This window comes from Python bivittatus, unplaced genomic scaffold, assembly GCF_059951505.1.
Source record: "Python bivittatus isolate LINGU-HERP-01145 unplaced genomic scaffold, Pbiv_v1 ctg000980_np1212, whole genome shotgun sequence".
Taxonomy (NCBI): domain Eukaryota; kingdom Metazoa; phylum Chordata; class Lepidosauria; order Squamata; family Pythonidae; genus Python; species Python bivittatus.
Window position 1 is genome coordinate 40,110,297 of NW_028277125.1, and position 576,716 is coordinate 40,687,012.

General features: G+C 37.5%; 10 protein-coding genes across 44 annotated transcripts in view; 4 read left to right on the forward strand and 6 right to left on the reverse strand.

Moving 5' to 3' along the window:
• Window positions 1-2,010: 2,010 nt before the first annotated feature.
• Window positions 2,011-27,301, reverse strand: NME9 (NME/NM23 family member 9). Of its 2 annotated transcripts, XM_088132140.1 has the most exons (9): window positions 27,165-27,301; window positions 20,380-21,690; window positions 18,211-18,247; window positions 14,869-14,926; window positions 13,818-13,921; window positions 11,965-12,036; window positions 9,586-9,702; window positions 6,510-6,594; window positions 2,011-3,630 (listed from the first exon to the last, which is right to left on the reverse strand). In XM_088132140.1, the coding sequence occupies exons 2-9, from the start codon at window positions 20,433-20,435 to the stop codon at window positions 3,593-3,595; spliced, it is 567 nt and encodes a 188-aa protein (XP_087988266.1). In that variant the 5' UTR covers window positions 20,436-21,690; window positions 27,165-27,301; the 3' UTR covers window positions 2,011-3,592. The 2 variants fall into 2 exon arrangements, with proteins under 2 accessions (XP_087988266.1, XP_025022181.2); XM_025166413.2 differs by lacking the exon at window positions 20,380-21,690 and having other exon boundaries at window positions 27,165-27,295.
• On the reverse strand, window positions 22,508-27,304 carry SLC35G2 (solute carrier family 35 member G2). The gene is made up of 2 exons (XM_007420627.4): window positions 27,165-27,304; window positions 22,508-25,292 (listed from the first exon to the last, which is right to left on the reverse strand). Exon 2 carries the CDS (start codon window positions 25,272-25,274, stop codon window positions 24,042-24,044), a length of 1,233 nt encoding a protein of 410 aa, XP_007420689.1. The 5' UTR covers window positions 25,275-25,292; window positions 27,165-27,304; the 3' UTR covers window positions 22,508-24,041.
• Window positions 27,305-29,435: 2,131 nt separating this feature from the next.
• PCCB (propionyl-CoA carboxylase subunit beta) lies at window positions 29,436-57,740 on the forward strand. The gene is made up of 15 exons (XM_007420625.3): window positions 29,436-29,672; window positions 33,039-33,158; window positions 33,540-33,608; window positions 34,303-34,359; window positions 35,683-35,796; window positions 37,316-37,426; window positions 39,503-39,611; window positions 41,126-41,246; window positions 41,824-41,905; window positions 44,225-44,348; window positions 45,854-45,961; window positions 47,214-47,314; window positions 52,490-52,588; window positions 52,760-52,853; window positions 55,325-57,740. The coding sequence occupies exons 1-15, from the start codon at window positions 29,490-29,492 to the stop codon at window positions 55,444-55,446; spliced, it is 1,614 nt and encodes a 537-aa protein (XP_007420687.1). The 5' UTR covers window positions 29,436-29,489; the 3' UTR covers window positions 55,447-57,740.
• A 4,327-nt stretch (window positions 57,741-62,067) lies between these two features.
• STAG1 (STAG1 cohesin complex component) lies at window positions 62,068-267,464 on the reverse strand. 8 transcript variants are annotated; one of them, XM_088132684.1, is made up of 36 exons: window positions 267,238-267,464; window positions 248,828-248,997; window positions 239,985-240,972; window positions 220,079-220,203; window positions 198,995-199,097; window positions 152,183-152,347; window positions 148,315-148,411; window positions 141,564-141,640; window positions 135,194-135,398; window positions 133,043-133,194; window positions 126,595-126,668; window positions 125,857-125,980; window positions 123,464-123,562; window positions 120,046-120,125; window positions 115,903-116,010; window positions 112,530-112,644; window positions 110,469-110,586; window positions 104,490-104,593; window positions 100,791-100,883; window positions 100,610-100,699; window positions 100,269-100,472; window positions 98,825-98,895; window positions 98,429-98,516; window positions 95,562-95,642; window positions 93,134-93,226; window positions 88,833-89,007; window positions 85,780-85,919; window positions 84,816-84,917; window positions 83,467-83,627; window positions 80,599-80,727; window positions 77,944-78,149; window positions 72,864-73,035; window positions 66,879-66,989; window positions 63,488-63,602; window positions 63,031-63,111; window positions 62,068-62,950 (listed from the first exon to the last, which is right to left on the reverse strand). In XM_088132684.1, the coding sequence occupies exons 4-36, from the start codon at window positions 220,105-220,107 to the stop codon at window positions 62,927-62,929; spliced, it is 3,786 nt and encodes a 1,261-aa protein (XP_087988810.1). In that variant the 5' UTR covers window positions 220,108-220,203; window positions 239,985-240,972; window positions 248,828-248,997; window positions 267,238-267,464; the 3' UTR covers window positions 62,068-62,926. The 8 variants fall into 8 exon arrangements, with proteins under 8 accessions (XP_087988810.1, XP_087988811.1, XP_087988812.1 ...); XM_088132685.1 differs by lacking the exon at window positions 248,828-248,997; XM_088132686.1 differs by lacking the exon at window positions 239,985-240,972.
• An 8,749-nt stretch (window positions 267,465-276,213) lies between these two features.
• On the forward strand, window positions 276,214-302,991 carry MSL2 (MSL complex subunit 2). Its single transcript, XM_007435036.4, has 2 exons — window positions 276,214-277,164; window positions 297,531-302,991. The coding sequence occupies exons 1-2, from the start codon at window positions 277,020-277,022 to the stop codon at window positions 299,108-299,110; spliced, it is 1,725 nt and encodes a 574-aa protein (XP_007435098.1). The 5' UTR covers window positions 276,214-277,019; the 3' UTR covers window positions 299,111-302,991.
• Window positions 302,992-316,123: 13,132 nt separating this feature from the next.
• Window positions 316,124-352,112, reverse strand: PPP2R3A (protein phosphatase 2 regulatory subunit B''alpha). Of its 2 annotated transcripts, none has more exons than XM_007435037.3 (14): window positions 351,954-352,112; window positions 342,514-344,916; window positions 337,267-337,527; window positions 335,283-335,386; window positions 332,769-332,871; window positions 332,290-332,364; window positions 331,101-331,187; window positions 330,426-330,582; window positions 329,278-329,326; window positions 328,681-328,770; window positions 323,812-323,987; window positions 322,327-322,445; window positions 317,980-318,086; window positions 316,124-316,488 (listed from the first exon to the last, which is right to left on the reverse strand). In XM_007435037.3, the coding sequence occupies exons 2-14, from the start codon at window positions 344,461-344,463 to the stop codon at window positions 316,392-316,394; spliced, it is 3,375 nt and encodes a 1,124-aa protein (XP_007435099.1). In that variant the 5' UTR covers window positions 344,464-344,916; window positions 351,954-352,112; the 3' UTR covers window positions 316,124-316,391. The 2 variants fall into 2 exon arrangements, with proteins under 2 accessions (XP_007435099.1, XP_025026855.1); XM_025171087.2 differs by lacking the exon at window positions 351,954-352,112 and adding an exon at window positions 351,597-351,890.
• A 7,563-nt stretch (window positions 352,113-359,675) lies between these two features.
• ARMC8 (armadillo repeat containing 8) lies at window positions 359,676-438,392 on the forward strand. Of its 4 annotated transcripts, none has more exons than XM_088132371.1 (23): window positions 359,677-359,917; window positions 365,332-365,408; window positions 382,590-382,661; window positions 399,423-399,565; window positions 399,649-399,746; window positions 401,639-401,731; window positions 403,944-404,003; window positions 406,883-406,963; window positions 407,923-407,998; window positions 408,084-408,174; window positions 409,839-409,899; window positions 413,030-413,230; window positions 415,598-415,693; window positions 417,450-417,532; window positions 417,783-417,864; window positions 418,909-418,995; window positions 420,615-420,707; window positions 421,010-421,159; window positions 421,733-421,828; window positions 423,433-423,528; window positions 424,255-424,327; window positions 427,311-427,404; window positions 428,939-438,390. In XM_088132371.1, exons 1-23 carry the CDS (start codon window positions 359,873-359,875, stop codon window positions 428,970-428,972), a joined length of 2,082 nt encoding a protein of 693 aa, XP_087988497.1. In that variant the 5' UTR covers window positions 359,677-359,872; the 3' UTR covers window positions 428,973-438,390. The 4 variants fall into 4 exon arrangements, with proteins under 4 accessions (XP_087988499.1, XP_087988497.1, XP_087988498.1 ...); XM_088132374.1 differs by lacking the exon at window positions 359,677-359,917 and adding an exon at window positions 360,054-360,685 and having other exon boundaries at window positions 428,939-438,391; XM_088132373.1 differs by lacking the exon at window positions 421,733-421,828 and having other exon boundaries at window positions 359,676-359,917; window positions 428,939-438,392.
• AGXT (alanine--glyoxylate aminotransferase) lies at window positions 437,037-449,699 on the reverse strand. Its single transcript, XM_007441231.4, has 11 exons — window positions 449,195-449,699; window positions 447,987-448,179; window positions 445,879-445,943; window positions 445,598-445,698; window positions 443,850-443,920; window positions 442,562-442,646; window positions 441,172-441,267; window positions 440,429-440,498; window positions 438,383-438,478; window positions 437,655-437,783; window positions 437,037-437,144 (listed from the first exon to the last, which is right to left on the reverse strand). Exons 1-11 carry the CDS (start codon window positions 449,441-449,443, stop codon window positions 437,037-437,039), a joined length of 1,263 nt encoding a protein of 420 aa, XP_007441293.2. The 5' UTR covers window positions 449,444-449,699.
• A 3,795-nt stretch (window positions 449,700-453,494) lies between these two features.
• Window positions 453,495-482,780, reverse strand: LOC112542373 (allantoinase, mitochondrial-like). 4 transcript variants are annotated; one of them, XM_088132178.1, is made up of 12 exons: window positions 482,595-482,780; window positions 477,677-477,834; window positions 474,848-474,999; window positions 473,337-473,451; window positions 470,612-470,758; window positions 469,616-469,661; window positions 463,256-463,358; window positions 461,145-461,331; window positions 459,222-459,360; window positions 456,723-456,895; window positions 455,851-455,883; window positions 453,495-454,017 (listed from the first exon to the last, which is right to left on the reverse strand). In XM_088132178.1, exons 3-12 carry the CDS (start codon window positions 474,970-474,972, stop codon window positions 453,856-453,858), a joined length of 1,230 nt encoding a protein of 409 aa, XP_087988304.1. In that variant the 5' UTR covers window positions 474,973-474,999; window positions 477,677-477,834; window positions 482,595-482,780; the 3' UTR covers window positions 453,495-453,855. The 4 variants fall into 4 exon arrangements, with proteins under 4 accessions (XP_087988304.1, XP_087988303.1, XP_087988305.1 ...); XM_088132177.1 differs by lacking the exon at window positions 477,677-477,834 and adding an exon at window positions 482,193-482,256; XM_088132179.1 differs by lacking the exon at window positions 477,677-477,834.
• A 25,463-nt stretch (window positions 482,781-508,243) lies between these two features.
• Window positions 508,244-576,716, forward strand: part of KIF1A (kinesin family member 1A) — a 109,276-nt gene continuing 40,803 nt past the window's right edge. For 4 of the 20 annotated variants that reach the window (XM_088132011.1, XM_088132012.1, XM_088132013.1 and 1 more), the window contains exons 1-25: window positions 508,244-508,349; window positions 530,606-530,682; window positions 533,558-533,737; window positions 534,409-534,474; window positions 536,314-536,492; window positions 537,729-537,840; window positions 539,235-539,312; window positions 540,192-540,257; window positions 542,391-542,408; window positions 544,381-544,456; window positions 544,822-544,900; window positions 545,692-545,834; window positions 549,987-550,120; window positions 552,264-552,343; window positions 553,183-553,258; window positions 554,137-554,216; window positions 555,365-555,471; window positions 557,280-557,363; window positions 557,700-557,880; window positions 558,213-558,285; window positions 562,303-562,396; window positions 564,595-564,743; window positions 565,184-565,362; window positions 566,733-566,870; window positions 573,706-573,824. In XM_088132011.1, coding sequence (XP_087988137.1) covers window positions 508,244-508,349; window positions 530,606-530,682; window positions 533,558-533,737; window positions 534,409-534,474; window positions 536,314-536,492; window positions 537,729-537,840; window positions 539,235-539,312; window positions 540,192-540,257; window positions 542,391-542,408; window positions 544,381-544,456; window positions 544,822-544,900; window positions 545,692-545,834; window positions 549,987-550,120; window positions 552,264-552,343; window positions 553,183-553,258; window positions 554,137-554,216; window positions 555,365-555,471; window positions 557,280-557,363; window positions 557,700-557,880; window positions 558,213-558,285; window positions 562,303-562,396; window positions 564,595-564,743; window positions 565,184-565,362; window positions 566,733-566,870; window positions 573,706-573,824 — 2,674 coding nt within the window. Of the gene's footprint in view, window positions 508,350-530,605; window positions 530,683-533,557; window positions 533,738-534,408; window positions 534,475-536,313; window positions 536,493-537,728; window positions 537,841-539,234; window positions 539,313-540,191; window positions 540,258-542,390; window positions 542,409-544,380; window positions 544,457-544,821; window positions 544,901-545,691; window positions 545,835-546,799; window positions 546,827-549,908; window positions 550,121-552,263; window positions 552,344-553,182; window positions 553,259-554,136; window positions 554,217-555,364; window positions 555,472-557,279; window positions 557,364-557,699; window positions 557,881-558,212; window positions 558,286-562,302; window positions 562,397-564,594; window positions 564,744-565,183; window positions 565,363-566,732; window positions 566,871-568,095; window positions 568,345-573,705; window positions 573,825-576,716 lie in introns of all 20 variants that reach the window. The other 16 variants (XM_088132003.1, XM_088132004.1, XM_088132005.1 and 13 more) reach the window with 8 other exon arrangements.

Consider the following 576,716-nt stretch of genomic DNA (forward strand, 5'->3'; position numbering starts at 1 on the left):
CTGATGATACTTCACCCAACAGCTTCATGTATATGTTAAACAGGAATGGAGAAAGTACCAAACCCAAGTGTACCAGCCCCTTAGGAAGGAAGAGAACCAGCATAATGCAGTGCTGCCCACACCCAACCCCCGGAGCTGATCCAGAAGGATATTGTGGTCAATGGTATCAGATATCATCTACAACTTTTCACTTCATCCTTCTACTAAGCATTCCTTTTCATATTTCCTATTACTGCATCTACATTAATTTTCTAACATAATTATATTTAAGCATCTTCCATCTTTTCTAATATCCATTTTCAGTCATATGGTTTGGAGATTAATCTATCTTCTCAGCATTTTTTTTCATTCTCATACCTTCTCCTTTTGCCATCATTCTGTTTTCTTTCAGTTCTTTCCTTTTCTTATATTTTCCTTTTTTTATTAAGGTGCACTTCCACATTCAGCACCTCTCATTACCCTTTCACCTTTAGCAAATCTTTTATTGTGAACAATCAAATCAACCATGTTTTTAGATTCTTTCCTTTGCCACATATACATGTTAATAGACATATGCTTAAGCCACGTATTCCAAACACACTTTTTAAAAAATGTATGGTTACCAAACAATCACTGTTCTCATTCACTGTTGGGTCTCCATATGACCCAATCATTTTTTTCCTACTGTCTTGTCTCCTTCCCGCCCATTCATGTTACCAAATAGAATAGCACTTTCCCTCAGATCATATTCAATATTCCCTAAACTCATCCCTGGTTCTTCATTATCACCATTCACTGAAGTGTAACATGCAGTTATCACCAGCCTATAAATTCCTATTTTCATATGCACTCATAAATACTTACATGGCATCAATTCATACTTTCTAACATGTATTTTAGCACTTTCACTGAATTTCTTAAGATCAGACTTTCTTCATTCAGATGTGAATGACAAATAATTAAATAACATCCTCTGAACAATTAGTCTGGAGGCAATTTTTTACTGGTGCTCTTATGTTGTACTGACATTGTGACATAATAAATGGTCTGCCTCTGACATAGGATTGCTTGGTTAAAAAGTGTGATTAAAATGTGTAACTAGGTTAAAAATGTAATTAAAATGTATGCTTTTAAACTTCAAAAGTTTGATTGAAATGAACACCTTATATGCAAGTTTGAACATGAAGTATGCTGCATAGATCTGAATAACTTTTCTTGATTCAAAAACTTGGTACTTTTACTGTTTTTCAAACATGGAGCAGTTCCTTCTCTTTTGTACAGAAATAATGGATATAATAGTACAGATCAAATTGTTAAGAAAGGTGTTAAGGTTATAGCTAGACAGTATTTATTCTTTATGCACCTTGTTTGAAGAATACATCTTGGATCTGAAGTCTGTCGCATTAGATTAAGGACACAGGTTGCTTATGTTCATTTATTAGATATATATGTGTGTGTGTGTGTGTATCTGTTGTGTCTCTCATGTAGCATTTTAAGAATGTGTAAATCTCAGCATGGTAGTGACTAACAGACAGAGTTGATGCTTTGAAAGAAGGCTTGATTCAAGGATATAGGTTACTATGCCTTATCTTTCCCCCCTTCTGCTGTAAACACAGGGTCAGCCTATTAGAATCATGTTTGGAGCCTTGGCTCAACTCGTATATCAAAGCTATTATGTTTCCTTTTTAGGATCCTCTCAGGTTGTTGGTAATCTTGAGGTGAGTTTCCCACAAATCCAAGAGTTTCCCTCAAATCCAAGTGTTTAATCCAAGTGTTTTTCTACAGTAGTTAGAGAAAATAAAAGAAATTCAGGAATCATTACCAACTTTCTAATGAACATCTTTTTTTCTGTAGTGAGTTGTCCTATTCCTTTTCTGTTATGGCCTAGTTGTTCACTTGACTATGGGAGTGTCCTGTTGTTTAATAAAGATCCATAATAGGAAGATCCCCTTTCTATTATGTCATTATAGCACAACAATACATGAAAAATGTGGAAAAGAAAAACACATACATAAAATATTTGCACTTGTTTATTGTTTACAGGTAGAAGTATCAAAGAAAAAATAACTTTAAAACATCTATGAATTTATTTATTTATTTATTTTGGTGCCACCCAGTTCCAAGTGACTGTGGGCAACTGTCAGCCTTCCCAAGTAAACCAGACAGGAAACACAACTAGATGAGCTAATTCTACTTTATTGTAAGGCTACATTAACAGAATCTTGCAAGTCTAAAAGTACAAATCTCCCACCCTCCCTGTTTACTGCCTGAGTAGTTAGGATGGGTCCTTCCTAAGTTTCTTTCTCTGGCCATTAGTCTGTTGCAGACTCCTTTCTCTTTTATCTGATCATTCCCTAGATGGCATCTCTTCCCCCCATCTTCCAAGGTCACCCTCATATCTCATCACATCAACTCACAATATATCAAACAAGAAAAAACAATATAATAAGAAACCACATACAACAAAACTAAACTATATTTTAAAATATAGGTCCATAGAGCCCAACTTTAACCAGAGCACCTCACATCCAGTTTTCTGCAAAGCAGTGCCTCTGAGAGCCTGCAAGGACTCACAGATAACAACAGCCCCACCTCCTTGAATTCTGGCCAATGCAAAGCCAGAAACCTGTATGGATATAATTCTGTGAGGGGTATTCCCCTTCCCCTGGGCCCACACAAATTAGATACACCAAGATAAGATCATGAATGACAACAGCTTTGTTACATACTGACTGGCATTCAGCAGCAGCAGCTAGAGCCAGGGCCACTGAGGAGCCAATAACCATGCATTGAGGATAGAAACCAAAGCTGGACAGTAGACCCAATATCCAGTGTAACCTGCCCTGGAATTCCTGTCATACCTTCCTCTACCTGTCACTGTCAGGATGTTCTTGCCTGCCCTTTCAGCTTCCCCTCACCCCTTCCCACCTTTCATTCTCTCCTCCCAGGCCAGGCACACATACTCAACTATACCCCCACTTACTCCACATAAACACAAACCTGTCCCACCAACCACCAGGGAATTGACCCCCACAACTTCCTTTGACCACACCTGTCTCTCACCAAACACTTGTGAGAATAGATAATAATATATAAAGCTCCAGACGGGCATGGAACCGTTATGATACCAATAGAAGAGAATATATGTAGCTCAGGGTTGAACTGTGGAGTCCTTGCACATCCCCTCCAGTAGCCAACACCCAGATAAGCAGGGATTAACACCAGACAAACAATCAAGCAGAAAACAATACCTTAATCAAGGAACTACCAAGGAGAAAACCACCCCACACTAACATTGGCAGGGCAGGCTACTGTATATAAACAGGGAGCAAACCTCACACTCACTAGCACTAATGGTGTTACTTAGACAGGTAATGAAATGTCTGCAAGAAACAACCAAGCTCAGAGAGCACCAAGGACTCCACAACCATTATGATATTTGAACATTGTGAATTTATATTTTGATCAATATGATCTATGAGAGCAATACTAGAAAATTAGTTAGAAAATTAGTTCCACTGACAAAGCCAACATGATAAGAGATGACAATTCTGTTCTGAAAAGCAATTTGGATTCATTACTGGATATCTATTAGGTCTGCAAAACTGCAACATCAGTTCTGTTCTGTTGAAAATCTCTGATCCAGGTTGTCTGTAAGAGAGTTGCATAATACAGACAATAAGATAAGCTGACCTTACAAAAGTTATGGTAGATACAATTCAGTATTTATAAAATGAATAAATTTCTTGTAGAGGTTCATATCAGTACATAACCTACTAGAATTGTAGTCTAGTAGGCATACTTTCAGTAAAGAACAGTTGCTGAATTAAGACAGCAACTGAATTAAAATATTATAATAGTGTTTCTGATAGACTATCTGTACATCAGTATTCCAAAATCTACAAGTGCCTCTCTTCTCAATGATAAAAAATGCATTCAGTTCATTATTTCTGTCATGAGGCTGACATTAAAATGCATATCTCATTGCTACAGTACTTGGCCTCATTTTTTTTTGATAAAACTTTTATTATAATATATAAAGAGTACAATTAAAATACAAAACAGAGAGTATAGCAAGAAAGACGATAGAACTTAAAGGAAAAAAACAAAACTAAAACAGTGAAAGATAGAAAGATGAAACAGAAAGTAACTTCTGACTATCTCCAATACAGATATAGATACAAATTGGTACTTGGCCTCATTTTCGAACTTTTTGATTGGCTTCACATATCATGGTTTGCTTAACCACTAGCACAATGTATAAATCTAACTTTTTACTTATTTCCTATACTCTGTGTTTGTAGTTCTATAGAATTTCTGTTTCTGCATTCCATTGCTTGGCCTAATAAAGATTTTCTCCAATTATGGATTTTATTTTATTTTTTATTTTTATGGAGCCACATGGCGGTTGTTTTATATATTCTCAGTAGGCAAAAATCCCATACTGGCAGACAATCAGTAAGAAATGAACCCTATCAACAAAATACCATTAAGGAGACAATTGACTCATACAAATCACTTAATATTGTGTATATTCTGCTAGCAACTGTAGTAAATTGCTAATGCCCACAGGGTGAAAGATGGAACAGGAGGACCCAAACCTACTCTTCCAGAAGACTTCTGGGTCTTCACATCTGATCTTGCCCCTGCACTGGGGTAGTAGCTTGTTAGTTCCTGCTGCCACTATCTATCTTTCAGGGACACCTCACCAAACCTCAGTGTGTGAAAAAAGTAGGGCTCTGATATCTTGTGCTGCCTTTCTGGTGATTACAAGGTTAAAATACGAAAGTTGAAATCATTCCTACAGCACCACCTCCTGGCCATATAGCACAGAAGTGTGGTGAATTCAGCCTTCCTCCTCTTGGGAGATAAACCAATCTCACAGGAGATAAACAACATCAAAATTTATTTTAATAGGACAAAAGAGAATATGCATCCCTCTGTGAAGGAATCTAAAAATGGCCTTAGAAACGGGGAAGGAATGAGCAAACTATTAAGGAGGGAGTTTTTGAAAAGATTACTCAGTCCTGAGAAAGAGGAAAGGATGAGAAAGAAATTCAGAATAACCCTATCTTGGTTTTGTTTAATGTAAGATGGAATAGAGAGAAACTCTGTCAGACTTTTAAGATTCCACAACAATAAAGAACATTCCTAGAATCCCTGCTGTGCTTGTCTTGCCTACCTTGAAGAGCTGACACCCACCAACTCCTGATATTTAAACATTCAGTTTCTATAACTTGTACAGAGACATAAAGCACATAAGAACAGGGAAAACAAATAAAAAACCTAGTGCAAATTTCTGGCTAAACCTTTACCTATTTCAAATAAATAAAATTCCTGAAGAAAATAATTCTCTGCTTCAAGGTTCCTGGCTTTCTCCAGCTTCTAAGAGATTTCCAATATTAATCAGAGACTGCTAGGAACAATGGGTGCCCCACTGTTTATACAACTCTCTCCAGAGATTTGTACCGCTTGTTTTAAAGCTACCATGGGATGTGGACTAGGTGTCTGAATCTGGCTTGCAGGCTGCATCCACAATAGCAAAAACAAGCATTTTCACCTGACTCCACTAACAACACTCTCTAAGCAGTTTATCCTATACAGAACATACCTTAATGGCAATGTCTTCCACAAATTAAAGTTCCATTCAGATGATTCTTATGTCATGATTGTGAATATGGTTCCAGTTCGCTTTTCCTGGCAGCCTAACTCAACTTACTAATAGCCACTGCTGGCTTTTTAAATGGTTGTTTCATGGTTCTTGTGTTGTATGGTAGTAACACAAGAAAAAAAGAAAAGTTAATCTCAAGAGCAATATCAAAGATAGGATATTTCAATGTATTGTTGAAGGCTTTCACGGCCGGCATACGATGGCTGGTGTGGGTCTTCCGGGCTGTGTGGCCGTGTTCTGGAAGTTTTGTTTCCTAACGTTTCGCCAGCACCTGTGACCGGCATCTTCAGAGTGCAGGAGCACAGACAGGAGCAGTTCTCTCTGTGGCCAGCTGGCATTCAGAAAGAACTGCTCCTGTCTGTGCTCCTGCACTCTGAAGATGCCGGTCACAGGTGCTGGCGAAACGTTAGGAAACAAAACTTCCAGAACACGGCCACACAGCCCGGAAGACCCACATCAGCCATAGGATATTTCCTTACTTTTAAAGTTGTGAAACTGTTGTTTTAGTCAGGATAAACAATTGAATGAAAAATTGGCAGCAATGCTTTGTATTTCAGCATTCAAAGTTCTAAATACGTATCTGATAATGCAAAACTAATTTCTTTGCATATATGATCCCTGGGAGAAATAATACTGCTATGTAGAAAAATGGCTTTTTCCATACTTTCTAAATGTCTTAGACTTCAACACTCATGATTTCCAGCCAGCATGTAACGCACATCTGGAGAATACTAGGCTGGAGTAAGCTTAAGTAGCAAGAACATTGATGGAATCTGAAGAATCTGAGTTTGTCATCTCAGCTAGGGAGAATTTTAATGAGAGTGCTGGTTATGTCTCTGTATATGTTAGAATAACATACCTGCTTCTCCATTCTCACTGTCTTCTTCCAGCCCTTCTCCAACAGTAGTACTTTCTTCTGGTTTAGGTAGGACTTCATCATGGATCTAGCCTCATAATGTAAGATATTGCAAATTATAGACTGTATTAGAAAGCAAACATTTTTTTTAGCAATCTATTATAGCTATTTTTAGTAATAAGTGGTTGGTAACTTTTTCTCCTACAGAATGTGATTTATTATGTTTATTGTAAAATGCACCGGCTTTATTGACAAGCTTAAGTAATTACCTCACTAGGATCTTGGGATAGATTTTCATCCCTGTTATAGGGCCACAAAACTTTTAACCTGGAATAACAGCAGTGACTTGGAGATCTGATAGGGTCAGTAGCACAGCCCCTGCCTAGGGACACACTAAACTTATGCTCTGAAACAGAGTTCAGTTCAACATTCTGAACTAGCAGAATTCAAGAGTCCCTATCCCATGATCCCTAGGAATTGCAGTTCCAATACTGGCCAGTATTAAAAAACAGCATGTTTATCTCCAAGGCTTGACGTTTCAAACTGCTGACAATTACAGGATACCTACTAAGAAAAGCTAATGAAGATGTTTCTAGAACGGAAGAATACTCTTTAAAGGATCTCCATTCCTTTGTTATTTATTTATTTGGTTGATATGCTGTTCAAATCAATACCTGTTTCTGACCAGCTTATAGACCTCTCATTAAATATAAAGTTAAAAATACAACACCATAACAACAACATTCCAATAAAAATAATCCAAAAAGAAAAACTTAGAACCAGGAAATAATTTAGTCAACAAGCATTTCCCTACAGGATGTAATCACCTAATTCTCTAGCCCCCAATGGCTTCCTGAAATATAGGAGACAATCTGATCTCTAGAGGGATACTGTTCCATAGAAGAAGGGCAGTAATGGGGAAGTTGCCTTCATATTCCAGCAAGTGACTAAGGTCTCAGCAGAACTGCCCACCATAGCCTCAGGAAAAGTCTCATTGTAGAATTACTACATCCATACTTCCCCAGGGTAGGAGAATAATAATGCTGCACAATGTGTTTATTTGGAGGTAACAGTTGAGGTTTTCCAAGTATGCTGTCTTTCCCCAGAATTCCCAGTCAGAATGGCCAAGACATTTGGGATGTACTAGACTGATCCCTTCCAATATGTTGGCCACTGTATTTTTCTCCAGATTTGCTGGCATCATTTGATTAGAACCTACACAGATACTCCTGCTGCTGCTTGACATATTTCTGTACATATTCCATCAATGCTTATAGCCTTCTGACTTGCTAATGACCAGAGCACTGATTTAACTTCATCTCCTATTACTAGAGGTTCTTATAAATAAGTATTGTGGATATTGACATCTCTACTATGCAGAATTTCAGTTTACTCCTTCCTCTTTGTTTGATATTCTTTAAATCAGTTACTGTATGTTCATTAGCATCCTTTGGTATACCAGTTCAAAGTTGGAAATGCCTTTTGAGTTCAGAAATATTTTGGAAGACTTTCCTTGTTTTTCTGTGTGTGTTTCCATCTTCAGTGTCTTTACTGATGCTACTGTAATACTACTTCTTGTCTTTTCTAACAGCTGTCTGAGATCCTTCCTGAGATCTTTATCTTTCTTGGTTCTGGCTTCTCTCCCCTTCTCGGCAATTTCCACCATATGTTCTGATATCTAGTTTGCTTTTTTCTATTTCTTGGTCTTTGGTTTCTTTTCATATTTTTCCTTAACAGCATCTTTGATTTCATCCCACAGTTCCTCTAGTTTTCTAACAATGAGGTTCACAACTTCAAAACTAATGATCTCCTTGAAAATGGTGGGCACATGCTCAAGATCATATTATAGAAATTGGTTGGCTTTCTTCTTTTGCTTTAGTTTGACTCAGAACTTGCACATGAGCAGTTTGTGATCAATTCTACAGTCAGTCCCTGGTCAAGTCTTTACCGTTATAATTGAGTTCTTCTACCTCCTCGTACCAAAAATATAGTCAATTGATTTCTGTGTACTCCCTCTAGTGATATCAATGTATATAAGCATTGTTTGGTTGTTTGAAGACTCTATTAGCAATGAAGAAATCATTGGAATAGGCCATGCAGTCCAACTACATTTTCTTCCTTACTATTTCTAACTTTTACATTCCAACAACAAGCAGCACATCTTGCTTTCATGTTCTGTTGATTTCAGATTGAATTTGACCATAAAACTTGTGAACCTTCATTTCATCTGCATCGGTGGTTGAAGTATAAACTTGGATAATAATCATATTAAAGGTTTGTCTACGAAGTCAAATTGATATAATTCAGTCATTGATTGCATTGTAGCCAAGTAAATACCCTTCCTAACTATAACCTCCCTAACTATAAAAGCAATACTTTCTTCTTTGTTTTTCATGTCCTGAATGGTAAACAATATGATATTTTGACTGAAATCAAGTTTTTAATTCCCGTCCATTTCAATTCACTGATGCCTAAGATATCAATGTGTAGTCAATTCATTTCATATTTCACTATGTTGAGCCTTTTCATGTTCATGCTTCCTACATTTCTTTGTAGCCCTGGAATTTTTTTCCTGCATGGAAACATTAGCAACTAAACCTCCCAAAGTCTTTAAACTAGCTGCATTATAACACCACTAATACTCCAAGAGATCCTCAGCTCTTTCTCAGTAGCATGTTGAGTGCCATCCAACCTGAAGGACCCATCAGCCAGAATGATATAGCCTATCTGTTCCTTCCATGTTATTTCCTTGATAAAATACAGGAGTGGTTTACCATTGTCTTCTTCTATGCAGTATGAAATGATGCCTTTGTTTTTGTCACAGAAGTGATCATCCCCCTCCAGCATCTTCCTATATCACTGTTGCCCAGTATAGGTGTCTGCTTGCTTTATCTGGGCAGCCGGGATGGCCTTCACACGTGGGTATATATATTCTAGCATATACTCCTAGCATTCCTTGCTCATCCCTTCCAGGAACACCGTACCACCATGATATAGCAGCAGAGCAGGACTTGAGAGAGCTAAGGACTCTCCCAAATCTATAATTCAAATGGTAATTAATGGCAAGACTTGTTATTACCACCACTCTATCTGATCCATGATCCAAGACTCTCTTTTCTGCTTGTAGCTGCTCCAGAATGGTTTTCTGTAACAATGGTGCATTTGCTCCTCTTACAACAGCTACCAATTCTCCCCCCTGAATCGAAACAGAAAAGAGTTACTTTATTTTACAAACACAGTTCATGTCAACACCAATATACTGCTATTGTCAATAGAAGACTTTGGATTCAATTTTACTGTTGAAAACATGGTATTATAAATATTGAAAGAGTTGCATTCTCAACATGTGCAGACATCAAGTGAGGAAAAAAAAGTCTTACATTTAGCAAAAGATTGAGAAAATAAGGCATGAATAGAAAACTGAAGAATGTAAATACTTTTCCTACATTTAAAAAAAATACTGATATATAAATGTCTGCAAATTTAACTGGTGATAAATTAATCAACAATCTCATAATAAATTAAGCAAATGGATTTGAGCCAATTTCATGTAATGATTAAGGTGCTGGACTAGAAACAGTGAGATCATGAGTTCTAGACCTCCCTTGAGCATAGAAACCAGCTGGGTAACTTTGGGCCAGTCACTTTCTCTCATTCCAATCCATCTCACAAGGTTGCTGTTATGGGGGAAAAAGAGGTGGGAGTATTATGTATACCACCTGGAGTTGTACAAAAATAAAGGTGGGATATAAATCAAATCAAATCAAATCAATAAATAAATAAATAGGGATGCAATTCTACACAGAAAACTCTTGTCAACCCCCATGTAGCTGACAAAACCAAGAAAGCAAGAATGAAATGGATTTCAGGAAAGTGACTTTATTCTTAGCCTGGGGTAAAAACAGAAACTTGAAAAATGTAAGAGTAAATACCCAGTCACATACAATGAGTTAAGGTGGAGTTTCTTTGAATGCTTTCTTCCCTCATATCTAGACTGTGCTTTTCTCAGAAAACCCAAATGCTTCATCCCACAATTTTACAATCTATTGAGCATCACTCAATAAAAATTAAGTTATTCAATTTTCATATTTCCTGCCCTATAGGAAGCAATCAGTAATATTTGGCTGTGTTCCCTTAACCTTTCAGGACATACTTAGTTGAGCACTCTCTAGATAAGAATTTTACGTGCATATTGTAGGAGACGTAAATTATGCAAAGAAGGCATTATTTGCTTATGTTCATGGTGCTTAACATATAGACCAAGTTCATACACCACACTAAGTTATATGATTTGTTTGGTTTTAGCTTATTGTGCTGTGTGACGCAAGCCATTGTGTGATCTAGTCCACTGTGTTTTGTAACCATAGATGCAAATCAAATCAACTGTAGTTTATTCAACAAAGCATGGGATGGCAAGATAATGGGTGAACCTGGCTGTGGTATATGATACTATATTCTAAGAAGGAATTATAAGTTGTATATTTTTGAACAAAATTCCATTTGTAGCTCAAGAAACCAGGCAAAAAAACTCCCAACAACAATGGTAAAATCAAGCTTTCAGTATTAATAATACAGGGTTAATTTAGTTGTACGAGTCATATTGTATATGACTCAGAAACAGTTGCATAAGCACTGAGTATTGATGACCATAATATATTGCTTTTGTAGTACTTAGTTAAGTAACAGTAGTTAAGTTTGCATGTTGTGCAAACTCAGCCAATTGTCATTTAATCAAAAAAATAATATTGAAATAAATTATGAGTTACTGTGTTATGTGAACCTGGTCTAGATGTGCTAATCAAAGGCTCACTATCTATGTTTATGGTTTCTTTCCCTTGTTGACTTTACCTAAACTACTTGAACTAAATATTATATAACAAACGAAACCCTTTCAAATCTTTCTAGCATTCTAACATCTGTCTTGTTCAATATTACAATCAAAATAATATAAAATTATAACCCATAAAATTTAAAACTGTGAAAATTATGTTAGCCTACATTATATACACATATCTTATTTATTACATTTATGAACTTATTAACCACTTTAGTCAAGGCAACTCCTGGTGTTATAGAAAAACAATAGCAACAGCCAATGCAGTAACAATAAAATACATACTAATATTATAATATAATATAATATAATATAATATAATATAATATAATATAATATAATATAATATAGGTTAAAATTACAATTAATACAAAATTCCTGGCACTGGGAGCTCTGTGATGATGAAATACAAGTTGCTTGTTAGGATAATACAGATGCTATATTTTCCAGCTATAATATGCATCTCTATGTACAAGCTAATGGAGAATAATCAAATTAGCATGTTACACATAAATTTTTGGAACAAATGTACTGTCTTTTAAACAAATTTGGCAACATTTATTAGAAAAAGATAATACTGATATGAATATTGTTTGATGAAATTGCCTTTTCGTACTAACTTACACCATAAAACAGAAATGTTGGCTCACATTTTCCACGATACTGCTCTAGAGCATCAATTGAATCTACCTCAGCCTAAATGAAAAGTAAACAAGAAAACAGAGTAAAATAAATGTTCACAACTCTATGACACCCAAGATTTGCCATCTACTGCAAGCAAAGGCTAGTGAACACATATCCCTTAATAAGGAAAACCATGATTGTGTGGCATGCTACCAATGCATCAGTGTATCACTAAAGCACTTTTCAGTGCTCTTCTACTAAGTATACTGTTCTGCTGATTTGTTGACTGTGTTTGCACAACATATTGAACCACAAATAAGCCATATTTAAACTTAGTGTATTGTGCAAATGCAGTGTTTTTGATTAATATATGGCTTGTTGTGTCTTGTGAACCCAGAAAATTTGATTAATTAAGTTAATAATGTGTAAGCATGTCATTCAAACACACCTAATGGCTCAATTACCAGTGGGCTTCTGGATGCAATTCAAAGTACAGGTAGTCATCTATAAAGTCTTCATGGCACAATGCCTTAATGTTTGTAGTGGTACCTTTCTCTAATTGTTTCTGCCTGTCCTATACAATCTATAATACTATACTACCCTACCCTACCCTACCCTACCCTACCCTACCCTACACCATACCATACCATACCCTACACCATACCATACCATACCATACCATACCATACCATACCATACCATACCATACCATACCATACCATACTGCACAATACTGTACTGTACAGTACTATACAAAGGCTTGGCAAGGCTCTTGGTCACATCTATAAAGTAATGCTATCTTATTGGACCCAGGAGGCATGACTTTTCTGCTGATTTTTAAGAGGGCATCAAATACTTGGCTCTTCCCACAGGCATTGCATTAGGGATAATATGTGAACCTGCAAATTCTGATGTAGTAGAGGTTGCTTTGCCTCCCCAGTAATGATTGCTTTTTATTATTATTCTTTTTGCTTGTTTTTACCTGTTTTCTTACCCTCTGTAAGTGGACTAGAGTAACTGGTGGGTGGATGGCCTTGAAAATTGACTAATGAAATAAAAATGAAATAAAATTATGGCAAACCCATTGCATAAGCATAAGATTATAACTAGGCTGTGATTAATTATTGATGTTCTTGCACAAGATTTTGGTATTGTCAGTTGCGATTGCATGAAATCCCAGTTAAAATTATCATTTTTTTTAAATATACTGGATCTGCAAAAAACTAAATGAACACCAGTTGTGAAAAAAAGTGATACAAAAATCCTTATTCTTTGCTCCCATCTAGTGGTTGTCTGGATTTCCACAGTCTAGAACTGGTAGTCCTATTATTTGTTTATTTATTCAGTATTTGTACCATCATATAGGATTGCATAATAGAGTTATAGATCAACGGCCTTTAGCCTTGATGGCAGTGTGACTGCCTCGAAAGACCATCTGCTGGGAGACTAATGGGCTTCCTTGTGTACTTGGTTGGCCACTGTGAGAACAGCCTGCTAGACTAAATGGGCCAGGAGTCCAATCCAGCAGGGCACTGCTTATGTTTTTCTGTTCTGATCTCTAGCTCTTTAAAAGATGGCTACCCCATAAAGTAAAATATGTTGCATATTACATCTACATGTCTGTTAGAGATTGGAACAGAGCATCTGTGCAGGGGACAAAGAAGTCAAGATGATGGGTATGATTGCACAATTGATCCTCTGCCCCTTTTCACATGCATGTGACACATGTTAAAACAGGGCAGAATTCTGCTCACACGGTCACACTCACCATCTTAACTTTTTTTATCTTTCCTGTAAATGCCCATGGATTGGGCTTTACTGACTGTTTTAATAGATTTGAAGCTATCTCTTACCACAGCAAAATGCAGCAGGTCACCACCATGTTCATTTCTTATTTTCTTGAAGAGATTAACAACTGTTTTACATGGTCCACACCAGCCTTGATAAGCATCTACTACTACAAAGAGATTAACCTATGTCAGAAAAACTGAGGCATGTCAGAATAACTCCAGAAATTAATCACAAACCTAGAAATAAAAAATAGAACTAATAAATGCCTACAAATGACTATTTGTATTTTCTATTTGCTACAATTTTTACATAGGAGGTTGTTTTGATGGTTTGGAGGATACAACACAAAATACCTACAGATTCTGCATCAACCCAAAGAAACTTTTCTTACTGATGTTCCTGCCTTCAAATGGATGTTCTTGAGTTCAGGAATTGCCATCCAGACATAGCTACACATTATAGGCTTGTGCGCAGCAGCAGCTGTTTGCTGAAGGAGTTCTTCCATTTGGCAACATGTCCATTCAGAGACATTAGTGTATAGTATGACTTAGGAAAATGATTATTCATACTGCTATGATAATCTGAACACTAATATCAATTATTTATATGAGTCTTCTATAATAATGCTCTCAGTTGCTTTATGAAAATTCAAGTCCAAAACATCTGGAGGAACTTGGTTAGAGAAGACTTACATGAATGCGCTGCAGTAGCACTGAGAGGAAAAGATTGCATTGAAATGAAAAGATCATGGGTGGTTACTGGTATTATTCATCAATGCAGAATATAGGTGTTGAGATTCTTTAGCAAGTGTTCTTAGTGCAATGATAGAGAATTCCTTTGCTACTTACTACCTTGAGTTTTATTGCTATAGAAGCATTTTTATTTAGATTTGTAGAAGGAAAAGGTATGTCAAAAAGAGTTTTTTATAAGATAGGAGGAATGTTATACTATACTATAATACTATACTATATGATCAGAACAAAACAAATAAAAGGAGATACTGTGCCCTTTAATTTCTTCCCCTTCCTTATATAAATTGCCATGTATACTTACATTTCAGAACAGCAATAGAGAAAATGAACCCCATACAATAATTGCAATTAAAGAACTTACCAATCAATCCTTTGGACCCCATTAGTTCTTCCCAGTGTTCTTGATTACTGACAATCATCTATGTGAAAATTAAACAATATTACTAAGAAACCTGGCAATAAAGCAAAATAGCCTTTTAGAGCATAGCTTCCTGGAAAAAAAATTGATGGGTTAATACAAGAATCATTTGCATTTTTGTGTTACTAAAAACTACTTGTAGAAGAAAAAAAAATAGTTGGAAATTATAGGATACATAGCAAGAATATTTGTGAACAATTTTCTTGCTGAGCAGCCAGGCTGTTACAGGAAAGTTAATATATTGAAGCCTGCTATTAGGCTGCTGGTAGACTGATGAAAGATTAGCAATAGCCATATCTCTATAGCAAAAGTTTAAATATTATATCTGACTTTATAAAATGTTGTTTGCAAAACAAGTATTTCTATTATATTAAGACAGCAACATAACAATTAAAATACAAAATATGTATTTTAATCTGTAAAACAACAAAAGATTTCAGAACCACCACATGGAATGTTATGGCATCTATGACATAATAAAACATTTACTGCATTCAAAGTTTTATATTGCACAGTCAAATGCATGGCTCAGTCTATGGAAGCTTCTACTAAATGCTTGTTTTTCAATGAAGCAACACTAAATTGATGAAATTATTTCTAACTCTGAAGTATAAACATTACTTAAAAGTTGTTCAGCGAAGTAGAATAATAGAAAAAGTCCAAAATTAGAACATGCTAATGAAATTATATGATACCTAAATGTATATCATATATGAAATTATCACTAATAATTTAAAAGAAATTATACATTGATATCTGAAACACGACATGCAGGATAGAGGCATGCCAGAATTCTCATTGTCTTGGAGATTTAATCCTATATGGAAAGACTCTTACTTTTTTTCAACAGACCCAGTCACTGACAAGACTAAGCTAAGCATATCATTGGAAAGAGCAAAACAATTCAACTAGCCAGTTTTGCATAACCTGTCCTCCAAGAAAAAGAGGACAGGAAGAGTGACTGAAAAAGCAAGCACAGAATATACCTCCAGTTCCCAAAACCACTGCTTCCCACTGCAGCAGCTAAACCATCTCCCCCTGTTGCCTGCCTGACTGGGGAGATCAGGAAGCCTGCCTGTAGGAATTATGTGACAGTAGGCACATAAAAAGTAGAAAGTGAGTGGTGGCTCTGAGTTCCAAAAATGGAGACTTTTGAGCAAGTTAATTTTATTGTGTGCTGCCAAACACCACTAAAGAAATGTTAGTGTTAAGCACATTATGGAAACGTGTTGTCTACAAACTAACCCATAGAATAGACACAATAAACACAATCCAGAATTGAGTAATCAGGATTTAGAATTCCAAAACTATGTGAAGCATCAATGGCAAACACTACTGTTTATTGTATGACATGTGACTAGACCACCAAGATATAGCTCTGTGCCTCACAGGGCTATAGGGAAGAAACTTTTGTTCAACTCATTTTGTTCTGAATGAGCTCTGAACTTCAGATCTCAAAGCTTTAACAATCTTAATATTGCATTTTATATATGGCAGATCACTTTAAGATCAGTTTCTAAGTAGCTGGCTCAGAGTCACGTGGGAAAAATTCTAGCAAAACCAATAGGCCTTCTCAGATATAAATAGTTGGCAGAGTTGAAAAATAATCAATTTCTACTTCTGGCCACTTGATGGCAGGATTTATAGAGATTATATCCCTTATGGAATCATTTATATAAATAAAGAAATCACAAATATATTTCTATAAATCCATACTTAAATATTTCCAGAAGAGTAGCCCTGTTTTTCTGTTGAAGCAAAACCAATAAAGAGACATGTGCACCTTAAAAACTAGTACATTATATCATAACTTTTATTGACTATAGTCTATCAGAATAAGTGGACCGTAACCTATGGATGTTTATGGCATAATCAACTTATAATTTTCAAGGTGAGACACAAGATTCTGTGTGGTAATTTAAATATGGTTTTTATATCAATTTTTAAGCAGTTGCACAGCCCTGGGAAAAGTCACAGCTGCTTCAAGGAGCTGCTGACCGGTGCAACAAGAGTGCCTCCACTCATTCCAATGCATCTTTTGCTCAGTGCATCTGAGCACTGCTCAGCCCTAATGTATATCACTTCAGATAAAAATCCCACCAGCATGTTTCAAATACACTGTGGTATCTGTGGAAACATGCATTTAGAGTTAATAACAGGTATAAACTGTAATAGAAATTTCCAAATCACCCAGAAGTTATTCTCCCACTCAGAGGTTTCGTCAATAAATGTATATGGATGCCTGTTTATGGCGAAACACCTATAAAGCACAGTTAAAATGCTGCACAGACTAAACAGATCCAATCAGTTTTTGCATTATTTCACAACGTTCTCTAAAAGCCACTGCTTGGCTTTGTTCCTCTTTTTAGCCTTCTCTGACTGTTCACCTGACCTGGACTTGATAACAAGAGTTATTAGGAGGTGGCACAGCAAATATATCTGAGCTCTCTTTGGAGAGGATTTTGAAGACTGGGCTTGGAAAAAGCCGTAATATTTGTGGGGAGGAGGAATGGGGTATACTTGGCAAGGACCCATATTAAGGGCATCTTACTCAAAGGACTTGCAATATCTAGAACAAACCAGCATTTTGTTCAAAGTAGCTGTAATATCTTGGCTCACATTATTTTCATGAATAGCTGAGATGAATATCAGGGTGCATGTATATTTGGACTGATCCTGAATATTGACATATGGGCCGGGTTCACCATTTGTGCTAAACGTAACATGGCTTGGGTTTGGTTTAGCAAGTTGTGTGAACCCAGCCACATATGGTTTATTCAGTATACCATGGCCAAGCAAGCCATGGTTTAACATGCTATGCATACGTGACACAACTCTCTAAATAAGAGTCTGGAAATATCCAAACTCTTAGCTCAGCAGCAGAGCTAGTTTGAAGGGCAATTTCTTTTTCATGAGGATTAAACTGAGCAAGAGATTATGCTTACACTGAAATGCTAAGACTGGTTAAACTACAATGTCCTGTTTAGAATAATATCTATATTTGATTTGAAAATTAAGTAGTAGTTTGTCAGCAATTTCTCCATTGCCATATTTAACATTAGTTCTTTCATTTCTTTTCTGAATCATCAAATGAGGTTAAAAATGAATAGCTTGTCATTTGGGAGATTGGTCATTCAGAAATCTATAGCTTTCTATTTTACAGCTACTATTTTATATGTTGGTTTCGCTGGCAAAATAGAATGCAGTACTGGGCCAGTTTTTTCCTCTCTATACAAGCAGAAAATACAAAACAATTGTACTGGGAGACTAATCTCTCATACTAACCTGCAGGGCTAATTCCTTCTTTCTGCTGGCCATTATGCTGTGAAACAACCAAAGAACAGTCATGACATTATGTAGCACTACTGCCCAATCTAAAATATCATTAATTTTCACTACTAATATTTGTAATCACATATAGAAATACATACTTTATTACAGCCAAAGGCCAGAAACAGAAAATACTATTAAAACTGTAAAACAAAACATTGAATAACATTAAGGTGCTCCACAAGTAAACTGACTTCTAACTATGGGAGACCTTGCATCAGTTGGTGCCTTATTCTCACTGCTGCTGGATGATATTTTGCTACAATTCATCTTGTAGAGAGATTGAAATCTGAAGAAAGTAAAATCATACAAAAGATGTCTGTTCTTCCAGGTACTGACAAAGCAGGGATAAGTTGTAGGCATTATGAATGTCCATATACTGTAGATACCACAGTAAAATAACACTAATGTGTTTTGATAACAGAAACAGTCTGTTTCGATATCCCTGGTTATATGTGGACAAACATGGTTCTTGTATGGATTTTAAAATATTTTCCCTGTATTATACCTATCCAGAAAAAAGCTTTCTTTAACTTGGGAAATGTAAATAGAGAAAGATAGCTGGCTGCTTCCCAAGACCATTTGTCACTCAGATCCCGCTTCCCAGGGCTAAGCTGTTCACTTCCACCTGGCCCACATTATCACTGAATCTTTGCAAAGTCTATGTTTGGCATGGTCATATCCAAGAATTGTATGAAACCTTCTGACAGCCCATATTTCATTAGTTTTTGTTCTATGACATTATTACAACTTGATGAAAAATCATCAGCCATTATTAGAGGAAGTAAATCTGGGGAAAAAGAACTGGAGCTCTAGCTAGTAGTTTAACATCATCCTTCATGCCCTAACCTCAATTTTAGGTATTCTTGTTTCCAACCTGAAAAGGGTATACACTACCATCCACTAGCTAACTATATTCAGTGTGTTGTGCAAACTTAAACATTCAGTGAATCAAGCAAACCATGGATAAGTATCATATGAACACACATCAAGGATGAATTAGTGAGAAGCAAAGTGGTGCCTAGATAGACAGAAATGGATCCTCACCAGACAATGCCTGGAGATGTCCTCAAGAACTTTCATTTCTCTCTTCTCTGTTGTTTTAGGAAAGGTGGGGATATAAACTGATATCACATCTGTTTTATAGGATTAGGAGAATGAGTGGCACCACAAACCATAAGGAGAAATTAGGTTGAAGTGGAAAGTGGAAGAAATTCATATAATTGTAGGAAGAGCAGACTAAGCCTGAGTTGATTTGACACATTGACTAATAGACTGCCTAGCAACATTTTAATCTAGCATATAATCCAAGTATATTCCATGTAGTTAGATTATGGTTCAGTGTACAGTATCATACAAATCCAGAAAATTGGATTGAGCAAGTTGCGGCTAAGTTGATCATGGGTGAATGAAGAATTAACAGAGAACATAAAGTGGAGGTTCATAAAGAGCTTTCTTCACTAGCAATCTGTAATGTAACTCAGCCCTTATTGTACAGTACATCCTACTACTACCCGATATGCTGTTCTCTTACTGCTATCCTGCATGCTAACAAAAATGTTTTGTTCTGACTAATGTGCGTATGTCTGTCAAGAAGAGACTATTGTGCAGTTCTGACTGGGCAATAAGTAGCTCATGGAATATATTTCCTACCCTCCATCTTAAGATATAGGCATTTCCTGGGGAATCTACCAGTAATTGACCAAGGTTGAGCTGATCACATAAGTGCAGGAGAGGAAGCTCATTGAAGTTTACACACCATTACTTTATAAAGCATCAACTTTAGCAGAAAAAGCTGGCTATTTTCCAGAATGGGGCAGATTTGCATAGATTGCTTAAAATCTGGGTGAGAAATGAGACAGGGCTAATCCTGTGTGGTCAAGGGTGGTCAGGCTCTTCTGATGGCAATATAAACTGCCATTGGTGAAAAGCTCTAAAACATGACTGGAAATAGTGATTGTGTGGTTTTGAAGAATGAGTAGCTGTGAAGTACTCTGATTTTTTCAGAGCTATACAATGCTAACAGGAAAAAAAGGTGCAGAAGATTAAGAAGCAAAAGCACAAAGAGGAAAGGTGGATTTGAAATATCCGTTCTGAGAATGGCAAGAATTCAGCATAATGTACCTGCTCAAGAGTTTGGCGATGGCTCCCAGGCAGGCAGCAGCGTCTCTCGTCACCATAGCAACAGGGCAGGCAGAGGGATCCAGCCCTGGCCAGCGTGTCACTTCTTTCCCCTGCCCACTGCGGTTTCCCCTTTTTGTGCAGTCAGATAACGTGCTGTCTTCTGTTTTTGCAACTGGACTGAAGAACTGAAGAGCAGGAACCTTACAATTGAACTACATTTTGGGAATACAGTACAAGCTTGGCCCGACAAATAATGCTTTCACTTTCAATGCTTGTTTTCTAAAATGGCAGGGCTGGTGAAGATAATGAAATTGATCAGTGGTGCTCACATTTTCCAGTTTACATACATCAAGAAGGGTAAGATGACTGGTCCCTTCTGACATTGATTGCTTCTCTGTTTCAGAGCATTATTCTTCAAGGATTATCCTTTGAAATTTGCTAAATGTCTGAAGGTTTATTTGATTCTGGAAATTAATTAATGCCCAGGGCATTTAAAATATAGTAGAAAGGGGAGAGAAGAATCCTGTAATCTATCATTACTGGTCAGCTGATAATTAACCTTTTTAGCAAGGAGGAAGTATATTATATTTAATTTATTGGAACGTATGTAAACAGGATTATGGTATAAATAGGTCATGCAGGGGAGAAGAACTTAAACACTTTTAATATAATATACAGCTCTCACTGTTAATAGCCTGCATTTTGTCCACCTATGAAAATGAATAAGGAACACCTAATCCTTGAATTTCAGATCAAATTACTGGCAATAGAAATTGCCACAACCATTTGAATCTTGATTATATTGGTGTATCAAACAGCTATAGTGTCCAAATTCACCTCTACAGATTTTACTGGATCCTTCATAAGTATGTATGAATTGTGTTAGGTAGGCCAGAGACTCACCTAGACCAGATTTCTGATTTTACAGAGCTAAGAGATGCTTGCGGGAAGCTCACAATCAAGGCAGGAACACCACAATCCCTGTCATATTCCATTCCTAGCTGATAACTGATTCGGAGAGATACAAGTAGAATAATTTGCCCACATAGTTCCTAGTTTATTCTGGCTAATAGAAATAAATTAGAGACCTAGCTTCTTCTGATAAGGTAGTGTTGTTTCAACTTGTTTAAAGAAGGTAATGGTAATATCACTACTGAAATATCATTATCTTGATTCCTATGATCTTTGGAACTGCAGAACATTACCCAATCAAGAAGATGGTCTACTCCTTCTGAGATGGTGATAATCCATATCAGTCTGGTTTCAGGTCACAGTTCAAACTATTTTAGTTCCCTTCATGGATGTCCTAAACTGCAAGAAGGAATTTATTTACTTACTGACTATTCCAGTTTTTATCCTGCCTTCCTCCCCTAATGGAACTTCACGCAGTTTGCAATCTTAACTTAAAATATCAAACATAGAAACTAAATAAAAACAATTAACATTACAGTATAATTAATGCAAATAGAGAATAGAAAAAAATGAGCTTTTTTTTGGTAATCATAGAATAAGAGATAATTTTGCAATTGTACTTATATTTGCTGCAAAGGAAATCGGAAGCTTCTTCTATTTTATTTTACTTTTTTCCTGCCCTTTTGCTTTTTCTTTCTTCTCTCCTTTCTACTATTTCTACTCTCTATTAGTTTGTGTCAGTTTTTACATGCTTTGTAAAACTTTTAATAAAAAAATTATTAAAAAAAAAATAATTATGCAAATTCTTTAAAAGCCTGGCTGCAATACCTTCTGAACATATGATTTGATTCTCCAGGTTCTCTTGCTTTTGAAACAATCAACCATGTTGGCAGTTGAGGAGACAGGCATTGGACATTGTGATCTACTTATTCTTTGCTGAGAAGTTCCATTGTTCTTGTATCCAAACAATCTTAATTATCCTTAACATCCATTTGAAATCATTGAATGAGAATTTTTAGAGTTTTGGAGCAGCTTCTCATTAGGTGTATGTATATATATTTCTATTTGTTTCTCTTTTTCCATTTGAACCCTGTGAGACAGACTTTCCAGGATTCTTTTTTAAGGTTGGAAATGGATTTGTAATACATTTTAAACTCAGTCTAGATAAGGCTGTTATTTGTGATGGGCTATGCTAAGAAGAGAAGACATCCTTGTTAGTATTTATTATAAAACAAAGTAAACAGATAGGATACAAACTATTACAATATTGTATAAACTGATTAAGCTTCATTAGTTTTATACCATGGCTAAAAATTGTAATTTTTTTTAAAAAAATCATCCTTTATTTAAAGAAAAACAAAACCAGAGTCATATCATTTGATGGATACTCCATTTTGATACTTTTAGAATTGGCACTTGAGCAGAAAACTGTATTTACTTCAGGTACCACAGGTAACTTTGTCTCAGTATTAGTTTCCATATTTCTGGGTCATTGCATATTTTTGTGAGGGAATATGGGTCTGATATTTTTATATGTTGTAAACATACACAGATATACAACCAAAAACATTGAAATGGGGTAAAATGGAGACTTGAAATACTGGGAATTACAATGACCTGCAAGTACTAGGTAAAGTAAAAGTCTCCTTCCAGTTAAGCTCAACTGCTAATGATTTCCTGGCAATAGTATGGAAGTGGTTTACCATTGCCTTTTTCTAGGATAGTTTTTGACTTCTCAGGCTACAGCCCTGGTATTTGCTGGTAGTCTCCATCAAAAACTAACTAGGCCAAGCCCAACATAGCCCAGACAAGGTCAGCCATGTGGTATCACTTGTGAGGCATCAAATATTGATATATGCAATGCCCTGGAGAGGCAGAATAATCAAGTGTTTGAATTATTCATACCACATAATTATGTCAAAGATTTGACCATTGTAATTCTAAGCACATAAACAATTTTTTAAATAAAATATTACATGTTACAAAGAAGTTGTATACGTGGTTTTCATTAACAATATCAATCTTCTTCAGACTTCATGTTCATTTTTTCCCCCTGCAGTAATAATTTATCTGGTCTTGAATCAAACCCTGAAATGGTAACTTGAGTTTATCAGTTCAAATATCAAATTGCTCACTATCACTACATTTTATTTAAAGGAAGAACTGCAGGTACACAATTCAGATATTATCTTTAAGAATGAACCACATACCAAAGATCAAGGACAAATTCTATACAGTTGTTTCTGTAACCAATAAGGGAGTAAGACTTTATGTTATGTTAAGTTATGGTTTACTTCCATAAACTACCTTATCTTAAATCCTACAAAATCTATTTCACACCAAAACTACTGTGTTATTTTCAACACAGAACAAGATTATGTTTTCTAGGTTCCAAGGATAAAAAGATAAAGACTCCCTTGAACTGAGCTTAACTCTTGATGATTACATGGATACTGCCATACCATTTTCTTGGCAATAACTGTCTATATTAATCATTGGCACTTTTTGCATACTATCTAAGAATATAATTTTCATAATTTTCACATTTTTTACATATCTGGAAAAGACACTTTTGTACAACTCTACTGAACTGTATTAGGGCTGATTTGATGGCATATATCTGAACAAGAAAGAGTGGTAAGCATATTGTGGTAAGAGTGGTAAGTAACATGTATACATGTTAATAACACTACATACACACAGTCATATTAATAGCACACTGCACTACATAAAATACAATAATTTTGTATTCATTTAATGGAAGATTCTAGTATTTCCTGGTAATCCTGTTTTTTAAAGTTCTTCCAAGATAGTTTATAACACGCAAGGAAAAGTATGCTAATAATGATAACAGCTCCTCCAACCATATCATAAACACTGGGGAATATGTGGAGTACAAGGAGCTGAAGAATCATGGCTATCACAATCTCCAAATGTTGTACTGTGCTAACCAATGCTGGATGGAATTTGCTCAAAGCATAATAGACACCAAGAAAAGCCACTGTGGAACATATACAGATGCCAATGAGATAGCTCCAGCTTTCTCCATTCAATGGAATGATTGGCTCTTGAAGGAAAAACATAGTTGAGGCTCCCCATACTGTTCCAGTCCAACCAAAAGTAAATAATGCTGTCCACATGCTGACATTATCCTTAAGTGACCTATATACTATCATGGAGAGAGCCGTGGTTAAGCCTGCCATAACTGTCATTGTATACCCAAAGACTTCCTTCCAGATATTTAACAGAGAATTTTCTTCATCAACAATGTTGGGGATCATGACCAAACAAACACCAAAGATACTACTCACTACAGTAATTATATCAATATAAGCCATGCGCTCATCCACTAGTAAAAATGCTAAAATGGCACTGAAAACGGTGGTGGTAGCTCTCCACATAATAGTCCCATTGCTTGGGGGAACAATTGCAAAGGAAGTATAAGCACAGGTAATGGAAATAACATTACATACTCCATAGAAGAATAGTCGCAATCTATGGCCTTTTGGTCCAAAAGGATCTTCACGGTAATAACACACAACTAAAACAGAAAACACTTGTAAAACAGAACGAATAAAAATCAATTCAAGAGATGGCACTTTGGAACGATCAGCAGCAAGTCTGGTTATCAGAGCTACACAACCATGGGCCAAAGCAGATCCAAAAAGCACAGCCCAAGTTTTTCTGGACTGAAAAATGCTTCCATCTACAAAATCTTGGCCTTGTCCATTCTTGTTGACTTCTAACTTCTGTCCTGTCTGAAATGGAATATCAATTGTTCCAAAGAAGGACCTTCCTGTTCGTTGTCCATCACTCAATAATCTTCTTTTTGGATTATCTTCTATAAAACTCTCATTATCTTCATTAGATTCCTCATACTCCTCTTCTCCAGGCTGTGGATAATGAGAACTATATTTCACTGTCACAGTGTTGGGATGAATTTTTACTCGTTTTTTCACTGGATATTGTTTGGAAGAATCCATTTCATCAGCTAAGTAGGACTGATTGTAAAGAAAAACAAATATATGTATATATATATATATACTTGATAAACTTGTTGCACATCTAGATTATTTAGAGTCATCCTAACTCATTAATGTTCTATCGGCATCCTAGGTAAACTGAAGTATTTTCAGAAGAAATGAAAGGTGTTGTTCTAAAACCCAGTATAGAAAATCAGTTGTGAGGGGAGAGTCTACATCATCATAATAAATGCATTTGCTTTTTTTGGGGGGGGGGCCTTCAAGTCAGTGTTGACTCCTGGCAACTGCCTGGACGAGTCCCTGCAGTTTTCTTGGCAAGATTTCAGAAGTGGTTTGCCACTGCCTACTTCTTAGGGCTGAGAGTGACTGGCCCAAGGTCACCCAGCTGGCTGTGCCTAAGGCAGAACTAGAACTCATGATCTCCTGGTTTCTAGCCTACTACCTTAACTACTACATCAAACTGCTAATTTAGACACTTTAAAACATAGGCTTGGTATTTATCTTTCTTGCTACATCTACAAAGTTTCCTTTTATGCTTTCAAATATTTTATATTTGTAGTTCAGGAAATGATTGAACCTGATGGGGTTTTAAAATCTAATTAGAATATTATTAATTTTGCTTTGAATCTGAATGTAAATCAGTTTTGATGCCTACATGTAACAATTCAGATTGTGCCACCAAAGATATTTTGACATAGTTAGGATCTTTAGATATGTGTAACTGCATTGGGGGCAAGCACCAAACAACATTGTATAGTTACAATGGCTTCTTGGAAACGTGTAGATATTCTTTGCATTAAAACATGAGAGCTGCTGGATCACACCAAAGCCCTAATCAATGCTGGATCTTGTTTCCCATCAGATGCCCATGGAAAGCATAAAACGGACCTATTTCACTGTTTTTCCAGGATCTGATGTTCCAAATTTTAAGAGGCAGCATATATCACCATTGCTAGTAGCCATTGATAAGGGTGATACATCTTAAAATGCCCATTGTGCTCAAATATTTTAGGTTTTAAAAAAAATTAGATTATATTCTTGTCACTATGTTAATACAGCCATCTCTTTAGCATCTAAAAATGTTGAATATACAAGTCATTAGGTTCTATTCCCTCTCTACCTGTTTTCACATCAGGCGATAGCTTTAGCTGGAGTAGCTTTTCTAATATTCTGGTGCTGACCTGTGCTTCCAAACTATTATGCTATCCTTGATTGGTTTGAAATGTTAATATAAACCACTGATCGTGATTTACATGAATTACTTGTTTGTCAATGTATTCAAACCCAAGCATTACTGTTTATAAGTTCAAGCTTAACATTTATAAACTAACAATATTATCTTTACGATTTGGCAACATTGTACCAGCAGCTCAATTAATTGTATTTTGGTTTTGGTTTTATTGTTAAAAAATACAGATTAACTTCAGTCTTTCAGTTTGCTTGAACTCTCCCTCACCTCCCTAACTGTGAAATATTTATAGGAGATAATATGTTATTAGAAAGTTATGAAATGTTAAAGAAATAAGAATTATGAAGAAAAAAAATGCCAGCCTCTCTATCAACTGAAAATAAGGAAGAAAACACACTTTGAGCTAGTAAATATCAGAGAGATTTCAGTATCATTGATTCTTAAAATGATAGAAACAGGATGTTCCTTGAGAACATAATTCCAGGCTACAGTATTAGCTGATTACTGCAATTTGTTTAAATTACAGTAAATCATAGTTCCTTATGAAATCCATTCAGTTTGAAAGATGTCACTTTAAAATTGCATACACATTAATAGGAGAGAAAGATTTTGCATAAATAGACATTGACAGTCAAGAATTAAATTTGTTATGCAAGAAGAGAAAGCAGAATACAATCAAAACTGGAAAAATAATCTTTTACCTTTTGTTAGAGGACGTTGTATAACAAAATATCCAAAGACCAAATAACATTAAGGACAGGGAATCTGCTGTCCAATGTTCAGCTGTGTATCCATTTCTGTCTTCTAAATTCACAGAAAACAGGCCTGAGCATAGTTGTATTTGGATCCAGAGGAACTGGAAAGTCAGAAACAGAGCCAAATGTTGTCAATTCTGGGAATGCTCAGCAGCAGTAATATGGATCTTTTTGCTACCTCCTCATCTGCCTGCACAGAAGAAGAGAGGAGAATACAGCTAAAGAATCAAATGCAGGGAACAGATTAGGGGAAAGTGAGCATGCTCAGCAGAGCTCAAGGGCATTTGACAACACCTTCATTTTGGACTGCAGAGTGAAATCGGTATTGCTCTTACTAGTTATTCTGGCAGTGAAACACATGTTTAGCTGAGATGCTACCTATTGATCAATAGCGGGACTTTCCTGAGCTAAACATTACTGAGAAAGATTGAAAAAAGGGCTGCTTAAGACAATTACTGATTTGTCCCTCCTGGTCAATTGGTTAATACAGTGAATGGGATGACTCAATACTCTTTTCTCTTGCTATAGTCTCACCAAAAGCAACAGGATTGTACCAAAGTGCTGTGAGGCAATTAATCTTAGTCCTTGAGAAAAAGCTTAATCCTAAAGACTGACATGGCCTTCAAAAACTTCTATATGCAAAAACTGCCTGCCCTTGATTTTCATTTGCCTCATCCATATACAATTATTCATCAATTATTTGTTATTAACAGCATAATCCACATAAGCTATTCAAAAATACCATTGAATTCAGTGGGTTTACTCTCCCACATATATAGGATTTCAACCTCTCAGTACAATGCAAACCAGTGATTTGGACACTGTAAAATCAAACATTGTTTTTTAAATTATTTATTTAAACATTTCTATACTACTTTTCATTCAAATAAATATCAGAATGGTTTTCTATTAAACATTACAAATAATAAAAATAATGAACTAAAATAATACAACCATACAGTAAGACATTTTAATTAAATAAACAATGATAAACAGTAACATAATAACAAAATGTAAAAATAGTAATAAAAGTAAAAAAATCACAGCAACAATTAGCACATTATTAGGTGGCCTTGAAGAACAATAATTCAAGGTCTAGCATTGATAAGACAGCAAGGATGGTTCCAGACTTGTTGGGAAGGGGATTCCAATGTTGGGGTGGTAACACCCATGAAAAGGCCTGCCCCGGATGGCCACTGACTGCATGTTCTCTGAAGATGACCTTGACTTATGAGTTGGAAAATACAGCAAGAAGCTTTCCTTCAGAGACTTTGGTCCAAAGCCATGAGTGCAGGGTAGGGTGGGAGCACAGTGATGTAATGTGCTTCATAACATCACAACACAAACCCTGCAATTTAACTACCTGCATTCAGATGTCAGAACTCAAGTACACATGGGCAAGGTATGCACTGTGACATCATCACACGTGTTGACATTTTCCTGTCATTGTAGCTTGCTGCAGATGCCTACAGCTGTGATATTTTGACTTAATATGCTGTGCAAACCCAGCAGCTGTGGTCTGTTCAATAAGCCGTATCTTAGTATGAGTGAAAACACAGTCTGTTTCAGGTAAACATGAACAGCCTTATTATTTCTTCTTTCTTCTTTTAAGTTGTATTACTTGACTGCCAGTCCTGTCCTCTAGCCCACAACATCCAAACTCACTAGAATAACAAGACTAGATAGCAACTCTGGAGTAGTAACTGCAGCACCGTCATCTGCTATATTCTAGCAATACGGATGTATCAGTAACTTTTAGAGAGTTGATGTACCCCAAGTCAGTTTCTCCCAACACACATAACGTGGGTTCAAAATGAACCGGAACGTCCTTTCTGCAGACAAACGGTTCTTCCGAATTGACAGTTACGGTTGCACTGTCAATTGTTAATTGCCAATCACGGTCACAGAGACGGCGGCAACGCTCGCTACACAGCACAAACCCCGCGGTAGCCTAGCTTGCCTCAGTACAGTACAGAGGGAGGGAAACCCGACACGTCTGGAAGAGGACAGAATGGGAAGGGCCGGCCGAGAATAAGCCTCATTTGTTTGAAACCTAGGATCTTCTGAGAGGATAAACGGGAAGCCAAAGGTTAATCCGTCATCTTCCATGGCTAATCTCCAAAATCAGACGGAAGCAGCAGCCCAATGAGCGCGAAGCAAACAAATTGTCGGCGGCACCTTACGGGAGCAGGGCGGGATTAAGGAGGTTGGCCGTCGCCTGGAGGAGAGAGAGGGCTTGTCAGCGCATGCGTCTTCCCTGTCTATTCAGTCATGGCTGCTTTGCGGGCGACTACTTCCTTACTTCTCTCGAGAGTTCCGCTGAGAGGTTGCCGCTCGTTTAGCAACAGCAGCCCCCGGAGCCGAGCCGTTACGGTGCCCGAGCGTATCGAAGAGAAGCGTCGCGCTGCGTTGCTCGGAGGCGGTCAGGCCCGCATAGATGCACAGCACAAGCGGGTGAGCGAGCGCCTCCTTTCCTGTCGTTGCAGGCGAGGGAAGCCCTTGCGTGGCCGGTGGCAGCTGGCTGCTCCCTGGTGTGCCGTTTCAGTGATTTCGAGGAAACCTTTGGCCTTGGCCGGGGCTAAGAGGATACCACTCGGGGACCATTGAAAAGTCATGACCTATAGTTCCCTCCCCATCCCGCCGCCATTCCTCCTGCCATCCAACCGAGGTAGAAAAGAGTCCGACATCTTTGCCCGCCACAGCCGCGGATTTCACCACCGCGGTGTCAGGTCGTCACTCTTGTTTTCCCTATTTAATTAAAACCACGGATGCGAGGAAGCAAATCAGCTTGTCTGCCGCTTCGCTACAGTTGGCAATTTGTAGAGTTACTGTGCAAGGTCAGGAAGAGGTCCAAAGAGGCCACCTTAAAGTGACCTTTCTCACACTGTATTTACAAAACGACATTGAATTATTGCTGTCAGATTCCGACTTCCAAATCAAATAGTTGTTGTGAGGTTTGTAATCTGATTGAATAGAGCTTCATTTATCCTTCAGACTTCACCTTTCATTTCTCAGAATTAGTGCAACACAAACAGACAACAGATAAAACGAGTGTCATTAAGCATGACTGGAAAGCCTATGTCTTGCAAAACCTTCAGGACAGTCCTGCATTATATAATTATGCTCCCAGTTTACTTTGGAACTGGAGATACATAATGTTGGAAATACAGTAAAAATGAAATGTATTTTTAAATAAATACATAATCAAAGAATGGATATCTCTGCAACAAAATATTGTAATGGCTACTAACATCATTGCCTTTTAACAGTTTTTCATATAAGACACATAAGATTATTTAGCCATTTTAGCTAAAGAAAATCTTGTTGAAAAACATATGTATTTCCAACTGGCAGGTGCTGGCCACAGACACTGGACTAGCTATTGTGATCAGATGTGTCTGGCTGGTCATTCCTTGAGATAGAATGGATGAAAGTATAGATGCTAAACCATGATTTTCCCCTACATACATAAACAGCTATGTCTTTTGGGCCTTCCTGTTTCTTTAACTCCTGGGGCCCTGCTCTCTTTTTAACCTCAATCAGACATATCTGGTTAAGGCAAAGTGTTTTTACCACTCTTAGTACCCAAGGTTAGCTTATTTAACATGCCTGTATCTTCCACCCTCTCTCTTTTGTGAGGGATGCAAAAAGGACAGAAGGTCTGGGATTTTCCACACTGTCTTGTGTGACTCCTTTGTGTAAACTCACTGAAAATGAAGCTGGCTAAAAAAAAATGCCTTTCCAAATTGTAACTCTCCTCTGCTTTGATCACAATGATTCTGTAGTGTTCTGTCTGGGCTATCCTTACTTATGGCCCCAAATCAGTGGATTTCCTGCTTCTTTACCTTTCTCACCTGTGCTGAAAGAGCAAACCAATTGCTTTTCTTTCTGTGGGAGGTTCTTTGAGGAGATGTGGTGCTCATTGATAGATGTTTTGCATGAGGCCTTCTTACTTGCCCTTGTGATTGACATCTTTCTGTCTGGTGCATCCTCTGAAAAAACGAGGTAAAAGATAAAACAAGGTAAAAACAAGATAAAACAAGGTGAAAATAAACATAATTTTACTATTTTTCTTGTCACTTTCGCTAGAAAGGAAACTACCAGAATTTTTGTCAGCTTCACCTGGTTAAAAGAAGAAAACTTGGTTTCATTGTTCCATCAGTGAACACGTAATAAATAAATAAATCTGGCCTTTCACTCTCTGTCAGTCTTTGACTCTTTTTCTACCCAAACTCATAATTAGTCAGTGGGAATGAAAATAACAAAACTCAAGTGAGTAGCTGAATGGAGCAAAAGTGAGAGGGAGAAGTGAGTGGAAAACACTTGAAAGGCTCACTGTTTACCCCGTCCACCTATTAAATGAAGGAAAAAAATCAGATCACTAGTCAAGGTCCCTTCAGAAGGGCACAGACAGCCTATGAAAAAATGGCAGTGAAGGGCACTGACCAGTGATTGGAGGGGAAGAGTCATTCCTGCCATAGCACACAATAGTCAGTTGGAGTTGCTTGCCTACAGTGAAATAAAATACAGCTTATGAACTGGACAGCAGTGCTTGAGGTGGTACAAACTGGAAAACACTACTTTTGATATGTAGCAGGAAAAGTCAGATGGAAGTTACCTTTTTGGTGGGCTGGGGAAGATTAAAGAATGACACCATGCATTTCTGCCTTTGAGAAATAATGAGTGGGGCAACTTGGTTGTGCAAATTAGCACTCTGTCCACAGGGTTTCCAGTCTTGATCAAGCCAATATTGATTAAAAAAACGTTCTTTTGAAATTGTAAAATAAAAAAGGAAAACAAAAAAAGGAAGTGACTGTGAGATGCTGCAAAGGACCCTAAGATGCTGCCAGTGATCCCTACTCCTGGTACAACACCTCTATTGCCCTGGGTCTTTTCTTTTTTAATTGTTCAGAAACATTAAGTCAACTCTCCTTTGAATTACATTTAACTTTAAGAGACTACACGGACATATCTGTGTTGTTTCTTGGCAATAAACTGGGTTTGTATTGCCATTTGGTGCTTTTTTAACTTCTTAAATCAGGTCTACACCTCTGGGATTTCTTGATGGATTGTCATTCAGATCCAACTCTGTTTAGATTTTTCAAGATCAGTCAAGGTTGGCTAGGTGGTGCCATCTGCTGTGACATGGAGCATGCAAGAGGACTTTAGGGGGATGTGAAGGTATAGTTCCTGCATTCATTTCAACTTTGACTGCACCTTTTATTTACTTTTCTTCCAGCATATTTAAAGAAGCAGTATGAGTTGGCTGACTGGGATATCAATCAAAATGGAAGGCAGCCAGTGGTTTGCCAAGTGTCTAGTATGTGATGTATGGATGAGCACAAGATCAGATTAATATATTTTGCAAACATTGTCTCTCTCTGTTTCTTTGATTTAGCCTGCCACGATAAAAATGCATATGCATTATGTGATATACAATAGTAATGAAAAAATTAAGGGCTTATCCCTCTTTCTAAGGATGACTTTATCATGCTCTACCTCTGCTCAAAAGTGATCTGTCATTTGATACGAATTCTGTTGTAAAATGTTAGTCATATTGTAAAATTAATAAGATTTCTTTGGTGGCTGGCTTTTTCTACTTAACCAGTCTATTGTATCATGTGAAAAAAGGTCTAGCTGTCGTGTTCTTCAGAGAACGAATTTATGGGTATGAATAAGACCTTAAATTGGGGATTGTTATTGAGTGTATATTTCTTACTACTTTTAGCTTTATTTATTTATTTGTATAAATTTATATAAATATGCTATTATGTTAAGGACAAGGCTGTTTAATGTTTTGTTTGTTTGATTGTTTTTCAGGGAAAGTTGACAGCCAGAGAGCGTATTCTACTGTTATTGGACCCTGACAGTTTTGTAGAATATGACATGTTTGTGGAACACAGGTGTGCCGATTTTGGGATGGAGGCTGACAAAAACAAAGTATTGGACTTTTTTGTTTTTTGTTTTAATTAGATTCCTGGACTCTTTGTGAGTGGGAAACATTGACTGATATAGTGCCCTGATTCTCATCTCTTTGCTACTACAAATGGAGCTATCTCCACTCTATGCATTTGAAATAATTCTCTAGATATTTCACAGAATTAATGAAAGATGTTTAGATGTTTTCCCCAGCCCATAAACAATGTGTTTTATTCACTTCATAATCTGCTGGGTGCATGGTAATTATAGAACTGTTAAAGGATCAAGGTTAGATATAGATGCAGTACGTACTCTTTGTAGTTGCTTATTTTGGTTATAACCACTTGCATTATGTAAGTCATGTCAGTTTATTAATTATACCTTAATTGTTTTGTTTTGCAGTATCCTGGGGACAGTGTGGTAACTGGCCAGGGTAGAATTAATGGGAGACTGACTTACGTCTTCAGTCAGGTATTGGTGTTTGCCTTATGAATTATGAATATTTTGAAATATTGTTTTCATAATTTCTCCAGTTTGACTAATTTCTTTTCTTTCAGGCATCAAAAGTACTGCTTTTGCTCCCATATCTTATGCAGAATGCTATTAAGAAGGAATAATATAACATGTATAATATGATAATTTCATACATAGGTTGTGATCTAGCTCTGTGTAGATGGAATTAGCATGTCTCTTCTGTCTAACCTCTTGCTTGTGTTCAAGTAATTTGCAACTGGGCAAAATGGAAGAACTGGATATAGGAAGTGTGCACTGACATTGTTTTGTTCTGGAAGTAATTGAGTTGTGATGCAAGTTTGCTTGTTGTATGTAATGAAATGCAGAAACTCAGCTCTTTTGACTGTGTCTCAATCTTTTGATGGTGGCATGGGCAGGAATGCTCTTATAGGAATGGTTCATACTCATAGCCTTAAGGACAAGACCTGCTGCTATATTTTCCATTGTATTTTAATATTTCTTCAAAAATAAGAATAATGAAGAGTAATTAAGTTATTTTACTTAATATTGAAATTAATGCTAAGGGACATATAAAAAACAAAATACTAAATCTAGTGTGTGTGTGTGTGTGTGTGTATGTGTGTGTATTTACATGACAAGCTATTTTGATATTTGTATTTTAAAACATTTCTATTTGATCTTAAATTTTTAGGACTTTACTGTGTTTGGAGGAAGTTTATCTGGAGCACATGCTCAAAAGATCTGCAAGGTAAACTTATAGGCAGTGCAGGTAGCCTGTCAACTAAAAAATCTAAGTGAGTTGTCATATAGTTTAAATATATAGGCATTCTAATATATTTATATAAATATTTCTGGTAATCCTTCCCAGATTACAGTAATTCACCTGTTAAAATTGTGGGTACTCCACTTGTGGGATATTTGCTTAGCAGCTTTTTTATTTTGGGGGGGACGAGGGCACGGGTCAAAGACCATTTTGTTTCGTAAAAGGCTTGCAAATATAATTTTAATGTAGATATGGTTGTGATCCTGTGACCTTTTATGTTACTAGATTATGTAGTATTTATTAATAGCTTAGCAAAACATAACGTTAAAACGCAATGTGAAAATATTGATATTGAATTAATTGGGCTGATGTAACCCCTTCTTTGCGGTTCCTCCAAATTTAGCAGTTAGGTTTTACATGGGGCAATCAGCTACCAGACCCTCAAGAGTTACTTCTGTCCCACCTCTGGTAAAATAAATGCTGAAATTTGTTAAAAACAGTGGAAAAACACAATCTTTTGTAGTTTTGGGGGAAGGGGGGATGCTGTCTGCCTCATTGCTTAAGATAAGTAGGGTGGAAAACTGCTGAGCATGGATGTAGCTGGATCAAATTATGATGTCAAAATTATTCTTTCTTATAAACTCCCTTGAGAGTAAGATTGAAGAATGGTATAAAAGTATTGCTGTAATAATGAATCATACATGTTTCATTACTAATATTATTTAATACATATTAATTATGACTGTCTTGAATGCTTACATTATAGAACCTCAAATTCTTAACAAATATTCAGATATTTAGAAATCTGTGAATTAAATGTTAAAGCTAACTGAATATTTAAATAATTATGAATCTCTTTTGAATCAAGCTTGAATATATCCACATAGTTTTCTTGGCAACATAGATGCAGTAGCACAGTTTAGTAGTTTAGAAGTTGGACAAGTCCATGTTCAACCATGAAGTTCACTGAGTGACTTTGGGCAAGGCAAGTCACTATCTCTCAGCCCAGCCTATCTTACAGGATTGTTGTTGTGAGGATAACATGAGATAGGTTTCTGTGTGTATTGTCTTGCATTCCTAGAGGTGGGATATAAAAATAATAATAATACTGATGTTGTCAGGTGCTAATGGAAGATGGACAAACCAGTAGTTAGTTGGAAGGAGAGACTCAGTTTAGGCGTATTCTGATTATAAACTAAAGGTTATTTTACAGGAAGATTGGCTGTCTACTTAGGTAAGCCATGTGGATGACTTATCTACATTATCTGTGGTGATATTATACAAACTCATGTGTTTCTGTTTTCCCAGGTTATGGATCAGGCTGTTATGGTTGGTGCTCCTGTTATTGGACTGAATGATTCAGGAGGGGCCCGTATTCAAGAAGGCGTAGAATCTTTGGCTGGTTATGCTGACATTTTTTTAGTGAGCAACCTGTCAATTAAATATCCGTTGACCCAACAAATAGTGATATGAAGTTTTACCTTATAGTTTAATAACCACTTTAAATATTCAGAAAAAAGGAACTTAAAAGAGGCATGACTGATTCACTGTTTTCTGCTGCTTTCAGGTTTTATGCAAAGAGGAGGTACTGATGTCATGATCCAAGGACAAAATGTATAGCTCCTGTCCCTTTGTGATATGCTGTTAGGGAGAGGTAAGCAGCTTAATGTCCTCCAAATGTTTTGTACTGCTTCTCCCATAATAATTTAATAATAATAATTGCCCATAGCAATTGGCACTTACAGTGGTTCAAAACATCTGCAGGCATCAAGTTGCCTATCTTTATGTTATGGAGTTTTGAGGTAACATTGTTAGAAGTGACAAAAGATGTCTCCTGAAATAAGTTTTGAGAAAGAGAGAAAGTTATAAGGTATTCTTGGTGCTATTGTCCCCCTCTGTTGCTTTTGCTAATACTTTTAAAAATTCCCTCCCCCCCATCAGTATTTTATTTATATTTAGGAATATTTTAAAATTCATTTATTTGTCATTTTTAAAAGAAAAAAAAAACAGAAAAAATAATTGATGTAGAAATACAGTATCAAGTGGACAAAAAAGTTACTGAAGTTAACAGTTAGTGCTCAGTATATTGTTGATGGAAAATTAATCATAACAATTCAGAATATATTAAATTATTTTTACAATAAGAAAAAGGATCTTTTGAATCTCTGAGCTGAGTGCCAAAGTCTTCACTATTTTGTTATTTAAGAATACAAAAAAAGTAGAAAGAAGAAAAACTACTAAAAAAATATGGGTAAATATTTAGTTTCTAACTTCCTCTTTGTTGTACTCTGTCTGATATATTATAAACATTTAAAATTATCATTATTTCTGATTTTAGTTCTTTGGTCAATATTTGGTGAATATTGATACTTAATGCATTTTTACTGTTTCATTTTATTTCTATTCTTGTCTTTATAATTAAGTGCCCTGCAAGAAGGAAACAGCTGCAGCCATCATCATTCACATATAAGCCAGGTCAAAAAAAAATGAATGAATGAATGAAGTGACAGTGACAGTGACAGTGACAGTGACAGCATTCTTCTCCTTGCTGGGAAAACAGTCCTGAGGCAAAAGGGCAGAAAAACTATGCAGCTTTTCATTTGCTTCTGTCTATAGCAGCTGTTAGATGTGGCAGGTGTTCTGCACAGGGGTGTCAGGACACGCAGAAGCTTGTTGAGAGGCTGCTAGATGAACTGGCTCTTAGTTGTGGATTCTTAAGAAGAAGGATGAGAGTTTATGATCTTGCTTAGTGATTGAATCAAAAAGATTAGATCTGATTTATTTTTCTTTCTGTAGAGTTAGATAGTCTTCCTTTATGGTTGTTCTTTCTAGTTTATTGTAAAAATGTTAAAATCTAATAATGTATGATTTTCTGCAATATGGATTTAAGAAAGATGTTTGGCAAGTATAAAATGAAAGAGATAATTTTTTTCTTTTACAGCGAAATGTTTTATGTTCTGGAGTAGTACCACAGATTTCACTTATCATGGGTCCTTGTGCAGGAGGCGCTGTCTACTCTCCTGCTTTAACAGATTTCACGTTCATGGTAAAGGTAAGGATGTGGTATTAATTGCCATTAGTTGTGTTCCAAAACAATATTCCATGGAAGCAGTGAGTCTCAGCAAACATATTCAAACTTGATTCTTAATGAATATGATCAGGAGTCTGCTGTTCAGGTTGTGCTTAGGTAAAGAATCAGAATATGGGTGCTTCTAGGCAAATCATGCTGAATATGAATGAATAGAATTTTCAAAGGAAACAAGCTTGGCTTGTTACGTTTAAAGTCAAGGAAAATACATTGAAGTCCACAATTTCCAAATTGCATTACTGCTTGCTCTCCCATATTTTGGCCTCCACACAGAACCCAAGTTTAAAAGAAGCCTTCTGTTGAAGCCAGAAATCTTTTTTCTTTAAATTTGTATTGCTTTAATATGCAGAAGAGAAAAACCAAAACAAAAAAGACACAGAAAAATGATTTTAAAAAGTATAATAAATATAAGCAAAAAGGAAAAAAAATGATAGATACTGTATATAATAGAATAACTATATAAGAAAATATCTCAGTTTTCTTAACAGCAGATTAAATCTTGAATACATAGAATAATATCAGGAGTGCTTTCCATAATGTGGATAACAAGCTAATTCGTAAGTTGAGAGCACAAATTATTGCTCCAGGATTTTAGGTCAGATATAGCAGATTCTTTCTGGCAGTACGTCATGCATGATAAAGCTAGACTGCTTCATGGATTGATAAATTCCATATTTTTGCTATATAGTTCAATATCCCATTGACATCTTTAAATCCTATTTCTCTTTCCAACATCATTTTAATAAACATATTACAGTACTATGAAACCAAACTGGGAGACCCTTAGAAGAAGTCTACAACATGTGTATCACTGATCCCAGCAACGTACTGCATGTCCAACATATGGAAGTTGACAGCCAAGCTGTATTGAACACCCTCTGCTATGTCCCGTAAACGCACACAAAAAAACTTCTGTTGAATTAATCATATCTAAAGATTATAAGTTATAAGAGCTATGGAACTGAATTTTGTTTCCCTTCATTTTTAGGCAAGAAATACGTAGTAGCTGTGATGTGAGTGAACACAAGCTTAATGTAGTTAAATAAATGAAAAAGGATAATATTCTTGTAACAGGAATCCTGGCTCCAACTATTTTTTCCTTATTTAATTCTTGTTCCTTGTAGGGATGTTAGTGCAAAGGGCAGGAAGAGTTAAGTCCAGAAATTTCATAGAGTTGCTTGGGAAGAAACTGAGCACTCTCTTTCTCTTCCTCTGTGCTGCACATTAATGAAGTGGTTTCCCTTTTCACTGTAAGCAGTGAGAGATAATCTTTTGGTGATTGGGAGCCACACTTAATGATTTTTGACAGACTGAAGGCTGCAGTGGGCATAATGATTATGTCCAGTGCTCCATGTTCTATAAGTAGCTGGAGCCAGGATTCTTGTTACAGGAATATTATTCTTTCTTCTTGACTTAACTATATTAAGCTTATGCTCACTTATATCAAACTACTATGTATTTGTTGCCTAAAATGAAGGGAAACAAAATTCAACAGTACAGAGGGGGGCACAGATTACCCACCTGTATGGCATAGAAAGGGTACCAGTGTTCCCTGGGCCATTTCCTTGAGCAGCAGAGCAGAAAAAGAAGGGGCTGTAGGCTGGATGAGAGGTCCATCCTGGATGGGCCTAATTTAGTTCAAAGGCTGTCAGTTCTCCACTTGTGCTTTTAAAATCCCCAGCATAAACAAAATATGACACTTTGAACTGTAACTGTCAAGTATTCAGCTTCACATACTGTATTCTTACTGCAGTCTTTATTTTAGGGCTATTGATGCATTTGCTTGGAGTTATAAAGAGGCATTATTTAGAAATTATAGGAAGGATGTTCAGACAGGAAGCATTTAGAAGTAACATATCTCAACTAAAGTTTGTTTTATATTTTTTCATATGTTTCAAATATTTTGAGAAATATTTGTTAAATTATAGATAATGAAAATGAATTTATTATTTGAATAAACATTAAGTTTTCCATTCAGTTTTTTGTAGATACTTGGAATGTTAGATTTTGCATCTCATTCTTTTCCATTTGTTTTTCTAGGATACATCCTATCTATTTATAACTGGTCCTGATGTAGTCAAATCAGTTACCAATGAAGATGTAACTCAGGAACAACTTGGGGGTGCAAAGACACATACTGCAGTATCAGGTCAGAAATGGCTAATTTATTTAATTTCACCCTTTATAATTTTATAACATTATAGAATTAGTGAACATTGTTTAATAATTGTTATCCAGGCATATAAAATTAAATAAGACTGTTGCTAGAAGATGTGAGAATAACTCTAAGATTGAGCTATTGGAATTGCTCACTTTTACATGTATATGAGTTTGTGTGTATGTGTATGAAAGATTAAGGAAAAGTATATCAGAAGAATTCAGTTAGATCAACAGGCCCACCTAAATCACCAATACTGATTCCAAAAGCAAAACATCAGTAAGTAACAGGTTCATTGTTACTGATGCTATAAAGGCAGCATCTTACTCCCATTGTCTCGTCTTCTTGAACTTGGAGAGACAATGGATCAAAATGTGGTCATTCTCTTCAGCTATATTTAGCTATTCTGACTATATACTGACAGAGAGAGAGATCCTCTGTGAATTTAAATTTGTGAAATCTTAAGCAGGCTGCTCTTACTAAATGTGACAGTGTTTGAACACAATGATGAGCACAGAACAATAAATAAAGCAAACTGCTGATTATGCTTTGCTCCTTGCTGAATTAACCAGAAACTAAAAACCTACCTAAAAACCTATTCTAGAATTAGAATTAGAATACAGCTAGAAATACAATCCAGGCTTGTCTTGCTTTATACATCTGTGACTTGTTTTAGAGTGACCAGCTAGAATCCTTATTTCATATGACATGTTAAATGTTCAGTCTTATGGCATTTTAAGGGTACCAAAAATAGAAACAAACATCCAATTTATTTAGAATAAACTAAGATTAAACTAAGATTCTACAGAATGCTTGCTTATTCTTTTTGAATTGGGCCACTGTGTGAACTTTGCTTTCATTATGTATTCATGAGTTGCAGCCTTATATGGAAGGGAAGGCCACTTTTTCTCTCTACCTCAGCTACATTCATAATTCTTAAACTATTTATCTCATACCCTTGAATTACTCTCTTTTACTAGTTCAAAAATATTCCCAAATTTTCTGGGAGGGAGAGGATTCCTGTTATTCAGTAATGATAAATATTGTTAAAGCAAATGGAAACTATCACTTTCAGTTTTGTTCCTTATGAACAGAGAGTAATTAAAATTGAAGAATTCAAAGCATACAAAGAAGTTGTTTCTCTAGGTTGGAGAATCCATTTGCGATGTTTACTGTATTCCTGAAGGTATCCTTTTACTAGACAATAATAACATCCATTTGTAATGTAGTTAATGCTACAACATCCAACTAGTGCCCTCTAGATCCTGGCAAAGGTCATGTTGGTTGGAATTCTAGAAGGTACTTTCTAAAATTATTGGAGCAGTTGAAAGAACATTTAAAGTCATTTGCTTTCAAAATTTGTTAGGAGAAGTCATGTTTCATTTTCTAGACTTTAATTATTTTTGGTTGTTCATGTTGCTCTTTGATCAGTGCAAGCGTCTTTAAAATAATATAGTAATTAATCTTTTGCAATTTGAATTTGCTTTTCCTTTTCTTTCTTACAGGGGTTGCACATTGTGCTTTTGAAAATGACATAGATGCTTTGCTCAACCTTAGGGAGTTTTTTAATTTCCTACCACTTAGCAACAAGGAGCCAGCTCCTGTCAGAGAATGCCATGACCCTAGGTAAGTAAGTATAAAAATATTCAGAGACTCAGAGATTTGTTCCTTTATCCATTTTGAGAGTGACATTCTTAGGCAGCTCCATTATTCTTGAGTGGTGGGATGGGTGATTTACAGATATTGTAGGTACTGTTGCAGAGGGATGCTGGCCATAAAGCTAAAACGTAGAAAGCCCAAATTCTTATTTTTACAGCAATAGAACAATGGAATTTATCACATTGTTGCTCATATGATGTGCCTAACTACTTCCTTTTTTTCTTTAATTCTAAGCTTTTGTTCATAACTAGTTGACTTTTTAGTTGATTTTGTTGGTGAGCTATTAGTTGTTAGATAATGGCTGGAAATATAAACAGCCAGCTTCCCAATAATATTGGTAGGATAAAGACATACTAATTTAATACTCCACATTCAGTTATGTGGAGTATTAGGTGAATATTTACTTCATCCTCTCAATAGTCTGAATCAATATGATGAGATTTACTGAAATTGTCCTTGGTTATGCTTATGAATTACAGGAGTACTTTTTCTCATATTAATGATATACGGTAAATGTCTTGCTTTTCATTCCATTTCTTTAAAGCAACCGTTTGGTATCTGAATTGGATACAATTGTCCCAATGGAATCAACTAAAGCTTATGACATGGTGGATATTGTACATGCGGTAAGATTTGTGCATCATGATGTAACAGTACTGTGGAAAAGGGGTGGGTTTTTTTTGCCTTTTCAAATGATGTGGTAGTATGAATTATACTTGACAATTGCTATGTGATGTAAATATATGAAGTAAATTTTTGTCTTGCATATCTGTAGGTTGCTAAAATATTCCTAGTTAGAAATCCCTTGCTTGGTACACATAATTAATGTCACTGGAGAAATTAGAATAAGCACTTCTTAAGCTTTAATTTGCTGTTAACAGAATATTATCTAATCTCTGCAATTGCTCGGCCAGTCTCAGTTTTAAATGCATGATGTAGTTATAAATGAATAAATCTAAGTTTAGTGTCTAAATTAAGTGTCATTCATTTTACTGCATGTATAATGTATAACAAAGGCTATTGGTAATGCGCATGTGAAGGTTTAGTAATTTCCATGGCATTTAAACGATACATATTAAATGAACATACCCCTTTTGAGGTGTGGCATCCAGGTCTGCTTGTTGATCTTTCTTCAACTTTTTTTAAAAATTAAAACATTTGAATGTAAATGTGACTGAAGGGAGCATGCTTGAGGCAGGGAATTGAGTAAGGGATGGGAGAACTTTTCTTTCCTCTCTCAGAACACTTAGACTAAGAGTCATCCGTTAATGCTCCAGCATTACAGCATAAAATGGCTCCCAAGCTTGCCTGGTAGTAAGTGGATCATATTGACTTTCAATCAGTCTACTATACCTCATATGTTGCTTAAAATGAAATCATAACTTACAATCTTTGAAATTATTAGGGTTTTTCATGATGGAAAGGTAACCCCTTTGTTCAGTTCTGTTACTTCTGGGCTGCATAATCCTTAGTCTTATGAGAACTTTACTAGAAGTTGTTGCCATAGTTGAGCCACTTATTGAGCTTGTGTCACCTGAAATTGTGTCATTTTTCCTCAGGAGGTGAGGAGTTGGCTGGAATGCATCAGGATTAAGAGATTGAAACTTTTTTCCTTTGTGATGATGCTGAACAGAGCCTTTTAGATTCCAGTAATCCATGTTGCGGAAGCTCAGCCTCAAATCTTGTTGAGCCCAGCCATATTGTGCCTTATCCTTCAAATTTGATGTTCCTATAGAAATACACTGGGCTACTTCCCAATTTCAAACGGCATTAAAAGCTACAATAATTGAGGCAGTTCCGTTTGTGAGCTTATGCCTCTCCCAGGTCTCTGTCGCTGCAAAGCAAATTCCTGATACAGCATTACCTGCTGTAGTTGGAGACCCCATAAGTTTAACCAGATTATTAGTTGAGGTTCTATATACTACCTGAATCTTCCAAGATAATGATTCAATGTCCATTCTTTCTTGGAGTATTGCTGGCTGGAAAGTGAAGAGTTTAGTTATGTCCTTTTTGGAGTATATTAGCACTGTTGTTATTTTATTTCTCCAAGAAATATGGGCTATAGATGACATATTTCCACCTGAATATTCTACTTATGTGCTTAAAGCACTACCCAGTGTAAAAAATGGAAGCATAAAGATCTCCGTGAAATTTAACATCTCTGCAATTCCCCCATTTTTTCCTCCTATGCTTCCTATTCAAATTTGTTAAAGTTCATTTTTGTTCCTTGAATACCCTCTCAAAAATTCATGAAATTTGGTGTTGTAGACTCCTGAGTATAACATGGAATGGTTAAGAAAGCAAACAAAGGGATCCTAGAACAAATCAATCCAGCGTTTTCACTCAAGGTTGCAAGTGAAAACTCAAATTATTGCATTTTGGACACATTATGTGAAGACTTAGCTCTCTTGAGAAGTCTATAATGCTGGGGAACGTGGAAAGGAAAGTTAAAAAGGATCACCAGCAGTAAGGTGAATGGACTCAGTCATGGTGACAATGGGTGCACTGTCTAAAAGACCAAGTTGGGACAAATCCTTCTGGAAAAAAAATTATGTGGTTGCTAAGAGTTGACACTGTTTTGATTACACATACTCATCAACCATACCTCTCAAAGTAATACTTTGTTAGTATGGATGGGAAAGGTAATTTTAACCCACCTCTATGTTTTTCAATGTTCTAAAAGTTACAGGAATTTTACATTACTAGAAGTAGTGAAAAATAGAGATGATTAAATACATTATTGAATAATTATCAAAGTAGTAGCTGCCAGAAATTTAAAGATTGGCCTTTATAAATGTTTGCTTGTAGTAATATGTAGAGAAACACTGAGAACAGTATGTTGAAAAATATTTTTAAAATCTTTCTTATAATCTGTTTTCCTGATTCTGATATCTATAAGTGCACATTTCATTATTTTGCTGAATATTTGAATCTAATTTATGCAGGTTGTTGATGAGAGAGAATTTTTTGAAATCATGCCCTCCTATGCCAGAAATCTAATTGTTGGATTTGCCAGAATGAATGGAAGAACTGTTGGAATAGTTGGTAACCAACCTAAAGTAGCTTCAGGTATGATCATGGTAGCTCTGTATTCCTAAGAAATCAAGTTGGAAAATTCAGTTTCTGCAAGCTGGATGGGGGATTGCTCCCAAAATATCTTGGGAATTGTCCTCTGTCCCTATTCTTTCATTCAAAGAGGAAAGGAATCAGGATGGTTTTCTTTAGCCAGGTCTTTTTATATTAATTGATAATGTTAAGTTCTGTCAGATTTTTCACTAGTTGTGGGTTTTAGCTGTCTTGAGTGCCCTCTAAGATAAGTTATCCTCAAAATAAAATAATACCTAAGGATTTTTTTTTTTTGCCACAGATTGTGATTGGTTCAATATTTTTAATATTTATGGTTGTTTAGCACTGCATATACAGAAATTGCTTTATGTCTTCATTTAATGACCTTTTGTAAGTACTCTTGATGACATGCAAAGAACTATACTTGATATTTATATTACTATAATATTTAATTACAAGTAGTCCTCATTTAGCGACCACAATTGGGACCAGCAACTTGATTGTTAAGCGAAATGGTTGCTAAGTAAAACCACAACTGTGCTTATAATCTTACTTCAGCTTTCCTTTGCTTTACAGATCTGCATAAAGTTACTTTTTCATCACCATTGTAACTATGAATGGTTGCTAAAAGAGGCAGACACTAAACAAGGACTACCTGAATATTAATAGTTGAAGCAGGCAGACAGTGACACTTTCAGTACAAATATTTAGAACCCATTGAGTTTCCTAACAAATTCTTTTATTCATACACACTTGCTAACAGCTAACTGCTGCTTCTGCCAAGTATATTTTATTGGTTTAATCTGGTAGCAAATTATGTGTGTTCAAAGGCCAAACACTGATAAACCTAGCTATTTGGAAATGAATAATAGGACCAGCCTGCAATTATATTAGGGTCAAGATTTCAAGCATTTTGCTGGATATACATAGTAATGACTACAATCGGCAACATAATTATATGGTTCTTATGAGATTTGTATTGGTTTTCTCTCTGAAAACAAATTACTGGGATTTTCTGTAGTGAGCATTTTAGAAAGTAGGATAGAAACCAGTTATCATATCTATATTAATGGCTTTATGCTCTTCTGTCTCCAGGCTGAATAGTCATTAGATGTAAACAACTTATGAGGCAGGAAGCGTTGGTGTTCAGTATTGATAAATACTGAATCCATTGGAGTTCATTGAAGTTGGGCTGCTATAACACATTTGAATAAATGAATAAAATAAAAATACTGGATAAAAGATCAATACTATTTAGTTTTAGTACTGAAATAGAGAATATTTGTCTACATATTGTATCTAAAATTTAAAAGGCTGTGTGTACAAGAGTTTATTTATTTATACAAATATTTGTTAATAAAAATGCGTATGCTATCTACTCACCAGACTCATTGCTTAAACATTTTTGTAAAGAAGCAGACAAAGTTATGCTATGATTACTGTAATATGGCATTTTTAAAATACTTTGAAATGGTATTTTACAGTAGTCCCCTTTTCTTGAAAATTAGGCTGCTTGGACATAAATTCTTCTGTGAAAGGAGCCCGTTTCGTTCGCTTCTGTGATGCTTTCAATATTCCTCTGATCACATTTGTAGATGTGCCTGGATTTTTACCAGGTAAATTGTTCTGCATCCTCCTTGTTATTTAACTGATTTAATTGAAAGATTCTTGCATCTAAGAAATAGATTTACTTTTCCTTGTAATTGCAGAGATAAACATTTTACAATTTAAAATCTATGAAAAACACATTTAATCTTTGCTGAAGCAATGTGAAATCTTCTACATTCAAAATATGTCATCAATACAGGGATAAGAAAGGATTTGCCTCTTCATTCTTCTGAACTGCCATTTCTCACTGTTCCATAAGCAAGTAACTAATTTAGTATTTATTATATGTCACAGATTTTTTAATCTGTGTATTTCTATGGAGGCCTCATATACAGAATTCAGTTGTTCCCTTGTAACTTTATATACTAGTAAAGAATGAGCACCGTGTGTGTAACTTGCGTTTTATTATTGGCATGTATTTACTAAGACAGAACACTAGAGGCTGGACTGTATGGTTCCATCTTTTTTTATGGAGACAATGGAAATATATGTTTTTGTGATAGGTGAGGGTTAAGTGTCAAGGGCCTTCATTTAGTATATTTTGGCAGAGGAAAAGGCCCCAGAGCACATGGTGATGGGCCAATATGGGTGGGACAAAGTCATATACATGGCTAGGACCGAGTGTTGCCAGCTGTAGTGGCTGGAGATTCAGATACTGGAGAGGGAATAAACGAGAGAGACCAAAAAAAAATAATTAACAGCTTTTTAAATAATTCTGGATACTTACATGGGAGAGTCCCCTTCCTCACCAGTATACAGAGGGGAACTCTCCTAGGTAAGTATCCAGGATTATTTAATAAAGCTTTGTTATATGTTTTTATTTGGTGTCTCTCATTCATTCCTTCACCAGAATCCGTACCTATAACTGGTAACATCAAGAATTTCTGGTTGGATTTTTTACTATATTAACCCTATTTTAGAGTTATATTAGTTGTACGTGTTTCCTAACTCAAAAAAGGAGGACACTGAAATAATAGCAGTGGAGCTAGTGGGGGCTATAAAGCTGCAAAAAATGATTTAGGAGTAGGGCAGCAGGTTGCCCATCCAAGAATTTTAATCACAATACTAATATTTATTGAACAAACTTGTGTCATTGTTGAATCCCAGATTATTAAAAGAAGAGCTGCACAATAAACTTTCTTATTGGCTGTAGATCTGTTAATTTCTTGTTGTAGAAGTGTGTAGAAATGCTATCATACATTCCATTCATGCTATTGTTACTTTAATAATGGCTGTGACTTCAACTCCTGTTGTTTCTAGGGACTGCTCAGGAATATGGGGGAATTATACGTCATGGTGCAAAGTTGCTTTTTGCTTTTGCAGAAGCAACTGTGCCAAAAATCACTATTATCACAAGGAAGGTAGGTTATCTGTCTGTCTGTCTGTCTGTCTGTCTGTCTACCTACCTACCTACCTACCTACCTACCCAATTCATGACAACTCTGGGTGGTGCAGAAGTTAAAAACAGATCCAATAAAATGTGATGTAAAATTGTATTTTATAACTGCTATCTGTTGTATCTGTGAGAATATATTAATATTACAATGTATTTTACTCAGGACAGATTGCTTGCCCTCAATCATGGCTCTTTGGTCATCTGTGCATTTGCATATATAAGTATTGTTGATACCCAGTAAAGCACTGTTAGAGCATTCTAGAGGTGAACTCTTAGGCAGGATCTAGAATAGTCACCCCCTCATTACACATTCCCAAAGCTGAAGTTATGATGTGCTTCAGTTCCTTCAGCTGACACTATGGTCTCCAAGACAGTATGCTAGGCCAGTATGGGGAAGAAGATCTTATGAGTGTACAGATAATTTCCTGAAGAATGACAGTTAGAAATAAGAAATTTGTCCTCCTTCAGGATCTTTGTGTATCACACATATGGGTGATTGTATTATATTTGCTGAAGATAGGAAAGGTCTATTATTGCAGTTCAGAAGATTCAGTCTATTTGGAAGCTGCATTGGAATATCCCCTGCCAGCCATGTAACTGCACCTGAAGAAAGAGAAAATCTGAGATGAGGTTGCAGCCCTGCAAATATCTGGTAGGGTTATACTTGTTGGCAAGAGCTATGGAAGTAGCTATTGTTATAATGGAATTAACCTAGAGACCCCTGGGAAACAGAAGTTGAGAAAATGTGTAGGTCAGCATAATAGGATAAACTATCCACCAGGCCACCATATCGTGAAACAAGCAGCTGTTCTTCACACGCACACACACACACAAAAAACTTCTGGGGCTCTGTGGACATCTATAGAATATAATGACAGTTCTAATATTGTAGGAGGAAAGCCATGGTAGCATATGGTAGTCAAAATTCAGGAGTCTGAATTTTTCAGACTAACAAATTTTATTAAAAGACATAGACTTTTGCAACCTCATGAAAACTTATACCTTTTAATAAAATTTGTTATTCTGAATTTTTTACAGTTCTAATAGTGTAGATGGATTAAGAAAAAATATAAAAGGTAAGATGTCCTGATTGACATGAGACTTGGAAACAACTTTGAATAAAATAGTAATACCTGGACCTAAACAACTTTGTTCTTACAGAACATTATGAATGGGGAATTAGTCTGCAGTCGTGAAAGCTTACTAGCTTTCTAGGCAGAGGTAGCTATTAATAAAAGCTAATAAGTAGCACAGGTAGCTAATGGCTCAAAGGATTTCTTAATCAGTACCATAGGTTATTACATGCAGAAATGAGAAAATCTTTAGGGATGGAGGTTACTCAGACTGTTTAGAAATTGATGAGACAAAGTGTGTGTGTGTGTGTGGGGGGGGGGAATAGTAAAATTGTTCAATTCTATATTAAAACCCCAATTTGCAGCAAAATAAACCTTTAGTGAAAAAAAAGCAAGTGTTTGAAATGTAACAATAAAAAATATGTAGTAACATTAAAAGAGCTATATCAAGAAAAACCAGATGTTTAAAATAAACTTAGGAAAAAATAGACACTTTGGATAGCGAATACTTCCAGGTGGATGGCTAATGGGTTGTATCCAAATGGATTAGATAATTTATGTCATTGAGGAACTGAATCTCTCTGCCACGCTGTAATCCATGAGGTCATATAGGATGCAAATACCATTAATATCTAATTGGTCTCCAGTGGCTAGTTGAAGTTACACAAGACAGTATAGTTGTTTTGACCACCATGCATGATCAGAATGATGCTGGCATAATCCTGATGAACCTTGGCAGTGATCTTTGTCAGCAGAGGGAAGAAACTTCCCAACCACCAGGGGAGAAAAAAAAGAGTGAGTAGCCATCATGATAGGATACAAAGATTTATGGCTGTGGAATGTCACATCTGGAAAATTAGTGAGGTGTCAAATGTCTAGCTGGCACTCAGTGGGTATCATTGTATGAACAGTGAATGCAGGTTACTTCATGATTACTTGTGGGAAGTAGAGGTAGAATCTCTTATTCTTCTGTGTATTTAACTTTTTCTTATAGTGGATGGTTCAGAGCCCACTGGACACTTAACTTGGCTGGCAATAATTTCCTCGATATGTTTATGGGGAGTAGCTTCAATACAGTTGCTGTCTCAGATTATGTAAAACTGTTACATCGTCACTCAGAATTGCTCTGGCACTTTAAGAGCTTTTTCCCAAAGCAGAACTCTGTCAAAAACAAAACAAAACAAAGCTTTGGCAAGTTTCTTTATAGTATTTATTGCCAGTTATTTATTTTGGCAATGTGAACAGTAGTCCATCAAATGACCTTCCCTGAACAAAAACTTGGTCCAAGGAATTAAGCATTCCTTTTATGTGATGAAGGGACCTTGTCTTTACATCTAACACATTTACAGAGTGGTGGTCTGTATTGCCAAGCAGACCAATGCCAGTAAAGGAAAGATATTCACACACTTTACTATATTTAGTTATTTTGATTTATTTGGTTGCCCACTTGTCACATGACTCTGGGTGATGAACAATAATTTAAAAATTAACAATAAAACATCAACAAAACCAAAGCGTATCATGCCAGATGCAATATCCAAATCTATCCACAATCCCCTGAAGGGGCTCAGTAAATGTCCTGGCCCAATGCCAGGGAAAAAACCACCCAATTTTAAGACCTTATAAAAGGCCATTGGGAGCTTCTGTGGTGGAGAGAGATCAGAGATGAATAAACTGAGAAATGCCTGAAAGTTGTGGAAAACATTCATTTAAATTCAAATGCTGCAGTGGTAAAAATAAGAACAAATAAATAGCTGGCTCAGCTTGGGATATATGCCCCATGGAATCGAAGATTGACTAAATGAGACTACCAAAATGTTTAGCTGTAAAACTGATATATATCTATCCATATTGGTGATGTGCAGAGACGAGAGAGAAAAAAAAAACTATGCCTGTACACACACACACACACACACACAATTGTAATAAAAGTACTTAAAAATATTATCTACTATATGTAGGAGAGTGTTAGGAAAAAAATGTTCTCTGTGTCTTTTGTGTTTCAAAGGACTGCTGTGTCAGTGTAGTGCATTGGAATATAAAAATCCTGCTTCCCACTGTCACAATTCTACCACCTTAGAATGAGATTTCATACAGCAGGATTTTAGTTATAACTTTAAACCTACTAAATGTTTTGCTGTCAAATGACTTTGTGACTGATGTAGCCACTATTCTGAATACTTTTTCTGTATAGTGCTTCCTTGCTTCATACCTACAAATGCCAGATGTAATGTATGAGATACCTTGTACATGCAATTTCTCCTTTGTGAATAAAGAAATGGGAAGATGAAGGCACTTCAGAAAATTGGGGTGATTAATAATAGAAATTAACATAATATTTGAATAGATATTAGTGGAAATTGTCTTGTATTATTTATGTGTGTACATAAGAATACAGTGGGGCAAAAAAGTATTTAGTCAGCCACCAATTGTGCAAGTTCTCCCACTTAAAAAGATGAGAGAGGCCTGTAATTTTCATCATAGGTATACCTCAACTATGAGACAAAATGAGAAAAAAAATCCAGAAAATCACATTGTCTGATTTTTAAAGAATTTATTTGCAAATCATGGTGGAAAATAAGTATTTGGTCACCTACAAACAAGCAAGATGTCTGGCTCTCACAGACCTGTAACTACTTCTTTAAGAGGCTCCTCTGTCCTCCACTCGTTACCTGTAGTAATGGCACCTGTTTGACCTTGTTATCAGTATAAAAGACACCTGTCCACAACCTCAAACAGTCACACTCCAAGCTCTACTATGGCCAAGACCAAAGAGCTGTCGAAGGACACCAGAAACAAAATTGTAGACCTGCACCAGGCTGGGAAGACTAAATCTGCAATAGGCAAGCAGCTTGGTGTGAAGAAATCAACTGTGGGAGCAATAATTAGAAAATGGAAGACATACAAGACCACTGATAATCTCCCTTGATCTGGGGCTCCATGCAAGATCTCACCCCGTGGGGTCAAAATGAATACAAGAATGGTGAGCAAAAATCCCAGAACCACACGGGGGGACCTAGTGAATGACCTGCCGAGACCAAAGTAACAAAGGCTACCATCAGTAACACACTATGCTGCCAGGGACTCAAATCCTGCAGTGCCAGATGTGTCCCCCTGCTTAAGCCAGTACATGTCTGGGCCCGTCTGAAGTTTGCTAGAGAGCATTTGGATGATCCAGAAGAGGATTGGGAGAATGTCATATGGTCAGATGAAACCAAAGTAGAACGTTTTGGTCTAAACTTGTGTTTGCAGCAGAGAGAATGCTGAGTTGCATCCAAAGAATACCATACCTACTGTGAAGCATGGGGGTGGAAACATCATGCTTTGGGGCTGTTTTTCTGCAAAGGGACCAGGACGACTGATCCGTGTAAAGGAAAGAATGAATGGGGCCATGTATCGTGAGATTTTGAGTGAACACCTCCTTCCATCAGCAAGGGCATTGAAGATGAAACGTGGCTGGGTTTTTCAGCATGACAATGATCCCAAACACACTGCCCGGGCAACAAAGGAGTGGCTTCGTAATAAGCATTTCAAGGTCCTGGAGTGGCCTAGCCAGTCTCCAGATCTCAACCCCATGGAAAACCTTTGGAGGGAGTTGAAAGTCCATGTTGCCCAGCGACAGCCCCAAAACATCACTGCTCTAGAGGAGATCTGCATGGAGGAATGGGCCAAAATACCAGCAACAGTGTGAAAACCTTGTGAAGACTTACAGAAAACGTTTGACCTCTGTCATTGCCAACAAAGGATATATAACGAAGTATTGAGATGAACTTTTGATATTGACCAAATACTTATTTTCCACCATGATTTGCAAATAAATTCTTTAAAAATCAGACAATGTGATTTTCTGGATTTTTTCCCCCATTTTGTCTCTCATAGTTGAGGTATATCTATGATGAAAATTACAGGCTTCTCTCATCTTTTTAAGTGGGAGAACTTGCACAATTAGTGGCTGACTAAATACTTTTTTGCCCCACTGTATATATTTATATAATATTTGTACCTGACATAAAACACAAGGGTTGAATCATGGTAGCGTGTGACTGTTACTGTATTTCTTGTTCTAGGCTTATGGTGGGGCCTATGATGTCATGAGTTCAAAGCACCTGAGGGGAGATGCAAATTACGCTTGGCCAACAGCAGAGGTAGCGGTGATGGGCGCTAAGGTAGATATGCTTTCCTGCAGTCTTACAGCAGTTTCTATTGCATCAGTTGTCTTTCTTCCCTTCCCCACTTGGGGAACTTTCTCACTTTGCTTGCATGTGTGAATTAATTGTTCCCACTGAAGACTTCAAGTTGAATTTTTAGTAATTTCACATTATTTTGTGTTATCTTAGGGAGCTGTTCAGATCATTTTTAGAGGAAAGGGGGCATATGCAGAAGCAGAATACATAGAAAAGTTTGCAAATCCATTTCCAGCTGCAATCAGAGGTATGCATCTTTAAGAATTTTTACTGAAAATTTCAAATGCAAATTTGAAATTCTTGAAGTTGATTTTTGCTTTCACATTTTATTGATCATCTTTTTCTTTAGTGGATAAGATCTGATTTATATATTGGCTATTTTTCAGCTATCTTCTCTCAGCTTAATATTTATCGTTTGACAATCCTCTACTGAAGGCTTGTGATGGCTTCTCCTTGCTTTGTAAGAATCCCTTGAGCATTTTAGCTGGATGCAGAAATCCCAGAGAATTTAACTACCAGCAGTATTCCATTCTGGGATTGACCTAGATTAGAGTTATTCTATGTGTCACAGGATGTTGGATGTCTGCAATATCCACTCCCTTCTCCATATATATGATGCAACAGAGTTCGAAATCACTATATGTGATGGCTTAGGTTTATATGACCTTTCTCTTTCATAGTAGACTTGAGGAAATTGGGAAGAGGTATGGGCATGTAGCAGATGGGTTGAGATGGGTTAAAAATCCTGACAAGACTGCTTTTGGTGCCTGCTTAGACATAACAATTGTTTTTAAAAGTGAAATTAAAACTCAAGCAGTTACTTTGTACATAAAGGACCTGATCAAAATTACTGAACTAGGCAGTTAAAAATATATCATCCCACATGCCAACAGCATTTTTTCCTCAAGAAAGTAACCCTGGCCAATGTTTTCACAGTGCGTATTAATTTTGTTGGTTCCAAATATCACCACCAAGAAGAAACTGAGGAAACTAGGGTTGATATAAAAGTAACTACTACAAACTTAATAGTATGATTTTGATCTGGGTAAACTATTGGCCCCATTTATGAATTATATGAATTCATATGAAGAGGCAGTGTATAGAAAAGAACATTATTACCCGACCAACACAATCTTGCTTACAACTGGGGTGGTGAATCTTTCTGTGCATGAAAGCTTTCCTGCTTCAGATGTCTGTAGCAATGTGGGGACAGGGCTCTGGACTTTAATCCCTTTACCAGAGCCATTTTCTGATATATTTTGTGCTTTTGCCCAACTCCAGTTTTGTCTGCCTTTAAGAGACATGGCAGCCTTATTTCGGCAGAGAACAATTTGTGATCCAAAAATCCTCTGCTTCAGAGTGATACATATCTCAATTTTATTTTGCTGATTATCAAGTAACATTGTGCTTAAGCTGAATAATGCTGATATTGCAGTATGCTTTTGAGTTTTGACTCTGGAGACCACTGGGTACCTCCAACTGTTCACTGAATTCATGCTTTCTCTAGGCTCTGCCAATCTCTGGAAAGGCAGATCTCTTAGATAATTAATACTTTTTACTTTATTAGAGTTACAGACCAGAATTCAACAAGTTAACAGTATATGAAACAAATTACAGTTTAGTTCTGGCAATGCAGTCAGTGTGTGTCCTGGTTTTACAAATAGTATAGCAAAATTTGACTACATTCATAGAGCCTGAAACATACTAGTCTGATAGTAACTGCTGTATATAGACTAAAGCAGTGTTGCCTAGGTACTTGTTAAATAAGGAGTTGTAAGACAGAACCTTATTAAAAAAAATGTAATATTTTTTCATCATGGGCTATGGATTCAATAGATCCTTCTTCACAGGGGCATAATTGTAGTCCATAGGGGATTTTTTTACACCCACCCTCAAGGACTGTTGTAGCGAGAACATTAAAGCATGCTAAGAATAGCACTCTTCAGAATTTAGGAACAGTTAATGAATATTTATGCTGCTCCAATATTTGGCTACATAAATTAGCCAGCATATGGAGAGCAATAGACGTTCCTAAAATCCATATGACTAGAGGATATTCAGGAATTTGATTCAGAAAATGTATTTATAGATCATAAGAACCATAACGATTAGTCATTTATAAGGAATAATGGTTCTAGCTAGGAACATGCATCAGATTTAGTCTAATCCTAACTCCAACTCGTTTGCTTAAACTGATCTGTGCAGTAAAATGTATCTCAGTGATACAGTCCAAATTGAATTAGGATTCATGCAGTTCTTAGAGATTTGAAAAAGTTGACATTGCATCTATAAAGAAGAAAAAGCTATTTTCAGCATTGCTCCTTCAGATATGGAGAAAAAAAGATTGAATAGTTTAAAGGATCTCTCTTCCAATTACAGGAAGTAATTCTCCAATTACAGTACTGTTAGGGAGGAAATTATGAGTCCTATGCCTATATATGTAATTTAATTTTGACTAGAACTAAAATTTCAGACACATTAAAACCAACAAAATAGATTAAGTTTCTTATCAAATGGCTCCTCTATGGCATTGACTACCAAATAACTGAGGAATTCAACAACCTCTTTTTTGTCTCCCTCCTCCCAGTTATGATACTCTCTATATTTATTAGTCTATAATTGGGGAGGATTGATTCTTGCAGGATTAAGTTCAAAGGTCTGTAGGCATATACACTTAAAACAGCAGTTAAAATAAACTATTCTGAAATGTGTTAACAGGATTTGTAGATGACATCATTCAACCTTCGACTACCCGACTTCGCATCTGCCGTGATTTGGAAGTGCTGGCAAGCAAAAGACAATCCAACCCCTGGAAAAAGCATGCCAACATTCCACTCTGAATCTGCTTCAAATTAATCTAAAACTTAAGAAAATCAGTGCACCCCTGCCATATTTATTGATTCAAATCCTATGACACTTTAGGATTTTTCAGTGGACAAAAATCTGTAAGGAATGAAGTTCTGTAAGATTTTAGCCTATTAGAAAGGTTCATATTTAAGTTGACATGATTAAAGCTGAACACAAATTCATCCACAAATTTAAAATAACATACTGATACAGAAGCTATACTATGAAATAAAATACTTCAAATTCTTCAAGCAAAATATCCAAGGAAAGTTATTTTAAAGGTGACTGAAAAAAATAATCGTGCAAAGCAGGATATGAATTAGAAAGCACCGATCTAGCATTCATCACAGGCTTTTAAGGCATATGCTGCTGCTCAACATAAACCTCCAAATATGTCTATAAATCAGATTTCAATTTAAAAGTCAACAACCTGAACTTCCCCCAACTCCAGGCAAAGCAAAGGTAGGCTGAAGTTCCCCAGAACCATAAGCCTGAAGAACACCACCAGCAAGCCTGCCACAGAGTCAAGCAGTTCAGGCAGGGAAGCTTCTGCATAGCAGGGAGGCTGGTACACAAGTGGCAAACTCATCTGATCCTGATGGCCCAATTTCACAAACAAGGTGCCGCATCCAGTTATCTGTGGAGATGCCTCCCTGGAAGCCACCAAAGTCTCCCAGATGTTAAAATTATGATCAAGAATGGATAGAACAAAAAATCTCTTAAGGTAACAAAACTAGTTCACAAAGAATAGTACTGAGGAAGACGCTTTGCATACAAAAATAGTTACAACTGTTACGGGAATCTCTTCCAAGGCTCTTCTTTAAGTGTTAGAAAAATTACAATAAATTTCCATTATAAACATTTTAGAGGAGAGTTATATAAATGGGTATCCGTTATGACTATACAAAAGAGAGAGGTTTTGTGACACACAGTGTAAAAAAAGCAATTCTCTGAATTATTAAACCAAGGCTTGTGTGGATATTTTGATGTTCCTGGCCATTTCCACATGTGCATGGATGTGCAACAATTTTGCTTCTATGTGGTATAAAGCACCTTAGTATGCATATAACTATAGGCATTTTTAAGGCCCATTTTATCACTGTATTCATTGCTATTGTAGTTCAGAGACGGAATTTAGAGACCAATTAAAACACAAGCATGTAAGAAAGGAATGGGTAATTAATCTTATGCAAAAATGAATGAATAGGAAATATTATGGAACTGACATTGTTAAAGCAGTTTTGTTTTTTTTTTAATGTCAGCACTGAGCCATGTGGTGGAGTGGTTAAGCTGTTGGACTGATACTCGGAAGATCCAGGTTCTAGCCCACTCTCAAACACAGCAGCTCACTGGGTGATTAGGCCAGTCACACTTTCAGTTCATCCTTTCCCCTTTGTTAGGGGGAAACAAAGGAGGAGGAAGCAGTATGTATGCTATCTTGTATGACATCCTCACCAGGACAAGTGGAATATAAATCTCACAAATAAATAGCTGAGAACAGAACGCAATTATCCAAAAGCCAGCAATGTGTTTTATTAAAATGTCTGCATATTGTGCAGATTAAGGATGCATTCTGGAATTTGAAAAGTTACTAGTATTTACCACAGATGCTTTAATGAACACAGGATAATTAATTAAACCACCTGCCAGTATAGCTGTCTCATTCAAGATATATTAAACTAATCTTAGATAAAATTAGCAGCTGGTAATGCCAGCACAATATTAAAAGAACAGGATTACTCAGGCTAATGCAGTTAGAAAATGTTATTGCAACTAAATCAAAATTACAACTCCAGGACAAAAAATAGAGACTTTGCACCAAATATTAAAAATACTTGACTAAGACTTACTGAATCAACTGTGATTCATCAAAATATCAAAGACTATATTCTCATGATACACCTAGCCATTGTTTACTTAAAGCAGATTTCAAGGTTCACACATGCTAAAGTATGCTTGGTTAATTTGTGGTTCAGTATATCATGTGAACACTCTTATTAGTGTGTAGGACAAGACTGCTACAGAAATGATATAAGAGCTCACAAGGCCTCTCTGAAGTCTAGTACAAATTGTTCCACTTTTAATCAGCTGGAAGATATTCACATAATGAGGGGAGACAGCAGAAATGGTATGAAAGTCTGAATTTTTTGCTCATTTGGCTGTCCATATTGTATACTTCCTCATTCAATTCATATTCTGCCTTTCCGCCCTGAATCAGCACTTACGGTGTTAATCATAGAAAATGTAATATACCACCTTCTCAAAATAAATATGTTATGGTTTGTTTATTCACCCTTCCCTATACTGGCGACTTCCAGATATGTTGGACTAAAACACCAAGAATTCCCATCCAACTTCTACTTATTCTCATTGATTTGCACTTCTGCAAAATTTGTGATTTTTGTTCACTTTTTGGCATTATATCCATTAACATACTATTAGAATACAATTAAAACACACTATCATTTCCACATGATTTAAACAAATTTTTCTGCAGTTAGTGCAGAACCATTATCTCTGACATACCACTAAAATCAGATAAAATCTATTTTTACTTCATCCAAACTGATCTGAGAGATTGCCCATCATATTTCAATATATTTCTCATGGATTGAAAATAGTTCAGAGAAGATAGAAGATAATGTAGCAAAATTCTCAATCAGAAAATAACCACAAAGGCAGTCTTTGTTCAACAGAAAATAGCCGTTATCTACCTTCTGCTGAGAACATCATTTACAGTCTTTAAATTGTTTATTCTTGCTGAGCTTTGTAAAAGTTATATTGACTAAATAATTAGTCTTTTTATAGTCCAGTTTGAACATGTCATATCAAGGAGAGAACCTAGTTAACCACCATAAGGTTCTTCTCTCTCCTAGAGACCAAATTATAAATAAATTCTTGTAGTTTCTTATATTCTAAATCAATAGCTGGCACTGAGAATGAATATCTGATTCCTTTTCCAACCTAGTATCCTCCAGATATGGACAAAACTCCTAGAATTCCCAACCAGCATGATTTACTACCATTCAAGCAATTTTCCTATAAATTTATAGAATTTGCAATTTTAGCAAAAATCCTGTACAAGGCAGTAGAATGTCATAGCTGGAGGACTGGGCAGGAGCTAAAGAGCATCTACAGAATACTGGAGCCCTTTTGTAAAAACAGGTGAATCTTACACCATGAAAGCCAGAAGTTTGCTCCTCCAGTGAAAACAGAACCTCTCACGATCCTATACCAGCTCCTGGAATCTGTAAGAGTTTGGATACATTACAGATCACAGTTTCAACTTGATTTCACTTCCACATAGTCCTTGAAATGCGACTTACCTGAACATGTGAGGAATGGGTGGAGGGGAAAATCTTATTTTAAAAAAATAAGAAATTGCTTATCTGTAACTAGTTACTGAATAGCCATCCATGAATTCATATGTACTGTATGAGGTTTGTGTGTATGCAAACCAATGTTGTGGAACTTTTGGCAGGATGTCAATTTCCTGAAAAGCTAGATCGCATTGAATTCTTAGTTGCTGGATCATCACTGTGGCCCTGGGAAACAGAAACCTAGAGCTGGGAAGGTTGGTGGTTCATATGAATGTAAAGATAGCCAGGTTATAGATAAGCAATTTATTATTTTCATCATGGTTTCTGTGCGTCACAGATATGGGGGAGTAAATAGAGTGAGAAAGAGGAGAGGTATAATTAAGATAAAATGAGCAATAAGGCAGCATGCCTAAACCTTGCAGTTAGCCTGAACATCTAGTTGGTTTTAGTTCACAAAATGGCATATATCTTGCAGGTATCAGGATAGGGAATACCCCTGATGAATGCAGTTGACATAACTGTTGCTCTAGTGGAGTAGCTATGAATACTAGGTGATTCTTGGAACTATCCTGATAAGACAATGTAATAGTAGCAACAATCCAGGGAGTCTACAATGATGCCTATTATGATAAAGAGTAAGACAGAACAATTTCATGCAGTCAACACAGATGGCTAAACACTTTTTAACATCCAAACAATCAAAAGATGATTGTGTGGGAATGATAAGAGTTTTAAAAAGAAAACTATGTCCTAGCTAACATGGAAACCAAAACTAGGGTACACTAGTACACAACTAGGGTACAAAAGTAAGAATCTGGTTGTAACATGATCTTGTCTTTATGCCATGAGATAGGGTGAGGCACTTCTAGAAGCACATAATTCACTACCACATCATACAAATGTATGTGTTAAAAATATCACCTTCAAACATTAAAAAGCGGAGCAAAACATTGCCCGAGGATTTGAAAGATGTGGCATTAGCACTACAGAAAAGCTCCACTGAGCAACAAATTTTGTTCAGTCATACACACTATCGTTTATAAAAAAAAAATCCTTTCTGTTTAAATGACAATTCTAAAATCAGTTGACTAAGATGCAACTGATACTTTTTTTTAATGGCATAGAGGCCACATACTATTAAAGAAGTGGACTAGACTGTGCTACCATTAGATAGATACAATGTAGGCTGAACAATTAAGGCACGAGTACAGGATGGGGAGAGGAATTATACTGGGCAGCAGTATGCATGAAGAATATCTAGGTGTATTGGCAGATCACCAGCTGAACATAAGCCAACCATGTGATACTGCTGCAACTCTCCCCCACCCCCCTCAAAAAGGAAATGCAATCCTAGGCACTATCAACAAAAATATAATGAAGAGCATGAGAATCACTCCTCTGTACTCTTCATCAGAGTGCTCTTAGAAAACTCTATCCAGTTTGAGACATCTTAAAGTCCACCAACAAACAGAGGAGAACAATTGCTATAATCTAACCCTGAGGGCAGTCAAAAGTTAAAGACAGGATAAAAATCTAGTCAGTCAGTCAAAAACACTAACAAAGGGAATGAACCAAGTAACTTAAAAGATCTTAGAATGATGAACTGCTTAACTATCACCTAAAGGAGGTTTCTTACAATGTTGCTATGTGACCTGGTTTTTAATAAGGGCAGCCTTCCTGTCAAAACTGAGCTAAATAATGTTCTGGAGCAATACTATGCACAAATCCCACATCTGTGATACAGAGAGACCATAAGCATTTTTTGTTTTCACTGAGAAAGAAAAATATCTTCAATGTCATATTTTGCTAGAATGTTGGGCACGCAGGAAGATAAGCAATCATGATAAGTACAATGAATCCAACTTTTCAAGCTTCACTGTAAGATTTTTTTAAAATGGAAAGCAAACCAAGAGAAAGCACTAGTTTGAAATGCTTTTGTGGAAAGGACTCCACTGCACATATGATTTTGAGGAGTTTATTAAAGGAAAAGTGAAGCATCAGTTTTAAATTGTACAAAAGGAAAAAAAAACCTCGTTGTAAATGTACAATTTACAGAATTACTAGCAAAACCAATCAAGGAGACACATTTTAAAAAAACCCTACTGACTGCAAACTGAACTGGAAACCCATTGGAGGTAACTTGCTTGCAAACAGCTTTTGTTTCACAGAATTCTGTAATGATCAATGACATTTAAGTTTTTCATCTGAAGGGTGGTGGGGCACAAGATTTGTCTTTACTGGGTTCAAACCAACAATAGTATGACTCTGCCCATCAAATTGAAGGGCTATTGCATTAATTTTTTACCACTTTTTCGAAAGAACTTGCACTTTGTCCTGAAGCACCAGCCCAGTGACTTTAGCAACTTTAGAATTTCTAAACAGCTACCTTAAAGGAATGGCTGAATCATTGGATCAAATGTTTTTGATAATCACAATTTTGAGACAAGTACAAATATTAGAGGTAAAAGTCCCAACTGCTAAATGAAAGTAGCATTATTTGATTTTAGGTTTTTAAGTTTCAACAGATATGCATTAAATACACTTCAAATTCATTAACGGACCTTTTAAAAAGAGAGAATACTACAGTCATTTTGGAGTTGTTCTATAAAGCACCTCTATAGTGGATGTATCAAATATGAGTTAAGATCTGCTTCTGAGTGTTCTAACATTCAAATTCCAACCCTCCCGAAAAAAAAAAACAAGGAAAAAAGAGAAGATTATCAGTTTGGCCTCATTTTAACAGATGTTCTTATCCACTGGAGCTACACTCACATCAAGTAAAGAAAAAATCCTTTAACTACATTAGCAGCTACCAGGAAGAATTGTAATATTTAAGCAGAATGAAAGTCCAGATCATTGAAGACATGGAAAATTTCTTAGAACAATGATTTAGCTTATTACTTTTTGGATTGCTCTGCTTAAAGATCATTTAATAATTACTCTTAATAATGCACAGTTAACACTGAGAATGTAGCTGTATTCCATTGTAAGCTTAAGAACGTCACCATCTAAGCACAGTTTCTATGCAGCACATACAGTAAATCTAACTGGCAAAATTAATTTACAAAAATAGCACAAAAGGATATTTACGGCATGGAAAGTTAGACACTTCTCTATGGTACAGTTAAAATTGCTTTGAAAATGTAAGTGTGACTCCTGTCCCACCCGCACCCCCACCCTTTTTCCCTTTGTGATTTATGCTCCATAAGAAAGGTTGCTGCTTTTGTACCTCAGATCTGATGGGGAGTGAAATAGGTAGTAGAAACAGCAAATAGATTACTGTAGAACCACTGGTTTATTTTACTGAGAATATTTTATTTGCTGGTATAAGTTGCTAAAAATGCACAGAACAAGTACCAATAGAAAATGTGCTGTTTGTGTGTTCCCCTAGTGCTATATAAAATGAATGTTACACAGCATCTGTTGGAAAAGTGGCTTCATGGACATCTCTTATTCTTATGCCCTATTATAAATAAAAATAAATCTTCTCAGAAGTATAAAATCTGGGTTTTTTTTTCTTTTCAGAATCTGACTTTTTGGCAGGGATGCACACATCTGATTTCTAACCTCTTTTGTAAGAGTGCTCCGCTCTCAATGGTCAGAGTAGATCTAGATGTGTACCATACTGCTAGTCATATTCAGTGTGTTTAACAACACTTCTCCAGCCAGGATGGCTTGCTGATTAGCATCACTGCTGGTCAATGGCTGACAGGCATAAATTTAATAAAAATGGCTAGCTTCTAAAACATAAAAAGGCAAATGTTAAAACATTTTGAAGTTGTACAGCAGAAAAATAAAGTTAAAAAGTTTTGTTTTCATTCAATGTTTTCTGAAAACATATGTAGAACTGTATATTTTTAATTTAAAAGCTTCTCCCTATCCAAGAAAAAAAACCTGTATTAGGACTGTCAAGGACAGAGAAAATAAATGATTTGTAGGTCAGCCTTTCTGAGTTGACTGATTGGCCAATATTTCTTGTTTCATTCAGAAGCTCCTCTTCTCTGTCATTACAAAAAGGAAATGACCTTAATCATTTGGTTAAAAATCAAACCAAGTCACATCAAAATGTGGTTTTCATATTAGCTATCACAGTATATAGGCCTTGAGCTCTAAAGAACAGAGTTCCAAATTTGTATAATGTCTTCACCAGATTTTAGAACATTGGCATTCCAAATCCCTAGAAAATATAATGGAGAATAAAGTTAGGCTCTAGAAAATTATTCATTAAATTACAATCAATATTGTTCAAAAGCTTACTGAATCGTCTTCAATGATAGCTGCAGAATCAAAGAAATCAGGCCTCAATTCGGCTCGTTCTCGTCGGTTCCTTGAAGGAGGCTGCAAAAAAAATCTTTGTCATTTTAGTTGGGGCATATACATCTGTATTTGTACAAATCCTTTATACAAATTATTTTAAACTAAAAAAGATGAAAGCAGTTGCAAGAATCCAAAGCATGATTTATATTATAAGCTTTAGAGATTCCGGGGCTGAAATAAAAACATGAAGTTCTTGAAACCTATCTATATATTAGTTGGCAGGCCCATACTTAAAAATATTTGTTTCAATAATTATTTCTCACCCACTTCCCATTACAGCAGGATGATTAGGAACTGTTAAACCTTGACATCAATATTGCTTAAATAACCTTTAGTTGTTTAGTTTCATTGGTAGCCACATTTTTAACATGAAAATTGTAGTGATAAAATTACTGACCAGATCAATAACCATGGTATCTTCGAATTCTTCATTCATGTCCTCTAACTGACCTCGGGAAGACATCATTACATCTTCAAAGATGGGCTCAGCATCATCCTCCATGAGACCCCGCCTTGTTGGGAGGTAGAAGAAATACAAAAATATCAATAATAAAGTTGAATAATAAAGTCTGACATAACAGACTGTGCCCATTTCCAAAGGGAAATTCCTTTCTCTCCTTCCTTCTACGCTGGTTTTCAAGTCTGCTATAGAGGGTCTTTGACTTCCTGAAAAGATCTAGCATGGGAAGATGTGTAGAAGGGGAACAGAAAGCTCATCCATCAGCTGTGTTTATTCTGCTGGCAAACTATTGAACATAATACTCTTCATTACTTTTAAATATATGAGTAGATATTGATTGAAGGACAATATTGGAAAGCTTGTTACTGACAATCTTCCCATAAGCTAATTTTGGTGTAGCAGTTAAGGCTTTAGACTAGAAACTGGGAGATTGTGAGTTCTAGTCCTCCCTTATAAATGAAAACCAGTTGGATAACTTTGGGGCAGTCACACTCTCAGTCCAATCCACTTTACAGAGTTGTTATAGAGGTGGGAGCATTATTTGAGCACAAAATAATGTGCTTAGAAATTCCCATATGTATTCAGGATGTTTTATCATTAAAAGTAGAGCTATACAAAACATTCTACATATGTACTCTTCTGTGCATAGAACTGGTTTTGGATGGTCCATGCTTGATCATAACGCACATTTAATGACTACTTTAAATATTTTCAGCGATTGCAAACAGAATTTTCTTTCCATTAACACAAAAATGGAGGTAAACACAGTTAAAACAGATTTTGACAGCTCAATATGGACCTGATGCTTTAGCAGCTTCTAAAATAACTGATATGTTATTATTACTGAAGAATTCAATCTCAGAATCCAAACCTACTTTTTTTTCTGTTAAAAGCTAAAGGAATAGTTTAAAATATCTATAACCAATATACCTTGGAATCAAGAACTGGAAACTCCAGTTCTTTTCAACCAACAGATTTAAGTTTTAAAGAATACTAAGTTTATTTCTGTGATTTAAAACAAATTAATTCATCAAAAGGTTGTTTACTGTATCTATTGGAAACATCTAGAATGTTTCTTAAAGAATGGACTAATGATGATTTGTGTTGGTGTTGAAAGAAATTTGAGGGCATTTTAACTGATCAGTTATGGTCATGTTCTTCCTTACACCCTTTTTGCAGTAATGTTATACAATATGTGGACAGCACTTTTGAGAAAACTCTATTTAAAGACATGTATATTACATTAAATTATATTCCAACTACTTGAAATGTAACATGTTCAGAACAAAGATGGGGTTTTCATGCTCTAAAAATAGCAAAAAGAATAATCCTTAGGAGATGGAAAAATACTATAATTCCAGATATAAAGAATTGGATTTTAGAGATGTGTGATTTAGCATTTTTTTTTAGAAAAGAATATATTTGGTTAATCAGAAAATGTCACATTATCTTTCTGTTTGGGAAAAAAAATTTGAACAGGCTTAGTCAACACTGAAAGCTTAATTTTTCTTTTTAAAGATTTACAAAATCAGATGAACTTGGGATATAGTTGTAGTTAGTTTTTTGTTCTTTTTATGTATTTTCTTGTGTAAAATTCTTTCCTTTTGTTTTTGTGTATGGTAAATTGTTTATTTTTATTTTACATTATTTTACGTATGTCTGAAAATGGATCAATAAAACTATTTTTTAAAAAATATACAGTATATATTCCAGATGTTTTCTTCTAGACATGATCTGGAGTGTGGTTGTTCTGCACGTAAGTGTTTTGAGTGTTTTATTCCATTTTAGCTGCTGAGGTTAGAAATCTTGTCTCTTGTGACGGGTGATATTTTTTGAATTATCCTGTCAGTGTTAGTATAGCAGAAGGAATCAACCACATGACAACTATTAAAGCTTAGTAGGGGGTGATCTGAGGAGAGTTTTGGAACAAAGCAGTAGGCATTTAAAGAACATATGGCAGAGAGAAGGAGCCATTCTTCGCAAAATGATGATAGAAAAGGACTGACTGGAGAACCAGCTGCAGAAGAACCAGCTGCTGTGAGGGACCATTGGACTTTATGCTAGACTGGAGTAGTAATGACTAGTGATAAGAATCTGGTTGCCTGCCTGCTGGCCCGCCTGGGCAGCCTCTACAGCCTCAATCCCATTTTGTTTGTTCATTTATTTTAGTTTCAGTTTGACTCAGTGGTGTGAGCTGGATGATTTAATTAGACAGAAAGAGACAAGGATTCTCCCATCTCTCCCATCTTCTTGCTTTTCAAATCAGCTCCCTTTTTGACCCCCTTAAAAAAAATACAAAGCCCTCTCATCATATAAGGCCTACTTGCTTACTTGAGGAAATGAATACATTCAAGCAATTTCAGAAGTATATCCTGGTAGCACTGAAGTTGCTACATATACACGCACATACATTACGTAGAGCCTTTTTCTGCTTACTTTAAAGCTCCCTGCTCCTCTTACACTGCCCAGCTTAAAGCTAGGTAAGCACTTTATTAAAACTATATTTCCTCACATATACATGCAATAAAAACCCCAGTGAACAAGCCATGATTGAGACAGCTAGACTCATTAGATAGCTAGTCAATGCCAGCACTTGCTAGTCAAGGGAAGGAGACTTGATTATGCTGCTCCTCTTGAGGCAGCAGTGGTGCCACCAGCTGGCACTGTGGTGGATGAACTGACAGAGGACCCAATGCTGGAGAAGGAGCTCTTTCCTCCATGTAAGTGGATGAGGTAGTGCTATTCTCCTCCAGAATGGCCTCCTATCGTGGAGGAAGTAATTGATTAAAAGAGTTATACTTATCTGAAAGATCAAAAACAAAGAGCCAGCCCATCTTTCTTCACTTGCCTTTTAAGTATAATATCTATATTCTTAGGGGAAATGGTTACTCTGGCTTCATAAAATTCTGAACTGCAAATTTCAGACAAGAGTTAGAAGTGTTCAGATTTTTGCAGCCCCAAAGGCTTATTCTTAATCCCACTTTTTCCACATTTGAAACACTTGAAACTGCTTTGTTTTGTTTTGCTTTTTTGTCTGGGCTGTGACATGTAATAGTTTGTTTTGAACTCAGAACACATTTTCCATTATGTGCACACCCTTACTTAAAAGTTCTATTTTCAATGCAATTTAGAGACTTGCTCTGATACTTTAATCCTGTCCCACACAATGCAGATATTTCATAATTTTGGCTAGAGTGCTCCAGCATCAAAGTATTGAAGACAACCAAAAATATATGTGCTTACATACTGTACAAATTGGAATAACTTTTATCCACTAAAATAAATAATTAGACACTAAGTGTATTCTTGGCTCCTATTGAATACTTACACTGTATGTCTCACACCACTTCTTCCTTTCATGTAGTTCATTCCTGTCCTGTCCTTTCGACTTAAATCTTCTAATTTCTGCTGACCCAACCAAGATATTTGCATCTGAGGACTTAAAAGTGAATTCAGAAGATCATAAAATAAATATTTAACAATATTTTTAATGTTATCTTTCTAAGAAAAATGTACCGTATTCAATTGTTTCAGAATATGAGCAGGGACCTTATACTTAAATCCTTACTCTTGTAACTCACTGAATAATGTTGATATCTCTTAAACTAATCAATTCCTTAGATTGTTTTAATAATATGAGGGGAAGTGGGGAGGAAAACCACAAACATAGAGCTCTTGGGAGATAACAGGACTGGATATAGTAATGTAATGAGCTAAATAGAAATACTGAAATCTGCAATTTAGACTAAATAGAAATACTGAAATCAATGCAATTTAGAGACTTGCTTTGATACTTTAATCCTGTCCCACACAATGCAGATATTTCATAATTTTGGCTACAGTGCTCCAGCATCACGATATTTCAGACAACCCAAAATATATGTGCTTACATACTGTACAAACTGAAATAACTTTTACCCACTAATTGTTAAAATAATTAGACAGTAAGTGTATTCTTGGCTCCTGTTGAATACTTACACTGCATGTCTCTGAAATCTGCTAATTTTTATCATCACTAAATATTAAGCAATCCTGAATTTGTCATCTAAGAATTGGTTTCTTACCTTTAATTATAGTCCTTTGAATGGTCATCTGTGAATATATAGATATATAGAATATATAGTATTTGCACCTGTGCAATACCTTCCTTGGAAAACTACAGAGTTTAAGAGACTGTTTTGGCAGGACTTCTGCTGCCATGTAATATACATAAGGACATGGCTTACCCCTCAGTTCCTTTGACCTGGTGATTCCTGGAACCACAAATAAGAAAGCACCTGAACTGGGGGGGGGAACGAGGGAGGCAGTTCACAGATGACCATTTGAAGACAGGAATTATAGGTAAGTAACCAACTCTTCTTCATCACAATCCCTGTGTATCATCTATACGAATGAATAACAAGGTTATTACTTTGGAAGTGGTTTCAGGTTATGATGAAATCAAGAAGCAAGGGACCACTGCATTGTTTCTGGATTGTATATCCAACTGGTAACATTTAATAAACATAACTACTTTGACCCACGTTGCTGCTATACAGATTTCCTGCAGGTAATGTGACTAAGAACTGCAACCAAATGGATATACACCTCTTAATGGCAAGCCTTTGCATATTTTCAGGACAGGATACACATGCTAGCTGGCAACATAAGGAAATGTCATTAACTATCCACTTAGAGAGTCTTTGGAATAAAACTGGTCTTTGTGAGGCCCCTCACAGAATATAAATCGGTCCCTACAAACAAAAGACATTTGGGGTATGCAAGGCCTGATCCAAAATAATAAATGACTTAGGGAAGAGTGTCAGAAGTATAAACTCCTCATTCAAAAAAAAAGAAATCATGGGTGAGAAGGATGGTTAAGAAGAGTAACCTTGTCCCTTTAAATGGGGAAAACTAGATCTGATTGTTGCAAACTCTCTTGGTTTCCTGCTGGAAGTTATGGCCACTTGGAATGCAGTCTTCCAAGTCAATAGGTCTGACTCAAAACTGAGGGGCTTTTTAATTGGCACAGAAAGTACTAGAAATGAGCCCCATGAAAGCACTGGCTGTCTAACAGTTGGGTATTTGTAAAGCAAACCCTTAAGAAAATGCTTAACTGCAGGATGCGCAAAAACAGAAAACTTGTTAACTGGTGCACGAAAAAGTAGTTTACCACCATTCTCATAGTGTGAGTCCTAATAATCATGAGAGAAGATTCTCTTTATGCTTATGGAGATGAAGAATGAAAAATCATATTAATGCCACAGCAAATAAGAACTGTTTCCATGTATAATTATAAACTTTCTGCATGGATGGCCTTCTGGCCTCAATTAACATTTGTTCAATTTTATCTCAATGCCATTAGATTTTCCTGGCACAGAGGTTGAATGTGGTGAGGTCTGGATAACAAATTTTGCCTTTGGCTCTGATAAGAGATTGGGAATAACTGGGAGATGCTAGTAATGATGTTGGGACAGACCTACTATGGAAGTAAATCAGTGTTGGCATGGCCACTGTGCAAGAATGGGGATAATCTTCAATCAGTTTTGACCACTATATAAACAGGAGAAAAAATGGGGGCAGTTAAAATAGCTTGCCCTCCCACCTGTACAGAAATGCATTTGGTAGAGAATGTATGTCATAAACACCTCTACTGCAGTACTTCATGCAATGGTGACTGTGTTTAAAGTAAAAACATCAACCACAGGCTGGCACTATCAAGTGAATTAGTCCATGAGATGACCTCTTCAACTGCCATTCACAGGACACTGAGAAAGAGCAGCTGAGGACACCTGCAAGAGTATTTTCTTGGCATAAGAGATAGAACGGTACTAAGAAAATGTGGTACTGGATGTATTAGTTCCAAATCCTGATGGTGAATTTCAGGAGTATGTGATTTTGTCTCATGTTATTTTATACCAGACTACAGCTATATTGTTTGAGGTTAGTTGTACTGTCCTGATCATAAACCTGTTCTTAAATATACATTGGGTTTTTAAGGCTGTTAGCAACTTGAAGTAAATCAGAATATTGACAGGGTACCTAATTCATAGGCATTCATAATGGACTCCCAAATTGGAATGGGAGGCATCCGAGAGAAGGGCAACAAAAGGGGCTGGCAGTATAAAAGGGCCATACCAGAGCCCCTTATATTCTAAATGAATGAGGCTGTGTGGAATGTCTGGCTGAACTGGAGGGAACATTTTGGTGAATTTACTGGGGTAGTTAGGATCCAGGAATCCTTGGGCATATCGACATATTTGTTGGAATACTGGGACAGTCAGTTTCCAAAGCAATGTCACAGTCAAAGGTGATATTGGTTATGGGATTGATGACTACCTGGCTGGGTCTCTGACTGGCCCTCAACTGGAAAGGGTCATCTATGGATGTGAGTGGTCTGGCAGTGCTACTGTGATTTCTGGGTAGGATGCTACATTCTGGAATAAGCAGGATTGCAGAAGCATGATCACTAAATATTCGGCTTATAGAGATATAAATCTACCTACATAACAGTGGTTTTAAACTTTTGTACTCTATGCAGAGTACTATCAGTCTTTTCATTAAAGAAATCTTCAACCTTGAATGGGAGATCTTCAATCCATGTACTAGCTGATTTAATCCTGAGGATTGAAACTATATGACTCCAAAGGGTTATGGTTAATGCCATCTTCTCCACTCACTTTCATGTTTGTCTATACAGGTAGTCCTCGCTTAATGACAACTGGGATCAGAATTTCCATCGCAGGGAGGCAGTGAAGGACAGGAAGGCCTGGCGCAATATGGTTCATGGGGTCACGAAGAGTCGGACACGACTTAACCACTAAACAACAACAAGTGACCACATCGCCTAGCGACCACAATCCCAGCACTCCTGGTTGCTGGCATTAACCGAGAATTGCGGGCTGTTAAGCAGAGGGAGTACCAGGTAAGGAGCACGATGTGATGGACTGGAATGGAGGAAGGGGGGTGAAAGCAATGCTCTGGAGATAAGCGGAGAAAACTGGTGCATCCCTAAACATTCCAGAAGATAGGGAATAGCTGTGCCTGGGAACTAGTGGTCAGTCTGAGAAGATTTCTGTAAACAGGCGCTGGCTAATAAACCTTGCTGATTGAACCTGCATGGTCTCTAGGAGTTCTTTGGGCTAGGCCTGACATACGGGGATGCCACAGGGGGCTGGGGGAGGCCCTGGGAGGCCCGGCGCAGGCTGTGTGTGAGTTGGGGGGATGCTGCAGTGCAATGCAAAGCCACAGCTGCCCCAGCCCAGCTCAGCAGTGCTTACAACTGCAGGGGTGCTGCAACTCCCCCCACCCACCCATCTTCCCCAACTATACACTTTTGGCCACCCTGCACAGCGGCATTCGTTGGTGGCAGCACTGGGGATGGGGCTGAAGTAGAGTCCCAGGGCCTTCAGTAGTCTCAGCCAGCTACCACTGCCCCCAGGCCTCTACTTCAGCCCCAGCGCTGTCACACTGAGAAATGCTGCCTCAAGCCCTACACCATGGCCAACCACCCCAGCACCACTGGGCAAATCCCCAGTTGCTCCCACCATCCTGCACTCCACAGGCTCTGCCATGCCCAGCTGACCTTCACTGTTTTTCTCCTGCTGCTGACAAGGTGCACCCAGTCTGACCCTACTGTATGCGAGGCAGCTGCTGGCCACGCCAGGCCTTCTTCCTGAGGCTGCTCATGCTGTTCTCCAAGCTTCTCACGCCATTCCTTCTCCAAATCATGTGCCCCATTCCTTCTCCAAATCGTGTACCCCATTTTCACAACCCTTCAGAAACCTTCTGGTCTTCCCCAGATCTCGCGAGAACAGGTGTCCTATTTAGAGAAGGAATGGGGCATGTGATTTGGAGAATGAAATCTTCTGAAGCACCGTGAGAATGGGACTCCTGTTGTTCTCCAAATAGTGTGCCTGTTCTCACGAGACCTGGGGATGACCAGAAAGTTTCTGAAGGATTGGAAGAATGGGATGTGCGATTTGTGAATAAATGTTTAAGGAATGCTTGTGATGACATCAGAACATGTTAGTTGGGGATGTGAATATGTGTGCATTTCTGTACGCAGATGGTTTGGTCCATTAATCCTTAGTCAATTTGAGAAGTGCAGGCATCATAAGCATATAATTGGCAGGGAAACATCATCCTGAACCATGTCAAAAACAAGATTCTGCAGTGTGGTTCCTGATTCAATTACCTCTAATGTAAGGAATGTAGTCATGCATATTAGCTAGTTGAACTCCTATCTTCACATACTAGGGAAGCTGTAAAGTGATCTTTTGAAACAAGAAATAAGGTCAAGTTCATAATCCCTCTTGCTGAAGAGTCTCTAGGAACTGATACCTGAAGCCAGGCGAGATACCTGGGGGCAGGGAATGTAGAGATAGCTATGAGCAAGTATGAGGAAATCTGTCTTTGATTCACCTTCAGAGATACTGTAGATTCTAGAATACAGGTTATCTCTGAAAGAGGTATGCTATTATCCCAGACTGGACCTCCTCTGTTGGTTGGAAGAATAAGGTAGTGGTGAAGGAAGTATGGCAACTATGGTATCAACAGACAGCACTGGTTGGGTGGGTTAGTATAAAAGGTTAGGGCTTAGACTCTTAAAGTGATAGATTACATTTCTCTTTCTTTTTATGCCTGAGTCCATCAGGTGCAGAATGGTGTGGCAACTTTGTATTTTTAAGTCTATACAGCAGACAAGGCTTGGGCTGAAATGTCCATCGGGTTTGATGGGAGTTGAGCACCTGCTACAGCCAAATTTGCTTGTCAACCTGTGGGTTTTTTTTTTTTAATCCTTTTCAGGGATTCAGTGATGGAGCCAAAAATAAGACCCATGGAGAACACCTTAAAACTTATAGATAAAGAAAGTTAGGGGAGGTCTGTGGCTGTAATTGCCAGATGTTTACTGAAAATGAAAACATCTGGAGAATGAAGTATGAGAAGGCTGTTTTAGATCATTACATTTTAAAACAGTTCACATTTCTATTACAGGTAGCAAGTAATTCAGAAAATGAAAAGGTGGATCTAAATGCAGTGCAAGAGCTGTTTCTTTTCTTTTAGTGGCCTCAAAGGTGGCAATAGGTAGCTAGAAGTGGGTGCTTCCAAGTATGGGTGTCTCTGGAAAATGAAGTGATATCTAATTGCTTCAGAGGCTATCATAAACCTAAAGCATACACTCTAGTTTTATGTTTTAAAACATTTTGAACTTCACAGTATGACTACATTTGAATAACTACACTTTTCTAAACCTAAGATATTTTTATTGGAATTTTCAGCAGTATTTTAACATGAATTTCCTGTTATTGCAGAAATATTCATTGGTACATACTTGTTTAAAAAATCTTGTTCAGATCCAGGTTCTGACTCATGTTCCTGTATTTGCTCCCCAATTTGCCGAGTGTTTTCTCTCAACACCGTTGATGTGAGCTGAGGGGTCTGGAGAGCACCTGGAGTCTGGATGCTGTCATTTCTATTCAGCCAAGAGCCTTCAAGATTCTCATCTGATATATAACAATAAACTATTACAGTAAGCAATGGTTTTGTGCAATTATGTGGATAGTAACAGAATATGGATCTTGAACAGATAAATTCTTAACAGAAATGTCAAAATCTAATTTTCTATTATGCTTAAACATTAAGAAGAATGCATGTAGCAATTTTTCCAGATTTTTTCCAATATACATCAAGCTTAATTTATTATTGCTTAATTAATAAAACAAATAATTAATGAAATACAATCCCAACCAGAAAAATGCTTAATAGTCATGTATTTGAAGGGTTATTAGGTATAATACAATCAATGTTTACCACAGACATGGTCCATATGCATTTATCGTATTGCATTAATTTTGCCTGCTACACACTTACATATGAAGTTGCGGGACAAACACATTTTTACTAGAATAGTCAGGTGTTTAGTATTGCTCCTATATAAGCTACATGAAATCTTCTGCCTAAGAGTTTGATTTACCCAACAAAGCTATCTTACCAAGGCAGTTCTTTCTCTGAGGGGAGTAAGGCAGGGCTGCATTTTAATTCCATAATTATTTGAATTCTATATAAACTCCCTAGTTGTTCATCAAAATGACCTCAATTTCTTTCCACCAAAATAACTCATCAGCATATTCCAATGTTCTTGAACGCTGATAATGCAGTTCTCTTATCAAGTTTATTGGCTTAAACACGCTTCAGGATATCTTGCTATTTACTATAAGGATGAAGAACTAGTGATAAACTATGAAAAAAAAAGGTCTTTGCTAAACGTCCTAGAACTCATATATGACAGTTAAATGGCCACAAAATCAAGCAAGTCAAGATACAGTGGTACCCCGGGATACGAACGCCTCTACTAACGGACGTTTCGGGTTACGACCAGCTTCGGCAGGAAAAATTTACCTCGGGTTATGAACTCGCCTCTAGTTACGAACCGGATCTGCGGCCGTTTTCCCTGCTGCCATGCGGTCGCGGCTTCCTGTGGGCGAGGTCGCGGTAGCAAGGAGACGTTTGGTGAGGCTTGTGGTGTGTTTTGCGGTGTTTTGCGAAGGTTTTTGCTGTGCGTGTTAGCATGGCTCCAAAGAAAATGCAGAGCAGGCTTGGTGGGATTAAGGCTCTGAAGAGAAAATTGCCTCGGGTTGCGACCAAATTCGGGCGGAGGGCGGAACGGATTAACCGGATTTACATTGAACCCTATGGGGAAATTTGCCTCGGGTTGCGACCAAATTCGGAGGGCGGAACGGATTAACCGGATTTACATTGAACCCTATGGGAAACTTTACCTCGACTTGAGACCAACTCGAGTTGCAACCAGAGTCACGGAACGGATTAAGTTCGTATCCCGAGGTACCACTGTATTTAAATGCCTCAGAATCATTTTCCAGGCCTCAGTTGGGAGAACTGCTCATTCAAACTATGTAGCTCAGAATTCCCAGAACTCAGCTTCAGCTACTGGAATCTTTCACCAAGCCAGATATACTCTATTCATTACTGCAGTTTTAAAGCTATTTACCACTAATACATGTTCTCAACTTCTGTATGGCACTCAGTTTGGCCCCTATGATAATTATTGCAAGGTAGAGACCGTGGAATCTAAATGTTGCGAAGTATCTTTCAAGTACCACGCAGCATGCCCAACCTGTTCTCTGCTGTGAAGTGGAAAATATTTAAATTGAGACTAAAACCTGCCTTAATTTGTCTACCCACAGGATTGACTCCTCTGACACTGCTTGACTAGTTCTGAAACTATGGTCTGTAAATCCTTATACTGATAAAATAAGAATAAATGCATAAAAACTAAAATAAATGTTGATTCTGCTGACGAAATGCAAACAATTTGCAAAACAACAGATAATAATTCTGCTGACGAAATGCAAACAATTAGAAACAATGTATATAAATATTGCAGCATGTGTATCTATGCAATGTGAAAGAACAACTTCAAATGAAATTCAAGCCAACTATAATTTCTATAAAAACTTTCTTCTAAATGGCACTGCCCTTACTGTTAGCAGTGAATGCTACACATGGCATGGATGTAACTAAATATGCTAACCAGATGCTAACCTAGTCTAGATCTTCTCTGACCAAAAAAAAAAAAAAAAAAGAACAAGTGAAAACTTTAAGAGGATAGGTAGTGGGGCTCAATAACTAGGGACTCGTCTAATAACAACCACAGCATATGGAAGATTGCAACTTGGAATGTAAGAGGAACAAATGGTAAAATGTACGCATACATGAATGAATGAACAGGAAGAAAGAAAAGTAGAAATGTTGATTGTTAAACTAAGTGGGAGGGAAAGGATGTAATAGATTGCTGAAGGTGGTCTGATTCCAGAAATGAAGCTGATTAATAAATGCAGGGTAGATATAAGTTTAGCTATAAAATATATTTTAGCTCTATGTCATGTCATCAACTATGAACTGTCACCTAGGTTGCTGCGGGGGTGTATGAAAGTAAGAATATACTGTATAAGTTAGCAATAGCTGTACATTACACTCTAGTGAATGGTGTTAATGAAAGAATCAGAGAAAATTTGGGGGGGAAATTGTGCAATATTCTCAATAAATGCCATTCAGAGGATAGCTCCTAAAGCTAATGCACTGTATATAGTCATCTAAAGTGCAGTGGTCCATGAGTTCAATTCTGGTAGAGAGTTTCAACTCCACAGAATAAGATCAAGCTACACAGGTCTGACAAGTCCCAATAAGGATGAAGCTGATCATGTACCGCCTCCTGGTGGTCTATATAAGTAAAAATACCACACAAAATATACACTGTTAAAATAGAGAATCCCCTCTCCCCCACAAGAGGGTTGATGGAAGTCATGTGAAACCTCATACATGGGGGCATAATTTAATGTAACATCTGATATCTCCCTCTGAGAGCTCAAGGGAGGGTGGACTATATATACCATTCTGATAAATTCTATATATCCCTTCCTGCAACAGTATTGAATGGTAGGACCTGATAGCTACTATAGCTAATGTACTGTATATAGTCATCTAAAATGCAGCGGTCTATGAGTTCAATTCCTGGTAGAGGGTTTGAACCCCAGAGAATAAGATCTGGCTATGTATGTCTGACGAGTCCCAACAAGGATGAACCTAGCCATGTATTGTCTCCTGGTGATCTATTCAAGGGATTAAAAGATTCGATTAGGTGACATGAAAGAATGGGTGGGAATGAGATGAGAGAGTTAAAAAAAAAAGTGAAAATGAATGGTGCCTATTAAGCATTGGCTTAGAAAAAGATCTAGGTTTTTGTTTTAAAAACTTAGTTTAAACTAGAGGTTCCCAAACTTTCTTGGTTCATAGCACCCCTAGCTGTTCCCAAACTGTGCACTGCACTTCCCTGGGGTGCCTCAGCCCACTCACTAATGGTTCCATTTATTAAGTAGTAAAATATCCTGGGGCACCTGTGAATTCACTGCAGTGCCCTGCGGTACCCAGTCTGGGAACTGCTGGTTTAAACATAATTAATAAGTTATTTGTATATACATGTGGTAAAAGAATCAATCTAAAATCATTATTGATTTAATTGTTTATGATGAAAGAGAGAATAATTGAAATGTACAAGGATGATGGCAGGTTCTGAAAGTGGGACAGACTACTTTTTGGTAGTTCAAGGGTAGATCTTGGGAAAAAATGGACATAGAAGAAAAGGAATGAAGTGAAAGAAACAGAAGGAGAGGAGAATGATTTGCAGGAACAGCAATATAAATCCTTAATGAAAAAGAACTAGAAAATAATCTCCTAAGAAAATGAGTGGAGAGTTAATGTAAGGAAAGAGGAAGTGGAAGCTGCTTGGACAGAATGAAAAGAAGGATGTTACAGAGTGCTACAGAAGTATGTGGAGTTACGCTTAAGGGAAGTAGGGTCCTTGGTGGAATATTAGAGAATATTATGCATTTCTGTATGCAGATGATGCTGTCTTGTTACCTGAATGATTTGCACTGAATGTTAAAACACATTATACCTAGAGGGTGAATCATTGGAGTAAGTAGATTAATTTGTGTACCTTAGTAGAATTTTTATTAAGTATGGGAAAATGTATGCAGAAATTTTAAGATATGCAGTGCTGTGAAAATGATAGTAGGTAATATTACTCTACTGTAAAGAATAAACATTTGTTGAAAGAAGCAAAAATGGCTGGATAAAAAAGCATATATCTACCTACCTTGAAATAGTGAAACAAGCATTGGTATGATGGGAGGAAAATAACTGCAGTAGCAATGGGTTACTTAAGAAGTGTGTGAGGTCAAGAAGAGATAAGATCAAAAATATTCGGGTGATAAATGAATGTGGATTGAATAAAAAGTGAGTGAAAGAAGTATGCTGAGATAATTTGGTTACATGCGGTGAATGAATGAAGATCAAATTGGGAAATCCAAAAATTCCAGGCAAGTTTGGATAGAATTGATAAGATTCTCAAAGAGAAAGAAGTGAAAAGTTTTAAGAATAGAAAGCAATATAGGAGTCTACGTATGCATGTGGTAGAAACAAAGGTTTTCAAGGCTAGAAAAGAATGAAGAGTAAATGTTACTGGTGTAAATTAGTTTTACTTAGGTTTTTTTTTTCCTTTTCCAATCTTAATTTCATTGACTTCTTACTCCTTTTCTGTATTCTACATCACACCGCTTATGCTGAAAGGCCATATCCTAATGTATCTTCTTTTGCCTAATTTAAGTGCAAAGGACTCTTCAGGCTACAAACTTTATTGCTTTACCTATTTCTGTCTGAGGAATGGGTTAATGAAATTATATTTCACTCTGTTGTTAAAAGATTCTGGTTTGAAAAGAGATGTTAGCTTAATTTCCTGAAACCTATTTGAATAAACTCATGAATAAGTCACATTTTTATTTACCGTTAAGTCTGACCACAGAATAATACATGACCTTTGAAGCCATATTTACCTTCAACTCTTTTCTTATGAAGTGGAGGTCGACCTTTCTTATTTCTAACTGAAGATGTTTTGCTACTGCTGCTTCCACTATTCACAGACATCCTATCGTCTTCACCACCTGTAACTAATGAATTTCTATAGGAAATCAGTGGAAGCCATACATCTTCCCTCCTTTCCATCATTTGTTCTGTTAGGAATTTCTCCAAATAGGTGTGACTGGGTTGGAGAAGAAAAAGAGAGAAAAGTACAGATAAACAAATGACTAAAATAGCTTTCTACAACTACAATATAGCTTCTATTTTCATTACTCATTAGTTCCTTGCATCAGGATTATCTATATTCTATACTCCTGATTTAAGAGTTAGATCTGCCCTGATTTTCTGGAGGGCTAGCAATATAACTCAATTATTTGTGGATAAAAATACATTCATCAGATACTACATATATGGCATTTGTTTTCAGAGCTACTTTTAAATAAGGAAAATAAGCAAAGAATGAACACTTCTTGTAAGCATTATAAGCTAGTTAGGTAAATGCAAGAAAAAGAAGGGTTTCTAATACATTCGCAGCTTATAAAACATATTAATTTACATAAGAATTGACTGAATAACAGCATTAAATGATATAAATTATCAAGGAATAAAAAACTTAACTGGACATATAAGTATTAAAAGGTGCATTCCAGAAGAATACTCTTTAAATTCTTGAGAACAAAAACGCAAATGACTCCGTTTCTGTCAGGTTCAGCCCAAGAACAACAATGAGGCAATCCAGTCCAGTCCAGTTCCTTTATTAGTTTGCACTTAGTAGACAGAATCTCGCCAGACTAAACCTATGCTAAAGCAACTAGTGGATATACCCCGTGAGACTCTAGGGAGGGGCTGGCCTCATCCTCTTTCTCTTCCCATGGTCTTGCTGCGGACTGAGAAAGCGCTTGCTCTGAAATGTTCCCCCTCCCTCCTCATAACCTTGATCCTCCATTCTAGTATCTTCCTCACTCAAGCCTTCCATTACAGTTTCAAGACTACAGATGTGAACTCAGAATTTTTTTGAAAGTCCCCCAGGTCTTTTTTTCCCTCAAGAAATTGAAATAAATTAAATGAGTCAGAAAATGTGACTGAAAAGATCATGTCAAAACTTTCATGAAATACACCTTGGGGTGTTGTTGTTTTTTAGCTTTTCCTCAGATTCCATTATACTTTTAAAATTAATAAAAATATAACAAACACAATAACTGTATGAGAAAATAACATCACACATATTGCACTGTATGCTCTCAAACATAAAGTGAATTTAGATCAGTAAATAGTGGTATAAAGATGAATATTGCCTATATTTCTATTTTTTTCTGGGAAGGGGAGGGAATGAAACATAAATTGCAGCAAACTTACATCTGTTTTCAAGGCACACATTTATATTTTTGCATTTGTATGACTAATACTTCTTATCAAGTGAATTAAATATTAAAAATAATTCACAAACAGAATAAAAAGTGAATTGGTAAAAATAGAATAGACAGATAAAGACTAACATGAATAACTCTTTGGAAAGTACGTTTTGCCACTCTCTTCTAAGCAATGAGTAGAGAGTAACTTTGTATATCCACTCTTTCCTTTCCCATACTTCTGGAGAAATTATAATAATAGGCAATGTATAACATTGTAAATGTAAAATTTGATAATATAAAAGGACATAGTAATGGAGGGGAAAAGGAGGCATTTTTTCCATATATTAATGAGCTCATGTCATAAGAACTTCAGCAAAAGGCTTTTCTCTTGCCAATGGAAGCTTGCCGTGAAGAGGATTCTTCTCAGTGGTAGTGTGCTATCTCTCAAATGCCCTCTATGTTGAATATTTGATTCTGATGCAATAATTTCAGTGCTAGGATAAACCTTTTAAAATTTCCACAAGTTAAAATTTATTTAACCAGTTCTGATGTTTTTATGCTTTATTTTGTTTGAACTTATGTTTCCAGTTTTAAAATTGATGCCTATTTTATGCCTCCTGCATACTACTGAGACGTCTTAGGATGATGGTGGACTAAATAAAATATTATGCACAATATTATGCAGAAACAGACTAGCTTTCTCAGTTTGGTCAAGGAAGCTAAGTAAAATAGCATATGGATTCAAACCAAAAGCTTGAAGGAAGGCTGAAGCAGTCTATTCATACAATGCCTTATCTTTTCCCCCTTCTCTACAACCCAACTCTGCAAAGCTTAAATTCTTCTCCTCCTCTACACTGAGAATATGATTGCTGCAGTGAGGAACAGATACTGCTGAAAGATGCAATCTCACCTGTAGATTAACTCAGTTTGATTCTACTTCCACATTACAAATATCTAACTCAGAAATGTTAATGGTTCCTGCCTGGATGTACATGGTAGACTACAATAAAGACTGGCTCCTCTCTAGAAGCAAAAGATATCATATATATCAAATGTTTTGAGAATGAAAATTGGGGGTTAGGGTATGGTAAAACAAACACTGAGATTTGCACTCAGAATATCAGAGTAATTTCAACATAAGTCAATTTTCGATGCCAGAACTTTCCTAAATAAATTTATAGAAATTGTAATTAAATATACAGTTAAAACAGACCCTTTACTTCACGTATCACTTATCAACAAAGTTGCTTACTCTCAGCAAAATTTCATATTACTTACACAGTTTTCTTGTCCTGTCGTAACAATTTAGAAGAAAATTCGCTAAGTACTTCCAGGAAAGCAAGGTTAGGAGGTGGATATTCCTGTCCTTTTTGATTTTGATATTTAAATGCAAATTCTATGCCATCTCTGTAATAAGATACCCAAGAGGTAAGTACTTGTGTCAAATGTTATAAACTCTATACAAACTTGAAGTAAAATACCAGGTGAACAAGACAGGACGATTCAGTACATTGTGCCTGCATATTCAATCCCTCAGATTCAAGAGAGACATTCCAAATCATACATATCAACCAGTCTTACCACAGTATTCTGAATAAAATGTACAAACCTTTTTAAGGCAGAAGAGTATTCTAGATTGGGACAATACTACACTCCTAGCCGCTCATTTTATATTAAATGTGCAAAACACCTTCCACCAAATTGTATCATTGAGAGTGTGGACTAGATGATAGACTTTTTCCTTTCTAGTGTGGACTAGACGATAGATTAGATGATAGTCATCCCCGCTCTGTGGAACATCCTTTTGCCAGAGGTTCATGCAGCTGAAACATTGTTTAGTTTTCGAAAACAACTGAAATCAGTATTGTTTCAAAATACCTTCAGCTCTGGATGATTATGCATGATCATCACAGACACCATTGTTGTATTATTTTGGTTTTTGCTTATATCATTCCTGTTTTGGTTTTAATTTTAATTTCTTGTTAGCTGACCAGAGTCTTTTGGAATTGGGGCAGATTATAAATACTGTCTAATAAAGAAATGGATTTTTTTGTTTTATATTTATTATTTGTGTTTTATCATCAATTATTGCAATAGCACAATTCCTAATAAGGTTCAAGGCCTGACATACACTTGAAACATTAAAAATGTGACATTTCTATAATGAAGGCCAATGTGTTTACTTAGAGGTATTCCTATACAAATACTTTTAAATAAGTTATCAAACAGATTGATATTAAGAAATGTTTTGTGAGAAGGAGAATCCACTAGATTTTCCTTAAATTATAGTTATCATGTAGGATGGAAGCATTAACCTGACTTCCAACTTTATCATTAGGCATATATTGGGCATCATCTTGCATTGAGAATGCAAGAGAACAGGTAAATAAAGTACTGTGGACACAATCAGAAAATTATTATGGACAAATTCTAACCCTCTGATATCATGGCAAGAGCTTGCCTCCATCTTTAGCAATACCTCTATTCTATTTCTTGTATTAAAGGCTGCAAGGCACACTTAGATGATGATGGGATGGAAGTATAATTCTAACCTTTATTCAAAATACTAACTTAGACTCTAGGACAATCCCAGCTTGAAAACTGCATGTACTTTTTGAAAAAATCATGGCCATGTAGAAGTTCTAATACTTTAGATCAGTTAATCAGCTGATCAAGACTTTAATGAATTGAGTTATTACAAGATGGATTTGGATGGCTAAAATTGCAGAATGGCAGTATATTCACTTAAAACATATCTTGATCTCACAATTTTAGCCAGGTGCATTAGAGGTGTCTAATATTCCTGAAGTATTGTCACTATTGGTCTGCATTCTGGATTATTCGAAACCCACAATATTTTTAAAACAAACAATTAAAAAGTATTGCTAAAGTAGATATTCATTGTTTGCAAGAACTCTGGAATAAAGAATTGAAATATCCTATATTAACAAATCAATAGTTAAGAGACTTGAAAAATATTAATTAGGTTTTGTGATCTTAAAATGAGATTAATTCCACAAAAGAATATCTTTCATATTTAATGGATACCCCAAGAATGTCAAAAAAGGGTCAGATGTCAACCTTACCATGGTGCCAATGTTAAATGAACGAGAGGACCCTTATTCATAATAAATACTTATCCCACTATTGCCCCATTTTAATTTAATACCCTTAAGTTTGTTAACATGCTATTACAAAGATCAGTAGAGTTTCAAGATCTGAATGGACTTTTGAATTATATACCAAAAAATCAGATTTTACTATATGAAGAATTATGGATTTGTCAGCAAAAAAAAAAAAAAAAAAAAAGGTTATCTTCAATATTAGAAAGATGATGTGACTGCAGATTTACAATCCTGGATCAAGTATCTGTGCTAGTTTTCTCTTTGTGAACTGGTTCTCCATAGATATAATGGACAGACTGTTCAATATTATTTTTTGTAATAAAGTTTTAATCACGTTTAAATATTGTATCCTTTTTTCTATTTGGTTTTGGTTTTTTTCTTCTTTTTAACATTTTCTTTTACGACTTCTCTCTTTTTATATATTAAAACAATTTTAAAGCATTGATTACCTACGTTAGAGGTCATACATCTAGTGGTAAATAACATGCAGTGTTGCTATTTATGATTGCAATCATATCTTTTCAAATGGCTTAGAACAAATGTAATACAATACACACGTATAGAAAATGTGTTGTTTAGAAAATGTGACTACAGGTAGTCCCCAGGTTAAGAATGCCCGGGTTACAGACAACCCATAGTTAAGAATGGAGCCTATTGTAGCAAAATTCAAGTTAAATACACATTGGTTCATTACACAATACTACTTATATAGTGTTGTACCATAATACGGCTCCAGCTTACATCCAAATTCAACTTAAGGACAGACCTTGGGAATGGAACGCATTCTTAAACTGGGGACTATCTGTAATATGTAACAATCAACTTTTAAAAATATTTATTTATTACAACAGCCTAATTATTCTCCTCTAACATCAATGAATTTCTCTCTCTCTCTCTCTCTCACACACACACACACACACACTCAACAAAACAGTGTATACTGTTACTGCACATATTGATACCCTATCTAAAAAAAGGGTTCAAATATATTTTTGACTTCAATGCATTCCTTGCCACTCACTTGTGTAAGGTGGCTACGGCTTCTCTTGTCTTTATCTGGTCCAGACCAAAGGTAAGAGCAAAACGCCGGGCCAGCTCCTTAATACCACTGACATGGGCAGATGTCCTGTCCAAGTTAGGACCTTGCTCTTGAACAAGCTCATTAAACAGCTGCAGAAAGAACTGAATAGTTCAAATCTTTACAAATATAGTGGCACATTCTATATCAATATTTAGGGCTTAGAGCTGTGTTTTCCACAGATCTTAGAAAAGAAACGAATGATGTAAACTATCTGACAGACTTACCATGTCTATGTATAGTCTGCCCTTTCTATATGGAGATTATATGTTGGACAGGCCATTATAATTTTTGATTGCACTAGCTAGTCATAGCAAAAACTGTGATTTTTAGATTTCTCTTAGTTAGCTGGCATTCAGAACCAAAAGTATTCTCTCAACATCCTTTGTAAAAAAGGGAGGAAGACATTCGTAAATGCTTATTAAAAGACTTTGATTGCCTTTGTTTTACTATAGCAGCCTCTCCTCCTTTTTTCTCTGATTCAACTAATATTCAGCAATGGGATTCTGTCATTCTACCAAGTAACAGTTACAGAAATCTCCCCTCCTTGCCCTTCTCCTTTATATGAAAAAAGAATAGTAGTAACTCTACTTGTAATATCATCTTCTTTCTCAATCTTCTTTCCAACTTCAAAAAAGAGAAGAGTTTGGGGATCTCCATCTAAGCTTCCAATGCAACAAGTTGTTAACTCATAATGCTGGCCCAAGTATAATACTGTGCAATTATTGAAATTCAATTCTAAAAATGCATACTGTAGATAGTAGTATGGAGCACACTGTTTTTCTGCTTTAACTGTATTGTATGAACTGTAGTGAATTGTACAGCCTTTTTGTTCACATCCATTTTATCAAAATTAATCAATACTTAATTAAATTAATGTATTCAAAACAAGTAGGGTGTAGTGGTTAAGACACTGGACTAGCATCAGGGAGACCCAGGTTATAGTCTAGCTCTGGGTGATACTGGGCGAGTCACTCTTAGCCCAGCCTACTTCACAGGATGGTTGTTATGGACCAAAATAGGAGAAAGTTGCCTTGAGCAACTATAAGAAAGTTGGGCTATAAATTAACAAATAAATAAAATAATTTTATGATGTAGTCCTGAACTGATCACAGATGACAATTTTTTAACTGTTCCAAATTATCCTAATCAGAAATTCTGTGATAGCTCATAAATATTCATATCAATCTCTATTGTATGGTCACATGTTAGCAACAGAACACTCAAGTATATGAAGAAAGTTATTTGTATATAAGACATATTTAAGAAGTAATGGGGCTAAAGATTTTTACCTGCTGTAAGCTGAGAATGAGAGTTTTTGCACACTGAATTTTATCTATTTGTCTTGTTTTACTCAATGTCTCCTTAATGATATCACCATAGTCATTGTAATACTAAAAGGAAGAAAAAAGTACATTTTAGTTAGCAATGCATTTAATTTTATTGACTATCTTTTTTTAATCAACCTCTCATTTGGGGTTTTAGATTGTCTTTTCTAATAAGTCATCCCTCCTGCACTAGCTTTAATTAATAAATGTTAATTTCAAATAGTGTTAAGCTCAATAGTTTTACACTGCCAACTTATTTTCTCTTTGTACATAAGGGGAAGATTTTGTGTATAGAAAAACCTCTACTACATTCTACTTCCACACAAAGACTCAGGACCCAACCCAAAGATAACGGCCAGGATAACTGCCATGCAGAAATAGTATGGTGGAATTCCAGTGTCAAAAAAATAATGATCACTAACATAAAGCAGTATAGCCAGTTTGGTGTAGTGATTAAGGCCCCAGGCTTGAAACCACCTTAGGCACAAAGCCAGCTGGGTGACTTTGGACCAGTCACTCTCTTTCAACCCTACACAAAAATAAAAACTCACACCATAAATTAATACTTTTCATTTGCAGTATTATAAAAGGACTTGCAGAATTCAATCATAAATATTTTGGATAAAGTACTCAAGAACATTTAATAAGGAAAAACGTTATGCACTGGAAGAAAGTCAAAATTATAGACTTGTATTTATAATGAGAGTTTCACTTTGGCAACTTTTCAGTGATTCCCTCCTACTTAGTGCAGCCCTGAATACTTTATCTTATTTGGTTCTAGAGGATCACTTCAACTCTTAGGAGGCTTAAGTGAATGAGGGATCATTAAAAAAAATGTATGTTTGACTTTTCACTAAAATGGAAACAATCCATATATTTTAACAGATTTGATGTTACTAGGACAAAGTAACACAGCACAGACTCATACCTTCATATAATGCTTGAAGATATCGGCTGCAGCATGCATGTCTACAATATCATAAATTATAAGCTTGCTAAAGGCAGCCAAAAGATTCCTTCTCTTGTGTAAAGCTTCAATTTTATTAGCTTCATCTTCTTCATCTCCCTCTAAACAATAAATGAAATAGAATATTTGCTGTTTTTCAACATTAACTTAATTGATACATTGTACAGTTCTCTGACATTTGACTAGATGGCTCTATTGTGATAGTTGCCAACTAGCAACAAAAGAAATCTGCCAAAAAATACTGTACTGGAGTGCTCCTGGCCAAGATTTGATAGGCAGAACTGTGCTCTCTTTCCAGATATTCAATTACATTTAGTTTCCATGCCCCTTTTCCCCCTTTGCTCCCCAAACTATCAACTAGCATCCTATAGTTACTAGGTATACTTAGTTTCCACAGCGTGTTAGGGAGGGAGGAGAGAGATGTTACCATTGATTGTTATTTTTTCCCCTAAACATTTATTATCCTTCTGAAATACTATGAGCTTACTCTAATTCTACTATTCTTTTGTGCATGAGATTTGGAGATATTAGCTTATTATTGGTATTTGTATTATCGTTGTTGTTGTTGCTGCTGTTGTTATTATTATTATTCAGATTTATTATAGCCGGCCCACTCCAAAAGACTCTGGGCGGCTTATAACTTCCAATATACAATTTAAAACAATTAAAAACATAGTCACAACCTGGACAAAACATCCACAACAGTCAAAAAACATGAGAGGAGCTCCACTAACATATTAACCCCAGGCCTGGAAATAGAGCCAGATCTTAAGAGCTTTCTAGAACCCTAAGAGAGTGGGTGCCCTAGCTGTCTCTGGAGGGATACATATACTATAATTATACCAGTTAAGTATGAGTAAAATCTGAACTCTGAAATTGAACTGTTGTTCTAGCTGCCTTATATATTCAACCTTTTGTTTGGCCTATAGCATCATATATATTTCTTTTTAAGGAGAAAAGCATCACTAACTAAAAGGTTTCTTAGAGGAATAATTCAAACATCTCAAATTATTCCCTTTTCCAGCTATACCAAATGTACAAAGATACTATCACCAGTGCAGCAACCTTGTTCTGTGTTGTCGTTTCAGAGACAACTACAACGGCGCTTAAAAATTTGTGAACCCTTTTGAATTTTCAATATTTCTGCATAAATATGACCTAAAATGTGATCTGTTCTCCACACAAGTCCTAAAACTAGATAAAGAGAACCCAATTAAACAACTAGTCAAAAACATTATAATTGTTCATTTATTTATTGAAGAAAATGATCCAAACCTACATATTTGTGTGTGGCAAAAGTATGTGAATCTCTAGGATTATCATTTCATTTGAAGGAGAATTTAGAGTCAGGTGCTTCAAACAATGGGATGATAAAAAGATGTGAGTGGGGGATGATAAAAAGATGTGAGTGTGCCTTATTTAAAGAGCAGAATTCTGGATATTCACTATCAAGCTCTGATCTTCACAGCACAGATATGTGGAAGTGTGTCATGGCTCAAACAAAGGAGATCTCTGAGGACCTCTGAAAAACAGTTGTTGATGCTCACCAGATTGGAAAAGGTTACAAAACTATTTCCAAAGAGTTTGGACTCTACCAGTGCACTGTCATGCAGATTGTGTACAAATGGAAGCAATTCAACCCCACTGATAACCTTCCCAGGAATGGCTGATCAACCAAGATTACACCAAGAGCAAGATGTGTAATATACTGGGAGGTCTCAAAGACCCTCAGGATAATGCCTAAGGAACTAAAGGCCTCTCCTGCATTGGCAAATATCAGTGTTCATGAGACCACCATCAGGAGAACAGTGAACAACAATGATGTACATGACTAGGTTGCAAGGAGAAAGCCACTACTCTCCAAAAAGAACACTGCTGCCCATCTACAGTTTGTGAAAGATCATGTGGATAAGCCAGAAGGCTATTGGAAGAATGTTCTGTGGGCAGATGAGACCAAAATAGAACTTTTTTGGGTGAATGAAAAGCATTATGTTTGGTGAAAAGCAAACACTGCATTCCAGCATAAGAATCTTATCCCATCTGTCAAACATGATGGTGGCAGTATCATGGTTTGGGCCTGCTCTGCTGCCTTTGGACCAGGACAGCTTGCCATCATTAATGGAACTATGAATTCTGAATTGTACCAGCAAATTCGACAGAAAATGTCAGGGTATCTGTCCATGAACTGAAGCCCAAGTGAAAGTGGGTCACGGAGCAAGACAACAACCCAAAACACACAAATCGTACAACCGATGAATGGTTAAAGCAGAAGAGAGTTAATATTTTAGAATGGCTAAGTCAAAGTCCTCACTTAATCATACAGAAATGTTGTGGAAGGACCTGAAGTGGGCTGTTCATGTGAGGAAGCCCACCAACATCCCTGAGCTGAAGCTGTTCTGTAAGGAGGAATGGGCTAAAATTCCTTCAAGATGTGTAGGACTGATCAATAATTATCAGAAACATTTAGTTGCAGTTATTGCTGCTCAGTTACTGAAAGCAAAGGTTCACATACTTTTGCCACACACAAATATGTAGGTTTGGATCATTTTCCTCAATAAATAAATGAACAAGTATAATGTTTTTGACTCATTTGTTTAACTGGGTTCTCTTTATCTAGTTTTAGGACTTGTGTGGAGAAGAGATCACGTTTTAGATCATATTTATACAGAAATATTGAAAATTCAAAAGGGTTCACAAACTTTTAAGCACCACTGTATATTATAAAAATATAATTGTTGCCATGTATGTCACAGTGATAATACCATGTTTTGGAAAGATGATATGATTGTTATACTATCATTCCCACTCCAGAATGTGGATTAACAGATACACATACCCATAAAATTATCTAGAAACAGATTTAAAAAACTGAAGTATTGCTGCAAATAAATAAAGGAAAAATTACAGCCTATAAACTTAGTAATTAGCTGAGAAAATTAATCTTATTAAAAAAGCTGATGTTTCTAACCATTTGGGACTATTTATATGTACAAATCAAGATAATTAATACATGCCCATGCTCTGGTTCTCATCATCCTGGTCAATGAAGACATGGTCCATTACAAAGCTAAGGAGTTCGGTCTGGAGACCTGAATCTGGATTAAACACCAAAGGTTGAAGACCCTCTCTGCCTCCACTCATCAACTGATGGCTAAAAATCATCAAGAGATCACAGAGCAGCATGAAAGCCTGAAATACAAAATCGCTTCAATCAATAATCTTACAGACATCAAAAAAGGCTCAGGTACACAAGAGTTTAATATAAATGAATAACCAAATGTGCTTAATTATTTTTTTATTTCCAATGGCACTGGGATTGGGTGTGAATCTGCAGAGCTTTTAGGACTTGAGGATTTTAGGATGTTATGGATAGTTTGTGCATAGTTGAACTCTCCTTCTGTGTTAGGTGCAAAAAGACTCGTGGGGGCTGGTAGTCAGGAGGTCCAGAGCACTGCAACACTTAAGCCTCTGGGAAGGTCAGAGAGGCAGACCTGTCTGGCAGCTTGGAGGAGGCTGAGAGTTGGTTTGATCTCTGAGTTAGAAGCTGCTGCTTTCGTCCAGAGCAGCAGAAGATTTGGGTGAGGTATAGGTAGTCCTCGCTTAACGACCATTTGTTCAGAGACCAAAGTTACAGTGGTGCTGCTTATCAGCTGCTTGGTGATGGCCGTAGCTATGCCTCTCAGCTGCTGAGGAGTCTTGCAAATGCAGCAGCAGCAGTAGCAGTCTGGCATGTTTCTCCCAGGCAGCAACTGCAGTGGCAATGGTAGTAAAGACTGGGCTGTGACTGCACTTCTGGGCTGCAGCAGGATTGTACAAGCAGCCAGATGAGGCTTATCTGTTTTCTGCAGGCTATTGTGATGGTATGTAGGAATGACCTTGGGAGATAGGAGGAAGACCCACAGTCTAGGCAACAGTCTGGTAAGAGGCAGCTCAGTTCACAGGTGGGAGAAAAGCATGGGAAACATTTCAGAAAGGGCCCTCCCTAATTTTCTGTAGACTAAAAAAAGAGGAGGGGAGAAACACTTTCAGTCTTGCAAGACTGATGTTAGCCCTTCGAGGTATAGGTAGTCCTCGCTTAACGACCATTTGTTCAGAGACCAAAGTTACAGTGGTGCTGAACAAAGGGACTTACGACCTTTACCCAAAGTTATGGCGATCTGTGCCCTTGGTAATTGGTTCACCCTTACGACCAGTTGCCAAGCGCCCCACTATCATGTGATCGCCATGTGCTGGCTTCCTTGCTGGCTTCACCAGAAAGTCAATGGGGAAGGTGGCGGGGAAGGCTGCAAGCTGCTGCCACGATGACTCCTTCTCATCTCTGGCAACCCTTCCATGCACCCCCCCATTCCCTCCCCCACCCATTAGTACCTGGGGCTTGCAACTTCCTGCCGGCTTCCCCACTGACTTCATTCTGGGAAGCTGGCAGGAAGTTGCCTCCCCTAACAACTGGGGCATTCACTTAACAATGGCAACTGGGACTGCCGGGATTGCAGTTGCTAAGTGATGCTGTCACAGGATGTTTCGCCTAATGATCACATCGCTTAGCAATGGAAGTTCCAATCCCAAATGTGGTAATTAGGCGAGGACTACCTGTAGTCCAGACAAAAGCACAACCAGGAGCATTAGCACTATATTTATTGTAAAGTTACATTAAACAGAATCTTGCAAGACTGAAAGTATTTCCCCCCTTCTGTCTAAAAATCTATGCTAAAATCTATAGTTGGATTGGCAGTTGACTTCCCCAGGTTTATGGTGCTAAAAGACTTCAACCTGCCATCCGTGGGCACAGATTTGGAGGTACCTTGGGAGTTCATGGCTGCCATGGCAACCATAGACCTGACCCAAATTATCTCAAATTGGAGACCACATATTAGACCTGGATTTTATTTTGGGATGGTGGCAATGTGATCTGGAACTGGAGGATGTTACTATCAGTCTCTTGCCATGGATGAATATATATATAAATAACCCTGTTGGTTCTGGAGTTCTCTGGTGTCACACCTCCCCATAGGGACTCAGGACTTATCAGTCTGCCCAAGTCACTTAATGGACCCTATTAGGTTCCAGAGGAAGCTTGTGGTTGTTCCTGGGGCTGAGGCCTTAAATGCTGCTTGGACTGAGAGTGCTACTTTGTCTTGGATCAAATCAAGCCTATATCTGTTAAATGAAGACAACTGCATGGATAGATATTACAGGTAGTCCTCAGCTTACGTCCATTCATTCAGCGACCATTCAAAGTTATGGCAGTGCTGAAAAAAATGGATATATGCTTGGTCTTCAAAGTTCCAGCCATCGCAGCACCCTTGTAGTCAGGTGATCGCGATCAGATGCTTGCGTGCCTGGATTGCGATTACAATGTTGCAGGAATCTGCAGTCACGTGTTTGCCATTTCAGACCTTCCCTGCTGGCTTCACACAAGCAAAGTCAATGGGGAAGCCAGCAGGGAAAGTCGCAAGTCACTCCGGTAAGTCACTTCCACTTTTTCTCCTGCCCGCAGCACTCCCTGCCCATGTGCAGCCTCTGCTGGCCCTCTCAGGCTCTCCTCCGGCCTCCCATGACTTGTGCATGGCCTGCACCGGCCCCTCCCCAACCTCCCAAGTGGCCTGTGCCAGCCCTTCCCTGGCCTCCCGTGACTTGGGACTGGACTGCACTGGTCCACCCCAACCTCTTGCATGGACTGCACTGGCCCTCTTCCAGCCTCCCCCACTGCACCCTTTACCTGAGACTACCACCTCTTCCTGCTTAATGACCCGCACATCTTGGGGTTATGACAGCAAGCAGGACTACCATCGCTAAGTGATGAGGTCACGTGATATCATGCTTTACAATGGCGATCCTGGTCCCAATTGCCATTGTAACCTAAGGCCTACCTGTACTGTAATTACTGTATTTCTCATGTTACAATTTATACTAAGATGATTATTGCTGCTGTTATTTAAATATTATTTGGATGTTAACAATGATCTGCTGTTTTAATAATCATATAATATATTTAGTTATTTAAAACTATTTAATGAAATACAGAAAATTTTAACCTAATTCTGGGAGGCTCATAAATCTGCTTATTCATGCTGTGTTTTATCTTTATTTTTTGACTTTTTATCTTCTTTTTTTTCTTTACTTTTCTCAAAAATGCTTAATAAAATCTTAATTTTAAAAAACTGTGATACTGATGCTGCAATTAAAGGATCATGATCTGTATGTTACATCCTGCAATAATATTTCCAGGAATTATTCTAGATGTAGTCTGGACCCAAGTTAAAAAGAGTAAAACAAATTACTGAATTCAATATATTGTAATCAGCTTCCTGGGATTCTTCTTCCATTCTCACAGAGATCACTGGGACCAAGAGATGTCTAGGAAAAGCAGCAAGGCTATTTGCTTTTTTATTGTCATCCCATGATGGTGGTGGTGATGATGACAACAACAAAAAAGAAAGACATATATTCTGGAAATGGATCTGTACATCTTTGAATAGCATATTTCCATCTTAGCTGGCCACTGTAATAATAATGAAATACAAAATCACTGGCATCTGCATTAATCTGTTTCCTTTTTTGTACCTCATAATCTTTTCTTTTGTGCCATGTCTTTTCAAATGGATGCCTCAGGGGCTTATTCTAACTACTATGGGAGCACAGATGTGATATGATTTCAAAACCAGTTTATTATGATCTAAAAAGAAGAATACTCCTATGGTTGCTAAGAAAAACACTTTAGCAAGTATACTTCTAAGGTAGATGTACAAAAAGAAAAAAAGCAACGTTTTTAAAGGTGAGCAAATTATTCTAGGTCTAATATCAGAAATGTTTAACAATCACAGATCTCATCCAGCAAAGTATATACACAACCGTTATATTCTATGCTCAAAAGAGTGTGTATGGAAGGTAAGGGGAAAGGAAATTATCTGTACTCCACACTCAGAATGAGAGGTAGCATTAGTGGTTATTAGCAAAAAGTTTCAATTCATTTTTTTTTTGCATGTTTCAGTAGTGATAGAAACCAGAAATAAAACATAGGAAAACTAATATGCAAACATAATTAGAAACAAACTCTTTGCAGTGAAGACATCCACTATCTAGCCAGACCTCAATTTTAATTCAGAATGAAACTATATTAATTGTGTGGCTAATTAATTTACTCTTCATAAAAGATTCCTGGAATAAGTAAAATCAAATTAGAGAAAATATTAAAAGGTTTGTGAATTATTCAAATTGATCAAGAAGGCTTAGTATTTAGTTTTTGTAAGAAATAAGATGTACAATAGTTCTTAAAATATTGCCTCCACGTTTGACATAGTTTAATTTCTGTTACCTGCTCTTTTACTGGAGTGTTGACATTTGACAGACACTGTTGGCAGACAGCCAGGAATGATTTGACTGTTTTCCTTAATACCAATAGATCTTCCTGGAGGAAACATACGAACAATTACCTGAATTTTAGTATTAGTCAACATTTTCAGGAAAAAAAATTCTCAGAATAGAGAGAGATCAAAGGACTGTGGAATAATAGCTGCAGATGGCGCCTCTAAATTGTCTCACAACATCATAATTTAAATAATAAAATCCAAGAATAAAATAACCTGCAGTAAGCAGGTATGGGGTATGATGGGACAGAGATACTACAGTACATAGTTTTAAAGTTGTGTACTAGTCTTAGTGCCTAACAAGGGAATAATTAAGAGATTTTTTTTCTGTTATAAAATTATAATACCAAGAAAAAAAACAACCAAGATAAAATAAATTAAAATAGACAAATAAATAAAAAACCCTAAATAATAATATGCTAATATAAATCACCTAAATATGTAATTTATTCATATAATCACTTAATAACGATGTATCAAAATACACATAAAAATGTCTATTCTTGTAAGATATTATGAAAAAGAGAGAACATGCCAAAAGGAAATATGTTGTGTCATTTTTTAATTAGTAGAAAAAATAGCCTTCTCAAAAATAGAAAAAATATGTACTTCTTGAATTAAGACTTTGATATCTGGGTTAATAGTACTTTTCCAACCTCTCAATATAATTCCCTTGGCTATTCCCCATACCCATGTAATCAACATTCCTCAAAAACAGTCAGATTTCACAATTTTGGAATATAATTTAATATATTAACATCTTTAACTTGAAAACTTCTATCCCTTTATCTACTAATAAACATTACAATATTATTCCAAAATGAAACCAAAACCAGACATGGCCAAATCATATTATTTAATTTAGCCTCAAATTTCTCACATTGCTAATGGAGAAAATTTATAATCCATCCTTTCTGATACATTCTTTGAGGGGTCTAATAAACTTGGAAAATCTTAAAAATATAATTTTAACCATGTTGTGAGAGACTTTTCATATACCAATTATGTATTCTCAAAAGATTTTATTCCAATAATACTTGAAAGATATGTGAACAGTCTTTCAGAACATGAGGTTTTTAAAAAAAACTGCAAAAGGCTTTCACTTGCAGAAGAAAACAAGAAGAGGGGCTGCTTAACATTTTCCCCTACCTAGGCTACTCTCCTGCTCTATGTGATTAAAAACAAGCAAAAACCATAAGAAATTGATACATTTTCCTCCAGATGAGAAAACTCTTGGTAAAGTGTTTCTGTACAGAAAACATCAAAAAGAAAAAAAAAGTAAACAAATATCCCTTCCTAAATTTTCCAACAATGGCTAGGGAAGTAATAGTAACATTTGAGAAAATAAAATGGATCTTATTTGTGAGTATAAGGTAACAGGGAACACCAACATGCCTGAAAAAAAAAAGGTTCCATATTTTGGAGGTCAAGCATTCTACTGCATATTAAGTTTTATTCACATGAAGATGTAATTGAAAAATTCATGCACTGAAATTGTGATTCTGCCATGGGAATTGTTTTTCATTTCCAGAAAAGGTCATTATAGTGAGACTATGAGGAAACTATATGTCATATAAGAACTTCAGCTAATGAATCATATACATGCTATTAAGTACCAACAGAAGAGATTGCTATTAAGGTCTCACAATGAAACTTTTTTCAAATGATTATTCTTCTGTTCTAGTTATGTTAACTATGTATTTGTGTTTATAATATTTAAGAGTGTATATGTATGCTTTTACATTGCATGCACATGTATCATGCATACAAAAGCATACATGCAGGTTGAATGCACAAAGATGAACAGCAATCTGAAAAGTTTTCCCATTTTATTTTATATCAGTGAGAACTATGATATCCGGATAAGAAGCTCAACTTGAGGGCTGTGCTCTTACAGCAGATTTAAGTGGAAATGCATTAACACTTCAGTTAAAATGCAGCAAAAATCCCAGCTCAAATTATATAGAATAGCAGTTCTCAACCAGGGGCTATACGGCTCCTGGGGGCCTTATGTTATTGCAAGGGGGCCAGGGGGCCATGACACATGCCAAGGGGGCCACAGAAAAGCAAAATGTAAGTAAGAGTTGCTTGGGTAAGATGGGCGGCTATATAAATGTGATGTATAAACAAACAAACAAACAAACATTGTCTTGTTGAAGCCAGAAACTGCATCAGTTACTGTCCCATGTCCTTATCTGGTGATGGGACCTGGACGGAGGGAGGAGGTCCCATCACCAGATGGGAGAAAAAGAAAAACAATGCTGGAAGGGGGCCACGTAATGACATAAAATAGGGTACTTATGAAAGAATGCAGGATAATCAACTCAACTTAACCAACTAGCAGTGTTAGAAATACTGTGATCCATAGTCTCTTACTTTTGAAGGAGAGCCTTCTGTAATTTTCACCAACTGCCAGAGAATAGAATAATGGGAACATTGAAGAGCCTGAACCACTATCTGAAACAAAATGCACATCAGATAAATAAGTATAAAGTTTGTACAGTTCACAATTATGAACTGCTGCTTGTACAAAACTTATTTAAAGGATACTATTTTAAGACTTATTTAAAGGACGCTATTTTAAGACTTGTTTAAAGGATACTATTTTAAAACTATACAAAGGGTGAGTTTACTTATTCTTGAGACGGACGACAAATAAAAGCTACAACCAACTGAAATTTCAATTGCATAGTTTAACGCAAGGAAAGCTCAAATGTAAAGGCAGAGTACAGATGACCCATAATTAAGAATGGAGCTTACTGTAGCAAAATTCAAGTCAAATACAGAATGATTTGAGTTAAATACACAATGGTTTGAGTTCATTACACACTACTACTTTTACAGTAATATACTATAATACTGTTCTGGCTTACATACAAATTCGACTTAAGGACAGATCTTGGGAACAGAACTTGTTCTTAAACTGGGGACTACCTACATAAACATAGCCTGAGCATCTCAATTTAAAAGCATATGGTTCAAAGTAGCTCCTCCCAAACTTGAAACTACTTATTTTGATAATATCAACCCAGCTTGTTAGAGCACATTAAAATGAAACACATGAAACTCGTGTTTTGCTTAACAGCATGGCCATTTCTCATTATTTTTCAAAATTAAAATAATATTTAAAAATAATAAAGTGAAATGGGACAGGAAATCTGTCAGGTGCCAAGGGAGTTGTCTGCAAGCACACAGGTGCTCATCAAGATCACATTGTTTTCCATGGATTAAAGTAGTCACATTTCAATTTAGCCATAAAGCTGATTTGGAGGATTGTGGACCACTTATTAGCAGTCAGCTTAACCTACTCACTCAATTGCTGTGAAGGTAAAATTGTGGGAGAGATTGATTGATTGATTTATATTTCAAACTTAGACACTGTCCATCTCATAAGGGAGTGACTCTGGGCGGTTTACAATAAAAACAACAAATAAATATTAGTTAAAATGGAATAAAAATAGTATGAAAGTTGGCAGAGCCAGGTCTTGACTGCTTTCTGGAAGGTCAAGAGAGCAGGGGCCTGCCTTGCCTCCCTATTCCATAGGGTGGGGAGCACGGCAAAGAAGGCTCTCCTTCTGGGCCCTATGAGTTGACATTCTTTCATTGATGGGGTCCACAGCATACCCTTTGCTTGACCGGGTGGGACAGGTCGATATAATGGGGGTGAGACGGTCCCTCAGATAACCTGGTCCCATGCCATATAGGGCTTTAAAAGTGATAAACAACACCTTGAATTGGACCCAGAAGCAAACTGGGACCCAATGCAGCTTGCGCAGCAAAGGTGTGACATGTACCACCTTTGGGGCACCCAAAATTGCCCACGTGGCTGTATTTTGAACCAGCTGTAGCCTCCAGATACTTTTCAAGGGTAGCCCCATGTAGAGTGCATTGCAACAGTCTATACGGGAGATGATTAGGGCATGAGAGACTGACTGGAGGGCCTCCTGATCCAGGAAAGGGCATAACTGGCGCACAACATGTAGTTGAGCAAAGGGCCTCCTGGCCACGACTGCCACCTGCTCTTTGAGCAGTAGTCATGAGTCCAGGAGGACCCCCAGGTTACGCAACAGGTCCGTATGGGGTAGTGTCACCTCATCCAGAACCAAAGATGGTAAACTTCCGGATACAGAAGAGCCCCCAACCCAAAGCCACTCCATCTTACCAGGGTTCGGCTGAAGCCTGTTGTTCCCCATCCAGACCCCCACAGCCTCCAGGCACTGCAAAAGGGTAGCCACAGCATCACCCAGATCACCTGGGATGGAGATGTGTAACTGGGTATCATCTGCATATTGATGATACCTCATCCCATGGTGGTGGATGATCTCACCCAGTGGTTTCATGTAGATGTTAAAAAGGAGTGGGGAAAGTACCGAACCCTGTGGCACCCCACAAAGGAGTGGCTGCGGGCTGGACCTCTCGCTCCCTATCAACACCGATTGGGACCGCTCTGGAGGAAGGAGGTGAACTAGCACGAAACTGTGCCACCCACCCCCAACTCCCTGAGCTGACCCAAAAGGATACCATGGTTGATGGTATTGAAAGCTGCTGAGAGCTCGAGAAGAGCAAGGATGGATGCACTACCCCATCCCGTTCCCGCCAGAGATCATCCAAAAGTGCGACCAATGCTGTTTGCTTCCCATATCTGGGCCTGACTGAAAAGGGTCCAGATAATCTGTTTCATCCAGGATCCTCTGGAGCTGCAATGCCACCACTTTCTCAACCACCTTCCCTAAAAAGAGGAGGTGGGAGACTGGATGAAAATTGTCCAGTATGGTGGGATGCAGTGATGGTTTCTTGAGAAGGGGGCGTACCAGTGCCTCTTTAAAGGCCGCTGGAAACACTCCCTCTCTCGAGGATGAATTCACCATCGCATGGGCCCACCCACATGTCACCTCCCGATCTGCCTTAACCAGCCAGGAGGGACATGGATCTAATTGACAGGTGGTGGCATTTACAGCCCAATAGATAACTTTGTATTCTTGCACTCCTGGAATGAAGATGGGACATGAATGTAAAGAACAGTAATTAAGATTATATACAGTACACTTATCTTAAAATATGCCCAATTTAACTTAATGGACTTCTGGCTAGACATGAAATTCATTCATTCATTCATTCATAGCCATCTCAACTGTCAAAGCAACTTTAATAGTAATAATAGTATTACTATTAAAATAGTATAATGCTAAATCACTTTCATATTGTATTGTATGAAGACAGCAGCACACATTGCTTATTATTACCTGTTCTGGCATAGCTCCATGTTCAATTCCAGTTCTCAATAACCTGTAGCAGTTACTGAACAAGTCCCATTTTGTAAGGTCATGAGCACTTACAGAGAGATAAAAATGCATTAGTACAGTAAATAAAATTGGTACAGTACAGATTGAACAAATGCTGTAATAAAGCCACTGTTATAATTAGGTATTTAAGTACAACATATAAACTGCATGATTTCAAACTATGGAGTTTCTTTCCTACATCTTGCTTAAAGTAGCTGTTTCTATCAAATCTTATCTAAGATATATATAACACTAGAAATCTTCCAATCTTGCTAATATTTTTTGTTTATATTTTTCATGGCAGTATAAATGACTGACCATATTTAAATAGCTATAACGTTTCATAAAGCCACATACTTGTGAAATGATGTTAATCTCTTTAAAGTAGAAAGAACATTGTATACATCATCATCATCGGCTTCTTCTCCCTGGAAACAGAACAAACTGGATCATAGACTGAGCAAATTATATATTACACTTATTTTTAAGAGTTTAGACCCATAGCCATGTATAGCAACGGCTGTTAGGAATTTGCATAAATCTGTATTTCAGAAACTAAACTCAGAGGTCCCAAAATTCTCAAACTGATTCCCAAATTCAGGCCTTGCTGGAGAAGTGGCCTAACATGATACTCTGACATTTTTTTTTAAGTTTCACCAGTTACCATTTCCAAAGATTCTAATATCCTGATATTCCACAGATCCCAATGATTGTCAGGATTTATAAACTCATATATTCATACCTTTAGAAATCAGCACTGGACCCCAAGTAAGATTCTCCTATGAAACATTGTTAAATGACTGATCAATTTAAATATAGGTTGCCTGTAGGTGATCTGCCTAATACAGGTGTAGCATGAAATCTGTATATGCTTGACAGAAAATAAGGAATCAGGTCATATAGGAGGATACATGTATGACTATCTAGTGTTCCTAGAAAAATAAATTCTCATTTTAGTTTTGAAGTGCACAAGTTTTGAAACAAAATAAAACAAAATAATTTGCATCAAATGTTGAGTAACTTGACACTAGAATTATTGAAATGTTGAAGAAAATATGAAGTTGAATATCAGTACTACAAATGGAGGACCACTGACTAAAACTGACTTAAAAAGAAGGAAGTATGGGCTTGTTTTGAAGATTGTGTATACTGCTTGAGATAAGTTGTGATTACATTCTTTGTCCACTTACAAAATTGAGCTGACATAGGGCTAAATTATATAGATAATTTAGTGTATATCTGATTTAGATATAGTATTATTCTTATTCATGAGTAGATAATTACAAAAAGTATTTATATATTTATAGGTTAATTAAATTCAAATTATAAAATAAAAGTTCATGTTACATGAATCTTTCTCTCTCCAAATAAAGGGTTTCTATGCAATGGTAATGGAAACTATCCAAATTTGTAACAATGTGTCTATTGTATCTTTCCCAATATAAGTATGGTCAGAGTTCTTAACTACAAATATGGCTTCTCTTCCACTTTCAAACTTAATGGAAGCAATAATTGTGTCAGGAACTAATTTCCTTGCATCACTTCACTTTACAATCTGCTATTTGAATCACAATATCATTAAACAGAAATGGATCTTTCTACTGTTCTCTGTGGAAATATATTCATGTGGTTTTCCACCCACCTCTGTCTAGGCCTCTTATATACCACCAATACAATAGAAACTTAGTTCTCATTTGATGTTCTGGGATGCAAACAAAAAAAATTAAATAATTAAAATAATGTTCTGGTACTAATGTGCAGGCAGATATTTTACTCTGGGGAAAACAGGATACAAGCAAACCTCATTTAATAGATCCTCCACAGAATGGTTGAATCGATCCACAAATTCATCAATGAGCTGGCTGTGAGCTATGTCAACCCTATTCTGAATGGTATATTCTTCACTGCACAGAATGCTGTACGTTTTACTGCAGGCTTCAAGAACATCTGATTCCACATGCTTCTCTACAACAAATTTAATCTGTTTCAACAAAGCATCCAAATGCTGTGGAACAAAGAGAAATTGTGGTCATTTCTTGAAGCAATTAATCTAATTTAATTTAAACATGAAAACAGAGAACAGAAATGTAAAATACCAATTCATTATGAAACCTTCAATGTAAATTAGTATTATTCAGATACCTTCTCCATTCTTCCTGTACTGTAAATTTCTAAGTCAAAATATTGAGGAATTTGAAGAAGATTTGCCACCTTCTCTGCATCAGCAGAATACTGGCAATGGGGGGAAAAAATGAAAATTAATACACAAATTACTAAAGGAGTCATATAATCATTATTAGGAAATCACATTCTACTGACATACCTTTGATAGAAGCATGGGAAGTGCAATAATAAAGTGTTCTGTTAGTTTGTTCCGGTCATCTATCTGAGTTTTTCTTTCTTTTGCTGTTAAAACCTGAAAAATAGGGGGACTATCACATCATAAACAGTTGTAATATAAATGTTGCTGATAAAAGTACAAATTGTGGCTTCTTTACACAATAGCCTAATTAATCTGCAAGTTAACAGGCTGGTTTTTAACTGAACATTACTGTCATAACCCAAATTGAAAACAGAATTTTCCCATTGAGAATGCTGCAGTGTAAATGAATATAGATACAAACCAGACCTCAAATTAGGACACAAAGTCTACAGAAAACCCACCCACACAGACCGGTACCTACACAAAAACTCCAATCACCACCCACGTCAGAAAAGAGGCATTATCAAAACCCTCATGGATCGTGCCAATCGGATCTGCGAAACCCAATTCCTAAACTCTGAACTTAACCACCTTAATTGGGTCCTACAAGCGAATGGCTACTCCAAGAATGAAATAAAAAGAGCCATCAAACCAAGAAAACAACATGCAACTGAAGAAGAAAAACAGCCACCCACCAACAAAGAATTTCTGCCCTACATCAAAGGGGTCACAGACCGCATGGGAAAACTGATGGAAAAACACAATTTCCAAAACAATCTTCAGACCCACCAGAAAAGTACAAGAAGTGCTAAAATCAGCAAAAGACAAAAGGGATCCCCTCACTGCCGCAGGAGTATACCGCATACCATGCAGTTGCGGGCAAGTATACATCGGGACCACAAAACACAGCATCCATACCAGGATAAAAGAACACGAAAGACACTGCAGACTACAGCAACCAGAAAAATCTGCAGTAGCTGAACATGCTGTCAAGCACACTGGACACAAAATCCTATTTGAAAACACAGAGATACTGGACAACACCAACAGCCACTATACCAGGCTATACCGGGAAGCCATTGAGATTCACAAATACCAGCAGAGTTTCAATAAAAAAGAGGAGAGTCTAAAAATCAACAAAACCTGGCTACCAATCCTGAAAAATACAGCCTGCAAAAGGTCAACGAAGTCAGCTCAACCACCAGGACATGTGAACAGTTCACACAATGAACTTGCTAATCACCCCCAGCAGCCCCTCGTTAACAATTCAATAGAAGAAAAAACCCTGCCTAATCCCCAGGAAGATACACACAGATTCTGACACCAAAACAAGCAGTTGCTCAGTAACCCAACCCCCCACACACACCCCCAATCCCCCCTTCCCCCCCCCCTCAGATCTCTATAAATACCCACAAAAGGGTCACATCACCCTGGTCACAGAGAGAACTGCTCCTGTCTGTGCTCCTGCCCTCTGAAGATGCCGGTCACACATGCTGGCGAAACGTTAGGAAACAAAACTTCCAGAACACGGCCACACAGCCCGGAAGACCCACACCAGCCATCAATACAGATAGTCTTGGGTTAATGACAGTAATTGGGACCAGCAACTCCATTGCTAAGTGATACAATCATAAAGGGCAACATCACGTGACTATGCTGACTTACGACAGCAGTTCTGGGAGTTCCAGTTGCAGTTGTTAAGCAAATTCTGCATGGTCATTAAGCATGACATGGGATCGCCATTTGCGACCTCCTGCCAGTTTCTCTGCTGACTTTGCTTGTTGGAAGCTGGCAATGAAGGTTGCAAATGGTGATCACATGACCACAGGATGCTATGACCATCGTAATTGTGAGCTGGTTGTCAAGTACCCAAATTGTGATTTCACGGAACGAATAATCATTAACCAAGGACTTCCTGCAGAGTTATTTAAAAAAAAGTATGTGGATCTTTTAGCATCTTATCTTTAGAAGGTTAGTTAACTTAAGCCTAAAATATACTAGCATTGATATAGATACATCCATGACTGAAGTTACATCACTACAATGCAAGCAAAACATCTACAGAACAATCACATAAAGGCTAATTATTTCATCATTTAATTATTTAATTGATTAAATATTTAAATTAGGTCAGAGAATTTTAAGTTGTAGAGCTGAGGAATTAACTACCGAGACATATTTTATTCCAATAACAAAACATATTTTTTGTATTCCAATAAATTAGGGAATATAGGTGACCCTAAGCAGATGAACTCTTAGATCATTAAGACCATTTCACACCTTGTATCACCTAGTGGAGGAGAGCTCCAACAATGCTTCTTGCTTTATTCTGCCAAAGTATGATATAGCACCTCCTGCAAGACTGACAATCCACATTTCTACAAGGGACAACAGTTCTTAATACTAGGTCATCAATCCACATCCCCATGAGGGAGAGACATGTACAATGGATCACATCCATTTCAAGACAGCCCTAGCGCACACACACTACAAGAGACAGAAAAATTTTTAAAACTTAAAGAAGCTGAGGAAAGAGTCTGAGTAAGGTACTGAGGCTTCCATCTCCCCAACAGCCTCTGAGGAAAGTTCGGAATCCCCCCAAATCTACAGCAATTAGGGAATCTTGCAGCAGAGGATAACTGTGATTCAAGAAGTGTTCTACTTCTGTAGAAATAGCTAAATTGGTAATCAGGGATATTGCTTTGGGTTTCATTTTTGGTTTTTTTGTGGAACTCAGTTGAGCCTCATGCTTTGAAGTTCATATTTCTTTCTACAACTTAGTGAAAATTGTGTAATTTCAATCTATATCCATTCTTAAGGCTCATCATAAAAATATTATTTGTATTTATAATCTACAATAAGCTGATGCATCCGCAGCATCTCTTTCTCAAGATTTCAAGAGGACTTTGTAGCTGACCAGCATTAACTTGTGATCTCCGAGGAGCACTGCATTTTCTTTTGTAAATTTCTTGTAATTTGGCAACACCATAATTAATTTTTTCCAACACTGAATATTTACATTTTTAATATTTAAAGTTTAAAAGTGCCTTTATCTTTTTTTTAATCGGTTTTGTTTATCTCTGGTGAGATTGCTCTATCTCCTAAGGAGAGGTAGAAGGGTTGAATCATCTAGTAGCACTCTTCTATGTTATCCAACTAGGAGATTTTACTGCTGAAATTATATATGTTACATCCATAATAATAGCTCTAATTTTGACAAACCTGATGATATATGGGAACTATGGCTAAATTTTGAGAGATACTATCCTTGGATATTCTATATTCTTGGGTTTTTGTTTTTTGCCTTGTAGAATATTAAGTGGAAAAAAAATCTTTTTTTTTTTTTTGCATTTTTACCTTAAAATAAATTGATAGGTGGTAGTAGTGGACTACCAAGCTTTTGTCTTAAAACTGGAGGCAGGGCTAAGGTATGAAGGCCCAGAAAGTTTCTAAGAGTCAGAATATGGTCCCCAGATTTCCACCCTATTGGTTAAGCTATTTTGTTACGAGGATATATGTCTCCCAAAAACCCTTTGAGTCTTAAAGGTCTGGAGATGTGCACCTCCACATTCTCATTATGAGTGCTCATAAAGACAAACATCTTATGTTCTGGACATGATTACAAAAAAACTTCTGAATTCTCACTGTCACAGAAGCTTGCATTTTACAAGAAAATGCACTTATAAAATAGAATATTGAACTCAAATATCATTCGTACTATATGTCTTCTAGTCACTGGTTCCCTGATAAGGTATTGTTTAAAATCAATGAAATACATATGTACAAAAATTCTAAGAGAAAAATAACAAAAAAACTTACTCTCTTGCCAGTTCCTCTACCCACTGGAGGGTGTGCTTCTGCAGCTTGTCGAATTGTACATACCATTAGCTCTATAAGTGCACTTTCCTGTCGATCAGACATTGCTACAGAGATAAAGAATATAAAATGGAGCAATGAAATGTTGGCAACTAATCAATGCAAATAATAAGCTACAATTTTTGTTCAATATCCTGAACAGAACATTTTATCTTCTGATAACCTGTAGTAGTAGTAGTAGTAGTAGTAGTAGTAATAATAATAATAATAATAATAATAATAATTACACTGATCAACAAAACACTGAAAATAATAAAAGCACAGAAATTTTTAAAAACCCTCAAAACACAAAAATGAAAACACATAGCTTGTGAATATAAGCAAATACATTTGTAAATTTATGGAAGGAAACACAATTTTAAATAAATGTATTCAATTTATCTATTCAAAAAGCCACTTGTATAGAGAGAAGAAATCCATAAGGAATTATTTTGTTGCAAAAATTAGAAAATTGAGACTAGTTGGGAATAAAACAACAATTAATTAAAAGACTCCTTGGGACTCTGCTATTAATTTTTTTTCCCAGTCAATTCTATGTTCACTACTTTAAAATATGATTGATCCAAAATAAGATGCATTTTATTTTTCCGATATTTTGATACAATAAATATGACAGGCATCAATATCCCTTTAATTAATCAAAATGGGTAGCAGAGATATAATAGATATTAATTTGATTACAACCCATCCGACAGAATTTAGAAAGACTTTGATTAAAACAGTAAAATTTTACAGGGTAAAGTGCTACCTATGATTTTTTTCTGTTAATTAATTAATCAATTAATTTTTATTTGAATTACACAACATTTACATAGTACTGATATATTTTTAACATACCCATAATGTTTGATAGAAACTGTTTGCAGGATGCTTATATTAAGAATAAAATTCTTTGTAAAACAATGATTCAATCCTTTGACTTATCATACATTGGATTTTATCAGAGACTTTTCAAATAAAGCTACAGACCAGATCTTACCATGTCATCTATCCACTGAAATATTATCCATATATTTCCACTGTTTAGCAATGACTAATTTGGCTACTATAAGTAAAAAGTGAATACATTTTTATAGTTAATTTATCAATGACTTGCCACAATAGATTTTTTAATACTTTAATAAGTCAGTTCCAAGCTGACTTATTAAATTCAAAATCCAAGTCCTCTTCCCATACTTTAAAGACTTTTAAGAGAGCCTGTTTCAGTTGGTTTTATATAATATGTGTAATACTGTACACAATTTTTATGAGCTTTATATAATACTGAAGTGGTTCCTCTGATTTTAAATAATGTGAACATATTTCATTCTTCAACTTCTGGCAAGATGGCAATGTGCTAAAATGTCTTGTAATCCTAAAAAGCAAAATCTCTGTTTTTCTTTTTCTCATGACTCAGTTTCTGGTAAAGATGCTATCGAGAGTTTTATCCAAGGGCTTGAATGGGAAATTATCCACCTCCCCATGTCAGGTGCAGCCCCATGTCAGGCTGCAACTCCAATTCAAATGGGAAATACACAGCAAGTGATTTCATCTTCTGAAATTCTATATGATGTCACTGTGTGGGATCTGAAAAGTTTGAGATTCTGGCAATATTACAAACAATAATATTGTTTGCAATACTGCCAGAATATTACAACTGCCATATTTTAGAACATGCTGATAAAAAGTTTATAAGTTGGGAAAATATTGATATTAATAAAAAGCTAAAACAACAAGCTACTTTTAATTGACTGCAGTTTTAGCTGCCCAAGATAAAACAAGATGTGTAGATCTGATGGCCTGCCAAGAAGCCCTGGTCTGGATCCAAGGTCAAATAAGCAAGGAAAAAATGCCTTCTTATTTTTCCTTATCTAGAATATAAACATTAACAATGGCAAAATGGTTTAAGGACCTATTTAAGATGACTTTGCCGACTTAATTCAGGCAGCTTAGTGTATGCTTTTTAGATACAAGTACTCACAATCTTTGAAACCTACTATAACTGAATTTCTGCTGAGCCTATTGTAGCACATTTGAGTTAAATACACAATGGTTCAGGTTCATTACACAATACTACTTATACAGTATTATATGATAATACTGTTCTGGCTTAGATACAAATTTGACTTAAGGATGGACCTTGGGAACAGAACTCATTCTTAAACTGGAGACTACTTGTATACAATTATTAGAAAGGTTTCAAGTAGATAAAAGAATGTATGGTTCTGAACACTGTAAGACTGAATTTGAAATAGAATTGTATACTAATGATGAACATGTAATTGCTAAAATGTATAAACTTTTATTGAAATATGAAACAGAAGAACAAGTGAAAGAACGTATGATAAAATGAACTAAAAATTTTGGTTACAATATACAAATGGAACAATGGGAAAATATGTGGTTGAAAGGACTGAAATTTACATTATGTTATAACCTTAAAGAACTTCTATAGAATGATGTATCATTGGTATATGTCATCAGAGAAACTGTCTAGATTGTATAAAGGTACCTCAAATTTATGTTGGAAATGTGAACAATTTTATCATCTCAGTGGACGTATAAAAAACCCAGAAAATTTTGGATACAAATACATACACTAATGCAGAGGATCTTAAAGATTAATATACAACTGAAACCGGAAGCTTATCTTTTGGGATTTATGGACAAACAGCTGGAAAAAAGTCATGGAACTTTGTTTTTATATATGATAAATGAAGCGAGATTATTATATGCACAAAAGTGGAAAGATTTGGCATTGCCCACACTGGAGGAATGGTTGGTGAAGATCATGGAATTTGCAGAGATAGCTAAATTGACTTCCTTGATTAGAGAAAAAACAGTATCTATATTTATTACTGACTGGCAGCCCCTTATAGACTTTTTGTGTGAAATGGAAAAAAAGGAAGTTATGACTTACAGTTTTGATGATTAGAAAAAAATATACAATAGAAAAAGGAGCATCTGTTTTTGTAACCATAGAGTAAGAGGTAATTTTGTATTTATACTTATAATTACTATAAAGAAAATCGGAAGCTACTTCCTATTTCTTTCTGTTTTTCCTTTCTGCACTCCTGGCTTTTTATTTGTTCTTTTTCTCTTTTTTCTTTTCTTTTCACTTTATATAGTTCTTGTTAGTTTTTATCTTCTGTTTAAAATCCTTAATAAAAATAATATATAAAAAAAGACAATAAAACCAAGTTTGTGTCCATGGTAATTTATTAAAGTTATCTACATGTCACAAAAATAGATGCCCTAATAATATAAACTGTGTATTGTAAATACAAAATCAACATTTCCAATGTACAAAAATTAAAAATTGAATTTCACAATTACTTGGGAAGTTAATGTTTTAATCAGTGCATTTGAGGGTGGGTTTTTTTTTTTTTTTTTGCCCTTAGTATCTTACAGAATTCCATCAAGTTCTTGAAGTACCCAGTTTGAAAAACCTTGCCTCAGTGTGCATGTTCTGGATATGGCCATAAGTAATTATTTACTGATTAAAATTTATATCAATTTTCAGATTTTAACTTTCTGTTCCACAATTTAAAACTGCTATGGAATTTCCTCTCCCTAATATTCATCTGTTATTTAATTTGTTTGGTACTTAAGTATTTCGCACTGCTCTAAAGCACCTCTTAATTCCCTTGATATCAAGAGTAAGGCTAGTGGATTTAGTTTTTAAAAATCAATTACAAGTTGTTGTCATATACAAGCAGCTTAATGCAGAAAATATTTCAAAGTAATCCCTGAACACATAATTTTCCTTGGCATATCTTGAGTAAGTGTCGCTTAAGAGACTAAAGAAACCGCACCCTAATGTTTTAATTCAAGCTAAATGAAAAGGTTCATTCAAAATAAATGGAAAATTATAATAAAATGTGTTTACTCATGCCAACATTTATTAATGCTTTGCCTCAAGCTACCTATGCCTTCTGAGTCATAGTGGATGGATTCTCTTGACAAAAAGCCCTACATGGTTATTCTGGCACTTGAAGTATTGAACAGAGATATAAGATGAGAGAATTTCTGGAGTGAAAGTTAAAAAAGAAGTGTATAAATTAAGGGAATTTGCCAATGATTTGGTTTTAATTCTGGAAAACCCTCTAGAAGGGATAGATACACTAATAGAAAAACTAAGGGAATTTGGTGTCCTGGCTGGATTTAAATTAATAAGGATAAAACAAAGATGTTGACAAAGAATATGAAGATGGAAGATCAAAAAGAATTGTTTGTAAACCTGGGTTTCAGATTGAGAAAAGAGTGAAATATTTAGACATTATTATAACTAATATGAATTGTTACGTTATTTCAAAATGATTAAGGTATGGAGTGAAATTAAGAAGGGCTTATTAAGATAGGAAAAATTACAATTATCATTGTTGGGAAGAATTTCCATGGTAAAAATGGATATGTTACTCAAAATGTTTTTATTCCAGAAAACACCGGTTTTGAGAAATGATATACCCTTCAAACAATGGTAAAAAGATATATCCAGATTCATACGGCAGGGGAAGAAACCAAGGGTTAAACATAAGATTCTCCAAGATGCAAAGAAAAGAGGTGTACTGTGATTGCCTGATTTTAAATTGTATTTTACTACCTGCTGTTTGGTTTGGATGCAGGAATGGTTGTTATTAAAAAATAAGAGATTGTTAGAATTAGAAGAAGATGGCCTGAGGTTTGGGTGACATGGTTTTTTATGGTATGACAAAGTTAAAGTAAATGTAGATTTTAAGAATAATTATATTAGGAATGCCATATTACAAATATGGAATAGATACAAACCTAGGCTATACCTGAAAATACTTTTGTTGGACTTGGGTCAAGAAGCATTTTATAGAAAAGAAACAGAGGACAAAGAAAAATGGTTAACATATGAAGACTTTTTAGTACAGAAAAATGGAGAACTTAAGATGAAATCTTAAGGAAGGATTTACTTTTCAATAGTTTTCATAAGTGCAATTAAGGGAGAGGTTTAATATGGAGAGAAAGTTACCAGGCATAGAACAATATGTAACAGAATTTGAAAGGGAATTATATACAAATGATAAATATGTGATTGCTAAAATGTATAAACTGTTGATGTAATCTGGGAGGGTTGAAATAGTAACAATCATGTTTGTAACTGCTGCAAAGAAGACCGGAATTTGCTACTTTAGACATTTTTCTTTTTCATTTTTCTTCTCTTTTCTTGACTTTTACCGTTTCTCACTTTTTCTTTTATCTTTTCATATCTTTTTTTCCCTAATTCTTTAGGTTTCTTTAGTTTTTAATTCTGTATAATTTTTTTGTCAATAAAAATTACATGGCATAGAACCAGGTTACTTGCAAGACCACCTTCTCCCAAGAATATCTGCCCACCCCATATGCTTCCATAGGGAAGTCAGACAGGATCCCTTGCTGAAACACTGCCATCATATGACTTAGGAGATGTTTCTTTTTGGTAGTTGCCTCTGTTCTTCTCCCTCCCACACCCCAATTATATGATGGGCCTCAATGCTGCTTGCCTTTAGAAAAACCATTAAGACTTGGCTTTCCCCCCCGATATTTGGGTTCAGTTAAGTGGAATTCCTTTCTGGTTCTTTTAATTAACTCATTTGGTTTGCCATTTTATATACTGGAGGAGTTTTTTTAGATAATGTATGGTTATTTTTTGCTAATGTTTATTTTTGTTGTACGTTGCCCAGAGTTACATTGATTGAGTTGGGTGGCCTTATAAATGAATGCAATAAATAAATAACTTTTGATTGTGGTATAAGTAAAAAGCGAGATCCTGACTAAGACTCCTACTACTTTGTATCATTGATTTCAGTGGGAGTAAAACATTATAAACTGGAAACACAGTTTAAATAAGCATTCCACTTGACTTCACTGCCTTAAAATGGAAGAGATTAGACAATGCCATACTGTTTTCATCAAATAAATAAACCTGATGAGTACCTTCTTCACCTTGGACAGGTTCTTCTAATAGCAATTCTGTCATGCATTCCCAGTCTTTTAACAATTCTTGAGAGCTCTCCCATAAACTGTCCACCAAATAAGCGGCATGTTCATGTAACTAAAAATTAAAGCAGACAAACAAAACTCTTAATAGACAATTTCACAGACACTACTTATAGGCACAGTATTATTTGCAGCATTATGTAAGAATATGTAATGCAGTGTGAAGGAATGTGGGTTTGATTCAGAGAAGGGGGAATGCTGAGCTGTTACAGAAAAGATTTTTGAGTCTTGGAAAGGTAGAAAGCGTGAAAAAGGAAGTTAAAGCAACTCTGTCTTGATTGGATTCGTTATAAGTTGAAGTAGAGAGGGGATTTGACAGGCTTTCAAGATTCTATTACTATTCCCTAACCACATTAAAATACATTCCAAGACTCCTAACTTTTCCTGACCTTGACTGCCTTGAAAGATTGACATACCCTGATTAAAGAATGCAGATTATAGCATCTCTGATGCTGGGGCACAGCTATAGACTTGTAAAGCCTACCGTAAACATAATACCTCTCTTTACTAAAAAATAACTATACCATTTACTGTAAAAGTAAGACCTTTTGCTAATTTTTCTGGCTGTTTCTTGAAGTTCTTAGACTAATTATTGAGGGTAAAGTTTTTTTAGAGGTTTTAGTTCTTAAACTTTGTGGGGTAGTGGAGATAGCAATGTATCCTTATGCATACATATACAGGCTTAACATTTTCTACTGCTAAAAATCTCCTTAAAATCTTGAATACAATAGTGGAAAGAGTTTCTCTAATTGAATAACACTACTGCTTAACTTGTGCTTTTCTTTCATCTTAGTATTTTTAGGAGCTAGTGGATAAGCAACTATTATTCTCATGCTTACTGACAAGTTCAGTTTGATCTTCATCTCTTTATAGATTGATACTATAATTTTAATTTCAGTTTGCCTCAGTTTTGGAAAACATACTACTCCATTTTCAGATGACATTTAGTCTACTTATTTTTCAATCCTTAAAAAGTTTTTTTTTTTTAAATGGTGGTAGCTGTTTTCAATGTTCATTGCAATACAAATTAAAGACTATATTTTTGAATAGGTTGTTTAGCAGTTGCATTACAATGCTGAAATCCTATCCTAAGGTAATTCTTAAAACATTCATATGTGTTTCCTTTGTAATTTATGACTTTGTGATTTAGCATTTTGTCATTTTTTCCAACTGCATAAATTTAAGCCAGATACCTAAAAATTCATTTGATGCTGCAGTAAAGAATACATTTGTGTGTAATTATACAGTAATAGCAGAAAGTGAATTTGTCACATTGGAATATAATAAAAGGTTCTAGAAAGTAATGGAAAAACATACTCAGTTTTAAAAGTCACTTTTTAATTAGTAGGACATGCATATTTATTAGAAAAAGAATAACAGATTTTTAAAAGTCTAAAGCAAGATCATTTCCTCTATTGCCTTTTATATTGTATTAACATGATCTTGCATAACCTTTACACACAGGCACAGTTCTAATTTACAAAGAGAGGTTTTTTTTCCCCAGTAGCATTATAATTAACAAGGTGGTATCTGAAAAGTGACATACTATGTTTCAGTGGTCTGTTCAATTTTGTAATATGTTTATTATAAAGAGCTTGTTTATTTCAAGTTATAAATATAAGCAATCTTAAGATTATGCAAGATTTAGAGCCAAGTTGCAAAATAAAAAGGTTTATTAAACATTTGTGACTTTAATACCAGTCTTGCCAAAAAATATAAATTTTAGCTCAAAACCGTCTGATTCAGAGGCAAAATCCTCACTTGTAGTTTTGAACATTTCCTTCAATCTTACGATGATGGTATTTTATAATAATGAAATAAAATTAGTGATTTCCAATACATGTAGTAATTATGAAGACCAAAATATACTGAAACTTTACCATAAGCCTTATTTCTCCTGAAAACAGATCTTTAGCCACAGTAAATAAAATAATACTAACTGAAAAAAGTTGCTAAAATTGAACACTTTAAATATAACCTAACATAAGTTAATTTTACCTCACTTTCAAGAAAGAAAAGAACCAGCATCCTAATAAGATTCCCATTTGGACTATTCCGTCCTCTCCTCTTGGCTAGTGCTTCCTCTGCTTGAGGATCGTGCCGACTGAATAGTCTACAAAAAGACAGTACCTTTTATTTTAACATGTTTTCTTTTGTCCATTTTTTTAATGGAATGCTCTAGTAACAAATGTATTTCTTCATTAGAGTCAATAAAACCAAAGGGAGGCATTTACTAGCAACTAAAGATTATTCTCCAATCAAATAAACAGAATATGCAAATACCACCCAAACCAGACTTTTTTTGTTTATGGAACTTAAACTGTGGAAGGCTACTTATGGTTAAGATTACATATGATGGAGAATCTTAATGCTGCTCTGCTAATTGTCCATAAAGAAGTCTTTATAAAAAGTAACATAAAAGAGATGTGGCAAAGAGGAGAAAGAAAGGCTTGGTGAAAAATTGAAAAGTCATTTGTAAATACTCTATCTGGAACACTAAAATGGTGATCCAGTTTGAAGTTGCAAATATTTTAATGATATCTTACAAAACGAAATATAAAACAAAATCAGGGCTGAAGATCAAGATGAAGATAGATTTAAGAGCTCTTAGTCTATCAGAATGATGAATTTATGGACTATGTTTTCAGAAGCCTTCTTTTAGAGGAAAGTTCAAAGTAAAATACAAGGGAAAATAGCAGGGTCTTTGGGATTAGTTGTCTTTCGGTTCTCAACAGCCTTTTGAAAAGCAGTATTCCAAAATATCCTGTCTATCATCAATGGGTATTCTTGTGTTCATGCTATGGCAAAGAGGTTGAGTGTATGTTTATCTTATCAAATGTGGGGGTTCTAATGATATGAAATGTGACAGCAAAATGTAAAGACTATCAATGTAAAATACTAAAATTGAACATTCTGGAACTTCCCCAGGCTATACCAATCTCACTATTCTAGGGTCACTGAGGTATTTTCTGGACTTAATCATCAGAACTGGAAGTGTTTTGTAGTGGTCTAGACATAATTTTCTTCTGAACTACCACCACATCTGGAACTATATAATACTATGTTCCCAATTGAGAAACCCTAGATACTGAAATAATCTGCAGTGACAGAGAGTAATTTACAATTTACATTCTAAACTATCAAAGTTCTTTATTAGAATGTTGTTCTTATCAATTAAAACAAGGCAAATCAATGAATGAAATATGACAAATGGGCACAGACATATGTGCATAGACAAATGTGTATCAGCCATCAACAGGCAGTATTCACTGGCTCAATACTACTGCCAATTATGATCATGATAATCACCATAACCACACCACTACTACATCATAACAGCAGTTGCACATAGGATTAGTCAAATACAGGTAGTCCTTGTTTAGTGACCATAATTGGGACTGGCAACTCTGTCGTTAAGCAAAGCAGTTGCTAAGTGAAACTGCAACCATGCTTACAATCTTATTTCAGCTTCCCTTTGCTTTACAGACCTGCAAAGGTCATAAATGAGAGGATTGGTTGCAAAGTTACTTTTCCATCACCATTGTAACTGCGAATGGTCACTAAACAAGGGCTACCTGTAATGTCTTTTATTCTGGGACTAAACTACTAGCATTTCATATAGTAAGAATTCCACTTGTCATAATCTGTAGGATAAAGATGCAAGATTAAAGTGCTGTGGAACTGTTAGCAGTTCATAATGCTTTTTTAAAACCAGTAATGAATAAGTAACAAGATAATGAATATCTCTTCTATCAATTTTATATCTTTGCTTTCCTATTTTCATGTTTTGTTCATATGGGGAAAGTACTGTTAATTGTGACTCTAATCTAATTTCCCAATTTATAAATGAAAAATGACCGATATAGACAAATGTTTTGATGACTGGATATTAATACAAAATTTAAACAATCAAACATTACACAAAATATATAATAGGGAACTATCTGCAGCATGATAAACTCCATATTACCTGTATCACATTTAATGGTAACACAGATTATCAGAATCAAGAGGGACTGAATTTAAAAAGAAATGTTGTTAAACTGTATTCAACAGTTTAATTTAACAACATATATACTACAAAAAGCGTTTGTAGCAATTTTCATTCGCTACTACAATCACCCTCTGTTGCAGGCCATATATATTAACATTTAACAGATTGGGAAGGAAGGCTGAGCTTAAAATGTACTGTAACTATTTTGTTAAAGTTGGTACATCTGAAGTGCAATCTATAAATGAATTAAATTAATAGTTGCACAATATAAGCCGTTAGATGCTAACTGAATTGCGGCCACATTTCTTAAGAATGATTCCTCTATCCCATAAAAGATACGCTTAAGATGTGCTCCTTGTGCTCATATGCTGAAAATCATATTAACCATATTAATAAATCCCAAGTATTCAGTATTTACAATAATAGGATTAAAACATGAATCACATAAATCCAGCACAAACAAAAAACGGAAGCTTGGTAATTATAAAACTTCAGAAAAACAGTAACAAAAAACTGCTACCAAGTGGCTGTTTATGCAAATTGGTCTTTACAACTTTATGGAAAGCCAATGAGGAAGGACTCACATGTGCCTTTAACTGCAATCTATTCTACAGTGTGGGGCCATCACAGAGATGGGTTGCCCTTGTCTCTGGGTCTCCTTGATTTTTTGTAGGGGTAGGACTTCAAGCATTCCTTCCCTACCTGGATTCAAGGGGAGATTCCATGTGGAAAAAATGAACCATATGTTGTCCTGCAGCAAATACTTTTTTTTTTTTAACCAACACTTTGAATTGGTCTTAGAAATCTATAGATAGCCAATGCAAAGGCTGGAATATTTGTATTATATTACAGTAGCAGCTCCACCCATCAACATCCAGGAAACCACATTTTGTATCAATTGCAATTTCCAGGTTATATTCAAAGGCAGCCACATATGGAGCAAGTTACAGTAATCTCAGCATATAGTGATGATGGCATAAGTCACTGTCAACAGAGCCTCATGGTCCAGATATGGCCACAACTGGCGTTCCATCCAAAGAGGGTAAACAACCTAAATTAATAAGGCTCAGGTGGAGTCCAGGACAACCCCCAAGTTCTGGACTTGCTTCTTCGGAGACAAGGCAATCCTGTTCAGGACTATCACTGGGACTGTTAATGAGTCAAGGGAGTTCAGTTGTGCACATGAAGGGTCTTGCTCAAACTAGCTATTTAATATGAAGCAACATCTCAATATAAATTGCATCTCTATCTCTACATGTCAAACAAAAACTAATCTTAAAAAAAAAGGTTCAAACAATAAATAAGAAAAATCTTAAAATGCTGATTTGATGTTTAGCCACCGAGACACTAACTTTCAGACAGTGAATACAGGCTTACTTTTTGTGAAGGAATTCCCCTGCTGCTACAGCAACAGGTCGATGTGCAGAATATACCAAATGATAAACATTCTCACAGTCTTCATTGGACAAAGCTTCTTCACTTCCACTGAATGAAAAAATAACACATAGGTTCAAGAAAAGTACTCAGCTTTACCATCTTTGTTAAGTTACCCTTAGAATAAACAGTATAGAGAAACTTAAACTAGGCCTCATCCAAAATTCACTGACTTTAGTCCAGGTTTTTATATGATATCAGGCACTGAAATGTGCCATGGATATTACACCAATCAAATCAAATCTTTATTATGGTCAAAGACCAGCATAAGGAGGGTGGGGTATAGTCAATCAGAAAGCACAGAAAATACATAAAAGTCTAAATAATAATAGTAATAATAATATTTAACATCTGGCTGACTGTGTGACCAACCATAATAATAATAAAAAAAGCTAAAAGATATAAAACAGAAAGTATATATCTAAAAGGAATCTAATTTGATATTACACCAAAAGTATATTCCAAGCAAAAATTATTATAAATGAGAGCATAATATTTTATGTCAATGTAAATCCAAGTATACAACTACAGATGCTCATGAAACCAAAATGGTCATGGAAGGTGCCCTTCTGTTAATGAAAGAGCATTCAAACCTGTGGAGGTTCTCACTAATGGAAAGAAAAAGAGCTGATTTGATGAAAATCAAACTGTTTCCTTCAGACTATTTCCCATATTGTTCAGTTTGGGAGAGATTTTTAGGGCTCTTATAGGAAGCACGTCCATCTAAAACTCCTTTTTTGGAGCATGCATTAAGGTGCATTATTTCCATGAACTGAACTCTGCTCGAGCATTGTCTGGATCCAGAGTATCTTGGAGTATTTTTTTTTTTTAACAAACAGAACCTGTGTTCGCTTTCCTAAATAAATATTGTTCTATGAAGAGAACATTCTGTATACTATATTGTATGCAATTTAACTAGAAGTATCCAATGAATCCAGAAAGTAAATGTATCTCTGACAAGAAAGACTAAAAGCATAGATCATATGAGATCAATATATATCTTGTAACTAAAATATTTAATTTAAGAGAACATACAATTTGTATCTGTGGTGTGTGTTACCAATATAAAACATGCCTTAAGCTTATCTAGAGATGAACATCCATGAATGAACAAAACTAGCATGGAACCTGGGGCATATTGTATGAAACTGAAAATTGTATGAACTGATGTACAGAAATCATAGCAAATACTTTTATTATGCTTGTTTGGTCCCTGAAAAACTAATTTTATTTTAACACTTATCTCTAAAGTATGAACAGTGTGTAAAAAGCTGATGGGGATCCATTAAATACATTTTCATTTATATGATTCTATTTCACAAATATTGGAAAATATTATTTCCAATAGTTGTTTTATTCTCTGTATAAGGAATGCACCTTTAGCATGGTGCATTCCTTATACAGAGAATAAGGAAATGTATTCAGTTTTATAGTAGTAGATTAGTTCCTCAGTATTTACAACACTTAAAGAAATCCCAACATACTCTGAAATGAAAAATCTACTTCATGAATTCTTTCCTAAATTTGAATAAACTTAAAATACAGTCATCAAAATCTACTAAGAACACCATAATTTCCCCTATTTTCTTTATTTGGACAAGATTGTGAGTGCCCAGGAAATCTGTGCATGTTCCTACTAAATTTTAGATTGACAGCTTGCCTGATAGTGATCAGTTTGTTAACATATTAGTGTTAAAAGCTTTTGATGATGCTTTCTTGGAACTTAAACCCGTATCTAACGAAAACATGGATAAAGGCCCAAAATGGATAAAGTGGGCAGTATAGCAGAGTTACTAAACATTTATGTCTGAGGTAGCCCCCAAATTTGATTTACTATACTCGAAGAGTGGCCTGGAGACACTATTATGTCGAAGTACAATAAACTGACTTAGCTTCTCCAATCAGTACTACCCAACTAAATGAGTGTAAAAATGTAAATACTAGGGGCTTCGCACAATCTTAGTTTAATTAAGAATGCCATGAGATTAGGAAGGAATTAGTCACTGCTTTAAAAAATATAAAGATGATCTCTTCATATATCACCCAATTTTGCCTTCCTAGTCTAAGAATTCAGGTTTGTTTTGACACCTGACAACACTCCCTCCTCCACTCCCACCCCCTTCCTCACTACTAGCCTTTGTTTCTCTTCTTTCTTTACAACAGCTTCAGGGTGAGAGGATCATTTTAGGGCATTATATTTGCAAGAAAATCCAGTTGAGCTTGACCTAGAGTTTAACATGAGACTGTTTCCACAGTGGCTCCTGTAACAGGCTCAGAAATAATATATCTTATTAATTGTTTAATATATATTAAACAAATTAAGAATGGCAAAGCCCCGGGCAATTACTTTATCACTATTGAAGTTATTCAGAACAATCTAGATTGATGGACCCTTATCCTGTCTCCCTATTTACATTTATAGACAGTAAGGCACTGATTCCAAAGAAGTGGGGTATAGCTCTGCTAGTTTCAATCTTAAAAAAAGGTAACCCAATAGCCTTCTTAGCATAAGAAACAAATTGCACACTAAGCATTTGTACAACAAACTCTCAGAGTGGGTTGAATCAGAAAACAAGCAAGCAGGTTCTAGAGTTAGATGCTCAGTCTTAGATCACACTCTTATTCTGTAGCATCTAGTAAAAAATATACTTTTAGGGCAGGATCTGTACTACTTGTAGCTTTTATTGATTTCAGATTTGCTTTTGAACTTATCTCTAGGCATACATTACAGGGTAAACTTAAGAATTCTACTGTAGACAGGCTTCTGCTTATATAAACAAACACTATGAGAACTCTAGTTTAAAAGTTAGGTGCAGTATGAAGCTCCATTACATGAAAAACATTCTTGTCAGCAGAAGCGTTAGGCAAGGACGCATCTTGGTGGCAGTACTGTTCAATCTGTATTGTGACCAAGATCAATAATCAAGCTCACCACCTTCCAAAGCAGAAGGACAGACCAGGCCTTTGGTGTGGGAGTGAGACCCCTCGCTTAATTCCATCTGTCTGTCATGCTTGCCATCTTTTATCTTCTATCTTTACTTTTTATTGATTTTATTGTAATTTCTTTTATTGTTGTGAGTCACCCAGAATCATTGAGAGTTGGGCAGCATATAAGTATTATTATTATTATTATTATTATTATTATTATTATTATTGCAATGCTGTTATCTCAGACACCAACTGGTCTAAAGCAAGCTTCGCGCACTTTAGCTGTACACTGTAGGGCAGAAGTACTCAACATTAATTATGCAAAACTAAGGTTTTAGTATTTGCTAAACATCCTAAAATTCATTCTTGGCAACTGAATAAGCACCTGACTGAACAAGTCAAAATCTTACAGTATTTAAGGAGTAGTGTTTCATGCTACTGGTAAATGAAAAGCACATATGGAGTATGTTGTCCAAAAGTTCATCTACACCTGTGCAGCCTTTTTATTTCATTAGAGGTGCATTATTCATACCTGTTGTGCCAAAGGTAAACCCAGACAAAACAATTAACAAAAACCTCTCAATGGGCCTTCTAACCTCCCAACCCCCAGGCCCTGGAGCACATCCAGATCTTCAATGCTTTACAAAAGGCAGGCAGGGTCAAGGCCAACTTAATGTCAGGGTATGGTGTTCCAGGGGGCAGGCACTGCTCAAGTCACTGCATTTTTGACCAGCTGCAGATTCCAGATGGTCTTCAAAGGCAGCCCCTTGTGAGCGTGTTGCAGCAATCTACTGGCATGTGTGTATGTGTGACTAATGCATGTCTTTTGGGAAGCTTCAACCAAAATGGAGTTGGACAAGGATGCCAAAATTGGAAGAGCAACTGTAATCCCAGATTTTGTAAAGATTTTAAAGAGTTTAAGATGTAACTGATCTTATGGTTGAGCATTCCTACAGTATATGTTACTGATGGCTTTTAATAAATGAGCAAATATAGTAAATAAAATAGAAAAAAACAGTATAGTACAAATCTAATTCAAGGAGTACATCAGTGTATAAATAAAGCAGCAAACTATCTTTGGTCACAGGAAAGAGAATGCATTATTAGCATAAAATATTACTGCTGAATGGAAATTCTACTACCTTAAAACATACTCACTGAAGTATTAGCGTGACTAATCGAATGGCTTCTACAGCAACATCATATTCTTTATCAAGTGTCATTGATACAATGCGATCCTGAAATGATAGAATGTAACATGTTTCCAGAAGAAACTGGAATCATAAAACACATTTTTAATAAGCAACCCATCTATTTATTGCATGTGACAAGTTACTTCTTCCAAAGCAATGCAGGAAATGTAATATCATGTTACATGAAATAATGCTAAAAAAATCTTATATACTGTAAAAGAAATATAAATAGACAAGCATCATAGGCAGTGTTCACATAACCAAAGGTGTATGCTACTAGGTACTTCAATATGAGATTATTTAAAAATAAATGCCTTACAAGATATCCTATAAACCTGTTGTCTGCTTTTTAGAAAATGATCTAGCAAAAGGTGAAGAGCCCCTTGTCTAATAATTACACAGGATATATTTTCTCTACAAATATGTTTTAGAAATATTGTCAGGTCACATTTAAGTTGGCCTTTTAATTTTAATAACTAAATTAATACAGATTACATTACACTAGGTTTCAATTGTGGATGTATAGTGCTTTAGATCCAAGCCTGAAATGATACTTTGGAGCTATTGTCAGTGTGTACATGCCACACCTGTGGGTACCTCCTTAAATAAACTACATCTTTTCCTGGGCTCACATAGTTGCCACACAATCCCAGGAAAATAGATATATAAGTTGGTACCATCAGTGCACCAATGTATGCTACAAAACACCGTACTGTATGATGTCAATGTTTCATTAACTCAAAACTGTATTTTCCTACATTTCATATCCTTACTTTTGATTGTGTTGATTTTTAATTAATTCCTATATATACTGCTGTTGTGGTAGATGTGAGATACACATTGTAGTACTAATATTATAATTTTATACCACTTTTAGAAAGCCAAAACCTTCTGAAAGGAAATAAATTATAAAACAGAAATACATACACATAAGCTATAAGTTTAACCTTAAACTATTTTTTAATACAAATAAAGTGAGCAGTTAAAATCTCTGTATGTAAATTTAGAATATAATCCCACATCAATCAAAAGTTAATTGGAATTTCTGTGTCTTCTAAGGTCAATTTAAAAATAGATAAAAAGACTTTTTGTAGCTATTGGTTCATAGCAAGTCTCTGCCCCTTAAGCTTGCACATATCACAGATCTCCTTGGCAAATATATGAACAGGAACTCTTTGGGCTAAACAGTTTCAGTTGTAGCTAGATTTAAACAACACAGTCTTAGTGCTTTAAAAGTAAAGAGCTGTGCTTTTGAACAAGATAGCCGTTCACTTTGCGTCACAGTACTTTAAATATAAAAAGGTTATAATGACCAAAGTGCAGTCTAGTCTGGGTATAACTAGTGAATCAACCAAAGCTGATGAAAGCACTTTTGGGAACCAATTCTGTTATTTCCATAGTTTGGGGTAACACGAATGCAACTCCACCCAAAAATTTATTTTGAACTTCTATACAGATTAGTAGGTTGCGCTGCATGTCCATCTTACCTGAATTAAATCAATACCAAACTGTTTTTATTTCAAAAGAGAAGATTACACAAAACATATTATAGACTTGGTAAACTAAACTATCCATTTTTATAAGACATGTAATAACTACTACTATTTCCTCTTCAGAATTAATAAAGAAAAGCATTATCAGTGGAGCATAAGTAGATATAGATGTTTGTCTCTCTGTGTGTATATATTTGTATTTGTGTGCATGTGGCATATTAGCTACAAAAAAAAAAAAAAGACTACACTTTTATTAGGCCACCACAAGTTTACAAAATTTTCCACAAGCTTCCAGGTTGCCAAGATTTTTTCACTAGGCAATATAGTTAAAACTCCAGAAATAAACAAGTAGGAGAAAAAATAGTAGGTGGTGTTTAAGCCACATCTGAAACAAGTGATGAGTGTGGCAGAAGTTTGCAGTAATGCTAATTTAGTCCTACTATGGAAATAATATTAGGTTGTACCAGGACTCTTCCAAAATTTGCTAAAATGAAACTTCTTGCTATGGAACAGGTGACTTTTTTCCCATACTCAAAGCAAGTATGAGTTTATAAATTCTCATGGTCCTGAATCATTAGAGGGCAGAAATTCATAAATCAGTGGGATATAGATTATGAATGTTTACATAGGATTAATCCATTCAATTACTTAAGGAGAGGGTCCTGTCTCCACAAGTTCAAATAAAAGAATCAGCACAATTCTCTGAGAAGGGGTTGATTTAATGGCTCAGTGCAAATCAACCCTTTTGCAGATGGCTGACTCATTTAAATGTTATACCCAGTTGCATGGGAGCTACTCACGGAAAAAGTTTATTTGGTGAGGGTAATGTTTACATTTAAAACTGTGGTCTAACCTGCATAATGGAGAAGACCCAGAAACCTCCATCCATTTACTGAAGAAGCAGGAGAAAGATTGGCTCTACAGAAGAAGTCGGAGATTCCTCCTAGTCCAATCCCACTGTCTAAGCCAACTGTTTCTCCTAGTAAAGAGACTCGTGTCCTATTGGATGGAGAGGAAAGCACCCAAGTATTCTGGATCACTACATAGTGGGAAGTACATACATGAATGGGATATAGAATATTAAAAATAAATAGGATTAATCAGTAAATGATCCAGGTAAACAGGCAGTTTCTGACTGCACGGATAATGATTAAGGAATTCAATTCCATGAGGGATGCATATTCAGTGGCCAATGATTCAGTGCAAAGTCAATCTCTACCCATCTGATTGGGTCATTTAAATGATATGCCTAGCTGCATGACAGCCATTCAAAGAAAAGAAGCTGTCATGCAGTGAGGAACATTACAGTTCCATTACAGTATGGTGGAAATCAAAAGTGTTGCACTAAGATTATAAGTGGAAGAGGGGAAGTGTTCTGAAGGTAGCTTCACATATTGTAAATGGTTTCTTGTGAGAGGAAATGACAAAAGCAAACAAATAAAGAAAAGGTAAGAGATGAGACAAGTGACAGGGCAAAAACCAAAACAGGACAAAAACATTTAAAGAAATCAAAATCTCAACTGATCACATGTTCTACAGAACTACTGATTAAATTTCTCAAACTTGTGCCTGGATACTTCCAGCAAAGCCAGTTAGAGTTTAACTTTCTGTCATTAGGCAGAGCAATTCACATGTGTACATTTGATCACTGAGTATCAGTTATATGGTTCATAAGCTCTAGAAATTCAATGTATCAAATACATTCTCTCAAAGAAAACATATTCCACATTTGCAGCATAGCACATTATGCCACATATCTGTCACAAAAAGTTGCTTCAGATTTAAAAGATTAACTGCCATATGCTGCTCAAAACATGCTCTTCTCAGCAATCAGAATGATCACTTAACTTTAAGGTTAACTTTTATACACTTTACAAATGTTATCCTTACCTTAAATCTATTTGTAAATAGCTCCAATTTGGGGAACAATTCTCTGTTGGTATACAAACTCTGCAAAGCTTTCAGACACTTCAACCTCACTTCACCTTGCTAAATTAAAAACATATTAGAATTTACTGAGTATAATAAAATGCAGAAGAAAAGCACGTATCAGCATTTTTAACAATTCAATTTATGTAATATTTTATGGTACAAAATTATCATTTTTATATTTATTAGTTTCTGTTCCATTATATTTTTGGAATGACTTGCGACAGTAGATCACATCTAGCCTTTAGAGTGGTAGAGTGCATGTGTGTGTGCACGTATATACACATTTATCCCTCCAAAACCTAGATAATACAATATATAACTCCAGCTGCACTGAGAATTATAAAATAGGACACAGACTACTCAAATAATAATTATAAGAAGAAATCTACCATGGCATAAGAGTGGAAGTGCCTTGTTTAGAACTACCCAGAAAAGTCATTTTAACAGCTTGGGTATCATATACCAATTTAAAGTCTTACCATCCTGAACTAATACTTCCTTCAAGCAGCATTACTAACATCACTGCTGGAAAAAATTTCCTGAAATGCCATATTCACATAGAACCACAGTTGGAAGGCCATTTATGCCATCAAATCCATCCCTTTGCTCAGCACATGATCATTTAAAAAATGGGAACTATTACATCCTGTTATTTGAAAGTTGCATTTGTTGATGCACTCTAAAATTACGTTCTTGCAGCCACAATACAAAATAGAAAAATATGCAAAAATAGAAAAATCTCTACTGAATGTTGACTCTAAATCTTATATTTTAAGGATTTTAAGAAAGAGTAATAATAATATCCTTCAAATTCCAGCCAAAATAATAACAACATCACCAGTAACAATTCTGGCTGGGATTCAGAGAATATTTTGTCCTCACTCACACTGGCTTCCAAATCTTCATATTTCAGTATAAACAGGTAAACCTTTGAACACAATTTTCCCTGCATAACTGTCAGCTGACATCTGCTAATTATCATTTTAAAGTGATACAGATAAGTGATAGGGATAGAGAGGTAGCAATATAACTTTCCAAATAGTTTCCTGGCTGATTGCATGATAAGTGGCAAGATTATCAATATTTGTAATTTTCATACTTTCCTATTCAGAAAGGTGAAGATCTGAACCCTACAGGAAAAGTGATTTGACAGACACAGCTAGTACAGCCCAAATTGTCTGCCAGTTAAGGTTTAGGACGTTGTTCTTAAAAGTTGAAGGACTAACTATCTATAAATAACCTGAGCATGGAGCAACATTGTCAGGTTTTCAGAACAGTGCTAATAATCTAAAGGAAAAATGTCATTCAAGTTCTGTCAAGAGAGTATGACGTATTTTTCAGAGAATGAGCTATAAAAATAAAAAAATGAATTGTACTGACAATTTTTTTTTTTGTTTCAATGTATCATACAAGATATAAAGGACTGTTGTAGCACACTGCTAACTACAGACAGGAATAACCTAGTCCTTTTAGCCTAGCAACAGTGGTACCTCAGGTTACGAATGCCTCTGCTTACAAACTTTTCGGGTTGCGACCAGCTCCGGCCGCAAAAATTTACCTCGGTTTGCGAACTCTGCCTCAGGGTACGAACTGGATCCGCGGCCATTTTCCGCCGTGACACGTGGTCCGCGGCCATTTTCCGCCTGTGCCACGTGGTCCGCAGCCATTTTCCGCCCGTGCCACGTGGTCTGCGGCCGTTTTTCCGCCCGTGCCACATGGTCTGCGGCCGTTTTTCCGCCCGTGCCACATGGTCTGCGGCCGTTTTTCTGCCCTGCCACACGGTCCACGGCCGTTTCTCCGCCCACGCCGCGTGGTCTGCGGCTGTTTTTCCACCCACACCATGTGGTCTGCGGCCGTTTTTCCGCCCTGCCGCGCGGTCCGTGGCCATTTTTCTGCCCTGCCGTGTAGTCCGCGGCCGTTTTTCCACCCTTGACGCGTGGTCCGCGGACACCGGAACGGATTAACGGTAATTACATTGAACCTTATGGGAAAATTTGCTTCGGGTTGCAAACAAATCGGGTTGCGACCAGAGTCACGGAACGGATTAAATTCGTAACCTGAGGTACTACTGTACTTTGTTTGAATAGGGTGAATACATATACACAAAATGCATTATTTCAAATGTACGAAGATATGTTTCCTTATATCAAATAAAGAAAAAGAAAAGCAGATGGAAGAGTGGCAGCAGACATAAGATCATCAATAATGCTTATATATAAATGAACCCAATGGATTTGATAGAATATAGCTTAACTGTTAAATGTAACAAAGCTTGAAAAAGTATGAGAAAATAAGATTCTCTTTTGAATCAAAAAGAAAAATAGCATATTTTACAGCAATGCAGCACTTACTCTGTCATGAAGTGTCCAACCAACATATTTTAAATAACTATCATTCAGGAAGGCATCACTGTACATTTTCATCCACACTCCAATTTCTTCAATACAAACAGCTCTAATCTCAGCAATAGCATCACTATAAAAAACAATGGTGAAATTTTCTTAGCATTTTACTCCTTTAAATGATACTGCCATTTGTCCTTTGTTGTCCCTAATGCTAATCAGTGAGGATGGTTTGAAATCAGAATTATTTCATATAGGTGATTTAGAACATACAGGAATGCAGAATTTACAGTTCTATAAGGCACCTGCATCCTTTCCCTGAATGCACAGTAGGCAGTCCATAAGTCCCATGTGAGGCCCAATTTTTATTTTTTCAAAGTCCATATTTTCCATGAAGTTTTTAGAATAACTCAGTCTCCATAGCCTGCAGTTGCAGGAGTTCAAGATATGTACACAGCACTCCCTGCTCAAATTTTCTCCACAACAGCACCTCTGTGAAGTGGGTTGGGCTAAAAGGAAATGATTGGCCCAAAGCCACTCATGAGGTTTCCATGGCAATAGGTGGATTTGAAGCTGGGTCTTACTAGCCATAACCCAACAATTTAAACATTTTACTACACAGATTCTCATAATATGTCAATTCTTGGAGGTTTTATTCCATCTATTTCTTAAATTTTAAGCAGGCCAGTGAAAAAATATTGTTTTTGACCATTATCTAGGTCTCACAATGTCTTTTTCCTCACTTACCGATATCTATGGACAAATATTCCCTTGAAAATGGAATTCATCATATTTTCAATTTCATCCTGATTTTCTTGCAACTGAAATACAATTAAATATGACTACTTTTATTTAATTCTTTTATTTAAACACATATAGTATATAAGACACCACCCTGGGGCATGTCAACGCAGTTATCATTACTCATAATCAAGACTAACAATAAACATGAAATACTTCCTAATATTCATCACCTAAATATCACAGCTATAGTCTCTTTTTTAATGGCTGCTATAACAGCTGTAGCCCTAATTATATATAACTCAGTAATTTTAAAAAAACCCTTTTTTAAAAAATAATTTTATTGAAATTTTTAATAACAACATTAAAAGAAAATACAAGCTGAACTCAGGAAGAAGAGAGAGTAAGGAAAAAATAATAATAAAAGTTGTACAGAAAGAAAAAGGAAAAAAGTAAAGAAAAAAAATATTTTAAAAAGTAACTTCCAATCTTCATCACAACAAGCACAAACAAACTTAATAATTCATCAGCCCCTGTAAAGCTATATGCAAGTATCTCTTCCTCCCATAACCCATCTCTTATCCAACACAAATCCATAAATCATTAACATTTCAGTATTGGTATCAGCAAAAAGTCCAGAAAGGGGTGCCAGATTTATACATACATGTCTTATTTTATCCTTGATCAAACAAACCAACTTGTACTCCTTCATTTTGCTTCTAACAACCTTAATCTTTAGTTGATTCAGATGCTATCATAGGATTTAATCTCTCTTCAATTTTTTCTTTTTCCCACCTTGAAGGTTTCTTCAAGGCTTTAACCAACTTCTTTTGTAAGTCCAGTAAAAAGTCCTTATCCAAGTCAATTTCTTGGCTTGTCATTTGTATTTCCACTCTAATTGTTTTCTCTGTCCATAATTTTTTAATTTTCCAATATTTCTACAAATTCTTTACGTTCTGATATTTCTACATCAGGCAACGTCGTTTCATCTCTTTATCTTATAAACCTTCCAAGATGTTCTCTTTCACATCAAACATCATTGCTGAGATTGAAGCTGCTATTTTTTGACCCCATTCTTCAAAGATCTCCTGAAGCATTTGAAATGTCATAGTGTTTTCTGTCATTTTGCAATTCCAATACTGACCAAACACAAGAGGCAGGCTCTTCACTTTTTTTTTCTTTTTCCCTTTCTGCCTGGAATCTTTAGTCCCCTCTAGTGTTCAATTTCTGAAATCATAAAGTCTCAAATTTCTGTTATGATTTAGGATAGACTAAACAAATTAGTTTGTATAATTATTTCCAAAATCTTATAGCAAAAGTCTTAATATTCCATTATTCCAAGTTTGTCTGGTCCCTTAATTTGTTTACAATTTTCTTAAATCAAATTCTTATTTAGCTTTTTGCCATTTATTAGGGTAGGGTCTGGATGGGGAACAACAGGCTTCAACTGAACCCTGGCAAGACTGAGTGGCTGTGGGTTCTGGGGCCTTCTGATGCTAGAGTTATGCCATCTTTGGTACTGAATGGGGTTGCACTGCCCTAGACAGACCCTGTGCACAATCTGGGGGTCCTCCTGGACTCACGACTCCTGCTCGAAGAGCAGGTGGAAGTTGTGGCTAGGAGGGCCTTTGCACAGCTTCGTGTTGTGCGCCAGTTGTGCCCATTCCTAGATCAGAGGGACCTAATCACTGTCACTTATGCCCTGGTCACCTCCCGTTTGGATTTCTGTAATGAGCTCTACATGGGGCTGCTCCTGAAGAGTATCCGGAAGCTTCAGCTGGTGCAAAATGCAGCGGTGCGGGCAGTTACGTGTGCCCCCAGAGCAGTACACATTACACCTCTGCTTCGCAAGCTGCACTGGTTGCCAGTTTGCTTCCGGGTCCAATTCAAGGTGCTGGTTTTGACCTTTAAAGCCCTTCATGGCATGGGACTGGGTTACCTGAGGGACTGCCTCTCCCCGATTACATCTGCCTGTTCCATCAGATCTGGCAGAGAAGGCATACTGCGGATCCAGTCTGCTAGAGAATTACATTTGGCGGGTCCCAGGAGGCAGGCCTTCTCTGCTGTGGTGCCTGCCTTGTGGAATCTTCTCCCCCGGAAGTGAGATTAGCTCCATCCCTCTTAACATTCCGTAAGTCCCTCAAGACCTGGCTATGCAATCAGGCCTGGGGTTCCCAGGGGACTGGGGAGATTTTACAATGGCTCCCTTATTGATTTATCCCCTCCTGTTTTGTGTGTTTTTACTGTTTTTTATATGTAGCTGTTTTTATGTATTTATTTTTTTAATTGTTGTATGCTGCCCAGAGTCACCTTATGTGAGATGGGCGGCTATATAAATATGATAAATAATTATTACTAATTCTTTAAGTTCTTAAGCTTATAATTAATCTTTCTTTTATTCAAGAATCAAAATAAACTCACCAGATAGCTTTTCATACTAGTTGTTCTGAAGATCTCTAATATCCTTAAAGTAGTTAAATGGGTAATTTCCAAATGTGATTAGAAAGTGAGGTTAGTAAACTCTGTTGAGAGCATGATGGTTCCCTTAGTCTCCTGGTGCTCAACCTCGCGGGAAACCGCATCCTGCGGTCTCCTCATGAGGAGCAGCCATCTAGAATGTAAATGGGTGATCTGCTGTCCTCTCCTTATCCGGAGACATTCCATGGGACCGGTCTACTTGCCGGTCCTTCGATCTTAGCTCCAGTTGTAATCTCCGCTCCTTCGGAGACATCTTAGTTTGCCATTCCTCACCCAGAAGCTCTGATAGATTATAGTTGACTCAATATTTAGAGTAGAAATAGGATAACATATGCATGCCTGAGGGAAAAATCTAAGATGGTCCCACATATATACGGAACACAACATCATTATAATTAGTTTCTCTAATCTGCAAGGATGGAGACCTATTAAAATTGTCCAGTAGGTTTATGTTACCAGATATTCCTCTATGTTTGGGGGAATTTTCCTGATTATTTTGGTCAGCAATCTTCCTAGTGTGAAAATTGTAATCTGGAATTTGGAGAAGAATCAGGCCAGTAGCACAATTACTCCCATGCATTCCCCATTGCATTGGACCAATTCATAACCTTGATAACATGAGTATTTGACAATGGAAAAAGGCGAATGACAAACAAAATGGAAAACAGTGGAAGGCTCAGACAAAATCTGACTGGTTTCAGGCTACTGTTCTGGTTTCAGGCTACCGTTCTTGTAAGAGCCTACTTTAACAGTGATGACAGCAAATTTCATCACTGTGTTAGCTTTATGTGAACTGTGAACTGAACAGTAAATGCTTACTGCAATTAGTGACATAAAAGAACAACTGAAGGCTGTAGGAACATTTTGCAATATACTTTGTGAGTAAAACTGTTCACTTAACCTCTGAAACGAATTCCATGGCTATCACAGAAACAGCTCAATGCTGTTTAGAGCTCCCTGAGACACACTTTTTTCTAAACAATTTTCCCAAACATATTTTTATTTGCTTTTGTATTAGATATACAATATCTGGACAAATATAAAAACACAACTTCTTTCAGATTTGCACATTATTTATATGAAGTACAAATTAAGTTGGAACATATTCAAATGTGAACCCCTTTTCTTTACTATCTTACCTCAGAAATCTCAAAAATAATTCAAGCACAGGTAAACTCCTTTAGAGAAAGAAATACTGTTTTAAAAGCCTGATGCTTCTGATTTTCAGCTGACTTCCTCAAAGAAGCACATTTGAAAAAAATAAGACTGGATATTGTGTGTACACTGCATAATTCAGGAAGAGGCTTTAAAGTTGGGTCATCTTAAAAGGAATCTCCCCTTTCTAAAATGTGAGTCTTTGCTGTGTGGTCACCTCATATGCAAAAACAGACTATTGCGAAGGCCCCTCATACAACTATACAAGCCTATATGCTGTAAAGATAATCTTCTTGCCTTTTTTCTTTTTTTTTTGGCAAAAGGGATTGTTTTTCTTGGGGCAACTTTCTCTCTGTTTCAAAGTAAGAATCCTTGCTTATCATGAGGCTTGATATTACAAATAGAAAGTGAAACAAAAGAGAAGACAAGAGTGTTTACTTCTCCCCTCTTTTCCCTACTCTTTTCCGGCTACCTACGTATTTTTTTTCTGCCTGCATCCATCACTCGCTCCATTCCCCACCCATCCCAGTAAGAAATCTAAGACAGTGAACCAAAACTATAATTTTTAAATAATGGCTTCTTACCCCTTCCTTTTAAAATAATTTTAAATTTTCAAATAAAATTTAAGATTCAAGAGTATAAAATACCAAGTTTATTAAAATTTTAACTAAATACTATTTTAAAGAAAATGTAATTATATTTCACTACAGAAAATAAAGATCAACAGCTTTAGTTTAATCTACCAAAAATAGGAAAAAAGTTAATATGCATTATTTTGTATATAGTGTTTTATAATAAAGCTACACTAAGAGTCAAGTGTTATCTGAAGTTTTAATAGCATTTTATGATATTGTTGTTGAACTTGCCTTCCATTGCACATGTAGATTATGAAACTGGAATTTTCTAGATGATAGATACAATGCTTTTTCTGTTAAATTTACAGATTAAGGATTATACCTTCCATTTCATACAATTCTTTATTCCAGATTACACAAAATCGTCCTATTATTTCTTCCATATACGACAGAATAGAAAACACTCCACTGGCATGGGGACCCAAACTTCTTTTTTGTGGCCCTGGAACTCCCAGTAGGGACACTGAAATTCAGCAAGTAATCACCAATGCCTACATGTTCTTCTTTCAGTTTTTGGCAAGAAACTAAAGACAATATTGGATAGAGTTAAATACTGGGGTGAAATCTCAAATGGGAAAAGGGACCATAGATCTTACCCAATTACATCATTATAGTGCTTGTCAGTTGAATGATTGATAGATTGATAGTTGGAAAATTATCTGTTGCCTAGAAATTTTGGCAAAACAATTAATTTCTGGAAACACATTTGCCCTATTCTAGCATAATTATATCTGGAATGCTCAGTATAGGTCCATTTCCGTTAAATCTTGCATTCCACAACATCACTCAAATGGCTGTGTTTGATACAATCCTGCATTCCATCAATGTCATTCAAATGACACTGTGCAATACCTGAAAGAAAACTAGTCAGCACTATGGTTGTAAACTCATTGGGTATCGTGATGTAATGGTAATGGGTGTGTTGAGTATTTGCAGTGAACTGATTCTTTAACAATTCCATTGTGTGTGTCTGTCTCACTGAATCAATCCCAAAGCTTTGGGATAACAATATTTTGGGGACCATTCCAATGATAAAGTCTAGCATAGGTATGTGAAATCCTATGCACAAGGAACCAGCCAAAATATAGACAAAAATGATTTGAACAAAGGTAATCAACAATACTCTCCAATATCTTGCATCCTCCTTCCCTCTTGCCTGATCTAGGTGCGTGTGTTTGTGTGTGGGTGTGTACTGTACATGTAAAATATTTAACAAAAGATGTAAATGGGTGGAGGATAATTTTTTGGTAACCCACACAAACTGTCATTAATTAGTATCTTATCCTGGTTGTTCTCCCAGGCTTTGGAGTAGGGTGGATGGAACCCTTTGTTAGAGGTGTTTGTCATGTTACATATGTTCTGATGTTACTTGTCTGGATTTGCCATTTTGTTTATTTTCCTTGCAGCATTTTTTATTGTACGCACATGTGTTTTTTATACTGCAAGCTGCCTAGAGGAAGTTTGGAGTTGGGCACTGACAAAGTCGAAAGAAAGAAAGAAAGAAAGAAAGAAAGAAAGAAAGAAAGAAAGAAAGAAATAAATAAAGAAAGAAAGAAAGAAAGAAAGAAAGAAAGAAAGAAAGAAAGAAAGAAAGAAAGAAAGAAAGAAAGAAAGAAAGAAAGAAAGAAAGAAAGAAAGAAAGAAAGAAAGAAAGAAAGAAAGAAAGAAAGAAAGAAAGAAAGAAAGAAAGAAAGAAATTCCTCCCTCAACTAACCAAATTGAAAGAAATTGCATTGCATTGCAAAGCAATGTCTCACCCTAATTATGCTGAATCAATAAGTAAGATTTTATTTTAAAGTAGTAACATTGTATAGACGAGTGTTTATCTGTCTATTTAAAATCTAAGTTATTAATAACTTATAATCATGAGGCTTTGGAACATCTAACTGCAAGGATGGAATTACCTTTTAATTCTTATTCACTGCAAAACAAATGCAGTATTTCTGTTAAGTATTAACTGATACAGAATGATGCAAGAATCATTTATTTTAATGCTACTTGAAAGCTTATTCAAGTTCATTTTTATACTAAAGGAAAAGTTTATATGCAAAAATCAATTGCAGCCCCATACTTTGGTGCCTGCTGGTCTGAACTGTAAAGATATCAATAACTATGAATTTGTATCCTTTCTGAACTGCTTTCTGAAAGGTGAAATAAATGACAATCACTTGGAACAGTGATTTTACCTCTTTCCGTTTCTGAAGGAGCAGCTCCAGTCTTTCATTAGCTCTTTTACCAATCATTTTGTTTCTCTCAGCTTCATACTGTCTTTGTGTATTATCCTGATGAATACTCAGGTTTAAGGCAACATTCACAAGAGCAGTCATAAGCTTCATAGCTAGGAAAAATGCACACAAACAAAAATAAGTTATTTTCCATGCCTAAAATAATTTAATTTTCTTTTTTTAAAAAACCCAGGATTGGAATATATTCTCTTCTCTTCCTTGCCCTAAATATTACATTCAGGGTACAGTATTATCAAATAACTAGAGCTAGATGTATTTTGTACTTTATAATATCATATCTCCAGTTACGGAGACAAGATGTCATGGTCTATGGGTATGCATGCTGATCTCTCCAAGATGAAGGGAAGAGATTGGACACATTGGTTTAGTGGTAAACCAGTTTAGTGGTACATCCAAATGTGGCAAATTTGTTCAAACCATGATTTGCCCACAAAGCAAAACCAAATCAAGTTACATTTTTGAAACAATTATTTGCTTTATACTAACTAGAAGCAGAAGTTTCTGATCTACTTGCTTTGAAGTAAAATATGGGTGCTACTTTGCATATAACAATCAGCCAGAATCTATGTAATTACGTCTTACTCACAACAGTATATAAATCAACAGTCAAGAGAAAACCTCCCCCCCCCAAATTCCATAATAATATTAGAACACTGCAGTTCTCTGGTTTATTTACCCACTGTCTGTGGAAGTCCGAGTGAAGATAAATAACATCAATCCTGGCTTATTGTTGTCTGTGAACTAGTTCAGTATGTAATTCTAAAAGCTTATACCTAATAGTTCTCAATCAAAAAACAAACAAATAAACAAAGAAAGTATTTGCTGATATATATTCATTTAACCTGAAGTTCCCATTTGCAATCACTAGTAACAAATTTAAAGATATCAGTCCTCTTCAGGATTCATCATAATCTACCATTTTCTCATTTCTCACCCTCAGTCTTCATACATTCGGCAACCTGTATTTATATGAACAATCTACACAACCTGCATTCCTGCTTTATCCAAGGCTTGGTTTGTGCAGAGAGCTCTATTCAAGTTTAAGGAAAGATGGATACAACTCTCTAAAGCCTCTGACTGCCAGGCATGGAAGAGAGAGAAAGAAGGGGATGGGGCTGCATGTACTTTCTTCTCCTTCTGTCTAATTAAATACAACTATTGTTACTTTACAATCAGATCATCAGCAATTGTTTTCCAGAGTTAATCTAACAATTTTGATGGGGAAAGTAAAATCACTCTTCCCTGGGATATTGGTAAGATTAGAGTCATTCAACGAGTTGGGCAGTGACAAATTTGATATATAAATAAAAACTTAAAAATTCCCTACATAGCAATTATTTTACTTCTGAGAGAAAGAAAGTGAGAGAGAGAGAGAAAAAGAGAAATATATTTCTTTGAATGCAATGGACCAAATTTTCATTTGGACTTCCCCCTGAAACAAAGGACAAGTCCACTTCATCCAAACTAGTTTAGATGAAGCAATTAAATTTAATTATTTTACATTAATTTTTAAAGATCATTCCAATTTATATTATTTGCAGATTGATGTCATCTGTGTTAATTTATGTAATTCATATTACACAAATGACATACAAGGAAGTACTGTACTTTTATATTTAATAGACTTAAGAAGTAACAGACCTCTCCACAAATTGTCATTAAAACGAAGTACGATTGTATATTAAAAAGTTTCTTTCAAGGTTTATTTGTAGAATATCATATCAAGAAATGTAATACAGGACAGGTTTATAAAGAAAGTTATTGATTCAGCTTTACAACTTTTATAGTTCTAGGGAAAAAGAAAGCCAAATAGATTAAAAATAAGTTATGTGCAAAATCTTTTTTGTTGGAGTGATCTTATTCTGCAACACCTTGTTTCCCCAGAACTAGCTGATCCAAGCATTTCTACAAGTATACTGTCTGAAACTGGAACAATTATAAATCCCTTCTGAACAATTCACATATGAAAATATATATTCATATCTCCTGAATAAATTGTCCCAAAGATAATAAAAATCAGTAATAATATACAAATTTATCACAATGTAAACATGCATTATTCTGTATGCTTTGTCTTTAAAATGTACCTACCAGCAAGTGTACTGGTATGTCTGAAAGCTCGAACCTGCGAATCTGACAAACCAGTCAGAAGTGAGATCACTGTGTCCATCATGTATTCATCATAGATGATGCTATATTGACATTGTCGTATTAGTACTCCTATGAATTCACAAAAATTTGATCTGAACTTTTTCCACTGTGGCCCAGGCATGGTAAGTGGATAGTCGCCACTGTCCTAAGGGAAGACCAAATGCACATACTATATTTAAAAAACATGCTTAAGTTTTAATCAGCTTGTCTTCTAACTAAAATATGAAGTTTTAGCATGGTTTATATTTTATCTGAATGACCAAAAACTTGGTAATTTCAAATAAATGTACATTGTACTGATAATCAAGAAAACAAAAGTGATGAACATGTCATACATGAGGCCTTTTTTTAAACAAAGAGACATGTGGAGAAATATGCAAAACATTATTTGATGAAACAGTCAGTTTCTGGGGGGTCTGTGTCCAGAACAAAACATGCTTCTCTGGGTGTGAAATTTATGTTTCAGGTAGAAGTATTTCAGGATGGGGAAAGCAGGAAATGGCAATGCCATCACCAACAGCAAAGGAAACAGAGAAAGGAAGGCAGTGGAAAGGTTGGGGAAGGACAAGTGAGCTAACTGGATATGCTATGTTTGACTTCAAGGGTGGAGTTGTCAAGGGGCTTAAGGGAGCATCTATGTCACACCATCCCAACCCTTGAATTCAAGCATGGCATATCCAACCAGTCTACCTGTCCCTCCTTCTGATCTTCCCAGCACTGCTGGGATATGCTGCTGTTGAATTGAAGGGTGGTGGTACTGTAAATTATTTTAAATATATATTAATTCTATAAATAACTAAAGAAGTTAAAGCAGCTAAGAGGAGGTACAGAAACAAAGACACTAGAAGACTGGTGGGCATATAGGTACACAGGTCAGGCGAAGGAGAAAGGGAAAGCCCATCAAACTTATCCTTCATGCTTTGAATGACCTCTGTAGGGTTTTTTGGGGCTGGGGGCTGGCTGAAGCTTAGAGCAACCAAAATGTTGGAGGTTTTGGCTTGGCTAAATTGCAATCTGAACTACAATGTGTTGTCTTCAAGCTCAAAACAAAAATGTCCTGTTTTTTGCATATCCTCCTTGCGGGGGGGGGGGGAGACAAGATAGAAATAATATTTCCAATTCAATTATATTGTATTATATATGATCTTTTGATTTTTATATCCAACCATAGTTTCATTGTCTAATGCTGTTTTTATGATTTCCAAGAGCTCAGTTATTTTATCTTTTAAGCGTCAGGTGAAAGACTTGAAATGCCTCTATATTTTAGTTGGTTATATAACTGCAATACACTCTACATGAAGTGCTATACAGGCCATAGGGCTTCAATTAGCCAGAATGCAATGGGCCAGTTAGTAGCTGGCATTTGTTGCTAAGAGCATATTTTACCTGTGCTCCAGGCACTGCATTGGCTTCTATCAGCTTCTGAATGCAATTCAAAGCACTGATTGTTACCTATAAAGTCCTATGGGGCTCAATGAAAGGATAATTGTGGGACCATTTTCATCAACTGAAATTGTTCCAACTGATTTATATGTCCTGGAAAAAAATGTTGGCAATTCCTCATTTCCATAAGGTATGGGGGGTAGAGGCCTGTATGCAATGCTGTTTAGGAACAGTATTTATTTTGTGAAATAGCCTTCCTGCAGAAATTTGATCTGCCCCCAGCCTTTTGAAAACTGAATTATTCTGAAGGGCCTATGGTAAATAGGATTCCTTGTTGGTTTATATACGGTTTTATGTTTTGAAATTTATTTTCACTTATTTTAATTGTATCATGGATATTTAAGTATAGATTTAATTACTGTTATCTGCTAAGAGTCTCCCAACTGTAGCTGGTATAGATTTGATTAAATAAATAAACAAGTACTAAAAGATTTACTACAGGTAGTCCTCATTTAGTGACCACAATTGGGACTGGCAACTCAGTTGTTAAGCAAAATGGTCACTAAGTGAAACTATGACTGTGCTTATGATCTTACTTCAGCTTTCCTTTGCTTTATAGGCTGTGAAGGTCATAAATGCGAGGATTGGTAATAAAGTTACTTTTTCATCAATGTTGTAACTCCGAACAGTCACTAAACAGGGCAACTGCTAAATGAGGACTATCTGTATTTGGAAAAAAAATGAGTTCTACTTCTGGGATTTGTATTGTATTTCATCTATTTTGAGATAAACTTATTTCCACCATAGAGGTATTTAAATAGAAACTAGATGTCAAACAAGCTGTATTTTGATGTACGATACCACAAAGTAGTAAAGTAATCTGTATACTTCTGTGCAACCCTGTGATTTGAAATTTGACATAGTCCATACTCTCTAAACTCATATTTGTTATAAACAACATTGGTTGTTAGCACAAAAAAGATGCTTTAAAACTCGTGTAAAATATTGTTCACAATTTAACTCCCAAGTGACATGGATTTGAGTCCTGAATCTGGAATCTGAATATGTCATTTGGGATCATAAAAAGCCAAAATAATAAAGTAGCATTTAGTAGAATCATGTGCATTATTTGGCATTCCTCAACTCCTGTGTAAAAAGAACAAACTTCAATGAATTAATATTTACTGGTGACTTCATATACAAGTACATGTAATATTCTTAGCAAGAATACAGAAATATTTTGCCATTGCTTTCTTCCAGGATGTTTTCTTTTTTCTTTTGACTGCCCACTCTAACCTATAGCCCTCTTACTTCTTAGCATCCCATCTGGTACTCATCAGGTCTGTAGAAGGTCTAAGAAGCAGTAAAGTGAGACAGAGGAATTGAGTTTAATTAACTTTCTTGCATTTAGTGCTAACAACAAGAAAACTCCATCAACATGGAAAGCATATTTCTAAAATGTATGTTCCAAACCAAATTAATATTTTTAATTTTATATTTTATTTTATATTATTTTTAATTATGATGCAGAAAATTAATTGTTGGGGGGCAAAAAGGAAGTAAGCAGACAAGATTGTCATTCCATTTTTTATATGAAAATGTATTTGAAAGTTTATTTCATTAGACTAGATATTTCTGACATCTAATAGTACACTGTATCTGGGCGTTTGGGGTTATTTACATTTTAGTTTGGGACATAAGTAGAGTTAAGTATCATGCAGTAGTAATAGAAAAGAGGATTGTATATGTGAATATTGAGAAATTTCCCACAAAATATAGTTTTCACCTTTAAAATTCACAATGTACTAGAACTTCTTTATATGCCTATACTAAACTATCTGACATCTAGAGATATTTTATTTTAGCCTGCTCATGACAAAAAATTGTACCACAGAATTTTCTATCCCTTTCTATGCTGCATGTGTGTATATGTGCACATCCCCCATACTTTTGCTGAACTTGCATTCTTTATACAGATTATTGAATTCAGCAACTTTTTAAACAAACAAAAAGAAAATGGTTCTATTTCTTAAGGTATCCACTTTATCAATGCATATGGTATTTCACAAAAAACATATCTGATAGTTTCTCATCATATGAACTACAGATAGAAACATGAAAACAATAGAATATGTAAGTTTAATTGCTTCATCTCCCATTCCTGGACTAGAGAAGTTGTTCCAAAAGCTTTCTGAAGAAGGTAAATTTGAGGAGAGATTTAATACTGGTCAATGACTGTAATAAAGATTTCTTTAAAGAGAGGATTTTTATTTTTAGGGAAGGAAGTATATTATATGCTCTGAGAAGAAGTTGGGACAGATGGGACAGAAAAGGGAAAATTACAAAATCATTGTAAGTTAATAGGAGACCTTCCAATACCTGAACCATGGATTCAAATTAGTTAATTTCACAAGAAAAAATATAGTAAAGTACAAGAGAAGAAAAACAGTGGGGTAGGTGGCCACAGAAAAGCTTATCAGAATCTGGTAGGGAATAGTCAATATTAGGATTAAGGAGATGTCATCATTCGGTAAAAACAGCGAAATGGTTAAATTTGTTTGGAAAAAGAACGCTGGATAGATATTAGGGCTTAAAGCTCTTCAGACCTGAGCATAAAAAAAATCTCTTTGGAGTATGCCAGAGCAATTATGTAGTACCTATCTGCATATATTTAAATAAAGTGTGACTTTTCCTGTGATCATGTGTGAACTGTGGAGAGCAGCTGCATAATCCCAGGAAAAGACATGGCTTTTTAAAATATTTGCAAACAGGTGCTATGTAAGTATCTCCATGTGCTCTGAAGCACCAATTTATGCTCAAATTGGAAGCAAAGTACTGCCTGAACAGGAAGGGGTAGATCATAAGAAAATGGAAAATCAGATACAAGACTATAATAGTGAAGAATAGGATGACAAGGGTAAGATTCCCAATTTTTGCCAAAGAAAGAGAGAGAAAAAACGCTACATTTAGAAATACTATTAAGGGAGAAAAAATATATGGTGATTAGCAGAGTTTTTGAATTGGGAAGGAAAAAGAGACAAAAAGTTCATGCCTGATCAAATAGGTGACAATGACAAATGACTAATAGTCAGTGGCCAAGTATAGTCAACAAGTAGAGTGATCAGTGATGTTTGGCCTTGGACATGTGAGCTTCAGACAACTCTGAAACTTTCAGTCAAATTTATCAGAGAAGCATTTAAAGTTAAGAAACTGCATGAGAGAGATGTAAAATTGAATGTTATCAGTATATAAAATATTTAAAACTGTGGGTTATGATTAGGTTACCCAGGAAAAACCTGTCTGGATGTGTGTGTGGATTGCTTTATTTAGTTCTACATCATACTCCTCAAATACTCCAGAATTGTTGATAACAATGTTGAAACAATAAATAATATTTTCATAAATAAAACCAATATTTTATCAACACAAAGAACAAATCAGCAACACAGAAAAAGGAATAACAGTAAACGACCAGATACAAAAAGGCATCAAGAGATGGAACAGAAGAATTATCTTCAGTGGGATATTGAAAGAGGAATGATACAGATAGGAATAAACTGTATTCTAATGGTTCCAGTAAGATACCAAACTGGAATCTACTGAACAACCCACTATAGTTTTATAGCCTACAGCACTTAATTTTTGCCAAATTTCCCAAGTCTACTACAAGCAAGCAATTCAACTTCCCCATAAGAAATCGGTGCTTTGGGACTAGCCTTTCCAATGACTGCTTGAAGATGGGAGAAGCCTGTGTCAGGAAACTAAAAAGAAGTTAGCAATAAAAGAGAGAATGAACAGCTGGACCACCACCTGCTTTAGCCCCATGAAGAGTCGGACACGACTTAACGACTGAACAACAACAACAACAACCACTGGCATATGTCATCCAACAGATGACACTCCTGAAATAAAATCCTTGATGGAACAAAACTTGCCCACCTCTGTAACAGAACAAGAAGGTAGTATTTGATGTATTATCCTACAAAATATGCACTTTAGTCTTTTAGGATATGGGAAGTGCCTCAATGGGCTGTTTTAAAAACAAATTTTAAAACAGCAGGAGGAGTTTCTTTAAGATAGGGCAAAAGTAAGTTTTGATGATTGGTGGCAGAGGTATAGAAATGTCATAAAGTGCTTCTATCAAAACAAAAACTATAAGGGCCTTAATACAATCTATGTATGCTTACTGAAAAATAAATGGCTCTTTACACTTAAGCTAGCCATACATAAATTAATGAGACTATATTAAATCTTACACATTAAATCATTAAAGATATTTTCATAATATTTGAATTAATTTGGGTTCATAAATTGCAGCTTATTCTATAAGAAAATACTGCAAGTATGGTAGAATAAATACAATACAAATTCTCTTCTGTAAACCGCCCAGAGTCACTTTTTAACAAGATGGGCGGTGACAAATTTGATATATAAATAAAAAAATAAACCCAATATGTAGCCTACAATTTTAATTACAGAGCTCCTTGATGTATTCTTTAATTGCTATCAGGTCTTTATTTCTCCAAAACAATGCCTGAATTTTTTTCCCCACGCCCATTCCTAAATTTTGTTCCTCTTTTAAGTATTTTACAAAAAAATATTTCTATTGCCAGGGTGCAATCCAGGCAAAGTAAAACAAGCTTAATTTCAAACCATTTCAAAAAATAATGAAATCTATGTTTAAAACTTTGTCACTGAAGTCAGTTTGACTTCAAAGTTCTGTGCCAGTGCAATACATCTGGATAACTATTGCTTCCATCTCTTAAGAGTCCACTCCTTTTTCTTTTTTTACCGACAAGGATATGTAATTACGTTTTCATACAATATAACTTCTTAAATAATTAGACCACATAATCAGACTAAAGCTCTCTTTATGTCCAATTTTACTTAAGCTTAAAACATATTTTGTGTATGTCCAGTACTATACCTCATCAAATTCTTCAGTCATTTTCCTGATAATTTCTGCATTTTGCATGTTTCTAAACATTTCAATCCGCACAGTGCCTGAAATAAAGTAAGCAAGCATAAATATGTTTTATTATATTTAAAGACATCTTTATTTTGAAAATTCTGAGCACACACAAAGACGTTAAAGGACATAATGGCAAATGAGTATGCATACAGGATTTTCTTTCCTTATTTACATCTAGCAGCCAATTATAAAATTGTTATAATTACGTTATTGGTCTGTTTTTCTAGAATAGATTTTTGATGTGTGCTTCTCTTAGATATTAGATACTAGTAGGACACTAGGACACATCATCTGCCTATTTATTCTCTATACAGGCATTAGAAAGATCAGATTTTGTTTACCTTCAGTCATGTTTCAGGAAAATTAAACTTCTTTGCGTGACTGGGCTTATAATGGAAGGAAATAAAATATGAAGGATGCTAGTTTAAAATATTGTTTGAACTTGAACTTACAATGTTCTAATTTGGAAAGAACTTTTGTATACTGTAAACAGAACATCTGAAAACTTTTTAACTGAGAGAATGAGTGCCCAAAACAAACCAGGTAATACAAAGAGCTATTTTTAGTGTTCCAAACTCAGAATACCCTGTACTCCTGGTATCCCAACATAGCAACTTGGGAAGCAAAACTTGCCTGTAGACAACTCTTTCAAGTTATGTTTATCCAACATGTCCTAAGTGCCTGTCAATACACTACACATAACCCTCTTCTTTACCTTTATGGGATAAGGGCAAGAGCATATTGGCTTGCAAAGCAGACTTTAGATTAAAGATCCTAGCTTGCATAAAAAAGTATACACATGGTGGGGTAAATGTCCCAAACTGACCAATATTGTTCTCACCATTAATAGGGAATGCTCTATGTGGCCCAAGCATGAATAAAGCTGGTAATTTAGTCTACTAATTTTTATATTTTATGATGAATTATGTAAACATTTCAATTGACTAAGACCATGTGTGATTGGGGAGAAGTGGTCCCACAAATAATCTGGCCCCATACTATGGAGAGTTTTATAGGTAACCACCAGCACTTTGAATTGAGGCATATTGGCAACCTATGCAGCTCACAGAGCACAGGTGTAACATGCACAGATCAAGAAGTGCCCATAACTACCTACACTGCCGCACTTTGTACCAACTGCAGCTTTTGGATATTTTTCAATAGTAGCCTTATGTAAAGCCTAATGCAGTAGTCATGCGGGAGGTGATTAAGACATGAGTGACAGTGAGCAGAGCCTCCTGGTCCAGGAAAGGGCACAATTGACACACAACACAAAACTGTGCAAAGGCTCTCCTGGTCATCTGTCAGTACTGATGAGGTATCATCAATATGCTGATGATACCCAGTTGTACATCTCTGCCCTCATCCAAGTGAATCCTAATTTCTAGAGGCTGTGAAATCTGAATAGGGAAGAACAGGTTTAACCCTACCAAGACTGAATGGTTATGGGTTATGGGTCCCTCGGATCTAAGATTGGAGTGTTTCCATCTTTGGTTCTGGACAGGGTGGCGCTGCCTCATTCAGACTTGATATGCAATCTGTGGATCTTCCTGGACTCACAGCTTCTGCTCAAAGAGCAGGTAGCAGCTTGGCCAGGGGGCCTTTGTACAACTGTGTCTTGTGTGCCAGTTGCGCTCATTCCTGGACCATGCCTTAGTAACCTCCTGATTGAACTATTGCAATGCATTCTACACTAGCCTGCCCTTGAAGACTATCTGGAAGTTTCAGTCGATCCAGAATGCAACAACCTAAGACATTGCTACTCCCTGAGCTGCACTGGCTCTCAATAGGCTTCCGGGTGTGGTTCAAGGTGGTAGTTATAATCTTTAAAGCGCTACATGGCATAGGACTACGTTACTTGTGGGACTGCCTTCTCCCAAGGACTTCTGACTGCCCTACATGCTCCCACGGGGGTTCCTTCTTTAGAACTTGGCATCTCATGGGACCTAGGAAACATGCCTTTTCAGTGACTGCCCGTGCTCTGGAGTGACCTGCTCTCTGATATACAACAGACCCCAACTCTGTTTCCCTTTAGAAAAGCCATTAAGACCTGGCTTTTTCTCCAGATGTTTGGGTCCAGTTGAGTGGAGTCCCCTTTTCATTGTTTAATTATTATGTTTGCTCACCATTTTATATGTTATATATTGGGTAGGGTTTTTAATGTTGTGTGTGGGGGGGTGTTGCTTGTTTTTGCTGTATCCTTTTGTCACATTGTTTCAGTTGGGTGGCCCTATAAATGCATTAAATAAATAGCATTAGAGGTTAGATTAAACCCCCAATGAAATCAATGGAAAGTGGATGTATGGAAAGGATATAGAACTGCTTGAGTTAAGTGAAAACATTTTTGTGCAATAAATTATACTGTGAAATTATTTATTTATTTCTTTAGCAAACTTATATGGTTGCCCATCTTAATCAAATAATTCTGTGTGGCTAAGAGAGGATAAAAATAAAAACATGATAAAAATTGTAAAAAGAATAAAATTATGATAATAAGAAGTACAAAAAAGGATTTTTGGTGCAATGTTGAAGTGAAAGAGACTGTGGATATATAAAAGAGAATGCTGATAAAAATGAATATGATAAAAATATACTACATAATGGGTATATAAGATAGCTACAAAGAATGTAGAGAATGAGACTATCCATTGTTTATAAGGAATGTTTATGATGATGTTAGAGGTTTGTTACTAAATATCTGAGAACCTTGGTATGCAGAGGATACTGTGTAGTTGGCTGAGAATGATTTATAGGGAACTTTGTGTGCCCTGTACAACAAGGATATGGATTGGATATGCATACACTGCAGAAAGGATACTGAAGGCTGTGGTTATTGTGCACTTTATTTCCTCTATCGAACATGATCGCAAAATATGGCAAATCAGAGCAAGTAGACAAATATATGTCCCTGGTACAATGTTTACCAATGATGGGGAAATGAAGAAATTTTAAGATGTGAAAATGCTGGCAGAAAGATAGTAAATCCGTTTGTCAAGAGAAGCAAAAATAACTGCATGTGATTCCAATCAATTTGTTATATTGAAGTGAGAGATGGGAATGTCAAGAGAAGCAAAAATGCACTGACAATTGCTTGAGAAGTGTTTAGTAACAAAATAAGAGATATAGTTGGGAATAAATGGTACTAAATAAATGAGGAAAAGGAACTAGAGCTTGCAAGGAAAACTAACACATCAAGAAGAGTTGGGTTAATCTTTTTTGGCTGTCAGCAGAAAAAAAAAGGTGTAAACAAATATGGTTTCACTGGTAACAGAGGGTAGGATAATCCTGATAGGATTGTAACAGGTGACTGGAAGAGAGAATAATAAGTGTCAAAATTCTGTAACAAATTATTAAAAAATAGTTTTGTGAGCAAAGAATGCGCTGCTCACAGGAACCAGCATGGGTTTCTGAAAAACGAATCATGCCGGATCAACCTAATATTTTTTGATGGGGTGACCAGTTTAGTAGACCATGACAAGGTAACGGACATAACATACCTTGACTTCAGTAAAGTATTTGAGAGTTTTCATGAGATTCTAGTAGGCTGGATTATACTACCATTAGATGAATACAGAGCTGGCTGAACAATCATACCACCAAATGACTGTCTATGAATGGCTCTGCAGGGTTCTATTCTAGGCTGAATGATGTTCAACATATTTATACATGATTTGGATGAGGGGCAGGAAAATATGATTATATAATTTGCAGATGATACAGTGATGGGGGGATAGTAGACACCTAACAGAACAGTATCAGGAGGTTGTTGACAAGTTATAATACTGGGAAAAAATCAGCAAGATTAATTTCAGCAGGGACAAATTAAAAAATGAAGGGCATGAGTATAGGACAGAGGTTCATAGTGGGTAGCAATACATGTGAAAAAGTTCAGGGTGTCTTGGTGAATCACAAGCTGAATATGAGCCTACAATGTGATGCAACCACCCCAAAAAAACAACAACTTTAGGTTGCATTAACAAAAGTCATATGTTGAGATGAAGAAAAACAGCCATTCCTCTCTTTCCTTGGTCAGAATGCACTGAAAATACTGCATCCAGTTCTGGGTGCCATATTTAGGAAGGAACAGATAATCTTCAAGGTACCTTCCAACCTTTAGCCTGTGACTACAAAAGAAGTACACTGCAGTGGCATGGTCATATAGAGAATGAATGAGGATCACATAAAAAAACAAACACATGAGTGAATGGGGTTGAGAAGAAAAGGAAAATTTTTAAAAAGTTATGGTTGGAACTGATGAGATCCTTAATAAGAGAGGTGAGACATTTAAAGAACAAAAGGCAATGTATGAATCAAGGTATAACCAGGGTGAAAGCAAAGATGGTTTGCAAAGATAAAAATGATATTAAGAGATATAGTGAATGTTGTAGATGTAAACTAGATTTGGGTATATTTCCTTTCCTTCTCTTTCCATTTCTCTTATCTCTTGCCACCTAGCTATAAGTAAGGTGTAGATTCATCCTTCCAGTGCTAACTTCTATGTACAAAAGATCAGCAGTTGTTGATGTCTTCATAGGTTCAAAATGCAGGGGATAGAGGATGCAGAAAGCATGCATTCTTAATCAGCAAAGTTTCATCAAAACTTACGTTAACAGTTCTGGGCCTTCAGGTTATATTGCAATTCCTTTCTTTATCTTGGTATAAAATTTCTATCAAATATTCTCAACTTATACATTTGAATATATCCCTTATTTTTATGCAAATAAAAAAAGATCTAGACAGTCTAGGGTTTTTAAGAAGAATGTAATCCAAAGTTGATTTACATTTTCAGTTTTTATCTTTGTTTTTATAGATTGTTGTGAGCTGCAATGTGAATCATTATGAGGTAGGCAACCATATAAGTCCTGTAAATAAATAAGTATGTAAGTATGTAAGTATGTAAGTAAGTAAGTAAGTAAGTAAGTAACTAACTTACTTACTTTTGGCTTAGTCAATACACAAGTAGGATAAATGAGTAAGTCATAGTTCATTTTAAGGTAGTATACCACAGTTGAAATCACAGATACTACTAGCTTACTGAATGCAATGGCTATACAAGTGGTAAAAAGGAGAAGTAGTAGTAGCTGTTTATTGGCTTGTTCCTGGTTTCTTTAAGAGCCATACCAAAACCACTAACTAATCCATGGAGAAGCAAGACAAGAGTACATGAAAAAAGGAAAAGAAAATAAATAGGGATTTGGCCAAAAGAGCCATGCTCCTTTTACTGCCACTAGCTTACAGTATTTTAACAAAGCATAGTTAAAACAAATACTTTACTGCAGGGATGTGAAAACTGCCCTCCAAATGTTGCTGAACTGCAGCAGCTAGCATGTTCCATTACTGGCCATGCTTGTTTGGGCTCTTGGGAGATAACAGTTCATTGATCTCTGGAGGGCCAAAGGATCCCCAAAAGTCAATTGTATAGAAGAATGTTACTATGATTATATGACAACTAGTTTTTTTAAAAATATGTTTAAAAATTAAGTTTATTTAGTTTCAGTATTCTCCTGTATATTACATTGGAATTGGTTGATGAAGCTTTTCCAAAGTTATTTTCTTTGCAATCAGATTTGCATTTTGGATAAAAGGCCATCCTAGACAAATTTCCTCAGAACATGAGCTCAGATGTATACATACGTGTTACAAGAAGCTGTATTCTTTGCAACTTCTCATTTCCAGAGACAATATTAATTTTTGAGTAAGCTTGCAGAACTAATTGTGAGGTTAATTTACCTCAGTGAAACTACTTTTATTCTATGTTATATTAAATAATATTATGACAGTTATTAGTCTGGAAATACGATATACCAGAAATAAGGGCAAGTGAAGAAAGAGACCATGAAACTAAATATACACTGATTTGTTTCTAACAGAAAAGATTAAGAAGCAAGTTCAAATGACCAGGCAGAGATGGCAGAGGCACTGTAGAGAAAATTTAACAAAAGACATTAAGATGGATTTATGGGAAAATTTGTTAAAAATTTTCCAGATTTTGTACATTTGGTCTTACTTTGGTCTTACCACATTTATTTATTTATTATATATTACATTACATTACATTACATTACATTAATATATATGTATGTATGTATATAAAAAGCCTATTGCCAGAATTAAAGGAAGAATTTTTACCAATCATCATTTGAAATATTGAATATAAATTAACATGTTTACATTAATCCTAGTTCATTATTTAGAGTCAAAGGCTGCAACAAATTTTAACATAAAGATTTATCTGCATTTCAAAGCCACAGCAGCACCATGATCTTTTCTTACATTTAACAATTGTCCTAATTTTAGATACCCTTCATATCAGCATAAACAATATGGTTCCAGAACAGAATGTGAAAGGACATGTTGAGTTTTGTATTAGAAATTATTGAGTCTTAGGTCATAATTTCTGGAAGATTAATAGTATACTACTTTTTAAAAAAAATGTCTTTCAATTTTAGAAAGTATGGATAAAATCAACACAAGTGTTTTCCTTCACCCATGTGCTTCAAATTCTGTCATTGTGTTTCACTTATTTTATTGCACAGGCATCTTTTAGATTCTTGCAGCATAATCATTTTTTAACTGTAAACAAGAAGTTTTCTAATTCACATTGTACATGTAAAGAATACACAGAACCAGAGCAGTTTTATAACATTTTTTTATAATATGCAGTTTTATTAGCATATTAGCATATTAGCAGTTTTATCCATTTTACCTCGGCATCCTGAACAGTGGATGAAGAAGTTGATTAAATCCAGAAGTGCTATATCCCTGTCTTGCTTATACAATTCAATCCAGTCATCTACCACCGACTGTCAATAAAAGAGAAGGAACAGTCAGATATTCATTGCAGATTTTTAATGGAAAGACAGAATTCAATGCTTCATCGTACTGCATATAAATAAGTCAACTTTCTCCAGTGATTTCAAATATGTGTTAAATAGCATGTTGTGATTAATGGAATTAATATATTATAGACAAACACCCAGGTGTAGAGTAGGAGTCCGTTACCACAATCTTCTGAAAACACTCATCTGAGTAGGAACAGAAATGCCATAAAATAGTACCTTCAAGACTGTCAGGTTTAGCCCAAAGAACTCCAAGAGACAATACAAATCCAGTTCTACTGTGTTTATTAGCTACAACCTCTATACAGAAAATCTCCCCAGACTGAAACCTAGCTCCCAAGCCAGCCAGCCACAACACCGTGAATTCCTCAGGGAGGTGCCAGCCTCATCCTCTTGATCTTCCCATGCTCCTCTGGTGAACTAAGAACACGCTTATCTCCCTGAGCCTTCATAATTCCATTCCATCACAAAGACTCTTCTATACCAATGCATTTCAGAAGGATACCATACTTTACTAGTTAATGGTTCTTTTGAAGTCAGTTTACCTAAGCTATACTAGATTTTATGTGCTTAGCAATACTAGATTCCCCCTAGAGTTAACCAAGAGTTTCAGATAAACATAGTTGGCAACTTCTTATGGTTAGGTGTCAGCCCCTCTAAGTAGATCATACTAATAAATCATCTCCAGAGGAAGGCTAAAATTACTTTTATTGAGATTAGTTATAACAACAGAATCTTGCAAGTCTGAATGTGCTATACCTTCTCCTTATAGTTCAGTTTAGGGAGGCATCTGTCTGAGCCACTTCCGAATGTTATGTGGCCGTTCTGGATTTAAAAAATACTTCAGCTACATTTGCCAAGGCAACAGTTTCTGCGTATGTCTGTCAAGGTTATCTTCCTTACTCTCTACACTAGAAGAAACTTGATCTTCAGATCTTCTTCTCTTTAAAAAATTCTGTACAAGGTAGACTGATCTATAGAAGCCTGGTCCTTCTCTATCTTTGGTGATCTTTCTTTTACCCAGGAACCCTCTTTAGTGGTCTTCAATCTATCTGTGTTTCTTCAGCATCTAGAACTGCCAAAATCCAGCTTGGTTTGCCAGCCATCATCTCCATCAACACGACCATAATCTTCCTCTCCAACTCCCACCAAAGCTTCTTTTCTGCCAGTTCCCTAGCCCATTTCAATTTTCTCCCCCACTCTATTGAGACTCTGAAGGTATGTGGGAAAAAATGTATCTGTTTTCTCCAAGTCTTTTCTCAGTCCATGTTTATCACCTCCAAGCACAGCTTTTATGACTGGGAGATCATGTAGCAGGACAGCAAAATGTTTATTTGCTGCAGAGGAAATCAGAGACAGCCCTGAAGAAAGTATATGGTAGCTGTTAGAAAAACATTAGCTTATCCCAGAAGACAGGATGAGGTGAGGAAGAAACAAGATTGGCCTGCCTTGACTGTCTTGGGTACAAGAGGGAGGAAAACAGAAATTCTATCATGCTTTCAAGATTCTGTTATTGTAGCCTATATCAGTTTCAGGAACTGAAAATCCTTTTCTATTCACAGTTGTTGCTCAAACATCCAGATCACTCCTATCCTTTCATGGTGCAAACAGATGCCACAGATTTTGCATTAGGAACTGTTCTCCATGCAGCAAAAAGGAAGGGAGGTAGATCTCATGCTGTGCACATTCTATTCTTAATTGCTTCTCCCAGCTGAACAGAACTAAGACAATAAAGAGTTGCTTGCAATAAAAATTGTATTCCAGCAGTGGAGGCACCGATCACAAGAATTTGGAAATTTTGCAAAAGACATAATCTCTCACACCTCATCAGATCAGGTGGGCACAGTTGTTCTTCCATTTCAGTTTTTATATCACCTATATGCCTGTCTCACAGGAATTACCAGATGCACTATCATGTAAGCTGAATACAGAAGGAACTTCCATACTTATTCCTCCTTACCATAATCCTGCAGCCAAGCAACTTTGCCCCTCCCCAGAGATTAGACTCTCCAAAAAGACTGGGGGCAGGGAGACAGATTGTACATCTGTTATACTGGATTAGAGTGCAACAACAGGATGCATGTGTCAGGGCTCAGATGGATGACCTTCAGTGAGATCAACAGACTGAGTCTCCACCTTTCTGTATAAATGATGGGTGATTGTTCTACAATGACTGTGTATATGTTCCCCTTCCTTTAAGGAAAATGTACAGTGGAACCTCGGGTTACGAACGCTTCTGTTAACGAACTTTTCGGGTTACGACCAGCTCCGGCAGCAAAATTTTGCTTCGGTTTGCGAACTCCACCTCAGGGTACGAACAGGATACGCGGCCATTTTCCCTCCCGTGACACAGTCCGCGACCATTTTCCTCCCCTGACACGTGGTCCGCGGCCATTTTTGCGCCCGACACGTGGTCCGCGGCCATTTTCCACCCGGCACGTGGTCCGCGGCCATTTTCCGCCCCTGACACGTGGTCGTAGGGAGGGGGACTCTCCCTCCAAGCAATAGCCGCCTCCCTGTCCTCCACGCCAGAATGGATGAACGGTAATTACATTGAACCTTATGGGGAAATTTGCTTCGGGTTGCGACCAATTCGGGCTGCGACCAGAGTCACAGAACAAATTAAGTTCGTAACCTGAGGTACCACTGTATAGCAATTATGTCATGACAATAGAAATGCTGATTATGTTTAAAACTTTGCATCGACTACTCAGAGAGTTCTGGTGGCTGAGAATGAGACCAGATACCAAGGATGTTTCAGGTTGTCATATTTGTTGCTGAATCAAGATTGTTCCTAGAAAGCTGGTTGGTTTGTTTCTCTAGTAGCACCATGGGATTCCATTTCAATGGATTTTATCACTGATGTTTTCCCTGTTCAGGGATTTACAACCATTTTTGGATTGTTTTACCAAATAGCTCATTTCATTCCATACAAGAGCTTCCATTGGCTCAGGTAACTGTAACTTTTTCTAGACCATGTTTTTAGATACAGGGACTGCTACTGAAAGTGAATGAATTGTGACATGCAGGTTGATACAGATAAAACCTACCAACCAGTCATAGCTGGCAACTGAGTGGTTCACATTTTCTTCTTTTGAGTCAGAAAATGACATACTTTTGACAACATAAAAAGCTCAGTTGGATGACTCTGCAGATACAATAGTGACAAAGAATAATGATCTCTTTGCCACCATTAACACCACAAAGTAGGATTTCAAACAGGCTCACTTGACTAACTATATTCAGTCAGCCTTGTTTGCTATCAAATTTGTATCATTCATCATCTCACTCATTTCATCACCCCAGCTTTTGCTAAAATTGGAGTGCCTGTTTCATTCTGCAAAACCAAAAAATAATACTAAGAAGCATTTATGTTTACCATCCAGCCAATTTTTCAGTGCAGAAACAAAACATATTCAATGAAATCACCAACCAAGATGACAAGAAAAAAAAATGCAAAAGAATGAAAGCCATTTAGATCCCTCAGACTTCTGGACAGACCTTTTTGTCCAAGATAACACACATGTGTGTGGGTGTGTCCACGTGCATACATGCATACACACACAGTTTTATCATCATCATGCCACTCAAATTTTCATCTGACATTTAGAGCTTATTCACTTCTTGGATTTCTGTTGTATCCCACCAAGAAATCTTTTGGGTTCAACTTTGCATTAAAATGGTAGGATATAAAATACAGTTAACATGAGTTCCAACAGGCAACAACAATTTTACCTGCATAGCACTTTTGCCCATCTTCACAACATCAAACAAAGTAACAGGGTCCCCTTCTCCATTCTGCTGAGGATGGCCATTAGCTCTTCCTCGGCCTGTTCCTCTAATTCCAGTTTCAGAGCGAAACTTCTCTCCTGGAGTCTTTCGAGGCTTCTTATTGGCAGACTGGGAGACAGAAGAGCAGGAGAGAAAGCCTTGATACCTTTGTATCATATTTATTAAATTACAGTTTTACACATGCTAATTCTAAAGAACAGTGAAAAGTTCTGTTTCAAGTCTCAGCAAGAAAGTCAACATACATTCAATACATTTTTTAAACAGTAACATACTATGTATTGTCGAAGGCTATACTAGTTTTACCTAAAATGCAGAAGGCTTCAACAGATTTTCAATGTATTCTATTTTACATTCTATGTATTCTGTTTCCTAAAATATAAAATAGTTTTTTAAAAAGAAATCCAAAGCATTGCATAAAATGGTATAATCCAGAATTTAACAGGGGCACTAAACTAGTAATACAGAAGTATAACATTTTTGTAGAAGAGGGGAAAAAAATCACTGTGTTCACAAGTTTTGCTCAACATTTAGTAAAAAGGCTCTAATGTTTGCAGACACACACACTCACAGATACTACAACTCCAACATTCTTTGAACAAGAAAATCTCATAGCCATGCCTAGTCCAAGTGAGCAAGAAGGTAAAATTACTTCTAAGCTTCGTAAAGCAGCTGCCAACTTGTATTGAGAACAACTAATAATATTGACAAATGGATAGCAAGTAGGCAACTACAAAGGTAAAACTGCATGTGGGGTTCTGAAAAAAAAAAAAAAATTATCTATCAGTTCCTCCTTGTTCTCAAAACCAACAAATAATGTTGATTTAGCTTGGGGATCAGCCCAACTAGCAGGTTAAGTAGAGTTGTGCAATATTCAGATCCCAAGTGGGAAGTTTCCAGGTTAAGTGGGGGGATCAGACAATGTTAGTACATGACTCACCTTGCTTACAAATAACCCAAACATGCCTAAATATACATGGATATGACACTGTAACTGAGTAGCTAAGTAATGGATTATGTAACAAAAGCACCTTTCATTGTAATGCTCTATGTGAGCTGTCCTCCTAAATATATATTTTTAATTGCTCTTAAGCTAAAACCTCATAAATAAATTGTTGTATGCCACCCAGAATCACTTTGGGTGAGATGGGAGGCTATATAAATATGATTGATTGATTGATTGATTGATTGATTGAGAGCGAGCATTGTCTGGATCTCAGATACAACTTTATTATAATTATTCCAATTTTAATGTGTCTATTAACAAACAGATAATGAGGAAGACCACTGTAATGGAGGTTGAGAGGAATCAAAGCAGAAAGTGCTGGGAAGATGGAAAAATTGGAAGATACTAAGAGAAATCTGAAAGATCCAATATCTGACTCATCTCTGTACACAGGTGTGAGCCACTGAGAACATGGTATCCCCAAAGAGTGACCAATGAGATGCCAGAAGTAAATTGCACTGCCAGCAAGAACAGTCAGGGAAAGTGGGTCATAAACACCATTAACAATCAAGTGGCAATAGAAAGAGCACAGTAGAAATGCTAGCTGGAGTTGGCTGCTGAATTTCAGGACTTTGGCCATTCAGCTGTGGCTAAGGTTCATGAATGGAAGGCAGGAATTTGGTGACTGCGACAAAGCAGAGAGTATGATATGCTGCTTGGGAAGAATCTGCTGTTGCCCACTACTGGCTATACCAGAAGCCATTTTGAAGATGTTGTGAAAAACCAGATGAGCCAAAGATAACTCTATTAAATTGACTGAGATTTATTAGAGTGCACTCTTGGTAGTGAAAAAATGGAGGGGGGAGGGGATTGGGGGAATGTGATGGGCAGTTTCATATTGTGGCTTGTTAAGTCCCAGGGAAGGAATGAATATGGACTGTGTTATGAGGCTTTGGGTTCTCAGGAAATGATTAGGCAACCATATTATATGTGGACCTTCTTGTGATTTTTTTCTCTCTTTACCTGTAATATCAGCAGAGACAGGAAAAGTTAGTTTTGCTTTCAGCTATGTAAGACTAATGTCAGCCCTTTGAGGTAGCCCTGGTCAGGAAATAGACAATGCAAGAAGTACTGGAACTCTATTGATGTAGGGGATCTTGAAAGCCTACTAGAGTTTCCCTCTGCTTGCCTCCATACTATACAGAATCAAGGTGGGGTTATTTTTAGTCCTTTTGCCACACTCCCTCTTTTCCCAGGACTGAGTTTGTTCACTCTTTTTTTATCTAACAGCGCTTGCATACCTTTGCTAAATTACAGTTAATTACAGAGTTTTTGGTGACAAGAGAGACACAATCCATTTCCCCGCTTCATAGCCATAAGAATGCAGTAAGATGCAGTAAGTTGATTCATTGCATATTTGTTCAAGCATGCCTAGATTAACTGTTTTTCTCTGCCTGCAAAGTAAGGCTTCTTTTGAACTCATAGTGTCTACTTGAATTCATGTGTGTGTATACCTAGTTCTAAAACCCTTCCTCTTAGAGTTAAACAATAACACTAATTACACTTAGCTGGGAATCTCTCAGACTAGGAGCATGAAAGCTTCCTATATCTTTGCCACTAGGGACATCTGCACAGAGCTGATTTGTCCCTCATCACCCATGTTTTTTAACTGTCTTCTCCCAGGCTGCCCTGGAATGCTTTGGTAAACTTACCTTACCCTGGAATCTGTATGATTTCAGCAACCAGCATATTTTTCATCTTTAGCTGAATTCTTTTTATAAGGCCAATTTTCATACTGCACTTATCAAAATACAAGTATAGTGTGTATTTCTGGGGGACCATGTTACAAGATGGCAGAATGTCTTATTTGGATATCGTAACTGGGGGGCCTTAGTCCAACTCTGGCTTATGTACTACTCATGATCCTACCAAGGCCACAATAGTCTTGCAACAGTAACTCACACTTTAATCACCACACAGTTGGACTACTGCAACTTACTCCAGGGCTGCCTCTGGAGATGACACAGAAGCTGCAACTAGTTCAGAATGCGGCAGCCAGGTACTGGTGGGACAACCCCTATCACTACAGAATAAGACTTCTTTTAAACTAATTGCACTGGATACTGGGATGCTTTGGGGCCCAACTCAATGTGCTGGCTATGACCTACAAAGCACTATATAGAACAGCACTGACATATTTCGGTTTCTGCTGTGCAATATTGTTATCTAATATGAAGGTTAATTATGCTTACATAATTCTGGGTTAAAAATGTAGATTTGTTTTCATGGAAAATTAATATGTCTTTAAGATGTTCTCATAGGAAAATATCATGGCAGATGAAGTACTGGTTTACTTCAAATCAATCACTGCCTTGTCAAAATTGAATCTGTCCATCTGATCCAAACAACTCAAGAAAGCCCGTTTAGAGTTCTTCCCCTGAGAGAAGCACACTAGTGTGGTTACATTAGGTCTTTTCTATAGTAGCTGCTGTACTCTGGAGTACACTATCCTAAAAGGTACATTCAGCCCCTTCCTTCTTTGTATTTCACAAGGTAGTAAAAACAATATTCTTTTACAATCCCTTTGGCCCTGACTGTAGTTGTTCATGCTGGTATGTATCAATTTTATTTTTTTAATTTTGTGTTTTGTTCATTCTTTGTTGATCGCCATCCAGTCTTAATTGATTGGGGAAGTTTACAAGTACTGTAAATGAATGAATCAATTACTAAATCAATAAGATTCCACATCATTCTGTTCTCTGTTTCATTCAATGAAACCCACGTAAAGCAAGAGAAACTTTCATCTACTTTTCCAAAAATTCTAAGCATGCTTTATACAATTTATATCACACAAGATCAATCACATTCTCCATCAAGTTCCTTTCTGAACATTTGTGCCAGTAGTCTCTTTATTTTCAGGGACTTCTTTGAGTCTTACAATTAAGAACTGAGCCTTACAATGTAGACAGCCACAGAGATGACCTTGGAGAAACTATGCAAAAATGACAGTTACCAAAACAACAAAAACAAGCAGCAACATGGATTCTATAGGTTAGAAGTGAACTGTATTGTGATGGGAATTCATGTCAACCATGGCGGCCATGGGCCTGTCCCAGATTATCTGCAACCTGACTCGGGACAGTGGTCTCACACCAGATTTGATTTTCTTGTTAGGGCAGTGGCAATATGATCTGAAAGGGGAATTACATCTGTCCCCATTGTCATGGTCAGATCATGTCCTGATGACCTTAAGATTCTCCTATGCTACCCCCTCTGCAGGGAGGTGGGACCTATTCAACTGGTCCACCCCTGGTGACTGATGGACCCAGCTGGGTTCCAAAGGGAGCTGGGGGTTATATCTGAGGATCTGCTGCATGGTCCAGCGGAAGACTTGGCTGCCACCTGGAATAGGAAAGCGGCCAAGGCCTTGGACAAGATCGCACCCATGCAACCTCTCTTGACCCATTGAGCCTGATACTCCCTATGGTTTACAGAGGAGTTGAGGGTCTTGAAAAGGATTAAGAGATGTCTACAGTGCCTGCTCCCCGAGTCTAATAACTCCTAGATAACATCAGTCTCTTGGAAGTATTATATAGGAATCTTGTTGTAGTGTATTTTAATTAATATTTATTCTATTTTAATTAACATTTATTCATTTTTACTGTAAACTGCCCAGAGCCACTCTGCAGTGAGATGAGCAGTGACAAATTTGAAATATAAACAAATAATTCAATCAATCAATAAATTTTTTGTGTATTTGCGATTTTTAATCAATAGATCTCAAAATTAGTTACCCAAGGTTCCTCCAGGGTAAAAAGGTTAAGAAAGACTGCAGTAAAGAATAAGAGGAAGGGAAGGGAAAACTCAGGCTTTCAAGATTCTGTTATATCAATATAGTCCCAGTCAAACTTGTGGACTGAACATGGCCTACCTCAAAGGGCTGATATACAAGCAAGAAGTTTTCCTTTTCAATTTCTTGACTGCGTGGCTGAAATAAATACGTAAGTGAATGCATGTTAATCTCACTAAATTCATGTTTGAAGAATGTCTTGATCAGAGTGACAGAAAGAAAAATTACAAAGCTGGAAACATCTAGATCAGACTTGCAATGCTTAAATGTAATAATCATGTCTTGCTGTAGAAAGCAGTTTTGGGGTTGGTTTTTTTTGGTACCTTCAAGCCAGGGACTCCTGGCAACTGCCTGGACTAATCCCTGCAGTTTTCTTGCCAAGATTTTCTAAAGTGGTTTGCCACTGTCTTCTTCCTAGGGTTGAGAAACAGTAACGTCCACCCAGGGACTAGAACTCAGGGTCTCCTGCTTTCTAACCTGGTGCCTTAACCACACCACCAATCTGGCTCTCATTTCTGTATTTAATACAACAAATAGCAACACTGGAAAGAATATTTTTTAACAAACTGCCATTATGGGCTAAACTGGAAAATTATTGTACTTACCCTTTTAAATCTTGGCAGTTATTAGGTACAAAGTACATTAGGACTAATTTAGTGTTTCAATTTTGCTAGTGGTAAGAGATATTTGGGCCCTGTTAAGTGATAGGTGTAGTTTTGATATGGAATCTCATGAACACTTAGCTCTCTGGCGTAACTACTCTAAAAATTGGTGGTAAAAGTTTTTACTGGAAAAAATTATCGCAAAAGGGTATAATTACACTAGATCAATTATTCTTTAACGATTACTTTAAATCTTTTCAGCAACTGCAAACAGAATTTTAACTCGAGGTACATCCAGTTAAAACATGTTTTGACAGCTCAATACAGACTTGATGCTCAGCAGCTTCTAAAACACTTGATATGTTATTAATACTGAATTCAATATCAGATCCAAGCCTACTTTTATTTCTGTCAAAATCTAAAAGAACAGTTTAAAATATCTGTAACAAATATACAAGAAGCTTGGAATTAAGAATTGGAAAATTTTGGTTTTTAACCAATGGACTCAAATTTTGAAGAATATTAAGTTTATGTCCCGTGATTTAAAACTGACATTAATCCACCAAAAGATTGGTTTTTTGTATCTACTGGACACAATCTAGAATGTTTTATAAAAGATGGACTAATTATCATTTGTACTGGCATTGCAAGAATTTTGAGGACACTCTAACTCATAGGTTATGGTCATGTTCTTCCTTACACTCCTTTTGGAGTAATGTTATTATGTTAACAGAATTATTAACAGTAAGTATGTTAACAGATTTATTGAGAAAACTCTGGTTTTTAAGGACATGTATTGAATTATTTACCAACCCTTTGGAATTTAACATGAAAAAAGAAAAAGGTTTTTCATGCTCTAACAATAGCAAAAAGAATAATCCTTAGGAGATGGAAGAATACTATAATTCCAGATGTAAATGACTGAATTAAGGAGATTTGTGACTTATGATTTTGAGAAAATTATATATTTGTTTAATCAGAAAAAATCATTATCTTTCCCTTTGGAAAAAATTCTGGACAGGCTTGGACAACATTGAAAGCTTAGTTTTTCTTTACAAAATCAGGTGAACTTGGGATACTGCTGTAATCGATTTTGTTCATTCTTTTTATGTATTTTCTTTTTGTATAATGTTCTTCTTTCCTTTTGTTTTTGTGTATGGTAAATTTTTCACTTTATTTTACATTATTTTACATATGTCTGTTTGAAAATGGATTAATAAAAATTATTTGGTTATGGAAAAACAGTACAACAAATACCAAGTACACTTTCAGCTACTTAGTTTACAGTATAAACATGAAAGTATGGAAAAATTATACAAATACTTCTCTTTGTCAACATCCATGTTTTTTGCCATATGATAGACACACTTCGAAAGGCATCCCACACTGCTCAATGTCCTTTTCTCTGAACACTATACTGCAGTTATCTCCCATAAACATGATGCACTTCTCATACAAATCTTTCTTTCAATAGTTTCTCTATGTATTGAGCAATTACATCAGAAATCTCCTTAGCTGTATTCTATACCTCAATCAGTTTTGATGGAAAAAATAAATACTGAATTACTACCAGAAATGGTTTCACTGAACTGTACAGGTAGTCCTTGATTTATGACCACAATTGGGACCGAAATTTCCATCGCTAAGCGATGTGGTCATAAGGCAAGATGTCACATGACCGCATCGCTTAGCAGTCGCAATCCTGGCAGCTCCGGTTGCTGACAACTGAGAATTGTGGATTATTAAGTGAGTACCCACCCCAAGCCAAGCCATTCTGGACTTGGTCCCTTCTAGGCCCAAGCCTCAGTAAGGTAAGGGACTGCCTTCAACACTCCCCACATGCCTATCTCCCCCCATCTCTGCTCTTCTAGCCTCCCTGCACCCTGCCTTGTGGGGTGGCAAGCAGCCCCAGAACCATGCAGTTCTGGGGGTGCTTGCCATGCCCTGGGAAGCTGCAGCTGCCCCAGCCCAGTCCCAGCTGCAGTCACCCTCGCCACCCTGCACTCTGAGACCCCTGCTGCCCCGCGCTCCGCCACTGCAGCTGACCTTCGCTGTCTTCTTGCTCCCACTGCTGAAGAGGTATGCCCAGCCTAGCTGCTGGGCTTTGGCTATGGGGGGGAAAAAAAGGCAAAAGCAGCCCCAGAGCTGCATCCCACCAGAAAGCCCCTCTGTAAAAAGCTCCTGGAGAGCAGCATGCCAAAACACCCCTTTGCAAAAAGCTCCTGGAGCAAAGTGTGCCAAAATGCTCCTTTGCAACAAATACCAAGGGGGCTGGGCTGGGCTTTTGCTTTGCACTATGGGGGAAAAAAGCCAAAAGCAGCCCCTGAGCAGCGGTGCACCAAAATACCCCTTTGCACTACATTCCTGGGCCAGGCTGGGCTGGGCTTTTTCCCCCCTTCTTATTGATACATACGTTACATACAGGTAGTCCTCACTTACCAAATGCCTAATTTAATAACCATTCAAAGTTACGACAGTGCAAAAAAAATAACTTTGTGACCAATCCTCACATTTATGACTGTTGCAGCATCCCACAGTCACATGATCACCATTCAGGTGCTTCACAACTGGCTTGCAACAAGTAGAGTTAATAGAGAAGGCAGAAATAAAATCGTATGACACAGTCACATGATGTTTCATTTAAAGACCAAAGGGGAAGTGAGGTCGTAAGGCCATCACAGTCACATTTCACTTAGTGACCATGGCACTTAGTGATGGAGTTGCCGGTCCCAACTGTGGTTGCTAAGCGAGCACTAGCTGTATTACCACCGCTCACTAATCAATTCCAATCCTGTACATTTTGGGATATTTTTCCTTTATGGATATCCAAAGGGTGATTGTTGAGAAAAAAATATGTCTCTGGGAAAAATTCAGAGATACAATAACCTAATAAACTCTACTGCATTTTCTGCATACCTGTATCTGTCCTAGAGCTGTTTTTCAATATTTTTATCATTTTAATTGTTCATTCTCTTCCTATTACTTATCTTTTCAATTTTATTTTGTTATAAGTAAGCTACTGCTGAGAATTTTCTTTGATTCTCAAGCTAAAGTTTCTTGCATGGTAGTGATAATAAACAGCATTAAAACATTATGTAACATATACGTGGAAGGAAAAATTGTACACAGATGTACATATGAAAGAGAGCATTTGTATCACCCCAAAAAACAATGATTAATGGCAACTGCATATTCAGCTGCCAGCCAAATGTACAGTTAACTATCTAGTAAAATCAAATAATATTAACATGCATATATGATCAGTTCTGAGCCAGCTATTTACTTATTGTACACTTCTCACATTTCTTGCAGCTGCAGCAGCAACAAATACAATGCATATAAAATAACAGTTGTAATAAACACTTTTATGTTCAAAACTCAGGAATACATTGTAAGACAGTAGAGAACTACTTTAGGAACAAGTCAAATACTAGTAATATGTTTTACTAAAAACATATTTACCTCCATATAAGATGAAAAATAGGAACAGCCACTGAACAGCTTCCTGTTATGCATGTTCCGTATAACCAGGCATGGACAATGAACTATAATAGGCATGGACTTTATTCTGAATCAGAGAGGTTTTCAAACATTCTTCTAAAGCAACCTCATGTATGAAATACAACTAAATCATGTTCACTGTTACTGTATCTGACACCACTGCTGACTATGATCATCATGATTCAGGGTTGAATCTGGGAGTACTGTCCTGACCTGCATTAGGTTAAAGATTGGGAGCATCAGAAGCAGAGTTACAAAGTTCAAGGTCAAATATTGCAAAAGGGTTACTCATGCCCCAAAAGTAACAGATGAATAACCTGCAGCCAAACCAGTCCTAGACAAGAGAGCAAAGATCAGGGTTCTGATCCTATCAAGTAATTTGCACACCAGGTAATCCTGTTAAGCAGTCATAATTCAAGGCACATAACACTAGCCAATCGTACAGGCTTACAGAATAAGCTAGTCTCAAGCAGACTAGCAAAAAGGCTGAAGTAACTATGTAAAGTATTATTGCTTCATGCAGCCATTTCTATTCTGATTGCTGGAGTGGTCTTTTTAAGGTGTGCCTCAATGTACAAAAGCAAAATACTCTGTCTCAATGTCTCCAATGAAAGCCTTAGTGAAAATGGGCTGATTGCACAAAACCCCATCAAAGATTAATAAAACACTGATGTGGCATAGCACAGTGTCTTCTATTAGGGATCCACTTTAACCAGTGCAGAGGTCACAACAGGTTTGCCTGGCATGTGTTCCACTGAAAATTGTCTTCAGATGAGATCATGACCAGTTAATCTAAGCTTTAAACATGAATCTGTAAGAGTATAATTAGTTCACCCTAGGTCAGCCTGCCTTTTAACTACCAAGAACATTTATGTACTGCATGGGTACAAAGAGTATAGCTGAGCAGACCTCCTTTTGCAGCCATAAAACTGTCCCCCTTCCAATTGTCTTGATCCCATTCACTTTTGGAAGGTGGCTTTCAGCATGTTATACAAAGCCCACTGAAGCCCTTGAGCCAGCTAAATTTGTATAAGGCTAATGTATTGCCAGGATAACATTTTAATTTGTTTTCATCCAGCAGGAAATGGGTAAATCCTTTAGAAGACAATCTGGGGAAAATGTGAAGTGAAGTCACTGAGTATGTACAAACATGTGGATAGTCAGGAACTATGTAGAAAAAGATCCATGTTATCAAAAGTTGTTTAGAAGTCCATCTAAATTAACAAGAACACATTCAGTTATTATCTATTTGAGTTATACCCCACTTTTTCTTCAGAAGCTCAAAAAAGAAAATAGTACGTAACGTTCCTTTCTTAAATTTTCTGCACAAAACCTCTTTTAGGTAGGCTTAGCTAGGCTGGGCAGAAAGATAGTAATCCACCTGTCTTCTATGGCAGTTAAATTTAAACTCTTACAACACACTAGAATGTATTAATCAATGTTTATATTTCACTGCCAACCAATATAGTCAAAACAGTCTCTGTCCCATTTGTAAACTAGCATGTTTCTAGTTCAACTAACTCATCCAGAAACATTTTGGGGCTTGACCAACATGGCTTTAATGACATTACATTCATACTATTGCCACCAGCTTCCATGAAAATCAGAAAACATGCTTAGAAACCATTTGGATCCATTAATCTTTTGAGGTAGACCATTTTAAATGATTCCCTATATCTGCAAAGGCTCCTAGTCATAGTAAATTTCAAGTCCACTAAGTTGTAATCAGTCAATGATAACAGAAATACAGAATGGAAATACTATTATGGCACTCAACAAAGAGTGTAAAAGAATGGAGCCAGAAACTAATTGTAACAGATGTGTAGTTGGCATAAAAGCTAAGGAATTGAGCTGCTCCTTAAAAGTGTTATTGAAATCCCCAGAACAAATGGGAGATATTTCAACAATATATCCCTCGCCAGGACCTAAGAATATCCCACCTAACCCAAGAAAAGGACTGGTGGGCAATAGTGCAGTGGCATAGAAGAATCCTACTTCATCCTAAACATCCATTTCTAGGTATACACACTGAAAACCAGAAACAGCTCAGATGGACAGAATTAAAGAAATCACTGCAACTTCATTCCCCCCCCCCCCGCACTCTTATTGCTCCTACTTAGTTCACATAGACTAGCAAAACTGGGACAGTTTCAATCTACTCCACAGCTTCATCTGGCTCATCCTGAATCAAATTCCAAATTATACTTTTTCCCCTCCAAAACAGCAGTGGCCAGGATGTTCAGTTTGCATAGTTGGAGGGTATAAACTGGAGAGTAAGAAGTACAGGGTAATTGAGGAGGAGGAGGAGGAGGATTTGGGATAGGTAACAACAGAGGCTAGAGCTATAGTGAGGTTTGGGATGGTTGAAATGTGTATGTGGTGAATGGGTTCATTAGGATTACAAATTTGGGACTGAGGCTCAGAGGACATTGGGAAAACACGCCAGTGCCATTAGGGCCTCTGGATTCAATCACATGGATGGCTGCTTGACAACCTTCTAGAATTGCTGATAGCTCCGGGGCCTGTTTGATTCAACTGGCCCCCAGGGCCAGGTGGGCATTTGGATGACTGTGTCAGCTTGCCCAGCCAATTGGACCATTTGGCTTGCAGGCACTGCTGGGGCCCCCAGAGCCAGTTAAGGCAATTCCTTGCTGGTTCCCCAGTATTGCCATGGCTTCCAGAGCTAGTTGGGTCCTACAGGCAGATCCTTGCTGGCTTGCCAGCACTGTTGGAGTCTCCATGGTTGCCTGGGGCCTCAGGTGGTTGCTTACCAACTCACCAATACCATCAGGGCCTCCAGAGGCAGTTGATCAATTTGGACTTTCACTTTTCTCCTTATCAATATTGTCAAGGGCTTCAAAACTAATTGGGACATTTAGATGGCCCCTGGTCTACTTGCCAATATCACTAGGGCCATTGGAGTTGCTATAATAGCTTGTTTTTCTGTCAGAGCTATCAGAACTGCTTCTGGAGCCACCATGGAGAATTCTCTAAACATGTGAGTGGTCAGTGGAAGGGAGAAGGAGTACCTTGGAGTTGCCAGCTGGGTGGCAGTGATGACCATGGCTATATTCACCAGTTATAAGAGGGCTAACTGGAGCTGAGGTGGTAACTAGTGCACCTGGAGCACTGACTAGAGCCAAAGCAAGAACAATTACTGTACTTGGATGACTGGATATAGTAACCATCTTTATGAATGGCATTGTTACTACAGGGCCTGACCTTGTGAAATTTGGGAGGTTGCATCCAATTGGGTACTGGCTGAGAAGGATCTCCTGTGATGCTAGGACCTGGAAATAAGGATCTTATTTCCATCTGGCTAATTCCATCTTTTACTGCAACAGGAGTTTGCACCTCAGACCTGGATTTGGGCAGATCCCTGAGAAGCAGGGTAGATAGGATAGGGACAGCCATGGGTCCAGTGTGAACGTTCAAGGCTGTTTCTCCCACCCCTGCAGCTAATTTGAGGGTTTAATGGTGATACAGTGTCCAGGAATGATTATGAGGATATTATGTGCAAGTGCAAATAGATGAAAGACTGGAGTGGGTTGCCAGATTATCAACCTCCTGATTGTGGTGTGTTTGTTAGGTCTGATTATGCTGTATAACTGACTGGCACCCATATGTAAGCCTGAAGGAAATGAAGCAACAGAAGTAATGCTTAGCAAGTCAGTGGAGAAAGTTAAGAAGTGAATCTGACCAAATATGAGTATGTGCCCATGTTCAAGCTTACCCTGTGGCAATAAGAAAGGTAGAAAACTATTTTTTATGGAATACTTTTTATTAAAAAGTTTGGCAATACTAAAAGATAATACAAACTGAAATCAGAAAGAAAGAAGAAAATAGAAACGCAATGTAAAGTGCAAAAGAAAAAAACAAAGAGAAAAGAGAAAAAAAATAGAAAAAAGAATATTTAAAGAAGCGACTCCCAATCTTCCTAGCAACAAGTGAAGACAAATTAATATTTCCCCACCCCCTATAAGATTACATACATAATTCACTTCTTCCCATAACCCCACATCCATTCCCAAATCCAAAAATAATTGTCATTTCTAAGTGTTGGCAAACAGTCCATAAAGGGTTTCCAGAATTTTATTAAAGTATTTATTTTATCCCTGATCAAACAAGTCAACTTTATATTCCTTTCTTTTGCTTCTAACAATCTTAAATCTTTAATTCAAGTTCCTATCGCAGGATTAAATCTCCATTCAAACTTTCTTTCGCCCATCTCAAAGATTTCTTCAGGGCTTTAAAAACCCTCTTTTGTAAATCCAATAATAAGTCCTTGCCGAGATCATTTTTCATCTCTTGGTTTATCATTTGTATTTCCACTCTGCAATCTCTCTTTTACAATGCACAATTTTTTAATTTTCCAATATTTCTACATCAGCTGGGATTTGTTTCACCTCTTCATCCTGTCTATAAATTCTTCCACGTTGTTCTCTTTAGAATCTTGTTTGAAAAATACATTTGCAGGTGCAGAAATTATTGCTGTCAGTTTAGAGATGTTTCTTTCCCAATTCTTCAAAAATCCTCTGAAACATCTCATGTGTCATACCTTTATTTGTCATTTTGTAGCTTTCACTTTTCTTTTTCCTGCCTGGAACTTTAGTTCCCTCTAGTGTCCCATTTCTATAATCACAAAGTCTCAGTTTGTTTGCAAATTTCAACCAATGATCTCTTTCCTAATAGACTAAACAATATTTATATTCTCGCAAAGATACTATTTTGTTTACTCAATTTTTCAAAAGTCTTAGCAAAAGTCCTAATATTCTAAATTTGCCTAGTCCTTTAATACATTTTTAAAAATTTTAAATTAAATTCTTATTTAGCTTCTTGCCATTCATTTTCTTAAAATCTTTAAACTGTCAGTTAATTTTTCTGTTGTTTTGGGATGAAGTTTTACTCACCAGGTAGTTTTTCAAGAGGTAAAGGTAGTTTTCCTTTTTAAAAGAGGAAGACATCTTTTAACTTTAAAATAATGGTAAATCCAAAAGTGTTTAGAAAGTGAGGTTAGATGAACCCAATGTCCTTAAAGACTCCACCGCAGTTGAAAGCTTGATGGCTTCCCTCGTATCCTAGCACTCAGACCTATGGGTCAACCACCATCCTGCGGTCTCCCTGAAAGGAGCAGCTGTCAGGAGCACAAGTGGGCAATCTCTCGTCTTCTCCTTGTCTGGAGAAGTTCGGTTGGACCGCACTTACCACCAGTCTTTGCTGCAATGGTGTCTCTGCTACTTTGGAGATGTCTAGTTCACAATTTCCTCACCCGGAAGTCTCAGAAAGGTGGAAAACTATTATTTCTCCTCCCTTATTGTGTCAGCAAATTGTCATCCTGTGGCCATATTTTAGGTAGTCAATTCCCTGCTAGGAAAAAAAACGACGTCAAGAGCCTCTGCCTGATCACTGTGATCAATTAGTACAACATTCTGCTGACAAATTGCCCAGATTCACTTAAGTATTGACTCACATAAACAGGGATCAGGAAGATGACTGGACCATCATCTTGCTTAGCTACCTAGGATTGTTTTCAGCCTGTGGCCTCTAATAAGGATGCTGTTTTTTACCACCTGCAAGCTGGTTCCCTGCTCCTCCTGGCTCCTTCAGGCAGTTAGGAGGGTGGTGATTTCCTGAATCTGGGACACTGTTAATGCCTTGTTGTACGAAGGGATGCCACCAACAGACTTGAAGGAGGCCAGGGTGAACTCGTTCCTTAAGAAGCCCTATCTGGATACAGAGGTATTGGACAATTATCACCTTGGGATAGTTCAGAGCAACCTGGAGAAAATGGCTTATCTGGACCCACTGAAGTTAGGATTCAGACCTGGACATGGAACAGACATTGGTTGCACTAGTAGATTACCTTTATCAGGACCTAGATGAAGGTGATCTACAAGTACATCCATCCTTGTCCTTTTAGACCTCTCAGTGTCATTAATACTTTCAACCATAGTGTTCTTCTAGAACACCTGTAGGGCCTGCAGTACTGTACTGCAATGGTTCCACTCCTTCCAAGGTGGATAGTTCAAGTCAGTGGTGGTGGGGCAGGAGACTGATCTGATGAGATTGGCCTCCCTCTCTCCCCTCCTATTTAACATTTACTTGAAGTCCCTGAAAGAGGTTATCTGAAGGTTTGTGACTTGATATTATCAACATGGTAATAATATCCAGCTTTATGTCACTATCCCAGGCCAAAGTAGTGATGCCACTGAAGTTTTGCTCCAGTGTCTGGACGCTGTGAGGGCCTGGAAGGGAAAATAGGCTTAAGCAGAATCTTAGTAAGACAGAGTTACTCTTTGCCCATCAGTTTTCTCTTGATGGGATGGCCCTAGCCTTAAAGCAGCAGGTCCATGATTTGGGGTTCTTCTGGACTTGCACATCCTGCTAGAACAGGATGTAGAAGCTGTGGCTGGATTTTTTTCCTGGCTTCATTTATGACCCTACCTGAAACAGTAGAATCTCAATTCAGCAACTCATGCTGTGGTCACCAACCATTAGGCTATTGCAACATGCTGTACGTAGGACTGAAGATCATTTGGAAGCTGTAGTTGGCTCAGAGTGCAGTGGCTTGTGTACTGACTGCATTCACTAGTAGGAGCATATTACACCAGCACTGTGTGGTCTCTGCACTGGTTGCCAAAAGGCTTCCAGATGCAATATATGGTGTAGGTACTAAGCTTGGCATACAGTTATTCTCCCATTAGAATTAACCCTGTTAATTCAATTAACCCAGGAAAAAATGCCCCACTTTAACATCGCACTAAGGAATAGCCACCAATCATGAAGCACAGGCCAGCAATGGCATGCTAAACCTTCTGTACATGTTATTTGCCTAGGACTGCAAAACCATGGGCTTTATCAATCATCTAACAGGACATAATACATGAGTGATAAATTTATTTTATTTAGTTGGGTCATTAATTATGTATTGGACTGTGGAAGTCTGATGTAACTTCTAAACATGGAAAGAACAGCTAAAGTATTTTTATTTGCAAGAGACAGCAGGATACAGATAGTCCTCACTTACCAACTGCCTCATTCAGCGACCGTTCAAAGTTATGACAGTGGTGAAAAAGTAGGTTCATGACCGGTCCTCGGACTTGTGGCCATCACAGCATCCCCATGGTCACATGATTGCCATTTGTGACCTTCACAGCTCATTTCCAACAAGCAAAGTCAATGGGGAGGCTTGCAGGAAGCTGTAAATCGCAGTCATGTGATGTCACACTTAATGACCTGTGGTGATTCGCTTAATGACCGCAGTGAAGCTGACATTGTAAGTCCGCTGCAGTCATGTGACATTTCACTTAATGACTGCGTCACTTAGCAACAGACTTGTCGGACCCAACTGTGGTAACTGGGCTTTTTCTTCACAAAGGTAAAAATTAGAAACATTCACAATAATTATTATAACTACATGGATTTAGATAGAATACAGTGATACCTCGGGATACGAACGCCTCTGCTTGCGAATTTTTCGGGTTACGACCAGCTCTGGCCCCAAAATTTTACCTCGGTTTGCGAACTCCGCCTCGGGGTACGAGCCATTTTCCGCCCGTGCCACATGGTCCGCGGCCATTTTCTGCCCGTGCCACGTGGTCCGCGGCCATTTTCCGCCCGTGCCACGTGGTCCGCGGCTGTTTTTCCGGCCCTGCCGCGTGGTCCGCGGCTGTTTTCGCGCCGCGCCGGGCTGTTTTCGCGCCGCGCCGGGCCGTTTTTGCGCCGCGCCGGGCCGTTTTCGCACCACGCCGGGCCGTTTTCACGCCGCACCGCGCTGCACCCGGCCATTTTCGCGCCGCACCACGCCGCGCCCGGCCGCTTTCCGTGTGGTCCGTGGACGCCAGAACGGATTAACGGTAATTACATTGAACCTTCTGGGAAATTGCCTCGGGTTGCGACCAAATTCGGGCGGAGGGCGGAACGGATTAACCGGATTTACATTGAACCCTATGGGGAAATTTGCCTCGGGGTGCGACCAAATTAAGAGGGCGGAACGGATTAACCGGATTTACATTGAACCCTATGGGGAAATTTCCTTCGGGTTACGACCAACTCGGGATACGCCCAGAGTCACGGAACGGATTAAGTTCGTATCCCGAGGTACCACTGTACATGATCCATCAAGCTCTTCAAGTTCTGAGTTCTTGGTGCTCTCTGAGCTTGGTTGTTTGCTTTCATTACCCAACTAGGTAACATCATCAGTGCGAGTGAGTGTGGAGTTTGCTGCCTGTTTATATATACTAGCTTGCCCTGCCAGTTTTGGTGGCAGTGTGGTTTCCTCCAGGTGGTTCTTTGATTAGATATTTTTTTCTGCCTTCCCTGTTTATCTAGTGTTGATCCCTGCTTATAAGAGTGTTGACTGTTAGAGGGAATGTGTTCTAGTCTTTTTGTTTCTTTCCTAGGTTTTTTATTGTCTCTTTAGAATGGTGTGTAAATGTGGTTTATCTCTATGTGTCTATTCTTCCACTATTTAATTTTTTACTGAGCCATAGGGAAAAAAATCCATCTTTTAAAATATCTAGCAATACTGTTGAGTTTCTGTGTATATAAAGTACAAATATTTATCTAGTAAGGTGGTCATGTGTATTTGATCTTACAGAGATGAATACTGTAAGAAGTACAGTGTCCAAAATGACTTTTTTTTAAAAATAAAGAAATGACTGCTCCATATCTGGTTTAAAGATAAAGGAGCAAGGTGGGGAAACAATGCCTTTGAAGTTGTTCATCAGCAATTGGACATATGACCTTTGGACAATGTGTACACTTGATCAGACTGCTTTCCACTAAAGTGACAAGTAACACATCTCTATTCAGATTACAATACAGTGAAAACTTTGATTTAAAAGACCCCCATGTGACAGACTTTGAATGCAACAGATTAAATACCTGTCCACAGATCCCCTTGAAATGGAGAAGTCCACTGCAACCAAAATAGTCCAGATGGGACAATAAAATTCTCATTAATTTTATTACACTTATACTCTCCACAATCACACAACTCTCAGAAGTTTACAATACAGGTGTCCTCGCTTAATGATCACAATTGGGACCAGAATTTAGATCGCTAAGCTATGCGGTCTTTAAGTGAATTATCACGTGACCTCTTTGCTTAGCAACCGCAATCCTGGCTGCCGTTGTTTAAGTGAATGCCCCAGTCATTACTTGAGGCAACTTCCTGCCCGCTTCCCACAATCAAGTCAGTGGGGAAGTTGGCAGGAAGTTGCAAGTCCCAGGTGCTGCAGGGTGGGGGAGTGAGGGGGTGCATAGAGGTATGTGTGAAGGTTGGTTAGGGTGTGTGAGGGCCTCAGAACTGCTTGGATTTTCAACCTGAATCAAGAGGCTTCTGAAGCGTCTCTACTCCAGGGCTGAAAATCCTGCATGGATTTCGGCACGGAACTTTTTCAGCCAGCCCCTGGGGACAAGAGGGAGCATTGTGAAGAAGTGAAAAAGGCTGCTTTTGTCTCTTTTCCCCTTCTTCGCAGGGCAAAGCTGTCTTTGCAGCTCCTAGGAGGGGGCGGGGCTGGCTTCCTGCTGTGAAGAAGGGGAAAAGAGACAAAAGCAGCCCTTTTTTTCCCCTTCTTCGCAGTGCAAAGTGAGTCCCTCCCCTCCCAGGAGCTGCAAAGAGGGCTCTGCCCTACGAAGAAGGGAAAAAGAGATAAAAGCAACCTTTTCTTCCCTTCTTCACGGCACAAAGAGAGCCCTTCTCCTCCCAGGAGCTGCAAAGAGGCTTTGCACTGCGAAGAAGGGGAAAAGAGACAAAGGCAGTCTTTTTCTTCCCTTCTTTGCAGTGCAAAGTAAGCCCCTCCCCTCCCAGGAGTTGCAAAGCCTCATCAGCATCCCTCATCATCAGCAGGAGCACCAGGAGCAAGATGGCAGAGAAGGTCAGCTAGGGTGATGGAACTTAGGGTGGCAGGGAGCTAAAAGGGCAGAGACTGTGGGGGAGATAGGTGGGTTGGGGGGAGTTGAAGTGCCCCTGCAGTTTTAAGTGTGAGTGGGCTGCCAAGTGCCCGAATTTTGATCATGTGACTGCAGGGGTGCTGCAACAGTCATAATTTTGGGCACAGGTTCAAAGTCCCTTTGTTCAGTGCTGTCATAATTTCAAACAGTCACTAAACAAATGGTCATTAAGCAAGGACTATCTGTAATTGCAAGTAACACAAGTGTTTAAATAAAATGTCCATGGCATGCACTAGAATCATAAAACAAACCAACAATTTAAAACTGTGTTGCTCTGTCTCTCTCAATAGACTATCTGGAATGATTCAGTTTTGAGAGTTTGTGGAAGGCCAGGATGCTTGGGGACAATTTAATTTCTAGAGAGAAAACTCTTCCATAAAAGAGGTGCTGCTATTGAGAAGTAGCATCTATGAGCTTCTGCCCCACCCCTTGCCCAATACCTTGCAGAGATGACAGATCATCAACAATTTATCCTGGAATGCACAGATCAAGTTGATCCTGCAAGTACCTCAGTGCCAAGCCATGCAGGGCTTTATACGTAACAACCAGCATTTTATTGCAGCTGGAAGCTAACAGGTAGCCAGTGGAAGACCTGGACCACAGGTATAATGTCTTCATAGCGACGAATGCCAGTTAATAGTTGAGCTGCTGCATTCTGGGCCAACTGAAGTTTCTCAGCGGTCTTCAGATACAACCCTAAGTAGAGCGCACTGCACTAGTCCAAATAAGTGGTGATAAGGAGAAGAGTTACTACTATTGCTTTACTGTTTTATGACAGCCAAAGCAATGTACATCTTTTATTTATTTGATTTAAATCCCACCTTTTTAGTATAGAAGCTCAATGTGGGATACATAGTCCTCCATCTTCCTATTTTTTCCCATGAGATAAATATGCAAGATTATGCTGAATATTGGCATCTATCTCCCCCATCCCAAGTTTATTTGAATTAAACCACAGAAGCCATTTTATGAAATAATGTGATTACTAAAACTGCATGATCTGGATAATGGATTAATTACACAAATGATATAAATTGCCATAATAGATATTCATATTTAATGGTCATGTGGGAGTACTTCTCCACCAGTCCGTTAAAATAAAATGTCACTGGATTTTTTTCTAAATGCTCATCTGTATAAATAAGTTAACACTTGGTTTATCTTCTGTGTTCTTCCTTTTGTTTAGCAAAGAATTGGTGGCCATCTTGTTACACAAATTTCTTTTTACCTCTGTCTGTTTTACATCTGTCATCCCTTACTGCTTTAAGCATAAAATCAAGCTGAGGTTTTATAAAACAGAGTAATATAGTTTTGTTATTTTTAAATTTTAAAATATTTTCATATACTTTGCTTGTATAAACCTTAATCCTAATCCAAATCCTCACTGACAGAAAATTAAGAAAGAATATCCCTTGGATATTAGCTATTGGATGAAATCCTTTTACAGAGTGATGAAAACTTATCTGATAAACTTTATAACTACAAATGTGGTGAACTAGTTCAGCAAAGATTACGTCACTTAGCTTATATTTCATCTTAACAAAATTGACCAATGCAGTTCAAATTTTTATATAATATATAGTTTTCTTCTTTATGTTTTATTATCAAAAACATATTTATTTGGATTGTACTTTAATATTCATGTATGGAAGGAAAGAACTAAATTGTTTACTAGACAACCCCTGACCATTGGGTCATCGTTTCAGAGATATTTCCTTACCTAAACAGAGAAACAGAATGACGAAGGACAAAAAAACAGTGGGAGTATGAGCAACTTATGACTTGGTGCCAGCTTCCCCATTGACTTTGCTTGTGGGAAGCTGGCAGGGAGCATCAGAAACGATCCATCCTTCCTTCCTTCCTTCCTTCCTTCCTTCCTTCCTTCCTTCCTTCCTTCCTTCCTTCCTTCCTTCCTTCCTTCCTTCCTTCCTTCCTTCCTTCCTTCCTCCCTCCCTCCCTCCCTCCCTCCCTCCCTCCCGCATATAAACAGCTTGTGCTGTTTGCCATTCCCTCGCGACCTTCAGGAGAGCCCTGGTGAAGCCTCCTTCTCCTCCTCGGCTGACCTGCAGAACTGCCTGCCACTTTGCTGAGTGGTGGTGGAACAAAGGGAGACGTGGACTGCAAGAAAAACTGCACTCCCACTCTTCATTCTGGCATGTCCCCAAGGGTTCCCTCCCTCAAGAGAGCACACCTGTCGACCACAGGTGCCCCCCAGCCAGCCCTACCTTGCCAACAGGCAATCCAAGTCGCTCCCTCATCCTTCCCTCAATGCCCACTGCCATTAAGAGATTTCAAATTTCTGCCTCATTTCCAAAGCAGACAATCACCACTTGCCCGTCAGGCCTTGCCGCCAGCCAAATGGGCACAGGGGACAGAAGGAGGCAGGAAAGAGGTTGGGGGATAGACCTATGATGATCACATGACCCGGGCTGACTGCAGTGGCATGGCAGTGCAGCAGTGATGAAGCAGTCACAAATTCCCCAAATTTCAATTCCATGGGACTAATGGGTCCCGGATTTTGGATGCATTCTGTAAATTAGCCCATTTGAGGTAACTTGGTTCAAAATGTTTTGCCCTATGGTGCACCGTTTCACCCAGTTAAAGATTACAGACATCTGAGTTTTAGTAAGTACATAGATTGAAAGTTATTGAACTATACTGCACAATAATATAATAACCTACCAACTATCAATTATTAATGCTTGCAGTTTATATGTTATTAATGATTCAAGGCAAAATTAGAAGAGAAAGTATAAGGAACTAAGCTGAATGTTTTATTTTAGTTATCTTTAAATTCAAACCAATTTGTGCTGGAAACAATGTAAATCAATCCAGGAAGCAGCATATTTAAATTACTTATACCCTTAGCCATTTTCTTGATCTAGTGTGGGGAGAGACAATGTAATTTGACAATGACAGTATAATTTGTATGGGAAAATGTAAGATTTCTGATCTTTTTTAACTGATATCACAAAACATTTTAATGTCAAGGATGTCCTGGCAACTGAGGGTTCCAACTCTGAGACAATACTCTGAAGGATTTTTTTTTTTAACTTTTCCTAAATACTCAGTACATCTAATCAAACTTAGAAGACTGAAAATGTATACAAATAGTGAAATTGGACACACATATAATTTAAGCTATTTAATTTATTGGCTAAAAATGAGAAAAGATATTTAACATCTTATGCTTAGGCATACATAAGATGTAATATTACACTATGGAATTTCAAACCAACGTCAGATTATTTAAAGTCTTCTGTACATGCATATTCAATGAATACAGGGGAGCAGGATCCCCATTATCCCCAATCTGCTTGTTCATCAAAGATATTAAAGGGGATCAGAGCTCTGTTATACATGTTCTCTATAATGATGATAGCTCCTACTGTGTGACCCTATGCACCTCTCTATACAGGAAGTCCTAGTTTAACAACTGCCTCATTTAGTAACCGTTCAGAGTTACGACCATGATAAAAAATAACTTTACGGCCAATCCTTGCATTTACAATCTTTGCAGATCTGTAAAGCAAAGAAAAGCTGAAGTACTGTAAGAACATAAGCACAGTTATGGTTTCACTCAGCAACTGCTTTGCTTAATGACCAAGTTGCCAGCCCAATTATGGTCACTAAATGAGGGCTATGGAAGCACCTTTCAGTATAATGAAGGGCTAAGAGCCACAACACAGCTTTATTATTTATTATTTATTAAAGCAATTTATACGGCTGCCCAACTCACTCACAGTGACTCCAGGTGGCTTACAGAAATAAGACCCCAAATACAAAACCACCTATACTCCCACCCCCCTGGTGACAACAGTACATTCAAACAACCACTTGATGGGCCCCATATTAACCTGGAATCCCCAGGCCCAGTGGCAAAACCATGTCTTCAGGGCCTTTCGGAATAATATCATGGTGGGGGCAAGTCTTATCTCTGCAGGAATGATGTTCCACAGGGAGGGAGCCACCACAGAGAAAGCCCTTCTTCTTGGTCCCACTAGATGGACCTCCTTAATGGGGGGAGGAACCCATAACATACCCTGCCTTTTTATCTTGAATACAGTGGTACCTCGGGATACGAACTTAATCCGTTCCGTGACTCTGGGCGTATCCCGAGTTGGTCGTAACCCGACGCAAATTTCCCCATAGGGTTCAATGTAAATCCGGTTAATCCAGTCCGCCCTCTGAATTTGGTCGCACCCCGAAGCAAATTTTCCCATAAGGTTCAATGTAATTACCGTTAATCCGTTCTGGCGTCCGCGGACCGCGCGGCGGGAAAATGGCCGGGTGCCGCGTGGCGGGAAAACGGCCGGGCGCTGCGCGGCGGGAAAATGGCTGCGGACCACGTGTCAGGGGCAGAAAAATGGCCGCAGACCATGTGTCAGGGGTGGAAAAATGGCCGCAGACCACGTGTCAGGGCGGAAAAATGACCGTACCCCAAGGCGGAGTTCGCACATCGAGGTAAATTTTTGTGGCCAGAGCTGGTCATAACCTGAAAAGTTCGTTAGTAGAGGCGTTCGTATCCCGAGGTACCACAGTATATGCAAATATGACAGAAATGGAAAGGTTTTAAGGAGTGTTGCATCTCAGGTGTCAATTCATAAAAAATATCAAAAGAACTAATCCATGTCTGTGATTTCCTCCTTCCTATGTAACTATCATTATGGAAAGCACGGCAAGAAATGTACTTTTTAAATTTCCAAATACAAGCATATTGTAATATATCTTGTTTCAAAGATAATCAAAAACCTGTTCCATTACATTGCACTCAAAAATATTTTCTGAAACTAATGATATTTGAATGTTTAATGACTACATACATATTTCCGTATGATACAGACAGTATTTAGATCTTCTGATTATATTACCTAAACCTGAGTGTAACCCAGTGGAAAACACAGGCATTCCATTCTCTTAAATCAATGGGATGTAAGCACTGAAAGTGAGTTGTGCCCATAATAGCTACTTTGCACATATTTTGTATACTATATTGTGTACAGTATTACATAAATAACATTAATAAAGCTGAGTTATCCTATCAAGATAAATGGATTGAACCAGTAATTATAAACAGCTACCTATTTGACATGTGCTGTTTTAAAATTGTACAGAGACATAACACATTTTAATTATATCCAAACAGCCATGCTAAGAGAGATGGTTTTTAGAACTGTGGACATTTTCTCATATAAACTGAATCTCAATTTCTAAACTAAAGTTCTCTCAATATTAAAAATCTAAGAACTCAATGTATCCTGGTTATTTCTATGCAAGAAACGTACTGAACAACTTGATGCTATGTTATTATCTTAAAATCACTATATATATTCAGACATACAACCAGACTGACAGAATCTAAATCTTACAAAACCAGTTGTTTCTTGATTAGCTACTAATTTCAACACCCTTTTAAAAAAGTGCCCAATGTATCTTGCTGCTTTTCCCTCTGTGACTTAAAGTAGGCACTTTGAGTCATGATATAACAATCCAGACTACAATGTTGCTACTTACTGAGAAAACAGAGCACAAACTTAAATGTTTCCCACTGAGAATCTATTGAATTCTAGAGTGCTTAATTCTGGAGCAAATACAAAGAAGAAAAATAATATACAACTTTTAAAAAGTACAAAATACAATTGACTAATTTTAAAAAGATTCCTAATATTTTAAAGAAAAAGCAAGCCCAAGAACAATATTCAGCTGTGAATATGTAAAAGCCATCTCTAGCAATGCAAGATTCTGGAGATTCTGGTTAGTTCAGAATAAACTCCCAGCTGACTTGGAGACAAATCCCTTCTATCTCTATATAGGTAAATCTAGGAAGTCCAGGGGGTAAAAATCACTGAGGAAGAACTCTCTTCCCCTTAAGATAAACAGTGAGGAATGAGTTTGCTGGAGAGTTTTTCCTCTTTTAAATTTTCCCTACCAGCAACCGCTGTCTTTAGGGAAAAGGAAGGAAGGAATCAGAAACCTGCTATCAAGTTGCTGTATGGAATGTTCTAGGTCCTGGGAGGCTACTGGGCTACCTGGCTGCATGCAAGCAGAAGCTATCCAGATAAACAATGTGGCACAACTAGGGAAGAATCTTTATTATGTATTACAGTATAGTTACTTGAAGCAATTCATTGCTGTTTATCAACACAAGGGTACTGTTCTTTCTTATACTCACTGCAGTATTTAAGCATTACGCTTCTTTTTCCTACCTTTCCCATAGCTCAATGGATATCTTGTCCTATATTTTTCATGTTAGTTGGTGCTAGTTGTTGACATAAACAGCATTTCCACCCTGGGACACTAATTTTTAACAGTTCTCTCACACCATTCTCCTTTCCATTTCCACTCTGAAAAGACTGGGAATCATTCCTTCTTCATCCAAAGTGACAGAAAAGAGAAGCATTTTCCCTCTCCCTCCATCTTCATAGCAATAGGCCGCTCTTCCTCTAGATTCAAAGCAAAAGAAATGGGTGGTGTTTTCCATCACTTTCCTCATTCTCCATTGCAGAAGGTCTCTCTTTTGTCAGTATTCTCCCTTTCTCTTTCTGATGACAGTCTCTTCTAGTCTAAACCAGAAAGGCAATCCAAGAATCTGTCCTTATACCTCACTCCTTAGTCACCAAATCCCTTGTCCCACGTTTATCAAGTTGTCTACCTCCACAGAGCCAGAATCACTGGCAACTGCAAAGACTTCTTCATGTAGCCAGTCAGGTGCTTGGCTTTATGAAGGTGCTGCCAATGGAGATGCCAAAGGAGACCAATACATGTCCATCAATTATAGCCTCTCAGAAACATTTGGCATCCAGGTAGCCTTTTAAACAAATCTAATATTCCAACCAACTCCTCTTCTACTAAAAATCCAGAATGTGCTCCATCTCAAACTAATATTCCCATCTACCAAGACAAAAGTGGGTGGAAGAACTACAGTGCATAAGGGACAGGTAGGGTATTCTCAAATGAGGAGGCACAATGGAAATCCAGGTATATCTTTAATGTGGCCAGAAGTTGCAAGCAAAAAACCACTGCATTGACTTTTGCCACAATAGCAAATGGACTAATACACTTGGTATCCCAATTCTTAGATAGCTGTATAGAGGGGTGATATTTGCTGGAAAGCCAGATGCAATCTCAAACAGTGATGGGCGAGAAGGGCTTCTTGACAATGATGGCTAGGAGAATGCACATAGGAGACTCTGATGCATCTAGCTGTTCCTGAAAAAACCACTAAGATGACTGAAGCTCTTGAATGAATTAGGTCACTCGAAAGAGCAAAGATTGGGAGTAATTTACAAAAAGTGAGGTGGTTTCAAAGGGTAAGAACATGGACTAAGCTGTTAAAAGCAAACTCAGCCATAAGTAAAAGAACAGGCTACTTATCTTGCATGAAATTAACAGACAATGAAGGTATTGCTCTAAGGTGGTATTTGATGTTTCAGTCTCCCCATCTGACTTTATATAACAAACTGAGGACACATGGCATTTCACATCCAATAGTGGAAACTGGATCCACCAGATGTTTGCCAGGAACTTTGGCCTTTATCAGAAAACAAGTAATTGGGCAACTCATGATTTCATAAACCCTGTTGAATAAATACACAGGTTGCTTTAGCAGAGGGGCAAAGGAGAGGCCACAACAGGGAACGAAGTGGGCCATCCTATAAAAAGATCCCCCATTATTAAAATAATATATACTTTCTTGACAAATGATAGTCAATCCAAAGCCCCTATGAGTGGGGAAGGACCCTGTAGGCATGCTACTCTGAGGCTTAGCACAATGACAGGACTGGCATAATGAAAGATCATTTTTGATATTAGTTCAAACACAAGACCACAAAAACTAGAGAAGATGGATCATTTAAAATACCCCAAAATACCCAGTTGGCTAGCTGTCATAACAGTTGCAAAATCTCCCCCTTTAGGAAAAGAGGAATCTATAGCCAGCATTTAAGTATTCCCGCTGCCAGAAAAAAAGGGTGAGTCATGATGAAGGGGTTCCCTAAAGCTGCATGTAAGGATCTTGCTATTGTTGGACATAATGTTTGGCTAAGAAAAAGAGGTGTCAGAGGGAATTGCCCAAAGTTTTCAGTGTAAAGAATGGAAACTGGGAAGAATAATATGGCATAAAATATTCTGGCTTGCATAACAAGGCATTGGCCTGCTTGTTCTGTGAGATTCTAAAGTCAAAATAAAAAAAAAAGGTTAATAAGCTTATGAGAAGTTTATTATTTACACAATTATAGGTCAACTGAATCCCAACAATTCTGGGTGGCTTACAATTAAAAAAGTTTTAAAAAAAGACAAAAAGAAATAATGAGCAGCCCCCTAAATAACATATTATCAAAAAACCCATCCAGCAGGAGCTCAACCTTCACTCTTCCCTAAAGCTTGGCAGAATAGCTAGGTCTTTAATAGCTTCCTGAACATCATCAGAGTGAGAGCCATCCAAATCTCTGAAGGGATATAATTCCAGAGGGCAGGCACCACATGCCACACAGAAGGCATGTTTCCTGAGTCCCACAAGATGACACTGCTTGATTAATGATACCTAAAGCTTACCCACTCTGCTTGATCTCACTGGACAGGCAGAAATAACTGCAGACAGGCAGTTCCTCAAACAACCAGGCCCTATGCCATGAAGGGTTTTATAGGTGATATCCAGCATCTTGAATTGCACTCAAAAGCCAACTGGTAACCAGTGCAGCTTGCAGAGCAGTGGGATCGCACAGGTACGGGTAGTCCTCAACTTACGACCACAATTGGGACCAGAACTTCCATCACTAAGTGATGCGGTTAAGTGAGCTGCACTCAATTTTACAACCTTTTTTGCCATGGTTAAGCAAATCACACATTCATTACCCCCCTGCCCACTTTGCTTGTTGGAAACCCCCGGGAAGGCTGCAAAAGGCGATCACATGATCCCGGGACACTGCAGCTGTTGTAAATACACGGTGGTTGCCAAGTGCCCAATTTTGATCACGTGACCATGGGGACACTGTGATGGTTGTAAGTGCGAGGACCAGTCACAAGTCACATTTTCAGCACCATTGTAACTTAGAACAGTTGTTAAATGAATAGTCGTAAGTCACAGAATATCTGTATAATGAGACATGCCAACCACTGCCTGCACCACTGCATTCCGGACCAACAGTAGCATCCAAGTGATCTTCATTATAATAATCCATGCATGAGATGACTAAGGTGTGACTGTATCCTGGTCCAGGGAAGGGCACAATTGGCACATCTAGATGTATCTATGCAAAGATCCTCTTGGCCACAGCTGCCATCTGCTCTTCAATAAGGAACTGTGAGTCAAAGACAACCTCCAAGTTGTACACCAGTCTTGAATGGGAAAGCGCAAGATCGAAGATGGAAGATCCCCCAAACCCAGGGGCACAAATATCCACAGCCACTCAGTCTTGTTAGGATTGATCCCAAGTTTGTTCCTCTCCATCCAGACCTGAACAGCTTCAGATACTGGGACAGAATCTCAACAGCATCATTTGGTTGGCTCAGGACCAAGATATATAATTGGATATCATCAGCATACTAATGATACCTGAGGCCAAACTTACAGATGATTTCCCCCAGGTTTCATGTAGATGTTAAACAGAAGGGGTGAGAGCACGGAGCCTTGCACACCACACAAGTGAATGGCTTGATCTCACCCCCCCACCCCCACCCCAGGTTATATGATATGTAGAGGTGTGAAGGCTTGTTGGGCTTTGAAATCCCACAGAAAGGAAACAGCTTTCTTAGTAAGCCAAGACAGTGATGGGGCAGCCTTAAAGGCAGGAATAAATTTACAGTAAAAATTAATGTAACCCAGTAATAGCTATATATCTATAATTGTGTATATGTGCACAATCTGTATAGATGTCTCCCAAGACAAAATGGATTATACTTTAGTTGAATCATTCTGAATTGCTTCAGAGGAAATGTTTTATCCGAAATAGTTCAACACAGAAATCAAAGGAGCACTTCTCTATTTTAATGTAAAGACTGTTATGGAGACATAGTAGAACTTCATGACTATGATTGTCACAGAGATCAGGTAATCAGAGCAAATAAGCAAATCATCCAAATAGATTATCAATCATTTGTTCAAGAAATCATAGAAAATGTGATTCATGAATCTTTGTAAGTTTGATGATATACCCAAGAAGCCAAAGAACATTACTAAACATTCAAATGCCCTATAACAACAGGGAAAGGCTGTCAAGAGTTGGTGTCTGCCTTTCATACAAATTAGACTGTAAGTTCTCTAAGGTCCAACTTAGTTAAAACCCATGCCTCCATAACTGTTCTTAGAGGTAGTGATCCCTAAAAATTAAAGAGTCATCATTTACTGATTACACAGATATAACCACATTTCTTAAGAAAAAAACATGGTGGTGGAAGAGGGGCAAATAAGCCCCTTATATTGATTCTTGATTTTTTTTACACATGTCAACTCTTTTTCCACCATATCAACAAGTAACAATCTGAACTCCATAGATAAAGTTAATTGTGCAATCATAGAATTGGTGATGGGAGGATATTTGGGTCTTTTCTTTCCCCTTAGAGGTCAAAGTTAAAAAACTGCTTTCCTATCAAGTAGTGATGGATGAGAGACTGAACCCTTGCAAGTTATGAGTCTTGCAGTCAGGGTAGTTAAAGATAGTGCTACTTGACAGGTAGTCCTCACTTAATGACCACAGTAGGGACTGGAAAATTAATTGTTAAGCAGGGCAGTAATTAAGCAAAGCATCACAACCACACCCAATTTTATGACTTTTTGTGGCAGCTGTTAAGTGAATCAAAGCCATCATTAATCATGTGGTTGTTAAGCAAATCACATGGTTCCCCATTGATTTTGCTTGCCAGAAGCCAGCTGCGAAGGTCACAAATGGCAATCACGTGACTGCGGGATGCTGCAACTGTTTAAGTGCAAGCTGACTGCCAAGCACCCAGATCACAATCATGTGACAGCAGGGGCACTGCAATGGTCATTAGGACAAGGATTGGTCATAAGTAACTTTTTTCAGTGCCACTGTAACTTCGGACGGTGACTACATAAATGGTTGGTAGGCGAGGACTAACTGTACCTCTAGTGAACTTATGGATTGTGAGCCTGAAGCCAGTTCATTTCCAGGGCAACTGGAAAAATGAAAGCGAGACCAAATAGTTGAAGGAATTCTTGGTGGTAGCCAATGGTGAATTGTATCGGTTCACTGTGCTCCTGGAGCATAAGAGCTAGTCATCAGTTGTTTCAAGGCAGACCGTCTGAGCAAGTAAGTATATCTGCATACAGTGCAGGACGCAGTTCAGTTTCTAGCAGCAATAGTGATCAGACTTGGATTTTGATGCTTGCATGGATTTGTAATGTAACTAGAATATCCAAATGCCTATGAGTAGCTCCACTAGTCTGGACTCTGCTCATTTCCCAGTTGCCCTAGTCATGGTGCCCCTGGGAATTGGGGCTGCATTATTTACTGCCATACCTGATTGGGAAAATGCCCCCTACCTACAATTATGGTAGTTTGCTGGTGCTGGGAGGGTGGGGCTCACTCATCAGTACCTCAATCAGATTCTCCACAATACAAACATAAACTTTACACATGCTGGTTTAACTTCTCTTGGGCTGTAAGAAGATTTCTGCCAGTTCCCAGCCACATGGATGCAATTTCTGAAGTTACCAATGTAAGGGAGAAAGGAAAGGGATAAGAGAGCAAAAGCAAATAGTGGCATTGTCCCTTCCTGTCTATACTTGGTTGCAGCTCCTCAAGCCTTCCATCTATACCAAGGCAGACTTAGATAAATGCAGTCATGATGTCTGGGGCGTTCTGACAAAGTAGTTAATCTTTTATTTCATCAGACAAGCCCTCTCTGAATTAGTTAATCAAGCTGTTCTCATTCCAGCCTATATCTTGTGCCAACAGTTGAATTCTATACTCCTGCACTGACTTCTTTGCTGGAAACAGTAAATCTGGCTGTTAGAATCCTCAAAGCTAGCTCTCAGGTTCATAAAGTTAGCATACAATAGTTATCTAAGTAAAGGCTGGACTGGATCAGTAAGGGCTATCCCCTTTGCAGCCCTTTCAATCATGAGGCTTATCAAGAAACGTATCCTGGTTTGATCACTGGGGAACTCTAGTCTCAGAAACATACAGAGTTCACTGAGTGAGAAAGGCAGTGAATTTTTGCCTAGATTTCTACCATATTTGTCTTGCAAGGAAACAGACATAGTGCCAGATGAAGCTGTTGCTGAGGGCCCTGCTGCTGGCCCCCTACAGGAAGAGGACCCATCTCCTGGGCTAACTGATTCATGGGCTAGGAAAACCAGTCCATCTGGGTAGCTACTTGCTGGTGATAATGGTGCAAGGTATTAGTCAAAGATCAGCAGAATTCTTTGGAGATTGGTTGCCATTATTTTGATTTCTATGCAGCATGCAAGAAAACAACAGGAACTACCTAGACACACAACATAGTAAGCTAGATAAGAATCGTTGTGGCATATTAGAATGAAACCATTTAAAGCAGTTGATTGCCCTCCGTTAACAGGAACATACAATCTCTTCTTATATCAACTGATATCAACTTTAAATCCAGCATTTTCCCCCATCTTTCCCACAGCTTAACAGATACCTTTCTTTGCATTTCTCAGGCTTGGTGCTAGCTGGTTGTTTACCTAATTCACACCCTGAGAAACTCAAGTTTCCAATGTATCGTGGACCATGGACCACAGAAAGAATGTAATTTACATGGAAATCTACATGCAGAAAGCAGAGAAAATAGCGTCACTTTTATTTTGTATGTGTTCAAATTAAGAATTTCCCAGTTTCCTTCAAAGCAGTATTTCTCTGAGGCCTAATTGCCATTTTAGATTGCCCTGCCCATTTTTCCTTTGTTCCTATTTCCTCTTTTGAAACCTAATATTTTTCTTAAAGCATAATACATACTTGTATTTTTCTTTGTGTTTAATAAACTCTAAAGACTATTTGAAACATATATTTTTGGTGATATCTTAGGGACTTATGGGGGGGGAGGGAGAGAAAGCCGTTTTCTTTCTTTTGTTCTTGCTTCTATAGAGGCAAAAAAGTGGCAGCAACAACTACCAGTTGAAGCAGTAGCTGCTGCATCATCCCAGGCTGTCCTAGTAGGTGTGAAAGACCATGGAGTTTAGAGACTTTTACAGATCTATTTAAAGAAAACAAGATATATCTATTTATAACTTAGATCAAAACCCAAATTTAAAATAATGCAAAACATTTTCTACCTGATCTTATGCATAATTATTTCCACATTAGCATCTCTAACTACAATCTTATTTCCAGTCTTATTCCCAAAGATAATTCCTTACTTAATTGTACATAAGAGGTATTTAAAATAACTTAATGTCTGCAATCTTAGCTGCAAAATAATCCCAAATAAACATGATGGTTGTGTATTCTTCAAAAAAGCTGACAACATATAAACAGAATTTGTTCTCAAAACAAGAACTTGAAGAAATTAACATTAAAATGGTACATCCTGTTATATTTTATTAATGAAATAGTGGCCAGATACTACTATCGAAAGTAGTGATGTAAAATTAAACTGCTGCCAACATTAACTGAGTCAACAAATAAAAAACTGGTACCTGAAGCAAGTAATTCATGTTGAATCCTTTGGAAGCATGACTATAGAAAACAGTAAAAATAGTAAAAGCAAAACTCCAATTTTGAGGTCACCATATGTTGCTTACCTTACCATCTTCTGAAATGCTGACAGAATTTAATGAAATACAGGCAACATACAAAGGTTGAGATTACAAATTATACCACACTTAGACCCTGAATGGAGAGAAGTGGAATGACTCACAGCAAAAATCTAATATTTCATTGAAAATGAAAAGTACTGTTAACAAATAGTATACAAAATATAAAAGTGTAATAAAAATAATATGGATCTGGCAAATATAGCATGGATTTAAGAATAGCATAACAAAATCCTTGAAAGAGTATATATCCTTCATCCCAACAGTTAAGTAAGATATCCTTCCCCCAAACTACCAATACACATCACTTTTTGTACAAGGGTGGGCATAGACAGGGATGTAAGGATCACCGTGCATTTGCTCAATTTACTAATTTGAAAGCAATATTATGAATTTGCAAACAACTTCTGCATGCCTGAAATGTAGATTTGAGATACATACTAATCCATTATTGTTAGATCCTTTAAAATCACTATATTCCAAAATCATTTAATTTGGTGAGGGGGGAGAGGCAGGGGGGAATAGCCCAAGTAACTAACTTTTCACCTGGGCAATCAATACATTCAGGCTATGCCTAAATACATTTATTTTTATTTATTTAAATGTATTGGCTGCCCAACTTCAGTGAACTCTGGGCAGTGTACAAAACTAGGGAAAATGTAAAAACAGCTAAAAACATTGAATCAAACAGCCCAGACTAAAATAATCTAATAGACAGCAAAAACAACAAAACAAAACAGGGGCCATTGAACAAATAATAAACAACCCCAGGCCTGGGACCAAAGCCAGGTTTTCTCTTTCCGGAACCTCAGAAGAGAGGGCACTACCCTTATCTCTGGGGGGATGCTGTTCCAAAGGGTGGGGGCCACAACAGAGAAGTAAGCTTCTTAGGTCCCACAAGATGGCAATATTTAATGGAGGGGGCCTGGAGTGCACCCACTCTGCTGGAATGTACTGGGCAGGCAGAGATGATTGGAGACAAGCAGTCTTCCAGATATCCAGGCCCTATGCCATACAGGGCTTTATAGGGTATAGCCAGCACCTTGAACTGCACTCGGAAACCGACTGGCAACCAATGTAGCTCGCGTTGCTCACATAACAATGCAAACACATGGTCACACTGAGAGGCACTTGTTACTGCTCGCATGGTTGCATTTTGAAGCTGTAGCTTCTGGGTGGTCTTCAAGGACAGCCCCATGTACAGCGCATTGCAATAATCCAATTGTGAGGTGACCAGGGCATGAATGACTGTCTGAACGGCCTCCGGATTGAGGAAAGGGTGCAACTGGTGCAGAAAATGAACCTGTGCAAAGGCCCTCTTGGCCACAGCTGCCTCCTGTTCTTTGAGCAGTAGCTGTGAGTCCAGAAGGAACCCCCAAGTTGTGTACCAGTCTTGACTGGGGAAGTGCAGTCCCATCCAAGACCAAAGACGGTGACATCCCTGACCCAGGGGGTCCAAACAGCCACAGTCACTCACTCTTGTTAGGACTGAGCCGAAGTCTGTTCTACCCCATCCAGACCCAAACAGCTTCCAGACTCTGGGTCAATACACAGGCTTCACCTGTGCCCCTCGGGGTAAAGATGTAAAGTTGGGTATCATCAGCATACTGATATCACTCACCTGGTGGTTTCATGTAGATGTTGAACAGGAGAAGTGAGAGCATCGAGCCCTGAGGCACCCCACACGAGGGGCTGTGGACACGATCTCTCCCCACCTGTCAACACTGACTGGAACCGACTGTTGAGGAAGGAGGTGAACCACTGGAGCAGAGTGCCTCCCACTCCTAACCCCAGCAGCCAGTCTAGAAGGATACTATGGTCGACAGTACTGAAAGCCACTGAGAAATCAAGGAGCACTAGGATGGATACCCCAATCCCAACTTCACCAGAGGTCATCAGCAAGTGCAACCAATGCTGTCTCTGTACTGTACCCTGGCTGAAAGCCAGACTGAAACGGGCCCAGATAATCCATTTCCTCTAAGATCCTTTGTAGCTGATGTCCAATCACCTTTTCCACAACCTTCACCAGAAAGGGAAGATTGGAACTGGCTGATAATTCTCCAACAGGGAAGGGTCCAGCAATGACCTCATGAGGAGGGGGTGTACCACCTTCAAGACTGGGGGGACCCTGCTCTCTCTCAAAGAGGCCAAACCCACCACATGAACCCATCCCACAGCCACCTCCTGGGCTGCTTTAATAACCTAGGAGAGGCCAGGATCTAACAATCAGGAGGCTGGACTAACAGACAAAAGGACCTTGTCCACTTCCTTGGGCGTAACAGTATCAAACTCAGTCCAGATAACAGCACAAGACTGTTCCCTGAACAATTCATTAGGACTTACCCAGTCGGAGTCCAACTCTGAGCGAATCTGAGTGACTTTGCCAGAGAGCGTGAATATTCTTCACTACAGCCCTGGAGATAATCCTGTCACCCAACCCCCCAAATAAGGAGCGGGTCACCTAAACAGGGCCACCAGGCAGCTATCAGGAAACACAATTTAAGGGTGGAGAAATTTCAAAGGAAGGAAGTTTCACCACCCTTACAGCCATGATGTGGGCCCTTGTGTTCGGTCAGATTCACTCTTTGTCTTTCTCCAATGGCACTCTAGGCATCGCTTCTGGTGTTTCATCTCTCGGAGCTCTTCAGAAAACCAAGGAGCATCCCAAGACTGGTGCACAGAGAGAGGCCATATAGGGCCAATCCAGTCCAGGGCCTCTGTTGCATGCCTATTCCAGGCTGTAGCCAAGGCCTTAGCTGTATATGCTGGCTGTCATCTTTAAAGCCCTTCATGGCTTAGTACCAGGTTACTTATGGGACCGTCTCTGCCCAGTTGTTTCTACCAGTCCTATCCAATCTGGCAGGAAGAGCATGCTCTGGGTACTGTCAGCTAAGGAGTGTCAGCTGGTGGGACTCAAAAGGAGAGCCTTTTCTGCCATGGCACCCACCCTCTGGAACATCATTCCCCCTGAAATTAGACTGGCTCTGTCCCTGTTGGCCTCTTGTAAGGCCTTGAAAACCTGACTTTGTGCTTGAGCCTGGGGCCCTGGGCGTGGGTTAGAGCCTGTCTCTTGGTTGTATGGATGATAGGTTAGATCATGCCCAGCTGCTATGTGTTTTTATTTTTGTTTATATTACGCATTTTGTGTTTCTATTTAATTATAAGCCACCTAGAGTCATGTAAAAGTGAGATAGGTGGCTATATAAATCAATTAGAGAGAGAGAGAGAGAGATGGAGATAGATAATTTATTTTCTTTCTGAAGAGTCTAATGTTCCTGTCAGGCAAGGAAATTATAGAGATACATTTAAAGTGAGTAACTTACTTATCTGCAGTTCCTTTATCTGCAGGAAAAATCTACTAGGTTTCATGTGCCCATAAAGTATATACCAGTAAAACATTAATAAGCATATGAATATCTGTTTGCCCATGAAGATGCTAGGGAAAAAATTATCATACTGGGAAACCTGCCAAAAAATGTAGAAAAAAAAAAAAGGAAGCAACTAATGAAAGCTAAAGAAACAGGGAAAAATAACTTAGGGGCAAAAATTTAAAGCCACAAGAGAAGAATAAAATTAAAGGATTAGCTGTTTCACAAGAATGTCAGATTCTGCACACTTTACTGATTGATTACCCAGTGATTCTTTTTTAAAGTCAGAGTTAGGGCCAAATACAACTCCTCTGGGAATGCATTCCACAGTATTGGAATGAGGCAGAAGAACCTCTCTTGCATGTCAGATAAATGAACCTCTGGCAGTGAAGGTATTTTCAGAAAGGCATCTCCTGCAGATCTTGAGCAGGTTTGTAACAGGAGAGAGTTCCTCAGACAGACATGCCTTACATCTCTTGGGGTATCTTAAAGATATCCTAAAGATCAATACAGTACCTTAAATTATGCCTGGTAAACAAGTGTCAATTAGTGCAGATCTTTCAACATAAACATCACCATGGTAATAATTATCATCATCTATTAAATTTGTATGCTGGCAAAGCATTCAGAATCCTTATGGCTTACAAAATAATAAAATACAATAGAAAATACATAATAAATAAACATGATTACAATAAAACAACCATGATAAGAAAAAGAAATAAACTAAATCATCACCTTAACACCACCAAATCCAAAAACAACTCACTGAATCAAAACCAACAATAGCAGTAACAAAAAGCAAACCAAAAATTAAACATGATAATGACGACAAACAATTACATTCCAAAAGCTCAGTGGAAAAGTTTGGACTTCACTAGCCCCCAGAAGGCCATTATTGAAGGGGGCAATCTAATTTCTACAGGAAGGCTGTCTCAAAGCACCATGATAGAAAAATAAGGCTTTCTAGTTTCAGCTTCCTCCCCTGACAAAAATGGGCACTATCAGCAGCTTCTCCTGGATGGATCTCTTCAGACAGTTTGACACCTAAACCCTGACTAAAAAGGTTCCAAATAATCTATTTCCTCTAGGGTGCTCTGCAACTGGATCCCTACTACGTGCTTAACAACTTTCCCCCCAAAAGGAGTGGGTGATAGCTGTCAAACTTTGCTGGCTCCAAGGAGATCCTTTTAAGGAGAAGATGAAACAAAACTTTCAAGGCTTCTGCCACTGACTTCTACAGAGAAGCATTAACCAAATTCAATAGGTCACACTTACCAGCCTCATCCAGGAGTCAGGAGGGGCATGGGTCAAATATACAAGTGACAGGGGTCATGCCACAGACCATCCTACCTAATTCTTGAGTCTACAAGCCAAAAGGAGCCACAGATAATAAAGCCTGACAACTCCATAGTCACCACATCAGACTCTTTCCAGGAGGAGTCAAAACTTTGCAAATCCAAGTGACTTCGTCAGCAAAATGCTAAGCAAAACAATCACAGAGGCTAAACAGGAGGTCTTGGTCCATTTCTCCCAAGAAAGGAATTTACTGTCCTAAACAACCAATTGTCAACAGCCCATTAACATAATAAGGAAGAGAAATAATGACATTTTGCCTTCCTTATTGTTACAGCACAGGCTCAAATTTGGAACATAGGTTTGTGCTCCTGGTCATTCAGATTCACTTTTGGACTTTCTCTACTGTGTTCTAGGCTTTTCTGACACTTCATCACCTAGAACCTTCACTGGTTGGTAGTTTAATTCTTGTATATGCACCAACTAACTTCTGGATATTTTTCAAGGGCAATCCCATATACAGTGTTTTGCAAAGTCAAAACATGATATTAAAAAGTTGTGGATAACCTGCAAATTTTAACTGGCTCAAAACAGTCACATATTGCACACTAGCCATGCATACAGTGCTTGCCACAGCCACCACCTGTGAATCTAATAAGAGCTGAAGATCAAGGAGCATTTCCATATAATGAACTTGCCATCAATAGAAGCGAATATGTGTAGCTCAGGGTTGAACTGTGGAGTCTGAGCTTGGCAGAACTTGCTATTTCAGGAGTACAACCCAATTCAAACAAAGATAATTCAAACCCAATTCAAGATTCAAAGAATTCAAGATTATTCAAAGATAATTCAAACCCAGTTCAAAGATAATTTCCAAATTTAATTTTCTACCTGCCAGAACATCTTTGCTTATCCAGATTTAATTTTAGACTTTTCTTCCTCATCCAGCCCATTATTAAACTGATTGCTTCAAAGGTACTGATTGCTCCCCTGCATGATAAAAAGTAACAAATACCCACTCCAAAACTGCAAATGACTTCCCTGTAAGACAGTGTGGGAACCAGATGAGAAAACACGAGTTCAGTGCATGTGAGAGGAGGCAGCCCAGCCCAGAGGTGGAAGCCATGAAAAGGAAAAGTTTCAAAGAGAGTCCATCTTAACTGTCTTGCTATAAGTTTGCCTGGGAATCTACATTTATAGTTTTCAAGATATGTTTTTACCCCTAACATTAAATATTCCTTTCTATAATCCATAAAGTTCTTGTTCTTGAGTTTGCCAAGAACTATGGGAGGCTTGATATTTTCCAGCAATTTTATGTATATGCCAAACAATATGATAGACAAGGAAGAACCTTGTGGGACACCACTGGTTAATCCCTTGGTAGTTAAAGAGTAATTTCCCAGCACATTGTGAATATGGCCTGACAGAATGGATCACACAGGAGAAGCCAAATGATGCCACTGGCCAATGGTATCAAAAGCTCCCAAGAGGACCAGAGAGAGCTACATTCCTTTGTTCCAATTTATGTCATCTACCCAAGCAACTAAAGCAGTCTCAGTATGACATCCTGGCTGAAAACCTATTTGAAATCAGTCCCAATAATCAGTATCACTCAGATGCATCTGAAGTTGAAACTGCTTTTAGACAATCTTTCCAAGAAATACATTGTTTAAGAATTGCTATTTATGTAAAAGGAAGACAACCCTTACTTAAGACAACCCCTCCCTCTTCTTAAAAAGGAAGAGTGTATTGGGGGGGGGGGAAGAAAAATTCCATGCAATGTTCAGCTCCTCCCCAATAAATACATGCACCACTTGTGTATATGTGTAAGCCATACTCCACATCCAACCCCAAGAAAATATTTTTTTAAAAAGCAATAATCTAAAAACTAGTTAATATTAATTGCCTATAAACTAAGATACCACATTTCTAAATTTAATTGATCTCCATCTGCCTACAACAATCTTTCTCTCAAACTCAAACACCCAGACAAGAATATATTTCTGCTTCCAGCAGAAATGGCCCAATAAAAGAAAAAAATTAAATAAAATGGAGATTGGATGAGGAGAAAGGGTAGCTGCACTGGAAAGGGAGGGAAAAAGAAAACAAAATTGGGTGGAAATGATACAAGGGGGAAAAGATTACTGGATAAAAACAAAAAGAAATTAAAAAGAAAAACCCTGTTTAAGTGTCACAATATGGTTAACATTCACCAGATAAGGAGCCCCTCCTAAGCAACAGGCAGACATCAAGCTAATCCTCAAAGACCTCCACACTGCAGCAGCAGATGTTTGTACCTTGCAGTCATTCCTTTGTTTACAACTTATTCTATCTGTAGCAACAAACAGAAAATAATGCAGATTCTTCTGTGTAAAAACAGTAAGACAAAGTAGCACTCCATTACCATAAGGATGACCTTCAAATGTATAACCTCCCAGAACCTCTTCTGCTGGTCACACTATGTTATTTTTGGTTTTTGCATCTCTTTGCGGCTTTTTTTTGTATTTTTTCTAGATTGCTGCAATATCCCTCTGTTGTGGAAATGTTTTAAATCTCCAGGTTTACTAGAACGTCTACTGCCACTATTAGTGGGCACTCCCCAGCCTCCTGCTCTAATTCTATTATGTGAGGATTGTAGAATCACTGGATTATGAGTATGGGAGGAATGCTGGTGCTTAGTGGCCTGTCATTCTGGGAGATGCTCCTCATTATAAAAAAGCAATGTAGGCTTATTTTGTGTAGATGCAGCTGAGGTAGACTTCAAATGGGTTTCTTCCTCCTCCTCCTCCTTTGGTGTTTGGCTGGGCCTATCCCTTCATCTCCTTTAGAGTGGTGGCAGTGGCAAGCATTCCAAGGGAATGTTACCCTTGGAGTTCTGAAGGGCAGAGACACCAGGATGAAAGCTAAGTGGCAGCCAAAGCAGACTGATATATCTGTGGAAGGCTAGTTTATGTTTGCAGCTATTGAAAGGCTTGCATTATTGGCAATAGCAACTTTATTTCCTTTGTGCTCTGGCAGGACTCAAGAGAATTAGAGTGGGTGCTATTTGCCCCATTTTTCCAGCAGCTCCAGGGTTTTCCATCTTTTGGTGCCAAAGAATTAACTGAAGAAAGGTTTAGGACTGATGAACTATGATGACTTAGTGGATAGCGGTAAGGGGGTGATACTGGTGGGGTGCAAATACCTGTTCTTCCTTCTGGGTGAGAAGCAGAAGGGATAATATTGCCACTCAATTTGTGCAGCTTAGTAGGGCTATTGGTATACTTAGGCCTCTAACTACTCTGGGTAAAAGGGAGGGAAGGGATGGTACATGTATGAGTGGTAGAGGGGGTAGACTTACTGTCTGAGACTTGGGGAGTTTTGAGTGCTAGGTAGAACCAACAGTAAGCCAATTGGGTATCTGTAGGATTAAGATGTGAGAGGTGGCCCTTTGTTCTGGGAGAGGGGGGTTGGTATGTCTAAGGGGAGAGATGCAGGCAATAACATCACAGTGGTGACGGGTAGGGGGCGGGGGGGGCAGGGAGAAATATGGTGGGAAACAGGCTGGCCACTTTTGAGGAATGATGTCTTGGTGTGTTATACTATTCATGGCCACTACTGCAACCATGGCCCTGACCCTGATTATTGAAGGGCTGACTCATAATGATGGGAGGATGTTAATCCTGTTTTTTTGCCTCAGGGCAGTAGCAACATGATCTGGAGTTGAGATGTTACTCTCAATCCTTATCATGGTCAGACCACTTTCTGTTGGCCTCTGAGTTCTGTGCAGCAGCTTACTGTTGCATGGGAGGAATTTTTCTTCACTCTATCTAGGTGCCTGATAAAACCTGTTGGGTTCCAGAGGGAACCTGGGATTGTTCCTGAGGCTTTGATGTATGGCTTGATTCAGACCTTGGTCACTGCCTGGAATGAAAAGATGGCAGCAGCCTTGGAACAGATTTTGCCTGGCTGATTCTGACATGGATCTTGGAAAGCTCCCTGATTTCAGAGGTGCTAAGAGATAAAGTGGCAGTACAAATGCCTAGAGCACCACTGGAGGAGAGCAAAAAACAAATCCAATCAAACATGGGTAAAAGCTTTTGTTAAGGATTATCTGATGGTGATAAGAGCAGCAAAACACAATCATTTTCTGTTCTTATTGCATCTGCAGATGGCCATCCAGCGGCCTGGTCAAGGTGACCCAGCACCTCCTAGCTACAGATTGTCCTGAGGAACATCTGGAGGGCTGCTATAAGACTATTTGAGGCATCTGTCAGATAAAGTCACCCTGACCTGCTCTGAGTTGAATTCTTGTTGTGTATGTCCTTTTGAGTTGGCTAAGCAATGACCCAGTCATTTGGTAAGTTTGTTGGTCCCAAGGAAGTGGATAGGATACTTAGAGCTATAAGTGCAGTCACCTGTGCATTAGATCTACGCCCCTTCCGGATGGTAGAAGGGCTCTTGGAAGCCCAACACCATATGATGTGTGGCTAGATCCAGATGGTAGCATCCTTGAGGGAGGTGAGAGTTTCACCAGCTCTTAAAAGAATGGTGGACCACCCCCAACTCAAGAAACTATCCTTAGATCCAAAAATTCTAAACAATTTTTGTCCTGTTTCCAGATTCCCCATTTTAGAAAAGGTTGTTAAGAAGTCAGCTTGCAGCTTTAAAGTGCTCTGGATGAAGCAGATATCTGGACCCTTCTCAGTTGGGATTCACACTGGGATACAGCAATAAGACAGCACTGATCATCCTTGTAGATGAACTGTGGTAGGATCAGGAGGGGATGATACATCCATCCTGGCCCTCATTGATCCCTCAGCAACCTTCAATACCATCAATCATGGTATCCTTTGGATTAGCTGTGGGAGTTGGGGCTGAGGGAGCATGATGTTGCAGGGGTTCTCCTTTGAGGCCAGTTCTAGTCAATATAGGTGTAAGAGAGAGATCTAGCCCTAGATCCCTGCTTTGCAGGGTTCCTTAGAGCTCTACCCTTTCTCCATTCCTATTTAACAACTACATGAAGCCTCTGGGTGAGATCATCCATTGGCACGGGATTAAGTATCACTGGTGTGCTGATGATATACAATTGTATATCTCTACCCCAGGCCAACCAAGTAATGTCATCAAGGTTCTCTCCCAGTGTCTGTAGATTATGAGGATCTGGATGGGAAACAACAGGTTTCAGCTCAACCCAAACAAGACTGAGCACCTGTTCTCCTTGTTGCCTATCACATCTCCCCATCTCTTCTAACCAGCAAATCAAACACTTTCTCGACTTTCCTCTTATTACAAACGTACTGTGATGGAATGGACTTATGAAGGCCAGGCTCAGGGAGATAAGTGTGTTCTTAGCCCCCAACAAGAGCGTGGGAAGTTCAAGAAGATGAGACTGGCACCTCCCTAAGGAATTCACAGTGTTGTGGCTGGCTGGCTTGGGAACTAAGGTTCAGTCTGCTGAGATTTTTGTCTTGAGGTTGAAGCTAATAAACGCTACAGAACTGTATTTGCATTGTCTCTTGGAGTTCTTTGGGCTGAACCTGACATCAATCTCACCAGACTGAACCCTAGTTCCCAAGCCAGCCAGCCACAACACCATGAATTCCTTAGGGAGGTGCCAGCCTCATCTCCTTGAACTTCCCACGCTCTTGTTGGTGGCTAAGAACACACTTATCTCCCTGAGCCTGGCCTTCATAAGTCCATTCCATCACACATACTCAGATAATGCTTTTCTTGTTATTTCTGACATTCACTGTAAGCTTCAGCAAATTCTGAGCCTTACCTTACCTTTCTGGACTCTATCCTTACAGAGTCTATCCCCTGATATTCTGCTTCTGTTATAAGTCCTTCTTTCCATTTTTTAAACTTGCCGTTTTCGTTTCTCAGAGAGTTCTTTATACAAACATACCAGTTTTTTCAGGTGTCTCCCATTTTTATTTCTCTTTGGTACTGTTTGTGTTTGAGACTTATTTCACTTTACACAATTTTCCAACCCTTTTGAACAGTTTTGCCCTTCAGGCTTTCAATCCATAGAATATTTTCTACTTTTCTCTTTAGCTTAATGAACTCCACTCTCTTGAAATCTAGGAACACTAATCTGTCTCCCTTTAGTTTGCCTTGCCTGCAATATGAGGAATTCTAAAAGCACATGTCACTCTATCTCAAGGTTTCTACAACTTCCACTTCCCATTAGTAAGTATTAAGTCCTTCATAGCTGATCTCCTAGTTCTTCCTTCCAGCTTTTGGACACTGAGATTGTCTGCAAGGCACCTCAAGAATTTGTTAGCTCTCTTACTTGCTGCAGAGTTTGATTCCCAGTTGATGTTGGGATAGCTGAAATCCCCCATTATCACAGTGGTATGTTTCCTGGACATCTTGACCATCTGACTGTGAAGATTTCATCTATATTTTCTGCTTGGTTGGGTGACCTGTATTATCAGGCAATACCATTTTTGTTATTTTAGAGTGAATGCTGTTAGCATTAACTAGATTTAGCTGTATTTCATTTCCTTTTCTCTTGTCGTATGACAGAACATATCATCAAACTATTGCTACAAGTGAACCAATGCTGCCTTCCCCTAGGCATGAATCAGCCACATTTCTTGATGTCATGAGTAAATGTTCCAATTTTTAACTGCACCTATAGCAACAAGATTGTTTCCAACCCTTATTGAACATTTTGAGATGTTCAGTACACATGAAATAATGTTTTCTGTTTTATTACCTATTTTAAGATAAAACATTACTTCACAAAAACATATTAGATTTCTAATAGCTCTAATTGCTTTAACCCAAAAAAGAGATAACCCAACAGCCAGTATTTATGAGAAATGTTACTTACTTGGGGTTTTTCTAACTATTATACTATGGTTAGACATATTTTATTAAATCTTTAGATCACAAAATAAGTAGCAATGAGTTTTCTCTCTCCTTTTAAAAAGTTATGCTGTAGAGCTGAGAGCATTAAAGAACAAAAGGGAAGGTATGATAGCACACGGACGTGGTGGAAGCAAGGATAAAAAGATGGTTTGCAATTATATAAAAGCATGGAAAAGTAAAGTGAATTGTGCTGCTGTAGATTTAGTTAGATTTCCTTTTCTTTACTCTTATCTTTTAATTTCTTAAACTTAATTACATCTTACTGTTTTTCTCTGCTTTGCAGAAATTGCTTATCCTGAAAACTAACAGTGATTTTGTAATATGTACGTAGTGGTACATGTCAAGGATGATTCCTTCTTTCAAATTTGGAGGAAAAAAGAAATACTAATTCTAGAAATGTATACACCCAATCCATCTGAAAGTAAAGGGATTGCAGAAGGTGAAGCAGAGTATAAACCTCTGCTGTGTGCAGATGATGTTATGCTTTAGAAATAAAACAGGACTTTATATTCTTAATCTTTTTTCTCAAACTTGGTAGCATGCATGATTATTCTATATAGTGGGTTAAATTAGACTTAAAAGACATTTATTATGAGTAATAATTTTGACATGTTTAGGAACTGGGATTTTAGATTATGTTCTCTTTTATTTATAAAGATTCCTTAAAGGTTTTCTCAACTGGTGAATCCCCAACTTCAACTCAAATAAAAGGCGGCCTGGACAGGTGTCTAGCATTTCCTTGAGCACTTGAGATAAAACAAATATATTAAAGATAAATTTAACTCTGAACTTGATACATATATTTCATGAGCTTTTCCAATTTTCATTCCTCTATATTACTTCAGATGCACTTCTAAGACATGAATTTTTGTTTTGGCTGCAGGAGCCAGAACTTTCAGAAAAGTTCAAGTTGATTCGCTGAAATCTTAAAAAGCAGGATTGCTTGCATATGTCAGAAATCATTTGGAAGAAGTGCCATGAACCTTGCAAAAGCACAGTACCTACCTGAAGCCTGAAAAGAAAGCTATGCATACTTTAATAAATAGCAGGTGCTATGCTTGTCCAAGGTCTGAATCCCTTTTTACAAATAATTTTCAAAGCATGCCCAGCCCCACTAGCACATATGCAGATCCTTGTTTCTTCAGGAATCAGTTTCAATTTCTGCATTAATGTCATAAAATAAATATGGAGATTATTGGATCACAGACATAATTTGACCTTTAGACCATGAAGAGCTGATATCATGGAATAATTTCTTTAAAATACAGTAGTAGTAGAATCTGTTTGCGGGAAACTGGTTCTTCCATTGTATTATTACTTTGGGCCAATTCAGTTCTGATGGAACAGTGTTGATAATTTATGGAGAACTTAAACAGAGTTTGATTTATTCAAAGTATTTCTTGATAGCTCATTTAATGAAAGCATCAGTTACTTAATGATGCTACAGCTGCTTGTGAAATTCCACATTTGTTAAGAGAGTGTGGAAAAATGAATTATGTTCTAAGCCTATATTTTGTTTTTTATAAGATACTGAAGAAATTTGATAAAATTTATATTATTTGCTATTCTAATAATTAGCCTGAATGTCCTATTTCGATAAAGCAGTGGAATGTTGTTTTTAAAATGTAACTCACTATTACCTTAACATGAATGATACCTTAGAAAGTCTTAGTAAAAGTTGTTTACAATTGTCAGAGATGCAATTCAACAGTAGAAACATTCACTCAGACGGTTTGGCCTTGCCCCTGCCCTGTTGTTCTCACATTTGAGGCTAATATCCATAAGCCTGTTACTATGAATTTACACTACTACATAACATGGGCACACATGTCCTTCTTGGCTATAATCTCCATTATTTGGAATCTATTGAGACAAAGAATTGTGAAATGTTTACATATAGAGAATGGTTGTTGTTATTATTATACAACATTTTACACAGGAATTACAGTATAATACTGGCAGAAAGAGATACACCTGATTTGGAGCACTCAGTTGCTGATAATGTGTTGCTCATTAACATTTGAATCGGGGGGTGCTTTACTTTGTTTTGGGTTTGTTTGTTTTTCTTAAATAAAGAGTTAGGGAAGATGACTTTTAAGCAATTTTGTCAAATTTTTTGTATTTTTTTATGATAAAAATTTTCCAGACCTTTTTTTCTTTTCCTCATTTTTTAAATTGTATGCTATATCACATTATTAACACAATTATATACACGCACACGTTTCTTGTTGCTTAATCTGATATACAGTTTTTTAAAAAAGAATCAGTTACAGGAGAGGCAGCGAGGGGCTGGAATAGAGATTGATCTTTCTCCATACTATTTTCCTTTACAACTCCCTAGACATGTGAATGAGGGCTATATATTGATATGTAGCTCTAACCTGCCACATGATACTTGGGGCTGATGAGATTGCTCACTACTGGGATAAAATAATAGTTGTTATATAAGAAATTTTAAAAAATGGAATATGAAAAGTCAATCCTTCTTACAAGTTAGTTTTTTGCTACAATAATAAATAATGCTGGCATGCCATATACAGCGCAAGTCTTCAAATAGGTAGCAATATCAACAACTGCTAATACAGAAATAAAGAAAATGAAATGGTACAATCTTAACAGGTATTCAAAGAAAAAAATAAGTAGCATACTGGAGGTCTACCAGGACGACCACGTTTTCTTTTCCCCTTCAGTTGTGTTTCTTCCAATTCACTACCAACATCTGAATGTGCAGTAGCTTCATTTGTAGAATCCCTGAAGGAAAATGCCAATTAAAAATATAAATTAGTAAACATAACTACATAAACAAAATAAAAACAGTAACATTTTGTGGTAATACAAATTATAGATAAATTGAGACTAATTCAGTAAATTGAGGCTAGCCACTTTATGCACTCACAAAATCTCTCCACTCACAAAAGTATTAATATGAAGACAGTATAGTCAGCAGAAATCATATATTGCTGAACTACAATATCCAGTAATCATCATCACTGACCACAATGCCTTGACTTCAAGGGAACTGGAATCCAACATCTGAAGAGCTACAAATTTTTGAAACCTGAACCAAATCAAATAAAAGATCTGTATATGAATTATTAGATTAATTATTAATTTAATTATTAGATTAATAATTTGGCTATCATCCTTGTGGTTCATATATACAGTATATGCTGGTCTTCCTGTTTGAAGTTTAATTCCTACTGTATACATTAGCTTCTCACAAATAACATATGCATGGTATCAGTCATGATTTCATTTGTGAAAAGTGGAAAGATTCAAAGCAAAAGCAAGCTCCACAAAGACATCCATACATGCGCACACTTTTCTCACTGTGCTTATTCAGCCAGTTTTGACAAATCTTGCATGTATACATACAAGTCCCAAATAAATGTTGATTAAGAAATATGTAACTATGTGATATTTTGTTTTATTTCCTATAGAAGTAGGTTAGGGAAAGTCCTTTAAGCCTATAACCTTCTATTAATGTTGCTGCAAATTTAGAAAGCTTTTTACCCTCACCCTGTGAGGCCATTTAACTAAGAATTCTCTACAGCAGCTATCCAGGATTAAAGATATATATATTTCCTATAACCCATCTTTAGTGTTTCCAAATTGCACTTGCTACTTATTGCAACTACTCTATTATGATATAGTTCTTCCTCATTTGCTCAAGCTGTTTTTCACCTCTATACGAGGGAACAGAATTCATCAAAGACTGATGAAAAAAGAACTGCCTCACTAAAAAGAAAAGAAAAGCAGAAAGAACAGAAAAGCCAGATAACAGGCCACATTCTTGCGATATTGAAACTACCGTTGCTATCTGAAATACATAATCCTAAAAAGAGTGGGCCACTAGTATAGCTCCTTCAAATGTTTGTATTTGCTTCCCAAGACAATAGTTTTAACTACTAGAAAAAGCACTTTCACTGTATCAAATAAAATACAGATGCTATACAATCCTGCTTCAGTTTTTTAAAATGAAAACTAGGCTAAATTGTTATAAATGAATAAAATAAATGTATTTGTTGAGAAAGTAGTCAAATATGTTTATACACTGTTAAAATTAGTGCAGAAGTCAAAAAACTAAAAGAGTATCTATAGTAAGATCTTATCACATCACAGAACCCTGTAGGCATGTAGGTATTGGGAGAATAAAATTATGATAAAAGAGATCTATATTAGATAATTTACATTTTATTAGCAATATAAGATAAGATTGTTTAAGAACCACTGTTACAATGTACACAAGATAAATCAGATAATAAACAGTATTAATTTGGAAATACACCAAAAATGTATTTGAAAAGAGGAGGCAAGGAGGTAATTGTCCATATATTTATGAAACTAATTCTTTTTTTGATTAAGAGGGAAAACGACAGGGAAGAGTGTAAATGACCCTGAGTATAAAAGTGAAGCCAGCAATTTCCTTGAATTAACATATCACAAAGTTAGTATACTGGTCTATAAGGTGTTGTTGTATAAGACGACTAATTCTCAGAATTGTATGTGGCCTGTGCTAAAATGGATCTGTGTTAAGAGAATCCAGATTCTGTAGTAACAGCTGGATCAAACCATCCAAAGAACTTTTTGTTGTAAAAAAATTATTATAAAACAAACTTTATCTCATGCAAGGTTTTATACCAAGTAACTAAATAACCCAAAGTTGTTAAGTGAACACTGCAAAGTAAGCCATGTTCACATTATTTTTTTCTGTTATCAATCTCTTGTTTGGACTTAAAACTTCCTTAGGCTTTGCTCACACATTTTCAAACTTATTCTTATGAACATGTAGGTGAAAAATACCAAGGTGAGGTTAGAAATGGAAACAGATTTCAATGTCAAAACATATCCTGTGAATTTCTTGCAGAATCACATACACTGGTCTATTGCAAAGCAATATCTCTCTGGATTCTACATCAGATGAATAGGATAAACTTTATGCAAAAGAACTGGACTCAAGCTTGACATCAGGACTCCAAACAAGGACAAAGCAATTATCAGAGGATTTCAACCTATCAGAACACTCTGTTGCAGACCTCAAAGTGACCATTTTGGAAAAACAAGACTTTAACAGCAACTTTGAGCAGGATATTGGTGAACTCACATATATTAAGGTCTCAACAAACAGCTTAACACATTACAATTATTAACAGATACTTGTAACCCATCTTACATGTAACCTGCATCTGCACAATCAAGCTGTCTTGCCCCATCCCAATCTACATCAGTCTAGCCACTCTATGCATCTGACAAAGTGAGTTGCAGCTCACAAATATTTTGGCCTTTTAATAAAATTTGCTAGTTGGAAAAGATGTTACCAACTCTTTCTGATCAAAAGTTCTATGTAATTTTTAAAGAATTATATAAAGCACATTATAGAATGTTTATAGAATTACATAAAATACATGGATATGTATATATTATGTTTGGGATTATATCGTGAGGCTTAAAAGTGGTATCCTTAAGAAGTACATGTAAAAAGAATATGAATGTGTTGCATGTAAAAAGGATATGAATGTGTTGGTCCTTGTATTCTGAGAACCTGTCTCCCTGAATTGACAAGTCATAATACATCCCTGTATAATACCCTTCATGCTATTCCTGTTCACTGTAAGCAACATTATAGAAAGCACAGCTAAACATTAAACAGTAATAAGAAAAAGAAAATAAGGCATAAGTTAAGAAAAAATAAAAGAAAATATAATTAAATCTTGTTTATATCAGTATCTATACCTCTCCATATTTTTCAATCCTTGTAAACCTGTACTTGCTTCCATCGGGCCCATATGCTGATACATACATACATACATACATACATACATACATGTGCTGCTTTTTGTTTTTTAAATTTGTCTCCCCTCACTTTTTTCAGGATATCAACTCCATCTAACTTTCTTGGCCTTCCCCTTCTTCTGAACCTATTCACTCTTCTTCATATATTTACACTGAAATTTGATATTCACTCATTGCCTCTATATGACCAAACCACCTCAATGTGCTTCTTTTGTACAGGTTTTTTTTTTTTTTGTCTGCGCTCAGTCATTGCTGACCCTGCAGTGACTGCTTGGACGAGTCCTTGCAGTTTTCAAGGCAATTGTTTTTCGGAAGTGGTTTGCCAGAGCCTCCTTCCTAGAGCAGAGCCCAGCTGTTGAGCGCAGGAGGTGGGGTTTCCGTTGCTTCGCGCCCTTTTTGGGCGCGCGCGGTTTTTCGCGCTTACTGGCAACTGCTCCCAACTCCTTTTTGTAAGGCGCCGCCAGCATTTTTCCTCCCACCGGAGTGAGAGTACCCATTTATCTACTCACGTGAGTTTTCGACCTGTTGGGTTGACAGGAACTGGGGAGGAAACAGGAGCTCACCCTGTTTAACGGGAAGGCTGGACTCGAACCGCTGAAGCGTCGACCATTTCTGGCTGGCAACTTTCAGCGTCATTAAGCCACTGTGCCACCGCGTCCCCCCTTTGTACAGGTAGTTCTTGCTTAACAATGGTAATTGGGACTGGAATTTCTGTCACTAAGCAATGCTGTTGTAAAGCACAATGTCACATGGCTGCATCACTTAGTGACAGCAATCCCAGTAGTTCCGTTGCCATTGTTAAGCGAGGATTGTGGGTTGTTAAATGAGGACCTCCTCACGACTTCCTGCTGGCTTCTAATAAGCAAAGTCAATGGTGAAGCCAGCAGGAAGTCGCAAGTCCCAGGCGGCTTGCAAGCAGGCTGGTGGGCGGGCAAGTGGCTTTGCAGAACAGCAAGAGCACAGCCAAGCAGGAGGTGACTGCTGCTGGGTGCAGGAGGGTGCGCTGGTGGCTGCTGTGGTGCAGCCGGGCAGGGGATGACTGCTGCCGGGTGTGGGAGGGCATGAGCATGGCTGGGAAGGGGGTGGTTGCTGCAGCATGAGCACGGCCAGGCAGTGGGTGCTTGCTGCAGGGTGCGGTGTGGCTGCCACAGTGCCAAACCAGCACAGCCGGGGGATGGCTGCTGCCAAGTGCAGGAGGGCTCATTGGCAGCTGCTGTGGCGCTGCACAAGAACCTCTGGGCACTACAGAATGCAAGGGGGATTGTGCTGCAAGATCTTGTACTTCGTAGCTGGGGTCCTTGGGAGAAAAAGTGGTGGGAGCAGGAGTAACTTATAGGAGCAACTTGCAACCTTCCCTGCCGTCTTCCTCCTTGACTTTGCTTGTGGGAAGCCAGCAGGGAAGGTCGCAAATGGCAATCACATGACAAAGGGACGCTGCAACTGTGGTAAGTGCAAGCCTGTTGCCAAGCACTCTGATTGTGATCATGTGACTGTGGGGATGCTAGGATGGCCAGAACTTCCAGACCAGTCTTAACTACCACTTGTTCAGTGCCATCTTAACTTCAAACAGTTGCTGAACAAGTGGTCATTAATCAAGGACTACTTGTGCTGGTCACTCACTCTTTTTTCAAATCTATATTCATTCATTATCCATTTGTTCTTGACTATATCCTTGTTTTACCAGATCCACTTCTTAAGTTACCCATTCTCAGTGCATTAAACTTAATTATATGTTTCTCCTCACATACTCAACTCTCACTTCCATATAACAATTTGGGCAGAAGCAAGCTGTTATAGACAACTATTTTTTATTCTCTGAACAAATACTCAGTAATCACAACAGATCACATACTGTTCACTAGATTTCTATAATCATTTATGTCAAATATATCATTTATAATAATTTATAATCAACCAATTTGTCCATCTATTTTCCCATGCATCAACTAACTTCAACTCCATATTTACACAAAACATTTCATAATTCAAGCCTATGCACTTTATCATACACTAACACAAAAGATTTATATTTGTAGATTTCTCAATGACCTGGTAAAGAACAAAATTTTGGCCTGTAGGTTTCCTGCTTGAATTAAAGCCACAATACATTTCCCAGATTTACTTCACTATCACCTTTTGTATCCTTTCATTGAGAATTCTACCAAATATCTTCCAAGGCACATTTAACAAACAATCCCAAACAAACACACTTAACAACAATTCTCTTTTGTTGGCATTTCCTTTGTGTAACAGAACAATAGCAATATTTTTCCAATCAGGAACAAATACAATACATTAAATAAGTTGCATAGCCACTCCATATACAAATACCCCTATTTTTACAACTATACACTGACACTGGATACTCATGCAGCTTTATAATTTTTCAACATTCTCTCAGCACTTATGATTTTCTATCAATTTTTACCTGAAAATTAACAGTTGTATCATTCATTTTGATGTCCACTTTTTTACCATTATTATAATTCTCATAAAAGTGTCTAAAACACTTCTTCCAGTACCCACTTTAATTTCATACCAAATGACTATATCATTTTTATTCTTAATTCCATTCACTTTGTTAGATCTCCTCGTTTAGTAGCCCTTTTCATCTTCTTTCCAAATAAATCTTTATTTTATCAAATTAATTCTGCATTTTCTCTAGCTCTTTTAATTGTAACAATTTCTTGCTCTATTTTCTTCTCTACCATTGTTTCATCCTCATTTTTGAAGCAATCTATGTTCTTCTTTCTCATCCATCACAGCTCCTTTCAATTTATCATTCCACCAAGTATCCTTTTAATACTTCATATTAGCATAACTCCACACACTTCAGTGGTACTCTATAATCTAATTCTTTCATGCTGTTCCAAGCAGTTGCCACACCCTTTTTCCTTATGTCCATCCCTTCATTCATTTTGCTGAAAATTTAATCTACCTATTATTTTTCATATAACATTAATATCCTTCCTTCTCACTGTCATTCTTCTTTCACTCTTGCTTCAACTTTGTTCTTCTTCCACGTCCAACTTTTTGTAAGATTCACTCTTACATTAACCAAATAACTGCCCTACATTCAGAACCTATTTTCGTTGCATTTTTCACTAATCCTCTCAATATTTAATTGAATGAATGAATAAGTAAATATTTAATCATAAACAATAATTCAGAGCTTGGTTGTTTTCTTGCAAACATTTCGTTACCCGGTTAGGTAACATCTTCAGTGCTAGAATGAAATGGCATTTGCTCTCTGTTTATATATTGTGGCATGCCCTGCCAGTGTTGGTGGGGGTGTGGGTTTTGTTCTGTTCTGTTTTTCCCTCTGGTAGTTCCTTGATTAAAGTATTGTTTACTGCTTGTATGTCAGGTCATAATCTTGGTGTTAATCTCTGCTTAACTGGGTGATGATTGCTGGTGAGATGTTCTGGTCTTTTGTTTTCCTTTCTATTGTCTCTTTTGAATAGCGTGTAGCTGTTGTTTATTTCTGTATGCCTGTTGATGGCTGCCTTGTCTGAATAGCAAGCTTCTAAGAATTCCCTTGCATTTTTGGATTTAGCTTGGTCTAAGATGCTGACAGTTTCCCAGTTGAAACCATGGTTAAGTCTGTCCATGTGTTGTGAGATTAAGGAGTTTTCATCATGTTTTCTGACTGCTAGTTGGCATTCATGGATGCCCTCTGCAAGCCTTCTGCCCATCTGTCCTACATAGTGGTTATTACAGTCCTTACACTGTATGTTGTAGATGACTCCTATTTTTTCTTCTTGGGCTACTGGGTCTTTTGGTTTGCTTAAAATGTTTTGGAGAGCTTTAGTTGGTTTGTGTGCTACAGAGATGCCATGTGGTTGTAATAGCCTGTTGGTAGTTTCTGAGACATTTCTGATGTATGGCAGTGTTATCCTTTTCATAGCTTGTGTTGGTTGTGTTGTAGTAGATTGAGTGGTCAGGAACTTTTTGATAAAGTTGCGTGGGTATCCATTTTGTTGGAAGATATTGTATAGGTGGTCTGTTTCCTTTTTCTGTTGGGTTGCTGCAATGCGTTTGTGCATTGTGGGAAATGTTGAGAAACTGTCAGCATCTTAGACCAAGCTAAATCCAAAAATGCAAGGGAATTCTTAGAAGCTTGCTATTCAGACAAGGCAGCCATCAACAGAAATAAACAACAGCTACACACTATTCAAAAGAGACAATAGAAACGAAAACAAAAGACCAGAACATCTCCTCACCAGCAATCATCACCCAGATAAGCAGAGATTAACACCAAGATTACCACCAGACATATAAGCAGTAAACAATACCTTAATCAAGGAACTACCAGAGGAAAAAACAGAACAATACAAAACCCACATCCCCACCAACACTGGCAGGGCATGCCACAATATATAAACAGAGAGCAAACCTCATTCCATTCTAGCACTGAAGATGTTACCTAGCCGGGTAACGAAACATTTACAAGAAAACAACCAAGTTCAGAGAACCCCAAGGACTCCACAGTTCAACCCTGAGCTACACATATTCCCTTCTATTGGTACAATCAACCCAACTATGTTTTTCCATTCCATTCCCTTGCCATGCACGCGCACAGATTTACATTTATAATATGTAAACAGGAAAACAGATGCTTTTCTAAAGTACATATTCACCAAACCATCACCATTCTCATTCATTCTTGGGGATCCCAATGGCCCAATCACCTTTTCTTTAGTCTCTCATCTCATTCTCATCCATCCATTCATGTTGCCTAACAGAATAACTTCTTCCTACATATCACATATGTCAGAATGTTGCATAATTTTTCCCAGAACTCATTCCTGGTTCTTTCGTTATCATCTTTCATTGCATAACATGCAACTACCACAAATCTATGAATTTCTACTTTTATAGACACCCACAACAATGTACATGATGCCAGTTTATACTGCAACCATAAGCTTTAGCTTTCCATTCATAATTAAAACCTAAATGTTCATTTTCCTGCATGTATTCAGCATTTATTCCAATCTATTTACCTCCCTTTCCTTTCTCTTAATTTCACAAACATGGAACACATCTATTTTTATTTCAATTAATTTGTGTTAATTCTCACTCTTTACCATTTACATTATTTACTGCCATCTCCCATATTCCCATATTCATCTGCCTTTCCCAGCAGATCAAACAAGGGTCATCTCCTTCCAGGTTCCATGCCTACAGGATTATTTGATTGCCATTTGATAGGGTTTCGGAAGGGGGCTTTTTCCAACAGCTGAGCCCACACTTTGGAACTCCCTTCCCATAGAGACTGAGTCAGCCCTATTCCTTCTGGGCTTTAGGAAAGCAGTCAATCCCATCTGTTCTGTCTAGCACAGGAGGGGGTGATGCTTAGATTGGAAATCGGATTCAGAAGCACATATTTCTGGTTCTACTTTTTGATTTCTTTTTTATATATATTCAAATTCCTTTTTTTTATAATTATTGTATTTTCTATTCTGTTTGATTTTATTGTACGCTGCCCAGAGTCAGTTTGGAGTCAGGTGGTGCCTAAATTGAATAAATCCCCCCCCTTTTTCCTTTATGGATGCTTTTATCTTATGATGGGATTGTTAGCCACCTAGAACTTTTTGGATTGAACAGCACAAAAATGAAGTAAATGAATATATTTCCTTTGACATTCCAAGTCACAAACTTCTGTATGCCATGGTTGTCATCAAACAGCTCACAAACATTGACTAAAACCAGGAAGGGAAGCAGCAGTCAATTGAGTCTTTCACACAATTCTTTTTAGTAAAATATTGGAGGAACTGACTAGATTATCAGCTTTAACTGTACCTGTGCATATGAAGAACCTTATGTTAGCAATAAGGACAAAATTCTGGTCAGTTTTGGCATATTTCTAGCAGTATGCCACAAGTGCAACCAAAGCCCAGCTTTACCCCACATATGCTCAGACTACTCTATGCAAGCTAAGATCTCTAATCTAAACACCACCTTGCAAACCAGCAGAGTTGTCTATATAGTATCCCACTAACTAGGAGGTATGTGTACTGTCCTGACGCACTAAGGATACTTCTGACTGTGTCAGCTTAAAATCTTTGAATGACCCACTTTAAACTAGAACAGTAATTATGCACAATAGCAATCATATAAACACAAATGTAACAGTATGGATATTTTTGAAGTGGTCAAAAGGACACATAATCACTGTTCAATTGCTTAAATGAAATATGGAGATGTATTTAACAGCATCTATTGACCAGAATAATGGATACAGCTAGTCAAACCAACTGCCTTCTCCCTTGCAGACTCATGTGAAGACTCCTACATCTTTTGTGTACATCAACTCCTGTTCCTTCAATTTAGTTATTTATAGGGTCTATAGAACACTCCAATCCATTGAACTCCCTAAATTCTACTATCACCCATGAACAAAGTGCCTTACAGCATGCAGTTCTATTTATATTCAATGCTATACATACAGAACTCCTATTCAAGTTTCAAACTGGAAATCTAGGACTGAAGAGATAAGCATGCAGGAGGATATAGGATGTATGGTACTAACAGCTATACTTTAAGACATCACACATTCCCATGAATGTGTCATTGTTACTTTACGCTTTTTTAAATTGCTGTTTGCCAGTCAGAGTCACAACACTGATGGGTGGCCATATAAATTTAAATAAACAAACAAACAGGTAGTCCTCACTTAGCAACCACAATTGGGACCAGCAACTCCATCGCTAAGTGGAAAATCATGTGACCGCAACGGGATTACAACCTCCCATTCAGTTGTTAAGCGAAACGTTGTGGTTGTTAAGTGAAATATCATGTGACTGTGACTTACAATTTTACTTCCACCTTCTCTATTTAACTCTGCTTGCCGCAAGCCAGTTGTGAAACACACAAATGGTGATCGTGTGACTGGGATGCTGCAACAGTCATAAATGTGCACCAGTTGCAAAGCATCCAAATGGCAATCACATGACTGTGGGATGCTGTGATGGTTGTAAAGGTGATTGGTCACAAAGGCTTGTTTGTTTTTTTACCCCATCATAACCTCAAATGGTCGCTAAACAAGGCAGTTGGTAAGCAAGGATTACCTGTATGACTAGGGTTAGGATGAATCTGCTATTCTAAGAATTACTTGAAACATTTGTATGAGAAAGTATGGACTACAGAACTGGTGATACCCAAGCAGATAACTGTATGTCTCAAGATTCTGAGAAGGCACATTGGTCCAAAAGGGAAAGGGAGACCATCCTTCTACATACTTTGAGCCTTGCATTCCAGAAAAATAAAGCTTCAATGTTTCACAGAGGTCTTTTGGAAAAGAAGTTTTCCCTGCAAGTAATTCACCTTTAAAACAGGAGGGTTTTCTTAGGTTATCTATTAATGCAGTAATGAAATCACCTGATCAGGATCAAGCCAGAAGATATAGGAAAGGTTGGGATTATCTAGAATAATGAGAGCAAGGAGATGAGAGAAAGGATGGTGAGGTGGGAAAAATGGGTTCAATTGTTTATGCCTGGTTAAACATGATAAATTGAAGAAGATAGGTGATGCTGCACAAAATGGGGAACAAATTAGTGCACTGATATACTATTCCTATAGGAGTACTTTGTCTCTGAAAAGTAGACAGGAGGTATATATAAGTAATTTTTGAAATGGCATTAAACAAATGGTACATTTAAATTATATGGGAAAGCCTAAAGAGGCTTTGTGAAAAAAGTTAAAATGAGGAAAATGATGAAGAGGCTGAGAGGGGCTTGAAGTATGAAATGTAAAAACTGGAAAGCAACAGCATTTACAAAATTTAACAGAATTTAGGAAATAATTAAGAAATTTTGATTTTGCTTAGATTAGAGATATGTCCTAATTTTTATTTATTTATTTACAGGCAGATATAGATATAGATATAATCCCTATCCACCCTCTTTCTGTCAGGAGGCACCAGAATTAACTTCAGGATTGTCTTCCTTTTGAATATATACAAAATTCAGAATACTAAATCTGTATATTTTCCATTAAATAATATTAATTAATTAATTAGTATTACTATTAATACTAAATCTGTAGATTTTCAGAGTCCCTGAAGAACTACGGATGGAGGTCCGTAACGTTGTACAGGAGGCAGCAACTAAAACCATCCCAAAGAAAAAGAAATGCAAGAAAGCAAAATGGCTGTCTGATGAGGCTTTACAAATAGCTGTGGAAAAAAGTAATGCGAACAGCAAGGGTGAAGGGGAAAGATATAACCAACTAAATGCAGATTTCCAGAGAACAGCAAGGAGAGATAAGAAGGTCTTCTTAAATGAACAATGCAAAGAAATCGAGGAAAACAATAGAATGGGGAAGACTAGAGATCTCTTCAAGAAAATTGGAGATATCAAAGGAACGTTTAGTGCAAAGGTGGGCATGATAAAGGACAAAAAAGGCAGGGATCTAACAGAAGCAGAAGAGATTAAGAAGAGGTGGCAAGAATACACAGAAGAACTATACAAGAAAGATTTTAATGTCCCTGATGTCCATGCTGGTGTGATCACTGACCTTGAGCTGGACATCCTAGAGAGCAAAGTCAAGTGGGCCTTAGGAAGCATTACTAATAACAAAGCTAGTGGAGATGACAGTATTCCAGCTGAGTTATTTAAAGTACTAAAAGATGATGCTGTTACAGTGTTGCACTCAATATGCCAGCAAGTTTGGAAAACACAACAGTGGCCACAGGATTGGAAAAGGTCAGTTTACGTTCCAATTCCAAAGAACGGCAATGCCAAAGAATGCTCAAACTATTGCACAGTTGTGCTCATTTCACATGTTAGCAAGGTTATGCTCAAAATCCTACAAGCTAGGCTTCAGCAGTATGTGAACCGAGATCTACTGGATGTACAAGCTGGGTTTCGAAGAGGCAGAGGACCTAGAGATCAAATTGCCAACATTCGCTGGATCATGGAGAAAGCACGAGAGTTCCAGAAAAACATCTACTTCTGCTTCACTGACTATGCAAAAGCCTTCAATTGTGTGGATCACAACAAACTGTGGCAAATTCTTAAAGAGATGAGGGTACCAGACCACTTTACCTGTCTCCTGAGAAATCTGTATGCGGGCCAAGAAGCAACAGTTACAACCAGTCATGGAACAACCGATTGGTTCAAAATAGGGAAAGGAGTACGACAAAGCTCTATACTGTCACCCTGCTTATTTAACTTATATGCAGAGTACATCATGAGAAATGCCAGGCTGGAAGAATCACAAGCTGGAATTAAGATTGCAGGGAGAAACATCAACAACCTCAGATATGCAGATGATACCACCCTAATGGCAGAAAGTGAAGAAGAACTAAAGAGCCTCTTAATGAGGGTGAAAGAGGAGAGTGCAAAAGCTGCTTGAAACTCAACATTAAAAAAAACTAAGATCATGGCATCTGGACCCATTAATTCCTGGCAAATAGAAGGGGTAGAAATGGAAGCAGTAACAGACCTCATTTATTGGGCTCCAAGATCACCACAGACAGAGACTGCAGCCATGAAATTAAAAGACGCTTGCTCCTTGGGAGGAAAGCTATGGCAAACCTAGACAGCATATTAAAAAGCAGAGACATCACCTTGCCGACAAAGACCCACATAATCAAAGCTAAGGTTTTTCCAGTAGTAATGTATGGTTGTGAGAGCTGGACCATAAAGAAGGCTGAGCGCCAAAGAATTGATGCCTTTGAACTGTGGTGCTGGAGAGGACTCTTAAGACTCCCCTGGACTGCTAGGAGGTCAATCTTAAAGGAAATCAACCCTGACTGCTCATTGGAAGGATTGATAATGAAGCTCAAGCTCAGATACCTTGGTCACCTAATGCAAAGAGAGGGCTCTTTGGAAAAGACCCTGATGCTGGGAAAGATTGAAGGCAAAAGGAGAAGGGGATGGCAGAGGATAAGATGGTTAGATAGTATCACTGAAGCAATGAGCATGAAACTGAGCACACACAGGGAGGCAGTGAAGGACAGGGAGGCCTTCATATGGTTCATGGGGTCACAAAGAGTCGGACACAACTTAATGACTGAACAACAACAACAAAATCTGTACATAAAAACAAATATACCAACAAGTTGAATTCAGCTCCTGGTAACTATATCCATGCAATTTTCTTGGCAGCATTTTAGATGTGGTTTGCCACTTCCTTCTTTTGGGATGTTTATACTTATTTAGGTATTTGAGGCTCCTTTTTAATAAAATTTCCCATTGAAAGAAACTTCAAAGCATTTACAATGTTTTCAGTCTAGCCAACAGTTCTGGGATTCTAGATGGCCTCCCATCCATGTACTATCCAGCCTTGACCCTGGTTAGCTTCTGAGATTAGTCAAGGTCAGCTAGGTGCTGCTACTACCTCAGTTTATCTACACAGTCAAAGGTTATTCACTAAAATCACTTGGTTGTCCAATATTTGATAATGCAGAAATATTTTCACTGATTTTATTTCTCTTCCTAGCCCAATATATTTGGATCAGTTAAGACTAAAAAGTCAAAAAAGAAAATCATGCATATGAAGTAGATGTAACATTCTACTTCACCAAAGTAAAGAATCAAAATTAGATAGTCATAACGTTTGGCATTTTAAAAAGAAAAATCCCCAAACTCCCTGCCAAAACAGAGGAAAAAACTGCCAATCTTAGTGCTGTCTATGTATCTGACATATCCCATTCACTCTGCATCACTGCCCTGTCCAGCTGAGTCTTTGTTTCCCTCCTCCATCCCCTGATATAAAGTACAGCCCATTAGCCATACATTTTTTGCATGCCTCTATAATAAAATGTCTTTTGTGCCTCTATAATAAAATGGGTATTTTTGTATATCTTTATCTTAGGAAGAAAAGTAACAGCAATACTCCTTTCATGACATTTGTCTTACAAAGCTTTTTGGCCATTCTGTCAGATGGAGCATTCAGTCCTTACTGACTGCTGCCCTGGAACTGTAAAACACACTCTGGCCTCATCCACAGCAATTCTGACCTCATCCAGTGGTCAAAGGGAGAAGAACTATAAATGGCTATTCAACCAAAAACTCCAAGAAGAGGAGAGTAGCCCTGATTAAAATGTATATAAATGCCAGCCTACTGATCACCACTTCTTGCTAGTCTTGAAGAAGTGACCTCCCTCTCTTTCCTTGTCCCTTGTATATCTTCTCTTTTTAGACTATAAGCCTAAGGGAGGGAAAAAAACCCCTGTATTTTACAATTATTGTGAACCATTTGAGGAAATACAGTACTAAAACACACATACACACATGTGTGTGTACGTGTGTAATTAGTGATGACAAACATTGCAAGGAATTTTGAACAATTTAAAAGAACTGCAGAAACTACAGTAGAGATTCCTAATGAAAATATAAAGGAAATGCAAGAATGATGTAGAGTACTTGCCTCAGGCATTGTCTGTATTCTTACATATTTCATACTTTGCACATATAGCCTACATTGAAATAATAATATTTTGACTAGCAATGCACATTATTTTATATCTATTTTAGTTTGCTTTCTGCAGGCTAAAATTTATATAAACAAACAATATCTGAAGTAATGAAATAATTCAAAATAATAGCAATTTCAACTAACAATGTCTACAGAACTGATTATTGGCTTTTTGCTGCAATAACGGATATTTTTTTCTCATGTTAACAGGAAATATTTGCTTATAAAATCTCCAAAGTAACTCTTGTTAGTTGCAGAGTGTGGCATCTTAAATTCTCTTACAAAGAGAATATATAATTCCAAATTATAACCAAATACTGGCACAATACTGATAATGGGGGATTTCAATGACCTTGTCATCTGAAGGAAATTTTACTCTGCCAAGAAACATAGATCTAAAAAATTCTTACCCTAGCTTGGAGAAAATTTCATTTGTTAGAAGACAGAAGAAGAAGAATGAGTTTTGCTATCCTAGACCTAATCCTTACCAACAGTGATGAATGGGTTAAAGAAGTGAAAGTGACTGAAAGTGACATCCTTGAGTTTGTGATATTAAGGGGAAAAGAAAGAGAGAAGAGACTGGCTTGTATACTAGATTTCATAAGAGCAGATTTAAATGGAAGGTAGGTCAGATCCAATGCCTTGAAATCCCGAAGGTAGTAAATATCTAGGAAAGATGGAAAATCCTGAAAAACAAAGTACTAAAGGTACAATTGCAAACAATTCCTAACAGAAAGAAAAATGGGAGACATATAGAGAGACCAGTGTGGACAAATGCTGACAAAGAAAAGGAACATCTGTAGGAAATGCTTGGAGAGGCATTTAAGAAAAAAAAGGCAGTAATCAGAAACTGTAGGGAGCACTAAATCTCAGAATGAACTGAATCTTGTAATAGTACTCAACACAACAAAAAGGCTTTTTGGGGTGCATTAGAAACAAAAGAAAGGGCAAAGAGACTGTAGGTCTGTTGTGAGGTGAAAACAGTGAACTATGAGAGAGAGAAGGTTGAACATCTTAACTTGTATTTTATGTCTGTTTTCTCTCAGTAAGAAAAAACCCTAGCTAGCCATCATTGTGCCACTAGTGGAAGAAGGGAGCTGTTGCTCAGGATAAACAATGAGAGGATGAAAGAACAGAGCTAATTTAAATGAGTTTAAGTCTCCAGGGCCAGATGAATGACATCCAGCATGCTGAAGGAAGTAATGAAAATGAATGCAGAACTGTAATCTTTGAGAATTCCTGGAGAACTGGCAAGGTTCCTGAAAACTGGGAGGATCCAAGCAACTACAGATCTGTCACCTTGACATCTATACTGGGTAAGCTCCTCAAGAAGATTATTCAACATCAAGTTTCTTAGCAGTTGGATAGGAATGTAGCAGTTGACAAAAGCCAGCATAGGTCTGTAACAAAGAAGTCATACCAGACTAACCTTATCTCCTTTTTTTTTTTTTTTTTTACAAGAGTGAAAAGCTTAATAGACTGGGGAAATGCTGTGAACATATTGTACCTTGACTTCAGCAAACCATCTGAGAAAATCTCTCATAATATCCTTTACCTAGATGGCAAAATACTATCTAGATGACACAACTATTAGATAGACTTAAAGATGGCTGAATTACCCCAGAAAGTACTCATAAATGGCTCCATATCAGCTTGGGAAAAAAAAAACCTGAATGGAATATCACAGGACTCTGTCCTGAGCAATGTATTTGTTCAATATTTAAATGAATTACCTGGATGAAGGGCTTGATGAGATGATTATCAGATTTTCAGATGACAGAGAACTAGGCTGAATGGCTAATATTCAGTGGCTAAAAGATTTGAAAGATTACAAACAGGATTTAACAGTGGGCCAAATGAATGGGATGAAATTTAATGAGAAATGTAAAGTCTTGAATCTTTTGGAGAAAAAAAATGAGAAAAAGAAAAAGGCACAAGTTTAGGATCAGGTAACATTTGGCTTGGCAAAAGTACAAAAGAAAAGTGTATCAGTGTTCTTGTCAATCACAAGTTCCTGCCATCAATTCTTGGGGAAATAGAGGCCAGCTAATTTTAGCAGCAAATCAAATCCTTTATCACCTTAACTTAGTTTATAATGTCAACAGAAAACTGCTATTTGATTTTCCTTGTAGTATGCACTTCCCTGAGCAATGTCCCACAAGTGAAATTTACACTATAAATTTGAAATAATATTGTATACAGCAATGCAATAAAACTGTGTTTGCCTATAATAATATATACAAAAACAGTGAAAAGGAGATCTTCGAAGAAAATAATGCCAGGGTTGGGTTAGAACATGCATTGTATGTTCCAACAGCAAGGTTTAACTGACAAACACACTAAACAAAATAGAATACCGGTACAGATTAGACTCATCAGCAGTTTTTCCCCCACTAGTTTTTAGCACTTGTATTTTGCCCTTAGTGATAACTTTAATAATCTCATACCACTGGTTTTGTGAAACTTTATGGAATTTTGTACTTCAGAAGATGAAGAACACAAGATGGGAAAATTTGTATATGTGTAGCAGTGAATTTCATTAAAATCCAACTAAATGAATAGGGATCTAATCATGAGAAGGTCAACCTGACAGAATTCAAAACTCACATAATGTAACCAACTGGTGTATACCTAAATTATATATTTAAATATTAATATATGTAAAAACCATAGCAATATTAAATCACGTATTCATATTAAGAGAGGCAGTTTGACGTAGTGGTTAAAGGCACCAGGCTAGAAATTGGAGACCATGAGTTCTAGTCTTGCCTTAGGCATGAAGTTAGCTGGGTGATTCTGGGTCAGTCACTCTCTCACCCCCGGGGAAAAGGCAATGGCAAATCACTTCTGAAAATGCTGCCAAGAAAACTATGTGGACCTGCCAAGGCAGTCACCAGGAATCAAAACTGACTCGAAAGCACCAAAACAAAACAAGCAAAAAACCCACCAGGGCCTGGTGATTTATGTCCAATTTATCTATAAGGCCTACCACTTTTTTTCTTGTCACCATTATATGGTTCAATTCATCCAATTCCCTTCTTAAGAACAGGATTTACTTGAAATATATAGTGGGAAATAGGAAGGTGTGGTGTCCAGTGTCATATTTGTCATTTATATTGTAAAACTCCTAGAGAAATTTTGGGAAATGTAGCCGAAAGGGATCAAAGTGATTAACCAAAAAATAGTCATTTGAGGACTGCAAATGCCACATGACAATCTATATGATGTAAGCAGATTTAGATACTATTTGGTCTAATTAGGTCTGGCTGTATTTCTTTTAAGTTGTCCCTGTAGGCCTTAATCTGTTCCTTCTTATTTATGCACAGCCTTATGTAGAAAGATACTTTTAACTAGTAAATATTTGCTTATTTATCAACTGATATAGAGGTGCTTTATAAGTAAGTAAATTTGCCCTGCAGATCTTCCAGTCCTGGAACAGATGGCTGGTTCCGTGGTCTGAACCCACTGGGGATTATACACGTGCAATGACTGTGACTGTATGATTAGACAACTGCTGTATGGATTATGAGGTACAAATTCTAATACTGCTTCCCTTTGATTTTTTTTACTCTTTTGCTGCTGATGTCAATTTTATCAACATAAAACACTTAGGATTCAACCCCCACCTCCTATTTTCCACTTTTTTCTAATTTTTCTATTATTCCATTTGGGGAGGATAGTTTTGATTTGTACTGTTGCTTGTCCAAGCCTTTATTTATTTCTCAATTGCAAAATATTTCTTCCTTTCAACACAACAGACTCCTTTACTGCAGGATGCCATCAATTTTACATGCATATTTTCTCCTAACATGGCACTGACTGGGTGATGTGCTAGTGACATCTATTCTTACCTATGCATTTATCTGTCAAAAATGTAAGTGACTGCAGATCCTCTCTCTTATCTTTGAGCATTTAAGATTCCTATTTCCAGGGATCCCTGCAGTATCCAAGTAGAGAGCATGTACTGAGTATACTACAGTAGTTCATGCTGCTGAAAGTGAAAGCAAGTTACTTGCAGACCTGGGTAATGTAACAGTTCTAAAGTTGTAATGCCAAACCAGGATTTCTTTCAATAATTTTTTGTTATACAAGACAGGAACAAAGACTAGTCAATATTCTATAAGAGAAAAATAATTGTGATTTGTTTTAATAATGCCTCTTTGTATTCTCCATTTTTTTCTGCAATTGCCCAGTAGAAACGTGAAAGCACACAAGAAAGGAATAAACCAAGATTCCGATTTCAGATATATTAAGGCATAGTTAAAATAAGCTGCAATTCATTATTCACTGTTTTTAACTGTAGTTTTGTTGTAAAAAAATTATTTCATGCAATGCATTCTTCAATCACAGTAAAGCAGAAACAAATAATGGAATTCAGTTTTGGTAGCTTGTATAACTGGAAGCAGAATCTTTTTCTGAATGTTTATAGGTACCTTCCAGGGCCCCTGTTGTGATTTGTTTTTTATGATTGTTTTAGTCCAGGCTGTCTGTATTGTTTTATGTTTTAATTGCTATAATTTTGGAGGTTTTTTCACACCACCCAGAGTCCACTGGAGTTGGGCAGCTATAACATATTTGAAGAGACAACAACAACACTTCTTTTAGGAATTTCCATCAAAAAATGCATTTTACCATCTCAGTAATACTATGTCTTTGCTGAAATGGTAGGCAAGTTAAAGAAGTTACTATTTTTTACCACTTACCCAAATTCTTCCCAGTAGATTACACCATTCAGATTAATGTTCAATGTACATGTAGTATTAAACATCAGACTCTATTACTTAGCATAGCATGCTACACATACTAATTTGAAAACTAATTAACCCTTAATAAGATTTGCTTTATCACAATTTAAGTACACTCATTTCTACTTTTGTTTAAAACCCTTCTCAGAAAAGCCATGAGTAATAGCAATATTTTACTAATAACTACATTTTAATAAACCTTTAGAAAATCAAGTATCTAGTGTGATCCATAATCCTGCCAACAGCTTTGACATTTCAAGTTTCAGAGTCTCTCTATAATACTCCATTTCCAATGTATAGAACTTTTACAATAAACTTGAATAAGTCACAGTTATGTGTTTGTATGATGATACTTTTAATTTATTTTGAATTATTTTATACTTTATACTAAAAGCTCTAATATAAACAATAATAAAGAATATCAATATTGCATATTTGTAATATAGCATAACAAAAAGGGAGCAACTCAAAAACACATTTGGTTCACTTCCAAGTGTATAGCTACTGAATGTCTACTACAACTAGTTTTGCTTCAACCAATTGACAACCAGTTCCATCCAATTAAGCATCCTAACACTACTTACAAAACAACCACAAATGTTTTTATTAGGAATAATTCTAGAAAACATAAATGAAGAGAGTCACAATTTACTGAGATACAAGTTGACAGCTGCAAGAACAAATCAGGCACAACACTGGAAAAATGAAACTTTGCCAATGATACAAGATTGGGAGACCAAAATTAGAGAATATGAAGCAATGACAAAACTGGCAATACATATTCGTAATAAAAGCCTAACTAACTTCAAGCAGGAATGACTTCCATAACGCAACAAAGCAAAAACATTTGAAATACAGTTTTTAGGAAAACAGTTAAAAAACCAATAAAAAACAATAGATGAAATTACTTAAACAGATACAAACAATAACTTCCAATGTTATGTGGTCAGCAGTTGGAGAGATAAATGGAAGGGAAGGGAACAATCCATTATCAAAAGTTTTTTTTCATAATGTTTTTACTTCTATTTTGTTAGCAGTTGTTTATATTCTACATTGCTTTTGTAACTTTATTACCTTCAATATTGTGCAATTTCTGTTTAAATAATCTGTCAAAGCTTATGCAATAAAGAAGTAAAAAAAGCCAATTTCAAACTAGAAAAAAACTACTTACAACGTATTTATAAAAATTCAGATCAACATGATTTTTGGTAATACATTAAATATTCATTAACTTTTTCTCCCCAATGATGGCACATTACAACCTGATCTATGACTTCATAATCTTCTTCCTTTTACTGTATGACCTCAGAAGATAATGATTTTAAATCAGTAAAATACTACCAATTCTTAATCAGAACATTGTTCTGCAAGGTAGTTTTAATTTTGTACTTAGAGATCTGCTAAAACAGTAGTTCAGGCTATATTTTGTCATAGTGTACTTTTCTGCCTATATCCATATAAGGGGATACAATTACCATTTCAAAAATCAGCATGCAGGTAATGTTCATATTAAAATAGTAAAATGAAAAAAAAAAAGGTTCCATTACTGGAACAAGAAAAGGGCATTTAAAAAAGAAGAGATTTAAATGCCATTTGTACATTACATTTTCCAAAATTAATTTCAATCATACATGTGCTTACAAAACTGCAGCCAAATATACAAACAAGCTGTTGCAAATCCTTTATCTTTTCCACAAGGGTAGCCTTGATCCCCAAATAATTTACCATATGGATTGCTGTGACTTATTTATAAAATTAACTACTCACTGTAACACTGGTAACTCTGAAGTAATCATTTTGTAGCCCACTATGACCTGTTAATAGAACCAAAGAGATATCTTGTAGCGGTGTCTTTATCAGTCAATTTCTTCGAAATTATTTTCAAATCCAGCCTATAAATAAAACAAAAATTAGTTAAACACAGTTCTGAAGTTAAACATAAGATCCAAAAAAACAAAGACCTAAAAAAATTCGGGGGGAAAAGGTTTCTCAATCAGGGTCATTTGGTGTTTTGAATATTCAAAACCAAAAGGAAGCATTCAGGCTATTCAGATCACATCCCCATTCAAACAATATATACTGTAATTTACTTCAGTGCCATAAGCTAGATACTATTTCATGTGTAGCTATCTAATTCATATATTCATTATGTCCCAGCTTTCTATTCAGTTTGAGCACTGAAGATGGCTAACAAGCAGTAAAATGCAGAATAAAAAAATCAAATAAGTTAAAAGCTATATAAATATGAATTAATAATTAAAAGCCTGGCAAAGGAAATAAGTCACATTTGCTCTCCTAAAGGGGAACAAATGGGGGCCAAACACAACTCCCAAGAGAATGCACTAGTCAGCCTTGGAGTTGTGTGTGTGTGTGTGTGTGTGGAGAGGGAGAGGGAGAGAAAGTGCATAATTGACAACAGCCTGCTCTTTAAGAATCAAGAACACATGTATGTGTTAGAAGAACAAGTCAGAGATTCTGGTCTGGACATAACACTAAACCAATCCACAGACAGAAATTTCCTGATAGGAGATACATTTGGGTGAATTAAAATTGCTAAGCATTCTGGTTTATCAAGACATATGATGTAACCCTATGTCAATGAAAGATGCACCAAAGTTGTAAGAGAGATGTTTTAAATGCTGTGTTTGTTTGTTTATTTACAGGACTTATATTGCTGCCTGTCTCATACAGTGTTTCTTGATGGCTCACATCAATCCATAAAACATAGTTAAAAACTTACCCTTCCCCTCTAGGTGCCAGACCAAACATCTTTACAGCTCAACCCCCCATCCTAGCCCAATTCTTGGGGGAAGAGCCAGGTCCTCACAGCCCCTTGGGAAGGCTAAGAGGGCAGGGATACTGTTCCAAAGGACTGGGGCAGCCACCGGGAAGGCACACCTCTAAGTTTCCATCAGATGGCAACATTTAAAGAAGGGGACCTGGAGCGCACCCACCCTATCTAACCTAGTAGGATGGGTAAACACCCTCAGGAAGAGGTAGTCCCACAAGTAACCTGGCCCTGTGCCATGTAGGGCTTTAAAGGTCACCCACAGGTCACCCAAAACTGCATGTGCCACTGCATTCTGGACCAGTTGCAGCTTTCAGGTGGTCGTCAAGGACAGCCCCACATAGAGTGCATTGCAGTAATCCAAACAGAAGGTGACTAAGGCATGGATGATTGTAAGCAAAGCCTCCGGGTCCAGGAATGGGCGTAACTGGTGCACAAGATGGAATTGGGCAAAGGCCCCCCTGGCTATGGGGGCTACCTGCTTTCAGCAGGAGCTGTGAGTCCAAGAGGACCCCCAAATTGCACACCAGATCTGTACAGGGGAGTGTTACTCCATCCAGAGTTGGAGATGTCAACTCTCCTAACCCTGAGGGCCCCCAAAACAACTTGGTCTTGCTAGGGTTGAGTTGCAGCAAGTTTCTTCCCACCCAGACCCTTACACTCTCCAGGCACTGAGCTAGCACCTGAACAACATCACTTGCCCGGCATACTGATATCCAACCCCATGCTGACAGATGAACTCTCCCAGCAGCTTCATATAGATGTTAAATAGGAGAGACTTGAGCCCTGAGGCACCTTGCATAATAGGGGCCTAGGGCTAGACTTCTCCTCCCCACCAGCACTGACTGGTACTAGCCAAGGAGAAAGGAGAACCACTGCAAAACAGTGTCCCCCAGTCTCTGGAGACTGTCCAGCAAGATATCATGGTCAATGGTATTAAAAGCCGCTGAGAGATCCAGAAGGGCCAAGATGGATACACCATACCCATGCCAAGTCCTCCAAAGGTCATCCACAAGTGCAACTAATGCTGTCTTGGTACTACAGCCCGGCCTGAATCCTGACTGAAAAGGGTCCAGATAATCCGCTTCATCCATGCCCCTCTGCAGCTGGGATCTCACCACCTTCCCAACAACCTTCCCTAAAAAGGGAAGGTTGGAGACTGGATGGAAGTTATCCAAAACCGTAGGGGTCCAAGGATGGCCTCTTGAGGTGGGGACCACCCCCTCTTGCAAGGAGGCATTTACCACCACTTGGACTCAACCACATGCCACGTCCCAGGAGGCCTTAACCAGGCAGAAGAGACATGGGTCCAAACTACAGGTAGCAGAGCTCACAGCGGTAAGGACCCTGTCCCCTTCCTCAGGACTGACCAGCAAAAACTCTTCCCAGATAACCAAGCTAAGACACGCCTCAGTCACTTCCACTGGATCTGCCCAGCCAGAGCCCAACTCTGAACAAAGTTGAGCAACTTTATCCAACAGTTGCCTAGAATAGTCCTCACAGCGACCCTGCAAGAGCTCACCCAGCCCTTGCTTACCCAGGAGACCATGGTTACCTGAAACAGGGCCACTGGCTGGCCATCTGCGGATGCAATAAGAGTAGAGAAGCAAACACACTTTGCCGCTCTTACTGCCACAAGGTAAGTCCTAATAATGCTTATACCTGTACTTGGTTGGCTGCATCCCTCATCTTCCTCCAGCAACATTCTAGGCATCTCTTGTGTTGTTTCATTTCCCTGAGCCCAGCCATAAACCAAGGGGCCCTACAGGATCTGCGATCACAATCCAATCCAAGGCTCTCATCGCGTGCTCATCCCAGGCCACAACTAAGGCCTCAGCCAAATCATGCACCAGAGCCTCAGGAACAACCCCAAGCTCCCTCTGAAACTCTACTAGGTCCATCAGTCACCTGGGTTGGACCAATCGAATAGGCCCAACCTCTCTGCGGTGGGGGGCAGGTGCACAGAATTCCAGGGCCAAGAGGAATCTGTCCATGGCAAGGGACAGATGTTAATGTCCCCTAAACCCAGATCACCTTGCCACTGCCTCAAGACAAAGACCAGATCCAATGTATGATCCCCTCTATGAGTTGGGCCACCAATAAGCTGGACCAGGTCCATGGCTGCCATGGTGGCCATAAACTCCTGGGCCGCCTCCGAGTCTGGGCCCAGAGAGCCATAAGTCTGGGGAATTCCACTGCCAACTCCGCCACAGAGAACAGGAGCTCAGACAAGACCACGCCACCCTGCAGGGAGGAAGGTAGGCAAGCAAGCAGCAAGCCCAACTGATCCCTGTGACCCAGCTTCACAGACAGCCTCGCATCCGGCTATGTCCGAGGCAGTGCCCCTAAAGGCCACTAGAGTTTTATTCATATTTCCAGTCATTTCAGCCCGCCCCACTCAGTCCAGCAGAAGGGGCAGGTTGCAGACCCCACCAGTCAAGGAATTTCGATTGGTGGGGTCTAGGCAGAGAGCCTGTTCTGCTGCAGCTCCTGCCCTATGGAACATCCTGCCTCCCGAGATCCGGTGTGCCCCCTCCCTTGTGGCCTTCAGGAAAGGGATTAAATCCTGGCTCTGCCAGAAGGCTTGGGGGCCAGAGGGGGGCCCGCACCTGTGGAGATGGCTGGTGGGGTGATGGGTTTGTGTCCCCCCCCCCAGCATCTTGCAGGTTTTTAGGGCTAAAAATTATAGGAGGTTTTTAGGGCATGTTTAATATATGTTTTTTAATTATTTATAGATTTTATCCATGGTTGGAGGGACTTGTGTTTTTTCCTTTTTTATTATTGTGAGCCGCCCAGAGTCACCCATTGGGGGAGATGGGTGGCATACAAATTTGATAATAAAATAAATAAAATAAAAATATTTTATTACTATTTTAGAAGGACTGCCTCTGTTAGTATATTTATTTAAATATTTAATAAATATCCATCCATAAATATTTTATAGTTACATATGTAATGCATATAATTATAAAATATTTATGAAGATAATGTATTTAATAAATATAGGATTGAAGTTATATACATATCAATAGATACTTTTAAATATGTTTTATTGCTATAGCACAGAGACAATTTGTTCATAACTAATGTTCATTCTCAACTCTAGAAAAGTGCTATTCTAAAAAACTAGCATGTATCTATGCATATTCTACACTATTTACAGCTTCTAAACAAAATCTGTTGAAAATCAGATTTCAACTTCCATAACTACAACCCTAACAGAAAGTGAACATAAAAAGAAGCAGAAAACTATTATTTCACACAGAAAATATAATGTAGTTTCAAGACACTTATATTGCCATTTCCAAAATGGAATCAAAATTATGAAATTGTAGAGAGAAAGGAGACAAAGCATGAGGAAAGATCAAGTGAATAACTTTATCACAAATGGCACTGAAAGCCTAACAAAGTAAAACTAAAACAACAAAAATCTAAAGTGAGAAGCAGCAGACGAAGAATACAACTGTAGAAATATCCAGAGAAAAGAGAAGACAAAGAATGTAGTGAAAATGTGCAAAATTATGATTATTTTGATTGTGGCAACTTGTCATTACAGCTCCCAAAATTTTGTAGGCAACTTGAATGATTAAAAATCTCACAAAATCAAGAATGCTTCTGTGTAAGTGGCAATCTACAACTGTAATATAGTCAATTACATGCAGGTTTCTTTCCTCTATATAAGACAACAGGCTGGCACATTGATCATCACTTAGGATACCTTTGTTGTTGTTGTTTAGTCGTTAAGTCGTGTCCGACTCTTCGTGACCCCATGAACCATATTGCGCCAGGCCTTCCTGTCCTTCACCGCCTCCCTGAGTTTGCTCAGTTTCATGCTCATTGCTTCAGTGATGCTATCTAACCATCTCATCCTCTGCCATCCTCTTCTCCTTTTGCCTTCAATCTTTCCCAGCATCAGGGTCTTCTCCAAAGAGATCTCTCTTCGCATTAGGTGACCAAAGTATCTGAGCTTGAGCTTCATTATCAGTCCTTCCAATGAACAATCAGGGTTAATTTCCTTTAAGATTGACTGGTTTGACCTCCTAGCAGTCCAGGGGACTCTCAAGAGTCTTCTCCAGCACCACAGTTCAAAGGCATCAATTCTTCGGCGCTCGGCCTTTTTATGGTCCAGCTCTCACAGCCATACATTACTACTGGAAAAACCATAGCTTTGACTATGCGGATCTTTGTTGGCAAGGTGACGTCTCTGCTTTTTAATATGCTGTCTAGGTTTGCCATAGCTTTCCTCCCAAGGAGCAAGCGTCTTTTAATTTCATGGCTGCAGTCTCCGTCTGCGGTGATCTTGGAGCCCAAATAAATGAAGTCTGTTACTGCTTCCATTTCTACCCCTTCTATTTTCCAGGAATTGATGGGTCCAGATGCCATGATCTTAGTTTTTTTAATGTTGAGTTTCAAGCCAGCTTTTGCACTCTCCTCTTTCACCCTCATCAAGAGGCTCTTTAGTTCTTCTTCACTTTCTGCCATTAGGGTGGTATCATCTGCATATCTGAGGTTGTTGATGATTCTCCCTGCAATCTTGATTCCAGCTTGTGATTCTTCCAGCCTGGCATTTCTCATGATGTACTCTGCATATAGGTTAAATAAGCAGGGTGACAGTATACAGCCTTGTCGTACACCTTTCCCTATTTTGAACCAATCGGTTGTTCCATGACCGGTTCTGACTGTTGCTTCTTGGCCCGCATACAGATTTCTCAGGAGACAGGTAAGGTGGTCTGGTACCCCCATCTCTTTAAGAATTCGCCAGAGTTTGTTGTGATCCACACAATCAAAGGCTTTTGCATAGTCAATGAAGCAGAAGTAGATGTTTTTCTGGAACTCTCGTGCTTTCTCCATTATCCAGCGAATGTTGGCGATTTGATCTCTAGTTCCTCTGCCTCTTCGAAACCCAGCTTGTACATCCGGTAGTTCTCGGTTCATGTATTGCTGAAGCCTAGCTTGTAGGATTTTGAGCATAACCTTGCTAGCATGTGAAATGAGTGCAATTGTGCGATAGTTTGAGCATTCTTTGGCATTGCCCTTCTTTGGAATTGGAACGTAAACTGACCTTTTCCAATCCCGTGGCCACTGTTGCGTTTTCCAAACTTGCTGGCATATTGAGTGCAGCACTTTAACACCATCATCTTTTAGTATTTTAAATAACTCAGCTGGAATACTGTCATCTCCACTAGCTTTGTTGTTAGCAATGCTTCCTAAGGCCCACTTGACTTCACTCTCTAGGATGTCTGGCTCAAGGTCAGTGATCACACCAGCGTGGACATCAGGGACATTAAGATCTTTCTTGTATAGTCCTTCTGTGTATTCTTGCCACCTCTTCTTAATCTCTTCTGCTTCTGTTAGGTCCCTGCCTTTTTTGTCCTTTATCATGCCCATCTTTGCACTAAACGTTCCTTTCATATCTCCAATTTTCTTGTAGAGATCTCTAGTCTTCCCCATTCTATTGTTTTCCTCAATTTCTTTGCATTGTTCATTTAAGAAGGCCTTCTTATCTCTCCTTGCTATTCTCTGGAAATCTGCATTCAGTTGCTTATATCTTTCCCTTTCACCCTTGCTTTTCGCATTCCTTCTTTCCACAGCTATTTGTAAAGCCTCATCAGACAGCCATTTTGCTTTCTTGCATTTCTTTTTCTTTGGGATGGTTTTAGTTGCTGCCTCCTGTACAATGTTACGGACCTCCGTCCATAGTTCTTCAGGCGCTCTGTCTACCAAATCTAATCCTCTAAATCTATTCATCACCTTCACTGTGTACTCACAAGGAATATGATCTAAGTCATACCTGAGTGGTCTAGTGGTTTTCCCTACATTCTTCAATTTAAGCCTAAATTTTGCAGTAAGAAGCTCATGATCTGAGCCACAGTCAGCTCCTGGTCTTGTTTTTGCTGTCTGTATAGAGCTTCTCCATCTTTGGCTGCAAAGTATATAATCAATCTGGTTTCGGTATTGACCATCTGGTGATGTCCATGTGTAGAGTCATCTCTTGTGTTGTTGGAAAAGAGTGTTTGCTATGACTAGCTTGTTCTCTTGACAGAACTCTATTAGCCTTTGCCCTGCTTCATTTTGTACTCCAAGGCCAAACTTGCCTGTTATTCCGATTACTCCTTGACTTCCTACTTTAGCATTCCAATCCCCTATGATGAAAAGGACATCTTTTTTGGTGCTAGTTCTAGAAGGTGTTGTAGGTCTTCATAGAAGCGGTCAACTTCAGCTTCTTCAGCATCAGTGGTTGGGGCATAGACTTGGATGACTGTGATATTGAATGGTTTGCCTTGGATACGCACTGAGATCATTCTGTCGTTTTTGAGGTTGTACCCCATTACTGCCTTTCCCACTCTCTTATTCACTATGAGTGCAACTCCATTTCTTCTAAGGGTTTCTTGCCCACAGTAGTAGATATAATGGTCACCCGAATTAAATTCACCCATTCCCGTCCATTTCAGTTCGCTGATTCCCAAGATGTCGATGTTCAGTCTTGTCATCTCATGTTTGACCACATCCAGCTTGCCTTGGTTCATAGATCTTACATTCCAGGTACCTATACAATATTGTTCTTTACAGCATCGGACCTTCTTTTCGCTTCCAGATACATCCACAGCTGAACGTCCTTTCGGCTTTGGCCCAGCCGCTTCACTCTTTCTGGAGCTACTTGGAATTGCCCTCCGCTCTTCCCCAGTAGCATATTGGACACCTTCCGACCTGAGGGGCTCATCTTCCGGCGTCATATCTTTTAGCCTTTTAACATTGTTCATGGGGTTTTCTTGGCAAGGATACTGGAGTGGGTTGCCATTTCCTTCTCCAGTGGACCACATTTTGTCAGAACTCTCTGTCATGACCTGTCCGTCTTGGGTGGCCCTGCACGGTATAGCTCATGGCTTCACTGAGTTACGCAAGCCCCTTCGCCACGACAAGGCAGTGATCCATGAAGGGGTAGGATACCTTACAAGATAATTAAGCAAGTTGTCTCTTACTGGTCAGTGTCAACTTATTTCGTTTAAAATCATCCATATAGACAAATATTTTTAGGCATAATCTTCCACATGAAGTTTCTGTAGCCTTTTGCAAGAGTTAAAACTGTCTCTGCTATCCATATGAAGACAATTAAAGAAATAGCCTGTCTTCAATCCTGTGTAGGCAAAAGTCAAGCTTTTGGTATGACTAAGACATACTGGTGGATGTATGGTCAAGTTGTACCTCACCATATTCACATTAAGCTGATGTTCAATCAGCATCCAAATAGAATAGGCTTGCTGAGAGACTAAAAGCAGAGTGAAATAACGCATTAAAGCTTTCCACAGACATTTCTAAATTATGTCTTTATTTCTGATCTTTAGGGTATAAAATAGCAAAAAGAAGCACAATCTACACATAGAAGAAGATATAATTTTTAAAGAACAAAAAAAAATGTCAGAAAAATTCTAGGAGGAATGGCAAAAATCCCCTCAGTAATAATTGAGCATGTTTGGTGTACAGGTAGTTCCCAGTTTAAGAATGACTTCCATTCCCAAAGTCTGTCCTTAAGTCAAATTTGTATGTAAGTTGGAACAGTATTATTGTATAATACTGTATAAGTAGTATTGTGTAATTAACTCGAACCATTGTGTATTTAACTCAAATCATTGTGTGTTTAACTCGAATTTTGCTACAATAGACTTCATTCTTAACTATGGGTTGTCCATAAACTGGGCGTTCTTAATCCGGGGACTACCTGTATACAGAATGATCATTACTGGAGGGAAGGAAACCCAATGGAATGAAGAGAATGGAATGGTATATCTCCAATTCTGAAAAAGGAACACTCAATGCTATTATATGTATAAAAATAATTCTATACTTCATATTGTTCCAACAACTATAGAAAGTTCATCTGTGTAATGCAAATCTAGCCTGCACTCCCTGTATTTGCAGTCCCCAGAACAGTAGGGGTTGGGGCAGAGTAGGGATAGATTTGCTTGCTTGATGTCTTTTCTTCTCCTTGTCCAGCAGAGACACCCCTCTTGCAACGGGATAACTGAACTCCTTCCCAGCTGCCTCTGCCTTCCATCCTATAGGTCGTTCTAGGCTCTCCAGATATCTTCTCTAACCATAGTGGACTTCGGGGGGGGGGGGGTCGTACCTGGAAGAAAGCACTGCTTGATGTGAGAGGTCTCAAGTAGTGACTGCATGGTCTGACCAACTAAGTCCTGTTGGGCTGAGCCAAAGTGAGCTGATAGTGCTTGAGAAAGAGTGCCAGCAGCCTAATTGTGGCCTAGGACCCTCAGCTCCTACAAAGTATTATTGTGGATTGCAGAAATTATTTTGAGAGTGTATGTAGCCCACTGGCTATAAGTTTGAGATCTCTGCTTTACATCTAACTGTAGGTGTTATAACTAATTTCTGCCCTATTGGAAATGAACAAGAAATTGTCAGTCCCCTCATTCTACGAACCTAACATAACCAAGAGAACTTCTTAAATTGTGGATAACCTACTATTAACTCACTCTAAGACACATCTAAAACAGATCTTTAAGGGAGCTCTTTAAAAAAAAAAAGCATCAACACAAGATGGAAGCTGAATAAATTAAGATAAAATGAAAATTAATGTCCAATAAAATATTCAAAAGACTAGGAATATGTATGATGGATGATAAGGAATATGTATAATTGTTATTGCCTGATCTTTCCAATTTCAATCATATATACATACATACATACATACATACATATATATATATATATATATATATATATATATATATATATATATATGGGGGGTGCGTGTGTGTGTAAATGAATGAACGAATGAATGAATGGGCAAATTTTATATTTAAATGAACAATTCTGCTAATATACAATTTACTAGAAACCAGTTGTATCACATCGAAATTGTAGCAATTTTTTTTGCATTATGAATTCTGTTTGGTACTATCTATTTTCTAGCTTCTATATTTCTCTTTTCTTCATCAGGCATATTAGTGTGCATTAACAGCCAGATCATATATATACAACATTGCTTGTGACCTACTAGAAAGTTGCTATAGCAACCACTGCTTTCTGCAATACATGTTATGCATTTTAAGTACCATCAGAGTGAGTATAACATGCCTGTCATTAGCAAGCATAGCTTATAATAGCTCAAAATGAAAGATTCACCAAGAGGAAGTATATTTTGCAAATTGAAAAATCATTTAGTTTAATATCTAACTTATCTTAATAGTATCTAACCTAGTCAAAAATAAAACAAATTCATAGGATATAAAAGCCACTTAATATCTCACATATCAGTAGGGAGTGAATTGTGACTGAGTATCAACTAATAGTGAAACTAGAAACTGCAGGTAAATACCCTTGAATTTCAACTCTGAAAGGAAAGCAGCTGTAATGGTAGACACCACAAATAATTGTAAAGTACAATTTAATACTTATTGACAAATATGAATGAGTCCATGCAAGGTCATTCATACACAATAGTAAATATATACAAGGAGGAATAATCCCCTACAAAATGTTAGGCTCACATGTTCTCTCTTCCCATGTGATCAGGAAGAAGAATAACAGGAGGCATTAGTGCATTCTAGCAGATTCCAGGCTTGCTTAATAAAACTCTAGTTTATTAAATAAACTACAAAAACAAGCTAATATTTGTAGCTGGCTGTACATAATAAAGAATTTTACTAACCATGGAGGAGGAGAGTGAAGAAGCTGTGCTCAAGCTTGACACCTCACATAGAACCTTCTATACATAATTCTAAATAATGATTTAAAAATATAAACAAAGCAGTTAGTAATGAGGAGTTGGGGGTGGTATTTCAATTACATTTAAAAACTGTCAAATTGTTGCAATTTGACAACTGCTCAAGATGAATCCTGAGCCCTCTCTCTAGCTGCAAGGAAACTGATGCATCCAATTTGTTCGATTCTACTCATGTCTGGGAAGGGGAACAACTCCAAGATAAAAGCAATCTGAATCATCATTAAAATAAATAAATTTAGTGATTTTACATTTTTACAAAGGTCTGCTAAGGCAAAATTGTTTTACTTTTCTGCACTGTTCCCCTTTTTCTTGAAATGTAGGTGAATTTGAAATGTAGCTTCATTTTAAGTATTTCCAGCCTTCTCTCTATAGCTAAGCCATGAAGCAGATGCATCTCTGAAAAATCACCAATATAAATTTATTTCATGGTAAAATTTGTTTAAAATTAGAACTAGCTTTATTTTTGCCTTTGTCTTAATGCCCTAACATTTAGGCAAAGTAGTTCCTACAGGCACAGAGGTGACTGCAAGACCTTCCTTGTACTCAGGATTAATCTTCTTCACAAGGGCTACTAAAGTTCTCCCTCTACCAGTAATTTGCTTCTGCTGCCAGCCACTGCTTTTATTTCTGGTTTTTTGTTTGCCACATACAGTATTTCCTCCTTTCCCTAGAGCATCCTTTACGCAACCAAAGTGACAGTTGCTAGATTATCAATAGCAGGATAGGAGCAACTTCTACCAAAATTGGCAGAATAGAGAATAAAGCAGTTAACCTTCTGTTATGTTTGCTGCCATCACATCCTCGTGGTTTCCTCTCTGTCCTCACCATATTCAACATTACTAAAGCAGCTGCCTGCCTCAACCATTAGAAGAAAAGCCAAGCTTGGAGGGAGGATACTCTTTGAGTAATATGGTTGCCACTGATAGTGATAGCTATAATGGAAGAGACGGAGATGCTGTGTTTGAGAAAAATACAGACTAAGATCACCAACAAGAATTGCAGGACAAGTACCTATTCAATCAAGCATCCCTGAGGCCTTCCTAAAACTGTCTGACACAGTGAAAAAAAAATTAGCCTTATATTGCAGATGGTATATCTGTTTATGGAGCAACTGCAGCATTCAAGCAGCAGCTTTCTGGATGGCCAACAACATCAACTTCATGGTACTGCAACAGTCAAAGGCAGACTTTAAAAAACCTTAAGCGCTTAAATCTCTGTCAGTATTTTACAGCCATTGGAACCCCCCCCCAAAAAAAACCAGAAAAGGATGTGCGTTAATTTCTTCTTTACTCTAGGTTTTTACTGGGATAAAAATATGTGAATATACATGTTTTAAGCAAAACAAGAATTTAAAATATTTCTTTCATGTATATATGCAATACAGTATTTAGTATTTTAATATTGTACATGCATAAACATGAAATTATATCCAAATGATTTAGTAATATCAACTGATGAGAATAGAAGGGAAAGAATGTCAAGAAAGAACCAGGGTTTTTCTGTTAGTATTTAGTAGACATTATTTTATTTCCCTATAGGTAGAGAAAAGTGTGTTTGGAAGGTATTGGGACTCAGTTGAATTTACAGATATTTTAATCACAATTAACCAGTTGTTTTTACTAGGCTTTAATTCTAGGGCAGCCTTTTTGCAAATTGATTATGTGCCATCAAGTCAATGTTGACTCTTAGCAACCGCAAGAGATTTTCTCCATGACAATCTGTACTTAACCTGTTCCTTCTGGTCTTTCAACAGTGCACCCACTGCCATTGTAACTGAGTCCATCCACTTTGCTGATGTTCTTTCTCTTCTTCTCTTTCCTTGCACCTTTCCCAGCATCCTAGCCTTCTCCACAGAGCTAGGTTTTTGCATAATGTGTCCAAAGTAGGATAATCTGAGCCTGGTCATTTTGACCTCAAGTGTGAAATCTGGGTTGATTTGTTCAATGATCCATTTATTTCTTTTACTGTCCATGGTATTCTCCAACACCAAAAGTTATTTGCAAAAACCCTTATTTATATAGCAGGCATTTGACATGATGCCTTTGACATTTTGACAAAAGTAGTTAATTTTCCCCAGAGAAAAAGAGAGATCACAAGAAGGACAGAAATAAGTATTTCCTTTGAATGAAGTTAAAAATAAGAATTGATTTATGCTGATTTTGAGACTGGGAAGGGTATGGGGGGTATGGGAGGAGATTTGAGGAGTCCGCCTCTCCTGCACTCATTTACATCCTAATTTTTACAAAATGCATTGCTGGAAACATCAAATGCAGTACAATATGCTTGACATATAAAATACTTCAGCGATAAGAAATATGAATAATTTGCTACTGAGACATTCTCAGCAGGCCCGTAAGATGGCAAACAGGAAAACTGAAAAAAAAGGTTATGAAAAAGTTATCTGAAGAAGTGTAGAAAATATGAAGCTACCATACATTAACAAAGATTTTTCTAAAAAAAGGGTTAAAAGCAAGTCTTAAATGTGGATAAGAATCCTACACTTAGAAAAAATGTAAAAGAAAAGCATAATATAGCTCTGTATTGTAATTATCTTTATCAAATGAAATTAGTCAACTGTGCAGTGCAGTGAGTAACCTAGAAAAGGATTACTGATGTTATTGCTCCTGATCCATGCTTTTCTGTTTCACAAGTTCTCATAATACTCATGTACCTTGGAATATATTAGAGACTTGGCACTTGTAAAAAGCTGCTTACATCCATATTATTTATTCAGCAGCCAGTGATGGTGGATATCTCACAGTGGTTACTTAAAGAAGATGCAGAATTAACATTAAATGGCAAAAATAAAAACCAAAAATACTGGAAATACTACTTTAAAATGACAATGAAACAAAGACTGATTTAAAAGAAATTCTACTCAATTTTTATCAAGAAATGAATATTACTATTTTTTAAGGGTTTCTAGTGGGTTAGCCAAATTAATCTGCTGCATGAAAACTGTTAACACCTTACAAACTACCCTGAGGAAAAAGGTACTCATATGCATTACTGTGTGTACATTTTGAAAATGTTTTAGAATAAGGCTCACACAAGTATAGCATTTTTGCTTATTAAAGCATTAAGTCTTTTTTTCAGGCTTCAATATAAGCCTGAAAACAAGATGTTGTTGCTTTATTGTATTGAATAATTAAGCTAATATGTCATTAATGTGTCTCTTAAAGCAGTAGCATCTTCATAAAACAGTTGTTCTAGGTAGTTTTCAAAGCATGCACAGTTCTATTATGGACCTGAGGCAAGGAATCATAACCTGATGAGTCAGAGATTAATTAAATGTAGAAGTAGCCAAAAAACATTGTTGTCTATATATAGTAACCTCACATAAAACAGTTACTGTAACAAAAGCACTCTTCATAATTTCTACTTAACATGTAGCCGAAATTGGGTAGAATAGACTACCTTTCTACCCAAATTTTCCACTAACCAGAAATTTCTATAGCGGCATTGTTACCATAAATACAAGTACAGCATCACAAAATCACACGACAATAACCATGTAATATTACTCTGACAACTGTGTAAGCAACATCTTTTTAGACTTTCTTGTTTAAGAGAAAGCCAGAGAAAGTGATGTACAAGAAATAAATTTGTTACTATTAACTTAGCTCTCACTTGCTGTGGATTATGGCCTTAATCACAAACCATGAAAAGTAGAAAACCAACTCTCCCTATTCAGCCATTCAGCTGCAATATAACTGTTGAAACAACATCCTTCTTGTTCCATGCTAGGGCATCCCTGAAAACATGAACTTATCCCTGATTCAAATGATTACTCTTGGTAAGGAAAGTTTTGATCCACATAGTACAACAGAAAAGACTATCACTTTTCTGTTAAATTTTAAATAGAAAGTAGTTGCTTTTTTAAATATCTACTTCTAGATTGCAAGTTACCTTGTGAACCTCTCTAGGGTGTGTGTGTGTGTGTGTGTGTGTGTGTGTGTATGAGAGAGAGAGAGAGAGATTCATTCAAAATGTTGAAAGTAAATGAAACATAAGGCAGGAAAACTTTCATCCAGGTAGCCCAGTAAAATATCTTATGGATGAAAGTCAGAAGAGTCCATCCAGAATTAAGTTGCAATATTTTAAAGACTTAGTCCAGAAAGACAGTATATAAAATACATAACTTATATTATATTTATAATTTTGATATGAGAGAGGTAGTTTTCTATTCAAAGTGTGCTTTTTACACAGAAAACTATCTTAAATTCTGTATATTTAACAAAGGTTATATCTGAAGAGATTACTAATTGAAAATTTATATATGAGTGCATGTATATATAAACTGAAACTGATTCTTATCAAGCCAAATTCAGCAATTACATTAATAGGGTTTCCTGCTGTTATATAGTTTAAATAGAGTCATATAAATGTAAAGTCAAAGAGAACAATCCAAACCTCCTGAATCAGATGACATGATAAACACACTGGAGACTCAACTGTCCAGAATCTATTAAATATGCTTGTTTACAGGAAAAGCCAGTGGGTGCTACCAACATGGACTCATTTGTTATCAAGGCAGAATTCTAACTTTTCATAGTGTGCAGAGACTAAAATAGTGCTTAATGCAGCTTCCTGTGTTCCTCATGCAATACATGCAAAACAAAAGAAATTTGTTTTCTTGTAGCATGAATTGAATGAACATACTATTAGCAAATATCAGTGTTATTTTACAAAGTTAAAGCATTTGATTTATTTTAGTGGCCGGGGTTTCCCCTTGTTCATCTCAATACATAAACAAGAACTGTGGAAATCATAACTCAGTTTGGAAAGTTACTCAGAATAATGTCTGGTGATTATCTTCCAATTACCAGTGAATTATTTCTAAAAGATATTTTAATGTCAGGTTCAGTAGATGATTAAGCAGAGCACAACAGCTTTCTACAAACTTTTTAGGAACACTTCTCTCTCCCACTTTAAAGTATTAAACTTTTCTATTATATTCATATTAAAATACAAATCCATAAAATTATATTGTAATATCTACAATACCATGATTGTGACACAATACTTTTTAAAATGTTTTACAAGTCAGGTTTAGTAATTACATGTAAAAATGACAAATTGTTGAACCTCCTGAAACTCTCTCACCTGTTCTCCTATATATTTTTGTTCATTTTTTGCACTCCATAATTTTTTTAAAAACAGAGTAAATTATAATGTCAATGGTTAAACCATGCAGATGACATAATAGAAGGTAACATTTTTTGTTTAAAATATATTCTTGGAAGTGCATAACACAGTTAATTCCTTTAAATGAGCTATGCAACAAATGAAGAGGTACAGGATGTGGCAAAATTGAATAAGGAACAGATGTGGCAGAATATATAAGCGCACGGGTAAAGTTCAAATGGAATGCATACACAGTTGCAATAAAAATATTCAAAAAACTTGAGAAAAGATTAACTTAATATTTTTAACAAAGTTGAACAAGGAAGTGTGTCTGAAAACTTTGGTGGAAACTCATGTGTTCTATCTATTCATTTACCCAGTCTGAAATTATAGGATATATATTTTAAAAATAATTCCAAGAATTTCTTTTGCATCAGTCTTGGATTAGTTAATGCAAGGAACAGAACATCAACAGTCACTATATAAGACAGAAATATAAAGGCAGAGTGTTATTAACAGGCAAAGCAGGCATGCATTGGCGTAACATGCAACACAGCACTTGCAGCCCCTCCAGAATAAACTCAAACATTTAATTCATGCTATTGTTGTTATAATTATTATTTAAAATGCAGAAAAGTATATGGAGCAAAATTTGCAGTGTAAAGGGAGAAAGTAAACTCATTTGCAAATTTATTCTAGTACCTCTACTTCTCTATCCACTTTTTTATTTATACCATAGACAATGCAATGAAGTGTACCTTCTGATGTGCATCCATCATACAGATGAATATTCATACATAAATCTCACTGAATACAATACAGGAGAGACAGATTATATTTGTAACAGATATTCATTCAGCTATACATCTGGTTCTTGATCCAGTAATTTTTTGCACATTATTAGAGTCAAGATTAGACTCAAACCTATAAAAAATCTGATTCAAACCTGCATTTATAAACAATTTAAATGGACATATTTATATTTTATTTTTTTAAGAGCAAATTATGCCATATGAAATTACATATAGCTCATACAAATGAGTCAATAATGAAGTAGCATTTCAAAGAATCATGTCATGTGGAAATACATTTATCAAGATCAATCAAACTGGGACATTAAGGTATTATCCCATTTAGCACTTCTTGTAATGCAGTGGTGGGCAGCAAACAGTCCTGCAGATAATTCTGGGCTACAATTTCTTCACACTTCACCATAATAACAGAAAAATAAGGAGAGGCAGAAGCTTATATTGTGACTGAAACAGTAATGTAATTCCCTCACAAATCATAACAAGTGACATGCTGAGAAGGAACTACTTTTACAAGAGGATGAAGTTAGTATAAAGAACAAAGATCATTTCTGACAGATTATTAGAAAATCATACTTTAAAACAAGGCCATAAGCAGAATTTTTCATTTGTTTAATTCTTTGAGATGAGAACAATATATGTTGTTAAAGTCTAGAATTTTAAAGAGTTGGAATATTTTGTATAATTACATACTAAGAAAAAAATACTATAACTATGCAACAGGCTACCTATCACCATTTTCCCCATATCCCAAATGGTAACATTCAAGTAACTGGACTAACAAAAAACAAAAACATAGTATTAATTCCACATCACATAGCATGGTTTAAAATAATGGACAATATTAATTATTTTAATGTAATGTTTAAAGTTCTTTTCCCTTGCACTGTGGAATATGAACATTTGACATACTTATTACTATATTTCAAACTTCTGCACATAATACAATCAGATCTATGCATTTGTTTTAAATGAAGATTATGCACCAATCATTTGCTCTCTGGATTGTATTTTCCCAAAATAATATGTACCATTATGGTGATGAAGCAGATGGAACTATACACACACACACACAACACACATACATACAGCAAGCAGATATTTTCTCATATGTAAATCATACTCAAGGTCCACAACACACTATGTGTCGATTTCACAGGACAAAACTAATCACAGGGTAAAAAATACTTTAATAATGCAGCACAGAAGATCTAAGTATCCGCTGAAAATAATGAATACTAGCTTCATTTTTCAAGTTTTCAAACAGTACAATAAATTTACATAATACAGATCAGTATGTAAATACCCAGAATTCATAAACACAACTATAACCACTACAAACTAAAAAGAACTATTCTGCCTGATTCCAAACTAATGTGTTTTCCTTCAATCTACTGCATTCCCCCAAAAGACCACCCTGAGTTTAAGGTGATTTCTCCTGCTCAAGGAAGAGCAGACATAAAAAAGTATAAACCCAGACAAAAATAATTTGCAATGCCCAGCTTTTTCTCCTTGTCAATCTAAGATGAACCCTCCTCCCCAATAAAAGTATATACACATAGTTGCCAGAAGGAATACTCAAAAAATGGGTAGCATCAGGTTAAAAAAAAAAGAAAATATCCATCAAATTAATAATTACTGAGTAAAATTAACTGCTTACAAATAAGTTACCTTGTATATAGTAAAATTAATTTATCTTCAGCTACATGTAATAACCAATCATTTTTTCTCATGCATGCAAACTACTCTCATATGCAAAAGTACACAAGTACACACATACACACACTTTCCTCCCTCCTTCAAGAAGAAACAACAAAAAAAAAACCAGAATGGAGATAGGATGAGTGGAAAAGACAGCTGGACAGGGAAGAAAATAAAGGAGAAACAGGGCCCTGTTACAACTTACAGAAAGAGCTGAATTAATCAGCCAAGTAGCATCATCCAAGCAGGCTAATCTTTAAAGGCACCAATGCTCTGCAGTCATTTGCACCTCTTATTCAGTTCTTTTTACCAGCATTTTAATCTCCAATTCTTACCAATAAGTTCCTGTATAATTTGAAAAACTAAATGTATTAATTTTTTGTCAACATTAACTCCTCCACTGTGAACTTTATCAGCTTTGTTCAACCACTGACTTATAAATGCTGACCTGGTTCAGGTTTCAAGTTAATAAAGTTCATGCCACAGAATAAACCTTGTGTCCACACGTTCTTTTCTTTTCTATTCCCCTTACAAGGAAGGCATTGTAATTTGATAAATCAAAATGATGTCTTGTTACAAACTGGAAAGCTGATGTTCACATACCACATATAAACCAGTATATGAAAGCAGGATCTAGCATGCAAACCTAGCAATAAATAATAATTTTCCTGGGGTCTTACACCAAAAATATATATTTGCAAGCTATGACACTTTTATTACAGCTTAAAAAATTAAATGCAAAGAAACATAAAAGAAATGTTATTTGAATATGTGTATTATACTTCTATATCATCTTCTCACAATTCACCAAAATGGTATTTTTAAAAAGTATTTAAAAAGTTATATTAAACTGCAAAACATACTAATAAAGAATTCTGTCTTTGAAAAAAGACCCATGTCAAGAAAAATTAACATTTCTGCCTCAAAAACTTCCCAAAATTTTCCCTTCCCAAAGAAAGCTCTTTTTAACTAAACTTCCAGAATCTTAGAATATTCATAATTCAGTTATACATTCCAGAAGGAAAGCTACCCTTCCAGTGGTTAACAAACTTTTCTGTAAATTAAAGAAATTCAATCCATAGTTCCTTGCCACTTGATTCTATTTACAGGAGGAAATGTAAATGAATACAATTAAAAATTAGTTTATAAATTACAGACCAATGGCATAGTATCAATACTGCTGAAACCCAGTGTTCTCAAAAACAATTCTGAGAACCTAGAAACCACCTTTATTTTCATGGAGCTTCATTTTCATCTTTAGATACGAAATGTGAAATCCAACATCATACAAAAATCTGCTTGATTAACTGGGCTCAGTCTCTAAAGGAGCCAACCAATTTCAAAAGCGTGCAAGATGCTGTAAAGGAAGGATCTGCTGATAAAAGTAGTTCTGTCAATGGAAGAATTTAACACATTTTCAAGAAGCTGTGAATGTTCTACCTGCCAGCTATTGTAAAATCTTTTCTATTTAACTCTGAACTTCAGCTTGTTAGAAAGAAATCTTACCAGGATTGTTTCTGAGCCAGGAATAAAATACACAGGCAGTTGCTTGAACCAGAGGTAGGTTTATTTCTGAGAGCGCAACGTACAGAGTCAAGTGTCAGAGGCGGCCGCGTCAAGTCCTCCCTGGAAGTCTTTTACATAGAGAAACCTTGTTTTTGTTCCTCGAAAGCGCATGGAAGCGCACCCTTTAGGAATTCCAAGAAAGTGCACTTAGTCAGCATTCCGAGAGGGAGCGCTCTGCAGTCAGGCACCCTGCTGAGCCGCTGTTCCACTTGTTTAGCATTGCTGATTGAAACAGTAATCTCTTTTGGGGAAAGGATCTGCAAGGAGACCTCCAGCTAAGCTCAGCCTGGAAGGAATATTCACCCGATTAGACTGGCATTTCCCGCTGCATTGTGTTGAGCCCATTCTAATTATAAATTTTAACCTTTTGCCCTGAGTACGGGGGGGGGGGAGGTTGTACTGCAGAAGGACTTGATTTCCTTCCCACAATCCCCCCTTTCTGCATAGAACAGAATATTTTATTCCCAGATATTTTCCATTTCTGTGTGAAGTCCCAACCTGATTAGTCCTCTGACTCCTGAAGCCAACAGCACAAGTATGAAGCAGTTAATCAGAAAGCCCATTCTGCTAGTTTCAAAGTCCCAGATAGTTTAGAGTCCTAGAAAGCTTTTCAAGCCCCACTGGTTGGTCTCTGGATCTTTCACGAGCTTGATTGGTGGCAGTCTAGGGGTCGCAGGAACCTCAACACTGTGGTCCACCACTGCAGGCTTCATGCATGACCAGTGAATCCAGGTGTTTGCTCTGCCACTTTCACTGCCATCTGAGTTGTCAGCAGCACTTAGAATGATCCCTTCCACCTCAGCTGTAGTGGGAGCTCCTGGTGAAGAAGCGGATCCGTACCCAGTCTCCAAGTTCAAAGGGATGCAGGGCTTCCTCTAGTGGCAGGGTCTGGGTCAGGGAACTCTGTCTCCACAGTCGTTGGAGGTGCCTGTGTAAGGAAGAGAGATAGGAAAACAACAGTGTCCCCCCTCTCTAGGCTCAGTGAGTGCAGATCTAGTCCCTTCATTACATCTGGTGGTCTTCCAAATAATAGTTCAAATGGTGACAATCCTGTATCTTTTCTGGATCTAGTCCTTAAATGAAATAAAGCACCAGGCAAAACCCGGGGCCAGGACAAATGTGTCTCCTGACATAATTTACATAACAGTGTTTTTAACACCTTGTTCGTCCTCTCCACCGCCCCCAATGGGGTGGACTGGGTATGCAAATTTTGGGTAATGCCTAGGGCTTGCAAAATATGGGTGATAACTTGAGAAGCGAAATGGTTGCCATGATCCATATCTAATGTAGAACAGAACAGAACAGAATACTTTATTGGCCAAGTATGATTAGACATACGAGGAATTTGACTTCGGTGCAGAGAGCTCTCAGTGTATGTGCACAGCATCAGGAAATAAAGAATAATAAAAATAATATTATATACTAAAACTATGCAGTCAGAAGAGGAGAATTGGAAGAAGAATAATGCTGCGGCTATTGACTAACATATATTCATTTTTAAAAGGAGAAGCTATTATCCAACATATATTCACATTTAACAGAGCATTATCAGTCACGTCTTAGCAGTCATATCTTATCATGCAATGTCAATCAGTTTATCATGCTCCATTAATTAGGTGTTCAACAGAGCAATGGCACAAGGGAAAAAACTGTTCCGGTGTCTAGATGTTTTAACATACGGTGCTCTGTAGCGCCGTCCTGAGGGAAGAAGTTGAAACAATTTATGTCCAGGATGAGAGGGATCTGCAGATATCTTCTCCACCCTCCTTTTAACCTTCATAGTATACAGATCTTCTATAGAAGGCAAGCGGATTGCAATTATTCTTTCTGCAGACTTAACTATCTGTTGAAGTCTGTATCTGTCCTGCTTGGTTACGGAGTCAAACTAAACAGTTATAGAGGAACAGATAACAGACTCAATGGTTCCTCTATAAAACTGCACCAAAAGCTCCTGAGGTAATTAAAACTTCCTAAGTTGATGCAGGAAGAACATCCTTTGTTGTGCCTTTTTAATGATGGTTCTGATGTTAAGCATCTATTTCAGGTCTTGGGAGATTATAGAACCCAAGAACTTGAAGGATTCTACTACTGATACTGGGCTGTCAAGTATAGTAAGGAGAAGGGAATTAAAAGGGCTCTTCCTAAAATCCACAATCATCTCCACAGTTTTGAGTGTATTCAGTTTCAAGTTGTTATGACCACACCACAAGACCAGTTGTTGAATCTCCCGTCTTTATGCTGACTCATCCCCATTTCGAATGAAACCAATGACAGTTGTATCATCTGCGACTTTCAGAACTTTAACAGAAGAGTCTTTTGAGGTACAGTCATTGGTGTAGAGGGAGAAAAGCAACAGGGAGAGCACACATCCCTGAGGGACGCCTGTACTGATTAACTGAGTACTGGATATAGTTTTGCCTAACCTCACGTGTTGTTTCCTATCTGTCAGAAAGCTGGTTATCCACCTACAGGTATGGTCAGGTACAGTAAGCTGGATCAGTTTGTTGTAAAGTATTTCTGGAATAACAGTGTTAAATGCTGAGCTGAAGTCCACAAAAAGAACTTGTGCGTAAGACTCCGGAGATTCAAGATGTTGCAGAATATAGTGTAAGGCCTTATCTACTGACCTATTTCCTTGATAAGCAAACTGCAATGGATCTAACGGGGGATCCGTGATAGCTCTCAGGTGAGCCAGCACTAACCTCTCAAAGGTTCATAACTACAGACGTCAATGCAACAGGTCTGTAGTCATTCAGCCCGCTGATGGAAGATTTCTTCGGAACTGGAATGATTGTAGAGCTTTTAAAGCAAGAAGGGACATAACACATCTCCAGCGATTTATTACTAATGTGTGTGAAAACGGGGGCCAGTTGTTCCGCACAAACTTTCAGACAAGAGGTGGGCCTGGAGCTTTTCCAATCTTTTGTTTTTGAAACAGACCTTGCACTTCTTTTTCTAGGATCACCAGAGGTAAGGAACCTAGGGAATTGGGAATAGGTGTAGAGAAATCTGATGCTAATGGTGTATCTGAAATACAATTGGTAGCAGCACATAGCAATTGCTTCTTCTCAAACCTGTAGTAAAACATATTGAGGTCATCTGCCAATTGACGACTCTCTTCAGTCAAAAGAGGTGGGTTATTATAGCCAATGACGTTCTTTATTTTCCACACAGTTGCAGGATCCTTTGCTGAAAACTGATTTTTCAGCTTTTCTGAGTAATTTCTCTTTGCTGCCTTAATCTCTCTCGTAAGTACATTTCTGGCCCGATTATACATAATCCTGTCCCCCCATTCCTATAGGCCTCCTCCTTGTCACGACACAACTGTTTGAGCTTTGCTGGGAACCACGGCTTATTATTATTATATATACGTATGTTTTTGGTGGGCACGCATATGCCCTCACAAAAACTAATGTATGATGTCACAGCATCAGTATACTCATCCAGATCTACCAAGGCAGCTTCAAAAACATTCCAGACTGTGCACTCTATGCAGGCCTGAAGGTTTAACTTAGCATTATCAAACCATATCTTCACTGGTTTAATCACAGTGTACTAGGTATACTGAACCTAGGGACCAGGTTTCTTAAAAGATGTCAAACAGTCTCTATGGCTGTGGCATGGCGACAGGGGAAGGCTTCCATCCAGTGGGTGAGCCGATCTTGGCGTGCAAGGACGTACTAGAACCCACTGCATTTGGGCAGCTGAATGAAGTCTAATTGTAATTTCTCAAAAGGTCTCTGAGCCCATGGGCTTCCTCCTGTATATGTTATTTTTCCTGAAAAGCATTATTGGCTTGCAGGTTAGACACTTCTGTGCAACCCTTGTTGCTTCCAAGTATATTCCTGGGTCATACCACTCGCGCCTGGCTGCATCTACCATCACTTGAATGCCACAATGTCCCTTTGTAAGGTGTTGCAGAACAATGGGGCAGCCATCTGGTACTTGCCAAAACCCTTCAGTGAATGTGGCTTCTAATTTTTCCTGCCACTGTTCCACCTTCCCCCTTTCAACAAATCATCATAGGGAATAGATGATTGTAGGTGAAAATCAGGAGCAGTTAGAGAGAGGGGGAGAGGCTGCAAGGCGGCCCATTTGGTGACAGCATCTGTGTAGCAATTGCCTTTTGTGATGGATGAGTCATCACGCTGATGGGCGCTGCAATGAACTACAGCAAGGGTGGATGACAACCAGATGGCTTTGTCAGGACCAGCCCAAGAACGACAATGAGGTGGTACAGTCCAGTATAGTTCCTTTATTAGCTTGCACCTAATAGACAGAATCTCGCCAGACTAAACCTATGCTAAAGCAACTAGTGAGTATACCCCGTGAGACTCTAGGGAGGGGCCAATCTCGGCTTCTTCCTATTCTTACAGTCCTGCTGCAGGCTGAGGAAACACTTGCTCTCTAACCTCTCCAGAAATTCTCCCCCTCTGTCAGGCTCAGCCGAAAAACAACAACGAGGCAATCCAGTCCAGTCCAGTCCCGTTATTAGTTTGCACCTAATAGACAGAATCTCGCCAGACTAAACCTATGCTAAAGCAACTAGTGGATATACCCTGTGAGACTCTAGAGAGGGGCTAGCCTCATCCTCTTACTTGTCCCACGGTCTTGCTGCAGACTGAGAAAGCGATTGCTCTGGAATGTTCCCCCTCCCTCCTGATAACCTTGATCCTCCATTCCAGTATCCTCCTTGCACATGCATTACAGGCTTGGAGGAGTGTTGCGATGAGAGTGGCATGTGCAATGGGAGCACTGAGGAGGTAAGAAATTCCCTCTGTTTCCACAAGGCCCCCATAGCATGGCAAATACGGAAGGCATATTTAGAATCTGTATAGATGGTGGCAGAAGAGTTTGCAGCAGCATGGCAGGCTTCTGTCAGGGCAATTAAGTTCTACAGCTTGGGCACTGTGGGAGGATGAGAGCAGTGATGCCCAGATGATATCAAAAAGAGTAACCACTTCAGTTCTGGAAACACGGGTTCTTCCACAAAGGAAAGAGGAGCTGTCTGTGAAAAGTTCAAAGTCTGGATTTGCAAGTGGCACATCAGTCAGGTCCTGGCGGGGTTATTCAGCATCATGGACAAGGTGGAGGCAGTCATGGAGGGGCATTTCAGTGTCAGTAGAAGGCAACAGCATGGCTGGGTTCAGGGTGGCACATTGTTCAAAGGAGATGTCTCCAGATGTGAAGAGTTCTGCTTCATACTGTGCCAATCTTTGATGTGTGAAGGTTTGAGTTTGAGATTTTAGCAGGATGGCAGCCGCATAATGCGGGACCTTTAAGATGAGAGGATGTCCTAAAACTATGTCTCTGAAGTGTTTGACAAGTTCAGCTGCAGCTGCAACAGCATGGAGACATGGGACTGTTCCTTGAACAACATGGTCCAGTTGAACTGAATAGTAGGCTACTAGCTGTTGTGTGGAGCCCAAAGATTGAGCTAACACCCCAGAAGCTATGCCTCTGTTCTCATGTACAAATAGGGAGAAAGGCTCGTTGTAGTCTGGCAAACCGGTAAGAGCCAAAGTCAAAGTCTGTTTTATTTTTTCAAAAAGGCGTGTTAAGTCTTTAGTCCATTGGATAGGCTCTGGAGCATCTTTTAGGATTAACTGGATAGATGACTGAGCCAGCTCCTTCAATGAGGGAATCCAAGGTCTGCAAAAACCTAAAACTCCTAAAAGGGCTTGTACCTGCCACTTGGTTGTTGGGATCTTCATACACAGGATGGTTTGGATGCCCTCTGGAACCAATTTGCAGGTACCTGGGGCAATTATGTATCCCAGGTAAGTTACTTCTTGTAGGAGATACTGCAGTTTGGTGGGCAAAGCTTGTGTTCCCTCTTAGCCAGCTTGGAGAGTAGATGAAGAGTGTCAGTGCAACTTTTCTTTGGATGGGGAAGCTAGTAATAAATCATCCACATACTGGATTAACACAGAATGGCAAGGTAAACAGATGGAGGCTAAGTCTGCCTTTAAAATTTGGGAAAAAAGAATAGGTGACTAAGTGTATCCCTGTGGAAGATGGGCCCAGGTGTATTGTTGGCTGTCCCATGTAAAAGCAAAAAGATATTGTGATACAGGGTCTACTGGAATGCTGAAAAGGGCAGCACACAGATCTATGACTGTGAAGTAGGTAGCTGTGGCTGGTATCATGGTGATGATGGTGGCCAGACTGGGCATGAATGGAGCTCGTGGGATGACATATGAGTCAATGGCTCACAAATCATGGACAAAGCAATAGACTGGCTTACTGGCTGCGTCTACCTTTGGTTTCTGGACTGGAAAGATCGAGGTATTGCAAGGTGATGTGCATTTGTGCAAAACTCCCTGTGCTAAGTAAGCTTTGATTAAATTTTGAATGGGTTCAACAGCTTCGGCTGGAATGCTGTATTGTGGCAGACAGGGTGATGGACCTGGCTTTACCTGGACTGCAACAGGGGTAGCACTCTTTAAAAGATCTACTTCTGGGGAATCCCATCCCCATAGAAAAGCAGCAAATCCTTTAAGTCTAGAGGGAGGGAGTGCAGCTCGTTTGCAAAAGAGTTGTCAAGCAACACAAGTGGCTCAAGGGGGACATCTAAAACCAGCCCATCTGGAGCACATTTTATTGCGGCCCCAGGTTTACAGATTAAGTCTCTACCCCTTAGGGACAAAGATGATTGAGGACAGGTAGTAAAAGAGTGATCCAAAGACAAGGGTCCCACTTCCACCCTCATTTTGTTAGTTTGACTGGAATTAATTTACCTTCCACCCCAATGATGTTGTGGCAAGCACCAGATCCAGGGGAATCTTTGAAAGGGGGATGGGTAATTAGGGAGTGGTTGCATGGGTGTCAATGAGGCAATCATAAGGTTTGCCTCCCATGGTAAGTGTTAGTAAAGGTTCACCTTTGGGGTCCCGTTTTAGTGGAGTGGAGAGAACAGTAAAGGATGGGTCACTCTGGGTGTTCCCAGAGTCCAGTCATTGGGAATTGGAGTCTAAAGTTTCCTCTGGCAGAGCTGGATACAAGCAAGGAGTAGTCTGGGGGCGTATTACAGGGATGCCTGCTGCTGGAGGGGGTAGTGTGACTTGGAAAATGGTGCTGGTGGTGGTCTACTGTGGTGAAATGTCTGGGCCTGGCCAGAAAAGTGTTGTGTCCCCCTCTCCACTGGTCTTAGTCTGTAGTCCCTTTTCATATGACTCTCTTTGCCGCACTGGTAAGCAGACTACTGGCTTTTGTCTCCCCCCCCCCCCCCCAGTTCCTTGAAGGCTAGGACTGCCTATTTTCTGCAAGGCTGCAAGCATTTTTAGGTCTTCCCTCTTTTCTCTCTTCTCCTTTGCTCTCTCTCTTTTTTCCCCTTCTGCCTCATCTTTTTCTTTTTCTTTTAATCTGTTCCTCTGGTCAAATACAAAGTTGGCAATTCTGCACAACTCGGGAATTTCTAATGATGACCAGTTAGAGACAATTGTCTGAAAGTGATTTCGGATGTTGCTAGCTGGCTGATCAATGAATGCTGAGGCTAAAATCCTCTGGTCTTTGTGGTAGTTTAGATTTGAATGTGCATATGTGACACCGGTTTCTGAAAAATAGACCCAGAAGGTGTCCGGGTCTTCCCTCTGCTTGGTATGTTGAAATTCGGATCATTTTAGTGGTTTGCATCCCATCTCTTGAAGGGCTTCTAACAGATTTTCTTTAGCCATGGTGTATTCATCCTAGGGGTCACTGTAGTCCCACTATAGTCCCAGGGGCTGTTTGCTGACCAGGCAAAACGTGCTGGGACTGCTCACTCAGAGACAAGGACTATGGGTCTTCTGGCTATTTCAGTAGTTTTCTCAAAAAGATTAAAAATCTTGTCTCTGGTAAGAAAGATGTTAAACAGATGCATTATGTCTCCCCAGGATGGATTATGGCTTTCAATAATCGACTGCAGGGTCCTGATGACCATCTGTGGGTCCTTTTGAAAGGGAGAAGCATCTTTCTTCCAAATTACCAGATCAGATGGGGAGAAAGGCATGTGGATAAAAACAAATTCTAAATCACCTCATGCTCAGCTGGGTATAGGATTTTTTTTAATAAAGGCGTCATTAATTTCCCTTCAGCATTCCTATCCAAGACATCTGACTCAGTTTGGGCTGGAGGGGCACTGGGTGTGTTTGAATTAGGAGTCAGACCTGTGGGATTAGAAAGTTCTGCCCAATGGTACCAATAAGGATGGCTTATGGGAAGGCTTTAATTTTGGTCTTAACGGTTTTAATATGGCATATTCGAATGTATCCATTTCAGGCCAAATTGAATTACCACTCACATCAGTAAGCTTAGTCCATTCCAGACACAGATCCTATGCACAGCTTTTCCTCACCTCTGCCTGTACAGGCAATAACCCTTATCCCAGGCGGTGAGCATCCTTCCCAAAGGAGAAGCTGGGGAGACCTTTGACTTGTCCCTAATTATGACATGCGTGTCTACCAAGGGTTGAGGTGCTCCTTTACACCAGAAGACTCTCTAATAGAGTACTGGTCCTCCCTTTTTACAAACCTGGTCCCAGCCTAAGAAAGGAGCAGAAAGCAGACTAGTGTTCACCCAGGTAAAGTCAAGCGTTCAACCTTTCATTACTTGTTGAGGCACATGAGTCTCATCAGCTTCTCTTGCTTTCTAAGTCATTACCCGATTCGGGCTAGCAGGAGCCTAGGTGTGGCTGAAATTGACTTGACACACAGCCCTGGTCAACAGTTGGGATAAAACACAAAAGGGAAATCTCACACTCACACACTACTGGGCGCAAGACACAAAATTTGCAGGGTACTTACCAACTATGATGCCTCAGGTTCAGGCAACCATTTGGCTCAAAACCAAAACTCCCTTTACTACCAATGTCGATGCGGGCAGAGGCCGGGCAGCACCCTCCAGACAAATGGTCCGGTGCCAGCTGGGCGAAGTTGCCTGGGCTCGGTCCGTCAACCCAGTGAGTCTTGGAGTCCTGCCACAGTTGCCAAATTGTTAGAAAGAAATCTTACCAGGATCATTTCTGAGCCAGGAATAAAATACACAGGCAGTTGCTTAAACCAGAGGTGAGGCTTATTTCTGAGAGTGCAATGTACAGAGTCAAGTGTAAAAGGTGGCCACACCAAGTCCTCCCCAGAAGCCCTTTATATAGAGAAACCTTGCTTTTGTTCCTCGAAAGTGTGTGGAAGCGTGCCCTTTAGGAATTCCAAGAAAGTGCACTTAGCTGGTGTTCTAAGAGGGACGCTGCAGTCAGGCATCCTATTGAGTCGTGGTTTCCGCTTGTTTAGCATTGCTGATTGAAACAGTAATCTCTTTCGGGGAAAGGATCTTCTCTTATTTAATCAAGGAGACCTCCAGCTAAACTCAGCCTGGAAGGAATATTCACCCGATTGATTAGATTGGCATTTCGGCATTTCCCGCTGCATTTTTATCTTTGTGTTGAGCCCATTCTAATTGTAATTTTTAACCTTTTGCTCTGATTACGGTGGGAAGACTGTACTGCAGGAGGACTTGATTTCCTTCCCACAAGCTTTATAAAGATTTGCATTCAAATAACAGCTTGGTTTCTCAGAGATCTGATTCACTTTACCAGTAATACACAAATTTTGGATTATCTTGATGAAACATCAGTTGGATTACATATTATATTATGAGAACTAACTTCCAGTCATGCAATGAGATCTACCTTTCCTCCTTATTTTTCTCTACCCATTTTAATACTCCTATGTATATCTTGTATCTACTGTATTCTGGAAGATCTCTCAATCTCTATAGATTTCAGATTTCAGTAAGGGGACAAGAGGAAGAATCCTTTCCACTAGCTAATACTATTCACCAACAGAACTATATTATCTGATCACACACACACACACACACACACCTTCTTTGTAACTTCTAGCATGTCAATTTTTTTCAGAAAAGTCATGGGTTGGGTAAAACTGGTGTTTGGAAGTCTTCAAATTTTTGCCTAATTCCACAGGGGAGAGATTTTTACTAGTTCAAAACAATGAATTCCAAATCATCTACAGAAAGAACTAGATGTTTTCCACATCAATTAAGAGACAGGATACCCAGTTCTTCAATAATTTCTCTGTAATGTAAGTAGAAACTGAATACCTAGTTAATTACTGTGAGTTGAACTCAATTCAAAAACTTACCCGTACCAATATAACATTATTTTCATGGAAAAATGACATTACAGGGAAGACAATTTCATCAGTGATGAAAATAATATTTATTAAACTTGAGTCAATTAGCTACCATAAAATCTATTATAGGAAGCTATAAAATATGAAGGAACTCAAAATTGCTTAAAATTCCTTGCAAAGATAGAAAATAGCAATAATGATGATGATGATGATAATAATCATACAATGTGATCAACAAAAGTTTATACATAATGCAATAATAAAGTCATTAGCCTTTAAGGTACCTTAAGACTATTTATTTATTTCAATTTATATGGCCGCCTATCTCAAATTCAGGACTCTGGGCAGCTAGCAACAGCTAAAAACACCATAGGGCAACACACAATAATAATACAAACATATTTGGCAGCCAAAGTAAAAACCAAAACCAGCAAACAAATCAACAGAACCATTGCACAGGCTCTGCCACACATTTGGATCCCCAGCTTGGTGACACAATCATGTCTTTAAGGCCTTGTGGAACGCCAGCAAGGGCAGGGCGCAACCTAATCTGTGGAGGGGTGATATTCCTAATGGCAGGTGCCACAATACAAGAGGCTCTCTTCCTGAGACTTGCCAGATCGCACTCTGTAACAGACGAGACCTACAGCATGCCTCTCCTGCCAGACTTAATGGGCAGGTAGACATAGTCAGCGAGGGGTGACCCCATGAAAGGCTTTATAGATAATTACAAGCACCCTGAATTGAACCCAGAAGCATACTGGCAACCAATACAGCTCACAAGCAAAGGTATAATGTGTGCTGATCAAGGAGTGTATATAAGCGCCCTGCACTGCTGCATTCTTACCAACTACAGCTCCCAAATGCTTGAGAGCAGCCCCATCAAAAGCACATTCAGAAAGTGACCAAGATCTGACTGTGAGCAGAGCCTCCTGGTCCAGAAAAGGGTGCAACTGATGCACAACACAAAGCTGTGCAAAGGTCCTTCTAGCCACGGCTGCCACCTATTCCTTGAACAGGAGCCAGAAGTCAAAGAGGGCCCCAAATTGTGCACTGGTTTTGTACAATCCCATCCACAACTAAAGATGGAAAGTCCTGGGAACGTGGGGGCCCTAATACCAGAGCCACTCAGTCTTGCTAGGCTTGAGCTGAACCCCACAGTCTCCAGAAACCAAAAGAGAATCTCCACAGCATTATCTGGGTAGCCAAGGGTGAAGATATAAAGTTGGGTATCATCAGTATGCTGATGATAACGTACATACCTTCCCTAAAAATCTAAACACCAAAATGAACTCAAATGAACAATGAAAATACACAATGAAACTTTATTTTTAATAGACATAAAAAATAAAAGCAAATGTTCTTCGCACATCCCCTGAACTCTGTCTGCACCACCCCAAGGGAGGTACACCTCACAGTTTGGGAAACCCTATGATAGCAGAGAAAGCTGATTCTAGTATGACTCGCTCAGCCAGCCTCATCTTGAGGTAGTGAGCTTGCAACACCAGCAGAGAAGTAGTAGCTTGAAGGAGCCAGGGAAAAATAAGAAGGCAGATCTCCTACATTTTGCTGGGACAATACCAAGCCCTGGCCATTAGCCAGCACCCTGAGTTGGAGGGTGTTCTACATGGCAAGTGATACCCCTTCATTCACACTGAATGCCAGACTGGTAAAGGAACTCCTTAAGACAAACCTTTCCTTGCTAAAATTCCCTTACCTACTACTATTTTGATGGTTTAATGTGTGTAAACTGCAAAAGAAAGCAGATAATAAAGACAGGATGGTGGTAAAGGGAAGAGGTACTGCACACATGTGCACTACTGTGCTTCAGTTTATATACAAGGGTCTAATCATATTGCAATGTTGAACGTAAATTCAGTTCTACCACTGGCTGAGCTTGGGGGCATTCTGTGCATGTTCCTGTGTCTTTTGGAAGCCACTCAGGATGCCTTTAGAGGTAAAGACATTTTGAATCAACAGGACATAATGGTATACGGTATATATGTACATGCAAGCAAACTCAGCAAACTCATGTTTCTTTTTTTCACAAAAAATTCTTTCTGCTGCATTGGTCGACTCGCTGTCCATTACAAATAGTCCTCGCTTAGTGACCTCAATTGGGACTGGCAACTTAGTCACTAAGCAGAAAATCAGATGTTTGTGACGGGCTTACAACCTTACTTCCCCTTTAGTTAAGCGAAGTGATGCAGTCGCTAAGCAAAAAATCACGTGACCTCGACTTATGATTTTACTTCCACTTTCTGTATTACAGGTAGTCCTTGACTTACGCCCATTCGTTCAGCCACCATTTGAAATTACAAGTATGTTGAAAAAGAAGACTTACAACTGGTCCTCAAAGTTGCGGCTGTCCCCAAACCCCTGTGATCATGTGATCGTGATCTGGGTGTTTGGCAGCCCATTCACACTTATGACTGGTTGCCAAGCGCCCTGTGATCGTGATTGCCATTTGCAACCTTCCATGCCGGTTTCCCCAGAATGTCAAAGGGAAAGCTGGCATAGAAGATTGCAAATCGTTGGGGTAAGTCTCCCCCACCCTTGCATCTTCCCCCAGCCCCTCTGCACTTATGCTATGCTGGCCGCTTGCACACCCCCATGCACCTTCCCCAACCCACAACCCTGCATACCCTTCCCAACCCATGCTGCACCATCCTGACCCACACCACACCCCTCGCACCCTCCCCAACCCACACGTGCCTCTCACGCACCCTCCCCAACCTGCGCTGCACCCCCGTGCACCTACCCTAACCTGCATGATGCCTCTCATGCACCCTTGCACACCCTCCCTGACCTTCCCCCACAGCCCTGCCCACCCCCTTGCTCCTTCCCCCATCTGGCAACAACCACTCACCTGCCTGCGGGCCTGGAACTTGCAACTTCCTGCCAGCTTCCCCACTGACTTTTACAAAGCAAAGCTAACATGCTATGTTGTTTGGTTGTCCTGTCTGCACTCTAGGCATTCTTTTCTCTCCAGTTATTTCTGGAGGTTTCAGAGCACAATTTCAAATCCAAATGGTTCTAGCTGATTCGATGAACTTTGATGTGTTGTACAATCTCTCCATGTTCTTCTACATTCCTGCTGAAGTCCTTGAGACATGTTTGAACTTGTCAGTTTGGCCTGTTTGCTGCAAATTTTCTTTCATTGGAGGGCTTCAAGAGTAAAAAAATATATATATATTCCCCTAAGCATGGATATGTGTTTGAGTTATAATAATTATTTTTTTGTTCATTGCTGCTGAGTGTTTCAGGATGCAGGTAACCAGCCAGAGAAACCTTTCTCTTGGGCAACAGTGCTTACAAGTCTTTTTTTTTTTTCCTTTTGCTAATGTTCTCATTCCACCACTGTCAGTGCCAGTTTGTCAAAAAAGAAAAAAGAGAAGAGAAGAGAGAAGAGAGAAGAGAGAAGAGAGAAGAGAGAAAAGAGAAAAGAAAAGAAGAGAAAAGAAAAGAAGAGAAAAGAAGAGAAGAGAAGAGAAAAGAGAAAAGAAGAGAAAAGAAGAGAAAAGAGAAAAGAGAAGAGAAGAGAAGAGAAAAGAAGAGAAAAGAAGAGAAAAGAGAAAAGAGAAAAAAGAGAAAAGAGAAAAGAAAAAGGAAGGGATGCAAAAACTGGTTGTTGAACTGCAATGTAAGTACTGCAGTAGAAATATTCCATGCTGCTGACTGCTTGGGCAACCTATATTAAGAGGCTAACCTCAAATCATTTTTTCCTGAAACCCCATTTGTGTCAACAGAATAAGATTCATTTTCTGCCTGTATGACTTTCAAATAGCCTATTCTAGGGGAGTTAACTGAAATGAATGTAGGAGATCAGCCTTTGCAGTTTAGAAGAATGTATAGCCCAGTTTCTCATATTCTTTTCAATTAACATTTCTCCAGGATCAAAAGAATGATACCAGACTTCCAGCACAGGAAATAAATTGTTGTTTCAATATATTTTCTCTAATAGCAAGAAACTCTTTGGCTCGTTTTTCTGAAAATCAGCTGGCTGGTAGCAGCCAGCATGGATTGGCACCTTATATTCTTGGAATCTTGGAATTTTTATTTTCAGTGGAACTCTCAACAAAACACAGAATACTGAAGCTGTTTCAAATTTTGTTGTGAGCTTGGGAAAAAAATGTTTTCTGTTCTGTGCATGCTACTACACAATAGACTGAAAGAGTTGTTTCAGCACCTGTCTCTAATTAACTGAAAGCTTAAGAACATTGCCAGGGCCAAGAGATACTATACCTCCACCATGGTTTGATTCCTGCTGTCTCTAAACATAAAGAGCTTCTGCTCCTTTCTAAAATTTCACACTCTAGCATGGCTGAGAAACTGCAAAAACTATGGAGGGCCATCTTCTGAGTCTGAACTGTCAATTCATGCAGGACTACATTCTCAGGCTGGAATGGCACAAAAAGGGGTGCTGATTTTTCCTTTACATGGGAGAACCTTGGATTCATCATAATTATACTCTCTGGAAGTAGAAGATATCAATTTATAGTAGTTCTATCCCATTCCAAATGGCTGAGTGCAATTGGGGGTTGAGGGTGAGATCAAGCCATTACTCCAAAATGGGGTAACAGAGCTCAATATTCTCCCCATCTCTCCTTTCCAATGAAAGCCAATGGAAGAAATCAACTGTTGGTTCAGGATGAGGTATTATCAATATGCAGGTGACACCCAGCTATATATCTCTGCCCTGGGCCAAACAGGAGATGCAGTGGAAGTCCAGACCAAGCAGGAAGAAACAGCTGTTGTTTCAGAGGTTAAATAATTCTGAGGTGATCCTAATAACAGCTCTAAAGTCTTGAGTCCAGGAAAACCTTTGCAGAGCTTCACTTGGTGCATAAATTATGGTCTTATCCAGAACAGGATGTGCTGTTCACTAACATCTTTGTCCCCTTGTACTTGGATTGCTGCAATATGTTCTACATGGGGCTGCTCTCGGAAGACCAACCAGAAACTTCAGCTGGTACAAAATATGGCTACTTGTGTGCTCACCAGACAATCATGGAACTGCCACACAATTTCATTGCTGCAGGAGCTGCACTAGTTACCAGTTTTTTTCCAAGTGCAATTCAAGGTGCTAGACATTACCTACAAACCCTTATATGGCTCAAAGTATGGATATCTTAGAAACTAGTAATTCCAAGTAAATTCTGTCTGCTTGACCTGAGTGAAAAAGAATGCCTTCTACAGGCCTCTCCTATGAGGAGATACATAAGGGGGCTCAGAGACAGAAACAGTCAAAAGCAGCTCCCTTCCTCTGGAACAGCTTACCTTCTAAAGCAAGAATGGCCCCTGTTCTTATAGCCTTCCAACAAATGGTCAAAACTTAAGTTTTCCAGGCAGCTTCTGGAAATTAAGCAACTAGAATAAAATCTGGGCCAAATAGTTATTTTTTATGTGTTATTATTTTCACAGTATTTTATTTTGTGTTTTGATTTAATTTGTACATCACTTAGAGCCTCTGGACTAAGGCTGTTTATAAATACATACATACATATATACTCATTCTTTGGCTCCCAAAATGATTAGGATATACAGAACAGTGTTCAGTAATTCTGTGATTGAGATACCTTTATCATGGAGATGAAAACCAACAATCTCCCAACTTTCCTATGGTGGAACAGGAAAGACCAACAGATGGAAAGTTTTCTTGGAGTAAAGGATGGCAAGCAGCTTTTCCAATTCTCCCTTCCTTGAGATGGTTGAATGCATGTTTTGAATGAACCAGGCATCTTCAAGCAGCAACTCCAAAGCACAGATGATTGAATGTTTGAGAATGCATACAAAAACTGAAGATTCCTTATTAGAAGCAGACATGCAAATGCATTTATCTTGTATTAATATATAATAGCACACAATTTAAGATTTTTTTTGTTTGGAAGCTGAATTAGTTTTTTTTTAATTCAAATACCAGAAAACAATTCCACCATTTAATAATTTCAGCATTTCATTTACTAACACAGTAATTTAACACATACAAACCTTCCTCTCAGAAGACAGTCAAATTCTACAAACCCCACCTTCATACACATATCTTTTCTGTAAATCTTTCTCTTCCCTTCTGATATTCTATCTCAATCTTTAAAAAGACATTTCTGTTCTACAACTAGCCTGCCATTATTTTTGTTCTTCTAAATCTACACTTTTCAGTGTATTTTTGAAGCACATAAAAGAATTATACAGCTCTAATCATACCACTAATCATATATTTATATCACTATTTACTTTGTGTTTTGCACAGCTTCTACTCATACCTGCCTAAATTTGAAATATGGATTCCCATCCAATCAGAAGTCTTCCCTTCCTCACAGACCTACATCAAAACTTTTTTTTTCAAAAGATAAGACACATTCTCAGACATGTAGAATGAACTCACATGGTAAAAATTATGGTCCACAAATCTCAACGTATGAGTTTACACAACACATGAAACTAAAATCCAACACATCATTCATACTGAGGATTACAATATTGATTCAAGGTGCTGATTATCTTCTTTAAAGCTCTACATGGTACAGGGCAGGGTTATTTGCAGTACTACCTCTCCCTGAGGGTATCTGCCTGTCCTATTAGGTTAGATAGTGTGGTGACTGTGATGAGCTGCCTAGAATCTTGATACAAGATGGGTGGACATATAAGTTCTGTAAATAAAAATATAGGACTGTAGTCATACAGTGCACACAGACCAAGCCTAACCGGTATTTCTATTTCTCACTGTTGCTTCTTCATGTTACTTGTTCAATAAGGCTTATAGTAATAAACATGGGCAACCAAAATACTGTTTCAAATATGGCATACCTCCTTCTCACTCATCATGTTGCCATCGTGGCTCATGTATCCATACTGATCAAAGTGATTTGCTATATCTTCCATTCTAGCTATTTTTAATCTATAAAAGAAAACAACTCTTCAATAAACAAACATTAATCTTAAAATTCCTTTCTTAAAAGTGGACCCCAGATCTGATTATGGATTTAGTTCAATGTATCTGGAATTGTAACAGGATTCATATGGCTAAATTGTAACAGTCCAAAACAAAACTAAGACTTGATCCTACAGTGATTCTCTGGTCTAGGGAACAGTGGGAATCAGTAATTCAGGCCAAAAAGAAAAAAAAGAAAAGTAGGATTATTTACATCAATTGCGCTATCTATAGTGAGATGCTGTTTAAAGAGCAATATGTGGATCTTTCTCAGCCAGAAACTTAGAAACTGGAAAGGTCTCCCCTGCTGTCTCATTGTATAAGAACTTTTCCTTATTACTAGAAGAAAGCCCCTCTGAAAAATATCCTTTCTCTGAGCTGAGGCAGTGGCCTTTTGACTCTATAACAACTGAACAGCTATTCAATCACTGCTAAAATGTCAGTCTCTCCCCATTAACCCGTTCTCTGCAAGAACAAAGCTATCTATAATAGCTGACTAGTTAGAAGTGTACCATAGTATGCACAGATGGCTTTTTACTAGATGCCATCTTCTAGTCATGATTCATTCAGATGTCAAGTATTAAGAAGTCCCATCCATCTTAGGTCTTAAAAACTGTGGGTCAGCTCTCATTTATTTGAATTTGCTGCAGAACATTTTTCCATTACAGATAAAGATCCTGTAACTGTACAATTCAGTCAATGAACACTTACGATTTATCTTCTGAAAATGAAATTTTCTTATCTAACAAAGTTAACAATGTCAGACAACCATAAATGAGAGCCAGTTTGGTGTACTGGTTAAGGCCTAGAAACCAGGAAACTGTCAGTTCTAGGCCTCCCTTACGCATGAGAGCCACTGGATGACATTGGGCCAGTCACTCTCTCAGCCCATCCCACCTCACAGGATTGATATTGTGGGGAAAATAGGAGGCATAAGCATTAGGCATGTTCGTCGCCTTGAGTTATATATATAAAAAAGTGAGATAAAATTATTAGTAGTAGTAGTAATAGTAGTATTTTATAGCTTTATTAAAACAGGAAGCATTTAGGAAGCAGTCTTATACCAAGGCAGACCACTGGTCTAAGTATTGTCTAAACAAAAAATGTGGTGACCTCCATTTATTTTTGTCAGCTTTATACCCCACCTTTCCTTCGGAAACTCAAGACAGCATACACAGATTCTTTCCTCCAATTTTCCCCCATAACAAGAACCAAAAGGTAAATTGGGCTGAGAGTAACTGGCCCAAAATCACCTAGTGAGCTTCTGTTGCTGAATGTGGACTTGGTTTTCCTGGTTTTAGCCCAACATCTTACGACACATTGTGTTTTGGACCACAGAAGTATTCAGTTATAATCCAAACAGTGAACGTTTCCTTCCTATTGTTTGCAATGAATATAAATGGGTCCCCTAGGATTTCAAACATGGGGCTTTCCAAGACCTTTTTAGAAATGGAAAATTGAACCTGGGACTGAACCTGAGAGTGCTATGAGCAGATCATGTGCTTTGCCACTGAGCCATGATACACCCCCCCAAAACATTAAAAATTAAGTAATAAGGAAGCACTTAATTTCAATTATGCACAACAATTTATTTATATCCTATCCTGTGGTTCATAGCAGCTAATAGCAATTGTCCACTAAATGTTAATAAATCTGTTTTCTAAATGCTCACATATCATTTAAAATGGCAGATGTGGAAAAGCCCAGCCTGCAATTTGTAAGAGACTTAAGATGAAATAAAGGAAGTACTTTGCAGAGAGGCAGTACAGGTTTATTTAAAAGTAAGCTCCACTATGGCTTCAGAATATCAGTTTGATCTAAAAAAATCTTTAGCAACAGCAAATTATATTGTAATAAAGTGATAATATCTAATTTTTCCACTAAGAATATAAGAGTCACCTAGTATTCAGATCTATTTTAACACTAACTGGAACACAGGTCTTCTATAAATCAAGAAGTAGAACATGGTAATCCTTATATTTACAAAACTAGATATTATTTTAAGTTGTTTATTCACTAATTGCTTAATTACATTATCCCGTTAACCCACCAATAATTAAATGTTATTCTCCACAGGTTCATTTTTTGTACCTTTCACTTCACAAAGTGAAATTTTTGTACCTTTCACTTCACTTACTTGTTCTTCCAAGTAAACAGACACGTACCTTCAGCCTTTTAACTTGTTTCTTTTGAGAAAATACATATAAAATATTTCTGTCAATTAAGATGTGGAATTTTTCAATTTCTCATCAGTTAAAAAATAGTACAGCAAAGTCTTGAATGTAATATGCACCTTATATGGACTTCTGAGCTACTACAGCCTAACCTGAATTGCTACTTTCTTCAAGTCAGGATTCATTTTCAATATAGTACTATATACAGCATTACAAACATTCAGATCACTTGCAGAATATAAAGCAAGCATTTTTAAAGTTATAGTGAATGGACATTAATTTAACTGAAGAAAGGGACAATTTTATATTTATCAAATTTATATGGCCACCCATCTCACAAGAAGCAACTCTGGGCGGCATACAACAATCAAATAGAACAACAAATATATAAAAACAATCATTATAAAAAAACAATTATTAAAAATTAAAACATTATGAAAACTTAAAAATATACAAACCACAAAGCATGGAGAGAGTGAATATATCAATCACAATAATGGAGCTATCTTAGAATGTCTCTGGTTCCCTGGGACCCCCAGGCCTGGTGACATAACCAGGTCTTGAGGGACTTCCAGAACATTAACAGGGATGAAGCTAACCTGACTTTGGAGGGGAGAATGTTCCATAAGGTGGGTGCCACGGCAGAGAAGGCCCACCTCCTGGGACCCATCAAATTTAAGTCCCTAGCAGATGGTACTTGCAACATGTCTTCTCTGCCAGATCTAATGAGATGGGCTGATGTAATCAGGGAGAGGTGGTCCCTCAGATAACCCAGGCTCATGCCATGAAGGGCTTTAAAGGTTAAAACCAGCACCTTGAATTGGTCCACGAAACAAACTGGCAGCCAGTGCAGCTCACGGAGCAGAGGTGTGACATGTGCTGTTCTAGGAGCACACATAACTGCCTGTGCTGCTGCATTCTGCACCAACTGAAGCTTCCAGATACTCTTCAAAGGCATCCCCATGTAGAGCGCACTACAGTAGTCCAACTCTTCAAAGGCATCCCCATGTACAGCACATTACAGTAGTCCAATCTGGAGATGACTAGAGCATGAGTGACTGTGAGCAGAGCCTGCTGATCCAGAAATGGGCACAACTGGCGCACAACACAAAGCTGTGCAAAAGCGCTCCTAGCTATGACTGCCACCTGCTCTTCAACCAAGAGTCATGAGTCTAGGACAGTGGTTCCCAACCATTTCTATGCCCCACACCCCTAGGAAATGTTTGATTAATGTTCACACCCCCTACAAAAGTAGTATCACATTTGAAGATGAAGATGTCTAATTTCTAATGTGGGTAAACAAATTGAACTTAAAAAAAAAAAGCTTTTAACTCAGTGCATAAAATTGTCTCACCCCCTAAAATTCCATCTCATACCCCCTGTGGGTATGGACACCCAAGGTTGGGAACCCCTGGTCTAGGAGGACCCCCAGATTGCGGGGGACCCCCATTTATATGTTAAATGACCAAATATAGCTATGTATTATGTAGTGGTGGGAAAACGGGGGAAATCAAATTCAAACTGTACTCAGATATCAAACTCTCTGGATGACTTTAAGTTAATAATTGTTTTTACTATTCTTTTAGAACTGTTACATTCTTCATGAAACCCCAGAAACACAATCCTGAATTCTCTGAACAACATAAAATATAAATTATTTTTGCAAGATAACCTGTGATTCATAACTGTATATTGTACTGATCAAATCTTCACTGGCTCCTGCAATATATATACTTCAGGCAACTGAGAATTGTAGTACATCAGGGCAAAGGCAAAACCTGAACCAGCACTCCTATTTGTTTCTATCAATCAGTGCTGCGGCAACCCAAAGTAATACAAAATATATCAACATACCTGGGAAGAGGAAAGGGAGCTTGTATTAGCATTATTTGCTCTAAAAATAGTACTATTCCATGCAATATGTTTATGGCACATTTGCCAGAAAGACTAGACAAATGATCTTTACTTTGGCCTACAATATAGAAAGGATGCAAAACATTGCTAGAATGGATTGTCATGGGTGATCTGCATACACTAAATGCAAAAATTCCATAGCAATTCACAGAAGCAAAAAGCAGTGAAGAGAAATGGTTGAGAATAGAATGACAGTAACATACTACATAAAGGAAGGGTTAGAGGAGATTACAACATAGAAGATTTTTACAATACAGGTAGTCTTCAGTTAATGACAGTAACTGGGACTGGGAACTCTGTTGCTAAGTGATGTGGTCATAAGTGCAATGTTACATGACCAAGCCGACTTATGATGGCAGTTCGTTATGATTGTTAGACGAATTCCATGCGGTTGTTATGCACGGCATAATATGATCGCCATTTGCAACCTCCTGCTGGTTTCCCCATTGACTTTGCTTGTCAGAAGTCGGCAGTGAAGTTTGCAAATGGTGATCGTGTGACTGCAGGACACTGCAACCATCGTAATTGTGAGCCAGTTGTCAAGTGCCCAAATTGCAATCACATGACCACAGGGACACTGCTACAGCCACACTTTGAGGACCAGCCTCCTCATTCAGCACCATCGTAACTGAACGGTCAATGAAAGAATGGTCATCAGCCAAGGACTACCTGTAATCCATACGCAGAAGCAGTACCTTCAGACCAGACTACTTTACTTCCCGTCATTAGGAATTCCTATTTGTGCATGAACTACTGTTCATTGAATTAAATGCAGTAACCTGGTTAACAAGTAACATTAAACAACAATCCATAGTTTACAAATCCCAATGACCAAACTCATACAGCACACCTAAGACAAAATCATATAAATCATGTTATGACTTTGTGCAACACATGAATTCATACTGTATCAGTAATTTTAATATTTGCATACATACCTATACATATACATACATATATATATATATATATAATCTAGAACTTGCCTCTGCTTCTTTCTGTGCAAGACCTTGAATTATATTCTCCCATAAATACTGTATTTATCATAACGGTGCATGCTGACATCATTTTGAACCTTGTACACAAACCTGCTTTTCACTAAATTACAATTCTTCTGCATATATAAATCTAATATTATCCCAAGCCAGGGCACATTGAAACAGAGAATTCAATGTAAAATCAAAACATATTTCTGGAACTTCATTTTGTTGGGTAGCCAGTCAACAACTTTACATTTGAGGCTAGAGGCAACTTGAGGTCCTCCAAATATGTTAAGCTACAATCCACAGAAAGCCTGACCGTAAAGCAGGATGAAGCTTATAGGCATCAATAGTCCAAAACATCTGAAAAGAATGTGGCTTCCTTAACTTTTGGTCCAAGATTTACATTCACTTTATTCTGCTTTAGAGAAAACATTTACTCATAGAAATCTTCCTTTGCAGCATGCCTTAGTCACATGACTGCCATTGTAGTCAATATGTGTGGTCCTATGCCTATCCCATTTTCTTTTTCCCCCCTTGCAGAGCAGACAGATTGGAAAGGAGATAAGCTGTGCCTGCTTACTCTCTTGTAATCCCTTCCTCTCCTGAATGTAAATACAAACATTCATCTCTTCTTGCTAATTACCACAGCACTGGGGTGAGCATTCCAAAGGGTGGGGGAGTGGGGAAAAAGGAAAGCACAGTCACGTGATTTCCCACTTAGCAACTGCGTTGCTGGTCCCAATTGTGGTCACTAAAAGAGGACTACCTGTATTGTTAATACAAGTGATTTGTATTTTTTCCCCACAAATGATCTCAAAAATTATGCAATAAGACTTTCCTACACAGGATGATTGTATTTCCTATACCGATAGAAAGCAATATTTGCAAGAGCATGGGGGACTACATTCAGTACAGGAGGAAGAAAGACTTCCTTCTTTGTTGATGGTTCATGTAGTTCTCCTAGGAGGCTAACAAAGTCTTAGAATCAGGAGATTTAAAAGAGTGGGCAGCATTTATTCCTACAAAGACTTTATTAGAAATACTAATAACAAAAAATTATCTACTTGCTCAACATAATACATATGTTTACAATTTACAATACAATTTAGTCTCCTAGAAATAACACTTAATTTTTCCCCCAGAACAAAAAATGGGAAGTTTTGAGTTAATTTTTTTAAAATAAATTTTACATTTCCGTATCATGTTACTGTATTATATTCTCATATGGAGGAATTTTGAAAAGATTTTTTACAGTACTAGAAAGAGCAATACCAACTTTCTATATACCAAAAATCAGAAACTGTCCTTAATTGAACCAATTAATACAATTGTTCACAACACACTGAACTTTAAGCTAACTACAATGAGTCATGATTCTAACCAACTGCATTTTTATAACATTTTAGCTTGGCATGTTTTGTGAATCTAGTAGAAATCTAAGACTTGTGTGCAAAGATCGAAAGGTTAATATTACATACAGACTTGTCTATACATATATTTCATTTAACTATAACCTTCATGCTGTTTTGTTTGGCACACCTCTTTTCTCTCCCCCTCCCACTTTCTCCATTTAGTTGGTTACTTTCTCAACCTGGATTGCTTCTATTTTCAGAATTTCCTGGGTCACTGCTGAGAATTTGGGGAGTTGAAGACTGCATATCTGGATGATGCCTAAGCTGGAAAAGGTTCAAATAGCCAACAAAATGGATAGTTGGGTTATTGATACATATGAAAGAACTGTAAGAATTACAAATCTAAATTGTGTATTAAAAATAATGTATCATAAAAATAGTAATATCAGAATAATTACAAAAGAAATATATAATACATAACCTTAATTGCTGCTTCCCTACTTTACTGATGCACTTATTTTCCTTTTAAGAAAGTAGGGGGAAAAAAAACCTAAACAGCAATCCAGTATCAATGAAAGTGTAGTAATTTCAATGAAACCCAAAGTGCAACTTTTTGGCACAACTGAAGAAAAAATTAAAATCATTCCAATTCATATGCAAAACTACATTTTTAAACAAATATATTTCAACTGGCATTGTAATATCCATTTATTGTATTCTCAAGACAAATAATTAGTATCCACCATAAATCTTTGTCAGCTATATTGATATCAAAAGAATACTGATATTAAGCCTAGAATAATTATTAATCAAGTTAAATTCTTGGTGATTTATGGACATGTCCCTCCAGTTTTCCTGGCAACAATACAGAAGTGGTTTGCAACTTCTTGTTCTTAGATGTGTATTGGCCTTCTAGTCTGCAGCCCTAGAATTTCCTGGTTGTCCCAACCTTGAATAATTATTTCAAGATCAGCCAGGTACTATATTACAAACAATTCAGAAACTTCAGATCAATACAATATGTAGCTACCACACTCCTAAGAGGATATAAACCCAGTAATATCTAGCCTTGGACCTCCCAACCATTGCTGCATGTCAACTCCCATTGTCCATGGCTATGCACAATGGCAGCTGTAGCTTAAATATCTGTAAACTTATGATTGAAAACTACAGAGCTAGTTGGTTTGTCCACATTATATCAGTTTTACAAAATCAGGGTTACCAATTTCTTTCTGGGCTGATTTACAGTACAGATATCTTTAATGCCTAAAGCAGTTTGCAATTAAGTAATCTGAAGGACTACCTGCATCTAAGGGATTCTGCCTAGACCTTAAAATCCACTTCAAAGAACCTTCGGTCTTTCAATAGTTGCTCCTTTATTTCTAGAATTATTTTCCCCAGGATCTATAAAAAACCCATTCTTTACAGGACATTTTTAAACTGAGCATCAATGCTTGTTTGCTTTATTTAGCATTGTCCTAAAAGGTTTTATGTTAACAACTAATGGTCCTATCAGCTCATCAACTTTTTATAGCTGTTTATTTTGTGTTTTTAAAATTGCCAGTTGTAAGCTATCTTATGAGAACATTTTTGTTGTTACAAACAGGATACTTTAACAGCATAATCCTATGCCTGCCTACTTAGTCTCACTAAGTCTGGAATCTCCAAAGCTAGCAAGATTACATTTAAGTAACTGCATGATCAACAAACCTAAGAAAATAACAAAAGAAGTCAATCATATTGAGTTCAATGGCTCATTTTCCTAAGACAGTACAGCAAGACTAAACATATATTTGCAGACTAAATTTACTATCCACCCTGTATCCTTGAAAGGTCATCACACCATAACACGAGAAGTTAGAATTTATTACCCCAAAGTGAATAGCTATTCTTCCAAGAAAATTAAGTCAAGCTGGATGAAACCATTCTGGTTATTATGTAAACAATTTGCATTTTATTACTATTTGGGCATATCATATTGTTTTAATAGCTTAGTTACATGAGTCTAATGGAACAAGAAATGTACTAATTCTTGTGCTTTTCAATGTAATCGCCAGTAATTGCTACTCACAGTAATATTGTCACAAGCAATGTGTTTTTCAGAAATACTGAGCTATTAACAGTACTTAACAGTTTAGTCTTAGAAAAAAAAACCATACTGTACCACCATTCATGTCAACTCTCTTATTTCTGTTAAAACCTTGGAAATCCTAGCCATATGACTTAAATAACTTGAGGGAAATAACTTCACTATCTCACACAGCTCATAAACTATAACAAAAATGTCATCCAAAATTGCTTATAAAAATAATTTCAGAAAATATCAATATATGTATCTAGCAATAATGTATCTGTGTAACATTACAGCATGGTTAAGAAATTTATGACCCTTACATGTTTCTTGAATCATAATTCCCATTAACCCTCACACTGGGCCATGCTATTGGTGTTAATGGTTGTTTGGGTCCATAAACAACTAAAGAGTCATATGCTCCTCACATTTGCCATTTTTTAAAAAATGTTCTTTTGGAAGATATATCAAAAAAGATCTTGAAAACAAACTTTCTTCAATCAGCTTCTTGTCTTATCAGCTTTTCTCAATCTTGTGCAATATTCAAAATGGCATCTATAATTATAACTCAAGATAAAAAATTATTTTTCCTCCTATAACTTGTACTACTGCTGTTGATAAGATTCATTTATGGCTAGCTATCTCATTATCATAATTAAGCTTACTCTTTGCTCCAGTGCCTATACAAGAATTTAAGAACATTCTTAAATAGTCAAAAAGAGTCACAGTATATATATATGAAAGCCACAAGAACAAAACTTCAGACACTTTTTGTTATGGCCACCGAGCAAGCACCCATTTCCCAAACATCCAGAAACTCTAACTTTACTAGGATCAACCCGCTGCCTGCCACAACGATTTGTCCCTAAAGCATTTAAAATCTAATACTTCCCACCTTTTCCCCTAGACATTACGAACCAGGATCCCACCGGAGAGTTATGAGTTATCCAAACTCAAAACCACAATCTTAACCTTTTAAGTAACTCGTCAAATTCGTCTGCCAGCCCCCACAGGATCACCACCACCCCGAATGGCCTCCCACTTTCCGCGACATAGTGATGTTTTATTGATATTTCTGACAATAACAAACGGAGCCGCCGATTTATTCGGTCGCTCCCGCATACCCCCATTATTTGGTCCCCCCTCCTTCCTGAGTCCTCATTCCCGCCACCGCCAACACCACATAAGGCGGGGGGGAGCGAAGATGGCACAGTAGTCCCTTTTGCTCAGCGCCGCCGCCCGGCCAAGACTAAGCAAGGAAATGAACGCTCGGGCGAAGGCAGGCCCTGCATGGGGGCGGGCACACAGCAGCGGGCTCCCGGCCCAGAAGAGGTGCTGCCAGGGCCAGCGAGGCGAGGCAGCCCGTGGGGCCGCCGCCCTTCCATTGTCGCCCGGGTCCACAGGGAAGGAAAAGGGCAGGGCCAGGGAGGGAACGGAGCTGCTGAGGAGCGGTCTCCTCAGGCGAGAGCCGCCCGGTCGACCGTTCCCTCCCTCCACCTCTGACTCCCGCCCGTTGGCCCGGCTCGAGTGTGTGAACAAGGGAGCGAGAGAGAGGGCCCGCTGCCCCCGCCCCTCACGCCTCCATCTTGGATCTCAGCCTCGGAGCCCTCCCCCTCCCTCCGCCCGCGCTAACTCTTTTACCTCAGCTGAGGCAGCGCCCCCGGGAATCCTACGGTGCCACGGGAGATGGGTCCAGGCGGGTCGGGGCCAAGCCGGGCCGGAACGAACAGGCGGTGGTGCTGGGGGCCGCACCTCAGTAGAGCTGCAATCCTAAACCGCCATCTGGCGGCATTTCCTACCCGCCAATGGCGCAGCCGCCGCCACCGCCAACCAAACCCAGCGCGCCTCCTGCCGACCGCGTACATATACTGCATACGGGAGCCCCGCCCGTCACCAAAGGCGCCCAAAACAGCTTTCGCGCGAAAATACATGCGCAAGCGCAATTCTTTTCTGTCCCCAAGCACTCACCGTACACCTTTTATCTGCGCGCGCAACAACTCGACCTCTGGACGGAAGTGGTTTACGTGACACTTCCGTTCTTGCAGGGGTGGCATTTTATTTCGCCATTTTTGTGTTGACTTTTTGGGTAAATGTGTGAAAGCTTCCCCTTCTACTGTAATTTTTATTCTGTGTTCGCTAGGTCAACAGCAGAGGGAGCTGTAAGCCTGATGACCTCAAAAACAGAAGATAACTTTAAGTGTTGTAATGAACTTTCAATTCAAGAATACAAAGTACACACATAAAAAGTACAGTTTGTTTTAACAGAATGGTTTGGGTATAAAAATATTACAGAACCGCTATTTGCTAGAATACATTTTGTATGAAGGTAAAACTTCAAATGATGAAAAGCATGTTTTGTAGATGTAATGCATACCTTCTGCCTTCTGAAAGCAGCTTAAAATACAATGATATCTGCTAGCCACTTCAGCATAGCTTCTCCATAAAAAATATTTAAAGAACAGATGGAAAATGCATAAATTAAGTAAAATCTGAAACAAACCAAATTAAGAAAATAAATAACCAAGAGGAGAGTTCTGTAATACTGTTCCAAAAAACAAAACCCCGTTTCAAAAGTTTCATTTGAAAGAGGGCAAATACGAAATTACTCAAAATAATGACTGTTAAATAGGGACTTTTGAATCATTCTTTTTTTCCTTCTGAGTATTGCCAAAAGGCTGAAAAACTTTTAAAAATGGAACAGACCATGCAGCTGCATGACACATCAGACTCAATATGCTTTTTAAAAAGTACCCTAAGAAATCTAAGAATCCAGCCTAAGATATATCATGCCCCCGGTGCATGTTATACACTGAATCTAGGAAAAAATAAAACATTCTAATATTTTTACACAGATTCTGTATTTGTTGAAATATCTAGTGATTTGTTGTTCACTCGTTAAGTCGTGTCCAACTCTTCGTGACCCACACCAGGCCTTCCTGTCCTTCGCTGCCTCCCTGAGTTTGCTCAGTTTCATGCTCATTGCTTCAGTGATACTATCTAACCATCTCATCCTCTGCCGTCCTCTTCTCCTTTTGCCTTCAATCTTTCCCAGCATCAGGGTCTTTTCCAAAGAGCCCTCTCTTCGCATTAGGTGACCAAAGTATCTGAGCTTGAGCTTCATTATCAATCCTTCCAATGAGCAGTCAGGGTTGATTTCCTTTAAGATTGACTGGTTTGACCTCCTAGCAGTCCAGGGGAGTCTTAAGAGTCCTCTCCAGCACCACAGTTCAAAGGCATCAATTCTTCGGCGCTCAGCCTTCTTTATGGTCTAGCTCTCACAGCCATACATTACTACTGGAAAAACCATAGCTTTGACTATGCGGATCTTAGTCAGCAAGGTGATGTCTCTGCTTTTTAATATGCTATCTAGGTTTGCCATAGCTTTCCTCCCAATATCTAGTGATAACTATAATTTAAAACTTTTCAGAGAGCAAGCTCAGTAAAAGCAATTTAAATTAACATAACAGCATAATGTTAAATTTAGTTGTAGATGTAAATAACAAAGTGCCTGGAAAACATTTAAGAAATGAATGGAGAGGGTTCCATGGATGAAGCTTTAGAAAAAGTAGTGAATGTCATCACTATCCATAATAATCAGATGATAACATTTTGGGCAGATCATTGATGATATTCTTAGCAATCAAGCCCAGAGCTACCTTTGTCATTAGGCAAAGTGAAACAGTTTATTACCAAAACTGCGGATTTTGGTTTCCTGAATGGACAATATGCTTAATACATGTAAGTGTTTTTCTTGACAGATTTAGAGGTATTTGTGAGGATCTTTTGCTTTAGAGTCAAAATGATATGGCAGACAACACTTGGAAAGCCACAAGCTAGTAGCAAAATGACTTGGATTGTGACTTTGACTAGGTGGATTCATTGATTGAGGCCATATCGACTCTTAGCAAGCACATACATGGGTTTTCTCCATGATGATCTGTCCCTAACCTGGTTCTTCAGGTCTTCCAGTGGCACACTCATCGCCACTGTAACTGAATCCATCCACATGCTGCTGGTCATCCTCTTCTCTTCTCCCCACCTTTCCCAGCATTAGAGCCTTTTCTAGGAGCTAAGTCTTTGCATAATGTGTCTGAAGTAGGATAATTTGAGCCTGCACATTTGAGCCTTAAATGAGAACTCTGGATTGATTTGTTTGATTTCTTGGCTTTCTCCATTCATTTGTTTGTTTTCTTGGCTGTCCACAGTCTTCTCCAACACTGAAGCTCAAAAGCATCAATATTCTTCCTATCTTGCTTCTTCAAAGTCTAACTTTAATTTCCATAGAGTGTCACAGGGAGTACCACTGCATGCAGTTTTCATCTTTGTAGCTATAGACACATGATGGCATTTGAGTATCTTTTTCAAGGCCTTCATGGCTGCTCTATAAGGTGCTAGTCTGCAGCTTATTTCTTGACTGCTTGTTCCTTTACTGTTGTTGGTTGATCCAGTGAGTTCATTAAGGCCTACTTAATGGCAAAAGATATATAGCTCCAGCATCTACTTAAGAATAATTAAATATTGTATGTAATCAATATTTTTCCTGCTTATATAACCAGTCTGCAGCAAACCACAGTAACACCAGGAATGTGATGTCATTGCATGACTTAAATAGTGTCAGATATCGAGGCACAAATATATAATGGTGGCATGTATGATGACATCAAATACATCATGCTAGCATCACTGCAGTTTGCTGTAGACATCACTGGCAGTATAAACTCCAAATACATTAATTGCATAAAGGATTTAAATAGATTCTGGAGCTACAGATCTTTTGCTATTAAGCAGGCAGTTCCTTATGTCAGATGTTCTCCCAATACTAATGACAGATTAACAGTTTCATTCTGTAACTTTACCAGGTATCCTGCCTTCTGTAGCTTTCATCATTTAATTTCATAGTACTAAACTAATTTTCTTACATTTTTAGAAACCAAAAGCACACCTATTTATTATATTAATTTCAAATTTCACCAAAATTTGAATGCTTAGAATTTAGATGAAGGAATGCTTTCTTCTTTTTTAAGACTTGAAGTTTCAATAATAAAAGGTGTTGAGAAAATAGTGTCTTTTAAAAGTATTAAGATCTTGAAATCTTAAACAGTTCTTATTGCTCAGAAAATATAGCATATAATAATTTCTTGCAAAACATTTTTCTTTTGTATAAGCATATTTTAAGGACATAATTGGGAGTGTATTTTTAAAATAATTGTTAAAATGATTTAAGAGTCCCTGCTTTATATAGAAAAACTCACCAGCTAGAAATTCTGGAAGATGCAGCCAAACACATTAGGAGGGCTTTACAAATTTAAAGGATTTAATTATTTATGGTATCTACAGTAGAGAATTAAAGACAGCCAAATCCTTTGTCCCATTTTAGGCAAGTAGCTGAAAAAAGGATTAAAATGAATTATTATGTTTTCTTTAAAAAATATAAAAGCAGATTGTGTGCAAGGTTTTGAATTCTAAAGTTAATTAGTTTATATTTAAAACAAAGTGAGCTGGGAAGATGGAGGTGGAAGGAATGCTAATTATCTTGGTCCTGAGAATAAATATTTTGAGGTACATAAATAATGAGAGACTAATAAATGGCCATTAATTGCATGATCTATTTCAGCCCAAATTTCAGAGTAAAAAAAACCAAAAGTAAACCTAAACTAGGAAAGAAAGTTAGGAAGTTAAGATGACTGTAGGGAATCAGCTATTTCTAGAGCATTGCAAAAACTATTTTGTTGGGGAAAAATATTTTAAGATCTTAATTTAGGGAAAAAATTATAAGGTCAGAATGGATGGGGAAATCAAGGGCACTAGTGAATTTGCTAATAAGCAACTTGTAAAATGTACGGAGTGATGGGGCCAAGTGTACCTCCCAGAACATTGTAGAGCATGGTAATGACCACAGTGGTCTGTCACCTAGCTTATGCCCCATGAACCTCACAAGATTGGGGGGGGGCTCTCAATATTGTCTCCATAGATGTTTGGATCATAGGCACTTTGACAAATAATGCCTGATAGTTGGGTTATGAACTGTTGTATAAGCTTGGCTGCCAGATATTCATACCAGGTAATATATACTTTTCTCATGTTGTGGGCAAAATTCTGATAGGATTTGGGCATCTTCTGTCATAAAGTCCTTAGTTTTTTCTGGCACATTCTGGTGTCAGTCGAAGTTGGGATTTCATTCTGCTCTTTCAAAAAAATCAGAATGAATCCTTTTTTAAAATTTTCTATCTGAAGAATAGAGGGGCTGGGTTATTGGTCTGTGTATATAATAGAAAGTATTTCTCTCTTCAGAAGATGTGGATTCTATGCTCGGCAAGCAACCTGGAACCTTGTGTATATGTGTCATGAAGGGCTACATTCACAACACATGCCTTTCATGAGCAATACAGGGATTTTTAGGGCCTTTCCCCACACCTAATCATGGCACAAGCATGCCTTTATAGAATCTGTCTTGTTTTTTACCCTTTCCCCATGATACTGCTGTCATCTTGTTTCCAGCCTGTGTGAAACAGGCTTAAGCTGTGCTTAGTTGTGCTGTCATGAAAGCTTTGTGGGTTCATGGGACAATGCAACTCACAGAACGCAACACACATTCTTGTAATGTTGTTTCCTTTTATTGGTGACAACAAGCAAAGTTAAGCACTTAGTTGTGTTTTCAGGCATTGAAAATAACTCAGGCACCAAGTCTTTTCCCCATCTTTTCTGATAAGCAACAGGAAAAGCAATAAACAGGTTTGATTTATGTTTAACTAGCCAAGAGTTTAAAAGTTAACTGTCTCTCTACTGGATATGCAAATGAGCTCAGTACTACCTCAAGGTATACATATGCATGGCTATTTATATAGTCTATAGTCCTACTTCCTACTTAAGAGATAAACAAGGGGCAGTTATACTGGCTGTCTTTCTCTCTCTTAGGCTGGCATTTTCTCCTTCTGGCTCACCAAATGTGACCTTCCTCCTTTTTCTTCTTCAGGTTTCCAGTGAAAGCCACCTGTGATAAGTAGAACCATCCCTCACTGTGCATATTCTTCCTTCAGTGGGCCTTTTTCCACAATCCTCACTGACTTCAATAGTCCCTGGATTCTCCTGGAACCAAGAGTAGGCCTTCAACTATCAACATTGTCTAGAATCCAGTTTGGTCTACCAACCATTACATCTCCACCCTTCCTAGTCTCCAGAAGTCTTTCCTTTTAAAATCTTCAGTTTTTGCCTACTTTTTGCTAGCACAGCAGCAGCTGTCCTCTGTGAAAGGAAAAAAATCTGATCTCTCTATTCTCAGGATCTGCTGTCAGTGAAAAAAAACAACATAGCAGAAAGCCATGGGTGACTGCATGCTATCACATGTATGCATGTTAAAATTATGTTTTCTCCGCTAAGACAAATGAATCCAAAGACAAGGAGTGTAAAATTTGTTACATATTACATCAGAATATAGGAAATACAGGAATCAACAATGGGGTTATTTTACATTAATTATGAATTAATATATTAGTAATTAATATTGATTATTAATAATTAATATAATTACATATGAATATGATGTAAATATAGTTATATATTAATTATATTATATACGTATATAATAATGTTATTAATTAGTTAATTGCTATTGCTAATATTGTTTTCTGCCAGCTCAAGGATGGTGGAAAAAGGCCCTAGAATCTAGCATATTTAAAACCAAAATGATGATAAGACTTCTTTAACAGGGAAAGCAAACTAGCAGAAGTTTTTACCACATTATTCTCTGTTTACATGGAGATATGTGAATGTGTCAATAGATGTTGCAGCTGATGAATGTACTATGTTTTAACTAAGTAGGTACTGTAACTCGTAGTCTGCAAATTGCACAACACTGTTTGCAACCAGAGGAGACTCTGGGGGCATCACCTACTTTTCCCAGAGGGTGGTGGGAAACAAATGGCTGTTTTCCTTCTGCTAATGGCAGCAAGGAAAAGACAAGAATGGCATTAGTATTCATATCAGCTGGGAAGGACAAATGTGATTTTTTTCTGGATATCAACAAACTTGCTGGATTGCTGCATCTCCTTTTCTGACGATGGCACTGACAACAGCAGTTACCTGAAACAGGATTACTAGAAAAGAGGGGATGATATTTCCCTTCCTTCTATTGATTTTTGTTTGTATTCTGCCTATGTGAATTATATGTTTGTGGTTTATAACCTGGAAATTAGGTCCATTTTGAAGCTGAAAACCTTGTTGCAATTTTTTTTTAATGTAAACAATAAGAAACTCACAAACATTTAGACTCTGACTCCCTTGAAGCCCAGCAGGGCATTTGCAGCACTCTGAAAAAGATCTGGACCAAAATTAATTCCCGAGCACGAGTGTTACAGTAATGTCATTAAAAAAACAATCAAAGATTTCTATGTACTGTATGTACAAAAAGCCAGTATTTCAAAGCTTCTCTGAAAAAGTTGCTCTTTTTTGCCTGATGGATGAGGTGAGGCTGATTTTCCCTTTACTGTAGTCTCCTGAGTAACAATAGAAGAATGGGTGACTGCACATAGACACATATTCATAGCACTGTGAAACAGCAGCATAGAAATATTCTATTATGAAAGACTAGCAAATCTGCAAACAGCAATGGCTTCAGATACCTTTAACAAGTATCTAGTGATTTCTGTGCCTTTATACGTATAAAAATCTTTGTTGGAATGCCTTGATGGCCTTAGTTGCTATCAAGGAAAATTATGTTGTTTACCAAGAATAATGAATTTTAAAAAGCCCTTTAAGAGAAAGGATGTCCTTTTCAATGAGTACAACAGAATAGCATAGTGGTTTAATAATAAAAGTTGGAAGAAAATTTTAAGTGTTCTAAAGTTTTTTAAAAGTGTGAAAAAACAGTTTTATACATTTTCAAAGGTAGACATCATAAAAACCATACAGAATGAAGACCAGGTAATAGTGTCTGTTAAATAGGACAACAGTAGTACTGTATGTCAACAGTCATATAGTAAAATAATGCTAAAGCATAAAAAAGATGGACTTCACAGAATCACTACCACAAGTATCACACAAATCACTAAACCCAAGTTACCAAAATATGATTGCTGTTTACATATTTTATTTATTTGTTTGTTGAGTTGGGTGGATTTATAAGACCAAATATATCTTATTCAAAAAAACAAACCATAAACCAAAAAAAAGAACATGTTAAAACATACACAATATATAAATATGAATATGAAATTCAGAATATAAAATAGCAACCAGCACCATAATAAAAACAGCCAAAAGGGGACACCATTCAACTGGCCCCAAATGTTTGGGGGGAAAGCCAGGTGTTAATAGGTTTCCTAAAGGTGAACAGAGTTGGGGGCTGGGGTATATTGAGAGGGATATTGTTCCAGAGAACAGAAGCAGCCACTGAAAGGCACACTTCCTAGGTCCCATAAGGTGACAAGATCTAAAAGAGGGAGCCTGGAGCATGCTCTCCTTGTGGGAGCAAATGGGGCAGGCAGATGTTCTTGGGGGAAGGTGGTCCCACAAGTAACCAGGTCCTATGCCATGTAGGGCTTTTAACCAGCATAATCACACATATAACCTGTTATGCAAAAACAATGTCTTATTATGGCCTAATATGATAGCCTCATTCATACAATATGCAAAAATAGTTACTGGATTCACAGAAAAGGCTGACCCTCATCCTACCCAATTATATTTTAGCCCAGACTAGTATGTTGTGCAAAGCAGCCTCTCTGAATTTTCTTTTTCATTATGCTATGGGTGCAAAAAGGGGTGAAACAGGCAGAAAAGCAATGAGTGAGGATATGCTTCTGCTCACTCCATCAGTAATGGTTGAGAACCAGTTTAGATTTTTTTCCTCATTTTAAAACCTAAGCGCTCTTGTTCGCAAAGGAGGCTGGGTTTAACCAAGATGGCTGTTGCTATCTAATGAGAGCCCCAGGTTCTTTCAGTGATCAGTAATCACCTGCCAGACTCAAGTTTAGCATAAATTGGTTGTTTTATGGAAATGGAACCATAGTGATTTGTGTGATACTTTTCAGATTTTATTGCATTTGTTCTTGTAACTTGGTTTATTCTTTTTATCTTAGCCACTTTGGATACATGTCAGAATTCCCAGACAAAACCTTTTTTTTTTTAATCCCCACTTGTGTATGAACTGGCATTGATGTTTTGTAGGCTGCAGATGCTTGGGTGTTGTACACTGAACTAGAATTCATTCTTTTTTAGAGTGATAGATTAATAGAATTGATGCATGTGCCTCTTTTAGCCAGCCCCTTCTTTCCCCTTAATACAGATTTCAGATAACTTGCACATTGAACACTGTGTGGAGGAAGACAACTGTCTGAGCATATGGGAAGCACACACATTTAATTCACTTTATATTCACTTTTCTCCCTGTATGTAACATACTTACAGAAACCCATCATAGACCCAGTGCTACGGTGGGCTGCATTCGTTACCTTAAGCTAAGTTGTTCTTGGCAATATTTGGTTGTGAATAGTTCCTGGGATCAACACAGGAATGCATGGGTTCCTCCATGATGAGAGGCAAGGGCACTCTGCCTATGTTCGGAGAGACATTATCATGCACTTTAAAAATTCCACCCTAACAAGCAAGATAGACTGAAGCCGTAGCTTCAGGTAGGTAGTGGGCAGGTAGCAGCCTTTTGAGGACGTTTCGCTAGAGCGAATCGGAGAACGAAGCGGCCTCTGTTATTTTTCCGAATAGCGGAGAGAACCTCAGCTGAGGCCCAGAGAGGGCGCAACCCAGGGCGGAACCGCACCCTGCTTGCTCTCTCGGCGGCCGTAGTGCTCAAGAGGACGCGAAGGGGGTGGGTGCGATGAGGTAGAGAATGGCCGCGCATGCGCAGTAGCGAACCTAAGCGGCCGCGGTGATGGCTGCGCAGTGACGGTTGGATCTAACGGTTGCTATTGACATTGGAGCTGGGCGTGTGGTGGATGGCTCTTGCGCGGAGGGCGGCTGGGAGCAGCGAAGCCGTTAGCTCTGCGGAAGAGACGCAGGGAACCCCGTGGTAATGTGGACGCGCTGAAACTCTAGGCGGAGGAGCCTCCCCCGCCCCTATCAGAGCCGGGCCCAGGCCGTCGCCCTGCGCTGGGCTCGCGGATCCTGCCACCGCCCCCCGATGCGGGGCCTCCCCTCTGCCTGAGGCGCCCTGGGAGGGCGAGGGAGCAAGGCCGGCATGGCCGGCCGCCTGGAGTAGTCCCTGGACAGCCGCCGCTGGTAGCAAGGAAGAGCTGCGGCGGTGGCAGTGGCGGGGGCGGGGGGAGCAGGCAAGTGGAGAAAAGCAGGCCCGGCCCTGGCTGTGACGGCGCGTCGATGCGGGGCTAGGAGTGCAGCCGCCCCTCGGCTTGCCCTGCCTGGGCGCGGAGCCGCGCTTTCTTCTCAACCCGGAGCCGTTGGCCTCAGCGTCTGCGATGAACCCGGTGAATGCTACGGCCTTGTACATCTCCGCCAGTCGCCTGGTGCTCAGCTACGGCCCCGGGGAAGATCCGCAGTGCCTGGCCGAGATCGGCAAGCTGCTGCCCTACTTCCGGCAGTCGCTCTCCTGCTGCGTGTGCGGTGAGTGAGGCGCTTTCTATTGTTCTGGGCCGCGGACGAGCCGGCACCCTCCTTCTCCCTCCCTCCTTGTCTCCGTCAGTCCGTCCGTCTAGTTTGCGCTCGCCTCCCCTGTTACACCCACTGAAATGGGCAGGGAGCAATGCCGCCCTCTTTTAGGGTAAACCTCGCCAGCCGAGAGACGCATGCCCTCAGGTCTTACTCTGTCCTCTAGGGAGTTTTGAAAGTTTCCTTCTCTTTTGTCGTGTTTTAGAAACTGCTTCACAACTGAACTTGCTTGCCCTTTGAGAAGATTCTGTAAATGGAAACTTGGCTGCATTCTCACGATACAATAAAACAAAACTACATTTAGCATTGTGTGTTGTGCAGACTCAGTCCTTGTAGTTATAGTGTGTTCCGTGTTAATTTCAGACAAATAGGCTAATCGAATAAACTGTGATTAACTTACCTATGGGTATATGTGTCCTGCAAATACATCCATTACTTACAAAACAAGCAGAATTCGAGTGGTAATTTTAAAATATACAGCTGAAATGCTATTATTTAAATCCTTCCATATAGTTGGCTTCTGAAATCATTTGGAATAGCTACCCTTTTCATAAAACTTCATAATTGGTGCTATACTTAATTTATAGCCTTTATTTGCTGTTCTAGAAGGATGGCTTATATTTATGCATTTTTTGTTGTGGCCTCCCTTGTATTTGTGATATATAAAAATGTAAAGTGCATACCTTTACTCAATTAGAAATACATATGTTGTATTACAGTAAGAGTATTTAGGGTTTCTGTTTAGAGGTGTAATGTGACTTTTGTGTATCATGTTAAGACTAGAATATGAGGTAGAACAACAGGTCCGGAACAGTAATGTTCAGAAAACTATTCCAACTTCTTAAGACAATCTACACTGAAGTGGCAGTTCTCTGACTTCAAAGGGAAAGAGTGATATAAATAGGTGAATCACAGTTTAAGCTGTTTGGTTCTGTATTTTATATATTGGATAGGTTTTTTAATGTTATATGATTATTTTTTGAATTATTTTGTTTTGTTTTGTTTTTTTGCTGTATGCCGCCCAGAGTCATGTTGTTTGAGTTAAGCAGCCGTATAAATTCATTAAATAAATATTGTGGTGATTTAAGATTACATTATGAGGTTATGTTCATAGTAGATGTTTTAATTTATTTAAAATCCAGAATGTTTGTGCTGTCACTAATACTATTTATGTTAACTAGCTTATTAGTGCCAAGAAGTTTGTGCTGTCAACACCACAACTTTTTGAAGAGTCTGTGATAATATCAGTGCCATTGTGTGTATTTCCTGCATGCATGCATGTATGTATGCATGCATACATACATACATACATACATATATATATATATTGCCTTCACTGTTTCTAAGCCTTATGTACACCTAATAACACTTCATGAATCTTGTGAAGTAGATGTGAATCCAAACTGCCTTCCCCAACCCATATATACTTTTTTTTTTTTTTTAGGTGTCACAAGGGTTTATGTTTTTGGCATAATTCAAGAATTAAAAAATGGCCAATCGTATCTGTATTTGAGAGCCAATTTGATGTGGTGGTTAAAGACACTGGGTAAAAACTGGGAGACTTGAGTTCTAGTGCTGCCTCAGGCCCAAAGCCAACTGGGTGACCTTGGGCCAGTCACTGTCTCTCAGCCTTAGGAAGAAGGCAATGGCAAACTATTTCCAAAAATGTTGCCAAGAGAACTGCAGGGACCTGTCCGTGTAGTCCCCGGGAATCAAGACTAACTTGAAGACACTGCTGTATTTTCTTTATTTGCTGTTGTAAATTGCATGGAATCTCTGTGATTGGAGAGTATACAGATCTTAATAATAATAATAATAATAATAATAATAATAATAATAATATAATGATAACTATACATTCTAGATGTTACTTTTAAGGAAGATTTTTGATGTGAGTAGAATAATATTAGGGACATAATACTTAGTAAAAAATAGAATAAGGTCGTCCCAGTGTACTGATGCACTCTGCTTGTTTTAATACTCAGATAGCAAAAGAAAACAAAACCTACACAGACATGTTAGAGTATTGAGAGGCTGTTATTAAAAAGATTGGATTCATCTGTTGAACCAACTTGCAGAATGTGAACATGAAATTCTACTGTACAGTGAGAAGTTGTAACATTTTCTGCATTTCATGTTAATGTGTCATTTTGTGTTATAGCTGTTGCATCTTAAAATTAGCAATACTGAATTAAATACTGAACGTGAAAATACAAAACAGTTTGCTTCCAGATTCAGTTCAAAGTGCCAATAATATATAACGTATAAAGCTCTGCATGGCAAGGGGCCAGGTTATTGGAGGGACTCTCTCTCCCCAGTTAGATCTACCCATCCCATCAGGATTGGCAGGAGAGACATGTTACTGGTCCCATCTATCAAGGAACATCGTCTGATGGGACCTAGGAGGAGACCCTTTTCTGCTGCAGCACCTGCCGTTGGGAACATCATTCCCCCTAAGGTTAGACTGGCCCTGACCATGCTGGCCTTTCGGAAGGCTCTCAAGACAAGGCTTTGTCATACTGACTGGGGATCCAGTGGTGGTATGGAGCCTGTTAGCTGGTTGTATTGTTACTTATTGTATGGATTGTACTCTCCTGCAAATTAAGTTTTAATTGTTTTAATTGGTTTTTAATTGTTTTTATTTTGGTTGTTTATTTGTAACTATTTATTATTTTCTGTTTTTAAGTGTATGAACCATCCAGAGTCACATATGTGAGATAGGCAGCTATATAAATTGAATGAATGAATACATAAATAAAATAGTAAGTTTTGCATTGCTTTTGTTAGGTCTTGGATTTTCCATTTCTTACCACTACTCTGAATCTCTGTTTTTAAAAGAATTATCAATTATGTTGAAAGGGACAGTGTAGTTGTTTTTTTTTTAACTTGCCTCTGAGTGTCACAGCCAGGTATGTATTTTATTTTATTTTATTTTATTTTATTTTATTTTATTTTATTTTATTTTATTTTATTTTATTTTTCAACCGTCCATCTCCCCCCAATGGGGGAACTCTGGGTGATTCACAATAAACATTAGAACATAAAATATATAAACACACAAAACCTTAAATTAAAACATTACTAAAAAGGAGAGACCAAGAGGATGAAAAACCTGAGGTTGAAGGCAGAGGGCTCTATGGGGTTAGCCATCCCCATGCTTGTATTCCTACCCCACCCCAGGCCAGGTGGCAGAACCAGGTCTTCAAAGCCTTACAGAAGGCCAGGAGTGTGGGGGCTAATCGCACCTCCGGGGGCAGGATGTTATTATTATAAAGGTAACCCATGGCAGCTTGGCATCTCAGGTAGAGAACCCAAATTTTGCTTATTGCCTGATTTTCCCCAATATCTCTTGTAATAGAGTAACATAAGATTCCCCTTTAAAATCAATTATAAAAAAAATAAAGTAAACCATCAGTTTTAACAGATTTCAAGTGAGCAGATTTCTGATACAGGGGACAAAATTTCCGTCTGGGCATTACCCCAAATAAAGTGTACTGTATATGAGATCAGATAACAAGATATCTCTATATGAAATAAGATAAACAAGATAGAGAAAGGACTGCAGCAAGGTTGCATTTCCTTATTCAACCTGTATGCTGAAGTGATCATGAGAAAGCTGGAACTTGAAGAATCAACAACCGGAGTAAAGATTGGAGGAGGAACATGAACAATCTTTGATATGCTGACAACACAATTCTCCTCTCAGAAACCAAAGAAGGCCTAAAACATCTGATCGAAGGATTAAAGAAGAAAGTGAGAAATTTATCCCCTTCTTGAACATCAGAAAGACCAAGCTCATGACCACTGTTAGGAATTGCCAGTGAAGAGATCAAATGCATGCAAGAATTCACTTTCCTAGGATTGCAGATTGGTCAGAACAGTGAATGCAGTCCAGAAATAAAGTGTCAAATCGCACTAGGTCACACAGCAATGATGAGCATGAATTGAATATGGAAAAGCAAGGACATCAGCCTGGCAACTAAATGCAGATTAGTCCACACCATGTTTCCCGTAGCTACTTATGGTTATGAAAGTTGGACCATGAAAAACTAGACAGGAGGAAAATCAACTTGTTCAAGCTGTGGTGTTGGAGAAGGCTCCTGCGCATTCCTTGGACAGCAAAGGTAACAGGCAAATTCTGGAGCATATAAAACCAGACATATTGCTGGAAGGCAAAATCACAAAATTCAGTCTTATTTCGGCCATGTCACGCGATCAAACTCACTGGAAAAGGCAGTTATGCTCAGAATGATCAGTGGTAAAAGAAACAAGGCTGCCAAAAAACACAGTGGCTAGACACCATCAAAACCAACATCAACCAGACCATAAAACAACTGAGAGAAGCGGTACAAGATCAGAAAATGTGAAGAGAGCTAGTCCATAGAATCACCGAGAATCAGACATGACTGAATGGATATCATCATCATCACATGAAATAATCCAGACAGTTTATATAAGAACTATGTCATTTGCATCAATTTTTGTTATTTGTATAATTGATGCAAATTACCTAAATTTTGGACCGAATTGATATTTAGATTTAATTTGTGCTCCATCTCCCCGAATGGTCCATTAATATGAGGGTTTACTGTATAAAAAGTTAAATAATTGCTCACTTGGTTGTTGTTGAGTTTCTTTAGTACCCATAATGGTACCTGAGGTTAGTTTGTGGCTCAAAGTGTTGTGCAAACCTGGACAATTAGATCAGTTCAGTAAACTCTGATTAAGCAAACCATAGGCTAAAATTTTGTACAAACATAGCCCATGTGCCTCTTTAACTGAAGCACTTGTCTCTATTCATAGACTACCTTGAACCGTAAGCAGATGTGATAGCAGAAGGGCAAGAAAAGTCTTGTATTATAAAGGAAGCTTTTAGGTTAGCAAGTTAGGTCCTAATTGTGCTTATTTTTGACAAACTGAGTTTGGCACTTTTTTCTTGTAACTTTCTGCAGAAAGCAGATTTTAAGCAGCAGCACCTTTCATTCTGGAGCCAAACTGTTACTGTCTTCTAAGAGCAATCTTTATTTTCAAATAATTGCATACTAGCCCGTATAAACTTCAGTTTGAGGTGAGATGAATATTCTGACCAATACCATGAGGTCTACAGCCTAATCTACAACCCATAAAGTCAGTAGAATTCAGTGCTTTGGTTAAATGATTTGAAATGATGGTTCGAGTCTTGTATTTTATGATACCTGGAAAAAAGTTAAGATGTAAAGGCTGTATCACTTACTATTTTTACCAAAAAAAAAAATCAAGAGTTTATCTTTCATTTCTGTAAGTATAACTGCTTTAGCTCAGTTTAGATCTTTGATTTTGTATTCTTGATAAGCTCTGGATTTTCTAGGGAGTTAATTGCATTGAACACAGTAGAATTTAGTTTCATGAATAGGATTGTGTTAGTGTTAATGACCCAAAACATTGCTATTTCTTCAGCTCAGAATCATACTAACACTTCAGTCTGTGTGTGTATTGCTTGATGTCTCCTTGTTTCTGCCATAACAATTTTGCACTCCAGCCCTTCTTCTTTTCCTGCTCTTTCAAACAGTTGAGGGCAGATTTCTTAATAAATATAAGAGAAAAATATAAAGTAAACATTACTTAAATTCATGTATTAGCAAATGTTCTTGATATTTTTAAAAGTTTGCCTTAGAATCTATATAACCTGGGGTTTTAGTAGCCTCTTTAGGAAAAGTGTTGTATAAGTAGATGTTTTGTTTTTGAATTCATGGAAAAAGATGAAATTAAATAATAAATTGCATACTTTGTATTCCTTTTTTTAATACTGAGACTGCTTAGTTCAAGCTGAGAAGATTGTAATAGTTAAATATCCTGATTGTGATAAAATTTTATAACCCAAAAAGAGGCTTCCCCATGGCACCAACATTCTCCCTGTTCTTTTGACCTCCCACCTGGTAGTAGCAAAGAAGCTCATATAGTATTATGATTTCATGTGCTGAATATATTATTACTGCTACTGATTTTATCTTGAAGGTTCTGCTATTTTTATTTTATTTAAATATCATATGTTTATTCTTTAAAGTGTCCAAAGAATTGTGGCTAAGGAATATATGTGCATGAATATTCCTCTTCCTCATTCATTTCTTGGTGATACTTATACAACAACTAGATTAAATGAGAAAAAAAATATAAGTGTTGCAATACTATTGATTCTGACTAATACAGAATTTAGACTAAAGCCTGTACTTTGAGTTAGACTAGTGTTACATTATTTGGTTTAACCAACTGCTAAAGAAGAGAGTTACAACAGCTGAACCTCTCACTAGAATTATATACAAAAATACCCATCATGCTATTCCCCTTTAAAATAACATGCCAAGTGCAGAAAACGAATAAAAATAGTAATTAATTAATAATAAAACATAGTAAGCAGAAGATATTAAAAGCATGTGATAAGAAATGGAAATATATGCCAGGAACACTACCAGATGTGCCCATAGATATTGATCAACTCTACCCATTATGGTTTTGGTCAATCAAGACTTTCACATAACACTTGGTGAAGAAGAAAAGATGTAGACTGGGTTACCAGCCTTAGTCATACTCAAGCTATGTGCAGTGTTTCCTGCAAATGGTAAGAAGAATGTATTGTCGAAGGCTTTCACGGCCGGAATACGATGGCTGGTGTGGGTCTTCCGGGCTGTGTGGCCGTGTTCTGGAAGTTTTGTTTCCTAATGTTTCGCCAGCATCTGTGATCGGCATCTTCAGAGAGCAGGAGCATAGACAGGAGCAGTTCTCTCTAGGCCAGCATACTATTACCTGTGTCCCATCAATTATGTGATACATGCATTAGACCAGTGATGTCAAACTCAAATAGAAATGGGGGCTGCTAAACTGTACATAAGGATCCCTGCAGGCTACATATTGACTTAGAAAGCTACACATGTTTCTATATATTTCATTCATCCTCCCACCACCCCACTCTGAGCTTCCTCCTGGACTACTGCCAAATTATCACACAAACCACCTCCTATTCCCATTTACCACTTTTCTGCAATATTCCCTCTAATTTCTGATGTCCTGTCTATAGAAAAAAATGTCTCGTGCAGCTTTTCCCAAATCAAGTACAAATTTGTGCACCACAATATGACAATATAAGTAAATTGCAAATGCATGTAATAGTTTTTTATTTATATATGATTTTATTGAAGTTTTTAATTACAGTAATAAAGACTAATACAAACTAAACCCGGAGAGAGAAAGGAAAGTAAAAGAGAGTAAAAAGTACAAAGAAAGAAAAAAGAAAAGAAAAAGGGAAGAGTAAAATAGAGAAAAGAAATATGTAAAGAAGTGACTTCCAACCTTCATCACAAGTATAAACAAGTTAGGTAGCTCTTCACCCCCTACAAGATTGTAAACACATATCTCTTCTTCCCATAACCCATCCCTTAACTCTAAGCAAATCCATGAGACAAACTTTTCAATCCTGGTGTCAGCAAAAAGTTTGTAACGGGTTGCCAGAATTTCATTAAAAATGTGTCTTATTTTAACCTTGGTCAACTAAACCAACTTTATATTCCTTCCTTTTACCTCTGAAAATCTTGATCTTTAATTCATTCAAATATTGTTATTGTTGTAGGATTTGATCTCCAATAAAAAGACATTATCCAGGTCATTCTCTTGGTTTATCATTTGCATTTCCCCTTTAATTTTTAAAACTTCAGCCAGCTTTTTTGTATATCCTTAAAAAGTCCTTATCCGGGTCATTCTCTTGACCTGTCACTTGTATTTCCACTTTAAATACCTTCTTTGTCTTGAAATCCACTTTTTTTTTAATCCAGTATTTCTAATTCCACTATTTCTGTATCAAGCAAGATTTGTTTCACATCTGTTATTCTTTCATTAAGATCCTTTATACATAGTCTATCCAAAGAAGCAGACATCATTACTGATATTGTTGATACTGTGGTTACTAATTTCTGGCCCCATTCTTCGAAGTTCTCCTTTAATATTTCAAATGTTAAAGTGTTTTGTTTCATTTTGAAGTCAAAACCAAAGGCAGGTTTTTTTTTCTTTTAGCCTGGAATCTTTAGTCCCCTCTAGTGTCCGATTTAAATCATAAGGTCTTTCATCTCTGTTATGACTTACAGTAGACAAAATAATTCTGGTTCCCATGAAAAGCTCTTTATTTTATATCGTTAGTTCCAAAATCTTATAGTAAAACTTTAAATATTCCAAATTTGTCTGGACCCTTAATTCATTTATTATAACTTTATTAGTTCAAAATCGTATTTAGTTTTTGCCATTCATTTAAAATTCTTTAAGTTCTTAAACTTATAGTTAATTTTTAGCTTGTTCAGAAATGAAGTTAGATTTACCCAAATGGCTTTTCAAACTTGTCATTCCAAAGATCTCTAATAGCTTTAAGGTGGTTAGATAAGCAATTTCCTAAAGTGATTACAAGTGAGGTTAGCAAACATAGTGTCCTTTAAAAGGCTCCACCATAGTTGTGAGCTTGATGATTAATCCCCTTGTCTCCCGGCACTCAGACCCATGGGAGACTGCTGTCCTGTGGTCTCATGAGGAACAGCTGTCTGGAGCACATGTGGGCGATCTCCCATCCTCTCCTTGTCCAGAGAGGTTCCAAAGAACTGGTCTACTTTGGTCTTCGCTGTGGTTGTTGTCTGCTTTCCACGGAGACGTGTTTACTTCACTATGCCTCCACTGGAGTGCAAATGTATGTAACAGTCACCTGTTAAAATATTTACATATTTCATAGTATAGAAAATAGAAAGTATAAAAATATGTCGCATACACACTTGAAAGTTGTGCCTTCAAGTAATTTTGGAGTCCTGGCAACTGCCTGTTGCACTTTTCTTGGCAGCATTTTTCAGAAGTGACTTGGAAGTTCCTTCTTCCTAGGGGTAAGAGAAGTGACTGCCCCAAAGTCACACAGCTGACTTCGTGCCCAAGGCAGGACTAGAACTCACCATCTCCTAGTTTCTAGTGTGACATCCTAATCACTGCACCAAACTGGCTACACACCTATACAGTTACAGATTATAATACAAACTCACTAATCATTGATAACTGTAATCAATATTTTGAAAGCTTGTGCGCTTGCTTGCTTGCTTTCTTTCTTTCTTTCTTTCTTTCTTTCTTTCTTTCTTTCTTTCTTTCTTTCTTTCTAATTTGATACTGTAATGAAAGAAAAACTCAGAAAAAAAGAAAAGTATTATACAAAAAACATTTAGATCATCCCTTCATTTTTCCCATTCTTTCCTTCTCTGGATGTATTCTGAATTTTATAAAAAATCGTATTTTTAAATCAATAAAAATTAAAGTTAACAACAATCATAGAGCTTCTGCAGCCTTAAACTCAACATATATTAATTAAACCTTTTTTGGAGAGAGGAGGGAAATGAATTCAGCCTGTTTTGGAGAGAGATGTTCCTTCATGCTCTGGAGGTTCTGGCATCTGGAGCAGGACAGCTACCAATGCAAGGCTGCCTACCTGCTGTCCCAGGGACAAGGCACAAGCTCACTGCCTCACCTTAATTGCAGCATCAAGGTTGCTTGGCGCTGCTGCAGTGCAGACTGGGAGGGAACTCCTGTCACGTGATGATCCTGGTTAGCCTATGCTAACTTCACTGGTGCAGTTAAGCCAAAGTGGCAGATTTGTGCAGGATTCCTTGTGAGTTGTGAGCCTGGAGTTTTGTGGTGACTGGTGATTAAATTTATTACTATTTAGCTTTAAAATGTAACATTATCTACATTTTAGTGTATCCTTATTTTATTTTGTTAAATATTTCCCAGTGGTATTTTAATCTAGTTTGGGTCACACTCTGGAATTTTGTGGGCTGTGTATTTGACACCTCTGCATTAGACTGACACACACTGAGGGTGCCAACTAGAAGTAATAATCAGAATGTAGAAAGTTAGTTATGATGTACAATAGATGCGCTCCTCCGTACATGTTCTGGTTGTGGCCTATTTCTATCAAGAGCTGAAATACCTATTTTCCCCCAGTAGTTTTTCAAAATTAAGTTTTCATGTTTTAAAGGCATTGGGTAGGTTCTGATATATTTTAGGATTGTTTTAGTGATATCTGCTAGAGTCTTGGGTTTATGCTCTACTCTGTCATAGTTACAAGGAGATTAGTAGAAGCTATAGCTTCTGTTTTCAATTAAATGCTGTTCAGTGATAAAATCTGAATTTAGATGTATTGGCTAGTCTTTAGTTCCTTATTAGTTAGACAAAACAAGCCAACTTATGAAAGAATCGCAGGAATATTTTATATCAATCTTCTAGATTGAATTTCTTTCCACAAATTAGAAATACTATTTAAAGGCAAATTATTTAACAATATGTTATATTCTACAGTTATGCAGTCCTTCTGCATAACTAGGTTATCAGTGTAACATTTTAAAGATGTGGTTGTCCTACCATCTGTTAAAAATGTGCTGGACCCTATAGTACTGAACATTTTCTGTCCAGTTTTCAAGCTTCATTTTTGGGGGAAGGTTGTAGAGAGTGTGGTAACGCAGTACCTCCAGAGAACATGGAGGAAACAGATTATCTGGATCCTTTTCAGTCAGAATTCAGACCTGAGTAAGGGATTGAAAGGCATTGATGGTGCAGTAGTGGGATGGGGTGGTGCATCCAACCTTGCTCTTGACCTCTCAGTAGCTTTTGATACCATCAGTCATGGTTTCCTTCTGTGGAGTCCTTGGGGTTCTCTGAGCTTGGTTGTTTTCTTGCAAATGTTTCGTTACCCAGCTAGGTAACATCTTCAGTGCTAGAATGGAATGGGGTTTGCTCTCTGTTTATATACTGTGGCATGCCCTGCCAGCATTGGTGAGGGTGTGGGTTTTGTTTTGTTTTATTTTTTCTCCTCTGGTAGTCCCTTGATTAGGGTATTGTTTACTGCTTGATTGTATGTCTGGTGATAATCTTGGTGTTATTCTCTGCTTGTCTGGGTGATGACTGCTGGTGAGATGTTCTGGTCTTTTGTTTTCCTTTCTATTGTCTCTTTTGAATAGCGTGTAGCTGTTGTTTATCTCTATGTGCCTGTTGATGGCTGCCTTGTCTGAATACCAAGCTTCCAAGAATTCCCTTGCATTTTTGGATTTAGCTTGGTCTAAGATGCTGACAGTTTCCCAGTTGAAACTATGGTTGAGTCTGTCCATGTGTTGTGAGATTAAGGAGTTTTCATCATGTCTTCTGACTGCTAGTTGGCATTCATGGATCCCCTCTGCAAGCCTTCTACCTGTCTGTCCTACATAGTGGTTGTTACAGTCCTTACACTGCGTGTTGTAGATGACTCCTGTTTTTTCTTCTTGGGCTACTGGGTCTTTTGGTTTGCTTAAGATGTTTTGGAGGGCTTTAGTTGGTTTGCGTGCTACGGAGATGCCATGTGGTTGTAATAGTCTGTTGGTGGTTTCTGAGACATTTCTGATGTATGGCAGTGTTACCTTTTCATAGCTTGTGTTAGTTGTGTTGTAGTAGGTTGAGTGGTCAGGCACTTTTTGATAAAGTTGTGTGGGTATCCATTTTGTTGGAATATGTTGTATAGGTGGTCTGTTTCCTTTTTCTGCTGTTCTGGGTTGCTGCAGTGCGTTTGTGCTCGCTTGAATAATGTTCTTACACAGCTCCTCTTATGGGAGGTTGGGTTGTTACTTTGGTAATGGAGTACTTGATTCATGTGGGTTGTCTTCTGATAGACTCGGGTTTCTAATTTGCTGTTGTTTCCTCTGCTGATGGTTCCCTTGAAAAGCTCTTTATTTTATATACTACTTATTTTCAGTTTGATGGACAAATATACCAACAAATCAAAGGCACGCCCATGGGATCACCACTGTCAGGACTCAGCAGAAATTGCAATGCAGTGCCTAGAAACTATAGCACTTCCACACATACAACCTAAAGTATGGATCCAATATGTAGATGACACCTTTGTTATAATAAAAAAGGAACAACTAGAGAAGACACATAAAACCATCAACAACAACTTCAAAAGAATAAAATTCACCAGAGAGGAAGAAAACAACAACATGCTACCCTTCCTGGATATCCTCATCAACAGAAGAAACAACAGCAAATCAGAGAACCCCAAGGACTCCACAGTTCAACCCTGAGCCACACATATTCACTTCTAATGGTTTCCTTCTTGAGCAACTCTGGGGATTGGGAATGGGTGGTACTGTGTTGTGATGGTTTTCTTTCTTTCTCCCTTCAGGGCCAGTTCCAGTCAGTTTTGATAGGGGAGGAAGCTTCAAACCCATGCTTTGCAGGGTTCCATAGGGCTCAGGGCTCTCTTTAACCTCTATATGAAGCATCTGAGGAAGGTCATTGGACAGTATGGGGTAAGATGTCATTGGTATGCTGATGATACCCAGCTTTATATTTCCACCCCTGGCCACCCAAGTGATGCTGTGGAGGTTCTGTCTCAGTGTTTGCAGGGGTTTGGATGGGGAACAAGAGGCTTCAGCTTAACCCTAAGAAGGCTGAATGGGTATTATTGTCTCCTGGTTCTAGAGATCTTCTGTCTTTAGTTCTAGATGGGCCTGCACTACCCCAAACACAACCAGTGTGCAATTGGGGATCCTCTTGAACTCACAGCTCCTGCTCAAGGAACAGATGGCAGCCATGGTTAGGAAGACCTTTATACAACTTCATGTTGTACACTAATTATGCCCTTTCCTGGACCACGAGGCCCTGCTCACAGTCACTCATGCCTTGGTCATCTCCCAAAAGGACTGTTGCAATGCACTTTACATGGGACTACCCTTGAAGGGTATCTGAAAGTTACAGCTGGTACAGAATGCAGCAGCATGGGCAATTATGTGCATTCCTTGATCAGTGCATGTTATACCTCTGCCCATGAGCAGAACTGGCTGCCAGCATGGTTTCAGATTCAATTCAAGATGCTGGTTGTAACCTATAAAGCTTTTCATGGCATGGGGCTAGGTTATCTGAGAGACCGCCTCTCCTTGGCTATGACCACCCATATCATTAGGTTCAGCAGAAGAGGCATGCTCTGGGTCCTGTTTATTATGGAGTGCCATTGGCAGGGCCCAGGAAGATAGTTTTTTCTGTTGTGGTGCCCACCCTTTGGAATATCACTCCCTTAGAGATTAGACTGGCCCTGACCCTATCGGCCTTTCATAAGGCCTTAAAGATATGGTTCTGTGTAATGGTATGTGGGAATGACCTTGGGAGACAGGACATTATCATCTTTATTTTGGTCATTGACCAATAAAAATAGATACAATAAAACAGACAACAATATTACCCCTTTCATCAATAACTACTAGCAACCATTTGTGGGCGAAGCTTACACATTATGTGGCAAAATTTTGCAACTTTTAAAGAAATAGATCTGTCTTGATTATTTAACAAATAATGCAAGTAAAAATTATCGGAATGCCCGGGGAATTTAAATAAAAGAGGGGTAATCAGCTGAAAGCGAATGTCCCTATAATACTGACAATACAAAAGAACATGTCCTGTGGTTTCAATGGCACCTGTACCACAGGGGCAGTATTGAATATCATAAGGGATTTTCCTGTATTTTCCTTCTAAAACAACTGTAGGGAGAGCGTTAAATCGAGCTAAGGATAAAGCTCTCCTGAATTTTGGGACTGTAATATGGTACAAGTATGAGACTGGTTTGTTCACTAGAATTTGGTTATTTGCAATTATATTATGGGTAAAAACAGCAGTTTCTGCTTGGCCTTCTGTATCTAAGATCCTTTGCCTTAGTAGTGACCTGGCTTGGTCAAACTCTAAAGTCAAAATGGCATCGTTGGAAAGGGAGACAGGACAAGACCCGCAGCCTAGGTAATGGTCTGATAAGAGTCAGCTCAGTCCCGAGGTAGGAGAAAAGCATGGGAAGCATTTCAGAAGAGACCCTTCTTAATTTTCCAGAAACTAAAAAGAGAGGAGGGGAGAAGTAGATTAATTCATCTGGATGTGCCTCTTGTCTGGACTGCCATGCAAGGCTAACATTCTGTCACCAGGTCTGAGGATCAGGAGGTGTGGCTTAGCCCATACAATAGTTGTGTTGATTTGTTAGGGTTTTATCCTGACTGGTTTATATGTGTGTTGTCATTTCTTGTTTTTTATGGTTTTTATGCTGTTTTTAACTATTAGTGGCTGCCAAGAGTCCTGAATTTGAGATAGGCGGCCTTTGAATTGAAATAATAAATAAGCAAGCAAATAAATAAATAATAATTTATTTGAGCAGAATCTGGGGGGGGAAGCAACCCATGCCAGCTGTTTGGGCTGGTGCTAAATGGGGCTGGTAATGGCTGTGAGTATATACCTCAGTGAGGCCAGACTGGTCATGCCACTCTAGCTTCTTTTGGGGAAGAAAAACTGCCATTCTAATTGTGCTGCTGCAGCTCAGCTTTGTAAAGGATAGAGATAAGAAGCTATTCTGGCAGTGCCAGCCAGTGTGTTATGCTAACTTGTGCATATGCCAAGCTGGTCTGGTCTACTCTGTTACTGTTTGGGGAGAGCAGTTTGTTTATTGGACTGCCACTGCCCAGCTTTTATGGACTGGGAGAAGTTGTTCAAGCTGGCAGCAGCAGCCAGCTCATTACATTGAACTGCACTCCTTTTCTTCCTCACTGTAAGGTGTTCACCTGGCAGCAGGGAGACTCAGGTCTTACTCCACCTTCAGCTATGGAAGCTCAGTTGTTCAACAAGATGGGCAGTGACAAATTTGATATATAAATAAATAATAAATAAATAAATAAATAAATAAATAAATAAAGCCAGTTGCTCACTCTTAGGCCAGTGTTCTTCAGAGGGTTGTGAGGGAAAATGAGAGCAAGGAGAGCTATGTATGCCCCCTTAAGCTCATAAATGAAAGATGGGATATAAATCTAACAAAATAAATTATTATTAGATCGGGGATAATAGATAAATATAAATTATTAATAATTGGTGATTATTTGACGATTGGGTTAAAGGAGATACTGGTGTGCTTCTCTAAACTCATATCTCTTTTCATTGATAGTTAATGCACAATTTTTTATTAGTAGTTTACACTGAACAGAGTCTAGAAAGAGAGGCTGCAAATCATGAAATCAAAGAGCTCAGAAGTGCTAATTCTTTGGTACCTATGATGCATGGAAATTTGGATGCAGTTGGAGCTTAACATTTAAGAAATCAGGAATAACATTAGTGAAATGTGCAATCTGAGTTGCAAAACATCAATATTAAACAAGAAGGAAATGCAATAGAATTGGAAGATGTCCATTGTCTTGCTACTCTGTGTGACCAGTGCATATGTTCTTGTGTCTTACTTGGTCCACACAACTATGTATCTTCATCAGGGTTGCCTTTAAGGAAAAAATACTGTTTTTCCAAAAGGAGTATTCTGAATCTGGGAAAAGTAAAATTCCTCCAGATTATATATTCATTAATAACATGACTCCTTAGTGGAAAGGGGATGCAAGAATTTCAGTTACAATGAAATTTGCAGAAGATGCTATAACAAATAATCATAATAAGTTGGGAAGTTAAGTATTTAAGGCACAGGTGGAACCTGTGCTCCTATTTTCTATACCGTTTCCTATTGAGACCTTATTTTATTTTAGGATTTTCTGTCCTTATGAATTTCATACGCAGGACATAGTGGAAGTAACTCTGTAATGCTGTTAACCATTTAGCACGCAGGCATCCATAGTTGTCAGTAAGGATACAGTGTATAGCCACTGGTGTTGCTTATCTTTGAACTAAGGTTTTTTGTGAAAGAGAGAGGATGGCTCTGTGTGATTCCATCTCATAACATGTTTATTTCTGTGGGTGGTTCTGTCATTGTAGCCCTGTTATAGGTGCACATTTGACTATGTTTGACTATATCTGAGGCAGACTGTCTCTATAGAGAGTCTGAGATAATAGCTATCCTCCTTTATTTCTTTAGAAATCTGTTGTACATGCTGTGTTTGTGCAAATGTCATCAGTTAAGTGCCTTTTAACTTACATTGCATTTTTCTGTCTGATACATTCATTGTTCTGTTTGGCTTTCAGTTACCTAGCGTGTTACATATGTGCCTTGGGGATTTGTTTGGTGACAGAAAGAAACTTGAAAAAAATAACACATCTTTCTAACATTTGTCTCTAATGTTTACAGTAATATGGCATGGATGGAGAACAACAAATTCAGTGCTTTGAAATGGCCAAGTCAAATTCCAGACCTAAGTCCCATAGAAATTTGTTGTAGGACTGAAACAAGCAGTTTATATTAGAAAACCATCAAATGTTACTGAGCTGAAACAGTTTACTATAGAAAAATAGGGAAAAATTCTACCAGCAATGTGAAAGATGGATCATCAATTATAGGAAGTGTTTGATTGCAGTCACTGCAGATAAAGGTGGTACAGTCTTTTAGTGAATCTAAGGGAGTGATTACTTTTTCACACTGGCATATCACATGTTGGAAGACTTTGTCACTGTGGTATTATTTGTTCACTGAGACTTCCTTTATCAGCAGGATTCACATGAAGCTCTGATAATATTCAGTGGTAAAGATATGCAAGAATTCAGAACAAGCAAAAGGGAACAAATAGTTTTTCACAGAAGTGTAAAAGAAACGCATTAAATCAGGACAACAGTGTGAATATTAGACTTGGCTTCATGTGCACAGCAGAGTGAAGTCTAGTACAAATCTTGATTAATAAAATCCACAGGATTCAGTGATTACAGAGAGAAAAATCATATTACATATTTGGTATTGGATTCAAAACCAAATGGTATATTGATTGGAGAGATTTCTGTACTTTGCACAGTTCCAATTCCTTTTCTATCTTTCTGTTCTTCTAGCCTCCTGTTCCTGCAATTTTCATATCTGTTTCCATTTTACCCATTACTAGTCTTGTCCCTTTCAGTTTTCTTATTCTGATCCTAGTATTTTCAGGAGATAAAAGTAAAAGTATCTTCAAGTCAAGCTTGACTCTGAACTTACATGGATATACCCATACACTTTTAATGGTGTGATACAGAAGTGGTTTGCATTGTCTTTTTCTGGGATATATTTTCAACTTCCCAGTCTGATCTATATTTGTAGCCTTTACACATAGTTCCCTCTCTACTACTGTATTACAGATAGTCCTTGGTTAACAACAGTAATTGGGACTGGAATTTCCATCACTAACCGATGTGGTTGTAAAGCACAATATCATGTGACTTCATCACTTAGTGATGGCAATCCCAACAGTCCCCATTGCTGTCATTAACTGAATCCCACCAGTTGTTAGGTGAAGACTCACCCCAATTCAAGCCATTCCTGGCCTGGTCCTCCCAGCACTGAGCCTCGATAAGGTAAGGGACTGCCTCCTCTTGAACTCCTCTACCTGCCTATCTTCCTCCCATATCTGCCCTTTTGGCCACTTGCCTACCCACTGCCTCCAGCTGCCCCCAGCGCTACCCGGCAATGCCACCTCACACCACTACAGTACCGCCTGGGGCCTTTCATGCTGCAGGCTTCTCTCATGCCCCACCCAGGACCTTTTTTCGCGAAAGAAGCCCAGCGCATGAAAGAAGGTCTTGACCACACTGGCGCAAAAGAAGGACCTGGCTAGCGCAGGTGGGGCCTTCTTTCACATGCTGGGTTTCATTTACCAAAGAAGGCTCTGGGCAGGGCACAAACAGAGGCCCTGGCTGGTGCACAAACGGAGACCCTAGGTGGGGTGGGAGAGAAGCCCTGGCTGCACCAGCATGCCCTGGCCAGTACAGTAATGGCATGCAGTGCGGTGGTATGGCAGCAGGCAGGGCCAGGCGGTGGGGGCAGCTGACGGCAGTGGTTAGGTGGACAGCCAAAAGGTGGTTGTAAATGGAAGTGGGCCCAAATTTTGTTCATGTGACTGTGGAGGTGCTATAATAGCTGGAACTTTGAGGATTGGTCATAAGTCTGTTCAGCAAACGGTTGCTGCACAAATGGATATTAAGCGAGGACTATCTGTAATGCATGGCTTTTAGATCAGCCAAGGTTCCAGAACCTTTCAGTACATGCATGGTATTAATTAGATTGGTAACAAGATCCATTGCAGAGCTTAAAACAATTTCTGTTGCACAGTTTCGTGTTCCTTGCGGTATTCTTTTCCTTTTACATTCATTTTCCTCCTGCTTCGCCTTTTTAAAAAATCTTCTCTCGTGTTAATTCTTGAAAGCCATCATCCATTTGAAAATTTTATTGTTTTTTGTTTAAAGGGTTTCTCTAACTGCATTATGTTTTTATTTTTGTTCACCTAGAGTTCCTTTTGGTAGATGGGTGGCCATAAAATTTTATTTAATAAATAAATAATTATACCCTAATGCTTAAGGATTTCAAGCAACATAATTATTAATTCAATTTTCTATTGACCTGAAATGTTTCATTTATTAGAGTTATCTAGTGTTTGGAATAAATTGGTAGATTTGGATCTATAGATCCAGTAGGACCCTATAAAGCATTTGAACAAGATACTTTGCAAAGCAGGTAACTGGTGGGATAATTTTGAAGCAGGCACAGGAGGCTTGCAAAAGCTGTGGCTGCTTTAACACTTCAAAGAGAAGTCCTTTTTCATGGTAACACACTTGAGGAAGTATGTCTTTAAAAGCTTTGCCTAGTTTTAATGTCCAGTGCTTTGATATCATTTTTCTGGGATGTGTATCTGTATATAGTGTGCGTAGAGAATCTGAATGATAAATAAAATAAATTAACTCATTATTTTAAAAATCAAACCAAATCAAAAATTTAGTTACGGTCCAAGACCAAACACATTTTTAAAATGTAATGTCCTGTAATTTATTCATTAATGCTTATATATTTCTTGTGAATTGGGTAAAGCTTATTTCTGTTTCATTACAAATCTGATGTATAAAATTTATGTCTGGATCACACTCAAAATCATTATGCTAGTTGCTATTTGGTGGTTATATATTTATAGAAAATTGGGATGAAATCATTATCCAGATATTACAATGCTTTGTGTGTGTACCTAGCACTATGTACGAGTATTAAGGACGCAGCTGAGAACTGAACTGTCCCTTATATTTTTCTGTACATTCTAATGATTATTTTCAGTTTGCTCCTTATTGGGAATTTCTCTCATTTAATATTTGCATTTTCATCAGTTTTATTTTGTGCCTTATCTAGACATGACATAAGTAGCTTTTTCTGTGATAACTTCTCAGGAAGTATTTAAACATTTTGGCTTGCAAGCATTAATTTGCATTTGTATGTGTATTCAAAGACATATTCTTAAGGCAAATTTGGAATGTAGCTCAGAGATGATAGCTAGTTCTTATTTGCCATCTGTAAAGATATATTAAGAGCCTTTTACTAAGATCTTAGCTAAATGTTGTATTTGCCAATAAGCTTTCCCTATGGAGAATCTGAAGGCTTTCCACCAACAGGCAGAAAAAATTAGGGAGGGAACACGCTTACTTTCTAGGTGAAGTTACTGGCTATTGCTCACCACTATTGTCTTAAGAGTTGATTTAAGAAGAAGAGGAGCAATGAAAAGTACTCTAGTTCATCCCCCCACTATTGATATTTTCAGCATTGCAGGTTCTCAGTGTCCAGAATGGGCATACATAATGGCTCAGCAGTCAAGTAATATCTGCAATGGATGACCAGTTTCTCTGTTTCCTGCTTTATACTTTACATTTGAAGTATTGGAAAGCCCCATAAGAATATTAATATTTTAAACATGATGTGTGTGTATGCATAGGCACCCTTCCACACATGTGTACAATTTGGCCATCCTTTAAATATTACAGTATAGAATATATACTTTTTCTCACTCCATGGTTAGTCTTTATTGACAAAAAAAATGAACTCTCTGTTTTGCTTCTGCTGCTTTGACCTAATTTGTGTATTCTTCCCTCTTCCTTATAAACAGGAATATTATAAAAGAAGTCCTTGGAATTTATACTTCACTAAAAACTGAATTATGTCATATGCCTATTTATTAAATTTTATCACTTATTCAATATAAGATTACTTATATACTTACATATACTTATAAGATCAATTTTTTAAAGTTAAAACTAAGGTTTATATCACACAGTTAACCAGAGAACATATTAGAGAGCCTTGGATCATTAGATCCAGAACAACTGTCAAATGTAATTGGGGAACTGTAGAAACTCCTGTATCTTGCTCTAATATTGAAAATACTAGAGAACTGATATAGTGAAGATGAAAGTGTGTGCTGCACAGGTGTGATGATACTTGTGACAAATTTTGCTGTTAGTCTTATCAGGTAAAACATACAGCAGTGGTATTACACAGACTTTCTAACTGTTGAAAAACAATATTTGAAATTTCTTTTGAGTTTTTATAATCTCCTTTTTTTTCCTCTTAGGAAATCTGCTACAAGATCCAATTGCACCTACCAACTCTACATGTCAACATTATGTCTGCAAAACCTGTAAAGGCAAAAAGATGATGATGAAACCATCATGTAGTTGGTGCAAAGACTATGAGCAATTTGAAGAAAATAAACAGTTAAGCATTCTGGTGAACTGTTATAAAAAACTATGTGAGTACATAACACAAACACCACTAGGACGAGATATTAAGCAAGCTGTTGACAGTTCCCCAGATCTTTTGACTTTGCTTAAAGATGGCACCCCACTCAGTGTTGACACAGAAAAAGCATCTGATGAAGCCTTGGCATTGTGTTTGATCCATTCCCCATCACCTTCAACTTCAGAGTATGCTAATGAGCCTCCAACAAGTTGTTCCATACCTGAAAGCACATATGACTGTGATATAAAAGGCTCCACTGTTAATGGTCTGCCCAGTTGTAATGGGCTCTCAGTAGATAAACTTGGAGTAAATATTCCATCCCCTGAACATGCAAATACAGTCAGTGTATGTAATCCTGGACAGTACATAAAAACTGAAGATATTTCTAGCAGTCTTCAGCCTATGTGTGACATAGTTTCCCCTGGTGACTTGTGTGCAACCGGCATTGATATTCACAGTTTCAATGAAGATATCAAACCTGGTGATCCTCTTTTACTTAGTGTTGAGGAAGTGTTACGGAGTTTGGACTCTAATGCAGGAGTATGTAGCCCTAATCTGCAGCACAGCCTGGAAACCAATTTAACAAATGGCCCGTTTTTGCAGCTTTCTCCCCAACCGACTAGCCACAATGTGTATATATCAGTGGATGCTTCACCTCATGGGATTTCATGTACAGCTGCAACACCTAAGGTAGCAAAATTAAACAGAAAGCGATCACGATCAGAAAGTGACAGTGAAAAGCTTCAGCATATTCCAATTTCTAGCATTCTTTGTGGCCCAACATTGGGAGCCTCAGCTCCAGTAATGATGAAACAGGAATCAAAGATGTCTTTGCAGTCAATAGCAACTGTACCTAATGGAGGTACTGCTCCTAAAATAGGTAAAACTGTACTATTATCAAATAAAAGCATGAAAAAAAATCTAGACCATACCACCAAGAAATCTCATCCAAAATCTAAATCAGGAATGCTAAAAAAGTCAAAAGAGAAAAATCCTAGCAGTCATGTTATGCCAGGAAGTCCAACAAAAACTGTGTACAAAAAGGCACAAGAGAAGAAGGGGTGCAAATGTGGCCGAGCTACACAAAATCCAAGTGTTCTTACATGTCGTGGTCAGCGCTGCCCTTGCTACTCAAATCGCAAAGCTTGTTTAGACTGCATATGCCGCGGCTGCCAAAATTCATATATGGCTAATGGGGAAAAGAAACTGGAGGCATTTGCAGTGCCAGAAAAGGCCTTGGAGCAGACTAGGCTTACTTTGGGCATTAATGTGACCAGCATTGCTGTGCGCAATGCCAGCACAAGTACCAGTGTAATTAATATGACAGGGTCACCAGTAACGACATTTTTAGCTGCCAGTACAAACGATGATAAGAACTTGGATGAAGCTATGGACATGAGATATGACTGCTGAGTCATTCTTTCTTTCTCCCCTCCTTTGGTAAGGGGACTGCTACAATTTTGAAGGCAGCTATGGTTCTGTTTAACTTGCCGGAGCTCCTGCATATAGATCACTTGTATCAAGTGTTTTCATTGCTATGTTGTGTGTTAGTGTCAGGGAAATAGTTTGCTGGTAATTGCGGAATTATCCCAAAACTCTCTTTAGTTCTTACAACACCTCATAGTTTGAGATCAAATGCTAATGTAAATGATTTTTTAATACACAACTACTTTTTTGGCATATACTGACCTTGTTGTACCAATTCATGCTTTGTGCTTAATCAGAAATTGATTTAATATACTGAAATTATTTCTAGTCAGTCCATCACAGTTGTGCTAATTTATGATGTATCCATGTTCAGTATCATTATTGCAAGAAAAATGACATGCTAAACCAATAAACACTTCAACAGCCAGTCTTGTAATACCACATTATTTGTGGATAGGGAAGTTAATAATTCAGCACCTAAAGTTTGTTCAGAAATAAAAATATTACTGTAATTGTCCAACTACTGTATGCTGACCTGAAACCAAGAAACGATCATATTGGTCTTTAGCTTCAGTTGATATCACTCAAGACTTTCAAATGCTTGATTATCTTTTGGGGAAAAAAAGTTGGCTCTCCTGTTTTTTAATTTCACACTATTTTTAAGTTTACAGATTGATGTCATTAGTCTGTGTCATGCTTAACTTAACATTCATCTTCAGAATATTTTTGCTGAGTTCATTATGAAATAGATACTGTATTTTTTTAACTCTGTTATGCTAGTTGGCTAAAAAATAAAAGTGGTTTAAGTCTTATGCCAAAGTTATTGAGACATCATTGTATTTTAGATTCTAAAATCGAACAGCTATCAACACATTCTTGCAGTTTCAGGCATATGACACTGTCAAGACATTGTTTTCACTTGAAATTACCATGTCTCTTCTTCCAAGATTAGGTGCCTGGTTTTCCTCAATTTACATTCATAACTTTGCTTTTGCCTGGTTGGAACTAGGATACACAAGGTGAAATGTAGCAGGGACCTGGATTAAATCCTACAATGCAACAGTAGAATATGTCAAGCATGGAGGTGTGGTAGTTGATAACCTTAAACAGCTGATAAAAACCCTGCTGAATATGCAGGATTTTGAAATTAATTCTAAGTTACACCATTGGAAAAGACAACACTTATTGAAAATATGTTGAAAATACATGTTAATTCATATCAGTTTTATTTTCTCCAGGATTGGTGTCTAATATTAATTTTTTTTTATTTGCATAAAGTATGGGCTGACTAGAATAGAAAATATTGGGTTGTATCCCATTAAGCCTCTTCCTCACAGCCTCCATGCTCTCTCAAAATCTGTTTTGGAGGGTTCGGGGACCCTTTGGAGGGAAGAGAAGACTGTTGGACAGGAAATGTCCTGTTGCACAAATCAGAGGTTTCTCTTGCAACACTGGATTTTGCCCTTTTTCTTATCTCACTATATAAAGGACAATGTTCTGATTTAGAGCAATATTTTAGTAGCTGTTGTAAAGAGAGATTATACCACAGATACTTAAACACCTCTATGTTTGCCATCTAATTGTTAACTGGTTAACATTGCTAATGAACTGTAACATTAGATATGTTGGATTTGGCACAAAGCATGTAAAATGATGGTTACTAGGTCTAAAAATAAGAAAAAAGTTTTGGATACCAGTTGGGTGATGTCTCCTTTTTCTTCTGTAGTGTACCAGGTGTCATTTTATGTCAATGTGAGCAAATAATTATTTTGTTGGCTTTCAGATTTGTTTTTCCCCTGTCTTTTCTGTGGGTGGGGCAGGGTGGGGGAGGGGGTTAAAGCCATAGGAAGAAGAATGTGATGTAAGTGTTCAGTATGTTTTTTTGTTTCTGTTTTGCAAGAAGAGTTGAAAAAATATTTTTGATAATGAGAGTAAATGGTGGAAAATGCTCTTTAGTATTCTTGTCTTTTTTGCAGCCAACCTCTTGAATTTTGCATTTAATTTTCAGTTTAATATGTCCTATTAAAATATATCAGTTAAATATGAATATGACTTTTATGTGGACCAAATGGAACCTGCCATTATCTGTTTTCCATGTTTGAACCTTACTTGCTAAAGCAAAACGTATTATTTCAGTATCTTAAGAAGGCTAATCAAACCAGAAGTCTGGATAATTGTTCTCATACACAAGGTGCTATTTGGAAATATCCATCAAACTTTTTTTTCTTTCCAGAGATTTCTGATAGTTCAGTTATGAAGTTCTACTGTGTCATAAATATGCCTTTTCTCCAGACGGAATAATTTCAGTATTTTCCAGCTACACTAAATAGCATTCCATTAACTGGTTATTTAAGTTTTAAATGTTCCTTGGAACTGTTTATATGCTATTCTGCATCTTTGTTACTGATGGTTAATTCAAGTTTGTTTTAATGAAACAAGTTTTCTTCTATGCTGCCATAGAAGCTAAGGTAATAAATGTCAGTCTTAAGATTGAATTATGTAAAACAACATAAAATATTTAGTGCTCTGAATACTTTTTTAAAAATGTCAGCGCTTAAAATTGTTTTATTCCCTAAATGGGCATTCATAAATTTAATGAAATAATAGTACACCCTATACCATTGCTAGCAACAAAAGGCTGTCAAAAGTACTAGTTTTGAATCCCTATATTCTGGCAACTTTTCTTTGTTGTTTTGGTTATAGTAAAATGTAATTTTAGAGAAGGAAATTACACGAATGCTTTCTCTAATCTCTTCCACTGTTGCCTCTTAGTCTGATTGAATGAAAATATGTTTTATACTTTACTAGGGGAAAAAAAAGGATCTTTTTTGCAACATTTGCCCAGTCTACCTGTTGCTATAACTGCTTCATACACAATTTTCTTCCAGAGCAAATTTTTTAGTAGAAAAAATGTGTAAAGTATTGCCCAAATGTTTGTCACACAGTCATTGTTCTGAGCATTCACAGAACAGTAACAAAATTGCACTAAAATTGAAAAATAAATGTAGAAAAATAACTTTCATATTTAAGTTCCAGTAGGTAGTCATATGATGTCCAAAAATAGCTGTGAATATAGTGATCCCACAAATTCTGGATTCAGATGTCAATACATCTTTGTAAGATTCATAAACAGAGTTGCATAGAAAATTAGACAAATTACAGTGATGAACAGGCACTAGAATTTTTCTTTGCAATCCTGCTTTGTGAGCATTATTTCATTTTTCAAAAATGGAAGCAAAGTTATATAATTTTGAAGTTGGAAGTGCAGTTTGAATGGATGAATGTTTCAGTTGCATGTTCTAGTCTCCTTCACTGCAAAGGTTCTAGAATTTATGACTTTGAAACCTGGTAGTGTGCATAGGTCTCTGTCTTTGCTTCTTAGGGTGATCTTCTACTAGTATTAATGTAGTTTGGATTGTAGTCCTTACTGTTTAAATGTTGTGAAGGATGTGTATGTGGTGGGAGTAATGCATTGCTTTCTTGAAAACTCACAGCTTAGGTTCTGATGTGTTTCTTTCAAAATGCAACTTCAGTACCTCTTCAGTGATGTGGCTGAAGTCATCAAGTCATCGTTTTGGTTTTCTTTAAAGATTGCTGTGGCATTACCATTTCTACGGAAAACTGTAGATGGTGACATTAAATAAAATTTTTATTCTCTTTTCTTATAATGAATGCTGTAATGCTGAATGGTGTTACATATTTTGCCCAGAGGCATAGCTATTTAAAACTCAGCTGCAGGGCAGATCACACTTCCAACGTGTTTGACTTGTTTAAGGCAATAACAGATGGATCAGTTTGTACAATATTTTTTAGCACTCTTATTGTGCAATCATGTTCTGTAATGATTCAGCATAATTCTGTTTTACAACCCTTTAAAATTATTTCATATATTTATTAAAAATCAAACTGCAGTGCTGTTCACAAGATAAAAATTGCAAAGTGTGTGATTTTAGTATAGCAGTTACCAAAATAAATAACTGGTGCAGATGTTTAGGCAAAAACATGGAAGAGAAATAAATACTTTGTAACTTCACAGTTTTTCAAAAGGACATTGAATGGCCTTGCATCTTTTTCCAGCTGCTTTCTTTATCATTGCAGTGGTTGAGAACTCACACAGATTGGGAGGGAGGAGTTTGCAAAGTTTATTTCTTAATAATTTTTAGAACTATTGATGTTAACAGCCACATGTACTTCTTGAGATTAATAGGTCAAACTAATTGATCCAGTATCTTGGACATGAATTCTAATTCTAGTGTGAAAACCCCAAGAACTCTTGGCCAAGTGAGATGAGAAAAAACTTAGTATCAGAGTTGGAAGCAACCATTCACTCCATAACATTCAACTTCCTTCCAAGTACTGTATCTCTATCATATGGTTGTCCAGTTTTTTTCATTACATCCAGTGAATGGCAGTTAATCACCACCTTTGATAAGTGGTTCCACTGTCAACTTGCTATTACTGTTAGGAAGAACTAATATTCAATTGAAATCTGCCTTCCAGTTCTCAATCTTTTTCTGTATGAAACTTTCAAGTACTTGAAAACTGCTGTTATGTCTCAACCCAATCATATTTTTTCTAGACTAATCATACCCAGTCTCACCTTGTTAGACATAATTTCTAGTACACTCAACATTCTTGTTGCCTACACATCTTCTCTGAACCTTTTTTAAAATGTGATGGGTTGAATTGGACTTAGTGCTTGAAACAGTGTTTAACCAATGCAGAATATATTTGGAAATAATATTTTTACTGATACTATATTTCATTTTCAGCGGTATCACACTGCCAACTCATGTTCAGCTTGTGATCAACTATAATACCCAATATTCTTTTCACATGTGCTAGACCAAGGCACATACCCCATCCTATATTAATGCCATATTATTTCTTTTCCCCAATGTTCAGAATTTTGGGGAGGGGGTTTCCTATATTTTCCACTCACTTGTCTAACCTATCAAGATGATAGAAATGGGATCTGAGGCTCAAAACAAAACATGTGGTGGAATCCCTAACAGACCTTGAGAACACAGTGGAGACAGCAAGACAGTTAAGAGAGGAAACCGCTGTTACAGAAGAGATTATGGAGTTCAGGGAAAATAGATTCAAACTAACTCTTAGAATTTGGTAGGCTTTCGAGATTCTGTTACACTACCCTACTAGCAATAAAGATCTTTCCAGAAATCCAAGTGGTTCTTGTTTCCTGAGTTTGCCAGTCTTAGGAATAAACCAATCTCACAAGAGATAAATAGAATCAAACTTTACTAAGAAAGAGGATGCAAAGATTTCTTTTAAAGTAATTAACAAAATAATCAGTGGTGGAGAAAATAAAAATACAGGGATGCTCAAATCACAGCTTCTTAAAAGGACCTTCAGTACAAAAGTAGAGAAGCTTCTAAGGAAACTATACAATGATGCTGGTTCCTATTTAAAATCAACTTTGATTTAAAGAGGCTGCAAATTGCATAGTAACAATCAGTGACAGTGCTTGTAAAAAGACAATAACTCCCAGAGACAGGAAATTAGACTGAATCAAAAAAAAAAAAAAATCAAACTGCAGTTCTTAGCTAACTTCTTCCTATTCCTCTAGAGAATGAAGACCAATCTTACCTTGTGCCGATTTGTTACCTGGGAAATCCTCCATCCTGTAAATTCCAAATATATATATTTCCTCATTTATTTATTAGATTTATATCAGACATCTCAGGAGCTCTAGGTAATATATAGTACTGTGAAAAAGTTTTAGGTGTGAAAAAATGCTGTAAAGTATTTGTAAAGTAAGAGTGCTTTCAAAAATACATATTGTAATTGTTTATGTTTATCAATTTACAAAATGCAAAGTGAGTAAACAGAAGAGAAATCCAAATCAAAATTTGGTGTGACCACCCTTTGCCTTCAAAACAGCATCAGTTCTTCTAGGCACACTTGCACAGAGTTTGTGAAGGAACTCAGCAGGTAGGTTGTCCCAAACATCTTGGAGAACTAACCACAGATCCATGGATGTAGGTTGCCTCAGATCCTTCTGTCTCTTCATGTAATCCCAGACAGACTCAGTGATGTTGAGATCAGGGCACTGTGGGGGCCAAACCACTTCCAGGACTCCTTGTTCTTCTTTACACTGAAGATAGTTCTTAATGACATTGGCTGTATGTTTGGGGTCGTTGTCCTGCTGCAGAATAAATTTGGGGCCAATCACGCGCCTCCCTGATGGTATGGCATGATGGATAAGTACCTGCCTGTATTTCTCAGCACTGAGGACACCATTGATCCTGACCAAATCTCCAACTCCATTTGCAGAAACGCAGCCCCAAACTTGCAAGGAACCTCCACCATGCTTCACCGTTGCCTGCAGACACTCATTATTGTACCGCTCTCCAGCCCTTCGGCGAACAAACTGCCTCCTGCTACAGCCAGATATTTCAAATTTGGACTCATCGGTCCAGAGCACCTGCTGCCATTTTTCTCCACCCCAGTTCCTATGTTTTTGTGCATAGTTGAGTAGCTTAGCCTTGTTTCCACACTGGAGGTATGGCTTTTTGGCCGCAATTCTTCCATGAAGACCACTTCTGGCCAGACTTCTCCGGACAGTAGATGGGTGTACTTGGGCCCCACTGGTTTTTGCCAGTTCTGTGCTGATGGCACTGCTGGACATCTTCCAATGTCAAAGGGAAGTAAGCATGGTGTATCTTCCATTTGCTGCATTAAGTTTCCTTGGCCGACCACTGCGTCTATGGTCCTCAATGTTGCCCGTTTCTTTGTGCTTCTTCAAAAGAGCTTGAACAGCACATCCTGAAACCCCAGTCTGCTTTGAAATTTTTGCCTGGGAGAGACCTTGCTGATGCATTACAACTACCTTGTGTCTCGTTGCTGTGCTCAGTCTTGCCATGATGGATGACCTGTGACATGAAACTCTCTTCCACAACCTCACCTTAGTAGCAGAGTTTGGCTGTTCCTCACCCAGTTTTAAGCCTCCTACACAGCTGTTTCTGTTTCAGTTAATGACTGTGTTTCAACCTTCATATGAAATTGATGATCATTAGCACCTGCTTGGTATAATTGGTTAATCATACACCTGACTCTAGTCCTACAAGATCCCTGACTTTGTGCAAGTATACAAAGTGTGCAAGTGTAAGAATTGATGCTGGTTTGAAGTCAAAGGGTAGTCACACCAAATGTCAATTTGATTTGGGTTTTTCTTCTGTTTGCTCACTTTGCATTCTGTAAATTGATAAACATAAAACAATTACAATATATATTTTTGAAAGCATTCTTCCTTTACAGCATTTTTTCATACCTGCCTAAAACTTTTGCACAGTATTTTATATATAGTGCTTTCTTCTCCTTTTTTTCCCATGACAACCCTTGAGGTAGGCTGGGCTCAGAGAGCAACTGACCGAAGTCACCCAGTCTTCCAAGACATTCCTAGACCAATATCTTAACTGTTACGTTGTACTAGCTCTCCACTGTTAAAACCAAATATTTCATCAATATTTTAATTAGACATTGGATGCGAATCTGGATGACACATAGGCTAATCATGGTTACTTTTTCTAGCTATGTTCAGGCATCATGTTTAAGCCTATACTGTCTGAAGCCAATCTCTCTCACAATACACAACTAAAATGGCTGAGAAGCAATAGGTAGAATATTGAGAAGTTTGCCTTGGGAAGGGGGAAGGAACTGATTCTGAAGCAAAGCAACACAAATCCCATTATCCTCCTTTATTCAATCCACACAAAAGGTAATAGAAGAAATTGCTAGCACCCTTCTACACACCTATCCACTCTGGATCCGCTATCTAAGCCAAGCTGGAAATATTTTTTTATCTGCTGAGTAGTGGTGATAGTATGAGGACACAGAAATTTGGAATCATTTGAGATAGCACAAACTCCTATGTAGAAGTGCCTGAAGATTGTCTGATTTGATTTTTTAAAAGCATGTAAAGCAGACTCAAAAGCCATGCAGCTATGGTGATTTAATGTTTTTTTTTTAAAATAAAAAGGATAAGAATATTTTAAATATATTTTAAAAATAAATATATTCCCTCAAGTTCATCCAGGTTTTAAAAATATTTGTATTGTTCTTTCAAATATCCATAGGACTTCATATATATATATTACCTAGTTGTAGTCCTTACAACAATCCTATGAAATCAGTATTACTTCCATTTTGCAGGGTGAGGTGGGGAGTGATTTTGAGGCTGAGAGAGTGTTTTAAATTTTAAAGAGCCATTCCCTATAAAGAATATTGCTGTAATCATGGAGACAAGTCTAGTTTGTTTATTTTTTTTTAAAACCCTGGTCTCTGTTGCTACTCAGTTTAGAATCAGGAGCTCTTACAGCCTCTAGATATTGCTCCTTTGAGAACAGAGTGAATTACATTTTCTACTTCCCTTAAACTGCCCATAATCTTCATTTATATCATGTCTTGATTCATCTTTTATTTATTAACCTTATCCAGCATGTTACACTGTTTAGAGAAAGTATCACTTCTCTTGAATTTCATGGAAATTAGAAATACATCTGTCTTTTATCAGTATTGATACTATACTCTAAACCAGGAAATTGAGTTCACACTGTACTATATGCCATAATATAATTGGTTTGCATAATATAATTTGGTTTAGCATAACTGTGAATCCATCTATTGGGATTTGTAAAAAATCATTTATGGCGTAACATGGCGTCTGACTTAGTTGTAGTTTATGCAGTAAACCAGGGTTAAAGCCAGAATCAAATTGAACTATGATTGGTTTATTAATGAAATCTTAAATGCATTAATTACAGGCAATAATCCAATTTGGCTTGAATTATGATGTAGTACTACAGCTATGTTTTCATGGTTCACTTATCTGTGGTTAATTTAGCCATATTTTATGTTATTCACCTAATTTCTTTGATTTATACATGTAATGCACAAAGCACTTGCACACATATGCTCAGGAATATGGTGGTTTAAGCCCCATGGCACTTACAAGAGAGTCTCTATAGCCTCATACTACACCTTCCATGCTCCTATTTGGTGTGCTTCACCATCCACTATTTCAGACAAAATCCATCTCTAGTTTTCAAGGAGAACAGTGGAACCTCTGACTTTTCTCAGAACTTTGCCTAATGAGGAGCATGCTAAAGTCTTCTGAAAATGAGTGGCTGATTCAGTAGCTACATTCAAGCGTTTTATTATGTATATCAAGGTCAGGGAATTAAACATTTTAGTCTGTGGAAGTATAGCCAAATGTGAGGAAGGGAAACAAGACAAACAACTATTTGATGAGGTCTTTATCAGCTGACTGCCTCTCCACTCAGAAATATACACACAGAACAAAAAAGGAAACAAGACACAGGATAACAAAATACAGTAAAAGCAAAGATAAACAAATCCCCAGCAGCTTAGATCATTGCATAAAATAAATTCAACTGTTCTTCAGACTTATATTCTTGGTTCTCCAATTTCCTGGAAATTGGAGCTTAGCTTACTTGGCTCTGAGCCAGCCAGGAAAAAACAGTTCTCTTGCCCTCCTGGGAGCTTTCTCTGTCCTCTCCTTAAAGGCCACCTGAAAGGGGAATTTTCCTGCTACTAACTGGTTCTTCAGAATGTTATTTTCTTGGGTTCTGATGGTTTCTGTCCACTATATAGATTGGGAGGTTTAGATTTGATTGACAGATCAGATTTTAGCGTATGACTCTCTTGGGATGGGATTTCTCTCCAGTACAGCACAACACTGAACATACAATACCCATTTGGCTGTACTTCCACAGACTAAAATGTTTAAGTCTAGCTTGTGGTTCAGTATGCCATGCAAACCTAGCCAGTAACTGTTTGGTTTACATTAAGCTTCACTATGTTCAATAGGGTCTATTTCCTAGTGTGTTTAGGATTCCATCTTCAATTAGTGATGATGTATAAGACCCCTATACTCAGGTCAGCCCCCAAACCCTTCTAAATAGTTCACTTATCTGGTATGACAGGCTGCAGCCTAACATCTGATTTGCAAAATACAGTTCAAAATACCAGTACAGTTCTCTGGCAAGAGCATTTTCCAGCAGCCCATTGGGTAGAAAGGAAGAGGTAAAGGAAAGAAGGTTGAGGAAAGAAACTTCTCCATGTATTTTAGCTCTAGCCATGCTAAAGCTGAGGCTTTGGACAAATGATCCATGAAGGGAGGTAGTCATTGACAGAAAAACAAAGTTCGTCTGTACCTTAATTAAAAAATATGAAATTTCAGAAACAATAATAAACTAGTAACATGGTTTATTTCTTCTATTGGAATGGCATCACAATCAGAAGTGAGTCTGAAGTCCCCACATAGTTTTACTGGAAAGCACTGGACAGGTGTAGATTTCTTTAGTGCTCTCATAGCACTGATGTTCAAACAATTACTTGATCTGATTGAACTTCACCTGTAATTCCTGTCCAACAGCCTACAATTTCAAGACAAATAAGAAAACTCAGGAAGGCAGCTCAGGAAGACATCATACAGGAAAAGTAATGCCAGTTTCCTGGGATGATTGCTCATTCTTGGATCAGCTGGGAAAGTGCCAGGAAGGTCTGTAAGATCTCATCATAGTACCCCAGAAGCTATGTTAGACAAGGCTTTTATCATGCGTTCAAATTTAAAACCTTGCGATGTGCTGTACTGTATGCTTGTTTACTTGGAATAAATTACTAGAGTTAGGTTCAAATTTAAGTCATATTTATACACTTTGAAATCAATAGAAATTTTAGTCATGGCACGTCCCATTTAATTTATTGAACATGACTTAAATTTAGATTCCTCTCATTGCCTAGTAAGTGGATTTAGAATTGCAGAACAAGGATGGTGGGGGTGGGAGTTGGTAATGGCAATCTGCAACTTTCTTTTTCTGAAATTAAATTGACAAAAAGGCAATGGAAATGTTTTCAATATTAAACATGTAGTTCTAAACTGTTTGCACATTTTACAAGACACAATTTAAAATTAGATACTCCCTTCTATCAAATGTCACAGATTAATTTTTATTAAACTGATTTCAAATGGTAATTTTTATTAAACTGATTTCAAATTCTGTTACAAATATTACAACCCTATGCATTTCTCTTCAGAAGTATGTCCACTTCAGTGAGAATTGATTCTGGGTAAGTGTCAACTCCGTTTTGCCTTTCTAGTTATTTCTGTCTCCATAATTCCTATTGTGAAATGGAGAATAAATAACATCCATTAGTTTTATAAATATTTTAATTGCAAAAAGGAAAAATACAAAGAGCTAAAGCAAAGCCAGTAAGTAGTTTTTGACCAGCTGTAACAATCAAGTTTCACAATTTTTCTATCTCTTAAAATTTCTACAAATGTTAATATTTAACAAAGCATATTAAGATACATGAATAAGCATTAATTACAAGGATTCATCCTTGTTTAGTTTTATAATCTCTGTGCTTAAATATTTAAGTAAAATATTTTTACTTAATATACTTAGATTTTGAACATACAGAACAAATCATTTTTGGCATTGTACCTAGTCTTTGAAAGCTATGCATGATGCTCTAAAGCTACCTTAGAATAGTTTTCATGTTAAATCTGGAGAATTAGGTCGAACTATATTCTCCAGCTATTATTTTTATTAATAGACTTGATACCGCTTGGAATAATTCAGCATGGTCTATATCCTTTGCACAATACTGTCTCTTAGTGGCAATCTCCCCCCCCCCCCCAGTAGAAAATATCTGGCTGCTCCTTTAAAAATTAAGCCCTGGATAAAAACTAGATACCAGTTGTAGCATCCTTTTTTCTAAAAAAGCCAAACCATCCCATTCATTCCACTTCAATTAATGGAAGACATTTTTTTCAATAGGAAAAGATACTGTATGCATTACTAACCAAGTACTGCTTGAGCCCTTTACTGAGAGGAATATCTATAAAATATAGCTAGCTGAATTATTTTAATCCCTTTCTTATGAGGTAGGTGTTATTATTTCTGCTCTTCAGGCAGAAGGACTGATGTACAGCATCAAAAGCAAAGAAGAATTTTCAAGATCTGGCAGAAAATAATTTCTATAAACTATTGTCAAAATTAAACAAGATAACTTTTCACATATAAAAAGTTTCAACAACAAGCTGCAGTCGTGATGTATAGCTGGGAATCTGCAGAACTGGAAATAAAATGTATGGAGTTATTGTTCTGGTTGGTTAAAACATCCCATAAGAGCAAAAACTCACTTTTTCCATGTTTTTGAACACAATATCTTATGAAAGTAACCTAGCAACACATCACTTCTGTCAAATACAGTGCTAATATATGTGTTTGGCTTCAAGTGTAATAATGCTAACAATGGCCTCTGATATTTGATGATGAGGTTATGGCAGGCAGGATTACAATGATCTATCCAGATTATCTCTATCTACACATTTGCGTCTAGCATAAACAAAGGGATTTTGTGAATGATAAAGGGATGCCTTTAGAACATCAGTGTAATAGGAACAATTACAATAGAAACAGCATTGCTAGCAAAAGAAGTTTAAAATGTCCAAGAGTTTTGAGAAATTTAAGCAAATTGTGCTTAAGAAGCTGTGTTTTAATTCTCCCTAAAACAGTGTTCTTCAGATAAACTGTAGAAAGGTATTTCAAAATAGAATAATTCCTGATTAGAATAATTACAATAATACAGTAACGTTTTTCAGAGTAAAAATTATAAGAGCTTGAGCTTGGTTCCCCATGCAAGCCAAACCAAATTCAGTATACAGCAGTATTAATTCCAGTTTGGATCATGTCAGTCACTTCCCTTAAAAAAAATAGTTGTTGAATTTGTCAACTCACTTTACCAGTGTTTCATGTACAATAAATTAATGTGTATTATCACTTTCTGCACTATAGAAAAAAATCGGTGAGTTTTTGTAGAGTTTATTAGATACTTAGTATTAAACTGTAAAGCTGGCACAAATATATTGAGACTACATCAAATATACTAGGGAAATGAGCACAGAACTAAATAATTTTCCTAACAATTAGACAGTATTAAGGGAAGCATTTATGGATCCCAAATTCTCAAATGTATAAATGATTGAGGAAAATGCATCCAAATCAAAATAATGTATATTAATATATGTTTAGATGGTGAAATAGTATAGGTTGGCATGAGAACAAAATATAATTGTTGTAAGCTTTTACATGCTTCCAGCAAAGAGGTGCTAATGTTAACCAAAAACATATTAAGTCCTGCCATAGTTCAAGAAAACAAGACATGTCAGGAAGCTGGAGAAAAAAGCCCTTAAATCATCGAGCAAAGATTGGAGGCAACTCATATACTGACCCTTGGTTTCTGGATTTGAGGTGCAGAGTACCAAAAGAACCCGATTCTCCAGAGGAGCCCTTCACACTAATCTATGATACATTGCTGTCACCACCATTGTGAAAACACCAAGGGAGCCATAGATTTTAAGCATGGAGTTTCTGTTCACTCTCTTACCTGTATTTCATCAGCCCTCTTTTATAGAAAAGAGAAGCAGTAGAAATGTATATGAGGGGTACAAAGGGAAGAAGAGTTTTTCTAGATCCCATACAATTTATTGAAAGGTATGACAAAGCCTTATTCAGAGGCAACTTTTCTCAACAGTAGCCTTAGATAAATCTGCCATTCTTAATTTGTATAAACTATAGACTGTGAGAACTCTTATTACTAGATTCTTTACATAAAGTGGATTCTCTATAACTCTACTTATATTTGGGGTTTTTTTTTCCTTTTTCCTTCTTATACTTACCATTTATCAGCCCATATTCAAAAGAAGCTAATGATAATGGCTTGATTTTTTTCCCTGTGCTGTAGAGAAAACTATATTTGTTATTACTTCAGAAATATATTTCTAGTTGGTTTTAGAATTGTTCTGATTATAACACTTTGCTTGGAATTAAAACATTACTGAAGTTATTTTTAAAATTGCAGATCTTTTATAGCAGCCTCTATTTTCAAGGCTGCCCTGTTAGTAATCCTTGGAGAAAAAAACATTTTTAAAGTGGACTCAGCACTATTAAAAATATATGCTGATTATTAGTACTGTGATAATCACAATAGGCTATTTAATTTTTAAAATAAGGTGCAATAGACTAAGCCCTTGAAGCCAAACTTTTCTTCCTAATTCCAACTACATAGGATTTTATTGAAAAATACTTGGTAGTGTAAAAAAGGTACATCATACTGGAACTTGTCTTACACTATAGGTCCATCTAGCTGAATATTATCTAAATTAATTAGTAGTGGTCCTCCAGGGTTTCAGACTATAGCTTTCTTAGAAATAGCTATAGGTCCATCTAGCTGAATATTATCTAAATTAATTAGTAGTGGTCCTCCAGGGTTTCAGACTATAGCTTTCTTAGAAATAGCTATAGGTCCATCTAGCTGAATATTATCTAAATTAATTAGTAGTGGTCCTCCAGGGTTTCAGACTATAGCTTTCTTAGAAATAGCTGGAACCTGCTGGATACTGAATTTGAAATTTTTCCTATAATTGCCTTGACCAACATTGACCAACCCACATAGATTTATAACCCAGAAAATTATAAAGCCTTACATCTTCTTAGGGATATGAAACAGCTTTCACAGCCTAAATGAGAATCATATTCTACATCAATAAGCTAGTTAAACACTAATGTTGACTCTTACTGATTATTACTGTAGATATTCCATAGCTGGCTCCTGGCATTAAACTGAATCCTGAAGCTCAACTCTAGTTCAGATTTAGCATGTAAGTTAAACTGTAAAGGATAAGTTACACTGACTATGCTGCTGCTGCTGCTGCTATCATCATCATCATCATCATCATCCCTTTCTACCCAGAGTACTCAAGGTAACTCTGTATGCTATATATAGACAGATACACACATAGGAAAAATAAACTCTCTTCAGTGTCTTCCCCACAATGCATGATCATTAGTATTGTTATCAGAAACAATCTGAGCACTTAGAAATTGAACATTATAATTCCTAACCTATTCAATTTGCCTAAAGTATGCTCATATTCAATAGCTTAAATTAAGGCAGTACTTTAAAGACTGGGATGCAAAACGTGTCTTTCAAAGGAAATTGAGTTTAATCTGTTCCACCACAACGTGAGAAATGGACAAAAATGTATCAATAGTGCTTTCAGAACACAAAAAAATCCTTACACATGCTGGCATTAAAATATGCTGCAAAAGCATTTCAAAGAGTTATGTTCTTATAGATTTTTAGTGATGGTGAACCAGGTGCCTTTGTAAAAATTATCCAATAAAAAACTAACCTGCAGGACTGAACAAAAAGTCTTCTCACAAAAAGTCTTCTCATGTACAATTCATATATTTTATAATACCACTTAATGTGTGCTTGTGGACTGTCATACTTTCCCAGTTCCTGAACTGAAGCATTTCATCATCAGGAACATTTGCTTATCCATAACATTAAACTACAATATTCCTATTGTTGCATGTAATGTCAGTGTATACTGATTGATTGGATGATTATACACCATCAAGTCATTGTCAACTCTTGGCGACCATATAGATTTTCTCCATGACGATCTGTCCCTAACCTGCTCCTTCAGGTCTTCCAACAATGCACCCATCGCCATTGTAAGCAGCTGCTGGCCACCCTTCCCAGCATTAGCACCTTCTTTAGAGAACTAGGTCTTTGCATAATGCATCTGAAGTAGGATAGTCTGAGCCTGGTCATTTGTGCCTCAAGTGAGAACTCTGTGTTGATTTGTTTGATGATCCATTTGTGGTTTATTTTCTTGGCTGTCCATGGTATTCTAAGAAGCCTTATCCAACACCAACGTTCAAAAGCGTCAATATGCTTTTCTATCCTGTTTTTCAAAGTCCAATTTTTATTTCCATAAAATGTCACAGGAAATACCATTCCCTGCATTATTCTGATCTTTGTAGGTATAAACACATCCTGGCATCTGAGTATCTCTTCCAAGGCCTTCATGGCTACTTTACCAAATGCTAGTCTGTGACGTATTCCTTGATTGCTTGTTCCTTTACTGTTGATGGTTGACCGTAAAACACAGAAGCTATCTATCACTTCAATGTCTTCATTGTCAATTCTAAGGCAGGTTGTACCTGTTGCCACTATGGCATTGTATTAGCACAGAATCATAGAATGAAAAGGACCTCTGAGGTCATCAGATCCAATCTTCTACTCAGTGCTGAATTTGCTAAAACATTTTCAACAGATGGCCATCCAGCCTCCATTTGCAGACCTTCACTGAAAGGGAACATACTACCTCAGGAGAAAACCAATTTTATGCCACTTAGAAACATTTAAACAATTTACTGTAAATGCTTCCTTTATACAAATGGGGATTGCCTTTTAGCTTTTAAAAAAATATTTTGAAGAATGAGATTCAAAAGAATGGGTAGGGGATGAGATACTAACTGCATTTTCCTGGACCTGTCTTGTAAATGTTATTTTTTTACCTGGTTTTTGTTTATTCTTGGAAGAGTTTGCACCCATTTTGTCAATTGATCCTCATTTTCTATACTTCAATTTGAAATGCTATAATTTGGTAGGGCTTTGCTATCAGCCATGAATCTCAGGTCATTCACCTCCTTGATTATGCTTAGAAAAATATAGCATTTTCTCTTTTACAGAGGGATTATTGCATTTCCTAAGACATGAATGCTTTTTTGGAAGAATTCTAATAAAAGAAAAAATTCCCATTAAGACCAGCCATGAAAATCAAGGGGCCATCTCTTTTCTATATTATATTTTAAAACAAAGAAACAAGAACTTGGTATTAGATTTAAATAAACTCTTGAAAGTCCCATATTAAATTATCATTATTCCGATATTCTATGATGTATATAAATATCTACAGTGAGCTAGAAATAACCTAGAAACTGACAGGCATTTCTGATACATCTAAAAATTGAACATTAGTATACAATTACATTGTAAGACAAGAAAGAAAATGAAGGTAGTTTCTAAATAATGAAAGGAGGAGGAAGAATCCAAAATGAAAAAAAAAAAGCCTCAAGAATTTATTGGTTTAAATTCTTTTTTTTTTTTTTTACATGAACCTTTTCACCTTTATCCAGTCTTTGTTGTTTCCTTATAGGTTCTATGAATGCCTGCACAAACATTCTATGCATACCCCAATAGTTAGGAAAATTATCACATTGGAGAAACAATAAATCTTGTATAACTCTGCTTCTGTTTCAGATGTTGGTAGCTTTGTCAAAGAAAACATTATTTCTTCAAATGTAAGAACTGAAGACTCTTCCATTTAATAATGGTAGACTCTAGGGATAAATCTGCATTCTTATGCTGAAAGATCCGAAATAACTAAATTATCTGACTTTTCTCCAATTTCAGACAGAGATAAGAGTTCATCTGTTTCATAATCATCTTCAAAGGAACTACAAGAAATGAATAAAGAGATTAACAATGAAATAGTATGGCTATCAATTTCTAGTTTTCAAATGATACTAATTTTAGAATATATGAAGACAAGTATACTATAAAAAGCATAGCCCTATGAAACCTAAAGACAAGCAAGTCTGAATTATAGGCCAATAGTTAAATGTAAGTAAAGGACTCATATGAAAATAAAGTTCAGGATACAGGCTGTGATAATTCAGCATAACATTCAAATGTAAAAATTGCAAATGTTTTTATAGCCATTTTCCTCACTGTCTACCTATTTTTCTCATTTTTTTGGTATATGCATGTGCATGTACATATATATCTATATTGACACAGTATATGTTTTGCAAAATTAATAAGGAAAATCCTTCCATTCCCCAAATAACTGCTTTAGAAGGAAGAGATAGTTCAACAAGAGTTGGGCTCAAACAGTACAGGAAAACGCACACTGCATTTGAAGATAGTTCCTCTTTACCCCTGAGATAAAGTAGCTTCTAAGATGAATGCTGCTCATTCATCTCACTTTTCTCACATTTGTAAGTGATCTTTCTCAGAGTGTATGGACATGTCATTCCTTATTGGAGGGGGGTTAGAGAAGGAGAATGTGCAGGTTCCCAGAACACAGATTATTCTTAGGTCTCTAGAATAAGCATGGCATAACAGGATATCTCTATTAGGAGTGCTGGAGAAGAAAAGTATATTTGGTTGGTAACAGACAGGGTGTTTCCAAAATAACTACGCTGCTCTGAAATACTGCCCATCTTCATTCCATCTTACCAAAATTAGTCTGTAAATAAATGAATCAAGGCTGAGCTTCCTCATGATGAGCCAGTTTCTTTTTCCATGATGTTTTTTTCAACTTTCCAGTCTAGCATTAAATGGATGGTCCTGATGGCCTTCCCTCCAAATAATAACCAGGTCAAACCATGCTTAGCATTTTGAAATCAGCCAAGGTAGGCAAGGCACTACCAAACATTCACATTAGCATTCCAAGTTTAGTTGCAAACAGAACAGTCCTACCTTCTACTGTGGATTGAGGTCAGAGCCTCTAAAATATCCAAAATCTTTTCACCTGAGCATGTCATTTAATCTGTTTCTTTTTTAACTTCATCAGGATTTTGTTTTAATATTTCCATCCTACTGCAAACATTGGGAGGAATTATTTTAGTCATAGGGCTGGTAAAGATTTCCTACTGTGCATTCAAAATAACTTCCAGGGACTGCCACTGACCCTGGAATGGTAAGGACTGCAGATGTTTTGCAAGGCCTAGGGAGTGGGGTTGCGAGGTTAGGCTTCTTTTTTTATCTTACCACTGGTTAGACGTTTAATTAGCCATCAGATTTTTATTCTTAGTAACATAATTTTCTCTGCTTTAATACATTTGTCATTTGAACCTTATTTAAAAAAAAAAACATTATCTTCTAGTTTCAATAATGAGTTTCAGAACTTCTTGGAACAGCAACTTTAAGTTGATTTTGCTTACCCTTCTTGTAACTGTACATTGCCAGACTCCTCGGCTACAAGAATTTCATATTCCTCAGCAGCATATCTGTCCCAGTCAGAGGGTTCTGGACTATCATTTTCAACATCCTTAATAAATGGATTAGAAAGAAACAGATGAAACCAAACAAGTCTGTTAGATTATGATAATTGTAGACAGCTGCAATAAATAAGGTAATAAAGTATTAGTAAGCATTTAAAGGAAAATCATTACATACTTTTTTGGTAATTATCTCTAAATGAAATGTCCTGCAAATATTATGGTAAGTTTCTGTTCAAACATACAAAATAATTAAAGACTAACAATTCTTGTTTGTATATATCTGAATTTAGACAAGCCAATCAAGACTTTCTTAATTACCATTCATTTCAGCTAAACAGTCAGATCCACATGTATAGATAATTCTTGGGTTACATCCATTCATTCAGCGACCATTCAAAGTTACAACAGCACTGAACGAGGGAGACTTACAATCAGCCCTCGGAGTTCTGGCCATCGCAGCACCCCCACAATCATGTGATTGCGAATTGGGTGCTTGGTGCCTGGCTCATGATTATGAGGCAGTGAGCCACAGTCATACAATCGCAATTTCTGACATTCCCTGCTGGCTTCCCACAAGCACAGTCAATGGGGAAGCCAGTAGGAAGTTGGAAGTTGTGGTCATGTGAGGTCCTCACTTAACAATGGTAACTGGGACTGCTGTTGCTAAGTGATGCAATCACATGACATTACACTTTATGACCACATTGCTTAGTAATGGCAATTTGGGTCCCAATTGCTGTCATAAACTGAGGACTACCTATTCAAAAAAATGCAAACTGGAGATCCAGCCCTGAAAGTAAAGATTAAATTACTTTTAAAAAGATCTCTGGATTGGACTCAGCATGTCTTCAGGTCAATTACATGCTGTATACAGTACTGTGCAAAAGTTTTAGGCAGGTGTGAAAAAATGCTGTAAAGAAAGAATGCTTTCAAAAATATACATTGTAATTGTTTATCAATTTACATAATGCAAAGTAAGCAAACAGAAGAAAAACCCAAATCAAATCGACATTTGGTGTGACTACCCTTTGACTTCAAACCAGCATCAATTCTTACACTTGCACACTTTGTATATTTGCACAAAGTCAGGGATCTTGTAGGATTAGAGTCAGGTGTATGATTAACCAATTATACCAAGCAGGTGCTAATGATCATCAATTTCATATGAAGGTTGAAACACAGTCATTAACTGAAACAGAAACAGCTGTGTAGGAGGCTTAAAACTGGGTGAGGAACAGCCAAACTCTGCTACTAAGGTGAGGTTGTGGAAGAGAGTTTCATGTCACAGGTCATCCATCATGGCAAGACTGAGCACAGCAACGAGACACAAGGTAGTTGTAATGCATCAGCAAGGTCTCTCCCAGGCAAAAATTTCAAAGCAGACTGGGGTTTCAGGATGTGCTGTTCAAGCTCTTTTGAAGAAGCACAAAGAAATGAGCAACATTGAGGACCGTAGATGCAGTGGTTGGCCAAGGAAACTTAATGCAGCAGATGGAAGATACACCATGCTTACTTCCCTTTGACATTGGAAGATGTCCAGCAGTGCCATCAGCACAGAACTGGCAAAAACCAGTGGGGCCCAGGTACACCCATCTACTGTCTGGAGAAGTCTGGCCAGAAGTGGTCTTCATGGAAGAATTGCGGCCAAAAAGCCATACCTCCAGTGTGGAAACAAGGCTAAGCTACTCAACTATGCACAAAAACATAGGAACTGGGGTGGAGAAAAATGGCAGCAGATGCTCTGGACCGATGAGTCCAAATCTGAAATATCTGGCTGTAGCAGGAGGCAGTTTGTTCACCGAAGGGCTGGAGAGCGGTACAATAATGAGTGTCTGCAGGCAACGGTGAAGCATGGTGGAGGTTCCTTGCAAGTTTGGGGCTGCGTTTCTGCAAATGGGGTTGGAGATTTGGTCAGGATCAATGGTGTCCTCAGTGCTGAGAAATACAGGCAGGTACTTATCCATCATGCCATACCATCAGGGAGGCGCGTGATTGGCCCCAAATTTATTCTGCAGCAGGACAACGACCCCAAACATACAGCCAATGTCATTAAGAACTATCTTCAGCGTAAAGAAGAACAAGGAGTCCTGGAAGTGATGGTTTGGCCCCCACAGTGCCCTGATCTCAACATCACTGAGTCTGTCTGGGATTACATGAAGAGACAGAAGGATCTGAGGCAACCTACACCCATAGGAGATCTGTGGTTAGTTCTCCAAGATGTTTGGGACAACCTACCTGCCAAGTTCTTTCAAAAACTCTGTGCAAGTGTACCTAGAAGAATTGATGCTGTTTTGAAGCCAAAGGGTGGTCACACCAAATATTTTGATTTGGGTTTTTCTTCTGTTCACTCACTTTGCATTTTGTAAATTGATAAACAGACAATTACAATATGTATTTTTGAAAGCATTCTTACTTTACAGTTTTTCACACCTGACTAAAACCTTTGCACAGTATTGTATTTAAAAATGTTAAAGAGGTGCTCCAGATTCTTCATCATTATATTTAAAAAATTAGTTTAGTCATGATACAGAAGTTGCTTTAAAGATTTTAAATCTCTGCCTTAAGGAAAAGGCTGCAGAGTATTTTTGATCTTGCTATCCAAGATCCTTCCAAATGAAACAATTTTGAGAGTTTGCACAACACATTAAATCATTATATTAAATATGCAAACACAGATACACTGCTACCTTTTCACCAATGTCATATGGCTTTAATATTAACTGGAAATGGTATTGTTGTGGGTTCTTATGACACATTTAACCATAGAAAACCCCCTGATCATGATTAATGATCACATGTTATCATATTAACTAATAATGTTTGCTACATGAACACACTCTAAGAAGAGAGATGTCTAAGTTTGTTTAGGCATGTAATAAATAAATAATTCATGCATGCATGGAATTGATATCCTGGCTTATATTCAGGAGTTCAAGACAGGATATATAATGTTCCTTCTTCCTGTTTTTTTCTACAACCGCTACCATGTGATGTAATTTGGGGTGAGAGAGAGTGACTAGCCCAACGTATAGGTACACAAGACCAAGGAAGCAAGATCTACAGAGATTTCAATAAAATATCTTGTAATGCTTTTCTGGGGTAAATACAGAATCTTGGAAATTAGATGAATTTCCCAGTCTCATTTATAATTATATACTTAGTCAAGGTATATACTTAATTAGATTTCTCCCTATTTGCACTGAGTTGCCATTTATGAGATAAGCTGTTAGCTGATTCACTGTCAATGTGTTCCATCCTCAATCTCTCACATCTAAAGTCACCCAGTGAGAATCTAAATGAGTGTGAGAGTTGAAGATGGAGCTTACAGTTCTCAGCCCATATATGGAAATTATGTAAATATATGACAACTACTCAGCTTCAAGACCACCAAGCACCATTCCAAGGGGGAGGGGAGCCATGCATTTAAACTACTGTGGGTATTTGCACTCTCACTGGCAGCAGGCAATCAACCGTTTCGTATGGCTTCATTCTTCACTCTTGTTTGCAATAAAATTCTTATCTAGCTGAATTGTCTGTGAAGTTTAGCGTAGGAGTAAAGGTGAGCTGTAAAGCTATGTGATTTACCACCAAGTCCTAGTCAGAGGAGGCTGACCATGAGGCATGACTGAAAGCAATATAGAGCTTTCTCCACAAATCATGATTTCGCAAACAATTCAGAAGGCTGCAATTGGGGCAATCAATGATAGTTTTGTTCCAAAGATTACTTTGATTTCAGAACAGACATATCAATCACTAAATTCAATACTTCATCTTCTTCCATCCTCCCTCCTTCCCACCAAGGAATTTACCTAAGTGTCAAAATGAAATTTAATAATGCCCTTTGCAGTACGGCACTGCTCCAACATGTACAACTCACCTCCAGTGAATTAAAAACTACCCCAAATTGTCACCAACTGCAATGGGTTCAGGCTTTGCCACTAATGAGATCAAGCAACCAGGTGTAATAATTTCAGCTTAGTATGAGGTGCAGAAATGTATGCCAGTTCATAGTGCAATGGCTAATTTGCCCTGGGTCCTAAGAGTATAATGCAATGTGCACTTGCCCTAATGTTCAGCTGCAAATATTAGCATCATTTACTCTATTTTAACCCATGTCTTTTCTGAGTTATTAGGTATATGATGGAAAGAACTGCTTTTAGTTGGATTTTATACTACTGGCCATACCTGTTCAATTTCATGAAAATGTTAATATTCCTGTCACTTTCTCTATAAAATTCTAGTTTTTCCTTTAAGTAATCATTACTTTGAAACAGAGCTGCTTTATACCTTTTGCACAGCAAATGGATCCCGTTGTTCATTGTCCAGATACTTTTCAAGGTTAAAGAATGTATTATAAAATACATGAGCCATTCTACATCTCTTCAAATCTCGCAGAGTAACTCTTCCTGAAAAACCAGCATATATTATTTTACTAGCAGTCAACAGTTCTTAGTGGATTGGGACAAAAAAGCCCCTAGCTCATAGATCACAAAACAATGGGTATTTAAAGATTTGTAAAGGAGAGTAAGAGCATCTTTCAAAGCTGAGTCACATGTTCTCTTAGCAGGTTTAGTTCCAAGACAAGTTGATTGATTTTGTCCACTCAGGTTGAACCAGTGTGTGCCAACCTGATCATGTGAAGTTCTCACAAGCCTTTTCCATGAATAATCATGTAAAATTTCATGTTCTATAGATGCCAAGCAAGTTGGTTGACTTGTGTTTAAACAAAGAGACTTCTTACCTATGCTTTGAAATGTAGCTACAGTTAGTAGAATAACTATAGATACTGGTTCTAACATCATCATCATCATCATCATTACTATTAATAGACTCCCAAACTCCTAAGGACTCTTGGTGGTTTATAGATAAGATACATAAGAAACAATAAACAAAATGTATATAAATAAAAGGTTGGCAAACTAATGAAAAACAGAGAATAAAGTTAAATTAACAAAACCAAACTATACCCAAACCAAATCAGAATGACCACTGGAAGAGCTCTGTTTTGAGCAGTTTCTGGAAGGCTGAGTGGGAGCCAACTGGATGTCTACTGGGAGGACATTCCAAAGAACCAATGAAAAGCAGTGCCACTGAGCCTTGCCCCCCTCACCTCCCTAAATTGGGGCATTGCTAATATTTTTTCCCAGATAGATTGAACTGACCAGGCCGATTCCAACTAAGATAATTACTTGCTAGAATTGAGGACTTTTGTTCTTGGTGAAGGCATTTATAAGGTTGACTGCTAAGAATGAATTCAGATAAGTTAACCAAAAGAAGTCAATGCATTTTGTCATATGCCTTTCAAAAATGCCTATGTGGAGAGGCTTACTATTATTGCTTTCAGAGTGATGTGTGTTGAGTTAATTAGCATTGTGCCTCATCTGTGGCTAAATGTATGATCACTCATACCAAATTATAGATCATTACATAACGTAGGGAATTATTATCCCATTAAAAAACAACAGTAATAAATGTACCTATTATGCACTGAATCATCACATCTATTTGCTATTTGCTTCAAATGTCTGAGTAACTAAACTAAAATTCCATATTAGATAGTATGGTGGATCAGGATAACTTTTGTGATCCTTTTCACATTAATCAGAGAACAGGTTGAAGGTGCAAAGACTAACAAGCTACTATGAAAACTACTTTTGACCATATTTCAGTAAAGAGATAAAACTCTTTAAAGCACCATAGTGATCAAATTTACTAAAAAACAAAAGAGAACAAACAACCTGGAAGAGAGAATTATTATATAATAGTTCTTACCCTCATATTCTGGTTTTACTAGATCAAGCATTTGGCACAATAGGTCATGGAAGGGCAATGGCTCAATGCCCATAGATTCCATCCTCTCACACTGTTCCTCATAAAAATACTCAAGTTCATACATTGATAGTGTGCCATCCCCATCCAAATCCATGCATCGGAACCAGTATTCAATACTACAAAACAGATGAATCAAGGTGTATTTTTTATAGTATGGTAGCAAGTAATATTTTCAAGCAACAAATGTTTTTGGGATGGCTTTCATGTGCACACTAAAGCTTTGTCTGGATTTTCCCATATGACAGCTTGCATTGGAAAGTGGTACCTTGAAGTTCAGACCATGAGCTAAGACATATAATACTCTCAGTTGTTCAGTAGAAAATTCTGTATTCTTTTCCCATCCTAAAACTGACTTTCAGTATCCTTGGGAGAGTTTTCAGATGGAAAGCTGTTTGCTTTTAGCAGCATGATAAAAGTTTTATATGATAGAAACAACATGCAGAACATGAGAATACATAACTTGTTTGTTTTTATGACTGTTTGCCACCCAGAATCACTGGTTTGAGATGGGCGGCTGTACATATTGAATGAACAAATGAATAAATAAATAAATAGCTTGGAAGAGGGCTTTTGTAATAAAGATCATTTTTGCAATAAAATACTCTTGTTGCAGGTAAGTTCTCTCCTATTTACGGCTCTTCTCGTGTTACTTTTATGGCTGGTAATCAGGCTGGAGTGGCATGGAAGGTAGAACTGCAAAGAACTGGTGAAATCATGATGGAGCATATTACCTTCAAGATCTTGAGTTCCAGACAAAGAATTGGTAGTAGTGTTCGATCAAGTAACACAAAAGGGCCCTAACAGTTCACATATATCATTGTACACAAAATGCAAACTGAAGAAATGTACTTAAAGATTGTGAAATCAAATATATAATTAATGTGTGTATGTGTGTGCATATTTTGCACTATATCATGGACTCATAGCACACAAAAAAGCAAACTGAGGAGTAGTGCTGAGGGAAAAAAACACTGGAAAGAGATTGGGGACTCATGGAACAACAACACATTCCACAATAATTTCTACTCACTGTGGTTATTAGTTTACAAAAAGAAAAATAATATTAACATTAAAAACAAACAAACAAACAGCTCTCCTATCCTCATGTACCCCAATGTTCATATTTACTCTGTCACCAAAAATGTAAAAAGTATAATCAAAATCAATAAACTTGTTGGCTGGTGATTTTCAGTGCACTGTTGTCTCTTGCTTCTCTTTTCTATTCTTCGTGCAAACAATCAAGAAAACACATTCATTCACAGCCCAAGAAGAAACACATACTACCACAGATTTAACTATCATTGACTTATACTCTTTGATTTCTTAATCTCTGTCTTTCTATGCTTGTTGCTCAGTGCTTTCTCAGGTAAAGTTAGGAGGTAAAGGCTCAATGCCTGCTAATTTTCATTGCTAACCACTCTTCTTGCCCTCACTTTGATGAGTGAAAAAAAGCAAGAGAACTATTGGGATGATCTCTGTTGGCAAAGAAAAACGTTTTGTAACAAACCCCAGAAGCTATTAATATCCTTAACTGATGTCCCATTTTAGATTACAACCAAAAACTGGTTGGGACTGCATTGATTTGCTGTTGTGGTTGTCTTCTCTGTGCAATCTGCTTCAAAAAGTCTGTTTTTGAGGATGCCTTTCAAAATTAATTCATCATTCTGAGTGACCAAACAACGTTCCCTTTAAATTTTACTTCATGACCCTTCGGTGTCATGTATTTTACTGAGAACAGTTTGGATTCTCGATACACAAGTGCATCTTGAATTGTCAAATTAATGTATTTTCTTTTGCTCAGCATACCACAACTCCTTGCTGAGCATCTTCCTGCTCAAAGGAGCTTTTGCCCATTTGCTAATAAGTTGCTGATTTATATCCAAGTTCCAATTTTATAAATCCCTTTTTCTCTTTAAAAAGGTTATTTGTAGCACCAGGAATGATATAAAAGCCATTTTCTAATGGAGAACGTTAGGCTTCAAGAGTTGTCTCTGAGTTCACTTTCAGCAATTCATTCACAGTCTTCCTTTCACTGTACTTGCAATGAATCCTACTCTTTGGAACATGAGTAGGCTAGCTTGCCTGGATTGCTCTTTCTTGGCCAAAAAGCTTACAAATGATCCAGGGTATTACAAAGCATGCCCTCTTCCTGCATTTAATCTTGCAAACTGTGTCTTCAACAATTGTTGATTTTTCTTCTTTCAGAATTATGCAAATCAAGCTCTTATAGATGGTTAATTAAAAACTGAGATCTGTCCCATCTCTCATTTCTAGTGCATGAACTACAGTTTTATAACTATAGGGAAGAAATAGGGAATTCAGGACTAGAGCAATTAACATTCTGGCTGAATTGTCATGTTTTGTTCTTTAAACTGCCAGTCTAATTCTCAAGTTTAATTGACCTGCAGACTCAAGTCTTTCCTTCACTCAGCCATTTATTACACAACTTTCTGTGGACCTTTTATCATAGAGATCTATGAACTCACCACCTGGAGTGAGCAGGCATTTTTTCTTCCTGGGATCCAGAGTTTTGGTGCTACTGGGAAGGAGGGTTAAAACAGCCCCACCCTCTCCTTAATTGGAGAGTTTGTTTTATAAAAAATGAACTGAAAACAAGCATGTGTGTGGGTGTGTTGAGAAAAAGAGTCAAGGCCAGAGGACAGCAGAGATGTGGGAAAGAGAATCCTCCAACCCAAAGGCAAGCATCTCAGCAGAAGTCTTCAGACAGCAAGAGAAAACTTCAATTCTTAATGCTGCAAGACCACTGAGAGACAGAGCTAAGAGACAGGGAAGGAGAAGAGCCTGACTAGAGTCTGCAAGCCTGCAAATCAAACCAAGCCCACTGCATGCAGCAGCCCAGGTGCAGAGCTCTACAAACCAGCTCCAGAAACAGAGGACTGTGAGTGCCAGGGAGGGGGGAGAGAAAAGCCCATTTGCAAGTCTAGAAAGGAGTGAAAGGGGTTTTCACATGCAAATGGACTGAGATTGGCTACAAGAACTGAAGACCTGGGGGAAAAGGAAAGATTTAAAGAAATAGTTAACATAAGAAAACATAGTGCTAACACAGGAATAGGAACACAGAAATAGAACATAGAGATAGAAATGTATAGATTAAATAATAGAAATAGAATAGTTAGTAAACTTATAGTAATAGGAAGATAGTAGATTAAGATAGGAGCTTCATTTTGTACAAAATAACAGTTTTGTATGGGAAAAACAAATACAAATACAGTCTGTGTGTTGTGTATCATATTAAGAAAAACCCAACACTCCCAAATATATTTGGCTTAATCTAGATGCCATAGCCGCATAATAGAATAATTCATAGTCAAGTATATGATCCTGCTATGCTGCCATTTGCAATATCCCAGATTCTCTGACTCTTCCCTGCACCTATAATTTTGTCTAGTTCATTTTCATCTTAACAAACCAAAGGGGAAAGAGTCTGCACTTTTAGCTTTTCAATGGACTGAAACTTTCCTGTCTCTATTCTGTTCTTGTCTATCTTCTCCAATACAGGCAGTCCTCACTTAACGACAATAGGGACAGGAAAATTGGTTGTTAAGCAAGTCACCACATGATCAGACCTGACTGTATGACCATTTTTAGGATGGTCGTTAAGTGAATCATGTGGTCGTTAAGCAAATCCAGCTTCTCCAATGGACTTTTTTGCTGGAATTTGCTTAACGTCCATGTGACTTGCTTAATGATGGTGGTGATTTGCTTAACGACCATCATAAATTGTGATCACGTGCCCACAGGGGATGATGTGACAGTTTGTGACAGCCATAAGCGCAAGTACAGGTTATAAAGCACTTTTTCCAAGGCCGTCATAATTTTGAACCATCATTAAATGGTCGTTAAGTAAGGACTACCTGTACCTCTTTTCAACTGCTCAGGATGACTCATCCTTCTCTTTCATAGAATTTTTTGCTCTCTGCCCTGGATTCTTAACTCTGTTGGAAAAAGCAGTTTGGGTTACTGGAGAGTAGGAATCTATCTTGAGCAAAGACTATTGAAGCAGCTCTTTGTAAAGAAGCTTTGTTGTAGAAAATACAAAGGAAACTGGTTAGCTTTCTAGCAAGGTACATCCTTTTAGAGACATAGCCAAGAGACCTTGGGTTTGTGAAGCAAAAGTAGGTTGAAAGTTCCCTGAGAGTAGCAATCCCTCAAAAGCTGGCAGAGCAGGAGATAAAGAGGGAAAAGAGCCAAGTAATTGTGAAAAAGGAAAAGGCATTACAAGAAACACAAAATAACCCCATATTGATTCTGTGTGGTATAAGAGGGGGCAGAGGGAAACTCTGGCAGGCTTTCAAGAGTCTATTATTATACTTGCATCAATGAACTAGCATTCCTGTAATCCCTGCATTGTATGTTTCCTGACCTGGCTTATCTCAAAGTGCTAACATACTGACAGTCATAGAATCAAAGAATATAGGAGTTGGGAAGTATTATTTCTAGGATCATCTAGTCGAACTACTACAGTATCCCCAAGAGATGGTCTTCTAGTCTCTTGTGGGGGATTTTTAGAGAAGGAAATTCCATCACCTCCCAAACAGTCTATTCCTTGGTTGAACAGCTCTTACTCATGTCCAACCAAAAACAGCTTACTTATAATTTAAACCTATTGTTTCTTGTCCTCTCTTCTTGAACAATGCTGACCTCACACCCATTGCACTCTGCATCTCTTTCAGTTTTTGGATCAGTGCAAGAGTAAACCCACATAGTGTACAAACTAATTAAGAGATTAGCCACATATGGACAACAGTCACTAGGCTTTCTATTTATATTTTAGATATCTTATTTTACCTTGTGGGACATCTTTTGTCTTCTTCTGAAATTAGAAACCACACAAAGTCTGCATAGCTCATCTGGTTTTCTTTGTGTTCTTGGCTTCCTCTAAAATGTATAAAAATATGTAATTCTTAAAAAAAATACAACAGAGGCAAATTTTAAAAACTCACAGAGCAATCTGAAAGGGATCAAAGATGAAATTTAAATTCCTAAGAATATATTAGGGCTGATGATTATCCACTACCTAATTCTTTGAAAAGCAATGTTTTATTAACCTGAAGACATACTCCAGACAGATTTGGAATCTTATCCTAATATTGCTAACATGACAACTGTGAAATCAGGATCCTGGTTGAGTTTTAGTGCAATAATTGTGAGGACTGTCTTTGAAGAATATTATGAGGAGGAGGAGGCAGCAATGCCTCTTCACAACCAGGAACTTCAGGGTAATAGGGAATTATTGACACTTGTGAGGGAACAGCTGGTGGTGAATGCCTCTCACAAAGGAGAAATAACTATGATAAAGGAGCTATTAGTATCCATGCCCACTTCTCCTAACCCTAAATAATTTAAGTCAAAATCCACATTTTTGAAATGTTACCATCTACTTACCTAAGGACAGCTCCAGTGAATATTCTTTCTATAATTCTGCTTGACAAAGCTGTAGATTAAAAAAAAAACAGAAGTGTGAGGGCTGGCTTGTAGGCTGATCAGGAGACAGTTGTGTAAATAGCTACCTGGAAGCTCATACATTATTGATAAAAAGAACTGCCTCCTTGCTAGATCACAGAAAAGCCAATAGAAAGAAATTACAAAAGCCTCCACCCTAAGGTCTTAGAAGACAAATAGATTCTTAATGCAAATAGTTCAGTTGCTGAAATTCTTGTAACCGTATGCCTTTGGCTTCAAGACATCTTGTTAAAAAAGCTCTGCTTGCAAAAAAAGGTCATTGTTTGAATTAACTACAGCCTGACAAAGGAATGCTTAGGTTCCTTAATCTGTTTGCTATGGTATAAAACCACTGCTTTTTCCAAACAAAAGTGATATATGTAAAGACAAGCACATGCATGCAGCAATGTTCAATTTTATGTAAAGTTCAACACGAGCATTATCATTATGTTGTTTCCTAGATATGTCTTTATTACATATCAATTTATTATCATTATTTTAATTTTGAATTTCTTTCAATCATTGCTTTGGTCTTTTAATGCAAGAAATCTTCTTTAATATGTGGAAGGGCCATTAGGGTAAACCCATACAGTGTACATGAATTTGAGATGTTCAGTCAAATATTAAAATTGTGAACACCTGCATGCTTCAACCAACTGCAGAATAAGAAAAAAAATTCCAGGTAGAAATTAGCATTATTGCAGGATTTGAAGACAATGAAGAAGTTTGGATTTAGTTTCTGTTTATGATGGTTTTGATTTTCACACATCTTCCTTTGCGATGTTATGGCAAACACATAATTTTGTTTAACAATTTGTTTTGAGCTATCCTTTATATTCTTCAGAAGTGACAATCCATGTACTGAATAACATGTATTAAAACAATTTCCTATAGCCAATTCTGAATGGCAGTAAATGACTGAAAAAGCAGGAAGTGGTATCAGAGAAGTCTTTAGTAAAGCATGGAGGAAGTTAGGTTAAGTTTGATAATCAGGGATTCCCATAAATGGTATATGTGTGTGTGCTCGCGCGCTTGTCTACATGTGTGTGTTATTTATATTAACCTGTTATTTTGCATTTGAATTTTCTTACCTTGATCATTGTATCTAGTCAGATCACTCTGATTGATATAGAGATCATGATCAGTGTCCAGTTCCCAGAATTTACAGTAAATAACATAGAAGTGCTCATAGGAAAAATAGTCAGTGATTTGATTAATGTCTTCCTCTTCTTCTAAGAGTGCCAGAGTCTGAAAAGATGAGAATGGATTCATTCTACATAAGAAGGTGCTAGGAAAGTACCAGAAACTTTAACTAAAATAATGTAATGTTTATTACGATTTAGTATTATTTATTATGAAAATAGCTTGTCTAGTATTTCATGCAGTCTTACAGATAACTGGCTTTTAATTTCCTCCTTCCTTCTTAAATTAAGTTCTTATAGGATAGCAGATGCCAGTGCCATAACTGGAGTATTACTTAATTCTATATTAACTGGAGTTTAGATTTGCTGTGCTTGCTAGGCTTTTATTTGATTGTATCAGTACTAATACTTATCTGATTACTGGAATTCTTCTATCTAGTGTATCTAGCTAGATTAGCATATCTCTAGTATTTCCTTCGTATTTAAAATCTGCCTATCTTCCCAGAATGCATAGTACTTTTATTGCTAATCCAATTGAAGTGCAAAAAAATTATGAGTAAGTTATGGGAATAAGAAGTATTTTGAGATACATATTGTTCATATGGATGCAAAAAATTAGCATACTTGCAGAAAGTTGCTTTTCCTCAGCTCTGTTAATGATATTTTTCCAGACCACGATCTATTCACTATGTAAAATATTCTTTGAATAACCTGGAAAAAAGATTAAATATACATCTCAAAAATCACTGGCAAATCAGAAAAGGACTTATTGCTTGTGCAGATTAAAGAAAAAAAATGCTCCTGAAATCTAACAAGTTTTGTATTACATAACCTGTAATAATGTATTACATTTGTTTATGTTTGTAAAATATGTATACTGTATAGTGTTTTTAGACCACAAATGCATTAATGAAATTCTTAAAATCTAGAACACAGATTACAACAATGGTCTATCACAGTGACATCTGTAAAGACACTGAAGATAGAAATAGACACAATAAGATTACTTAATTATAAAAAAATACTAGACTCATAGAATTGGAAAGATCCATCAAGTCCAATGCCTGCTCAATTTAGGAATCCAAATTAAAATATCCATAATAGATGGTTGTCTAGCCTTTGTCTGAATGCATCCAATGAAGGGACGCGCACAAACTCTCTGAGTAATTGATTCCATGTCAAACCATTAATCAGACTTTTAACTACTATAAAGTCCTGTGGGAGCAAAATTTTCAAATACAGTCCCAGTGTCCCAATCACTGTGATGCAGTAGACAGTCCATCAGTTATATAGTTTAGTGATATCAGAGCTTTAAAGATAAGAAATGGCAATTTGAGCAGTGTTTGGAGATGGACAAGGACATGAGCCAAATTTTAAAGATCCAGAAAAACATATTTCCAACATGCTATTTTAATTAGTAATGTAACAGCTGCACTTTCCCAGCAGTTTTCAAAGAGAACCCCACATTAATTGCATTCAGTTGCACTAAATTTCTTTCATAAGTAGGACTGGGAAGGAAAACATGGTAAACCACTTCTATACTGTTGTAAAAAAAAACCCTATATGGATATGCTTATGTAGCCACAAAGAATCATTTTATTAATTGATTATAATTGTAAACAACTGAGCAAAGTTTGTAGAAAAAGCAAACTGGATATGAAAGATAATGAAGAATTAAATAGTTGAAACAAATCATTGCCAATTAGCCAACCTGGATTTGTCTTACTTCTGACACTGGTCATATTTCAATCTCACTATGAATCATGAAACTTTGCATAGAGAAATGCTAACATTGTACATGTAGCCAACATACCGTAGTAATGTAGCGGGAATGAAATTCTGGGGCATCCTTTAGAAATGTGAGTCCTGGGTGAGTTTCAACTATATCCTGAAAGACACCAAAATTATTAAATACAGAAAAACACCATAACCTTTTTAAACTAGCACAGTACCTAAAGGGAAGTTAGGGAAAAGTAAAATGAAAATTTACCACATGATAAGATATGCTAACTTGCTCTAACCATATAGAAACAAGGAAAGAAGGGATGATGGACTTTCCCTCCTCTTTCTGCCACACCACTGAATCACAAAACCTTGGCACTGGTTTACTATCACACAATTCCCTCCTCAATGCAAGAATCCAATTTAAAAAATCAGTGACAAATGGATATCCTGCCTCAGTTTGAATTCTTCCAGTGAAGGGGAGCTACCTCAGTAATTGGTTCTACTCTCAAACTATTTTTACTATTATGAAGCTCTAGGCTGGAATACAAAAGGATCGGTCAAACATACCTGCAGTATTGGGATGAAATCTTCTTGTTCCAAATAGTTGCAGTTGGGCTTTGCTAAAAGGCAAATGAATTTTGATGCATCATCATGACAGTTGTATAGTATCCTACAAAGGAGAAATAAGACTGTAAGAGCATTCCTATCAATCTGAGTTTCTAAAGAAGGAAAAACATTCTATGATTTCAGCTTAATTCAGCGTTTCCCTATCTTGACATTTTTCAAATGTGGCATGAATTGCCAAAATTCTCAGCATATTATTTGGGGAATTCTAGGACCTGAAGTCTATAAATCCAGAGAGCACTCAAGCAGAGGAAGGCTGCCATAACCTTTTATTCAACACCTATAATATGGAGGCTAAGCTACATGTTACATTCAAAACAGTTTTGCCTTTAAGTGCAAGGTTATTGTTGTTGCTTCACATATGGAACAATAAGAAAAATGACAAAAATAACTAGGCACAATATTTTATATATCTAGCTATATCTATATATCTTCATGTGTATGTATGCATGTATGTCAGCCCCACTATGTAGACCAAACCAAGATATCAATTCTACCCAAAGACTAAAACTACTTTTAATTAATATTGGCTATAGAAACAGAATCTTGCTAGTCTGACTGTGCTCTTCCCCTCCCCACTCAAAATACTCATGTGAATTAGGGACTCTTCTGCCTGAGTCTTTTGAGCATGCCTTCTTCTTGTTTTGGACTTAAGCCATGTTTTTTCTCTTGTTGCTTTGGTAATGGATTTGGCCTATCTCCATCAAGGTCATCTTCCTAAATCCCTACAACATGTGTGTGTGTAAGGTAGGTAGGTAGGTAGGTAGGTAGGTAGGTAGGTAGGTAGATAGATAGATAGATAGATAGATAGATAGATAGATAGATAGATAGGACAGAGATATGGTCTACCTTCTTTCCTTCCTTCCTTGATTCAATATAGAGCTGCCACAGGGGGTAATCATTAAACTCTTCCCCAAGCTATATAATTCAGGAGTCCCCGCAGCCCACAACCCCATGGAAGAAATACTGAGTTAAAAAGAATAGAACAACTTCTACTGACATAGTGCCAGTTGAGGGCTAGTACTTTATGTATTGTACAAAGATTTATTTTTGTCTGTTAGAAAGTACATAAATTAACATAAGAACATTGGGATTAAAATGTATATTTTTGTCTTACAAATGTCTTACAATATATATTTCTTTGATCTGGAAATTGATATGCTGACCTTTGAAATTGGATTTGTCAATGCAACATATAATCAAACAATCTAAAAATGATAAAAACTATAAACAAAAACATGAAATGTAAACTAAACTAAACAGCCTAAAACCAACTAGTAAAAATAATATATAATAATAATAATATCATCATCATCATCATCATCATCTTCAGGGAACAAAAACATAGCTTGCTATGTTTGAGAGCTCAGTCCTCCCCCCCCCCCGCCTGGTTCTGTGCTGCTTTATCTGAACTGGAACAAAGCTGATATCTTCTTTTGCAGCACCACAGCTCTACAGACATTGTAAGTACTTCATTTTCCCACTGGTGGGAACTTTCATTTCACTTAATTCCCTGTTTCAGACCATCTCTCATATGCTATTATTTCACAGGGGAAAGTGGCTTGGCAACTTTACAGCTTCCCTTCATAGCAACCACATAGATTTGTTTTGCATACAGAAAACAGATGCTCATAATGTGAACCAAGAATGTGGATGGAGGACGATGTTAGCTATTTATTTTCTTCCCTTCTTGTGCGAAGCAGGAGCAAAGGAAGTTTTTTCCTCTGAAACCTGCAGAAATTTGCAGCAGAGTCCTTGCTGAATTATATTTTCTTCTACACATTCTTAGCATTTTGAAATCAATGGATGTAAAAAGAATATCTGTTGACCTTAAACCACTTTTGAGGAGGTGGGGAATAGACGCAGCATCAAGGTGCCCTTAAAGAAGACAATGCTGGAATTTAGAAGATGGTGGTGGAGATGCAGAAAATAACTTAAGAGGCAGGGAAGACAGCAGTGAGCTGAGAAACCCATGGGAAATAGTTGTTGAAAGCATAGTAATATTACAGGAAGGTGGCAGAAGGGAATGTAGGGTTGGGAGAGGGAGTGGCTGAGTTGGAGAAGGCTGTTGAAAGAACTAGGGAAAGCAGTGGTAGAATGCAGAATCCCAGCAGGAGGACTGAAGAGGGAAGGTTGAAGATCCCAACAGGGAAAGTGGAAGAATCCCAGCATAAAGGCTAGGGTAGATGAGTGGAGGTTTTGGAAACCTCACCAGGGTAGATTAGGGAATCCTGTTAAAGAAAAGCCAGATAAAATAGTCAAGGAAGTAGAAAGAAATCATTTCATACACACATAGTCACATACAGAAAAGGGGCATTCTTAATATGTTCTAATTGCATATAATTATCATGACAACTAACAGTAGTGCCCTGGACATTCCTACAAAATTATAAATACCTAGAGCACAAATAAGTTGGAGATCCCTTTTTTAAGAGAATATTTTTACACTATGCTCACTTTCTCCACATGGTCACAAATGAATGTACAGATACAAATCCTGCCTGCTCTCCTCCAGATGCACTGAACATGGGAGCTTTCCAGTATAGGGGACAGCAGCATATCTGTAAAAATCACAAAACAGTATTGCGGTTAATATCCAGGAAAAGGCATTATTTTTCTCTCAAGACATTTTAATACAGCATATTGGAAAATAAAACCCAGGCAAACTATATACAATGCTTTATATAGTTGAGTTCAATCTCATAGACTTATTACTTAAATTATGGCTTTATTATTAGAACTATTACTTAAACAATAGTTCTTGCTACTGTGTAAATCTTTCATATCTGAAACAATTTTAAGGCTTTAATCTCATTAATCATGCAATATAAGTTGCTTCAAATGCATTTTACCAGTAGTCCCTGGGTTAAGAATGTCCTGTTTAAGGACGACCCATAGTTAAGAATGGAGCCTACAATAGCAAAATTTGAGTTAAATATACAATGGTTCTAATTCATTACACAATACTACTAATATAGTATTATACAATAATACTGTTCTGGCTTACATACAAATTTGACTTAAGGACAGACCTTGGGAACAGAACTCATTCTTAAACTGGGGACTACCATTTGCATTTTTAAATGGATTAATGACCATGAAAGATTTACACACTTGTTCTGATGTCTGTATCACTTGTGATGCATTGATATGACAACAATGTAGAGAAACATTCAATTCTCCAGTGCATTTTTAATTTTTTAATTACTACTGCTCCATTAAGTTGCATAAATTTGAGTGTTTGTTCTTCACTATAACTTTCCTGGATATAGAGCTATCTCCTTCATCACTATTAGCAGGTGCCGTATTTTAAAACTGGTCACCATGGGTGGGCTGGGGAAAAATATTATTTAGTGATAGTAGTAGGGAACTTTGTTGCTAATTTTCATTCTTATTAATTTGTATCACTGCAAGCTGTTGTTCATATACAAATGAAAACAACTTCTGGTTTCTCTTCTGCTAGATAAGAAACCTAGCAGTGATTTTGTATGCATCAGAATTTAATATCAAAAAGATACATCACAGACATGTTTTAAGAGGTCAAACTTGTATTTACCAATATCTCTTGATAGATTCAATTGATCTAGTTGACATAAGGACAATAGAATTAAAATACTATTATTAGTAGTAGTAGTAGTAAATTTATATAAAATCACATTACACTATCACTATAATCAGAATGAGACTGAATACCCAGCCATGGTCCTGCTCGTAAAAAAAAGTATTATTTTCCCCTGAAGATAAGTTTAGAAGTCTCTTTTTTTTTTCTTTTTCTCTTTCTTTTCTATTGCACTTTTAGCCTTTTCTGTTATTTCTTTCTTTTTCATTTTCTCTGTTCTAATTTAGTTTGTATTAGTTTTTATTATTGCCCTTAAAACTTTTAATAAAAAATATTTTTTAAATAAGAAGATACAGTTAGAAGTCTTTACCTATGGTGAAGTTAAGATAAATCTAGGGGGGGTTAACTCATATTACCCTGTTGTTTCTTGCTCAAGAGGATGCACCAGAATCTACAGGTTCTTCTGCTATGCTACTACTCAAAAGTACCTTTCCAAGTAAATGTCTTCTGGTCTCATCTGGGGAACAGTGCTTTCCTGATCATTCTCCAGTTCTAATTTAAACCTATAATCTTCAGATTTTTCCTTCTTGATTCAATTGATAAATTGATAAAAATCAATTCAATTGATACAAATCAACAAAGGCTCTTGCAGTGTTTGCTCAATGACCAATACTTCTTGTTCCTTTCAGACATTAGTTTGTATCGTTATTGGATACCAGCATTTGCATTTATTCATGGCTTCATACCATAAACACAAAATAAAAGCTACTTCATCCAAAAACTTCTTTATTCTTTAAAAAATATTATTATTACTATTTGCCTATATTATAAAAAGACCCCAGCTTTGAATAATCCTTAAATACAGGAAATAATTATGCTTACTTTTGTAATTTTCCCCATTTCATTATAGGGAACTTTCTTATCTTCAAACTCTGAAAAGGCTGCTTCAACTTTGATAATAATTTCCTCATGATTATTGCAGATATTGGGAAGTCCATAAGGAAAATAGAAACTTGGAATGTTTATGGACAAGGGAACACTGACAGTTACTTTATTTGTGGACAGTAGAGACTGTGAGGTGATTGTCGAATTTGCAGGAGTTAGAGATGGTGTCACTGTTTTTTTCTCTTGCTTGTTTTGGACCTAAATGTTAATAAATGAAATTACTATTTTTATACAATAAAATGTGAACAAGAAATGTAAGAAAAATAAGTCTTTCCAAAGAACAAAACAAAGTTATGGTAAAAAAACAAGCTGCGTATATGCAGAACAGTCTTATCCAACAAAAAGGTACAACAGTATTAAAATATTTTGAAATGTGGGAAATTCCAGTTATACACAGACAATTCACCCTGTATGATTAAATACTTGAGCTGTATGTAACGTCTTGTAAATGCTGCACCTTACTGTACCACTACATTTTTCTAAGTTCTTAAAGAAGTATCTAATCAAAGCTTCCAAGACAGAAGACAAGCTTCTAGGTTCCAACAATGTAACTAAAGGACAGCCACTGGATCTCACCAACAAATTTATAAATATATTTATTGAGAAGCCTTATGTCCTTACATCCTGCTCTTTGTATATGAAGGTCTTGTTACCAGGAGCACTCCTCCCTCTTCACAACTCCCTGCTTCTTATCTCTGTATGGATGAAATTGTGTTTTGCCCATGTCCTTGCTTCCTTTACTTTCCCACATGAAGGGCAGTTGCAGGAAACTAGTTTTCTTTGACACTTATTTTTATACTGTTTATAAGCATCTTTCTGGATTTTCTTTTCTTTACTGGATCTTGTCTGGGAACAACTTCAATCTCTTTAGCCACCTTACTTTTAATAGTCAGCATTTATTCCCCCACCCATGTGAAATATTGCAGGAAATGTATACAACAAAAATGCCCAGGAACATTTCTCTTTTTTTCCCCACAAACAGAAGTCAATTTGTAATTATATTCAGCTAACAGTATTTATTTTAACATGTTCACCTTCAAGAAGAAAATACCTTTAGTCTGTTTCCTCTTATTTACCAATACGATATTTATGTGCTTAGCTTGGAAGACCTATTTTTAAACCAATGGGTATCTGGTGCAAATAACCTTCTGAAAATAGAAAAGCCTAAGCAAACAAACAGTTCCAACCACTGATCTAAAACAGAGATAACAAATAGGAAGAAAAAGTAAAGCACATTCAAACCTGGGCTTGCTGGAATGACTTCAATCTCTTCTTGAACCGGGATGGAAGAACAAAATCACAGCCTTTTGCAAGGAAAGCTAATTCTCCTCGTAAATCAGGGTCCCTTCGCAGAGATCTATCCTTGATCATCATTTTTGTTACTTCCTCAGAAAATTGTTCTTCCCAGCAAAGATGTAAAGTCCTTTTGGGATATCACTTCAACTATTTTCTTGATTTGTTTGTGTGAGAGGGGGCAGGGGTTCAAGAAGTTCTAAGTGAAACATACCTTGCGTTTTTATTCTCAGAAAGAATTGTCTATATCTCATTCCAAGGCCAGAGAATCCTCTTTTTTCAATATTCAAAGAATTCCTAAGCACAAAGATCTCTGGATGCCTCTTACCAATTCTTTATCAAGAAGCATAATCTACACCAGAATCTGTGTTCCTGCTGGCTACATGATAGTGAGACAATCTGTCCTTGGCTTGTAACAGAGCAGAGGTATTGTGGGAAGGGAGGCATCCACCACTACTACCAGTGGTGCTAAAGTTAGACTTATTGCAGAGGTAGCTAAATATATCACCTTCCAAGATACTTATTTTATGATGTTCCATGGTGAAATTTGAGGTGCAAACTTAGCTACCAATCCCAACTGAAATCAAATCCATAATCCATAGCTCAGGCCTATAAAAATTATGTTGTGAGGTGCCACCATAACAGCACAGATTTTTCTGATTAGAGTATGATATAAAATGCTGAAGTCTTTTAGTTTTTCTTTTTTTGTGGGAGAAAAAAAATAACAGTTCCATTTTGTCCAAAGGAAATATATTATTATATGATAACTATCCTGCTATTAAATATTTTCCTTCCATGTTGGAAGGAGATAAAGGCTGAAGCACCTTAAAACAGCCCTCTTTCCTAGGATCAGAACTTTTAAAAAGTGTTCTTTCTCAATTAGATCAAAAATGGAACTACCAAACTTGATACTTGAAATCCAGAAAATGTATTTAATTTCATGTAGGAATGAAAAAATCCTGATTATGCAAATTGTCATCCTTGATATCCTAGATGTAAGTGAAACCTTGATTTAACAGACCTATTGGAGGAAAAGTTAGACATATTTGGGCCTTTGGGGGAAAGTATTAAAAACTGATTTTAGTTCTCATGAGAAACAGATGCTTTGGAACAATTATCATTTAAACATGGCAGAAACCCCTCCTTTTTTGGAAAATCTGGATTGAAAATGGGATAATTACTCTGATAATTATTTAAACCAACCATTATTTAAAAATGGTTGGTTTGTCAAAAAAATCTTTTTCGTGTTTATTAGACTCTTCAGTCGATGTTTTAAAAACAAGAGTGGACATCCTTTTGATGCTAGGGATATAATAGATTTGAATGAACATTGGTGTATATAATGTGGACATGTTCACTGGTAATTCTTTATTGGTTAGATGTTATTATTATGGTGAACTAGGTTCTTGGGAGAAAATTAAATTTTAAAGATGTGAGTTGTTAAGTAATATTTCTAAAATTTGGAATTTGTCTACAGATGCAAGAGCTTTTAATTTATCATTCTGGATTGTTATGAAAAAGGGGAGTATTTCTGGAAGGATGTTTGTGTACCAGACTCTGAAGGCTGGTTTAATGAATTCTGTCAAATCTGAGCATTTGAAATCACTTTCTTTTGGCAGAGGTACAAGGTCATATAATATGAATACATATGATTCAGGTTTAATTCGTTGCTTAAAAATGGAATTGTAATTATTATCAGGTATATACTATTACAATTCTGATACTGTAGAAAAGTAGTGAAAAAATACTGTATTTTTGGAATTTTTCTTTTTTCTTTTTAAATTTAAAATTTCTTTCTTTTTTCTTTTTAGTTTATATTGTTTAGCTTTTTAAATACATATCATTCCTTGTAAAATTTAGAATGAGATATATAAGCTTTGTTCTTAGTTGCTATTATTTGTAGTATTTAAAAATAGTTTTTTTTTTAAAGTCCTATGGGTGGTAGCATCCATTACATTTAAATGTCTCTTAAATTGAAAATTTATATCGTTTGTATAAATTGATACAAATTACATTATTTGTATAATGATGTCATTATGTGAATGGTGTAAATCACTGCGAATAGCATAAAAATAGCCTAAAACTAACAGTGTTGTCCATATTACTTTGGTTACAACAGGGTTGCCCATTAATTTGGGTAGAATGTGGATCACTAAATCTGATAAATGGAGGTCTGTTAAACCAAGATTTCACCATATTATTTTTGTTAACATACTTTTATTTCAATTCCTATTAATAATAATCCCACAACAGCATCTTATAGCAAGAGGACCTCACTAAGATTTGTTTTTTAAACATTTTCTAATCAAATCAGTTTCAACACAGACCAATATGGTGCAATGGTTAAATTGCTGGATTAGGACCAGATTAGCACCAGGTTCAATTAACCCTCAGTCATGGAAGTTGACTGAGGGTTAATCCTAAATTAACCCTAGTCATGGAAGTTCACTGTTGACTTTAGCTCAATCACATTCCCTCAGCTTAATCTACATTAAGGGGTTGCTTTGTGGAAGGGAGGAATAAAATAATGGGACCCCCCTAACCTACTCCCATGGAAGCTGCTTTGGAGAAAGAGTAGAAAACTGCATTTTTAAAGATTTCTGATTAAATGGATATGTACGTGCTCTTTGTACTACAAATAATTTTAAATATACTTTAAAATATTTCCAGAAGTGCTTTGATCACTTTGGAAAAGGGATTTATATTGAGTGTATCCAATGCAATTTGCAGTATACATATCAAACTAAGTATTTTCTCAGTTGCAGCAGTGCTGATCACACTTCAAGCAGCTATTCTAATACTGCACAGTACTACATAATTGATTTTACTAAGACTAGGTCATATTGTTGAGGTAGGCATCTTACACATTTCAGGGAGAGCATTCCAGAGTACAGGTGCCACCATAGAAAAGGCTTATATATGAACAAGTGCCTAGTGGCATTCACCAGTTCTCAGTACACAGAACAGAATCTCCCCTGATGTTCTCAGTGACTGACCAGGCCTATAATAGCAAATGTGATCTAAGAGCTATTATAACCTGGTCCCAATTTGTTTAGCGCCTTGTATGTCATAACAAAAACCTTGAGTCTTGTTTGGTACTTGATTGTCAGCCAGCACAGTTGCTTCAACAAAGGTGTAATATGTGCATGGCCAGATGCCTTATTTAGCAAACTGGATATACATTCTGCACCAGCTGCAGCTTCCAGACTAAGCACGAGCATAGCCTCACATAGAGTACATTATAATAATCTAAACATTAGGCTACTGGTAGTAACAACTGTAGCTAGGTTGTCTCTGTCCAGAAAAGGGTATGGGTAGTGTACAAGCTAAACCTGGAAATAGGCACTATTAACCACAGAGATCACCCAGTCAACCCTTTCAGCTATCTTGAATTAAGCCATGTTGGGAAGGGGTCAAGAGACTATGTGTTAGGCCAAACAACTAATAACATCTTATCCACATCCTTAGGCCCCTTATGTACATCTTCAGACCATAAATGAAAAGTGATTTTTATATAATTCGACCAGATGGTATACTGGCCTCAGTATACACTGTATCAAAAGTAATGTTCACAGTGGCATGAATATAAGCACTTCTATTTTCAAAGTGTCTTGCAAATTAGTAACAGCAGGTTTACCTATGCATTTTATTTCATTTTTATTTAAATTTATTGATCACCCAACTCTGGGTGGTTTTCACACATGACAAAATATGTCTATTTTTGCCTTGTGCACAATAGAAAGTTTGGACTGGTAGCAGATTTCCAGTCTACTATAGAGAGTGAAAATACAGTGACATGTAAATAATTTTCAATGTTGCAATATTTCCATAGAAAATTATTTTTGTATGAATGGGCCCAACTGTTAAGTGAAAAAAACCCTGCAATCTTACCTTGATAACCTCTGGCATCTGTTGAATTAATGCTGAGGCAGGATTTTTCTGCACTGTATCTATGTAGCTCTGCTTGTCAGCTGTGATGGAAGGCGTGGCTAAAGTTTCCTGAAGAATGTGCATCACTTCCTTCTCTTTTGATAAGCTTCCTTTGCCCAATCGGAATTCTACTAGTTCTTGGGCAAAGTCTTCAATACTCTCCAAAATACGCAATAAAAGGGTTTTGTCATCCTCATCCATTTTATGACCATTGATTTCTACAAGTTTTGATAAGGAAGAAGGCACACTTTTGTTTTCAGGAGAACAGACTTTGCCTTTATTTTCAGTAGTTAAACCACTACTTGTCAAATATCTAGGATCACTCTGCTTAGCAGTAGTTTCTCTCAGAGTAATCTCCATTTTTTGTGAAAAATTCTCCAAATCCAACAAAAGTTTGTCTATCTCTTCTTGATTGTTTTTTCTAGATTCTTCTTTAGAAATCTGAGCATTATAATCAAAAGTTTGATCAATAGAATCTGCTGAAATGGAGAGCTGGCCCTGTGATTTAGGCTGTGCAATAGTATGTGAAGTTGTAGTACATTCTACAGAAGGATTTACCCATTCAGCTTGCTCCTGGCTGCTCTCTGAATTTTCCCATATTTTTTTACTCTTAACACTTGATGCACTTCCCAATACTTTTTTGCTGTCTGATTCTTCCACAATATATAGTGTTTCTGTGGTAAAAATGCAGTCTGATGGATTTAGAAACTGCAACTGAGGTAGTGCACAAGAATCATTCCTAGAATCTACATTGTTCTGCAAAGCATTTGAGGAAATATCTACATTGGGGATTTGTATAATTTTGGTTGAGGAATTTGTATCAGTGTTATTCCGAATTCTTTTTAAGTCAGAGGTAAAAGACTGCTTTGCCACAGATGATGCAGAAGTTACAACATCTTCATATCTTGGTGGTTGCTCAATGCCAAATATTGGGGAGAAATGGGACTGCTCCAAAGCAGACAAACTGTTGATCAGTTCTACCATGTCACCAGGCTTATTGAGCCCAGGATATCTAAATTCAAAAGGCAACTGTTTAAGGTAAGAAGAAAATCTTGTCATTAGATTCATATAGATTATTTCAGAATTGGCCAAGGAATCATTATTTCCGCTATTGACATTACCTGATGATTTCTTCTTAATGCATTGTTTTATTATATCTGTACACTTCTTCAAGTCTTCTGAACATTTCAGCAAGATATCTAAGCACATCTTAATATCTCCACTGGAAGAACCATCCAGCTTGTGCTTTTCCAAAATTTGTGTGATAAAACTGCCATCAGAAAAAGTTTCTATAGGCAAAGGAACTATAGAACTCCCATTTCCCTCTACTGAGGTGCTGCTGACCTGCCATTTTTCTTCATGGGAACAATTATTTAACAGGCCATAGGGAGGGGACAAAATTTCATCATTGTTGAAATGTCCATTAATCAAGTCAAAATCTAGTGACCTTCTACTGAGTGGGTCTGACTTAACTTTTCTTCCTTTTCTATAGTTTGCCTGATTTGAAGAATTTCTCAGTTTTTCAAATGAGAATTCTTTTATTTTTCCACTAGCAAGATTTATGGCTTCTTCAGTGATATCTTTCAGACTTCCAGTGCTTTGAACAGAAGACCCCTTTTTGAGTTTTGGATTACTGGGAAGGAGCTGATGATAATCTTCATCCCCAGGCAAAGCTAGTGAATTTTCAGGCACTGAAAATCTGTGGGTCAAATCTGAATTTCTAAAATTAGGTGTAGAAACTTTAATTAGTTTTGCACAAACACTGTGGTGGGCCACTATGCACATAACTCCTTGTTTGAATACTCGACATGCCCCAGTACAATAATGCACAACATTTTGAAGCTGATTATCTATTACAACACTGCTGTAACAATTCACTGTCGTTATTACTCGTTTGTAGGTTGCTGCCATAATGTGAATTTCAGTTTGTTGCACTCTGAAATGGGTTAAGAGAGTAATCACTTTACCTCTCTTTAAATCTCATATTTATACATATATAAGCACTGGGGTGATTTTGTTAAAAATGTAGTAAAATCAATTCATTGTCAGGAATCTGTATTAAAAGATTGCAGACAGTAATATATAAAAAATTAAAATGACCAGCATAATGTATAATTTTCTTCTAGATAATAGAAAATATTCCCCACACTAAAAGTGTTGTATTGATGAACAACTGTTCTCTTCTCTCAATAGTAACGTTAGAAGTAGATATGAAGAACATTAATCCATTTGATGAAAAGAAGAAGAAACAATCTTCTCTTGAATATTTTGTCCGAACTTTCTTTGAATTTCAGATAACATGGAGAAAATAAAGGCATGTAATGTGTTCAAATGATCCATCTCCTTCATAGGTGTGGAAGATGCCTGCAATAACAAATGTTGTTAGTAAACAAAATAAGCAATTTCAAAGCTGACTTCAGCTACAACACTTTATAGTTATCATAAAGCAATTCTAAGCATTTTTTTCTCAGAAGTAAATTCCATATGTTCAGTGGGATGTACCTTGATAAATGAATTTAGAATGCCTTTTCAATTACACTTAAAATTTCATAAGTAATCTCTGTACCAAGCTCCATTTTTTTTCTCACAAAAATGTGGTTCTATATATTGCAATCACAAATAACTAATATTTTGTTGAATTCAATAACCCTACAAAATCAATGCATCAATTACCAAAGGACATTGAAGCAATTATTTTTGCAATTAAACAAGAAGTGATTATCTCTCTCATGAATCCAAACTTCTTGACTAATCACACAATAAAGTTTTGGCAACTACCAGAAATTTTGACTCTGAGGAGGAAGGATAGTTGGTAGAAGGGAAAGAAACAGAAGGTCTGATGACCAAGGAGAGAAGTGCTGAGACAGATTTCTCCATTGCCTCTCAACTCCACTTAACTAAACTGGAAGAGATTTATCACCAAAAGAGAGAATGAGAGTTCTGAAACTATAAGGATCTCACTAGCTGCATTCAGGCACCAAGACTGAAGGTATAGGAGGGGAAGTGTCAATCATTCCTGTTATTCTGAGTCTGGAAGAAGCAGCTCCAGTTACTATGAAGATGGATTGAGATGCGGAAATTTTCACCCTTCCTACCTCTCTGATTAACGAACAAGTAGTAGTTTCTGGCCCTTGCAGAAACATAGAAGGGGAGAGGAGAGAATGGAGAGGAGGAGAATGTGGGAATTAGGTTGAGAACCAAGGTTTCTCAGGGCAGAGATGTTAGTTATGTTAACAATCAATATTCATCCCAGCATCAAGGCTGAAAAATACAAGGCAAAAAGTTCACAGAGGGCAGGAAAAAGTGTGAGAATTAAATTATTCTAGATATAAGAAAGGATTGCACTTTTATGTTGCCAGAGGGCTATCAACTGATTCAAGTGATTTTATCCTAGTATGCAATAAAGATTCTTAACTAGCCATGCTGTATCATGTGTCTGAGAGTCTTCAGCCAACTTCAGACCTAAGAACCTATTTAGCTGTGCTGAATCGAGTGTATGTGTACACTGAATTAAAATACAGTTCTTATTTGGAATTAGAATATATGATTATAGGATACTGACAGAAATGTGGAATAATGGAGTTTATGAAATAATGTCATTCACCAATCTTCTTCATTGCACTGACTACTTTAGTAAACAAAGGTTTTCATAGGAGGTTGGAAGAACAAACAGTCCTGTAAGTAGAATATTTATCAGAAAATATGCAAGCTCATCATTCTATCAGTTTATACAGTGGGGCAAAAAAGTATTTAGTCAGCCACCAATTGTGCAAGTTCTCCCACTTAAAAAGATGAAAGAAGCCTGTAATTTTCATCATAGGTATACCTCAACTATGAGAGACAAAATGGGGAAAAAAATCCGGAAAATCACATTGTCTGATTTTTAAAGAATTTATTTGCAAATCATGATGGAAAATAAGTATTTGGTCACCTACAAACAAGCAAGATGTCTGGCTCTCACAGACCTGTAACTACTTCTTTAAGAGGCTCCTCTGTCCTCCACTAGTTACCTGTAGTAATGGCACCTGTTTGACCTTGTTATCAGTATAAAAGACACCTGTCCACAACCTCAAACAGTCACACTCCAAACTCCACTATGGCCAAGACCAAAGAGCTGTTGAAGGATACCAGAAACAAAATTGTAGACCTGCACCAGGCTGGGAAGACTGAATCTGCAATAGGCAAGCAGCTTGGTGTGAAGAAATCAACTGTGGGAGCAATAATTAGAAAATGGAAGACATACAAGACCACTGATAATCTCCCTCGATCTGGGGCTCCATGCAAGATCTCACCCCGTGGGGTCAAAATGATCACAAGAATGGTGAGCAAAAATCCCAGAACCACACAGGGGGACCTAGTGAATGACCTGCAGAGAGCTGGGACCAAAGTAACAAAGGCTACCATCAGTAACACACTATGCTGCCAGGGACTCAAATCCTGCAGTGCCAGACGGGTCCCCCTGCTTAAGCCAGTACATGTCCGGGCCCGTCTGAAGTTTGCTAGAGAGCATTTGGATGATCCAGAAGAGGAGTGGGAGAATGTCATATGGTCAGATGAAACCAAAGTAGAATGTTTTGGTCTAAACTCAACTCATTGTGTTTGGAGGAGAGAGAATGCTGAGTTGCATCCAAAGAACACCATACCTACTGTGAAGCATGGGGGTGGAAACATCATGCTTTGGGGCTGTTTTTCTGCAAAGGGACCAGGATGACTGATCCGTGTAAAGGATAGAATGAATGGGGCCATGTATCGTGAGATTTTGAGTGAACACCTCCTTCCATCAGCAAGGGCATTGAAGATGAAATGTGGCTGGGTCTTTCAGCATGACAATGATCCCAAACACACTGCCCGGGCAACGAAGGAGTGGCTTCGTAAGAAGCATTTCAAGGTCCTGGAGTGGCCTAGCCAGTCTCCAGATCTCAACCCCATGGAAAACCTTTGGAGGGAGTTGAAAGTCTGTGTTGCCCAGTGACAGCCCCAAAACATCAGTGCTCTAGAGGAGATCTGCATGGAGGAATGGGCCAAAATACCAGCAACAGTGTGTGAAAACCTTGTGAAGACTTACAGAAAACGTGTGACTTCTGTCATTGCCAACAAAGGATATATAACGAAGTATTGAGATGAACTTTTGATATTGACCAAATACTTATTTTCCATCATGATTTGCAAATAAATTCTTTAAAAATCAGACAATGTGATTTTCTGGATTTTTTCCCCCATTTTGTCTCTCATAGTTGAGGTATACCTATGATGAAAATTACAGGCCTCTCTCATCTTTTTAAGTGGGAGAACTTGCACAATTGGTGGCTGACTAAATACTGTTTTGCCCCACTGTATCAGTTATGGGAGAAATATATATTTAAGAGATGCCACTTAATCTTCCATGTGCTGTAACTAAATATACGGAAAATAGATTTTAAAAAAGAAATATGTATCCTTTCTAACAGAAATTTAATAAGGGTTGAAAACTACATTATTTACTAATGGTATCTGCTCTCCAGTCAGACAACTTATGCAAAAAACCACAGATAATAACTATTAAACAGTGTGGGCTTTAAATAATATAAATAGATAAAACAAATTAACCAAATACACTTAAATTAGTTTAAGCACATTGAGTTGAATTAATTATAGTCCATTAAATACAGATGCAGAAACTACTCTTGCTGAAGATCCATATTTTATTTCCCAATCATGACAACCATTACTACCAACATCTACAAACACACCTGGCAGCCTCAATGATGTCATGGGGGAGGGGGGGAGAGGAGATTAATTTCTTGCCATTCCTCACCTTTCTAAGATGGAGGCTGAAAATGCTCTCAGAACCCTTCTGAGCATAGAAAGGGAGGCTGTTCCACTCACTTTCTATCCAAAGGTATAGTCCCTTTCCATCTATAGAGCAATAAAGGGAGCTATCACTCCAGCTTCCTTCTGTATACAGAAAGTATAACTGCCTTTTGTCTGCAAATTAAATTGCTCCCCAAGTTTTGCTGTAGAAAGAGGAAAGTAAGGGGTGGGGTTTTGGGGAGAGGGAAGAATCTCATCTGAGGCGCCAGAGGTTTCCCATAGGACTTACACATTTATCTAAGCATATGTATAAGACAGCCAGGACAGGAAACAGCTGTCATATAACTGCCCAGAATATCTGTAATTCTACAATTCTCTTCTCTCTAGAATCTCAGATTACATTCTAAATGCCATACTGGATTTCATATTTTCATAGATGACTTTAGAATAAATCATCTAATTTACCTTTTTCCAGAGGCTGCACTGACTAATCTAAATAGCAACTTTAATCCACAGTATACTGGTAAAAAAACAAAATATTACTGAAAAATCTTACACAGCAATCAGGCTATTGTGCTGTTTTACAGATGGGAATACCAGTCAGATTTCAGATCACATCTCAGTTTGAAAACTGCACAGAGTATAACATTGTAGTAGCAGAAAATGCTAAAGATTATCTCTGAGGTATGTTTATCTGCTGATAATCTCTGACTCAATGAAAATGTGGGCAAGAGGCTATAGAACACTTTCACTTTAAAACTGCTTTGACAAAAGTCACTACCATAAGGACTTTAGTTGGTAACTGCTTAGAGCAGCCTTTCTCAATCCTTTTACCCTGGAGGATCCCTTGAAATAAATTTCAGGTTTCAAGGAACCCATGCATAAGTATCACAAAACTACAAAAAACTTCACAATATAGTTCACTTCTAACCTACACAATCCACGTTTTACAACATTTATAACTACAGCAAATTGGCAGGCCACTAACTAACTTGTAACATGTAAAAATTCCCACTACTGCAAGCACCAGCATTGTGTGGCCTGTGAAGTTCAAAAATTGATGTGTTTTTTTTTTCAATCAAGATTTCTCACAGAACCTTCTTGCAGAACCTTAGGGAGAAAGGCTGACATAGAGTTTAAAAGGAAATATGTATTGTGCAGTTATGATTTTAAATAAATGAGGCATCATAATGTATCATGTTCACTTCCCTCATATTGAGCTAAAAATCTTTAGCATCAGAATAACTTGTTTACTATTACCATTCCCGCTATTTATTAATTTAAGATAAAGTTCATACTGCTTTAATTTTAAAATATTTAAGAATTACAATTATTTGGCAATTAAACAATTATTCCAATATTACAAAATATTAATCTTAAACCTTAATTTACATATTTTATTCTAATTCATTCCCAAGAATCTGGTTATGTAGAACTTCTGTCTGTTTCTTTTTACAGATGAAGAACTAAAAGTTCGGAAATAGTTTTCCCAAGCATATAACTAAGTGGAAAATATACAACTTGAACTTTCTCTCCAGGATCAAGATCCAATTTACTATGCCACAAAACTGTGTGTTTATTCTAACATGAGATTACCTTTATCCAATAGACTTTATACACCTAGTTCTATCTCATTTCCCACTATTCATATATTAGATGCATTCTTACCATCTCTACTAATCTAGTTAAGTAGTAGTTACACACATTTTTAGAAAAGCATCCTTAATGCCATCATGTTTATTTTGAAAGAAAAGCAGTCTATCAGCAGCTGTTGCTGGTAAGGCGAGTTGATTAAACACAAACAATAAATAGTAACATCTCCTGTCTCTGCAATGCCACCAGATACTGAAAAGCAGCAAAGGGAACACTGAGCTCTGCTGTTTGGGTACAGCAAGCAAATCTGCAGCTGTTCCTATCTCCCTCTTGTACTTGTTCTCTGGAGATGGATAGGGACGATTGTGCTCACAGAAGAATCCTCTGCCAGTTCATTCATTTTCTCTTTCTTCCTGAGCCCGGGATCCCCACCATAGCGCCTAAAGGTGCCACTGTAGCCATGAAACCATTTTGTGGTTCCTGACAGTTTCTTCTTTCTGTAAAGGGAAAAAGTAGCTGTTCTTTCAGTTATGTTATATCTTTGAAGGACTAGTTAATATGCCCCCACAGAATCTATTTTCTCCTGTACATCTTGCCTTAAAGTCTTGACTTTAACATTTCAGTAAGTGCTCTAGGGTAATGCCTAAGATCTAGCAAAGGAGCAGCTGATGGTGTTTCAATTGCAATATGATTCATTGGCCCAAGAATGGAGCTGAGATGACCAGAGATTTCCATCAAAAATGAAGGGAAAAGGGTATATAACAACAACAAAAGCTTGCACAGATTCTCTATGGCTGGGATCATACATATTAAGCTATGGTTTGCTTATACTGAATAAACCATAACTGGCTGGTTTATACTACATTATAAACAACAACACTAGCTGGGTTCACATGACATACTAAGCTACAAACAAGCAAGGTGCACTTTTGGCTTAAGAGTATTGTGAGAACACAGTACGTTATATGTGCAAATAATCCTATCACAGAAATGCCATCACATTTCAGGGAATTTTGTGGATAACCACTGGCACCACACTTCTAAACTTCTCATACTTGGATAAAAGTTCTTTTGCATGCAGCACTGCCCAAACAGAATAGGCAACTAGGTGGATCAAAATGATTGCTCACACTTTGTCTTTAAGTAACATCGTGGGTTCAGCAAAGCTATCTAGAATAATTCTGGCAGAAACAGTGGCTACCTCTGCATGACCATTAAACACTGTTTTCAGTGCATTTGGCGTCCTTGTCTCTGTAAATGCTCTCCCCAGCCTCTAACTTCTGTATCCTGCACAGCACCTAGCACTTCTCTATGTCACCCTGGTTCCTCACACAAAGTAATAGCACCCAAGGCCTGGAAACCAAGTGAAGCCCTGATCCAACAAAATGATTCAGCTGGTTCTCTGACAAGAGGATTTGCATCATTTACAGTATTCGAATCACAGGGACGGTTTATTCAAACAGCTCAGTAGCAGCATGCAGCAACGCGGGATTATGTTCTTTTTTCAGAGTTCGGCACTCCACTTTTGCTCACAAGGGATCATCCCATTTTGTAACTTTGGCGACTGCAGTGATTACCTACACAGAATTGTACTGAAATTGCGACTGGCGTCTAAAACGATTACCTGAGCCCAGAAATAATCCGGCCGAGGGCTAACCTACCTCTTTTCCCATGCCCGTTCTCTGCAAGTCAAAAGTAGTATCAGTTTCCTTCCTGAACCGCTACTGTCACCCGTTCAGCTGAGGACATATGTTTCCAATACTCCCAAGAGCCACTCAAAGTGCTGGAAATCTCCGGAGTGCCTATTTTTTCGTCCCCGGCCGCTCCCTCTTTTCCCTTCCAGCTTTCTCCGCGCGCCCGCCCCAGCGAAAACGCAGCACAGTTCTAGCCAGATTCCGGGCAAGAAAGAGTTGGCTCTTTCCGCGCCACTTTCCTCCTCAGCTATTTGGGAGCAGCAATTAATATTCAACTGGGGACGCTGGCGCTAGGGATAGCCATGGCAGGAGTTTAGCACCTACCCGCCGCCGAGGCGATTCCCTCGCTCATTCTGAGGCGCTCTTCAGCTTCGACTCTCCTCCTTCCTCCAGCCTCTGGCTGCGGGAGGCTCCCTTCCGAACTACGAAAGGGGCGCCCACAGAGCGCGCTACAGTGGGGATGGGGAGGGGAAGAGGCGGTGGCATTTGCCTGCCAAGAGGGCCGAGTCTCGTTCTAGCGCCAGCCCCCGCGGCTCCCGCCTGAGATTCTTTTTCTGTGTCCCGTAAACAGAAGCCGAAGTCTGATCTTTGCTTGTCCTGCCTGGGAAGGGCCACAGGCAACCGCCTCTGAGGGCCCTAGGATTTAGGAAGGCAATTCTTGTGAAGTTCGGTTTGAGGAGGACGTTTAAAACAAAAGACCGACGCCCTTGACATTAGCAGAAATGTTGATCTCATCTTCGGCCTTGCTATGTTGCAGTGGAAAGTTTTAAACGTTCTTGAAAGATTAAGAAACCAGAAAGGAAAAAGAAAATAACTTCTTTATTCTCCACTTTTAAACCACATGATTGTAGCACACTGAGCCAAGATTATGGAACCCTTAGGTCTGGCATTTCTGAAATGTCAGCTGCAGTTTCCTGTCTCTTGATTCCAAAGCTCCAGGGCTCTTCCCTTACAAAGTGCTTATGTCTCACTCTCTGTGGCTCATAGTTACTCCTACCGCACCCATGTTGTGTATTCATCAGCTTCATCCCCACAGGCTGAAGTTAGCTCCTAGTTCTTTATTCCATTCAACAAAGCCATATATATATATTGAGTTGAGTAAAGAATGAATAGCGGTGTATGCTGAAATAAGATTCGGGCTGGTCTAAATAATACGTCCATGCTGTCCTTTGGGAGATTCCCTTATAGCATGTCAGGCTAGGGCTTGTCTTATCAAAGGTGCTCAAGTAAATTGCCAGGGTGAATCCAATTACTCAGAAGGATTGAGGAACAGGCATTTAACCCAAAAATTCTTGAGCCACCTTAAGACCACACCACTGGAAGTTTCTTCTAGTAATATATCCAGTCCCAAATTTCTTTTAACAAATTCACATTTATCTTCTAAGTATCTCATTTATCTACCACCTTTCTTTCAAAGCACCCAGTATGGTTTACATTTTATAATCATATATGCATATCTAATTTACTTTTGCATAACAGTAAGTAATAACAACAAAACATTAACTCACTTTTAAGCTCAGGTGTTGCAAAAATGGTTAAGGCTCAGAGCCGTCATGGTCACCCCTCCCAAGAAGTCATAATAAATATGATTCTGTGTTCCTACTTCCAAAGTGTTGTGTTGAATTTCTGTTGGGAGCTCTACAACTTTACCATAGTTTCCTTTGAATGTCAGAAGCAAAGTAACAGTATGCCAGAGAGAAAAACTGTAACTCAGGGATTCTTCCATTTCATCCAATTCACTGCTTTTTATAACTGAGGACCTTTCTCCACTGCTAAATCAAAGTACTATCCACACATCTTTGAATCAACAGTAAACTACAGTATAGATACGTCCTTATCCTGCTTCTATTGCCTCTTTCTGACTATTGAATAGTGTCCTGATTTTGCATGTGCAGCGCGTGATAAGCAAGGTGATTGGTTGATTCCTCCTGTTTTGCTGTCCTTCCTCTTCTGTATCCAGCTCTTTAGGGGTATGAGCAAAATTACAGCATTTGGGCTGACCAGGGATCTGAGAGGAGATGTGTGCCCACCTCAGCCTGAAACAGCCAGTAAATACCCCACTGATCCTCTCTGCTACTGACTTTGCCTCCTATGAAGTGGGTGGTGAACCTAGGCATCCGCAGATAGCGATAATGACACCAAGAAGACAAAATATGCATCATGGTATCACAATATTTTACATTTACATCATGGTGTTGCATGCAAGTATATAAAGTGAGAGTTTGTGTCATGACACATAACACATATTTTATCATATCCCCCTCACCATGGACACTGTAAAAGATTTTGTTCACCTGGTGTCTGTGGCTGCTGTTTTATTTATTCAGCTTGTATGGCCACCCAACTCACAGTGACCCTGGTGGCATATCAACAAAATAAATCAATAATAAAAAAATCGATATCAAAACAGTTCTTGGATATTGTCAGGTTAAAGGAGACTACAATAACACTGGTATTGCTGGAGGATTTACAGTGCATTCGGAAAGTATTCAGACCCCCTTCACTTTTTTCAATTTTGTTATGTTGCAGCCTAGTACTACAATCATTCAAATTCATTTTTTTCTCATTAATCTACACTCAGTACTCCATAATGACAAAGTGAAAACAGAATTTTAGAAATGTCTGTAAATGTATGAAAAAGGAAAAACTGAAATATCACATTGGCATAAGTATTCAGACCCTTTGCAACAACACTTGAAATTTAGCTCAGGTGCCTTCCATTTCTCTTGATAGTTGCTGAGCTGTTTCTACACCTTGATTGGAGACCACCTGTGGTAAATTAAATTGATTGGAGCTGATTTGAAAAGGCACACACCTCTCTATAGAAGGCCTCACAGCTGACAATGCATACTGTACCAGAGCAAAAGCTATGAGGTTAAAGGAACTGCCTGCAGAGCTCAGAGACAGGATTATTGCAAGGCACAGATCTGGGGAAGGCTACAAAAAAATGTCTGCTGCATTGAAGGTTCCCAAGAGCACAGTGGCCTCCATAATTCTCAAATGGAAGAAGTTTGGCAAAACCAGGACTCTTCCAAGAGCTGGTCACCTGGCCAAACTGAGCAATTGTGGGAGAAGAGCCATAGTAAGAGAGGTGTCCAAGAACCCAATGGTCACTCTGACTGAGCTCCAGAGATCCTGTGTGGAGATGGGACAAAGTTCCAGAAGGACAACCATCACTGCAGCCCTCCACCAATCTGGGCTTTATGGCAGAGTGGCTAGACCGAAGTCTCTCCTCAGTGCAAAACACATGAAAGCCCGCTTGGAATTTGCAAAAAAGCACCTGAAGGACTCTCAGACTGTGAGGAACAAGATTCTCTGGTCTGATGAAACCAAGATTGAACTGTTTGGCCTCAATTCTAAACATTATGTCTGGAGGAAACCAGGCACTGCTCATCACCTGCCCAATACCATCCCAACAGTGAGCATGGTGGTGGCAGCATCATGCTGTGGGGGTGTTTTTCAGCAGCAGGAACTGGGAGACTGATCAGGGTTGAGGGAAAGCTGAATGGAGCAAAGGACAGAGATATCCTCAATGAAAACCTGTTCTACAGTGCTCAGGACCTCAGACTGGGCTGAAGGTTCACCTTCCAACATGACAACAATCCTAAGTACACAGCCAAGACAACACAGGAATGGCTTAGGAACAACTCTGTGAATGTCCTAGAGTGGCCCAGCCAGAGCCAACTTGAACCCTATTGAACATCTCTGGAGAGACCTGAAAATGGCTGCCCACCAATGGTCTCAATCCAACCTGATTGAGCTTGAGAGGATTTGCAAAGAAGAATAGCAGAAAATCCCCCAATCCAGGTGTGCAAAGCTTGTCGTGTCATACCGAAAAAGACTCGAGTCTGTAACTGCTGCCAAAGGTGCTTCAACAAAGTACTGAGTAAGGGTCTGAATACTTATGCCAATGTGATATTTGTTTTTTCTTTTTTAATAAATTTACAGACATTTCTAAAATTCTGTTTTCACGTTGTCATTATGGGGTACTGAGTGTAGATTAATGAGGAAAAAAAATGAATTTGAATGATTGTAATATCAGGCTGCAACATAACAAAATTGAAAAAAGTGAAGGGGGTCTGAATACTTTCCGAATGCATTGTATGTCTGTTTCTTTCACGGCCGGTGGGACAAGACAGAAAAAAACTTATTCAGTCATATTTGTACCATGGTTAGCTGCAAATGGGGAAAAACTAAGACATAAACTACTGGTTAGAAATAGCAATGACTTAGTTCATACAGTATACTGAGTTCATGCACTGCCAGAGCATGTTTGTACTATATATAGGTATAACTGGGGAAAGCTTCAGAATTATCTATTTTGCTAAGCTGTAATTGTTTAGTTTTGGCTTCACATGTTGATTGGCTGAACATGAAGTTTATCTTTTGTCTATCTTAATTCAAACTGCAAAGCTATCTTAACCTGGCTTTGTTCCCTTCATCAGGCTCTAAGAGTACTCATGTCAATATCATGGCATGCAAAAGATTGCTAATATCAAGATCTTTTACTTGAAACACCAGCAACTGGGGAGAGGGTGGGGGAAATGGTCCCTGTAGCAGCCTAATGTAGCCAAAAGAATGTGGGCAGATTCCAGGCTCTGATCATGTCATCATCTGCATCACTGACAAAGTGTCCTAGATTGTGTCCAGGACAAAAATTGTGTTGAGAGAAGAGGGAAAACAGCTTTAAAACTGGAACAGCTAAAGATGACTTCTTCACCTATGGGCTAGGGATGAGATGAAGCCAACATCATGAGGACATATCATATAAAATTGGCTTCTGGGACATATTTATGCTGTAGTTAAGGAGATGTCTATAAGCTTCCACAACCTCAAGGGGTTCTTAACTACAACTCCCATTAAGCAACTACAGTATACAGTATTACTGTCATAACAGCAGAGAGGCAGAAAGCTGGAAGAATTCACATATAGCTTTGCTTAACATGCTCTGGAGAATTGGAATGTGAACTCAGGTTGAATTATTTATGTAATCATGCCCCTACTTCTACAAACATAATATCTCATATGTCTTTTTGTATATCTCTCATTTAGCATCTGTAAGAATGGAATTTTCTTTACTGTGCCACATTGTGCCTCTTAATGTTTAATTGATTGAGAGAAGGCAGTAGATTCAAAGATGTATACTGCTACTTTCTACCTGCAGTAAAATATAGGGGCAGCTTATTAGAATAGCAGTTAGAGCCTTGGCAGAACTCGTATATTAAAACTAGTGTATTGCCTTTCAAGGAATATGTCTATAATGTTTCCATACCTTGAAGGATACCCCTCTCCCATTTAGAGTTATCTTGTGTCCTTACCAGTTATAAAGCAATTCTATTGGGATCTCCTATTAATGGACACACATGCTCAAACTGTCTTTGATCAACATTCTAAAGAGCCAGGATGGGGATGATGCATCCATCCTGGTGCTCCTTGATCTCTCAATGGCTTTCGATACTATTGACCCTGGAATCCTTCTGGACTGGCTGGGAGCGGGAGACACTATGTTGCAGTAGTTCACCCCCATCCTCAGCGTCCAGTTTCAATTGGTGACTGGCGGGGGGGGGGGAAGAGATTGCGTCTGCAGCCCCTCGTTTGTGTAGTGCCTCATGGCTTGACACACACTCTCTAGTTTAACATCTCTATGAAACTGATGGATGAGGTCATCCAACAGTTCGGGGTTCAGAATCAGTATGCTGATGATACCAAGCGTTATATCTCAACCCCAGGCTGCACAGGTGAAACTGTTGATGTACTAACCAGTGTCTGGAGGCTATTCAGGTCTGGAAGGGGCAGAGCACACTTCAGCTCAATCTTGCCAAGACTGAGTGGCTATGGCTGTTTGCCCCCCTCCCAGGACGTTTCCATTGTTAACTTGGATGGAGTAGCACTTCCCCATTCTAGACTGGTGTGCAACTTGGGGGTTCTTCTGGACTCACAGCTACTGTTCAAAGCAGGTGTCCACTGTGGCCAAGAGGGCCTTTGCATAGATTCATCCTGTTGTGCCCTTTCCTGGATCGGGAGGCCCTTCAGACTCATGCCCTGGTCATCTCACAATTGGATTACTGCAATGTGGTCTACATGGGTCTGCCCTTGATGACCATCCAGAAGTTGCAGTTGGTCCAAAATGCAGTGGCGCAAGCAGTAATGGGTGTCACAACTGCTACATGAGCTGTATTGGTTGCCAGCCAGCTTTCAGGTGCAATTTAAGGTGCTGGTCATTACCTATAAAGCCCTTAAAGCTGAGAGTCCACCTATCTCCAATTGTTTCTCTCTGCCCAATACATTCTAGCAGAGTGGGTACGCTCTAGGTCTCTTCTACTGAATGTTGTCGTCCTATGGGACTGAGGGAGCGTGTCTTTTCTGTTATGGCCCCTCTGGAACAGCATCCCCCCAGAGATATGGACAGTGCTCTCTCTCCTAGGATTCCAAAAAGCACTTAAGACCTGGCTTTGCTCTCAGGTCTGCAGTTGATGTGTTTGTGGGGCCTCTGGTTTGGTTTGGTTTGTTACTGTTTGATTGCTTTAATCCGGGCTGCTGTGGGCTTGTATGTTTTTAACTGTTTTTATTGCTTTGTATCTGTATTTGTAAGCTGTCCAGAGTCTGAGTGGGAAGCTATAATAAATCAATAATACTTGTGTAATTTTGTGTTCTTGCTCTTGACTTATTTGGATACAAGAGACCAGTTTGCTCTTGACTCATTTGGATACAATTGACCAGCTTTGGAAAATAAAATGATTGTTTGAATGCTCTCCATTTGTTGGTGTTTTGGGGGTAAGTTTTCTATCATACATGCCCTGCAAATGATACATTAGGGCACCACCATTTATCACAAGCCAAAATAAAGGCAGAATAGAGATCAGCACAAGGAACAGCCATAGGGAGCTACAGAGATTACCTTAGAGAATCTATTCAGAGATTCAATATATTCAAAAAATGTGTTGAGCCTGAGAAACAGGGAAAGAGTATTCCTTCCTGACTCCCAAGGGCAGTGATGGTGAACCTATGGCACACGTGTCAAAGATGACAAGACACACAAGACACACCAGCGTTCAACACCTAACAACTATTCTCCCTGTCTGAGTTACCAAAGAAACTGAATTTTTCTCATATTTCATTTTTGTAATTATTTGACATTTCTTTATATAATACATGGCACCACACATGATTGGACTGTACTTTTTTTTAATAAATGAATATGTAAAGAATTGTTTCTCTTTTGTGCGGGGGTGTGTGACATGCGAGCAGAGTCGAGTTAGGCATTTTCCAAATTTTTGACACACCGAGCCCAAAAGGTTCACCATCACTGCCCTAGGGTATAAGAGGAGAAAAGGAAAAATGCAGTTAGGCTTGCAAGATTCTGCTACAATAACCTATCTCAGTAAAGTATAGTTCTAGTCATCTTATGAGACTCCATAAGATGTTTCCTGATCTGGTCAACCTTGAAGTGCTAACAGCAGCACATTTTATGCTAGTATAGTTTTCTGATCAGGATGGGTGGAGAGCTCTAGAAAGGCCTTAAAGGTTTCTAGCATAGTGTGTTGAGCAACCACAGCAGGGCATTCTCTTACTACTGTTTTAACAAATATTTAGAAAATGAGAGTTGAGACATCCAGCCTTCCACCCTAGTGTCTCATCCCACTACAATGCAACACTTTTTTTCTAAATACTTTAACATAATTACATATCAGTGATGTGCAGTTTTTCTGGGTTCAAGTTAGAAGCATATGTCCCTAAAACATAATTGTCAATAGATGGCGTACCAGCACAAAGCATATGAATTTTTTTTTTCCTCCGGTTCACTTCGCCAAGGACAAATTCTGACAGGTGGTTTTACCGTTACGCATGCGCATGCCAGCCTCTTCCCCCCCTCCCGTTGGCTCAACGCCCAAACATCCGAAAGTCGAGTTGGCGCATCACGTTTCACATTTCTTTTCATCCTGATGTTCTGTAAGCAGGTGGGAGTAAATCTACCTACTTCCGGAAATAATCCCTCCCTCCCGTCAACAAGTCCTCGCCACGCATGCGTGTTCCTCGCTGCCGAAGAAGCTGTTTTTTTTCCATTCGCTATTTCAACTGACGGGATGTAGTTCCTTCCTTCCTTCCACCTCCCCCCCCCCCGGCGATGTGGGTGCGCTTGGAGGAGGCGGCAGCAGCAGCAGCAGCACAAGTAGTCATCGCAGCAGTCCTGGCACCAGCTCTTGCGAGGGGTTGAACGGCTGGTGCCATTGGCGTGCGTCAAGATGGCGTGTGTGCTGGAGACACCACTCCGCATGAGTATCCTGTCGGTAAGTGCAGGCCCGGCGCAGCAACGGCGAGACTAGTACTTCTGGTTCCTGGTGAAGGAAGTCAGCCGCGTTGGGGCTTCCGTTTGGCGGCCTTTTTCCTCTCTTACCTTGGCTGGAGGAAGCGGGTTTGGTCCTCTGTGTCCGGCCGGGCGAGGGAAGGACTACCTTCTTAGATTGTTCCTAGCGGGTCCCGCCCTCCTTGCAGCTTGTCCTATTTTTCTCTTGCAGCTACGATAGGAGTAGGACAGCCTTGGCTGCTTTTCGCTTCGAGGTGGGCTGGGGAGATTTGGGGATGTCCGAGTGCTGGACTTTTTCTCTGAAGGAAATAAAATTGCCAGCCCCTGATGCATTATTTTCTGCATAAAGATGTTATGGGGAAAATCTTGTATCCATAGATTTTGAGGGAAGTGAATGGTTTTTCTAATGCATTTTCCCCCTTTCTCTTTCTTGGTTTTAGGAACGTTTACAGCCACAGTTTCCCCCCCCTATATAGAAGTTCTGACTTGTTTTTTTTTAATTAGAGTGGGGAAAATGTGTATAAGTAATTGACTTGCTAGCCAGCATAACTTTTAAAATGCTTGGTTTGTTTCCTAATAATGTTGAATCTGAACACAATTAGAGTGGCATTGTGCAAAACAAATTCCTATTCCATTAATAGAAGTCTAGAAAAAGAAGTTATAGCAGTTGCAAGTCCCATTTTAGATAGCTGTTAATTGTACAGTATAGGAGTTCTTTTTTTGTAGCAGGTTACAATGGAGTCACATTTGGGTAAGTTTTAGTATGGATGTATGTATACTAATATATATGCACTAAAAAGTATATTTATTTAAGTTCAGATATAAGTACTCACATAAGTCTTGGCTAACCAGTCCATACTTGCATGTGTTAACATTGGATCCAATACTTTCTGTATTGCTGCCAAGTTCATAAAAATGCTGCAGCTTTAGGAAGGGAAGGTGATTATGCTGTTATCACTACTTCAGCATCACTTATATGGCTGTATCTGTGGCAAGAACATTTAAGGAATGTGCTGTTTTCAATGTGATTTTGTTGGGATTCTGTCTCATTGTATCGCAAAATCTATTACCTTATAGGTTTGGGTATGTTCCAAGGGTCTGAAAGAGCTACAACAAGTATGGAATTCTTGTGTTTGTACACTGTTCTTACACTTAACATCCATTGAAGAAAGGGGAAAAAATGTTTGCACTATGGACAATACTATTTTTGCATGAAACCATATTGTTTTTTTTGAATATGTGTGTATGTGTTTAAATTTAGAATATTTTTTTGGATTAAAGATTTGTGGACAAGTTTCTAACTATGGAACTACAAGGAAAATTTGATTTAATGAACCAATTTGGGGAAAGGGGTATGTTATTCTTGATTGTCCATTAAATCAGAGTATATCATCCATGCCAATGTCATGACATAAAGCATATGATTTGTATCATTTTATGTTTCTGTCTAGCTGTAGAAACAGAATGGTATTATTTTTTAAATTTGATTATCTCATAGGATATGAATTAGGCAACATCCCTACAGGAAGCTGTCTTAGATACCTAAGCAATAGCATTAAATGCCAAAATACTAGCTTTATTGATGACTGAAAAATATTTCAAATCTGTAATGTCAGCAGTTAAAGAATGTTGTAATGTAGTGGATTATACACTTGATTGATAATAGCATATTTTCAACAGCCCCCCATCATCACTTTTGGTTTTGAGAGTAGGTGTGCTATATTTAAAATATGTACAATGCATTTTTATTTATAGCGCAAAGGGGAAAATTGGCAAAAGGATATGGTCTTGTGTTGGAGAAATAATAGGATTAAGTTCTACTGATTGGAAAATTATAAATTAGCAGACTGAATTCTACCAAGACAGAGTGGCTATGGATTCAGAAACTGATTGAGTCCAGAGATAGTCTATTTTGTACTCTGGATGAGGTAACATTTCACCAGATGAAGCTGACCCACAATTTGGAGGTCCTCCTGAACTCAGGGCTCCTGGTTGAACAGCAGGTAGAGGCTGCAGCCATGAGGGCCTTTGCACAATTATATCTTGTATGGCATCTTTGTCCTTTCTGGATCAGGAAGCTTTTCTTTCAGTCACTCATGCCCTTGTCACCTTGGAGCTAGATCACGTAATGCATTCTGCATGGGGCTATCCTTGATGACCTTCTGAAATCTTAAGCTGATGCAACATGCAGTAGCCTGGGTAATTATAGGTACATCAGCATTTGTCTCTGTAACATCACTATTATGGGAACTGCACCAGCTGCTATGTAGCTTCCAGGTACAATTCAAGATGCTGGTTGTCATCTTTAAAGCCCTTTGTGGATGCCTCTGTGATGGCTTTTCCAAACTGAATCTGCCCATCCAATTTGCCAAAGGTCCCACCACTGATGGAATACAATTTTCAGGGACCCTGAGCTTCACTTCTCTCCTTTGCAACAGGACCAACTTACTACATTTTTCAAGAGCTGTAAAAACATGGATCACCAGAAAGGCATCTGGGGACAAGTAAAATAATGCATTGGATGATCAGTTACAACTGTATTAATTTGTATTTTTAATCTTCTAAGTGTAATATTGTAAGCCTCTTGGAGTCTCTGGAAATGAAGTGGCATGTGAGTTGCACTAAATAAAATAAAGGTCACATTTCCTTGAAAGCAAGTATTGATTCTCCTATAATATGCAATTCTAAGAAAAATGTTGATCAAGAAAATTAATGTCTTTGTTCAGGTGGACCAACAGCAAGGCTAGGCATGTTTGGCTAATGTCACATGTGAATGGAATATGCACTGTAGAATATTGCCTAGAATTCTGGGCAATTCACTCCTGCTACTACTCATAAAAATTAGTGTGGATAGGACTCCTTGAAAGCACATCATTTGGAAACACTATTGTTTATTTGCCTTACATAACAATTCTGTGCATATTTACTGTGCATATTAACTTCCATTTAACATAAAACTTCCTTTGTGTTAAATGGAAGTTACTTTTGTCTGTATGTACAGCAAGCATCCTGAGTAAATTAAGGTTTTGCTGCATCTCTAAGGATGCTAATCTATGTTTTGGATCTAGATTTAGAGACATGCAACAGTGCTTGTAAAAATAGACTTTTCCTTGCCTATGTTGCTTTTGTCAGCCCTTCCAGTTGGCATTATTGAGTAGTGTATAGTGTGGTACAGAAGCATTATGATTTTTCCCAAAATGATCAATCCCGTTTCTTATGACTGTTTACAGAAAATGCTTTCTGTGATGAATATTGAAGACAAACTGTGTTCTAGTACTTGTGTGGAAAGGCTTGCTTGTTGAGGATTCAAAAATGATGCTGATACATTTCTGTTTCATGAAAAAGACACAAACTGCTGGGCTTGTTTCTGAATAAGCATAAATAGCTTCCTAGATGCCTAGGAGCAGCCACAATAGTGTAATGTAAATTATGACATTATACAAATTATACACATTGTGTAACTTGTGTCAGTTGCATCATGATGTGAATGGCACCTGGTACATAATTTGCACAGTGGCCTTGGGATGTGAATGATGTCACTTGCACCTCCCCTTGCATATGGATGCCTGTGACAATTTGCTTAAAAGATAATCAAGAGAGAGGCAAAGAAGAAAAAAACTGCCTGTTCAATCTGTGCCAAACATGATTTTGTATAATTTGATCATGTACTCCTCAGTTGCATTTTTTTCAAGACTTGTATGCAAGATGTTCTTAGCTAAACCATTTTGGTTGCCTTCCTCTACACCTTTTCCAGCCCTATTATATCCTTGTTATAATGCATAAACCAGAACTATATGCAGTACTCCAGATGCAGACATATGGATTTGTGTAAAGGCATTACGGTGTTGGCTTTTTTATTTTGAATTATTTTCTTGATCATCCCTAGTATGCAATTTCCTTTTTCTCAGCTGCTGCATGCAGAGTTACTGTCATCATTGAGGTGTCCACTAATGATCCCAAGATCATAAGTGTGGTTGAGAATCAGGCAGCATACAAGTTTAAATAATAATAATTAATAAATAATATTAATAAATAATATCTTTTTTCTTGTTAGTTATAGACAATATTGTTTTCTTGGAAACAGTGTGGGTTGCCATTGCTGCCTTCAAAAAAGTTTGTTTTTTTTAAAATTCCCATTCTAGTATTCTGTGTAGATCTCTCATTTAAATACTTTACTAACCAAGGAAACTCTGCTTAGCTGCCCAGCCTACCCAAGCAAATGCTACTACCTGATGCAATGGAAATCAATACAAAATTATTATTATTATTTTTGCTATTGATAGTGCTTTGGTATTGTGCCTGATAACTATATAATTCTTCCTATATTTTGAACAAGTAAAGGTTTATTTCTTACAGTCTTTTTAAGAATATAGTGGCACTATGATACTTTTTCCATGCATAGCTAAAATAATTTTGATATTGCTTTGTCTAGAAATAATTGTTAGGACCAGTTCCTGAAAAATGTAGTTTGTTCTCCCAAAGCAAACTTTTGATTTTACTGTCAAATTTGTCTCAGTATTATAAAGCCCATATTTTGCTGATGAAGACTTTTACTGTTGGAATATCAAAGCATTACTTTCTCTCCCTCCATGCCCCTCCCACTTTTAAGCTTGAGAAATTTGGATGAGTGCAAGAGAGAGCAGAGGAAAGGAATACTTAATTGCCAATGGAATTATGTTTGCGTAGCATAGAATCTAATCCATATACTTGAGATTATGTACATTTTGAATTGAATCATAACTGAATGGAACCTTCAGTTCTTCCATTCAAGAATCTATTAGCCTTTGCTCCCAAAATTCATCTTTTTGATAGTACTGTGTAATTTAGGACGGGTAGATGAAAATTTTACAACTGCAATTGTTCAACTATTGGAGGTTGGAAATTATTATTAATTATGTAGAAATCATATTCTGTCCATCCCTTATTTTTTTCTTATATATTTTGTTATTGCTGATAACCATTCAATTAGAAATTCCTATGTTTATTTTTTAATAGAAATGCTTATTTTTGCATTACTGTTACATTGTATTTTGATATTTCTTTGTTGGAAAAGTGACAAATATTTTTTATCAATCTGAGTTTAGAATAGCTCCTGGCAATACAGAGAGAGCAGCATGCTTAACTATTCTTCCTGGCCCTTCCACTCAAAGTCTTTCCATATTATTGGGGGATTTTGTTATACCTGGCTAAATAAGGGAAGGCAGATTCATCTTAAATTAAATATAGTATTTTGAATAAATGAAATCCCATTTTTACTGAATAACATATTCTAAAAATATTTATATGCTTAGGGCTCAAATTTGTTAGTAAATAAATATTACTGCTTCATAATTTTTTGTGTTCTTGTATTTTTAAAAATGTACATCACTGACAGACTACAAATATCTTTGCTTACAGGAAGTTACAGCAAGTAGTCGCCATTATGTTGACAGATTATTTGATCCTGATCCTCAAAAAGTTCTTCAGGGTGTCATGTAAGTGATATAGACTTTTTTGCTATTGTGCCTTTAATTTTCAAATAATTCAAAATGTGCTTTGAATCATTTTCATTACTTGCTTTTTATACTTCACATGGGTAACTACATATTTGAGGCATTACTAATGAAATACACTCAGTTACTATTTTCAGCTGATATATAATATAGTATAAGGCTTTCCTTATTTAACTTTCCACATGTGGCAGTTTGAATATCTCTTGATTTCTAAATCATGCTTAAATCATGCCTACCATTTTATACATCTGATAGTAATATATTCTTCCTGCCTGTACAGTATTCACCTTCACATCTGATGAGAATTCCCCAGTGTTTTAAAAGATACTGTACATATTAAGATACTTTTAATAGACATTAAAAATTTAAAGTATAAGTAGCATGTATCTTAAATTTAGTTAAAGTGAATCATGAATTTAAATTTAGGCATAAATTTTCTTACATCTGAAATATAAGCATCTGATAGACAAATTATTTGAATTCAGATGTTGTATTAAAACCATAATTTAACATGATTAGAATAAGATTCATTTTTTTATCTGTAGTTATAAGAATGTTATTGGAAACTTCTATTTAACCATAGTACATCATGTGTACATTCTAATATCATGGTAATCGTAACAGCGGTTACATAAAGCAAATCAACTTCAAAAAGTATGTCTTGATTGTGGTTTAAGCAGCTCCAGTATGCCATACCATCTGACCCCAAACAAATTCATTTAATCTAAAATTAAACAAAAGTTTCTGAATATGTCTGTGTCACTGTGTCGGAGGGGCAAACAGGCATTACTTCTGAATAGGGCAAATAAATTAAAGACAGCTAAGATGGAAAATGTGTTTCTGTGTGCTTTTGTATTTTTGTGCCTGAAAAAGAAAATGATTGGTATACGCAGATAGGGATCAATTAACTTGGTTAAGCAGTAATTAAAAACATAATTAAAAGAAGATTTTTGTTTCTGTTTTGCTTTGGCCCTGTCTTGTGGCTCCCGTTAGATTAATCTAGACAGGTACATAGATTTCTACATAGATATAAAGTGTGCCACGTACAAACATTTATTGGCAGTAGAAGAATCTCCAGGATTGGTTTCTGCTGCAGTTGGCCACTTTAGGTTGACATGGTGAGAAAGCTGGGCAATGTATAGGGTTTTTGCTTGTGTTTAACATATTTTCTATCTAGTTTTCCTTTTCAGAGGAAAATATGCTTGGTTCTCTTTTTGAGTAAATATGGTACTATTTCCTTGTCCTGGAAACCAGATATTGAATTGGCATTCCAATGTTGTATAATAATTCCCTTGGTTACCCCCCAAAAATGATTGGCTTCTTGTATGTGGCTGTAAGAAATGCCTTAGTATACCAATAAATTCCATATAATTTGACAGTAATTGCCTGCTACAAAATCATGTTGAAAACCCTATGAATTTCTGACCAAACCATATGATTTATGTTCCAACTCCTAAATTGCATTTCCAAGAATAAGGAGATTGTAACCCACCCTTATTTAAGCAGTTTTAAAGGTGTCCAATAAATCTGAAATGATTATTCTGGTTTAACTACAAAAGAAAATTGTTTTACGTGTCTGATTGAAAAGGTGAATTCAAGCTCATTATTCCAAAGTACAGACAAAAGATTTAATATCATTTAAAATATACTTCATCACCGGATAAAGATAACATTCAGTGAAAGTTGTTTAACAAAATACATAATAAACATGGGCATTTAGAAGATGGACTAAAAAGTTTACATCACAAATAGCAGGCATATATAAAAAAGGGATGTTGTGTCTGTCAACTGGTGTGGTACATAATTATTAAATAAGCATAGTAAATTCAGTAAAACTGAATTATCTGCTTTAGAAAACACTCATTTTCTTATGAGTCAATGCTTACAAGTACATAGGACTAATTAGATCCCAGAATTGGAAAGATTTATTTATATGTATATTTATTTTCTGAGAGGGAACACTAGATATCTTATTTTGTAAACAAGAAAGCTACTGTATCAAGATTTAGCTTTTCTTGACTACAATGAATTCAGCATTAGTTAACAACTTTTAAGACTATATCCACACACAGTTCAAGGATAGCTGAATTTCCTTTTCTAATTTTGTGTTTTGCAGTCTGTGTGAATGAACATGGATATATATTGTAGTGACTTAAAATGCTATTAGAATTTCTCATGAGGATATTACTTTGGAATTTTTATTTAGTGAGAAAAAAAATCTCAGTAATACAAGAATAGAGGAAGTTAATAATTTTAGCTCTGAGCAAATAGTTACTTCAAAGGAGTTACCTGTAAGCTTCATTTCATAATGTTTATTGCATAGTTGAATGGCAAAAGAACCAATTATTTAATTTATACTGTTACTGTGTCCAGTATTTTTTATGGTACAAAAAAATGAGGCCATTCTTCTGAGCTGAAGGGAATCATTTTTTAAAAATTCTTTCCCTTAGAAACTTTTGGAATTAGCATTGTACAAGCTGCAGTCACATTTAGGATTACTTTCAACTTTGATAATTTTCACTGACATAGTTGTAATAGATTTCTAATGTTCTAGAGTTTATCAGTACCCAAATTCAGTTCACAAACTGAATGTACACACATGTGTACAGTTGGCAACTGGCACTATATTTTCTAATCTAGAAAATGTTTTGCTTGAGAGTATGACTATGCTTGATTTCTTTCAGAAAAATAATCAAACTAATTTATACATACATAGGGAGAACTAAGATGAGAAAGAGCTAAAGATGGAATTATATTGGGAATGATACTTCAGCTTTTCCCCAACATTCTTCCAATAAGTTCAAAGCAGTATATGTGGCAAAACAAAAACTATTAAGGTTATATTTATTAACCCAAGGTCACCCATGAGTTTTGTAGCTATATGGGGATTTGAACTGTGAATCCCAGAACCTAGTCCAACACTTGATCTATTTCCCATCATTTTTTGTAATTAGACATACTGCAGTATAATTACAAGATGAGATAATTTCTATTGCTAAATATTACTTAGCAGTACCTACTCTTTATTGTACATTATTTTTATAACATCTGTCTTCATTTCCCAACATGGTAGAACTTGCTTATATGCAGTTGCTGTTGATTCCTCTGAGTCTTTTGGCACATTGATAATATTTCAAGTGCTGTTTTTTAACCTAAGCTGAGATTCTGGAGACATTCAGAAATAGTGAGAGAAATTTTTGGTGCAGCCAGGTATATCTACATTTTAGTGTTTAGTGAGACACATCCATGTGAATTAGAACTTCAGGAAGAAAGATTGTGTCTGTTCTGGAGAGAAAATTATCTTACTTTGCTCTGGGTGTTTGTAGTCAGAGAATGGTCAGAAAGGGCTTTATAATAGCTTTTAGCAGCTGCATTTGTCAGCCCTTTGCCCTATAGATGCTATTTACTTTATATAGTTACTCCATACAGTATTGCTAAACACATTCTTTATATTTATGATAATTTTAAATACAAAATATTTGCATTCTTTAGTTTTGGAATATCTTTCTGAATATAAATTCTGTTTTTGAGACATTTATTTTGATAGGACTATTAATAACAATGAAATAATTATTGTATTCTTGTGTAATGTTTTAAAGATGAAACCTATATGTTTCATTTAAAGAGGATTTCATTTAAAGATGCCCAAAACATCGTCTGACTTAGAAAGCTATACTCTAGTACTAGGAACCCACAGTTAGGTTTTATGGAATCCTTTTCTTTTTTGGTATATGTAATACAAATAGATAATGTTATATGAAAGTGTGATAGTATAATGTTTATACTATCACACTTTCATGTTAATAAATATGTCCCCTCATTTAATATTTCCAGTGTATGAAAAATTCATTCTATAACTTTTGTTTTTGATTAAGGTTTTTCTGGAATTACTTCTTTTCTTAACCATCATATACTTATGCACTGATCATTTTGGCTTCTATCAGTATCTAGTATTGTGAGACTTTTTCATATTTAATATTTGATAGAGATTAAATATTGGACAATAATATAACATCAGAAAACATAAATTCTAATTATATTTTATTCCTTTATGGTCATGAAACGACATATATGTAACAGGATAGGAAACAGGACATATATTTTGAAATTACCCGATAATAATGAAGTAAACTCCAGAATTCAAAACTTAATTCAGTATTAACTTTTAAAATAATAATTCTATATTCAGTAATGTGAAATTTCATAATTCCCAAATGAAAATAGTAGTTCTGTGTTTTTATGTTTTTATTATGTTTTTATGTTTTGTGGTGTGAACTACTGGGGCTCTTCTTTGGCGTCTATTGGTATATAAATACAAATAAAATAAATAAAAGAACCAAAAATGATGGTTCTTTTATTTAAAATGATGATTGTACAACAAATTAATTTTATAATTTTCTAGTGCCATTAAACTTCTGCAACTTGTCATTCTCAACATAAAAACTGATCACTTTTCAATATATTTATTACATAGTTGCGTCTCTAATTAAGCCTTGATTATTTTTGTTTAATTGATTATGTAAGTAATGTGTGAGCCACTCTGCATTCAGCCCAAGGGTGCATCTCAATATGTGACTTTTATGCTAGTCACTTCTGTATTGATATGAATGATAGCTACTGATTTTAATTGTGCTTTCCTTAACTTTGTAATGTAGTATTTAAAAAGTTGGATTTGGGACCAAAGAAATTCAGTTTCCTTGAACTCACTGGGTCAATTGGATACTTTGAGCCAATCATTGAATAACTTGGGCCAATCACTGTCTCTCAGCCTAACCTACTGTAAAGATGGTTGTGAGAATAGAGGAAAACCAATGTATGGTTTCAAGAGGAAAACCAAGGTGTAATATTTAAAAAAAGAAAATAGTAAACCAAAGACAATCAGTACATTGGATATACGTAACTATATAGAATAGGATTGTAGTGGATTCTGTTACTCTGTGCTTTTTAAATGCATGTAGTACAGTAGTGAAACTCCCATGACTGCTTCTCCAAGAACCAATGTGATGCATGAAAAAACATATGCTGACAAGTCTTTCACTTTCCACCAAGGATTCATAAAAGTACTACGTATGTAGGCGGTCTCTAAAGAGTTGACATTGACTTGATGGCATCATCAAAATATGTCATGCGGAGACTCAATACAAGTGCCATTTGTTATATAATTAAGTGTTGTTCCAGGTTAAAAACGCAGGAAAAAACCCAATGAATACAAGACCCATGGTCATCCATTGTCTTCTTTTTCTTTCTTAAATGGTCATTTGTGCAGTATACTTGTTTTTGCTTCTCTTTTTCTCTCACTTGTAGTATTCTTGCTGAGTCAGAACTGTTGCAGAGCTTCACATGGCTTTTTTATACCAGTTGGCTTTCTTTGAAGCAACTTGCTTGACAAGTGATGGAGGGAGTTGCCTTAGTTGCTCATGCCAGCTTCCTCTCTGTGGCACTTTCACAGTCTCAATGGAGGGGCCTCTCATTTGTGATACTAGTGCTGCCTGCAGACTGTTCCTTTCAAAGAGATTGTGAAAGAGCCAAAGTAAAGAAGCCAGCATGAGACGTGTGATAGAAGTGGAGGGACTCCCTCTTTCACTAGCTAAGCAAGTCACTTTGAAAAAGAAGCCCAGCTACTTCATAGGGTGCCACATGATCCTTGTGATCAGGCTGACGTAACAAGATCCACTGTAACTGAGTGATAAATAGGTGCAAATATCCATAAATTGTCCTTATGGCCTAACGCTAACATTTAAAAAATATGCTCTCAGCATTTCTAAATGATAATTACGTGCCATCAAGTTGTTGACTCTTAGCGACCACATAGATTTTCTTCATGATGATCTGTCCCTAACCTGGTCTTTCAGGTCTTCCAATGGTGCACTCATCACCACTGTAAATGAATCTATCCACCTTGCTGGTGGTCATCCTCTTCTTTTGGGTTCTTCTTCCTTTCCCAGCATTAGTGCCTTCTCCAGAGAGCTAGGCCTTCCCATAATGTGTCTAAAGTACAGGTAGTCCTTGACTTACGACCATTCGTTTAACAACTCTTCAAAGTTACAACAGCGCTAAAAAGTAACTTGTGACCAGTCCTTGTACTTACGACCGTTGCAGCATCTCCCCATGGTTACATGATCAAAATTCATGAGTTTGGCAAGCGGGATGTATTTATGATGGTTGCAGCATCTTGGGGTCATGTGATCATTTGCGACCTTCCCAGGGGGCTTCCAACAAGCAAAGTCAATGGGGGTGGGCAGATTCGCTTAATGACCGTGTGATTCGTTTAATAACCATGGCAAAATTTTGTAAAATCAGGCATGACTCATTTAATGACTGCATTGCTTAGCGATGGAAGTTCCGGTCCCGATTGTGGTTGTAAGCCAAGGACTACCTGTAGGATAATTTGAGCCTGATCATTTGTGCCTCAAGTGAGAACTCTGGGTTGATTTGTTCAGTGATCCATTTGTGTGTTTTCTTGGCTGTCCATAGTATTCTCAGGAGTCTCTCCAACACCAAAATGCAAAAGTGTCAATACTTTTCCTATACTGACTCTTCAAAGTCCAACTTTACTTTCCAATCCAGCTTCCCTTCAGCATATAGATTGAACAAATAAGGAGAGACTACAGAGCCTTGCTGCACTTCCTTCCCAACCTAGAGTCAGTCTGTTTTGCCAGGTTCTGCTGTGCTGTGGCTTTCTGATCTGTATACAGTGGTACCTCTACTTACGAACGCCCCTACTTACGAATTTTTCGAGATATGACCAGCTCCGGCCCCAAAAATTTACCTCTACTTACAAACTCGCCTCGACTTACGAACTGGATCCGCGGCCATTTTCCACCCGTTCCACGTGGTCCGCACCATTTTCCGCCCGTTCCACGTGGTCCGCGGCCATTTTCCGCCCATTCCACATGCTCCATGGCCATTTTTCCGCCTGTTCCACGTGGTCTGCAGCCGTTTTTCCGCCCTGCCGCGTGGTCCGCGGCCATTTTCCGCCCATTCCACGTGGTCTGCGGCCATTTTTCCGCCCTGCTGCATGGTCAGCAGCCGTTTTTCCGCCCCTGACGCATGGTCCGCGGACGCCGGAACAGATTAATGGTAATTACATTGAACCTTATGGGAAAATTTACTTTGACTTGTGACCAACTCAACTTGCGATCAGAGTCCCGGAACGGATTAAGTTCGTAAGTAGAGGTACCACTGTATAAGTATCTCATGAGGAGAATGAAATATTTTTGGATTCCCATTTTAAAGCACATAGTGACTTCTTTTTGGTATTCTTTGGCTTTCTCAATTATCCAGCATGCATCTGCAATAATGTCTCATATTCCTCAAACTTTTCTAATGCCAGCTTAAACATCTAGCATCTTTTTTTCCATGTAGTGCTCTAATCTGTGTTGGATGATCCTAAGCATTATTTTGCTAGTCTGTGAAATTAAGGATATTGTAGGATACTTTGCACATTCTGTTAGGTCTCCTTTTTTTGGAATTGGAATGTAAATTGACCTCTTCCAATCTGTTGGCCACTGTGTCGTTCTCCAGAAATGCTGGCTGGTATAGCCTGGTTAGAACCATTACCGACTCCTCTGTTGTTTGCCATACTTCTGTGGGTATTCCATCAGTTCCTGTAGTTTTCTGACTTGGTAACGTCTGGAGTCCAACTTCATCTTCTAGTACTAGAGATTCTTGTAAATAGGGAATATCTTCTAAGGTATATTGGATGTTCACATTTCTACTGTACAGTATTTCAATATACTCTTTCCATCTTAGTTTGATCTCCTTTGAATTGGTTATTGTCTGTCCATTGTTATCCTTTAGCATACCAATTTGAGGTTGGAACCTCCTTCCGAGTTGAGAGACTTTATTAGTTTTTCCATGTCTGTTTCCATCTTCTCTGCCATTACAGATGTTGTAATACTGCTTCATGTCTCTTTTAACAGCTCTCTGAAACTCTTTGTTAAGTTCCTTTCTGATATTTTTATCTGTCTTGGCTTTGGCTTCTCTTCTTGGCAATTTCCACAGTTTGTTCTGACATCTAGTTTGCTTTCTTCTCTTTCTTCATTTTTGGCAGTCTCTTTTCACATTTATCCTTAACAACTTCTATAAGTTCATTCCACATTCCTCTAGTTCTCTGTCAAAGAGGTTCAGGACTTAAAGTGATTCCTGATGTTCTTCTTGAAAATGGTGGGTATATGTTCAAGATCGTATTATGATGACTGATTGGCTTTCTTCTTCTCAAGCTTAACCTGGAACTTGCACGTGAACAATTTATGATTTGTTCCACAGTCAGCACCTGGCCATGTCTTTGATGCTCTGATTGAGCTCGCCCACCTCCTTTAGCAATAATATAGTCAGTTTGATTTCTGTGTACTCCATTTGTTGATGTCCAGGTATAGAGGCATCATTTTGGTTGTTTGAAGACAGTGTTAGCTAGGAAGAAATAATTGGAGTGGCAGGAATTGATTAAGTTGGTCTCCTGATTCATTTTGGTTTCCTAAGCCATACAATCCAACTACATTTTCCTCTTTAATGTTTCTAACTCTGGGATTACAGTCTTCAATCACAAGCAGCACACCTTGCTTGCATGTTCTGTCAATTTCAAATCATAAAACTCATCAACCTCTTCTTCTATATCTGTTGTTGGAGCATAAACTTGGATGATTGCCATATTAAAAGGTTGTTCACAAAGACTAATCAATATTATTCAGTCATTGATTGAATTGTAATCAACTATTGTTCTTGCTGTATCCTTCCTAACAATAAAAGCAACACAGTTTCTTCTTTGTTTTTCATGTCCTGAGTAATAAACAGTGTGATCTTCTGACAAAGTATCCAGTCCCAGTCTGTATCAGTTCACTGATGCATAAGATGTCAGTTTGTAATAATTTCATGTCATCTTTCACTATGTTGAGCTTTCCCGTGCTGCTTACGTTCCATGTTCCCACTGTAATTCTGTCTTTGCAGCTTTGGATTTTCTTTTCCTGTATGGCAACATCAGCAACTAGATGTCCCAAAGGCTTAAGTCTAGCCGCATCATGAACACCACTCCGAAAGATCCTCAGCTCATCCTCAATAGCTTCTTGAGTGCCATCCAACCAGAGGGGCCCATCATCTGGCACTATATTGTTAATCATTTATATTTCCTACCATGTGATTTTCTTGGTGAAAGTAAAGGAGTGGTTTACCATTGCCGTCTCCCAAACAGTGTGAATTGATGCCTTTGCCATTGTCACATGATCATCTGCCTCTAGCATCTTCCTAGATTGCTGCTGCTCAATATATGTGCTTGCTTGCTTTAGCTGGGCAGCTGGAATGATCTTCATGCCTTAGGGGATGTATCTTCTCCCATGGAAGAGAATATCTCTAGGTGAGAGTTGAGCTGTGGAGTTCTTGTCTCTGAGCTTGGTAGTTTGCTTGCAGACATTTCATTACCCAACTGGGTGACATCATTAGTGCAAGTGAATGTGGGGTTTGCTGCCTGTTTATATATTCTTGGCATACACTCCCAAGAACACACATATACACACACACAGAAATGCTGCCATGATGAGGCAGCATAGCAGGACTGCAGGGTTGGATGCATTTCTAAAGCCTGTCCACTGTTTTTCCCATGCAAAAAATAACAAAACAAGGCCCAAACCTTGGATACATTAAAACCTTTACATATATGCTGAAGTTTGGTCTCTAACCATCAAAAATTGTAGAAACTGCAAGGGCCACCTGTACTTACTTTGTGTTCAAAGAAGGATATGTATTGTAACATAAACTCAAAATTTTACCATTTGCTGTAGTAGGAAGACTAAATACAGTAATTGCATGCAGCAGACCTAACAACAGCTATTTTAATGAAGAATTAATTGTACAAAGAAATGCTTACATGGGGATTATTCCTATTTTATTTATTTTTTTCTTACAGCTGTATTTGCAAATTTATCTTTCCTTGTATTCCATACTAAATATACTTGTTCACATATTCTGCAGTATATGCAAAATGAGTCAGTATTCACATTCTGCACTGAAAAAGAAATATCCAGACATGCACAAAGTATGTTCAGTTAAATAATATATGATTTTGTTCTGGGCAGTACTCTTTGTTGTTCATCCATCATTGTCGATGAAGACCTCAACATCATGCTTTTATTTTTTATTTTTTTATCACGTTAAGACCAGATGTGTGTCTGAAGATGACTCATCAGGCCAATTTGGGCACAGAATGTTCTTGCACATGTTGGACAGACATGTGTAGGCACTGCAGTTGTAGACTAGTAGCTCTGGTCTTACGCAGTTCATGCTTATGTTGTGCTTTAGCAGTGTGCCTTGCTTCCTTGTGGATGAGGCCCCACCAGGTAGGGCAGTTTTGTGCCAGCATTTCCCAGGTGGTCATGTCTATATCAAGCAACTTCAGGGAGGCCTTTAATGTGTCTTTGAAATGTTTTTTCTGCCCTCCATGCAAACATCTTCCAGCAGAGAGTTCCGCAAAAAGGAGCTGCTTGAGTATGTACTTGTCTGGCATACGAATGACATGACCTGCCCACTGGATCTGTGCTGTCATCAACAGTGTATAGACTGATGGTAGAGATGCTGTAGATAAAACTTCAGTGTCTGATACTTTGTCTTGCCATCTGATGCCTAATATCCTGCGAAGACAAGTCTTGTGGAAATGGTTGCATGCCTTCGATACACTGTCCATGTTTCACAGGCATACAGGAGGATAGTAATTACCATGGCTATGTAGACCTTCAGTCTTGTTAGTGAGCTGATTCCTCGATGTTCCCACAGAGTGGAGTGTGGTCTACCAAAAGCAGAACTTGTCTTTGCTATTCTGCAGTTAACTTCTGCATCAATAGTTACTGCACAGGAGAGGGTACTGCCAGGGTAATTCAGTTGATCCACTGCCTGTAGTTTCTGCCCTTTGATTGTGATTTTGGGTTCGTGTACAGTGCATGAGGAGCAGGCTGGTGCATGACTTTGGTCTTTTGGATGTTGATAGTAAGTCCAAAGTTGTCACAAGCCATGGAGAATTTATCCGTACTGACTTGCATCTCTGGCCCTGAGCCAGCATTCAAAACACAATCATCAGCAAAGAGGAAGTCTCTCAGAATGGTTTCTTTCACTTTGGTGATAGCTTGAAGTCTCCTCAGGTTGAAGAGCTTCCCATCTACTCTGAGGCTGATTCCAGCATCACTGTCCTGGAAGACATCATTCAACATGGCAGTAAACATCATGCTGAACAGTGTGGGTGCAAGCACACAACCCTGTTTGATGCCAGTAGCGCTCTGGCCATTGTGCCATCGTGGAACTGGTGTACCATTTGAATGAATTTGGCAGGGCAGCTGAACTTCAACATGATCCTCCACAGGCCTTGTCAGCTAACAACATTGAAGGCTTTCGTGAGATCAACAAAGGTAGTATAAAGTTCACGATTCTGCTCCTGACACTTCTCCTGAAGTTGGTGCATGACAAAAATCATGTCAATAGTCCCATGACCTTTGTGGAAGCTGCGTTGTGACTCTGGCAGCAGGCCCAGTTCCAGATGACTCCTTAGACTCTTTAGACCTGAATTATAAACAAACATTGATGAAATATGAAAAATATTGGAAGCTTTTAAAGAAGGACACTAAACAACTTGTGTGTTTCCTGTAGATGTCAATTAATGTTAAAAGGAATACTCCATTATTTGAATTAATTACGTGTCATTAAGTTGGTGTCAACTGTTAGCAATTATGTAGATGGACCACATAGGTTTGACTTAAATTAATAGGGCTATAGAAATAAACAGCTACACGAGGAGGACATATTTGAATTCTAATGTACTGTAGAACAAAATGAGAAAAATATTAACACAGAATAGAGACCGATTCAATTACAGTCCATTTCAAAGAATCACAGCAGCAGATTCAAACTAAGTTGATCACATTTAGCCTAATTGAAATCATTGCAACTTAATATGCTGATATTTATCTTGTCAGACTGATTTTGTGGAATTGAAGTATGACAGCCTGGATTCAACTCAGCAAATGAATATTATTTGCAGAAACTTCCATAACTTTGTCTGTTCTTTTTAATGAATATGTGGAATTGTTTCCCAAAGCATATAATCAATTACTTAAAAATATTCTTTCTGATAGATTTTGGAACAATAGCTATTTTTCTGATGTCTAATCATAGCTGCAAAAAACATAATTCATAATACATTTCAACTCTTTAATGGCAATTAGGTACTTTCTGAAGCATTGTAGAACATAGGAGGGGTGATATTACTGAATGGTCACAGGAAGGTTTTTGGAATTGTTTCCAAAATTGCTTTAGCACACAGAGGCTTTATTTAATTCCACCTTTGATCATTATGCTTGCAAAAGATTGTTGCTGTATTTCCCGAGCTTAACATATTGATAGGATGATGGGAATCATGTGGCACATATAAGATGTGTTCTTGCACTCCTCACCTCAGAAAAAAAGCAAAACTTCAGGAAGGTGACATAAATACAGAACATTTAAAAGGATTGTGAAACCTCTTTGTACTTACCATTTGCATTTGCAATCTTGGCTGTTAAATATTGTATGTGTATGTTGTGAAGAAAGATGTATCCTTACAGAAATTAAGTTCTAGCAAAACTTTTAATAAAAAGTAATAAAATATTCAAAGCTGGTGAAAATGCAACTGTTTGCTTATAAAGTGGTGTACCAAGTAAGTACTGATTGTACTGCAGACAACTTTGTGAATCTTTAATGTAAGTTCACGACTTCTAGCTACAACAGCTGCCAGGAAGTTCATTTATACGTATACTGTTAGATGAAATGGTGGTGGAAGTTAAAGATCACTAAACAGATAATTTTAGAAAACGAACTGTAACCTGTAACAACAGGTGTGATACCTGATACTTCACAGCTGATTAAAACTTAGGTACAAATTTCAGAATTTTAAAATTGGCCAATTGAGCTGTAGAATGCATATGTGGCTTGTGTAATACAGGTTTGAAGCTAGCAATTATAATACACCAGCTCTTTTTGACTATAGTCTGAGTCAGAATAAAATTTGTTTGAATGTAGTATTTTTCATTTGTTTATATTTTAATGACAATAAGTTGATATTAAAAATAAAATGTCTTAATATAATAAAATACATAAATATTTTAAAATACTATATTAGATGTTTTATGATAACACATACACACACATACATATTTGTGTGTGTTACTAGAACTTTTAAAATTATCAAGGTCAGTAGCAAGAGATGCAGTTTGTTGTACATGATAGTTATATATGTCATGTATGTGAAGTCTTCAGTGTTAGGAACATTCTCTTAATTAAAATATTCTAGACTTTTTATATGAGCAGCATGCTTTAGTTTACTTTGCAGGATTTAGGCAAAACTTTATCATGATGAAGTTATATTCTCAAGAAAATGCTGAATATAGAAAAACTGTTTCCAGTTGGTATTCTAGAACAGATTCTCAGCCTTTTCTTTCTTAAATCCTACTAAATAACCTGGATCCCACTTTTTCCATATCAACCATGTTATGCATCATTTTGAAAGCGGAAAAAATGGAAATATTTCATAATCTATTTCTTTTACACTTTTGCAAAAATAAACAATATTATAAACAATGATTCTTTTTCACTTTTTTTTCCTGGACCTTCACATCTCTAATCCTGAACATATTTAATCAGGACTCAATCGAAGTGAACTCAGTATGGTTTAATTCCTGTTCTGTCTCATGGAAGTACAGAGGAAGAGTACTATTTTAGTTGGGTAGCTAAAGTTGAGAGCTAGTACATCAGTCCCACAGAAATACTATACCCAAAGATTTATGCAAGCTAGTCCACCAATTCATGTAGAGAATAAGGAAGATAACCTTGAAGGAGATATGCAAGCAAAGGGGATGAAGCATTTTTAAATCCAGAATGAGATAACATTTGGAAGGAGGAGGAGGAAGAGGTACAGCACATACTTGCAAAGTTCTATTACTATAGACAATAAAAGTAGTTTTACCCTTCCTGAAGAGTTGATTTCCTGGTCTGGTCTACCTAGTGGGGCTGACAGTTCAAAGCCAGGAAATTTGTACCAGGTGTAAGAGGGTTCAGGCTACCATAATGGTTTAATTTGGGTGAAGGTCAATATATCCAAGAAAACAGTTCACAGTTACACGTTCCAAATATGGGGCTGTAAGGCTGCCTGAAATCAACATTGTTTCCACCCACTGTCTTGGCTTCTGTTATAGCGCTTAGCAGCTCTCCCCTCCTAGGCTGTGCTGGCACTCATCCCGGTTCTAATTACATAAGAGGTTATTTCTTCCAGGGAATCATGTGTTCCACCATTTACATATCTCACATTAGAGCAAACACCAAATGTGCAAAAATTACAAATAATATTGGAGAGGGAGAAGCTACTGAGAATACTAAAACTTTCTAGAGGAGATAGAGCAAGGAATATTGACTTGCTGGAGGAGGGAACAGAAAGGGAGGAAAAATAGAAGAGAACATGATGAGAAAAAGTATGATTAAGGAGGCTCTACTTGTTCTCATTTATTTTATGTAGAGATTCTTATCCAAAATACTTGTTTTTAATTATTTTTCTCTTCTTTTGGACATGGGTACAATTTGTTGCTTTTGAAATTTTCCAAATGTCTAGATACATCAGATGAATCCTCTGAGGTTTTTCTTATAGTTTTACATGATGTTTAATATAGTCTACAAATACTAATTTGACAGTTGTGTCCTGATTTTTTAAAACATTCATTACCATGAGCAGTTATTTTGAATACCGGAAATCATAAAATATTTCAACCCAATTTTTCAACTTGTATTTTTCTCTATTGAAAAAAAAAACTCATATTAAATGCCTTCATCTTAAAAAAGAAAAAGAAGAAGAAATAAGGAGTGGAATAAATCCACACTGCCTATTAATTACGGTAGGACTCTGAGGAGGTTGCATAATGTTAGTGCTCAGGGATTATTTTGGAAGGGTAGCTATAAGATAATACTGTATAGTGAAAGTGGCATCACCATGAATGAGCAGGAAAACTTAACTATAATTTTGTATAGAGAGGAATTCTGTAAATAAGTGCATAAATTACAAGCTACATCTATATATTTATTTAGCCATGGATAATGAGTAGAGGATGTCTTACAAATGAGTCAAATAATCACTGCTTTTTCAGCCATTTTCTGGGGTTTTTTCCCCTTCCTTCTGCTGGTATCCAGAACTGCAAATCACCTATAAGCAGTAAAGAATTGTTTTGCTTCTAAGCAATTTTGTTTGTTGAATAGGATGTTAGGGGTCTTTTTTGTGGAGGCTGTGATTGGGATGTTTCAGTGGAGTACCTTTTCCTGTATGGGTGTTCTGGCAGATGTTGCTTATATGGTTTTTTTCTGTATATCACTCTGTTTTTGAAATTATATTCTGTTATTCTTTATCTTAGAAGATATGTAAATTGAAATTAAGAACTTAGATTACATTCCTAACTTGTACTCCTGGAGGAGTTGAACTTCAAAAAAGGCTATCCAGCGTGAGGAAGAATGAGGAAGCTAGGGATGGAGAGGGGAGCAAGTGAAGACATTTTAATTTGAGAATGTGGTTCATTTTTAGCTGTTTTTGCTTCGCACTTTTGTGACTTGATGGGAAGTTTAGAAAGGGCACTGAAGGAAACCAGCAATTAGTCAGGAATACTGGCTCATAGGTAATAGTGAACCCCAGCTGAAATGAGCCAAGATTAATCAGCTTTTTGTATTTGTTATGGAAAATAAGTATGGTTTGTAGCCTCGTGTAGAATTAGATATCCAGCCGCAGTTAAGATAGCCAAATACTGAGTTAGCATTATATGCAAACCAAGTTGTGACTAGTTGTGTTCATTTGCAATAAGAGCACCATGCTGATACACAGTGCTTGATTACTACTTCTTAGCTATTCCTGCCATTGAGTGTAGCTAAACACATTTGGAATGGCTCTGATCATGGTTTCTTTAGAACTGCGTGCAAATTAATCTTGGGGTTGTTTCATAAACAATGTGTTGTGACTGGTGTTAGGAAGAAAACAAGTCTGAGTTTCAGATTTGCAAACAATGCATGGACAAAGCTGTCTCTGGCAGGAGGAGCCAAGCTGGAATAATTGAGTGGTATATATGAGTACCACTTGCTTATGATTAAGCTAGAATTATGTTTTTTTAAAACATTTTTATTGTTTCAGATATATAAACAAAAGGGGAAGGGAGACCCCAAATACAAAAATTAAAAGAAAATACAAAGAACCAAAAACAAATGTCAATAACAAAACAGAAAAAAGAATATTGACCATAAGAGTAAAATTTATCAGACTTTCTACTACTCTGATAAAAGGTCATTATGTATGCAGAAAGTGAATGCATGTCTTCCAACCAGGGTTTTAAATCATGGCATTAAAATCTTTCCATTGGAGTAAAACAGTCTTATTAGCTGCAGCTGCCACATGATTAATCCCAATTTCTTTATAATTTGATAACTTCCAAATTTTTGGAATATAATTTAACATCACATTCATGTGTTCATTGGGACCATAGGATACTAATTCAACATTTCTTTAAAACTGTAGTGGATTGATTTCCTAAATCAGATCATTATTAGTCACTATAAGTTGCCTGAAAGATCCCCTTATCAATTTTGGTACAAACAGTTAACTCTAGATTTGGGAACTTTTCAAAAAATTTTCTAAGAATAAAAATTTAGGTGTTTCAGATGCTGCAGATACAACAGGCCTAAATTGTAAAATCAAAAGATGTTTTAATTGGTTATAATGCCATATGACACTTTTAGGCAATCCAAATTCCATTTTTAGCCTTTCTTTTTAGCCTTATATTCAAATGCAGCCATTGTAAACTAGGAATACTGGCCATATTGGGATTCTCATCTTTATTTTTTTTTTCATTTTTTACTTCCAACTCAATTCTCATTTGACAATTTGATATTGCTATCTGAAATATATGCCAGATGGCTTTATAATGAATGATCAAGTGAACATCTCTGCTGTTTGAATGGCTGGTGTTAAAGAAATGTCAGAGATTTATACTGTTATTAATAACTATGGGGGTGTTATTTTTTCCTGTTCAGTGCTTAGATGTAGCAACTAAATGGTGCTACAGTCTGCGAAACTGAGCTTCTAGTATCTCAGCATAATTTACTAGGGTTTTTCTCTTTCTGGATTTACAGAGATATGAAAAATGCTGTAATTGGAAACAACAAACAAAAAGCCAACTTGATTGTTTTGGGAGCAGTTCCAAGGTATGTCCTCTGCTACTCTCATTTTCACTGATTCACAGCAGTCTCATTAAGCCATTAAGGGCACTTAATTTCCTGACTATCACTGACTCTATATTTACTTTCTCTATAGCTGAGATTAGTATATCTGATTCCTTGCTATAAATTGCTTGTGTGGATACATCTGTGCTGCAAAATTTGGAAAGAATGTCTTTTTCAAAGTTGTGAAAATAATTGCTCAAAAGTAACTGATTAATAAAGCCTCTAAAAGAAATGTCTAAACCTGTTTTTTCTATCTCTCACTTGCATTAAGATTGCATATAAGAATTGAATGAAGGGGACTGGTCCTCAAAGTTCCTGCTGTTGCAGCACCACCGCGGTCACATGATCATCATTTGTGACCTTCCCTGCCGGCTTTCTACAAGCAAAGTCAGTGGGGAAGCAGGCAGGAGGTTGCAAGTCGCCCCACTGCTTTTTTGCCTGTCCGTGGCACCCATGCACCCACTTACACTCCATAGTGCCTATCTGCGACATCCACCCAACCACTCACACTCTGTAGTGCCTGCCTGTGGCATCTGCCCACAGCACCCTGCCCCCCTGAGCTCTCATCCGCAGCTCTCACCCACTGGCCTGCTTGCCTGGGACTTGCACCTCTTCCCACTGTGCAGTCACATGAGGTCCTTGCTTAAAGACCCATGTGGTCCTGGGGTTACAACGGCAACTCGGACTGCTGGGCTTACTGTTGCTAAGCGATGCAGTCATGTGATGTCATGCTTTATGACCACATTGCTTAGTGACAGAAATTCTGGTCCCAACTGCCACTGTAACCCGAGGACTACCTGCAATGTGTGGGGTTTTTTGCTTCTATTTGTACCAATATGATATGTGCTTATTTTTATTATCAGAATCAAAATGTCAGCATTAATGATGATTAAAATATGTAACTGGTTTGCTCATAATGTGCTCTTCAACTGTTACTTCTAGTGTTCATAGAACCAGAAGGCAAAGCAACACTATTTTGAGATTTAAGCAGGTATGCCAGGAAAGACAATCCATGGATCAGATGCAGCTGCTGAACCACTTTTTTGTCCACCATCTAGTGCTTTCTCTGTTCATGCCACAGACAGTGCAATTTTCTTCTGATTTGGGGGAAGAAATAACATAATTATTTGAGTCTTAAAATAGCTTTAAGACATTAAAACAAATTTATATCAACTGCCTCCTAAACTGTGAAAACTTAAAAAAAAAATGGTCATGATCATTTGCGTTTGTTTAAAATCAAGACATCTGCTTTGTCAGATTTTACTTTAACATTTTGATAAGCAGAGTAATGATGTAGCTACCTACCTGAATTCTCCATTCTTTTCCTTAGTCATTCCTGAGGCATGATGATCATTACATTTGCACAGTATCTTCAAGCCAGGACCATCTTGAATACTTGATAGAATAGAAAAGTGAGACATAAGTCTCCAAAATAAAGCCCTCTATCAGTCAAATTAGTACAACTATTTTATGTGATACAAATGTAACACTAACCTTTCCAAACATTGAAAAAATAGGTGGGATATGAAAGCAATGGATCTCAAGCAAACATGAGGAATACATCCACTAATTTGACCATATTAAGCAATTAGAAAATGTTAATCTGCACTGAGAAACAGTAAAATTCACTCTTAATCTTAATATAAAAATTCTAGAGTCCAGGTTCTTTTTCCTGTTCTACTATAGAACTCACTGGATGACTTTAGGTCAGTGAATATAAAATTAAGACAGACTATGTTGCACATAGTTTAGCTCACTCCAACTCAAGGCAGGATATAAATGCAGTTAATAAATAAGAAATCAGTATTCAGTCACCAGTAGGGTAGCTATGTCAAGTTTGTTTCGTATCAGTTTGCAGTTGGCAAAAAATTAGTTTTAGGCACTGAAAGTGAAAATGGATACAGAGGCAAAATGGTGTTTATTGCAAACCAGAATATCTAATCTCCCTTCATATTTGAAAAAAGTAGAAAAGCAGTAGTGCTGGAGTTCAAGCTGAGCAACAGTTTTGTTGTTACAGTAATAAAGCATAAGGAATTGATTTTGCCTCACACAGTGGTTATATGGAAATGTGACTTGTAAATGCCTAAGAATGTGTTGCTAATATGGTAGTCAAATATCTTGGTAAAATTTTGTTAAAGTGCAACATAGTCCTTTTGATAAACAATATAGGAAGAAGTTAATGAAGCAATTTCCCCCCCCAAAATCTGCTTGCTTTATTTGCATTACTAACGCAAACTTGTTTTGTTCTCATAAGGAAAAGATTGAAATCACATAACAGTTAAATTATATAGATAAATGAGCTGTGATGATGATGAACCAATTGTAGACAAAAATGCCCTCAAAATTTAGCTATCCTTTATAGGTAAGCCACATTTATAAAATATCAAGGCTCTCCTATGTAACTGCAATTCTATGCATATTTACCAAGAAGTAAAATAATCAAACTCAGTAGGACTTTCGTCTGCATAGACTTGAATGGGATAGCACTTACATATTTTACCAGGCTTATATGCCACTCTAATCATGCCTGACTTACAAATCTCTAAAACAGTAATAAGATTAAAAACTAAAAACAATTGTATAACAACATAAACAGAAAAACAAAATAACTTCTCAAGTGCCAAGGAGTTATCATAGCCCATGTAGTCAGTCATTCTTCAGGAGAAACAAAAACAATCCTTAGGACCCCTGACAACATGCATTACCTTATCCTGCACCCCTCCCTAATCCCTGTATTTAATGTTGAAAAAAGGAGAAGAAAAGACCCTGTCATTTGTGCTGAATATTGGAAGTCTACCTCAACTGAAGAGGATTCTTCAAATCAAACCTTTATTACCGCCTATGGGCCAGAAGGCACAACAATAAAATACATAGACCTGTAATTATTAATAAAACTTTTAAACATTGGAGTAAATTTACATAAAATACATTATTATTAGTAACGGTAGTACAAATAGCAGTGGCAATCACTAAAATTTGTGCTAAGCTTCAACCATAGGTAGGATGGATACAACAAATGATAGCACAAAATCAGGCAACCTGGAAAGATATGTCAGGGTCCTGGTCAGATACAAACAGTGACAGATAGACATTGTGCTCTCTGTCAGGGTTGTTCTTTAAAATGGGATAAATATATATCTTCCTCGATTCCTTATAGATAGAGCAACAAAGGAGCAATATGGCTTAGGAATTCTACAGACATCTCCACATGGACATAAGCACTGCTGAAAAGGGATGTTTTTATACTGTCCCACAGAGCTGCAGAGGGTCATCTCTCCCTCCAATGACTTGTTCTTTGCTCTTGCATAATTCTTAACCTGGTATTCATGCATGCATGCATGCATGCATTGTTTCAGTTTATATAGCACCCATCTCAAATACATGTGTCTGGGTAACTCACAGCAATTAAAAGAATATAAAAACAAAAACAATACAAGAATCATATAAAAATAATATTAAAAACTATACAATAACACAGTCAATAGCCAAGGTATAGCAAAAACCACCACCAACAATCAGCATAACCATTGTACAGATTCAACCACAAGCTCAATGGCAAAACCAAGTTTTTAAGGCCTTACAAAAAGCCAGTAGAATCAGGGCCAATCTGATCTCTGAGGGGTGATGTTCCAAAGGATGGATCCCATGACAGAAAAGGCTGAAAATATATCTACTTTCCTGTGAAGAATACCAAAAGAAATAAGCTAGGCCAATTGTCAGTTATAATAACCAAAAGTTGAAATATCCAACTTTTTTCAACACCACCACCAATGTACTCACTTCCTGTTGTTGAAGAAAAACAACAAAGGGGAGAATAGGGAGGGCAAAGAATCTCTGCTTGAGGGTATGGGAAGATAGAAGGCTTAGCTGCTTTTCCTCTTCTGTAGCAAGCCTCCATGCTTAGTGAAGAGGAGAAAAATAAGTGGAGAAGGCAGGCAAGCTGGAGGGAGGGCAAGGAAGGCAAAGTTACTGGTAGATGTTACTGGTAGGAATAATACCTAAAGAAGTTTGGTATTTCTTCCTGAGCCTTAAAACACACATACAATTTTGTTTGCTGGGGAGGTTCTGTTCTCTCCAGCAGCCAAAGCTGAAATGGCCATGGAGGCATAGAGCTTTGCAACTGGATGGGAGAGGAAGTCCTACAGCAGGCTAATTGGAGTTCTGCATGTCACCAAACTCCCTCAGGCTTCCTTTCCACCCGAATCAGAATATTTTCATAGAAAATTGCATTGTATTTTCCAATGGAAAACACCACATTTCTGTTAGATAACAGAATTGATCCAACCTCAGCCTGCTTCAGCAGCAGGCTTGCACCAAGATGGTAAGTGGTAAGAACATGTCCTCGACAAATTCTAAACCTTCTAGGTGTGATGCAAGGAGGGTACGTGATAAGTCCTGAGCTATGCTAGTTTGACTCTGTTCACATTGCAGAATTAAGTGTGCTGCAGAATTAAGTTGCGAATATAACCTATAGAGGTGTGTTAATTTGCCTCTTCATTTATTAGATACAAATGATGTTTGTCTATAGTAGATGTGAGAGCAAAACATTCAAGAAGATAATTATGCTTTGTTAAAAAGCTTGCCAAATTGTAATGCAGTAACTGAGGAGAAATAGGATTTAAAGGAAGCAGAATTCATATGCAAACATTTAATATCTAAAATCTGTCACATAATGGCCTATAGCATGCATAATTCCAAAAATGATAGCTAAAGTATAATTTTTTTTTCCTTCAGCTGTACAAGGTCTTTTCTTTCCTTCATTTTGCTAGAAACATAATGGCAAGTAGGAATAGGTTTTGCTTAATTTTTGCACCTTTTATCCAGTATGAAATTGTGATTGAGAGCATGTCCCTGAGGAGCTTAATAAAATGATCTCAAAAATGTGAATTCCTGATTACCTTTAAAAGCTCTGCCTTTTTCTCAGATTACCCTTACTGTTCAGCTGAAAAGATGTAGAAAAATAAGGAAGAGGGATAAAAATGATATATGGGTCAAATTCAATGATTGGGTTACTAATTGGTCATCAATAGTGCAATTTGTCTCTGTTGCAATTGGTTGCCCAGTACTTTGCCCAACCTTCCTTGGTTGCCCAGTACTTTGAATAATTAGTAGGTAGATTAAATTCTATGACATGAGTATTACGTTGGACACCTATCCCTAGGTGTTTAAATGAAGTAATGAAAACATTCTGAGGATTAGAGTACTTTTGGTTCAGTATAAAATAATTGGAAATAGGAAGAAGTATTGTTTGGTTCTTTCAGTGATTCCAGAGTGGGTAATGGTGATATTCCAACCCATAGTGCTTTATGTAAACAAGACTTTGCTTGATGTACGTGAGAAGCTATGATTAGAATGATAAACTGAATATTTCATTAAGTCTATCTTGTTAAGTTTGCTCTTTCTTAGCATTCAGAGTTGTTTAACCTGTGGCAAGTAGCTAGATTTATGCATAGGGGAAAAAGTATTGTCGCAGGCATCCTTTAATTTTAGTTATTGTGAAAAATATAGCTTAACTCATCTATTCTGATGTTTCTGTCTTGTCAATACGTTTATGCAGCTCTGCTGTATATACAGTCAGGTCCAGAAATATTGGGACATCGACACAATTCTAACATCTTTGGCTCTATACACCACCACAATGGATTTGGAATGAAACAAACACAATGTACTTTAACTGCAGACTGTCAGCTTTAATTTGAGGGTATGTACATCCAACTCAGGTGAACGGTGTAGGAATTACAACAGTTTGCATATGTGCCTCCCACTTGTTAAGGGACCAAAAGTAATGGGACAGAATAATAATCATACATCAAACTTTCCCTTTTTAATACTTGGTTGCAAATCCGTTGCAGTCAATCACAGCCTGAAGCCTGGAACGCATAGACATCACCAGACGCTGGGTTTCATCCCTGGTGATGCTCTGCCAGGCCTCTACTGCAACTGTTTTCAGTTCCTGCTTGTTCTTGGGGCATTTTCCCTTCAGTTTTGTCTTCAGCAAGTGAAATGCATGCTCAGTGGGATTCAGGTCAGGTGATTGACTTGGCCATTGCATAACATTCCACTTCTGCCCCTTCAAAAACTCTTTGGTTGCTTTTGCAGTATGCTTTGGGTCATTGTCCATCTGTACTGTGAAGCGCCATCCAATGAGTTCCGCAGCATTTGGCTGAATGTGAGCAGATAATATTGCCCGAAACACTGCAGAATGCATCCTGCTGCTTTTGTCAGCAGTCACATCATCAATAAATACAAGAGAACCAGTTCCATTGGCAGCCATACATGCCCACGCCATGACACTACCACCACCATGCTTCACTGATGAGGTGGTATGCTTAGGATCATGAGCAGTTCCTTTCCTTCTCCATACTCTTCTCTTCCCATCACTCTGGTACAAGTCGATCTTGGTCTCATCTGTCCATAGGATGTTGTTCCAGAACTGTGAAGGCTTTTTTAGATGTCGTTTGGCAAACTCTAATCTGGCCTTCCTGTTTTTGAGGCTCACCAATGGTTTACATCTTGTGGTGAACCCTCTTTATTCACTCTGGTGAAGTCTTCTTTTGATTGTTGACTTTGACACACATACACCTACCTCCTGGAGAGTGTTCTTGATCTGGCCAACTGTTGTGAAGGGTGTTTTCTTCACCAGGGAAAGGATTCTTCGGTCATCCACCACAGTTGTTTTCCGTTGTCTCCTGGGTCTTTTGGTGTTGCTGAGCTCACCGGTGCGTTTCTTCTTTTTGAGAATGTTCCAAACAGTTGTTTTGGCCACGCCTAATGTTCTTGCTATCTCTCTGATGGGTTTGTTTTGTTTCTTCAGCCTAATGATGGCTTGCTTCACTGATAGTGACAGCTGTTTGGATCTCATCTTGAGAGTTGACAGCAACAGATTCCAAATGCAAATAGCACACTTGAAATGAACTCTGGGCCTTTTATCTGCACTTTGTAATTGGGGTACTGAGGGAATATCACACACCTGGCCATGGAACAGCTGAGAAGCCAATTGTCCCATTACGTTTGGTCCCTTAACAAGTGGGGGGCACATATACAAACTGTTGTAATTCCTACACCGTTCACCTGAGTTGGATGTACATACCCTCAAATTAAAGCTGACAGTCTGCAGTTAACGCACATTGTGTTTGTTTCATTCCAAATCCATTGTGGTGGTGTATAGAGCCAAAGATGTTAGAATTGTGTCGATGTCCCAATATTTCTGGACCTGACTGTACAGGTAGTCCCCAGTTTAAGAACGAGTTCTGTTCCCAAGGTCTGTCCTGAAGTCGAATATGTATGTAAGCTGGAACAGTATCATTGTATACTACTGTATAAATAGTATTCTGTAATGAACTCAAACTTGAATTTTGCTATAGTAGGCTCTGTTCTTAACTGTGAGCGTCTGCAACCTGGTCATTCTTAACCTGGGGAGTCCCTGTAATTGGCAGGACTTGCTGGTATGCTTAATTTTTTTTTTTTTAAAGAAGGATAGCCTTTTTTTTCAACAACTATTCTTATTCTTGTGTTTTGAAAAGTTAAACAGTTTTGTCAAGCTGATCCAAAAAGACAATGCTATATTAACTCTCCTTAGACAGTTTTGCTTTATTTATAGTTTCAGGTTTTATGTCTTGGAAGTCTGTCAGCCACACAAGATAATAAACTTGATGGAGCAAAATTCAGAGTACTCTTTTGGACTCTTTTCCTTGTCCAAACTATCAGTGAACTCAACATCCTGCCATTTTCTTGGCAGCATTTTTTCTGGCTGTGTAGCTGATTAGGGTCACTCAAAGGAGGAAGAAAGTCATGAATTTGAGATGAGCAGCTATATAAATTGAAATAATAAATAAAAATAAACAAATAGTGAATGGTGTGTGCATGCATGTGTGGCCCATCCATATATGTATACTACTTGTAGTTTTGCCGAATATCACTGTAAGTATCATAGTGATAATCAGTATGAGACCTTGGCATCTCAGTTGTTGATGCAGTGCTATGTTCTAATATGAATTTTTATACAATAGATTGATGTATGTTATGATTGCTTATTTCCAGAAAATAGAACTGTTAAAATTGAAAATATTAAAAGTGAAATGTTTCTTCTCTTCTTTAATATTAAGGAATACATTCTTGAAAAAAAATAAAATGTTATATTTATTTAATGGAAGTAGGAGTCACAGTATGAATCTGAGTTTGTATGATACAGGAGAACAGAATGATCCATTTCAGTTATCATGGACATAATACATGTATGCATGGTTTCTATCTATGTATTTTGCCGTAATGCCCCTTTCTTCCTCCCTCTTGGCATGTAACAATTGAAAACTTCCTAGTTATCTGATAAATGGATATCGATACTCAGTAGATATAGGCAACCACTACTTGAGTTCCGTGTGTTTTGGATTACCCCCTCCACAAGGTTCATTCAGCATGGGCAGATGTTAGGGATAATTGAAGTTCAGAATATTTGGAAGGCACCAGATTGCTATTAAAATCAGGACAAATTAGGATTTGAAATCAGTTTTGAACTGCAGCCTACCTGAGATCATGGCTTATTCCAATCCAAGAAGTTATTGTTTTCTAGTTCAGATGTAATGGAAAACCATAGTTTCTTAATCAAGAATATTTCATTTATGAAATACCAAAAAAGATGAGGGAAGAGATGGTACAAGGATTAAATATCCTAGGTTGTATGATTGATAAGCTGAAGCATCATAATATGATAGCATTGCTTGTTCTGTTTCTGCTCCTGCAGAACTGTTAACATTCCATTCTTCCTCCTATATAATGTTCTATCCCCTTTCCCAAACCTGTTAGCACTTCTTGAACAATGAGCATTCTCAGCATTCATTGAGCTCTATTGGTGTTTCCTTGCCTTAAGAGTTAATATATGTGAGTGTATACAATGTCTGTGGGAATCTTGTGCATAGGCAATGGAATACTGATTGCTGTATGTAAGTATAGGCAATCATGCCTGAAAACCAAAAATGGAGAGAATTAATGTCCGTTTGAACCCAGTCAGTATAGCTATATGTCTTTTAAATAATCAAGAGTACAAATGTCAGACATATTATCAGCGTAGATACAAAGGGTATAATATGCATGTTGCCTTAGATAACTTTTGGTTATACAATATGCTTCTATGAATCACCCTTAACAATATTTTATATCCATAGAAAGAATGGAGTATATTTATTGTGACATAAACTTTCATGAACTAGAGCAGGGATGGGAAGAGGATAGATCCCTGAGAGATTTGCAGATGCTTCTTAGCAACAGCAAAATGGTTATCATTCTAAATTTGGCTTTTAAGAATCCTTAATCTGTTATAACTCTGATGTAGATTTATAGTTGTATATGCAGGTTATCCACAATGTATGGCTGATGAGTTCCAGTATGAGTTTGACTTTGCTCCTACAGCAGATTAAGTACCTATTAAGGATGTACACGAAATACTTCTTAGTCTTGTTATATATGCTTAACTAACTTGCCCTTACTCTGTGATGCTTCTGTTCAATAAAAAAAAAAAAGATTTAAAGCACTGGACATGCATATGAAGGCAGTTTGTTTTCACAAAGAAGTAAGAACAGAGTTTCCCTCTTTTTTACTTATAGAGTCCATATATATTTATATATATATGACTATACACATATGTATATTTATATTTCTTGGGCAGACATATAATTGAATTACAATCACAAGAAGATTGAACCAGGCAGAAAACAAAAGAATACATGAATACATTTCTGAAGTAGAATACAAAAGGAGCTCAACAAGATTAGGATGTTTCCTCCTTCAGTAGCGAAAGTGCTCATGGGTGCTTTTGGCATTGCTGTAGTCAGAAAAAGGTCAAACCAAGTTTGGGCAAAAGAAAAACATGAGGGAAAAAAAGGCCTTTTAGGAAAAGAGAAAAAAAGAGCATTTATTTTAAAAATTTCTATACACTTCCTCCACCACCACATCCGCTCCAGCAAATGGTAGAGGGGTGGAATCTGTTTTTTAACTTACATTTCTGTAAGGAAAAAAAAAAGCCAGTTGCAGGATGTAAAGGACATCTCTTTCTCTCTCTTATATCTAACTTGGATCCTATCCTTGAAGCAGTCATGGAGTAAGCTGCTTGTACTGTTTGTTGCTAAAAGTGCAGACATCTCTGAACAGAAATTCAGGAATTCTTGGTTATATATGATTGTGTAGGACTGTGCATGACCCTGTTTTTTGCTTACTGAAGAAGACAGGTAGGTCCTTTTCCATGTCCTCTGTAATTGTCCTATGGCAAGTAAGAGTCCAGTCTAAAAGCCCTTAATCTCTAAAACAATGATGTTAGTAAACTGATATGCAAGGAATTAGCCTCTGGTGTAAAACCTATTGATAAGCAAATACCATGTTTGTTTGTTTGTTTGTTTGTTTGTTTAATGCTCTCAAAAATACTAGAGTCAAACAAAAAACCCACAAGATTCTAAAGAGAGAGATGGCCTCTCCCTTTCAAATTTTAAATGGCATCATAAAAGTATTTTTTAAAATTTCAATACAGTGATATTTATATAATTAAAGATTATTAACATTCTATTATTTAGATAACTTAGCATATTGAAAATAGAGAAGGGAAAAAAACTAAATACAGTTTTAATAAATATAATAATTATTATTTGACAAATCAGTTCACCAGATCTTTCACCAGATCTTATTTGACAAAATAATGCCTTATCTTCTATAATAGTTAAACCTTTTCTGTCTATAGATACAATAATTCGGTAATTATATAGTTCATAGAATTTGGTAATTATATAGTTCATAGAATTCAAAGATCTAAGGATCAATGAGATGTTATAAACATTTAGAAGGAAAAATTCTCAGCCTTTCTAAGATAATGGTGGAGGCCAAAGTCTGTACAACAGCTTCATACAGGCTGACAGCTATTTGGTTCTGAAACTCTTCTTTGGGAAAATTACTTTTTAAAAAATGCGTAGAATATTAAATATTACTTAAATAAAGTACATTTTAATTTAGTACTGTATGTCTGATACAATTCATACTGAGAAAATATATTGATGCTGGCATTCATGGCCATTGTCAATCCACTGGTGATGAGCTTCTGGGTTAAGAGGCCGTGGTCTGGTATTTTGATGTTCACTAGCAACTGTGGCTGGCATCTTCAGAGGTAAAGTGAACTGCTCTGTAATGTACTTCTCAGCAGCTCACCAGCCACTGAGCAGGAATACTGAGCTCTTGTATTACTAACAGAACTGATTTCTAATTGGACCATGTCCAGAATTCTGGAAAGTCAGCTTTTGTTTGGTTCTTTATCCAGGTGAATTTGTAATTGGTCTGACTTGAAGAAGTTCCAAAGGAACTAATTTTATTATTGGTCTGTCTTTGAAATATTTATTTTATTTATTTATATTTCAAATTTGGTCACTTCCTATCACATGAGGAAGTGCTACTGCTTATTATATTTTCAGGTGAGACTGCTGTAGATTCTAAATGGTGTGGGTTAGTTAAGGGCTATCTTATTTTGGTGTGATGTAAAGCTGGAAACCAGGCTTTATTAACCTTCAGACTTTCTTCTTGGTAAAGTTGTTGGGTTTATAAATATCAGTAGCTTCTCTGTGCAGTAATGCATGATGATTTGACACAATTGCTAGTACTTGTGTGTCTAAATTGAATCTTATGCCCATTAGATTCATAGCAGCCCATGTTCAGGTACTGCTGATTTTTCAAGTTGCCTTAGCCAGCAATGTCTGCCTGCCTACCTGCTTGCCTGCCTGCCTGTCACTGAACTCCATTGTTCTTTTAGTTCAGTATTAATTTTTATAATTACATATTCTTTCCCTGCTCTATTTTCTTTACCTCTTTTTATATATTTTTGAGCTGGTTAAGCAGGTCCCTTGGGACTTACCTATGTGCAACTGTTCAAACTTACGAAGGCGCTGAACAAAGGGACTTGTGACTGATCCTTGAAATTCCGGATATTGCAGCCCCCCACAATCACGTGAACAAAATTTGGATGCTTGGCAACCAGCTCACACTTAAGACTGGTTGCAGTGTTCCATGGTCACATGATCACCATTTGCGGCCTTCCCTGCTGGCTTCCCACAAGCAAAGTCAATGGGGAAGTCAGCAGGGAAGGTTGCAAGTCACTCAGGTAAGTCTCCGGCACCTTCCCACCAGGTTTCTTTCTTTTGCTCACTTGCTCGCTTGCTCACACACACTGCACCCTCCTTCTCACTTTACTTGCTCGCACGCACCACACCCTCCTTCCCCCTTCACTTGCACACACCCACCCACCCACCAGCGTCCTCCTTATCTGGGCCTTCCTGTGCTCGCACAAATGCACGCATCCACCAGCATCCTTCTTCCTGGGCCTCCCTACACTCACAGGCACCCCACATCCTCCTTCCTGGGCCTCCCTACATTTGTATGCACCCAGAGCCCTCCTTCCTCTGCTCACACGCACCCACCCATCAGTGCCCTCCTTCCCAGGCCTCTCTGTGCTCGCACATACCTGTAGCCTCCTTTCCGGGCCTCCCTGTGCTCAAGCCACACTGCAGCACCCCCCCAACCCGCGTGCAGCCTGCACCAGGCCTCCCCCACCTCCCTACAGCACCCCCATGCTCCTTACTTGAGAGTCCTGCTGCTTCCCACTTAACAATATGCGCATCTACAAGGGCAGTTGGAACTGCTTGAATTGCAGTCACTAAATAGTGCAGTCACGTGACATCACGCTTTACAACTGTGTCACTTAGCAACGGCAATACCGGTCCCAATTGCCATCGTAACTCAAGGACTACCTGTATTGTTCACTTTTCCAAAGCAGTTTTCCAGTCTAGTTCAGCAGTTGGAAAGATTTAGAGTTCAGAATCTTAAAAGAAAATTGTTAGCATATCATTTCATTCTCCTCCTTTGGCACATAAACTCAAAAAATAATTTATAAACTTTTGATCTGGCCATATATTTTGCTGTGTAAGAAAATTCCACCCCTGATATCTGGAACTGCAGATTCTTTGATGTGGTAAAGCAGATTTGTGTTTGAACTCTTCTTTTTAGACATTAGAATCTAGTGGGAAATACCTCCATCTTCTATGTCACAAAATTACAATAACTGTATAGGTCTCTGGCTAACAACATTCTTAGTGTGATAGTGTAAAAACTACTTATGATATTCTGTATAAATAAAAGGACCAAAGTTTTGTGTCCTGGTGGTTTTAGTAAAAAGAGCAAAGTTAATTTTAAGATAGTGGCCTATTTTTTAGAACTTTACTTCCTTTTTGGTTGAAGGACCAAAAAGTGGCCCAGACATATAATTCTGGAGAATGGTGAGATGGCACAGTGATGAAATTACACAGTTAGGCCATCTTCTTGTACCACAGAATATTCTTCTTGCAAGCAGTTTTGTTTCAGAGCTTTTTCATTGCTGGCTTTGACTTCCTGCCACCCTTGGTGCCAGTTGTTGCACTTCTTCATGTTTGAAGTTATCCTAGGTTTTGGGACTGGCTCATCAGGTAACTCTTCACTCAGAGGAACTCATTGTACAGGTACAGTGGGGCAAAAAAGTATTTAGTCAGCCACCAATTGTGCAAGTTCTCCCACTTAAAAAGATGAGAGAGGCCTGTAATTTTCATCATAGGTATACCTCAACTATGAGAGACAAAATGGGGAAAAAAATCCAGAAAATCACATTGTCTGATTTTTAAAGAATTTATTTGCAAATCATGGTGGAAAATAAGTATTTGGTTACCTACAAACAAGCAAGATGTCTGGCTCTCACAGACCTGTAACTACTTCTTTAAGAGGCTCCTCTGTCCTCCACTCGTTACCTGTAGTAATGGCACCTGTTTGACCTTGTTATCAGTATAAAAGACACCTGTCCACAACCTCAAACAGTTACACTCCAAACTCTACTATGGCCAAGACCAAGGAGCTGTTGAAGGATACCAGAAACAAAATTGTAGACCTGCACCAGGCTGGGAAGACTGAATCTGCAATAGGCAAGCAGCTTGGTGTGAAGAAATCAACTGTGGGAGCAATAATTAGAAAATGGAAGACATACAAGACCACTGATAATCTCCCTTGATCTGGGGCTCCATGCAAGATCTCACCCTGTGGGGTCAAAATGAATACAAGAATGGTGAGCAAAAATCCCAGAACCACACGGGGGACCTAGTGAATGACCTGCAGAGAGCTGGGACCAAAGTAACAAAGGCTACCATCAGTAACACACTATGCTGCCAGGGACTCAAATCCTGCAGTGCCAGATGGGTCCCCCTGCTTAAGCCAGTACATGTCTGGGCCCGTCTGAAGTTTGCTAGAGAGCATTTGGATGATCCAGAAGAGGATTGGGAGAATGTCATATGGTCAGATGAAACCAAAGTAGAATGTTTTGGTCTAAACTCAACTTGTTGTGTTTGGAGGGGAGAGAATGCTGAGTTGCATCCAAAGAACACCATACCAACTGTAAAGCATGGGGGTGGAAACATCATGCTTTGGGGCTGTTTTTCTGCAAAGGACCAAGATGACTGATCCGTGTAAAGGATAGAATGAATGGGGCCATGTATCGTGAGATTTTGAGTGAACACCTCCTTCCATCAGCAAGGGCATTGAAGATGAAACGTGGCTGGGTCTTTCAGTATGACAGTGATCCCAAACACACCGCCCGGGCAACGAAGGAGTGGCTTCGTAAGAAGCATTTCAAGGTCCTGGAGTGGCCTAGCCAGTCTCCAGATCTCAACCCCATGGAAAACCTTTGGAGGGAGTTGAAAGTCCGTGTTGCCCAGCGACAGCCCCAAAACATCAGTGCTCTAGAGGAGATCTGCATGGAGGAATGGGCCAAAATACCAGCAACAGTGTGTGAAAACCTTGTGAAGACTTACAGAAAACGTTTGACCTCTGTCATTGCCAACAAAGGATATATAACAAAGTATTGAGATGAACTTTTGATATTGACCAAATATTTATTTTCCATCATGATTTGCAAATAAATTCTTTAAAAATCAGACAATGTGATTTTCTGGATTTTTTCCCCCATTTTGTCTCTCATAGTTGAGGTATACCTATGATGAAAATTACAGGCCTCTCTCATCTTTTTAAGTGGGAGAACTTGCACAATTGGTGGCTGACTAAATACTTTTTTGCCCCACTGTAGTTCTTGTCCTCATTTAGTGACCACAGGTGGGACCAGCAACTAAGTGGAAAATCATGTGACTGCAGCTGTGCTTGCGATTTTACTTCAGTTTTCCTTTTTCCCCACTCCCCTGCCTTTTGGAATGCTCACCCTGGTGCTGGGATAATTAGCAAGAAGGAAATTAATATTTGTATTTACATTCATTGGAGAGAAAAGGATTACAAGAAAGTAAGCAGGCACACAATGGGGAATACACATTGAAAGGAATGTGCTGGTACCAGCTGTTTGCCTAGCATTCTCAGGGTGGGGAGCTGCGAGTGCGCTAGGCAAACAGTTGGTATATTCCCCATTTTGTGCCTGCTTACTCTTATAATCCCTTCCTCCCCAGTCTCTCTGTCCTGTGAGGTGGGGGAGAGAAAAAAAATATGTCAGGCACAGAACAGTGCACACTGACTGACCGTAATGGCAGTCACATGACTGAGGGACATTGCAAAGGTTGTAAATGTGCACCTTGGTTGCAAAGTTATTTTTTCATCACTGTTGTAACTTCAAACAGTTACTGTGTGAGGTAGTGGGTAAGCAAGGTCTATATGTATAAAGTTTTCATGTTGGATCTTATTGGAGCTGCTTATAAGCTATGAATGAATAAATGTGAACATTTATCTGGTACATATTTCAGAAAAGAAAGAAATCAATTTAAGATCATTTAAAAGCTGCTGCTGCTATTATTATTATTATTAAGATATATTCATTCATTCAACTCAAGGGGGTGAACATATCTAATATTCATGTCTCTTATTTCCCCACAACAACAGTCCTGTGGGGTGGGGTGGGTTGAGAGAGAGTGACTGGCCCAAAGTCATCCTAGCCAGCTTTCAAGCCTAAGGGAGGCCTAGAACTTACACTCTCCTGGTTTCAAGGCCAGCCCCTTAACCACTACACCAAAGAATACTTTTAGGCTGAGAAGTGCCTTTCAAGGAACATCTTAGCAGATGTGGTAAATGTTATCCTAAATAAGTGCAGTCTTCAGATAAAAGTGGAATAAAGTAGTAGCGCTTAAAAGTACACTATTCAGTGGTTCTAGTTAAACAGGAAACAGAATAAATATCTATGTAGAGCTTGCAGAATAAGAAGCATGGAATATTGTTCTGAATGCTTGTAAAGAAAATCTGATAGGTTCACAAGCTCCATAATACTTGAACAATCCACGATAAAACTAAAAAAAAGAAAACACTGCTCATTGTTTCTGTAGCTTAGTGGTGCAGGCAAGAAGCTGAGAGAGGCAAAAAATAAATGGAACTATTTCAATAACAAAAACTTATAAAACAGAGCTGGTCTATGTTCACAGATTTTTCTTTATGCATGAAAAGCTGATCCTCAGGAATGTATTTTACAGACTTCCATCAGAGTTTGAATATGTGGGGAGTTCAGCCCACAAATGAGTTGAAACAGATAATTCCACTTTTTCATTATTGGGTTTTGGATATAGTTTTCACATTTTTTTTATCCATGTAATGTTCTGTGTAACACATTGATTATCATTTCCCCACTTGGTATAATCTGCTTCTTTTTATGTAGAAGGATTCTGTATTTAAATTAATGTATGTGACCTTAGTCAAACAGTTGTTTTCTACATGTAGGTTGTTATACTTGCTTCAGCAAGAAAACTCCAGCACTGAGCTAAAAACGGAATGTGCAGTGGTGCTTGGAAGCCTTGCAATGGGTACAGAAAATAATGTTAAATCTCTACTGGACTGCCATATCATACCAGCCTTATTGCAAGGTACCTAATCTTTCATTATTGTGTTGGTTTTTTGAGTGCACCGTTTGCAAGAACTAAAAAAGAATCTAAACTTGTATTTACAGGGTTACTGTCACCAGATCTTAAATTCATTGAAGCTTGCCTCAGGTGTCTTCGTACTATTTTCACCAGCCCTGTTACTCCTGAAGAATTATTGTATACAGTAAGTTACAGGCAATAACTGATCCTTTGAGTCTGCACACAAGTTTATACATGCAGGTTTATTTCATATGCGTCCCTGAGAGAATTTAGAACCATTGAAATTAGAACTGCTGCAATTTATTCAAGCTAGAAACTCATAGTCATAAAAGCACTACACGTGACAACATATGTTGGTTGGAGAGGAATTCGCTTCACAAAATAATTGGAATTAAAAACCAGAAGACTATCACTTAAGTTATAGTGTTCATTGGGACGCTCCTGGTATGTAACTTCAAGAGGTTTATATATTGCGTTCCAAGATATAAAAGCAAGTTAATCAGACTTAGGTATTTTTTTGAAAATCACATGCTGCTACTGTCATCTGTTGTGGGAGAAGTAAGTACAACTTTATTTTATTCCCCTTGTGAGAAATATATGAATAATATTCATTATATTGATTTCAATGGGGATTAATAGTAAAAGCTAACATACTTTAGGAAAAATCTACGTGTTGTAAAAAGAATGTTAGAATTATTAAACATCTTGTTACTTTACATTAGGCTTTCATTGTCCTCACAGTAAAAGTGGTCCTTTGCCTCTCTCTGATCAGCTGATTAGCTGGGCCAGTGTAGGAAGCTGCACCACATGGGACATCCAGGGCGATCTTGCAGTCTTATGCTGTGAAATGTTCCCACTGTCTTAGATTTTTAGCATAAATTAGCAAATTTTGTATTGCTTATTTTGTACTCCAAGTATATGCTAGCTTTCTTGTATTTCTTAATAAATACCCTTTAATTTGGAATTAAGACTTTGGAATGAGTTTCTGAAAAATCTGAAGGGAAAGTTGTTCAATTGATTTTAGCTCATTGAAGGCAGATCATGAAGATTTAAGATATAGGACGTGAAAAGGGATTGGAGATTCTGAATCTTTCTTTCCCCTCCTTCCCCACCTATTCTGCATATTCCCTATACCTTCCCTCCCTCAGCTGTTGCCCATGCTCCAAGCAGCACATTCCTACTGGCTAGCTTATCTCCTGATTACCCCTGTGCCTCCCCTTTTTCTTTCCTCTGCCCCCCCCTCAGCTACCAGTGTGCTTGATTTTTCTCCCTTCTCCCCCAACCCCTTCTTCATCCCTGTTTTCTTCCATGTATGGACCTGAAACTCTTTCCTGTGCAGAGTGGTTCATACATAGAACATTTTGCACATCCTTAATTACTATAGTCGCTGGTGGACTGTGCTTGGCTTTCTGGGTCACTAATTATGTAACCTGAATAGATTATGAGAAGAATCTAGTTTTCAGAGTTATTTTGCATTAAGATTTTACAGAATTCTTTATTTTCTGAGAAGCCATTGTAATAGATTAGCAATGAAAATTGAGATTAAGCTCCTTAAAGCAGAAAGCTGTTTTAAGTTCATTCATAATACATTCTGTATATTGATAAGTGATGTATGTAATATTAAATAGAAATTGTGCAGACAAGTCTTAATAATGAATGTTATTGAGTGCATATTTATTTTTCTTTTAAGAAATAATAGAGGCCCCTCATGTTTTTGTTGACATCTAAATCTTTAGCAAGTGCTACCCATTTCTGTTTCCAAATATTTCTAAGCAATGCAGAAGGTATATAAAATCCTTTCTTAAGGAAGGTTGAAAGTATCGATATTCTGAGAATTCAGGGTATCCTTTGATGCTAGCTAGACTTATGTTCTTAAATTATCAGAGCTCTATTGCTTTCTAAAATCTTTGGTGATATTGTGTGTAAATTAATGGTCTTGTTTGCAGTCCTCAAACTTTGTTTCCTTCTAAACCACAATATAGGATAAAACATTGTCCCAAGTTCATGAAGTAGATATATCTGTGATTGCTTGTGTTTAAATGTTTCATTTAAATATTCACTTTTCTGACTCTCTAGGATGCTACAGTTATTCCCCACCTCATGGCGCTGCTCAGTAGGTCTCGATATACTCAAGAATATATATGTCAGATCTTCTCACATTGTTGCAAAGTAAGAAATGATCATAAATGTACTTCCTATATCTACATGTTTATTTGTTTCCAAAATATTTAAAACATTTTTGTTCTTTGATGTTAATTAATTATATTAATCTCATCCATGTATGCTCTAGTTGGCATACACACAATGAATGTATATATAGATATTTTCCTGAAAATTTTCAAAAGCCTTAAATCTTGTTCCCATGTTTTAAACTATTCTTCTGTTTTATTTTGTACTTGAGGCTGTTCTGAATTTCTTAACCCTGGAAACATTATTTGCATGTTTCTCATTCTGTGAGTTTGGCACAAAGTCCATAAATGTGAGCAATAACTTTTCTTTAAAAATCTATAAAGATTTTATAGAATAATACAATCCCCCTATGACAGAGTAAAATTCTCTGTCTACCTTGATCCTTCCTTTTCCCTTCCATGGGAGATTGGTGAAAGCTTTGATATGGTGTTCTAGAGATTTGGTCCCTGGAACAAATTTGTCAAGACTTGACTGATTGATGCTTTACAATGTTAAAATTGAATACAATAACAGGTTCAAAGATCCAGAAGTCTCATACTTGCAGTCCTATATGCATTCTAGAGGAAACATTAATAAAACCACAGTTTTCAAGAAAGGCAAACAAGAAGAGGGTATTCAGATAGCGTCTCATAGCTGCAATCTGAAATGATATCATTGAAAAAGAATGTTGTTACCTTATTCTGTCTCTCTGTAATTGTAATAACCAATGTTGTGATAGACAGAAAATTGGTTTTCATTTGTGTAATTAGTACCTAAACCGATGTAAATATTACAAAGCAGGAATAAACTATAGCAGCTGATGTTGGATTAGAAAAAGTTATAAATGATTATTTCGTCTAGGAATCCATCTTTAGTTAAGCCACAAGTGGACAAGGTAAAACTTTTTCTATACGATCAACAGTTTAGTAGAGAGCACTTCCTGAAGTGAAGTGGCTTCCAACTACATGAACTCAGTATTATATTGTAATATAAGTACAGTAATTATACTGATTAGAAAATTCTTAATATTTTGTGAAATACTTTAGATTTTGAATTCTGAATTAAAATTTTCTAAAGTGTATATTTAATACAGATAATGTTAACAGAAACTAAAAGAAGTAGTGAAGAAGTTATATTGATTTTTTTTTTTAAGTTTCTGCAACCCTTGTTAGAATTATGGGGAGAGAATATTAGCTGCTTTACTAACTTACAGTGCACTAGGGCAAAGTTAAAACTTCCTACTATTCCTTTCCTTGTTAAAAAAAACCCTGCCCTCCTAAGTTTTTAAAATAATTTCAGACAGTATATTTGGACAGATTGTGAGTCAGCTGATAATGAACTGTAACAGTAATACTTGACATTTATTTAGATTTAGAGTCTTTGGAGTATTTCATTGATCTCAGGAAGAGAGGGAGAGATTGTTTAAAAAAAATAGATAAATCAGTATTATTTCTATATTACAAGCAGTGGACTAAGGTTAGGTAATAGCTTGCCTAAGATTACCAAGAGAACTTGTTTATTTACTGGATCCCTGAGGCCCACAAGTTGGAAGCAAGTGAAAATAGTGGCTTATGGGAACAGGGCTAACTATGTCTTGTATTGTCCATAATGGAATATATACATATACAGATTGATATCTTAATAGTACAGGTAATAGATCATGTAAGTAGAACAGCTCAAATGGCTCCGTGATGAAATATTTTTTATGTTTTTACTTTCAGTTTTACTGCAAATACTTAAGATTTGCAGAATCTTGAGAGCACAAAATATGCACCAAACCCAATGCCGATATACTGCATATTACCCAGGGATCTATCAGTTAATTCAGTCTTCCTTTCCCCATTCTTGACTTCAAGAGTTAATGACAAAAATGAAGGTAGACCAGGAACTATATGGTTCTCAGCTCAATTTTATAACCATTCTGCTTATTACCATGTATTTATTTATATGCTTCTTACTAAACAAATATATTTATGTCTTATGTATTGAAGTGTAATTGCTCAATGCACAGTAGGATTCAATATGGTCCATAATCTAAAATATGAGGAACAGATTGGGTTCATAAATCAAATCATTGCATCATATTTTGAAGTGCTCATTGGAGGGAGGGGAGGGAAGAGTCTCACCATGGCTAAATAAGCTTCAGGTTTGAAAAAGAAAGACAAAATTATTCTTGACTTTAATTTTATATTTTTTAATATCTGTCCTTCAGCTCCGACACTGGCATAGCTGCGGCTTTAAATCCTCGCCTCAGCCACTTCTATGTGCCAATGTAAGTTTTTTTTTCCTACAATGTGGTATATTAATTGCATTTTTAATTATAAAATCTGTCAGTGACAGTAGCTGAAGTCTCAAAAGTCCAAGTCCTTTTCAGATGTTATGCTGGTTATATGTAGCTTAATATGTTGTTTTTACTTGAATCAGAATATACATATCTATTTTATTGGCAAATTGTAACATTTTTAGAGCTGTCTTGGAGCTAGTATAAAAATGAGAGGATTAAGGTGAAACAATATTGAATAATGACTTAAGAGAAGCCATCGGTAGTATGAGTGTCAAAATACACTAGAAGAACCCAAAAAAACCATGGAGTCCAAACAAAGACTTTTCAACTTTCATCTTTCTACATGTAGTCAAATTAAAATGTTAGGAGTTTTAAGTTGAGCAAAGTAAACAAGATGCTTTACATTATAACTGGTTCATAATAAAGATAAATTATTATATCATGTTTAGTTGAAACTTAACAGCACATTAGAAGAGAAAGGGAAGAGGCACCTGCTTGTTCACTGGCTAAAGGAAAACACCATGAGCAAACAGCAAAACCTAGGCAGTAAAGTCTGGCATCTATTATCTCATTAGTTAATAAGATTAATAATTAATAATTAGTTAATAATAATATTAATCTTTTTTGTTGCTGTTGGTGACATTAGAAACAGTGACTTGTTAGAGACTAGTCTGGTCTTAACATTATCAAGATGATTCTAAAATCATAACATTGTCAAAAACATGAGAATAAAGTTTTGAGTAGGTTTTACACAGTAAATATTTCATCTTTTCTTTAATATCACTGAAACAACTTTTTGTGATACATATATTCGGCTAGCTCTAATGTGATATAGCTTTTATTATTGGTATTCACTTGTATTTAGATAAAGTATGCATAGTTAAAGGGAGGCTTTTTTGTGTGATTAGAACACAAAAGGTTTTTTGTCTCTTCATAAAGAATTAAGGGTCTGATAAATTAAGAGATATGGAGCCAACAAGTCAAATAAGGATCAACAGGAAGCTCATATGCGGAAACAGAATGCAATAAAAATTGTAACTCAGCAAAAATGTTCAAAGCAGCATCTTTTTAAAAACCTTACTGGAATTGCATTTCTTTTGGCATATGATTTCTTTTTTATAGTTAAAGACGCAAGTGGAATGAAAAAATATATTAGCAAATTAAAATACCTAGTATCCTGAGTTTTTTGCATGCCATTTTGGGTTCTTGCGGTTGCTTTGTTAGTTTCTTTTGTTTTAAAACCTTTCAATTTTAGCTACTTTAAGCTTTTTAATGTAAATAAGGAATGATTTTTAAAAAAAACAAATATGAAACAATAAATGTCTACACTTCCTATCCACCTACCTATTTATTAGATTTATATCTTACCTTTTGTTCTGGAGCTCAAAGCAATATACATAGCACTTCTTCTTCCCATTTTTCCCCACAACATCCATGTAAGGTGGGTTGAGCTGAGAGAGAGTGACTGGCTCAAAGTCTCCCAGGGAGCTCCTGTGGCTCAGGTTAGACTTGAACTTGTATTACCCTAGTGCCAGTCCAACACCTTAACCGTTATGCCTCACTGGCCACCAGTGATCCTGTGAACTGATCACTGGACCATCAGTTGACAATCCCTTTTCTGCTGTTGTCCATGTTGTACATCTTTAGCTTCATGTCACACTTTCTTCAATCAGCAGCCAAATGTTGCTGAAAATACTGTTCATGTGTCTTGAAATACGTTTCTTCTAAGGTTGGGTCCATTGTTGCCATATATGCACCTTTCTTATTGCATCTCATACCCATGCAAGATGTTAATTTATGTTGTGTAGAATGCTTAATAATGTTCTATTCAAACAGAGTTGCCATTTGGTGATCATGGAGAGCTGCAATTTTGCATTTGAGATTTATTTTTCAAGATTCAACTGTTCAGTGTCATTCACAAGAATCTCACTGCTATAGAAACTAGGAGCTTCAACTTTAAATATGGACACTTGGGTGTATTTGATAAGTATAGTTGTTTAAAAGTACATATAAAATATCCAAAAATACTTACAGATAACATTTGTATTGGAGTTGGTATGATTACTTCTCTCTTGAGATATATGAGAAACCCTTGGACTTTTCATTTTAAAATTTGTAAATATGCTCTTCCAAGATCTTCCTTATTTTCTACTCATAAAATATATAGTTCCCCCAGATGAAATGGGCTATTAGATACCAGAATCTCTTTTACAGTATCCTTATTTTCAAGGCCCAAAGTAGAGAAAAGTGAGATTCATTTCTAAGCAGCTCTTAATTTTCCATTTTGAAAGTTTCCCAATAGTAGTAAAAGAATTATAATCATTTGATTTTGGCAACAGTTAATTTTCTAAAGATCAATATTAAGGAGAACCCATTGTTACCAGTTTTTACAACATGCAGCTTGTCTGTATTTTCTTTCCTTTCTTTCAAAATAGCAACCTCTTCCCCAGTGCTACAATTCTTGCAGAAAGTACTATCTGCAAGTTTGGTGCTGCTTCTCTTCCAAGTCCTACTTGGAAGGAAGGGACCATTTTCCTCCAGATGAAGTAAAGGGAAAAGGTTAACTTAAGTGACACTTCCATCTCCCAGTGACTGCTATTTTAAAGAACAAAAAATGCAAAACACAAGAGCAAGCAATGCATTTTATGACTCATACACTTTTGTAAAATTTTGACTTATTTTTTAAAAATTGCTGTCAAGTAGTGAAGCTGAAGTGGCATAATGATAATCCAGTTCTAATATTTACTTGAAATGAATTAAATTAGACATTGAAAGCTATAAGCCTGCAAATAAGTAGTATAAAATAAAATGACTATGTTGTTTTCCTTTACAGTATGTTTAAAGAGCTCTGGCTTATTTTTTAATAGGGTCCAGACCATCAGACAGTGCTGTTTAATCATGGAGCAGTGCAGAATATTGCTCATCTGTTAACTTCTGCATCTTATAAAGTAAGCCAGTAATATAATCTGTATTTTATAAACTAGGCTTCTATTTTAAAATCTTGGTGTAATATTATTGGCAGAGTAATAAGTGTAAGTTAGTATAGCTCTTTCCTGATGAGAAAGGAACTGCATGTATTTTTCAGTTTAGGCTTGGATATAGGTGTACAGATGTGAGAGAGACCTTATTTCTTATAGAGCAGTGTTGAAAGAGTAAGTTTCATATTCTTGTAAAGGGTTTTTTTCTGATGGGCATGGTGGCAGATGCATATGCGAGGAAAGAGACAACAAGGATATTTGGGAGAAAATACTATTAACAGAGTTAACTGTCTATGAAGGTAGCATCTTCCAGGGAACATTGTAGACATTATATATTTATTATAACATAATAATAATAGGTGTTTGGTATCCAGCATGCCAAAACCCAAACAAATTTAGTGCAGGAGAGTAATTACAGTGAAATTCAAAGTCAAGCCATTAATATATGAAATTGAGCAAAATGGATAGAATTAATAATTACCAATAGCTTTAATACTGTTAATCTGGAGTATTAAAAAGAATTTATTAAGTAAAAAAACAACTCTGAAATCTCTAGATAAGATTATAGAACTATAATTACAATATTTAGCTGTGGGAAGAGGACCAAAAGCAGATATTTGTTACAAAATGTTTTGGGACTCTATAGAAAAGGAATTCAATCTATGTAATTTTGAACATCCACTTTTCCCAAATCATGATGCATAAAAACAAGTTTCAGTGGCCTTAGAAAATACACAACGATTTGGACAATAATTTATGTCCCTTTGGGAAGTTTGCTTTCACACTTTCGAGAAGTACTCTTTAGTCTTTTGAGTATTTAAAATATTTTTGATGAGTTTTTACATTACTTTTTCACTTGACTTCTAATAGTTCTTAAAACAAGAGAGTGCTTTCATTGTAATTAATGTAAATGCTGTATATTTGTACAGGTTCGAATGCAAGCACTGAAATGTTTTGCAGTTCTAGCCTTTGAAAACCCCCAGATATCAATGACTCTTGTAAATGGTAGGTTTCTGAGGTCAGTATGGGTGTTCATTAAATAATTACAGTTTAACTATTTCTTGAAACATATTTTCTCTTTGTTTTTCAGTGTTGGTTGATGGAGAACTATTACCACAAATATTTGTGAAGATGTTACAAAGAGACAAGCCCATTGAAATGCAGCTCACATCAGCCAAATGGTAATCCTTAGAATGTAGGAAAAGTGCTAAGTGTTTATTTGTATATATTTTATAATATAATGGTTCCCATGTAATTATGGGTGCATTATATCAACCCCAACAAAATTATACTATTTTAATCTAATATCTCAGTCACCAGTATTAATGGTAGGCAATGAATGGTATTAATGGTAGGCAATCCTTTTAGGACCATGAATACATTTGGACTTTTGCAGATATTTGGGAGGCATTTTCACAGAATGAGAGCCATATTAGCTATGACCAATCATAAGACAGGCATTTACTAGAAGGAGAACTGGAGTGAAAATACTCCTTGTCATTATATCTTGCTCCCTCAGTCTCCAGCCAAGATGTTTTTTATCAGCTCATCCTACATTTGTCTAAGGCCCTTCGAACAGTCACTCATGCCCTTGTCATCTCCCATATTGACTATTGTAACGCGCTCTACATGGGGCTACCCTTGAAGAGTATCCGGAAGCTTCAACTGGTCCGGAATGCGGCGGCATGGACAATTTTAGGTGCATCAAGATCAGCACATATAACACCTTTGCTCCGTGAGCTGCACTGGATGCCAGTTTCCTTCCGGGTCCAATTCAAGGTGTTGGTTATCACCTTTAAAGCCCTATATGGCATGGGTCCAGGGTACCTGAAGGACTGTCTCATCCCCATTACATCAACCCGTCCCACCCGGTCATGCAGAGAGGACATACTACGGACCCTGTCTGTAAGAGAATTTCATCTGACGGGGTCTAGGAGGCGAGCCTTCTCTGCAGCAGCCCTTGCCCTGTGGAACACCCTTCCCCCACAAGTGAGGTTGGCCCCCTCCCTCTTAGACTTCAGAAAAAAACTGAAGACCTAGTTTTGTTATTATGCATGGGGTGGGGATGGGAATGGTCAGTTTTGGGGATGGATGGTTCCCTAGTCCTACCTGACCAATATTATCTGGTCCCAGGCTGCAACAATACCACCATCGCTTGGATTTTATCAAATTTAATAATTGTGTTTTATGCTGTACTATTTATGTTTTTATTGGTTTTAACTGTTTGGTTGTGAACCGCCCAGAGTCCCTCCTTGTGGGGGAGTTGGGGCAGTGATATAAATTTGATTTATAAATAAATAAGAAAGGTGCATTTCCAAACTGCAGCCAGCCACTATTTAGCCACTATTTTAATTTTCTAAGTACCTTCCCTGAGTTACATATATTTTGATGACTTCATATTGATTTATTGAATAACAGAAAGAAATGTGAACTTGTTTTATGGTGCCCCATTATATAAAGTCTAAGAAAGGAGGGACTTCTTTAATTAATTAACTTTATTTTTATACTGCTACACTCCACATGGATTTGCAGTGGTGTACAATAAATAGTACAAATAGATGTGTTTGCCTTGGTGTGAGGTCCACTTCTGAGTAGTTGCCAAAGCATACACAGCTCTAATGCTGTCCATGTTTTAGGTCCTAGATTTAGTGCCCATAGCTCTTGTTAAAAGAATCATGGAACAGAAATCACACAAAACTCTGGAGAACAGATGATACTCAAAATACATAATATTATGATACTGTTGCCCAATGTACAAATTCTAGTATCATAACAAAATCAAAACTATACTGGAGATGTAATATATTGAACTCAGTAATCATGCTATTTTTATATTTCATTATAGCCTTACATACATGTGCAGAGCTGGAGCAGTCTGCACTGATGATACCTGCATTGTGTTAAAGGTAAATGGGTGAATCACATTAACAGTATTTGAAACGTTTACCTCAAAACAAATAGTGGGATGACTTTATTGCTGAAAACAGGATGTTTGGTAGAGAGTCAGAAAGTAGTTAATAAAACTATTCCTATTTGGTTTTATTAGCAACAGTATTTCAGTTGTATGCTTTGTATACCACCCTGAGTTTGTGTGGAATGTATTCTTTTCACTCTGAATTTGTGTTTGTCTTTGTTAAATACACAGATTGAGATTTTAATTAGACTTCCAGTTTTGTATTTTTCTATTTAAGTCTACTTGCTCTAGTTTATGAAGTAATATGCAGCTTAAAACACCTGTCTGAGATTTGTGACTTAAAACAGAATAAAAATGATTTCTACCAAGTAGTCTACTTTTGAACAATATAGAAACAGATACAGATAAAATTTTGGAGTTGTGAGGTGTCAGTACATGTTGATTACTGGAGAAGTGATAGGCTAGCACATTGAACAGATATAAAGTTAATTTTTCTAGATTCAAGAGAATGCCCTTTTTTTAATGACTCATTATTGTACAGAGAAAAGAAAGGTGATTGTCCTCATGGACACATGATGACAGCCATGTTTCTCTCCATACATTTCAGTAGTTCATAATTTGCTTCAGATCTTCTTTTCCCTTTTCCCAATTTTTTAACATTAGTAACAGCAGCAGCAGCTATTCTTTCCATTTGTCCCAAATAAGAGCAATATAAAGGCTGGACTTCTGGAGGAAGAAATGGCGGATTGAAGATGGCTCCGTGAAATGCGGAGACGACTACTGTGGCAGAATGAAGAGCTGGCGAGTAGACTGGCTCTTCAAAACCTCTCTGGACAAGGAGAGGACTGAGATTGCCCATCAGTGCTCCAGACAGCTGTTCCTCGCAAGGAGACTGTAAGATAGCAGTCTCCAGCGGGTTTAGAGCTCTGGGAGATGGGGGAATAGCCATCTTGCTCAAACTGTGGTTGGCACCTTTGAAAGAACTCTAAATTCACATACTTCCTTTTCTATATGGTAGTCCTTTGGGTTCAAAGAAGACATGCTGTTGTGCACAGTTCATCTGTGGATGTGGAGGTGGCTCTGCAGTTCCAGTCTGAAAGCGCAGAGTCTATCACAATGGGGGCACTGGAAGTCCATTGTTGTAGTAACAGTAGGTGTTATTCTGTGATGCCACTCATGGTTTTCTATTTAGAAATTGCTTGTTAACTATTTTCAGCTATTAGAAACCTTTGTATTGACAAGTTTAACAGCACCGGGTGAATTTCCTTCAATTCTTAGCGAAAAAAAGTTTTAACTACAAGTTTAAGAACTTTTAAAAAAACTTTTTTTGGAATAAACAGCAAAAGAGTGATTACAACTTTGATTGTAGAAAGTTACAAACAGACTAAGCATCCAGATAAATTTAAAATAAGATGTTGGAATTAATTATAAAGAATCCTTCCATTGGGAACATGTTTTTGTTTTGACTTAAAAAAAAACCAAGGTTTTAAAAATTGGACATTAGAGGGAACTAAAGATTACAATTAAAAGAGAGGAACACATTAACTCACGTTACAGAATGAAGCAAAATATTCTAACATTGGCTATATTGAAGGATATTTTTGAAAAATGGACTCAGAAGTTAATAGTATCAACGGAGACATCTGCCTCTATGGAGAGACTGTCTAAAAGATATTATGGAAGAAGAACAAGTTTTACCTGACAAGATTGCGACTGAGTTGAAAGTGGATTTACAAATGACAGGTTACAAGAATGACATGGAAAAAGATGTTACACTGGACATAACAAAGAAACTAGCTGATATTTTAATAATTAAAAGGGATATATAAACAATAAACCAAGAGAGTGACCTGGATAATTTTCCTACATTGGATTTATAAAAGAGGCTTGTTAAAGTTTTGAAGAATCTTGTGAGAAGGGACAAAGAAAAAACAAAAAGAAATAAAGTTCTATGACATTATTTGAATGGACTACAGATTAAGATTGTTAGAAGTAAAAGGAAGGAATATAAAGTTGGTTTATTTGATCAAGGTTAAAATAGATATGTTGTCATTTCTGGTAATCCTTAAAGGACTTTTACTGACACCAGGACTGAAATGGTGATGCTTTTTGTTTATAGATAGATAGGAGATGGGATATGGGAAGACGAGATAATTTGTTGTATTTTAAGAGGAGGTGATAAGTTACTAAGATAGTTTATACTTGTTACCAAAGTGGGAAGTCACTTCTTTATATATTTCTTTTCTTTTTCTTTACAATATTTTCTTTTCTGTTTCTCTTTCTATTTTTCCTCTTTTCTTTCTTTTCTGTACCTTTTACTCTTTCTTTTTATTCTTCCTTTTTTTTTTTAGTTTGTATTAGTTTTTACTGTTATAATCTTTAATAAAATTACTATAAAAAAACAATATAAAAGCTGCTAAAGATTTGGTGTTGATTTCTCAGGGGAATTGTGTTGTGAATTTTACATTATTCTTGGGTGGGTATAGATCAGATAATTTTTTCTAGGGAAATGAACCCAGCAATTCTTCTGTTTCTTGAGATTCATGTTTTTTTCTTGTTTGTGGTGGTGTATATGTAACTCTAGGCATTGGACCTTTCTTAAAACTTAATTATGAAAAGAAATTCCTTAGGTCCACGTACAAGGATTTATTCTTATCACATCTGATCTGGTTCATTTTACCCCACCAAAGCCACTGAATAACAAATGAACTGCATTACAGTCCAAATTGCCAGCCCTTGTGATTGTGGAATTATTGGCCAGAATTATTTCTGTTTTTGAAAATAGTTGGTGTTCAGTAATACTAAATTATTCTGCCTTAAATCATGAAGTTATACAAACCTAATAAATCTTGTTAAATGGAACTTGTACTCATGGCTTAATAATGTTCTATGCAAATTTCTTAGTTGCATATAATAGCTTTGGATTTGTGATCATATAGCAACAATATCAATGGTTGCTTTAAATTTTACTTTTGTACAAATATCTAAGTAGATTTGAGGACATATTTGGTTAGGAAATGACTTTTAAAAGACCTATTTTTAGTGACAAATCTAACAGAATTTATATAATAAATTTGTAAATAACTAGTCAAAAAACTAATTTCAGATTTTGTAATTTCCAGACATTACCATGTTTGGCACGGATGTGTAGTAAAGAGAGACTACTAGAGGAGAGAGTAGATGGAGCAGAAACTCTGGCCTATTTGATTGAAGCAGATATTGAACTACAAAGAATTGCCAGTATTACTGACCACCTTATTGCAATGCTTGCAGACTACTTCAAATACCCCAGCTCAGTGAGTGCTATCACTGATATAAAAAGGGTAGGTTTATTATGAATTAATTATTTACCACAAGTGTGTGTGTGCGTGTGTGTGTGTGTGAGAGAAAGAAAGAAATGAGAACTTGGATTAACATATTTACTGCATATCTATATGGTTCTAGAATCATTGTTTGTAGACCCAGATGAAAGTCTGACACAATCTTCAGCAGAGAGAGTATATGAATTAGCTTTCTAGTTAGGCATGCAATTCCTTTGCTCCTGACTTTGTATGTGTGCAAAAACAAAATTCAGAAATCCTGTTTCTCATTTGATAATAACTAGATGGGTTTGTAATAAGCTATAATACATAGATATTTTTAAAATCGTCTTAGCATCCTAAATTGTTCCAAGCAATTAACATCATTGCTACAGTTTCTTGTATTTGATTCTGCCTGAGGTGGGATTGAAATTCTGTATATGAGAGATAAGCTAAGAGATATCAGTTTTTGTCAACAATCAACAACTGCTCAGCTTCAAGGCAGTGAAGTGCAGGGCAAAGAGTGAAATATGGGAAAGACAACCAGTTTAAACTGACTTGGGTATAAGGGGGAGCTACATTCTCAAACTAATAGAGGATAATCAAATGTATAATATGGCTTCAGTCAAGTCTGTAATAACAATTCTTCATACCATAATAAGTCTGAGAGATTTTTGATAACTTTGAATCTAGCAGCCTAGGCAAGCTCTGTAGTAGTCAGAAATTGGAGATTTGCAGCTTAACCTTGGCTGAGGAAATCTGCCACAGTGTAAATATTCCCATTATTAATATTTCAGCCCATTTGGCCTATATAATCCAAGATTGTTTAATGCATTTATTTTTAATAGTGGATTAAACATTGCAGGTAATATTCTGGTTTAACCTTGAATAGGATACAAATTTACAAAGCAAGGTGTTAATTTAGAGGTAGGGAACTTTTTTGAGCACTCTCCCAAATGGCTTCCAACTCTCTTCACAAATGGTTTATATGCATTTAAACTTAACCAACTTTTGATATAGCTATAATGCTGAGAACACCTATCTCAATATCATATCAAGCACTTTAGATTATACTTATTAAGTACAGCTAACCAAACTGTTCTAGGGATTGACTGCTGTTTATATATAAGATATCATATGATTCCTTCGTGTTTTGAGCAGTCATCATCTTTGTTTTTGTCTTGGTTCATCTAGTGTCCTCTCCTATTCAAGTTCTAACTTTGAGTCAGCTAAGGTTGGCTGGTTGTGAAAGTGGGCTTGGCCCTGATTAGTACTTAGACAGAATACCACTAGAAAATCCCAGGGTATAGGCTAAACAGGAAAGTTGAAAAAAAGTCTGGGAAAAAGGCATCAGCAAACAGTTTCTATGTTGTTTCAGGAAAACTATATGGATGCATCAGGATTTGAGCTCAGTTTAAGGGAATTGTTAGGATTTATGAGATTTAAATTGTTAATAGTTGAAGAGAGCAGAAATGATATTCTATCTGATGTCCTGTCCCAGGCCAGGCACACACAAGCACATGGAGAGGTAGTTGCAACCTTTACTAAATAGTTTTTGCAAAGTAAATAAACGAGCTGCAAGAAAAATGCAAGTGCAAACACACATGCGCATGCAGTAGAGAAATAAGTCCCCCAAAGTTTGCAAGCTTGCCTTAAAAGAGTTCCAATCCAAACTATTGGGCAAAAGAATGGTCAGGAAAAGTCCAAGGGTCAAAACTTTGTAGAAAGCTTGTCATCTGGCCTGGTTCCAGAGTCCAGGTTGTGAGGTTCACAGGTCAGGAGTCAAGGCACATGGAGTAGGAGTTAACAGCCAGTTGTTGTCAATGTAGAGGCTTGAGCTCGGTGCTCTTCTTAAATAGGAACAGCCTTGGTGTTACTCATTTAGAAGGACAAGCTCCTTCCTTGCAAGAAGCCTTGCAGAGTGCCTTTGCTCTACTCTCCTTTCCGCACTGCGAGCCCTTGTGCTGGGAAGGGGTGGCAGGTGAGCCTCTTCATCTTTGGAGACTGGCGACCACTGGGCCTGCTGGTTACCAGAAAGCCCCACCTCCTCTGCCTGCAGCTGCTCAAACAGCAGTTCATCCGTAACTCTGCAGCTGGCTGCTCATTGTTGATCTCCTCCTCTGAATCTGAGCTCACCATGACACCTGAGGACAGGCACAGAAAAAAGTGCCAGTTGAAAATTCTTAAAAGTGCTTCCTAATGTAAACACTTCAAGACTCAGCTGGCACAAATTAACTCATTTGAGTGATAGTTGTGAAATATGTCTTAAAAACTTTGCAGTGTATTTTTATTTAAGTCACTCCCTATTCAGAACTCAGAATATATACAATTTGATCAACATGCATGGGTTTGCCATTTAAAAAATAATATGAATTTAATTATTTTTAATAGCTTGACCATGACTTAAAGCATGCTCATGAATTGCGCCAGGCTGCATTCAAGCTCTATGCTGCACTTGGAGCAAATGATGAAGATATTCGAAAGAAGGTAAGGCTGAGAATTTATCAGTTAGTGTGATGGAAGGCATGAGTGGGGAGAATTCTGGAATGGAGCTTCAAGGTTACAGGGAAGGGGGAGAGACATTCCAAGGAAAGCATCTCCTCAGCCCCCAGCTGGACTGTGTGAAAGTCAAGAGAAAGAGGCTGGCCCCTCCCTAAGGGCATGATGGTTATAGTTGCTGTCGTTGGGGGATTAGAGTTAGTCTTGCAAGATTCTGTCTCTTAGGTGCAAGCTAATAAAGAAGCTGAGCTGATTTCTGGACTGTCTCATGTGGTTCTTGGGCTGAATCTGACAGTTTCCAATACCTCAAAGCCAGGAAGGAACTTTCAGAATTTTGAAATGATAAAGGTGTTATCTCTTAGTAGTACAGGTAGTCCTCGCTTACTGATCATTCGTTCAGTGACTGTTCAAAGTTACGACAGTGCTGAAAAAGGAAACTTATGACAGGTCCTTGAAGTTCCAGCCATTGCAGTACTCCTGCAATCACATAATTGTGATCTGGGCACTTGGCAACCAGCTCACACTTACAATGGTTGCAGTGTCCCATGGTCACATGATTGCCATTTGTTACCTTCCCTGCTGGCTCCCCACAAGCAAAGTCAATGGGGAATCTGACAGGGAAGGTCACAAGTCACTCTGGTAAGTCACTCGTACCCTCCCCCACCTGGTAGCAGCCACCCCCGGGCCTGCTGCGCTCGCATCACACTTTACCTGCCTGCCAGCCTGTTTGCGAGCCACCTGGGATTCACTTATCGATCACATTTTACGACCGCATCGCTTGGTGACAGAAATTCCAGTCCCAATTACCATAGTTAACTGAGCACTACCTGTAAAATTTTCCCCTTCAGCCTCAAACACTATGTACCTTCCTGTCCAGAGTCTTGGAATTATGAGAAATAGATCAGTGATTTTTCCTGCCTTGATTGAGTTCACGTCTTACAGAATTTGCTTCCCTTTCTTGGTTGTTCAGACTTCTGATATGCTAACTTTTTAGATAATTAGATTAGTTTTTGTTTAAATCTCTGCATATTAAACTAGGTATAAGAGTAGATGTTTCAGTAGTTTAATATGCAGATATTTAAAGCTGTTATTTTTAGCAACTAACTAGCAGTTTTGATGTTACTAGCTTGCCAAGGGAACTTTCCAAAAGTTAGTTAGTTTCTCTGGACAGTGAAACAATATCCTGCAAGTAACTTCACTATCACATTCAATTATGGAGTAAAACTGCTGTTTCTGCTCTTGCACAAGTTGTATAAAAGGGAATTACAGCAATCCATGAAGATATAGAAAATAAGTTAAAAGTTAGTTTATATAGTCTTGTGACTGAAGTGTATGCTTTGCTTATGACTAGTTTCAATAAAATATGTTTTGTGACGAAGTAAGATATATGGATAAAGTGTTGCAGGTTCCTAGTTAAAAAATATAGGGCTTAATTGAACTGCAAAAAATTAAATAACTTTGAGAATGCCCCTTAATAGGCACTGTCATTTTTGTACAGGGAAACCTAATGCTGGGTTTTACTTTTAATATATAAATATGCTTCATTGTCATAATATCACATAGACATGAAATTTCTTTTTAAAATTTGAAATTTAAATTTAACATTTTGACCAGCTAATATTTGTACATATGCATATACAATATGTACATTACAATATGGCATTAAAATAAACATACCAAATGTTCTGTTTTGTTCTGTAAAATCAATTCTTCCAATAACTTGTTTGATAACTTTTTATTTCAGATAATTGAAACTGAAAATATGATGGATCGGATTGTAAATGGATTATCTGAGTCTAGCATCAAAGTGCGCTTAGCTGCAGTCAGGTATAAATTTACCTAGTGGGATTAATCTTACATTTGGTGTGTTTAGTCTGACAATTGTTCATTTCCTTTATTAGGACATACAGTGATCTTAAATTATTTGAAAATTATGAATTATCTTTAGCAGTAATTGTAGTATGATATAACAGTCTGAATTCTCAGTTCTTAGCTGAGTTTCTCAGAATGCTTAGATGCAAAGCTAATTCTAAGGAAAGGAAGTATTTTGCAGCTTATACCTCATTTTTCTGAGCAGATGTTTGCACAGTTTGTCAAGATCCGTACAGCAACTACGAACAAGTTTCCAAGATCATGCTGTATGGAAACCCTTAATGAAGGTAAGCACATTGGGAGATTGATTGTTCTGATATAAATGACAGTGACAATATTATAGTACAGTTTCAAGGCTAGTTAAAGAAAAGATATCTCTGTATCTAAAAATATATCTCTAGTGATTTAGCTGTTCATTTCAATTCACCTAAAATGTGATCTTCCTAAGATCTAGGAATAATTCAGTATAATGTATTGGAATAAAAGGGTGGTGTTAGATATAAAATGGTTTTAAAATAATGTGTAGTCGGTTTATACTTTTAATTAAGAATTACTGTTTCAGCTTAGGTTCTTTTAACTGTTGATGACAACAGAATGTTTATCTTGATAAATATGATTTTTTTAAAAAAGCAATTGTCCTGCCCTTACATTTATGAAGCTGGGATCCATTGATATTTTGAAGTAGATGTTTTTAAAGGTCAGTGCCATTGGGGTTCATAGTCAGGAAAATACTTCACTACTACAAAATGTTTAAAGTGCTACTCTGTAAAGGTGTTTCAGATGGTAACTGCTTTTTTAAAACTCTGGTGATTTTTCCAGTTGCAATCCTTATGGTGAATTAACTACTCATTTATTTCTAAACCACTAAGAAAACACAAGAATTGTTTGCAGTGTTCTCTAAAACTTTATGGAAAATAATTTTTCATTATATTTTTTCACTGGCAAAGATGGAATAATAACTCATAAGGCTTGAGTAATTTCCACCTAGATTAGATGTTATCTTCTGTTATGTGAAAGGGAGTATTGTGTCATTAGGCATTTTAAAGAAGGAAGACATGTTTCCTCTTTCTCTTTCCCTGGCTAAGTATAGGCAACTGAGATGTCAGTTAGGACTCTGTTTTGAAATTGGAAAAGAATCAACTGCAAAAAATAGATATTGGTACTATTTAATTTCTAAATAGTAATAAAGGAAGCTAGGGTCCAGGTTCTGCATCTACACAGGTAGCAAGGGAAGTTTATTTAGTTATCTGATATATGTAGCAGTCCCTGAATTATTCTAAATTCTGGGGGGGGAAAGCTTTCTTATGATGAAACTATTTTTTCTCTCTCAGGTATTACAGAATGCTCCAGATGAAATTTTAGTGGTAGCATCTTCTACTCTATGCAATCTTCTCTTAGAATTTTCTCCAAGCAAAGAGGTTGGTTGATTGGGCTTTTTTAACCACAGAAGTAGATTTCTGATTCTTGGTATAAAATGTAATGTGAATATGCACTGAGATGATGAGGATGAAGTCCTGTCTCTGGTCTTTCTCAGCAGTCTGATTTTAGAACTATAAGAGCAGTTTTTCTTTCAAAATATGCAAAATGTTACTTTGAGTAAAGAAATCATACTGTTAGTGTTCACTAAGTAGTAGCCATTAAGGCTGTACTCTAGTTTCTGCTGTTCTGCTTCATCTGCACTTATATTTCATCCAAATATGCATGTATCAGTAGCTGTGATGGCTGTTGAGAGTGCTTAGATATTAGCACCTAGAATAGCTTGTGCTATTCTAGATTTTTAAAAGGAAAACTATCTGGGTCAGTAGATATACTTTCCCCAGCGGATTCTGGAATCCAGCTGGATCTGTAAATCTCCATACAGTTGAAGCTCCTCCACTGTTTATATGAAATACTAAGGGAAAAGCTACTGAGGAAAAATTAAATCCTATACTAATCAAGTATACTGTTTAAAAAAACACACACAATAATTTGTCTCTTTGCCTATATTAACATATTATAGTCATGTAATAAATTATCTTTCTGAAACTATGAAAGACGAATTTTTTGTCAAAAAGATTGTTCAAGTTTTATAAAGAGTGATCTGTTGATCATTTGCAACTATGGGATGGGACAGTTAACAGCAGTTTTGGGTAGGAGAAGCAGATGGAACATTCTGGAAAATCAAAAGGTTGGGTGAAATACTTACAGCACTTGGACTGAGTATTCTACACTGAGCTTATAAAAATGTAAAATATGTAAAGAAAGAAGATACCATGTAAGCTTGGAGGTGTATCCTAGACTATTTATAAATCTTTTTTTCCAAAAAGTCTTGTTTTAAGAGCAAATTTAAAATGCTAAAACAAAATAAAAGTAGAGTTATAAAATCTTAATTACATATAATTAAAAAAAACCCTAAGCGAATAATGCAACCACATTGGAAAAGCAAAACATTAAACCACAAGATAATATGAACCTAATCTACACATAGGAGAAAAAAAGAAAAAAATGAAAGAGCTGGCACAAAATATTTCCCTGAAAAGCCAAAGTTGGCCGATAAAAATATTCATTGGAAAATATTTATACATTGGAATTTAAGTCTTCCTTAGGGACAACATTAAACTACTTGTAATTGTTTTTATGTATTCTTTTTAATTGTTGTACATTGCCCAGGGTCATTTTATGTGAGATGGGCGGCTCTATAAATACGATAAATAAATTAAATAAATAAAAATAAAACTCTTGTTACCATAACCAAAAAAGTTTCTTATTAGGTGCATCTGTATTTCAACCAGTGGGAAAATCCAGTAGAGAGCTGTGTTTTATTTAAGTTGTTTCTACATATATATAGTTACTTGATAGCCAAATCTATCCTGAGGCACTAGTATACATATCTGTTGACAAATGAAATATTTAATGTATTGTGTCTCAGACTTGTCATCTATGCATTAGAATCCAGTTCAAATGATAAAGTAGTAAGTAGTTTAAAATATTTTTGTAAATATGTGAAATTGGGATATTGCTGAAATTTCTCAACTGGTTTTGTTTTTGTTATACATAGCCTATCTTAGAATCAGGAGCCATAGAACTTCTCTGTAGTTTAACTCAGAGTGACAATCTTGCCTTGCGAGTGAATGGAGTTTGGGCTTTAATGGTATGTATTAATGTTAATTTTTATGCATTTAATGTTAATCTTTATCACCTATTTTTCCCAAAACAGCGTTGCAAAAACATTGCAAGTATATAATAAAATTTTAGATTTTATTTATTTATTAAATTCAAATGCCGTCAAATCATCTGAGCTCTAGAATGCTTTCAAGGATGGGAAGCAAAAACGAACGAACAAACAAACTTTACTGCTAAGAAATTTTCCTTGTATACAGCAGATGGAACTGGGTCCTTTGTGGAAAATGTTGAGATAATTCTGAATAAGGTTAATTTGATCTGTCTTTTTAGAATATGGCATTTCAAGCAGAACAGAAAATCAAAGCAGACATTTTACGAGGCTTGAGTACAGAGCAATTATTCCAGTTACTCTCTGATTCTGATGTAAATGTACTAATGAAGACCTTGGGATTACTTAGGAATCTTTTGTCTACTCGCCCTGTAAGTATTGATGAATTGATACTTTGAGAATGAATGTGCAGATCTTGTAAATTGCGATGCTCATATTATTACATATTGGGAGCTGGTGCCCCAGAACTTTGTATCATCTTTACTTGAGCTGTTACTTGCCTGATTTACAGAACAGACATTCTGTAGAAATGACAAAACAGAGTTCTTTCTGAACTCTTGCTACTACAAATTGTAAGCTTTGGGACTTGAGAGCTCTCCATCTGAAAACCAGAACATCTTTCACATTGTATAGAGCATGTTGCAGATCAAGGAGTAATACAACAGTGTTTGCTTTTAAAGGAAAACGAATCTAAATGCATTGTTCAGTATTTGTGATAGGAACAGGCCCATCATACTATTTACATATGGCCCTGATGCATTTGGCTAGAGCCACCTTCACCTATCATTTCTGTCTTGCTGTCTTATACATATACCTGATTTGCTTCCATGAGAGAAAGACTTGGCAGGGCTTATTTCCTGCTATAAGAATTCTATAAAGCAAACTGAATTTCCTAACTTTTCAGGTGAGCTATTTGTTAATGTTATATTTGAAACTCTTGGCAGCATATAGATCAGATAATAAGTACTCATGGGAAACAGATCATGCAAGCAGTGACTCTCATCCTGGAAGGAGAGCACAACGTAGAAGTCAAAGAACAGGTATTGTGCATTGTTGTATTAATGATACATATCTGACAGTTTAGACAGGAAGGACTGTACTTTGTGTTGAACGAACAAAACAGAAACAAGGCGCTGAACTCTAAATTCTGCAGGAGGCAAATTCAAATTCTTTTTCTAAGAAAATGTGCATAAGGATGCTTGCATGCACTATTTCTTGTGCAAGTTCTTATCTGAGTTCTGAAGAAATGCAAACCATATGCTACTTGTTTCCTTTTAGCCAAGCAGAACTTCTATATGTGATGCCCAAACTTATTCAAATGTTTAGATACCTTGGGCTTGTGCAATTAATTAGACATATGGGTTTCCTGAGTGAAAGGCAAGCTCCTCTGATATCTATGTGTCTATGCTGGTCTAGAACCATAATAAAATATTTGATTTGATACCTATGTGTGCAAAAGGGAGAAAAAGCCATTTTGCTGTCACCTTTGACCGAGAATCTACTGTAGGCGCCTGTAGGGTGTGGGGTCCCAAAGGTCTAGAGACGTGATATCATCTCCACTGTCCCTTTATTTTCAGGGTAAGGAGTCAGGGTGGTATGATGAGGGGGAAAAACACTTCCACCAGTGAATTATTTACAGGATTTTACTTTTTCTGTCTTTTCTGTTTGGATGGGGAAACAGTTTTATGCAGAGTATTAAATGAGTACTGTTTTAAATAAAAATCTTTTTTTTTTCCTCAAAATTTCATGCTGTTTTTCTACACATAGGCTGAGGTTTCATGAATTTATATTCATGATATTTCTGCAACTTCTCTTCCTGAAGGGGTGATTTACAGGTAGTCCTCGGCTTACTTCTATTTGTTCAGGAACCATTCAAAGTTATGGTGGCACTGAAAAAATGGGCGTATGACCGGTCCCCAAGGTTCTGGCCATTAAGGCACTCCCATGGTCACGTGATCATGATCTGGGCACTCGGGTGCCCGGCTTGTGATTATAACGTTACAGGGAGCCAAGGTCATGTGATCACCCTTTGCAGCCTTCCCTGCCAGCATCCCACAAGCAAAATCAATGGGGAAGCTGGCAGGGAAGGTTGCAAGTTGCTGTGGTAAGTCGTGACCACCCACAGCACACACATACCACCTGTGCACTCCCCCAACTCACATGCATTCTGCACTAGGCCTCTTAAGCCTTCCCCTGGCCTCCCCCACCCATCCCCACTGCACCCTCGTACTCCTTACCTGGGACTCCCACAACTCCTGTTTAACAACCCACGTGTCTTCAGGTTACAACAGCAATTGGTATCAGGATTACTGTTGCTAAGCAATGCAGTCATAAAGCATGATGTCATGTGATTGCATTGCTTAGTGACAGCAATCCTGGAAGTCCTGGTTGCCATTGTAACCTGAAGATTATCTGTATAATCGTTGTAATTTCTGCCTGAATAAAGGTCTTCATAGTTTTATCCTCTTACCCTGTATTGCTTATAAGCAAGACAGTGAGATGTTTGTTTGAAAACAAGCAGTCTCTGCCATTTTGGGAACATAGTCACTTTGGGAACATGTCATAACCATCTACTTGTCAAGCTGCCATGAAACATTGCTACTCAGAGTTATTATCATATATTTCTATTCCTCCTTTTTTCCAGACATTATGTATACTCGCCAACATAGCAGATGGAACAACAGCTAAAGAATTCATTATGACAAATGATGATATCTTACAAAAAATAAAGTATTACATGGTATGTAATTTAATCTAGAGTTTTTCTGTAATTAAATTTTGGGAAGAGATTACAGCCCAGTGGTGTCCTTTGTGTTATGTATGGAGTAATGTACATTTACTATCCCTGATATTTCCAGTAAAAGAGTCTTTAGTAATAGTAGTTTTATCTAAGAACATAGAGCAGATATATAGAACATATGTCCTCCAAGACAGATTTGGCCTGTAGTAAAGATAGTTTCATGTGCTTAATATTAATAACTGTTTGTTGCTCTAATTTTCTAGGATACAAGATATATCCCTTCTCCTTTTCTAATTTTTTTTCAACTTCTGTCTCATTGAAAAAAGCATGTGAATCTTATATCTCATTATTTAGGGGTAATAATTTTGAGGCAAGAAACATGGATTTCATAGTGGTTAAGAAAGAAATGTAAAGTTTCATCTGAGTCAAACTTGGTTCTTGACAGTTTTCTTGGCAACATATGGAAATGTTTTGCTATTAACTTCTGCCAGAATATGTTTGTTTGTTTGTTTTTTCACAGTCAAGGCTGTAGCTTCCCTTCCAAATATTAATTAGATCAGCCAGGGTAATAAAGAAAGCAATAGTAAACCACGTCCATATTTTTGCCAATAATACTACATGGTTCTGTGAAGTCAAAAGGAGTCAAGCCCAAAGGAGATTTGATTTTACTAAGAAATGCTCTAAAATATGTGTGTTTAATTTTTTTTTTTTTTTTTGTCCACATAGAGCCACTCAAATGCTAAACTTCAACTGGCTGCCATGTTTTGTGTATCTAATCTTATATGGAATGAAGAAGAGGGTAAGAAAATATACTTAAGGGATTTCTCTTTTGAAACTCTTAATTTTAAGATGAAATTGCATTTAGCAGTTGAGCATATGAAATACATTTTTATCTTGGATGAGGGAATCACTACATTACAAGGCAGGTGAAATGAACAGCCTATATGATTCCCTTTGATTGAAAAGGAAGTTACCTGGAAAAAAATGAAAAGAGCAATTTCCAGTGGGTGAAAGTTGAATAGGTAAACTTTTTTTGTCAGGAGCTGGAATAGGAGAAGACAAATTCATGGCCTTGGGCAGACCAAAAAAAAAAAAAATGGAGTAGCCATATATGCGGAAAACGTACAATGGTCATTAGAAATACAAATTAAGGATGAGAAAGGTTGATTCATAATGCTATACTTTTAGGCTGAATTTGGAAATGTAACAGTTGCCTCAATTTATGCTCCAAATGATAAAACAAAGCAAAATTTTATAATTTTCCCCCCAACTTCTTGAAATTGCAGAGGGAGATACTTTAATACCTTGGGATATGAATAGGGTTTTATCCCCTCTTCTCGACAAATTGACTTTATCAAAAGGAAATGCTAGTAAACTCCCCCAAAACATTTTAGATTATATGACATTGCCATTTCCCTCATATGCTTGGAGATATAAATACCTACAGGGAGAGAATATACTTACTATTCTGTAGTCCACAAATATGTTCTAGAATAGACTTGCATTGGACTTCTGATTGTTGACTTATTGTTATTTTTATTATTATTGTTATTAATCAAATTTATACACCACCCATCTCACTGTATAAGTGACTCTAGGCAGCTTACCAGTAAATCTCGATGTAGAGCTGGCAGCTTCAACATATGCAGATCATAATCCAGTGATTATAAGGACTGTTACTATTATAAGTAAATTAAATTTCATTTAATTGAAGTGCTATCAGGAATTAAAGAGTTTCTTCCAAACTAATTTAACTTCTAGAACTTCCTTAGTTACAGTATGGGAAGCTTCTAAAGCATTTATGAGAGGTTCATTTCTCTCTCCCACATCAAACAGAAAGAAAGCCATGCAAAAGCAGAAAGACATATTATTAAATGATCTTAAACAGTTAGAAATAAGTCATAAATTTAATCCAATTTTGGACTTAGAGCAAAAGTTAAAAGCAATATAGAAATGATTTATTTAAAATAAATGAAATTTATAAAGAATTGGAACTTTACTAGACAAAAATACTTTGAAAGGGGCAGTAAACCAGCCACATTGTTAGTTTTACCAATTATAAAAGAAACAGAACCAAAGAATTATTACTTCTATTTAAGATGGAACTAAATATGTTTCTCCAATGAATGATATGATGCTGCAATTGTTAATTAGTATATAAAATTATATAACAAACAGGAATATGACCCCCAAAAATGGAAGAATAATTGAATGGAGTACTACTTTAAAAATTTACAGACCAGTAAAAAGAGGTTTTCAATTAACCTATAACAGAAGATATAACTGAAGAAGCAATTAAAAAAAATGAAATTGAATAAAGCTCCAGGAACTGATGGTATTTCTGCAGTTTATTACAATTTTTTTCAAGAAATTTTGACTAAATCCTTAACTCAAGTAATAAACAAGTTTCAGCCACATGAAGAAGCTTTTATTTCTTTGATCTATAAAGTAGGGAAAGATTCAGCTTATCCTGAATAATACAGACCTATTTTTCTATTGAATGTGTATTAGAAGCTTTTTACGGCAATTCTTGATACGAGACAACATGGCTTTCTAACTGATGTTATGTACCCTCATCAGATGATCTATGTTCCAAAGAGATAAATAAAAATAATATCATTCATATCTTAAATGTTATTGACAAGATCAGAAAAACAAAAAAATGGCCATGGTTTTTCTTGGTGCTGAAAAAGCCTTTGACAATTTGGAATGGCCTATGTTTACAGTTCTGAGGAAAATGAGTTGTGGTCCTATTTTTTTTTTCACATGGATACAGAGTATTTATACAGAACAGAAAGCCAGAATTGTAGTGAATAGGGTTTTTTTTCACAGCAGTGTACTATATTAAAGTGGACAAGAACAAGGTATCCCCTTTCCCACTCTTTATTTTTATTAGCATTAGAACTACAGGCAATTCAAATAGAAAATAGAATTTTAGGAGTTAAATTAACTACACAAGAACATAAATTATCTATTTCTTATATTGTTCCAAAAGTATATAAAATGGAGAAGACATGGGCAGAGTGAGGAAGACAAGATATTGAGTTGGGTCATACTTTGCCTCTTCTTTTGACTCCAGTAAAAAAAGATAATTATTCAGTAGAAATAAAATTATTTTTAAAATTATAACATAATACCAATAATACTAAATTAATAAACTGTTAAATAAAAGAATAGAAAAGAAGCTATACTGTAAATTAGAATGGCAATGATTATTAGTAAGATAAGAATATAACTTCTTTTCTTGCTATTCCAGTTAAACTACCATAAAAGTAATAGAAAGTAGATTACTGGTCAATAGATCCACCAAATTTGATTTATGAATTGCTGAAGAATGTGTGGGTTTTTTCTTTCATTTCCAAGGTAATAGACAATGTATCAGATCTTCTCTTTGATTAAAACCAAAGATAAATGGGCCATTGCAGGAAAAGGGAGAATCAGCTCTTTGATGTCTGTTCCCTGTTTAAGTTCATCCACTTATCTATACCCACAATATCATATTGTTGAGTATCTTGGCCTCAGGCTGCTGTTAGTGAATGCCAGGTCTGTTTGTAATAAGATTGTGATCCTTCACTACTTGATTGTGTAGAAAAAAGCAGAGCTGGTATGTGTGACCAAGACCTGGCAAGGTAAGGAAGGGTTATCTGAAATCTACCCGTGTGAGTTTCAGGTGTTTCAGCAGGCTTTTGCACTGTATTGTATACTGCCTTGCCACTATTTAATCTGTCTTGGCAAAGGATATAAAATACATCACTTATCAATATGCAATTATTTTATATTAGGTTCCCAAGATCGTCAGGATAAACTCAGAGATATTGGAATAGTAGATATTCTACATAAACTGAGTCAGTCATCAGATCCAAATCTTTGTGAAAAGTAAGTATACAAAAATTCCAAAACCAAATTGAAATAAATTTGGTCACTTTGTAATTAGATTTTCTGTATACTGATTTGATGGTACAGAGCTGTATATGAATTCTATTTCTCATTGCATTTTGTGTTTTTTTTCCCTCTGCAAACCAGAATTGTCTCTAGTTTTTTAGGATGGCTTAGTCATTGTGTCAATGTATGAAATCTTCTGTGCTTGATTTGTTTTTGCATGCATGCATGCAATTTCTATGGCCTCCATCCCACCACAGTGATTTTGGATGGCTAGCAGAAGGTTAATACATAACTTAACAAATAGCAGCCAAGGTAAAAAACGAATAAGATAACAATGAAAAACCATTTCACAGGCTCTAACTGACAACCTGACCCCTATGCCTGGGAACATACTCATGTCTTCAAGGCATTGCAAAAGGCTGGCAGGGTCGGAACAGTCTAATATCTGGGGCAACAATGTTCCAGAGGGCAGGGACCAGAACATAAAGGCTCACTTCCTGGGTCCCACAAGATGGCACTCCTTAATTGATGAGACTCATAGCATGTCTCTTCTGCCAGATCTGACGGGATACGTAGAAATGGTTGGAGAAAGGCAATTCCACAAATACCATAATAAATACCCCATGCCATGAAGAGCTTTATAGTGGCCACTAGCTCCTTGAATTGCATCCAGAAGCATATTGGCAGCCAAAGCAGCTCATGGAGCAGAGGTGTAATGTGTGCATACTGAGGGGTGTTCATGACTGTCCACACCATTGCATTTTAAACCAGCTGCAGCTTCTGGATGCTTTTCAAAGGCAACCCCACGTAAAGCGCATTGCAGTATTTCACTTCGGAGTTGACTAAGGCAAGGGGGGGCAGAGCCTCTTGATCCAGGAAAGGGAGCAACTGCCACATAGCACAGCTGTGCAAAAGCTCTCCAGGCCAGTATTGAGAGAGAATAGTGGGATAACTCCTAGAAAGAAAGCAGAAGGCTGTTTAATTTTGCAGTGTTTCTGATTTTTTCCCGTGTTAGCTGTCTACTTTTCTTATTCCTTCTGTACAGAGACAAGGTGCTTCAGGATGACAGAATTCTCCTGTGTTTGGGACAGTATAAATTCAACAGTTTGCCTTACTGTTTTTTGACAGTATAAATTTTTAAAGGGCAAACAAAAGTCTACATTTGTACAGATATCTACAGTGTTTTCCCCTAATTATTGTATGTGACTGAAATATCCTTGTGTTTTCACATGCTAATCATTTCAGAACAGCTTTAATCCAAGATGGATGTCTGTTTTAGGGTTCCTAAAGCAGTAAAACGCATGCACTCTTTCATGAAAGCTGCTTGAGAAATTGTAAATAGAAAGGGAATAGGTTGGTTCTAAGTACAAAACGGCTTATGGTGAAATTCTTTTTGGAGGTTCAATTACTGAACCTCATGTACCCAGTTTTCAATGCTGTAGTTTATTCTTTGCATGCTAGCATTACTAAAATCCCCATTTATGTACATGGATATTCTCTGTGGTTAAAAAAATGCTTTTCATTGCAGGGCAAAGACAGCACTCCAGCAGTATCTTGCGTGATGAAAGAGAAGTTGAACTTTCATATAATTTTCAAAGCTATATACTAAGGAATAATGGGAAATAGCTGCACCTAATTTCCTTACCTTTTGCACAAGGCACCTTGGGCTGCATTTCTCTCAGGTGCAGGGAGCTGCTTGGCAGGAGCAGTTTAAGTGATCAGGTCTCCAATGCACTTGAGGACTTTATTGAGGTAGTTCCTCTATTCAAATATCTGTTCTGGGATATTTTTGTCTGAGCTACCTGAACTCTAATAGAACAATCAGTTGTCTTTTTTCCTTTGGGCCTACAATATTCTGCTTATACCACAGCTGATGTAAGGCTGTGTCTGGGTGGGTGTGATACCTCAGAGCTTTTTCTTTTTCTTTTTTTCTGTGTGTGTGCGCGTGTGTGTGTGTGTGATTTTTTTCTACAGATTTTCAAGGGTTAACCATTGTTTGCTGTATGAAAACTTTAAAAAATTATATACAATTTGAATTGAAATGTTATTTAAAAACAGTTTTGTCCCATGAAGTTTATTTTGATCAGATGAATGTTTTTAAGTAAAATATATGCATTTGTTCAACCTCAGCTTAATGTACCTGTACTTCCTCTTTTGAAACAAAAAGCTATTTACATAACAGGTAACACATGCAATGTGATTTATGCTAGCCTCTTACTGCCACATGTTACTTAGTGACAGCTCCTTGGATTTAAGAAAGCAACATTCAAAGATCCCAAAATTGAATATTCTTAAGTACACATAAATGATACCAAGATTGGAATTGTGGAAATTATACCTACTGGAATTATCCGGCAACAAAATTAGAGTTCCCCATGCGGGTACAAAGCTGCCTCAGAGAACTTACATTTGTTACAAAACTCTGTGTTACCTTTACATAACATGAAACCGTGACAGTGGATTGATGGAAGTAGAAGAATTGACTGCTGGTTGGAAGTACGCTCTTGGAAATATGGTAGGCATCCCCATCAAAAATCTGGATATAAATCAAACCTTAAATCTTTTTAAAAATACATTATTTACCAAACATACGTGGTGGAGGACTAAGTTATTCCTGCAGCAGAGAAGAACAATGTTAAGATGAGTTTTTTATATCATTTTGTAATCTCTGCCTCATGCCTTGTTGTTTATCAAGTAAGTTGTCTGTGGTCTTAAGCCCACAGGTATTTGTGTCAAGGGACAAGAGCGCCAGTCAGAAGTTGAGTGTCTCATTTCACTCACCAGTTTCAGTCATCCCAAACATTTATTTACAATAAATAAATATTCATGTGCCTAGACACATTGCATTATATCACAGCAACGTTTAGAGCTTGCGCCTCTGGCTGGAACTGTTAATGAGCTGGAGGGAGACTGCATAATAAAGCTAGAGTTTTTATATATGGTTTTCATGTTTTTTTTTACTGTACCCTGAAAGGCTAGTCATAGCAATTCAGGGAATGTAGTAGGTGATGTCATTTCTCAGTGTCATTGCTACAAGCTTGTTGGGTTTGGACTTCTGCAGGTGTGTATAATGTGCTCTCCTGCTAATTAATATTTTAGAAGTAAAGCCTTAATTAAGTCATTAATTGATTGTAGCCTTAATAATACTGAGAAAAATCACTTTCTTGTCAGCGTTATCCAAATCCATTCCCAGGAAGAAAGGGTAGGGAGGGCTTCCTTATCCTGACCACTGCTTTTGCACTCTGAATTATTATTATTACACATGCACTTCCAATACTGTTGTAATGCCTCCATTTACACATATGCATATCCATTTATTTTGAGATATAGATATGCGTAAAACTGTGTTGAATATAGCTGAAATGTGCAAATTTTCATCTTCACATTTGAAGGTTGCTTTTATAGAGTGGCCATGTATATGGAAGGAAGATATAAACTATGCTAAGACAATCTGGGTAATGGGGGTGGGCAAGGTGAGTTGGTGAAATATTAGGATGGTAAGTGATAATGAAGTGGCATTTTGCACTCAGTAAAGCATTGTGAATATTTTTTGATGTTGCTATAAATATGTACAAACACTGTAAATAAAAACAAATGACCTTTTACTGGAGAACATTATTTAAAATTGCTTGGCCCTATTTATATATATATTTTTAAATCTTCATACAAAGATTATATTGTAAGTTTGGATCTGTGCACAAACACCTACACCCTGTTAGGAAACTGAGTGTTCTAACAAAAATAAGGTTCATTTTCTAGATTTTTTCAAAATATAGTGATTGGATTTGTACCAACCCCCACCCCCTTCCATGAACTGTCAAAATTGGACAAGAATAATAACTTATTAAAATGTTTTCTCTAATTCTTTTGTTGAGAATTGCTCAGTATTGATGTAGTATGTGAGTGAATTTAAGTGCCTGAGCATTTACCTCTCATTTTCAGGGGTTGATTTAAAAAATTAATGTACATAAGGTAGATGTTCATCTTTATTCTGCACCAGCATTTGTTCCATGTTCATTGTACTCTTTCTGTTCTGTTTTCTATACTTTATCTAGTCCTTAACACTTACTTCATAATCACTTCCCTGTTGTTTTTGTCCTCTTTGTGAAATTGTAAATATAGTAATAAGCTGTAGTTCAGATAGGTAAATAAACAGATAATCAGTCAGCTGATTTATTTTGAAAAAGCTGGAGGTGGCCCCAAAATCTTCTAGTCCACCATCTACATACCAGTCCGTGCCATTATATTCAATGTCATTGGATTTGATTTGCCTCTTTCTAACTCCAGGACAACAAAAGCTAAGAGTTTTGTCCACAGCAGAGGTTGATATCTGGTTGGAGGAATGCTGTGAGAAATTGTCCAAGATGTCCTGGGCAAGAAGAAGAGCTGACTTGAGAATCATCTTCCTGTCTTCATTTGCAGGTCTAGAAGATGAATCCTGCTGTCTTTTCACAAGATGAAAAAATGTTCTTGGTCTCACTAGCACAAGTTCATTCCATTCAGTAGCCCTGTTCCAATTATTTTTGTTGCTGTTAAACAGATGTTGTATACTTGTTTTCTTTGGTGATTGAAAACAAGTCATGTTACAGAAATTAAAAAATTTAAAGCTATCAAGTTTAAGACTCAGAAATGGTAGAGGCCCAAAGGCAACATCAGAATGCCAGTTATAGCTGGGCTAAACAGTGATGGGGTTATTGTGCTTTGTGTTTTTACTCATAGCTTTCTTGATTACTTAAACTGAGAACAAACATATTGGACTCAAGGAGTACTAACGTGATGCAGCAGGGCCTTTCTTAATCAGTTCAGATGCTGGTATACCTGCTTCTGGCTAATTTTGAATACTTTAACAGTCATACGTAGCTATATGATGCAGCATAAGATTCTGTCTTTCTGGGACAGCAATATGAAATTACATTGTTGTAATATAATTTTAAGGTAACCATACATTGCTCATTATTAGGCTTTTAAATCCCTGTTAAATGGAAAAATATTACAGCTGTTCAGCCTTTTGTGTACAGTGGGAAAAGGGACCGTCAGGAATGTAAAACTCTTGATTTGCTCTTAATGAAACCAGCATTTAATTTCCTTAGGAGGATAAAGAAACACAAAGAAAAGATGCTTCAGAACATCTCCATTTCCCCTTCCTTGGGATTCAAGACATTTCAGGAATTTGGTCTTTGGCTATGCTTATGTAGGGTCAAGTTCACATCCCTCAGAAATATCTTGTAATGATAGCCTAGGAACAGAACCTAACTTGGATTAAGTTAGAGTCATCTTGATCTTGATATTTTCCAGCTGTAGTCAATTTAATTTTTGTATTTTATTTCTATATTATTTTGTGCTATTTAGTATTTCTGTACTGTTTTCTCAGGATGTGTCCTGTTTTAACCCCCATTTCTACATGTGTTCTACAGAATTTTCTAGGCAGAAACAACCCAAGTCATTTTTGTTCCAGATTTCAGTGGAATCAAAACTAGCAGGAAACCCAGAGTGGTTAGGACAATGCTGATAGATGTAATAATTTCCCTTTCTCTCCTTAGGTGTTCCCAGTATGACATAGCCCACCAGCTTTCCCATTCTAAAACTTCCTATTGCTTCCCTTTCCTGCGTCCCCTCAGCCACCACTAATGTCCTTGGTTTTTTCTGTTCTTCCCTCCCAAATATTTCTGCTTTGGACGGTTGGGTTTCGGTGGAACAAAAACAACCCTGTTTCATTCTGGCTCATGCATGCATGTTTCAGTTTGAGCACAAATCACCCCAAGATAGATATGTGCACAGAATGTGTCCAAATCATTTTTCACATTTCTTGTCTTTTTGAAGGATTCAGGAATCAAGCTGTTACTGCTTGTGGCATGTGCAGTTATTTTCTGGTGCCTGTCAGAAAATATAAGAACTGTAACAATTAACAGATGAAAGTATAGGTACTATGGAAATTGGTGTGTCTATCTTACCAATAAGACCCTGAAAAGTACTGCCAGTCTTTAGCCTTAATACGTGCATCTTTAAAGTAAGGTAAACTTCAGATTGAGGTTGATTCTTGATGATTTCATTTGTCCATGATTTTCTTGACAACAATATAGATGTTATTTGCCACGTAGCAACACTAGCCAACCTTGGTTAGCCTTAAAAGATGATATGCACAGTGGGGCCTTGCTAGTACCTGGAGACCACCCATAAAATTCCAGGATCTAGCTGTAGACAAGTTGGGAATTTGAAAAGAATATCCCAGAAGAAAGTATGACAAACTGCTTCCATATTATTGCAGAGAAAGCAATATGACCACAAACTTCTATTTTCTCATGGCTCATTAGCCCCACTAATTCTTCTCGAAGACTTTGTGTCAAGATGGAAAGTAAATACCTTAGCTGACCTGTGTCATTGCAACCTTTCTATCCACTCTGTTACCTCTAGGCCTAGAGAAAGTGAAAGCCAAGTTTCACCAAAGAGTTTTCAGTATTGCACGTCAGACAGACCTGAGTGCTACAGACAATCTACAGGAATGGGTTCCTTCCTGGAAACATTTTAGGCCTGTGAAAGCCCAGTTCAATCTGGCCTGCTCAGCACCCTGCAGAGCCTTTTCTTTGGCTCATTTCAGTGTCTTAGCCTCAGCAGTATTGGACCTCAGATTTCATAAAATTTCATTCAATGAGAGAAATTGTCCTTGTGGTCAGAATGAACCTGAGACTATATTTTTTCATTGTCCCTTCTATGAAACTTACATGCTGGTGTGCCTGTAGTACCCCCAAAGAGATCAAGTTTTCAATGAGGGATAGGTAGCATATTTTTTACTCAGGCCAGAACTCTGCAATTACAAACAGAGTTGCCAAGTTTTTATCAGCAGCTATTGCCATAAGAAGGCTCAAGGTGCCTTAATCTTGGAATGATGTCACTAAGAGGTCTTTAATTCTCCTTTCTTAATGTCATGTTTATTTCATTTTGTTTTGTCTCGTGTTTTCTTCTGTTTTCTTGTAAATTGTAACTGGTAGGTCCATATGATGATTTACTTGCTCTTACTGTATTTGGGTGTACTTCTGTGTGCAGTTTTAATTTAGCTAATTTGCTGGTCAGTGATCATAAATAAAATTTCAATTTTGGACTTCTTGTGAGCACCATGGCAAGCTGATGTCCTGTTGGCTAGCGGGACACCATTTGCAAGGAAAATTGCAGCTGGATGCTGGATCCGGACCAGCAAAATCTCTCCGGAAGAAGGAGAGATCGTTGAGATTATCCATATGACTCCAGACAGCCGTTCCTCATAAGTAGACTGCAGAAACTACCATTTTGCAGTCAGCTTATGAGTGGAGTGTCTGGGAGTCGGGATTCCATCAAACCCACACTAGCAAAACAGCCTTTATGGACATTGAGCTTGACTGAACTGCGTTTCTTAATCACTTTTAGGATTTTTTTTTTAAACTTTCCTGGAGAGATTAAGACCTTTCAGACCGGCAAGGTTTTACTGTATTCATCAGGTGATTTTCCTCCTCCTCAAAGGACAATGGTGTAAGTTTGATTTTAAATGTTTTGAAAATATATGAATTTTTTGGACTATGCAGCAAAAGGGTGCTTAGTATATGGATTGTGGAAAGTTAATAATGGATTAAGAGGCCAGAGGGATCTGGAATTATAGTTTTGAGTTCATTAGAAGACATTTTCTTGTGGGAAAATGGTGATTGCTTTGGCTCTTTTAAGATGAGATCTTGAAGGTTGGACACTAGAGGGAGCTAGTGGATAAAGAAAATGGAGCAGAAATCTATAGTACACACTTTTGAATATTTTTCTACCAAGTTTCTTGATAACATGGATAAACTTCTTGACAAAATGGACAGAGCATGCTGTAATGAAGTTACAGAACAAAAACAAGTCGCAATGGATGGATGTTTATTTATTTATTTAATTTATATGCTGCCCATCTCCCCCAGAGGGTGGGTGGATATGAAATTACTTTGGAGGGGGATTTAAATGTAATACATTTAAACTGATGGATGACTTATTCCCTAAAGAAAATGTACAGATATTGAATCAGAAGACTGACCTGGATAATTTTTTTTTACTGGATATACAAAAAAGCTCTGTTATGGTTTTGAAGGACTTTATTAGAAGTGACAAGCTAAAGGACAAACCTTACTTACTGAATATACAAAAGAAAACTCTTAAAGTTGTGAAAGATTTTTGCCTTGAAACACAGATGAACAGCAAATCAGCTCTGGGACTCTTTTTGAAGGGGTTAAAGAATATTTTTAAAAACTCAGGGAAGGAATACAGGATTGGCTTATTTGACCAGGGCTGAAAGAGGAAAATAGTTATATCTGGTTGCCCTTACTGGACTTTTGCTGACAAAGAATGATTGATGAAGCGTGTTTTGTTTTGTTTTGTTTTGTTTTGTTTTGTTTGAAAGATGAGCTATGGGGAAAACAGACATGTTGTGTTTCGAGATGGTGATAAGCTATTAAAATTGTCTTTACTTGCTGGGATGAAGGGGGACGTTACTTCTTTTTTCTTTTTCACACATTTTTTTTCTTTTTTATTCTGTTTGTATTTTTTGTAGTCTGGCTTCTTTTCAATTATAATTCTTAATAAAATTATTTGAAAAAAATAAAATTTCAATTTAAATATGAACATGTAGTCACCAGGATTTCAAGGGAAACTGTGTGCCTCTATTCCTTCAAGGGTTTTCAGACTTTTTAAAAAAATGTAAATGTATAAGTTAGTGCTGGACCGTAATAAAACCACATGTTTTGATACTGAGAAATTTCATTGTTTCTTTGGCAGCATTCTATTGTGGCTTATATGGAATGTTATCTAACGGTAGTAAGTTTGGTGGGTGCTGTTTATTGTTTGTTGTAATTCTTCACCCCCAAGTTCATTTACTTTTGAATATTCAGATATCTCTCTTCTCAGTAATTTTTTTTAAAAAATATGACAAATGCCATATAGTTGTTTAGAAACTGTTCTCTCATTGCAAGATTTCTAGTGGTAAGGGGTGATGTGGGGAATGAACTACTGAGTGATTCAAACTTAATTTGCTTTATGAATAACCAAAAAGTGTGTCTTGCTGGGCATCTTTCCTGTTTATTACTGTTACTCACACTGGTGGGCTTTACATGCTGTATAACTAGCTGAAAGATGTGTATTTCAGTATTTTATGTCCAATAGTATCTAGGCAGTGAAGAGTTTACTCAAGCGTTTAGAAGAGTGAGTATCACAACCAGAAGCAGGAAACTATATTAGGAAAGAAAAAAAATTGTATAGATTTCCACACCTGCATGCTATCCAAAGTATATATGATGTATGCATAAACTATTTTGGGCAAGACAATACACATTCAGTGAAGAAATACAAAAGGAATGACAGCAAGCCAAATCCCTATTTAGTAACTTGCATATAATTCTATTACATTAGTGAGTACAAAGTAATATGAAATGAAAACAGATTTTATCCTTGTGTAAAATGTAAGCTGTAGCTACATATGTATTTTTGAATTATGCAATTAAGAAACGTGTGCAGAAAGCCCCCCCCCCCGGGTATCTTGATTCATTGACTGCTCCCTTGCCGAGTGAACTGTAGATTTCAGTTGATTATCTGCTTCTGCACAAAGCAGATTGAAGTATGAAGTGAAAGGGAAGAACTCAAAGCTTGTTCTTGAGACAGTGCTGGAGGGCATCTCCCATGGCGTGGAGCACTCTGTCAACATTGGATTTAGTGGAGTTGTAGCCCATCAGTCCTATGCGAAGAACCTGATGATAAAAACCTTTAAATAAGTGTTTGTGACTGCTTGGAAAGCTCCAGCCAACTCTTCCCTTCATTTTACCTGTGCACTGGAATGACCATATTTATTTATAATCCTTTTATACATAATAATTTCTCATCAAGTACTGAACTCAGGTACTAATGTGCTGTTTCATATGGACTAAAGATTATTAGATAATTTATTCCTCTTTGAGATTCCTTTACTTCACAGAGAAATGGTTGCAGGTATCATGCTTGAAGGTTTCTTACTATTTTCAGAGAAAACCTGCACATTAGAGAGATGGCTATATACTAAAGAACATGTCAGTTTTTCATAGACAAGATGAACTTACAGCCTTTATCCTACCATGAATGTTAACTCTTTGGGCTGTATAATTAACAGCTCAATCTGTGTAATTCAACATTTATAAAGCATTCTTGGTGCATCAGAAACCAGGCAGTCATATCTACAAAGGAGTATCCGTTTTACTATTTTTCCCCCATGAGCCTGTATTTACCTTGCCTGCTGAAGCACCCAGGCCTCCAGAGACTTCAATCTGATGATTTTTCATAATATATTCAGTTATTTCCTTACAGTCATACCCCTCAGGCACATAGATAGTGTTGACTGTTGGAAGTCTTGCATCCTTAGAAAAGAGGAACCGCAAAACAGCCATTCAGGTGGTTTGGATATTTGAATAGCATTTTATCTCCAGGATTTAAAAAAAATTGCATAAATAGTATTAAAAGGAAATTCATTCTTTAGCTCTGTGCATGTGTGTCTCTTGCACACTCATTATTTTGTGAAGCCTTTTAGCAAAGTTAACCAATTATCTATTTATTAATGAAAGGCTAAATTCAGAATAGTTTAGAAAAGAATAGCATGCATATGTTCATACTACTGTTTTGGATCAGGTTTTGCAACCATACAAAAAATTATTTTCAAGATTTGAAAGTGGAATTAATGTTCATACCTCCAGTATGATCTCTCTCTGTCTCTGGCTTGAAGCCTGGAAAGACTTAGTTTTCTCTAGTCTATGTAAACCAGTGTTGGCAGAAACAGTATTCTAGGCATGGATTTAATTCTGATTCCCATTTTGGGTTTTGTCTTTGTGGCAATCAATTTAATTCCTACTTTGCCCAGTTATGCAACTCTACCCAAAGCAGTCTTCCCCATATAAAACTTGATAATAATGAATAATTAGCTTGACCCATATTCTACATTCATGATTAATTTCATTCTTACCGGTTCTTTCACAAAGAGTTTGAGACCTAACTTCTGAAGTCCTGCACAGAGATAGAGGCTATTTTCCTTATGAAGCTTCCAGGAATTCTCTAGTCCCTGTGTAGAAAATGAAAATATTTATTTTCCTATATAAAAAAAATAGTTTTTTTTAAACTGCAAGTATATGTATGCTGTGTATTTTATTGTCCAGTTAAACTTCCAACTATTTATTTTTCAAATTTAGATACCGCCCATCTCACAAAAAGTGACTCTGGGCGGTTCACAATAAAACAGCAATAAATATTAAAATACAATAAAACAATATAAAATACAGTAAAAATAGAATAAAAACCAAACACATACACAAATAATATCTTCCAAGATGTTGATGGTCAGTAAGATGTTAACATGGGAGTGTCTTCAAGGTGCTAACCACCCCCAGGGTTGGTTGCCCTTTTTTCACTCCATGCCAGTTGGCAGAGCCAGGTCTTGACTGCTTTCTGGAAGGACAAGAGAGTTGGGGTGTGCCTCACCTCTGGGAGGACAGTATTCCATAGGGTGGGGGCCACGGCAGAGAAGGTTCTCTTTCTGGACCCTGCCAGTCAACATTCTTTCATCAACGGGATCTGCAGCATACCCTCCCTGCCTGCCAGGTGGGACGGGCAGATATAATGGGGGTGATACGGTCCCTCAGGTAACCCGGTCCCATGCCATGTAGGGCTTTAAAGGTGATAACCAACATCTTGAATTGGACCCGGAAGCAAACTGGGACCCAATGCAGCTCACATAGTAATGGTGAAATGTGCCATCCTTGGGGCACCTAAAATTGCCCACGCAGCTGCATTTTGAACCAGCTGAAGCTTCTGGATACTTCTCAAGGGTAGCCCCATGTACAGCGCATTGCAATAGTCTATACAGGAGATGACTAGGGCCTGAGTGACTGACTGAAGGGACTCCCGATCCAGAAAATGATGTGATGGGCATAATTTTGCCTGGATTGTCTGCCAGCAATTGCTTCTTGTGAGTTCTTGTGTCATAGCCACCTGGTCTTCTGTTGGCTCTCATTCAATTGCCTTAAATTTTTCCCAAGCATCAGGACTTTGCCTTCATGATGCTTTCTTTTGCATATGTCCAGATTATTTAAGCTTCAACTGTATTACTGGTGCTTCCAATGAACAGTCTTGTTTTGCTTCATCCAGTATTGAATGAAGAATATTTTGTCTGCAACACTGGAATTCAAAGTCATCCATTTTCTTTGACAATCATATGTCATGATGGGGAAAACCATGGCCTTGCCAAAACAGTTGTATGCAAAAATGTAAGCACCTCTGGTCAAATTCTGTAACTGAGCAGAAACTGATACAATCTCTGTGGTACGAAGTTAAGCATAACATCTTTCTGCATATTTGAATGCATATTTATGTGCTATTGTTTACATATTCAAAATAAAACAGTAATTATGGCAGGTGCAAAAATTTGGACACCCATTCAGTCAGTACTTAGTAACAACTCATTGGCAGAAATAACAGCTTCCAAACGTTATCTAGCATTTCCACCCCTGTCCTGATGAACCTTAACAGACCCTTCCTAGATGTTCAGACACAACAGGTAGATTCTATTTTGGCAGGGCATTGCCTAATATAACCCAATGCTGCACTGCAAGGGCCTTGTTTTGCCACATCCAGATATATAGCCTCTGGGTTCCAGTTCAAGATTTCCAGAGCCTCTCCAGCCCAACCCAGGGTGGCGATGTATAACTGGTACCATTTGTGTATTTATGATATCTCATCCTGAACCAATTGATGACCTACCCCAGCAGTTTCATGTAGATGTTAAATAATATGAGGAGATGACTTAGCCCTGTGGAATCCCACATTGGAGCTTGATCACTGTCCCCTCCCATGACCACCAGCTGGAACTGCCCACTCAAGTGGGATTATGTTTGCTGAAGATGTGTAGTGTAATGCCAACGTATATAATTTTAAAAATAATAGTCCCATCTTAGCATCTTTTTTAAAAAAAATACTGTTTTCTTTTCAATATTTTAGTGTGTCTGCAGTAACTGACCTTCTCTGCAAGAATTGCCAAGGCTTCTCGCAGGCAAAAGAATGTGCTGATAGGTGCAGTATGATGATATCTGTAAAAAAACACATGCAATACATTTAGCTTATATAGAAATAAATGAACAGATTCCAGCTATATTTTCTGCTGTCTGCCAGTTTTAATTCTAAAACAAGACCAGGAACGAGAGTAGAACAATCTAAGGTAGTTAAAGACATAAAGCCACAGCTAATGGGATACTTTATTATTTGTTGGTTAATTTATTCATTAGATTTATATCCTGCCTTTCATCCAGAATCTCAAGATCATGCACCTAGCACTGCCTCCTTCCATTTTCCCCACAGCAATTGCCCTCTGAGATAGGTTGGGTTGCCTGACCAAAATTCATCTAAAGAGCTTCTGTCGCCAAAGGAGGACTTGAAGAGTCATAATTTAAGAATTAAACAAAAATTTGAAGCTGAGTTGTATAACTTGCACACTTAAGGTTTTCAAGGCAAAACAATTTTGGAGGCTGCTCTTGAGAATGGGAAGAAAAGCAGGACAGAGTGACTGAAACATTCCTGATCATTTAGCTCTACAAAGTCATTTCCTACATTCTCACAGATATAATAAAAATGTTGGTGTTGTATTGAACATTTTGTCATTTGGCAGAAGAGTAGTATAACCCTCGAGTTCCCAGGCCAGTTCCTATAAGAAATAAGAAAGACTTTTTTTCAAGAGCAAAGAAAAAGAGCTGTACAAATGCTCACTTTCTTGGATTACCATCACAGCCCCAGTATGCAGATAACTCTTCCACATCCAGGTAAAAGGAAGTTGGCTTTGTCTTCCTGGTATGAATCTTCTTTCTGGCAAGATAAAAAGTTTTGATTAGCACTTCAGGAAATCCACCCTTAAAGCAGAGCCATTGTCTATCAGTTTATTTATTTATTTATTTTTAAATAGTTCTTAATATTTTCTCTGTGCTTAATATATATCTAGAAGTTGCATTTCAAGTACACACCATGGGAAGGGGGGTTATAAAATCTGGACCAGAAAGTATGTTGAGAAAATGCAGTAATTGTTGCACTGGCACAATTTACCATAATGCAGTATATTCCAGTTTTTATCATGCATTCTTGGGTAGGTCCTTGGTATTGCTGCTAATTCAGGAGGCAAAATCTACCTGAATATTTTAAAATTGCCCATGAAAATATATCTCGGTCTGCATCTATATGTTATGTGTATACTTGTATATGTTCTGAGTTTGGACAATGCATTTTCCTAGGGTGGTTTGTAGCATAGCATTATTGTTCAGTAGAAGCAACCCTGCAAGTTAAAGTCAAAATTTGTAGACCTGTCTGCAACTGCTAAAAAGTGTGATGGTCCTGCAAGCAGACAGAATCTATACAATCAAATAGCAGAATGTTCTTGCTATATCTCTGAAGAATTTCAGACACAGTGTTGTGCACTGAGGTGTTTCATTTATAGCAATTGGTAAAATGCTTGCTTGGAGTTTGCAAAAGCATGAAGTTTAGACTCTCTGAGATTTAGGTACTAAGGCCAATGGGTTGGACTCAAAGACGAGAGCAAAGAAAACATGGGCTTTGCCTGCCTGCCTGCCTGCCTGCCTGCCCTCCCTCCCTCCCTCCCTCCCTCCCTCCTGTTTTCTTGGCAAGGTTTTTTGGAAGTGGTTTGCCATTGCCTCCTTCCTAGGGCTGAGACAGTGACTGGCCCAAGGTCACCCAGCTGGCTTCGTGGCTAAGGTAAGACTAGAAGTCATGGTCTCCCGTTTCTAGCCTGATGCCTTAACCACTACACCAAACTGGCTCTTTTTTCACAATAGCTTCTATGATACCATGTTATAATAAGGATGTTCTGTTGTAGCATCATGCTTGTAGAATAGGTTGGACATACTGTTGTGGAAGCTACTGATTATCTTTGAACTTTTATTTTATTTTTTGTATAAGTCTCTGAGGAAGCTTTCTCCAGCTGTCTACAAGGTACCGCCCTCCAGATGTGCTGAGTTCTGGCCATTGTGTTTCTAATATATCTTTGTATTCAGTGGATTTAAAGAAATAAATATGTTCTTATTTCTCTTGCCTCAGTGTCTGTCTTGTAGAAAGATAAGTAGTTGAGAATGATATAGGCAAGTCTCCTTACCTGGCTCTGTTGCTGAAAGAAATGGGAGAAGCACCAGGTGGTGCACTTAAAACTTTCTGGGAACCGGAGTACAGAATGTCAATACCTGTGTATTTAATAAGGAAATTTGTTAGAAGTTTCTTCATTTGTATCACTCTTATTCATGCAGGAAATAAATTTACCATGGAAAACCCTTGGGTTTTTGTTTTTACTCAGTTCTACGTGATGCCTGTCTCTACCAGCATTTTATGAGGCAGTAGCTTATTTTAGAAGTCAATGTGAAATTGATTTGTTGGAATGTGGTGTTCATTTTATATACAGCATTTGTGTAGCATGCATTACTGCACAAACTAGTTTAACTATCATAATCTTTCCCAGGAATGCCAAGGTCTAGCACCATTTTAAAAAATAATATCCCCCAGATTCTTTGGGAGGATCCTTTATTGGTCTATGTAATTATGTTTTCTCCAACCTAATAATCTTGTAGTATATTCAGTGGCAATTTCCATCAATGCCAGCTAACATAGCCTTTAACCATCTGTTTTCTTCATTCCCAATGAAATAACCTCTTCTGGTTATCTAACCATTAGTTTCAGATTTACTTATCACTCTCTATAAGGTATGCCAGAGGAGAATCTGTATTTTGGCCCAAGGGCAACATTTTTGTTAAATGTATATCCTGCCTGTAAGAGTTCAAGGGGGCTTATAGGGGGATATCCCTTCATTTTAACCCAGCAGCAGTCCTTTTAAGCAAATTGGCTGGAGAGTGAGTGACTGGCCTGAAGTCATTTAGTAGCTAATGGTGGACTTGTCCCTGGGTCTTCCCAGTTCTAGTCCAATACTTTATAACTACATCACACTAGCTGCAGGAAAGTGCCTTATGGACCACATAACATCAGTGGGACTTCCTCATTAAGTGGGTTTATCCAGTATCTTGAAGCAGTGGCTCCCCAGTTAGGAGCAGAGGACTGGTTAGGAAATGGAAGAACTTTGTAAAAGGTTTGGGGATCTTCATGGAGTTTCATGTACCATGGCTATAATTTAAGATAGAGGTATCTCCTGTAATATTTCTTTTGCAATTCTTTTTGCTGGTGTTACTCTGCACTTAAAAGAATTCATGCTCAAAATATATTCTGAGCAAATTCACACTTCTAGTATGAACTTTCACTAAGAAGGGTTGATCAAATAACTCTGGTTAAGAACTTCAAAAGTAAAATCCAATTCTACATTAAAAAAAAAAGTAGAACTTATGCTATAGAATGGAAACAAATGTTAATGTTTCAAGGACAGAATGCTGTATCTTGCTCACCTTGCTGGTCCATAAGTATTGGGGTGCCACCTAATGATGCCACAGCATCTACCAGTAGCAAGCAATTATATCTAAAACAATGATGAAAGAATAGATCAACTATTTGTCTAGAAAGTGAACATCATCATATGATTTTGCATCAAGTTGCAGGTCACAGTTTTAAAAAAAATTTTTTCAATGTTTTTAAAAATGGAAGGTTGAAATCTCACAAGAGAATACAGGTATCTTGTGAAATTTCAGCCATTTTAATTGAAAAAAATGAAAAGCTTAAACATTTGGGTTGATAGATGCCATCTAGTGATTCTGTAAAGTCCGTATTGGTGATCTGCAAGTAACTATCACTGACTTTTAAATAAACATTGGTAGAATTCAAATTATATGTTAAGCAGATTTCCTTTTTCTGTTTTTTTTTTTTTTTTATCCAAAGCAAAGTGGATGTGCTTCATGTTTAAGTATTGGAAGGCTGTTAACTCTTGTCTCCTCCAAAGCTTTTTTCTTTTTTCTTTTTTACTATTTTCTTTTTTCTTTTTCTTTTTCTTTCTTTGGTATTGGCTGAAAATCACTTTCCCAGGATTATTTTATTACTCATGGAGGAAAAGGTACAACTTCCATATTCTTCTTCTTTACAGTTTAGCAACTTTGTGAAGTATGTTTGTAAGTGAACAACTTGCTGCATTTTGTAACGAAAAGTAAATGGAGGAGAAAGAGTAAAGCAGTCTCTGAATCTACTTTTCCTTATACATCGTCATAGCCTTTTGTAGATTTCATAGGTAAAAGTAAAACTGCTCTTGTTTCTGTGTACTAGACAAGATCCTGTTAATGTGAAATTTTGTCCATTTGTCATTTTGTTTACCTAGATGTTTTTCAGTACATCTAACTATCTCTCTGATCCTTTATTATTATGCTTCACAAAGCCCCTATAATAACAATGCTTATTCTTCATTATTCATAGGGATGCACTATATATCTTGGCTTCTTAAATGTCAGACTTGCCCATACAAGCCACTTTTCTTTTTCCTAGGCCACCTTATTGAAATTCAGTAACATGTCATATATCATGGTATAGCTTTTATGACCAACAGTTTTAGAAGCTGAGTTTTAAAAAGCACAGCTGCTGGTCACAAAAAAAGTCTGACCATGATCTCATTTGTTGTATGGTTGGATTGTCTTTTCTACACATTAACACATACATTGTGTACTGTGTGTATTACTACTTCCATTTTGCTATTTTACTCTAACATGTAAGCTACCTTGAGGTGGCCTACAAGCCAATCAATCATTCAATCAGTGTCATTGTTAGACTCCCCTGTAGTCTAATTTCTGTAGTCTAATTTCTGTTTCTATTTTTTTAATATATTTTTTCTCCCACCTTCATTATTTTTATAAATAGCTCAAAGTGGCGAACATACCTAGTACTCCTTCCTCCTATTTTCCCCACAACAACAACCCCATGAGGTGAGTTGGGCTGAGAGAGAGTGACTGGCCCAAAGTCACCCAGCTGGCTTTCATGCCTAAGGCAGGACTAGAACTCACTGAGGTTTTTTTTTTTATTGTCTGCAGTCTAATGTCTGGTTCTATGTTATTGTCAAAGCCAAAAATCTAGCTGAAATACTTTTGTTGAAGAGGGTGAATGACTACCATATGCAATAAATTATCAGTACCTCCTAGAATAACCTTCAGCTTTAGGTAGCAACCCCATTATTTTACCTCTAAGATCAATGGTGTTTGACTTTCCTTCCTTCACTAACCTGTGGCAGAGGTCTCCCAGGCCATCGAGTGGCTGAACTACCCCAGTGGATGATTCTCCATGTGTGATGAAAAATAAAGAGGGCACATGCTGCATCAAGCCCTAGGTGGCACGTCAAGAGAGAAAGAAAAAAAAATCATGCAAAACAAAATCAAGGCAGTCGCATACTTCTAGTAAGTAGGAAGCTGAATTCATATGGGTTGTCCCTGGCATATCCAAATGGAAGAAAGAATTCAATAATTTCAGTAAATAATATACTGTTGGTATTTGCCCTCAACTCACCCTTTCTATTTCTTCTAGAGTAAAATATTCTCCAGGAGTGTTTACCAATTGATGTACTTCAGCTCCTATAAGGAGTAAATGATATATTTCTTAAACATAATAATAACATGGAATTAAAAGCAAAGGAAGAAGCAGCTCTTAAAACTTAAAAAAAAAAAAACTAACTTAGTATAAAATAAGTAAAGGATTCATGGGTTTCATATCCCATTACAAAATGTCAACAAATCCCCTCATTTCATTGGGATCCACTTTATTATGAACTGAAATAAGAGAGATTGTCTGTTTAATATCCCTTTAGAATTTCCAAGTTGATCAGGTTGGATTTTCCTGACTATAAATCTTTTTCTTAAACAGTGAGCATCAGATGTGAATGCTAATGCAATTAATGAACACAAAATATTTCTTGGCAAACCTTGCAAACTTTTGTTAGAATGACTTGGATTGGACAATATCAACACAGCCAGATTGTATTACTGGTTCAATCCTCTAATTGTGTGATTCAGCCTTTGAGAGTAAGAACTTGGACTGGATTAGCATTCCTGATGGAGTGACAGGAAGATTAGAGTCACTTCTCATTTCAGTAGCAGAGCACAACCAACTGTTTTAGACTCACTGTTTGCTATGAGTCATATATTAACTTGAGTACATAGCACTGGCCTGTCAAAGTCCAGCTAGATTCCATAGGACCTTCCAACATATGCTATCATTAAACGTGGGGTTGGAAAAAAGCACTGAATTATTAAAATGTCTCACTGATTATTAAAAAAGCAAAGGGGCTTTTTTCCAAATTAAGAAAAGGCATATAATGTTAATCTTCCTGTTACTCCATTAGGAGTGCTAATCCAATCCAAGTTCTTACTCATAAAGGCGGAATCACACAATTAAACCAGTAATGCAGTTGTTAAAAATAGAGTATTATTTCATCTGTTTCAGAATTAAGTAGACTGATCAACAGCAGTTCTCCAGGATTTTAGAGAGGAATTTATCCCAACTGGGATTTGATACTGGTACTTTCTGGAAGCAAAGCACATGTGCAGCCACTACACCATTGAAACTTAATAGATTTGGGTTTGCTCGTTTTATCAGATACTGATATGTGAAATGATTAACATTCTCGTTTTATGTATTGGTGAAAAGTGTTTTGATCCATTAAAAATTATATTACATTATACTTGGATAATTCTGTGAGATTTGTTCTTGTTTTGTATGCATATGGTACATTGCTGTTTGTGCTTCATGAGTGCCACCCTGTAATCTTTAATCCCAGCCTTCCCCAACTATAAGGGAGATGCAGTCCAATGTACGTACAAGACAGCTGGGAAAAATTGTTTCAGTCTATGGATTTTTGTGCCACAATAAATCTCTTATTAATTACTTGACATTGATTGGGCCCATACACACAGTAAGCCATGATTAGTTTTAACCATGGTTTACTGAATAAGCCATTATCTGGTTCATTCTTAAAATAATAAAAAATAAAATAACAAATAATTATTTAAGAAAATAATAAAATAATAAACAAACAATCATGCTTAAAATGAAAGCAAATTATTGCTTAGTTTGATGTGTATGAACCAAGCCATTTTTAATAAATGGATGTGCATTTGATCCACACTCATCTATATTGCTGTCTGCTCCAACATGAGATGTAACTGAAATGACCTTCCACAGTGAAAAGGAGATGAAGTAGCTATTGTTACTTACAGCATAGCCTTTTAATGAGGAAGCTGTTCAGCTTCATACACACTCTTTATGCTCCTCTCATTGAGATTTACATGGGACAAATGGTGGTTTATATGAAGCAGTGGCTTGTTCATCTATAGGTGCAGTGAGATTGTAAAAATATAAATTGACACCACAGTACACATCAGGGGTGCAGAAACATTTTTTTCGTAGGAGGGTTGTGAACAGAAGTATACTCAAAGTTGATGGGAATTTAAGATAGGAGCTTAAATTGCTTAATGGTTGTCCTCTAAGATGGTAGCATAGTTGGGATCTCAGGGTAAATGACATGATTCAATATAAAAAGGGAAAGAAATGTCAGTTTTCATCTAAACAGTCTAGAAGCTGGCTATTAAATATAGAACAAGAGGGTCCCAAGTTCATACCAAGTCTTTTTGCGATGTCAGTTGCTCGTTCTCCCCAATATCCATTCACAGCTACTAAGACTTTGTCTCCCTGTTCCACCATATTCAGGAAGGCAGCTTCCATTGCACAGTGACCTGTGCCACTGATAGCCAATGTGAGAGGGTTCTGTGTCTGGAATATATACTGGATGCCCACCTTGATCTCATCCATTATCTGAGAGAAAAAAGAAGTAATAAGTCTTTCCCCCTCAGGGGAAGTTTTACTGATACAAGTTTTTGTAATTCTGCTGATCATTGATCTTAAAGACAAACTGTAGACCAAAAAGGTTGAAAGAATTCTGAAATTCTGAAATTGTGCTGCATCGGTTTTCTCCACACTAGTGCCATCCAGCATAGCCAATTAAGGCTGCTGAATTCCAAGGCGAGGCTGGAGAAAATGAGGCTGGAAAAGCTGAGGTACAGTGTAATGACCCAAACAGATTTGAAGTCTTATTCTTCACTCTGTATTTCTTTTCATCATAGAGCCTATTGGTTGTTCTCACTTTATAACAAGCAATAATCGTGTTTTAGTATGGGGGTAATGACAAAACTTAGAATTCAGCCAAACTTGAAATTGTGGTATGGACAGAAAGGTGTCTGATGATTTAAGACCACATGAGTTTTCAGGACACATCAATACAGGACACATCAGCAACAACCTGTGTTCCTTAAAAAACCCTACCCAGATTATCTGAGAGATTATAGGTTTCTACCTTGAACTGTATATGCCTACTGTTAAGCCTGAGATCACTGCCTTGAACAAACTAACCCTTTCCAGGCAACAGAACTGAAAGGGATTTTTTGGTTGAATTGATTTAAAGAGCTGTTTTTTCTGAAGATTTATAAAATGTTACTCAGTATATCAAAATTAAACAAGAGCTCATGGGAGTGTTCTTAATAAAGCTCTGAAAAATTAAGAAATATCAAAAAATCTCATTAAAAGAAATCCAGCTGTTTCATTCACCATTAGCTGGCTTCTGTCTTAAGAAATACATTGAATAAAATGTATTGATTACATTTAATCAATACTAGAGCATACAAGGTTTATTAGAAGTTTTTTTTTTAGAAAAAAATAAAATAATATTGAATAATTGAACATCTGTCAATGTGGTATCTCAAGGATGACAAAGCAGTGAATGGAAATTGATGGAGGAACAGATCTCAGGAGAAGTTGGAAGTATGATCCTTACCTGAATCAACTCTTTGTGGAGATGTCCTATGAGCTGTCGGCTACTTGCAAACAAGATCCGTGGAGAAGAATTGGAAGGCCCAGGTCCTAGCAACAATCTGTCTGGGACAGATAGTGGCCTTAGTAGAGATTCAGGGGGTGACATCCAATGTTTTTGAGAAGACATGGTACAGAAACTCTGAGTTACAACCACAGGCAGCCGAACACGACACCAGCCTATTGCCTGCTGCACTAGGAACAAACTGCCCATTGCTGACCTTAAATAGAAGGGTTGTTAGAGTCAAGCAAAATAAACAAATCTTAGATAAATGTTGCAGCACCTCTCTTTCACTAGCCTTCTAAAAAATCTTCCAGTGCCTGAGTATTAAGCCTCTTTTGTTCTGTCACTCTTCTTCAGATTCCTGTTAATATACAGTAAATTCACTTCAGAAACAGCGTCACCACTTCCAACCTACTTCTTGCCCCTCTGTTTTGTCCCAGAGAGCTCTGTTTCAGCTTCTCTGGCCTGAGAATTCTGCACCTGTTAAGAGCTGGAAAGTTAAATATTATGCAAACATATTTCTGCTTCTGATATTTTTGGGGGTTCTTTGGGCAAGCGCATATTTGTCTACCCTAGTTAGACATTGCTTCCTTCACAATGAGAGAGAAGTAGAACTATTGGATCATTCTGCTGTTTCTGACTATGGTTTAAATCACTGAACCTAAAATAAAACCAATGGATTTTTTAAAAATTCCTTTGGAGCCCCTTAAGGGATCTTCTGTTAATAGTTTGCCAGAAGCAGAAAATTCAAGTTTAATAAAGGATTAACAAATAACTCTGCCTGTTTGCTTTTTCTGGCCTCAGAAGGACTAACCTAAGGCATTTTTCTGCTTGAGATGAAACAGAAAATGTTGTATGCATGTGAGTACAAATGCACACAGACACACTGTTCAGGTCAAGTGCCCAGTAGTCATAGCCAGTAGGCACTTGAGCTACAGTATAATTTCCTGCCTATTCCATTCCCTGCTAGTAAAAGTACAATAATAATTTAAATAACTGCCATTTGTGTTCTTTCACTGCATCCTAACTTATCTGCCTGAAGTAGCCACCTAACAATGCCTCGAGGTAGACGCTGGTCTTATCTCCAACAGTTTCCCCTGATCTAGCACTATCCAGTTCTGGTGAGCAACAACTGCATAATATTTCAGCGGGCATGACCATTGCCCTATTCCTGCACATGGCATCCCTTGATACTTTGACCTTTCCTGGATACCAGAAAAAGGCCTCTCAGGTTTTTTGATATTTCCATTTTTGGCCCTGTGATTTGGATTACATACATGTTCTAATCTGGCTTTTATGATATATTCTATGGTATTATGTTAGCAAGATATTTGCTGGACTCTTTATCCCTTTTCTTTTTTTTTGCTACTTTCTTGTCTTTATGTTGAAGAATACACAGACTCCTTGAGATATGTTCAAGAAGTTTAATAAAGAAATAAATGTGCACATAGCTGGTTAAGTCCTGTCTCCATGTCTTCTTCCTTTGCTTTACTTCATTGTTTGCTTTCCCATTGGTGCTATTTTAGCAGTGTTTTTCAATGTATTTTTAATTTGAACAAAAATGATTTTTTACTAACAGTTTTAAAATAATAAGCAAACCATGCTTGAATAAACAGGGTTTAAAAAAATAAAGGGTTTAAAAAAAAAACTGCTTAAGAATGCTTAAGTACATTTTTTCCCTCCCACCGGTAGTGTGGGCAGAACAAGCTAGAAGAGTATGAAAAGTCAGTTGCATTTTGGCATATAGTATTTTTCAAATATATGAAAGAATGTTATACTTAAGGTCAAGACTTATTCTCTATCATTCTGAAATGCAAGATGCAGAATAATGAATTTCAATTACAGGAAGGGAGATTCCAGTTACATGATAGGAAAAAAAACCCTTTCAAACAATAAAAGTTGTTTGACAGTGAGATCAAATACTCAGAATGGTGGTGGTGGACTCCCTTTCACTGGAGGTGTTGAAGTAGAAGCTGGACAGTCATGTACTTGGGATGCTTTTATTTGCATATCTCATTGAGCTGGGGGTTGGTCCTGATGGTCTAAATGCCCCCTTTCAACTATTTAATTCTACATTGTAATCTTCAGCACAAGCACAACGTGCGGATAAATATCCATAGTCTAGAATCACCTGAAGGGTATCAGCACCCTAAGAAGCATGACTGTTTTTTCCCCCATTACGGTCTTGGAAGAGGTTAAGGGTAGGAATGGGAATAAGAAGTCCTCCAGAGGCAACTTTCTATTCCTAACCTTAAAATCATTCCAAAATCTGAAAAAGTTTTGCTGCTGAAACTCAGCCATTTTGCTGCCAGATTTCAGCAGTACAAACTCAGGGGTGTTTATGGGATGGGCTGTGGTCCTTAGGTTGCCACCTCTGATATAGACAGTGTCAGCCCTTCAAGGTAGGCCAGACTAGGTAATCAAGATTATTAATGCTAATACTACTTTTTTATTATAAGGTTACAGTAGCCGAATCTTGCAAGTCTGAATGCGCCTCCCCCTTCTCTCCTAGGGAGGGTCGAGCCTTCTGCTTTGGACTCAGGTTTTTTTTATCTGACTGTTGCCTTGGTTGCAGATTTTCCTCCTGTTCCTCAAGGTTATTCTTACTTCCCATTACAGATAACTGCTGAGACTACCTAGCCCACATCTGCACTGTCTCTGGACATGGAAGTATCCTGGTATTTGTGAAGTTGGCAGGAACAAAAGGCAATTGATGGGAAGGAAATAAAAGTCCACTACAGGTTACTGGCAATTGAATATAGGATCATGTTGATTGATTGTTTGATATTATTTATTGCCTGCCTCCATCAACAAGGACTAGTGGCCTTTGAAAAAAATGCTAAAACCATGTTTATAAGCAACCTCCTAAGATCTGACAAGTGCTTTGGAAAACATCAGTCAGGCAGAAGCCAGGAAGAAAGGGGGCCTGGCCACAGCAACCTAATGTGGCCAATAGAAGCCGGGACAATTCCAACTCCTGACAGCATCAGCAACCATGTTGTTGGTGAAGCATACCAGATCAAATCCATGACCAAAATGGAGTTGGGAATTGAGGGAAAACACTGCTTTAAAAATGGAACAGCTAAGGATGAATTTAAACTGTCTCAGCTATAGTCTGAGGCTAGATGAAGGCAATGTCATGAAGAAGTGGCAGAAAAAAGCAATTTATAAGTCATGTTTGTACTGTGGTTAGGGGATGTGGGGAAGAGACCAAAGCTAGTTTATGTAAATACAGTCTGTCTTCCAGGGGTTGACTAGATGATTTCTATCTCTCCCTTCTTCATAGTTTTCCTTTTAAGTTGTTATATTTTCAGGAAGCAGTTTAGACGTCAAACCACACCTATGATTCTCAGCATCCTTCCTTTTACTGGCATAGCTTCTAATTGTACTTCTGCTCTTAAGCCATCTATCTGTTGTTACTGTTTAGTTTCTTACGCACAATAAACTCTTGCCAACTAATAACATTAATGACTAAATGCTTCAGCAGGTCATGTTGAAGTGCAGCCCTGGCAGAGAGGAACACTGCCTCTGTCACAGCATGAGTTTTATTTTCATGGATTTTCAAAAGAGAAAGTAAATGATTCAGCATTATTTGGTCTCACATATACTGAATCAGTATTCTACAACCTGGCCCTTGAGCTTTAAATTTAAATGAATGAACAATTCAAATTTCTGAAAATATACATAGTTCAGGCACATTACTGGATATCCCACTTTGGATTAGATGTTGTTTAGGAAATCAAAAGGTTATACTTTGGATGAAAATCTTTCATCAAAATAACCTGCTTTATCTAGTACCCTTTTTAGCTGCAGAATATATTTGAAATTTTTAGATGTTACCAAAAATCTCACCAATGGTTGCTGAGGGTTCTTTTTGATTACAAAATAGTAGCTGTGGGAGACTTAAACAGTTATACCACAATGCTACCCATTACACACTATAAATTAATATATATAGTGTAATATAGCTCAAATTAATATATACTAACATGTACTAATGGTTCATAGAACATCCTGACTGTCAAGCACATATATGTCTTATGTGAGTTATATGTAGCTTTGTTATGGCTGATGTATTTTCTGATCCATTTAAGTCATTGATTGTCCAGTGTTGCTTGGCAAGTGGGTAGCCATACAAATAAAAATCTTGTGTGTGTACAGTGTGAGTTACACTACCTCTAATAATTAAGTAAATTCAGACACACAGTATTTCAGGATGAAACACTACAAGCAAAGAAATCACTTACGTCCTTCTCTTTTTTTCATGTTCTTTATTACCTTATTTACAGTACTAGAAAGTAAGAAGCGATGAGCTTTGGCCAAGGCAGATGCTGACTTAGAAATTTGTCTTCTTCTATGCCACTGTCTCATACTCTTGTCTTATCAGCTGGAGCTGTTGATTACATTTCATTTATTCAGTGGTTGAGGGAAGGGGTAGAGGGCAGAGAACCAGGAACTTCTGCTACTGCTTTCATTTGTGATTACAAGCTGTGTTTAATCACTTGATTTTTTGTATTTTTCATCTGCTGTACTTTTCCCAAACTAAGTGATTAGCTTGTTTTGCTGTTAGATCTAGATTTGTCCATTTTGACAGCATGTTCCTCATTCCACAATCTTCCTTCCTAATAGTATGGTAAGACAACTCTTGAGGGCATCTTTCTCTCAGGCACAATCAGGTCTCCTTGTGCTGTGGGTGCAAATTTTCCATTCAAATAAACTAGCCTGCCACGAACAAGAGTCGCAAACACTTTACCGTACAGTTGAAACCCCAAGTATGGAGTCAGCTAAAGGGAAAGAAAAAAGAGAGAGAGGAAGAAATAAGGATAATAAGAATGGAAAAGTCAAAATCCTGGGCCACTACTTCTAACTCATCTATAGAAGATACAAACAAGACAAGGCAAGCCAGTGGCTTAGCATAATGGAAAATTCCAAAGTAAGAATTTGCCTAATCAGGAGAGGAACATATGAGTAACAGAAGAAAACAAAAGAGGAACTTATGGCCCTCCAAATATTATTGAACTCCCACTATCCATCACCATTGATCATGTTGGCTTGGAGCTCCTGGGAGTTGTAGAACAACAGCATTTGAAGGGTCACTAGATCTTCATATGTGAAATAATTCATACTCTTCAGCAGGAAGTTGAAACCTGGGCAGGACAGACTGCATGAGGAATACATTTCCTGTTGCCTATTACCTCTTTCAAGCATTACCCCTTTGCTTGAAGAGTGTGAATTCTTAAAGGGGGAGTAGATCAGCAGATCATGCATTTTAAACATCTTTCTTTCTAATGTTGAAGTGGGTGGGTATGAAGACACATAGGGGTTTCCCCCCCTGTTTTTAAGGGATAATTTTGGGTTTTAAAAGCTTAATACAGTACACATGGTTTAAGCATATTTAACATTTTAAATATTTTCTTTAAACTATTTCTTAAAAATATTTTCATCTTTCCGTTCTCTGCTTTAAAAAATGGAAAAGCATTCTTCCCATTTTTAGCACGAGCCCATCAAAGTTCAGTGGTGCAGAACTGGGGCTCTAGGAGATACAGAAAAGTAGTTTGGGGCCATAAGTAGCCTGTGGCCCAAGGACTATCCACCCTTACTTTAAATAGTGAAATCCCTGAAGGACACTATTCTTCCTCTTTCTATGGCCTCCCATCTAGTGCACTTCTTATGCCATTGGGTAGGTGCAATGGAATAGGGGATACCTCCCTCTTCTGACAAAATCAGGCTTGGGGCTTGAGAGATTTGTGACTTTTATTTATTGATTTATTTGTTTATTTATATGTCACATTTATATAACTGCCCATTTCACACAAAGCAACTCTGGGCAGCACACAACAATTGAATAAAATAACAAATGGATAGAAGCAATCATTATAAAAAGACAAAAAGTGATTATTAAAATGAAAACATTATCAAAAATGTTAAAAATTTTAAATTTTAAAATATACAAACCCCATGGAGAGAGCAGGATACTAATCATAGTGGAGCCATCTAAGGATGTCTCCGGTTCCCAAAGACCTCCAGGCCTGATGACATAACCAGGTCTTGAGGGACTTCCTACACAATAGCAAGGAAGGAGCGAGCCTAACTTCAGGAGGGAGAATGTTCCACAAGGAGGGAGCCACGGCAGAGAAGCCCTGCCTCCTGGGACCCACCAAATGCAAGTCCCTGGCCAATGGAATGTGTAGAATACCTTTCCTGCCTCTCTTTATACTCAGTTTCAGTTCAGAAACTGGCTGCAGTTACTCAATACAACAATCTGAATTGTGCCAACCCATCCTTTTGGAATATAAGGTCATCATCATCACATTGATTGATAATTTAAGATGCCAGATATAAAAATGATTTTCACCTCTTCTGTATACATGTATGTGATTGCTAATACGTTTGGGACTAGTGCCTAAATGGAACAATCCCTCTGACATAGTGACTTTTGACCTGAAAGAGATAAAGACTAAATAGCCTATAAATAACATAGCTTGGAAAACAACAAGGAGAACTAAAGGTATGTTGCTATGCTTATCAAAGACAAAAGCATTTATGGAATTGTCCAGCAAGGACCTTGGGAGGTGGGGGCAGTGGAAGAATATTGAAAATATGAGATTTTCCCATACCTTATGCTTGTGATGAATTATGTCTTTATTCACCTGGAAAACAATAGAGAAAATCTCTGCAGTACAAGTGAGTTTTGGAAATGTTACTATACTTAAAATATTTTCCCCATCCCAATATTCTTTGCTGTATTATAGAGAATGGGAATGTCTTAACTGTTGCTTTCTTATGAGGCTTGGATTCCCATAGTTACAAACATTCAAAGAAAAGCAATCCCAGAATTATTGGCAATTTAACGACTGAAAATTAATGGTGTCAAGGCTATTCTTTAATAAATGTTAACATAATTCAAGCATGTTTGGATGAAACTATTATCCTGTAATGCTTTTTATACTGGAAACTTTCAAAAGCTTTTTTTTTTCATCTTTTTTTTTTTTGAAAAAAAGCAAAAACTCTTTGCACTGTTCTCCCATAGATGTGGCAAATTTGATTCTCAGATGGGTAATATATAATTTGCAAGTTGTCTAGAATGACAATATTTTGTTCCTTATACTCTTTTCTTTATAAATATCCTTTATTGTTTCTGTGTTTGGCCCCAAGGTAACTGTCAAAGTATTATTATTTCTCCTTTATATGGCTGAATCAATACAAACCTACTGATTTATAAAATAGTTGAGAAAAACATCTCTTGTCAGTCACATCCATAGTAACTATAAATCAATTTAAGCAACCAGTAACTAATCAAAGTTACAAGCATAAAATAATAATGATGAAAAATCAATAAAACAAATTGTAGTAAAATCAAATAAAATAATATCAACAACTAAATGGATATAAGAAATTCAAAATGAACTTTTCAACCAAATGCTCTTCAGAGAAGTTCTATCTTTAGTAGGTTCGAGATCATTAGAGTAAAATTCTCTTTCATCATTACCTCAAATTGTTTTTCTGGGTTCCAGATAACCAGGTCTGGATCCATCCCTGGTCTGAGAGAACCTTTGCAGTGTTCCAGCCTACTCAGAATGGCAGGATTTTTGCACATTAGTTGCACTATTTCATGGAAAGAGAACCCTCGGGATTTTGCAGAAGTCCAGAAGAGTGGAAGACCTGTGTGATTTTCAATCAAGATTAGGGAGAAATATACTTTCAGATCTTGTAGAACTCCGTTTTTACTCAGTTTCCATTTCCACGTAAAGTCACTTATGATGGTACCTTGACCTACCAAAGGTTTTGTTATGAAAGTTGTACAATGAACAATTGAAAATACTTAATAGGAAATAATTAACATAAATAATTAACACTTGGCAGTGTTAAGAAAAATACAAATTTTGACTGGATTGAAGAGAAGGCACAGCAAAAGATTTTCACAATTAATTCTGAATAACATTCAAGTTCATGAAAGGGCTGGTTTGAATATATTTAAAGAGAGCCTACCAAAATAAAGTCAACAGGATAAGATAAAATATTATGTAAGCAACTGTATTATTCAAGGACAATGAATAATGTCCTTACATTTTTTATTTGTCCATTAATGAGCAAACAATATAAAATCTACAGTTGCCTAGAAGTTACAGTATTAAATATATAAATAAGAAATAGAAGAAGTTTCTTCTCAAAAATATGATTCAAGATCAAGTTAATTATTAACTCTGAAAGGTAGGTAGTTGAGGGTATTTTTTAATGTTTCAATCTAAAGAGATGGGGTTAAGATTATAAGGCTAATTAACATCAACTCAGTTAACAGGAATCAATTACAATATGTGGTCATCTTTGTACAAAACTGATGTAAATTATATAATTTTGGAATTATATATATATATATATATATATATATATATATATATATATATATGCAACATCTAGAAGCTCATTAAATGTCTACAACTAGCAGCTGGGTAAGATTATATTTGCTGTGGTATTCAGATGATGATTTTATGAAAACTGCCATGACCAACTGATAAGATTTCTTTAGAAGAAATCAGAAGAAAACCCAACCTTCATGTTAAAAGCAATGGGTTGAATCCAGAGTTGATTCTCCATGTACAGAAAAGTTCCCTCCATTGATGAGTGGAATGTGTACAGATTCTGACACCAAAACAAGCAGCCAGTCAGTAACCCAACCCCCCCCCCACACACCCAATCCCCCCCTCCCCCACACCCAATCCCCCCTCTCCCCCAGATCTCTATAAATACCCTCAAAAGGGTCACATCACCCTGGGCACAGAGGGAACTGCTCCTGTCTGTGCTCCTACACTCTGAAGATGCCGGTCACAGGTGCTGGCGAAACGTTAGGAAACAAAACTTCCAGAACACGGCCACCCAGCCCGGAAGACCCACACCAGCCATCGTATGCCGGCCGTGAAAGCCTTTGACAAAATCAAATTAACGTTTACTGTACAATGTATTGTCGAAGGCTTTCACGGCCGGCATACGATGGCTGGTGTGGGTCTTCCGGGTTGTGTGGCCGTGGTCTTGAAGTTATTTCCTAACGTTTCGCCAGCACCTGTGACCGACATCTTCAGAGTGCAGGAGCACAGACAGGAGCAGTTCTCTCTGTGCCCAGGGTGAAGTGACCCTTCTGTGGGTCCACGGCCACACAGCCCGGAAGACCCACACCAGCCATCGTTTACTGTACAATTTAAAAAGAGTTGTAAACAGGTTCCTTTAAGATTACACTTTAGGTTAACTTCTTTAGAATATTTTGTCAGCTCTCACAGCAAGATAACTGCTAATAACATATACTACAAATGTGTAGGCTGCAAATACTACAGTGTTTAAATAGCATAATAACATATACTACAAATACAAGCTACAAATTTTTGCCTTTCCTGCAATAAATATCTATTCCCAAACCTGTCCCTGTGGCAGGGAAAGGATTTCCTTGGACTGGGTCTGCAAGCTTCTCTCAGACCTGTTCTACCCATACCTCTCCAAATTGCTCTCTCTTCAGCCCCCTTCTTTCAGAATTTAATCTGGGAGGTGATGCCCTATGTTACCATTCTTTGAGTAACAGTCCTAACACCCAGCCGTCACTCAGATTAGTGATCAGTTAAGACAACTGATCAATTCTAACTGACCATGGAGAAGTCTTTAAATATACAGATTGAAATCATTCTACCATGTTTTCTCTAAGCAATCCAAAGTTACCTTTATGCTTTTCAGCTTGCCCTCAAAGACTGTAGAATCTTTTTATTCTTTCACATAGAATTAGACAAAGCAATATCTTCAATTTGACAAACAGCCTCCCTTCCCAGTGTTCTGAAAATAAACAAAACTGCACCACATTGAAGAATAATGTGATTTCTTATATGAAACCTTCCTATAATCTAGGGCCATGCAGTCAGTCTTTTCCCCCCTACTTTGCAACAACTTCTCATGGAATGAACAAGACAAAAGAACAGAATATAACACACAATTATTACAAACACCTTACCAAACTGTAGTGAGGCAATCCCTGACTGAGCCTTCAGGAAATCACCACTGTCCAAGTCCTTCAAGCCTTGATAACAAGCTCTATGAGCAGAGACAACCATGTCTATCTGTCCTACTTGCAAATCTGCCCATAACTGTTCCTAGAGAAATGGAAGAAAGAGAGAACTGTCTATAGGTTTGGACAAGAAGTAGTAATTGAACGATTAAAGTAACACTGACTGTTAATCCAGAACTAATTAACACAGAAATATTTTTGCAGAGCGGTAATTCAACCTGGCCATTGCAATTCTGCCCTAGCTGCAGCTTCTGGACCAAACAAAGGGTACCCAGATACAGAACACATTGCATGTGAGCAACTATATTTAGGCTGCCCCTGTCCAAGAAAGAGCACAGTTGACAAGATTGATTCTAGAAGTCCCCCAGCTACATATTAGCACAGATAAACTCCCTGTTCCTGTACCTGGAAACTGTCATCTCCCATCCCTTCCCTGACAAAGTCTCAATCTTGTCAGGATTCAATCTCAGCCCTCATCCATTTTATCACTGCAACCAGACATTGGCTTAGAACATATACAGCCTCTCCTGATTCAGAGAAAAAGAGTTGCAATTTAGCTGCATAGCCATCTCCTGATGGCTGCTCCTGACAGTTCCATAAGGATGTTAGCTAGGTTTGGGTCCAAACAGTGCTTTGTGGCACCCCACAGCATAGCGGTCTGGGTGTAGATGCACAGTCACTCAATACTACTCTCTAACACTATTCTTGCAAGTAGGTGTGAAACCACTGTAACACAGTGTCCCAATTCTCCTACTCACAGAGATGATCCAGGAGAATACCATAGTCAGAAAAAGTAACTAAATGCTCAAGCAGGATCACAAGAGTGACAATCCCCCCCCCCCTTTTCTGCAAGAGATCACCTATCAGGGCAATTGTCTGAAAACTAGGAGTGGACTCAGACTGAAAGGAGTCCAAATAATCAGTGTACTCACAGAATGGCTACAATAATAAATCTGTTGATGCACTTTTTAATTTTTTTTTAAAAAAGATTTGCTTCTTGTTATCTAAGAAGCAAGATGCATATGGCATCCAGCAAGGTTCTTCCCTTGCAGCTTGCAAAATTTGACATGCTACTCATACAGTTCATACAGTTGCTACTGTTTGTTCTAAAGCTCATTTGGTATAACTGTTTTGCTTCATTAACTTGCAATGTATACTTTTCATTTATAGGTCCAAACTTTATATGTACTTCCATCTATAGATCTTAATTAGTTCTGCATTTTTACCTGAGTACTTTATTTGCTTTATGCAATAGAGTCCTTCAAGTTGTTTGTACTATGACTTTAAATCATGATAACCATGGTTAAAAAATAAAAGATTTGACAGGGCTGACTTTTCCTATTTTTACTGTCAAGATCTTTCGTTGCAATCAGTACAAAGTATGTTAAATAAATTCTAGTGTGGAATTCTCAGAGTTACTTGGGCAACTGAGAAAGAGGAAATAAATAAATAAGCTTTAAATGTCACTATCAGAGTTGATTATCTAAATGTACAGACCTATCAAGGTGAAGCAGAGCTGTTTTACCTCAGTGTTTTATCCTCTGTGCAGTTGAGGGCAGATGGAATTCATTCCATATAAATTTGCATTTTGTATTAGCTATTAATTACTAGCTATTACAACTCATTAACCCAAAAATAGATTTAATTAAAACACTAATTAGTTTCATTGCCGTCATAAGTACATCTCTCAGCACAGTGTACAAATAATTACAATTTTCTATTCTGGTTATTCAGGAAAATGTTCATTCTTACTGTTCTTATAGATAACCGTCATATTTGTTTAATAAATTCCTCATCATCCAAAATATTCCATTTTGTCTTCTCCCTTTCATATGTTTATCATTTCTTATAGGCATCATGAGCCCTCACCTGGCTGACTTTCTCCCTGATGGGAGGGCAGCATTTGTAGTATGTTCCTCCTGAGGGAATGCATTCAGATGTCAGGCTGAGGTAGTTTAGAGTAGTTTCTACAGTGATTGGTGCTCCCTTCTGACGAGCATCATTGATGATGGGCAATGCTTGAGCGGAGGAGAGATTAAGAATGTGGCATGGTATCCTGCAAGGTTGAAAGTGTTTGCTGATTAAACTGTTACTGATCTCAGTTCGGCCAATCACTTCACACCAAGTTTTCTAGGACTGAAAGAGAATGGTTGTATAGGAAGTGTATGGCCAAAATATTCTAGAAATGGGGTGAAATGTATTATATGGCAAATAAAGCCAATTTGTTATATGTAAAAAAATCACTTTCCAAATTTCTTTTCAGAATTGCTGGGTTCACACCTCATGTTAAAATCTAAGAAGATTTGTTTGGCTTTTGTGTGAGGACTGTAAACTATGCTTTATGGCTTAGTATGGTGCATGAAGTGAACCAAACAATTGTGGCTTATTCAACGATCCATGATTAAACAAACCATCCTTAGTACTATGTGCAGATACCATCAGTTATTCTCCTTCCACAACATATGTGTCAATAGTTTAAAACGTTGTGTTATTATCAATTATTTAAAAAAGCTAAACTAGGTCATCAGTATATTAGTAATGTTTCTCCTTCTGTAGAACAAACATACTTAAATAACCCAATAGCAGATTTAGTTATTATAACTAATTTTGGATCCCTGACAAGATTTTTGAGAGGGCCTCTCTTTAGATAGCTGTTAGAACTACCATATCTTGGCTGCAAAAATGGTAGCCCTAATTCTTTTTTTCCCACTTCTTATTTGGTGCATTACAGCTGCTTCTATTTTCCTAATGTCAGCAAAAGTACTAAACAAAAACCTGTTTGCTAACTGTGAAAAAGGATATATTAAGCATGTAAAACTTAAATCATAGCAACATAATTACCATATTAATAAAATGGAATTTACATACTTCTGCTGCCTTGACACTAAAAACATTTACCCAAGAATGAATACTGTTCTGTTGTAAGAAGATAGGACTACTGTATCTACACAGCAGAAATCCAGAGGACATCTAGATGGTAGCAGAGAGATGCAGAGAAAAATAACACTTTTCCACCATCCTGTGCTCATTTGGGTTGTTGCAGCCTAGATATGGTTACTAAAAAAGATATCATGTATTTTGAAAATAAAAATAGTAAAATGGACATCTGAAATTATGCAGAGGCTTAACTCTTAGTTTTTTAAAAAAGAAATAAAAGCAAGCAAGCAAGCTGCAGTCGACAGAATCAGCCCAGTAGGCCCCGTGCTTGTTTGCCATATCCCCATTGTTCTAAGACTGGGCTCATGCATTACGCTAAATAATATTTTAGATGTGGTTTGACTATATCGTAATTGGCTGGGTTTGCACAATAAACCATAGTTTAGATCAGAACGACTGGATTCATACAATTCATTAAAACAAAATCATACAAATTACATGATGGCTTAATGCATCGTGTGAATGAGCCCATTGGCTCTGAGTGGTCACCTGGAAGCCTCAGATATCACTCCCAAGGTCCAGCCCTCACTGCATTCAGTGATAGATTCTGCATTGTTTCCTCCATCTTCATATTTGGTCCAGAAACTCTAGATTCATAATCCAAGCCTTGATCATGATTTTTTTATACTAGAACTGGATGTTTATTTTCATCTACTGTGCAGTCTGAAGTAAGGCAGAAAGAATCATCTGCAAGGAAATGTGTGGCAGAATTTTTAATAATCTGTCACTAATGCTACTGTGACTGAGCTTCTACTTAGGGCCAGTTAAGTTTGTCATCATTGATACAATTAGCAGTTGCAGGAATGGCTCTTTACAAATGCAAGTACAGGCCACTTCAGACTTATTATGGAAGTTAATTCTTCATTCTACACTTTAGTCCCTTATATGGCTCATGTCTTTGGTGCCTGTTATATGCACTGGGGAAAAAACCCTCCAATTCACTCCAATTACGTGACATACTTCCACTTTGCATTGCTTTGGTACTAAAATACAATCAAATAATACAAATCAGAATGAAGCTGGTTACAACATTATTGCCTCACTTGTACTGGAGGCAGAGTTCAGCAATGGTGAGGGTGGCCTCTACTTCCATGGAATCCGGATGCAAGTCCAAGAATGTGCTGTATTCTGCAGTATCCACAGCATCTGTGTGGGCAGAGGAAAAGAAAGCAAACAGAAAGCTCTAATAGTTATTCTAAAAAATGTAAGGCTGGTGCATGGAGGCAGGAAGGGGGAGCTCTGGCCTACAGACCAAACTGGCCTGTCAGTGTCCTGAAGCCGGCCCTCTGCACTGTTTCTACAAGCTATGCCTCTCATTGGTCTGTTTCATGCCCTCCATGGGTAGTGTCTAATTAGGCTGGTAAGTCTGAGTACTTGGCACTGGGCTAGTGAACCAAAGGGCCCTGTTCTAGCGTGGGCAATCCACACAGCCTTCCCAGTGCTAAGGAGGAAATACTGGCAATGGCTGGCAGAGAAGCAAGTGAGTTGATGCACAGAGGCAGAATATTCTATTTTGTCAGTGCGAGGAAACCAACCACCCAGTATTCAGTCCAGTCCAGTTGGCCTCTGCGTAAGCCTGCCCAACCCAGCAGTGTTGGTTATATTAACTAGTCCTTATCTGTTATATTAACTAGTAAGACAGAAGAAAGAATACTGTTACCAGGACAGGAAGGAGAAAGGAGAGAGAGAAGAGGAGGGAAGCTCCTTTTTGTGCTTTTAATATTTCACATTTTTAATATTTCTTGCGCTGAATTTCTCTTTCTCTCCCAGTAATAACAAGCACACTCTAACTGTGGAGCACCTAATAATAAGGCCGGGATGAATCCTGCTGGGTGCCATTTGTAAAGGGAATGGCTTACCGAGCAATAAAAGATAAATGATGAAGAAAGTCTATTTTTATGTAGGGAATAGCCTGATCAGAAAGCAGTATTTAAGCATATAACTAGGGACTGGGTACATGAAAAGATGGGTGGATGTAGGTACGGTATGCATGGATGTATGGTCTTTACAAATAAGTTTGGACCATCCACTTGTAGGTTGACCACACACACTTTTGTTCCAGCTCTACCTGCAAAGGAATGTGCCCCTCATCTTGCCATATGGATATGCCTCTCAATCAATGAATTCTAGGCATAGCAACTACTAGAACATATGCACTCAAGAGGACCCATCAGGAATGATTACCTCTCCTCCCTCTTCTACTTTAAATAACCAACCAACATTTAAAGTTCTCCCTTATGGCCAAGTTAAAGTGCTGTCTACCAATTCTTGAGCCAACACAAAACTGTATCAACATAAAATTTCCTGCCCCACCGTTATGACCCCTATGCTGCAACAGGCATGATGCTGGCAAATGGATCTGTCCTTATTTATGGTGTGCAGGGCACATGAAGGGCAAAGATTGGTAGTTTTCCTAGCTTTGTTTCGTACCCCTTTTGCCAAATGTCATCAGATGGCAGTAAAACATCCATCAAACAATGTATTTAATGTAGGCTAGGGCTGGAAGTGAGTTTTGACTAGAAGGCTAGATTGGTGAGCTTAGCCATCTGTCGAGAGGGCAGATCCAGAAGCAGGATGAAGGCATCAATTTTCTAATTAGGAGAAATTAGACAGAGACAAAGAGGGAAGCAAAGAGGGAGTTCCTTGCCTCTTGATATCAACAGGATAAAAGTACAAAGAGTTGATACTCCTGTAGTTGCATCTGCAGCAAGCGCCCCTGCTCTATCTACTTGTGATTTGCTTGTCGTGAGGGCACAGAAGGCCCAGGGGGGCCATCACTATTAAAATCAATTCACAGGCTCCCAAAAGCCCATTCTCATATCCCCCATCTATAATGCCCTGCAAACCATTTTTAAATCACATGCCTCCATGCTCTTGGCTTTGTTTCATTCCCAGCCCACAGCAGAGACAGAATAAAATTGTATTTAGCTGTTCCAGTTTTAAGGTAATATTTTCCCTATCCTCCTGACCCAATTTTTGCTTTGGACATGAACTAGGCTGCTTCATTAATGATGTTTTTGATAAACGAGTTTAGTGCTAAGAGATCTCCACAGACCTCTGCTGCACAGAAAGTTGATTTGAACCAGGAAAGAGAGCCAGGTTCTGCCAGCTGTAGTCTACTGTCACCAGTAGGGGTTTACATGGATGTTTATTGTTTCTATTTCTTTGCTGGCAAAATGCTATTTTGCCTAAACTTCAATGGGCCATTTCCACTTGCTACCAGCATTGTTGTTCCCTTCCAGCATTTGCTGATTACTTTGTCCACTACACTCCACAACTCATGTTGCAGGCTTGGGAGAGGAGTATGGGGTAAAGCAGGAGGGAGCTATTCTGATCTTTCCCAAAGGCCCTTCTCTTCACCTGTCCCATATTACTCAGACTATTTCTGAACATGGGTCTAGAAGAGTCCTAGACCCTTGTTCAAAAATAGCCCAAGCGGAGTCACAGGCATGGAGCACTTCTGTGCTTGCAGTGTGTCAGTCAGGCATCTTAGAAGGTATCTAAACTCTCCATTGCAGGCACCTGCCCAACCTTGCCCCACCAAACATTAAGGAGATGATTTATGTCCCCCCGTCCCCCCACCCCCGCTTATGAGAGGAGAAGCAAAGTCAGGGAAATCCTCCAGTCACTTTCCTTAACTTGTCCCACATTAAAACCATAAGGACAGGCTGGAATATGGTCATGAGAAAGAACACAGATTGCTTGCAAGACAATTCCAAGTATCTGAATACATTAGCATGTCCTTAATCTTCTCCGGTGATGCTCCCAACTCTATACATACACATCCCAGGGAGGTTGTAACCATTTCTGGTGCAACTCAAATCTTCCTTTGTTCTTTGTCATAAAGAAACTGTTCTAAATGTATTATGATTTCTAAACAATTCACTGCTTAGACCTGCTGCCTCTTTGCAGTCTCCTCCGTGATTAACCCATCCTTAACTGCCCTTTGATTGTGTCCATTCTTATTAAGCAGTTCTTTGCTGGTGCCAAGTAAGTTCTAAGCTAAGCAAACAATTAAGTTTGGAAGAAAACAAAGAGATGACCACTGTCATGTGATAAATGAGGGTTGTTGTGGTTGTTGTTCAGTCGTTAAGTCATGTCCGACTCTTCGTGACCCCATGAACCATATTGCGCCAGGCCTTCCTGTCCTTCACTGCCTCCCTGAGTTTGCTCAGTTTCACGCTCATTGCTTCAGTGATGCTATCTAACCATCTCATCCTCTGCCATCCTCTTCTCCTTTTGCCTTCAATCTTTCCCAGCATCAGGGTCTTTTCCAAAGAGTCCTCTCTTCGCATTAGGTGACCAAAGTATCTGAGCTTGAGCTTCATTATCAATCCTTCCAATGAGCAATCAGGGTTGGTTTCCTTTAAGATTGACTGGTTTGACTTCCTAGCAGTCCAGGGGACTCTTAAAAGTCTTCTCCAGCACCACAGTTCAACGGCATCAATTCTTCGGCGCTCAGCCTTTTTTATGGTCCAGCTCTCACAGCCATACATTACTCCTGGAAAAACCATAGCTTTGACTATGCGGATCTTTGTCGGCAAGGTGACGTCTCTGCTTTTTAATATGCTATCTAGGTTTGCCATAGCTTTCCTCCCAAGGAGCAAGCGTCTTTTAATTTCATGGCTGCAGTCTCCGTCCGCGGTGATCTTGGAGCCCAAATAAATGAAGTCTGTTACTGCTTCCATTTCTACCCCTTCTATTTGCCAGGAATTGATGGGTCCAGATGCCATGATCTTAGTTTTTTTAATGTTGAGTTTCAAGCCAGCTTTTGCACTCTCCTCTTTCACCCTCATCAAGAGGCTCTTTAGTTCTTCTTCACTTTCTGCCATTAGGGTGGTATCGTCTGCATATCTGAGGTTATTGATGATTATCCCTGCAATCTTAATTCCGGCTTGTGATTCTTCCAGCCTGGCATTTCTCATGATGTACTCTGCATATAGGTTAAATAACCAGGGTGACAGTATACAGCCTTGTCGTACACCTTTCCCTATTTTGGACCAATCGGTTGTTCCGTGACCGGTTCTAACTGTTGCTTCTTGGCCCGCATACAGATTTCTCAGGAGACAGGTAAGAATCTCTTTAAGAATCTCTTTAAGAATCTCTTTAAGAATTTGCCCCAGTTTGTTGTGATCCACACAATCAAAGGCTTTTGCATAGTCAATGAAGCAGAAGTAGATGTTTTTCTGGAACTCTCGTGCTTTCTCCATGATCCAGCGAATGTTGGCAATTTGATCTCTAGTTCCTCTGCCTCTTCGAAACCCAGCTTGTACATCCAGTAGTTCTCAGTTCACGTACTGCTGAAGCCTAGCTTGTAGGATTTTGAGCATAACCTTGCTAGCATGTGAAATGAGTGCAATTGTGCGATAGTTTGAGCATTCTTTGGCACTGCCCTTCTTTGGAATTGGAACATAAACTGACCTTTTCCAATCCCGTGGCCACTGTTGCATTTTCCAAACTTGCTGGCATATTGAGTGCAGCACTTTAACAGCATCATCTTTTAGTATTTTAAATAACTCAGCTGGAAAATTGTCATCTCCACTAGCTTTGTTGTTAGCAATGCTTCCTAAGGCCCACTTGACTTCACTCTCTAGGATGTCTGGCTCAAGTTCAGTGACCACACCAGCATGCACATCAGGGACATTAAGATCTTTCTTGTATAGTTCTTCTGTGTATTCTTGCCACCTCTTCTTAATCTCTTCGGCTTCTGTTAGGTCCCTGCCTTTTTTGTCCTTTATCATGCCCATCTTTGCACTAAATGTTCCTTTGATATCTCCAATTTTCTTGAAGAGATCTCTAGTCTTCCCCATTCTATTTTTTTCCTCAATTTCTTTGCATTGTTCATTTAAGAAGGCCTTCTTATCTCTCCTTGCTATTCTCTGGAAATCTGGATTCAGTTGCTTATATCTTTCCCTTTCACCCTTGCTTTTCACATTCCTTCTTTCCACAGCTATTTGTAATGCCTCATCAGACAGCCATTTTGCTTTCTTGCATTTCTTTTTCCTTGGGATGGTTTTAGTTGCTGCCTCCTGTACAATGTTACAGACCTCCGTCCATAGTTCTTCAGGCACTCTGTCTACCAAATCTAATCCTCTAAATCTATTCATCACCTTCACTGTGTACTCACAAGGAATATGATCTAAGTCATACCTGAGTGGTCTAGTGGTTTTCCCTACATTCTTCAATTTAAGCCTAAATTTTACAGTAAGAAGCTCATGATCTGAGCCACAGTCAGCTCCTGGTCTTGTTTTTGCTGTCTGTATAGAGCTTCTCCATCTTTGGCTGCAAAGTATGTAATCAATCTGGTTTCGGTATTGACCATCTGGTGATGTCCATGTGTAGAGTCGTCTCTTGTGTTGTTGGAAAAGAGTGTGTGCTATGACTAGCTTATTCTCTTGACAGAACTCTATTAGCCTTTGCCCTGCTTCATTTTGTGCTCCAAGGCCAAACTTGCCTGTTATTCCGATTACTCCTTGACTTCCTACTTTAGCATTCCAATCCCCTATGATGAAAAGGACATCTTTTTTTGGTGCTAGTTCTAGAAGGTGTTGTAGGTCTTCATAGAACCGGTCAACTTCAGTTTCTTCGGCATCAGTGGTTGGGGCATAGACTTGGATTACTGTGATGTTGAATGGTTTGCCTTGGATACGCACTGAGATCATTCTGTTGTTTTTGAGGTTGTACCCCATTACTGCCTTTCCCACTCTCTTATTGACTATGAGGGCTACTCCATTTCTTCTAAGGGTTTCTTGGCCACAGTAGTAGATATAATGGTCACCTGAATTAAATTCACCCATTCCCGTCCATTTCAATTCGCTGATTCCCAAGATGTCGACGTTCAATCTTGTCATCTCATGTTTGACCACATCCAGCTTGCCTTGGTTCATAGATCTTACATTCCAGGTACCTATACAATATTGTTCTTTACAGCATCGGACCTTCTTTTCACTTCCAGATACATCCACAGCTGAACATCCTTTCGGCTTTGGCCCAGCCGCTTCACTCTTTCTGGAGCTACTTGGAAATGCCCTCTGCTCTTCCCCAGTAGCATATTGGACACCTTCTGACCTGAGGGGCTCATCTTCCGGTGCCATATCTTTTAGCCTTTTAAGATTGTCCATGGGGTTTTCTTGGCAAGGATACTGGAGTGGGTTGCCATTTCCTTCTCCAGTGGACCACATTTTGTCAGAACTCTCTGTCATGACCTGTCTGTCTTGGGTGGCCCTGCAAGGTATAGCTCATGGCTTCACTGAGTTACGCAAGCCCCTTCGCCACGACAAGGCAGTGATCCATGAAGGGGATAAATGAGGGTAGGTATAATAAATGCACCCAAGTCTTCTTGCAAACATATTTGATGGAGTAAAGGAAAAAGGAACTATACTTACATACTATATTGTACATACCCTCTTGGATAGGCCTCCATTGGCTTGGCTCCTGTTCTGCATGAAACTGGGTAAAGAGTCACAAATAAAAAGAAAGTTTAAAATCAAGTTTTTAAAAAGGTTTACAGAAGGTAACAATGTGACAATGCCTTCCCTTTTTTAAAAAAACTGCTAGTTTGAAATAAGGCTTAGCTAATGTTATTCTGATTATGAGTTCATAAAATCACTTTCCTTTTGGCTGATTTACTCACTCTGTTGTCTTGTATTTTTAAGTTTTCTATGTTTTAAGTTTTCTATGTCTTAAGTTTAAGTTTAAGTTTTAAGTTTTCTTTTCTTTCTTTCTTTCTTTCTTTCTTTCTTTCTTTCTTTCTTTCTTTCTTTCTTTCTTTCTTTCTTTCTTTCTTTCTTTCTTTCTTTCTTGCCTTTCTTCGTTTGTCCTACATTGTTTAATGGATTTTCTTCTCCCAGAAAATCCATTAAAGAATGAAGGACCAAAGCAGCTTTTGTTTGTATGTATGACTATTTTAGAGGGCTAGTTTGCCGTAATGGTTAAGGTACCAGGCTAGAAACCAGGAGACGGTGAGTTCTAATGCTGCCTTAGGCACAAAGCGAGCTGGGTGACTTTGTGCCAGTCACTCTCTCTTAGCCCTAGGAAGGAGGCAATGGCAAACCACTTCTGAAATTTTACCAAGAAAACTGCAGGGACCTGTCCAAGCAGTTGCCAGGAATCAACACTGCCTCAAAGGCGCGTGCATGCATACACACACACACACACACACACACACACAGATTATTATTATTTAATATTTCCCATCTTAGCCTATTTCTTTTGAAATAAGGATAAAGATAGAAGCAGAACTGAACAAATAAAGAATGGAACACATGGAAGATAATATCTGGACTACGTGTAAAATCCCATGTGTTTGCACAAGAAAAGCATTGTTTGGCCCTATCCTTGGAATTTTCTGGAACAGAGAATACCATTTCAGTGAACCCTTCAGGAGCCCAGATCCTTACCAGAAGCATACAGTTTGTGTCTTGTAGTTCATTCATTGCTGCATGTAAATCATGCAGACTCAGATGGGAAAAATCTTCCACACCAGTGGCCATCAAGAAGCACTGAAATCCAGGCACACCAGCCTTCAGCATTGGTAGGAGTTCAGCCTAAAATAGGCAAGTTGAGAAAAAAAAGTGTTCAGAGTCTCCAGAAATATAAGATGAGGATAACAATATAAAAAGCATGCTAATAAAATGAATGAGGCAGAAAAATAACTAAAGTGTTTGTTTACTTCTGTTATCTTGCTATGTCCATAGACATCCTGATACCCTGAAAGCAAATCCGGTTTTGAGTGGGCAAGACCCCAAATTATCAGCCCCACATCTCAGAAAGATCAGCGTATTACTGACCAAGCATAGGCCACATAGGAATTCAAATATTTTAACTTGGAATTGAGATTTGGGCACCTTACACCAATACATATTTGGAATCAGCTGGAACAGTTCAGATTCAGTGATTTAGAATAAATCTTCATTTCTACCCTTTAAATTAGTAATTGTCCAGCCAGATTTGAATGGATATGGTAACCTCGGCTGTCAGGCAGTCATTCATAAGAATCCAGACACTTAACTCCTTCTCCTGCATTTAACTTGATCTGGGAGAAAACTCTCATATACCACTCAGCTAGATTAGAATCTTCATTGCACACAGGGATGAAATCTTAAACACAATAGTTGATTTCCCATTGCAGTGCAAAGAAGTCAGAATGCTAGGGTTTAAATTCTAGATTTTTTCCTGCTGCCCCTCTAAATTAATAGCAGGAACATTTGTGGAAGCAAAAAAAGTCAAGACAGCTGCTGCAACCATACAGTCAAAGCCCCATCTCTGTTTACATATATCAATCCATGTAAAAAAAGGCAGAACTTTGATTTCCTGATTATGGCCATCCTCTTGACTTTTATGCACTCCTACTGGACACTTCTGGTAACAGATACTGTACTTGGCCAGTGTCTTGATGGCCTTGGAAAGCAGCTGAGATATGTTTGCATACAGTTCTTTCTAACCTGGGAACTTCTGATTCCCACCTTGCCAGCTTTAGCCCTTATACCAGATGTGTCCACAAATCAATGGTTCTCCTGTTCATTGAGCCCTTTTTCTTTTCTCCATGCAAAGATTATCTTCTTTGTTCCCAGGCAATCCAGCGAAGAAAGCTGTCTTTGGGGACCCTGTTTAAGTTTCAGAGCCTTAACTGCAAATGGATTAAGACCTCTTTCATCTGATAAATTTGGTCTGGAATTTATCTCATTCTCTAAGGAACTTGAATTAATTACTATGGCTTTTTTGGTAACACTATTTAACCAGATCAAACTAAATTAACTTTAAAACAAAGGATTTTAGATGTCGAAGGTCAATTGGAAGTAACAGTTTGCTCTGATGATGTATTTATAAATAAATATTTTCCAGATTTCAAACCAGTCCCTCATCTAGATCAAATCTCAACACCTACATTTAGAAGACCTCTAATATTTGGCCCATTTCAAAGGATTCTCTTTGTGGCATGGCTGCCATAGAAAGCATGACTCTTATTCTTCTTTACTGCAGGTCTAAAAGGACTTCTGTTTTCAACTGATCATTCCTTTCTTACTTTAATTTCCACATATTTTATTTGCACTATTTACTAGATGACAATGTAATTTTATTTCCTTAAATATCACAAAATTCTGTTACATAGTATCATTTGTATTGCTGTAGATTTATTTCTACAGTACTTGTTAAGCCTTTTAGCTTTTACTGCTATTGCTTTTTATATAGTAATATTTATAATAATTATAGCAATATTTATAATAATCTTGTCACACAGTTTTAGACTTTATTGTACTATTTGCAGTGTGGTACTAAAAGGTCATTAGAACCAAGGTAGTGTTTGCTTGTTATACTGTATAGACTTTATTATGAGATATGTTGACTATATCATTATATTAATTTACGTTTTGCTTCCTGGTGATTCCAGGTAATATTCTGTCCAATTTATTCCAGCATTCTGTCCAAACATCCAAGCAGGATAGGAGAGAAATAGGGATATTTCTCCCATCCCCACATAAAAGGCATGAGATATGGGAGTAAGCTTCAGTTCTTTTCACTGAGAATTAAACAGAACAAAAACCTAACTGCAATGCGTGCCTGAAATGTGTAGCAATCAGGAGAGAATTGCAAAGATATACTGTTCTTCCCCAATCTGCACTCATGATATTTTATGAAAAGAATTACATTAGAAGAGCATTTGGCTTACACACAAGTCAATTGAAGAACTACTTCTGAGTGATTGAGAATATGTAAAGTTCCTTTTCTACCCCATCAATTTTACTCATACCAATCTGAAATTAGGAAATAACAATTTTCAAGTTAAAGAGTTTTTTTTTTTCTGGCTTATCTTCAAACATATTGCCTTTTATTTAAGAAAGAACACTGTTTCCATTGCCCTTGAAATGGATAGTGCAATGGTGGGCAATCTTCAGCCCATGGATCAGATGTGGCCACCAGAATTTTTGGATCCAACCTGTGACCCCCTCTCTTTTTCCAGTGCGGTGACAATAATAATTGAATGGAATGTATTCATTCATGACCTCTGGAAGAATTATATTGGAATACATTTATTTCTGGAATTCTCCCTCTTTTGTGCGTGTATGTTTACAACTGTCCCTCCAAAGTGTATACTGAAATACATGTGCACTGCTGAGTACAAACCTGATTTCCAGGAATTATGCCACCCCAGAAGGCAACGTCAATATGGCATTGGCCCTTGGCAAACTGGATTTTGGAATCAAGGACAGATAAGGTTGTGGTTGGAGGATTGCAATGCCTAGTGGTGGGGTTACAAGAGAGAAAGATGTTACCTGAAAGCAATTTCAAGCCCAGTCTGTAAGGTACCATATTATGAACTATACACAGCACTAGTGGCGTGCTCAACTTGAGTGAGAGTAAATGAATCTTTTTTCTGCCTACATTCACTAACTCCCCCGGGGAACTGATGGTCTCATTCTAATGGGAATATGCTCGGCTTTTATATCCTACTGTATGTCATGGCTAGTTTGTAAAAAATACATCTAGTGATTGATTGGCCAATGAGCTTTGTAGCTAAATGTTGAGTTATACACAAGAGTTTCCATTTTAGTTTGGAATTTTCCTTTTCTAGTACAGTTGAATGGATAGGAAAGGAAAGGCACAGCATAAGTTTGTTAAATGCATTACATAATGATTATGCCACAGTAGCTGCCAGTGCTATTTGCTTTTTTTTTTTAATGTATGTGCATGTGTGTGTGAGAGAGAGAAATGATGTAATATAGTTTTTTTGGGGCCACTTACTTGGAGTCCTGAAAAGAAAGACCTTTTTCTCTTGACTTCTGATGTGGAAATTGAAAGTAAAAATGCACCTTCTATTATGTGAAGGCATAATTCTCTTATCCTACAACAACTGCGTATGTCCAGTAGTTGGCACTGCAGGATCACTTTAGGAATTTTATGGCACAAAAAATGTTTGCATTGCCAGAAGATGGCTTTTGGCCAGAGTAGTTTAAGTGACAAATTCCAAAAAAGAAAAAAAAAAAGCTATAGGGTATAGAAACTGCAGAAAGCTCATCTAATAATAAGAAAGCAATGAAGATGCTGGGTAGTATCCTATCCACTATGAGCACAAGCGTGCTGCTCATGCTGGAAAGATTCTTCCTTTCTGAAATTCACCTTCCCAGAAATCTCTCCTGTGCTTGCATTAGGAGATTCTCAGGGAAAAAAACGCACCTTAAATAAGTGCATAACATCAACTATAGTAGAACAAAAAATGGGAGACGCTGCATGTATATGTAAGTACACACACACACACACACACACACCGGCATATACACATACATACATACCAGTTTGATATGGTGATTAAGGCACCAGGCTAGAAACCAGAAACTCTGAATTCTAGTCCTGCCTTAGGCCAAAGCCAGCTGGTGACCTTGGGCCAATCACTCTCTCCCAGCCCTAGCAAACCACTTCTGAAAAACCTTGCCAAGAAAACTGCAGAGGCTACTCCAGGCAGTTGCCAGGAGTCAAAACTGACTTTGAAGGTGTATATACACACACACAGCGCCACATTCAGAATCACTCTCATATACACTGTGCTTTTTAAGCAATGCAACAACAACATTGATTTGCATTCCAAATTAGAAGAGGAAAAATCTTTATTCCATTCTTCCAGCTCTCTGGTACCATACAGTGGCATGTCAACAATGGTGGTGATGCCTCCTGCAGCTGCAGCCTTAGTCACATGTGTAAATCCCTCACTTGCTGGGCATCCAGGCTCACAGATATGTACATGGGGGTCTATTATCCCGGGCATGACCACAAGATCCCCAACATCGAGTATCTGTAGGCAGAAGAGGTCATTACAGGACACCTATTGATGTGTTCTTTAAAACGTTTGCCCCTAATGCAAGTTCTTCATTCAAAACACCGTGCATTCACTTAGCTTTTTAAACTGCTTCGGAAAATTAAGGAGAATTATGGCCCAATATTCAATATACTGTAATCATAAACCAGAAAGCACACTAAATATCTTGCACTATTCTTAAACCCCTTTACAGTTGTTTTCTATTGGATTGTAGTTCACAATAATTAAAATGTCTAAGCTGTTCCCTTTATGCTAAAGTTCCTTTTATGCTAATTTTTTAATTACAAATCAGCTTCTGATTTTATCTGTAGATAATACTTTTTGCAAAGATCCAGATTGTTGTTGGAAGAAGAGACTGTTCAAGGGTAGAAAAGAATGGATGCTTAATATTTACAATGCACAAATTACTTCAGTAACTGCAATTGTTTGTCTTTTCAGTACCTCCTGGAAAGATATGGTCTTTGAGAGGGCGAGTTGCCTCATGTCATTCCTGATTAATTGACGTATCATTCTGTTTTTGTTTTTGGATGATCTCATTATCTAGTTTTCGTTAACCTGCAAAACTGTTCTCAGTGTCAGTTTCAAGGGTTTTAAATCAAATTAGGGAGGGTGGTATGACAACAAAAGATATGCTATTACTTTGATGTTACTAGCCTTGTTTTCATTCTAGAACTCTAGTTCTCAGCTATTTGGAAAGGGAATGTCCAGTTATTCAGTGCAAAAATTGGTGCAGCATTCTCTTTCCGCAGTGTCTAACCAGATACCTAAAGAAAACCCACAAACTGGACAGAAAATGCTGTTCAGTTATTCAAAGACATCACTGAACTGTATTCTTGTGATCTAATACCAAGTCCATTCATATTCTGAATCAAGAGACTCAGCACCACACAAGAACTGGTGCTGCCATTAATATCATTTTAAAAAGAAAATAAACAAATTCATGGAGGATGAGGTATCAATGGCAACAGATCACTGACTATATGTATATGTATATAACAGACACAGGTTGCTTTTCACTGTCAGTTGCTGAAGAATACAACTGGAAGGTGCTTTGCACTTATCTCCTGTTTATGGGCTTCCAAAGACATCTGCCTGGCCATTATGAGAAACCAGCTGTTGGACCAGATAAGTCTTTACTTTTTACAAGTAGGGCTCTTCTTAAATTCCTACAGCTAGCTGCTAGTACTACTAATCTCACACGGATGACACATGGATGGATTATTTTCATAAGAAAGAACCCATTGCTTTCCTCCCAAACTACTTCCTGTGATCTAAGCAGTGAGAGAAACTTGTGAGTAGCTCAAAAACAATTCACATACAGAAAAATATATGTCAATTATTAGTGAAGAAATACGGATAACACAGTGTGATTCTTTTTTTCCTTCCTAGCATTTTTCCTGCAGCAGAGAGTAATCAGAAAGGGTCATTGGCCCAAAAATTAAAAGTTCAATCTGCAGGAGAGAGGCAAGGAAAAAACAAACAAGTCCTTACCTGACGCTATGGCTGTAAGGGTGAAGGTGATCTGCAGTTTATTTCTGATTTAATGGCCATACACCTAATTCTCAACTCTTTTACAGTAGGATCACAACAGCATGACATTGGAGTGACTAAGTGGAGAATTAGTGTTAGGTATTGAGATATTCTTGATAATGAAGCTCAAGCTCAGATACTTTGGTCACCTAATGCGAAGAGAGGGCTCTTTGGAAAAGACCCTGATGCTGGGAAAGATTGAAGGCAAAAGGAGAAGAGGACGGCAGAGGATGAGATGGTTAGATAGCATCACTGAAGCAATGAGCATGAAACTGAGCAAACTCAGGGAGACAGTGAAGGACAGGAAGGCCTGGTGCAATATGATTCATGGGGTCACAAAGAGTCGGACACGACTTAACGACTGAACAACAAAAACATTGAGATATTCTCCTATTCAATTTGTGTCATGTAAGCTTTCCAAATATTTATTCATTTATTTATTTATAAATCATATTTATTTGACCACCCATCTCACAGAATGTGACTCTGGGTGGTGTACAATAAAATATATATAAAATATAGTGCTCTGACATGTACTGTATTTTACTTTCACAGTAGGCTTGAAGTGTGGCTAGGAATGACCTCATCCAAACCTAGTATTGATCATTATAGGCTTTCCTTTGGCCCAAAGGAAAGCCTATAATGATCAATATTAGGTTTGGATGAGGTCACACCAATGCCACACCAATGTCATACCTTACTGCCCTTAACACTCCCTTATGGTGGGGAGAATTTTCCTGGTCATAATAACCCACATATCATATAATTTCTTTAATTAAGTCTTATTGTCAGTCAAGTACTTTGATAAATCTCTAGGGCTGCTAATGGCCATAAACAATTGTTTTGTTGAGAATAATAGGAGAGAAAAAGATCAGAATCCAAGCTATATAAACATACGTTTTATCATTTCAGTACCAGGTCAAAGCATCTTTTATATTCTTATGCTTTTAAAAATTAAAATTTAAAAGAGTTTGGATTTATTTTTATGCTGCTTTTTACATTTCTGATTGTGGACTATATATTTACCTTGTTTCTCTACTTTATTTGTAAACTATTCTGAAATTGTGTATTGAAGTATTGTATAGAAATTCATAAATACATAGATTATAATAGCAATTCATACCTTCTCAAGATTGGGTCTGGCCCAGATTCACTTTGGGAAAACATTACTTATTTTGCCATCAAATATTACAATCTCTGCTGGGCCAATGGAATTATCCAGCACCACTCTGTTGCCCCTGATAGTCATAATTTCGGACCCCACTTCCACTTTGGTTGGCCCTTTGTTAAAATTAAAAAAGGAGAATTTAGTAATAAAGAAAAACAAAGATACCTGCATTTCTTCTGAGTGTACTCTTTCTATTAAATACAAATGTATGCTAAAGTTTAGGCACTCTGGTCAAAGGTATATTTCAATGAATCCCTAAGCCAGTGTTGTCCAAACTTGGCCACTTTAAGATGAGTGGACTTCAACTCCCAGAATTCCCCAGCCAGCAATCTTTCAACCAGAGAGATTCATATCCAGTAACCTGCAGGGCAGGGCCTCTGAAAATCCTTGGTGTCCCCAGATTACAACTGCCACCCACCCCATCTGCCCTGGAGTTGTGGGTGGTGTCAGACTTGAAACATAGACAGAGATATCTCCAAGAGGGGAACTTCTCCCTGTAAGTCTATCCAAGTCTTGGTTATGCACACCAGATTGGCTGCCTCATCCACAATTAAGTCATGGATGAGGAAGGTCTTATTACATGCCAACAACAGCTGGAGTCCAGGGCTATCAAAGAGTTGATAACCTGGCCTTCAAGATGAATGCTGAGGGCTGAAGGCTGAAGGCAGGACAGGTCTCAGCCACTGGACCTGTTGTCCCCATGAGCAGCCTGCCTTCAGCCTCCTATTGTATTCTCTGCAGCTTATCACAGCTATGACAGAACTACCTGCCCTCTGCCCCCCCCCAGCTCCCCCCAGGCATACAGCCAATCTAGCACTCATCCAATCATCCCGCACTCACACCTGACACCACCCAGCAACCACTCAGCTGTTCATTGGGGGCCCACCAATGTAAGCATCACATTCAATCAATCAAACACTTTCACCACCCAACTGCACCCATCCACTGCTCTACCCTTCCCATCTTGGATTCCTAACAACCAGTCTACAAAGTTTGCAATTAGCACCAGTACCAGTTACTCCCTGAGGATCCAGTCATACAGGAACTGAAAATATAAAAGCCAACAACCAAACAAAGCTGTAGCAGCAAGATGAACAATGCCTAGAGGGCAACACGCTAGGGCAGCTGCAGGGCTCAGTATGATAACCACAATCCCTCAACCTGGCCCCTCATCCCTTCTGCTGCAACCACAGGCCACTGATCTCTACAGCTATGCAGCAGAAAGTCCATGGATTCTGAAGAGTCAGCAGCATCCAATCAGCAAGACTGTCCTGACAGAAAGATGGGGGGGGGGGGGGAATCACCAGTCATAGCCCCACTCCACAACGACAGTTAAGCACAGAGGAGTACCAGATAATGCCCTACTCCAGAGACCAGTTCAAAGACAGCTGGCCAGAAAACCAACAGCACCAAGATAGGCAGTCAGCAAGTCAGTCAGCTGGCCTCACCAGACTGCTCCTGACTAGTGCTCACTTCCCATTGTCATCACCATCGCTGCTGCTATCACCATCAGTGCTTCTAAAAAGCCCATGGAGCTGGGCACTGCTGCTACTGCTGCTTTTGGGTATTCTTTGGCTTTCTCAATAATCCAGCGTGCATCAGCAATAATATTTTGTTTGTTGTACGCTGCCCAGAGTCACCTGTGGTGAGATGGGAGGCTATATAAATTGGTTTAATAAATAAATAAATAATAAATAAATATTTCACATTCCTCAGCCTTTTCTAAAAACATCTTGAACATCTGGCATCTGTAGGGCTGTAATCTGCATTGGAAAATCCTAAGCATTGGTTTGCCAGCATGCGAAATTAAGGATATTGTGCGACAGTTTACATATTCCATTAGATCTCCTTTCTTTTGTATTGGTATGTAGACTGATCTCTTTCAGCTGTGCACCATTCCGTCATTCTCCAGATATACTGGCATAGTCTGGTTAGAACCTTTAATGATTCTTCTTTTTAAAAAAATGATTTTATTAAGAATTATAAATCAAAAGAATAAAAGCCAATAAGGCTACAAAAAATACAAACAGAAAAATACAAAAGAAAAGAAAAAAGTGTGAAAAAGAAAAAAGCAAAGAAAAGTAGAAAAAGGAAAAGAAAGAAGAAAAAAGAAAGAAGTAACTTCCCCCTTCATCCCAGCAAGTAAGGACAATTTTAATGGCTGATCACTATCTCTAAATACAACATAATCTTTCTTCACCCCATATCTCATCTATTTAAATAAAAAAACAAAAAAACAAAATCCAAATGCTTCGCCAGTTGTTCTTTATCTGAATATGTCCAATAAGGGCCACCAGATGTAACTATTTTTCTCCAGAAATAACTGGATTGGCAGAAACAAATAAGCCATTCTCTGTTTCATTTCTGTTTCCTAGGCCATACACAACTATGTTTTCTTCCTTAGTATTGTCAGCTTTGGCATTCTGGCTTCCAGCCACAAGCAGTACATCTTCCTTCTTTGCAAGTTCTGTCAATTTCAGGCTGCACTTGACTATAAAACCCATCACCCTCCTCTTCTTCTGCCACAGTGGTTGAAGCATGAACTAGCATAAGCATCTTATTAAAGGATTGTCCACAAAATCTAATTGATATTATTCAGTCATTGACTGACTGTGCTCAAGTACTTTATTTGTTATATCCTTCTGGATTATGGAAGCAATTCCATTTCTTCTGTGTTCTGAGTAGAAACAATATAATCTTCTGACTGAAAGTGTCCAATTCCAATCCATTTCAATTTTGCTGATATCTGAAATATCAGTGTGTAGTCAGTTCATTTCATCTTTCACTGTGTTGAGTTTTCCCATGTTCATGCCTCTTACATTCCATGTTCCCACTGTTATTCTATATTTGGAGCTTCAGATTTTCTTTTCCTGCATAGCAACATCAGCAACTAGTTGTCCTGGAGGGTTTAATCTAGCTGTGTCATAAACACCATTGGTACTCTGAAATACCTTAATATAAGGACTCTCAAGGAGAACTTATTTCCACTCCCTTCTACTTAATGTGCATGATGGGACTGAAGAATTCTGTGTCTAGATCTCCTCATAGACAGCCATCTAGAAAGAACACTGTACCACATCTTGCCATATTCATCAAATGATAGTTATGTCAATCTAAGTTCGGCTGTTTGCTCTGTAGGTTAATTAAACTGAATGTATTTTCAATATGTTTCTGATCAGTGATCATAATTCAATGAGCTGTTTTCATTTCTTGTAAGACTTGTTTTTAGAAAAATCAAATGCTTTTATATAACTGGAGATAGAAAATCTGTGTTTTATAACCAATTTCTTTTCATTTTGTTCAACAACAACAGCTGTAAACATTGGTAAAATGAGAGAAGTGTGGTCTCCCATTTTCTATGTAATAACTTCCAGGGGGAAACTATATTATCATCAGTCAGTTTTTAAAATAAGAAGATATTATTGAACAAGGAACAATTTCTAAGTGTCTTATTATGATATAAAGAACATCCTGAAAACATAGGAGTGGAGCAACATTAAGAGTCACTTCCCCCCCCCTTGATATAAGGAGGGAAATACTGATTCTTTTGTTTTCAAATAGCTCCTGATCCTGCTCATTCAGGAGAAAACCACTAATTTACCCAAATGGAGTTCTGCTGGTTGCCCCCTAGCTTCATCCAGTAAGGTAGTTTGCATGTGGATGCATAATTCCAAGTAGGATATTATTTTGGCAATGAGTATTAACATTTATACTTCTTGTTTTGCATGTAATATGGTGATAATGAGTACAAAGCCAAATAGACATCTGGAGCCACTGGCTTTTAGCTATGTTAGCCTGTCTAGTTTTGGGAAAATTAAATATAACCCTTAGAACTTGCTAATATTTCATAATGTCAAAATTAGCATGTTGAGATTGTAGCCACCATGGACAATTAGGACCTCGAAGTGGCATAGGATATAGCAGGGTTCCTCAACCTTGGCAACTTGAAGATGTGTGGACTTCAACTCCCAGAATTCCCTAGCCAGCCATGCTGGCTGGGGAATTCTGGGAGTTGAAGTCCACACATCTTCAAGTCACCAAGGTTGAGGAACCCCGGGATATAGCACTTGGCACTTTCTAGAAATGTGCAAACTAGTATTGCACTGAAGATAATTGGAGAGTGAGGACTAAGACAAGTACAGTAAGACATGGAGCCTCACACAAAACTCAGCTGTCACTAGGAGGATACAGCAGCCTAGCTACCATCTATGAACTGAAGTGAAATAACTCAAAGCTGAATCTAGGTAGGCAAATATATATAGACAAATCAGTTAAGCCACCAGAGTTGTTGGGAATCAGGCAGTATACAAATTTAATTAAATAATAATAATAATAATTATTATTATTATTATTATTATTATTATTATTATTATTTAAACCATTATTATTTAAACCATAAACCATTTTTGCTGCAAAGTCTGTACTGTATCATTGATGTAGAATAAAATAGATTTTTGCCTGCTTTCCTTACCATTAGAAAAGGTCTGTGATCCACGTCTCACCAAATCTCCCAACATTACTCTCTTTTTCTCCATCTGATTTTAAATAGTCAAGAATTGTTACTGGCAGTTAGGAATGGCTATGGATGCTACAGTAACATTCAGACGCAGTTCAATTCCATTCATTCAATTTGGTGTGGCGGCCTACTCCAGAAGACTCTGGGTGGCTTACAAAATCACCCCCACCCCCAATAAAACCTAAACCCACATAAACAGGCAGTTCACACTAAAACAACTAAAAGGACAAACAGTACAAAAGATACGAACGGGCCCTCAGTCCTGACTGTGAGGTGCACTAATGCACAGGCAAATTAGTAATTTCCCTGCTGACTTCATCTTCCTGCCTTCCTTTTGCCCGGTGGTTCCTCACTCACCTGTCTGAGTGATGCTGCTCTTCCTAGACATGTTACGTTGATGGTGAGGATCAAAACCCCTTGACTATTGCTGTCTGTTTGGTTGGTTCAAATCGTTCAACTTCTTGGTGCACGTTTACATAAAATACTACAAAGCAAAAATAGTTTCTAAACCATACAATGGATTGCTGTAAGTCTGCTCTTGACTGAAAGACTGGATATGACTTGTGTGAATAGAATAAATATATTCTATACATTCTACCCAGAGACCTTGGAAGTTAGTGATTGTACTGATGAAGTTAATAATTAATTGTCTGACCTCTTACAAACAGAAATTTAGCATTCTTCTGTGAATGCCAAAAAAGAAAAAGAAAACAGTGGAAGAGTTTTATAATTTTTTTAAAAAAAATCAGCTGTCTGAAATGCTTTAAGTACTGTTAAATTAAGAAGTCCCATGAGATGGCCATTCACTACAGCTCTCAAGAAACACTGGCAGGTAGTAATGGGAGTATCATTGCTTATGTTGCTATTCTTTTAATAATTAAAAAGAAACTCTGGAAATGGATTTGGGGGGCTTAGCTACCCTGTTTATCCTTGTTGACAATGATAAATGATAGTGATGTAGTGATGTTAGTAACATGATCCTCTAAAAGTGTCCTAGTGGCCTGGATGGGATGGTGAGTAGCAATCTTGCCAGTTTGATCTTGTGCATGTGGCAACCATTTTATGTGAAGTACAAGGCAAATCCATGAATCACTATTAGGCTGGCAGCTCAAAATAATTAAATAACAAGATCACAAGCATATTTAACCAGCTATCAAGCAACAATAACATTAAGCATGCATTTAGCTCTAGCTGTTCTACAGCAGCCAATCTTAGCTAAACCTGGCCCATCATTATTTTCTTAACTCTCCTCTATGTTTTGCAGTTAAAAGAGGTCTCTTGGAAGAGTCTCTCCAAAATAAGTTACCACTACTGAAAAGGAGTGTCAGCTACACTTGGATGAAAGGAACTTTCTCTAATAGCGCCTGTAACCTAAATTGGCAGCATTAAAATATTGTGTTACTGTTTGAAAGACATTTGAAATGAAATGTCAGTAATATTCAGAACAAATTTAGAAAGGCTCAGATAAAACCATACAGAACCAGGAAAATTTGGGCAGCCTTGTTGGTCCAAAAAACTCTGACTTTCTCATACGGATTCGACCTCAGAGAAAAGAAGAAAAGTATGTGTTTGAGATATCCAAAAGCACAAGTATATTTTGTGACATTGAACATAATTATTGTTAAGTCAAGGGAATGCCAAAGATACTAGGATGGGAAAGCTAAGAATGCTGATTTGGTAATATGAGGCATACTTTTAAAATTATTTTATGTTATTCTTAGCATTTTTGACACTGAAATGTTCTTGGTTTAAAAGGCATCTGAATGTATTTCTGTTCAATTGATGTATTTCTGTTCAGGTTTATGTTTGGGATTGAGATAACTTTGGCCATCCTATGCCAGAAACTAGCAGTATGTTATGGCTGGTTCTCCTGAACCACTGAGCAGCATCATGACAATAGTATTCTTTCTAGACTGTTGACAGGGATGGGCTTAGGAAATATAATTTTGTTATGATCATTCAGTAAAAGGTATTTCAAAAGTTGGGGGACTCTTCTTTAACCCTTCTATCCTTGCACTGTTGTGTAGCATTCCCAGGGATTCAACATTGTTCCTTATGTTATATCTTCCTAGAACTGCTGGAGAAAAAAAAAAAAAGATCCAGGAAAGTGGCTACTGTTTGTTTTCCTATCTTAACAAGAAAAACAAAAGAAATGAAATAATTATAGCAAATGGCCTTTTTACATATAAGAGAACAAGAAAATGCATAGCTTGAAAGAATTTTCCTTGTAAGTCTGCTTGTGAAAGAAATCAGTAAGTTCCTTAGAAATTAATATATGAATGTGACTAAGAAATTCCACGTAGAAGAAAAATTGAGATAAAATTATAAAGATATTGAGTTTGACCTCATTTCCCTGGGTTGCAAATCATGAACTTTCTACTGAGATAAACAGAATTATCCTCAAAGTAAACAATTGTTAAGTCAGATATGTAAATGAGGAAAAGTGGATAGGCATTTAGCAGATATTAAAGCTAAAAAAGTAAAGCTTTGTTATGCTCAGGTACAATACTGTCTATACTATACACATCTTATGGAGGCATTCAGGGATAGTAGGGTAAACAAACATCCAGTGTGAGATATTATCCATTTAAATATAATATGATGGAATGAAAAGTTTGGGCAATAAATAAAAGGTGTTATTCGATAGGGTTGTGCACGCTTTGGAGTAACTGGGAAGAGGTGCTTCATCCCTTGAACACCAACATGTTTCAGTCTTCCAGGCAAGCCTATAAGAATGTTTTGGCTGATTTAAGAATTGTATTAACTTTAATAAGTGAATTCCTTAAAGCAGCAGCATTTTTTCCAGTCTTTTAGAGCTATTTTTAATTAACAGTATAGAGGTGTAGTGAAGTGGTTAAGAGGTTAGACGTGAAACAGGGAGATGCTAGTCTACCCTCAGCCCCAGAAATTCACTGAGTGACTTTGGACCAATCACTCTGTCTCTCAGTCCAACTTACTTTACAGGATTGTTACAGTGAAAAATAAGTAGAAGGAGCACCATTGTGTTCCTGAACAAAAGATGGGAAATAAATAAATAAATAAATAAATAAATAAATAAATAAATTTGTTTAAAATATTTCCCCCCTCAACTTTACTAATGAAAAGTATTTAAAATGACTATCAGAAATATTTTTGTTTTTTATATTTATAATTTTTATTAAAGATTTTAATTACAGTAATAAAAACTAATACAAACTGAACTAAGAGAGAGAAAGGAAAGTAAAAAGAGAGAGTAAAAAGTGCAAAGAAGAAAAAATAAAAAAGAATAAAAAAGAAAGAAAAGAAAAAGGAAAGAGTGAAATAAAGAAAAAGAAAAGAAATATATAAAAAAGTGACTTCCAATCTTCATCACAAGTATAAACAAGTTTGATAGTTCTTCACCCCCTATAAGGTTACAAACAGATATCTATTTTTCCCATAACCCATCCCTTATCTATAAGCAAATCCATAAGACATCAATTTTTCAACACTGGTGTCAGCAAAAAGTCTGTAAAGAGTTGCCAGAATTTCATAAAACATGTCTTATGTTAACCTTGATCAACTAAACCAACTTTATATTCCTTCTTTTTACCTCTGAAAATCTTAATCTTTAGTTCATTCAAATATTGTCATAGGATTTGATCTCCCTTCAATTCTTCTTTGTCCCATCACATAGGCTTCTTCAAGGCTTTAACAAGCCTCTTTTGTAAATCCAATAAAAAGACACTGTCCAGGTCATTCTCTTGGCTTATCATTTGCATTTTCCCTTTAATTTTTAAAACTTCAGCCAGCTTCTTTTATATATCCAGCAAAGAATCCTTATCTGGGTCATTTTCTTGGCCTGCTACTTCTATTTCCACTTTAAATACCTTCTCTATCTTGTAATCCACGCTTTTTAAAAATCCAATATTTCTGATTCCATTATTTCTGCATCAAGTAAGATTTGTTTCATGTCTGGCATTCCTTCATTAACATCCTTTAAACATAGTCTATCCATAGAAGCAGACATCATTACTGATATTGTTGATATTGTGGCTACTAATTTCTGGTCCCATTCTTTGAAGCTGTTTATTTTATATAGTTAGTTCCAAAATATTATAGTAAGTTTCAACACTTCAAATTTGTCTGGACCCTTAATTCATTTATAACTTTCTTGGTTCAAAACCTTATTTAGCTTTTTGCGGACTTCCAGGGAAGAAAAAATGGTGGACTGAAGATGGCTCCACAAAAAGCAGAGCTGATGACCATGGCAGAATGAAGAGCTGGCAAGTAGACTGGTTCTTCAATAATTCCTCTCCAGACAAGGAGAGGACTTGAGATTCTCCACAAGTGTTTCAGACAGTTGCTCCTCACAAGGAGACTGCAAGACAGCAATGTCCAGCAGGTTTAGAGCTCTGAGGGGTGAGGGAATAGCCATCTTGCTCAAACCGGGGTTAGGACCTTTGAAAAGGACACTAAATTCACATACTTCCTTTTCTAAGCACTTTCGGAATTGCTTGTTAATGCTTTTCAGCTATTAGGAACCTTTGGATTGACAAGTCTGACAGCACCAGGTGAGTTTCCTTCAGTCCTTAGCAAAAGAAAGTTTTAACTACAAGTTTAAGAACTTAATTTTTTTTCTGAATAAACAGCAAAAGGGTGATTAAAATTTTGTTTTTGGAAAGTTACAAATGGACCAAGGGTCCAGATAAATTTGAAATAAGTTTTTGGAATTAATTATAAAGAATCCTTCCTATGGGAAGATACTTTGGTTTTGATTTTTTTTTTTGAAAAAACATCAGATATTTTAAAGATAAGATTTTAAAAATTGGACACTAGACTTCCAGGGAAGATGGCCAACTGAAGACGGCTCCACAAAAGATTGTTAGAAGTAAAAGGAAGGAATACAAAGTTGGTTTATTTGATCAATGTTAAAATAGATGCGTTATCTCTGATAACTCTTATTGGACTTTTGCTGACATCAGGACTGAAATGATGAGACTTTATGGATTTTTTTATAGATAAGGGATGGAATATGGGAAGAAGAGATCATTTGTTATATTTTAAGAGAAGGTGATAAGTTACTAAAATTATTTATACTTGTGATAGAGGGGGAAGTCATTTCTTTATATATATTTTTTCTTTGTCTTAACTGTATTCTTATTTTTTCTTTCTTTTCTATTTCTCTTTCTATTTTTTCTATTTTTTCTTTTTTTCTGCATCTTCTATTTTTTTCTTTTTTTTCTTTTCTTTTTTTTAGTTTTTATTAGTTTTTACCGCTGTAATTGTAATGTTCAATAAAATTATGATTAAGCAAACAAAATCTTGTTTAGTTTTTTGCCATTTATTTCAAATTCTTTAAGTTCTTACACTTATAGTTAATTTTTCTTTTGTTCAGAAATGAAGATAGACTCATCAGGTGGCTTTTCAAACTCGTCATTCTGAAGATTTCTAATAGCCTTTAGATAGTTAAATAGGCAATTTCCAAAAGTGATTAGAAGCAAGCTTAGTTAACTTAGTGTCTTTTAAAAGGCTCCACCATGGTTGTGAACGTGATGATTGGTCCCTTTGTCTCCCGGCACTCAAACCTGTGGGGGACCACTGTCCTGTGGTCTCCTCGTGGGAAGCAGCAGGCTGGAGCACATGTGGGCAATCTCCTGTCCTCTCCTTGTTTGGAAAGATTCTGAAGAACCATTTTAGTTACCAGTTTAGTTTGCCATGCATCCACCGGAAGTCTTACTATCAGAAATATTTTGTTAAAAAAAGAGGGTCTGCTTAAAAAGGGCTACCAGATCTTGGCTGCAACACTCTAGATCACCACTAGATGGCAGCATATATATATATGCAGAAACCTCTAATGCTTCATCAGATAACTCTGTTTATTGGTTTTGCAGTTCCAGATTGTAAAGAGTGTTATTCCTCTTTCCAAACAAGAATCTTATCTAGCAGGATCCATGAGAATGTACTCAGGTCATCAGATATGCCCCCGAACTGAGTTGTCACAGAAAGAGTAGACATGTTTTGGGAAAACAGTTATTAATGGTGTCTCTTGGTGTTTAAGGACCTGAAGCCCAAGAAAACATGCATTTCTTCTTTTCACCAACTTCTCTTTCAGGTCTCTCAGTTTCATGATGTTTATCATACTTGTATTCAGGTTTTCTTTAGCTTTTATTGTATTGTTGAGCCAGAAATTTAACCAAAAGAGCCTGATTGGTGAACTGCTGTTGGGATCAATTAATGTGAGGAGAAGATCTGAGAGCTGGAAAAAGCTTCACCACTCTGGACACCACAGGGATCAGAACCAGTGAGAAGCTGGTAATGTTCCAAATCAACAACCACCAATTTATTTTGACTGTGTTGTTCCAGTGGTATGAAGATGGAGAGGCTTGTAAACCTTGATAGCAAACAACTCCATCTCAAGAAGTAATGAAGTTACAGTTGTGTATGACTATTATCTAACATACAAATTATTTTTTGCTTTTCTTATTAAATACTGTAAATAGATATTAAATATCTCTAAATTCATTATATTTCTCCATTATTTCCTTTGGTTCAAATGTAATAATTATCAAAAGAGACTACCAAGAAGATGCAACCCTACTGAAAGGAATGGAATTTATCTGACACGCATACCCCCCACTTCCCCATCAAACAGTGCAAGAGTGTTTCACCACTGCACTCTTATTAGAAGGACTAAAAATTAATCTTAGGAACAGCTTCTCTGCAATGAAGCAGCTTTCAGTCATTCCAAACATTTTTTTTACTATGTTTGTTTGCAAAATGATAACCAGGTCAAGCCAAGTTAATAATAACTAACAAGGAAGAGAACCCTCTATCATTTAGGAGACAGAAATGGAGTTGATCTTCTCTTCCATTCCCATCTGCCATCTGCCACTTCCAAGGAGAATGAAAGAAAGCCCAAGCACCAACAGGAGGCCTGATTACCTGATGCAATTTCTGTGTCTATTGTTTCTCCCACTGTTGCTGCCTGCGCTGCCTCAAGACCTCATGAAAATGCAATGGACAGGAACATGGAAGTTATTTCCTGCTCTGCTGCTGTTTGTGTTGCTGCTGCCTAGATGGGATGAGTTCTTGAAAACTGGGATATTTTCCTGGTTTAGGGGGATATGTCTGGAATCCAGGATGCCTCCTCTAAAATTAGGACAGTCCTGGTAAAAGTGGGGTGTGAGGTCACTTTACTCATTGGTCCAGTTCCCATGTCCTTCTGAACTGATGGAAGAGGTAGTCCAAAACAGGGGACAATTGACCCCATCAACCAGATTGTCAGATTTAACCCTATGCAGAGCCAGTCTACCATAAACAGAAGTCAATGAAGTAACCTATCCATAACAGCATCATGCAAATTACACAGATTATGCAGTTTGTCAGTCTTGTCATGATACAAATGTCATCCAATACATCTTTATGCCATTTGTGCAATGGTAATATGATGCATATGGGGTCACTTGCCCACCCTGTGTATCCTCATGTCTGCATAATATATTTGGGAACTGCAAACCAAGGGATTATGTCTCCAGAGATCAAGGTAAGTCCTACACAGGTCCTGAGAAAATGAGGCACTTCAAGGTACTGCTGTTGTTTTAATTCTCATCCTAGTGTTGGGAAAAATACATGCTTGTGGTGTCTGAATATATGAATGTTTCTGAGAGTGAAAATCTAGCGAGCAACAATTAGTGAATCAGGTTTATGACTTTAACAGAAAGGTTTATTTAAGGAAATGCATTGGGGGAGGGAAACAGGAGAGTCAGCAAGCCTGTGCACGTGTGCACGCGCGCACACACACACACACACACACAAAAAAAAGCTCCTCTGTGCATTCATGCTTTGGAAACAAAGGCAGAAAGAAAACCCTGAGATTAGCAATCTCACAGACAAAGACCAGACAGAGTGAGAGACAAAGAGAGAACACAGAGTAAATCTCTAACTCTCTATCTATATGGACTTCTTCTGGTCAATAGGAGCTGAGGTGCTGAAAGTCGGTACCACTGAAGTCACATTTTTCATATCTGTCCTTTCTCCCCTCCCCCAATGCCACACAAAGGCACATAATGAGCAGAATTGGGTGGCAAGTGAGCCCACTCCCAAACCTGTTTGCAGTGTTGCTGACCCCAAGCACACCCCTGCAGACTCCTCCCCCCCCCCCCCCCCCGGCTTGTATAAAAAAAGAAAAGAAAATGAGGCATGGTGAAGGAGTATTGTGGCTGTTGCAGACAGCACAAATCCAGCCTAGCTTCATTGCCTGTTGCTGGCATACAGTGGTGAGATCACTGGGCCAGAAAGGAAATGACCACTTTATTCATTTCATTCTGAATCTTTAAACAGTGCAACAAAAGGAATTGGGCTTAGCAGAGCTACTTAGAAGAAAAGAGGAAATAAAAAGTGAAAGTGACCTCCACCTATGTTCTCACTTACTGGCTGGATGAAACATCATACTAAGACTTGTCTGGTTTAACCAAGGTTTCTTGAATAATTAGGAATATATAAACCAAACGTGTGTGATTTTCACTTTCATTTTTTTATAGACTCTGAAGCGGTATATTCAGAGATATGTTGCCATCACTGGTAGGAAGCAGGATTTTTATATTTTTTAGATTTAGACTGGGGTGAAATACAAAATAGGTGCCTTGGGCTTCATTGAAGCTTTTGTTACTGAATTGGAACATCATGATTGGGTTTGATCTAGGACAGAGACACAAAAGTGGAAGTGTGAGGCCCTCCTGATGTAAACCATGATTTAAAAACTACAGTGGCTTAGTATAATCTTGAGGCTGGGCCAAAGCCAAAGAAATAATGATGGGTAAGAGAGATGTATGAGCCTATCCTGTGTACACTGTGAAAATGAGCAAGAGAGGGAGTAGCCAGGCAAATCCAGTTGCTTCTTAGAAAAGCAAGGACACCATCTCTATCTGCTCCCTCCCTCATTCATTGATAGGTGTAGGTGAGCTTGACCCCATGACTACCTCATTTTAGAGACAGGGCAGATAACAGAAGGGAGGAGATGGGTGTTCTATGATGGGTCTCTATGCTGTTTAAGTCTTCCTAAATAACCAATTATAATTGATTAAGGGACTCCCACTAAAGGGACTCAGTTCTAACCTCAGTTTCTGGACCCACATGGGCAGACTGGGGGCTATCAGGACTGGCTTTGTTTCCAATTTTATAGGCAAGGGTCATGAGGTATGAAGTGTACATTGGATTACTGCTATGTAGCATTTTTTTCCTCCAACATAATAGAATTTAGCTGGATTTGCCTGTGCCTCTTAGTCAATTAGATTCAGGACTTATTACCAATTGTTGCCCCTGCTCTGCCTCCAGTGGGTCTTGCCAATGCTCTGAGAAGGGGACCTGGATTCACAAAAATGCCTGACCAAATGAGTTAAAGACCTAGAGCTGTATTTGCCCATCACTCTAAATCTGGTGTGAATATTAATTCCCATGGGTGGAGGGAGATTAGAATGCAGCCCATTTGGTTAGTGTCAAGATCTAATATACTATATGCCAGCAAATGGGACTAATTCATTTAAGCAGATTGTGTGAACTCAAGCAAAGGATGGGAACAGCCACTGCCTTGCATGTTGCCCTGTTTTTCTCCACCAAAGAGCCAAACTCAGAGATGGGGGTAGAGAAGGACGTTCTGGGGGTTTCTTGCCCAGGTCCTCTTCATTGTTTCTCCTGCTGTGTAGGAGAGAGATCGCTACTTACTGGCTGAGTTCATATAACTCAGTATACATGAGACCTGTGTCACAACACACAATTCTTGTGTTCATATAATATTGAAACAATTAAACCATATGGTGCCTGAATGTTAAATTGCCCAGCCCTATTTTAACCTAGCCTGGAACATTGGACAAAATGACCCATATAGATTGCTCTTTCTGTGGCTTTTTCTTCAGAATGAATAAGTAGGCTGGTGATTTTGGGGTTACTGGTTTTCTTCAATAAACTGCTTTTGTGTCAAGATGGACATGACATTGTTAGATTGAGAGATGATTAAACCCGAGTGGTTCTGCCAAGCTTTTCTTTTTGTAAGAGAGGTATATAAACTGGAAGTTACACTTCCTGCCTTGAATTCTACCTTCAGAATTAAACTGTACAAAACTGAATATATAATTCAATGCTGCATTCAAAATATGAGCTTACACAAAACCTAGATTCCCTGAAGATGCAGTACATCAATCTTCCCCATCCAGAGGCATTGGAACAAAAATGGACAAATGACAAGATGTAGTCTGTGCGGGTTTAATGGTGATGTGGGGTGTATTTTGAATTTTCAAGCACCACAAACATTTTGGTGCGGCCTTTGCGAAGGCAAGGCAAGAGCTGGGAATGACTCAGATCTCTTCTATGCCTATGGAGAAAGTAAGATGCTGTTGGCTTTGAACAGATTTCCTTAACACTCTGAGGATTCAAGCGGGAGGAGGGGCAAGGAGGCATTTGTACGCCACCGAGGGCGGAGAAAAGGGTCTCTTCCCCTTCCCTTCCCACTCCGCGCGGGTCTCTCTTGGGACAACACGACGCAGTTCTGCAGCAAGGGGGCCGCCCGAACCCAAGCCAAGCTCCTCCTCCTGGTGGCTGCGGTCAACAGGCTGTTCTGGTCGCTCAGCCAATCAAACGGCGGGCAGGGCTAGTGGGCGGGGCACTCGGTGAACCTGCAGGAATCGCGCATCCCCACAGAGCGCAGCATCAGTACCACAAGCCGGAGAAGACCGTGAGACGCCCCTCATCTCTGCTAGCCGGTGGGAACCACAGCCGGAGCTTTGCCAATGGTAGTGCCAGCCCCAGCCTCTCCCCACCGAGAGCGGATTGCAGAAAGCCTCTGAGGTAAGCCGCAGCCCGTCCATTGTCCCGTAGGACTCCTGAGCTGCCGCCCTCCTCTTTCGCAGCGCTGGCTCCTAGGGGATCAGATCCGCGGGGGCGGGGGCGACCTCGGGAGCCGCGTCCCTCGCGGATTTTAGGTGCTCTGCGGTGAATGCAGCGTCTAGTTGCGCATCGCTCTCCCTCGCCGCTGGCTGGCTGGCTGGCTGGCTTTCAAGAAAAGACAATGGAACCGACCAAGTTCCCGGCGATGCCTCTTTGAATTCACTGAGGTCGGGAAACAATGGTGTGTATGTGCGCGTGTCTAGTCATCGAGCCCTGCACCTAGCCACCGTTTCTAGGAAGAATTAAAAGGCAACACAATGCCGGATTTTATTTTTTCCCCAATCAGAAGGCAGAGCATTCGGGTGTGTGTGTCCATGTATGTGTATGAGTGATGTCATGGCCAGTCACGGCAGCAGGAAAAAAGGCATTGTAGTGGAAAACGGTGGGGTGCTAGCCCCTAGCAAAAGAAATTGCTCGTGGACCATGTAGTATTCAGGTGCCATGGCTGATCTCCTTGCCTTGGGCTTTTCCTTTATCGGAGAGGCAAAACACCCAGTTATGAGGCCTTTGGTATGATCCAGCATCCCTTGTGCTTCCATCATTCGTTATTTTTCTTGATCCATCAGAAAGAGGGAGACACCCTTTCTCTTTGGGCAGGTCCTAGGCTTTTACTCTTCTGAGACACTCTTATTGTTAGTAGCAGATTGATAATTAGGTGAGCTTCTAAATACATCCAACCTGGAAAAACAAATGCATTGGTAATAAACACCACCCCACCCCACATGTCCTGCACCAATGGCTGTGACTTAAGGCCATAAAGAGAATGCAGAGTCATGAGGACTGGGCAAGGACCCTCCAGTCCATGAAATGCACATTCTGAACTGCAATAATTGCCATAATTAACTTAATTCCAGGGTTTGACCCAAGCCCACTTTTTACTGAAACACCCTTTGAAAAAGGAGGGAGGGGGGGTTAACATTCAAAATGTCTGCCCTGTGGATAATAGATTAGTTTTATTCATATCTGCTTATGGAAAAGACCAGTTATTTATAGCTTCATTTTCTTTAATGGTGTTCTGGGGACCCTACAAAATCTTCCAAGGCATTTTAGAGGAAACCTGTGAAATACTGTATATGCTTTAAAAATGCTATCTTATACGATTATGTTGGAGCAGTTCTAATAGTAGTTAAACAAAGGGGATGCTCTGTCATCTGACACAGCTAAGGAACGGAAAAGGTCTTCAGAACCTTTTAAAAAGGAGAGGTCTGGTGTGAGTGAAAGACCTGGTGGGATGTCGCGTCAGCCATTTTACATGAATTAGAGCCCGCACTGCTGTAGTATCACCACTGGATTATATGCTGGTATTACAGCACCTCAGGGTCCTCTTGTATCTTGTATCTTCCTAGGGAGTGTTTATTTATACAATATGAAAACTATGCTTGTTTCTATCTTAAAGAAAAATATCTGGTGGCACACTGGAACTAACTTTTAAGAAGCTTTATATATAAACATTTTATACACACACACACACACACACACACACACAATGGTATAAGTTGGTTGAATCTGGGAGTTTCTGAGGAAGAAGGGAACAAATCTAAACTATAAGCATTTGTACTACGATTAGTTATAGCACCTAGTTTAAACATTGTAGGATACTGTTTCAGTTGTCTGAGTTCCAGAGAGTGGAAATTTTGATGAGAGAATGGAAATCTTGCTTTTAGGAAGAAATTATGTATCTTCTCAATAATTTTGGAATCTTCTAGGCATGAGATATGTGGCAGAGATGATATTTCTGGAAGGACAAATGTAGGGACAGCTTACATGGTCTCCTTAGAAGTGACACAAGGCCATTTTAGGAACAGCTTGGCTGCAGAAACATGGCTGAATATATATACTAACACTTTGTGCTAGTGTGCAAGAACTTGAGTAACACATATCTACTTTCTCCCACTTTGAAGCATGGTAGAAGAATTGGAATTGGGAATATGAAGAAAGGGAATGCTTTGTACTCCAGAGATATAAATAGCTAGATGGACATACAAGTGGAAGTAAATATGATAATTTTCTAAACAAATTTGTGCATGCTATAGTTCCCAAGGTGGTAGACATTTGCCAACAGTACCTTCAGCGTTGTGGATCTGCTGTAAATGCTAGTGGTACCCTTTGGGTGATTAATGACTGCCTGCTTTTCTCACCGTCAGGAGAAGGGAAGGTCAACTTAGGGTTGTAAGCCTCATGCAGTATAATGAGCGAAGGAATGTATTTCACTCTGAATCTTACATAAAGCAGATAATCACTATGTAGAATGCAATCCTATAATTGCTCTTTTTGTCTCAATTTTTGTTTTGCTTCACCTTTTAAAAACTGCCACTGAAATAGTGACCATATTATTCATTTTTCAGCACAAGCTTTGATTCTTCTGAAAGATGCAAGTGCAGGCTCACCCACAATAGCCTTTTGATAAGGTTACTGTACATTCTAGCTATACAATATTTTATTTTATTATTAATGAAGCTGCCAGTCTAACACATAATGCAAGGAAATTAATTCACAAGGGAGGGTTAATTATCAGAAATTCAAAGCATGCACATTTCCATTTAAAACTGAAATGTAAAGATAAAGGCAGCAGTTAATTCCTGGATTTCTTTTAATGTGGATCTTGTGTCCCTAATTAGGCTGAGCTTAGTGACCTTGGAGTTCTCTGAGCTTGGTTGTTTTCTTGCAAACATTTTGTTACCGGGCTAGGTAACATCTTCAGTGCTAGAATGGGATGGGGTTTGCTCTCTGTTTATATACAGTGGCATGCCCTGCCAGCATTGGTGGGGGTGGGGGTTTTGTGGGTGACTAAGGTCACTCATAAACTATTGCAAAGGAGTGGGGGGGGGGGAGTTAATAGGGTTAGGGTTAAATGCAACTAGTTAATGCAATCTTCAGCTAACTGCATTCTGACAAGAAAAGTTGTATGGATGGCAGCAGTTCCAGGTCTCAGGTCCATAGCTGTTATTATATTTTCTTTTTATTTTCTTTTGACCACATTGTAGAAAGACAAACATGCTTTATCTTTACCATCCAATTCTGTTTAAATATTGTTTAACAGTTTAAATAGATATTGTCTCTCTACATGTATTTATTGCAGAAATTTGATCCATAAATACTATACTATAACATTCATGTTAGAGAAGCAGTAGAAATGTAAGGTACTGCCTTATACTGAATCAGACTGTTGGTCCATTTAAGCTAGCATTATATAGTATGACTAGCCTGAAATGTCTGAGAATTAACTTCAGGTATTATATAGGTAAAGCATGTGCTCTGCTATTAAGCTAAGACTGCTTCCCCTACTTCTGATTCTGTGTGGCATAAAAACTGTGTGGGTAAAAAAATGAATCACAATCTGAATTAATCAATAGAGTGAATTGGCTGCAGAAAAGCCAAAAGCTATATTGAACAAAGGAATGAACTGTACAGCTCAGCACAGATTTGGTCTCAGCTAGAATGTTACGTCTAGTTTCTGATAATAGCATTTTGTATGTAGAGCAAACAAACTGGTGACACTTCAAGAAGGAGAGGGAGAACAACTATTTCAATTTTCAAATATGTATAAGGGTATCATTAAGATAAAAGGGAAGAACAATGCAACCCTATGTGGATAAAATCTGCAGCATGTTACACTTAATAATGTATGAGAGGAAACAAAAGCATAGAGACTAAGAATAATTGGTCAGTGGAAGAAATGATCAAAATAAATTATTATATTTCTTCCTGAGATTTTAATTAGACTAGAAATACCATCTGTTGGAAATAGCTGAAAAAGTCACTCAACTATTGGAGAACAACTGGAATGCCATCTGAGTCATTCAAATTAATAAAATCTGTGTTAGTTGGGACAGTAGTCATTGTTCCAGCCTCCCTGCTGCATAGCAACCTCTCTGCTGAAGCTCCTGGACTTGATGGCTGGACTGGTGGTAGAGTTCCCCAGGCTTATGGTATTGGGGGATTTTAACCTGCTTTCTCTGGGGGCAGAGTCTGAGGCAGCTTAGGAGTTCATGGCCACCATGGCATCCATGGAGCTGAGTCATATGCCAGATTGGTTTTTCTGTCGGGCAATGGCAGTGTGATCTGGAGTTGGGGGAACTGTTATCATCCCCTGTCATGGTCAGATCACTTTCTGATTGCTCTGCAGTTCTCTGGGGCTGCTCCTCACCACAGGGAGGCTGGACCTATTTGATTGGTCTGCCCTAGGTGACTAATGGGCCCCACTGGGTCCTAGAGGAAGGTTGGCGTTGTTCCTAAAGATCTGGTGCAATGTCCAACCAAAGCCTTGGTTGGTGCCCAGAATGGGGAGGCAGTGGAGGCCTTGGATCAAATCATGCCTATGCAGCATCTCTTCTCCCAGGTATCCTGAAGCTCCCCTTGGTTTACAGAGGAACTGAAGGAGATGAAGCAGGAGAAGAAATGCCTAGAGCACCATGGCAGTAAGGGCAGTGAAATGTCAATACTTCTCCACCTTTACTGTGTCCATGGATAGCTGACTGGTGGCCTTGTTCAAGGTAACCCAGGCCCTCCTGGGGAGGGCTGGTTCGGAGTTTCACCTGCAAGGTTGTTGTGAGGAATTTGCCAGGCATCTGTTGGATAAAGTTGCTTGGATTTGCTCCAAGCTGGACTCTAGCCTTGAGGTAGGTCCCATAAAGGTGACTGAGGCTCAGTCTAGCTTGGTCATCTGGGAGGAGTTTGAACCTGTTAATCCTGATGGAGTAGTCAGGGTTCTTGGAACTGTAAGCTCAGCCACCTGTATATTAGACCTCTGTCACTCATGGCTGGCTAAGGCTTCCTAGGAGGTGGCATGTGGTTGGTTAATTCTTCTTTGAGAGAGGGGGTGGTCCCACAATCAATTAAGGAGGGGTGGTGCTCCTCCTCCTCAAGAAGCCATTGGTAGAACCATTTGTGCTGGCAGTTGTCATCTAGTCTCCAATCTTCCCTTTTTAGCGAAGGTTGTTGAGAAGGTGGTCATGAGGCATTTTCAGTGAATGCTGAAGGAAGTGGATTATCTGGACCTCTTTCAATCAGGTTTCAGACCTGAGTATGGGACCAAAACAGCACTGATCACACTTGCGGATGCTCGTGGAAGTGAGATAGGGGTGGTGCATCCATCTTGGCTCTCCTTGACCTCTCAGAAGCAATCATGATATTATTCTGGACAGGCTTTGGGGTAGGAATGGGCAGCACTGTGCCGCACTGGTTCTCTTTCTTCCTCCAAGGCCAGTTCCAGTCTGTGTTGATGGCAGGGAAAGAAGTCTAGCCCACAGCCCCTGCTTTTCAAGTGCCTCAAGGCTGAAGACTATCCCTACTCCTGTTTAACATCTACATGAAACCGCTGGGTGAGGTCATTTGCCAGTATGCTGATGATACCCAGCTTTTACATCTCTGTCCTGGACTGACCAAGAGGTGCTTTGGAGGCTGTCTCAGTGTTTAGAGTCTGTAGAGGTTTGGATGGGGAAGAACTGGCTTCAGCTCAACCTAGTAAAACTGATTGGCTCTGGGTTTTAGGGCCAGATTGATTTTTCGTCAGGGCAGCAGCAGTGTGGTTCCGGGAATTTTCTGTATCTTGTTCCAGATGGGGTATGGATTGAGCACCATCCCAGTCAGAACTGGTGCACAATTTGGGGGTGTGCAAGGAACAGGTGGTAGCTGTGGGTAGGAGGGCTTTTTGCACAGCTTGATATTGTGCCAATTGCACTCTTTCTTGGACCAGGAGGCTCTTTTTACAGTTACTCATGTCTTAGTCACCTCCCAAGTGGACTACTGCAATGCGCTGTACATGGGGTGTCCTTGAAGATCATCCAGAAGCTGCAGCTGGTTTAAAATATTGTGGCATGGGCACTTTTGATAAGTGCATATTATACCTCTGCTCTGTGAGCTGCATTGACTGCTAGTATGCTTCTGGGTGCAATTCAAGGTGCTGGTGGTCACCTATAAAGCCCTTCATGGCATTGGTCTGGGTTTTTTGTGGAACCGCTTCTCCCCAATTATTTCTACCTGTCCCATTAGATTCAACAGAATAGGTATGTCATTTGGTGGGACCCAGGAAGAGAGCCTTTTTTGTCATAGTGCCTGCCCTGTGGAATATCCCCCCGCCCAGAGAGCAGATTGGCCTTGACCCTGTGGTCTTTCACAATGCCTTGAAGAAATGGCTGTGTGCCCAGGCTTGAAGGTCAGATTGTCATTTAGACTGTGTGAGATGGTTGTGTTAATCCTGGTTCAATTGTTTTTTACCTTACTTGCTGGTTATGTGTTTTATTTTCAATGCTGTTGTGTTTTTTACCTGTTGTTTGCTGCCCAGAGTCACCACAGTGAGATGGGTGGCCATGTGAACAGACAGATAAATATAAATAAATAAATAACCCAGTGCATCATGTTGTCTGTATTAAGTTAGAATCTGCTTGGTTAGTTTTTGTGATACCTTAAACTTTAAGACTTAAAGTATTCTTTTCAGTTCAAGTAACGTTGTCTTTTGAGTTTGGTTTAGATTAGTTTTTTTCCAATGGATAATTTCCAGATGTGCTGGGCTACAGTTCTTCGCATCCCCAGCCAGCTGTATTTGGTGGGAGTTGTGACCGGCACTTCTGGAGGACACCTAATTGGGAAAAAGTGGCCTGGACATTCATGAATTTTACTTCACTCATCCATAGCAACTTAGTCTAGGCTAAGGAATAAATAAGTAGCAATGTTGAATGTGGTAAAATAAAGGACAAATATACATACATACATATATATCTATATCTATATGAATTATGCAGCCAAATATTACTCAGTTTACAGTACTGCACTTCCTATGCAGCTGCAAATTGAATTCTTAGTGAGCATTTATGTATGATGCTGCCTATTTTCTTTACCTATTATCTCTGTAAAAAAAAAAAAAAAAGACTGAACAGCTATTGTTAAAGCAACAATAATAATGGAAGATTCTGGCAGTGGAACCCAGAAAATCCAGAAAAGAGCCAGCCCTTCCTTCCTTCTCAGTTATGGCTCTGGCTCCAAGTCATAGACACTGAATCTGGGATCCTCCTAGCAGTTCAAAACCTCAGTAGAACTCAACAGTCTACAATGTTTCACTCACTCTAAAAACTTTCTAGGGGGGTAATAGCTTTTCTGCATTGGGGTATAGAGTTAACAGCAAAAAACATCTCTTTTAAAAATGGGTGTGATTATGTTAAGTAATAGGATCCATATAGATATTATTCTTGTAACTTGTCTGCTTCTTTTTCCCTTTATGTTTTTGGATGTTTTGAAAGGGATAAGATTTTCATGCTGGTTTTTATTTCCTGGTTAGCAAATGGAATGAAGTTACTCCTCCTACTCCAGTGATACATATTTTTCTTGTGCTCAGTGGGTAACAACTGAGAAAGTGATGTAGCTCAGAACACACAAGATCAGATAAAAGTAATTCCCTGAAGAACCAAGAAATATGCTGCTGAACTCCTTCTCCCGCCATCCTTTATTAGAGGCCATGCTGACTGGGAGTTGGAGTTCAACAACCTCTGGAGGGTGACATGTTGTGCACCATGGTAAAAAGTCAGCATCAGCCCCAACTCATTTTCCACATTAATTCATTATATCCAATAATTAAGCATCTTGCTCAAAAACAGTTCCGGTTATTTGTTTTGCAAGCAAATTGGAGGTACCAAAAATGTTGTAGTGTGCAGTGTTCCTGTTCAGGGTTGCAGCTAGATTGGAATAGATATTCTAGTCTATTTTCTTTCCCTCTCCCCATGTTGGATTGTCACACATTCCTCCAACCCTACTTTCCTCTTTTAGTTTCCTGTAATGTAAAGCATTAATTTGTGATTTTGCAAATTATGAAGACCCACTCATCCACAAGCCTATGTTTCTTCTGCTTGTGCACATGACACACAGTGAAACTGATACATTGGCTTACTGTGTAAATATCTGTGGAATCTGGCATAGCTTTCTGCTATTACCTTCACCATTGACACATTTCTGATTTACCACTACAGCTCACACAGTATATCCACAAGAAATGGACCCCTTAAAATGAGCTCATCTAACCTCCTGGCCCAGTGCTCAAGAGAAAAGCCAGTTTCCAGCACTTTATAAAAGGTTGGCGGGGTTGGGGCCATCTGAATCTTGGAGGGTATGCTTTCCACAGGGCAGGTATAGCAACAGAGGAGGCATACTTTCTGGATCCCATCAGATGACATTGTTTAATAGAAAGGACCCAGAGCATGTCCATCCTGTCAGATCTTGTGAAATGGGCAGAAATAATTGGAGACAGATGATCCTACAAGTCATTCATGCATGACTCCATACACATATACTGAGAATGAAATCCTGTTGACTCCATTGGACTTATTCCCAAGTAAATATGTACAGTTGGAGCCTAAATTACATTAAAGTAACTGCAGCAGATAAACCCATTCTTAGTGGGCAACAACTTTTTTTCATCAAATGTGTATCCACAAATTTGCCTTTGCAAATGTACAGCTTTGAGTATTCACAAAGAAAAAAAATGCAAGAAAGGAGGCAGAGAGATGTTTAATCCCTTCATTTCTTGCTGGAAAGTTAAATCTTTGAACCCCTCCCCCAATACCCCTTTTACGTGTCACAATCCCATTTAAGAAAAAAAAAAATTAAAAGGTCTAGATGGCATTTGCAGGGGAAAATCTTCTGAAATTATGACTTTGTGACATCCTTTTAGGGATATGAAGAATGTTATCATACTGCCCCCCCCCAGTTCTCTTCTCATGGCTAATAATCCCAATTCCTTCAATCTCTCTTCGTGGGACTAATACCTAGTTCCTTAACTATCGTTGCTGCCCTTCTCTCAATCCTTTTGAGTTTGTTTTAATCTTTCTGAAACTAAAAGGACATATTACTCACAGGCCCAATCTGTGCAGAATTATTATTTCCTGGGATGTAGAAACAAGATCTTTTCAGCCAAAACTGCACTTGCATGTATCTAATATCTCCCAGAGAGATGTGGGTACATAATTAATTTTCATTTTATTGCAATATATTTGGATATAATTACTCTATTGTTTTTTTTCTTTTTAATATTGTGTGATATTTGGATGGTGCAGTATACTGGGTAGCCTATTGCTAAATAATACCTACATTCTTCAGGGCTTGATCTTCCACAACAACCTTGAAAGGTAATTTAATTTTTCACTACTAAGTGAAAGCATATCCCTGATCAGAAGGCAGTGAATTCTTGTTAGTATAGTTGAAACATCTAACAATTTAGCACTTTACTTCTGCAAGAATCTGTTTATTCAAAACTGATGATTAAAAATTTAAAAATCCACTCGTGCTTAGTCTGGGAACTTCTACACTACCACCATTTCTACTTCCATCTCCCAACCTTTCCCCAAATAATTTAAAGTATACCTTGATCATCTTTACGTCTGCCAACTTCAAAACATAGAAACTGTGTAGAGAATACCATGAGCTAAGCAACGCTCATCCTCCAGCTGACAAGTAGGAGAGTATAAGGAAGGTAATCCAACTAGTTGTCTTACCCCCTGAAGCTTTTGCCAGTCTTGGAGTAACACCCCCCGCCAAAAAACCCCCAATCCCCTCAGCCCCATTCCACACAAATAGGAAAAAAAACTACTAGTACCTACCATATTTTCAGTACATGTGTGTATTTGTCTGGTAGTTTGGGAAAAAAATCTGAGAAGATGCTATACATGGACATTTCATGGCTACCAACTTATCATTCTTCTGTTGTATTTTAAAACTCCTATGAGTTGTGAAGGTGAATATCAGCAATTTTGCAACCTGATGCTTTCCCTAATAGATGTAACCATGATCACATATTGCTAAGGTGTCTATACTGAGGGACAGGGTAAGATGAATTCTAAACAATACAGGGAACCTCCAAGAAAAGGATGCTGAATCTGCAGTAGAAGAAAAGGGTTGCTTTGAAGCCAGGAGGCAACTGAAGCAAGAATTCCCATTAATGGGAAAACAGAGTTCTACTAATTGGAAAATAGACACAGTGATTCAAAGAAAAGAGTTTTCCTTTGATTTCAAATATACCAGAGAAGAACCAGAAATAAATCAACTTACCTTTCCAAAACAGACCAACACAGAGATCCAGGTCCAGAGGTGATCTGGAAGTGGTGCAAACTCTTATGTAGAAATGGCCTGTACTAGTCAATAAAGGCTTTGATGAGATTGCTTAGTGGTTTATAACCAACTATTGCATGGGTATTTTGGATGGCAATTTTTGTTCTTCCTTGTGGTAGATTTTCAATGCCTTCCATATGAATGTGACACACATTCTGTTAGCCTTAGAAAATTCTCTTGGAATAGCAGCATGGTAGTTCTCACTTCCAGCATCTGTCTTCTAGGTAGTGCTTCACCTGGTGTCTTTCCCCCAACTCTGGCATGTCAGAGAAATAGAGCTCCCAATCCTTGTGTTAGTCTCTGGCAATTACTGTATAGAAGTGAAAATTAAGTAAATGCTATAGCACCACCTCCAGGCCATATAGCATCTGAGATATGTAACTAGAGCTATCAGTACTTCTCCTCTTTAATCAATCTCACACAACATACACAAAATAAAACTTTATTAAAAAGACAAAACTAGAAAGACTCCTTTTAGTGTTAAATATTAGAATGTAGGCAATCTACACTGAAAAAGATAAATTACTGTACTGTTCTGATTTTAAGATCCAGCAACTAGAAGTGAAAGGAACAAGGAAAGGATCCAATGGACCATATAAAAGTAAATATATCACAAATCACAAGATGGTACTGATGATTGTACCATCTGCAGCAAGCAATGAAGATAAAAGAACAAGTTACTTGAAGGTTTGATTCACATTGACAGAAAAATACAATATTCTTAAATTATGCAGAAACATAAAAATAATTGCAGCACACATAAAATAAAGATTAAAGTTACTGCAGTTCTAAGTAGATGTTTATCTATTCTTACCCGGATCATTGAATCAGATTTCAATTTATTCTTCTGATTTCAATTTACTTGGATTTCCTTTTTGTTTTTCTGGAAGTTCCAACCTTTAATTTGGGGCTGAAAGAGAGTGATTCCAGTTTCCTCTTTTCTATCCCAAAACACAATTTTTTCCTTGTCTCCCTTCCCCTGGAGATTTGCCTGCATTTTCTCAAAAGAACAAAACTTCATTCTCTCAGAAAGGGAGAAGTTTGGGGCAAATATGCCTTTGTTTACATTTGCCCATGTTTGAGCAAAATGTTGGAGATGCATCCTACATCTAGTTCCAGCATTGGGTAGGGTTTGATCAGATACACTACAAAGCCTTCTTCAACTCTTATGATTCTATGGCTCAAGAACAGTATAAAGCAACCCAAATCTCTAGAGAAGTATGATTTCTCCAAAATAGTTGAAAGGATAACTTTTTCTAAAGCTCAGATACTTTGGTCACCTAATGCGAAGAGAAGACTCTGTGGAAAAGACCCTGATGCTGGGAAAGATTGAAGGCAAAAGGAGAAGGGGACGGCAGAGGATGAGATGGTTAGATAGCATCACTGAAGCGATGAGCATGAAACTGAGCAAACTCAGGGAGGCAGTGAAGGACAGAAAGGCCTGGCACAATATGGTTCATGGGGTCACAAAGAGTTGGACACAACTTAACGACTGAACAACAACAACAATTATTACAGGAATAAAAGGGCCTTTGTAGCAACTCTTTTTAAGAAAAGATCTCAGTTTTGTACTTCATTGGAATGTAGAGCTTCATACAGGTAGTCCTTGAGTTATGACCATTTGTTTAGCAACCATTCAAAGTTATGACAGTGCTGAGCAAAGGGACTTATGACTGGTCCTCAAAGTTCTGGCCATTGCAGTGCCCTGCAGTTATGTGAACAAAATTTGGGTGCTTGGCAACCAGCTCACACTTACATCACACTTTATGAACACATTGCTTAGCGATGGAAATCCCAGTCCCAATTGCAGTCATAACTCGAGTACTACCTGTATGAGTTTAGGATGGCTCATACAGTTTAGAGTTGTGGATACATATTTTGGCTGATATGAAATTTAGCCCTCCTGCGGTCAAAAGTAAACAACCTGATACTAGTTCAGGTTCTTACCAAAATAAAGAAAAGATGGAAATTGTATCTCCTGTCCAAAAGAGATTTGTTGATGGGCCTTTAAGTACAAGAGAAGGAGGTACAACAAATTTGAACACCAAATGTTATAAATAGAACTTGCATTAGCTATAATTCTTTTGTAATGGCTTCATTGTTTTGCTACAATAAATCTACTTTTCTGAGTGTTCATGACCTAAGTAATATATTCTTGCAATGTTTTGCCTTGTCAGCCAAGAGAGGCCTGATGGTCTACTTGCCTTGATTGTAGTGTTATTTTGTATTACATTCTTTCTTGCCTATATTTTGCTGAATGCTGAATTGTAGTACAAGTTCCATGCAGTTTCTGTTAAATGCAATAATCCACCAACCAGTGGGAAGATCATGGTGGGGTATCTATATTCAGATTATTTCCCCCCCCTGTTCAGTCCTCCAGAACACAGTAATAGTTGTGACCATATATGCTAGTGCTCTATATATCTGCATGTGTTTTTGTGAAAAAAATTTATATACTAGAGTTCCAGAAATATATATGGTTGCTTTTCACCTTGCTGAGTCCTCTATTATAATACCAATGTACCATTTTTTTTTATAACAATGAAAGTTACTACTGTTTGCAATGAAATTGTCAAACACAGCATTTATGATGATAACTATGGGACGTTAATGCACAAATAAATGTCAATTTTCCAATTTAACATTTTATAAAGAATGCTCATTGGCAGATCTCTATATATAGAGAAAATGCTTCTTATATTGTGATTAGAAAGGTGACAAGTTGCAAGGAAGTATGTGGAGCTAGTTTCAAATGAAGTTTCAGTATTTGGAAAATCTGGAATGTTAATGTTAACGTTCTAAAAACTATGGATACAAATGGGTGTTCAGGAAGGAGCGGTGAAGGGACAGGAGAAAAGAAAAAACCATGAACTCAGTAGTACTTCCCAAATGGTGGAAATGAAGTGCTGTGGATGTTCCATATCTTCAGAGACCTGTGCTTCTGTTCCCAGTCCTTGTGCCTAAACACATTAATCTCCTAATGAGAAAAATGGTTGAAAGGATGATACAGTTTGGCCTAATGACTAAAGGATGATGACATTGTCTGGTAATGGTCCATTAACATTAAAAGGTCTGCCTGGAAGCAGCCATTGAGTTTTCAGCACAGATATCCTGGTTGTTCCCTTTGGAGTCTTCCTTTGCTTCTCTGATACTTCCCACCTTCCACAGAAAATGCTGGATGTGGCTGAACTGAGTGCTTCACTTAGCTCACTGAATTATTAATATTGAAAACAAATCTGGGGGTGGGCCTTGGAGGTTTAGCTCAGTTACTCAGATGTGCAGGGAAATCAGGCTTTCTTTGATTTTATGCCAGATTTGTAAAGAGCATAAAAAGTGTAAGGAAAAAAGACTTCTGAGTGCTGACATTTTCCACGGTATTCTCCTTCCTTTTGAGCAGTCTTATATAATTATGGAATGTTATGAGATCACCCTGGCCAACGTTAAGGAGAATTCAAGTTTATGATCCATTTACATTTTTTAAACTAAGAAATTATTGGAGCGGCGGGGGGGCGGGGAGGCAGAATTGGTTGTTCTTTCTTATAGAATGACAGTTATACCCACATAGCTTCTGTTCCTCAAAGCTTGGAATAAAAATAAATACATGAAAACACACTTTTTGCCTTCTTGTTTGCACAGCCTCAGAAGACATAGGGCAAAGGCTGCTGTATTCCAGTGACATCTTTGTCAATAACCTTTGTGCTTTGTGCAAACAGCTCTCAGACCAACTTTTTTGGAGGCCCCTAAAGCTGTTCAGCCTGTCATTTGTTGTTTTTTTCTCCTTGCCTCTGCCCAATTGCTGGTCCATGGCTAGTCAACAAATACTGAGTTCTCTACAGTAAACTGGATCATGGGAGCATCTGCAAAGTAACTAGCGCCACAGAGACTCGTGTTAAATGTTCCTTGCTAAATTAACTTGTTCCATAATGATTAATCAGTTTTGTAATGGACATTTTGCTTTTTAACTGCCAAAACATATCCTATACATTACAAAGGTGCATGAGTATCTTTGGGAGAAGATTTTATTAGTTCTTACGCTTTAGGAAATTCTGGTGTCCTCTACCTATACTGGGGATGGAGTTCCAATCCATCATCCGAAAAGGGTCAGATTGGCTAAAGATTCTAGCAACTGCACTCCAACACCTTTGGAGGGCACCAGGGTGAGGAGGGCTTATCTATGAAGCTTTGGCATATTTAATACTTGAGAAATTTTACTCGAAAAGGGGACCCGCCCACACATATAGTACTGGTAGTGTTGCAGGCATTCTGGAGACATTTCAGTATATTTTGGGTAGGCGTATGTTTGAAGACAACTTATTACTAATTGGCAGGCAAAAATATCCTGTGTTTTGGACTAAAGAAAGTTAATGACTTCACTAAAATTTCTCAGTTTCTACGTGGGCATTTACCATGGTTTATTGAGTAAACCACCATTTGCTGTGTTCATGCAGCATGCTTAACCAAAACTATACAAACCATATTATGGCTTGACGTATTGTGTAAATCAGTCCTTTCTCTCTTATCATGCAACATTACTTTGAAAGAGGGAATTAAAAAAAAAATTAAAGTTATCTGGTGGCCATTTTTAAAAGTAGTGGAAGTGTCATTTTCCTTCTGAGTAGGCCGACCCATGTGCATACCTGCCTGGATAATATTTTCATATAATTATCTTTATTTCTTTAAGTACCAGTGACTTGTTGTAATCCTTTAGAATTAATCACTGTTTGGAATTCTCTCCAGTGGTTGGCTTTATTGGGGTGATTTCCACCACACTTAATAGGACTTGTGTCCTGCTCTAATCCAATAGGACTTTGAGTGGCTCAGATTCCATTCTACAATAAGAAAGACAGAACAATATCGTAAGAATCATGAGAGCAATCTGAACAATACAATAAACCACCATGCTTGAGGACATGTTGAGCTTCAAGTGATACTTTCTTAACACCTTTCTCATTCCTTCTAGGGTGTTTTGAGGAGTAAAATCCTAGCGAGAGGATAAACATTTGCAGCTCACCAGGATGGCAGGAGCCTCAGTAAAGGTGGCAGTGAGGGTGCGTCCTTTCAATTCCCGAGAAATGAGCAAGGATTCCAAATGCATCATACAAATGACAGGAAACACCACAAGTGAGTAACTTCTGTGTCATTTTCTACTAGCTACTTCAAATTGCATTTGAGCCTCTTTTCTTCAATTTGTGATCGATACTAATCAAAGAGAGGATGTGAAAGAGCTAATGCAATCATATTCTCTCAGCCAATGAGATTTTACAGTTTACTATACAGGTAGTAGAATCATTTAGTCTTTTACAAAATTGTACCAAGCATTGTTCTACTGTGGGAAAGTACATGTTTGGTATATGGGAGAAAATGTATAACTATTTTGGTATGTTTGTTTCCATGATGCCATTTCCTAATAATAGCAGGAAGTTGGATCAAAGCTTAATAAAAAGCTGAAGCCTTCATATGGAAACAGTTGTACTTGGAGCATTATGCAACGCTGAGGCATAATTTTGATTAATTTTATTCCCCAAATAGAGCAGAATGATCAGGTCTACTCTGCAAGACTTGTAGAAAGAGATGTAGAAACTCCTGTCTCCTGTACAATGATTGGAAAGTTGTTGAAAATAAACCATTCTCCTTTGACCAAGACATTTTCCATTTGGCTAGCACGATGTTGCAGTCTCACTTAGAGTTTTTCCCCAACCCCTACTGATTAAGCATCAACATCTGGCATTATGAGGGAAAATAATATTCAGATATCTATCATACATTTCTTGATTTCATCAGCTTTAGCCACTAATGGTGGACAAATAAACCTATAAGTTTACTTCAAGACATTTGTCTGTAAGCTGATTCAAATGGGCAACCTTCGCTAAACTTTATTTCTCACATCTAATTAAGGCAAGAACTCTGGAGAGTTTCCAAGAAGAATTGACACTTTTGTTTACAAGAATATCAGTTCTGAAGATTCACTTTCTTTCATAGTATTCGGTATTGTTTGTATGGCTATCTGCAGTATCACCCAGCAACAAATATTAAGCACTACACCCAGAATAGCCGTGTATTAACAAATGCCTAGAATTAATCTGTTGATATGTTTTCTGAAAATGGGGCATCTTAAAAAATGGCTCTGCAGTGTTTCAGTTTTGGCCTAATGAAGGCCCCCTTTCATTATATAAACTTAACTTACTATAAGTTCCTATTGTAGTTTAGTAGTGGCAGTTGTGGAACAGGAATCACCCACCACAGCTGGGGAGCATAATTGGGAGAGAAGGATGGGTATAGGAAGAAGTACATCCTTGCAGTGGTGAAGGCAACACTAGTGAGTGCCAGCACTGCAAACACAAAGCTGTGCATGATTAGTCTGCCAGCAGCCAGCTGCATCATAAGCTGCTCCTAGTCACAACTCCACACTTCTATAGTATTGACTAAAGCACTTTAGTTTAGTAAAAATGGATTTTCTCCTTGCCAATATATGACAGCCAAATTTCGGCTGCTCAATTATTTTATTATATTTTACAAAATTAGGAGTAGGAGAGGAGGAGTGAGAGGACACTAAGAGGCAGATCGCTCACATTTTCACCCTTACAATGCCCAGGCTTTGTGTAAGATAGACTGCTATTTGGGGGACCTATTAAAGGCCAGTTTCTGGATAGCTAGCTTTCAAAATTCTCTGATTTTTTTATTTTGAATCCCTGTTTCTCAGTAGGTAACTGTGGGCCATAGCACTTGCTGAGGTTCTGCTTCTGCCTTTACACTTTTATACAAATGTTCAGGTAACTCTTAGTGCTATTTTCTTTTCTGCCATAAAGTGCCAGCTGCTGTAATGGTATACTCCTAAATCATATTTATGTCCATGATGGTTTCTTTTGACTGAGCATCTACTGTAGGTGTTACAGCCAAGTTACATCCACAAGATACACAAATAGCTGTGGCTTCTCTCCCCTTCTTTTTTCCCTCTATATTCTCCCAGCTGCTGTAGGGACTGGACTTTTAGGTGTATTGCATAACAGACAGGAGTGGAGGCTGGCAGAAAACAGGGAAATAAACAATTGGAAGGAATTCTAGACTCATTTGCTGCTTATCTGGCAGTTTTGAAGGGACAACAGAAATCTCCAGATTGTGGCCTGGCATCCCTATGTACAGATTTATAAAGAAATATGATTACACTGACTAGGGTAGACTATCAAAAGCATTTGTGTAGCAGTGTACTTCTGCTATGGAAGTTATCACAATGTTTGTTTACTATTATCCTTTCCATTTTTGTAGATGTGCATACCATTAAAATGCATGCAGATGTTATATTGTTAAAATGAATATATAAACAACATTGGCAAGTTGGGAACTCCTAACAATGATGGAGGGAAAGTGAAGGTATATCTGTCTTGCTGTAGGGATTTGGAAGCATAGAAAAACAAAAAAACAAAAAAAAACTGGAAGCATAATCAGGAAACAAAGAAAAAATTCAAATAAATATACTATTCACCAAAACACTGAATCATAAATTATCCATATGCTATATATCAGTCTACTCTGAAAAAACAAATAGACCAAGATCTGAGACAGTGTGGACTGTCAATACCAGCTCTACTTGCTTTGGGCTTAGAAAAACCTTGGTAGAACTTAAGCAGAGGGTATGGGATTTAGATATTCAGGTAGACAGAGCCAAACTTTCCCACCTCCCTTACAGGTAAGTTGCTCTCTCACCTTGGATATTCCCCAATTACTTCTATAAGATTCTGTATGTCCCACATAGAAGTGTCTTCTCCCTAGCCTGTAGAGATGCTCTTCCTACTAGGGTAACAGCTGGCTGATACACCAAATTTCTGTATGAAGATTGAGTATGTATTTGCTTAAACATAGAGATTGAGCCTGTTTTACACATCCTTCTAAAGTGCCCACTGTATTCTCTTTTTTTTTTTAATAAAATTTTTTATTCTTTACAACAAACACAAAACATACATAAACAAACAAGAACATACAAAGGCATAAAAAAAAAATCTTCCATTTTATACCGTGTGTCAACCAGTTACCAAATCATTGGTGCCCCTTTCATAATCTTCACTCATTTATATAAATTCTCATATCATCTATTCAAAATATACTTGTATACTTATCAATTATCAATTATTAATCATTTGTAGCTAGTCTATAAAATCATTTATTACAAGAAATTTTAGCTTTCATTATAGGATTAGTAATACATTTTTATCCATCGATTATATATGTATATATATATAGTAATTAATATCAAATTTCTATTATAAAATTTCCTAATCCATTACATTACTATATTTTCTCATCCAACCATTAATAAAACAAATCCCGTATCATATAAAATTGCTTATCTTCTTACTCTAATTTCAAATATCAATTTAACTCATCTCTGCACATTCCATAATTTTCAATAACTTCCTCCTGCATAGGTACTTTTTCATTCTTCCAATTCTTAAAAGTTACAGTTCTAACTACTATCAAAACATACATCATTCTTCACTACATGTTTCAACAAGAATATCTCTAGTTTAAAATCTATATGTTACTATGTCCAACCATGTATGAATTTTAGTCTAATATCTTAAAACATTTACAATCAAATACAATTCTTTACTATATATCTCAATTTTATACCTTATTCAAATGCTTGCATAGTTTTAAGTTCACCCTTTTCATTCAATATCCCAAAATATCTAGCTGTTTATTCCTTTTTCTATATTATTGGATAAGAGAAAGCAATAATAAATGTCCTTTCAAACATTCTGCTTTTAGTTCCATCATTGTTGTATTCCCCTCGTTTTTTCTTTAGGCATCTGGAGTAGTTTCTTTCAATATTGTTTTACTTCTTCTTAAGTATTCTCTTAGTACAATTTTCCATTATAATCTTGTATAATCTTTTTCTCACCCTCATTACCGAAAACAAGTCTGTCCCTCTTCATTTATCAATTGATTAACCCTTTTCGATTCTCAGTTTATAAGCCTCAAAATAGTTCTGTTTAGTGTTTCTGATTTCTTGTGGTATATCTTCCTTTTCCATTGATCCCGTTTTATGTTTAATTAGTCCATTTTAGCTTTGATGTCTTTTTTTTTTTTTGCGGGAATTTCTGCAGCTCTTCTTCCAGTTTTTTATAGTCATCCTCGATAGTTTAAAAATCTTTTTCTGCATTATGTTTCTCGTATAGTCTATTATCAAACCCCTTGTATAGACCTTCATTAAATCAAAGGATTCTTTATCTTTGTTCTTGCCAAGAGAAAGAAAAAAAGAAAAGAGAAAAAAAAAGAAGAGGAGGGGAAAGGCTAGGTCTCTTTAAAAGTCCAACTGGGGGGGAATAGAGAGCAAAGCAAAGCTTCTACCAGAAAGAAGAGCTACTGCCACTAAACAAGGCTCTTGTGACTAACTCAAACTTTCCATCTTGAATATTTTCAAAATCGCTTTCAACTCCGCTTTCTTATTTATAGTTATTCGGATGGCTAGTGCCCACTGTATTCTCATTGGTGATCAGAGTTAATACACCCTCTCTTGAGCCTAATAGACTCCACTCATGAAGAGGAGATTGAGGTATTCTTACCAAATGACCAGTACCTGGGTGTTTTGAAGAAAGTATCAAAATTTTTATCTATAGCCTTAGCTTATAGAAACTGTTTGGTATCTCCAATGTGTTGCTAATTTTATAGGGTTTCTTCCTCTTATATACAGTATGTATGTATTATTACACATGTAAGTATTAATGGTGTGCTGTATTTTAAATTTTGTGACTTGGTCTTGGACCGTAAATTTAAAAAAAAAATAGCCAAACACATTTTAATCTAGCATGTTGTATGAACCTAACTCAAGTTGTTAGTATATAGTTCATTCAGTGTAATATGAGCCTGGAAAACTGAGTCAACCATGTTTGAGTTAATTATAGGTATGTATGTTCTGAGATACAATCAGTGTGAGACAGATCAGACAGTTAGAGTTAACTGAGTTACCAGATCAGTACAGACATGACAGAAACTAGGCTATTTGAAAGCACAGGGATCAGGGGCTGAGTATCCAGAGCATTTCTAAGTTCTCATTGCAGGCAGTTCAGGCCATATGGAGTGAATTCTTTCTCATGAAAAGACATTTTTTCAGTTAAGCCCTTCTTTACTGGCCCTGAATTGTCACCTACCAATATCAGCCAAACCTGAAATGATGGTTTTGTAGGGTTTTACATGCCCTGTTACCTAATTCTGGAAACCAGAAATTCTACTGAGATGTGGTGTATACCTCCTCCTCAAGAGGTCATTGCTGGACCCTTCCCTGTTGGATAATTATCAGCCAGTTTCTAATCTTTCCTTTTTGGGGAAAGTTGTGGAAATGGCGGTTGGACGACGGCTACAGAGGATCTTGGAGAAAATGGATTATCTGGACCTATTTCAGTCTGGTTTCAGACTAGGGTACAGTATGAGACAGTGCTGGTCATGATTGTTGATGACCTTTGGTTGATGACCTCCTTGATCTCTCAGCGGCTTTCAATACTGTTGACCACAGTATCCTTTTGGACTGGCTGTGGGGGTTAGGAGTGGAAGGCACTGTGCTCCAGTGGTTCATATTCTTCCTCAGCAGTCAGTTCCAGTTGGTGTTGACAGGGGGGAGAGATTGCATGGCCCCTCACATGTGGAGTGCCTCAGGGCTCTACACTCTCTCCTCTCCTGTTTAACATCTACATGAAACCACTGGATGTGGTTATCCGCCAGTTTGGGATTCAATATCATCAGTATGCTGATGATACCCAGCTGTATATCTCAACCCCAAGCTGTACAGGTAAAGCTATTGATATAGTGACCCAGTGTCTGAAAGCTGTTTGGGTCTGGATGGCTTTGACTCAATCCTGACAAGACTGAATGGCTGTGGCTGTTTGGCCCCCTGGATTGGGGATTTTACCATTGTTGGTTTTGGATGCACTTCCCCATTCAAGACTGGTGTGTAACTTGGGGTCCTTCTTGACTCACAGCTACTACTCCTGGCAGCTGTAGCCAGGGGGGCCTTTGCATAGGTTCATCTTGTGTGCCAGTTGCACCCTTTCCTTGTTCAGGGAGCCCTTCAGACAGTTACACATGCCCTGGTCACCTCACAACTGGATTATTGCAATGCACTTTACATGGGGCTGCCCTTGAAGACCACTTAGAAGCTACAGCTTCAAAATGCAATGATGTGAGCAAGAATGGGTCACTACTGCTACACAAACTGCATTGGTTGCCAGTCGGCAATTCAAGTTGCTGGTTATTACTCATAAAGCCATGTATGGCATAGGGCCTGGAAATGAAAGAGACTACTTGTCTCCAACCATTTCTGCCTGCCTGGTACATTCTGGCAGAGTGGATGGACTCTAGGTCCCCTCCATTAAATGTTGTTATCATATGGGACCGAGGAAGCATGCCTTCTCTTTTGCAGCCCTCACCCTCTGGAACAGAATCCCCCCAGAGATAAGGACTGTGCCCTCTCTCCTAGGGTTCCAGAAAGCTCTTAAAATCTGGATTTGGTTTCATGCCTGGGTTGATGTATTGATGTATTGATGTGTTATTGTATTTCTGTATTGTATTGTTTATCTGATTTGTGTTGTTTATAAGACTGTTTTAGTCTGGTCTGTCTGTTTGGTTTGATGTTTTATCTGTTTTTACGGAATTTTCTAGTTTTGTATGCTGCCCAAAGTCCATTGGAGTTGGGCAGCTAATAAATTTGAATGAACGAACAAACAAACAAACAAATGTGCTCACTGTTTATGTTTTCCCTGGAAAGAATTTATTAAATACTGCTGGGCACAGAAAAAAGGAGGAAAAAAATGAATACTTCTGCATTCCTATTTCTCAACTTCTTGCTTCTGCCACAGAAAGTTGGTTCCCAGCATCACATTTTTGATTCACTTGAATGGTCATTCTCTTTTGAGGGGTGCTTTTGTGTTTGGGACGAGCAATGTAATTCTGCCTTTCCAATCAGCTTTAAATAAGCCTGAATTTTCTTCCTCCTCCAGTTTTGTGTTACTTTTTTTCTTTTAAGAGCCAAACAGGGCAGTATCTGCATGCTTATGCAGGGAGAAAAAAGGAGCTGTGTATTAATTCCAGGAGAACATTAACATTCTTTCCCAGAGCAAGGTCTTCTGGGCCAGCGTGCAGCTGAGTAGAATGTGATGCAGGTTACCCAGAAACAGCTTCTCTGCTTTTCTCTTTGACTGCTCTCGATCTCACTATTGCAGTACTTGGAGTTCCCTTTTACTAAAGAAGAAGTCTTTCCATGTAACTGGCTTTTCGTATAACAATTGTGCAAGGCCTTAGTCTGTAAATATGCAGATCCACAAGTTTTCCTTCAAGGTCAGAGGCATACAGCAATTTTTGGTCAAGAACTCCCTTGTACTTATGTGTTCTCAGGTACAAATTATGAGATGAAGCCAGGACAAAATGGGTGAGGAAGGAAAGGAAGGAAATGCATTTGATTTGATCAAATTAATGAAATAAATTAATGTGATTGAATCCCATGCATTTTATTGTATTAACATTACAATTCATTTGGAGGATTTCTGGAGGCTCCATGCAGATTTGGGGGTTCAGGTTGTATCTTTCCACTGAAGATACAGAGGGTGTATCAAGCTGCTTCTTCTTTTTTATATAATTTTATTAAGAATGTTGATTATAGTAGTAAAATCTAATACAAACTAAACTTAAAGAAGGAAAAGAGAATAGAAAGGATAAAAAGTGCAAGAAAAAAGAGAGGAAAGAAAAAATAAGAATAAAGAGAAAAGAAATATATAAAGAAGTGACTTCCAACCTTCATCACAAGTATAAACAAATTTAGTGACTCTTCACTCCCTCTAAGGTTACAATTATCTCTTCATCCCATAGCCCATCCCTTATCTATAGACAAATCTATAAAGCATCATCTTTTCAGTCCTGGTGTCAGCAGAAAGTACATAAACAGTTGCCAGAAGTAACAACATATCTCGTTTTAACCTTGATCAAATAAACCAACTTTATATTCCTTCCTTTTACTTTTAACAGTCCTAATTTTTAGTTCATTCAAATATTGTTGTAAGATTTGATTTCTCTTAATTTCTTCTTTGTCCCATCACACAGAGTTCTTCAAGGCTTTAACAAGCCTCTTTTGTAAATCCAATAGGAAAAAATTGTCCAGGTCACTCTCTTGGTTTATTATTTGTGTTTCCCTTTTGAATTTTAAAACATCAACCAATTTCTTTAGTAGATTCAGTGAAACATCCTTTTCTAAGTCATTCTCTTGGCCTATCAGTTGTAAATCTACTTTTGATACCATCTCTATCTTGTTAGATAAAATCTGTTCTACTTCTATCATTTCTTCAATAACATCTTTTGGACATAGTCTATCTATGGAAGCAGACATCATTACTGACATTGATATTGTGGCTACTAATTTCTGACTCCATTCTTCAAGAGTCCAGTATTTTCATTGTTACAATGTTTTGCATTTTATAGGCTTGCATTTTTCCCTCTACCTAAATCTTTAGTCCCCTCTAGTGTCCAGTTTTTAAATCATGAAATTTCCCATCTCTGTTATGTCTTCCAAAAACCAAAACAGATCTATTTCCCATGAGAATCTGTTTTTTCTTTATAATTAATTCCAAGTCTTATTGTAAAAGTTTCAATATTCCAAATTTATCTGGACTCTTAGTCCATGTATAACTTTCAAAGATCAAAATCTTATTTAGCTTTTTCCTGTTTATTTCAGATTCTTTAAGTTCTTAAGCTTATAATTAATTGTTCTTTTGTTAGAGCTGAAGATAAACTCACCTGATGAAGACTTTTCAAACTTCTTGTTCCAAAGGTCTCTAATAGCTTTAAAATGGTTAATAGGCAATTTCCAAAAATGATTAGTAAGTGAGGTTTGCGAACTTAGCCTCCTTTAAAAGGCTCCACTGCAGTTGCAAGCAAGATGGCCAATCTCTTTGTCTCCTAGCACTCAAACCTGCAGAGAACTGCTGCCCTGTGATCTCCTCACAAGCAGCAGCTGTCTGGAGCACATGTGGGTGATTTCCCATCTTCTTCTTATCCAGAGAGGCTCCAAGGAACTGGTCAACTCACTGGTTCTTTGATCTTTGCCATGATCATTGGCTCCACTTTCACAGAGCCATCTTCAGTTTGCCATATCTCCCCCAGAAGTCTCCATGGTGTATCAAGCTTCTGATCACAATATTTTGTATCTTAAAAAATGTGATACTACTGCAGAAGCTGCAGTTGCTGTTATCTTTTGATGTGATTTCTAAAATGAAACTTGAAATGTGTTATTTTATTTATTTTCTCTTCCCCTAAAGTGGCTATTTTTCATCTCTGAAAAAAGGGAAATGTGTCTCCCCTAAATAAATCAAAATAGGAGAGAGATTTGCATAAAATGGATTTGCATAAAATGGGCTTGTGCTAATTGTTTTTTAAAACGATACATATTTAATCTTTAGTGGAGAAGCTGATAACTATGAAGTCTGTATGCCTGGTTAGTTAAGCGGATGGACTGGTATGGTTAGGGTTGGTGGGAAGGAGACTTTCCAGTCTTGTCTATAGTTTTATAGTCCATCCTGCTTAATTTTCTTCACAATCAGCCAAGATTGGGTAGATGTTGTCATATGAGCTCATAGATAAGATTGTTCTGCAAAATGTTGCTGTTATGGGCCTATTAAACTTTACAGTGAAAAATCAGAAAGAACATTGGTTCATAAAGTTATGGCCTTTGTACACTTATGTTTAGAATATGGATAATAAAACGAGCTTGAACTTTTGGAACAGGAAGGCAAATGTGATTTAATAGATATAACAGAGACCTAATTGGATCAGTTCCATGACTGGAATGTAGCAGTTGAAAGATGCAATTTGGCAGTTTGTTCAAAAGAAATGGGATCAGTAGAATAGGAGGAGTAATGTATTTATTCCTGTTCAGATATTCAAGTAAATGTGCTTGGCAATGAACATCTGTGATAATGAAATAAAAGCAATGCTGCTGTTAGTGTCTACTGTGTTCATATAACAACAGATGTGGATTATGCTTTTCAAAAGCAAATTTCAATATCTCAAAGAGGCATGAATAATTATCTCAACATCTGTTGGTAGGCAAATTCTGCCAAATATGACCCTTCCAGAAAATTCCTAACCTTTCTTTCAGAGGCTGGAGGAAAGGTCAAAAGGATCAGCTACCCCTAACCTGATACTAATCTGTAGGGAAGAATTAGTTGAGGAAGTAGAAGTAGCAGGAACATTGAAGGGAGTGATCATATAATGCTGGGGGTCTTGATTTTAAGACAAACAATGGCTGAATTCAGAAAATCAGAATTTTAAAACCCAGAGCAGTGATAAATAGGATTCCATGGGAGCTAGTGGGAAAAAAACTCAGGATGGATGGGAGTTCTGAAACAAAAAAGTTCAATTGCAAGTAACTCCAATAAGGAAAAAAATAGAGGACAGCAGAAGAAACCAATGTGGCTGCCCAAAAAGCTTTGTGAAGATTGAAGACAAAAGGACAGGTGCATGTGGGTGGCCTGGAACTGCAGAGAAGATGTTAGGGAAGTTAAAGCTCAGAATGAGCTGAGGCTAGTGAAGGATGCAATGGATAGGAAGAAGGGCTTCTTTAGATATATTCAAAAGAAGAGAAAAGAAATGGATCAGTATATCAGCTGCTCAGTGAAGATGGCAACATCCTAACAGGTAAATAAGAAGCAGAGTTACTTAACCTCCTATTTGGTTCAGTCTTCTTTAGCTCAGGAAATGATGAAGAACTGGATGAAGGAACAAGTTTGAAGCTTGAGATAGACATAATTCACTTGAATGAGTATAAATCTCCAAGACCATATGAACTCTACCGTAGGTACTAACAGAACTAGCTGATGGTTTGGCCAACATTTTGTACATTATGTTTGAGAAATCCTGGAGGGGAGATGAAGTGCCAGATGACTGAATAGATCAAAAGTTGCCCTGATTTTCAAAAAGGGAGAAAAGGAGGATCTGGTGAACAATCAACCAGTCAGTCTGAGATTGATATCTGGAAAGATTCCAGGGCATATCATAAGGACACAGATTTAGATTTGTAAGCATCTTAAAATCAATGCGGTAATTGCCAGAGGTTAGCATTACCTTTTAAAGGCAGGGATTGGGTTCATATATGGTGCTAATCCAAAAATGAAGAAACCACATGGTTTAGCACCACATATGCTACTGAGATTTTTGAACAATTCAGGTCAAACAAAAAAATATCAAAGCATGTGTATAGAATGAAGTGCCACAAAATGTCATGATGGCTTTAAAAGAAAATGCCCCCCCCCTCCAGCAATCTGCCTGTATCTGAGAGATGTGCTTTACCTCCTGCTTTTGGCACAGAGCCATAAAAGAAAATCAAAGCTGGGTGGAACCCAGCTGCCAAAACAGACAAAGAAACAGAAGGACTGAATGTAGCATTCCTGATGCAGATTGTGATCTCATCCCTTTCTGATAGTTTTAAAATTAAAAAAAATATCAGTGCCTGTTTTATGGCTATATATGGAGATACATTTTATTATTCCTCCAAATTATGGGAAAAAGGAAGCATTTGATAGACATAGGATGTAAAGGCTCAGAGTAATCTCTTACTAAAAGTCTTGCTGCTTATATGGGCAAAATTAAGAATTCAGTTGGCTGTCAAATCAATGAAATAAACTGAATTCAGAGAAACATGTAAGGGGCTCTAAATATGCAGATTGACCATTTATTGTTATTTCTGAATTGCATCCTTCTTTTCCCTGTATCTACTAACTTTTGAGAATACAAGCTAGATTCTTGCCTTTTCATTCCCAAAATGAGTGTAGAGAAAATAAAACTTTTGTTTATTTTTTAAAAAGATATTTGTAAAAACCTTAAACATAGCATTCATTAGAGTAATATTCCTGAATATTTAAGATCTTTCATCTTACCTTGCTATAAGGTTAGGCACAGGTATGGGACTGCTGCTGTGTGTACTGGATTTATGGATATACAGTATAGTTTTTGAGACCATTAGATCTGCATTCTCCTGCAATAAAGCAGGGGAGTTGGGTCTAGCAGACCTTTGCAAGTCTTCTGAACATGGAGATGAAGAGAAACAGAATGGTGGTGGAGGAGAATTCCCCGGGATGGAAGGGAGGCATACCATCCACAGATGGGTGACCCCATGGGCGTCCTTCATCCCTCCAGCTGAGTACATGGCCAAGTACTCCATGGCTTTTTTCCATGGCAAAGCCCAAGTAGTTCTGAACGTAGTATCTCAGCCTCTGTGTAGAGAGGCAGGGAGATGACCTTGCAGAAAGAACTTGGAGGCTGTTAGGGAAATCTATGTTAGAAGAAACCTGTGTTAAGTCCAGAGAGTGTTACAAACAGACTAGCCCCTCCCCAACTCTCTGGGGCATAAGTGGGAGGGAAGGGAACACATGGGCAGTCTTGGAAGACTCTGTTATTATAGCTTATCTCAATAAAGTATAGTTCTAGTCTTCCTGTGGAGTTGGTTTCCTGATCTGGTCTGCCTTGAGGGGCCAATGCTGGCTGTTACACAGTGGACTGTTCCCTTGTCCTAGAGGCAGACTAGGGACTATCTGCTTGTTAGTGAGGTTCATCTGTGCTCTTTGGAACCCACAGGCAGCCTTGCTATGAGATTAGAGCAGGGCAATTTTATAGGCTCCCAAATTCTCATCAGGAGCTGCTGCCCCACCTCCACCCCCTAGTATCAGAAGAAAGGAAGCTTGGTGAGGAAAAACCAGAAGGTGGTGAAGGAGAGTGCTTGAGGACTAGAGGAAAGAGGCATGTTTCACCTGCCCAAAGTGGCCACTTGCCCTGTGAGCCTGCACTACTAACCGCAAGGGCAGTAAAGCATGTCACATTTTACACACCTTGAAACTGGTGCTTAAGGGAGAACACTTTTTAAATATTGGTACAGCCAAAGACAACTTAAGGCTATAGAGTCCTTTTCTATCATATGATTTCATTTTTTTTTTCCAAAATGAAGTCTTAAGAACTGTTTTGGGAGTCTCAAAATGGCACCCCCCCCCCCATATCCTTCCTCTGTGCAGAGACTGGCATTCAACCTACTAAAACAGTATCATGGAGCCTTTAAGTACTAGGACAAGGTTACATTCCTTTCAGATTCCCAGCTACTCAAATGTTGTCTATTAGAGCAAATGGAATATATTTCAACAGAACATCTTTACAGGTTCATGACACTGGAGGCCTCATTTATGTATGTGGATATTCAGCAAGGTTTTTGTGTGTGTGTGTGTGGGGGCATCTGGGAACAATTTGATAGCGCCATAAACTTTTAAGAACAGGATACTGGATAACTCTACACATGTTGGTTTTAGCTCAGTTGCTAGCAACAAAGTTGCCCCTTGGTATGTGACAATAAAAACAAAATCAAATGTGAGCAATATTTGAGATATATTATTGTCCTTGCCCTACAACCAGCATTAACTAATGGCGTGGGTTATACGTATGCGATGGCTGTTACCTTACAATCCCACAATCCCAGCAAATTTTCCTTGTCAGGATGGCACGGTAGAAGACCTCCCACACTGTTTGCTCTATAGCCCAACCAGTTCTGCTGCATGTACCAAATATTAAAGCCTGAGCTCAAGAGGAAGGCAACATCAACATGGCGACATGGCAGAGAAAGCTGTTCCCAGCAGCTGTTTGTACTGTTGTAAGAGGGGAAAGTCCCTGAGTTGTGGGGGTTGCAATAATGCAGTTCTGAAGTTCGACAAGTTTGCTTGCAAGGCCTGGGATCTGAGCTGTTTTACAGCTTGGGATCATTGTACAGCTTGCTGTGTAGCTGGATGGCTTTGGTCTGTCTGCCTGTTTGTCTCTACTTGGGCAGTTTCCTGGTCTTCAGTAAATTACTTTGGAAGGTCTATATCCAGCTAATCAACAAAGTTTTCAAAGCAATTTGGAAGATAAACAAATTGTATCAACACATTTTAAAAGAAAAAAAATAAAAAAGTTGATTATTATATTATGAAACTGTCTATACCATAGACTTCAAATACTTATGAAAAAGCCGCTTGGAAAAAATATAATATGTTTTCCAAAGCAGGGAGGAACATAACTCAAAAGCTCACTCTTTGGGATGTGTTTTGTGATTTAGTAGTCATCTCAGCTTTTCTTATGTTGCCTTGCAGGTCATTTATTTGTTATTTGGCCTGCACTACCTTTGCTTTGGTGGCCATGCTCTCCATTTTGATTCTCCCTGGCAGTTTCCTTAGCAACTGTTGGTTTTACAGAAAGGCTTATCATCAATTCAGGACACAGGGCTGTTTTATTTGGTTAATTCCCTCTGGCCTTTATGAATATATTGTTATAAACACAGTTAATTCTCCAGTACTGCACTATATGGGAGGGAGGCCATTTTACGCCAGGTAGATATAAAATAAAATGAGTCATGACAAATAGCTATCTGTGGCAAACCCAAGAGTTTTTTTAGAAGGAAGGAAGGAAGGAAGGAAGGAAGGAAGGAAGGAAGGAAGGAAGGAAGGAAGGAAGGAGAGAGAGGGAGGGAGGGAGGGAGAGAGGGAGGAAAGAAAGAAAGAAAGAAAGAAAGAAAGAAAGAAAGAAAGAAAGAAAGAAAGAAAGAAAGAAAGAAAGATCAAGTTGCATATAAATAATCATTACCCCCTGTCCATATGAAATAATATCCATTAGTCTTTACAAACACTTGGATATGAAATCACAACATGGCCATAGTAGACAACATTCTTATCATAAGGGTGTCTTATTTTACATTCCCAGCATAATAAAAATAATAGCAAGCCCTTTTTGAACATTCTCTCATGTCCAATAAATCTGAAGCAGAATCTTCTGTTGAATTAATCTCATTTTAAAATGTAAGAAACATACTTAATATTCTTAAAAACTCTAACTCTTTGTATAAGAATGCTTGCAAATAATAAATATCCATGGACTTTGGATGCAATGGAAACATTTTTTGTTTGGATTCCAGCAATGTCAAGTCAAGATTTTTCTGCAAATGACACCATTTATATTAATTTTGTAATTATGCAAATGACATACATTCAGATTTACATTTACCAAACACTCCCTCCCTCTGAACCATCTATTAAATTGAGACTTTACTATCTCATCTCATACATAATGGCTGGATTCAAACAATGTTGAAACTTTGGCTTAGTACACTATATGAACTCATCCATTGTGATGGAATGGAATTATGAAGGCCAAGCTCAGGGAGAAAAACATTTTCTTACATCTCCTGAGGAGCGTGGGAGATACAAGAGGATGTGACTGGCACCTCCCTGAGGAATTCACAATGTTGTGGCTGGCATTACTTGGGAGCTGGGGTTTCAGTCTGGGAAGATTCTTGCTAGAGGTTGTAGCTAATAAACATAGCTAGACTGAATTTACATGGTCTCTTGGAGTTCCTTGGGCTAGGCCTGACATCCATGGTGCTCTATGTGAGTTTACCATAAAGCTTATTTAACATATTATCTTTAACAACGCTGGTTTAGCTGGTTGGGTGGTTCCAGGCATTATTCTTCACTGATAATCACATTAGCTTAAGTTGGACCCAGTAGCCCATAGTATAAGCAATAACAGTTATTGGTAATGATTGCTAGGTATCCAAACTCATGCATTTATTTATATTTTTGATTATCGTGTTTCCAGTTTGTCACCATTGGATCCAATGTTCCACCAAATGGATTTCTAGATAGTTATGTTTTTGCTACATTCTTTTCTTACACTGCAGCTCCATGAAATTGTCTGCCACAAATACACGTCTTTGGTTTGCTGTATCTTTGTTTCCCTCATGTGCTATTGTTGCATGATGCAAATCATTTAAAGAACATACTTAGAGACATTGAGCTCTGCCGCATCATTTTCTGTTTGATAGCCAACTTGTCCCAATGTATCTTAAAGCTGATCCTTTCCCAAATTGTTTTCACCTGTGCTGATTGTAAAACACTATAGTCATAGTGTCAGAATCCGTCTCTGACCAGAGTTGCACCAGCATTGGAGGACTTTTGTGACTGGATGCTCTTCTTGGACCCTTTGGGGAAGACCAAGGGTCTGTAGCATTCTCTGAGCATCCTTGATTCAATAATCAATTCTTCAAACATTAATTGTACCAAGTTACGTAAACCACATTATTTGATTCTTAAACAATTGAATATCAGTCTGAGGACCTTGTTGCCAGTTTAAATTCCTTTACTTTCTCAATTGGCAGGAGAAAGGTGAGTTGGAAGAAGAGGACATGGTTGGGCAAATGTGCAGGAAAGTGCTTGCCTGCTGCATCTGAAGTAGGGGAAGAAACAAAAACTCATGTCTTCAAGGGTGACCAAAAACAAAAGTTGTGGGGTTTTTTGCAATGTCCTACTGCCATGTTGGCTGTGGCATTGTGCAAGTACTGAGGGATGACTCCAGCAGCAGAAACAGGATAATTGCTCTGTGTGAACAACCCCAGTAGTTGTTTGTTTTGAGAAGTTTTTAAAGATTTAAAAGGGTTTTAAAAGATACAAGGGATATTTTCTCCTTTCACCTTGGATATCACTTTGAATTGCTAGATCAGATACATTTTCTGGGCATTCTTGCTTAAAAAATCAATTCTTGAAACATTAATTGTACCCAGATTATACAAATGGCATTGTCTGATTTTTAAACAATTGAATGTCAGTTTGAAGATGTTGTTATTGCTTCTGGAGTTGTATCCTAGGAGTCTCTGACTTGACTGAAGACAAATACAAAGCAAATAGCTACCATTTTAAATTCACTTGTGCATTTGGCTCCTCCCTTGATGGAGAGCTTTTGTTCCTGACCACTCAGATTTATCCAAATGTATATCAGTGGTGGTATGGGATGCCAAATAGTCTTGTGTGTGTGTGTGTGTGTGTGTGTGTGTGTGAGAGAGAGAGAGAGAGAGAGAGAGAGAGAGAGAGAGATCTTTGTTTGCCATGGTGAAAAGTTGTTAAATGAACACATTCACCCTAATGTTGGTCTCAAACCATGGTTCAGGCAAAACCATTCCTATTCTTTATGCTTCATTTTCCAGAATTCTCACATGTTTTGCCCTCAAACCACAGCAAAACTGTGAAAGGTACATCAATAACTTCAAGTTATAATTAGGAAAATAGTGAAAATCCTTTATTACTGGACATTTCCCCAATCTAATGAACTTCGGATGTGTTGGGAAGGCTGCTGTCTTCCTAAATTATCTCTTGAAATTAAAATTGTGTCTTTCTGACACCTTCAATTCCCAGCAAGTACCAGGAGAGAAACTAGGTTGGAGCAGACTGACATGAAGCATATATCCATGCACAATATTTTTATCAGTAATATGACCTTTTCAGAAGTATGGAAGTGACTCCAAGTGGTGAATAAGTAGGACTCAAGTGGTGAATAAGTAGGACTACATCAACTGTTGTAAGAGTCTGGTCACAGTTACTGCTAGCTTGTTTGTATTTATCTAGTTCATATGTGAGACAAGGATATGAAAGATGCCATTTTATTTCTAAGTGTCAGTTTTGTGCTGATTTCTATACCAAGAAATTTTTGTTTATGCTTATGTATATACTCTGGACAGATGGTTAAGTGAACCCTTTTAGTTCTGCCAAGTTTCTGTTAGCACAGAAAAAGATAAGTTGGGGGAAAAGATTTATCTAACCCTGTCTGAAGATATTATTGGGGAAATGTAGACCTGAACGTGGAAGAGATGGTGCTACTTACATTTTTAGCTGCTAGATTGTATATAATAATTCCAGTTGACCATAATTCTATATGTCCTGCATATTAAAATAGCATTGCCCTTTTTGCTCTTAATCATCGCTATCCTTACATGCTTTCCTCTGTATCACTTATGGAGGGGTGTGTATGCGTATTTGTGTGTGTGTGTACATTTCTTTCTCTTCCTTGAACATTAACCTGTCCTTGGTGCAGTCGAGTCTACATAATGAAAAAAATTTCTGATTTGAATTATGCACCATCTTCCTATTAAATCTTAAATTGTAATTCTTCACACTATCTCCTTATTCTGAAAGGTCATCCAAATGGTGTTTAAAATTATGGAGTTGCTTCTTTTTTTAAGCTTGCCATTATTCCATGTTGCCAAGTCAGTCTCAGTTCTTAGATTGCCATAGTAACATTCTTGACATCAGAGGAGAAATGTGTGCAGAATTCTAAAGTGTGCATATGTTACACCAGGAGACAAATGTTTAGTGCTTGAATGCCTCTCAGTCCTCATTACAATTGCTTCTAAAATCAAAGTGCTAGAAACAGCATCAGAACTGAAGATTGGTTGATTTAGACTTCTGCACTTAGATGGTTTCACTGACCCATACACATTCATAACTAGCATTCTCAGCTCTCCTATCTCAAGTATATTAATTGGGGATATAAAGACTGAACATGGAACCTTAGGCATGCAAATAATGTACTCAACTGTAAACTGTTGGCTGTTGCCTTATTCTGGGGGCACTGAGAGTATACTCTCCCCTAGACTGGAGTTACACTTAACATTTTGGAGTACCTGGAGGCTGCAGTGGGCATGCTGATGATGTAAAGTGGTCATGAGCAAAATTTGGAGCAAGAGAAGTTATGTTTTTTGGAGGAAAGTTTGGGGAGTGTCTTTGTTTTTTAAAATTATGTTTGCTGCACTAGTGAATGCTATTTGCTTTGTCAAATAAATTCACATTCTACAAATATTCTTATAGACTTAACAAATATATTAAATAACTAAGGGGATGTCATACATTTTTTTCCCTTATTCCTTGCTTAATGTTCAATCACTTGCTAAGCATTCAATTTATTTTCCTGTATGCTTTATTTTTAGGGACATGCAGAACATTTTGTGCATAAACCATTTTCTGCACAGAGCAGTTACTTTTAGTTGATCGATGTTCAGGTTGAAACATGCAGGTTTCAGGCGAAATATTTTGGGATAGGGAGTGGGAAAAAGCCAAAAATACTGGCAGTGACAAGTAGCAGCTAAGGGGTTATTGAAAGAAAGACACTGGGAGAAATGAGGAAGAGGCGAACAGGCTAGTTGGATATACCACACTTATAGCCAGATTGGCTGTTGCTACAACAGCTGCTGTCCTTGACTTCAAATGCAACATATCCAACTGGCTGGCCTGTGCCCCCCGCCCCCGAATGTTTCTAGCATCTTCCTTTTCCTACCTCCCCTTAGCTGCAGCCACCAATGTCTATACATCAAGTCGATTTTTCCAGCATTGTAAGGTGATCATTCATCTCAGTAAATCCACAGTTTATTGATGTGAATGTACTTAAGAATTATATACCCCAAACTTGGAACTTATTACTATATGAAAAACTATGGTTTATTACTGCTTTTCTACACTTTGCAAAATGTTGTTTATTCTAAAAGGGAATATTGTGATTGGTGTGCATGTATGTATGTTCTAAGCTTATTTTACAGCCGATATATCATTCCTCATTTCAAAATATCAAGGAACTCTGCCATTAGTTTCTGTCACCTGTCATTAGAAATGGCTCTCAGAACTGACAGATTTCTCCCAGGCAGGCTGGATTGGAAACAGTTAACAAGCACACAGTAATTTAAGAACTTCTAATAAGGAATTTTATTGTAAAAAAGCTAAAAAGCCTTTATGAAATAATTCCAATGACTGCTGTGTATCAAAAGCAGGTCCTATATATAGTGAATTCAAGGTTCATTTGTGGCACCCCCTTGCGGCCAACAGTATGCAATAAGCTGGATGCCCTTTTTCCTTGAGTGGAGACCAGCTGTCCAGCTGTCTTTTGCTGTGGTAATGGTCAGATCTGATGTCAGATTTTTTCCCTGAGTATGTGAGAACTAACTCTCAAAGAAATCACAAAAAAGCCTTTATAGGGTGCATGTTACCCAGGAGCTTCAATTCTCTCTTGGACTCCTGATGTAGAAGTCTTGGTGTTACTTTTTTGTATAAAGTTTTCAAATGAAATGTTCCTCTTAGGGAGAGAAAAAAGTTCACATATCATGGGGGCATTGACAGGGCTGATGCAAGATGTTTACTGTTTCACTTGACTGGTCTGAGAGTTGCATCCTTTGTAACATTACAGAGTGCTTTGGAAAGCACCTCACAGGTTAACGGGTATCCCTTCAAAAAGCCTGCTGGTTGCAGTAGATACTTCTACACTTGTTTTGCAATGCCTAACCCTACATGCGATAGACCAACGCACCTTAAAAATAGTGTACTTTCATTCTTTCTGACTTCAGAGCTACTGTTTTCTCCCCATCAGCCAACATGAAAAAATTGGACACAAGTAATACCAATTTAAGTAAGTACAGTAATTAAGTAAGTAAAAGTTCTTCATTTCAATTAAGTCAATTAAATATTCTTTTGAAATGATACAAAATATGTGTAGGGAGCTGGCAGCCCTCCCATCAGCAAATTCAACAATATCTGCAGGGCCAAAGGTCTCCACTTCTGTTGCCAAAAACGGTGTTAGAGAAAGTTGCAGCCTTACGTAAAGGACTTTCCAAAAAAGAAGGAAGGAATTACTAAAGGAGTAGGGCACCTATACCTTGTTGTTGTCAAGGATCTCTATGGAATACGTTTCACAGATAGTTCATCAGTTGTAGGTGTGTACATCATGGGACATTCTAGCAGAAGATAAAAAATGGATAGGATACTTGGCTGTTTGTGATTTCTGACGTATGGGAGGCTTGTCATCACTATGTCTGCAGGTAACTCAATTAACTAACATATCATGTAATCACCAGCCCACTTCTGTTTTCTGCCCATTACCTTTGGATTCCTTACATCAAGGTTCATTATTAATGAGCCCTCTGCTTTCAAAATACAAATTCATTTCTGGGATTAGTAAAATAGGATCTAATAGTAAACCTAACATTGCAGTGGATGCTTATGAAATTATGAGAAGATATGAAAATACATGTAATTGCACTATTGCCTGTGCTGGCTAGATGTTGCCTTAACACATTAGAAAGCACTGCACTGCACTGAGATTTCTGTGCAGATTTTCTTTTATGTACAACCATCAAATACGATCCCTTTCCTCATTGACATTGAATAATTTCATACGTTGTTATTATTCCAAAGCTGAGATAATATGATGTGATGTGGATATTACTGAATTGAAATAAAGTATTATTGAACTGAAATATTACACAAAATCTTAAAATGTTTGAATAATTCCCTAATTAATCTGACCAGTAACTTTGTAGGTTTTTACTGCAGTTCATTTATATATCTAGTCTGTAGCTACACTTGTTTATTCAGAAATAAATCCTATTAATTTCAAGTTATTCCAAGTAAGAAAGCATATAATTGCAATCCAGATTAGTTTTAATTATTTTTTTATGCTTGAAGATTTTCAGCTCTTTTGGGATTGTGTTGGGCTGTATATATATATAGGCAAAAGCCAGATAAATGTGATGTATGTCCAATTTTTTGAATTTAGTACCTTATTTTTTTCCTATTATTTTTTTAGTGAAAATGTGGAAGAAACTAGCCTAAATATATCAACAAATTAAGAAGTTCAGAGTTTAACAATTATTTGATTCATTATATTACCAGATCACTTGGAAGTAGTTGAACATGCTACTTGAAAATTATAGGAGTTGTAATCCAACATAAATGGATTACGTTGGCAGCTTGGCAGCTGATAAACCCTCCCTCATCTGGCATGGTTACCATAATGATATTGATCAGCCTGACCTTATACAGAATCAATATATACCCAGGGAGTTACATACTTCTACTTCAGCCCATTGATTTCTTATGTGTACCTAACTTTTAATCTAATTAGGTTGCACATTAGGTTATTTCCTATTTAAAGTGTATGTGTGAATGTGTTCACTATAATAAATTTTGCTATATCTCTACAGGAAAATAATAATATATTTATAATTATAATTATAGTTTTCTTTGGGGAGAAAACTTACTGAAGGAAAGGTTTGAGAATGCAATATTTGACGGTATGTATTTTATGTTTTTGGTAGAAACATGTTGCCCTCTCTCCCATTGCTTCATGGGATACAATAGCTCACATTTATTAGGAAACTTATAGCACAATTTTTCAAGTGGTTTGTCTAAGAGAGAAGATATTTTTTGAAAGGAATGTGTCGATATGCAACAGTGTTGTACTTAAATGTTTTCTTTGTTGAAGCTGCTCCTTGATTTTGCAATGCCAAGTCATGATGCAGTTGGCCAGCTCACGTATTACCAAATGGCTGTTCATGATGAACCTCAACTGTTCTTGGGCACACATGGAGTGTAAGCTTCCCAGAAGGAGTTACAGACGAAATGTGCTTTTCAAATTTGTAGATTGGATAGCTTTATGAATGTGGATACTTCAGTTTATTGGATCAAGAAAATGATGTTTGCTAGTTCCTCATATTATGACATTTCTCCTCTCCTTCTTCCTAGCTATCGTTAATCCAAAGCAGCCCAAAGAGACACCCAAAAGTTTCAGCTTTGACTATTCCTACTGGTCTCACACAACTGTAAGTAGACACTAGGACACCAAGGAGGGAATGTTGGCTCTGGGGTCCCTTTGTATAGGCTTAAAACTAAACTTTGATTTTTTAAAATTCTTTCCAATTCAATTGAATCTTGGAAACAAATTATGTAAACGGGGTCAGGACTCTGTTGGTCATTCTGTTAACATGGGAGTTCAGATCGGCCAGAAAAACATACCCCTATGAGAGAGGCAGTTGGCAGCAGCTTGAAAAGTTGACAATTACTCCATTCTAAGCTTCCCTCCTTGTCATGTGACCAAGAGCATATTCAGCCCACGTTATATTCCCAGTGCCTCATATACACAGACGGTGGCCAATGCTATAAAAGGGCTAGAAAGCATTCCAGAAGCCACAGTCCTTACCTTGGTACTTTACGGTCAGATGTTTCCAATACTATTGAATTAGAGGCAATTATTCATTAAATATTTTTGAACAGGAAATATTCCTGAGGAATAACCAGAATCAGTTTAGCAGAAATAGGGGAAACTAAGCAGGTCTTCTTCTAAAGAGAAATCATCTTCCAGACAAATAAAAATACAGAAAATGATGTTATTGTCCCTATGAGCTTGATTATTTATTAGTCTGTTTATAGTCTGTTCAGTGCTTGAAGTTTGAAAAGGGAAAGGTGCTTCAGAGCATGCAGAGGACGTCTACATAGCACCTGCTGGCAACTCCTTAAATCCTAAGAAAAGCTACTTTAGGGAGTTGTCAACAAGTGCTTTGTGAGTACCTCTGCGTACTCCAAATCTAGGGGCGCTCTCTTGCTCTTACTTTCTCTCTCCTTCACCCTGTATGTATGCTGTATGTCTTAATCCATATGATTGACAGAAACTGCTCTGGAGGCTTTCACAGCTGCAAACTATTTGCATCCGACATGTGTATTCAGTAATTTACACCGTATCCCATCCAGTTCACTTTTTTAAACGAAATAGCTGGAATCTTTTGTGATCTATAGCACAGCACAAGTTAAAGTGTAAAGCATTGTATAAGATAGAAGAAGCAATCAGATCTTTTAAAAATCGGTACCTTCCGATATTGCAAGTATTTTTCCCAGCCTTCAAAGATAGTATTCTGGAATCAGTTAGAAGCATTCCTACTAAGACCTATTATTAGTAGCAATTTTATTTATTTATTTATTTACTCACTCACTCACTTGCTTGCTTACATGTTTTATATGGCTGCCTAACTCACATGATGACTCTAGGCAGCTCACAGCAATCCATAAAAAACATAGCTAAAATCAAAAGTACCCTTCCCCCCAGGTGCCAGACCAATCATCCTTGCAGCTCAACCCCCAACCTAGCCCAGTGCTTGGGGGAAGAGCCAGGACTTCACAGCCCTCTGGAAGGCCGAAAGGGTAGGGAATCCTTTGGATCTAAGGTGAGAAGCTGTTCCAAAGAGCTAGGGCGGCTACTGAAAGAGTGTGCCTCCGAGGTCCTGTAAGATGGCAACATTTAAGGGAGGGGACCTGGAGAGCAACCCCTCACACAGACACATATACACACAACTTTTCCTTTGTCTCAGGGAGAGTCACTTTAAAGTATTGGTAATATAAATATGAAAACTTACTTTTGCTCCAAGAATTATTCAGGAAGAAATATGTGTGTGTGTGTTTGTGTGTATGAGGTGGCTAACATTGGGAAATCCTATCAGTGGCTGGAAAGGGCTGGACTAAAAGACTAAAAGACAGCACTGAGGCACTGATAATAGCAGCACAAGAACAGGCACTGAGCACCAGATCCATAGAAGCAGCGGTCTACCACACTAGACAGGACCCAAGGTGCAGATTTTGCAAAGAGGCCTCAGAGACAGTCCAACACATAGTCGCAGGGTGTAAGATGCAGGCAGGAACAGCATACAGTGAATGGCAGCACCAAGTAGCTGGCATTGTGTACAGGAACATCTGCTCAGTGTATGGGCTAGACCCCTGCAAGTCCAGATGGGAGATTCCACAGAAGGTTGTGGAGAATAACAGGGCTAAGATCCTGTGGGACTTCCAGATTCAGATGGATAGGCAGATTACTGGCTAATCAACCAGACATTGTGGTAGTAGACAAGGACCAGAAGACAGTGGTGGTGATAGATGTAGCAGTGCCAAGTGACAGCAACATCAGGAAGAAGGAGTATGAGAAGCTGGAGAAGTACCAGGGCCTGAAAGAAGAACTAGAAAGGATGTAGAAAGTAAAGGCCAAAGTGGTCCCAGTGATGGTAGGAGCACTTGGGGCTGTGACTCCTAAGCTGGGAGAGTGGCTCCAACAGATCCCAGGAACAACATCAGAGCTCTCTGTCCAGAAGAGTGCAGTGCTAGGACCATCTAAGATACTGCGCAGAACCCTCAAACTCCCAGGCCTCTGGTAGAGGACCCAAGACTGAGGAAGACACATATCACCCATAAAGGTGAGAGGGGATTTTTTTACACACACACACACACACATACATACACACACACACACACACACATACATACACACACACATACATACACATACATACACACACATACACACACACACACACATACATACACACACACACACATACATACACATTCCAGCCAGAATCCCAGAATAAATATAAATAATTTTCAATGGACTTAGAAGAGTTCCTAGAAAAATATATTACTACATCAAGGAAAGATATTATTGTTCTCCAGGTGTTTGGATTGCAACAATCATCTATCCCAGACAGAATGGCCAATGATCAAAGATTGCGAGGATTACAGACTAGAACATCTGGAGGCTTCAAGTTGACTATCCTTAAATTGTGCAAAAGGAGAAAAAGTTTCCTTCTTCTTTTCTTTGTCTTCTCTTGAATCATTTTCAGTCTTCTTCAGTGAACTCTATTTCTTTTTTCTGAACAGCCTGAAGACATCAACTATGCTTCTCAAAAGCAAGTGTATCTGGACATTGGAGAGGAGATGTTGCAGCATGCTTTTGAAGGTTATAATGTCTGCATCTTTGCCTATGGCCAGACTGGGGCTGGAAAGTCATATACAATGATGGGTAAACAAGAGAAGGATCAACAAGGCATAATTCCTCAGGTAATCATGACAATGGGAGATAGCTCAAAGTAAGAAACAAATCCAAGAAAATAATGTTTGGGATGGGAAAAATGTAGAAGTGTGTGAAGCAGTTCTGTTGATGAGTGACAACCAGAAAAAGGGTGGGAAATATAAAATCCCATGACATCTTCATAGAAGGGAAAGATGTGGCATGAGTTGGATTGAACAACAATAGATGGAAAGGAAAGAAGGATTTATCCTTGATTACCAAAAAATCCCAGAAGAAATAGGAGTGGAGTGAATAGAATGGCTACTAGTTGTCAACTAAATGTTCTGTGATAGCAAGGAGACCTCTGAGTAGGTCACTGGCTGGAAGTAGCCACTAATAGCAGGTGAAATTGACAACTTGTAAACTTGTACAAAAGTGTAGCTTAGAAAGCAATAGGGATTTTTGAGTTCTGAGATGTGATCACTGGGAATAATTCCTATTGCAATATCACACATCTCTATTAAAAAGGTTAATTCAAGATTTGATTAGAATTTACATTTTTATCTGAATTGCTTTTTTCCAGTTAATAAAGAGCCTTTCCCCAAATATTATTTTGGGGAAAAGATTTCTGTTTACAAACCCTATTTCTAAACTGAAATGATGTAAATAGTACTATTGTTACAGAATATTTAACTCTTTTTGTCTTTCTCATACTATGCAGCTGTGTGAGGATCTCTTCTCCCGAATCAATGATACAACAAATGACAATATGTCCTACTCAGTGGAGGTACAGACTGATACTTTCCAATGCTCAATATCATTTTTATACATAGTTTTTGGTGGCAAAAGAGACTTTATGATGAGGTTGCAGAAATATAAAGCTGAAGAAAAATGTGCTTGCCAGGAAAAGCTCTGTAATATGTAATAATGTTTTACAGGTTTGTGGACTCAGATTTGTGTTACAGGAAGTGTGGACAAACTTTTTATAGTCAAGGATAATTATTACATATTTTATTTGTCTTTATTATTATTATTTGTTGGGCAAGGGTCATTGATGCAGTGATCAGGGTGGGTCAGAATTTTCAGTCCCTTCAATATTTTCCCCTCATTTTTGAAGGTATAAACTAAATAAGTTCATTAAGCATATTGGAAGTGAACTCACTTATTTAGGCTTTTCTTACCTGAATATTGGGAGGAAATTGTACAGACATTATTTAGTGGTTTGGTGGTTTATTCTGAGGCAGGGGGGAAAAGAAAGGACAAAAGCCAGGAGATAGGATAAAGAAGAGCTCCTGCCTGAAAGTTCTACAGGACTTCAGGACTGCAAATAGAAGGATAGCTTTTTGTGCAATCTGAAACATCCTCCAACTGAGTCAGAAATAAATTACCTGCAAAATACAAACAACAGCATGATGCCACATATAACTAGAGCTACTTCTGGAGCAGTGCAAAGTGCTTGCATGGAAGTGCTTTATATACTGATTAACAAGCCACTTAAGTATCGACTGGATGGCATATTTGTTAGATGGAACTGCAGCTGTCCAGAAAATCACATGAAGAAAGAAAGCTTAATGAGCTGTAAATGCCCCAGTCAGCCTTCAGTGTTAATCAGCATATCCACTGATCTGGCTGACTTGGTGATTCTTCAGAATTCCTGGATGTCTATCCTACCAGGTGATCTGGTTATCTCTAGAGTTCAATATATCCTATTTGAAAGCTGAAAAACAAGATTACATACTGTTTACAAAATAGCTGTATTCCCTGGCTGTGTTCACACAACGGACTTAACAAGATGGCTACTAATGCAGTTTATTGGAACTGGCAGCATATAGTTCTGCCAATCAGCTCAAGGCTTACCATTTTGAATAATAAAGAGTGCAAGGTCTTTATGGGCTAGCAGGTAGGATTTGAGGAAATGAATGAGGATTTACTTCCTCAAGTCTTGCCTGCTAGCCCATGAACTGTTGCGTTGGGAGAGTACTGGAAGTGACCAATTCTCTACTGGCAGGAAGACAGCAGTGGGCATGGCTTTGTAAATGTACCCAATCAATATTTGGGAGATGTGTTTTGTGGCTGAAAGACCTTTGCAATGGAGTAGTTTACATTATTCAGTTACTCAATGTCTCCATTTAATTTCCTTGGAGAGCTGATTAAGCAGTGCAGGGTTATCAGCCAAAAAATAACTAGGTTTTCAGATTTGCAAAATATGGATTGACTTGGGAAAGTGCTCTGGTTCTTAGGGTTCATAGAGACATAAAATGTAATCCAGGAAAAAAATGGGCAATTGCTGGAAAAGAGGGCATCATATGCATTTTACTTGGAAGGGAGACCCACTATATTCATTGAGTCTTGCTCCCAGGTAAGTGTGTATAGGATTGCAACTCAAAATGCTAATCATCATAGCTAAACTTTTATTTGTTTACAGGCTTTATTTGTGAAGTCTGCTCATAAATATTATACAGTGCTATGTTGTATTTGTCTTTGTTGATGCCTGTGAATTTTTGTTTTGGGTGGAAGATGTGAATTGCAGCATGTGCGTATCAGTCGGTGCCCTCCTGTGCTTCTCTTGATGCCCAAATGTATTTTAAATGTACCATTCTCAGAATATGTGCAACTTGTCCTACAGGTGAGTTACATGGAAATATACTGTGAACGTGTGCGTGACCTCCTCAATCCCAAGAATAAAGGAAACCTGAGGGTCAGGGAGCATCCACTGCTTGGACCATACGTTGAAGATCTCTCAAAACTAGCAGTCACTTCGTATAATGACATTCAGGATTTAATGGACTCTGGGAACAAAGCAAGGTAAAAAAAAAAACTACAAGGAGAATGTATCTCATTCTGGTATTCCTATGAAATCATTCATAGTTATTATTTTTATTCAAATCCTTCCCAGGAATTTCATTGTAATAAAGATATCAGGAAGTTGAGGTTGCCCAAGAGAATATTTTGGTAGTCCTGAGATAGGGAGCTAACTCTAACCCAAATCATTCAAAACAAGAATGGCCCTGGACTATGGCTCCATGACTGGCCTTATGAAGATGTTGCCAAATGGAATGAAGACCAGGTTTTTTTTGAGTAAGCAATTTATTGCTTTATCCTATTGGACATATACATTAGCAGCAATCACTCTAAAGCTAGAGCAAGCAGGAATGAGAGAATTGCAATGAAGTGGAGTCAAAAAGAAGATGAGAAGCCAAGGATTCCCAGCTCTAGAAATCTAAAGGAGGTTACACCTTTATATTGATCTTGTAGGGATCAAATTCTAACTCTCCTTTCTTCCAATTTTTCCTCCTATGTAAAATTACTACATTTTTGTTTCTATTTTTTTACTCACTTACATACTTAAGTACTATGATTTATATGCTACTCAATACAGTAAGGCTCTAAACTGCCCAACATCAGTTTTTGTCTAGATTTCCATTGTATCTTCTAGTTTGAGAAGCCCATTAGAACTTATGTATGTAATATTCTTTAGCTAACTAGATGGAGAGATGTTGAAGAAAGGAAGGAAAAAATTCTTCCATCAAAAACTGGACGTATTTGTGTTTCCTGCTATTAGTGAAGGTGGTAAAACAGGATGGGCAGTTCTGGAGCATCTTATTATAGTCTTCTAGAAGAGAAAAAACATTTTAATGTTAAATGTTTTGAGCCAGTGTGTCATGCATCTTGTTACTGATTCTTCTTGTTTTCTGATTTGCTGATTTCCCCTATCTGTTGACCTCTAGACATAGAGGGCTACAATTAAGATAAATTCTCAACAGCCTGGCGAACAGTTAATTAGCAAAGCGTCCCTTTGAATGCTTTCTAAGCACACACATTCAGCCTAGTACTATCCAGATGTATCGGAACTACATTTCACAGCCAATGTGGCAGTTTGTCATAATAGTTATGAATTCTGAGAAGTGCAGTCCTAATCCCTATGGAAGGTGCTGAACTCATATTTCCAGCATCTGAATACTATAAACTTTTGCTTATTCTTGTCAGCTTTCTTTCCTGACAAGAAATATAAATAAATGCCCTGCAACTCTTCTTCAATAGGACAGTGGCAGCCACTAATATGAATGAAACCAGCAGTCGCTCACATGCTGTTTTCAACATTATCTTCACCCAGAAGAGACATGATGCAGAGACAGACATCACCACTGAGAAGGTGAGCTGAAAGATTAGTATACATTGATATTTTGGCCAACAGCACTCATGTGTGCAGTCTGATACCATCTCACTTGTAATTACTGTCAAGCTACAACAATGCCTCTCAGCTCAACTGTCAGTTGGACTAAATTGGTGATACAATGAAGAGAGCGGTAAAAAGCATCAGTGCACAGGAAACAAAGGGAAGATAGCTTTAAGAGATTGCTTGGAAAAGGAATACATTTTTCTTCAATTTCTGTCACATACCCATAGACAGTCTTTTCTCTGCATTAGGAGAAGATGGGAGGGAAAAGTTTGGTGCAGAAGAAGCCAACACTTTAAAACATAAAGAGGAAGGGCTTTGTAAGGCTTGATGTTGATGCCAGTTATGTGATAATAGATTAATATTGGGAACCAAATCTAAAGGTAAACCTAAACCTCATTCTGAATGGGGTTCCGCTGCCCCAGACAGATCCTGTGCACAATCTGGGGGTCCTCCTGGACTCATGGCTCCTACTTAAAGAGTAGGTGGCAGATGTGGCCAGGAGGGTCTTTGTGTTGTGCTTCAGTTGCACCCATTCCTGAATTGGGAGGCCTGTTGAACACAGTCACTCATGCCTTAGTCACCTCATGATTGGATTTCTGCAATACCCTCTATGTGGGGCTGTTCTTGAAGGGTATTCAGAAGCTTCAGCTGGTACAAAATGCAGCGGTGTAGACAATTATGGGTATGAGCTGTGTTGGACACAGGTATGCTTCTGGGTACAATTCAAGGTGCTGATGGTTACTTTTAAAGCCTTCATGGCTTGGAGCCAGGCTACTTACGGGACCGTCTTTCCCCAGTGATGTCTATCTGTCCTTCTCCAGCAGGAGAAGCATGCTCTGGGCCCCATTTGTGAGAGACTGTCATCTGGTGGGACCCAGGAAGACCTTTTCTGCCATGGCACCCACCCTCTGGAACATCATCCCCCAGAGATCAGACTTGCCCCAACCCCGAATACTCTATCCTGTGTGACCCAGATACAATGTTCTGGTGCTTTCCAGATTCTTGGGAGTATCATGATTGCTAAGAATTTGGGCAGTTTTAATCTCTAAAACAATACCTATTCTCTGCTATCGTTTGAGTCTACCTCACTATACAAGTATCTAAGCATTCTTGTTTCACTGCTGCTTTGTTATACATTGCCTTGAGTTTTTCTTGATGGAAATCAGTCTAGTAAGATCTGGGATCACCCTAGAGATGGCTGTTTTCTGAATTGTGTGATTGCTAAAACATTCAGGTCATATTTTGGTTTTCCCAATGGTTAGACTTTATTGGAAATATAAAATACTTCATCATGCCTAAGTACTAGAGAATAATCTGAGAGGCAGTGTTGGATATCAAGCAATATTTAATCGATTTGCTCATTTCAGGTCAGCAAAATCAGCTTGGTGGATCTTGCAGGAAGTGAACGGGCTGACTCCACAGGAGCAAAAGGCACCAGACTTAAGGTAAGGAAAAAAGGAACCTGGACAAAGCTAGATATTTATGTAGGTGTGTGTGTGTGTATGTGTCTTTGCTGAAGAAAGGATTAATTAGCACATTCAGTTTTAATACTGTTGAATGAGATTATCCATTGGAAAGCTATGGGTTCATCCTGACAGAAAGCCAGTAGTACTACAAATCAAAATATATTGTGCAGCTCTTCCATCTTTTCCTTCTTAGTGTCGTTCGTTTGCCTTTCTGTGGTAAGGAAAATGAAAATGAAAGAAGCACTGGGAAAACAAGGGAAGGCTACACATGAAAAAATACTATTATCTAAGAACATCTACCCTGTTATAAAATTATGTGGATGAGGCAAGGCTACTGTATGATGAAAGTCTTGTCAGAAGTATGAGATAGGCCAACCAACTGTGATATAATTCCCTGTAACAATCATTATTCATGCACAATTTATGTTGTCTATATTTGCTCATTCTCTGTTATTTTTTATTTGGGTCACCAGCTCTCAAAACTTGATTGGCTTGCCTCAGGTTTCCACAACCTGGTTCCTTCTGATGTGCTAGGAATCCAATCTGTAGAATTCCCAACCGGCAGTGTTGGCTAGAAATTCTGGGAGTTGCAATCCTAAGGGTTTGTGGTTTTGGAAGACTAAGCTATTCAGTGCCATCCTAGATTGGCACACATACATGCATAGTAGCCATTTTAGGGTAAGAAAGAATGGCAAAGCTATCCATTAGTAGCTTTGAATAAATAAAGAAATATTTGAATGTATAATAGAATTCTAAATCCTGGTGGCTCTGCTGAGTTAGTTGCTGAAATATTTTTTTGTGCAAAATTTTTATCAAAATTCAATGTCCCACATTGATTGGATATCCTTATTTTCACAGGAAGGAGCAAACATCAATAAATCACTAACCACCTTGGGAAAGGTGATCTCTGCTTTAGCTGAGATGGTAAGGCTTTGAGATAAGTTGGGGGGATCATTTTCTTACAACTAAACTACAAAAAAAAAAAGAAAAGAAAGGAAAAAAGAAAAGAAAAGAAAAAGTAACTTCCCCCTTCATCCCAGCAGGTAAAAACAGTTTTAATAGCTTATCACCATCTCTAAATAAAACATAATGTCTCTTCTCCCCAAAACTAATCTTTTAAGTAACAAAAACCAAAAAGCAAAAACAAAATCCAAATGCTTCGTCAATTATTCTTTGTCAGCAAAAGTCCAGTAAGGGAGCCAGATATAACTATTTTCCTCTTTTAGCCCTGATCAAAGAACCCAACCTTATAAACCTTCTCTGAATTTTTAAAATTATTCTTTAACCCCTTCAAAAAAAGTCCCAGAGGTAATTTGCTGATCATCTGAGTATCCGAACAAAAATCCTCCAGAATTTTAACAGAATTCCTTCTCATATCCATTAGATAATGTTTATCCTTTTGTTTGTCACTTCTAAAAAAAGTCTTTCCAGACCTTAGCAGAGCTCTTTTGTATATCCAGAAGAAAAAAAATTATCCAAATCAGTTTCCTGGTTTGATATCCATTCATTTCCTTTAGGGGATAAATCATCATTGGATCTATTTGCATTACATTTAAGTCCTCCTTCAAATTAATTTCATAAATGTCCATTACAACTTGTTCTTGTTTTACAACTTCATTAAAGCAAGTTCTGCCCAGTTTCTCAAGCAGTTTATCCATTCTATCCAGTAACGTGGCTGAGAGGTATTTAGAAGTTTGCACTAAGGATTTCTGCTCCATTTTCTTTGTCCTCTTGCTCCCTGTAATATCCAAATGTCAAGGTCTCCTTGTCATAAAGAACCAAAAACAATTGCCATTTTCCCATGAGAAGATATCTTCTAATAAATTCAAAACTATAATTCCAAATTTCTCTGGCACCTTAATCCATTATTAATTTTCCAAAATCCATATACTAAGCACCCTTTTGCTACATAGTCCAAAAAAAAAAATCATATATTTTCAAAAAGTTGAAGATCAAATTTACACCATGGTCTTTTAAGGAGGCAGAGACTCAACCAATGAATACAGTAAAACCTTGCTGGTCCGAAGAGTCTTAATCTGTCCAGTATACAACACATAAAAAAATTAATCCAAAAAAGTGATTAAGATATAAGGCTTGGTTGAGCTTAGTATCCATAAGGCTGCTTTGCGAGTATGAGCTTGATGTAATCCCAACTCCCAGCCACTCCACTCATAAGCTGACTGTAAAACTAGTTTCCACAGTCTACTCACGATTAGCAGCTGTATGGAGTCTTGTGGATGATCTCAACAATCTATCCTTTGATTCGGAGAGATTACGTTGGCCCAGATCCAACATCCAGCCATGATTTCCCTCGCAAAAGTTGTCTTACTAGCCAGCAAGCCAGTAAGACATCAGCTCACCATGGTGCTCATAGGAAGTCCAAGATGCTCTGCATTATTAAATGGCAAGGAACTGTAGGTTCTACCTGTGCCATCAACCCTGTTTCCTTGGCTTTGTTCCCTAATTTCACTATGTTAAGTAAAGGTCTAAAGGAGGAGCCTGGTGCATTTCTGGATATCCCTTCAGCTGGTCAGCAATTCAGCCTCCACATATCCAGCTAATTATTTTCTTAAACATAATTCAGTACACCAAAATCAGGATGGGCAGAAAACCCTGTTCCCTTTTAATGAAATGGCCCTTCATGCAAGTAATACAAGAAGGTTGCTGATAAGAAGAACACCCAAATATTATTCTGTGACAAACATTCAGCATATCTTGTGTCTCTCTGAATCATCTTTTTATTTGGCTAAAAGCAGGGAAGATATTTTGTCATCACAGCAATTTCAGATAATAGGATATGTTGAAAATTAGTGGCTGAGTGAGGATATGGACTCTGGTTTCCTGGTTCAATCATGTCTGCTTTTGCTCTACTACTCTAAAATAGTATAATGAACTCTGTTTTTGAATTACGGCTAAATGTTCTTAATTGGGAGGAGATATATAATGGATTGTGATAAGATCCCAGTTTAGTTTTCAGATCCAATTTTTTTTTTTATTAAAACCTGCTTTGGTAATATAAAATCATGAAATTTTAATTGGTATCTGCTTTATTTTCAGGATTCAGGACCAAATAAGGTAAGTATCTGTGCTGGGGAAGCAGTGATAGACCTGAGTGGATCTCCTTTGCCTGGAGATGTCCATGTCCAAACATTTCATTGAACTGTTATGATTTTTTAAAAGTTTATATGTCACAACAGAGAAGGATTCCTTATGGGACCACATCATCTTGCAGATAGTTTCCTAATTGCTTTCAAAGACAGTCCCATGTAGAGCACATTACAATAATTTGGACAACTGTTACGGATATGAGCCTCTGTTGCCAGAGCATCCTGGTCCAAATAGGATTATAACCAACCACAGAATCAGAATCAGATTGCTTATGAACAAACTATAACCCTGTCCTGCTAGAATTAAGTCTAAGCTTGTTTCTACCCTTCCAGACATTGGGTTAGGACTTCTACAGCATTTCCAGCCCTCCCTGGGATAGTGATATAAAGTTGAGTATCATCAATGTACTCAGAGCCAGTCACACTTAGAGACCAAGGAGTTTAATTGCAAGATTTTGGGTTGGGCAATTCCAAACTCTAGAGAGGTTGCCTGCAAAGCTTCCAAGTGGTCAAAGTCCAAGTGGGGAAGGCAAAAGCATAGTCAGGTCATCATCTGGAAATCCAAGAGTCCAAATATAGGTTGTCAGCCGGTCCAGGTCCTAAGGGGCAGAGTTTCTGCAAGCGATGGGTGCAGAAGACAAATGCAGACAGTTCCAGTGAGTGGAGTGGTTGTTGAAAATGAAGAGTTGCTGGTGGCAATAGTTCTTAAACAGTGCCTCCTGTGGGTGTAGACAATCAAGGGTGGAATAGTCTTTACTATTCTCTCATTTCTTCATAGCATCATCAGGAGTATAATGCAATATTCATCTGTTGTAACTGTTACATTCCTTCCTATGTGTTTCAATAACCTCAACAGAAATGTTTCTAATAGAGTAGTGGTCAGTGTTATGAAAAATATAATTGGAAAAAGATTTTTAAAAATCTTCCACATTTGGCTTCATTCTCCTTGAGGAATTAGACACATCAAAACAGCATATATTGTGGAGAGGTTCAATACTGAAGAAACATGGGATCAGCCATCTGGGATTTTAAGCAGTGCTCCTGTTATTTTGTATTTTAAATTCTACTGCATGATGTGATCACTAGACACCCCCCTAAAGTGGCCTTCCCCAAGCTGGTGCCCTCTAGATGTTTTAGATTACAATGTTGACATCATGGGATAGTGGGTATTATAAGCAGACACATTTGGATGACATCATGTTGGGGAAGGCAACTCTAAGTGAAGCTTAATTTGGAGGGTTTAATAACAAAAGTTGGGGACAGATGAACAAACCTCTGATTTTGGAAGATAAAAGAATGGAACAGTTGCTCAGAAGCTAGACAGCTTGAGATCTGGCTGGATCAATCAATGAAAGGAAGAAAGAACAATATTGCCAGTAATTAGTATGAGTGCACAGAGAAATAATTACAAAATAAATTTTGTGGGGTTTATTTTGGTTCCTTGTGTGACTTTTGGTAGTAGATCATCGGAAAAATGTGCAAGTTTTGCCAACCAGAAAACTCAGTGTCATTCATTCCTGTGCTGACTGATGGCTATATGATAACAATTCTAGACTGGCTAAATTTATTTTGAAGGGTCAAATTTGCTATTTTAAGAGCAAAGGATAGTCATAGGCACAATATGAACTAGCTTATGTAGGTATACTAGTTCTGTTACTATCAGAATCATGCTGAATAGAATGCAAGCTTTCCTGAGCTCTGAAAATCTTAAGTGTTTCATGATTGTTATAAGTTTATGTTCACTTAGTATGCACATCCTTTCCCTAGAAAGTGACAAAAGAAGCTTTTTTTGTTACATACATAGTTGGGTTTAGAGAAGGAAATTAATCCTATCTTTAAAAGGTAACGGATGGTTGCTTTTTCTTCCTTTGTATTAGGGTTGAAGAACCTATGACTCATACTTACATCAGTTTCACTGTTGCATTCTCTCTTTCTTGTAGAATAAGAAGAAAAAAAAGACAGACTTTATTCCATATCGAGACTCAGTACTTACTTGGCTCCTCCGAGAAAATCTAGGTACTTTTTCTCAACATGTCACCCAACTTCTATCTTTTCTCAATCAGGGTCTAAATAATGAATCTCCCAAGTCTTCTGCTTTCGTGAAACTCCCTTTTATAATTTTCTTTATTCAACTCTTTCCACCAGTGAGGAAGGTCGTTGGTTGTCTGAAATCTAATAGCAAGAACATTTTCAATCTCTTAGAGTACTTGCTAATATCTTGCACACAGATGGGATGAATGATGAGACTCTTCTTAATATGGGAGGACTGGATGAATGAGCAGACAGTAGATAGGAAGAGAAAGATGAACACAGCTCAAAAAGTGGACGGTATTTAATTTTAGGTTTGTATCAGTCAGTGTGTTTGTGTGTTCTCTGGATAGGTGGTAACTCCCGGACTGCTATGGTTGCTGCTCTCAGCCCTGCTGATATCAACTATGATGAGACCCTCAGCACCTTAAGGTAGAAGCTTTATACAAGACTTCTCATTCTTTGAATAATGACTAAGCTTTGTGAAATAGGATTGAATTCATTGCATCATCCTTATTTTTTGTTGAAATTTTCTTGAAGGGAAAATGTGCTTGGAGACTTACTATATTGGATCATTTCTGTACCAGAACTATTAGGATAGAGAAACTAACCACTGAGTATGTGAACCACTGTCACAGGAATAGTTTGAAAACATATATATATTCTGTACATGGGCTCCTGAATGACTTCATTGTGCTATCATGCTTGGCAGTGCATAAGGGTTAAAAGTTGGGTCATGGTGAGAAATTTCTCTCTCAAGTTGGATTGAGGGGCTTTACAGAAGTTCCTGAGTTGAAAAGCTGAGGAACAAGAGAGACTCAATATGCTTTCCTAACCAATGCCTGGAGAATCTCTCTTCTATAAAGTTTTGTATCTGTGGGCTTAGAAACTCAAATATTGGCAGCTTGAAAGGCTAGTGTTACAATCCTCAGTGTTCTCTGATCCAGATTTTCACTGGGGGGGTGGAACAGGTAGGTCAGAGGAAGAAAGAGCCTCTAGCCATGGGCCAGCTTTGACTGAGACCTACAGGATGTGATTTACTTGCTTGCTTACTTGACTGATTGATTGAGAGTACAGTATTTCCTGAATTTCAGGAGAAATAGCTTAGTTTTCCATGCCTGGGTGAAAGAGCTAATCTTAACATTCTTTTTTTATAGATTTCACATTCTATATGGCATTTTCAGCAGACCTTACTTTGTTTAGAATATGTTTTTTTCCCACAGATATGCAGACCGTGCTAAGCAAATCAGGTGCAATGCTGTCATTAATGAGGATCCCAACAACAAGCTGATCAGGGAACTTAAGGATGAAGTGGCTCGCCTGAGAGACCTGCTGTATGCCCAAGGCCTGGGAGATATCATAGATAGTATGTTGAGTATCAGTGCTTTGGATTGGGCTAAGGCTGATCTGCATGTCTACATCTTGTCCTTCTCAGTTCACTTCCACTAACTGCAGGTCCAACCTCCACATGGTACCTGATTTCAGTTTATAATCTCATAGCCCATTAGCTCACCATGAAGTGACAATAAAATTTTCACATGTTACAGCCACCATTAACCTTCCCCAATTCTAATGGACATACTGAATAATAATTCTAGCAGTTTGTTATCTCAACATATTGTGAAGGCTTTGCCAAATGTTCAGTGGTCTACAGCCACAGGCTCTTTTAATCATAATCTTTATTATCTCTTTTTTACAGCCTAGTGTGTACTTCCTTAGCTGTAAATAAGGAAGGAATTGTTTGATATGAAGGATATGCATCTCATGGCCTTTCCAGTCAATTCTTTATTGGGGCAATAAGCATCTTGAGCATCTTGTTGCTCTGTTGTACCAAGAGATCCAATTTTGTTGTGGGATTTATTTATTTTTGCGTATCACTCTTGAGCAGCACCTTTTTGTTGCTAGGAAGATGTGATCACCCCAACTAGATCAACTATCATGAAAAGTGGCTAACTGAATGGCATGACTTTTATTGGATAATGGCCATGTTATTGCTAGAAATGAGTGTAGTTGCTACTTCCCCTTCTCATAAATTTGTTATTCATTTTCCCAGTTATTTTATCTGCACTCTTTTGCTTGCACTTTATGTGTTAACTCTTTACAGTGTCAGATCACACATCTTCCCATTTAAAATAAAACAGGGGAAAGGCTGTCCCTTTTAAGAAGGCTGCACTACGTAAAGAAAGCAAGTTGGTTCTGTAAAAGTCTAAGAGTAAACCTCAAGGTTTCTGGATTTGTGGAAAGGCCCTCAGGTGCTGTTTCTTTATTCCTATAAGATGAACCTACTCTTGTTTTCTTTGTCTTCCCACTCCCTTCTCCTATCTCTCTTAGCTAATCCTGTTCCAGGAGGACCTAAATGTGTGTATTCCCCATGGCTGGTATTTTGTGTGCTTCACTGCTTTTGATAAACTCAGTCAAAGCAAAGGAACAGAAGTATAGCATGAGAAATGGATTCAATAGCAAATGTTGGGAAAATATTTTCCTTTTAGGCAGGTGTTGAGATGGTTATATATACCTTCTCCAAAGTACAGATGGGGGCTTTTACAGGAATCCAACCATATTGCTAAATATGAACAACTTAGGGAAGCCACTGCTATCAAGTGCACAGAGCTGTGGCAAGATATTGGTTTGTTGAGTTTTAGTATTCATATTAGAACCTTCTTCCACAAAAATGGCATTTCTCTCTATCAAAAGACCCAAGGACACCCATGTGTCCTTCCTGAGCATGCTTTAGAGAGATTTTTTCTGGACTTTTGTATACATGGAAAAAATCAACTTAATATCCAAATGTATTCCAGGCCCTGCTGCCTTTGGATGGAGGCACTGCAGCTTTCTACTTTAGCTGGTGATCTTGTAGACTACTACATCTCCCTTGACTCCAGAAACTTCTACATTTGAGTTTGCTCTTGAGATTCCTTTCTCTGTGCTGTAACTGTGTTTCCTGCTGCTTGTGCTGCTGCTGCTGCTGTTGCTTCTGCTGGGACTGGATCAAGTGAATTTGTTCTGCTAGGGGAAAGGAAACACCCTGCCCCAAAGCACTAAAATATCTGCTTTAGCCACTGTTGGCCTAAGTATTACCAGTGATCCTGTTTGGCCCTTCTATTGGTTGTACCTGTTAGGAATGCTGCGGGAATAGTTCAGCTGCTGACTGCATTTGACAAAGCAATCTGGCTTTTGCTGGCATGTTAGAAGGCCTGGAGCCTTTGCCTTTATTTTGAGCAGTTCAGCCTACGCTCTGATTAAATCAGCAAACAGAACTTTCCAGTTGCCCCACATTTATATATTTAAAAGCCATTCAGGTCTATTTTCCCGTGAAATCATATAGGTTCTGCCCCTTCCCACTGTAATCTGCTGAGCATAGCTGAAGATACCAAATATAATATCAAATATAAATTAAATATATGATGTATTGAACTGAAATTCTAAACTCTGTATGACTCCACATGCTTAACACTTGTCTGAGTCTCTATTATTTTAACCCATTAGTCCTGGTCAGAGATCTATAGTTCCCCACCTCCATCCCCAGTAAATTGATATCTACTTTACTGAGAGGCTGAAGTCTTGCCCCTCCATGTGCCAAGATGGTTTGGTATTGCAAGACCAAGGTTGAACAAAACGGTTGTCAGAAAAGTCTAAGATAGTCAATCTCTCTCTCTCTCTCTCTCTCTATCATCTATCTATATCATATATCATCTATCTATTATCTGTTTATTTATCTACATATACACACACTCACATGCACACGCACACACACACACACACTCAACAGGTGGCAGCACCTACTTGATCTTAGCTGACCTGAAAAGCTAAGCAGGGTTTAGTGAGGATTTGGATGCAGGACTATCTGGGAGTTATAGGCTTTGGGCTAGACTGGGAAGTCAAAACAATTTCTAGGAAAAAAATAACAGCAACCGACTTCCTTATCGCCCATGTCACTAGGGGTTGCTTAAGCTGAGGGCAATTTTATGATACACTGATAAAATGAGATTTCTGTCCTGTAAAAGTCTCAAGGTTTTCTTCATATATCTCAAATATGTGGTGCCTATTCTGACACTATAAGAGGAATGCGTATCTTTGTTTCCCTAATCTATCCATTTTAAAATATGCAAATAAGGAAACAGAATATAAAAAATCTGAAATTTATAATTTTGGGTATCATCTTACAGTTTTTGAAGGCTACAAATGCATCCATTTTAAACTGGTTTGCACAAATCAAAGGGTCCTTCTAAACAAGTAGCTCACTGTACTATCAGACAACAAAATATTATGCATCAATTTTAAAATCCTTAAGAGATGTAAAGATCTGAAAAAACAAGATTGAAGAAATAGTGGGAAGACAACATTATTTGGATTCCGTATCAAATTCCATGATTGAGATAAACAACTGCACAATAAAAACATTTTTTGGAATCACTCAAAAAAAAGAATATCCTATTAGCCTGTTTTCTTTTTTCTCTGAGAATGTTGACCAAAATAGTTGTTTTGGGGGTTTTTTGTGTAATTATTATTTGTTAACTACTTCAAGACTGCTTTTAATGAGAAGTGGTATGTAACTGTCTTAAATAACTAAATGTTAATTGGATACTGAAATTGTATTGTTAATCTGTTAAAATTGCAGTGGGAAGGACATTCTAGAAATGAGCATCACTATAGAAAAGACAGTCTATTTTGGTCCTATAAGAGAATATGCCTCCTGTGATAATCATAACATCTTTTCTTAGAATACCCCCTGTATTAGATGGGCACTTCTGCCTATTTCAGCATCTTCATTCACAAGCAGTTTCTGAATTAGTCCAGTTCAAGACCCCTTCCTAGCATCCTTATGCAAATGGACCATAGAGGTAGCCATGAAAGTGAGATATCATTATCATATTCTCAACTGGAGTTCATTCTTATTTGCCCATTCCCCCCCCCTTTTTTTTTTTAGAATTTTGGAGTTCACCTTTTAATACAATGCCTCAAAAATGTAAAAACATTTTCACTTCTAAAAAATGGCACTGGAATGAATGATTTTAAATAAATAATTCATGTGGTATGGAATCTTCATACCTCATGCATGGCCTTAGTGAACATGATCACCACCGTGTCCCTGCCTAGAATGCTACTAGACAAGATGGCTTTGGAATGATAGCTGAGAGTTTCTTTTTTAAAAAGATAATGCTGCCTGTTTTCCCCAAAGCACATGAATGAGCAAAGTCTGTTGTACCAGTGTTTAAGAGAGGTTGCACAGGGCGTAGTGTGAATGCTCCAGCTAATGTGAAGATTCTGCCCTGTCCTTTCTAGCTACATTACTGTCCGCATATCTCTTTGTCGAATTTCTACCTTTCTCCTCATTGCATCATGTTGCTATTTCCCAACTGCAATTCTTTTCTCTATCCTTTCCTTCCTTCTTCTTGTCTTGTATCTTTCCCTTTTCTTTCTCCCCCCTTGAATCCCATAGACATGTCCGACTCTGAGAACAATAATGATAATCGTAGAGTGGCAGATATGAGTCAACGGCATGACAATCTCTCCACAGTGACCAATGCCTTGGTAGGAATGAGCCCATCCTCCTCACTCTCAGCTTTGTCCAGTCGAGCTGCTTCAGTCTCTAGTCTCCATGAGCGTATCATGTTTGCTCCAGGTAGTGAAGAAGCCATTGAGAGACTCAAGGTAAGAGCCATTATCAAGAAGACCATGTTTGTACTGTAATAATAGGGGAGGAAATTTGGTAGAAAGGACAGCATAAACAAGTGTTATTAGATTCCAATATGAAATTTATTCCAATTATAATAATTTGAGTTATTTTATTCCTTTTTACAATTAACTTTTATTAAAAGTTTTTAAATAGCTGAAAGACAAATATATAAAGAAAAGAAAGAAAAATAAAAAAGTGCAGAAAAAAATACAGTTAAAGAAAGGGGGAAAAAGATAGTTAAAGAAGCAATTTCCACCCTTCTTTACAGCAGTTACAAGCAAAATAATTATCCCTCTTCCCTCCTTAACATTACAATAATCCCTTCAGCTCCTTATTCAATCTTTTTTCAATCATTAAATCCAGAAATCACCATTTCAGTTTTTTTTCCATTTTCAGCAAAAAGTCTATAACAAATTATTTTATTCCAATATACTAATTTCTGATAAGATTATATGGAAAAGCAAAGTAAACAAACAAACAAAATTATTTATAATGCATTCCCCCCTGCGATATGGTCCAGCTGCAATAAAAAAAAAATTAACATTAATATAAAAATTAAGCAGCAGTTAAAATTACACAAAAGCAATAAAAATCAATATACAGCATGATATATTTACAGTTACAATAAAAATAATGCACAATTATAAAATCCTAGATCTACCTACCAATTAACTTTTTTGATAGGATTTAGAGCAAAACAGTCTTATTGCCAATCTTTAAAGCCAGCTGTTTACAAATTGGCCTGCCATAAGGCCGTGAAGACCTGATTGTTCTCCCAGGTTTTGGGTTAAGACGGATGGAGCCCTTTGTTCAATACTTTGCCTATGTTTTGAGTTGAGTGCCTGGATCCCATCTTGTTTTGTTGTGTGATATGTTTTTATGGTTATTATATTGTGAGCCGCCCAGAGTTGGTTTGGAGTCAGGTAGCTCATAAATCAATCAATCAATCAGTCAATCAATCAATTAAATACAATTGTAGACAGTCCTTAATTTAGTTGACTAATTTGTGTTTTCTAAATGCATGGCTTCATTTAGAATTTGTATACAATAGAAGCGCAATATAGAATAGAATAGAATAGAATAGAATAGAATAGAATAGAATAGAATAGAATAGAATAGAATAGAATAGAATAGAATAGAATAGAATAGAAATCTTTGTCATTGTACAACTTGTACAATGAAATTAATGCCACCCCAGTGCAGCTTTAAAAATATAAAAACTATAAAACACATAAAACACATAACACACATAAAACACATATAACACAACCTTCACATTCCATATTGCACAACCCCTGATGCTGCATTAATACTGCACTATACGATAGAATTCAGTATAGTTGCAGCTCTAAGATAGAAGCTATTCTTCAGCCTATTGGTCCTTGTTTTCATTATCCTGTACCATCTGCCAGATGGTAATAGTTCAAAAAAAGAATGTCCCGGGTGGGATGGATCCTTAAGAATATTTTGAGCCTTCTTAAGGCAGCGGGAACTATAAAGTTCTTCCAAAGAGGGGAGAGGGCAACCAACGATCCTCTGGGCAGTGGTGGTAACCCTCTGGAGCGCTTTCCTATCTGCCACTGTGCAGTTAGCAAACCATGCACAGGTGCAGTAGGTTAAAATGCTCTCAATGGTACAGCGGTAGAAGGTCACCAGCAGTTTTTCATTCAGTTGGTGTTTCCTGACAAGTCTCAGGTAGTATAATCTCTGCTGGGCCCTCTTAACCAAGGCTGCAATATGAGCGCCCCAGGTCAAGTCCTCCTTTATAATAACACCCAGAAACTTAAAACTGGCCACCTGCTCCACTCGGTCTCCATTGATAACCAGGGGCTGGACATCTAATCTATTCCTCCTATAGTCCACTATAAGCTCATAATAATATTGTTCCAACTGTTACTTCTTTCAACACGCTTCCCCAGCCTTCACATATCCAGATGTATGAAATTAGAACTCTCATCCTGACAGAAGTTATGTTCCAAGACATCTGGAGAGCATCAGATTGTGAAAGCCTGTCCTAGAGTAACAGTGTGATATCTGCCTAATATATTTTAGGCAAAATATTTTTGGTCCAATCAGATGACAGTTATGAAATACTCATATTTAACTTGAACTCTTCAGGAAACGGAGAAGATAATTGCTGAACTGAATGAAACATGGGAAGAAAAACTGCGTAGAACAGAAGCAATTCGTATGGAGAGGTAGGAATGAGGCAGTGACTCTGGTCTAGAATATTATTAATGCCACATGGTTCAACATTTCATTTCATCATAACATCTTTTTCTTTTGATAGCTAATTGTTACTTTTAGAGTTGCATGCTAAAAGTGCTACATGGAAGCATTTATTTTATAAAATAAAATAGCTGTTGTGGGCTGAATGGAATACTATCTGGTTCAACATTTTCAGGAAGGGTATCCACGTCACGCTTTATAGCTGTGGTAAGGAAATATTCCATGTGATGGCACTACAGCATAATGATTTCCTGTTAAAGTTCTAGTTAGAACAGTCATCACATGAAAGATGTTTCAATTTGTAAACTAGCTATGATGAGTGTAAAGTCTGGGAAATTGTAAGATAAGAATCTCTTTAAACATTACTTTTCTTATATGAATTAAAAGCATGTCAGATGTTGGAGAGCAATGGTTGAAGTCATTAGCTATGCTAAGTCAAATGTCATTTGTTTGATTTTGGCTTAGTTTGTTGTGTGAATCCAGCCAATTATAGTCTAGTCATTAAACCAAGGTAAGCAAATATTGATTTAATGTATTGTGTGAACCAGGTATTGTGTGAACCTTGCCCCTTACCTTGATGTTTCAGCCAGGATCATTCCTACTGCTGTTTAATCTTTCTTAGCAGCTATACTTTCTCAGTACCTACATTATAATGATGTATATGCATTACTAGTAATTATATCTGGATTGAATAGTGCTTTCTATTTCTGCATTCTTCTACATCACTTATTTATGTTACCTAGTTTTAACAAAAAATTCAAAAGTTCATCTTCCTTCCTTCCTTCCTTCTCTTTTTTATCTTTTCCAGAGAAGCTTTGCTGGCAGAAATGGGAGTGGCTATGAGAGAAGATGGTGGTACCTTGGGGGTATTTTCTCCTAAAAAGGTTGGATACTCTTTTGTTTATTTATTTGTTTTCTCCATATTGATCAGAAGCACTTTGAAATATGCCAACTGCTTAACTCTGATACTCACAAAAAAATTAAAAATTATAAAATGAAGTATTAAAATAAGGAAAAACAAAGTAGCTACTCCCATTTTTGGAGTGTGACGCTTAGCATGCCACCCAAAACTTGGTGCAGCCCTTGAGCCAATAGAAATTTCTACTATCCTACTTGCTGTCAACCCCAGTGAGTAGCTGAGGGGCAAAGTATGTGATATGTTAAATACAAAGTATGCAGCTAACCTCCCTCCTTTAAAACAATAGAGTAACTGCGTGAAATCTTATTCAGGACTGGGATCAGTACTGGGGGGTGGGGGTGGGAGAGTTAAATCTTATCCTAAACATTTGCTTCTTGGAAGCCTCCCTCTATATGAATTTTTAAAAAGAAAGAAAAAAGGGGAAGGGATTTCAGGGAAGCAAGTGTGGCTGTGGAGGAAGGAAGCTGAAGGCTTCCTATGGAGCTTGGTGTGTCTGATCTAGATTGGAATTTGTCACACTAGTTTCTCTAGATTTTTTTTCAATGTCAGTTGCTTGACATTTATTAAATGTCTTTAATAAAGTATGTAGCTTGACAGAAGTCTGAAAAAAGACATGGCTCTTGAATGGATAACAAAGAGTTCCTGTGGCAATGCTGATTTTATGTGCAGTAAATATGCTCATTTGTACAGCTATATATCTGCAATTGCAAAATGTTCTGTTAAAAGGATTGGTCCTTTGGTACAGGTTGCTCATGATGAAACAGTGTGGCAGGAAGATATGGTAAGATCTCTCCTTGGCCAGAGATGGAGGGCTAGCTTTCCTCTTTTCCACTGTTTTTGTAGACTCCACATCTGGTCAACCTAAATGAAGACCCACTGATGTCTGAGTGCCTCCTCTATTACATTAAAGATGGAATCACCAGGTAACAAAGTCAGAAGCAACAGAAGCTATGCCAGAGCAATTTGATAGGACAGGCAATGAAATGTTTTATACAACCATTTTGCCTTTTTATCCCTTCTGCTGCACCTTGTAGAGCAGACTTAGCTTTTTGAAAATTATCTGAAATCTTTGAAGGAGATCCAGCCCATGATACTCTGTATCAACTAGCAGTGACTCTAGGATTGTTAACAGGAGATATCACAGATCAAGTTTGGTATTTACTCCCGTTGAATACTTACTGACTTTAGAAGCTTTATGTTGCTGTTTCCATCTTTGGCTTAGTTTATGGTAAAAAACATTAAAAGAAAAATCAAGTCTGCCATCAGATTTCCTGAACTGGACTGGCAGCTAATCACAGATCTCCTGGCACTTCACAATTTAGGTCAATTCCTCAGCTTGACTTGGCAGAAGATTCACAGACATGGCTTGGCTTGGTTAAAATCTTTATTGCAGGCAAGAAAGAAGTTGTATGCAACAATTGATTATCCAATGCCAATGAAAAGAAACCGAGCTGCTGTATTTTTTATATAAAACGGCCAATCTGTAGTTAATCTGTTACATGAAGAAAAATATAATAGGAAGGCCAAATAAAGTTGTAAGTACTTCTTATGATTACCATGATTGGTTGTAGAGTTTCTATATGCACTATGATGGGACCTAGTGTAAGAATTGGCCATCTATAGTTTCAACCCTTAATAGGAGATGGGAGACTGAAAAAGCAGAGCATATCTGTAGGCAGTGACTTTTCAGAGCTTTGGCATAATCACAGAATTGGTCCTGATCTTGACATTTGTAATATAGTACAGAAGTGAAATCTTGAACAGGTCCAACCATTAATTTCTTAATCTTAATGGACAGGGAAGCTCTTATAGAAGAAGATGGGGATAGATCAGCTATTCAGGGCTTCCCATGTCATAATTATTGCTTTTAATTTGGCAACAAGCAAACTGATTAAGTAATGCAGTAACATAAGAACTAGTATACTATACTGTTGTTTACGTAATGTTCCCTGAACTTTGCTACCTGCTTGTTAGGAGTACGTAACAGACCCTTTGCAGTGAATGAGCTGTTGAGAATGCCTTACAGTTTTGGATCACTGGTCCTTGAATAACTGAGTTTTATCTTCAACAGGGTTGGTCGAGAAGATGGTGAGAGGAGGCAGGATATTGTACTCAGTGGCCATTTCATCAAAGAAGAGCATTGTGTATTCCGAAGTGACAATAAATCTGGCAGTGAAGGTATCCCTGTATGGAAAAACTCCACATTTCCAGGTGTTCTTCCCTATCTGGTTGTGCAGCAGCCACTGGCTATTCCTTAAAGAAGCTGTAACTTTTCCTGGGACCATGCAATTGTCTTCTGTACTTTCAGCATGAACCTGGGAAAAGATGTGTCTGGTGTAAGGTATAGTCAGTAGGTGCAAGGTGTGCACTCACATGTGCTCTAAAACACCTTTTCCCCTTTAAATCCAGATTGCTGCATAGCTCTTCTATTAGCTCTACTTCCCAGGCATTGCTGAGAAGTCATTGCTTTCTGTTCCTGCCAAAAGGGCCTACCTGCCTTTCAAAATGAAGTTCAGTAGTGGCCTTCCTCAATTTTATGGCTTGTAGGTATATCTGGATTAGAGTTCCCCAAATCCCCAGTCAACATAGGCAATGGACACAAATTGTTTACATGCATTTTGAAAGCACTAGGTTGGGATAGATGGAGCATCCAGACTGGAAGGGGCTGTCTCTTTTTTCTCAGTTGTGTCATCCTGGTCATCCTCCATAGAATAGTCACAATTCTCTCACAGGACAGGATTTCACTCATACAGTACATTCTAACTTTCCATATGAAGATATCTAGTAGTGTCACCCTGTCCTGAAGCACTGGAAAGTGCCAAGAAATTCACCTGAGGATTTTTCTGGAGATGTTCTAACTAATACAAATAACTTTCCAAGGCAAATGAAGAAATAGGAAATGGCCTTTGAATTAAAAATGGATATTTCTCTTAATTTTTTTTCCTAGTCATTTTTACACTGTCTATTCTGAACAAATAGTTTGAGGATCATTTGTTTTGAGAACCACTTGATCTTATATTGTTGAATTGTCCTATGTATCTATGTAGCCTATTTGTAAAATATGCTCATATTAATATTTGAACTCTAATTGGCCATTTGCCAAAACATAAGAAACCATGTCCCCAGATTCCCCTGTATGAACTTCTCTGCAGAACTCTGTATGTTACATGTGAAACTCTGAAGATGCTTAAGGATAAAGGACATTTGGATGAATGCATTTAGAAGCCATCCTGTACTTGGAACCTGCCTTAGCTGGTTTCTAAGTTAAGTCAAATGTGCACAGAAATCTTATTCACATCCTGGTGCTCATCACATAAGGGTTGAAGAAGAGACATGCATGTGGGAAATTTGGGAACAGGGATGTATAAGCACATCCCATCTATGTACTCACTAATCAACAATATTCACACATTGTTTTAACCATGGTTTTTGAACAAACCATGATAGCCTAATAGACACTTAGTGCTGTTATAACCATAATTTACAAACTACAATTATTGGACTTATGTGTCATGGAAACCCAAATATTTTTTTAGCACAGTGTTTAAAAACAGCCATAGAATGAGCTAGCTCATGATTTAGAATAAAATATTTCAAAATGTACTAAGGGAAGAAACCAATTTTTCAAAAGTTCAGAAACAGTTTTATACACAGTGCAGGCAGGTATGTAGATACTTAGTAATACTCAATACACAAGTAATTATCAGCTTCATTTGGCACAAATTTATTCTAACTTTTTGAAGCTGAAGGGCAGCTGCATGTGATAATTGTGAGGAGTCTCAATTACCAGATTTTGTAGTTGATACTATGTGACCCATAACAACATGGTTAAATTACTATTACTATCCTTCATTTCCTCATATTTCTTAGGGATGGAGATGGCTAGTATATTAAGTACATGTTTGGAGGATAACCATGTACATATTTCATAGAACATCTTCAATGGTTTTCACTGTCTGAATTCCATTTGTATTTTTTTTTTCCAGCTATTGTGACCCTGGAACCTTGTGAGGGTGCAGATACCTATGTTAATGGAAAAAAAGTAACAGAACCCAGCATCTTAAGATCAGGTAACTTCACTTTCTAAGAGAACAAATTGAGCGGTGGATCCTTAGCATAAAGACCAAGTGATTCAACAGGTGCCTTGCAACAGACTGGCTGCTTGCCAGACTGGGACAGATTCAAAGGAATTATTCTTTGAAGGAAAGATTGTGTCATCCTAAATGTACTGATAGTTGACCATGACTTGCATTCAAGTTGCATGACTTGCATCTAATATGCATGTGAGAAGTCTGATAGAGCTCTGCAACAGATAGCTGTTGTATCAGCTTAGTATTGGATTGAATAGATTTTGAAATCCAACCCCATGTGCATCCCTGCTAAATATGTCCCCCCTCTTTCTATAGGAAATCGCATCATCATGGGGAAAAGCCATGTATTTCGATTTAACCATCCAGAGCAGGCACGGCAAGAGCGGGAACGAACTCCTTGTGCAGAGACTCCTGCTGAGCCAGTGGATTGGGCTTTTGCCCAGAGAGAACTGCTAGAGAAACAAGGCATTGATATGAAGCAGGAAATGGAACAGAGGTGAGTAAGAAGAAAGTAGGAAAGAACTCAGGAACTACAATGGAAAATTAAGAGGTCCCTGGCCTTAGTAGGTCAAATACTGTACATGTAGAAGCTTCCAGGTTTAATTCCTATCATGTCCAAAGAACAGGGCCAAAGAACAGGTAATAGGAAAGATCGCTGTCAGAGACTCCCAGAAAGGCCCTGCCCATCAGGAAAGCCATCAGTCCTTTGCCTATATATGTGTCCAAATGGCATTTTGGGGTGGGGAAAATGAAAGGACTATGGAAAGTAGTGGCTGTCTGTGATTGTTGATCCTGTACTGTCATTTTGTCATTCGTGTTTCTATGTAGGCTTCAGGAACTGGAAGATCAATACCGAAAGGAAAGAGAAGAGGCTAATTACCTTCTGGAACAACAAAGACTTGTAAGTAGTCCTTTGATTGCAGTTTCCTGAATTTTATGATGTACAGTATGTCTCATCATAAAAATTGTGTTCAAAATGCAGTTCAAAACTGTGTTCAGAATGGCACATGCAAACAAATGTAGATGCAAATGTTTGTGCATTTTTTTTGAATGTGCAGAAATTTGATAAATGAATTTATGATTAAATATATGAACCTAGCATGGACTAGAAGTAGATTGATTTGTCTATTCTTTCCTAGCTCATTTGCAAGAGGAATAATGACTAGAATACATTAACATCATATTACTTATAAACAAAATTCTTACTTAGTTTCACCAGTCATGTTTATCAAAGGACAAAGTCACCAGATTCTCATGAACCTGTTTAACATATAATTCTGTAGTCAGTTAAACTGAAGAGCCAGTTATTAAAGAATTTACCACTTGGAGCAGCATCATTTCCCAGTTTTACAGACATTTAAAATGCAGTAGATGAAGAGAACACAATAAATTCTCCTTTTTTTTGGCAATAATTTTATTAAATGTTACAATTAAAAAGATAAAAGCTAATACAAACTAAAAAAAATAAAAGAGTAAAAAGAAAAAATAGAAAGTGCAGAAAAGAAAAAAGAATAGAAAGAAAAATGGAAAAAAATAAAATATAAAAATATAGTAAAGAAAAAGAAACATAAATAATACATGTTCTCCCTTCGTCACAATAAGTATAAACAATTTTAGTAACTTATCACCTTTTCCTAAAATACAATAAATGATCTCTTCTTCCCATATCTCATTTCTTATCTATAAACAAAGCCTTGTCATTCAGTCTTAGTCAACAAAAGTCCATTAAGGGTTACCAGAGATAGCATGATCAAATAAACCAATTTTATATTCCTTCCCTTTACTTTTAACAATTTTGGTCTTTAACCCCTTCAAATAATGCCCTAGAACTTGATTTTTTCTTCGTCTCTTCTCACAAAATCCTTCAAAATTTTAACAGGTCTCTTTTGTAAATCCAATATAGGAAAGTTATCCAATTCACTCTTCTGCTTTGTCATTTGTGTGTCCCTTTTAATTATTAAAAGCTGGTCACCGATTAAGGGGAGGTCTCTGAGATAGCCCATGTGACTCCACATAGCCACTCCTCATGAGTAAACCACAGGAATAGTTTCGCTGTTTGCCTATGGGTCAAGTGGCTGGGAGTCGAGGGAGGAACCATCTTTGCTCACAGTCGTTAACACAGCCTTTTTAAAGGACATTAAGCTCAACCAAACCTCACTTCTTAATCACTTTGGATTTTTTTTTTTTTTTTGCTGCTTTAAAAAGATTGAAACCCTTCAGAACAGCAAGTTATATTCTATTTGCTAGGTGAGTCACCTTCTCCTTAGAGGAAGAACTTTTAAATATGATTTTTATAACCTTTTGAAAAATATTACTTTTTGATTTAAACAGCAAAAGTGTGCTCAGAATATGGACGCTAGAAAGTTTAACAATGGATTAAGGGCACAGATGGGCTTGGAATTATAAATTTAAATACCCACAAAGAGCTTTGAATTAACTAGAAGAGATTTTCTCATGGGAAAAATGGCAAATGTTTTGATTTTTTTCATATTTTTCATGATAAGGGGACTTTGAAGGTTGGACACTAGTGAGAGCTAGAGGATAAAAAAGTGGAGCAGAAATCTATAATACAAACTTGGGAATATTTGTCTGCCAAGCTTCTTAACAAAATACATGCATTTTTTGACAAGATTGACAGAGCATGTTGTAATGAAATTACAGAACAAGAACAAGTTGCAATGGATGATTTTGAAATTACTTTGAAGGGGGACTTAAATATAACAAGTAATGAGAAAGATGTGGAGAAAGATATGGGCACACAAATGGAACTGATGGATAACTTATTCCCAAAAGGAGATATACAAATATTGAACTAGGAAAATGACACGGATACTAAAGGGATATACAAAACAGCTCTGTTAAGGTTTTGAAAGACTTTATTAGAAGTGACAAACAAAAGGACAAACTACAGTGGTACCTCGGTTCACGAACTTAATTCGTTCCGCGACTCTGGTCGTGACCCAAATTGGTCGCAACCCGAATCAAATTTCCCCATAAGGTTCAATGTAAATATGGTTAATCCGTTCTGACCCCTCCGAATTTGGTCGCCAACCGATTTTGGTCGCGTCCCGAATCAAATTTCCCCATAAGGTTCAATGTAATTACGGTTAATCCATTCTGAACCATATGTTTGTTTTTTTTTAAACCACAAAATTATGACACAAAGTACAGTACGAAGAGAGAAAACGCTAACCTTGTTCGACGCAACTTCTGGCGTGGAGGACAGGAAGGTGGGCGGGGAGGTGGTTATTGCTTGGAGGGAGAGTCCCCCTCCCTACAGGAAGCCATGACCACGTGTCATGGGAGGGAAAATGGCCGCGGATCCTGTTCATCATCCGATCCGGCGTTCGCGAACGGAAGCAAAATTTTGAGAACGGAGCTGTTCGTGACCCGAATTGGTCATGAACTGAAGCGTTCGTGACCCGAGGTACCACTGTATTTATTGGATATACAAAAGAAATCTGCTAAAGTTCTGAAAGATTTTTGGCTTGAAACACAGGTGAACAGAAAACTAGCTTTGGGATTCTTTTTGAAGGGGTTAAAAAAGATCTTTTAAAAAACTCAGAGGAGGAATACAAGGTTGGCTTATTCAACCAGGGCTAAAGGAGAAAAACAGTTACATTTGGTTGCCCTTACTGGGCATTTGCTGATAAAGAATGACTGACAACGCATTTGGAGTTGGGTTTTTTGTTTTTTATTCAATAGTTGAGATATGGGGTGAAGAGAGATTATGTTGTATTTAAAGATAGTGATAAACTATTAAGATTATCTTTACTTGCTGGGATGAAGGGGGAAGTTACTTTTTTTTCCTTCTCCTTTTCCTCTTTCAATGTTCCTTTTTTCCCCCACACTTTTTTCCTTTCTTTTGTATTTTTCTATTTGTATTTTTGTAACCTGTAGTGGCTTTTATTCTTTTCATTTATAATTCTTAATAAAATTATTTGGGGGAAAAAAAAAGACACCAGCCGGTTTCATTTGTATATCCAGTATATCATCTTTTTCCAGATCATTCTTGTAGCCTGTCATTTTAAAATTTATGTTCAAATAAATTTCAGTCTTTTCCAGTAGAACTTGTTCCTCTTCCATAATGTTATTTACACACAGTCGTATAATGGCAGACATTCTTAAAATTAACTTCTGAATCCATTGTTCACAAATATTCTTCAATACATTCAATGTTAAAGTACTTTGCTCCATTCTGTGTTAGCAAGTTGAGTTTAATTGTACTTCTCCTTTAATTGTAATCTTTAGTTCTTTCTGGTTCCCTTTAGTGTCCAACCTTCAAATCCCATCCTATCATGTTTTTTTTCAGACTTCAGAACAACAGCCGGGAAGGATTCTTATAATTAATTTCAAAATCTTATTTCCAATTCATCTGGACCCTAAGTCCATTTATAACTTTCTAAAAACAACACTCTAATCACCCTTTTGCCATTTATTACCCCCAAAAAGAATTTTTCTAGGTCCTTAAACTTATACTTAAAACTTCTTTCACTAAGGATTGAAGGAAACTCACCCAGTGAATGCCATAAAACTTGCTGTTCCAAAGGTTTTTATTGAAAAGCAATACAAAAAAATAATTCCAAAAGTGATTAGGAAATGAGGCTCAGCCAAGCTTTATGTCCATATAGGCTATGTTATGACCATGAACTTAGCTGGGATCCTTTGACTTCCAGCTGCTCAACTCCCCTTTGGTTCCTGCAGTCTACTCATGAGGAGCAGCTGTCTGGAGTACATGTGGGTGATCTCACAATCTCTCCTTTCTTCAGAGAGATTTCTCCAGCCAGGATCCACCTCCAGCTGCCAATCTCTGCAGTAATGCCGTCCTCACTCTTTTAGGGATGTCTAGCTTGCCATGTCCTCACCAGAAGTCTCAGAACACAATAAATTCTTGACTGTTTTCCTTTTGTCCTTTTAGGATTATGAGAGTAAATTAGAGGCTTTACAGAAGCAAATGGATTCAAGATACTATGCTGAAGCTAATGAGGAAGAGGAGGAACCTGAGGATGAAGGTGAGCTTCTAGGAAATAAATAAGCTGCTGTAGGCAGCTTCTCATGCAGCAATATTGTATTCAACAGAAGAGAATATATGTAGCTCAGGATTGGACTGTGGAGTCTTTGGTGCTCTCTGAGCTTGGTTGTTTGCTTGCAGATGTTTCATTACCCAACTAGGTAATATCATCAGTGTTGACAACAAAAAATTAAGAGAAACAAAAAGACCAGGACACATCCTTTCCATCAGCCAACACCTAGATAAGCAGGGATTAACACCAGACAAACAATCAAGCATGAAACAATACCCTAATCAAGGAACTACCAAGGAGAGCCCCCCACTGCCACCACCAGCAGGGCAAGCTACTGAATATAAACAGAGAGCAAACTCCACACTCACTGGCACTGCTGATGTTATCTAGTTGGGTGATGAAATGTCTGCAACCAAACAACCAAGCTCAGATAGCACCAAGGACTCCACAATATTGTATTCAGCTACAGATGCCCCAGTGAATGGATAGGTAGCCTTTGGTACTCTTCAGAGAAGCAACAGAGAGGAAATGTCTAGCCTCTGTTTCATTAGAAAATTATCCCTAGACTTATTTGCTAACCTCAACCATGTACTGGAATGGGAACAATATTATTTATGTATCACTGTGGCTCAAGAGTCATTATTTAGCATTCTTACAATCTTAGCAAGTTTTTGGTTCAAATTACAGAAGGAACCTTATCTTTCCAGCTTTGATGATGGTTAGACATACTGGGGCTTTATTGGATAGAAAATTTATACTTAATTTTTCCTCTTATAAGAAATTGACACTTCAGACCAATATAACTTACCTAGAAAAGCTAAGTACATAAAGTTGAAACACTTGTTATGCTTTGGCCTTGAGACTATTGCACTCCAAAGGCATTGTGTTAGAGAAAGCTTTCACTGAAACTACACCAACAATTCATTATTACCAAACATTTAAAAAAAATCAATTTGGACAAAATACAAGAAATTTGGAATGTTGAATGGGCATATTTTATATTATCCAACCAATGACTTCATGTTTTAAGGAAAATTAGCTATATTTCTTATGACCTAAAACTCATTTAATTTAGCGAAGCATAATCTTTAGGGTTTATTGAACCCCTCAAAGAATGTTTAGAAAGTTTGGCTCTCATTCTTTCTATGCCAGAGATGAAATACATTTGAAGGAACTCAGGTACATATGTTATGGATGTCCTGATTGGTTAGATATTATCAGTTTGGTGAACCAGATTCTTGGAAGACAGTTAAGGGTTAAATATGCTAATATGAATATTAAGGGTTAAAAATCTGGAATTTTTTCATTCATGAAGAATTTTGGTTATATTGACCTTGGAGTGTTGTGAAAAATGCGATTATCTACTAATGGGAAAATGCTTGAAACACAGACACTAGAAATTGGCTTAACCAAATTTGTCAACTCTAACTCTTTGAATTGGCTTTGTACTGAATGAGAGGCAAAACTGGACAATATGATTAAGTATAGTCTAGGTTTAATTCATTGTTAAAAAATTGAATCATAAATATGAACTAGAAAAAAGTTATATAATTGTAAGAGAGAACAGTTTAAATAAGAATATCTATATCTATATTTAGAATTAGATGTAATTTCGATATGAATACAATAGTAATAAAGTTATCTATCTATATATTGCTATTTAGTTTGTATGCAGTGTTACAAATTAATAACCAAAGTTTTTAAAGAAAAGTTAATTGTAATATTTTAAAAGTTTTTTTAGTGGAAAGAGCTCTACTTCATTAGAAAATTGACAAAGCAGTGAATAATTCACATAAATCTTGATTTAGAAGGGGGAATTTATGCCATCAAATCCAACTCAGTGCAGGAATCCAAACTGAAGTTCATAACAGACAACTCTTCAGCCTCTGTCTGAACACCTCCAACAAATAGAGCCTAACCATCATTGCCATTTCCTAAGTATTATTCATTTTGTGCTGTGGTGTCTTAAGTGACAAATGTCTTCTGATTCTGCATACTTTTCCAAGGGAAGGGCTCCCCACAAGTATCACCTTGTCAAATTAATCTATAGAGATACATGTTTTATGTAATCTATAGAGTTACATGTTTTAGGTAATCTCATGAGAGGGATCAGGGAATATAGGTAAGGCCTTGTGCTTTGAAGTGGTTGACCCTGTAGCGGTGTTTTGTTTTGTTTATCTCATCAGTTCAATGGACAGAGCGGGAGTTTGAGCTAGCACTCTGGGCCTTTAGGAAGTGGAAATGGTATCAATTTACATCTCTTCGAGATCTACTGTGGGGCAATGCCATTTTCTTGAAAGAGGCCAATGCGATCAGTGTGGAACTGAAGAAAAAGGTGAACAGTTCTTGGCTTAGAAAATAAATATGACCTTCCTTCCTTCCTTCCTTCCTTCCTTCCTTCCTTCCTTCCTTCCTTCCTTCCTTCCTTCCTTCCTTCCTTCCTTCCTTCCTTCCTCCCTCCCTCCCTCCCTCCCTCCCTCCCTCCCTCCTTTTGTTGGGATAAACTAGTCTGCCAGGTAGGTTAAATCATCCTAAATGGGTGCTACAAAATAGTTTGGAAAATAAAACTGGTCCAAGGACTAGATTCTTCCCAACCCATTGTCTAATAACATCAGGTGGTGGGCTTCAGTAATGGGAAGGACCCCCCCCCCCAAAGCCTTCTGCTAAATCTAAGTCCCATCTTTTCTGTACAGAGAAGAATACAGAATAAGAAAAATTTGATTGCCTTTGTGAATGAAGCAATACTAACCAGCAACACTTATAATCCACTTCCAGGTTCAGTTTCAGTTTGTACTCCTCACAGACACCCTATACTCACCTCTGCCTCCAGACCTGCTTCCTCCAGATGCTGCCAAAGACCGTGAGAAACGTCCTTTCCCAAAGACCATTGTGGCAGTAGAGGTGCAGGACCAGAAGAATGGAGCAACCCATTACTGGACTCTGGAGAAGCTAAGGTAGGTGTAAGCTTTTAAAGCCAAGATGGCTACTAGCTGGCTAAAGGAGGTAATTTTTAATCATGTAGGAAAAAATGGCATGAGATTATTACCTGGCAACAATAAGAGTTCCTAAGTCAAAGGAACGTGAGTTAAATTGCCATACTAATCCTCTGACTGCCTGTTAAAATGGCCAGTTCAGTGGACTGTGATTTGGACAAGAGGGTTCAGCTTAGTAATGAGAATTATGTTTTATAGATATGTGAGCCTGCAGAATCACCCAAACAGTCTTTGGTTCAAGATGGCCATATTATTATTATGCTATTTGAACTGTTGTGGAGATCTCATATGCTCCTTTTTACTTATGCCAAAGACAAGTTGAACTTGACATGGCATTGATCAATCCAGATCTTCACAAGTTCATCACATGAGCTGAAATCCGATTTCTATGCATGCCAAAATAATTATGTATTCACTGGTTTGGAAACAATGATTGATTGTCCTCACAATCAATCTGCTTATGGACATTTTATTTTTAAGCATACCAAAGCAGTGATATATTTATTATATTTATTTATTTGTCCAATTTATATAGCCACCCATCTCACAAAGCCAATGACTCTGGGCGGCCTACAACAGAACTAAAACAATTAATAAATACCTAAAACTATTATCATTATTAATTATTAAAAAGCATTAAAAACTATAAAAACAGAGCTAATACAAAACAAAAACAAAAATGGGGAGATGTTAATAATAATGGAGTCACCTCACTAGTCTACCCATCCCCTGAGGTCCCCACTGCCTGCTGTCATAACCAGGTCTTGAGGGACCTTTGGAAGCTCAGAAGTTATGAGGCCAACCCCACTTGTCAGGTGGATAGTGATGTTTTCAGTGGCTACAGTCCTCAAATCTCCAAAGATAGTCTCTTATTATAAATTCAGATATCCTCAGAGCTTGAGGAGTTTTTTCATTTCTGCATATATAAAAACAGTAATGTGTACATCAAATCTGACAGCAATCTAATTTCCTGCTCCAAATTTACAATAATAGGCCATTCCTGTAAACTCAGGCTCCTGTCAATGCAAGGGAAGCTTTTTTTATGTAAGCACCAGAACAGCCATATGTACCAATTCTGAGAATATTGATATTGGGGTATAGGTCCAACTCTGCAAAAATAGGACCTTTCCCCAGTTTCTTTCCATTGCTTGAAGATGTTTTTATTTACCTGACTTGAGAGCATGCATTTAGTGTCTCAGTGAACAGAACAGGTTTCTACACCAAATTCTTAGTACATGCAAGTAAGATAATGGCAAGCACAGATAAATTGGTTGGGGGATACTTTCTCAGCTACCGTTTTGGCAGAAAATCTATTTTTTCTGCAACTGCAGACAGAGGTTGGACCTGATGCGGGAGATGTATGATCGGGCGGCTGAAGTGCCCTCTAGTGTTATAGAAGACTGTGATAATGTGGTGACAGGCGGAGACCCCTTTTATGATCGCTTTCCTTGGTTCAGGCTGGTTGGCAGGTGAGAGTTTTGATCTTCTTTGTAAAAATAATATAAAGTAAAACCAATGAGGCCCAAAGGAAGAAAATAATCCATAGGTAGGCAAAAGCAATATGACAACCATTTCTCCTTCCACTAAGGAACAATGATTGTGTTATACTTTAGATGACAAATCAAGATGTTCCGATCACATCTCATACTTGATAAGAAATCAGATCTGCATCTTCCATTCCATGCTGGAGTGGATTATCCATCCATTTATTATCAATGCAGAGCCTTTTAAATATGATCTGCACGTATCTACACCACATACACCTTTCACAAAACTATGCCTGATGTCCAAATGCATGATGTCCAGGGTATGTACTCCTTCTCCACATCTTTCTACAGCAAGATGGCTATGGCCTGTACTCTCTGTGATCCAGCATGATGCCCTCTTCAATTCTGTGTAGTTCCGCTCATACGAGCTAAGTTGTAGCCCATCATTAGGACTTCCTGCTTGTTGATCATGACTTCTGAATTGTGAAAACCATCACAATTATATGTGATGGGAATATGACAACCATTTCATAGCTTATTACCATGTAGATCCTCTTGGATAGTTGGAAGTGAGCATGGTGCTCCTAGATGACAACAGTAACAACCCAAAACAAAAAAAAAAATGTAGGGTGAGAGGTAGCTCAGGAACTCTGCTGTAGGATTTTGAACATTTGTGTAGGGGTGTGTGTGATGTATGGAGTGTGATATCGGCCTATATACTGCCTAGTATATATTGTGTGTTCTCATGTGCTTCACATGCAACTATTAGAGAAAAAATGTGATACCATCAGCTGAGAGTTGGTTGGAGTTCAGGTGGAAAGGGTTTAGCTAGAATTTTAACAAAATCAAGAGCATTTAAGATGCAATCCATTCCTTTGGGAGGATTCATAATGGACACGTTCCCCTTACCAAAATCTCAGAAGAATTTTATTTTATAAAGTTATGTGTTTGATGAAATGGAGACCAGGATAGCTTTCATCCCATGTATCAAATCTTCACAGTTTTCAGCTGATGGCATTTGTGGCTCTTTTGTTAGATGTGTTTGATCTGGGAAGTCTTTTTTTTCATCTCTTTCCTTATTAATTCTGCTGCTTGATTTAAAAGAAGAGGCAAAGCAAGCCTAGTCTGTGTGTGTGTGTGTACACGCGTGTGTATGTTTGGAATAGCTGGTGTTAACCTGTCTCCTATCTTGTTGTACTAACCTTAGTTCAGATATCTCTGGCTGCAACAGCTCTCCTATTTTCAACACATGCATGAGCGAGCGCATGGCTGATCTCACCCCCTCCCCCACCTTCTCGAACCCTGACTCCGACATCACCGAGCCTGCTGACGAGCAGCACGTGGGGAAGGAGGAGGAGGAGGAGGACCTGGAGGAAGACATCTTTCCGGAGTACCCGCTGTATGATGGCCAGGATCCATTTTACGACCGCTCCCCCCTGTTCAGTTTAGTAGGAAGGTTGGTGAGGTCTTAGGAGAGCATGCTGGGAAGGAACTAGCTCTTTCGCATAAGAGACCTGCTTTCCCATGTCAAGCACACAGGGGCTGGGAGCCAAAGACACTCCAGAGGAAAGCCCCACCCCACCCCGCTCCAAGTGGATGAGCAGTTGCAAGGAAGACTGTCTACCCAGTGAGATAACACAGGACAGAGGGCAAAGCATCTGTAAATGGGTGTGATATAACCTGCTGGCAACACCAACACTTCTGCAATTGTGCATTTCTGGAGGGTGTCTGTGTATATTCATATCTGCATACGTTGCCATATCCTATGGAACCCACAGTTTTAATCTCACAGTCTCAAAATTGAGGATGATTGAGGATGATTTCCTAGAAACTGCAAGAAGATGCTTTGTTTTTTCTTAATTAAGCTGGTCAATAGTATTTTAAAATGTATATTAATTTATATATGGTAGGATCTCCACAAAAAATTAGTATCATGGATTTAAAATAGTTGTCTATTGATTTGGGGCAAGCAGTAGAGAGGTACTAACAGGTAACTCTGAAATGAAAGATTACTGAGCAGAAAGTGATTAAAGTTCATTTGGAGTTTAGAAACTTAGAATGCGGAAGGAGAATTCTTGCCACATTGCAGTTAGCAGAAAGAGTTCTTAGAAAGCAAACTGGGTCAGTTACTATTTTCAAATATGCACTGAAAAACTTTGTCCTTGCTGCTTTAGGACAATAAAACTGACTTTGCTTATTATAAATCCCCCAATATACCATTCAGCATAGCCATAACAAGCCACAATGATGTCAGAATGATGGCACATACATCATAACATTATCACACAAATGTCACAATTATGTAATAATGCCTAATGCAAGTTTGCAAGTTACATCATTTGTGTGATGATGTCATGATACATGTATCATCATTTATCCCTCTGTACCCCAGCTGTGGACACCCATGGTATCATCATCTTTGCTTGGAAAAACAGAAAATTGCCCTATTCTAGTAATTAATGCATGGTCTGAACCACTGAGGAAGTATAATCCTAGAAATCAGTCTTCAGCAGGATTCAAACATTGGGCCAAGCTATAATGTGCTTTATTTAGCTTTCCTTAAATCATTTCAGCTTATTCAAGAAGCCATGATTAAAACAAATCCTGGTGTAATACAATATGTGAACCTAGCCTTACTCTCTCCAAAACATTGGCTGGGATTTTTGCAATATCCTTATCTATTTGTGCAGCCGAAACAAACCATTTTTGTCTCATTACACAACACCCAAACCCTGCCCTTCATGGGTCTATTGGAATAAGCCTGTAGAATGGTTGATACTAAACTCAGTTGGAATCTTGGATTAATATAAGGTTCTTTCTTTGGTATTCAGAACAAGTGACCAAATCTGAAAAAGGATAGAACTGCTGCAACAGCTGAGTAGAAGAGGAAATTTCAGCCATTGAAAGTCCTTTTTCTGCATAACTATGATCAATATGGGGATGGGGGTGGCCAAACGCATGCATCATGACATTATCAAACAAACAATGTGACTTATGCACTTGGGTCAGATATCATGAAGTCATTAGATAATTATGTCATTTGCATGATGATGTCATGATGCATGTATTTTGATATCATCATGGCTTGTTATAGATGTGGTGGTCTGTAGGAGTTCTGAATGCCTTGCATCTGGCCCTCCTAGTTCAGGCAGGAAATCTTGACTTCTAGTTTCCTCTCTGTGAAGTAGCATTTAGGAAGATGGGAGCAAGTGAGGGAGCAAAGGGGCTTACAAAAGGCAGAGAGGGATATGGGGGAAGAGTCCTGCAGTCTCAGACCGAAAGAGCTGGCTTCTTCCCTTTTTTTTTTTTTCTCCTCTTGGGGGATTTGAGATTTTAAATCAACAAACAGGCCAAACTACCAAATAGCTCAATGAGGGAATACCCTCTTCCCCCAATCCTGTGAACTGTTCTTGGGGGTCTTTTGAGTCAGACAAAATTGACTCCTCCCATGCAGCAGCTGTGCCGTTCACATTTCTCGTGAAGTGTGCTTTGATTGGATCTTTGTCTTTGATTTTTTTATTTTTCCTTATTTATTTATTTTTAGCTGCTGGCTCTATCTCCAAAGCTTAAGCAAAATTGGGGGGGATGGTTATTTCACTTTTGTCTTCTTTTGAAAGGCTTTTCTTTGGTCTGAGCATGCCATCTTTGCACCTCACCAATCTTGTGGTTAGCGACTCTGTTCCTTTAATGACACACAGCCTCTCTTTTCTGCCTTCCTTTGTTCAACCCTCTACCACCTTCTTCCTCTTCTTCTTCCTCTTCTTCTTCCTCCTGCTCCTCCTCCTCCTTATCTTCTTTCACTTTGAACAGTTGTATAGAAAAGGACATTTCAGCCTTTGAAATGTTTTCTTTGGTTTAATTGTTTCTGGCCTGCTTCACAATGCTACTGTGATAGATGAATATCAAATCATCCCATATCAGAATAGATCCAATATAAAAATAGACATCATGCTGCAGAATGACTGGATGGGTTGATAATTCTTTGTGATCGTTAGTAATGTTCTCTTCTCATGAAAACAGGTGCTGTTCTATTTGCAATAATCCTTCCAAGCACAGGCTTCTGTTGGTTAGTTGAGGCAACTTGATGATACATGTCACAAAATGTAAAATAAAATTGTTAATTTTAATATAAAATTAAACATTTGAATGGGAACTTTTCAGAATAGTAAGGAGTCACCTGAAGATTGGACAATTACCATGGAAATGGGAGGGGAAAATCATACTTCTAGGTCTCATTGATATGTATTAGGTGCGTAAAATTAGATATTTTATAAAACCTAGAGAAAAACATCACCTTACATTAGTTCCTGGTGTAAATATGTGTGTAGTTTTCACAACAATGAAAACAAGTTGAGCAAAATAATTCATACGTTAAACTTAGCTTGAAATGTATTAGTCAAATATCAACAGTTTAGCCACTCCATATCTTGCCAGGAGAGCAGGGTAGCTGTTAGTGCTGAAGCATTGTTTTACCATCAACTGGAAGCAAACTTCCTACGTAACATTTTATATCGGCCCATAATAATTCTAGAATGCCTGTCATATACCACAGATAAGATTTGTATGATGTTTATTAAGGAATGTTTCATCTGGTTCAGGAGAATTTATGGCCAACTTTAATACTGTTGCAGCTACCAGTCATTAATTAGTTGCTTCCTATTCATTCCTAGGAAGTGAATAGTTAAAATAATAAAAAATAATAATATAAAAGGAACCCAAGTTGATATAATTGATTTAAATGATCACAGTCCTGCAACTGTATCCTAGTAATCATGATATAGTACTTCTATATAATGCTTCTTGACTATTTTACAGAATCCTAATTTCTCACCTTTATTCCTTATTCATCCATTAGATGCATTTATACTCCCTCATCTCCATGGCTATATCCAGGATTTAGAATGTGACAAAATTAAACATGGAGAATTTAATAAACTAAGGAAAAAATCTGGGACAGAAGGGATTGAATAAACAATCCATCAGTATGACAAATGCCTGCTTCTGTCTGTGTGATGGCATTATACCAAATGAAAATAGCTGAACAGATTAATCTGGATCTAATACATAGTTTTTCTATTTCCTAATTATTTTAATCAATTTCAAGGAGAGGTCTTCAAAGAGGCATTTTCATACATGAAAGATTGGCCTATAATATTAATTTAAACCCTATTCTAGTTGTAATGTGCATTTGATTCCTTTTTCATGTTCCGTCCTTAGCAATATTCATAGATGGCACATGAATACCTACAAATTTGAATTTTCATATTTTTCTGAAGTCTGGCTTTTCTGGCTTCTCCCTTATGTTTCCGACTAGTGTAAAGTATTCTGCTGCCCCGTGGTTTGTCCTATCTTGCTATGCAATTTGATAGAAAGGCAGCTCTGCTGGAATTCTGTTGGTGGCTATTTGCTCCATAAGGGATAATGCTTAAAATCTATCATGAGTTGCTGAAGTATAATGGTACCAAATTACCCTACATGGACCTTCCACATTAGTATAAAATATCAATCCAATGGAAAAGGTTTAAAAATCGAATCCATCAATATCTGCTCCCAAATGCAAGTCATCAAGGACAGATTTTAAAAAACATAAATAATATGTGTAAACTCACCAGCATATTCTATTTATAACAAGAATATGGAGTCTGGGGTAAACAGTGTTACTGTTACTCACAGATGACACTGAAATCAGCTGCATTTAGGCAGAGTCAGGAGTCTGCTGTTACTGATCTCTCGTTTAAGCAAGGCAATGAAGTTCTTACCTAGTTTCATGATGGAGTGTCAACTAAGCTTCCCATGATAGATATCATGCATTTAATATTTTTACTCCTGGATATATTGCAAGGAATCCAAGTAGTAATGGAACCCTCCATTCTCCACCCATTGATGAGTTGCATGAATCTAGCTTGGAACATATAATTTTCTTTATAGGAATGTTTCTTCCCATTAGTTAGTTACAGATAGTCCCTGGGTTAAGAACACCTGGGTTACAGATGACCCATAGTTAAGAACAGAGCCTATTGTAGCAAAATTTGAGTTAAATACACAGTGATTTGAGTTAAATACACAAAGGTTCAAGTTCATTACACAGTACTACATATGCAGTATTATACAATCATACTGTTCTGACTTACCTACAAATCTGACTTAAGGACAGACTTTGGGAACGGAACTCGTTCTTAAACTGGAGACTACCTGTAATTAATTAGGTTAGTTTGACAAGATAAGAAATCATCTGAAACAGGCTTGAAATTGAATGCATTATGCCTCTCTCAAAATTTGGAAAAAGTGTTCCTCTTTAGAAGGGACTTCCTCTTCTTCCCAGTCTCCTTACTTTTTCCCCTAATTCTTTCTGTTTTAGTTCCTCTAGCCTAATCCCATCTGTCTTCCCTGTTTTCTGTCCCTTGAACCCACTGTTATTCAGCAGCAGGACCTTGGACGAATTACAGCACCCAGGGTACTAGTTGCCTAGTCTCTCCGGCCACAGGTCATTGTTCTAGTTTCCTTCTTGCATCAGCGCCATCCCTTTCCCTTCCCTTCGGTCATAAGAGATGACAGAACCAGAGGTACGCTATGCTAGCGCTCACTAACTCACTACATTTTCGCTTCATGCTCAGTACAGGAGCTCTGTTTTAAGCACGCTGAATCCCCCTCTCTGTCCGGCTGGCCATGGCTGCTTTTCTTTAGTTTTGCTTTGCAGCACCATATTGTGATGTGAGCGGTGAACTGTGGTCCCAGCTACCATCGGCTATGGAGTATGTTTGGAGACGTTCATACGTGGGACGCAGTGACCGCTGTCCTATGTTACTTTTCCTTCCAGAGCATTTGTGTATCTCAGCAACTTGCTATATCCTGTACCTCTGGTCCATCGCGTTGCCATTGTCAGCGAGAAGGGGGAAGTTAAAGGATTCCTACGTGTAGCAGTTCAGGCCATTTCAGGTAAGAGTTGGGTGAACATAATGAAGGAAGTGCTTGGCCCTTCTACTCCTGGTGAGCAACCCTCTCTTAAAAAATAAGGTCTGCCAGGAAAGATCCTCTTGTATATTTGATTTATATCCCATTTTTACTCAAAAGAATAGCCTTTTCTTAATTGTTGAAATGAACAGCTAGAGTCCATAATAGGGGGAATGCTTTATCAAAGCATTTATTGCTAGGAATCCTGGGGAGCAGAAGTTAAAATTCTTCAACTGATTTACAAGAACATATTTAACAAAGTCAGTTAAGGAACCAATGTATTGTATGAACATGCTAACCTCAGGCAATATTGAAATAACAAAGGTAGGGTTACCAGATATCTGAACAGGCAAAGAGGACAGGACATTTGGAAAGGATGGCACTTGTGGGCGGGGGGAAGGAGAACACCCAAACTGTTTAAATTTCTTGGCATCTGCGACAAAAATTACAGTGAAAAACAAAGAAGAAGAAGAAGGAGGAGGAGGAGGAGGAAGCAGCAGCAGCAGTTGTAGTAGTACTTAGGCCTACATGTATATGAAGTTACTTTTTCCAGCATCAGAAAGACTGGTTTTTCTATGGCAGGAATGTGCTAGAGGGGTTAGGAGGCAAAAGCCTTCAGTGCGTAACTGATGAAGGTCTTGTCAATTTCAGGTAGCAGGAGGGAGGGTACAAATCAACTAATCAAGGTGGCAGCACAGAGCTTGTTAACTTGCTTTAGCACTTATTAGGAAAGCACTGTGCTGTGGAGAAAAGCTGCTCAGGAAGAGATACTCAATAAGCCAGACAATATTTGATTTAAAGGCTATGCCTGCTGGATGGAGGACATGAGGACAAAAGGGAGGACATGTCTTCCTTTTGCCAGACATCTGGTAACCGTAACCCCTAAATGAAGGGGCAATTTTTACACTAAAATGAATACAGGAATAATGGGGGATGGGGGGGAATTACCTTCTTCTACTCAGCTATGTTATGTGAAGTGAAAAAAAAAGATCAGCCTGACACTCGGGCAGTCCTCTAATTGGAGCACCTTACAATTTCCAGAAAATACAAATTGCTGTGCTGTTTTACTGGGCTGGTGGTAGATTTCATATTGATGCTGGGGGATTAACCTCTGTGTCTTGTGGGTGAGGTCAGGCTAGGCTTAGGATTCCATGGCTTTCACAACAACCATAGTTTTATCCCATGTGATTGGTTGGCATTTGGGGAATTCCTCAGCTGTTTGGTTGGGTGTTCAGCCACATACCTAATTGTTTCTGGAAATACAAAGACAATGAAAGTGTTGAATGAATGGCCCTCTCCCAATTGGCCTTTCCCTGATTGCTGATTGAGGGATTCTCCTTGGGTCACGCAGGAAGGCCGGGGAGTGGATGGCGTAGCACAGTGCAAGCACAGTGAGGCCAGAAAGACTTATCAGAGCAACTTGCAACTTTCCCTGCCAGCTTCCCCAATGACTTTACTTCAGGGAAGCCGGCAGGGAAGGTCACAAATGGCAATCCTATTTAGGACAGTGATTGCTCTTGCAAGCCAGCTTTCTGTGGACTATTCTGATGGTAGTGTGGTCACCATGAAAAACTGTGTGATAGGACTCCATGAAGGATGGGATAGAATAGGCCACAATATCTGCTTGCACTTAAATTGCTCTTTATGCCTGTCCTGTGAAGAAAGCTCTAGTGCCAATATAGATACTCTTTATGTGATTGGCAAGTATGCCGGTTGCTCTATATGAATTTTCAATCATATCAAAAGAGTTTTGGATAATAAACCAATTCACGTCACATGTGAAGCAGACCCAGACTTAGCACTGTTTCAAGTGTACAGATCAATGTGGGTGTGTGTTGGGAGGGTAATACAATAATGTAATCTTATAATTTCATATTATGTGGCTTCTTTATTGCTCCTAATGATACTTTGCTAGAGTAATTCAAACAGGCATTGTATTGTCTAATTTTTCACTTGGCTACATTCATGTTCTAATTTAAACCCACATTATTCACTTTCTAAAAAGTTCAGTCTCCTCCAAGTTATGAGTTGATTTAATTCTTCTGGAGTTTAAGTTTCTCAGTTGATGGGAAGGCACACAGCCCTTTCTTGAAAGATTATTATAGTTTGTGCTACAGATTATTAAAGTTCATCTTTGATATTATTATATTTATTGAATTTGTACATTATTCCTTTTGTGTATCAGCTGCAGATTTTAGATTTACTCTTTATAAACAGATTAATGGAACATTTATATTTTAAATAACTTAATCAAACATTTATATTATGGAGAAATGCACAACTCCATGATTCTGTCTTAGTAACACAAAGGAATTGTATGAGTGCATTCTGTAGAATTCACAAAGGACAATCAACCAAGAAAATAATACCTCACTTAAGTCACTTGCACTTTCAAGAGATGAAATCATGTTTTGCTGTAAGGCTAAATGTTAGAAAAATAGACAATTTGACTAATAGAACATGCCAATAATGGGAGAGCACTGGATTACTGTAGGATTTTAAAATTCTCATATTATTAAATTTTCACAGAGGCAATTGATCTTCCTCAAAATAGTGTAATTTAAATAATCCAACATATAACTACCCAAATGAGAAGTCAGCTTAATTGGAAATCAACTTTAACAGCTGGAATTTATATTTCCAAAGTGAAAGATTTACAAATATTTGTTTGTTTCTTCTCCAGCAAACTTCAGAAGAGCCTTATTACAACCTAATATATCTCTGTTCCTGTTAATAACAAATATATATGTCTGAAAACTCTCAATTCATATAACAAAGTACTACAGGCAGAGCTCCAATATCAGCTGCAATTTTTCCCCTTCCCATTTCAATATTTTTAAATCCCATTTGTTTAGTGAACAGTACTTGAAACTTGCA

Bases quoted from the DNA above. Each gene is read 5' to 3' on its own strand.
- AGXT (XM_007441231.4), bottom strand. From the start codon at position 449,443: ATGGGCAGTTTGTTCCTAGTGCAGCAGGCAATAGGCTGGTGTCGTGTT. The intron at 448,180-449,194 runs GTAAGGATCATA...TTTTTCTCTCAG, and splicing joins TCCACAAAGAGTTGATTCAG to ATAATGGATGAGATCAAGGT. The intron at 442,647-443,849 runs GTGAGCAAGATA...TTAAATACACAG, and splicing joins AATACTTATGGACCAGCAAG to GTATTGACATTCTGTACTCC.
- NME9 (XM_088132140.1), bottom strand. From the start codon at position 20,435: ATGGTGACGAGAGACGCTGCTGCCTGCCTGGGAGCCATCGCCAAACTC. The intron at 13,922-14,868 runs GTAAGTTCTTTA...ATCTCTTTGTAG, and splicing joins GGGGTCCAAAGGATTGATTG to TAGTAGATGCTTATCAAGGC. The intron at 3,631-6,509 runs GTATGTTATTCT...ACTCTCTTACAG, and splicing joins CAGTGAGAATGGAGAAGCAG to ACAACCTGGATCAGAGATTT.
- STAG1 (XM_088132685.1), bottom strand. From the start codon at position 220,107: ATGATTACTTCAGAGTTACCAGTGTTACA. The intron at 100,700-100,790 runs GTATGTCAGTAG...CCCCATTGCCAG, and splicing joins TTCCCATGCTTCTATCAAAG to TATTCTGCTGATGCAGAGAA. The intron at 63,603-66,878 runs GTAAGTATTCAA...CCTCCCAACAAG, and splicing joins AGTGGTGTGAGACATACAGT to GCGGGGTCTCATGGAGGATG.
- PPP2R3A (XM_007435037.3), bottom strand. From the start codon at position 344,463: ATGGCAGCAACCTACAAACGAGTAATAACGACAGTGAATTGTTACAGC. The intron at 331,188-332,289 runs GTATGTTGGCTA...TCTTTTTTCCAG, and splicing joins ATTCCCGCTACATTACTACG to GTTATTCAAAGAATATTTTA. The intron at 316,489-317,979 runs GTAAGCAAAATC...CATTTCTTGTAG, and splicing joins AATGTACAGTTACAAGAAGG to TTCCTTTGAAGATGATTATG.
- LOC112542373 (XM_088132177.1), bottom strand. The intron at 469,662-470,611 runs GTAAGGATCTGG...CTCTTTACCCAG, and splicing joins ACACAAACTGTATGCTTCTG to TTTCATGCAGAACAGGAGCC. The intron at 459,361-461,144 runs GTGAGGGCTCAT...CCATTTCTCTAG, and splicing joins TCAGGGAGAAAGTCAGCCAG to GAACAGTTATGGGCAGATTT.
- PCCB (XM_007420625.3), top strand. From the start codon at position 29,490: ATGGCTGCTTTGCGGGCGACTACTTCCTTACTTCTCTCGAGAGTTCCG. The intron at 33,159-33,539 runs GTATTGGACTTT...TTTGTTTTGCAG, and splicing joins TGGAGGCTGACAAAAACAAA to TATCCTGGGGACAGTGTGGT. The intron at 44,349-45,853 runs GTATGATCATGG...CTTGAAAATTAG, and splicing joins CCAACCTAAAGTAGCTTCAG to GCTGCTTGGACATAAATTCT.
- ARMC8 (XM_088132371.1), top strand. From the start codon at position 359,873: ATGGCGTGTGTGCTGGAGACACCACTCCGCATGAGTATCCTGTCG. The intron at 407,999-408,083 runs GTAGGTTTCTGA...TTTGTTTTTCAG, and splicing joins ATCAATGACTCTTGTAAATG to TGTTGGTTGATGGAGAACTA. The intron at 420,708-421,009 runs GTATGTATTAAT...CTGTCTTTTTAG, and splicing joins ATGGAGTTTGGGCTTTAATG to AATATGGCATTTCAAGCAGA.
- SLC35G2 (XM_007420627.4), bottom strand. From the start codon at position 25,274: ATGGATTCTTCCAAACAATATCCAGTGAAAAAACGAGTAAAAATTCAT.
- MSL2 (XM_007435036.4), top strand. From the start codon at position 277,020: ATGAACCCGGTGAATGCTACGGCCTTGTACATCTCCGCCAGTCGCCTG. The intron at 277,165-297,530 runs GTGAGTGAGGCG...TTTTCCTCTTAG, and splicing joins GCTCTCCTGCTGCGTGTGCG to GAAATCTGCTACAAGATCCA.